The sequence below is a fragment of the Halichoeres trimaculatus genome, unplaced genomic scaffold (genome assembly GCF_033239565.1).
Source record: "Halichoeres trimaculatus isolate MK-OKI-2021-1 unplaced genomic scaffold, fHalTri1.1 fHalTri1_scaffold_12, whole genome shotgun sequence".
Taxonomy (NCBI): Eukaryota; Metazoa; Chordata; class Actinopteri; order Labriformes; family Labridae; genus Halichoeres; species Halichoeres trimaculatus.
Window position 1 is genome coordinate 23,088,089 of NW_027437190.1, and position 419,107 is coordinate 23,507,195.

Consider the following 419,107-nt stretch of genomic DNA (forward strand, 5'->3'; position numbering starts at 1 on the left):
TCCAGTAACGTCAAACAGATGTAGTCTGTAGGTTTATAATTAAACACAGATGGGTTTCAGACTGGTTTAGGTCTATGATGATCATGTGAGATTACAGTAGTCTGTGATACAATACGGTGACCAATGTATGAGTACTTTTAAGTAACATGTAAGGTTTAGTAAGCATGTGACACACACTTGGTTCTCTGTGATCTGGATCACTGGCACAGACAAACTGTCATACACACTTTCACCCAAGATCATGTAGTCATAGACACAAGCTTCTTCCAGCGTCTCATACACCCATGCACTTAGTCGACAGAGCTTCTTTACCCAGGTGCAGAGTCCCACACCTGTTGTAGCAGCTCTCTGTAATTAGCTCAACACAATTATCATTGGTGGATGGAGGCGGTGTGTGTGAAGACAATGGGGCAGTTATTCTCTCCCTATCATCTCCTGCTCTCCCCCTGCTGTCGAGTAATGAAAGATTCTTCCTTTCTTCAAAGAGACGGAGTTTCCTACAAAACAGCTGAGTCAGAGGAGAAAAGAGAGAAGGATGAAAAGAAAAGGAGAACAGTAGGGAGGCGAACGCGGTAATGCAATGCTGCTGGTGTGAGGCCCAGTGGACCACAGTGATTGTGTTCATTGTTGTTACACACAGGAGTCATTTTCAGGAACCAGAAAGGGCTCATGGCTCTCCTGCGTAATGCTAACAGCTTAAGCTTGGCATGCCCTCGGTTTCTTTTTGTATCTGGTAACACTTTACCTGGCCTCAACGTCACCCTAAAGCCCAGCAGTCAAGTCATACGTCAGGGCAAGAGGAAGAATACTATGACTGTAAGGCTACTAAAGGAGGTTAAGAAATGGTTTATCAGGAAACTGGAGAGGAAACTGTGAGAGTTTCAGTCCAGGAGTCATCATTGCCAAATATTACTGGATCTGTTTTTTTTGCCAGTGGGAACCTCCATTTGTTTTCGTCATCCTGGTCTCAAAGGGTAAAGGGAGCAATTTTGGGTCTCAGACTGAAAATATTTAAAGACCTGGCAGAGTCACCAGAGAGTCAGCTTTAGTCTGAAACAAAGTGAGAGTGGAATATTGTGCATGGCTTATGGCATTGGAAGGAAACAAGGGATCAGGGGAATCTGTGTTAGGTCACAGACAGACAAAAAAGACAGACTGGGGGAGTATGAATCCACGTGAGGTTTAAGACAAGTCACGAAAAGGTCAGAGGTGCCGGAAGGGAGATCAGTCAGAAGCAGACAGATGACAGACTGTGGCTGGCGACTTGAATTAGAGAAAATGGACGGCGGGGCCTCAGTGCGATGACTAAAAGGCCAAGAGAAAAGCCTCGGTACTCCTCAAGAGGCAGATCTGTTTTCTCCTGGTTACGTCACCTGAACGTAAAATGCACACATAAATACACAAACTGCTTTGGTGCACACATGCATGCACCTCCACACGAGTGCACAAGAGCACACGCAGGGATATAAAAGAACCCCTGTGAGGTCAGATCCACAGGGCTGAGGCTGTCCACTGTTAAAGGGACCAGCCGGCTGAGCCTCACAGTCTCACTGGCAGCTACAACCATCACCACCAACCACTGTACCTTTGCCCTGCCCTGCCCTGCATCAGCCTGCTCTCCACTGGCGGCTGTCTGTCCTGGCCTGCTGATGCTGGTTCTCGGGGGAAGCAGTGCATTCACTGTATGTGTGTACTTTTCAATTTGGGTTCGGGCCAGTGCCACCAATTTGGAACTGGTGGTCTTTTCCTTCTTTCCAAAATGCCCTCGTCTACCTTTTCCCTCCTTTCCGCTTCTTTCCTCCTGTTTTCCTGCCCTTCTCTCGTTCTCGCTCAGTATGTGTCTCTCGGGCCGGGGGGCCTGTGGGCCTGTGGGCCTGTGGGTAGGGGCCTTATTCCATCAGCCTGGGGCTTCTGTCAAAGGCTTGTTCCATTTTGCGTCATGTTGTTGACTGAGCGGACCCCACACTTAACTCCCATAGAGCTGTGGGGTTGGGCGGCAGGGCGGCCGGCTCGGGCTAACCCGGCCCCGTGTTCAGCGTGGTAATCTGATGGCCATGTTTATTTAATGCAGTTCTCCTTTGATGGAACTGAAAAAGTCTTTGGGCTTTTTGTTTCAGCACTTTCACTGCCAGGTCAGAGGTGCTCGCCGTGGTTACGCTCAGGAAGAATAATATTTGCCCTTATATTCGCTCCAAACAGGCTTTTTTCCATATTAGTGTCAGGGATACTCTGTGGCTTTCTGCCTTCCACTGATTCGGCACATTGGAGGTGAAGGGTGGTGGGGGGAGCACACCTCAAAAGCATTGCTCCCCAGAGGATAGCGGGGGTGTTCCACAGGTCGTCCCCAGGCCCTGTTCCTATACCCTGAGTGAACCCCCGTCACAGTCAGCTGCAGATCTGAGAGACAGCCCTGCAGCCATACATACAAGTCCCAGTAGTGAAGGAAAACATACACATAAACACATGAAAACACTCTCCCTCCTGCTTGGCTGCCCCAGACTCCACCTCAGCTGTCAGTTGTCCAAACCTTCCAGGGGTTCTTTTTAATGGAGTTACCAAAAAAACAGTTACCTCTCCTTGTCTGCCTGCGCCTCTCACTGCCTCACCTCAAAAATCACACACCCACCTATCTGCCTTGTGTCAGCTGTTTCAGGACAAAGTCTTCACACGAGACTTTAATCGACACAAAAAGAGAGGAAAAAATGTTCACTGGATCAAATTCTAACCCCTGTTTCTTCTGTACGACCACACCATAAAGAACAAGTCTGTATTACCCCGAGTCACAATGTTTTGCGCTTACTGTCTGCTTTTGAGCTTTAACAATGTTGATCTGACCCAGGACAGTCAGTGATCAGTGGCTTTAAGGACTTGCAATGTCATGCAAGAACACTTCTTACTTTGAAGATCAGTTAGTGCGTCATTTCTCAAGAGAAGAAGCCCAGATTGTGGCTGGAACATTTCACTATTTGATTCAATTTTGTTGTTTTGATTGGCCAATATCTATAAGTGATTATCATAAAAGATAAGACACCTTGGGGATTTAAATAAAGATAATGTTTCATTTTGTTTTACTTTGGTTATTATTCATGACCTAAGAAGGGAAAAGCTTGGTCGAATAGAAACCATGGGCAGACATGCACACACCAGCATGCATAAAAAGAAACCCGATCGCTTCTTAACACTGCTACACCTCACATCTTCAAGGAGATGAAAAGAGAACATGTACAGGATCAACTATTGACACCTCCTGCCCTCAGACTATCCACCTTTCTGTTCTCACATATAAGGCATGTTCCTGGCCTCCCCTGTGACTCTGAGGTATGTGCTTACTCACAGATGAAGGAGTCTAAACTCTGATGTAATCCAGGGGAAACAAGGAAACTAGACCGGGAAACTACCCCGGTGGTAAGTAATCCAATCCCTTCTGGTGCAATTTGGGAGCTCAAAACAATTAGCCACGTGCTGCCCCCGATTCAGCATCAGCAGCCTGACAAAATCACTGTAGACTTGGCCTATTAGTGGACAATGATGTAAAGTCCAATTTAGTAGGTCACCACACAGGTGAAGTTAATCTGGATCAGGGTTTGGCAATGTCGTGTTCACCATTCACAGCAAAGTTGAAAGCCTCAGCAGATGGCACAGAGTGGGAGACAGTTGGAAAGCTGGTTCAGTGAGTCACAAAGAAGTGTTGTCGGTCAAACCCACAGCAAGATGTATGCTTGTGAGGTGTGTGTGTTTAACCTCCTCTTTCCACTCATTGTCACCCCACTGATTAAAGAGGTTTGTCTTTCCTCTGTCAAGCCTCTATCTGCGTGACTTCTTCCTGTCCATGTGCTGTCCATCGTTCTCATCCAACACCCTTTCGGTGGGTGATAGCCTGTTTTACGTCTTTACCTTTGCTATCTCTGTTCAGTCACTCTCTTCCATGGCATCACTTTGTTTGTTCTGATCACAGCTCTATTGCCCGTCATTTACCGTAATGACACAGTGGCCACTTTCCTATGACATCATGTGAAGGGTGGGTAACCCAAAAGCTGTTAAAATGTGCATCATTTCACTGTTTCCTGACTGATTGGCAACTGCTAATGCAAAGCATGATGGAATCCAGACAAAAAATGATAAATTGATCATATTTTAAGTGAAAACCACAGATTTGACAACCCTTTCGCTTGCATTAGCCAACAGCAAGTGTTAGCTTTCAGACATTTCCTTGCTGCTGTCATAAGCTGGCTACATGCTTAGATTACCTTCACTAAGTCTACACTACCAGGAATTGGCAGCTGGTGGGCTCATAAGGCACACGACGAGGGCCATCACCTCTAAGGCAATTTTTCTCTGCATGCTATGACTACAGAGAACAGGCATATTAAAAAAAAATCCTCCAAAGGGTTGGTACCCCTTCCAGTCAAGAGGAGCTGGTTGAAGTGGTCTGGACACCTTATTAAGATGCCCCCTGGGTGCCTCCCTTTGAAGGTATTCCAAAGGAGGAAGACCCAGAGCTCACAACAGGGATAAAATGGATTCATCTTCCCTGAGAACGTCACAGGATTTCGCAAGGAGAGCTGGAAAACTACATCTAAGCTAAGCTGGCTGCCACCATGACCCAGCCAGGAAAAAAAAATAATAGAGAAAATGTTTGATGGATGGATGGATGGATGGATGGATGGATGGATGGATGGATGGATGGATGGATGGTTGGATGAATGAATGGATGGATGGTTTAAAGGATGGATGGATGGATGGATGATGAAAGGAGCAATGATTGGTGAACAGATGACAGGTGGACAGATGGATACATGGTAAATCACAAATGGATTGATGGACGAAAGATGGACAGATTGGTGGATAAGGGATGATGATTAGTTAAATTAATGATGGATGAATAATCAATGAGTTGATGAAAGTTGGATGAATGATTGATGGATGAATGATAGATCATGATGAATGGATGGTCAAATGATAAAAGGATGGATAGATGGGTGATAGATGATAAATGGATGAATAAAAAATGGATGGATGATAGATGAATAGATGGATGAATGAATGGTGGAGGTATGGACGCAAGAATGATGGATAGAGGGATAGCTGGATGGAAAATGATGAAAGATGGTTTGGCAAATGGATGGGTGAATAGATTTAGTAATGGATGGACAGAAGAAAAATGCATAGATCTATGGATTATAAGTGATAAAAGTTATACGAATGGTGGATGAATAATGATGGATGGATAAAAGATGGATAAATTATTGACAGACGAACAAACAATGGGGGGATGGCTGAAAGATGTTGAGTGAATGGATGAATGATGAATGAATGGTCAAATGAAGGAAAGATGGGTCAATGGATAATGGATGATGAATGGATGGATAAGCTGGGTGGAAAGATGGAAGGCTGGCTGGATAAATGATGGATTGAACTTTGTCATACATCCTGTGCTCAAGTGATAGACAACTTGGGCCACAGCTGATTGACACTACAGCAGCCTTTTATCTTCAGTATAAGACCACCACCAGATGAATAAAATTAATTCACTTATTTCCTTACATTCTTTTTGTGTCACTTGTCTCAGATTATCCCATCTACTCCCAGTCCATCCAATTCCATTATCAATTCTTAGTTTCAAAGGATGGCCACTGTCACTCGACCTATGACTTGTCCAGGCTTATTCCTTCCCCTCCTATCTCACTCTTTGTCGTCATTGCTTTCATTTCTTCCCGGTGATTGTCCACGCGCCTGTTGTTTCTGGGCTTTTAGTCCAGTCTGTTGCGGGGCATTTCCTACTTATCGTTCACTGGGCCATTCCTTGCATTCCTGGCATGCTTCCTGGCACTACCAGGGGTCCAGCCAGATGCGAGGGCGTCTGTAATACAAGGCAGACACTGGAGCCAACTTACACCATTCATTCATCCATTGGCGGTGACTCTATGATCTGAATGCATGGTGTGATTGATGAACAGAAGGAAGATGAGCAGACACAGAGAAAAGGGAGGGGAAGACTTAAAAAGGAATTGGTGGTGGGATGTAATGGTTATGTGTGTGAACTCTGAGCCAAAAATAGAATATTCTGGATAGCTTTCATTTCTGAGACCTTGACTCACAGACTGTTATTGATAAAAGAAGACACGTTAGGCATTTAAATATCTCCAGACAGAGCAGTTTGTGGCTAATTGGGAACAGCAGGGGGTCAAGTACACATAAACATTGGGAACAAGAATAGAGAGATTAAAATAACTTTCATGTCATTCATCTTAGTCAGATCCTCCAAGGAAAAAGGTGGTCCTGTAACTGCACACTAAACAAAGCCTTTGTAAGTTCCCACAGTGAACAAAGGTCAAGGAAATTAAACAGAGGCTGGGGTTGTGACAGGTTGTGCAGCTGTTTGAGGAAAAGATGTCTGTCATATTTAGACTTGTCAGCTAGAGATAATGATAATGGTGGTGAAGAAGAATGCAGGCAAACACATAACTTCCATATCTTTCTTTCAATACTGCAGAGATAAGGCAGTATGTCCGAGAACAATGAGGGATAGATAGTTCACAATTTATGTAAACAGTTACGGTAAAATGTTTTCTTTGCACAGGAGGATGCATAAAAAACAAACTGTGATATGACATCTGTGTAAATTTCATTTTAAAAAAAGAAGACAGTGCATCTTCTGTGCCGTGTTTTGAAAGTCATTTCAAACCAGAGTTGACATTTCGTTGAACTTGAAGTCTGCCTCCCCTCCCTGTGCGGTCAAAGCACAGCTTTCTGAATGCGGAGAGAAACCCTTTTTGATGTCTAAACATTTAAAAGCCTCCAAACTGTTGTCCTGGGCTTCCTGGTCCCTTTCCATATGGTATTTTAAAACACAAATAGTGACAGCATGCGGATATGAAATTTCCCTTCCTGTGTTTGCTCTTAGTTATGATGAAATTTACACACTCTGTATGGCTGACGCACAGGAAAAGGTCAGTTAAGTGGTGGTTGAATCAATACAGCTGCCCATGTGCTCTGTTATAAGTTGTGTTATCTGCTATCACTATTGTGGGAGGTTGATTTATGAGTGTCAGCATGTAACAAGCGTTAATTTAATGAAAGGCCAGTGATTGAGAGGCCTGATGTGCGTCAGCGTTGACAGAAACAGACAGCCTATGTCAGGTTAAAGAGGGCAATGGGTTATAAATTGTTTTAAACACTTGAGTGAACCTTCTAAGGCTTGGGAGAACAGACGTAAGCATATGTGTGTTTCTGTGAGTTTGTTTGTGTGTGTCCATCTGTCCCACCCCCTTCCAGGGACTGAGGTCACTTTACGTTGACAAAGTCACTCCGTAGGGCAAACTGCGACGTCACACGAGTCCTCTTCCTTTTGTATTCCCGCTCCCCCTTACTCTTTTTCCTGTTGTCCCTCAATTCCATGCAGCTCTGTTACACACACAAACACAAGCACTCACACACACACAAACACAAGTACTCACACACAGCCCTCCCCTTTTCCCCTGAGTTTGTCAGCAGCTCTATGCTTCCGTAGAATAACACGACAACTGGCTCAGTGTTTGGCTGACGCAGACGCAAGGCGCGCCGGCAAGTAGTGGTCAGCTCTGATACAGTATACATCACTCAAAGACAAACACACTAACACAGATGTACCAGCTCACCACAGAAACGGTGCAAGATGAACAAAAGGGCTTAAAAAAAGCACAAGTATCTCCAGTGCTGAGGAATGTACCCCAAAAAAGAACCCCACTTTTACTCCCCTTTCATTCTCCTCTCGTAATTATGTTCTGCAGTGAACAGACATGCAAATGATGTCCACACAGACTCTGATTACCAAAAGATTGCACTGTTTACATTTCATTGATCCCCCTGTGCACCAGGCTGCAAATGGAGAAAACAGAGAGCAGTAGCAGTGAAGGATGTGAAGTGGAAGCCAGTGAATGTGTAAAAGAGAAAGTAAGAGTGAGCTGAGAGGAAGCACTTTGAAAGGAGGAAGAGATGAGGACAGAGAGAGGGATGCAGACAGGACACGCAATGACAAGAGAGGAAAGAATGTTTAGGGCGACTGAGAATGGCGGTGAAACAAGTAAGGAGGGAGAACCGGAGGAGCGGGAGCTCTGAGACAGGCCTGGGCTCTCTAGTGTATTAACACCAGTCTGAGATGGAGGGAGCAAGCAGGGGAGATGGAAAAAGTGTTTGCACAGTAAAACGTTCCTTTTGCGTGGGTTGCTTGCTTCCTAGTGTACCCCCCTCCTTCTCCTTCCCCTTCTCACACTCTGTCTGTGACCTATTGCTTCAACCAGTTCATTCAGAGATTTCCTCACTGGCAGACGCAAAACTTTTCGTGTGCAGTGTAAGTCAGGGGAAACGTGAGCAAGTGAGCAACACAGAGTCAGTGATGGAGAGGATTCTGTCTGACTCACATGCACGCACATACACACATGAATGCATTCACGTACATCATGTTTCACAGCAAATAGCGTGGAATTTGATTTCAGGACAAAATCTGACATATAAATGTGTTTAATAGAGAGCTGATTTAGACATTTTGCTCCGACAGCTTCTGCAGGAAGAGACGTTTGCCTCATGCTCCCCCTTTTTCATCCCCTGCATCCTGCCCTCTGCACTTCTCTCTCTGAGCTTAGCCAGTGGAGGAAACCTGCAATAATGATGCTGGTTAATGTCTCCCTTTAATGGTCTAATAAAAAAAGGCAAAGCAACAGATGTGCAACAGCTATATCTGCCCCCAGTGGGAAACTCACATGAAAAAGGAAGCAAGCAATTGGCACGCATAATTTGCAAATCACATCCATGGGGATTTTTCTCAAGTAAAGACTTTCAAGTGGAGCAGAGAGTGAGGGAGACAGAGAAGGAGGGTCTCCTGTCATATATCTGTTTAAAAGAAGACAACAGTTCTTTAACACTGATCATTGAGGGTGAGAAAAAGAGAGTCAGAGACGTCATTTTATGGTCTAATGATTGCAGCCCCCTCCTGTGTGTCACTATTTCTCCCTCCCACCACCTTAAACTATTAACACACTCACTAGTTCTCTGACGTAGGTTTAAGTAAGGGGGCAAACTGGGGGGGTAAGGTTACCATGACAATATCCCAGATAGGATACCCCCCCCCGAGTCACGCACTTGGCAGCAAGATAGAGAGAATGAAAGAGTGGCCAAATGACGAAGTAGAGAGGATGAAGACAGGAGATGGAGGGGGTCATTGGGAAACTTGAAAGTGTCGTGTTATAAGAACAAATATTAACAGTAATAGGTTGAACTTCTGGTTTTTCCTTTGAACGTAATCTGAACGTTTGTTTACACAGACCGTCCTGGAATCCCCTGGAGGAAATGAGAGGGAAGCATAAAAATGATGAATTTATTACTACTACTTCTTCTCCCATAATCCTTCTTACCATCGGAGCGGTGTTGCCTCATGACCAGCTCTTTGCATATAACACTCTGAGGTAAGCAGGACACAAGACTTAACCCTAAAATCCCCAAGGCTGCTTTATGATTTACCTGAACATGGTTATTAAAACCCGTAGGCAAACACTTTCGGGAAACCCCTCATAACCAGAACAGGCTGATTTAGTATTTGTTCTCATAATCTGATGACAGCCCTAATCACACTGAGGTATACAATGAACAAAAGCCCTGGACGTTTGACAAACCATCTTTGTCTAAGCACTTCCTTGTCAGATAAATAAACCATAAAGAAGATAACACTCACATTCTGGTTGGAATTGGTTAAAAAGAGTTTTTGGTGCCTTCGGCAAATACTGACTGGGTTGCGCAACTTTGAGGATTAAGAACCTGGCAAAAGGTGAGCAAAGACTGTGAGGCATTCAAATGTTTTGAAGCCTGTGTAATAATGTGTGAACACATGCCATGGCGCACAGGAAAGCGAAGTGCAAAGCATGAAGAAGTTGAGTGAAGCTTGTGTGAGTAAAGTTTGTCTGGCAGCTAGCGCCTGGCAGGCCGTGTCACAGGTTCCCCTTCCTCTCTGATGTCTTTGAGGTCGTAGTCTGAGTGTCTCACTCTGTTTCTCCTCCTATGGTGGTTTACACAGATTGGTGATGTAATGGGTAGCATATGAAGGCCACACACAAACACACACAAGCCAACACACACACAAACACTAATGCTCATGCACGACATACAGACACCGCACTTATACCACCACATACCCATAATTACACACATATACTGTACGCACACCCATTTACACAAACCCTGGAGTCCCCCTTTTCCAACAAGCATGCTCTGCTGCTGTGTTTGCGCTCTCACACACAAAAACAAAAGTCTAAACAGAGACGCATTACCCTTTTTATTCTACCCACCGACATCTCTGTGCATTCACACACACACATTCCCACAGACACATACTTAAAGGCACCCACCCGGTGTCATACTGTGCGGGTGATCATTGCTGGCGGATGGCCTAACAGAAGACTATATGCTTCAGAACCACCCAGGAGACCCCCATCATGAGACGCAGCCCAGAGAGGGAATGAGGGAGAGTGACTAACTTCACTTTTTCTTTTCTTCTCTCCCCAGCTGTGTCTTCAAACGGCCCTTTGATGTGGGAAATTAAAAAGAGCGAGTGTGTCAATATCTCCCTACGTCCAACCGCACTCATCTATTTCCTCTCCCTCTGCTCCTTAGCTCCTCCTCACCAGGCTTTTCTTCTCTACAGTTGACCCGAGAAAACAGAGTATGACCCCTTTTAACCACAACAAGCCTGCCACCCACTTGCTGCCACCAGGCTCTCACCGTTTGGAGGAGTGTTTGTTTGTCTGTGTAGGCCCACCACTGGACTGGCAACTCTGTGTGTATATGGGTATGAGTGTGCGCATACAAGACCTACCACTAATTATTTTCTAGCCACAGCATGAGTGTATGTCTGTGAATGAGGGTCTTCTAATCTCACACCCAGGTTTAAAAAACACTTTCTTTCCTCTTGCTGATCTCTGCCTCTTTCTCTCTTTGTGTGTTTGTGACTGTAGCCATGTCTCTCCATCCAAGTGCAGCAGAAATTTCAATACCAAATTCAGGGCACTTCCAGAAAAATATATATTTTTTTACCATCCATGGTGCATTTATTGATGGTTTAACCTAGGTAGGCCTCGCATGGAACTGATGTTCTAGTTAAAACTGAATAATTGAATTTCCCTTTGGGATTAATAAAGTATTTCTATCTATCTATCTATCTATCTATCTATCTATCTATCTATCTATCTATCTATCTATCTATCTATCTATCTATCTATCTATCTATCTATCTATCTATCTATCTATCAAAATGATGCAGTAGAAAATAGCACAATATGATAACCCCATTTGAAAGCAACTGGCATCTTGCAAAAGTAAAAGTCTTTTTGTATCTGATCTGGGGGGGCTCAGACCTGCTGAATCATACAGTAGGAACAAAATGGAGCAGGGCAATGTGAGTTGACTTGAATTGAAACACATCAGATCTGGTATCATGACATATAACGGAGATAGCTCTGGTGTGCTTTGGCCATAAGTTGGCACTTGAGTCTCCTCAAGTGGACGCTCAGTGTCCACACGCAGCAGACTTCAAATTGGCGCCAGGGCTCAACAAAGAAGAAAACAATTGAAAAACACGAGTTGAAGTTTGCACTGAACTTTCAATGACTTTCAAAGCCAACAGATATGCCTGTGTTCCTTGTATTTTGATATTTTTCAACTAAAATCATGTTTACTGCAGTCAGCTGTCCTTTGCTTTATTAGGTAAATTTTGTCAGATTTGTTTTTTAGTGTTTTGGCAGAACCTGTGAATACAAATGAAAAAACAGGTGGCTGGAAATGAACCTCCTGACCTCCCTTTGATGTACAGTATGTTTACAGTATGATGCATCAACTGTCCCTGTGTGATCACTGGAAACTCATTCTTGCCCTTTGCAGTTGTAGGCCATGCTTTACTGCACCTGACAGAGTGTTTCCAGACTGCCCCACACTACAAGTGTGTATTTTTGTGTGTGTAAAAAAGAGAGTGTGAGGAATCATGTTGTACAGTAGGCTGTAATGTTTCTGCATGTGTCCTAGTGTGTTTCTGAGCTAGAAAGTGACTTTTGGGTGGTTTATTGGAGCCCAATGTTTTTCTATGACACTAGAGTGTGTGTGTGTGTGTGTGTGTGTGTGTGTGTGTGTGTGTGTGTGTGTGTGTGTGTGTGTGTGTGTGTGTGTGTGTGTGTGTGTGTGTGTGCATGGTGAGTGTGTCTGCTGAGTGTGTGTGTGTGTGCATGGTGAGTGTGTCTGCTGCGCTGACCCCTTCAATCACCCCCTACACCTAGAGCATACGTCTGTGTTAATGTCCTGTGGTGTGTGTATGTGTGTGTCCACTCACTGTTTCTATGCAACACTTTCAGAGGCCCCTTCTGGTCTGGACAACACCTCTCTCCTGCTCCTATCCGTCCCTCACTCCTCACTCTTTCCTTCACCCTGGAGAGGGAGAGAAGAAGTGAAAAAAAGAGGAGGTGGGTGGGGGGGTGCAGTGGAAATAACAGGCTGCTGTCTCAGAAGGGGCTCTGAAAAAAGAGCAAGGGGTGAGAAAAGGAGGGAGAGAAAAGGTGTTTGCTGTGAGTATTAGCTATAATACAGGGAATGTAGCTTGTGTAGTCCAAAGAGCCCAGCTATAAATTAAAACACACATGCAAGAAACACACTTTTTGTGACACAAAACACCAGCCAGGGCAGGCCAAACAAGAGGCTCTAAAAAGATACATGGTTACATGAGATATGCTGATACACAGGAAAACAATGGGCTTTTTTAAAGGTCTGCAGTGATAGAGAGAAAGAGAGGGGAAGAGATTTGGAGATGGAAAGATAAAAAAGAGGGAGATGGGACTGATTGGCGCAGGTAGCGGGATGCGAGATAGCAGGCAGGACGAGAGAAAGTGATAGAGGAAAGAAAAAAAACAACGGAACATTTTTTTAAAGTTTCGCAAAGAGAGACAGGCAGCAGGGAGGGGAGGAGGAAAGAGAGGGGGAGCGCAGAGAGAGGCAGAGCGTGTGTCTGTGTGTGTGTGTGTGTGTGTTTTTATGAATGAAGTGAGTCACTGCCGATGTGTCATAGGCCCGACGTCTTTATAAAGGAAGTTTTAAACAAGCCTAAACACTTCACTGCGCGAAAAATTTGGACTTACCACACTCGCATCCCTCTCTGCACTGCTGTTGCCTCCTCTCTCCCTCTTCCTCTCCAAACTTAGTGTCTCTCTGCCTTCAGCTCTCCATAAAGACTACAAAGGCTCATCTCAAACTTTGCTACAGACAGAAAGTTTGACGATATTGACTTCTTTTTCTCTTGCTCTCTTCTCGTGAGTGTTTCAGGCATCAGTGTGCCCTGTCTCATTCATCCTCTCCTCTCCTGACAACTTTCCTCGTCACTCTGACTGACGAAGAAGAAACCGGAGCACGTGACAATTTCCGGAGTTCAACTTATTTATTAATTTTCCATTTATTTATCTACTTTTTTTTTCCTTTGGACCCGAAACAATATGAAATGTAAGTATTTGTTTATTTTCATGCTTTTTATCTTCAATATGTAATGGGCTATTGCTTTGACAGATGTTTTTCTTTTGAAAATGCAAAAATCGTATTTGTTTGTAACGTTTGAAAGCTGTCATATAAATATAACATGGAATTCTTTTAACCTACTAATTGAAAGTTTAAACTCCAAAGTCTTCTTACTTAACTTGATTTTCAGCTTGAATGCAGTTTATGCAACTTTTAGAGTTAACACAAGGACAGCAGGCTCAGATGCTCCTGTAGTGTTATTTTGGCTCTGATTCTTGTGGTTCACCTGTAATTATCAAGCATTCATCATTTCAACACCGCTGTGGTTCCCTTTTAATACTTAGTCTACCTTGTATTTGAACTTGAAAGGGGAAGAATGAATGAGCTTACTGTTAGAGAGTTGACTTGGCTGCCTCTATATAATTTATACCACCAGCTCACCTACCTATCCAGTTGCAGGTGTGACAATCAGCAGCATTCATTTCGTTGCTTATGGTGAAGGAGTGACGCTCATATTCAGTGTCAAAGCCTGGATTTTTTAATGATTTAATTGTTTGTATTCAGCTTGTGAAAACATGACTGACATTGGATGCCTCAGCCAAGTCTGAAGCTATTGTTTATGTTATGGTGCGATGTCTTTCCCCCAGGCTGACAGCGGTGGCTTGAGGTCATTATCATTATGGCGGGATGACAGCGCCTTTCCACTAATTGCTTCCGTTTTGTTCTTCCCCCTGCAGTGCTGCTCGACTCCTCCTCCTCACTACTCTTCTCCCTGCTATTGGCCCAGCTGCCTGTGTTCACGTCGGCCTCTCCTGTGCCCATGCGGCGGCCTTCTGACATGGATAAACTGTCCAATCAGACCAAAAATCTAATGAAGCTTACACAAGAACTGCTGGTAAGTAAGGGCGACGTCACTGTGATTAGCAATCTTAGTTATTAATGAGGGGATGCTGATGAGGCCTTTGCTAACTGAATCATTAGTGTGAGAGAAAAAGAGGATGCTCGTCATTGATTGACCTTTCTTTAACCGGATTTTGATGTTACCTTTCATTTAGGTAACATTACACTGACTTGCTTAGATCACTGTCTTGGAAAGTTCTCTTGGCTCAACTATGCTACGTTTGCTCAGGCCTCAGTTTGACATAAGCTGCTTTCATTGATGACAGACTGGCTGGAGGCCATCTGCATACTTAGATCAGGGCACCAGAAGCCCCAGGGGGAGATTTGACTGAGTGATCTCACTTTTAATCCAAACTAGACTCGGAAGGGAGGGAGGGGAGGTCTGACTCAGCAACCTTTTGGTCTGCCTGGTCACCTGACTGCTAGCAGAGGTAGTAGAAAGGTTTTTGGCAAGGATTGTGCCTTTTTCATTATAGTGAAGATTACATTTTAAGTTAATGTTATGGGGGGGTCACTTAAGGGAGATGATGTGCATAAGTGTTTTAGGGCGTTAAAGAAACAAATCCACTCGCTAACTCAGGTCAGTAAATCCTATCAGAAGAAATTAAGTATAAATCAACCACATACTACAGCCAAACTGCTAAACATGTCTTTCACATGGCTATTTCATAAAAACCACATATTGTGCTGCTGCCAGACAAGTGAGGATGGACTTTCTTATGAAATTTGAATTTACTTGTACTGATACCTTTTGCCCTAAATCTTACTCAAAACTCAATCAAAGAACTAGGCAAGAAAGAACTTTAGGTCCAAGTAGTGACTGTGCATCCACACCATATTGTAACAGGTGAAAAGAAAGCGAGATTTTATCGCAGCATCTTTGGTTACACATGACCAATCCAGATTCTATTTTTGCATTATGCAAATCTTAAAACTCTTTTGTTCAGAAGATAAAATCAAAAATAGCCACATACTCTCTCTAGTCTCAGCCAGGAGATAATGGTCAAATGTACTATGTGTGAGTTTGTGTGTGTGAGAGATTGTGTGTGTGTGCGCCTGTGCCTTGTTTAAAACAATATTAAAGACCTTTGTGCAGCAGTAGCATAACCTTAGAACTAGATGTGTTTAAACCAACATTATCAAAGACTGTCTGGGACAGTATTAGACAGTGTTTCAAAACATGGTAGATGTATTTTTAATTTATTTTTCCATACTGTGTGGATTTCCACTAAAGAGAGGTCAAAATTAGGAAAGATAAATAGAATAGGAATCCGTGGAAAGTCCCTGCAAAAAAGCAGTGAAACTGATGCTTTAAAGAGAGACACACGTGTGTGTCTGTCTGTTTGCACACACATAGGTCTGTGTAAGTTTTCCGAAGCCAGTTTGTATATGTGTGTGTGTGTGTGTGTGTGTGTGTGTGTGTGTTTGTGTGTGTGTGTGTGTGTGTGTGTGTGTGTGTGTGTGTGTGTGTGTGTGTGTGTGTGTGTGTGTGTGTGTGTGCGTTTACATGCATACAGTATCTGTGCAATGTGTGGACGTTTCTGTGTATGCATTTTTGTGGCTGTGTGTTGTGTGCATTGAGGGCTCTGTAAATAGTCATGGTTGCGAAGCTGGGGTGTTTAGTGTTTTACCTTTAGTCACCACAGCAAAGTGACTTGATAAAAATCAAAAAGATTTATCACATTCCAGTATTTGCATTCAGGAAGAAAAAAGGCTGGATGCTGAGTTCTGTCGGGTGAGGTCATGATCTATGATGGAGAGAGCGAGAAAAGAAAGGATAAGAGGGAGAATTAAAGGCTGAGAAAGATGGAGCAAAAACCACAAGAGATGAAGAGATCAGAGGGCCGACTAGATGACAAGCCAGCGGTGTATTTGTGTGCATACATGCACATGTGCACGTGTTGCGTGTGCTTGTGCACCTGGTGTGAGAGGGAGAGAGGGAGAAGAGAGGATCAGAGAAAGGAGAGAGTAAAGGAGGAATAGGACAGAGGGGACAAGAGCTATGGAGACAAAACAATCAACCACAAACATACGGAAGCTCCTAGAAAGGCTGATGGTGAGACGCAGGAAGACAAAGCAGTACATTTATTGCAAAAAAAATAACACAAACAACTGGAGATAAAACAGTGCAAGGAACACACTGAATAACAGGTTAAGGAAGCATTAAGAACACAAAACCAGTTACACGAAACATTCGTCAACACTTAATGTTCTAATGCTGTTATGTTCCTCTACTGATTGGACATGACGCACGCCACATCAGTCATCTTCCTTTAACCCCTTTCATTACTGAATCTGGCATACCACTTTAAATCTCAATTGTACTACTGATGAGCACAGCTGCAAGCTTCACATCCTGCAGTCAGGTTGTTTGTCCCCCTCTGGTGGCTGTAATGAGCAATACATCTGCTGTCTGGACATAGTTTACAACACACAACTCTGGCTGGGCAGTGGTACTGCGTCATTCTGTCTTTTTATAGCTGTGACCCTGGAGTTTCCCTACAGTCTTGTGTTGTCTGTTGTGCACCCTGAGCTTTCTTAGTCATTGCATATGTTGTTATCCTCACTCCCTGTAGAAAACATCCTGTGGGTTCAGGTCATTTGCTCTCATTGTTGACATTTGGGGTGGCTGAATGTGGGTGAACTCACACTGACCCGACCAACCGCACTCCCTTTAGTGAGAGCTACTGTCTCTAAGCACTGGAAACAGTCATCCAATCGAGGTGCTGCACTAATACTTTCCTTGTGTTGCCGTGACTTGTCTCAGGATGAGTAAAAATGTGTTGATGCAAATTACTGACGGGCTGTTCTGTGTCTCGTTTTCTCTTTCAGAGGGAGCACGCTTTTGACTCAGACGTGGAGCCACACAGGTTCAGGTCTCTGCCAGAAATGAGCAACAGATCAGCCAGTGACCTCAACAATCTTGAGGTAATGCTCTGATAATGTAACTGTGTAAATATGTTTGTGTGTGTAATTGTGTGTGCTTGCTGTCTAGTCTGTTTCTAGCCATACTGTTACATCTTGCCACACCCGTGCTGAGTCTCTAAAGTATGTCTGTGTATATTCCAGCTGAAGCCCACACTCTCTCAGCTGCATTCTGACCTGAAGCTGTACGAGCACCACTTTGAGTGGCTCAACAAAGTCTCAAAAAAGCACCACCACCCTGCTGTGCCGAAACTGGTGGAGATGATCAGAGAAATGAAAAATCTCATCGTCATGCTGCACCGTCAGGTAAAGAGCTAAACTCTAACATCTAACTCCCAATCATGCAATGATCCACAAGTCTAAAGTAATAATAATGTGATGAATTGTTTTTAATTTGTTTGTCCTCCTGTCTTTTAACATACAGATGCTGAGAGTTGAAGCACCCAGGTCAACCCCAGCAACGCCATCCCTTCCCCCTCACCTGCCCTATCAATTTGATGTCCTGCAGTCTAGCCATGAACTTCTTCAACACTTCAAGCTCTTCTGCGACTGGGCGTATCGAGCATTCCTCACTCTTAAGCCCAAAGCCTCAGCAGTGCAATGATGACTGGAACTCATTCATCCTTTTCCTTACAACTGCTGGAAAGCAGAGCCAGTGAGGATACAGAGAGTCCAGACAAAAAGGAATCAGGACTATGTCAGTGTGCACTGTAGTCAATAGCATGCCTTAATCGGCCTGAACATCAACCAATGATGCGTGTGCTGAAGAATGTGTCTTTCCATTAGAGCCAATAAGGATGCACTACACTGCAGCCAGTTAAAACCATTAAAGCAGACTGCCAGTTTGACTACAATGATCACACAATGTTTCCCTGAACTCTCCTCTAAAGGCCTTGCTTAAGGCCATGTTATTTATGTATTTATTTATTTATTATTTTTAGTAATTTATTTAATTTTATTTATTTAAAGTTGTAATGTTTCACCTTTTCCTTTTATCTGTATTTACGTGAATTTATATGCCCATGTCTCTAATTTTCCTTTTTGTCTTGTGTATCACTGACCCTCAAGAAAAAGTAGCACTTCCTGAACCTATAGCTCTGATTTTTTTTCTTTTGGTGTATATTGATTTAACCTACTTTGCATTTGTGTACTTCTCTAGCAGATACTTCTTCCAGTAGATGTAGCAAACATTTAAGAATGCCAAGGCTGTCACTATCCATCACTGAACAGTGTCCTTTAAGCAAACATCTTAGAAGATGTACATGTTATCTTCTTAATGTTAAAATGTGCCATGTCTTAATGTATCAATTGATAGTGTATGACTTTAATTTGCATTTAAATATATCTAAAAAACAAAGAGTAGCCAATGAAAAGTGATAACTTTCTTTTGTAACAGAGTTCCTATTTTAAATGCGTGTTTGTTTGTTTTACTTTTCTTTCTTTTAGTTTTTACTCTTTTCCATTCTGCATGAGGAGGCATATTTAATGTTGTGGTAAAGTTGAATGAATGTGCCCTGTTGTTGAGCACTGATGGACCTGTTTAGATTCTTTGCACAAACCCATTGAAATTAGCCTCTTAGATGGGTGAGATGGCTAATTTTGAACCTGTGCTTTTGGGTAGAAAAGGTTGTTTTATTTTGAGTCCACCACCCAAAGCCTTAAAATACTATGTATTGTGACACTATGTTCTGTACAGGTGTACATAAGTGTACAAGAATGTAAATTGTTGTATACAGTGCTTTTGTGTATTATGTTGTTTTCTACAATATAATATAGACTACCAATTTTATCACTATTAATTTTTGGTCATTCCTATTCTAGTATTTTTTACATTATTGACTATTTATTTAAGACACTTGGTGGAACTATTTATTTTTGTGTTGGTGGAGCAAGACTCCTATCTTTTTGTACTTTTATACAGTTTTTATCTTTATTTACTATTATTATACCATTATGTTAAATTATTTTTGTTACATCAAGATGCCTCTTCCACACACTGATTGGCCTCAATGTGAAATATGTGCCTTGGTGAAATAAATACTACAGAATGTGCACAATGGATATGAGTTTATCTTTGAAAGAGATATTTTAATCCATCCAGCAACCAAAACCAGAATTAGGGCAGTCACAAACCGGTACTACGTTACCCAGAAGTCAATGCGTCAAAGTCAGGGCAGGGACGGTAGAAACCAAACTCTTGGTTGAGGAGAATGATTAAAAAACTTTTTGCAATCCCACGGTCTACAAAAAACCTGAAACGCTTACCGTTACAGAGCACGTTTAAGAATTGCTTCTGATCTGTGGTTTGAGGTATCGGTTTGAGGACATCAATCAGTCTGTTGAAGGTTGCAGCCAATGGTACTCCCTCATCTATTCTAGCTACGGCCAATCACCGTCGCCGTTCTTGGTAGGCGGCATCGGGTGGAGAAGTGCTGTTAGTTTGTGCTGTGTTTATTGTTAAGGTTGTGTGGATTAGCACTGCGGTACCCAGTCTCTTTCCATAATATCAACAATATAACTTAAAGATGAGGTAAAGATACTCGGTGAGTACTGCTTTCGCCTGTATTAATGCTCATCCTTATTCTCCAGTTTAACGAAGCTGTGCAGTGTTGGTGAGAACAGATTAGCTCTAAATGAGGGCCAGTAGCTGCTTTTGTTGATAATGTAATGACTGATATTCCGTGTGTGTGTCTCCAATTGGCCTGCAACGTTTGCCGGTTCGTGTATGCACTTACAGAGAAGTTGAAAATGTGACTTAGCTGAAGGCTGCGCGTGTGTGTGTCGCTAGTAAGCACCGCACTGCGGGGACGGACAGAACCGGACTGACGGCCAGAGGAAAGACAGCAGGGAGGGGGGCGGGGGAGACAAGCTTCATAAGGTGGAAGGGGTGGGGGGGGGATTTAAAGGGACATTCTTAATAGGAGTCTTAATAGTAGTTACCAAGTTATAATGCTGTATTTATTTCCATTTCGTTTTATGTTAGACCCGTTCTGAGATGACAGCTGGCATCTCCAGTTGAATGCATGGAAGCACTTCATGAGACATTATGAACAAAGATGAAAGAAAAACCATGATCCTGCACCAGAACTGATTCACAACTGCTGCTAAGGAATTCCCTCATCTGTTCTTCAGTGATGGCCAACTCTGTGGCCTTAGTGGTCCAAGCAGATCTCTTGCCACCTCAGTCAACCACCTCCCTCTCTCCCTTCCCGTCCCTCCTCGGGTCGGGAGAGGATGCCGAGGATGAAGGGGACAGAGGTGAGCTGGCAGAAGGTGACAAGGGAGTGGTGGAGGGTGGAGAAGAGGTGGTCCTGGACATGGTGTCTTCGTCCGTGTCAGTGCCAGCCCAGCAGACGGAGCAGTCAGATCATCCCTTCCAGTGTATGGACTGTGGGAAGAGCTTCAGGTGGTCGTCCAGACTGACGCATCATCAGCGGAGCCACAACAATGAAAGGCCATACCGCTGCACCCTCTGCCCAAAGGCCTTCAAGGGTTCCTCTGCACTGCTGTACCACCAACGGTATTCATGATACAACAGTGATCCATGTCCTTCTGATTGTAACTAGAACCCAACCATTTCATCAGTCTGTTGAGTTGCTGAAAGGACTGAACACAGTCGTGTCAATGTTGCTGCAGATGCTTTCCAGAAGGGACAGATATGAAAAATTTTAAAGAACATAACTGAGAAAATAAAACTCATGCTTATATAAAAATGGTGCCACAGCTAGGTTTTCCTATGAAAGCCCACTATTATTTTACAGTTTACATATGTAAGAAATCTGTACCTTTACAAAGTCATAGTGGTATATTAGTAACAAAGTTCTTTATTTCAGCTCTTAAAATTCACTGTACTGGCTACCATGTTTGAACTATGACCCAACAACCCCTAAAAGTTGTCATTTGTATTGGTTGATAAATCCCTGCCTAGCCAGGCTGTAATGACTTTAAAAAAAGAACTTAGGTGAAAAGTTTTACAACATATTCTAATACTGGTAATATATGACGTCTTCAATCACACACATATTTTTGCCATCTTTTGTTTTGCAGGTCTCATTCAGGAGAGAAGCCTTATAAGTGTCAGGACTGTGGTAAAGCCTTTAAACGCTCCTCTCTGCTCCAGGTGAGAAGTCAAAAAAAGTTGTTCCACAAAGTCAGATTTTTGGGGGGGAATGGAAATGCGCATAAACAAGACAGATTTCACATCCTGTTCTGTGCCTTTCTGTAGGTCCATCAGAGTGTCCACACTGGAGTGCGCACCTTTTTGTGCCCCTATTGCCCCCTGACCTTTAAATGGAGTTCTCATTACCAGTATCACCTGCGCCAGCACACTGGAGAATGTCCGTACCCCTGCGACACTTGTCCAAAGGCCTTCAAGAACTCAAGTAGTCTGCGGAGACACAAAAATGTCCACCTTGGTCTCAAGCCTTACACCTGCTCAGTGTGCAACAAATCCTTCACCCAGTCCACCAACCTGAGGCAGCACATGAGAATACACACAGGTGAGAGGCCATACATCTGCAGTGAATGTGGACGCAGCTTCACACATTCATCCAACCTGGCCCTGCACAAGAACTCACACACCAACCTCAACACAGGAGGGAAAGAGGGAAAGAGGGGGGGCGATCCAAGTAAGGGGAATGAGATAGTGGAGGTGGTGGTAGGGACAGAGGAAGTGACTTCGTCCATGTTGACGGACATGGTGGGATTTGTAAGTCAGGAAGGAAGTGATGGAGTCGGGGTGGGGATGGAAGAAGTGTTCCTGTCAACCACCTCATCTGGTCAAAATCCAAGCCTTCTCCCCCAGCTCACCCTCACCTCATCTGGGGAGAATGCATGTGCATCCAGGGCCATCGGGACAGAGGTCCACCTGAGCACAGACACTGGGGCCAGTGTGCTGCTGTACAGCTGTGGCAGCTGCAGCCACACATTTGGCACACGGACAGAGCTGGAGGAGCACCAGGCCATCCATATGACTCCAGGAGAACACAGGGCCAGTGCAGAGGCAGGGCCTGGGGCAGGGATGGAAGTTGGAGATGGACTGGTGGCGGGGCACCTGCTAGCTGATTTTGAGGAGGTGGTGGAGACAACAACAGTGGCTGAAAATGGACACACTACAGAGGTGCTCCTGGGGCTTGCAGAGGAAACAGATGGAAGCAGTGCAGTAAGTAAAGATGCTTTAAACTCTAGATCAAAGATACCATGGTCTGGGAAAAATGGAATAAAGTGAACCTGTTCCGCTTCTATGTCAAATTTCAAAAATGGTATGATTGGTTAAGAAAAAAAACAAAATAAAGAGAAAGACCCTCTAAAATGACATAGCTAGGAATCACATTGTGATGCTTAAAAAATAAAAGTGAAAAAAGTAACGGAACGTGTGTATTCAACTGAACTGTTCATGTGTGAACTAAAATTACAGTTCTAAAGAATTTCAGTAATGTCTTGTCAAAGATATTGCCTTCTCTCGGTTATATAATTTCAGTTGATCTGAAAAGGTTTTTCCAACCCATCAAAGTTCTTAAAATTTATCTGAGGAGATGTTTTGTTTTGATATGCATGACTTCCTTCTGTTTTTCCTCAGAATGTAGGCACCACCCAGGCTCAGTTTGACCTGCTGCAGAGCTTTACCGAGGTGACTCAGAGCTCAGAGATCGTTCAGCCAGAGGCCAGAACCACATGGGCAGGGCTGTCATGTGGCTATTGCAATAAGACCTTCAAGACCAGTGGAGGCCTTAACAGACATGTTTCACTGGTGAGAACGACTCTACTGTCATTATTGTGAATACAAACTGAGATCTTTTGTATTTTGATCACTTTTCCTCTTTTTTTTTCTGTGCAGATGCACTCTCTCTCATCACAATCTCGCTCCCAGTTCAGCTGCTCCGCCTGTGACCGCTCATTCCCTCTTCTCTCTTCCCTCCTCACACATCAACACTCCCACACTCCTGAGCAAAGACTCCTGGCTGAGGCAGAGGCTGAGATAGTGTGCCCTCCTTCCCTTTCCCTGTCGCTCCCCCTGCCCTCTTCTCCCAGCCAGGCAGACAAGCAGCAGGAGGGCCAGAGAGAAATCCATGTTGACATCATCGCCATCAGCGAGGAGCAAGAGGAACAGCCTTCAAAACCAACTAAGGCTCCCAAAAAGACGGGTGCCAGCAAGGGTGCTCCTGCTGGAGGTAGACAATATCACAACACTGTCTTTAACATGGCAACAGAAGATATTTGTCCATTGAGCTGTAACTATGAGCAAAGCATTATCCTTGTCTTTTCACATTAAATGACTTGATATGTACTTGCTTTTATATACGATTTATTATTTCTCCCATGCCTAAATACAGAGAGGCCATACCGCTGCTCAGAATGTGGAAAAGCCTTCAAAGGTTCATCAGGGCTCAAGTACCACATGAGGGATCACACAGGGGAAAGGCCCTACCGCTGCACTGAGTGTGGAAAGAGCTTCAAGAGGTCATCACTGCTTTCAATCCATCAGAGGGTAAGACTCATTCTCTCCTCTGTTGCAAGAAGTTAACACACAAGTTCATTTTCCAGATGAGAAATCTCTCATTTGGGATCTTAATTTTACGATTTGTGTCACCTTAGGATTTATGATTTCTCTAGTTCACAGGGATTGCAGCTGTGTCGAGTGGTTCACACCCTGCTGATGAATACAATCTACAACAGATGAATCTAGAAAGCAATAAAAAGTCAATAGAACGTGATAACACTTTGAGGTTTAAACCCTCTTGTGACTTAGTGGCTGATGTCTCACAATACTTCAGCTATAACTTTTGATTGCAACTTTCAAACACTTCCCTGCTTGAAAGCCATGAGCTGTAATTAAACAAATGTACAGGAAATATATTTCACCACACTTCCAAGTATTTTTTTCTGCAGTGAACATTTGCAAAATTGTATCTTAATATCAAATAACAACCACAAAGTGCTGTGAAGATAGTTATTGGTTTGGTGCTGATGTATTAATACAGCTGTGTAAAGCATATTTTCCACTCCTGCCATATTCAGGTTCACACAGGCGTCCGGGCATTCCAGTGCCCTCACTGCCCTCTCACTTTCAAATGGAGCTCACACTACCAGTACCATTTGCGGCAGCACACAGGTGAGAGGCCGTATGTGTGCAAGGAGTGTGGCAAGTCCTTTAAAAACACCAGCTGCTTGAGAAGACACAGCCAGATGCACTCTGGGTTGCGTCCTCATACCTGCTCCATTTGCTCAAAGTCTTTCTCGCAGACGTCAAACCTCAAACAGGTCAGTGCATCCTGTGTTGATTCATCGTTTTTTGGTCTCTTATTGCAAATTATATGTTTTATCTAATAATCCAATAATCATTTCCTATTTCTCATTGTTGTTCTGTGAGCAGCATGAGCGCACCCATTCTGGTGAGAGACCCTTCCAGTGCACCCACTGCAATAAAAGCTTTACACACTCCTCCAATCTCCAGCTCCACCTTCGCACACACTCCTCAAGCAAGGACTTTAAATGTCCATACTGCTCGAAGGAGTTCGTCATGCACTCCTACCTGCAGAGGCACATTCGCACTCATGGCACCAGTGTCCCCCTGCCCTGCCCTAATGGTGGAGGTAGCGATGGAGTGACTGTGAAAGCCAGTGTTGGAGGAGTAACAACCACCACGACCCTGCTCAACCCCATCACCCTGGAAGCCTCAGGAAACCACGGCAGCCTGATTGTGTCCCAGCCAGCACTTAATATCCCTCTCAACACCTCCCAGAACTACTTCATGATTCAAACAGTTAGCGGTCTGCAGCTCATTCCTCTGTCATCCCCTCCACCAGCCCCTCCACCACCGCCTCCTCCACCGCCACTCCCTCTATCCCAACCCCAGAATTTCTTCCTTGTGCAGTGCCCCTCTAACAACAGTGGCCAGTCCAGTTTAATTCTGGTTCCTACAGCGAACAACCCCCTCCCGGCTCCAGAGCCCCAAACCCTCCCTGTGCTTCAGACTATCCAAACACTCCAACCTGTCCTAAATCAAACTCAGACCCAGATCCCCCAGATGCAGACAATATCCCAGCAACAGCAGCAGACTAGGATCATAATCACCAACAATAATAACAACGCAAACACTCATGTTGCCACACCAACACACAGTCTCATATCTAACTCCTTATTAACCAGGCCCATATTAGGGAAAAGCACTCGGACTGCGCGGGGCAGACGGGGGCGCAAACCTAAAGCTACTTTGCAGAAATCTGCATTAGCACAGGTCAGTGAGGCTGCAGGTGCTCAGTCAGGAACTAATTGTAACAATGTCACACAGACTGTGAGTGCTGCTAACACTGCAACAGAGTCACAACCATCATCATCTTCTCCTCTGTCCGTAACTTGCACTACTGTCCCAATCCTCCCATTGTCCACCCCTGAAGCCCCAACAGTGGACACCTCAGGACCCCCATCAACTCTTACACCAACAACAACAACTACTACAGTTTCACCTCCTGTCCTTGATACTCTGGAAAGTAAACCTCATTCCTCTGTGGAGCAAATAAGGACAGAAGAGACTGTGGCAGGGGAACGGTTTGTGTTGTGTTTTGACAATGAGGGGCAAGCAAAGGAGGGGATGGGTTTGGAAGAGGGTGGGCAATCATATGTGCTACAGTTTCAAGGGGATGCATCAGGAGAAGGAGTGGATGGAGGAATGGGTGGGGATGGGGAATCACTTGTGCTGCAGTTCAAGACAAATGGGCAAGGTGAGGGAGAGAAGGGGGTAGACAAGGGAGGGATGATGTCACTCTTGCATGAATGGGGCGGGGAAAAGCATGTAAAGCCACAGACAGGGGACAGCAGCCAGAGTGAGTCTTATGTCCTGCGATTTCATTCGGAGGCACAGGAGAGCAGCCGCTCCAGTGCTGCCTTCGACCAGGGCCAAGAAACCAGCCTGCAGATTTCCTGCAGACCCACCCAAAGTTTGGTGCCTCTTGATGGGCAGGAGGTGGTGTTTGAACTTGGGAGTGAGGCCAAGATGGAGCAGGACACTGAGGAGGGTATGCAGATGATAGCTCTGATTGAAGGTGAAGGGGGAATGGTAGGAGAAGACGGACCAGGATGCAATACTGCACATGCTGAGGGTGCTGAAGGTAGAGGGGCCATGGACCGTTTATTTCAGCTGGAAGGTGGAGAGGAAATTGTTATAATTGAAGTCAGCACTAGTGGCTTAAGAGAAGGGAGACTGGAGAGAGGAGGGGATGGGGAGATCCCACAAAGTAGTGAAGTGAAATATGACAATGCAACAGCAGATGCCAAGGAAAAGTCAGTGAGTTCAGCAGACAATACAGAGACAGAGACTTCAGCTGAAGAAACAAGCAAAGATGGACCTGTACCCAACTCGAAAGAGGTGAAGTTCTCCAGCTAAAACCCCTTTGTGATATGGAAGAAGACACTCTGAGAGAGACTGTCTCACCATCTGTGGGCTCAGTGTTAGCACTTTAGTCAAGCCAAGTTCTCCTTGTACTGAGGGAGAACATACAGGTATATGTGTTGTGATCCCATGGTGCCACATACTAGAAATGTTATACATTTAAATAGGGTATACATGGACCTTGAAAAATTCTTGAATATACTGGTTGAAATGATACTGTTATTTGCAGTTTGTTTATCAAGTAAATACATTTTTTGTGAATATGACTATTGTACATAGCCTGCTTTCTTGACATTGTCAAAAATAAATAGTAATTATAAATAAATATCTTAATACCTTTCTTCACTCCATTTCCTGCTTTATTTTTCCTTCAAACTTAGTCTTTTCATAAAAAACTCTCACAGGTCGTTACATCCTACCGCAGTTTACGCTGTAAAGTTGCGTTGGCCAGTCACGTACCCCTTTGCGCAGTGCGGGCTTTACGTACGCAAACGGCGTAAATGAGGGCGTTGATAACGTACAACGGGACGTAAAACGGAGCAGATTGGTGTTCAGAATGACACTTCTACGCAGAAGTCCCATTTGTTGCCATTCAATCAAATGTGCATTGAGAAGAGCCTGAATGGACTTCGTGTAAAAAACGAAAAGGTGGGCATTTTTTTATTTGATGTATTTTCCGTTTTAACGGTAACAGCTTATGCGGAATAGCGCTGACGGTAAGCAGTGGTGGGGGGTTTAGAGCAGGGGCAACGTGATCTAGATATGTTTGGAGAGACCGCTATACTTTGCAATAACCATATATGGTTTGAATTAGATCTTTTCGCTTTTTCCATCACGGTCATCGTAAAAACGTTCAAATGAAACTAAAGTCGTGTGTTATCCAAGTAAACAATGACGGTGACACAAGCGTACTAAAAATCCTCCATAATCCCCATCTGTCTTTGGAGTCAGCGTGGGAGTGATGTTACATTGCAACTGCTTGCTCACTGTTTGCTACTGCATTGCATAATATAATCATTGGAAATATACTGACCCATTTACCTGAAATGTGCCGGTCTTCAACCGTTCCAGTTATCTGCATGACTGGTGGACAAAGATCCCTATAGAAGTATACTCTCACATGTCAACTTTATGTTTATGTTTTCTTAATGTGTTTTAGGCGTGCTGTGCACACTGTCGATGAGAATATAAAGCTTAAACATGGTGAGGCTAGAGCTGGATCAGGTGGTGTTGAGGAGAATGAAGGAGGATGATATAGAGATGGTCAAAGCCCTCATCAAGGTTTGTACAGTGTATATAGGTCAGGACTAAGACCTCTTTTGTCCTTGTGAGGATTATACTGACATGTTTTTTTCTTTTCATTCTGCTTGAAATAATGTCTCCACAGGAGGGCTGTGAGGGTGCAGAAAACCGTCTCATCCTCCATATCCTCACCCGTCCACTCTGTCTCTTCATCCTGGCTGTTTTCTCTTCAATCCTGCGCTGCCTAGTCCATTCTTTCATCCTGGCACTTGCTATTCCTGTCTTCCTGCTGATTGTCTATCTAAAGATCACCATGCCACGGTCTACTGGGGTTCTGGGCAGCAGCCGCCCATACTGGGATTATGTGGGTAGCAGCTACAGAGGGACACAAAATGAAACACTGCAGAATCCCTACTGCAGAATAAGTGGCAAGACACCAGTGACTAAAAAGGTTAGTCTGCTTTTTAGAGAGAAATTTAAGTCTTTTTTCACTGAGTTCTGGTGGCTAATCAGTTGCAGGGGAAACTCTTGTTCCTTTTTCTCAGCCAAGACGCAGAATCGGACTCAAAGACAAAGAGGTGTCAACAGAGAAGATCACGCCTGAGAGGGAGCAGGCAGCAGGGCAGGTCTGGGTAGCAGAATGCGAGGGGGAGATTGTTGGCTGCATCTTCCAGGAAAGTGAGGCTCGACCAAACATCAGGAGGATCTGCAGGTTGGTGACAGGCTGCTGGTACCGCAGAGAGGGCTTAGCCAGGCTGCTTGTCCAGAGTCTGGAGCAGAGAGAGAGGGAGAGGGACGCAATCCGAATGTACGCACACCTACCCTACCCTTCAAAAGTAGCGGAGGTCTTTTTCAGGAAGCTGGGCTATGTACAGTTTGGAGAAGGGCCCGATGGTGAAGATGACGAAGAGATGAAGCTGGAGACACCAGAGAGAGGCTTTTTGGGACACCCTCTTACAAAGGTGTTTTACAAAGACCTGTGATTGGTTAGTGACAGACTTGTGGAGAAAAAGTGGTGGAGAAATGCCTAAAACAAAGGAAGGCATGTGCAAACTGTTAGTCTCTGCTGAAAGTGTCTTCACTGCAACATGCTTGAGTTTATGTTTGAAATAAGTATTTACTGAATATGTGTTATTTATACCAGTATTTTAATACAGCATTTTTATGTTGGAGCTTTCTGTTTGTTTCAGGTTTTACCTTTGAATTAAAAAGGTACTATCTCCTATTTTTTTGTTATTTAAAGTTTAGAACTTGACATTACAGCCATGCTTTCCTCTCATCATTTGTAAATTATTAAAACATTTATGTTAAAAGTGTGTTTTTTAAGCATGTGTATGTGCTGTTCTATTCTTAAATAATCTACCACAGTATATTTTGTGACTGTGTGTGTGGGAGGGGGTGCTTTTTTGTTAAGGTGTTTGCCTATAAACTAAGCATACAGATGTGTAGGAGGAAGTACACTTACTGTATAGGAAGTATGTGTGGTTTATGTGAATCTGCAGAATTTTCTGCTTTCATCTCTCTGCGCCGTTGGCTGCTGTTGCACTAATTCAAGTACAGTATGTGAGTTTGCACATACACACTGCTACCTCACTTTGCTTTGTGTTTCTTGCGCTTTGATTTTTTTTTCTTTTTGGCCATTTGTTTGTTATATTTAATCAAATTCTCCATTTTAACACAGCTTATGATGATCATTTTTTATTTATTATTCATCAATCGGTAATAAATGAATGACAATTTTGAAACCAGTTCTTTATTATCATTCCTTTATGCCCTAATGAGAATTATAAATTTAGAATTGTCAAATGTCAGGGTTGTTTTATTTCATCTCAAATTAACCCTTATTTGGACTTTTCATTGGGTTTCAAATGTGATCTGCAATGCAAGCTTTTAACACATTAAATGTGCATCGCTATTCTGACTCATAAAGTGTGTGGTTTTCAGGTGAATGGCAGTTTATGTGACTAAGCACACAGCCTCAGTCTGAGGCTAACCTTACTATGGTTAGCAGCCCTCGTGCTCTCGTTGCGCATCTACCCCCTGTTAACCTCAGACGGTGTCAGTATAGCCTGCCACAGACAAACACCACAGGATGTTTGTACAATGTTAATGTGTGTGGGAAAGAGGCATATCTCACCTGATCTTAAGACAAATAAAGGCCTCCACTTTACTGCAAACTCTTAATCATACGAGCTGTAGTGGAAAATCACTGTCCTTTAATTTACTCTGATGAAAAGCTGAGACACCCAGCAACATAACAGTGTTGTAACATGCACAAGTAAGTGTGTGGTCAGGCCATTTTCACCTTGTGAAAGCTGTTTTTTAACTTGTGACACTTTTTGGTCATCGTCAGGTTTTTCTTCATGTCTTTCAAAGAGCAGACACCTGTTAGCTGGGCCTCTACCCGCCTGATCTGTAGCTATTATTGTTGTCAGGAAACAGATGTGAGTTCACACACTGGAAAGAAAGTCTGTTTGTGACTGTGGTCTTGTGTGTCTGCACGGTATGGCGGTGTGTGAGTGTTTGTGTGCGCGTGTGCAGGGTGTGGGCGGGTGGGTTTCGGAAAGTATGACTTGGCATTTCCTACACCCGGTTTCTGCCCCTGACTACGGGTTAAATGCACTAAGACTTCTGGACATACTCCACAACACACGCACGCACACACACACACACAGACTGTGCACGAGTGGAGTGGTAGTGCACGTGAGCGTTCGTGTGTGACTGTGAGATGACCTTGGCCAACTGTGGTCAAATCCAGAGAGAGGGGTGGGAAGTGGTTACATATAGTTTGGCATTCAATCAGCCTCCTGAAGCCGAGAAAAGACAGGACAGGATCAAATGTGCAGAGACATTAGGCTTTGTGCACCGTCAGAGTAATGCAATATGATGTGAGGTCGCTGAGAGCATGCTCACGGGCACACACACACACACATGAATCATTTTAAATGTTGGGGAACCACACAATCATAGGATATATTAGATAAATTTGTTCCAGATGATGTAAAACATATAGACTGTGTTAATGACATGCTCATGCAGATGTCTAGCACTCACATACACACGCAGATGAGCTCCGAAAACAGCTACCCTGGGAACGGTGAATTCCCCAAACCACAGAGTGCATGAGAGGGTGAGGGGAGTCATGGGAAAGCAGGATGGCTGCATGCATCGCCACTGGGTAAGTAGGCTGGGCCTGAGCTAAAAGAGAAAGAGCAAAGAAGAGAAGAAAGCAGAATAATACACATCCCGATTCTGCACGGATGGATGACAGCATCTGATGGTTCAAAGGCTTATGAGTGAGATTTATCCACACACACGCTGTGGTCGGTCAGCCGGCTGGATGGTCAAGCAGACACGTAGGGTGAGGGAGGTCGATTACAGTTCTGCTTCCAGACTGACACAGTTTGGGAAAACCCAGATCAGAGAAAGAAGTAGGTGTCAGGGCCTTCAGAGTCAGGCAACGCCTGTGTCTCCACCAGAACTCAGGGGCCCTGGAGGAGGTGGTTGGACTAGTTAGGTGGAAAGGTTGAATAGCAGGAGGAGTCAGTGGGGATCCCATTGTTGATTAAGGTGAGGAAGTATCTGGAAGTTTTTATTTTTATGATCTGGGAAAAACAAAGTGAAGGTCGTCTGTGACTGGATCAGACTCAAGTGTTTGGAAAGTTCCAGCCATTTGGCTCCGTTTATTGACGTCTGTGAAAACCTCTTGAGGTTGCAAATCACGTCAAATGCTTGTCCTCTCATGTGTGGTCACTTGGATAATTTAGTGAAACATTTTTTGTTGTACTCTGCCTTCACAATTAAATTTCTAAGTGCATGGAAAAACACAATGATTTTGCTTGAAACATAATGAAAACCTTTGTTTAAAAAAAACACTTCATGCCATTCACAATAAGTTGGCAAATGAGTAATTCATTTCTAGCTTTGTTATGTAGCAATACAACCTAATCAACTCTGTCGCTTTTTCAAAACGCCCCCTGAGTATACTTTGAAAATCTTTCTATCCAACCAGAAGCTGCCTTTGTTGTATGCAGGATGTTTATGTTTAGAGCTATATGTTCTCAGTTCCCTCCTTTTAACCCCTCAATACACACACACACACACACACACACACACACACACACACACACACACACACACACACACACACACACACTTTCACTCTTTCTCACTTACCTTCACTTCATACCCACACTAGCAGGTTGACAAAGCAGAGGCGCGTCTTTCAAAATGATCACAAAGCTAGACAGGTGAGCAAAATTGATACATTCAATGTATTTATACGCCGATGATTTAAACAAACGTTAATATTTAATCCAAGATGAGATAGTCTTAAATGCAACGTTGTTTCAATCACTCTCATTTTTAGCTCTACCACTACTTGTGGTTTGATTATTAATGAGTGATGAACAACTGTCCTGGTTTCGGCAACATTTGTGAAACTGAGAGAGAAAAGTGGTGAATGTTTATCGTTTTCTGACTGTCCATCACTCATAGTTTTTAACCACAGATTTTACATTTCTCTAAACTATGTTACCATATTGTAGTCAAAGTTGAATTCATAAGTGAGTCATGAATAGTTAAAACATTAATCCAACGAGGTCTTCAATAGATTCTGTTTTATACTTCCCAGAAGTACATTACCCTGAATATGACTGTCTGAGTCCATGTACAAAACAGCAACACTTTTAGAATATCATTGCAAATGAAATGTTAACACATACATTTTTGGCACCAATTTTATGAATTTGTGTAGTGTTAAACCAAAAAAAGGAATTTTGACAACTGTGCTGAATAGATTGTAGAGGGCTTGCTGTTCTACCACCATGATATATTAGCTAATGATACTATCTCTCTATCCTTGTCTCAGTGTGCTTCTGCCACGAAAGAAGTTCATTTACCATTACAAGAATATGCGTTGGGCAAAAGGCCGGTGTGAAACGTACCTCTGCTTTGTAATCAAGAGGCGAGTTGGGCCAGATACCTTAACCTTTGACTTTGGACACCTTCGGAATCGTAATGGCTGCCATGTAGAGGTAGGTAATACAGGGCGAAAAGAGGGCATAAATGAGGAGAGGCTGTTGAGGGGAGAAGGAGAAAATAACAATGATATATCCATGTTGTTTTCTATGGTCTTCAAAGCTGCTGTTCCTGCGCTACCTGGGAGCTTTGTGCCCTGGTTTGTGGGGTGAAGGAGGCGCTGGAGAGAAAAGGCTCAGCTACTCCATCACCTGGTTCTGCTCCTGGTCCCCTTGCGCCAACTGCTCCTTCAGACTGTCTCAGTTCCTGATGCAGACGCCCAACCTCCGCCTTAGAATCTTCGTCTCACGCCTTTACTTCTGTGACATGGAGGACAGTCGGGAGAGAGAGGGCCTAAGAATGCTGAAAAAAGCTGGGGTGCAGATTACAGTGATGACTTACAAAGGTGAAGGCATGACAGTGGTAGAAAACATATGCAGTGGAGGTCAACAACACCTTTGTTAACAAGACTCTGATGGCAGAAACGCAGGGAAGGAGCCTTTTTCTTTCCCATCATCCTTCTCTACGTGTTGAAAATAACAATTACTTTTTTTCTCTCTCTTTAGATTACTTCTACTGCTGGCAGACCTTTGTTGCTCGTAAACAGAGCAGCTTCAAGGCGTGGGAAGAAATGCACCAAAACTCTGTTCGCCTTGCCCGGAAACTCAACCGCATCCTCCAGGTAGACTTACCTTGTTGCATGTTCCTAACACTACAGGGATATAGTCAGACCAATTATGACTTCCTTTCAATCTAAAACTTTTCATCTTGTTGTCTTTTTTTTTTTCTTTGGCAGCCATGTGAAACAGAAGATCTCAGGGATGCCTTCAAGCTTCTTGGACTATGAACACAACAGATACCCCCTGAGTCCTTAGCATTCAGTCAGCCATTGATTTTACTGAGAAAAGTACAAGTTGGTGTTTGTCCATCACTACAATTGCTTATCTGAGAGTGAGAAAGAAAACTGAGAAAAAAAAACGTGATCATAAATAATAGCTTCCAAGTTTTAGCAAGGCTGGTCTCTAAATGTAGCTACTGCTTACTGTTATGAATGTACAACTGCCAAGTGAAATAAAGGAATACCTTAAAGAAGGTTCTGTCTCATCCTGTGTATTTACTTGTTATAGCCTTACAAAGGCTTAGCTTTTGCTAACTTTACCCTTTCTAAAAGTATGCTAGGAGTACTTCACTGACTTAACTGCTTTACGATATGGTTTTAGAGTGTGACTTAGTCATTTTAGAGTGACTTACTACATGTGTGTTCAGATAGTGGGTGGGTCATTCTCTTTCTTATACACTGTTGTCCATAAAGTTGGAATAAAATATTTTCTGCCTCATAATTGTGAAATAGTAACGCATGCTTTAATGTGCACCTTCTCAAAAGTGTGGTGGTCAATTTCCGCTAAAAAAAAAAGTGCAGTTAACCTCTATCAACCACAATCATTTGACGAGAAGCAATTATTTTATTCCAACTTTGTTTGCAACAGTGAATTTGATGGAGAGAGACGAAATACACTTGGGTTAGGTCAAATATGAACACGTTCGTTTACGTTACTTAATCTACTAAACCAAAAAAGGCCCCTAGTTTTTCCTCTGACTTCTGCAGGCTTTTGAGTATTTTCCCATTTAATCGTCTACATTTTTAAAACCCTTTTTTTAGAGAAAGGCTCCGAAAATCACTGGAGATGCTTGGTTGTGCGCACATACACCGTCTATTACGGTCACGTAGCCGCACGGACACACCACTCACCGTCGTCACCACCATCACCACCGGCGTGCACCGACTAAGTAAAAGTCAAGATGGCGTCCGAGGGTCAGCCTGAGTACGAGTCGATCCTCTGTGTCAAACCTGAAGTCAACGTTTACCGAATCCCACCAAGAGCATCCAACCGAGCTGTCAGGTGAGAAAGGGCAGGGCCCTGACGGCTAACTCCCTGAGCCAGCATCCACGAGCTAGAGCCGTTGGGGGCCGTTGCCTCGGCGACCCAAACCTATCAAGCTCATCCCATAATCGCGCAGCCTGAAGCAACCGCAGCCGTTGTTTTTCTGTTGTGTTTGCGATGAATTTACAAGGTCACGGTAGAAACGACGCATCTAACGGTGGCTGTGTGCACCTGCACTACATTAGCTCATTAAATGGATTGGATTGGCAACATTCCTGTCAGTGCCTGCGTGTTTATGTACCTTCCAGTGGCGTAGAAGATGTCAGTAGATACTTTCCCATAAGAGGGATTTTAAAGACGACTGGCTCGGCGTCGATACCTTGATTTGTGACAAAGATTTTTATTATGATGACTGACCTTTCAGGATGTGGCAGTAAGGCAGCATCCCTGTAGCTGTACAGAAGTGTTGCTCAAGGACACTTGAGCGGGCTCTATGCTGTTTGTTAAATGTTATACAGTGTTATCCTGACATTACACACTTTAATGTACCTGTAAGCGATCATTCTGGAGAACTGTAGCGTTGGCATTTAATTGTTTACCTCATTTTTAATTGGCTGAGGCTTCAGTTTGACCTGCTGCAGCTGCATCTGAGTGGATATTTCACCAGCCAAACAGTAGCATAGGCCCGACTCCCATGAGACACATGATTGGTTAACCAGTGACCATATGCATGGTGAGTAAGGGTGATGATGTAATATTTCAGCCTTGGGTTTCAGTGAAGTGCTTGGCTGATGCCTTAGTCTCACGTTCCTTTTACATTTAAAAACGGAGAGTTGCAGCGTGTCAGTGTTGAACCAATCAAAACAATGAAAAACACTACAACCCTTCTTGTCTCCTGTTTACTTGCCCTGTTATCTCTCCATCAAAATAACATTATCTCCCCGTGCATTTGTATCCAAGGGCGGCTGATTGGAAGCTAGATGCTCCTGACTGGACGGGACGCATGCGTGTGACGGCCAGGGGCAAAGTGGCCTATGTGAAGCTGGAGGACAAAATCTCTGGTGAGAGAGCGACAAAGCAGACAGACCAGTGTCATTGTTTACTGGCACTCCTGCTGTTTTAAATCATTTCACTGTGTAGTCTCTTTCTCGCCACCCCCTTCTCTGTTACTCATCCATTCCAAGGTGACCCAGCCCATGTCCAGCAGGCATTTAATTTTGAACCAAACAAGCTGATATACTCTTTCTGTCTCAACCAATGTATTTTAAGAAGATATGCTTGCTCAAATTAATAGTTTAGCCTTTCTTTTACAGAGGTGGGGTTCGTACTGCTTAAAACTCAGAACTTTCAATTTTTAGTTGTGATCGTTTGACCATTTGACTAGTTAAAGCATATTCCTTTTGATCTGTCCTACAGGGGAGCTGTTCGCCCAAGCACCAGTGGAAGAGTACCCTGGCATTTCAGTGGAAACAGTTAGTGACTCAAGCCGTTACTTTGTGCTACGCATCCAGGATGACAATGGTGGGTAAACAGTTTTTTTTAGCTCAAACCATAAATATTTGTGAATGCTCATGAGTTAAAGGTCAAAACACAGGAAAAATCTGAGCAGAGTATTCCTTTTAAAGATAATAATAATAATAATAATAATAATAATAATAATAATAATACATTTTATTTATAAAAGCGCTTTTCACAATACTCAAAGACGCTTTACAGTGGATAAAACAGCATATAAAACAACACACAATATTAAAACATGAATGAAAAGAAACCAAGTGGATTTAAAAGACAGTCAGACATTAAAAGCTATTTTAAAAAGGTGGGTTTTTGTTAGAGTTTTGAAGGTGGGAAGGTCGGGACAGATGCGGATATGAAGTGGTAGGGCATTCCAGAGAGTGGGGGCGGCGACAGAAAAGGCTCGGTCACCCCAGGTTCGGTGCTTGGTGGCAGGTGGTAGGGAAAGGAGGTGGGCGTCGGCGGATCGGAGGTTACGGGGGGGCGTGTAGTGGTGGAGCAGGTCGTTGATGTAGGGAGGAGCCTGGTTATGGAGGGCTTTGTAGGTCAGGAGGAGGATTTTGAAATGAATTCGAAATTTGATGGGGAGCCAGTGAAGGTTTTGGAGGACAGGGGTGATGTGGTCTCGGGAGGGGGTGTGCGTGAGCAAGCGGGCGGCAGAGTTTTGAATATATTGCAGTTTGTTGAGTTGTTTTGAAGGGAGACCGTAGAAAATGCTGTTACAGATATATTGAACTCATTGTAGTCTATTCATGTATAATGCATAATGTTTAATGCATTCATATATAATGAAAGTTTAATTTTTGACACCCTTTGGGTGAATAATCCCTCATTATTTTTTTATCTCTTACAGGCCGCAGTGCGTTCATCGGCATAGGGTTTGGAGACCGAGGCGATGCTTTTGACTTTAATGTCGCACTTCAGGATCACTTCAAGTATCCAGCTTGTTCATAGTGATTTTTTAAGTGAAGCACATACAGCTGTCCTAATTCATTTTGCATTTCCATCCCTTCTTTACGTCAGGTGGGTGAAACAGGAAACAGAATTTACTAAGCAGGCACAAGCTCCAGACAATACTCCTAAACTGGACCTGGGCTTCAAAGAGGGACAGACCATCACTCTCAATATTGGGGTAAATGCATATTTACATTAAACATTTTTTTAAGTTGTAAACAATAGAATAAACAAATTTGAGATTGTTTAGAATAAAAAGTGATTATAATTCCAGTACCAGCCAGAGAGACTTTGAGCTTGTACTACAAACAGTGTGCTTCACAAGAGAAACCTTTGAGTGGCACAAATAGTGGTGATTTATCCAGACTTAATTCTATGCTGACTGGTCAAAGCTATGAGCCAGTGTTTAAAAAAAGGTAAAATACAGTGTGAAAAGCTTATTATGGAAGCCTTAAAATGGACCAGAACAAGGCTAAATAGGTGTCTAGTTAGTCTTAATTCTCACATATTCTTTCACACTCTATCATTATCCTAAAACCCATGACACAAAGCTATCACACTGCCCTGACCACAACACCCCTTATCTTCTTGTTGTATGTAGTGTTGCTATACCAACAAGGGTCAGCTCACGTCACTGCAGTTGTGTAAATAGAAATTGAAAATACTCTTTTGAAGGTATTCACTTCTCAGGGAAAATTCCCACAGGGCAGTTTCTCTGAGGGAGTCCCCAGTACCATTTGGCCCACAAACGTGTAAAGCTGCAAAAATGTTTCTTGATTTAAGTGAATTTCTTTCAATCAATGAACTCACTGTACTAACACACACTGACCTTTTTTTGTCCCTACCCAATGTGCAAATTCCAGCAATCAAAAAAGAAGGACAGGTCTCGTCCACAGAGTTCAGGTGGATTTGGACTTCTCCCACCTCCTCCTGGGGGCAAGTTAGCCCCACCCCCTTCATCCAGATCTACCAATCATAACACACAACCACCTGCAGGAGGAAGTGACACCGGTAGGTATTGTGTTACGCTGTTGAAAGCTGGAGAGAGTATGCACCACTTTTTAAAACTGTTAGCCTTCTAATGTTTTGTTTCACCTTAACACAGAAATGCTAATGTCACATTGTAGAATGATGAACATGTTATCCTCCAATCACAGGTTTAGGTGTAGTTTTCATCATAATCATATAACTCTTGATGTGACTGTACAGCTTAGTGACACAAAGGCAGTGTTTTTTTAGCATAAAAATTAGAATTTCTAGACCCTGAAGGTAAAAATTACTCTTGAAAAAATATGTACCCACTTTTTATCAGCGAAACTTCCATTAACATGACTCGAAGGCTTGTCTTGCTTTAAATCTAGACTGACGAGGCAAGGGACACATTAAAATCTTTTTTATTTTAGTCTGTACGAGGTGCTTTATATTTCTTTTTGTGCTGTTCTTATAACCAGGTTGTTTACTTGACCTGGACTCCAGCAACTCCAACTCAGCTGTTCCATCCAACCCCACCACCACCAGCAGCTCTGACCTGTGGGGAGACTTTGACTCTGTAACCCCCAAGTGAGGAGAGATTAAATTTTTTTCTTTTTTTTCCTCCCTCTTATCTCTCTGTAAATTTATGCAGCTCTTTTTACATCTTTGATTTCCCCATTATGGGGTCCTGTATCTCTCTCTGCCAAGCAGGGTAACATCCTGAACTAGGTTAACTTCAGTTTAGTTCCTTGTGGCTTTGTGCCCAACATGATTCACCCAGACCTCACAGCTAAGTCTTAAACAAAATCATTTAGAACATCTCCATTTCTCTTTCTCATTAGAAAGCTCTACCCTCTCTTCTGCAAATTCTCCTTAGCGCTCTGGTTTCCTTCTCCACACCTTTTCCCTTTTTCTTCCCTTCTAAATGTTTTGTTTGTTAATTACACATAACAGAAACATGATCATGGAAGACATAGTCAGAAATATCCAATGAGGTCAAATTAAATATAATAATATATGAATTTTATGTACAGAGAATATTTATTTTCAATGTGTATATATTAGTCAGTAGTTGGTAAATTTGTCTGTGGTGTTGTCACCTCTATGTACTGTAGGTTAATTTTCTCCAAGTCCCCAGCAGTGGGACTCTCTATATGCACTGACTGACAGTCTACTCTGTCTACATAGTTAGTTAGTAGTACATAAAGTCTGCATTTCGTTCAGAGATATTCAAACTTAAATTTAGGCCAATGTGAAGTTTACCACTTAATGATTTTACTTGAAGAAACCTGGTGTATTTACAGTATAGATGTGTGTAGCGCTCCCTGCTGGCCTGTTTTGGCGCTACAGCATTCTTGTTGAGAGAGATCGAGTTTAGCTGCAACTGTTGGAACAGAAGTTTGACAGGGCTCCTAGATCCTGGGCATGGACTACATCATCACAGTAAATCAGTTCAAATAGACAGGAGAGTATAACGGTTTGATGTTAGAGTGTGATAGCAGGAGAAAGAAAAGCACCAACTTTTTTTATCCCTAGTTCAAAGGAAAACAGATGAATTAGTCTGTGTTATGTCATCTGTACTCAGCACAGCTGTTAACACCAAGACTGGTGAGTCATTGAGGTCATGACCTTTCCCCTGCAAGAGAAATTGGTCTGTTTTTCTGCACCATTTTGCTTGGTTGTACGCAGGGTCGTCTCCAAAGGTGGCCATCCCCCCCTTAAGATATGATGAATCATCCCAAAATCCTTAACAAAGATCAGATATTTGCTTTGTTGGAGGTAGCATTTGATTGACTTAAATGAGTTTGGCTATGATTCAGTTTTCTTTGCATTTCAATCTAACAGACTTCCTATTTTTTACAACTTCATATTTTGACTTTAAACAAGCATCTTCTGTTTAGTCTTTTGAAATGTAAGCTAAGATGATTTGAATTTTGTTATATTACTCTTTAAAGCAAAAACGCAAAATACACAGCAACATAGCATCTTTTGGACACTTCTGTGTTACTTAGAGTATGAAAAGTTGGAAACAAAGCTATTTATTAGATCCTAAGTTTGTCATTAGTAGAAAAAAGATAGAGGTTTTCGGCCTGCCATCACAAGCAAACAACAAGTACTTTCTTTTCATTTGTTTAATTAGAAAGTTAGGGGAATGCTAGCTTCAGCTTCTTTGCCAACGTTAGCAAAGAAGCTAATGGTGCACATGGTTTTATCTGAAACTGTTGAGCCCTGGAGCACCAAATGTTGGATAGTATACCAACTATATTTGAACCAAGTTGTGACAGAGGCATTAACTCTTTTGCATCAGTCCTCATTGTTTGACTGGGGAACTACTGAGTCTGGAACTTCACAGGAAAGTGCACATTCAATCTCAAAACTTGTTTGAATAGTTAATGATTATGAAATTGGCTTTTTGGTAACAAATGGATTGTTAACATGTATTGACAGATAACTAACCAGGGACCTCAAGGAGTAAAGAAGAGCCTAAGCTTTTTTTCTGTACAAACTAATTTCTAACTGTGAACTTTAATTCTATGTTAAAGTACAATATTCTCAGTGGTATTCTGACTCAGAAAAAATCAACTTGAGACCAAGCTCATTTGTGTTTGATGCAGTCTTATAGTGAGGTCATGTTCTAACCAGAAATGGATCATGTTGCATTGATACCATATGCACGTATGTTGTGGCGCACAACAGTATGTGTGATGATTGATATTGTTTGGAACTTCATGGTGCTGAAATATTTGTGGGTTAATCTTCTCTTTGATTGAAAGGCTCAGAGTATTTTGATAAAAAAGATTGATCATTTCTGAAATGTATCTGTCCAAAGTGATGAACAGTGATGAGATCTGCTGGTGCTGAAAGGGCTTGTTTTTCTTCTTTCTCCTTCATGAAAGCAATTGAAGAGTTTGCTGGTTTTCAGCTGTTGGTTAAGGATTTTAAGCAACTGGAAGACATCACTTTGGGGCTCTGAGAAAGCCATTTTAAACTTCGGGGATTTTTATAAACTTGAAGGGATGATAAATAACAACTGTTAACAAATAATGAAAAACCTGTGAACACGGAAACTGTGTGAGTGTAAAGCCTGAACAATGTTTGTCAGTGTTTGTTTTATGGATCAAACTCTGTGTATCCCTCCCTAATGTTACTTGTAATTCAAACTGTATATGTGTATGGAAATGTATATGGAAAATGAATATGCAAAGAAAAATATAAAGATATAACTTGATCGCTTCAGTTGTTTTCTTTTCTCTTCTAAATGAGTCAAAAAGAACGAGTCAGAAACGATCGTTAATGAATGTTTAGTGTAATTTGGTATACATGTGGTTACAATAGTGCACATAACACTGGATTTTCTATGAGTAGCTTATAATCCAGGACAGAGTGGGTCTTTCTTTGTACAATGAAATGACTCAGTGCTGCTATAGGCCCATTACTACAGTACCTTAAATGGATCGTAAACCATGAAAGTCATGATCTGTGTCGAACAACACAGCTGAAATGAGCATACATTCAGAACTTACACATAAAAGACTAATACATGAACGTAGATATGACTCAGCACACGTGTGTTTATGTGAAGAGAAAGGAGGAGACCCCCAGCTGTTGAGTTGTGGATTTATGGTGTTACGGGTTGCCTTTATTACAACGTTCCTGGTGTGCGTCTCCATAGGGTCCCCATCCTCACTGGCAGTCGTAACGCCAACCTGGGTGCTGTTTAGGCCTTGTTTGCCCAGGTTTTAGGGTTGCTACGGAGGCTGCGACAACGTCTCCTATAAGTTGACCTCTCAACACGTCTGGGCCACCCAGACAACTCTCTGCAGAGTTCAGCTATAATGTACAACAAACAGATATTTAGACACATGTGTGATGACTGGTTCGGCATCAGACATCTTCATTTTCGATGTCTTACCTTTAAGATACTCATCGTGTGCGCAGACTGTCCTCATACAGATCTCATTGTTGATCACGTAGACACGAGGAATGCTGCGGTGTTAAAACAGAATAGCATTAGGAGTGCTGTGTAGAGGCTGCAGTGAGGTTTGACCTGATGTAAAAGAGGGCATTTAACTTAAAAATGTGTGATTGAGCTTATCAACAGCAAAACACAATACTTAGGCAGTACAAAAAACATCACATAGGGTAGGTGACGTTGTCCTGAATTTCCACATGGCTGTAGTTTAGTCACAGAGTAATGGCTAAGGGAGGAGTTTAATCATAGCCTTGCTAAAGTTTAGTGCAACTACACCTACACAGTAGTTCTAAAACTGGCATATATAAGGAGAAAGACACAAAGGGATGACTTTTATTTATCAGTCATTCAGTAACTCTGCCAGGAAATCCAGTTCAACGCTTTCACCTGAAATGCACTGTAAGCAGCACAATCATTTGATACTTAGTGTCCGAAAAGTTACATCTTGTAGTTAAAGTTTAATTAGCCAATAATATGCTGATGACAAAGGCTTTGAAATTGTATCAGCTGTGCAAACTGCCATAAGTTCCACAACTTTCCTGTTGCGTTTGCGTGATTCTCCCATCGTCTCAACTCTCTTACTGTTTCAAATGTCATGCAGAAAAACTAACAGCGTGAACAACAACAACAAAAAACAAATATTCAGCATAAACTGTTGCATGGCATAATTTTATCTATCTTTGTGGTGTCTGTACTTAAACCCAAATAAATGGCTGAGTTCACTTCTGCTGCTCTGTACAAAATCGTCAGATCACCTGTAGATACAAATAGCACCAACACATCTCTTGATAGGCCGGTGAACCGAATACATCCTGGTGCAAGGATACATCTCCTCTCTGCAGTCTGCGGACATGGAGGATATTTTATCAAAAGATAAAGCACAGAAAAGACATGGTGTCAGTGTTTCATGCAGCCTCGAGAGATGTAGTTCAAAAGGTCATCATCAATCTCCTGCCACTCACCCGGAGGTAAGGTGGCTGCAGGTGGCGCAGTGCTCTCTGGAAACAGGGAAAGAAAACACAATCAGACCATCTCACCACTGACCCATCTCAGTGACTCACTGACTGACAGATGTCGTGCGACATACGACTGATCTCAAAATGTGACTTATGAGGAGGTGAGCATTACCAGCCTGCTGGACTTGGGCTACAGCTGTGAGTGCTGTGGAACAGAAACCACATGAGGGGAGTGTTTTGCAGCATAAAAACAAACACACAGCGACTCAACCGTAATTAAACAAGATGATTTGTGTGTTCTGTTTGGCAGCGTTACCGTGGAAACTGCAGAGGAGCAGGACCACTGGAAGGCTGCCCATTCCTTTAACTTGTGAGGGGTAAAAACTTTACGAGCTGGAGGAAACCGAAGAGGAAAAGAGTCAGGGTGATTTCACAGAGTGGAACTGTTCAATATCCTCACTCAGGATTTTTGCCTGTTTATGTTTCCTTTAATCATGTTTCATATAAATGCTCAGGATATTCCGGGCCACTGTAATGTTTTCCCTACAGCTTGGCTCCAGCTGAAAACACACAGAGCAGTGCTGTGTTTTGGAGAAGTTGTCATCTTTATGGGAGCGATGTCATTTTACCCTGGAATATTCTGCTCTATGGCATATTCTTGCAAACTCTGCACTGCATTTAAACACACAGAAACTATATATTAAAACACTTTTAATTACTTTTTACCTTCATAATGTTTCTCCCCTGCTTCCTCTCACTTCTTTTTTCACTTTCTCCTCTTCTTCTCTCCCACCCTGCATCATTCCTCTTGTGATGTGTCAGTGTGACTTTGGAGTCCAAGACGTGAGTTCTCTCTCAAGAATGTGTTTTTTGTGCCCTATTTGAGCACCCCCTCCACCCCTCCTCTGTTACACTCGCACATTCTTTTCCAACTTTCTTTCATAGAACATATTACGACTTTCCCACTGTACAATCATCACTGGCCCCTGTTGGTTTTGTCACAACTGCTGCATTTTCTGCTCCACTTATCCCAGAGTCAGTTATACATTTACAATTACAGAATTGAAAACTCCTAATTTAGCTCTCAGCATGCCGCTGCTCATCTGTGTCTGATGCTAACATGTTTAATGTTAGTTATACTTACAGAACTCTGGATTCATCTATGTATCACAAAGTTATAGACGTCTGTCAAGTCGCAACTCTTTACATTTGGTATAGCTTTTTACCTGAATCATCCTTCAATCTCTATCTTTGAAGATAGTTTGCATCCTCAGATGCTTCTTTGCATTTTTCTACAACATGTGTCAAATCTGACAATAAGAAGCAGAACAAGATTGTACTCACAACTTTTGCTGTCGTCCACAACTGCTTTAGTTTTATGAATCTTTTGTCTTCTCTTCTTTCTCCTCCTTCCCTCTTCTTCTCCCTGCTCCTCCTCCTCCTCCCCCTGTCCTCCTTACCACCATAGTTTTCTTGCCTTTCACTTTTTTTTCACTGCTCTAATCTGGTACAAAAAGATAGAGAAAAAAATAGCATGCAGCTGCAGTTCTGTTGTCAGTAAGCTAAAGATATTTCCCCTTTCACACACATCTTAGGCGGATATTGTATTACTCATACATACAGTTCTGAAACCTTGTGTCTCACTGTCTGATCACCACACTAGCAAAGCTTACATTCTCATCATCAACCAAAGAGTAGGAAACCTTACCTTGTTAAAAAAAAAAAAAAACACAGTTGACGAAGGGCTTTTCCAATAATGCATGTTCATAGGATGCAGAGGTAGCTCTGACAAAACTAATTACAAGACAAGTGAGTCATACTTGATCATGTATTTATAAATTATTTTATGATGTATTGTAAAACAGAAGAAAACAGCAAGTTGAAGTCATCAAAAGCATCAAACCACAGTGGACCTTGAGTTTGACTACAGCACTTCTTAATATTACCAGCAGGTGGAGCCATGCACATTGGAAAGGGTTGTATTGACAGTTTTTCTCAGTAGCTTTGATACATTTCTCGAATCATCCTCGCCATTTGATAAACAGTATGGGCATTTCTGAAAACAATTCTTACAAATAGAAAAACACCATGGGTTACCTTCAAGAACCAGACTATTTCTCAAAATTCTTTGTTTGTCTCTTAAAAGTAAATATCTGTGTCGATGAACATGTCAGTGCCATCAGTATGATGAGTCCTCGTGTCATTATGTAAGGATAGTACAGTCAAATTGCTTAGTCATGTTGTCAATATAACAATGGAAGGATGTTCTGATGTAAACTATGCCTAAAGTTTTGATGACAGTTATTGTAAATTGCAAGTTACATCTTAGTCTATGTGGGAGATTGATTACAAGAGACTGAACAATATTCATATTTTCACTTTCACTGTTTGTACTGTAATTTGTTGACTTATCCCATCATTGCAATACAGAAAGGAGAAGAAGGTGCTGCATAGCACAAAGAAAAAAAACAACAAAAAACAAAAATGTGAACATAGGGCAGTCTCCTTAGGGAAAACAGTACATGCAGTGCTGTTGAAATTACAGTACAATGTAGTCTTCCTAAACCTTCCAGTGTTCCTGTATATTGGACCACAAATTCTCATACACATCACAACAGATATTCTCATTCTCTTTAGACAAAATGTCTGAATGATTGAGGACACAGTTCTTCGACTTCAACCAACCTTAGCCATTGTAAGCTTGTGATTGAGAACATGGTTCACAAGTGGGGTGGATCTTTATTTTCCCTTTACAGTAAATTTGTTGCCATTGTCTGTATAGAGAAAAGTACTGATTCATACTTTACAATTGATGGTTCATGAGATGCACCTTTGGTTGATCATTGGTTGATCTAATGCTTTACACATTTCCATTTCTCAGACAAAGTCAAGCTTGACCAGGGAGGAATTTACCAATCCAGACGGATTAAAAAAAAAAATCCAATGGAATTGTGTTCAAAGATGTTTGACATATGCCTTTTTGCATGTAAAGACTTACGCAATGAACTCATGACTAAATGTTGTGGGGAGATCAACATGACATGTACAAGTGGTAATGTAGGAAACAGCAGAGAATTGAACATAATCATTTGCATGGATGTCCCAAAGCATTTGCAACTTGTTCAAAGACATGAGAAACTGCTTTTTTAATTCGCCCAAGTGACACAATGATGTGAAGATTGAAGAAGCAGTTTTGAGAATTTTAATCCTGATCTAAGAAAAGAACCAAATCAACAGAGAAACACTATAATTTAGGCAGCATTGATTTTGAAACGAAATTAGATTTTCATATGAGTTCTGTCATTTGTTTAGTTTTCTCCTGGACTCATGTAACAGATCCACCCTAACCCTGTGCCTCTCTGTGCTCATCAGTGACAGTCATTTTTTCCAAATCATCATATCATCTGTTGCACATTCTAAATATATACAAATTGAATCTGACACACAACAGTTTGTTTGTTTACTGTAGTGCAGACTTACGTAAGTTATAGTTTCGCCAGAACAATGTTCATGGACAAGTGAAGAAGTAATCAGTGTTGAAAGTTGTTGAGAAACTAAAAACACTTGTATTGTACAATAGATATCTTCATGGAGACAGTTTAGCTCAGTGGTTAAATCAGCCGCCCAGTGTACCATACATCACAGAATAGTGGATTAATTCCTAAAGTCATTCCTCACTCTCTCTAAACAGAGTTCATGTAACCCTGGCCACACAAAAAACACATTTGAGAAATACATTTACATTGTTGTCATTATAGGGTTGGTGTGACTGTGTGACATTGTGTCTTTGGTCTTTTTACTTTCCTCGGTGGATAAAGCACATTCATTAGTGACGCCCTCATTATTCTAAGGGTTAGATGAGATGAGATGAGATGAGATGAGATGAGATGAGATGAGATGAGATGAGATGAGATGAGATGAGATGAGATGAGATGAGATGAGATGAGATGAGATGAGATTAAATAAGATGAGGTTAGGTGAGATGAGATGGCATGACATGAGATAACGTGGGATAAGATGGCATCAGATCAAATGAGATGAGGAGAGATTAAATTAATGAGATGTGATGACAATAGATGAAATGAGGGGAAGTGAAATGAGGTCAGATGAGATGAGATGAGATGAGATGAGACAAACTGAGGTGTGATGAAATGAGATGGGATATGAAAAGATGCCAGACCTCTCTCTTTCAGTGCAACACAAAACAAGAATAAAACGTTTCAAGTTGTAAACTTGTCTGGGTAAAGTCTTCGTGAAAACATGTCACACCAGACCTATAAGATGTCATCTTTCACAAACACATTTGTTTGGTTGACCTCCTTCTGAAATGGGGCACCAGCACACACATCCTGAATACATTTGAGATCCATGATAAGTCTTAAGTATCCTAACCTTTCTTCTGCTATCGAGTTAGCTGGCTCTCCTTTGTATTTCTAGTGTCAACAGACTGGAAATGGTACAGTTACAAAAACCATACTTTGTACTTACAATATTAAACCATTGTGGTCTCAATCTTCTTCTGAGCAGACCAGGAAGGGGAAATTCACTTCCAGAACAATCTTTCATACCATAAACCGTACCATCATATCACAAAAATGGGCCTATGTTAAACTCCATCTTATACTTATCTTGTAGTGTCTAACCCTCTCAACTTCCAACAACCAACAACCAAAATGGATGAGTTATGTAGGAATAGACACCACGCTCAGTTTTCAAGAATAGAGAAATTAACTGCAGAGACCAACACTGTTTTTGCTCTGGGCTGCAAATATGTCATATTGTGATACAAAGATGAGTAGGTGCCTTTCTGCCGCAGGACACAAATGACTGCCAATGCCATAGTTTCCCTTTGTCTCAGAGCTCTTTTTTGCAAGAAGATTATTTTCATTGAGGCCGCTGAAGCTGCACTAGGAGGGAAACTTGACTCTTTATTGGCCTCAATAGACTCGACTAATATAAATGTTGCTATGCATTCCCCTGAAGGCATGGACAACAAAACACTCACTGGCTCTCATCCAATGGTAGGCCCAGTCAGCTCAAGAGAGAGACACTCATCATTCCCTTGACATATCGGGGCTACATGGACTTCAGGGTGAGCGCCTGTAGCTGTCCCTAACAAGGTCAACCGGGGAAGCCCGATGACAGCTTGACTTATGGAGGCACTGTAAGCAAAAGAGACGAGTGGAAGAGCCAAGGAGGACAATCAATCCTTTGAACACATCAGCGTGCCACTCTGCGCACGCTGCACAGGCGTGCGGGGTAAAAAGAGCTGAAAGGAGCCAAGGGAGAGTGAATCAAACACAGAAAAGGAGTCGGGTGTTCAGAGAGCAGAAAAGCAACGCAGAATAGTGAAGGCAAACATGCCTGATAGTAAACACATGATAATATCTTGACTTGTTTATTAGTTGGATGCCATTGCCTGGACATGCCAGCTCTGCAATGCATACTCTCTCGCTGACCTCCTTTTCACCTCAACACACTCCTGCCTTACTCTCCATCTCTTTTACTGTCTGGATTTCAACCAGCAATACGTTTTTACTGTACCTAAGAAAACACTAACCCTAACTTTACGTTATTGTAACGTGTACCTCAAACTGCACTGACCCTCTCTGCTCTGTATTTGATCCCCCCGTCAGTAGTGTTACAGTTTCTCCATTCTTGTCCACTCGTGTGCTGTCTCATTGCAGAATTAATGTCACAGTAATCTAAAACTTTTTGTTTTACGACACAGTGATGACCTTTGTTCATAAAGTTTCAGGAGGCAGAAGGGGTCTTCAGGTGAAAGTTGTGGTGTGGCCAGGAATTCAGACCTCATGAAACAGTATCACACTGAGCTCCATGATGTAAAATGATAACTGGGGAGTTCAGCTAACTTAAAGAAATTCTTCAACTAATTGTTTTTAAGAAAAAGTATGTAAAATAGATTAAATTAAAAATAAACCCAACTCTTTTATGACATGTATGAATTACTTACAGTAACGTCCAACAGGTAGTCAGTTAGTGTATTTACTTACACAACTTACACTGATTTTAGCTTGCTTCACAAGTCCTTACTTTCTAATAACTTTTGCTGTGTGGATTTTTTAAAGTGTTTTATCATTGTCTTTCCTTCTTTGACTATTTTATCAACTGCTGTCATTTTTCAGTCTGTTTTTTTGTCTGTGAAGCACCTTGGGCTGCATGCTTGAATGAAGTCTGATTGGAGTTATAATATAATAAAAGCTATAATATTTAAGCTTACTTCTTCATAGGAAGTGTACTGACTGACATTAACTATAACGATTTATGTGCACAGTAATTACCTCATCTTGTCTATTTTGAAAACTACAACCCGAGCCAACCCCAGTGAAATGCAATACAGCATCCATTAGGGTTGGTGACCTATTAAAAGTTTTATATAACCAAAATTTGTGTAACACTTTGGAGACCAGAAGTAACAGGCATTTTTTTAACACCTAACACTGTGCTCACATACAGTATATACAGTATTCAGTTGGAATAAATTAAACAGACTGCTTCATTCACTCTGCTTAATTTGTCTCCAGTTCACTCACAGAAGTGACCTAATTCCCTCTTATCACTTCTGATATGTAAGACAGTTAACACTGTCAAGTTTGAAGCTGATTGAACAAGGATGTGTTGAAAATAGGGGTGCACTGATCACAATTTTTTGGCCGATCTTTAAAAAGCCTGACCTTCTGACACTGATTTACAGCATATACCTTTAATGTTCCAATCTTATTTTATTGAAAATCCTTGAAGAGTACCTGTGAAACAATAAAATCTTTATGTTCTAACTTAACAGCTAATAAAGTGTCCTGAGTCTCAGAGCAAAAAGCAACAATGGCTGGCTGTCAGACCTTCCCCAAGGTATATAAGATCAGTTTCATATGTAAGGATGGGTTGATCACCGATCCCCAATCCCCCCAAAATAAGGTAATTGGCACTGATCGGTCGGTGCATGTCTAGTTGAAAAAATATATGAACTCTGTTAGAGTTTAAAGATACAAAGAAAAGATGGAATTGAACAGTCATTTACACACTTCTGAGTGTATATGAGTTTGATTAGTTTTCACGTTTTAAAATCCATTGCATATTTAAATATTTTAAAGTTAATTGTTTGAATTAATTTTAATATTCTGCATTGAGGCCAAGCACAGTGGTATATATGATTCCAAGGCATTGTATCAGGGGTCTTAACCTAAATCTTCTAGCTGCTGTAAATCAGCAAGATGTCCTAAAAGTACATAGATGTCCTCCCCAGGATGGTATTAAACTTATTTCCTCACAAAGATATTAAGTCAAGTAGGTATACACTCACTTTTTTCTTCTTTTTTTTTCATTTAAGTCTCTGTCTCTGACATAATACTTTTCTTCTCCCCTAATTTCAACTAATAATCACTATTAACAGTTGTGTGTTGAAACCCAAGTTAATTCAACAATCCTATTGTATCCTAAAACTATAAATGCAGTCTGTTTAAGGTCTTAACCTTGAAATTTATTGTGGTTGTGTGAATTACTCAAAAAGTCCTAGAAGCACAGAAGTGTTCTCTCTACAATCACGTCAAAATTTGATCCCTACAAAGACAGCAAAGCATGCAGGCACTTACACATTTTTTGTTGTCTTTGTCTACTTCTGAAGACCCTAATTTACACAACTTTTTTCCTGGCCCCCATTGTTTTCCCTTTAGTAATCACAGCCTTATATATTTCCCACGCTTATCCCAAACCTAACCAAATTCTATCCAGGACTTCAACATGATGTCTAATTTTTTTCTCATAAACAGATCTGCTTAAAATGTCTCTCTCTAGAAACATTTTAAAGTTTGAGAATTTTAGATTGTTTTTCTCATCATCTTCTGAAAAGTACTGGATGCAGGCCTCTGCTTTTTGACCTGAGTATAACATTCATTGAAGTCACAACTAAACCTCAAAACCTAATCTTTACTACAGAAACGCACATAAAACAACTAAACTCTCACATTAACACCTCATAATGAACATTTAGCTGCCTTCATAACCTCATATCGTACTATGTGTTGATTAATAGAGCTTACAATTAACAGCATTGCTCTCACTTCTGTTTTAGCAATTAAAGAAGATGAACCTCTCACAAGCAGCCAGGTGACAGAGAAAGTTGCCGGTGTAGGGGAAAATGCACGATGCTTCACTCTGAGGATACATTTCAGACATTCTGCCATATGAACTCTTTTTGCTCCACTCTGACCATCAATCTGGCTCTGATTTCGGTGTCTGTGTATGCTGCCTTCAGACTCACGACATGTGGAATCCTTTATCAGTCCATCCATCTTGGTATTATTTACATCTAATTTTATTTTCCAACTGGTTGTCTTTATGGCTGCTATCCATGTAGCAGCGTGAAGAAATGTACGTATTTTTTTTAGAACAGCAAACTCACCTCTAAAGGAGAAAAAGGTAACTTCCGTTTGATACACAGACTACATTTCTTGTTGACAATATAAATTTAGATTTGTGTTCAAGGTGTTGAAATATCCTTCCTGACTTGGAAGCACTGACATGGTTTAAAGTCTAACAAGCATCATCTCCTGACAGCGCTCTTAGATTTTATTAAGCACCATCAGTCAGTCTGTCCAGCTGTCCTTATTTCTCCTCTTCTCATCATCCGTGCTGTCTGTCCTCATGGCCCTCGCACAGATTTGCACCTCTGTTTGCCTCTCTGTGTTGGCCCTCCATTGTCTCTGTGGTCCACACCATGTGTTTCCATTTATCAAGCCTTGGTCTTCCATTAACCCCCTACCATAATGTTACATGAGCCGTGTGTCTCTGTTTACTGGAAAACAGCCATCACCAAAGGAGAGATGAAGTATTTTAATGCATACTAACTGTGCCATGGGAGTCAGGTAGTGAGGTCTTGGTTCATGTGACAGGTGTCATGAGGGGTCCAGGTGGTGAATGGAGGGAAAAGAAGTCCAGGAGGCTGCACACAGTGAATGTGAGTCAAGAGGATGAAAGGGAGAGTGATGACCCTGGTGGCACAAGAGAAGAAAGGGAAAAGTAATCAGCTACAAGGCAAGATGGGTCACGTTGTTCCATCAGATTGTGCTGTTTAAGACCTTAGGGCGCCAGGGCAGCCTGACTTTTGCGTTTGGAGGGCAGTGGATAGCAGATAGAAGAGGGAGGTGATGATGTGCATGGTTTGTAAATAGATGGGTCTGGGATCTATTTATAAATCCATCTGGAGTGGCCCTTAGCAGGGGTTAGCACAGGCCCTACTGACAAACACACACACCGCACTGCACATTAACAGCTCACTACCAACAGGGATCTGCTCCAAAATGAAACTGATATATTGAGAACCGTGGAAAAATTTAAACTGATCAGATTTTATGTGATGCATTTACCATTCCTTGTACCTATAAAAGTTGCAGTAAACTCAACTGCATTTAGTGCAAAGAAGGGTCATTATTTTAGGATTTATTTATTATTTTCTTACTGCTTTTTTGCATACCTGCATAGCTGGAGGCACTTGATAACAGCACAGCATGATTCAGATCAGGGATACATGTTAAAAGTGCACCAAGCAGTACCAAAGAATTCTTTTGGAGAGGCACTGTAACAGGAATAAAGGTGATTTTTCAACTGGTTATTTCCTTCCTGACAGATTTAGGACAGCTATGGCCCCCATGAACAAGACAGAGGTCATAGTCTCTGTGTGCAGATTTCACGTGAGGTTTGTTTTACTGTCAGCATGTCCATGAATAATGTGTCGCTGTACGGAACAATATATTCTAAAAAAGGTCTTTTAAGCCTGCTGGCAGTATGAGTGAATATCCAGTATATCCTGCAGCAGGTAGTGCGCCCGGGGTTTGCATCACGCAAACTTGGAAGAAGATCACGCTGGTATCACTATCGGGTTGTATTGTTCAGTCCAATTTTAGATGTGTGTCTTGTGTTCTGCAGCACCTGTTGCTTCCCCACGTCAAAGATGTCATTTCTTTCCACAGGTTTACTTTCCTAGAGGCTGATATAACAGTTTCATGAGCTCTCTTTGATTGTTTAAAAATAACTGGCTCTGAGGGTGTGTTATGAAAACTTTTTTTTAAATGATCAAGTTTATAACTCATAAGGAACTAAGACAAAATAGAGTGTAAGTCCATAATGGGCCAATGGCTCACATGTCGGATAAACAAATGCTGGAACCTTCTCCTGTAATCTCCCTTATTCAATGACGGGCTGAATAAAGAGCATGCAGATGAAGTGATAGACTGTGCACCAATGATGCTTTTGATGCCAAAGAGTAAACAAGACAAACAAGACAACTGTTAAAATATTACTTAAAGCTCCTGTTAGGAACAAAGAGATACTGCTCATCTCTTGGCAAGTTTAGTCTCGTAAGTCTTTATTATCCATCCAAACAGTCACACCCTTTTTGACTTTACCAAAGAGGATCGGTACCTCTGCCACAGAAAATGTAAAAAAAAAAAAAAAACTTACCTCCCATCAGACATTAAAAGTAACGTAGATGGCCTAGCTTTCTTTTTTAAGTCCTAAAGAAGCATCACAATTAATTTCTGTCTGTTTCATTAGCAGATTAAAGCTCCTCATAGAAGCTATTTCACGCTTTAAATTTGATACTTCACAAGTAGTTTGACACCCGCAAACACCCCTTTAACCCTAATAAACTTCAGGATTTTAGATTTCTTCAAACCTAACCTAATGACACCTCTTCCACATCTGTCAAAACACTCCAATTTTGAAAATCTCTGACTTTCTATTTACTGTACACCTCTGCTGAGGCTCTCTCAGCCTGTGTGCTGTAAACCATTTCGATGGAATCTGACCTGGAGGCAGCAGTGACAGGTATTATAAATAAAGATATAGATACAGTCGTCTTCATGATGGGGCTTGAGCTCGCGCTTGTAGGCATCAGTGTTAAACTTGGACCACACTTCTGGGTAGCCAAAGTTAAAAGGTCAGATCTCTTGGTCTCTTTGTTCAATTTTATTGAAATAAATATGTAGAACTGAGAAAAGTCAGGGGCTGTGTTCATTTATGTTGTTTTTTTTTCAAGTAGTTACACCCAGTTTCTGAGCTCTTCCCTCAGGTGCTTACGCTTACTAGATTATAGCAGTTGTGTAAATGCACTTAGGCTTCCCTCTGTAGTGCTGTTGTGTCTGTTTTAAATAGCTAAAGGCCATTTTACAAAGGAGATGTAAAACAACATAGTAGATTTGTGTGGCATTAGCAGCAGCTACAGACCTGAGAACTGCACCCTTAAAAACAAGACAAGTCAGCTTGTCCTGCACTACTGTTGTCGACAAAGTTGATAGTCAAAGTCCCGCCTCTGCTTAATTTGTAGTGGTCACTCTGAGTGGCATTTTGATATTAAAGCAGTGGTGCAGAAAACAGGCCCTACCATTGCAATAAATAAATAAATAAATAAGTAAGTAATGGACACATGCAAATGGATTTTTTTTTCATTACGTAATCAACTCTTGAATTATGTGACTTTGGTTTGGGTTCAACTGTACCAGAAGTTCACATTACTAAATGCATTGAGCCTGAAAGTGACATATCAGTCAAACTTAGGATTTTATCTATATTTATATCCATTTATATCTTTATGAAATTGGCTTGTTTGTAAAACTCATTCACTTAGAGGGTAATAAAAAATGACTTTATTTTTTGGGGAACAATTCATGTACAGATCTGAAAAGGCACTATAATACAGCTTATACCCAAAACTTCACACTTCTCTTGTATTATCGAAAGCTTTTTTTCATTCTCTAAAAAAACATCCTATAGCAAACACACTTTGAAATATGTACAACAAGAAATAAGTGATAACTTCAGTAGCAACATTTGTAAAGTATGAAAAGTACAGCACCGTAGAATGTATACATTAGTATTGAATAAGGTCTAAAAGTTTCTGGTCTATTCTCTCCTGTTCATCTCTCTCCTCTTCCCTCCCTCAACAGCTCCTCTGCTACACCTGCCCCTTCTCTTATTTTTTTGGCCTCCTTCTGTGCCTCCTCTGCCTTCCTCATCTCCTCCCTCTCTGTCTCCAATAGCCATGGCCCCCCAAGATAACTCAGGATCTCCTCAGGGCTTCCTCTGAGCTTGGGTTCAGGATTGAGCAGCTCCTTAAAAAGAGTCATAACCAGTGAGCTGAGACCCTCAAACTGTGATGGAAGAGGGTTTTCCCCTTTGTTCTCTTTCAGGATGACATAACTGTCTTTTTCCTCCCTTTCAGCCTCACGGTCAAACCACGCTTTAAATCTACGGAAGCCACGATCGTCGCTGGTGCTCTCCTCCCAGGGGAAGCAGCCAGTTAGAAGGCAGTAGACGAGCACCCCAAGAGCCCAGCTGTCAATACAAGGCTCCACTGTAATCCAAATGTCCTCCATCTCCTCCTCCGTGCCCTCACATATCCTCCTCTCCATCTCCTTCTCAGCTGCCTTGGCAGGTTCCACCTCAGGAGTGCAGAAAGGAGACTCGTACCAGACGGCACGAACGGTGGCACCAATGGCCCGAGCAAGGCCGAAATCGCCCAGTTTGACCCAGCGGCAGGAGCTGTCACACAGAAAGATGTTCTCAGGTTTGATGTCACGGTGGACGAATCCCAGAGAGTGAAGATGTGTAACAGCACCGCTCAGCTGGGACATCACTCTCTGGACACACTCTTCATCCACCCCGACCTGGAACAGAAAGACACTCTGGATAAGAGATTAACTTATTACCACACTTCATATTAGGTGACAGGTTGAAAGCAATCTGGTTAGAGCAGTACATGGGTGGCGTAACATTTCTGTCACTACATATTATGGTGACGTCCTTTGAAATTGCTGCTTTACTGCATGTACTCCCACTTACTCTTATCACCTCTCTATTATGTTACTGGCAGCAACAAAGACACAGACACAGAAGAGGGTGAGCTGGAACCTTTTATCAAGCCTGCTTCAAGTTTTTGCTGACGGGAATGAAAGCTCCAAAGGGAACGGTCAGCAGGTTCAGTTTCCATGCGGAGAGACACACAGCTGAAATGTTAGCAGCACTGTACTATATTAGTAATACATTAGTTAGTGACCACCTGCAACCTCCTAAGCAACATTTATGCACTATTTCTGTATTTTTACAGTAAGGGAAAAGTTGTGCTCTTTTTACAACCAAAGTGCTTCGTTTAAGGTCAGGGAAAGTTTCTGGTCTTGATTAAATGTTCCTTCTTTCATAATCTTTCCCTAACTTTAACCAACTGTTGTAAGCAACTAAACAGAAACACAAAATAACTGATTGTGCATGTGTTGCTAAGAGAAGATACAGTGTTGCAAATATTGCAGCGAAAAACGAATCCAGTTGCAAATTTTGCAACCAGAGTGATTCATTTAATGAAGAGTACATTTTTAATGTTAAAAATATGCATAGTTGAGGTTTCAGCAGTGGGTTGCAACATTAACACAAAAGGAAACAAATTGAATGTTTCATATATTAGTAAAAGTGTGTTGATGGGATAAACTTGGTAAAAACAGCCCTTTTCGTGCTACACATGAGCAAAACTGACCTCAGACACTATCACGCTGTAGAGGTCACCATATAGACCGGCCTGCTGAGCAAAGACATAGTAGGACGGAGTTGAAAAGAAGATCCCCAAGGCCCGTGTGAGGGAAGGATGAGTGCAGTAAGAAAGAGAGAGATTGTATTCACGCAGGAAAGAGGTGAGAGAAGTAGATCGACGAGGGAAGAACTTGAGAGCCATAGGGGTTCCTGGAGAGGATGAAGCAGAAGAACATAGGCTGAGTGCTACAACCTCTAATGAGATGTTGACCAAAAGCTGTCATCATTGATGGTATGTAAGTGCTGCCCATCACTAACACTGCGAACAAATATAACTTCCCCTTTGGGCCGACTCTGTTACACCACTGAACCCCAGTTGCCGCAATTCTATCTTAGAGAATGTACTAAAGCACTTCATTACAGCGACAGAGGCTCAAAAGGTTAAGTGAACACTATGAAAAGACAGATCTTTCCTCACGTCACTACAAGCTCTGACTCCACACATCCACAAGTGTTGTTTCTGCACTACGGAGCCTGGAGCTGAGAAAAATCTACTAGTAAGGTGAATTAAAACAGTAATGTAAAAATAAAATTTGACTGGAAATTTCACACAACCTCAAAAACTGACCTAATCTAAAGCAAACAAGATGCAAAAGGCTCCAGAGGCCTTGACCTTTGACCCCGTGTCTTGCACTTACCCTTTTTTCTGTGTACGGCTAACATGACCTTCCCGTAGGATCCCTCTCCCAGGAGCTTCACCACCTGGAAGTGCTCTGAAACCTTCAGACTGGGCATGGACTGCGCCGACAGAAAACATAGCTCGTCCAGTTCCTGAGCTGTTGCAGCCTGTCACGCACAGACACACAAACACACATGAGCCCATATTGATTCGCATTGCATAAGGGCTTCAGATGATGATGGGCTCAGTGGTGTCAACTGAAAGGAGATCCACAGCCTCAGCGGCATGTGTTGATGTTAATGATGGATATCTACGCAGAATGTAGTATGAATCTGAAGCCAAAGATGCTGACGTGTCACCTGAACCAGCTCCGCTAAAGAGCACCTTGCAACTCCAAATCTCATATATCTCATTAGCTGAAACACAGATATGTTACCCTTACATTATCTTTTGGGTCAAGACTAATTATTAGCATGCTAACCTTTCCTGTGTAGTATGGACTATATGTGTTCTTTCAGTAGCTGTTAGTCGTCCTATAGAGGATATAAACTTCAGACATTTGTGTGATGTCTTATCAGGACAATCAGACCATTTGGCGCTGTCATTCAGTCTCCTTCGTCATTCACTGTTTCACCGTCACATTTATAGAGACCCCTTTGAAGTGGATCTCTCGCTGCATATCTCCACCAATTACTGAGGCCGTGAACTGTTACCACACAAAAGATAAAGAGATAACATATTTTTACTTCTGACCTTCCATCGGTTGCATAACTAAGCTTTGTAGGCAATTCACTTTAATTAAATTACACCTGCTGCCTCCCCAAAGAAATGGACCATCTCTGGTGGGCAACGTGCTCCTGTCAATCCATTATTGTGCTGTGTGTTGGGATAATGAGCCAGATTATTGTTGGCGGGACTTTTTGAATAAATCTCTGATAGTGGAGGTCAAATGATGGCACATGACACCTGAGCGATGCAATGACATGGTATTGCAAAATGACCAGATGTCAGTTTTGAGAAATGGATCTGATGTGCAGCCAAATATCAGACAGCAGGTTTCAGCCTGTTTGCGGTTGCTGTTTGGCACAGATGTTTCCAAAACAGCCAGATTTAAATAAAGCAAATGATAGGACACTTAAAGACTAATGGTATACTGGTGGATGTATAACGAAAAAAAAGAGTAAAATTTGGATTTTTTTTTTTACTATTGCACAATCAATTTTTTTATTTTGGAAAGATTGTGATTGATAAGAAAAGGATTTTAACTACTCATTTGGATCTTTATACAAGTGGATACATAAAAAGTGATAAGAAACACTGCCTGTGCACATATATGTGCAAGTTTTCTCAGTTTTAAACTGAAATCATCATACTAGACTCCTGAATCCAAATGTCAGTTGGGTTTCTTTCACGCAGTTGTTAACACATGTTCATGTTATCACATTATTACATTCCCCAGCTGCCCTTCATTCCACACGAGCCAAACAGAAATGAATACAATTTATTACAATTTCAGAAGGTCATGCCATTCAGTTTGATCCCATTTACCTTATGAATTATGGATTGGGTAACTCATCACTCATCACGGACTCATCCGAAACTTGTGTTACATCATGATATTTTTCTTGTCCCTTTAAACGGAGGCGATTATTTATTGAACTCTATTTATAAATGCCACTTTGAGCAGCAAGTGGTCTGAGATTCTAATGAGGGCTCTGCATGAGCTAACATTATTAACAAATTTGAAGCGAGGCGCAAGTGCTCAACGTTACAAGCTGAAAATCCTCTCACTTACTCTGTCTACTTAACATTTGCAGCATTGGAGAAATCTTGCAATAAAAGCTGGGGATGCATTTCTGTAATGTCTGCACGTCATCTCATCATACACTCACAAAAAATACATGCTAATGGTACAAAGTGCACACACAACCATTTGCATACACAGAAAAACATCATCGGTGCATCTTCCCTTATTCTCAGTAGGTTTTTACAGAATGGTTTTATGAACCCCAATGACTCTCAGGACTCATCTGGGAGTGACAGATGAAGTTTGCCTGAGGCGGTGTGGTCTTGTGAATGAGGTGCAATACTTACTGTCATTTTCTGTTCAGTTGGTTGATCTCTGCTCACTTTTCAGCATCTAAAGACTTAGACTCCTGGCAAGCTGCTGCAGCAAGCTACTGTGCTGGAGCTCAACTCTGTGTCCTCGATCAGATTGATAAGTTAGTTAAAAGTGAAGCTGTTAATTTTGCCTTTGCCCCAAGGTTCCATGCAGTAGCAGAGCAGCTGTTTTATAGAGAGAGAGGGGCTCATAGATGTTTACTGGAGACCTGGATATTAACTGTGTGCTTCTCCCCAGGAGACACACGCTGAACTCTCTCCCTCTCTTTTCCTATTCTTGTGCCAAATCTCTCTCTCTCTCTCTGCCTCCCCACTGCTCTGCTGGCAGCTACATGTGAACCAGTTAGGAGGTATGTCAAACCTCTCCTCCCTCTCTCATGCCCCCCCCCCCCACCCCACATACACACACACACCATATCTCCCTGCACCCCTCTCTCACTATACACAGCTGTGTTAATGTCCCACCGTTTCCCATCTGTCAGTCACCCTGACCACATTAACCCATCTCTCCCGGCCTCCTCTCTCCTCAGCTGTCACTCAGTTTCTTTCACAAATAAAATCCCCTCTTCCTCCCCCCCCATTTCTTTCCATATCTTTCTCCCTCTTTCTCACCCTCTCAGCTTGACTGAGTCAGTGAATCCATTCTCTGACCTCCAGAGTGTAGGATTCCTCATTTAATCAACAGGTATGCAGGGATGATGGGAACAGGCCAACAAGCTGTACCCATAATCCTTAACTCTTACCAGGATAATAGAGTACAGTTAAGCATTCCTCTTATGGAACTGTTTTATCATCAGGAATCTTTTTTTTTATTTTTTTTTATTTTTTTATTTTTTACACTTTTTTCTGTCTAACCCTGAAGTGGACATATTATTAATACATTTTTACATACACCCAGATCTTTCTTTTCCCAACTTCATCCTCTCCTGTTATTTTTATTATGATGATCAGTCAAACTTTCGTCCTCATCTTCCACTCCCTAGTCTTCAGATCAGTTGTATGTTATGTCCTCACGTCCCAGATTGACGTATTTGACAGCTGAGACTTCACCTTGTTATATTCCTCTGCTCTGTACTTTGCTGTCTGCATGCCAGCTCTGTTTCCCACTTAGCACCAGCTACAGGTCAGGCCTCTCCTTCTCCTCCTCCTCCTCCTAGTCTCCACACCCTCCTCTTCTTACTGTCTACTCAGATACATTTCCCCTGGTACTACACACTACAGTCCTATTATTGCCAATGGCTTGTTGGCTTGTTGGTTATGTAACGCAAACACTGGCTGCTATCACAACGACTGCTCGGGTTACACACCGAGGCTGTGATCGTGCGGTCGGCCACAGACCAATACCAACTTCCATGTTTGTGCTCACACCGCAGGGTCCCTTGGCCCCTGCTGTAACAACTCCACCACCAAAACACAACTTCCAGTGCTTTCACTGAGATGATAGCCAAGACAGTGTCACTTTCATTCACAAATACAGGCTTAACACACACACACACACACACACACACGCATAGTGTACATACTACGCATGCAGACATGGTCTACATGCTGGGCTTACTTACATACACTTCCACACACACACAGGGTATCTTTGTAGACTGATATGTGAAGGTTACATAATGTAGGTCTATATGGTACCTTGTCTCTATAGCTTATGACATATAACCTTTGACTAAAAAGGAGGTAGTGACATGAAAAATGTCTCCTCTTTTTGATGTAAAACAGATATGGAGCATTGAGAGATAAAAGAATAAAACAAGCACATTTGAAAGCTCTACGTTTGTGTCTGTATCAATATAAATATGTATATAAGCACACTCCAAAAGCATAAGCCTTTCATTTTGGACTTCAATGAATACGGCTTTAGAAGCTGATAGTTTCAGCGGGAGAAGCAGTTTGATGTAAAATGTATATTCTGGGATGCCATGACTTTGAAAGATGCAGCTTTTTAATCTTTTAGAGTGTTGCTGAGGGTGATCACTACAGATGAGGGCCTGCTCTTCCCTTTGGTTTTCTTTAGAGCTAAATCCTTCAACACTAATTGCCTAGAGTCTCTGAAAAGTACAAGTAGATATATGTAATTAGAATAATTCCTCTGAAGACAAACTGGAATCAGAACTGACAACAGAAATCAAAACATTTAAGGTTTATCTGGAGACAGAAATGAAATGAAATGAAATCCTGCTCCTCACCTTCAAAGCCCTTCACGACCTCGTCTCTTCATACCTCACTGATCTCCTCATCATAAACAAACCCAGTCCTACCCTAACCCTTACCCATGAACTTGTCTAATTTCAGATAAAAAATATCTTCTTACACTTGATGTGAGCTACATTGACAGGGAGAGCCCTGACATAAATCATGATTCAGGACACCAAGATTAAAAATTAAGGACTCTCTACTCGTATGACTAAAATTGACTGCTTGCTGCATTTGCTGTCATTTTAAGTCATTATTTTCAATTAAGCATGTTTATGCCTTATCACAACATTTTGACTGGCAGTTAGGTTTGTGCAGTGATCAGTTGCACGGGTTACATAATGTTTCGTTGCCTTAGCTTGTGTTGTGAGAATGGTGCATTAAAAAAAAAAAAAAGAAATACTTCAGCCTACAACCTTGAAGTTGAAGGCTGAATTTTTAAGAGCACAGATATCAATGTGTCATGAAGCTTTAATTTCTATTTGTTCATTCTGACACTGTTTTTATCTGGTGTGGTGTGTCCATTGAATGTCTCCCTTACAAACTAATTTAATTAGATTAAATGACATACATTTACAGACTGATCCTGAAAACATCCATTATTGATACTTTCTTAAACTTTTGCAAAGTTAAAGATTTAATTCTTTCTGTTCTTATGCTCTTAAATTATGTGCCCTAAAACAACTCCCTAATAACAGTGCTTGAGCTGAAAGCTTAAAATGAAATGCTGTGTTAAGTTTCTCTGTGACGTAACAGCGGAAAAGCATCTGTCAAAATAGCTTTTATGCTTGTTGTAAGTGCCTGCATTTCTTTGTTTATCTTCATGAGATTAGAGTTTCCAAAACTGTGCAACAGTGCATTACACTTATATAGTTAGCTTGAGTCATCCAGCAGTGATTCTTCCACTCCCCTGCACCCCGGGGAGAGGGCGAAGATAAAAGGATAAAGGGATGTTGGATAAAAGGAGAGCTTGTACCACACATGCATGCCAGCTGTTACTGTTTTGTTCCCAACTATGGGGCTTACCGTATTTTATTTATGGGTCCACTTTGGAAGGCTGTTCTGGTTTAGCTTCATGATGGAGGTAGTTTCATGGCACCTCTCGGTGGATGCTGTGTGCTATTGCATTACTGAGGAACGACAAAAATCAGGTTAATCACCAGCGTGTGCTTTTTGTTAGATCTCTGTGAGGAATGCTGCTTTGAGTGTTACAGATTATGTGCAAGAAAACAGAATCCCTTCTTGCCCCTCATCACAATAATAAATAAATATATAAATAAATAACTTACTGATACCTCAGGTAACAGCTGATTGTAGGAAAGTTATAGTACTAAAAGGAATCTAAAGTCCTTAAAGCTGTTAAATTCAGATAGAAGTGATAATGCCTAATTCTAACCTTGGCATCAGGGTGTTGTGAAACTGTGATCTTTTAAGGCATTAAAATTGACTCTTGATGCATTGGTACTGGATGAAAATTCACAAATGTAGCAGAGGATATGTGTGCACACTAGTTCAACAAGACTTAAAGGGTTAGGGTTAACATCATTGTCAAACTGGCTCTAATGATAGTCAAGGACTGAAATGTTGACCACCTTGCTGCACTGTGAGTAAATAGTGTTTTGACCAATCATATCTCCATTTTTGTATTTATCTCAGCCTTCTCTGCTATCTAACCATGAAAATCTTAAGAAGAAAATTATAAAAAGATTAAGACATGAATAAACTTAGTCACTAACAAAAGCAGTGTGGTTACTGGAATAAATGTAGATCCAGAAGTAACAGTACTGCATCTACAAAATTAAGTTGATGCATTACAATATCAAAAACTTATCATTGATTTTACTGCAGCTGTGTATTAAGAAGGATTTCAAAGTTGTACTTCTGTTGTGGACTACTGAAATTACAACAATACTGATTGTGCCAAGGCTGTCAACCTCTAACTACAATGTAGGACCTACAGTATGTTACAGTGATTGTTTGACAGTGTTACACAGGTTTCTTTGAGATTTCTCTGCATTCTTTTTTTTTTTTACTTTAATAAAATTGTGAACTTGGACATATGTCTTATTTGAGTCTTGACTGATTTTAGGTTAGGGATTTAAACGTTACTTTAACGTGACTTCTTAAAGCACGTGTGTTATAAAAATGAATAAATTGCCTAATTTAATAGTTTATCTAAACGTAAATAGTTAATGTAGACATGATTAGCAGAGACAGAAATGGTAAGTACATGTTGATGTGTGTGGGGGAGGCATGCATGATTCATTGCCCGAGTTGGGACACCCCACTCAAAAAAGGTCTCGACATGCCCCGAGACCCTAGAACTATTTGCATGGTTGTCAATATTGACGAGAGAACAAGTATACGAAATGTTTTAAGAATTTCAAGGTTTACATCTATAAAAAAGAGGATGTGTGTACTTCCCTTTGCAGCAACAGTAGATAGCACTTGTAATAGAGGAATTAATCTTAATAAATCAAGTCCCGTCATTTCTCACCGAAAGGCTCTCAAAACCCTGTTTTTGTATCATCAGGGACTTAAACTGTAGTTGTTCAACAGTCAATCACTTATTCATGAGCCAGATACTACCATCCCAGGAAAACAAAGCTACAGGGGGTGCGGTCTTTCCTGGAGTCGAGAACGGAAGCGGAAATTCGGCCATCTCCTCGTACATTCAGGCTACAACAGGGTCAGTACACACTTCATTTGTATCCATATTATGGTTAATTGACAATATCTTTTGTCATTTTAGCTCTTAAAATAAACGTGTACTGTCAACATTGTCCTGACGTAGGGCGTGTCTTCGCTAGACATTGCACAGTCCACCAGTCAAGCTATCAGTTGCGAACTAACTAGCAGAAGCTAACAGGCTAGCAGCTATCTGTAAAGCTAGCTGGCTAATCTTTCCTAGCAGCAGCAACAGTGCAGCAAGTGTAATTTTGTCTTCACATTAACCAGCAGGTAAATTTAAACCACTTTCATTTTCCGCATTGGGTTAATGTCGGGACAAGAACATTTAGTGGACGTTTAGTAAGTTTGGACACCAGTTCGTAGCTAGCTACACCCCTCTGTACTCGTGTATACACTTCACTCAGACTTCACTCAAAGCCTGTCAAAGTGCAAGACAACTATTTCGATTAGCTGACGTGAGAATGGGAGAGTGTTCTGTTATTTGTCTTACATGAACCAACAGTTAAATATGACAGTTAACGATAGCAGTTAGGTAATTGCTTGGTTGTATACTTCTTGAATAGACTTTATTACACATATATTCTGACTTTACACTGTTATTGTTAGAACTATTGTATAATTCAAAGCACACATTAACTTTCCGTTTAGAGTCCCCACCTTTCAGTGTGTCACACAGCCAACCTCAGTTAACAGTTTCTGGTAAGCTAGCGTAACGGAGATAACGGTTTGGTTGCTAGCATTGTGTTAGGTAGGTGTGTGACAGGGCGAGCTGTGGCTGTCTGGGTGGTTTGTTAATGTTATCTGTGTGTGGGATAACAGGGTGTGGGGTCACTTCTATCCGGGGATGTCAGCCTAAGCTGCAAGCAAGTGTAAGGGAGACACGCGTTGCTGAACCTTTAATAATAACTCGTTTACAAACTGCGATGTGCTGATCTTTCATTTTTTTGCGTGAAAGAGGTGATTACCAGCGAGCTGTATGTTTGTTTACGCAGGACACAAGTCAGTCATTGTGAATGATACTGTTATTGTGTGGGAAGTGTTTTATCTAAATCAGAATGTAGTTCTTAAAACCTGTCATTCATTTTCAAGAACTCCCAGAGATTGTGAAAATATTTGACATAGAAGAAGCTTTGCCCGTTAGGTCTCTTATCTAAGATAAGTTTGTGATTAGTTGTTTGAACCTTGGTACGGAGATCCAGGAGTGTCTGAACTGACTTTTGCAATGGTTGCCTAATGTTACGTTATGCAACATGGTCTCATATTTGTTTGACCTACTAATTCAAAAAAGTACGACATGCTATAGGTGTTTATTTTCCATCAGATGCACGTACGTACTTAACAGCTGTGTCTTCAGTATAGGTTGTTCTAAAATATAGGACTAGTTTGCTAAAATAGATTTACAACCTGAAACAATTGATGAGACTAAATGGATAACCTCAGTGATACATAAAGAGTTTAATGGTGTGTTTTAAGATGGTGAGAAAGAAATCTTACAGCTTGTAAGAAGATTAAAACTGTATGAATTTCTTGTACATTGTGTGCATTGACTTCACATTGTAGTGAAGTCAATGCACACAGGCTGCAAGGGGCTAGGGGAACAGAGAAAGCAGCTTACTAGTGTTGAAGAGAAACTTTATGCATAGCGTGAGATTGATTTGTCCTCTTCCCCAGTAAACTTTCATTCTTTCACGGATTTCAGTTGAGGGAGTTTCCAAGCACACGACTTTTGAATAAAGTCTTGAAGATAGTACAAACATGTTCCACTTGTCGCACTCTTGTAATGATCTACAAACAGTTTAGAGATTGTGACAACTGCATGGATAAGTGGATAGTGACTGTTTCTCCCCCACAGGTATATCCAAAGAGATTGTGGCTGAAGGTGAAGTGATTGTTTTTTGTTACAGTTTTTTTCCTCACTCGCACTGTGACACGCGCTGACAGATTGTGTGTATTCGATGAGAAAATACAGATTGTGGCAGTGAAAGCATCAAATGGTCGGCAACATTTCAGCCTGCTGTGCAAGTAATCAAATGCAAACAATGCTCAGGAGGTACCCAGGGATCCGATATTGTCCCACAAAATCATTCATACCAGTACACCAGCAGCAGCAGCAGCAGCAGCCAGGGTTTGTCTGTGGTGTTTATGTCAGAGTCAGTTTGATAGTCAGCTTGCACCAGATGAGTTTTTACTTCTTGTTCAGTGTCTTTTTTTGTCGAAGTACTCCCTGCATGCACAACCTTGTACTGATGGCTGACCACCCTCAGCAAGTTAGTTTGAGGAGATCTTTCCATCACTCTTTGTTTTCTGTATGTAACATGTTTATTTAAAGTAAAAGATTGTGGGGATGCAACTACATACTGTTTTTGTTGTGGAACAACTTGTGGATTACCAGTCTGGTGAAGTTGAGTTTGATTGCCTTGGGGAGTTAAGAAACCAGAAATGAATAAATTAAAGTTTAAGAAGTTGATATCAGAGATATTTTATACTTTTTAAAATGTGTTCCTAAAAGCTGATGATCAGGAAAAGCCGGTCAGTTGTTGCACCTTTAATAGTTAAAGGTTTGGTCTGTGTTCTGTGTATGGATGAGAAAAAAATTGTAGTCTAACTTTAGTTAATGTTTTATGTTGTAGACAGGATGCAATTTTCATTCAGGTCTGTTTTGCTCATTTTGTGTATTTGTGCCACAAGAAACTGGATTTGACCTGCTTTTAAATTGTATTCGACCCACTTGAAAACTCAACTCTTTGTTCCTTTAGTTCAAAAATACAGAATTCTATTTCAGTGTGTACAATTCAGACAGTTTTACATTTCAGTTTCAGTTGAGTGTGACACAGCCTTTATATCGTCTACGAACATGAAGAAGGGTAATTAGGCGGATTCACAGAAATCCTTTTTACATATTTCAAAACTTTTACACTGGAGGGTGTGCTTAATCACCAGAGAATTGAAAGTAGTTTGTGAAACTGAATTGAAAAACTGAACCTGAATTAAGCAAACTGTAGGTGGATTTTCTATTTTCAGGTAGGTTAAATACAATTTCAGAGCAACAAAAAGATTCAAATTCAGCTTTCCATCATGTTTTACAAACCCAATACAACAGATCAAATTCAGTTTCTAGTGGCACAAATCTCAACCCATACACTTTACCCAGAGGTTGTCAAGACAACTCTCAATGTGAATTAATTATTGACTTCCTCATGAATAAGTTTCACATTTGAAATGTGCAAGTGTCTTTGAACTGAAATATTCCCTTAAAATCGTCTGGGTTTTTAATCTGATATTTTCAAATTGTTTGTCAGCTAAGAATGTTTTCTGAAGCCTAAAAGCAGAGGATGTGGATGCTTTTGAAGAATATTAACAAAAAGCACTTCATTCTTTTCCCTTTTTGCTCTTATGAATTTTAAATTAGTTTCTCAAACTACCTACTCACTTCTAAAGATAATAGAAAGAGATTTGTTTCAGTTTTTTCTTTCCCGAGTTAAAAGCCTTTGTACTTTAAGTCAAAGACTAGGGTCTTTGATGATCAAAATTTAGTGTATATAAATAATAAATTGCATTTCCAACTAGTAGCCATGTGGGGATCAGCAACAGAACATGTGATTGTGTTGCTGAATATCTGCTTTGTATTTATTTTATAATGGCTGTTTGAAAGCTAGCACTAGCATGAAGTTTCAACTTTTTCTTTTCTGTTCAATATGATTGAGGCACAACATTCTCAGAGGCTTCCCTCTTTTTAAGATTATCTTTCTTGTCCCATAGTTTTCGTCTCCCTACGCCTGTGGTTTTGGACCCAATGTTGCCGCGGGAAGAAAGAGACAAACTGAGACCTAGCACTCCATGAATGAGTGGCTCACAAGCCAGAAAGAAAGAAGATACAGCCAAAGGAGAGACCCTTATTCTGCATCATTCTTGTGTAACAGGTGTGCACAAACTCTCAACGATTGAGGTTAAATAGGTGAAGACACCTGATTTCACACTTGGTTCCTCTCCCTTTCTCATATTCAGACGTCATCTCCTGTCTTTAACTCTCGATCGTGTATAATGTTAACATTATTGAGTCATTTTCATTTGTCTTTCTGAAATAACTATGTGCTTAGCCCTGCCGCTGTTTGTTTGTACTAATCATAATTTACAACCCGTCTTCTCCATCTGCTGTTCAGATTGCAAGGGAACTCGACGGCCAGACCGTTGCCATGTCGACCTCATCGCTACGGCGACAAGTTAAGAACATTGTCCACAACTATTCAGAGGCTGAAATCAAGGTTGTGTGTCCCTCTGCGTATTGGGCTTTTTTCTCTCTGCACCCACATTCTCCATAGGTCCTTGTCTTTAGTGTAGCTCCTGGATCTCTGCAGGGCAGATGACATTATGACGCATTGTAAATGCTAATAATCTAATATTCCTGTGAAGCATGTCTTCACTCTTTCCCCTCATTACACATAATGACTCCATCGTATTATCCACTCATTATATTGCCTCTCCCTGGCTTATGCCAGGATTAAGTTTGTGTTGCTTTCAGAACAATGCAAATATAATTCATCACACATTATCAGTGCTTCAGTGGTTTCAATGACCGATGGTCTGGAGGAACAATGATAGAAGTTTGTCTCTCGCTTTCTTGATGTTGTTCAGGTAAGAGAGGCAACATCCAATGACCCATGGGGCCCCAGCAGCTCTCTGATGTCAGAGATCGCTGATCTGACCTACAATGTAGTGGCCTTCTCAGAAATCATGAGCATGGTGTGGAAACGCCTCAATGATCATGGCAAGAACTGGAGACATGTGTACAAGGTTTGTGTGTGTTTACTGACACTGTGAGTAATTTTTAAACAAATACAAGGGTAGTTTGTTTGCAGGATTAAGAAAGGATATCCTCTTAACAGGATGTCTTGAAATCATTCTGTATTCAGAGAGCACGCTCTGAATCAACAGTTGCGATTGTGGAAGTTGTAAACTGCAAAGTGCTCTAAAATATTTCCACAATGAGAAGAGTCATTGGTATTTGTCTTACTTCTAACAATCCATCAATGCAGTGCATTTCATTATGTAGAGACAGAAATAAATATGTAAAAACATATGTGAAGATGAAGACATCTCAATAAATTGTCCAATGCAGTGCAAACTCACGAGTGTAAACATAGAATAACTCAATGTAAGGACAAAGCCTGAATGTTCCTGAATACTCCTACTTTTGTGTGAGATGATGCTAAATCTAATAGAGGACCCTTTGACAGTGTTGAAACACCACCAATACCTGCTGTTTCTACTCTTCTCACTCCCGAGTCATTGCCTGTAGTTTGATGTTCTCTGTGTTTATTTCATTCACCAGGCTATGACTCTTATGGAGTACCTGATCAAGACAGGCTCAGAACGCGTTGCCCAACAGTGCCGAGAGAACATATACGCAGTCCAGACCCTCAAGGATTTTCAGTACATAGATAGAGACGGCAAAGACCAGGTAAAGAAACACACCCATGTCCACAGAGCTCTTCATGGAGTTGAAGTTATTAGTGTGTGACATTGATCTGTGTGGAGCGCAGGAATTCTTTGTCAAACATACGGCTCATAGTTTACTCAAGGACACTTAACAATAACGTTTTAACCTTATGAAAACCTCAAGGCCAGCAGCAAAAGCTTTGATAGTATGCTGATAATTTGTTATCAGTTATTTGATGTATCCTGTTAATGTAATATTTAATATTATCCTGGAACATTCATTTTCAGCATGTAATTATTATGCCCCTATGATGTGTTCTTAAGGGAGTGAATGTGCGAGAGAAAGCCAAACAGCTTGTGACATTGCTGAAAGATGAAGAGAGACTAAGAGAGGAGAGAATCCACGCCCTCAAAACCAAAGAGAAGATGGCACAGACCTCCAGTGGTAAGACATCTTCTCAAACAGTGTGCAAACAAAATCAGAGTTTAAGAGAGGGCTTAACAAAAGAGCATTGACTACTCGCTTGTTGACAACCTCCATCAAGCTCTTCTGAACAGATTTATGTTTCACTCCTCCAGCCTCCTCAGCTCCATCAGCACCAAGCCTAGGAGGAAGCCTCTCGGTGGGCTCCCACTCAGGAGGCGCAGACCCTGAGCAGGCCTGGCCACAAAGCTCCGGGGAGGAAGACCTGCAGCTCCAGCTGGCTTTGGCCATGAGTAAAGAAGAAGCTGAGCAGGTAACACAAAACAGCAACTTCAAGACAAGGGCAGACAGGATAGTGTTTTCAAAGTTAAGGATTAAAACACACTTGTTACTAACCATAGCTAATTTTGAACTTTTAAGGTGAATTTGTAGTATTTTTTGCTACATGCACCTAAATTTACTCTCACCATTTGACACCTGACCTCCTCCAGACTAGCCCGGACCCTCTAGAGGACGCAGAGCTCCGCTATGCACTCACTCTGAGCAAAGAGATGCAACAAAAGGTCAGGGGCAGGGGCAGTGCCCAGCCAACTGGCCAGCCAGTCTCTAACTATCTGTCTTTCTGTCAATTGGATTTTTTTCCAACATACACCAAACATCAATCAATCAAGAAATTTATCTCATTTCTGTTTTGGGACAAAAGCAATTTGCATCACAATGCTGTAATAATGCTGAGATGATTTAGTTTGCAGTACAGAGTGGCACTTCAAACTCCTATTAAAAGATTGCTAAGTAGGTGACTTAAATCCCTGCCAAATTGTGAATACTGTAGAGAAGTTTTCACCCAAAAAAAGTGACTGATTCTTACTACAGATTGGAATTTGCATGTCATTAGCAGATGTTTATGATAATTCATTAAATGTAATTCTGAGGGGAGTGCAGGCATTGATTACTCTTTTCTTCTTTGCATGTTTTTATGTAGTAGCATGAATTCAACTACATTCTAAACTTTGTGTTTTTGATTTCCTCTCCTCTTGTACAACTTCTACTGTTTTGAGTTTCTTCAAACTTTGCTGTTTTTGATAAACATGTTTGCTTTTCACATGCAATTTATATCCCTGCACTAACTGAACCACAGTGACACTTAGTCTATTGTACAGAAGTCTGAGTATTCGTGCTCTGCTTTTTAAAAGGCACAGCCTGTCCTCTCATGGATTAGTCTGCGTTCTGCTGTTAAGTAGCTGGTCCTCATTACAATGATGTGGAATAGGTGGCATGAGGTAGGAATTTCTCAAAGAGATCTGCCAGATTATTGCAAGATTAGCAAGGCCAAAAAGTGTTTTCTTTTTGTGCTCTAGGTAGGCTTGAAGGCAAAAGATCCCAGCTGTACCCAACTAAAGACTTTCTCCTTCTGTATCATGAACAAGTGTCCCGAAAGCAGCACTTTCAGATTATAACCAACCAGCACTTTCCATGAAGTAATCACCACGTGTGTCAACAAGAAAAGTAACCACAGCTGCTTCTACAGCTGTCTCTGCTTCTAAAGAGCTGCTGTGGTGGAAACTTCAATTAAACCTCAGATTTTTGGTTACAGCAGGATTCACATCCTATCATTCCTAAACCTTCTTGCCACAACAACTCTCAGTTTTATTTTTGGTGCCCTTGTGTCAGCAGCTCTGAATGATCTCATTTGTTTTGTGAAAGTTGAAAGTAGACAAACACTTAGGGATTAATTGTGTAATTCTGGATTCTTGTGGATAATTGTGTGGTTAAGTTTCCAGTCTCTTTTTCTTCTGACTCAGGTTCTATGTGCATAAACACATATTTGACCCATATCTGTTATCTGTGATGTGTATTTGAAGGGTATGTGTGTCATGGTGCTGACATCACAATGTGTGATTGGCAGGAAGAGCGACTGCGCAGAGGTGATGACCTGAGACTGCAGATGGCCATTGAGGAGAGCAAGAGAGAAAAGGCAAAACCTGAAGAGGTCTGTGCTCTTTCCTTAACACTTATCTTCACTTAAAACTGGCCCACACTACAGGATTTTAAAAATCTTAAAAGATTCTGAAATCGGGTTGTATCTCACACATAAGGAGAATCTTCACAGATCATCTTCTCTTAAATCTGAAGCACACCCTAACTACAAGATTTGAAAATACTGGCTTTCTTTTACTACAGATTATTTGACCAGAGAGAGTGATGCACCACATGTGCTCAGTTGTTTGAGCTGAGGTTTTTAGCGCACTGGTGGGACAGGAGGAGAGAGAAGCGGAGCTGTCTGCAGCGGTGCCTTTCATCCATTATGAGCACGCAGAGGGACAGAGATGAAACTGTTGCTGTATCAGCCAATAATGGCATGATCTCACACCAATCACTGATAAAACAACAGTTTGCTACTGTATGAAAATGGCGTGATTATGTGTTATTTTTAAAGGCATTATTGAACTGGCTCGAGTGGGCCAGTGGAGCACGCAGTCAGCTGACCCCGAGCCTTTCAGTTGCACTTTGAGCCTGCGTTTGTTGTCTGTTGTCTGGTCTCTTGTAAGGGGACTCTCTCTCTCTTGGCTGTTGTCATCCTCGGTGAGAATGAATGTTGTAATCATCCAGATAAATATAAAACATGTTTGAAAATTATCGGGGCGGCTCCGACGAGTCTGTGTGACGTTCGTGGGGCTAAAGATTCTTCTGTCAACTGCTCACACTAGAAGATAATTTTGGCCGAACGTCTGGGCCGATTTTAGTACCTGACCAGATTTCTTCCCCGATTGTCGGGAGGACCAAATCGGGGTTAAATCGGGCCGAGAATCCTGTAGTGTGAGCCAGACTTTAAGGAGTTGTTGTTGTTGTTTTTTTTATACAGAGTCCATAAAACCAGAGATGGTATTGGGGTTTTATCAGTCAGACATCTTAACTAGTTATGATCCAAAATTGAATTGCTTGTGACGGTCTGTGACTTGAATCTGTGGTGTACATTGAGTACGTCATTGCTGTGCTCACAGTTTTAATTTATCAAGAATCAATTATCAGTATTTTATAACTATTCAGTACTTAGCTTTGATGAACCATCAATGTAGTGTCATCGTTTTATCTTCATATCTTTATCTCCTGTTTCTCAGCTTCATGAGTTTCTTCTTGAAGAAATGTTTTCTGACCTCAGTGTACAGAGCAGAACACCCATTTGCTCCTGAGCGTAGCTGTGAAAACACTAATCCATGACATGTTCTTTCACAGAGTGCTCTGATGGAGCTGAGTGCCGTAGACCCCTGGGGGGCCCCTGCTGCCACCTCCACTGTTGGCTCTGCAGGCCCCTCCCCTCCACCCACAGTTCCTCCCCCTGCAGCCTCAGGTCCATGGGGCGGCACCGCCACTGCTGCTGCTGCTGCTGCCACAGACCCATGGGGGGTAGCTTCACCCACATCTCCTACAAGCTCCGATCCCTGGGGCGGGGGAGCCCCGCCAACTATAGCTCCTCCCCCAGACCCCTGGGGGGAGACATCCAACAGAGTGAACAATGTGGATCCCTGGGCAAGCTCAGGTAAGCAGATACACAGCCAGTCACAGGTGAGCTCTGTGAGCAGTCAGGTGGTTGGGAGTGTGCTCATGGCTGAGTATCAAATGAGAAGCAAGCCCAGCTCTGTGGATGAAAGAGGATGGGACGTGAAGGCCTCTTCACCTGCACTTCATGGTTTCATTTCCTGTCTTCAGAACAGCCCTGTTTCATTTTCAGTCATATCACCATGCTGTCATGTCTGTTCATCCATTCACTTGCTTTCAGATTGTTTTGAGGAAAGCTAGCATGCTAAATCCATTCTCCCTCTGTGTCTAAACCAGGGATTTTTATCCTCTTGTTTCTACTCAGGATTGACTGTGGCTGTGTCTTAACCTGAGCTGTCTCCTCCTTTGCCCCTTTGTGCCTTTTTAACGTGTGAGGTAGCTTTTAATATCTCTCCTTTGCCTCCACTAAGCATTAGATAATAACATATAAGGAGTAAATCTTGGTGGTTCTCACCTGTCACTTATGAAGTCAGCAACACTACAGAGGTCAAGGAAAGAAGCCTGAGTGTTGGAACCCAGCCCAGCTTCCTGCTCCCTCCTTGTTGTGGATTATACCTGTAAGGTGTTGTGTTAACCCTCCCCTCCCCTGCGTCTCCTCCCCTCCCCTGTAGCCGTGACACCCCCCAGTGCTGACCCCTGGGGCCCCCCGGTGCCACCCAGCACTTCCTCCTCGGGGGGACCAGTAGACCCCTGGGCAGGGGACGGGACTGTCCCTGCCTCTGACCCTATCACCTCCGACATCTGGAGTGGCACCGCCAAACACACTAACGGCACAGGTACATTCACACCTAAAGCTACATGGACTCACATCACTGAGGTATTGGTGAACACTTTTTAGGGGCTTCACACCTTACAAACAGATTTTCAGTTTCATGTACACAACAGTTGTCTTGTCTTACATTTCACCCTCCTCAAATTTGAGTGGTAATGAATCCATTTTTTTATAACGAATGAATCACTTCATATTTCTGTTCCTTTGTCCTTAGGAGATCCAGAGCGACGAGGCTCACCTGCATTGGGCTGTGACAGCACAGGCTCACCAGTGCCCTTTGACCTTTCATCTCTCGGCTCCTCACTTCCTGTCCGAAAGACTCCTGAGTCCTTCCTCGGCCCCAACGCAGCGCTGGTAGACCTCGATTCCCTTGTGTCGTCTAAACCCAAACCCAAACAGCCTCCGCCTCCCTCCATCTCTTCCTCCTCTGCACATAATCCCTTCTTACAGAATACAGGTGAGTTATCGCAGTCATATTAACTCTTTATCTCCACTCTCCTCCATTCTCCTACACTATTTAACCTGGTCCATAGATCAAGTGGGTGCAGTGTAATCATTAACTTGACAGCTCACTTTGTCCAATAAACATTACAATAGATCAAGTTAAACATGTTGTAACATTACGTTTCACCTTAGTGTCCCAGGTATAAAGTGATATTCAGTCAAAGTGTGCTCTGCATAGCAATTCAGTGCAACAGCAGACAGAAATCAGTTTAAGTAAGGCTCTGCGCTGACCTGGATGTGAACCATGATGTGTCGTGTCACTAATTTAAAGCCCTTCTGAGATGATGATAATCCAATAATGACACAATACAGGAGAGGTCATTTAGAGTAAGTGGCAAAAACACCAGTGAGATGATAATACATCAGAGGAATTAAACATATATATACATATGAGAGGGTCCCTGCTGCTCTCTCTGCTTTAGTTAGGGAGGTCTATGCTAAAAATGTTGAAGACCCTTGCTCTGAAGTGTACAAGGATGTACGACCTAAAGAACATCCTTGTCATGTTTATAGAGGCTTTACATTATTTTTTGTCCAATCAACACACTCAGAGTATTTTCACTTAAAATGAAAAAGTTGCACTATTAAAATTCATAAAGAATATCCAAATAAAGTCTGTCACTAAGCATCCACAAAAATCTAAATGAAAAGAAACATCTAGAAATATTACAAACTTAACTGTGGTAATAGTCACACCACAGAGCATTTAGTGACCACCTGATGCTGGGCCAGAAGAAAGAGAAACTTCATCATATGAATATTATTCATTTCAAGCGCTCTCAGTGCTGAATTAAAAAATACTTTGATCATTTATTTCTCCTCTTAATAAACACAGTCTCAGTTTGGAAAATTCAGAGAACATGATGTCTGGAGCAGCAGAAGTTCAGAAAGGCGGGGCACAGTTCTGGATACCAGACCAAGCCATTTTTTTAAGCCCTGACCCTTCTAAGCAAAGTTGATGAACAGGGCTTTCGGGGGAAATTAGTGGCGCATAAGCGGGATTGATTTAGTGACTAGACCATGGTTCACCAAAACGCAGCTGACAGTTTCTATAAATTTGACGCAGCAGCTGGGAGATTGAAGAAATACAAGGGCCCCAGATGAATGAGTTTTCTCTGTTGTCTTGAGACAGATTGAGAAGAACTTAGTCACCAGTGACTTTAACATTAGAAAAACTGAAGTTAATGAAAATATCTAGTAGAGCAGAGTGTTTTAAAGCTCCTGTGAGGAACCATGCGCTTGAGTCAGTGTGAAGTGGCTCCACTAAATTCTGTGCTGATCACCTGCTGTGCATGTGTATTTAGTGTTTTTTAGATAAAAAAAAGTCTTATCTTGGTTTTGTTAAACACTGACTTGAGTCACTCACTGTGAAAGTTTGCTGATAGAAATGTAAATGAAACCTCTTGTACCAGTGTGGGTATCTGACACCACCTCCTTTCATTGGTTTTGAAAACTTGTCAGTGTGGCTTTATGCATTTCTAAATTTCTATGCGCAGATATTAATTTGCTGTTATTGTGACTTTTAACTGTCTGTTTCTGATCCTCAGGCTCATCTCCTGCTACTGGCATGGCAGTGACTCCAGGCAGCACCATTTCAAGCAGGGGAGTTTCTCCAACACCTGCCTCCTCTAACCCTTTCGGTGTGGCTCCACCCCTGACCTCCATCTCACCTCAGCCCTCGTCACTGGGTCTGAGTGGCCTGCGCTCCAGTCCTGTGCCTCCCAACCCCATGCTGAGCATGGTGCAACCAGGACTGAGCATGGGGCCGATGGGAGTGGGGATGGGGGCTCCAGGGATGATGGGCATGATGCAGGCTAGCCCAATGGGCCTCCCCTATAGCAGCCTCTCACCGATGGCACCCCCAGGCTCGGCTCTTCTGGGTCCTGGAGGTGGAGCACCTCCACAGCTGATTTTGGGTGGGCCTGCTGGAGCAGGAGGGGTGATGGGGGCAGGAGGGTCAGTGGGGAGTGGAGGAACGACGGGAGCAAGCACCAACCCTTTTCTTCTTTGAGGAAGTGATACCACTACTTTGCTCACCTGTTCGGCCTCTTCTGTCGTACCTGCTGCCCTCTTTACTCATGAACCCCCAACACATTTTGTGTCCGAAAAGAAAATGTGTACATCTCTATATTTAAAGAAAAATACAAAAAGTCAAAAATTGTGTTTATCTTTTCCTTCAAAAGCATTATTTCATTTCAGAATAATTTTCCTCATTTAGTTCATTTCATTTCTGTTTTGGTTGTTTTGGGGTGGGAAATAGAGATCTATTTATTTTGTTTTGATTTTCTTTTGTCCTTTATTGTACGTCAGTTTTTTTTTTTTCCAGTCCTGTCTTGAGATGAAGGTAAGTCTGTGAAAGAGGTCGGCCTTTTTCATTAGTGTCACTCTCCTCTGGTCTAACATTTCTGCACTGAGAGACAGATGGAGGGAGAGGGGATTATAGCCACTAACAAACTGAACAGAGAAACTGTTGGTCCGGCCTCTTCCTCTTTTCTGCCTCTCAAATGAAGTCAAACACTGAATCATTGAAATGAAACCAGTGCATGAAGGATGATTTTTAACGAATTCCAGACTGAGATATGGACTGAGACACCTGCATTAACATTTCAGGCACAATGTGGTCAAATTATTTCAACTTCTTCACTCTTAATTTAATTTAATGTTAAATGTAATTTATTTTTTTCCAATTTTTGGGAACAAATAAAAAAAATCACATGATGATGCCATTTAAATCAGATGCTTATTTTTCTTTCTGATTATTGTAGAAAAATAAAGAGAGCTCTGACATCTGTGGTGCGATGGGGGAAAGTGGGATGTTGTTGAATGTGAGCGTGTGTGATTGAGAATGCTCATTTGTGAGTGTGCAAGTATGCAAATGCTTGTTACTGTGTAAGTGTATCAATATCTGTCTCCATTTTTCCTGTGTCTGATCCTGTTTCAGTGACTCAGAAAGAAAGAAATGACATCCAATATTTTTGTTTTTAAAAATGTCACTTGTATCATACAATGTAATGTTGGGATTTCAGATGAGGTATTATAAGGGCCACACATTTCTCTGCCAATCTTAAATTTTGTTCAATCAGAAGCACTAGGTTGTTTTTCCTGCTGCCCAATCTCACATTTCATACGGGAGCCCTGGTGTACAGGTATCCCAGAGTACCACTGTCCTGTGTTTCACCCCTCTATGCCTTCAGGAAGGGAGACATACTGATGCTTCTTTGAAAAAAGACAATTACTCATGAATGAAAGCAAAAGAAAACAGGGACTTGGTGACATGCTCCATGCTGTAATTTTAATTTAGTTTGATGAATTTATTGTTATTTTATATCAACAAGAAAAATATCTCTTTTATTGGGTCAGGTTGAATTTTGTGTGGTGATGACTGTGAACATTCACATCTGAAAAGCGAAATGGAAAAAAATCAAAAGGAATTTATGAAATAAAACAAAAACAGGATTTGTGTTTGGCCTTTTTCATCTTGCTCTCTAGCTTTGTGTAGTTCTCCTTTGTATCTTTGTACTACTTTTGTAAAGAACATTAATATGAACAAATGTTTAAATTTTATTTCCTAGTACACTAGTAACTTATACATAAAACACCCTGCATATAACCTAAAAAAGAAACATGTAATGAAAATTATTACAGCATATGAATCTGAAATAAGGTGTATAAAAGTTGAAATACAGCATTCAGTTACAAACAACAAGCTTAATCCCAGATATGAACTCAGAGACACTTCAAGATGCTCAACTGTGGAAAAGTTCCTGCACTGATTCTGGAGCAGAGGGCACTGAGAGTCACATTCTTCTGAAATGTTCAGTTTAACCATTTCTCCTAACAGCAAATGAGGGTCAGGCAAGCAGAGAGTCCCAGTCAAAGTCATCCTGGATCTCCTCGCTGTTACTGTGCAGATTCTTCAATGGAGGGCGCTGTCGTGGGGCCATGGGCTGAGGCTGCATTCCAGCTGGGACAGAGAAAAAAGAAGAGTAAGAGTAAAGTGGGACAAATGAACAGGGTTACTAGTGCTTGGACCTCTGAAACTACCGGAGCCTGCTAAGCCTCTGGTCAGAGTGCGGTCAAATGAGCAGGGGCATGTCTAAGGGGTTATTTGTGGTGTCACAGGCCCTTTTAGAAATCCAATTGGCCACCCCACCACTGTGGTCCTTGATTGGCTAAGTGCCTGGTCATTGACTTCATTTCATCTTTATTTGATTGTGTCATAAGCTTCTGGCAGCTTTACTTTCATTTCAATTAAGCCCCGTTTCCACCAAGCAGTTTGGTTCGTCTCAGCATGGCACGCATTTTATGGAGTTTCCACTGACTAATCCTGGGACAGACCCCCAAGCAACCGAGAAAAGCTGTCCCACTTTTTGGCACCCCAGACTAAACCGATTTGATCTCGTAAGGTGGAGCTACTACTCTGCAGACCGTTGATAGGTTGAAATAATCGTCACTTGCCATTCAACAGCGGCTGCATTTCTCCTTGCAGCACACAGTCTTCCGTGGTACAAAGTTTGATTGCACTTAGTAGCAAAAAGCCACATGCCAATCACAAAGAGGACAAAATGCAGGATGTCGGTTGGCTGTGGAAATGCAAACAGGACCAAGCTTAACCGAGCCAACCCATACCAACCTGTACAGATTCTGCTTGGTGGAAACGGGGCTTTAGAAAATTTAGTTGCATTTTTTTTACCTATACCTAAGTAAATAAACACCAAATACTTGAACTTTTAATTTAACAACCTGTATGCAGAACGAAACACTTGCATAGATTCCACATAAAGACCCTGCATAACTGAGGGCCACTGTTTGGCCCCCTCAGTCTAAATGTCTATTCACACCCTTGCATGTTAGTCCTGTGTGAATGTGAATGCCCAACACTTGTAATTTTTATAAGCCTGCTCCAGTGTCTTACCGGTTGTGTTTGCGGGTTGTGTGAGCTGTGGTCTTTGCGGTCCCAGTCCCTGCAGACGCCTCTGAGGTGGCTGTGCTCCACTGGCAGGGGGGAGTATTGGGCCATAAGGGAGAGGTGAAGGGTGAGTGAGGCTGGCTAGAGTAGGAGGGGGGTTGGAGGTAAAGGGTGGGACCTGTTGAGGGTGAGAGGCAGGGGAATTACTCCCAGAGGTGATCATTCCTCTCTGGGTGAAGAAGCGGTTCAGGGAGTCGCAGAGGGAGGTGAAGAGCGCTGGGTCAAGGGCCCAGTCACAGAGCTCCGCCTGGCGCATGCTTTCCAGGAGGTCTGACAACAAACACAAAGATGAATTGAGAAAGCTTTGTAATTCTTCAAAATCAATCAAAAATCACTTTCTGTGGGACATACATGAGAAATGATCTAAGATTGATATTCCTGAAAAGCTCATTGGATGGAACCTACATGACTCTACATGAAAAATGAGGTTATTTTGTCATTGTTTTATAAAAACACAGCACAGACCTGGGTGACCTGAGAGGTCAATGTTTGCCCAGTCCAGGTTGCTGGCGATGCGGCAGCTCTCCTTCAGAGAATCTGGGTTACTGAACCAGTCAGCTGGCACTGCTGAAGCCAGAAAAAGAGCAAACTTTAGCCAACAGTCATTAGGTTATTGTACTTTTAACATGTCAGGGGTGGAGTGGGGAGTGAAAGGCTCACTGTGTTGTTGGACACGATCCGTCTCAGGGGGGTGTGCGGGCAGTGGAGGTGCTGCGGCTTGTGCAGGTGCTGCAGGAGGAGCAAGTGTAGGGTGAGGTGACAAAGGTAGGAGTGTCGGAGTGTGTAGAGGAGTAGTGTCATTCAGAGCCGTCAGGGGAGTAATTTCCGCTGAAGAGAAGAAGGAAAGTCATTCATTCATTCAGTTGTTGTGTATAACTTTGTTGAGGCGAAATCCACCTACACACTAATCCCACTTACACTGAGAGCCTCCCCTCTCCCGCATGGTCTTGAAGATGGACTTGAAAGATGCGTACAAGTCTGTCAAGTTGAGCTCGTCGAAGGTAAAGCGCAGCAGAGGATCAGTAGAGGTGTTAAGGGATGCAACAGGAGGGGCAGTGAGAGATGCAGGGGCAACAGATGCAGAAGGGTGAGGGGGTCCGGACATGGTGGAAACAGTAACAGGAGCTGAATTGGGAGTGCAGGAGAATGTGGGAACAGAAACAGGCCCTGAGACAACAGGAAAGGACAGTGTGGCACCAGAGAAAGAGGGAGCAGCTGGAGAAGCAGAGAGGGAAGTAGTGGAGGCTGCAGGAAGTGAAAAAGTAGAGGCAGGTGGATGAGGAGGTGGGAATGAGTTGATAGAAGTGATGGGGGCTGCAAGTGGGAGCCCAGCTGATAGAGGAGCAGGTGAGTGAGTGGACACAGGGCTTGACATGTAAGGGGATGGTTGCTGTGAAGAAAAAAAACACAAAGACATTCCATTATGTGTTGTCTAATGATGAAACAGCATGCCTGGATGTGGTTTGGTGAATCTACCTTGCATGGGGGAGGAGAGAGGGAGGCAGGGCAGGGGGGCTGATGCTGATTGGCTCGCAGAGGCTCTGTGGTTAGAAGCTGGTGGTCTGTGAGGGAGGCTGGATGTGACTGATGAGGAGAGGGTCCTCTCTCTGCCCGTGTCCCCTCTACCTGAGGAACCTGTTATAGCACAGAATTTAGTGGCTGAAAAGGTTTTAACATTCTTTAATATCCTTTGAAGTTTACTCTGTTCAGGGATTTCACCATTTACTGTTTACACATTTTTAAAGGGTTAAAGGATCAATGACAACATTTGATCACTGTTAACAACCTAGAGTAAAATACAACAAGAACATAAGAAAACAAGAGGAAGAATATTTTAAAGCTACTGGGCCCTTCAAAATAAAAAGGGTTTAAAGAGGGGGTGTTATGCTCTCCTGTATTTTCAGTATGGACAATGCAAGATGTTCAAGTACACATTTTCAAAAACCTATACAGTCAAATGTAGAAATTCATGAAAATGTCTGCTGTCTGTTGTATCAAAACTTTTTGTTATAATAATGATAATAATTTAGAATAAAAACAAACATGCACACACACACACACACAAAAAAAAACATGAGTTCTTGACTAGACTTTCTGATATGATGAGGACATCTAACATGGCTTTTCTATACTCGTTCATGACATGCTGTAGGGTAAGGCCTCAAACACCAAGGTCTGCCCGTAACTCTGCCCCTGACAGACCTCAAGGTCACTGGCCAATCAGAGAGATGGGGGTTTGTGGGGTCGGCAGCTTTAAAGAGACAGTAGCTAAAACTAAGCCTAACTAAAAAAAATAATAATAGAAATAAAAATAAAAAGGGGATATTTCTTTAAGCTGTGAATCATGTAAAGTTAATATGGAGGTATATGACTCTTGAAATAAATATTGTCAAATACTGTACATTCAGTCTCTCCTCCTCCTCTGGGTAAGGACGTTTAGGGGCCCTCACTTGGTTTGAATCTGCAGGTCCATCCATAGTCCAGTAGGAACCCTGAGTACAGAGAGAACAGTTTCAGGCTGTGGAATCTCTTGGCAGTTTTTTTTATTGATTTCCCTTGATGTAAGCTTTTATGAAAGCACATTTCTGATTTCTGTATCCATGCATAAAATGTCACCTTGCCGGGGTCATTCTGTGGTCGAGGGACTTTTCTGAAGCATTTATTAAGAGACAAATTGTGTCTAATGGAGTTCTGTAAAGGAAACACAGTCATAGAAAGACATTAAAGAAGTCAGTAGTGAAATAGCTGGGATAATAAAACAATTAAAGATGCTTTTTGGGTAGTGCTCATATCATTTGTATACTTTAGTAACATGCTTTTCTCTACAATAGATTGTACCTTCCATCCTCGGCCTGCCCGGCTGTAATAGGGGAAGGTGTCACTGATCCAGGTGTAGATGTCATTCAGACTCAACTTCCTCTCAGGTGCAGCTGCTATTGCCATGGCAATAAGAGTGGCGTAGCTGTGAGGGGGTTTTCCTTTTGAGTTAGATGGGGAGGGGTCTGGCACAGAGGGAAGAAAGTCTCCCCTCTCCCTCCCTCTTTCTTTCTTCTTGTCTCTCTCCGTACCTCCTCCTCCTCCCCTCTCCCTCCCTGAGCGCAGGGTGCTGATTCCCAGCTGAGGCAGCCAGTCGATACTGGTGAGACTAGAGTCCAACTCGGAGGACATTGTCTTCCTGTTTCTCAGTCCTGGATCTAAGGTAACAAAGGAGGAAGTATGGAATCAACATGTCCTTTCAGTGCAGTTCAATCTGAATGGCCACAAACACTGAGACATATGATAATGGATCCTCTCTCTGCCTGTAATGCAACACTATCAACAGTTGAATTCTTGGGCTTACAACCAGCGTCAGTTACTGTCACAGTAAGTTCACACACATACACTTTGTGCTGCTGGGGAAACTTTACATTCAGAAGCAAAGAAACTGCACAAATCTGACAGGTATAGGTGTGCAAACTCTTCCAACAGTTTCTGTTTTCTGGAAAGAACTGAGGCTTGCTTACCTCTCTACAGTCACTCGAGGCCCAAGGCCTTAAAAAGTGTTAATATTTGATGTTGTCATCAGCTGTGCACAACTGCAGACAAACTGGTGTCCGTCCTCCCGCTCAGGTCTTCCTCTTCAGCATGCTGATCCCCTCAGGGCCTCCACTCATACTTTTGTTTTGTGAAAGTTTGTGTAACTTTGGAAAAATATACACAGAAAACTTATCGAGGAGCTTCCTTTTTCTCTCCCTCCCTCCCTCCCTCTTTCTTCTTCCCCTCCCTTTCTGACTACACAAGAATAACGTCACCTGCTCCTCCCCCTGTGTGACATCACTGTTCACCCGCCTCTGAGAACTGATCCCACCTCTTCAGCCTGTCACAGCTGGAAGAGGAAGTTTCTGCAAATGTGACCTTAGTCACATTTGCACACAAAGAATTACGTTTCACTTTTCAGGACCATGAACGCAAATGCACACATTTAAAGTATTAGCATCACTTTATTGAAGCACAAAGTGGTTGGTGAGGATCTTCTACATGGCGCTGAAGAAGGCAAGAAGGCCGGTGTCAGGAGATGGGTGGAGCATGAGCTTCTGGATCTGTCAATCAAATTTTAAAAGATAAAGGTTTTTAACTTGTTGTTTAAGAAATTAAAGCCTTATTCATTTAGCTTTGAGCAACAGAGTTTCCTCATAAACATGCAATATAAATACAAGATAACCAGAGACGGACAACCATGACACAAGACCCAAAAACAGGGTTTTCTTTTACAAGTGATTTTCAAAAAGATAAGGTCAGATGATCAAGGACAGCTTTGCCAACATGAAAGTTGATATCAGCTCTTGTATTTCAGCACTAACATGATGAAAAGGCTGAAATCAATATCTGAGTTGGGGAAATTTTAAAAGAGGTGCTCATAAGTTTATTAGGATCATGATTCTGCTTTTCCTTGGTTCAAAAGGTCTTGCATTTTGTTCTTAGTTTGACAGGGTGCCAATGGGAGACAAGGGGGGCCTGCAACTAGTTTTGGTTAAGCTTCAAGGAATGGTTCATTTATTTTAATAGGGGTTGGTAAGATACTTGTCAGTAACTGTATGCAATGTTTGGAAAACATTTTAGCGCTTTACCTTGCTGGAAGTGCAGCTTACTTACCAGCAGTTTGAAAAATGCTTAAACGCTCTTTTTTTTACCAAGTCATCCTTTGGTTTAGGCAAAGCTCACAATGTGACATTTCTGTTATTCTGTGAAGCTCTGTCTTGTACTATCTGTTTTTGCCATCCCCCTAGCTACCAGTGTGATAGAAAACAACAATTTTTGCATTCCCAGTGAGTGTAGTGCATTTTTCACGACATATCTATAAAGGAAAAATACAGAGAGCATATGCAATAAGCACCTCCTTAAAGTTTGGATGCTTAGCATCCTGGACCAGCTGCAGCAGAACAGCCTCTGTGGTGGTGAGGAAAGCCCCGCTCTGCTTCAATCGAGAGAGAGCAAACAGGCGATCTGTCTGACTGTGGAGAGAGACACACAAGTTTGAACGCATATGCAATCAGTTCCAGACACATAAAATCAAATATGTATTCAATGCAGAGGACAAACAATGCTCCATTGCTGGGATACCTTCTGGCAGAAACAGCATCAGCTACAATATGAACCTCCATCCCTTTTTCAATCAGGTCGAAAGCTGTGCACTGTGGAGAGGCAATCATCAGAGGTTCTGCTTTAGTAACTGAATCAAAGGAACTTGTTGTCAAGCATACAGTACAAATGTGTAACATAGAAGTCTTACAGTTGGTCATACCTGTGCCCTCATATTCAAGTTTCAGATTATTTCACACACATTAAGATGAATATAAAAACAAAACATAAATTATTTTCTCTGATTCTTTTCCTGCATGGCTTGGAGGAATTTTTAAGATGGTTAAACTGCAGGATAAAAGATGACGTAGTCTTACTGCAATACAGGCATGTGCCTCTATTCCACACAGAATAGCCTGTTTGGGGTTCCCCAGGGCCTCCAGCTCCTTCTTGACATCGTCTATCATCATGGTGAAAGAAGTTTTAGCATGGGCCTTCAGGTCTGCTGCTCCCAGCTCTGGAACTGTGGGACCCAAACCTTTAGGGTACTGTTCTGTCACAATGGGAGGAATGCCCAGAACACGACTGGCCTGAGAGAAGGTTGAGAGCATGCAGATTAGACTTCAGTTCAAAGAGAGTACTTCAGCGGTCCTTCACAAACACTACAACTGATAAGAGATAATCGGGTCGTGGAGTGGAATGGTCACCTGGAGCAACCTGGCTGCATTGCTGACAATGTTGTTGAACTGGAAGATGTTGGGTCTGAACTTTTCTTGCATGTCACACAGGAGGAGGACTGCATCCTTAGGATTGAGCCTACCAAGGCTTGCCACTGTATGAGCAAAATTACAGTAAGAAGGAACACCTTATCAAATGCATTCATACATTTGGTGCAATGCTTATGGTGAGGTTAAACTGAACATTACAGGAGTAAATCGCATGCTCTGAAAAATAACACTTAATGGCCTCACAATGCGTCATTTTCAGCTTGAGGCAATTTGAGCTCAGGTGAGTAAATATTTGCCCCATGCTGTTGCATCGTTTCGATTTCGATTGTATATGCAACAGCTTGCTGTAGTTTTACGGAAATCAGTTTGAGAGAACTTCATTGTAAGAAAGTTGACTTACTGCCTGTGCCTGGATGGTCCAGTTGGGAGAAGAGTGTGACAGGTTCAAGGAGACCGCAGAAAGTTCAACTACCCGGTTAAAGAATTACTTGGTGTGTGACGCCTCCTGCGTGATTGTGAAAAACATAGATGTTACCTTTTACCCATTTTTAAAAGCAACAAAGTATCTAGTAGTACCCAAATTCACAGAGGTATCTGAATTAGTTAGTTTACGTCACTGATAAATATAGAATCAAGTCGATACCTTGCTTGTAACCGGACACATAAAATAACACAAGTTTAGCAACCTTTACTTGCTAAACATCCTTGCTTTAATTGTCATGCACATTGACCAATAGAATTACATGTAGTGCAGATTGATGTTTCTCTGAGCCAATAGGAGCCAACGTTTATCACGCACTGCCTGGCAAGCTTGGGTAGGTGGGGACAAATCCTGCTCAGAGTGGTCACCTGAAGATGTCTGACAATGCAGAATCTCCGTCAGAAACACCAAAAGAGGAATCACAACCACCGTCTGACGACTCTTCGACAAATGAAGAAAAGAAAAAAAGTATGATGTCTAACTACGTCGTTGATTTAAGTCGATTATTGAATATTTTCAATCTGCCGAGGAGGAACGTTGTTAGCTTTGTGGTAAATATTTCCGGATCTGTGACGTATTGCTGAATTGACAGATATTCTGGCCAATAGAAAGGCTGTTTTGTTCTTTTCAGCCAATCCTCATTTACCTTTAAACTACGTACTGCTGGGCTGAAGAGCGACTGAAGCTAATGCTAACCTATATGTGGGGCAACTTTCTCTTCCCTTCATTGTTTTCCATACGAAATGTAGATTTTTCGCGTGGACCTTTTTTTTTCCATACATACAAATACTCTTAAGGCTTATGTCTGTTTCAGCTAAACATCATGTGCGCAATCACAATCAGTAGAGCTAAGCCAAAAGCTGCAGTTAGCTTAAAACTGTTCAGTGTTATTAAACTTCGTTAATATCTTGCATTAAGTTTTGGGGATTTTTATCAACAGCCTACGGTTAAGACGTGTTTTCAGAAGTCTGGCAAGCGTATTTCCTTTGACGGGCACACAATACTTAAGCTTGTTATGTTTAGAATATAAGGAGAGGTAACAATAGCCTATAATTGGGAATAAAAAGATGCTAATCACTATGACTGAATATGGTCATTTGTTGGTACATTAGAAGAATCCAGACTACGCAACAGCTTTATGTAAAGTGTTGAAAGCTCAGTTTAAGATCGATCATGGGATCTTGGCAGCAAGGAATGTTAATTTAATGGTTCACTCCTGGCGTGATTTGGATCATGTATATAACTATATAGATTCATATCATGAGCTTAAAATCATGGCATACTACATTAAAGTAGAAGTCTAACATTCTGTCTATAATAATACACCCTCCAAGTTGTGCAACAGTGAATTTTAAGGCTTGTCATTGCACCGAATATTTTTGTTGTCTAAAATGACATGTTGCATGTAACTCAAAGTTGTCAAAGTCTCTTAAGGAGGAATATCCTGCAACAAGTACTTGCAGTATAGTTAATGACAGTTTGATCAACAATAATTCTTCAGAATTTCATCTGACCTGTTCATGTTCTTATTTTTCTTTAGTTGATGTGTTGCTGAAGGCAGTCGGTGACACTCCTATAATGAAAACAAAGAAGTGGGCAGTGGACAGGGGGAGGACGGTACAGTCCCTGGCTCAGTTCATCTCTAAATTCCTAAAACTTGATGCCAATGAACAACTGGTAAGGATTAAGTTTGTTAGCAGGTTGGTCATGCTTAAGGTGGTCTAGTTTTCTAAATAATTAACCTTATTTCTCTTTTCTCTCTCTTTTTTTTAGTTTATTTATGTAAACCAGTCTTTTGCCCCTTCACCAGATCAAGATGTTGGGGTTCTCTTTGATGTAAGTACAGAGACACTCCAGTTTAATTCCTTGTTACTGTACTGTGCTGTTCTGTTGACATATAGCAACTTAAAACAGGAACAAAATTCAAAATTAGAAACTGAACTCTAAACACAAAATAGGAATTATAATTAAACAGATGTGTCCTGTATAATTTCTAAACCCATGCCGCCCAGTTGGTTTTCTCAGTCTCTATCTCCACCCTTACAGATGTAGATTTCCTATTTTGCTTAGTGTGCAAGTGCTTTGAGCTGTCCTACAGTCAAATCATCAAGAACATGAGTGCTGGGATGCAGATGTTACAACCCAAGACTAAACACTCTCCACCAGTCTGCATATATGTGGACTTATTAAATTAACCAGGAGGTTGAAACTCAGAACAGATAGTTGGGACCTTTGTCATGACATGATACAATTTTATAAAAAGATCCATGGTAATTGCTGTTTTTTTGTAACACATGTATATAAACTCTGCAATTATAATAGACAAAGAGAGAAAAGAAAACAGATGTGGTTTTCAATCTTACTTAATTGGAGCATCTCTTACCAAGCAACATGATGTTGTGATGCTGTGTTCAGTTCTTAATTTTATGTGGTTTTAGGGTTTTATGCACTGCACACCTGATAGCGTCAAAGTCTGTTAAGCTTCTGGGTGGAGATCAGTATTTGGTCATAGAATTGAATATGTCATGTGGAGCTTTGACCAGCAGAGGGTGCAATAGCAGATAAACTGCATGCTACACAGAACAGTTTTTGGTCTTTAATTAAAGTCTTAATAAGTTACAGCAAATACCTCAAAGTCCACAAGTCCCTCTTGATTATTTTACTGCTCTCACTGTTCTTTACTGAATTAATGAAACATTTACCTTTTAATTAAATTGCCTCTGTCTGTGTCTCTTTTCAGTGTTTTGGCAGTGATGGCAAACTGGTTCTACATTACTGTAAATCTCAAGCATGGGGTTAAACTTTTTTCTTCTGATGCATTATTTTTTACTACCCCTCCTTTCTTAAACTTGTTCTCCAAATGTGAACACACTGTGTTTTTGCCATTTTCTGATTCTCTGTACATATATGTTGTAAATAAATTCTTGCGACTATGCAAATGTCCAAGTACTTGTTTTTTAAGGCGCCAGATTTGGCACCCAAATGTAAACAATTAACTTAGTGGGCACAGGATTTAGCTTTACGCAGCGTGGGTGCAAAGCCAAATCCTTGGGAGAGGGAGGGTATTTTTATTTAGTTCAAAGTTTTCACCACCCCATAATGTAATTATTGATTAAGTTATAGAAGTCAATTAGTGAGGTGAGGAACTGAGATGGTTGGTGATAGAGAAGTTTTGGTTTTGGGGGAGTTGAGAGGATACCAACTCTAAAAGGAGACAGACAGGAAGAGAGGAGGCACTGCAGGAACAGATGGACTTAGAGGGATTACATGATTCAGGATGGGTTTGTGACATAAATTCCCAAGAAAGACCGAAAACAGAGTAGAGTGGTGAGGAGGCAGACACCCAGCCACTCCGTCGGTCAAGTATCCGCGACTAACTACTGGATGGAGATTAATGAGGCAGTGTGGCCGTGGAGGAAGGGGTCACTGATGGTCATCCCGGAGGAGGTGCACCACTGTCAGACACAGAGGGTACAGATGAAGAGGGGAGTGACACAAGGAATCAAAATGGAGCAACTAAAATCAAGTTCTTAAGGAGCTTTTTGATTTAGAGCTCTTGAAGAAGACTGACGATTGAAGGTTAAGAGGACGGCAGAAGGAGAAAAGTGTTTTGTTTATTTTTTAAACTGTTGCAGTGACCTTGTGTTTGTGTGTTTGACCTGAAGAACTACAAGAAGATGGAAAGAACTTCAGAAGGTACTTGTTGACAATTATATTGAATTATTGTTGTAAAAAGCAGACAATGTTTTATGATTGACTGCTTCCCTTTACTTTTAAATCACAGCATTTAGCTATCCTATCTCACTAAACACTAGAATTAGTCACATCCCTAACCAAAGAGTTTTAGGTTTTGTATTTAGACAGATCTTCAAATAGATTGCACAAGGACTTTACGATGATAGTACTCTACTTCTTCATAAATGTAACAATATTCCTAAAATTTAGCCATAAAATGAACAGACTTAAGAATTTTTTTTCTGAAGAAACTTTCTTGTGGTATTTACTCAGCTTTTAGACTGTGGGTTAAGTGAGGTGTGTACAGTTCTTGATAAACTTGTTTTTTTTTTCTTGGTGAAAGCGAAACTTTGTGATACTGCTGCGAATCAATTTAATTTGATTGAAATTTTAACAAAAGAGTCTTTGTTCAGAAATTCATACCTGTATGACTTGATGAAAGTGACACTGAGCAGTGTCAGTAATTCCTCTCAAGACATTCATCAGCTTTTATTCATTACTATTACCAAAGTTGTCAATGTGTTTTAGCCAGACACAAGACATCACCTGGGATCTCTTCCCATATACAGATTAGGGATTGTGCCAGTTCCACTTGGTTTAACTAAAGCTCTGTTGTATTTTAGGGGCTGTCCACTGACACTGCATGAAGAGAGGGAGAGAGAGACAGAGAGCCGACATGGTCAGAATGCACTTCACACAAAAACACCTAACACAAACAGATTAAAGTAGATTATCCGGGATTACATGCAGAAATAATTATTCAGTCTTGTGTTCCGACCATCATAAAAATAATCTCTTGTTTTTACTTTCATCTCCATCTTGTCTCCTGCAGAGGGTCCAGCAGTGGAGCTTATGATGTGCAGCAGGGTCAGGCCTGAGTGTGTTAATCAGGAAGCAGAGCGTTATTAGCTTAGATCACAGGATAGTATGCATGACTTATTTTTCCATAACACCCCTTGTTACACACAGCTGGAAGACTTATGTGACATCAGGCAGCCATCAAGTTATGAAAGACATCAAAAAATTTAGATTTCATCTTATGGGCCATTTGCTTTTAGACTTTTTTTGCCCTATTCTTCAGTTTAATTTCACTTTGTTGCTAGACAGTGAATCATGTTCAAGGATGCCCTCTATCACTACCTTGGGCATAAAGCTCTCACAGATTAATTAAAGAGTATTTTAAAACGACCTCATGCTGTTTCAGTGTAGCCATAAAGCTCGAAAAACCTCACACCAAGTGTCCAGAGGTGATATTTGGCTTCATCCTTCACCCTAGGGATCAGCAGCAAGATATCACTCCAAACACACCTTAATGTCCCTTCTTCCCAGTATTCTCTCCCAGTGTAAGGCATTCTCTTCCTGAATCCCCTCTTTTTGTTCATTGTTTACTTCCATCTGTCCTTACGGTCCCACATGTATCAATTTCAGGGCATCTTATCCTCCTCCTTCTCCCCCTCTCTATATCTTTGTTTCAGTCACTCTGCTTTACAGTATTGCTTCTTCATCTGCTGTGTTTAGTCATCTTTATCCAGCCCTGTTACATCACATTTATCTTTGTTTTCTATTCAAACCTGGCAGCTCATCGCCCCATAAAACCTTTCCAAAGCATCTGTTCTGTCCTCTCAGCTCCATCTGTGACAGCTCTTGTACTTTCTGTTGTGTTCATCCCATCCCTGTGTGCTGTGTGCCCCTCTTTTTGCCTTACCGCTCTCCCTGTTCTCTCTGTCTGTCTTTGGCCTCCCCCTGCCTCCTCGTGTCCTGCCTGGCCATGCTGGAGGGTATGTCCCGTCGCTCTCGTTCCCTGCTCTCCCTGACTTTGACCACTCTGGCTCTGGCTCTCTCCATCCTGGCTCTCTCCACCTCTTACTGGTGTGAGGGCACTCATAAGGTGGTGAAGCCGCTCTGCCTGTCGCCCGTCAAAATGAAGAACTGTGGTCAGAACAACAGCGAGCCTTACACCACAGGTACTGAGAGTTTCAGATGTTTCATCTTTTCTTATGCAGCCTTGTGCAGCTTTGATATGTAGTTTTACAGCAGTCTCTGCTGCTTTGTTGTTTCTATTGGGTGTTCTTAGACGTCTCTTGTCAAATGTGCAAGATTAGTTCTTTAAACTGATTAGTTTCACAGACTTTTGAGTTTGGATCATGCTAGTTTTTGTCACTTCCAACAAGAATGCAAACAATGCCTGATGTGTTTACAGCATTCAGTGTTAAGTGTGGTAATAACAGAGGACAAACTCACTAAGTCAAGTTAAAGCCCCATTTTCAAATGAGTAAGAGCATCTATATATTCATTCTTTACCTATACTGGTTATTCTGTGGAAAATTTATGGGGCAGCTGACCTGTAGTCAATCCCAGCGCACACCTGAGACACACTGCCAGTAAATTACAGATTCAGACAATTTTATGCTCTAACCCACAGGTAATCGTTGTAAGCATTTGTGTTTTTTCTTTGTAAAATAATGTCTTATTAGGCTTAATATGAGACACATTCACCTGACAAGTCCAGAAAGAAAGTGTCTCATGTTAAGATCTCAAATGTCTTCCTACAAAAAACTACAGAGGGGAATATTTCTTACCCCATTGAGAGAGTTTTTACTCTTTTCAAGCAATCCAGGTATTGATTTTGTCTTTTAACATATAAATGAAGACATTTTTCTGGACTGAATCAGTCTACTAAGTCAATTCTACCAAAAATAAGACACCGAAATGCTCAAATTTCTGTTTTTGCAGTACACAAAATCTGTCCTACCTGACTGGGGATTTAAACCGGGAACCTACTTGCTGTAAGGTGACATTAACCACAACACCACTATGCCACCTTATGAAAGCGTATAACCAGTAAAAATGCATGATCGTGGAAAATTTAGTATTTTTGTCCTGGAGAGGAAGTTGTAGACTCATGTTTCTCTTGTGTGCAGTGGTTAAGTTGGTGTCCATTATTTTATTCCACATTTCAAATTTGAAGCCTAATGCTCTCCTGTCTATGAAGTCAAAGTATGCACACTAACACTCACCACAGTCTAAGTGAAGGGTGAATAATCTCAATATTCTTGAAAAAGCAAGTTCATGGGTCACAGTTTGATGTAACAGGATGAGGTCATGGATTCATGTAGCCTGACGTTAGCTGCTGGCACCTGGTAATGGACCGTTAAATCATTGTCACTGACATTCAGACACTCACAGTCAATCATTTGTGTGCTTCTTTAAGAACTGTGAAATCACAGTTATTTGAAATACTGTGACTCAAAGTCTGCCTACAAGTTATTTCTCTTGAGCTTTAACTGCATCTCAGTCTAAGTAAGCACACTTTGATGAGTTTGAATAAAAAAAAAAACAATTGTTTACTTTAGTGATACATAATAAAGAAAAGGAAAGTAAAAAAGTCATGCGTTGCCTTTTTAACTTTCCTTTCCTATTTGTTACTTCCTTCCTTTCTTCAAGTCTTGAGTCTCCTCTAACAGATTGGATATAAAGAGTTTTATTTCTGCCACAGCTTTTTTTGTTAGTGTAAGCCAACATTACAGATTTAATATTTACAGAGTGATCACAACCTTTTTGTTACACCTAAAACAGCTGATTGCACCCACTTCAAATACTACCAGAAAAAAATTAGATGAAACCTCACTGAGCAAGAGGGTTTCATCACTTTGTTCTGACTTTGATGTGTTGATGGTTAATTTGGTTTGTTTAAACAATGTTGGTGTAATATACATCACTATAATTCAAGTATCAGATCATGGGAGTTTCTGGACGAGCAGCGCCTTTGTTCTGTTACGACTGTCTCTGTTTACAATGGGTCAGTTCCAGTAAAGCTGTTAGCTCTGAAGAATAAAAGCGTGACGCAGTCAGTGGAGAAAACACATCTGGTCAACATTCTTGGATCCTGCACAGTTTGACCCGAAGTTTAATGCAGCTGTTACATTTCACTGCTGTTGGCTGAATCAATCTTCAACCTTTTGTTCCTTTAAGTCATTCAGACTCCAGATCAACAAAATATATTACCAGCGTTCAAAATATACTTAAAAAACTGCTGGCTATGTGCACCAGGATTAAATTATACTTTTGTATATGTCATACGTTATATGTCCTTGTTTGAGGCCTGTGGATGTGCTTCTTAGTTGTTTTGATCACCTCTAAAGTCTTCCATAATGTTTCAGAAAGTTAAAATGCAGCTCTGGCCTTGACCTTCGAACCTGATTACAAAGTTCTGTGTATTCTTTTTTGTTTTGTTTTTGAAACCGATACCTAAAAATAATCTGACGAGATAATATGATGGCTTCCTCCACCTGTTAAAAACTGATTGTCCTTGGTTTCCATGTTTTTAATCTCTTTTTGTCTATACCTTAGTCCTGGAGTGAACTTCATTCTGGCTCAGTGTTAATCTGTGGGGTGTGAGAGTAGCCACCAAAGGTTTATTCCCCACTGAGGGGAGGTTTACACTGCCTGCTGCCTGGTTTTTAATTTCTCTACAGATACACTTAATCCACGCTGAGATTAACAGCTCTTCCAGCGTAGGACTTGTCTTTGATCACTACGTGTACTTTTAGGACTTTTACAGAGAGATCTAACTTAACTGTGGTGAACTGAACTCCCCCTTATGCCGGGGAGGAGGGGAGGTTTATTTTGGTGCAGCAGGGTGACTATGCTCTTGCTCGTGCGTAAATGAGTTCAACATGGAAAGAAATTCAAGTGGGGATTGGTGCTGAAAGTTATGTTTGGGATCGTGAATGTGGTGGAGTCTTAAAGTAAAATACCCACAATGCTCTTCTCATTGTCACGCAGAGAGTCCCACTCAGAACCCCTTCAACCGCACCCTGTCTCCTGCCAGGAGGGAGGAGCTGTCCAAGATCAGGCAGAGGCAGCTGGCCAATGCGGTACACTACATCTGGGAGACCGGAGAGGACAAGTTTGCTTTCAGATACTTCCACACAGGTTTCTGGGAAAGCTGTGAGAAACACAACGATGGTGAGATACCAAAGCACACTTCTGATTGCACACAACAGCAGCTGTAGTTTTACATTTTTAAATCTGTTCTAACACAACTCAGAGCCCTCTTTGAAGAACTTTCCTCACTTAATTTTTGTTCATATCTGACCATGTTGTTGGCAGGAGAGAAATGTCGAAGTTTTATAGATCTGACGCCTGGAGAGACGCAAGGTGAGTTGTGTATCAGACCAAATCATTAGATCGAGGGTCTGCAACCTGTGGCTCTGGGACTTCACGTGGTACTTTGACTCATTTGCAGTGGTTCCTTGAAGCTTTCAAAATAAAGATATTAAATTAAAGAATTTTTATTTTTCTTACAGAGGGTACTGATGATTTTAAGCATTGACACTAAATAGCATGTTGGGTTAACATTTTGTTAAACTAAATATGGATCGCATCTTGCAATAAAGTCTGCCGCCACTCCACCTTACCTCCTACAACATCAACAGGCAACCAATTTTCCAAGCAGCTGTGGCCAACATCAGGGTTTACACCCCTGGTAAATAACTAAATCTACAAAAAGACAAATCTGGAAAATATAGGTTTTGATTCTGTGTGGATGGATTCATTGAACTGCAAACATGACAGCTTAATATACATATTTGATATGTGGCGAGAAATTTGCAAACAACAAAAATAATGAGTCGAGCAATATTAACCATATAAATAATCAGATTTGAGTATTCTTCTTCTTTGGCAAGTTTATTTTTTATTTTTTATCTTTTTGCCGTTTTAAAAATTCAAATATGTTGCAATTTTTGTTTGTTTTTTTTTGCACATTTTCAGTTTTTTTTTTTTTCAAATTTATTAAAAATAAAAAAAACTAAGACATCATACATAAAATTTCATAAATTCCCCAAAACTTTTTGTTTAAACAACTATTCACTAGTTTTTTTTTTTACTATGTATAGCATTTCATACACTTAATTGTCTTTATTGTGAAGATAAAGTAGATTTTGTGGCTCCAGAATAACTTCAATCTAGGTGAGCTGTGGCAAATTGGCCCCTATGGAATTAAAGGTTGCAGACCCCCATTAGATCATTAAATATGGTCAATCAAGTTTCTTTTCACATCTTAGTGTAAGTTTCCTGTGTTTTTTGTTTTGGTTTTTTATGTTTCAGGTGTACTCTGGCTGTCAGTGGTTTCAGAGTTTACATACATCGGCCTGCTTGGGATGGGTTTCCTCCTGATGTGGCTGGAGTTTTTGTGTTCCCATAAAGAGATGCACTCGCTAAAAATCAATGCCTATGCAGCAATCTGTACCGTGTTATCGGGTGAGAAATATTCTCTCCTTAGATTATCGACTGATACAGATTGATGAATATTGTATTTGTGTTTGTTTGTTTATATTATGTCATACTCTGTGTAGGTCTTCTTGGGATGGTGGCCCACATGATGTACACCACTGTGTTTCAGATGACAGTGATTGTGGGACCCAAAGACTGGAGGCCGCAGTCCTGGGACTACGGCTGGTCATTTGCGTAGGTGGCTTCTCTTTAAGAACAAACCTATGTCCTGAAAAGTTTTACTCATGTTGGCATGTTTCTCTTCTGGCGTTTTACTGTTGTGACTTTCTCCTGCTCTTAGTCTTGCCTGGGTGTCCTTCAGTTGCTGTATGGGTGCTGCTGTGGTAACACTCAACTCCTACACCAAGACCATCATTGAGCTCCGCCGCAGACAGAGGTTACGTTTGGAGGAAGCAAGAGCCACCACTCACGCTCCTGCTTATGATGATGTTGTTCCAGGAGGCGGGCTTTATTCTGTAAGCGGCCTATTGCAGTGTCCAGAGGGCATGATTGACGTAGCGTGGGCCCCAAATGGAAGCGTGGTCGGAGTGGGAAATGGGGATGTACCAACACTGGTTTTGGTGGGTGGCTGTGGGCCAGAAGGGTGTGAAGACTGTGAGAGAGAGATGGATGAGATGGAGGTGGCCATGGACCGAATTGATTCACCTTGTTAGGGGATTATTTACAACCATGAACAAGAAAAACTGAAAAGGAAAGACTTTTTTTCACCTCACTGTGGAGGACCAATGAGAGCAATCAGTTTTTTCTTTTTTTTTATCACTTTCAATGCACATGGGAAAAACTTATCACTCTGGAGAGCCGTTAAATCCTCACATCTAAGGACTACATGTAAAGATCACACTGACATTCAATACTGTTCATTGTCTGGGTGTTTCTCAGTGCCTCATGGTTTTAAATCAACTATTCTTGTAAATTGTTATTAACCTTTATATTACTGAATTATTTAGTAATTACATTGATCTGAGATATTGTTTCATTGCGAATTATTGTTCATTACATAAAGAAGATGGATGTGTCTTTGCCTGGTTGGCTTGCCTCCTTTTGAGAAAAAAAGGGAAGAAAAAAAAAACGAATTTCTCTCAGCAGTCAGCATGTTACCTTCATCAAAATCTCATCTCTCTTGTGTCAAAATGCTGACAGTGACAGTATTTCAAATCAAAGCCTGATCTTCAACAAACAGCATCTTTCTCTCTGCAGATGCAAAGACAAACCAGTAGGATAGACACATAGAGAAAGAAAGATTACAGAGATTTTGAAAAGTCTGCTCTCTGATGTTGAACAGAAGATTATGTGTAAACCAGTAATCCCGAGTTGGATGGGAAGAAGGAGGAATAAGGGTGAGGAGAGACTGCAGGCATGTGAGGGGAAAGTGATGGAGAGGGTGAGGGGGGGCAAGGAGTACACTTAAAGACTGAAGACATACATTTAAAGAGGCGGCAAAGATTCTTCAGGGAAACATTTTTTGATGTTATGGTCTGGTTTACACAATCTCAAACTTACATTTTCATACAAAATAATATATATTACAAAAAAAGATTATAAACCTTAACTGCCTCAAGGTTATATAGATTTGGGATAATCCTGGATTTACTGCCAGGGATAAAGACAATCAAAACATTAAGACCAACAGCACCAATTTTCGTCAGCTGACGGCATTATATTATTTAACATCTTTCTGGGTCAAAGGCGTGTTTATTCCTAATCGGAGAAAGACAGATAAATAAATGGATTTTCGAAGCACAGATGTATCAGAAATCCTTTAATTTATTATGAAGTGCATAAATTTTTACACATGAGAGCTACACACTCCAGGAGGAATCTAGGGAATTTCTAAGTCTGTTTAAAAAAAGTTTGAAATCTGTAACTGTTAGAGTACTTGCCAGTTGTCATTTATTTCAAGACCCAAATTTAATTTCAACAATTCTGAAGGTAGTTAGTAATAAGACAATATTAATCATCAAAACTCCCGATACATATGTCATCTGTATTGCCTCAGTATATTCATCATTACTCTTCTTGTTTGTAGCTGGACACATTTAAACACTACGCCAATCTTGGCCTCTCTTGCCATCTATTCAATATAAATTCATTGACCAACATTGGATAAACAATAAGATGACATGAAGCAAACTTACTGAAACATTAGTTGTGACCGAGACATTGCAGAAAGGAGTATTTACACAGGGGGGTCGAGTGGATTAGAAGGGATAGAAAGAGCTGGTTTAAAGAAAAGAAATTATGAGGGAGAAAAAGGAGTGGTATGAGGGAAGCGCTGGATGAACTTTATTGTTTGAGTGGTTCGTAGTGGATGAGTCGCATCGCATTCTCATTTTCAATCACTCCTTTGATGAACTCCCCTTCAGCCAGTCGCTCTGAGAGGGAAAAGGGGAGAATAAGACATTTTATCAGTGCAAGGAAAGACGGTATAGGAGCCATACGGAAGATAGGGTTGAAAAACTCTTATCTAGGAAATCCTCTCTTATCTCCTGTGTGGTTGTGTGAGCATGGGAGTTGCATGCAATGCAGAGGAGTCACCTAAGGTTTCATTGCTGCTCCATACATAATAAAGCTGGCACGGCACAAAATGATGCTGTAACGAGGGATGTTGCTTCAGGTGGATTTAACGCTTGTATTGTTTTTAAGCCAAACCAGCTGATTGTAAAATGTAATCTTTGCCGAAGGACGTAAGAACAGCTGCTGAGGAAAGGTAGAGAGCTTATGCTGACTTTATCTCCCTCTGACATAAGCACATAGGGGTAAGAACCCATTGGCCTGTCATGCACCACAGGGCACTGCATGTACACATGTGTGTTGTGTGTGTGTGTGTTTTTCCTCACCGTTGTCTTTCTTTTCGAAGTAAGACCACAGCTTGTTGGCTCTCTTCTCGGGTGTGTTCTCATCCTCTGGTAGCTTGCACTGCTCCTCCTTGGGGATCAGCTTAAATATGGCCTGATGAGGGGGTTGGGTATAGAAAAAGTGATAAAGCTGCACCAATTCAGTCACACAGGCAATGTATGGAACAACAACACAGCCTATAGAACAAATGTGAACAAGGCAAGTAGCAATTAATCTGTAGGACAATTGAGTTAGCCCATAGCTTAAAGTGAATAAGACATTAATTAACTCCTAAGTCCATTAGTGTCATGAGTGTATGTGTGGTTTATGGAGCTTCTCATGTAAAAACCAAAACACAGGTCACAGTACTGTGCCATCACATATTTACCTCCACCCTGATCACTGTAGTTGTCCACTGAGCGCTGAGCAGTGGCTGAGTGCAACAAAAACTACAAAAGCAGCCTTAAATTTAATCTTACACAAGACACCATTACCTCCATATGACAGTACATCTAGATGAAAAATACAGCCACATAGGCACTCCTTTAGTGCTGGGTCATCGCAATTAACATTTAAGCAGTTCAAATTAAAGATGCACAGGTTAGGTTGAGTCAAAATGAATAATTCAGAAGCCTGGAGCTGCACAGTCAGGCCTGTGTGCCATTTTTCAGGGAGCACTAATCTTCAATGGGCCACTTGGAATCAAGCAGATTGTAAATGACTGTGCACTTTGGGTCCAGGTCTTTAAGTGCGTCCCACTTAGAGAGGAAGCACTCATCTCCCACATTTAAGACACCTAGATTAACATGGATTAGTGCCAAGACTCAGGCTGGAGGCCAAACACCAAGATGGCTTCTCTTTTTTCTCCCTCCCAGCCTGCCTGCCTGCCTGCCTTTCTGTGCCTCCATGTTGGGCTTTCTTTGACTTTGTGGTTTGTAAAGTTTATGATGTGAGCTTTGAAATGACAAATAGTTACTTCATGATCATGGAAGAAGTACTGAGCTGCATGCATATGTGGCCAAACTGTTTTCACACCCTTCTTTAACTAACCCATCAGGACAGGGCAGCATATAGCACTAAATACTATCAGCCTCCTCTCCTCACTCACTTATGACTCATCTCAAACACATGTATAGGAACAGAAATGACTGGATCCGCTTTTGGTTAGCCTGGTGTTTTCTTGGACATGGAATCTGTTTCTTCTTCCTTTTATACAAAGTGTGACTTGTTCTAGTTGTTGACCTTTTAACTTTCAGATGAAGCTACTCAGAGCAGCGACTGTAAACATGGTCAATATGGACAACGACCAGTTGGCCAGGATTTAAATCCCATTACAATGCCAGCTAAATGCTGATCTGATCTGTTTAACCCTCTTACGATACCATAACATTAGTCATGAAAGAAAAGGTAAGAAACTTCAGAAACTGCATCTGGCTGAGTTTTGATCATATGAGAAAAAAGAATCCAGAGAAATAAGGAAGAAATGAGCAGAAATGAAGTCCACTCTGAAGTGACTGTTGGATCTTTTTGTGCGAACGTTGACTGAACTCAGGAAGGATATTCCTCTTTGTAGCTATATACAAAAGACAGGGTTGCTTTAGAGTGTGACTGCCTGTATTGTCTAAGAGCTAAACCTGTTATCACAGAGATTATCAAGAGGTTAAGGCTCATACGGCCTTGCTAATTTGGACTCCAATTAGCAGCTCGAGCTGCAAAACCGCAGAGGCATCAACTTTACATCTTCTAACAGCTTGATTTTTACGAACAAATGAGGAGGGGGTGAAATACTAGGAAATCTCAACAACAATCAAATTCAGTCCAACAATATTGTTTCACCCAGAACCTGAAACATCTGCCCCGAGAATGACCTCAAACCCTAGAAATATCCATGTTACAATAGAAAAGTGCAACACTTTGGGGTTGGTTAAGCATAGTTTGATTGGATTGGTGATGTCAAGTAATCCTATTTATATTGATTTTTTTTTTAAAGCTCAAACTATTTTTTTTATTTTAAGCTTTGACTTGAAAGAAAACTTTTATCTGAGAACTTAAAGCAACCGAGGAGCTTCATAGCAGCTAAAATGAATGAAATAGCGTTCATGTCTTTGGTGCTCCTTTACAGCAGTTTTTGATAAATGTCCTCATTAAAAAGATCATTTTCTATGAATAGATCTCTGACTGAGAAGGCTGAATGTTCAGAAAGAGATAAATAATCAGTGTTGTGATTAAAATTTTCTGTTTGATTATTCATCACTCTGCAAACCCTTCCATCATTTTCATTGCTACCTTACACATGACTGCCCATTTCCTCCTCACCTGGCAGATCTCTGTCACTTCTGTCTTGTTGATGTATCCATTCTTGTCGACATCAAACAGCGAAAAGGCCCACTCCAGTTTTCGAGTGGTCTTTCCAGTAGAGGTCATGTGCAGTGCAATGATGTACTCCTTGAAGTCCAACGTGCCATCATCGTTGGTGTCAAAGGAGCGAAACACATGTCTTGCATAGCTCTTGGCATCGCTGTCCGGGAAGAAACGTGTGTAAATCTGCTCAAACTCTTCAGGTGTGATGCGGCCTGTCGGGCACTGCTTCTGAAAGTTTTCGTACCACTGGCTGATCTCATTTTCAGTGAATTTGGTGCTGAGCTTCAGGTCCTCCAGGATCTCCTTAGATAGTGCGCTACTGGTGGAATTTCCCATTGTAGTTTCTTTGAGTGTCTTAACGATGCCTCAGTTCTGAAAACTCACCGGCAAATATTTGCCACCTGAGTTTTATTCCTCTTCAGTGTCACCTGCACCTCTTCTTCGATCACGATGTGTGTTCACAAACCTCACCGTCCTTGCTTGTCGGTGCCAGAAAGGAGTCTGTAAGTGATTAAGAAAAAGGAAAATTACATGTGTGGTGGAGTAAGTCAGTTGAAAGAAATTGTTGCTAAGTACATCACATTGTCAGGATGATAAAAATGTCAAGAGAACTCACCTGTGTGCTGTGAGGGCAGGTGAGGGCTGGAGAATTGAACCTGGACAGTAAGACAGTGACGGATAAGAAGGGTTGGGGAAAACACACTCCTGCCAAGGAGGATAATTCTGTTAATGCGGGATTTAAGGTGGCTGAGCTTTAGACTAAAGTGAACCCCCAATACTAATTTCCTGTATTGGGTCTTGAAGAAAGATTACAAAATATGACAGTATTGAGTTAAATAATTATCATGTTTATGTTTTGTAAAAGTTTACATTTTAAAGTTGATTAATATCTCAGCTCTATTTGATCATTCATGTTAATGTGTAATTTACTTTTTTCTTTTCATACACCCCCTTTAAAAGACAAAAATGATTATGAGTACAAAAGAATTTTCACAACATAAACTTAATTTTAACAGATTAGTTGACATATCTTTGTTAACATTGCTCCAGTAGAGCTTTAGGAGCTAGCCTTAGCTTCACCAGTATATTTGCTATTTCAGTACTGGCCTTTCAATGGGTTTAGTTGACCAGTGACTTCTAATTCCAGACAACCATCTGCTCAGGACCTTAAACTCCCTGCTCCCACCCACCTCCACCTTCAATCCCACCATCAGTTTACCCCTCACATCACCTTTCAGCATGACCTCCTTCCTGGCCAACCTGACCCCTAATGTGGCCCACTTTTTTCATAGTAAAGTTTGATTCTTTAAATATTGTGTGTATTTTTTGTGACTCTGACTTGACTCATACAATTATACAAACTCGTGACTTGGCTCATATTTTATTTCTATAGAACTTTTTCTTCACCCTGCTCCAGCTTTTATCCTTTGGTTGCTTCTCTTGTTGTTTTTTCTCCACATGCATTGGCACCCGCTATCACCCAACAGTAATTGGCACATCAAATTACCTTCATGACACTTTGGCTGACACATTTAAGTCATGAGGCATGTCTTTGTGTCTGCTTGACTTAAAGTATTATCTTGATTGTCTTAACTGTTGTATCAGACTTTGCATACAGGAGGAGGCACATGTAGATTTGTGCGCACAAGGATGCATAAAGTGAAACATGATGGATTGAAGCTTATAGGTTGACCGCATTTATAGCATTTCTATATATTCTGTGTAGTGCAACAAATAGATGTATTCAGGTCTTTTTTGAGCAACAGGATTTTCTTAGTTCCATAAATATGCCCAGTGAGTCCATCTATTGGATTACAAATGCCCCGCCCCGTCCCACCCAATCCAACACTTAGCCAATTACCGTCATCTTTATCCTGAAAGTCATAGCCAATAGCATCAGCCCCTCCTCTCCACAAAGGAATCCCTGACTCTTGACCTATAGCCTGGGCTAATTGCTAGAGCTAGGGTAAGCAAGGATTTGTCGTCCCTTGGGGATGGTGCTCTGCTTGTTGAGGTGGTGGGGTGGATTTCTTACATTAAAGCACAGTAAAGACACAAAACTACAAAAATAATTAATTTCTTCTTCACTCTTTCTTATCTTCTTCTCTCTGCAACACCATACAGTGTATAAGCATATTACTTTCACAGTTAGTGAAGTGTTATTAAACGTTAGAGCAGTGCACTATCAGGTGGACTTGAACACATTGGAATGCCACAGTTAGGTCACTGACCAACTTCCTGGCAGCAGCCCAGTTGGCTGAGCAGCATGATAGCGTATTTACTGCCCGAATAAATCTCTCCTGTGTTAAGCATCAACCTGGGAGCCAGCTCCACATCAGCTCTGACATATATACTGCAAATCTGGCCCACTCAGTGTAAACAAAGGTGGTCAGGCCAAGTCATTTGTGTAGAGGAAGTGACAACACAAAGGGCATGACTGTGATGGAAGTCAGTCCATTTTTTTAACCTGCTCGCAGTTACTCAAGAAATGAACAGTTAGATAGCAACATGAACTTTCAACAGCAAAAAAATAGATTCTCACTCCAAATTAAATTAAAAGTTAATCGAAGAAACAGTCTAGAAATTGTAGAATTAAAAGCTCTCATGGTAAAATTTGCACCTCACTCCAATGCAAAACAGGAAAGTGCTTTAAGAAAGAAAAACCTACTCTCAGCCTAAACAATACATTGGTGGTGGAATATCTCAGAACTTAAGACTGAAAGAGAGAGGGAAAGAGGAAGGGAGTAGCTCTAAGATAAATATCTGGTAATGGGTTATAATGACGCTTAATGACAGACAAGCGCTTCCTTCTGAACACAAGGAAAGAGAGGAACAAACAAACGATGACAACAATCCTAACAATTGTGTCCACCATCTTGTGAGGCCTTATATTGTGACGTGGATGATAAAGGTACCAGCTCTTGAGCCCAGTACTCCCATTTCTACACCCATTGTGGCAGAGAGAAAGCCAGCCTTGCGTCTGGCTCTGCAAATTCCTCACTGTTATAAAAACAAGAGGCATCTATGAGTTTCAACTACCTTTACTCAACACCATTTCCACAGATGGTCCACGAGCTGCTGATATGACAACGAGGTAAGCAGTTTTCTCCTTTATTATTAAATCTATATTGAATTGCTTTCTTTTTTCAATAACATATAAATTGGCCTAACTTTGTGATGGAAAATTTTGTTTTCTTTTATATTTGCCTCAAACTAAAACACTACATTAGCACGTTCTTTATGTTGACCTTGCGTGGCCAGTGAAAATCCTTTTTCACACAGCTTTATTTGAAACTTTTTATTATATAGTTATATATGTTATTAACTGTAGGGGCGATCCAAAAGTTTTTAAAGATACTAAATATAAGATGTGTATTCGAGAACATGTACATCTTTGATTAAATAAAAAAGTGCTGCAGCAATTGTAATCAAGATTTCTGTCAGATTCAAACATCCTGTAGCTTCTTGGAGAAGTTGTAACTACAACAATTTCCCCCATTTTAAAACTATGTGAACACTTAGTCACATAAGAGGAAATGAAAATTGACCATGTGTCATGTTGTAGGATTGGCTAAGAAGAAGGAACTGCATGACAAAAATCATCTAACTGAGCATCAAAACCATCAATGGCGACCAATATGGAGACACTTGACCCATCAGCTCTGTCAGACATTCCAACCACCGTCACCTACGACCCTAAATCTGACACAGTGACCTTACCTGAAGGGGTCGTCTCAGTGGCGGGCATCACTGTGGTGACTGGGGGTGTTGAGCTGTCTTGCGGGTCCTGCATGCTGGCATTCGGATTCTGGGGGACTCTCATTGGCTTCAGCTGCATCTCTGTTGGGCTGTGGGACAAACTGAACCAGTCTTCAGGGGGAACTTCTCACCTTCTGTCTCTGGGATTTGTTATTCTGGCTCTCAGCTTCCTGGTGGTGGGCAGCGTTGTGGTGTATTACCTCCTGACAAAGAAGAAGAGAGAGATGACACGAGAGGAAAGAGAGGATGGAAAAGAGATTCTTGTTGAGAGTGGGAGGGTTATCAAAAAAGTCACAGTATGATAAAAACCTACAAGAAACAAATAAAATACAGTCACACCAGGCTGGAAAAAACATTCTGTTCTTATCATATTTTACCAGCTTACTTCTCTAACTTTCCGTAACACTTGTGTAGAAATACCTCTCATGTTGCCAAGGAATGATAATATCCTTCCACCAGTTTATATTACATTCTAATCCCACTACCCGCAGTTTATTGGGACCTTTTTTACAGCACTTCATCATCTTATCAGCATTCACAGTTAGTTATCTTTTCTAATTTCTTATTCTCAGTTTCCATGAAGTTGTAGCACTTTGAGATCCTTGGATAAAAAGAGCTCATTATTGTTATTATTATTATTATTATTATTATTATTATTATTGGTTGATGCTTTGATGATCAACATTCACATTGTTTGCATTGCATTGCATTGTTTGAGATTTGAAAAACCAATAAGAATCAAAACCTTGCATAATAAATGCCCTGAAGTGTCTTTTTTTTCAAGATTAATCATTACTGCATGTTTTCTGTGTGTGAAAGTATGTCTATTACATTGATTGTGGGAAACACAAAAGGCACACTTATGATACCTCAAGACAGCTTACTCCTATTAAACTATCTCAGTAAGTAAAACTGTGATACCTTAATGCTTAAAAGAAAAATGTCCAAATGTTGTTTCTGAGAACATCTGTATTTTTCCTTGTATGCTGTCATGATGTCTTGAAGGGTCAATATTTCCCCGTGTCAGCAAGTTTTTGATTTGAACAAAAGCCACTATAGGAACAACAAAACCATCATGACTTCAGTAAACAAGTGAAGGTAAAAAGAGAAATACACAAAGCTGATACTTACAATACAGAACCTAGCACAAGGGCCTAGCCAGCTTGATAGTCCAAGAAAATTATGTGTATCAAAGTTCAGGCATGGCTCTATACAAATGTAAGTCATGAAATAGACATTGTCTAAGCCAGGGCATTTAACCGTTGTGGACATTTCCGATCTAAATTGCCAATGTATTTGAGACCCAATTTTTACTGTGTAAGCAAATAAAGAACTCAAGCCACTTGCAAGCCGTGGGCCATTTTCTTGTTTCAAAAACATATTTCTCTACATAGAAACTAAGCATAATGCTGAGAAAACTATAATGATAAGGGTTAATGAGTTTAGGTACAGACAATAATACCACCCACAGACATTTCCAGGGAGATTAAAAGCTCAGTGATGTGTCCATACCTCCATCTGCTGGAATTAAAAAGAACTTGACTCTATGCTGTGGTGTTACTACCAATGATTCACTGTGAGTGGATGTTACTACCCTTCAATTAGGGACTTTTTTGGCCCTTCCCCTTTTATTCATTATGAACTGTTTTAAAGTTGCACATCTTCAGTGGTTCAGAATGGATGAACCTGAAAATATTATCTAGCTGTCTCTTTGTGCCTCTTTAGACATTGCCACCCCTTTCACATCCACGTATTGACCCCTTAATAACCTGAACAGCAAACGTAGCTCAAAATGCAGAACAACCAGTCTTTGACAGAATACATATAACATGAGAAAACACTTGCTACATCTCAGGTATGTAAGGTATTTTGCCAGGTATCAGACTTGAACGTCAATTGCTCAAGTCACCTGACAGCCAGCACCAACCTTCTTTGTCACGTGTCACCGTTCAAGTTTCAGGAAACTTTTTTTTCCCGTCCGAAAACAAAACTGCATAGATCCCGCCTCTTCTCTCCGTTCATTGGCTACAACTTACATTTGAAGGATCGTGATTCGCCAGACTGGAGACACTTTTGTGTACGTCAGAATCAAATAACACCCTCTCCTTTAAACTCGTTTGTGTGTAATTGAGCCTTTCCCTGAGAAAAAGGACTGAACTGTCGTTATTTTGGGGGAAATTAAACGAGCGTTACTCGGAAGTGACACGTAAAGGTGAGTTTTTTAAAGACAGCAGAAAACAAACGCGACAACTCGGCTTGTCTTTGGCGACGTTGAGACTTTGAAAACTTGTTGCCAAGATATCACAAGGTGTCCACTGTCAGTCATGTTACTTATTTATGCAGTTAGTCAATTCGTGTCTGTCATTTTTAAAGGTTCGCATTTCAGCCTACTGAGAAAAACCGAATACCCTAATCTTTGTTGGGCATAGCCTAGCTTTTTCACAGATGTCATGTTAGTTTGTTTACATTTCACCGTTTGAACGTTGCTGTAAAACATTTATGTGCTGTACACAAGTACACACACGACAAATTTAAGCTTTCGGTTTGTCTCTATATACCTAGACATTCATTTTGTCTCATTAGATATTTAGTACCAGTCAAATAAAACTAGAGGATCACTCTTTTATATATTGGTTAAAAGTCAGGAGTTTTAAAGCACTTAAGCATGACTGTAGAGCTTAACTTTGAAGCTGTGCCCTTTCTTCAGACTATAAACCAGCCAGTTGCTCATGATGAATATTGCCATTGATTACTTTCATTTTAGATGCAGGAAAAAAGCTGAAATGTAATCTAAAACAAGACTAATTTAGAGCGTAAAAAGGTTCAAAAATAACTTGATGTTAACATGCATACTGACTCAAAGTTCAAAGTAAAAAGGTATTCAGTTGATGTGTAACAGACCTAATAAAGTTAAAAAAGAAAAAAAAAACTCTAAAATTTTTGATTTTGCTACAATTCTACCTTAGGTTTACATTCTAAAAGTTTGCATGCATTTTCTCAATCTCCTGAATGATATAAAACATACTTCTTTCCAACCTTATAAAAAAAACTTGGAAGGGAGATCAATCCCATTTTTATTACATGACTGAGTGTAATCTCAATTGCCAGATTGAGATGATACTGGGACTTTAAACCCCACCACTGGAATTAAAATTTCATCCTCACTGAGTAGTTGCTTTGTCTTTGATTTCCTGTTAAACAAACCAAGTTAGTCACAAATTATGATGGCAAGAATTCACATGACCATGTCAGACCAATTATACGCTTATGGCAAGTCATTGGGGGAGAACAAGGAGAAAAATGCATATCTTAACACGAGTATTACAGAAAACTGTTGACTTTCTCCTTGAGATTAAGCTCCAGAGCCTGACAACATTGCATCTATTTTTCTTTTCTTTCCTAGGATGGACACCAAAACTCCCCCTGATATCAGATAAACTTGACGCTACAGAAACTGCTCTACAAGTGCAGTAAAGGATGTTACCCTCTACAGGAACACATGAAAACCCAGTTTGTGAAGTATGGGTGGTGCTGGCAATAGAGCTAGATAAACTAGTTGTATTCGTTGGTTAGGAGGAAAATTTTGAGCGGGCACAGAATTTGCATCTGTAATTTTGAAATCATTTAGCTGTGGTGTTGGGTTAGGTAAACTGTTTTGTCAAGTGATACACCAGATGAGCATATTAGATGATGGAGTGCAGTGAGAGAGTGCTGTGTGGGACTGGGGAGGTGGAGCTGGACCCCAACATTGTGAGTGAAGAGGCAGGAAAACTGTATTCAGAACTACAGGTAAAGCAGCTCCACAAGTTATTTTTCTTTTCCATACCATCATTGTTTTCAGAAACTAATAATGTGTCAATATGGTCACACCTATTAAACCTGACTTTGTATATTTGTTTTCTTGCTGTACCACAGACAGTTATTGAGACCCATGGCGAAGGTGTGGTGGAGTCACTGGTGCCCATATTTGTGTGGGTCCTTGAAGGGCTGGCGACTTGTAAAGCTCAGCTGAGGGAAAAAGAGGAGGAGGTGGAAAAGGAGAAAGCAGAACGAGAAGAGCTTCTGGACAGATATCAAGCAGAGAGAGCGCTCAGAAAAGAGAGTCAAGAGGTGGGGACCTCTGAGATTGTGGACGCGTATGTTACTGTGATGTTATGCTTTGTGAAAAGCTGTGAAAGGGCTTTCTTAGCTGTTAAAGCACTGTGGGGTTTTTTAGCGGTATCTGGAGCTAGATGACCAAACTGAACAAGAGAGGAGAGCCATGAAGGGGAGAGAGATGGAGAGGGAACGACGAGAGCGAGAGCTGGAGAAGAAGGCAAGAGTGCAAGCAGATCAGTGTGAGTACTGACATAGCAACTTTGGCTTTCCTCACATCTTTAAAAACTTCAGATTTCAGACATTTTACATACAAAGTTACTTATTATTTTTGCCTTCAGTGGTGGCCTTGGAGGAGCAGAAAGCAAGTCTTAGCAGAGAACTGAGCACACTTAAGCACACTCACAACAAGGTCAGACTCTGATTCAGAGTTAAGAAACTTGTGCACAGTTTTATCAGCACATTTTAGGGAAACCAAGCAGTTATTAATCATTTATTTCTACTCCTAACCTGCAACCCTGATGTCTTCTCTTTTAGTTGGCTCATACATACCGAGATATTTTGGAAAAGAGAAGAGATTCTGAAAGAGATTCTCCCTTGAGGTTAGTTAACTCTCTTATGGTTAAAAGTTTTTTTTGTGGTGTAGATAGTGTCTTACTCCCACCCAGGACATGCAGGCTTATGACCTATGTCTGCAGCTTTAGTGTGAGCCTAACAAGAGCTACTGTGGGCCTTGACTAAAAGCATCTTCCCCATTCTTTTTCAGTATTGCAGCCTTTTTGACTCACAGCCTTATATTTCTGAGCTTGACCATAAAAACAGCATTAAATAGAAAAAGCAAAATGTATTTTTTTTTCTAATCATACCAAAAAGTCATAGTATTATATTTGAACTCAAGTCAAAATTTTAATGCTTTTTGTTTTTGTTTTTTAATTGTGTTTTCTAGTTGGTTTTAGATAACAATCCATACTGTTGTTAATTATTGCTAAAAGTGCTCCAAGGAAGTGTTTCCAATTGTACAAAAGATCTATAAACTGATGTTTTTTAAATTTTATGTGAAACTCCCTGTTGGATTTAGAAATCACGTACGCCCCAAGAATGTTGACTTCTTATCCACTCGAGTTTTTGAGCCCAGTGTTACTGAAAAGGTAAACATATTCTTGCTGTTCACATAAAAAAAACATTTCAGTACATGACTTTTGCAGAGCAGTACATGTTGTTACACTCTTTTTTTTCTGCAGATGATTCAGAGACCACATTCAAATTCTGGTCCGCCATCTATAGAGGATCTTGAAGCCAAGGACAGAAATGCAGTTGATGTTGCAGGAAAGCCTAATGATCATTTTATCAATGACATCATAAGCTCCACTCCTGAGCTCAAACAGTTTCACTGCTGTATGGATGTAAGGTAACAAAACAACTTACTCAATTTTGGGTGTTTGAAAAGTGTCTGTCAGAATTAAGTGACTGTAAGTTCCCTTTTGTTTAAGGACATGTTCACACAGTATACCAAAGATAAGCAAATTTATCTTCTCATATTTCTTCCCCTTTTTTTCTTTTGAACCATCATCAGCACTCCAGTAAGCAAGCCTTTAAATGAAGAGCCAATGAGAGAAGAATCAGAAAAAAGCTTGGAGGATGAGATAGAGGAGATGGAGGAGAAGGAGCCCCAAGCAGAAGAGGAACAGGGAGGAGAGAGGCAGGGAAAAGAGCATGAGGAGGAGGAGGGGGATGAGGAAGATGACAGCATGGAGTGGGACCTGCGCAATACTGATTCTCTGTTCTCTGAGCTGTCGGAGCTGAGTCGGGATTATGTGGAGAGTGTAGACCAAGGGGCCAGTGTCAGAGGTAAATGCAAAAGCTTTTCCACAAACATGACTAATGTACCTTCTTGTCATCCATCATATTTGTTACCATTTTATAAAACCACTCAAAAATTAACCAGCTATAGTTTTAATCCACTATCAGATAGCTAAATTAATTCACCAGCAGAACAAAAAGCTGTCAGTAACAAAGCTCGTTTTGGGTTTTATGCAGCATTGAAAGAGAAAGTAAGATCCCAGACGCTGCATGGAAAGTACAGAAAGGTGCTTCCTAAAATATTCTGGCATTGTCGGGAAACTATTAATACCCTTTGAGTGCTGTACACCAGTGAAAATGTACTTTCACTCAGTGTCACTTCCCTTTTTTAACAGTGTGCAGTCTCCATGTGGCGCGTCTTGAATTTGAAGAAAGACAATGTTGTGACTCCCTATGATTTTTTTTTTTTTTTACCTGAGTTTGTTCTTGTTTGTGTTTGTGTATTCAAAAGATTTTATAATTGTTTCTCTGTGTAGGCAGCACGGACCAGTTTGAGGAGATTCTTTCTCAGTATGAGGAACTGAAAATAACCAAGTGAGCGCTATTTTTAATCTCTCTGACCTTGTTCTGACTACACTGTGTGATTGTTCAATTTAAAAGTGGGCTCCACATGCATTTGTTACTATTGTTATTAAAACAAATCATGGTGTAAATGATTTCATTGTCATTATTTTTTGCATTTTCTTACCATCTTCACCAAAATTAATGGGGATTTATTTTATTTGCTACACTCATTTTTCAGTGAGTCAGTAGACGCTGCCCGTAAAGCTTTGATATCTCGAGTGGTGGAGCTGACGGATGACCGCTCAGCTCTTCAGCTGGAACTGTCTTCTCTTCAGGAAACACTGTCACGTCTAGAAGGGCGGATGAAGGAGAAGGAAGAGGAAACGAAGAGGTGAACAAGATTGTTTTAGATCTTTTTCACGTTTTTATTATTTGCTGATTCTCTTCAAAAAAAGAGGAGTGCATTTATTTTAAGTACAGTAATCTTTGTGTGTGCTCTGATACATCTGTGCTTTTCACCCACTGTTTTCTATAGACTCAGGAAAGAGCTTGAAGCATGGCAATCTGAGGATCCTGATGTAAGGACACTGTCTTATGTTCAAACTGTTATCTACTGTATAAAAAAAAAATGTAGGGTAACATGAGTAAACCTTTTTGTGGATCCTGCCAGGATGTTGTTTTATTCCAATAATAAATGGAATGAAATAAATGAAATTGATGCTGTATCCCATTAACGAGCATTACACACACACACAGGCAACTTTACCCACAACCATGCGCCAGTTTTCCCGCTCTGAAATGGCTCGAGTGGTGATGGAGAAGAACCAATACAAGCAGCGCCTGTTTGAGCTTCAAGAGGCAGTAAGACGCAGCCAGACACTCAGGTAACTTTGCTGCTGCATCAGCCCATAAATAACAATGCTGTCGATTAATTTTTAAAGAGGTTTGGGTTTATTTTCTGGCTGAAACAAAAGAAACAGGGTTTCAGGTCCCTCCAAACTTATTTATTAATCTTATTTTTGTTGTTTTTGTTTTAGAGCTACAAAAGAGGAGCGGTTCACAGAAGACAAGAGATCAAGTGTTTGGAGAAAGTGAGTACAGTGAGACAGATGTGTAGCAGAGGGCTGGGCTGGGGTTAAAGCTGCCTGGTGATGCTGGCACAATATTATCATGGATTACCTGAAAAAATCCTAAAATATTATGATAAAATATGTTGTACCAAAAAAATTACACAATTGTAATACCAAGATGTCAACTCCCTGTGCGACATTAATCTTCTAGTGATAGAGCCCTGTATGTTCTGTACACACACACACACACACACACACTCATCTCCAGAGGCATGCTTTCTCTTCAGCACCATGTTTCCAGATTAATCAACAACATTAATGTACTGTTTAGGGGTCCACGTGTTTGTTAGACATGCACATATCAAAGCTTGTGATAACTACATAAAAAACATGCGACTTTGACTCATGAAAGCTTCTGGGAAACTGAAGATTATAAGTGTTGCATATGTAAACTAGAAAAGCATTTACAGAATGCAGACCTCCTCCAAACTTATTGTGATTGTCACCCAACACTGTAGTCCCTTTCAGCAGACTGTCTGCTAAAATTTGGTGTTAGTTGCAGATTTGTACCATAATTTGTTACCTGACTGTGTTGAAAATTATGATGACCCACGACATATTTCATATTCTGGATCTCAGTATCCAGAAAATTGCCAGGATCTGGATCTGACTTTTACATCTGTCAGAAATTATCGTGACCTTGCTTTGTACTCTTTTGCAAAGCAATCCGACTATTTATCATAGAGTTATATCTACATATGGTGAAAACAGCCCTATCTCAAAATGATAAAGCATCCTTTAAAAAAAATCCTGGATCCATACAGTGATCTGGATCACCTCCAAAATAAAATCACTTCTTCCTTATCCCATTTTGAACATTCCTTAAACATTTCATGAAGATCTCTTTGTAACTTTTTGAGTTATCTTGTTCACAGACAGACAAGTAAACTCTTTCAAAAACATAAGCTCCTTGGCAGAGGTAATAAGTTGAGAAATGAATGAGTGCCAGTAAAGCCATTTGGTATTACATAATGAAAAAGATTAAGACTGGAAATTATGTTAAGGGATTGTAATGTCTGTTTTGTGTCAACTATTAATCATTTTAATTTTTAAAGGTTCAATCGCTTGTTAGGGCTGACCAAGTCACCCTTAATTCCACCTCCTGCATCTTCATTACCCCGACACGTCACTCCATCGCTTGCCCGCTCTCCTCCGAGAACTCCACAGCCACCAGCTGTCACTCAAACTCATGCAGAGTAAGCTTGTGTTTTTATTTTATTTCACTCTTGAATAATCTCTCCCCTATCTAAATATACACTCTTTTCATTTAAAACCAATCATCACTGAAAACTCAGTCAAGCTGATTAACATCAGAAGCACTCTCTGTAGATCTGCCTCTCCTGCTGCTCTCTCCCCCCGTGTCAGGAAGCGAGAACTCTACAGAGAAATCCGCTCGCATATTTGGGGATCGCTTGGAAAACGGCAGATCCATGGCTGGAGCTTGCCACTGGCCAACACACAGGTAAGAAAAAAACAGATTGGCAACAACTGCAACAATCTGAGAGGTAATGCAGAACCGTAAATAACTAAAATGGACCTGTCATTGTTACAGTATAGTCTGATTTATGTGGGGGGGGGTGGGGGGGGTTCGGCTAACATGTTATTGATGTAAGCCATCCCACACACCTAAATTGTATAGATAAAGGTACAACAAAGGTTTTATCATGCCCAGACATGCATATTTCCAAAAGTCTAACCGTATTCCTGTAATTCTGTCATTACTGTAGGAATCCCAGGAGCCAGCCCCTGAACCGAAAGATGTGCCTGTTCTAATGAGGCTCAGACTTTTGGATCAAAGAGACTCAACTGCCAAGGTAGAACTTCTATGTGAAAAAAAAAAACTTTGCAACTTTTATGTTAGACTTCTGGTGCATTAAAGCTTCTTTTACTCCTCAGCTGAACTGTGCTATAGCTGTCACACCTGAGATCTCAGGCGAGGCCACAGTAAGTCTGTTATTATCCTTATGAAACAGCACCACTAATCTTACGCTAATCACCATGTACAAATCCATTCTGCCATAACTAACACCGACCTACAGACAAGTTGTGTCATGCCACTCATCTCTACACTCCATAACCGTCTTTCTCTGGCAGTGCTCTGTGTGGGTAGTTTCTGGCCCTGCCTCCTGCAGTGATATTACAGTGATTGATCCAGCTCGCCCCAACACAGTTCTGGATCAGTTCAGCCTCCCTCCCACTGCTCCTGTCCTCTGCATCTGTGCTGTGCCTCCCATAGGTCAGTGCCAGGACAAAAGGCTTCAGCAGCTACCACCAAACAACTTCTCTGATGTATTGTGTATTGATATTGATATTGATATTAACCACTCAAACTGGACTCAGAAATGACTTAAAGCACTCTGATAGAAAGAAAATGTTTTTAACCTTTTCGTCCTTACCCAATCTCTCTGGTTTTGTTTTGTCAGGTGACTCTGCAGGAACTGTCTGGATTGGAACTCAGGAAGGAAGGTAGTCTCGGCTGAATAAGCAGCTCACTTCAATGAACATGCTCTCTGTGAATGCTTAGAAAGCACTCTGAGCAGCTCTTTAACTTTCTGCCCTTGCTCTCTCTTGCTCCTACAGTATACTGGTGCACTCTGCCTCTGCTGGCAGAAGTCGCTGTCTGCAGTCAGTTTCTCTCTCTGAGAGCGTTCATTCTCTGACGTGAGTGGTTTCAGCTTTATATTTGATGCTTATTTGAGTATGATTTTTAGAAATTGTGTCTCATTTTCTGTCTTTTTTTATTAACCTAGGAGTTATCTACCTTCAGAAAACATAAACTCCCTTTCTTTGACTTAATCTTACAGGTATTCCCCAGGCCAAGTCATAGCAGGTTTAGCTGATGGGACTTTAGCATTTTTCTCACAAAGTTCAGGTAGTGGCTCTCTTTTTTCTATTTTATGATTATATATTCCATTATTTTGCAGGCTTTACAAAACGTAATGTTTACTGGTGTTGACAGGTGGCTGGAATTTACGGTCCTACTCCACAATGCCTCTTGGATCGAACCCTCTGCAGCCTATCCGCTGCTGCCTCACAAAAGGAAGCCGACTGTGGGTTGGATACTGGAACAAAGTCCACGTGGTTGACACTGACAGCAAGAAGGTTGAGGTAGGTAGGAAGAATAGGATGAAACTACTTAGTAGCCAATAGATCATATTTACTTTGTCCTTAACCTCAACATTGCCTCTGCCAATCTTCACTTACAGCTTACATTTTCAGTGTCAGAGCGCAGTGAGCAGCAGGTCCGTTTCCTGTCCGCTGGTGGGAGTGGTGTTTGGACGTCCTGCCGCCTCGACCCAATGCTCAGACTGTTTGACTGGACCACTGGACGGCCGCTGCAGGAAGTTGATTTAACAGCTTTGGTCACTAAAACATTAGGTGCTAAGAATATATTTTTCTCCCTTTAAAGATCTGTTTGGAAAAACCCATTGGATGCGGTACAAAACTCTTTTTTGTTCCCTCTGGAATCTACAGTATTATAGGTTATGTCATTGTGATGTTGTAATTTCATGTGGTGTAAAGAATCTCCCCTGGGCTTTGTTGTTTTTCTCAAAACCTTCAAAGTTAAACTCTTCCCTGCATCTCAGCTAATATGTCTCAATCTCCTTTAGGTCCAGCCTTCCTGTCACTGTCTCCTCTCCAGATCTCTTCCCTTGCAGCCATCTCTGGTCGTCTGTGGGTGGGCACAGGAGGTGGTGCCATTTTTTCCATCCCATTATCCATAAGTGAGTTTGATTTCGACTGATAGTTTTTGTATCTTATAATGTCAGATATTTCCATGTGTATTACTTTACACTAATGACTCTTAACAGCATCGGAGGCTGTGTCGATCCCATATTGCTCCATCGCTTCAGCCCAGCTGTGCTACCATGGACACAGACAAGCTGTCAGGTTTATCTTTGCTGCTCCTGGTAAGAATCTGCCACATGCTGAGCATGTTCCACACCAAAGGAGTTCACTCACAGTGTGGTGGAAGGTTTTGATTCGTGACTTACGTTCCCCTCTACCCTACAGGTTGCTTGATCACCTCTCCTGGTAGCAATACTGTCACTACCTCTCAGCTTGTCCTCTGTGGAGGAGAGGGCTACATCAACTTCCGGATGGGTTTGTAAAACAAAAATACCATTGTGATTTCTAAGTGTCCAACGTAATGGATCAGGACTGTATTTATTTATAGATAACTTCACGTTTAGTTGTGATAAAGACCTAACTGAACTGTTCATTTTTTAAGGTGACGATGCAAGTGAGGGATACCCAGAGTTGTCTCAAACTACACCTCAACGGTCTGAACGCAGTCACATGATCATCTGGCAGAATCCCTCACCCTCCATGCCCAGCCCTGCCCTCTGACAGCACTGACCTGCACTTTCTGGAGAAGACAAAGGCGAAGCAGACAAGTATGGAACACCAGCAGAGCTTTATATGACTACAGAAATGATGCTTTAATGGAACTGAATGAGTTATCATCTCAGTGTGGCAGCAATAAACGTGTCCCCTAAAGACTACATGACACAAACTGTTTAATTCTTGTTTACCTCATTCTTACTGTAAGTTTATCTATTGAGTGGATAATCCCAAAGGTTTATGATCCTTTACTATGTGCCTTCATCTCATTTACATTGTTTCTGTAGAATTGGTCAGGAAATCAGCTACCTTTTTTTAAAAGCTCATTTCTTTTGCACTGACAAACATTCAGTCTCCCTGTCGTACATAGAGCATATTTCATTCCTCTGAGAGGACATCAGGTCTTTCTACAGTTGTTCTTTTGATCTGTAAGTGCAACTTAATAATTTAGCTGCTCTTGAAGCTGCTGTGTACATACTTAAGTGTTGACTGTGAACTGGAAACAGGTATTGATCTTCTCTCAGTGTACAATCTTTCACTTCTTATCCCATGATAATGCTTTGATATTTGTCATAACTTTTGATTAAACGTGAGAGATTTTGTTGTTTAAATTCAAATCCTTCCCCTCCACATTTAATGTGGTTAAAAATTAAAATTAAATTTTAAATGTGTGTCTGTATAAAGATATGTGATATCATTTGAATGACCTATGAGTGCTAGCCCTGAGAAATTATTTCTCAATGTTTTCCTTTTCCTGAGATATCCTGTTTTTGTGTTTTATTTCTTTTTCTGTATCTTTTATAAAGAAAGGAAAATAAATCCTTTTAATGCAGTATTTATGTGCAATTACACATTTGCACACAGCAATTAAAGTGTCTTCAGTGGTAAATGTTGCTGCTTTGTTTCTGGGTGGTGTTTTTGAAATACTTATGAATAAAAAAGAGGAATAATTAGAGGATTAATCTGTGTAAGCCTCATATTCTGGATTGTATTGTTTTCTTAAATTACAGTCCTGAGTTGTCCACATGCTATGTTTTACAATGAGAGGACACATCTGTTTCAATTTTCTTTATAAAATAGTATAAAATGACACTGACATTTCATGCACACAATGGGTTTGCTGATCCCACAACAGAAGTGTTAGTTAAGAGAACAACAAATTGCCTCTATACTCCCTTCTTCGGACAGTTTGGCTTTCTGTCTGGTTTAAGACAGCCCTTTATTAAGCAACAGTCTGTTATTGGTTTCTTTATGCTTCATTTCTATGATGGGCTGCTGTGAGTCCTCGGGATCCGTATTCTGCGGCTCAGGGTGCGAGCAAGGCGGTCCACAGCTCCACCAACAGCTCCCCCCAACTCCTTCTTGGAGGTCAGACCTTCAATATTTCCACTGTACCACATGACCCAGCCTGCTAAGGACATAAGCACTAGTAGAGCTCCTGTGTACACCAGAAGATCCCCAAAATCTCTGCCTTGAATCTCCAATGGAGCAAAAACTCCTAGCAGCAGGGATATCACACCCAGCAGATCCATCAGTACAGCAAACACCAGGGCCAGTTTGCAGTGGGACAAGCCCTCATATTTGGGTGCCATGGCTATGCTGAAAGAGAAGCATGGATATTATTTTGACTTTTAATTTTTCCTATCAAATATTTTGTCATATTAAATTATATATCTTTGGAGAAAAGATATGCAAACATGACTAACCAACTCATAACATTTCTCTGTTTACCAGTTCGGCTGGTGATGTTTCCACTTCAACAAAAACACACCAAGTTCTTAAAAAAAAAATCAAAACTTACTTTAAGACAAAATAACTAGAAATGAGCAGTTAACCGATTACAGCTTATAAAAGGCTTCATTTGCCCTGCGTTCTTTAGCTATGCCCTCCATACAGTTAAAACGGGTGCCACACCTGTCCCGAACGTTTGAAGACGTTTGTTTCATACACAGAAAATTATTTGTGTTCTGGGGAAATTCCTGTTAAAAGTTCATTAAAAAATAAATAAATAAAACCTCGGTACTTACATTTATTTGCCAGTTTGTTGGATATCAATAATATGAAGCTGGAAATCATGTGTTTTGAGGCTCTCGTGAACGAGTCACTGAAGCCAAGCCAACCCTGAAACCTGACACCTCTTCGTCACCTGCTCGACCTGTCCTGCGGTACTTCTACCTCCAACAATAACGAGTTTTAAGGTTAACAATGAAAAGAGTATGGCACAATTTGTCCCAACATTAAATTGAAATGTGATAATTTACTTACATACATCCCAGTATCATCTTTGTTGCTGTTTTTTAATTGTTTATATTTGCATTTCCTATCTGTTTAATTTAAATCACTGTGTGCTGGACCAAGGTACGTTTTAACAGTCTGTTTCCTGGGTACAAAAGACACAAGCAGAAACAAGAATCAAAGCTGTTTATTCCGTTTTGTGCAAAAAATAAAAGAAATTAAAATAAATAAACAAATAAACAGGAAATGGCCTTTTTTCCTTTTTGTGTTTTGTGCAACAAAACAAAAACAAGAAACTGTCCGTTTTTGTTTTTGTTTTTTTTTTCCACACAAAAAAGAAACTTCAACTTCATATTTCATTTTGTTTGTGGGTGGGGCTTTGAAGCCTGACAGTGCTTTGCCCTTCACAACAAAAGTCTCTCTGGTAGGCATGAGGAACCGGACTTTTAGTGCATTGCCTGCATTTATTCCAAATCAACACAAGTGGTATGCACAGTATACACAGTACATACAGGACACGCACGCATACACACACACACACACACACACACACACACACACACACACACACACACACACACACACACACACACACACACACAGCACACCAGAGGCATGCTTTCTTCATCACCGTGTTTCCAGATTATAAAAAAAAAAAAAAAAAATCTCATTGTGGAATTGTGGACTTGCAAATGCTATAATGGTTAAAAACAGGACTTATAAAAAAATGTTTTGCTCTGGCAGTACGTTTTATTATGAATGTTGATTTCAGTGTCCCGGAAATGACGTAAGACGGTACTAGAAAATAAAACATGTAATTGTTATTGTTAGCTTGTTAGCTAGCAGACGAACTCGTGAATGGAGGTATGACAGGGTAATAACGTCTTATTACATGTGCACGATCAAGTTATTACAAAAGCAAAGTGGTATGTACCTATTTCTGCATGGTTGAACATTCAAAAGAGTTCATTTCGTAACAGAATCACAGAACTGAAAACTGAAATGTTAAGAATTAAGGAAACTGTATGTTTAGATATTCATAGTTGAATTCTTGCTAACGTCTAGCCAGGCTAACGCATTGCATAGCTAACGTTGACGTAATCTCGCCTCCACAATACCAGGCCTCTCTAGATTTATATTTGCGTAACACGTTGTAGCAAATAATTGGTGCATGCTCAGATAAATAGCTTTATACTATTTGCTCTGATTTTTCTGGATGTAAGAACTTGCACAAACCACGACAGACCATATAATGAAATATATCACGTGAAGAACGTTCTCTAAATAAATGTAACCGTACGCATAATATCATCGTAGAAAGATGATACTAATCTTACAGAAAATTTAGGTCAAAATATTTTAGAAGCCTCTCGAACAAGTTGTCGACTTTTTGCGAAACCTTTAACTACTCAAACATGCGTCTGATTGTGTTGAAGATGGAGAACGGGAACGGTGCTGATTCTGCTTCCACGTCCAAAAGCCACACAGGCTCACTCCACCTGCAGAGTAAGAGTTTATCAAAACTACAAATGTGGTTTTTACACCTCAAGTCAAAGATCACTGGTAACACTGAACATATATTTTCCTCCAGCTCCAAAAAATGAGGACACCTATGAAATTTCCATCCCCTATGAAGAGGGCAACTTTGAGCAGCAAGGATATTTCAATCAGAGTGATCAAAATTTTGATGGTGAGCGTTAGAAGAAAGCTTTATCGAAACTAAATGTCCTCTTTGTTCGAGATTTTCAACATACACTAACTTAACTGTATGGACTCTTCAGAATCACCCCAAACATCTCCCTCTGCACCAGTGAACAACTCATACATGATGATCACCAACCTACGGACACAGCTACAGATTTCCCTAGAGAAAAACTCTTGGTTGCAGAAAAGAATAGAAGATTTGGAAGAAGAGAGAGACTTCCTTCGTTGCCAGCTTGACCGCTTTATCTTTTCCACCAAGAGCCAGTACAGCAATGGTAAGAACAGGTGACTGCAGATTTGAGCCAAAACTTTTCAAAGCGAGTCTCTGATGATGGGAAATCTTGCCTTCTGCTGTTTTTTAGGTTATGAACCTAGAAGATTCAGCTGGAGAGCTCGAAGAGAAGAAGAGCACCCAACAGGTTAAAAAAGGAGATTTAAGCATTTTAGGGCTGAATTAAGAGCTACAATGATGGAAATATAGTTTAGCTTACAAGTGTTTTTTTAATATTGTTATTATTATTAATCCAACAGTCACAAGAATACATGTTTATAACGTTGTCTCTCCCGCCTCGTTGTAGAGCCACAGAAGACGGATCCACAGCACTTCTCTTCACGCCCATTTATCCAAAGAAGGCCTGGTCCTACAACCATGATGCCCTCTAAAAACCACGTCTCCAATCCACTTACCAATCAGCTAGCCTCCATAAATGCATTGTTCAACTCCACGCAATCACAAGCCCTCTTGCAAAGCCATAGCCACAGCACTCCAAGTACAACAACTGGGGGCAGCAGTGGAACCAGCAACAGTGCTTCAAGGTCATCCATAAGTGATATGAGTGGACATAACAATGTAGGGCATGGTAAGTAAAACAATCCTTTCTACCATTTTAATTGTTCTTTTTCTTGAGGAGGAAAGAAGTATGAAGATATGTTGCTCGTATAATATATATTTGGCTTTGCTTTTTATATTTTGTGTCCTCAGATTCACTTTTGGGAGAATCTGATGAGTACTTGGAGCAGGAAGGCTTCTTTGAGGAGGAGGAATTGATATCAGGAGAGGATGTAATGCTAGATACTATGAACAGCAACAGGCAACAATTAAAGAGAAGACGAGTCTTCAGAGCTCCAAAGGAGCGGCAGAGAGGTAAGACCAGGAGAAGTAAAGTGGACTTAAACTCATTAGTTCAGTCTCTGTACCTTATACTCTCTTGTACATCAGTTCACATCTCTTGTTTATCAGTTAAAGATGCTGCTGGGGTGTTGTTTCGCTACAAGAAGATCCTGCTTACCTACCAGCGATTAAAAAATATGTCCAAAGCCTTCCAAATCCATGGTGTGGACCGAAACACGGTGGCTTCAACTACACCCATAGCTGAGCTGCTGCTAGTGGCCCCAGAGAAAGTGGCAGAGGTGGGTGAGTTTGACCCATCAAAGGAGAAGCTACTGGACTATGCACGGCGTTGCTACACTGCTCTGGATGAAGAGACGCAAAGCAGGGTGCAGGCTCTCAAAAAGAATAACCTACTACTGCCCATCTCCTACAGGTTTAGACATTAAAGAGAAAAGAGGGTCGAGTGACTGCGGTTTCTAGGAAATTGTAAGGGGAGGAAAACAACTGGGCCTTGTTGCACCAGGCCATCTCTGCTCGAGGCATGAGGATTTATTTTGAATCTCAATAACCTAGATGGCCATGTAAACTGTGTCAAACACACAAAAATGTGTATTATTTCATTTAACATTTTGTTATTGTCATGTTATACAGAATCATCGTTTTTTTCTGAAAATTCTGATCATCTGTGTAGTAATAGTAAGGATTGGCCTGTAGCTTCCTAAAGATACATTTTTTAAGCAAAAAAAAGTATGCATGTCTGTTTAAATTACATTTTTTGGATAACTTTTTAGAAATTACAAATTGAGTAAAACAAATTTAGCTCATTTATGAGTCAGCTCTGATGTCTGCTGGGACAAAACAACTTTTCTTTCCTGAACATCAGCACCAGCTGGAGGCCAGTATTTCATTTGGTAATTGTCTGGATCATTTCAGGTCCTGAAGGTCATGAAAGTTGTGAAATTTTGACACAAACCAATAACTGGTAATTTTTAATTACAAGTTTTGTGTATGTGTGTATATGAATAATATAATGCACTATAAGGCTTTTTCCTAAGTTCCTTTTGTAATATTATTTGTGTTTTTGTGTATTGTTATATCATCATTGCTATTCTACCTTAAACTATTTTTACCTGCCTTAATGCTTCTTTTGTGTTATACTTGCTAGAATATTCAATCATTTCTGGTCATTTCCCTCTCTATAAAAGACTAGTTCAACCTTGTATGGTACAAATACTTTATGGACAGCAGCATAAGTCTGCTTGATTTTAGTTAGAGATCAAAGAATAACACCCATGTCTTGGTGATATTTTATGTGGTGAGTAATAACAGTAATAACATCTGCTTTTCTGTTTGGTTAGATTTCCCCTAACACCTCAGCATCTGGTATTCCATTGAGAATTAAACTCATACTTTTTGTTTGCACTAAAATCTGTTTTTGTTCTGCTTTCAGACTGTATTTTCACTTTTGACTCTACAACACAGAACATTTTCTTCGCTGGCTTCTACATGGTTTAATTTTTGTATCTTTTTAAAATAACTAAACGTGTGAATCCTTTTTACATTAACAATTTAAGAATGTGGAGAAATGTCAAAAAGGTCCAGGCAAAGATTATAACTTTGAAAGCTGTTCACAAACTGATAATAATGTGTATTAGTGTATAGCATTCACATTACATTACAACATCAAACAGGGCTTACATACCCTATACTGTTTCCTGAAATAATAGGTACTTGAAGATAGTTTTAACCATTAGATTAAAGTAAACAGTTCAATTCAACTACTTATTTGAGCCAGACAAAGTTGCATTGTTTTGTTAAAACTGTTCAATTTACATCTCATAATATTCATATTGACTGAAATGTATTATGAAATGACTGATTTCAACAAGTGTATGACACTACTCATATGCCATCAAAGCATTTGATGTTCCCTAAAACATGTAGAGTTACTTTTCTGTTTACGATAATTTCAAGTCATTTCTGGAATTGTGTTCAATGCCTCTGATGTCAGTGGAGGTGTGTGTGCTTAGAAGAAATGTTGAGGTGACATGGTTATTTTGTTCTCTTTGTAGCATTGCAAACTTGAAGGAAATGAGGGTGGCGACTATCTTGAGTTTGAGCACTTTATTTTGTAATTAAATGTTACTTTGTTAAATAAGACCTCAGCAAACATCCCTGGAGACAAAATTAAATAAATATATTCCAAATTTCAAGATTGGTTTGTGTTTTTTAAGCTATTCAACGCAGCTGGTGTGTTAACACTGTGTAATGACAAAAATACTAATGAATCATGGTCATGAACGAGTTTATCAAGTTTAGTGAACACAAGAAATACATATTCGACATATTACCTAAATTTTGAACACATCAAACCGCTTAAAAGGCGAGGACTTTAGTTCGCCTGTCGGTCGTGTGCGTGTGACCCTAGCATGTTTTAACTCACCGGAAAACTGACACTCATCAACTTCCGGTGTCACGGGGTACCTGCGAGACGGAGCAAAAAAGCGGGCATACCGAAATCTTTATCGGATTCGCTTGTCTCTAGGCTTTGTGAAGCGTATGCATTAGACGCACAGAGTCAAACATTAGCGTATTGAGGGCTTCGAATCTCCTTGTATTCGCTTTTTTTAAACGGGTCTCATTCATTCGTCGTGCGTGCTAACGAGCTATTACAGTGTGTGGAGCAGCAGGCCTTTTCTTCTGGACTTTGCTACCAGCTAGATAGCATTAATAGCATTAGCAGGCTAACGCATGCGAACACGTTTTCTTTCTTATTGCTTTTGTCTGTTGCGTTGTAAATAAATCACAAACAGCTGATGTATGTGCTGTCTTGCGTGCATTTGAAATTCATTTGTAAAGCAGGCTGTTAGGCGAGGCGAACATACTACAGCGACATCAGCGAGGGACTTGTTTTTAAGTGTTCACTTTGTTGCTAGCTTTAGCTAGCCATCGCCAACTGAACAACGCAGTCTCTGAGAGCGTCGTAGTCTTCAACTCCCAGAGATGTCGGACTTTGACGAATTCGAAAGACAGCTCTCTGAAAACAAGCAAGGTAAATTACAAAATTGCAGAAAATTGACACAAATTCTGAATGTTCTTTTGAGTATAATTTTTGCCATCGGTTGACCCAACCACGGATACGTCTATTTACTGAAACAGTGCAAGCTGAAGTGCTCCTCCTGAATTGAATCAATTAATATGCGTTGCATTTGTGTTGATGCACTCAGACGTCGTCGGCTCGCCTCGGTCAATGTTAGTTAACTGAAGAAACATGCAATAGTCGTTCATCGGTATGTGATTAAAATGTATAATGTGACATTCTACTGGTATTATCTTCTTTGGCTGCACATGTCTATATCATGGTAGTGCTCCCAACTGCACTAGCTTACTTAGTGACTGTAGTTGCTAGCTTTGGTTCTTTGCAGCTGTTATGCCCTTATGACTGCTCAAGATGTGTGGCTACCAGTTTCTTCCTTGTTTTTCTTTCCTTTTATTTTTTGTACACCTGGTTCAAAGGGTGACCAATCATAGCCTCTCCACTTATAGACCTGTGATCTATATTGTTTTTCAAAGTACATTGTTTGAAAGCAAGTGTGAGCCACCCAGCTTCCAACATCTAACATCTTTTTTGTTTATCTATTTTAAATCAAAATAAGCACTACCAGCTTTACCTTCATGATGTCTTAAAAAAGGGGTTGTACAATAATTCACATAGATTGACAACTTTTGTGTGATTTAAAATGAAATGCTCCATTTTCATCATTTAGTGGCCTACAGTTACATTTTATTGTACTCTACTTAACTACCACAATATTTTCACTGTAGCTGAAAGGGACAAAGAGAACCGCCATCACCGCCGGTCCTCCTCCCGCAGCCGCAGCAGAGAGAGGAAAAGGAGGAGCAGAGAAAGGGATAGACGCAGCAGGGACCGCCGTGGTGACAGTAAGGAGCGCAGACATAGACGCAGGTTGGTACCTTTGAACGACGACACTCGATCCAGTTGAGCGTTAGAAAAATGTGCCCTAAAGATCGTTTGACTCCCCACTCAAGACCCTTTCTCGCTGAAGACGTAGATCACATGCATGAAAAAAGCACGCATTAAGAGTTTTGCATCTCTCTGACGTGCATGTGTTTTGACATTGGCATGTTTTTTCAAATAGTTGTGTACCGACTGTGTGTCATTTGACAACTACATAAAAGATACACTGATCGCTTACTGGATAAAAACCAAGGATACCTCCAGCCTTCATAGAATATTGTAGTTTGATCTCAACCTTTAGAGATTCAAGTGTGAGTCACTGTATATTTCACAAATATTGTAATGTGTCTTCAAGAGGCCAATTGTATATTTTTATTTAGATTGAATTCAAAAGGAAAGGATCAGCTTAGTGAATCAAGCTTATGAAAATGCACTGCACACATAACCTCCATATGAACAGTAACGCTTCTACTACAAGCTGCCTCTGATGTTGTCTGTTTCTAAGTCCATCTTCACACATTCAAACGACATTGTTGTAATTTTACCTCAAGCTTCTAGGACCAATCTTTTACTACACAAGGCACCAGCTGCTGCAGTCTCTTCATCATTGTAGATAATGTGACCGAGCATTGAGAGTGCCTTAACTTGTTAAATAATCATATAAACAATTTTAGATCCACCCTTCAGTTTAAAAAAAAAACAGCGATATTAATAGAAGTGCAAAAAGAAATCATTTGTCATTTTAGATTAAGTTTTTGCTTAACTTCAGATGTCTGACACATGTAGCCATGCAGGATATTTGTGCCTGTCTCACCCTGATCAGCCTTAACTGAACTGTTTTGTCAAATCTTTTTAGGCTTGTGGCTGAGATAAACTTAAAAACAGGTGTATGATTTTCTCTCAGTTCAGTTCAGTCATTTCTTTTATTTTTTTAAAGGACCTTAAATGTGACTCGGTTGTTTCTTTTCAGGGACACATGCTGACCTTAGGACACATTTAGCAGATGACTGAAAGTGTTTAGGATGTGACATTAAGTGAGATCGTAATAAGAAAAATCTATGGGTCAGGTTATTTTAGGGCTGACTGACAAATGGAAGTGACTCATCTCTTAGACTGTTATTAGTGACTTTAAAGCTTGTCACAGCTCCACTTCTTGTGGCTGTGACTTTGACCTCTGGCCTGGCTCGTGCTCCTTGTCTGTCTACACCATTTCAAACACGAGTCTGGTCTTCACTCAGTGGAAGCACTGGAACAGTAAATGTAAAACTTGACCCTGCTGTTTCACAGCTGCATTTTATTGGTTGGGGATATTCTTTCTACTTTTATTGCATCCTTCGTTTGTTGCTCTTCAGGAGTATAGCATGCCAGCTGTAAGGCCCTCAAAACGCACTGGTTTAAACTGTGGGGTACATTGTGCTTTTAGAAACCCATATATTGATGACGGTCTTGATCTTTTCTGTATGTAAGGGTGATAAAAATTCAGATTTTTATTGTGTGAAGTGGAAATGTTGGTGAATGTTTCGGTTGATGTGAGAGAAATGTGAAACCCTTCCAATGTCATTGCAGCTCGCCATCCAGCTACCCGCAGGACAATGCTGGAAGGTAATACAGCAAACTAACACTTAGCCAGTTAGTGCATTATTGCAACAAGTGCCATTCAATGACCTTCTGATTCTATGTGTGCTATATAAACTATTGACTCTTTGGGTAAATGCTTGCCAGGATTGTTTTGTAATTTTTTTTACCCCCTGACTCTCTCTATTCCCTTTACCGTCATGTTTACAAATCAACCATTAGTTTACTGCTGATCTAATCAGAGTCATTTTACATTTTCGTCATGATTGTTCTGCATTAATTTAATCGGTCTCCTTTGCTCCAACAGCCGTTCTCCACACCGTGAGAAGAAGAAGAAGGTGAAGAAGTACTGGGATGTTCCTCCACCTGGTTTTGAACACATCACTCCCATGCAGTACAAAGCCATGCAAGGTATTATTTCAGTTTTTATCACATAAAGAAACTGATACTTTTAGTTTCCAAGGATCATCAGTAGTTGTTGAAACCTTAACTTACAGGAAGTGTGTCACTTATATGTGTGAATGAGGCTGCAATACAAAGTGGATAAACAGTTTATGATTAAATTAACTGTTTCCTGTCCCTGGCTTGACTTTCCAGCTGCAGGCCAGATCCCAGCCACAGCTCTTCTGCCGACCATGACACCAGATGGTCTGGCCGTTACCCCAACCCCCGTGCCTGTAGTGGGCAGCCAGATGACCAGGCAGGCCCGTCGGCTCTATGTGGGCAACATCCCGTTTGGTATCACAGAGGTGAGGAACAGGACAGCCTTTGGGTCTTTGAATTTGAAAAGTCTTAGAGGAATCGGTGAAGTATTCAGTGATACTTTTAAAGATATGAATGACTCACAAGATCTACTTCTTCCTCTTACCTGTGTAGGAGTCTATGATGGACTTCTTCAATGCCCAGATGCGTTTGGGTGGTCTTACTCAGGCCCCTGGAAACCCTGTCCTTGCTGTACAGATCAACCAGGATAAAAACTTTGCCTTCCTTGAGGTGTGGAAATTGACCTTTTCATTGTTTTTGTTGTTGTTGTTGTGCTAACTTGTTTGACTTTGCTCACAGATGGTTTTCAGAAATTCACCTACTTCACCGTGTTTTGTCATTTTGAAATTAAGTACCTGTATTTGTGTCTTTGTGAAGTTTCGTTCAGTCGATGAAACGACTCAGGCTATGGCCTTTGATGGCATCATATTTCAAGGCCAGAGTCTCAAGATTCGTCGTCCCCACGATTACCAGCCTCTGCCGGGCATGAGCGAGAACCCCAGTGTCTATGTGCCTGGTACACAGACAATTAATGGTTTTTAACCCTTATGTACTTGTGGCATAATTCATAAGTCATCATTAAATAGCTCTACAGCAGTTAGCACTATATGCTTCTCAGTTTATGTTTGGTTCTGTTCTTGTGCCATATGTAGGTGTGGTCTCCACAGTGGTACCTGACTCAGCTCACAAGCTCTTCATCGGTGGTTTACCAAATTACCTGAATGATGACCAGGTCAGTATTCATCTTCTTAAACAGCTTCATCTCCAAAGCGGGTTTGATGACCTGTGTTATTGAAGGTGGTCTTTTTGTATGTTGTGTGTCTCAGGTGAAAGAGCTGCTGACATCATTTGGCCCTCTCAAGGCCTTCAACCTGGTGAAGGACAGTGCTACAGGCTTATCTAAAGGATATGCCTTCTGTGAATATGTTGATGTTAACCTAAATGATCAGGTAGGTGAAGTTTGTTGTCATCATATGATTTTACAGTCACTCTTTGAATACTACTTTTGATTCTGCACATACTTAATCAGATGTTTTGAAAGTATAGCTTCAAATATTGATATTGTTACAGGCCATTGCTGGGCTGAATGGCATGCAGCTGGGAGACAAGAAACTGCTGGTGCAGAGAGCCAGTGTGGGATCCAAGAACGCCACCCTGGTGAGTGTCCAGCAGCTGGACAGATGACAACAGAGCGAGTGAGCATCAGGCCTGATGCTCCTTTAGATTTGCTTAGACAGTTGAAGACACATCTGGTGTATCAGTTGATCTGAAACACTCGCAGGCTGACAATGATCATGGAAGTATCCTCATTCAGTAAACCTGTGTTAAAGCAGACTTAATTATTTTGCACCCTTTTCACATATAAACTTATATGGAATCCAAAATGCAAATTTAACATAGTTAAAGATTCAAGATCTCACATCAGAACCCTTTTAAAAGTTCAAAAAGTCACCAAGACTCTGATTTATTGAAATGTGTAAAGTCTAGTCACATTTTGGAAGCTGTTTGAACAAAAAAAGTCTTTATTAAAGGCCAGTGAAGATGTATTGAAGCTTGTCAGTATGTAAAACACCCCATTGACATTAACTAAACCATTGTTTCTATCCTTCCAGACAAGTATAAACCAGACCCCAGTGACGCTGCAGGTGCCAGGTCTGAACAGCTCAGTGACTCAGATGGGCGGCCTGCCTACTGAAGTGCTGTGTCTGATGAACATGGTAGCCCCAGAGGAGCTGCTGGATGATGAAGAATATGAGGAGATTGTGGAGGACGTCAGGGACGAGTGCAGCAAGTACGGCCAAGTGAAAAGTATCGAGATACCTCGTCCTGTGGATGGACTGGAGGTTCCTGGAACTGGCAAGGTAGGAACCATCGGAACTCCTCTGCATCCTAAATGACGAGTCCACTGTTCTCAATGAGTGCTTTATTCATCATTTCTGTTTTGTTTCTTCTGTAGATCTTTGTGGAGTTCATGTCAGTCTTCGACTCCCAGAAAGCCATGCAGGGGCTGACAGGCAGGAAGTTTGCCAACAGGGTGGTGGTGACCAAATACTGCGATCCAGATGCTTATCACCGCCGGGACTTCTGGTAGAAGAGGCGTGTTGAGAAGAGGGGAGGGAGGGAGAGGGTGGGAACGGCCATTTCCAAACCAGCCCTCTCATTAATTTGGCATAGCAACATTTCCTGATGTTCTGAACGTATTAATCTCTCGGTGGCATCAAATTTACTGTTTTTGAACTAAAACGTCCAGCAAATAGATTTTTTTGCTGCTAACTGTAAAGGGAGAAGGATGAGGAGGTGTATATCCAGGACTATTACTGAGAGGGCTTGGTTTGGATGGTGACAGTGTAGCTTGGGTCAGTGAGCTAAAGATTTCTGAGAAATGTGTGTAATGATAGGTCCAGGGTGGGGTTAACAATTTTTATACTTTGTGAGACCGGGATGTCCTTTTAGGGTGGGAGGGGGGTGCCACGCTTTAAGGTTTGTATTTAAATGGAGGTAGCCTGTTTTAAGAAATGAGCAAGGAGCAGGAAGGAATTAACTGGACTGTTGTGATTAAGGAGATGGATGGAGGAAACAGGAGTGTTTATTTGTGAAGAGGGGAGGTGTGGGGGAGAATGAGAGGAAGATGAAGGCCTTATTATTTGACCATCCAACGTAGATGCACAGTAGACGTACCATCCATTTCAGTTTTTGCCGTCGTCACTAGAAAAAGCAAGAGGAGATCCCTCACTTTAGTTTTTGTATCATGTTTTGGACTCTGATCATTTTCTTCACATTTCCATCAGTCTGCTGCCCCCCCTCAGGACGGTTGTTAGAGAATCTGTTGTTGAATTGGACTCTGAATGTTAACTGTAAATGTTCCCCATACATGTGTAGCTGCGCTGATTTGAGCTGTAATATCACCATGTATTCAGTCACCGAATAACATGAACCGCAGAAAATGTTTTTCGCTAATGCCTGTTAGATTTTCTTATTTACTGTACCATTTTTTGTTTGTTTTTTTTTTTTGTATTTTTTTAGGTTCTTGTCAATCTGTCGTGCACAGTTTCTAACAGGTGAGATTGTTTTGTCACAGCAGTTCAGTCCTGGTTTAATCCGAGAGCTAATTAATAGAAGAACATGGGGGAGCAGACGGATTGGTATTAACAGATTTTTATCTTCCCTACCAAAAAGCCTTAACGCTATTACATGTCCAGACAAAAAAAACAAAAAAACATTTGGCTCGCCCCTGTATCATTTATGATACCCATGTGTTCCTAGACGCCACTCTCTTATACTTTGCATCACCAGTTTTCATTCTCTCCTTGTTTCCCAGCAGACTTGGGATGTAAGATGTGTTTGACATGGTTGTTTTTTTTTTGTGCAACATCTCACCTCTGACAAGACCAAATAAACACGTGACTAATACCCACGGCTCCTGTTCTACTGCAGAGTGAAACCAAAACCACACAAATCCTCTCTTATTACATTAAAAATGATCCATGTAAAAAATAATCTGATGTCTTGTCCACACTAAAGGATTACAGCTGAACCCAATAAAGTGATACTTGTTTCAGAGATTAACAAATAAATGAAAGTCTGAAGGCAAAGAATTTGAGTTAGTTCACTCGAACAAGTAAGAACACTTGACATGCTGTTTATTTTTCATGATTAAATGAAGTGTAGCTACTTCAGGATGTTGAAACTACTTGGACAAAACCTGCTTTTCTTCCGTCTCCCTCACTTTCTGCCCCTTATTCTCTGAGGACCACATGTTCACACTGTACAGGCTGCTTTCATTTGATACCTTGGTTGTTTAGGATGGCACTTATGACAGACTGTGTCATTGATAACACTTGTGAGATGTTACTCCTTTCTTTCTGAAACCTGCTTTCTCAGTGTCACTGTGTCATTTATTTTCTTTTTTCTCTCGAAAAAAATGTGATTTCTCAAATGACTTAAAACCTAAAAAAAACACATCTAGTTTATAAAAGCAAAATCAGTCTTTCATTTGTCCAACTTGTTTTGAAATGTTGATTAAAAACCGACTTTACATGAAGCCTTTCTATTTTTTGCTTCCTCTGTTGTGTTACGCCCACCTCGCTGCAGCACTATGCCTTTTTTCTTTTAATCCAGTGAGTGACGTCATTCTGGGTTAATTATGGAAACTGAGTAGACTGGAGCCACAGCCAGTCAGACACTTTCATTCAGCTGATGGCATATTTTCTCCAGAGCTGTAGTTAATTGTAATGTCCGAGTGATGGAGCTATTTCATAGTTGCAATTACACGTGGATGTCAGTAAATTATGTTGCTAAAGTAAATTTTATTTCAGTGAATCAATTCACAAAGGCTAACTCCTACAGACTACAGCTCAAACCTTTGTCTTACTTGTGATGCAGTTGATGAAAACTCAAAATTCAGTATCTCAAAATTAGAGTATAAAAATGATGCATGTCTGTGCCTCCCATCAATTCCACAAGACTCTGGGTTCTTGATTTCCATATGCAATGAAAAAATTGCTTTCATGTTAAAAAATGTTAAACCACTGAGCAATAGTCCATTTCTTTCTCTGCTTACACAGGTTGAAGCTTCTGGTGTATCTGGTTCAGGAGTCTTCACACTCGTATCAGGAGAGTTGTTGCCCAATTCCCTAATGTGTCTTAGCATGGTGGACCTTAATGCTCTGACTCCAGCCTCAGTTCACTTGTTTGTGAAGCTGCTTCACCTTCTCAAATGAGTTTTGCTTTTTCTCTCGAGGTTGCTGTTACCCCTTTTGCTTTTGCATCTTTTTTGAAAACTCCTTAAACACATGCTTGAAAAATGTCAGTCTAAATTCTAAATCTATGAAATGAATAAGTTGCAACATCTGAGTGAATTACTGAAGAAAACGAACTTCCACACTATTCTACTTTGCTATGTTTAAGAGCTATCACTCAAACAAAACCAATGGAAACTTTTGAAATAAATGGGCTTTTGTTTTTTTTTAAACAAAAATTATAAAACAGCAGCTGAAAGTAATGTTATTTGTCTAATGAAGACAAAAAAAAACAAGCAAAAAGAAAAAAAAAACTGCAGTCACATCTCATAGCTCCAACTTTCATGGCAGTATCTTTTTTTTAATTAACTGCGTTGAATCTCCTACTGCAAATCCAATCACATATTTTCCGAATATTCACCACCATTTGCCTGTGATTATTCATAGGCTGATGTCCAGGCATCAGACAGACAATAATCAGTGATACACCCCTGTATGTATGATACATTCATATACTGACATGCTCTCCCAGGAGTTGCAGTAACATCATATCCCCAGAAATCTCTCTGGCCTTTTCTTTGATATTCCACTCAGTCCCCATGAGCACAGTCTTGGTCAGCAGCAATAAAAGCTACAAACTGCATGTCCACATGGGATTTAACCAACAGAGAGTGACTGTAAAACTGTAACAGAAAAGCAACAAATCTCTGACATGAAATAATGTCCTGTGTCAGCTCTCTGCTGACCGTCACCATCTGCATCGCTGCATCCTACTGCACACACCCCCACCATGGCGAGGCCACACTGATGCAGCACTCTCCACCCTGTTGTCCCCGGAGGACTTAGATAAAACGGCAGCTCAAACAGGCTGCTGAAGCTGAGTCCAGCCGAGGGGTCTTACAAACTGAGCCTGCTTCTGCTCGTGTTTAATGTCATTACAGCGGCTGTCTGAAGGCCTTATGCTGCAGTGAACACTGTAAATACATTACCTCCCTCTAGTGGTGAATGTACAGCTGTAGTGATGGTCATTGTCATTCTGGGCAGTGCCCCCCCATTGATCCTCATTCTGAAAGATAGAACACTGCAGCAGGGATAGGGTGGATGCAGCACTTTGTGTCCATACAGCATTCATTTTGATGGAGGTAAACAAATACAAACATTCCTATGAAAAAAGGAGTTAGACACAATTAAACTCTTTGTAGTGGTACACAGAAAGGTCAGGTTAAAATCTTCAGGCCTGTCATGAAAGTACTTAAATGAAAAGATTAATTGCTGCACATTTAAAGTCCTGGTGCTGTTTTTGCCAGCTCCCTGGTGCATCTACGAGGACACTTGAATAAATATGCTGTTCTTATGACAATGAATCAAAACATCTGCCACCAATGACATTAAAACAGTCAAGACAGACAATCCTCGACTGAAGACCTGAGAATTTTCAATATAAAGATAAATCCCTGATCTAACTCTAATAAGGGAGTTAAGTTGCCTTACCAGCTTGGCATCATATCTTTGTTTGACAACTTAATCTAGAGTGCATTGCATCATTTATTTGGTCTATTTTCAGCTGTGGATTTGGTGCATCAAACCATATACTTCAGATTGTGCATTCAAGTTCGTGTAGTATGCTTTGTCCACATCACCCAGTGTCTTTAAAGTAAAAGACGGCTGCAGCTGTAAATGTTCACACGTGTGGTCAGTGCATGCATGGCTGCCTTCCTACATGTGTGCACTCGCGTGAGTTCAGGCATAAATCTGCACTGCTGACAGAGCCACTTGAGTGATGTGGAGACAAGATAGTTCACATCAGCACACTGTAGATTATTGATGACCTCACGCTGTGTGCAGACACTTTCTATCAATCTGCAATGATGGAGGAGCAGAGGGAGGCTGTTTAATTAGTGGTAAAGTCATTTTTAGTGAACAGACATGCATATGGGCTTTAAAACAGATAGCTCTTATCCGCATTTATGAATTAATCAGGGCTGTCATAAGCTCAATATGTCACTTTTTCCCCTGAGTAAGTCTACACTGTGGCTTTGCAACAATATCACCCAAAAAAGTAACACAACTTGACTGTTTTTGACATTGTAGGTGTTTAATTTCCTGTCACAGCCTGCAGCCTGGTTTGTCCCTTTTCTCCCATGCTCTCCTCATCTGTCCCCGACTCAGGCTCACTGTCTCTCCCCCCAATGTGCCCCTCTCCCTGCCTTCCTCACTCTTTCTCACTCTCTCTGTGCCACGTATGTAACCCAAACAGTGCAGGAGCCGAGCAGAGGGCCGGGCCGAGACTTAAGCTTTCCACAAGACCTGGCTGAAATCTCCCGTGGACCCTGCTCATTGAGGAGAGTAACTTGCAGGCTGCTGTGTCTTGCTTTCTTCACTTTCACACGGTCCCCAAACATTAGTGCTCATTCACCTTCTTAAAACACTTTTTTTTTCTTGCACCTCTCCTTGTCTTCGCTTTCACTCTCGTTCTCAGTCTCAGTCTCTGTGTCAGATTTCCTCACAGTATCCTGTGTTGCAGTAAAACACTATCCTGGTCCCTCACTTATAAACGCAGGCTCCTCCTTAATGTCATTAACAGGTGGCTGTCTAAAATAGACACACACACACACACACACACACGCACATACACACACACACACACACACACACACACACGCACACACACGCATATACACACACAGTAAGGCAGTCACAGAGGTAGACATGTTTTTAATCATGTTGGAAGGCTTGAGGTCATGTTATCAGACCACCCTGCAGCATCTCCGATCATTGAGTCAGAATTCAAACATGCATGTGTGTGTGTGTGTGTGTGTGTGTGTGTGTGTGTGTGTGTGTGTGTGTGTGTGTGTGTGTGTGTGTGTGTGTGTGTGTGTGTTTGGTCAGGGGTAGATTGTGCATGAGCTGCAGGTAAAGTCTTAAAAGCAAACACACCATTAAATCATCAAGTGTTAACCAACCAAGTTGCTGGCTCCTCCCTTTGTTACGCTCACTTTCCATAACTCTGATGCACCTCCCCCTCAGCCCTTCCCCCTCTCTCCCACTCTTTCCCTCTTTCTCCCATCACCGCTTTCCCCCTCTATTAAGTTTCAAGCTTCTCTTACTCCTGAACTGAACAACATACATCAAAACAGGTCAGATTATTTCTTCTTTCTCACTCCAGAGCATAATCTACTTGTTGCTTTTTTTTTCCAGTGCTGACATGTCTCACAGGGTGTCTGTAGCTGTATGTGCTGAAACAGTAGAGAGAGTTCCTCACTTTTACATCATGAAAATTCACCCGTGTGTCAAAGCTGGTGATCAGCTCAGCTCAGCTGCTACAAAATGTGCACCAAAGTTTTTGCTGCCTTGTCAAACTCATAAGCATCCAATCAACCGCATACTTCTCCATTATCTCTGGTAATAAAACTGTCCTGCTGTGTTTTGACGCTCTGATCATGAAATGTGATCAAGGTTTGTAATTCCCTGACCATTAATATGTCTGTCAGCAGCTACTGCCTTGATATTCTACATACAGTTTATGAGTGGAGTGTTTTATTGCATGGGAGATGATAAAAACAAAGGTACATTTGCTTTAACTGTTCAAAAGCTTTGAGCCACAGTGTTCTACAGCAGATGTAGAGACTTTTTACTCACAAAATATTAACCTAGATCTGTTTATTAATTGCTTTTGACTTAATGTAAAAATCAACAGTGATAACGAGAATTCTGCAGATAAATCATTATGTCGTCATATAAATCAGTCTTTCAAACTTAAATAGGACAAAAGTGTGAAAAATGGTACTTGAACATAATGATAGGCCAACAACTTCATCCTGAGTGCACTCTAATATTAACTGTTGAAATTCCTGTTTCAATTAAAATATCGATCCCTGAAACTTGACAGAAGTATTGTGTTTGTTGAACAAGAGCAGAATAAGAGTTTGAGTATCTAAAGTGTGTGAAAATTTGGGGTTGGTCAGGATTTTATATATATATATATATATATATATATATATATATATATATATATATATATATATATATATGTATGTCGACACACACACTCACATATCAAGAGGTATATCTGATACTGAAGAAAATATTTTCTTATTATTTAACATTGTTAACTCACCTGTTTTTTTAAATAAATCTTTTTGGTCCTGTATGCATGTCCATTACACAAACAAGGCCATTAGTCATAACATAATGCTTTGAAACGAGCCATTTGCAGCCTAAGCTGATGCCTGACTGCCAAAAACTGGCCAATTAACTACTGGCACTATGAAACTGAGACAGTTGCAGAACATCATATGTCCAGGTAACTTCCTAGAAAACACCTATCCAACAAATTTGAATTGCACATGCCTACTACACATTAAAAGCAATGAAAATGAAAAATATTGTCCCCTGAATCTAAATTTGCTTTATATCTCGACATTATCATACTTTTCCAATGGATATAAATAATAAAGAGGACTGAGGACAGAGACCAAGTCAAGTAAAACTAGCATATAACCTGAGAGTGAGACACACAGCAGAAGTAGGAGGGACTCTTCAAATAACTGAATGGCCAGTTTCCTGTCTACTTGAACCCTTTTCGCCTCTGCACACACTGTGCTTGCAAAAGCCAGTAAAAAAAAAAGGCCCTCAAAGGCAGATTGATTAAAGGTTAAAGGTATTGAGAGAATCAATTTCGCTCCCCTCAGCAACTCTTTCTAGTTCTTTGTAAGCTAGACAAAGAATCTTAATATTTTTTGTTGGACACTTTGAACAAGAAGCTCATTCATGGTGCTGTTATTATTTATTATTTTATTATTTTTATCAATGTTGCCTACCCCAGCTTTAATGTGGACTTTATTTTTTGTGTTTTGTTAAACATTTTTATCACAAAGAAAAAAAACAAAAACAAAAAAGAAATAAAAAAAAAAATACTCCCACCCAACAGAATATTGAACAACATATCAATTGTTTTCTTTGCTTGATAAATTCCAGCTGTCCAAGTTCCTTTATAATAACTTTTGGGCCATTTATTGTGTAGAAAACTGTAAAACTGTAGTTCAAACAAAGGCAACCTAAAACAGTTCCTGTGCTTTTTGGGTTCACATGGTGGGTGGTATATACATAATAACTCTGGGGCTGTCAGTGCAAAGCTCTGAATTAAGTGACCCACCAACTGCTGTCCTCACTGTCCGGGCTTCCAGCCTCCGTTGTGTGACCTGTTGGGCTGTACAGCAGAGATAATTACTGCAGAGCCCCCTCTCTGTCTGTCAGAGGGTCCAGACATGAATTATCACCTCTCATGTACCCTGGACAGGGCACCAAAAGGCCCCTCACTCACAGTCTAGAGCGCACACACACACGCACGCACGCACGCACGCACGCACGCACGCACGCACGCACGCACGCACGCACACACACACACACACACACACACACACACACACACACACACACACTGGCTTTACAGGAGACAGTCATGGCTGCAGATTCAACATGTTTGTTGGTGGACGTAATGCATGCTGGGAGGTATTTGTGGCATCACGTTATCCCCCTCAGATCAAAGTGGATCTGTGTTAAAGCCAGTGAAAGTGTACCTGCTCGAAGAAGGGCTCTGTTGCAAACACCTCTGGGAAAACAGAGGGTGTGTGGTCCAGTCTGGCGCTGTGGTGTTATCTCTCACCTTGAACCACACACCCTCTCACGCCACTCGTTTACTCGAACCAATTGTTTCTTCACGCCCTTTCGGAGAAACAACATACTGCTTATCTGTTGTTAGCTGAGGGGTTTTCATGTGGCTTTTATGGAGAGATAGCTGCAGATGCCAATAAAGCTGTTGGAAATTAAACATTACACTGCTTATAAAGAGGATTTTGTTTGTGTCAAACATGTTGGCTGCTCTTTTATCTTAGTGTTTTCTCTCTCTTTTGCAGGGGACAGGACTGAAAAGAGACACCCGCTCTCCTCATCTTCCACTCTGTGTCATCCCATTTGTTATAATTTAATAGCTTCATCCACCCCCTGCTTTGTTCTATTCACATCTCTCTTCGCCTAATTTCATCATTCAGCCCCCTCATTTCTGCTTGATCTTTTGTTTACTTTTGCTTTTTAACTCAATTTGATTATTCATCACTGGATATTTGACAGCTGCACTGTTTTTAAAATCCCCAAATTTGCCCTTTGCCCAAACTCCCTCCACCTTTCCATCCATCTAACCTCAACCAAACATCCCCATCTTTCCCCGTTGATTTGTTGGGACCTGACAATTTGATTTCAGAATGTGGTCCAACTTCTTCGTCCAGCAGGATGAGGAGGGACGCATCGGGGTGGCTGGGGCTGGACAAGCAGGTGGTCTGGGGGGAAAGAAGGGTGGAAGAGGACCGAGGAGAACCCACAAGATGAGTGACAGCCAGGAGGGCAAGATAAAGCTGGCTTTCTTTGTGTCTATCATCGGCGTGACCCTGACAGTGTTGGGCATGGGGACAGAGTTTTGGGTGGAGCTGGCCCAACCGAAGAATTTCAGTGGCAACCAGACCTGCCAGATGGCCCATTACGGCCTGTGGAAGGGCTGCATCCGCACCCTGTGGGTGGCTGACATAGACCCTGAGAGAACAAGCTGCGGCCCAGCTGAGCTACCTGGAGGTGAGACTTCTGGCTGCTGTGTGTCTGCATGTGGTTGTGTTCATCTGTCTGTCTGCTCTGTGCGCTGTCTGGAAGATGAGCAGGTGAGCTTTCTGGAGGGTATGTGTCTGTTTAGTCTCGTTTGTCTGCTTCTCTGTAAAATGAATAGCCTGGCACGGCAGCCTTCAGGAGGCCCTTGTGCTGCAGAGTGTGCTGCAGTATTAAAGTAGAGAAGAGGGTCAAAAGGCGCTACTGAGAGGTTGCAAGTTAATAAGAAAAATGTGTGTACTATCAGTCCCCATGTTTTTTTTTTTCTTTCGCTGTCACCACTGATGTGAAAACAGAGGGAGCAGGCATTACTAATATGATGAGTCCCCTCTGGGAATACGCAAACATCTGTAGGTCTTCAATGCAAACTCACAAGAGACATGGGAAAGCTATTAGCATTTTATTCTGCAAAAAGAAAAATCCCCCTCACAATCTTCATATATTTAAAACATCATATTCATGATTTTTGATCTACATTTAAAGGCTTTTTGTATATGTTTAAGCATCCGGTGTAATCTTGGAAGGGGATAAAGAGAGGAGAGCTGTGTGTGTGTGTGTGTGTGTGTGTGTGTGTGTGTGTGTGTGTGTGTGTGTGTGTGTGTGTGTGTGTGTGTGTGTGTGTGTGTGTGTGTGTGTGTGTGTGTGTGTGTGCGTGTGTGAACGCTGCCCGCATACATATGTATCTAGGTCATCCTACAGATAATGTGCAAATTGAATCATTAAAGAAATACGATTATGTGATATGCAGCGCGTGCAGGGCCACAGCAAAGCTGTTTTCAGTCTTCATACTTTGGTAACAGCTCACAGCAGGGAGCTGGTTCTGCACATGTAGCATCACACAGTGTTATCAAAGCAAATCATCATATCATCAACATAATGAAGCAGCGTTTTCCAGGTTTTCCTTTGACTTGATACCTAATCATCGCTTGATGTGCACACAGAGTTCAGACAGGCAGTAAGAGGCTGAGCAACGGGCTCATTGTGATGAATTTGTATGCTAAGAGTTGCAACAGCACCTTTCCAGAAGCTTTGTATCCAACTTGACCATGGGGAGAGTCTCTGGAGGACATTGATGATCCACCCAATGACCCATTTCTGTCTGGAGATGGAGAGTAGGCAGGTATTGAAAGAGAAGTGAGATATATAGCAAGGCAGGCTTGAGAGGGAGTTCTTCCAAGAATTCCAGCACAGATTCCCGTGCATGGCGGTCAGATATGAAGACACCATTCAAATAGTTTTTCAACCCAAGCATCCAGGACTAATTCATCTTCCTGTCAAAGCAGATATCAATCTGTGCCTTGAGATGGTTTTGTTGGTGTGTGAGAGCAGTCAGTATGCTTTTGACAATCTTCCCTCGCCTCTCCTCACACTGTTGGCCCACGCCGCCTGTCGCAGATGGCCGTGGGCTCATCATGTTTGGAGAAAAACAACTGTTTTTGCCATCTCCGCTTCTCTGTTTTCACATCCCTGTTACTCGCCTCTGGCTCCCGTCCCAAGCAAAAACGCTGCCCGCCGCTGATGCTGGCCGTGCCTGTCATCTCAAGACCAGCGATCCATCGTCCCTGCCTACTGGAGAGGAACATGACGGCTCAATGATTGTAACCTCAGCGGGGGCAGTGAGAGCAAAATAACTGTGATAGCATAATGTGTTAAAAGGATTAGTAGGCTGATGAATGATGTGTTTGCTCCAAAAAAGAGAATGTTTGCAAATTCACTGAGACACTAACATATTTGTGTGTGAGCATGACGGCCTTCTCGGACCACAGAATATTTAGTGGGTTAAAGTCATCACTGTGCGCCTGTGAAGCCAAGTGGAATCTGACTACTTCACAGTTTTTGTCTAAATATAGAGAGAGGAGGGGGACAGACAGGGACTGAGGGAGAGTGTGTGTCTAATGCAGTATTAAGCGAGCCCTCTGTGCTTTCTCCCCCTTCTGACATCTCCTACTCCTCTCACCTCTTTCTCCATCTGTGTCTCTTTTCCCCTTCACTAGCAACCCCTCCATCTGCCTCAGTCTTACTCCTCCTTCGCCCCCCCCCTTTGCTTTCTCATTCGCTGAGTCTCTTTTCATATTTCCTGCATCCCCCTTCATCATCTGCTCACCCCTCATATCCTCTCTGCCTCCTCTTCTTTTCTGTTTATTCTCCATCTGCACCTTCTCCCTTCTGACATCCACCTTCAGTGTTTGGTCGCCTTGTGCCCTCTCTGAAAGCACCATATGTGCGGCGCTAGGCAGTGTGTGTGTGTGTGTGTGTGTGTGTGTGTGTGTGTGTGTGTGTGTGTGTGTGTGTGTGTGTGTGTGTGTGTGTGTGTGTGTGTGTGTGTGTGTGTTAGGGGGGGATATTCCAGCTAATGCTCAACACTTGGATATAAATAGGAATGATGCCTGGAAGGACAGGGTGCATGGATGCATAGGAGGCACATAGCAGGAGGCCAGCAGCCATCCATAGGAGCGTGTGTGCGGGCGTGCGTGTGTGACGTCTTCTTTCTCTTTTTCTACAGAATCCAACTGCACCTACTTCAAATTCTTCACCTCTGGGGAGAATGCAGTCATATTCAAGAAGACCACAAACAAAAGTGAGATGACACACAGACAAACACACTCAAAGTACTTAGGCTACTATCAGTAAAGACATTCACCGAGGTGCTCAGGGGACCATGCTACTGCTGCGGCTGCTGCTTTTTTGCATGTTTCATTTCATTTCATTAATTTCCACTGCTACCATTTTTCTGGAGTAAATCATAAGCTATCAGACTGATAAATGTGTTTACTTTGTTGCCCGGACAGCTGCTGATTCCACTGCAGTTTGAGGTTCAGCTGGTCGAGACTTGCTGCTTCGCCATGGGCATAAATTCAAATTTACTTTTGCTTGACAGTTTCAAACATGGATAGCTGAGAAAGACCTCCTAATGTAGTCGCGGAAGCTTAGAAATTTAACATAGATGAGTTGCAAGAATAACAAAACACACTAAGGAAATGTGGTGTAAACTAAGCTAGTGGTGCATCTGTTGTGGATCGGCAATGGGAGGCCTAAATCTGTACATTTCAACAAATATTGTCCATTACCTTTGTATTAATATGAGCAGATGTAACCATCTTGATGGCTGCTAACATAAAGAGCTGTTGGAGGCTGCTGGAGCCGTAGGACTGACCCTCAACACACATTTAACTCATCAATATATCATCAGAGATCCCTCGGGATGGCACAGTCCACAACAGAAATGGGTCTTGTGTTGGTTCAGTGGATACTTTCTGTTATTGAAAGTTTAATGACTCATATGTTAGGGTTTGTCTCATCTTTCTTGGCATTCTTCCTCTACTCCATGTATTCATACTTGTCATGGGCCGTATGTACGATGGCTGGTAGGTGTCAGCTGATTTGCAAAGGCAACAGCACAAATGCAAAAGCCCCAACACAACACAACTGAAGTACAGCAACAACAGAAGTTAAGAGGAAAGTCTTCCTAACAGATTATTATCTTTTTTTTTATAACTTAAGCTATAATAAATATAGCTCTAATGCTAACATAAATAGAGAAATATAAGTATTATGAAGGATATCACAAGGTGACACCCCTAAAAAGTTATATTTATCATGGATGAAGTTAATCATTTACTTACTTTTACAACTTTTCTGTGTCCGTATGGAAAAGTAACCTTTTATAACTTTCATTGTGGCTGTACTTATGTTGTGCTATGGTGTTTGCATTTGTATTGTCATTTTTGAATTTGTGTTGTTGTGGTGTTTGCATTCACATGTTTTTGCTCTTGCATTTTTGTTGTGGCTTTTGGATTTCTGTTGTAGCTTTTGCAAATCATCTGACACCCACTGGCCTCCGTATGTATGTCTGAATGGATGGTATTCAACAACTGTGAAGCCAAAGGATTTATAGCTCCTCCTGCTGACTGGTTGTAGTATAGGTCACATGGTATACACAGTGGTACAAATGAGTCAATAAATGTCAACTACTTTTTGTCTCAAATATGATTTCAGTCATTGTGCTTATCTGTTTTAAGTGGTCATTGTTTGAGTCTAGCCTATTTTAAAAGACAGTTGATGGAAAATGTTAGCTCCTGCTGGGTTTTTAGAAGCAGAGAAAACAAGAAGAGGAGGAACGATGAGAGAAAGCTTAAGAGTCACTGAACTTTCCAAAACCAAAAGTGCCTACCTTAGATCAATAGAGGAATCTTTTTCTGCTGTGGTCTTTACCACACCGAGGGGTCTTCAGTGTGTAATAGGGAAGCTGATTGCATGTTGCTGGCAGAAGGATGAATATAGTCCACATCTCAGCTTCACCAGCATATGTCAGTGCCTACTGAGGCAGTGTTTGACTCAGGAGGAATGGGTGGAAATGGAGGCACACTAACCATATACAACCTATGATACCTGTTATACTACAAAGACAGAAACCTAGAAGTTTATCACTTATTAATTTATTTGATGTTTTATTTTGATTTTATAGATTATAGTCCATTTTTATTCCATCATCCATAGCATGGAAAGATTTTTGACATAAGGAACAGGCTGATTTGTGGCTGATCTTGATACCAAAACATGCTATCCACCTTGTTGACAGCTTTCTTTATTGTGTAAATACAGTTTCTGTAAAAAGCTAATGAACTGTTGGATTAAGCTTTTGACTGTTGTGCTTTTTAGTGTAGTTTCATTTAACATATCTTATGAAACTGAATCAAGATAAACATGATTTTTGTTATACCTGCTTCAAATTAGCAGGTTAGTTTGCATCATTTCTGGTCATTGTTAAAGATAATAATCAAGGGTTGTACTGCGTGAACATAATCAAACAACTTTTAACACCAACATTGTCTTCACTGTGAGGACTGAGTAAAAAAAAAGCTCACATTTTAACACTGACACACTAACCCAAATGTTTGCCATTCAGAATGAAAAAAAGAGTTGCTGGACAAAAATGAAACACCTCATAGCCCTTTTAAGCAGCTCCTATTGTCTGGTTGAAACCCATTTTAAAAGTCTGTTTCTGTTGTATTTTAATGAATTAAATAATACCAGTTTCCGTGTGATGGGGGATCAAACCAACACAAAACTGGCACTTACTACAGTGAAGTGCTGGTTGGATTTTTTGGTTGCACCTGTTCAGGTTTGTAATGCCAGGAAAATGTGTTTTAAACTCATCCAGTGTGGGCAGAGGCACAACTCAGACTGGGTTTGAACTTTCACACAGTGACTGAGTGAAATCAGAGAATAACCTTGTAGAGTCTAACTTTGAATCCACCATCTGAACACTTCATCTCTGATAAATCTTTATCACAGTTACTGTTTCAGCATTAACAGTGCATTTTCAAGCTTTTTAAGTCAGATCCCTTTCCTCTTTTATTTTGTTTACAGGTCTGAATCTAGCTGCAGCTATCTTGGCCCTCTTGAGCCTGACTATGATGGTAATGGGATCCATCTGTATCGGGATGTCACTCAGCAAAGGAGTGCCATTCTTTCTCAAACCGGCCTCCTTCTGCTTCATCCTGTCAGGTTCATCCTCACTTTACTGTGCTCATATTCACAACACATAGCTGGATGGATTACATGATATTGTTTATCTTAGGTTTATTAAACCTCTTCTCTGTCCGTGCAGGAGTTCTGGTTCTCTTCTCTGTCCTGGTATTCCATCAGTCAGTGCTGGCCCTGCTGTCCAGCGATCACTCCGTTCCTTTACACCACGTGCTGTCCTGGTCTGTAGCCTGTGTTGGCTCAGCGGGAGGAATACTTATCCTTGGAGGTTTCCTCTTTATCCTCCTCTCCCTCCCTTTTAGTCCATGGCAGAAATGCTTGCCACACAAGAATAGCGCCACCTAGCACACAATAATGAAATAAACATATGGTATTGTTGATGTTATGTGTAAGAGTAAGAGGTAAAGTCTGAGGGCTGAGACTCTGCTTGTCCTCGGCATTTACTGTCAGATACAAGGTCTTAATCTAATATTTGAGCAGAAGCCAACAAACCCTCTTGTTGGGCCTCTGGTTTTATTATTATTTTGTTCTAAAAAAATGTTTTTGTGCTTTTTGGTTAAAGTAGATGGGAGGAGCAACAGTGCTATTGCTAGTTTTTGAGCTCTGTGTTGTGCTAACTTCAACATGCGTTACAAATAAGCTTGTTAGCCTACTGTGGAGCCACACATAAATCCAATTTTTATTCCGAGATATTGCAGAGAGTTTTTCACTGCTTTGACACTTTTGTATTAAAGAGGAATTGAGTTCAGAGTGAGCCCATTTTTGCCAAGAATAAACACCGAATCCCACATAATGTGAGCACTCATCCTTTGTGAGTGGGCTCAAAGCTCACAGTGATACAAATTTCATTAACTTTATAATTTGACAAAGTCAAGATGACCGATACCAAGTTTAAAAGTTTTCCTTTCATATTTATAACAACAGCATACCAAGCATATTTGTGGCTTCATCCAGCAAAATTTGATGTCCATACTTTTAGTTGCAAAATTAGCATCCCAATGCATCACTGGCTGTGCAGAAACAAATATTTCAACAGTGCTCACATACAGATCCCCTGGATTATGTTGAATGGAATCAATGGGTTTTCTTGATATTTTTGCTCATGAACAGGAGGCTTTGGTTGTCCTTATTTATTTCTTACTGTGTACATGTGTTTTATGTGACTTCAGTACTGAAGATGAATGTATGAGAAGTGATTAAAATACCATTTTTTATATCAGAGAATTGTATGGACTCTCTTTATAAACTCAACTTTTATAGTTGATCACTTTTTATTCCTTGTGTGTCTCCATTCACTTTGTTTTCATACAGTAAATACACTTATCTATTTTCAGTGTTACGCTAGCTTTGCTTTCTAACAGAGAGATTAATTGTGAGATATTTGACCCCTTTCATTTGCTGACATGACACCCAGCCTGCCTCAAACTTGACATTCACCCATTTTCACCCCTTCACAGTGCGACTTCTAACCCCTCTGCCAACTCCCCAAACCCTCCTCGCTATAATTAAACCCGAGCTCATCGTAATGTGTTTCACTGCAGAGATTCAGAAACCCTATCCATGAATTTCAACTATGTACCCCGGCAGCCCATCCTCATGGAGCCCTCTCCTCTGCTTCTCCACCCCTGACCTCTGTGCGTCACTCCGCCTGCTGTCTCCATGGGGAAGGCCGTGGTCGCACCTCCACCTCCACCTCCACCTGCCTTATCCTGAACACACACACACACACACACACACACACACACACACACACACACACACACACACACACACACACACACACACACACACACAGATAGACAAGTGGCAGATCATATCAGAGACGGCCCAATAACTGCTCCCAAACACATCCCACTTGGGACTGAGTGGCATCTAGACAGTCACATTCACTCACATGACCACCTGCAAACACACACACACACACACACACACACACACACACACACACACACACACACACACACACACACACACACACACACACAGATGCTTTTAACTCTCAGTGGGCAGAAACTGTATCCACATGACACACTATCCTGGTTGTATATTTAGCCGTTAATAGTCCTACTGAGACTGTTTTCAAAGCGGCGTACCACCACTTACTGCATGTTTGTGAGAGGAAATGCACTCATAAGAGTTCGGGGTAAGATCCCAGAAGAGCGGAAAATATTTTACTATTAAGATGCTAGAAAAACATTTTTATGCTATAAACTATGATAATAAAAAAAAAATGTCCCTGTGTTGTGGTTAATGTGAGTCTTTTATTTCTTTACCACTGACTGAAGATTGCAGGAGGTATGATAATAGCAGAGCATAATATTTCCGATGCTAATCCTCAGGGTCCAGGAGCTCTGTGAGGAATCTCAGACCATTTGTCAGGGATGTGACACTGCTTCCCTTTGCCATAATGCATCAGAAGTATCATCTCCTGCCTCTGGACAGACTCTTTCAGCTCGATCTTCACTGGAACTATTCCAGCTTTATTCCCTGGTCACATTGAAGTCAATAAAAACCTTCCTGAGAGGCCAGCAAGGACTTTGACAGTATACTGTAATTTGGATGCGAAAACATGCAGGCGACCCCAGATGGTCCCATCAGAAATAAAAAGTAGATGTGTTCAGGTCGGGTGTTTGTCACAGCAAAGTTTGCTGAATTAATTTTAGGTTGCCTTTCTCATGATCCTGTTTGGCAGAAACCTCCCATCTGGCACCACACATATATTAGCAAACATTACGGGCTTCAGGTGTGACAGTGAAGGTCGAAGTCTTTGTAGAATCACAGCAGGATAAAGATGAGCTGAGGGGACCTTGACTTAACACAGTTTCTCAACTTCTGTACTTAAGTGGCGTTAAGTTGGACTTTGACTTTACCTCAAAAGTTCTGTTTACCACCTTTACATCTCAATTTTCAGTGGATGCATTTTGTGCATCAGCATTTATGGATCATATGTGAAGATCTTACATCAGTACTTTATCAGTAAGAGCAATTTAATTACATTTGCAATGGTTTCAACTCACCTGTCTGATGAAAGAAAAAAGCCTTTATTCTCTTAATTTTAAGGCGATTGATTTTGAGATTCTCAAGATCCTCTGAACTCATGAATCCATGTGTTTCATGACATCTAAGAATTTTCTTCTTGTTGCCTTGATTATTAACTTTGGCCCTCCAGGTGGAGGAGGATACAAAGACATCATCTCCTCAGGTCTATTACGATAAAACATTTGATCAGCTTTAAGTAAAAGTTAGTGCCTCTTAAATCACTGACACTTAAACACAGGTCTATTCTTGTAGGTCTTCCTAATCCAATAGGAAACAAAAGACAGCAGTCTGTGAAGAGGTCTGGTATTGTTTTTTTATAAACTTCGTGCAATACAGTGTTTAAGTTTATCACACATTTAGATAAACCATAATCATTTGTCTAGATATAGCTATTCTCAACTACATACTATTCATATTGCCCACATAAATGCTATCTGTGTGCAGTTTGATCACATTATTCTTTTCTCAAATGAAATCAAAGGAATGAAAAAGAGAAACAAAACATAGAGAATCTGGAAGCGTCTGGTTGTTAAGTTGTTTCTTCATTGTTTCATGTAGCTGTGTGTCCATGGTTTCCACCCGGATCTGCAGTCACTCCCGGGTCGGCTCAGCGGGAGGAGGGGTTTGGGAGGGGGTTATATGTGTTTACATTCTCATCAATATAAACAGATCAGAGTTCAGACTCAGCAGTCACAGGAGGGGAAGCACAGTGAAAAGAATCTTTGGGGAGGTTACGATGTTGTCTCTGTCTTTTTATTAGTTGAGTGATAAAGGAGGGGAGCACTGATCATGTGACCAAATATGGGCAGTTTGTTGGGTTGGGTGAAGGGAGGGCAGGGGATGTAATGGTGGCACAAAGAATGAAACCACCCACCACAAGTCCAGGAGGGATCAAAACACCTTTTCCAAACCTGCTCCAAAATGCACCTGAACAGTGGTCCCCAAAAACATATCTATCGACTTTACAAATATATGTATGCGTAAATTACAATGTACATGTTTTCAAAAGTTTCTCTTTGCAGTGTTTTTAAACCCTCAGAACCCACATATACATATTGTATTTTTTGCCATTGAAAATGGTGAGTTGCATGTCTCACTTTGGGACTCTTCATAGAAAAAGATGATGAAGTTCTTTCTCTTTTTTTTTCTTTTTTTTTTTTGCTCAGGCAGTAACTTGAACCTGAATCTGTACAAATGTGTTATTCTATATCATCTTTTTTTCTGCATCCTCCTGTCAGAGGTTTCTGTTAATGCCCAAGAACAAACATCTTCAACACGACTATAGCTACAAGTACTACTGTTAACACTGATTAGAATGGAAAGAAGACTAACGGAGGCCCATAGAAAAACTCAGACTCATAATAACAATGAAGTTTGACAATTTGCCTCAGTCACGCACATTATTGTTGCATTTTTTTCTGTATCAATATTGGAAGACAATTTACAGTATTCAAATCTGACTTCATGTTACAAATGGAAATCATATCATATGGTGTTAAAAAATAGTTATAATACAGGCCCTCATTCTCTCACAGATTGTGCACACTCATGCTTGACACCTTGACACAGTTACACATAGCTCACTGACAGTCCCAGCGGCTCTGCAAGCCGGAAGAAGTTCACAGTAAAAGTCGTTGAGATCTTAAACCAGAGTGAAAAAAACAAAAACATGAAAGTACTATTTTGATTCCAAACAATAGAGTTTGCAAATACGGCTAGTTTGTAATAACGCTAAGAGTAATCACAACAACAATTTGACACTAATGATGATCAGGCTAAATTAGCAGTTATATTGCACAAAAGAAAGGATGTGAAACATTTTCAGAATAGCCCAAGGTTAATTTTGTTTGATCATTAACAAAATAAATCATTTCTAGCACATTAAAATATCAAAATAGTTTTGTTGTTAAAGTTCATTGTTGTTGTTATTATCACTCTGTTATTACTCTTCTTCTTTTTGCTCTCGGTGAGGTTGAGTCGACTAAATAACAGTGAACATGGAGGGAGAGCTTCAGGTTTTCATTGCTACTTCGTGTTGAACCTCACAAACAAAGAGCTTTTCTCTATCTCCCCTCTTTGACTCCTACCCACTTGCCCTTCTCTCCTTCCTTTTACTCCCTTTCTCTACACAGGCGTTGTCTTCCTATTGAGGGTGTTAGAGTTACTCTCCCTGTCTCCCTTCAGCCTGTCCAGAGTCCCCATCCCTCGCTCTCTGTCCATTGTGGATGAGGTGAAGGGTGGAGGGCCTGAGCCCACAGAGTTGGGCATCTGCGCGTTGGAGTTGGAAGAGTTGGAAGGATTGTGTGACTTAAGTGAAGGTAGCGTACCGCTCATCATCACCCCACCTCCGCCACCGTCCTTTGGGAAGCAGTTGTGGAGCTGGTAGAGCGTCGCTCTGTCCACTGTTCCGTACATGGGCGGCAAACCCCCCAGCTTAGGGTCTCGGGACAACGTGTAGAGTGAGATGTCGCCTCCTGCCAAGGCTGTGTGCGAGCGAGAGTGGGGGTTTGGTAAAGTGGACACTGAAATGGGGCCCTGGGAGAGCAGTGCGGAGGGGGGCAGGCCGAAGTTCTTGCCCCCACCGCCCACAGGTGAGGGGTCTCGAGAGCGGGAGGGGTCTGTGGAACGGGACGAGGAGCGGGAGCGGCGGCGGAAGCGGTAGCTGGGCAGCCGGAGCATGGCGTGTGTGGTGCTCTTGAAAATGTCGGTGCGCGATCGGCAGCGAAGCTCCTTGTTCTTCTCAATGTAGATGTTGACAGCCAGCACCCCCACCATCTCAGCCATGATGAAGGACAGGCCTCCAAAATAAAAGGACCAACCGTAGGAGTACTGCCACTTCTTATCCTCATCCTTCTTAGGAGAGATGTCCCCCAGCGCAGCAGAGATGTACACAATCACACCAATTATGTTACTCAGACCTGAGAAAGCCCAGAAAAAGCCAGTATTTAAAAAAGAGATAAATAAACTCAGACAGACCAATGTGCAGGACTAATAAACAAATCTGCCTGACATGATGGCTTGTGACATTCACAGAAAAGGCATCTGCCAAGATGAGGGTTGAACGTAAAAAAAACTCTATTAAAGTGAGAGAATAGTCTAAACACAACCAGACACTGCAAACAAAACATAAAAGCCGCTGGCTGAGTAATATATTCCAGACCCCCTCACATATAGACACAAAGAGCGCATCCCATATTACCTGCAGCCACAAAGAGAATTCCTGCCCCTAGGATGATGTTCCTTTTGCTCTTATAGAAACGACTAGCAGCGATGCAGACCCCTCCCATCAGCAGCAGGATGGCACTGAGGATCGGGAAGATGTTGGAAGCCCTGACTACCCCTACACACAGGACAAAATAAAGATTATTAACAGTAAAAACTTGAAGTGATAATGGAAAAAAAGATGTTAGATTTCTGAGACAATATGTAACTGCTACAAGATTATAATGCTCAAGATTCTCACACAATCAAACCACATTTGTAATACAATATTGACTCTTTTCTAAAAAGCAAAAAAAAAAAAGTGTTGAACGCTAAGAAATATAAATGGAGTATAGCAGCAGCTCAGATAGGCCACAAACTTAAGCTCAACTCACAACACATCAGCTACTCCTCACACCAGCTGACAGCTCCACTGATTACATCTACCCCCCATAAAAACAGGCGCTCTACTTAAACTGCTTTAGTCTCTTTTTATGCTGTGTCTGATCTGACCAGTGTCATCTCTACTGTCATTGTTGCTTACTCTGTTCTTTACCTCTGGAGATCTTCATTGCTGCTCTGCCTGCCTTGGCATTTTATGTATGCACATGAAATAGAGGGAAAGTGTGCTCTTCCCACCTCAGGCTTTGGCATTCCTCTTAGGATCATGGAAGGGCAGGGAGCTCCCAGAACAGGGGCAGACTGCCATTAAATTCATTTGATAAGAGTGGTCCCAACTGTATCCTTCTTACCTTTTATAATTTTTCTACAAATATAAATAATGACTTGTTTACTGCTTATTGAGCAATTTGATCCAGGGTTTCATTCATGTACATCTAAATGCATTGGACACCACAAACAGACTTAAAATTTTAAATATAGGAGATTTTGTTTCTTTGTTTGTAGGTTTTACAAGGAGACTACAATTATTTCGAAATACCATAAGTCTTTCAATGTGTACCAACCGGCTTTTTACACACTGTGTTAACTTTGTTATCACTGACATACGAACAATGTGTTACTATCTCCTGCAATCTTTAGTATAAATTAGATGATTACAGCATAATCTTCAAGACAAAAAATACATGTAGGAATGAATAAGCAAATTTTAAAGGAAAAAATGAAAAAAAAAAAAAAATCATTTGGACCTGCATTTCCATTTTACATCCTCTCGCATCTTTTACAGAGAAGGAGACAGGCTTTATTACAGTTACCATAGCCTTTCAGTTGAGGGGCACTATGTCGTTTGGCTTCACTTATCTTGGTTATGGATAAAAAAAAAAAAAATCTTAGCTTAAGCTTATTCTCGCAAAAAAAGTGCTTATTGCTAACAAGGTGGAGGACGTCGTAGAGCCAATCACAAAAGAAAAAGAAGTATTAAAGATCATTTAATAATACTAATATATATATCTGCATTAATACTGTCAGTTAACATTAGTTTAAGTCTGATATGACAGAATAGTGTGTCTGTTATGGGCAGTCTTAGATGTTTTATGTAACATAATCTGCAGTTCAGAAGACTCAAAGAAACAAAGCTGGACTGTGTAGAGTTTGGGAAGACGTTCCCCTTCTCATCCAAGAAGCTTCATCATTTCTTTTTGAGTCCTTAGAATAACCATGATCTGGATGAAAGAGAATCCATATGGACTTAATCTGCAGTATCTTTTAATGCACTGTATTAAAAGTTCTTACTTTGTTTAGTTATGTGTGTAACAGTTTCATGGCTTGGGTAAATAAGTCTGTGCTATGTCTATACTGATTCTGGATCATGACCCCTGCTCTAAACAATCATCCCCAACACAGCTTCCCCAAATAATAATTCTCTATCCCTGCTACTGCCTTGTTAGAGCCCATTATGCAACAATGACCATCAGTGAAATATAAAAAAAAGTAACAAAACCTGAAATGTAAAAGGGTAACTGGTTGATAATGTAACAAAACTGCTGAGCCCAAACTGTTAAAAAAATATGTAATAAAACCCCAAATGTAACAAGATGCTGAGCTCAAAACATTATAACTTTTTGCCTAAAAAGTAACAACATTTTGTGTTGTTTTCAAGGGGCACCACCCAGTTTATAAAAATGAAGCCTTTGCAGAAATGCTTAAGTTGTTATATTGAGAAACTGCTCACTGAGGGGTGAATCTTTTGTCTAACTTGGCGGTTTAGAAGATATTAGGATCAGATTGTCCGGTTAGAGACACAGCTCAGCTTACGTGACCGATGGACCCCCGAACTGTAAGAAAGGAAACTCAAAGCCTCGTCAGATCCAATGTGGCTGTGTCATTGGATTGGCTTCATTTCACTGTATCGGAAACAGATGGGTAACGTCTGGGAGACTACGTCCATTTTGTAAAATCTATGGTTTTATTAATTTTTTCAACATTTTGGGCTCAGCACTTTTGTGAAATTATTGACTAGTTAAGATGTTTCGGGTTTTATTACTTTTTAAACATTATTATATTTCAGGTCATTGCAACATTTCGTGTCGTTGTTACAAATCAGACTCTAACATCCCTGCAAGAGGTTTGTATTTCATTAATATAAAAGGCAGCTGGATAACACAGGATTGTTTGCCTGTAGTATGACCACACTCAAGCAGAAACAGAGCAGTAAGAATGCAATAATAATAATAATAATAATAATAATAATAATAATAATAATAATAATAATAATAATAACAAATACAACCAGGTAATCTGTTTATTTCATACATAAAGTATGATTCTTGGGATGAATATTTGACTCTCATATTTATCTACAGGATCCTTTTTCCCATGTGGGCCTCAGTGTTTTTACCATTATGCCAACCAAGCGAACACACACCAACAAACACACACACACACACACACACACACACACGCGCACACATATTAACACTCCCCTCTCATCTACAACAACTAGGCCATGGGAGAGAAAATGCCACCTAAATGCCAACAAAATGCCTCTGCACCATAATAAACAGAAAGCAGGCTTTTCTTTATGTATGCACAGGCACACATGAAGCCTATCATAGAGCAGAAAGATATCACTGCAGGGCATTGAGCACAAACTAGGGCACCCCAGCTCCCCTCATTTTCAGCAACACACTGTCACATGTTTGTGTCTCACAGAGAGTCTTCTGAGGAATTACCAATAAAAATACAGTTTAAAAGTAATGAAGGGTTATTTACACTTTCTTTTTGACAGTTTCAAGTCTCCTCTCTCTTATTCATGAGACGGTTTCTCTCTCATTTATCATCCGTGCCAAGAAGTGGTCTTATTGACTTACGTAGGACGTACTCTGCCCCGTCGTGGTCAAAGTCTGCATCCTCTGGGAAGTGGTTGATCTGAGAACACACGCCTCTTTTTACTCCTGGGATATGAGAAGAGAAACAGGGGTGACCAGACACAACACAAGTCAAAATCTCAAAAATAATATTAAATAAATAAATAAAGAAGTGAGCAGCAGATATCCTCCTGAGGGAAAAACTGACTGAAATCTGAGCAACAGTCATGTCTTTGTTGGAAAGTCTCTTACTGAATCCTAGAATATGTTCCAAACACCAAGCATCAGAAAATTCACCGAAACATGACAAATAACACTCCCTCCACATTCATGTTAGTAACAACACACATGTTAAGTACATTTACACATGGAGATAGAAACATGTACACAAACACACAGGCAGACAGATAACTACCCGCCAGGTCTTGCATGTAGACAGACAGACGAACGGAGGGGAGCACGCACGATGATGACAGCACACCACTGTTGTTGATGGATGGACTGTGAGAGAGATGGATGGAGGTGAATGAATGAAGAGACACAGACGGAGGGAGAGACGGACAGATGTGGGGTGAGCTGGTCTCTTTCTCACAGCTCTTAAAACTCCACAGGTTGGTCTGTAAAGAAACAGATGGAGGTACAGAGGAGCAGGATGTCAGTTGAGCTACAAGGATCAGTTCTGTTGTCAGAAAAAAGGCTCAACAAACTTCAGCCTACTTTCAAGGTGCTAAGACATAAGAAGAAGTTGCATTTTTGGAAAATGTCCTCCAGTTTTGGATGAACATATTCACTTATTCTTCCTACAATGACTTCCTGCATGCAAAACATTATGTGCCCTGTGTGGATGTTTGTTTTGGCCATGTTAAGCAATTTCTACCATGTGAACTATCTGTAGTATGTGGGCTTGGAGTAGTGCACTGGTGCTAAGGTGTTGCACTATTTCCCTCGAGTATTTACGGTTATGTTTTTGGAGAAATATAAATCAAACTAAAACAATCTCCCATTCCTAATAAATGAAATGTGTTCATGCACCTGGCTCATTGCTGTTTGTGTGGAAGAAATAAGTCATTATGTAAATAAACCTGGCATGGGTCACTAGTCTGTGTAACAGAAAAACACTAATATCTACCTGAGGAGTACAAGTGCTGCAGCTCATCTGTGAGTGTAACAAGCAGATGCAAAGTACCACATGAACCAAATGTAGATGCAACCTTTATTTTTTAATAATTTGCCCTTTAAATACCAGTACAAATCTGTGCCAGAGACTTGTAACATCTTTGTGTTGGTTAATGGTGCAAACACTTCCTGCATCCTGAAGATAACCAAGCAGCACCTTTAAGCTCAGCCACACCTGACTTCATGACCAACACACCTGGGGGTGCTCAGATGGCCATCAGTAGGTATGGACAAGTACCAGTGACGGGTATCGATGTTGGGCCAATACCGGCCTTATTTCAAGGTATCAGTACCAGTGAAGGCTGCCGATGCCAGCAGCCGACACTCAAGGCAAAAAATCTTGAGTCAAGCAAGTCCTCCTGCCAGTCACAGAAGGTTTGACACTACGGCAAATGTACGTCAGGTCCTGTTCAGACAATATGAATGAACCAGAGAGTCACCAGTTAAACTCTTTCATTTTGCATCCATCCATTTTCTATACCGCTTATCCTGTCCACGGGTGAGTGGAGCCTATCTCAGCTGTCATTGGGCGAGAGGCGGGGTACACCCTAAACTTATCACCAGCCAATCGCAGGGCTGACACATAGACAGACAACCTCGGGACAATTTAGAGTGACCACTTAACCTGGTGAGCATGTTTTCAGACTGTGGGAGGAAGCCGGAGTACCCGGGGAGAACCCACGCATGCACGGGGAGAACATGCAAACTCCACACAGAAAGGCCTACCGGCCGAGGTGGGGATTTGAACGGGTAACCTTCTTGCTGTGAGGCTGCAGCGCTAACCGTTGTGCCACCGTGCAGCCCTCTTTCATTTTGCACTTAAGTTTATTTTGAAAAAAACACTAAACCTCTGACAGTTGTTAGTTTTATTTTGCACTTTTGTCAGTTTGTTGAAAACAGATTGTAAACTCAGAGAGAGGGGTTTGTGTTTTATTTATGACTTAATACCAAAGTGACTGTGCTGTCTTTTTTCACAATGATCTGTCACTGTTAAGTGAAATTTTATATATCAAAAGTACTAGGGGTATCAGTGAGTACTCAAGAGAGGGTTCGTGTACTGGTATCAATCCGGGAAAAAGTCGTATCAAACATCCCCTGCCATAAGTTTAAGTATTTCAGTATCTTAATGTAAGAAACTTCATCTATAGACAATAGAAAAAACACTTGAACTTAAATCTTAATAGCATGGAATCTACTGAGAAGACAGATAAGGTATGTAGTTCTGTGTCCACATGCGTCCATAACATTTTCAGGAGAGGGACTACAAGTGACAATTTGAATACATCAGATCTCAAAGCTCATCCGAATAACAGACAATTGCAGCGTTGGCTAGAAACAAATACTTAAGGGAAAAGCATAAGCAATTGAAACACTCTGAGATTCACTCATCAGATGTGGAACAAAAAGTAAAAACTCATTGATAAACTTCTGAAGGGCTGATAGTGAGGGTACATGACTGAGCCTGTGCCGTTCAAAGTTTTGTTTTTATAAATGTAAAAATAACACCAACCTCTCAAATCTGCCTGCTTTGTGAAAACTTAATGACAAATCCACTTAAAAACAATTAATATATTTAACACCATGGACCCTATAGTCTTTAAATCAACATTGACGCGTGAGGACTTGCCTCACTAAAGAGCTGACAGAACAGCTGGGCCAAACAAAAAGGCTGGAAACTTCTATCTACTGCCCATGAACGAAAAACCTACAAACACAATCTTTGACAGGTTATTCACAGCAGCCCCACCTTCAGTAAACCTGCAGAGGAGCTGGAGTGGAGGACAGGATGCATCTCGCATAATATGCCACCCGCCCACGGGCATAAATCTTTCAAAGCTAGGATGTCCTGCATTTCCACCCCAGCTACACCTCACTGCATCACTGCACGGCTACTGAGCATCTTTCTTAGCCCAATACTCCAAAGACATCAAGGATACTTGACCTCTAAGCCATGCCAAGACACTGACATCAGCTTTACTGCAGCACAGTGGGTGAGAAAAGACTGAAAGAGAGGAAGCTACGAGGAGGGGAAGAAGGAGAGGAACCAGAGAAAGATTAAATGTTTGGGGGGTGAGACAGAGGGGCAGCAAGTGGGAGACTGAAAGAGTGAGGCAATAGAGGTTGTGGGTGGGGGTGCACTGCAGCAGTGCTGCAAGGGCTGGAGCTTATCTCTAATTGGCTGCTTTGCTATCAGGAAGCTTGGAGATGAGGACAAATTAGCTTTGTACAATGACCAAGCACAGGATGGGCCTGAATGCTTTATTAGGGGAGCCAAGAGGTTTTCCTGGAGACTGAAGACTGAATGTGAGAAAAGGCACAGATCGCTAGCTCGCACCACCCCTTTGGCTGTAGCAGCTTCCCTGTTAACTCCATCCCAGCCTTTACTATGGAGTGTCAGCCAGGCAGTGTAATGTATAATGAATTAACAGCTTGTGTTGCAGCGACAAACTGAGGATTGAAAGATGGCCACTGCCAGTTTGTGTGGTTTCCTGCCAGTTGGAGTGACAGGACTGTGTGAGTCAGAGTGAATGTGAGCCTTTTGTTTCAGCCATTGAATTAAATGACCACAGACTGAATCAAACAGTGATTAATGGATTATTCTGAACAAGGGTTACGCTTCAGTATCATGTAACCATAGTCCAATTCTGCAAAATTGTTTCCCTTTTACCATAACATGGTCCAAAAACGCAGGTGGAGAGGGAAGATGTTGATGCCATCCGAATAACTGATATTACAGAAAAGCTGCAACATGCTAGTTGAAGCTTTGTGCTGCTTTAACAACAGAGGTTCAAGACTCTTTACTTCAGACTTAAGACTTCTGCTCTGTTTAGGTGATGAGTAAATTTAACTTGCAAAAAAAGGGTTTAGTTTAACAAAGTCCAATGGCTTCCCATTTATGTTCAGAAAGTTATTGATTCAATCAACAGCAATCTTGACTTTAAATGCTGAATTTCTGACGACGTTAAATATAAACAGCTATCTCAACACACATCAGACTTCATAACACCCTTTGCGCTGAAATGAACAACATCAACCAAAGCAACTCAACAACTCCAAACAGTCTTCCACAACAAGTCACAATCTCCTCCAACAACTTCCACCTTACCTTCCAGGCAGCATATCCTCCACAATCCAGAGTGTGTGAGCGCCCCAGGATCTTTCTTGTCCTTATTATGGGGATCATCCTGGGTGACGTTGGCTGTGCTATTGCAGATGAGGGCACGGGAGTACAGCCAGTAGTCCGTCCCTATTGCCACCGTCATCAGGCCGAAGGCAGCGAATGCCCCCACGGTGGTGAGGAGGATCTGGATCCCCTTCTCACACACCATGCCTTCAGAACACAAAGAGGAGGAGGAGAAAGGGAAAAAGGAAAGGGCAGAATGCGTGAAAGAGAAAAACAAAGAGAAAAAAAAACTTAAATATTGAGTTCAAAAACAAGAGTAAGCAGAGTTACTAAGCAGAAATGTGTTCACTTTCATTAGCGCGGCTTATTGATAAAGACAGAAAAAATTCAGGTGAGATGATGAGGGGCACGAGGAGGTGAAGCAGAGAGGGAGGACAAGGTGGATGTGGGAGGTGCGTTAGTGGTTGTGTGATGTGTCCTTGGAGGAAAGTTGGATGCCTCTGCTGACTCCGCTTAACAAGACTGAATTGATGTGAAACACAATAGATCACACCCTCCCACTCTCAATACACTCCATATTCATGACCCTGACACCATTCCCCCTCAGAATGAGTAGGGCTGGAGATGAATACACAAACACCTAACACACACGTACACACATGCACACACACACACACCAGCATACACAACATAGATCTCAAAGCCAATCACTTTATACGGTGCTGATGAATAGACCTGTTTTGATTATGATATCAGTAATAACTGCAATTCCTGCTTTGCAGCAGTCACTTCTCACCTGAAAATCAAAATAAAAGTGCAGCTCAAGCAGAGCATGTGATGTTAGTCTACACTAAAAAAATGACAGTGATTTGGGGTATTTCACTGTTGAAAGTCCCATTACTTGACCCATGATTTCTACACTTTGAAAGCAGTTTTCTAAGGAGTGATGCAGGCTGTGCAGGCCTCAAATCACTTGGTTTTACTGGATATATAATTTTTTCCCCACTGCTCCCCAACAACACAGCTTCCAGTTGTGCTTTGTTAGCACCATGAATTAAGTCTAGCAGCAACTTATGCCTTATAGCCTCATAAAAAGGCTGAGATCAGGTAGTTCATCTTGTGTGGAGGAAAGGAGGAAACAAAACTGCAGGGGTATCAGAAAATCACATCGTCATTCCCAGAATGTGGCTTATGTCAAAGCTATTATATTTGTAATGTTTGAAAGTCAAAAATCCAACCCTGGAAATGACTATGAGCACAGTATGAAGGCCACAGTTTTACTGTTAAACACACATGAATGCCTGAACTCACTGAAGCACCACTGCACAATTCAAAATGAGTTCACACTTACCTGACGGCGAGTTTCTATCCTTCGACTCAATTTTGAAATCTTTCTTTTCCTCGTCAGTGAAGAACGTGCTGTCCCCTCACTCCGGACAGCATCCATCGACTGTTTTCACCTGCTCCCCCTCTCTCCTTCTTGCACACACTTTTCTCTCTTTATCCTCTTTCTTTCTCTTCCTTCTTTCCTTCTTTCTTTCTCACTGGAGGGCTGTTGTTCGAGGGGGGTTGCAGCTGGGACAGTTGTCCTGCTCTCTGTTGGTACTCTGCTAGCAAGAAACTGGCAACATGGTCACTGCTCCACTGCAAAAAAAAAATTAGAAAGATTAGAGGGAGAAAGAGGAATTATCATTCAAGGCAACATAAACACACATGAATGTAAAGAGACAACTAAATAATACAAGATGAAGAAATGATGAAACTAAAGTTCCTCGAGTGGCTGATTATGCCTGGCAAACTCATCCCCCATAAGGCCCTTTTGGCTGCCTTTGGAGGTTTCTGTTTTGCAGAGCTCAGACTAATATTTTGGCTTATTGTCTACTGCACTGAAAGACCATCCAAGAAGTCTGTGCTCCAGCATATTAGATTACTGACAATCTAGCACTATATCAGTTACTGCCAATGCTAGCTCTAATTAGCAACTATCTGTTTCTGCGCTCACCGTACTGTATTTTTTGAACGCAGATTTGTGGAACAGCTCCCCTTACAAACACACAAAAACATACACACTTTTAAGGTGTTTTGTTGTTAAGGTTTTTACGTGTTTCTGACTAAAATATCTTTACTACTAGTACAGATGATGTGATGCAATGTGAAGCAGATGTTCATGGTCCTCAGAGGCTAAATCGCAGGAGTCTTTGAAATGTGGGGACGTTAAGTTTTCCGTAGCACCAACTTTATCATGATATTCTTAACCTCAAGAGACAGGTTGGATTATTGGCCGTGTCACCGTTAATTTAGATACAGAAATACACGTCAGCTTTGGGATGAATCAGAACAACTTTGGTTTGGATATCCCTTCATGTCTTCTACTCTGTAAAAAGATGATAAACTTGTGTAATGTAATACCTGCTTGAAATACAATCGTAAGTGCTGTTAGTTTATTCTAGCACTTTGCTAAACACCCATTTGTGTTTTCCAGCAGCCTCATAGAGCTGCTAGCATGGTTGAAGCCTCCAGTCTTGTGCTTTAGAACCACTTGAAAGGCTGATCTGGTTAAAAGTGCTCTAGATACTTTCCTGCATACTGACTTACAGAATCATCTGTACTATTTAATCTACAGATGCTTTATTTCAGAGCTATAAAACCATATTTTAGAGAGCTTAATATAGATTAGCATAATTACAGAAGTGAGTGTTGCAGGCTAAAGACAGACTGACTCCAGAGCGAGTTGTGCTGCATCTAGCCTGAATAAGAGGAGCAAGAGGGGGAGGCAGAGAGGACCAACCCGACATTGTTACCATAGCAACATTGAATTCCAAAGTCTGGATCAGCATAGAGCGAAAGAGGGAGGGGGGAGAGGAGAGGAGAGGGGCAGGCAAGAGATAGAGGGAGGAAGCAGCAGAGAGTAAAGCAGAGAAGAGAGGAAAGATGGGAGAGAAGTGAGGAGGAATACTTCAGATCAGTAACAGAAGTGTTGACTGAGATGCAGACAAACAGACCGACTGACCAACCAGTGTGGCCATGCTCTATCAATAGATATGTGTATGACTGCAGTGACATAGATGCTCCCAGACACACAGGCACGTGAATCGAGACAGCAACAAGATCAAGAAGCAGACCTTCTTCTTGGTGCTTTTTCTTGATGAATTAAGGAGAAATGCACGGCTGCGACAAGGCTTCACACATTACTCAACAAACATTATTAAGCAGACATAATGCAGTGCAGTCAAGTTTTTTAATATTTGATGATGCAATATGGCACCATGATCAAAATAGGTTACATCCTGTTAGCATTGTGAGAACCACAACAGAGCTACCTCAATGCAGAATTAGGGATGGAAGGAGTGACAATGTGTTGAGCATGTTTGCGTGTGTTTTAAGCGTGTGCAGATTTTCTCTCAAGTGCATCTAAGGATGGGTCTAGTCCGATCTTATTGAATCCCAGTAATGTTCCTCTCAGCTCCCCTCAGTTAGTCAGCCTCGAATCTCTGCGTTCAGGCTCCTTATTATGTAAACTGTCAAAGACACCACGGCACTGTGGCTTATTTACACATTGTGGGTTCATATGTGCAGATAAACCAGCGGATGTGATCATGCATATGTGTGTGTGTGTGTGTGTGTGTGTACATGTGTGTCAGTGTGTAGCCTGACCTTCCAACCCTATCAACATACTGCCTTTCCCGGAGGAAAATGTGTGTCCAGAAGGGATTACGCTATCTCAAAGGCCTGAAAACGCAGCAGTGTGTGCGCATATGTGTGTGTGTGTGTGTGTGTGTGTGTGTGTGTGTGTGTGTGTGTGTGTGTGTGTGTGTGTGTGTGTGTGTGTGTGTGTGTGTGTGTGTGTGTGTGTGTGTGTTTGGTTTTTTGACTCCAGTATTTAATGAATGACCTTAACAATACCCTACTAAGTTATTCCCTCTAGCTAAAGGTCCCCTGTGTAGGAGATCATCATTGTCATTTAATTATCCGTAATTTCTATTTTCCACCAATAATTAAGAAAGAGGGGACTGACTTGAACAAGCGCAGGAGAGCGTGAAGGAACAAGAGGGCACAGAAAAAGGAGCAGAGTTAATGTAACTGGGGAGACCAAGGAACTGCACGAAACAATGAGAAAGAAAGAGAAAATCAAAGAAACCAAATGATGTGATGTAAAGATAGAGTAGTGCAGCTCCTGTTGGACGGGGAAAGGTTTTCACGTTTTCTTCTATTACTCCAACCTTCTTTTGCAAAAGAGTCACTAGAAGCTTCAGACACTGAACAGATGCTCTTTCCCTTAAACTTTTGTATCATGTGAAGTCAAAAGTGTTTTAATGTGATGACTGGCTGTATGGAGGTGTTTCTTGTAAAGTGCACAAAGAAATATTTTTTTATTTTCACCTGTTGAAATGATCAGATTTCATTTATCTGTCTTTAATTGAAACTGAAATTGAGACTGTTAGTGGGCACTGCTTTTATTACAAGTGACAGCTATAGGATTCTGCGTGGTAAAGAAGGCTCTCACCTGAAATGCTGGTCTGTATGCATCACCCAGATTAAAGCTGATATTGTTCCCTCTTATTTTTCTTTCTTTGTCTTTTTTCTTTTAACTTTTTTTTCAACCAAAATAAGTTTGGTGGACATTCTGCAGCCTACTATGTACAGTTTTATTTATTAAGAGAAGGTAAGTTAAAGTTTGCTTTGAATCAGGGCCTATGCACTAAACACTTTAAAGTTCCTATGAGGAACTTTTGGACAGTGCATATTTTGGCGCCCCCCTGTGGACAAAGCAGCACCTCTAGCGTCCTTGTTGATCTTATCTTGTAAACAGTGTAAGTTGGTTAAGGTTAAGGTTAGCTAGGGTTGGCTAACAGCATAAGCCATGGTAAGGGATCGATGGAGTGTAAAACCACGGTGTAAATATGTTAACAAAGGCTGTTTCTGTAGCATGCTGTTTATCACCTCATCTGACTCTTACCCTGCAGCAGTGGTTTGAGCATTGAAAATTACAGCGCAGAAATCATCAGTCTTGTCACTCATGGTCCAGTTGCTTACATAGGTAATTAAGACTCATCATTATTAATGTCAGGCTATTTCATCTTCAGCATCTCCAGCTTCACACCCCCCCCCCCCCCCCCCCTCCCCCCCATCAGGGTACTACAAGGCACCAACCCTTCTAACCACGTAGGACTTTTCCTTTTCTGTTTAAGATTAAATAAACTCAACTTATCACAGGTTCTTTGTGACTTTTTAGTGAATCAAATGTCAGGGTTAAAAAGAAATCATGTTCCTCAAACCCAGCTCTGTTCGGGGGAATGCAAAACACAGATATTACTTTTCATCCGCACATAAATGCCACCAGCTTCTTAATGAAGACAGGGTCCAATGTGACAAATAACTTAAAAAAAAGCATCTTTGTTTTGTGGCCATCCATAGTGAAGTAACTCTAGCAGAAATAGGGGTGGATAAAATTATCAATAAATCGATGCACCGCAATATTTCCTCGCCCAACTCAATATGGATTCAGCAAATCCTCTGAATTGATTCATCTCCTGACAAGTGGTTGGGGGCTGTGTGTGTTATTCGTGTTGTATGGACGAGGGCAACACAAGATCAAACAACACCAAAATGGCAGCCAAAGCAGCAGCAGCGTAACGCCAGTTCCTTCAGTTTTAAAGTCTAACGTTTAGGTTGTTTTATTGCTCCAAAATGTGGGGTAACATACCACATATGTTCCCATGGGCATGAAAACCGGAAATGGAAGCATTTAAATCAATATTGAATCGAATCACAACCTAAAGAATCAAAATCGAAATTGAATCAAATCGTGAGGTTCTTAGCAATATCCAGCCCTAAGGAAAAGACACTGTGCTCTTACAAGTAACATCTTTGGCTGTGAATGCATGTCTGTTTACAGGTCTTAGAAAATTCCAGAATTTTGTGAGAAATTCGTTTGGGTGTTTGTGTGTTCAGAAAGATAGAGATGCATGAAGTCTTATAAATCTCATGTAAAATGAAGTCACTAAAATCATAGCATTGGAGAGAGAGTTCAGGGTTAACAGATCCCTGCAATGAACGACTACTCTGATTGTTGACTGGACATGAGTTATTGAAATGACTGATCAAAGAACCAGGAAGTGAATTGCAAAATGAGTTAATGGCTGTTGGGAAGCTGTCAACTTTTACCTGAACTCCACTTTTTAAAACTCTGTTAAACATGCCATTAAAGATCTTAATTCAAGTCATATTTTGGCCTTTATCATTACTAGTAGGGGCATCATTGGCCAAGCGATTTAAGCAGCAACCCCCCCTTAGGCTGTGATCCTTGTTGTGGCAGTCCAGAGGTTTAAAATCATCTGTCAGTACAAAAAATGTCTGCAACTGTCTGCAGCTCATTTGTGAGGGATGTCAAATTGTCTTGTGACCAAATAATGCATTAACTTCAATTTTTTTAACTGTCCAGTTTGAGTCTGACAGTGGTAAAGGAGTGCAATTAAATAAATCAGCTCAGTTCTTTTAAACAGCTCTGTGAAGTGCGTCATTATTTTCATCAATTAAAGGTTCCCTTCACTTCACTCAGTAATTGTCACTCCCAGTGGCAAAAAAAAATTGGAAGGACCTGTGAAGAATATGGAACAGTTATAGATTTAGTTCTAGACTAATTAAATAAATGTGGTTCTTTTTTGTTTCTTTTCCTCACAGTTCAATGACCCTGGCCATAAAAGCATTATAATATGTTTGCAGCAATCATGTGACCCTGAGCCAGGGGCCAGATAGCTATAGCAAGATATACTGCAGTAACCAATGCCAGGGCTTAGCTGTATGAGCTCACTGCTAGAGGGACCATCACAGGGACAGACCCTCACTTGAAGGAAACTTTAATTGTAATCAGATCTATCTGTGTGGCTCAATCACAGAATGACAGTACACATCATATAAAATATACACTCACCCATTGGCTCCAATAAGCAGCCATAAATCACACAGGGGATTTGAATTTTGTAGCAGCTGCTCCATTAGCTATTCATTGCATAAATCAACTACCAAACTGCTTGTTGAATAAAATATGACGTCCTTTAATAAGTTTTTCCACACATGTGGTGAGCAGGGGTCCTGTGTGAGCCTGTAGGAATATTTTCAGTGTGAGACTCACAAAAACAATCTTAAGCTACAGTTGGGAGTCTTGGAGAAAAAAAGGGGATTGAAAATTACATGAGCTAATGCTTGACCAGAAGGAAAAAAATGAACTGGGCCTACTTGTGATGACAGCTCTAAAAATACAAGCAGCGTATTCTATTCTGAGTGCTCAGCAGTCAACATTAAGAAAACATGGCTGAATATCCAGAGCAGTGAGTTTTGGTTGCGGAGATGATTTGTCTACTTAATCATAAGGAACGGCTGCACACCTGAGCTCGTAGCTGAGTTATCCCACAGCTGGCACGCACACACACACACACACACACACAGACGTACATCTCTACACATTTACATGCATGCAAGCACTGACACACGCGCAGGTGCACAGAAAAACATCAACACGAGAAAAAAAAAACTTGGCATGAGAGCACATGTGCAGCCTCAAACCCCAACAACTGTCAGAAAGATGATTATAAAATCATAAAGTAGGTCATTTTAAAAAAGGCACTTCTAAGAGTAGCAGAATTTCCATTAAGACCATGTGAGGAGTCCTCACACCACGTCTCCATTTCTCTGCCCGTCTGAACAGAACAGCCAGAGGAGAAAGTGACAGAAACACCTTGGTTTAAGAGGCTCCTAAAATAAACTGTCTAAGGATGACCTGATGCTCATGAACCCTGTAAGATATGCTTTAATACACACAGCTGCACTTGTGTTTACTCTCTCACTAAGTAAAGTCTTTTATGTCATCTAAATCAAGACCAAGCGCTGACTGTTAATCCAGGCAGATCAATGTGGTCTGTTTATAAAACAAGGTGAAGTGCAACAGATACAACAGGAAACAATGAATTGTAGCAATAAAAAAAATTGCACAATTAAAAAACCAGCAAACCATTGAAAACTGGAGCTGGAATCAGTAGTACAACTTTTTTTTGTTGTTTACATTTATGAAACACTTTTCAAGAACGTGAATATTTATCTGTGCATAGCTAAGCTAAGGTGAGCTAGCTGCCATCTGGTTTCATTGTCCTTGGTTGGGCGAAGTGACTTCCAGTGGCCTGTTGATCCAGCTCAGTGTACCTAAACCATACTTTGGAACCGGCTGGTTTATAACCTGAGTTGAATGTTTGGTTGCACTAAGGAACAAACAAAAAAAAGCCTCTGTGTCTCCTTCTCCAAGTGATCTGATCTTTCAAAATGATGCCTTGACATTTTGTGTTTTATGGAATAGACCATACATATAAAGGAGTCAAGGTAAGATTTAAGACATACCTTGTGAAATTGGAACTATGAACTTTCTCATCTGGTGCAACCCATCAAATATTCTTCAAGACTCAGGAACCAGCTAACTAGCCATGTTTTACTGCTATATATGGCTTCCAATGCAACATAAATCACATGTGAGGAGATGATACATGAAAGCGAGGTAATCTACGCTCCCACGCTCAACTATATTTACCTTGCCAGTTTGGTGAAGTGGCGTTTGTCAATAAGACTCTGTGTAACCAGAACCACAAGCAGAAGACAATGATGGGTTTTCTCATGTGGTGTGGATGACACATACTTTCAACGTCATGTTAGTAAGTCAGCTACATGTATACTGTTTTTGAAGTACTTTTGGTCCACTCTTGTCTTGCCTCCTTCAATTCCATTGAAAGCATTTTTCTTTAGGCTTCCATAAATATCATAATAATATTTTAATAGTAACTTTTTAGGCCATGTGAGGTAAATATATCATGATAGCCCGCACAGTTGCAATCTTTCATTTTAAAAATCAGTTTTGAAGGATTTTTTCTTACTCCAACTCTGAATCAGTGATGTGGTTTTTTTTCAACCACTTTTAACCTCATCCTCAATCTTTTCATAGCTGCGTCCAACAACAACTGACCAATTCCTTCTGGGACCTCTGGTCTTTAAGTGCAGAAGTGTTAAAAACTTCCATAAGTGTCTTCTTCAGGCTGTCACCTGAAATACAGCCATTTAAAAAGGCTCATTTTTATAGCAAAAAAAAACATGTTTGAAGCCCTTTTTAAAGGGAAGTTTTGGTCTGATTAGCTCATTGCTCTATCCGCATACACTGTACAGATATGGGTTTTATATAATTTGGGGCACAGGTGACTGGCTGGTAGCGAGGAAACCAAAGACCTATCTATACCCCAACTCTTTGCCCCTTAAAGTTAGGCTGACGTCAAAACTTGTCTTGGAAAACAATTAAAGTCATGATTACGACCATATTTCACAGAGTCAATGAGTTTAAAGCTGGCTTTGAGTGAAGAGGTTTTTTTTTTTTTTTCAGATTAAAAATTGTAATAAAATCTTAAATATCCCCTCTAAATTTTACAGTGACAACAAACCATTAAAAATGATACACACAACCTTGTCTTATATACTCTGAAGCCACTAAAGCTTAGTTGTGGATCTTGGTCACTCAAATTGTTTCAGTTCCTTAAAAGCAGTGGAGATGCAGATGAGAGCATGTGATGAAAACAGATCTGAGACTCTCTCCCACACACCTCTAGCCTGTTGTGATAACTGAAGAGGCTTTGGGCACAGGTCTCACATTTAGACCTCCAGTCCAGTGTGCACACTCGCCTCTCAACCATTACTGCGCTGTGCTCTGCTGCCACATGTTTACACTGCACGCCTCTGCTCAGACACATTACCTACAATACATCACTGACACAATACAGTTCAATCACAGGCTCTCACATGCCGGCTCTCAGAGGCAGCGCTAACTTGAGTGAAGCACTTAAAAACACCACGCTGGAGGTTAATTGATGCGGGGGGCACAGCCACTGAGACAGGAGTCAATTAGAGAGCTTTGGATAAAAGCGCTGTGTGCTGGAATCATGAGCAATGTGTTTACTGAATCAGCAGTGACCTGAGTTTCAATTTTAGTCCATTAGGTTCAATCATGGGTTAAATTTTACAATAAATATATGGAAATCTGGCTAACAGATACTGATGCAGAGATCCAACAATACACAGCTATTGAATTAAACTGAGAAACAGTGTGTATTGACCCTGTTTAGATCATATTTAAATAGATGCTGTATTTCCCTTCTTAGCAACAGCTGCAGAGGAGAGGGAGCACAGTAAAACCATACTGTGGCCTATCAAGACATATGTAGCAAAGCCATTGATCCTCTCAACAATAGCTACATGACAGATGTGATGATGTTTGCAGAACTGCTTCTTCTTAGAGAGATGAACATTGAGAGGAACAGGAACAGAACTGACCACCAAAAGAAGGGCAAAATTGCACAACAAAAGGATACAGAAGTTTGCTTCTGAAAGTTCTGGAGCGCTTGTGTCTATTAAATGATTATTATTTGGACAGCACTGAAAAACAACTACAGTCTGTGTGGGCTTCACACCAGTATTGACTGCAATGAGTCACCTCGCAGCGTAAACAGCAGATCTCAGCACCGGCTGAGGGGTTTTTGAAAGTATTCCAAAATCTACTGAGACGACCATCAAGGCCAAGCACACATCACACACATAGTACAGACGGTGTTTACTAAGAGGGAGGAGGAGGAGGGGCTGAGGGGGCGTGGTCAACAGATGGAGGGGGCATACACACCTCCATGAAAGATTCACTAATCAGAGGTGGAAAAGTGAGCAGGGCTGTGATGCCAAAAGTGTAACTTTACTTGCTTGATGTGTCATTCCACAAAAACTTAACCTTACATAACCTTAAAGATGCAACAATGTGTCAGCTTCCACTTTTACACATAAACCTGCAGGTATTCTTTTAAACCACAGTAAATGATTCAAATGAAAACTCTTTCTCAAAATGCGGCTACTGAGTTGTGCAGAATAGCATTAGTTGTCATTCACAATTATCTGGCCACTAACTGCAATGACCTGCATGGTGAAGCCATCACTTCACTTATGAGTACTGTGATGTAAATGTGAAAAGTTCAACATAATCTGTGTGTGCTGCCCACATTCAGCAACAGCCAAACAAATTATACATCACAGTCACTAAAGAGCAGGAACTGATGGACACTTTATTTACATAAAGAGAGAGATAGCACCCCTCCTGAGGAAATGTAGCCCTCAAATCACAGGCTGAGCTTAATGGACGGAGTATCTCGAACTGTAAGTGAACATACTTTGACGTTAAGAAACATATGGATTAAATCAGGAGGGGAATCTTTACAGTTGTACTAGTTGTGGGCTGCAGCTTAAGTTAGAAAAGCTATTACGCACTATCAGTGCACAGGTAGACAAACTCCTGGATGCTGCAGTCCTTACTCCTTTAGCATTTCTGTCAGCACATCTTATCCCACCTCTGGCCCAGCTGTGATCTGAGCTGCAGTATAAAAAAAAAACTGAATGATTGATTCTGATGCCAGATGTTTGGTGCCCCTTTACCTCTGAACGTGTGAGAGCACAGGGCTCAGGTTGGCCAGTGAGAGGAGACAGTGGGTTGCATAGAAAACGACACTCATAAGATGACATGATGATGAGGATGATGATGTTGATGTGACTCAGGTCCAACATGAAGCTAAGACGCTGGCCCTGCTCTGTGAGGAGTCCAGCAGCAGAAAAGAAGAAGCTGTGCAGACATACAGGCTCAGAGATCAGGGGCTGAGCGCGTGCAGAGCTCGAGTAGTGATGCAGACTGCGGTGCATTCATTAATAGAGGAAGCTACACACATCAGGCTGCCTGCAGAGGCTACGCGGTGGAAAATGGACGCCTAGCATCAAGCGGCCGGTACAGAGTAACTCAGTAGACTGAGACACAGATTACAGATGAGGACTCAATCACACACACAAGTCCTGACAATGGGACCATTTCATCTCATACAGCATATTTCAGTTCCACGCCTGCAGTAAAGGTGCAGGGACAGCCTTAACCGAGCTATTATAAGGCTTTCATTTGCATAATAGACATTGCAGACGCTAATTATAGGCCCTGGGAAAAAGTGGGAAAATAATCATTCAGTATTTAATCAGAGAGGATGTACAAGATTGAGAATTATTATCATTTCTGTTTAATTAATCCCCCCAGTCCACACTGTTAGTAGTGGACTAAGTTACAGGCAACGTGAAACAGATCAATGTGGCGTGTAAATTACACAGGATGCACGGTGATCCGTTCAGCTGAAAAGTACAACAACAGTGACACAGTGTAATTATGATCATTAGACACAAAACAAGCTGGTGGAGGTCTTACCTGCAGGCTTTTGATCTCACAAATTCGGTGCGCGTCGCACTCCCATAGAGGAGGAGATGGAGGGAAAAAAAGAAGATAGGGGGTGGACGGTGGATGGGCTGAATAACGGGTCGATCGAGGCACAAAAAAATAAATAATAGGAAAAGGGATGTTGGGAGTTGATAGTAATAAAAAGCACGCGAGGGACAGACTTCTCTGTGATAAAATAAATCCAAACCAGCCACTTACTGAAGAGACTTGACCGTGTATTAAAACGGGCTAATAGAAAACACGTCACTGAACACGGATTTGTCTACAGAGGATGTGGCCGCTGCTTGTGTGTACTCGGGGAGAATGTGTCCCCTCCTCCCCTCCTTCCCCCTCCCCTCCGGTTGGACGAGCGCTCGCTCCTGTCTGCTCCTCTATCTAAATTTCTCCCACACGGAGCGCGCGACGCAAGCAACTTGTCGCATCCCACCAAAAAAAGAGCTCGTGGCTGAAGTGAGCGATGACGAATAAAGTCAGAATCGACATGAAATCTGCTACAGTGTGTTGCGCTACGGGCTCACGAGGGAGCTTTAACCCCTCACCCACCTCCCCTCCCCTCTCCCCCTTTCTCTCTCCTCTCTCATATTGAGGAAATTGGTCTGGATGTGCTTATTGGAGCGTGTGCCGCGCGCGCAGGGGGCTGCGCGTTTGTAAGTAGCCTATTAGCCATGACCAGGTTATACAGTATGTGCGCGTGTGTATGTGTTATTGATGCGGATGTATATGTTGTTTTTGCAGGAGAGCCATCGATAGAGCGCCAGTGAGACACGTTGGCTCAGTGGTGGTGATGATGATGATGATGATGGCCGCGCTGGTAGTTCTGGGAAATGCAGCACGAGCGTAACCCTGCAGAGAGAAAGAGAGGGAGGCGTTAAATCATGGAGTCAGATAGCCACAGGTCAATATTTACGTGTCTTCATCAAAAGAGATTTAGTAATAATTGTGATAATTGACTATTACTTTCGTACTCAATTTTTTTGCAACGACTTTATGGATGAGTGTTTGTAATAGGGACTGGATGACGTCATCACAGATCTATAAAAATGGAGCTGAGCCGCTGGTGGCACACAGCAGTCAGGATGCACAAAACTAAGTGGACAATGACCTTCAATAGCTTTAAAAATGGCTTTACTGCCCACTTCACCTCTCTCTCACTCTCCCTCTCTCTCTCTCTGTCTCTCACAGACACACACACACACACACACACACACACACACACACACACACACACACACACACACACACACACACACACAGCAGGGTGAGGGAGAGCTGCAGAGAACTAATACAGAGTGACAGGTCTTTCATGCAGTAATGGTGATGGTGAAAAGAGAGATCCACTCAACCCACACTGACATACACACACACACACACACACACACACACACACACACACACACACACACACACACACACACACACACACACACACACGCGCGCGCGCGTCACAAACAAAAGAAGTAAGTAGAGGCAGACGCATATGCACACATACACTATCGGTAAAGGCACAATATTGAAAGTGTCCACAAAGCAACCACAAGTCTCAGTTTAATCTCAGTTGTTTACACCAATGAATCAGTCAGGTTTCATTCATCAGGACAGATGCACATACACTCACACACGTCTCAGTCCTGAGTGTAAAACAGAGAGCTCACGCTTTCGCTTTTTATTGTTTCTGACCTGTGGATATTTGATTTCTTGATGAAGCAACTCTCACTCCCAACTCTCTGCCTCATACATACACATACACAACAGACAGTTTTGTTAACTGTTTATATCTTTGGCTGCTTAGTATCAAGTTCTGTCTGGGTGTGAATTATATTTCTGAAAGTAATTTGTTTTTGTTTTTTATAACAGCTCTGAATGCCTCGTGCCTTCCCTCATGCATCTCTTTTCTTGATATGAAAGTAGATATTTATGTTGCAGAAACCACATTTTAGAGACCACTGCTGCATTTAACTCATTGTAAGTGACAATTTAATGTGCAGTTTTTGATGCTATTTTTTAGTCTTGGGATAATATTATAGAATGTCACCTATGTGAAAATACATAACAACAAAAGCAGACAAGTGCATAGACACATACACTCTGATCAATGGTTGGCCTCAGGCTGTGGTGGCTCTCTGTGACTGAGGAGGGAGCTGGTTAACATCCAGTGGTTCACCGCAGTGCAGTGTGCATCCACTTAAAATGTTCCAGCCAGAAAAACAGCAGTATCTCTACTAGTCAAAAAAGGAATTATTCTTCAAATCTGGCGTTACTGTACATAACTTCTTTTAGCAAAATTCACACAGTTCATCAAAAAAGATATAAAAGCATTTAAACCTGAGAAATGTTGATGTGAAATAAGTGCAAGGTAATCACGGCGTGAACAAGGTGAAATGACGATGTTGAAAAGTTTTATTCATGTTTAGAGGGTAGTGAGACACAGGTGTCATCACTTTCAAGAACAGTGATCTTATCACATTGCTATTTAATTATATAACTTAAGATTATACTGCATCAGTTCCATTGAAGCATTAAAAAAGCATTTGTTTTGCCCATAACTTTTTTTTTTTTTTTTTTTTTTAACAAAGGTAGCACTGGGAGGGGTCATGTGCAAGAAGTCAGTCTTTATGTGAAACAAGCGTGGCTACAACCTTTCATGTAACTTTGAAGAGACAAAACAGGGAGGCTGGGGGTAGAGGAGGAAAAACCAAAGGAGTACAGAGAGAAAAAAGAAGGTTCAAGAAGTTTAGAGGCACTGAATGAATACTGGAAATAAGGAATAAGAAGGGAGCAATGGGGGGAAATGATTTCAGCAGTCACAAAGATAGAGATGGAATCAGCAGAAGTCTGAGTGTTACAGAGATGGAAGCAAGTTCGATGACCACCAGTTTGGAAATCTTCTTCAACAGCCACTGCCAATGTGCCGTTGAGCAAGGCACTTAACCCCCTAACTGTAACTGCAGAGCCAGCACTGAAGGCTGCAGCTACACTGGGCTTCACCTTAAATATGTGTGCACGAACAAAACACAGGGTGGTGTTATAAAAAAAAAGAAAAGAAAGAAAAAAAAACATGCTTGCTCGACAAAAGCCCTGCCTGAAAATCTGATGATATCTGCACGACATCACGCTATATTCACCCTGTAAGTCTTTATGAGTTTCATCCCACGTCAGAGTTTGTCTCTCTGCAGTATCACAGTGATAATAAAAACCAGCCATTGCACAATGACTGTGGTTTAAATCTTGTTCTTGAGACATATCTTGTTGACATATCTTTGTGCATGATGTGCTTTACGTACATACAAAAACAAAACACATTTCTAAGTCAACATATTAGCCATGTCTGATGTTGCATGGGTTCTGCTCTGAGAATGTATTTTTTTAAAAGCTTTATAGGGGATGTCTAGTTTCTACTGCATCTGAAAATGTTATTTTTTAAATGGTCAAAGTGCAGGAAAATTCAAGTTGAAAAACCTATAATGTCATGCAACCTAATACATCAGTTTGTTGGGAAAAGTGTTGCTGATCCACCAGACAGATACTTGCTACAGCATTTGCCCCAAAAGAACACCATTTCATATTTGAGATACTGTGCAACATCCAACCTTTTACTCTACAACAGTGTACAGTAAAAGTTCACACATTTAGAGCTGTAAAAAACTAACAGATGATAAATAAAACTCTGCCAACTAATATCAGCACTATTTTGCTGATAGATTTGTCAGTTTAGTCATTTTCCAGGCAACTTGCCAAATACTTGCTGGCTTCAGTTCCTCAAGTTTGTCGATCTGATGTCTTTCTATGTGATTTATAATCAAGTGCTGAATATCTCTGCACAGCTGGTCTTCTGAAGCAAACATTTTGAAAACCTCACTTCAAAGCATGGAACTTGACATGGGACATATTTCATTATACCCCCACATGTCATTCACAAAATAATAAAGAAATAAAATAAAAAGCAAAAATTATGCAAATAATGTGATAATGCAATTAATCAGCATTGCAGCCTTAAACACAAGAAGGCTTCACGACATGTTTGCACAAGAACATCATTTTGCAGATACCCTGGAAACTCTCAGTATGATGTACTCAGTACTGGAAAGCAGCTTTGCCTGCTTTGTAACTAAGTGCCTGAACTTACAAACAGGGGATGCCAAACTTTGAGCTCTAAGTGCACAAGTAACCCGTACTAGCCGTGAAAGATTTCCAGATTAATCAATGAAAAAATAAAACTTTCCCCAGCCTTAAAGCATGCAGCCTTGAACTTCCAGACATTAACCAACACTCCCCCTTCTGGACGTTCTGGCCCAAATCAACTCTGCTGCACCATCAGCCGACAAAGTGCAGGTCAGGCCTGGTCGAGAGTCAGTGCAGATCAGTGGCCAGTAGGGGGCATCAAACCCCTGCATCAGCGTCAGCTGGCTCCTCCTTTAAACCTGCATGCTGCTGCATTCAGGGTGGTGTTATCGTTTGTTGTCGTTGGCCTGTTGCGGAGTCTTCATTAAAACCAGAATGAGTCGAAATTTTATTGATGGGACTTGTGCCAGAGCTTCATTCATAATTTACAAGAGCTATACACAAGTCCTCATGTGCAGTTCTATGTACAGGAAGTTAAAAATCTGCCTTTTAAACAAATATGTAAAACATCATTATTACCTTATGATATCATGTAGTGTCATCCATGTCTGTCCATATTAATAACAACATTCACATACAGTGTTCTCAGTTAAGAATAACTATACTTTTAACTTATATTTGTCATTTATATGAATAATACTACTTCGACATTGCAAGTTATGAAACTGGATTGATGATGTAAGAAATTCAGAGAAGACAAGAATATATTTTGACACATTTACCCTTTGGTGAAAAGGAGCTTAGTCCATGTATTGGCATGAATTATGGATGTATAAAACTATGTGCATCCTCAGTCTTCAGTGATCAGTGTGCATACAAATTTCCCGCAGCACTGCAGCATCTTGCTTTAACACCGCAGCACCTTCCTCCACCCCCTGCCTCACTCCCTCTCCCCCTATATCTCTTCTGCCACTCAACCTAAAGTCTTTCTAGGAAACACTTTCTCCCTTCTTTCCTTCCTCTTTGTTGTTTCTTCTCTCCATCAGTTTCTGTGAAACTCTTCAATCCTACATTCCATCGTTCAAGAGCGATATTTTTTTTACATTTCATCCTCTCTCCCACCTCTCAATCTCAGTCCATCCCTCCATCATCTAAATGTACAGTCTACATGATAACGAGGAGTCCATGTCTCCCCTGTCCTAACAGGGGGAGGCGCTCATGTGCATGTGTGCATGATAGTGAGGTGGAGGTACAGGTGAAGGAGGCATGGCCATGGGGAGAGCCTGGCCTTGAGGGTGTGAGGAGTGCGACCGGGGCAGGGTGTGGGTGGAGGGGTACCCGCTCGACTGTGGGTAGCTCCCAGCAGAGGAGGACCCGGATGGTGGGCTGCCCTGGCCGCCCTTTTGAAGGTTGCTTTTAGGCGGAGCTGGCGGCGCCTGGTTGAGCTGGATGGAGATGTCGCTGGAGGCCTCGGAGGTACTGCGGCCTCGCTTTGGCGGGGGCCAGGAGGATTCCGGGTGGAGGAACTGGCCGCTGTAGTCACTGCTTTCAGACAGACGGGGGCGGTAGAGTGCAGGATGGGGGCGGTACATCTCCTCCTCGGCGTAGCGCTTCATGAACAGATAGACTGACAACACGCCAGCCCCCTGAGAACAGGGTAAGAAGTGGTGGAGATTAGATGCGACAAGGAGAGAGACAAATATTAAAAAAAATAGATTCAAGTGATGTCAGGGGAAATTAGACTAAAATGATTGTTGAGCCAGAAGTCCTTCAAAGGTGGTACAAGGTGGAGAGGTGTTAGTATGCACTTTTGATCACTGAGGATTAAGAAAGAAGAAGGTGATGAATTTTTCGAAGCAGATTAAAATCAAGTGTAAGGCAAATAAAGGAGACAAGTAGAGTTAAGAGGAGGGGGAGGAGGTGAGTTCACACCGAACTGTCCACTGCACCATATTAAGAGCAGAGCTGCTGATGAGGGGAAAGAGGCAGAAGGAGCCGGGGGAGGGAAGGACAGGAGGTGGAGAGATGAGCAGCATTCACATGATACTGCAGCACGCATGGGTGCACACACCAACACGCACACACCCTGCAGTTCTGCGTCACAACCACAGATACCACGCGCAGCCTTATAATTATCATCCCAGCTTGCACACTCAGCATGCAACACTCCAGAGAAAAAAGACTCATGCTATAGAAAGGAAAAAATCTTCTTCCCTTTCTTGTTTTGATGCTACTGAAGACATGCACACAGGTGACACACCGACTGACCTCTTTGAGTAAGAAGGAGGAGGCAGCGAAGGCAAAGGACCAGCCATAGTGGTAGTTGAAGAACTGCTCGGGCTCTCTGGGCCGGTTCATCACCTCATCATTAATACTGGAGATGTAGAGCACCAGCCCCACCACCAGACTGAGGCCTGCACACAGCACAGTAACATGACACAGAGTCAGAGAGAGGCAGAGACTGCAACAGTGTGCTCAGGGAGAGCGATGGGATTATTAGCAGTGATGAGAAACAGAGAGCAAAGATGAGGAGAGGAGTTTTTACATGATGAAGTTAAAAAGAAATAGATGTGGGAGCCTTTACAGAAGCCAAGTCTCTGATTTTGTGTTTGTCTGCCTTTTTAAGTCATTTGTAAAGACTGTGTAATGGAAAGGACTGTGTAAGTGTCTTGGCCTCCAGCCTTCCTTGGAGCAATCATATCCCACGCAAAGTTATGTTGAAGATTCATTTTTTGTTTTGTCAAAGCAAGTTTTAAGGGAGCCAAGTTCCAGATTATTTCATTCAGTTGCAGGAACTTAGTTGTACTTCTACATGCTGAGAAAATTCAACATCAGCACTTAGGATAAGGCAAAGATGGAAGTTCGATCAATGAAAATGTGAAATCATTCCCTCTTGTGTTTCAAGTAAGCATCGACTCAAAGAATATCTAACCAAGACTACTAATTATTGATGTGCTTTGAGAGAAAAAAAAACATGAAAAAACTTTCACAGCTCTGAGCAGATGATGTAATGCTGCGTGTTTTAGATTCAGTTTGTGACTTTGCAGGTGCAGACTGAGAAGAGGAAAATCTGCACAGCTTTGTCAAATCACAAATCCATGGGTTTAAGAACACAGCATTTACATCTCATCTTCATCGTAAGGGTCTGGGCCTTTAATTCAAAAGTTTCTGCAAGCATAGCCTGCCGCACAAAGTTATCTTGTGCCTACACTATTATCTTTTGCATGAAATGTGATCATCTGTTTTTCTGCACATTAGATATTAAATTGCTTATGAAGGACTTGTGTGTTCAGTCTCTTATCACGTGTGAAAAACCAGTCGTAAACATTTTTTAGGTACAACACACCACGAATTGGGATCAAACAGAAGCATGTTCAGTCTCTATAGCCATCTTTAGCAGCAAGAAGCTCAGAAAATGATTAAACAGAGAAAGCAGAAGGCACACAGACAGTGTCGCTACATCAAAAAGATTAATGATGAGGCTATGATCTAGCTATTCAAGCATCATGTCGTAAACTGGAATCATTTGACAGTAAATCAATTTCACCTCTGAAGTGTCTGGTATTGGATACAGAAGTTATACCGCACTTTCTCTACAAAAATCATTCTTTATTCAGTGTATTGAATTAATCTTGTGCCTATAAATATAAACTTGCATGTATAAAATTATTACTGTACTTGTGTGGACAATACAGCAACTTGTTACACTTTACATTAATCTTGGGCACACAATAACTTAATATTTATGTTTAAAGGAACCTTGTAGACAAAAGCAAAAAAGTTGTTACACTTCATATTTATCTTGTGCGCCAAATATATAGATGTGTACATGGAAGATTATAACTTGTGCAGACAAGAAAGCAAATGGTTCCACTTCATATTTATCTTTTGCACACAAAATCTGGATTCATGTTTAGAACATTGTGACTTGTGTGGGCAAGAAAGCAACTTGTTCCCACAAGGGAATAAATAATAAATATGCTCATATTAAGTTAAATAAACCTTGCATAGAAGATTATTTCTTGTAACACCAAGTCAGAATTCAATATATGTACTTGCTCCTAGTTAATTTGCAATCACAAGATAAGAAATATTCTCTTATGTGACTTTGAGGGCTCAGGCCTTCACGTTTATATTCACACCTATTCAAGATACCAGTAATATACTTGCAATGTTAAAATGACAAACTAACCAAGCTTGTTAACACTTTATCTGTTTCTTTAGAAAAGTCACGTTAAAGACATGGTTTAAGGGAACAAAAGGATCAAAACTAAAAGAAAAAAAAGTGAAAAAAGCCTTGCAGGTTGATTCAAGCTCTGCATGCAGCATGTGATGTTAATGAGAGGGTGTAAAGGGCTTTAAAATAAGAATTACCTTTCAGTGACTAAAAGAATAAACCTTTTCTCCTTTAGCTGACACACAACTCCCAAACCCTTTTTACGCTGAGTACATTTCCATGCTCCCATGTCAGCTTAGAAATGTTAAATGCATGAGCTCCAACATATGGCCATCATCAAAGAATCAATATTCAAGCAATGCAGCGTGCCGTAAGGAGTGAATATGATTATTTTTAGCTTTTGATGCAACTTTCAAACACATCACCAGGCTGTCAAACGGGTACGTCCTTTACATAAACAGCTGAGAGGATATGTCGTTCATTTTAAAATTGATAAGCACTCGTGATGCAGAAATCATGCTGCTGTCAGTCACAGAGTGGAGGTACATCTTCATGTAGTCAGTAACAGAATAAGAAAAACAGATGTGTATTTTCATTAAAAGAAAGGAGGAAGAAAAAAGTGTTTTTTAAATCATGTGGTATAAAAAAGATTAAGTAGCTAAAACGGTGACATTTAAATGATCAGAGTCTAACCTTAGGCTCCATCAGAGTCTACAAGCAACCCTGCATTCACAGGATACTAACAAAAAACACTGAATGAAATAATGGGATGAAAATTAAGAGGGAGGAAAGCTACAAAAATGGGAGAAAGTGAAAAGCGAACAGAGGGGGGAGAGGGGTGAGTAAGGCAGTGTTTAGAGCAAGAGGCTCAGTGCGGCAGAATAGCAAACCGCAGAAAAGCAATTTGATACACTTGCCCCTTGTTATCACCCTATTATCAAAATACCTCGTGAAGTGAAACACTGTGACACTTTCACAACAGCCATAAACATTACATAACCCCGCCAACGTTACATAACACTTATTATTCTGCTACACCCTTAATCGGCAGGTCCCCGCTACAGCAAGTCAGAGTCGTCGCTGCAGAGTCTGTTTGATGTTTCCTCTGAGCTCTGCAGCGCAGCTCCCATCTCAAAACACGCCAATGAAACCGCCTTCAGAGAACAGGAGCTTCACTCTGCCAGCAATGAGGGCGAGAAACAGGAGCTTTACAGCCACCTGCTGTTCAAGAGGGTTAACTACATCATCAAAAGGGGACAAGCTAGAAAACCTGCTCAAAGTTATGTTTTTTTGTCTTAAAAGAGCCACATAAGACCTGTTTAAATGAAGATGCAGAAATCCAAAGACTAAAGGTCAGAAAACTCTCCCCTTACAGCAATGACACCCCTTCCTTTCACTTCTCGGTCTCCAGTGTCATACACTAAAAATAGAGTCGTGATGGAGTGATCCTACATGTGACACGGGGCACATCAGGCCGCTGCAATCAATCATGGAGAGACAGCATGACATGACAAATGGATCCCACCTGAGAGGATAAAGAAGATGCCGGAAACAAAGGCCAGGATGGTGCGCTGAGGCCGGATGTGTCCGATGTTACTGATGACGAAGGCGGTGAAGACAAAGAGCAGTGACACCATGGGGAAGGGCGTGGCCGTCCTCACCATCTCTGTGAGGAGTAAAGGTCCCCGTGTTAAAGTGGAGATGAAGACAGACATTCAATAACACCTCTAAACCTGTGATGTCTGAGCTGACACATCCTTAAATCTGTGATATGAAATATTTCAACAGTTTTCTCTTCTTATAATTCTTTCAGAGTGTTTGTAATTTCATTATCTAGATGTATTTGGTGAAGCATCTCATTACTTCTAAACCTGTTCCACTGCAGAAAAACATCAATGAATTTCACTTTTTTATAATTGTTTTTTATGGAAACACAACATGACTGCAGCAATAACAGGACACTGCAAACTTGGCAGATAATACACTTATCACAAAAGAAACTCTCAATATCTTTAACTTAAATATAGGGTGGAAAACTTTGTCCAAAATGCTTTTAAAAAGTTTGAGGTGTAATCTTTTCCACCTCCTTTAAATCATTCATTTGAACAAAGAGCACTCAAAGTGGTTTACTTATTCATAACCAGCTCATTCACTTAGACACAGAAACGTGTTAATGAGCATAGTCTGACTCACTTGAAAATGTTTATGTGAATCTGTGAGAGAGAGAGTAACTTTTCTGAGAAGTATTATTATAGTTTGTTACTCAAATTGTCCTTTTGATTATTCTACCGGATTAAACATCAGAAATGAGTGTGTAAATATTCAGCCAGAGATTGAGTAACGTATAAATGTTTTTGTGCATTGTCAGAATCTAGAAACAGTTAATCCCCCGGCTACACAGCTGTAGTGTCAGAATTAGTACTTTTAAAAAAAATAATTTTCTTAGTGTTGCTTACTAAGAAAAACGCTGCGGATATATTTTCTGCTGACTGAGTCGCGCATTAACTGTATGTTCAGACTGCAGTACCCAGAGTCAGCCTGCAGGGGGGCTGTGCAAAGCTGCAGACTCTCAAACAGGAGATGATGTGCCGTTACATATTTTACTCACTGAGAATGTTCGCAGTGTTTTCCGTTGTGATCTCTATTTCGGGTTCAGTGAAGTACTCTGACGCAACACATCTCCCGTTTTCTGATCCTGTGAGGGAACACACACACACACACACACACACACACACACACACACACACACACACGTGCAAAGAGGCCAATAAGAATGAACTATTAGTGTTTGCTTCAGGATCAGAGTTAGTGATGCGTGAAGAAGCAAAATAAAACTGAACACAGAAAGCGTGAGGGTCTGTGCAGTCCTGCTCACAGGTAACAATCATGTTTTCTGACAGCTATGATTCTTGGTTTCTCTCTATCCTCCTCCTCACTGCTCTTCTCACTTGGCTGCTTTACTCTCTGAGTATATGATTTTGAGGACATAGGCAAACGCACTCACATACATACACACACACACGCACAGTAGGAGGTTTTGGGAACATGTGCACAGTTTAATCTGAAAATCATTCCTGAATTTTGAATATTCACATGATTTTTGGTTTTCCTACCGGCCACAAAGCAAACTCTCCAGAGCCCGGAGTGCAGCGCCATCTTCACCTCCATGCTCTGATTCTGCTGCAGGATGATGCCCTCCACCATGATCAGCCAGTAGTCTGTGGACACAGCCACCCCCACCAGCAGCAGCCCACAGGCTCCGAACACCGTGGACAGGATGGTCAACGCACGGCTGCTGCACGAACTCATCTGGAGGGCAGAGCAAGAGGAAAGGGGGAGAGGAAGAGGGGTTGAAAAGAGGAGAGGAATAACACGTGAAAAACTGCAAGAAGAAGATGTTGGTAATTTTAGAAGAGGTCACAGAGGGAGGTCAGAAGAAACGGGGAAATACTAAGAGGAACATGTGATGTGCACCCATGCAAACAGCTTCACACTTCTCCTGTCTCGTTATGGCTAAAGAGAAGCGAGTGACACATCCAATGGCAACCAATCCTGTTAAAGGTTACAGAGGAGTAATGAATGATGACTTCACAGCATGCAGCTGAACTTAAAGTGAGCTAAAACTCTGATAAATCACACATAAACACATATGCACACATAAAAACAGGGAGGAGGGGTCCACATGTGACTCACACATGGTCTTTCTGTGACTCACTTCTGGTTAACTGAGAAAGACTTCACTACAAATCCTCAGAGCATACTGCCTGCATGCTTAAGTTGGCGTTGTGATGTGCTCAACTTGAAACAATGTTAACAAAATGAAACAAAAAAAACACAGAGTGAATTTGGATGGTTACTGTAGTGTATTGTGTGTTTAAGGGAAAAGGTGCATGAATGAGGTGGGCCTGCAGCAACCTCAACTTAAATCCACCAAAATCAAAGGCATCTGCTAACACAATATTAAACCACATGAGTACTGTAGTTTTACTGACTCAATAGCTATACGGTATATATGATTATGTTAGTGTTTAAATTTGATGGCAAATCCTTATAGAGTGTGTTTTCAATGCTGCTGGTTTTTGGAAAAAGAACATTCTGGTAATACATATTTATGCAGAACTCATTGGTGTTGTGCAGCATTTAGTGCCAAATAATTCTATACTTTCTCCCTGCACCCTTTTACATCTATTTTCAGTACATTCATGTGAGGAAGTTCATTACAGTTCTGTTACAGACCTTCAATGCCACCCCTATCTCCACTTTTAAGAGAATAAGCCTTGCTTTCACACGCAGTGTTTGGGTGTTTTGTTCGTTTTTGGATATGTTTGACTTTCCATTTCTCTTTTGTGCTAATTTATATTTTCTTTCCAAATACAGAAATATGCCAGGCTTTTACAGTCTCTTTTAATGAGCCTTTTTCTCCCCCTATTTACACAGCTTTGTAAGCCTGCTCCTTGTTAGAGGAGCCACTGCTTACAATGACAAACTCTTTTCATTTCAGGAGGAGCTCTGTCCAAAATTATAGCATCTCTCAGTGACTCAAAGGGAAAACATGGTGTACATTAGAGTGTACAGGTGATTAAGGTACAGCAAAGTCCTTTTAAATGAAATGTGACACTGTTAAAATGGCTCATTTATGACCACAAGGCAATGCACCTGTTTTGCAGCCAGGAGTGAAAACAAACACACTGACATTTAAGCCTCCATCACTCAAAACTACAACTATAGTCCAGCAAGCAGCAAGTAAACTTTCCACCTCCAACACACACACTGTGCGGCACAGCCTGAACTGCAAATGAGACACAATGGAGTTTTTACACTGAAGTCTGTCCCATAGCCAGTGATCGTTGTTTTCGGGTCTCGCTTGTCCAGTGCAGCGATCATGTTACTACTCAAGCTTCACCGCCTCCTTCTTACAGTCGCTGACACGAGTGAAATCGGGCATGTTCTTCCGCTGATGTAACACAGCTGCTGCAAGGTTGGAAATACGTGTGTGCATGTGTGTGTATGTGAGAGAGTGTGTGTTGCCTCTGCATGTCACTGTGTGCAGAATGCTATTCGCATACTTGTGGCCTGCTGGTTGCGTGTCATTAATACAACGTGAACAGTTTCTTTGTCATTTCTTTTATAACTCTAAAAATCCACAAGCTTAACATACTTTGTTTTCATTCCACAGACACTTAACGTCTGCATCTTGTGCCCTTCTAATTGATTGAGCTAACTGCTTAAAAATTAAAATGAAATACATTATGGTCAGGATGACTTCTTCATTTAATGATGGACATCAATCAGCCACCAAAGAGAGCAATAAACGGACTAGAACGTGTGAACTACATTATTTTTCTCCTGAGCCATTTCAGAAACACTAACCTTTGATCCTTCAAAGAGTTAAAGCTTCACTTATATGAGCACAAAGGGGATAACTTTCAGCTTGGCATCTTCTTATCCAAACTAATATTGTGCAGAATTTGACATCTAAAGAAGTTACTTTTGTGTCTGTGAAGGATCCAGAGGGAAAAAAAGCTAATTTTCTTTTGAGGGAGTGATATGGTGAGTGGAAAGGAGCTAGGGGGTTACATGTCAGAGAAACCCTCTGTTGGGTTATATTAAGGCTGAAAGAAACATAAAAACAATGGAGGGAGTTGTGAGTGAATGTAACAGATGTTGAGGATGAAATATGAGGGAAAATCTGTGCACAAAAACAGTACAGGTAAAAGATGTCCAGTATGAGGGATTAAGGAGTATGGTACCATCTGTAAGAACTGGAAATTTGTATTCAGCTTTGCGCAGCTCTGTTTTCAATAACTCTTCTTTTGTGTCCTTTAACCAGGGGGTTGTGACCAGCCTAAAAGCGACCATTTCTGCAGCTGTTGACCCCTGGGGGCTGTTGGTGGATGAGATGCTTGATCTGAAGTAGTCCACGTAAAATCAAAAACAACCCAGAGACAATGACTGATGAGGTCAGATACGAGGATGAGGAATGGGGCTCAGGGATGAACAATCACACCTCACAGCAGCCGGAGAACGTGCAAAAGATTTCAGGAAAGAGTGTGAATCAATTGGAGTAGCAGCGCAGCAGAAATGAGTGGATGTGGATGAGTGGCTCTTGCAGACTCATTCAGCACCACGGACAGCACCCTTATCGCTCTCAGTGGCTGCCCATCAAACACAGGATGAAGACCAAGTACATGTTGCTGGTTATGAAATGGATTTGGATTCAAGTGACCAGAACAAATTTAACTCTTTATCCCCCACCCCCTCGAAAAAGAAAAAAAAAGTCCTGCAAAGAGCTGTTACTACTTCAGGAAAGGGCCCAGGATTGAGACTGCACGAATGGAAGTCAGTTTGCCTGATAGATTGGTGATAACAATCCTATTTTAGCACTCTGAGACAGGCCCCACAGCTCCCTCGCCCAGAAAGTAATGAGCCGTTTGGATGGGTTAGATAGGAGCCACAAGGGGGACAAAAGGTTTAATTCCATGTAATCTGTCACAATCTAGAGACTGACATCACCTCTGAGATGCACAGTGCACAGTAAAGAAAGAAGAATCTCAGAAAGGAAGGAAGGAGGGAAGGAAGTATGAGGATGTTAGGATAGGATACAGTATTAAGGTATGAAAAGCAGGAGTGTATGCAGGGAAAGACCCCCCCGCAAAAAAAAAAGAGTACCCAACATGGACGCGCAGGACGGGTATGCGCCCACACCTGTGCTAAACTACCCAACCTTGACTGTGCAACGTCTCCAAAATGAGCCCGAGAGGACGCAGGAGTCACTCAGTGGGAAACAAATGACTTCATAACGACTAACGTTGATATCGTGACTCAATGGGTGGGTTTGCTCATGATTTCTTAAAGCAATCCAGCTGCGCAGACACAATTTGAAACCATTTTAACAGAGCCCAGCTAATAGTTTGGACCGTCAGACTTCATTTTTTCGGTAAACTGCATGTATGTGGAGCTGGATCCTCGCTCCCTCACACAGGGCTGACTGAGGCAGTGGTGTGCGCATTGGCTTGTTTAGAGCCCCCCTCACTGTCACACACACTCGCACGCGGAGTTTGGAGATGATAAACAGAGCAGGGAACATGTGAGCGACTCACTCTAGAACAAACATGCAGATAATGAGAGGAAATAAAGAGCTGCTTTACTACTTGGCTGTCAGGTAACATGCAAATACGCTGTTAGACGGAGACGAGCGGCTGTCTTTACGCTAACACGAGATGAGAAGACACGTTATGATGAATCCTGCTCCTTTGTTTTTTTACAGCTATCTTCACACACACAAACACACACTTATTCTCTTATAAATGTCTGACTCAGGTTTTAAAGGCGTCATTGGTGCAGTAAAAGCCAAGAAGCACACACAATAGTTATGAAAATGGAAAAATTACTCACCCTGCCACGAGAGTCGTGCGCACACGTCAGTAGCCAAGAAAGCTCACAGCAGGAGGCTCGCTGGGTTTTGCTCTCGCACTCTCCCTTTCTCTCTCCCTCTACTCTGTATTTTCTCTTAAGCCCCTTTACCCATCCTCTAAATCCCTCACTCTCCTCTCTCTTTCACTCAATCTGTCCCAGGCACTGCGGTGGATCGGTTTCGGAGAGCTACTCTGGCTACAGGAGAGAGATAGGAGAGAGGGGAAGGGAGGGAGGGAGGGGGCATAGTGAACGAACATTATTCTTTATTTTACATAATGTATCTCTACTCTGTGTTGTACTGTACTGACAGCGTCTCCAGTGTGATGTGGTCATCAGATCTTCATATAATTGGGTCTCTCAGTCTCTGACAGATTTATTTTACTTTTTCTCTTTTATCACCGCTCTACCAACCATACTGTAAACCACGTCATCTCCCTTTCCTAACATTTAAAAACTTGTGCAGACATCACACTTAAATTTTACTGCTCTTTAATAAAATTATGATAATAAGCCACTTCAAATTTGAATAACTTCAGTGAGGTAAACACAGAGACAGGATGTTTAAATGTTGCTAAGTGAAATCCTAAGGGCTGTTATGAGTATTAGGTTTTAAACACAAGAAGAAAAGACAGTTTTGTTTGTTGGCTTGTGGCTTGACTTCATGCAAGTTTGGCCTTCTCATTTATCCCCACATCACTGTACGAGTGCAGATGAATGGCAGTAAAGTGGCACAGATAGAAACCTCGCTGACTTCTTTCCTCTCTTCTTCCTCTTGCCCCCTCCTCCTTTGTCTCCTGTGGTCCATGTCCCTCGCTCTATTTTTAGCCAGCTGTTGAAGGGATCCTATATTTTTAGTAACGATATCAATAGTCTACAGCACACTCTGACCTCAGGGCAAGAGAGGGACGGGAGGGGGGGAGGCAGGGGGAGGGAGGGAGGGAGGGGGGGATGAGGCAGTTGGTGAGCTAGAGAAAAGAGAGAGGAGGAAGAGGAAGAGGAGTTTGCAGTGAAGAAGAGGGATGATAGCATGGCAAAGTGACAGTGAGTGATGGACTACACACACACACACACACACACACACACACACACACACACACACACACACACACACACACACACACACACACACACGGGACAGGGAACTCTGGAGGTTCAGTTACACAAACGTCAGATACTGTCAAGGTTAAAGTAAAGCTTGAGCTGAGGAGTTTAAAACCAGGAAGTTAACAGCAGGTGACATCATACCAAAAAGTAGAGGTATCATAATTTTAGAAATACATTTAAATAAAAAATGCAGGCGCCTTTAATGGCTTTTTGTGCTACAGAAAAACATACCTTTGTTACTTTTGCCTTAAAAGAGACTTTAATTGTTCCCAGCATCTAAGAGAATAAGTGTTTTATTTCAAAAACTCCCTTGTTTTGCATCAGATGAAACCTGTCGAAAAAAAAAAAACTTAGCTAAGAGTGTTCACCCTTCATCAGATGTATAAATGTAATGTAAATATAAATATGAGTGTACAATACATCACAATACTGAGGTAGAGGCAGCAACAAGACAAGACAAGATACTCTTATCAACAGACACCAGCAGGGGGGTTTATCAGAGAGATAATGGCAACAGCAGTAAATCCTGACGTTATGATTTATAGAGAGTGACACAAAACAGTGCAGTAAAGGATTTACGGTGCGGCACCGACAGGAAAAGACAAACAGAGAAGAAGAGAAAGAAGAAGAGAGATGAAGGACAGATAGAGAGGAAGAGAGGGAAGGAGGGAGGTAGAGAGGAGTTGATGAGATTTTAATGTGAAGGTCAACCTGTTATAACTGAGATCTCTGTGGGGATAGTGGTCCCATCATGAAGCAGGAGGAGGAGGGAGGGGGCAATGGGAGGAGAAGAAGGAAGAGGGATTGAAAGTGAGATGCCTGAGAGGTGGTTTTGCTGGTTCGACAACTACAGTAGCAGAGTAAATAGAGGGGTCAGCATCTTCTGTGCGCGTGTTTGTGTGTGTGTTTGTGTGTGCACATGTTTGCACTTTTGAGTGCGAGTATGTGTGAAAGAGAGGGAGAGGGAGCGAGCGTGACAGAGAGGAGTGTGTGGAGGAGACAGAGCGAGAGGCTGTGCATGTTTGTGTCTCAGCAGCTTCACACAAAAACACTTTGGCTGTTGCTGTTTCATGATTTTTTCAGTAGAGTTTATTTTGATTGCTTGTTTTTTTCCAGCACATGAAAACAAGAAGTTATCTCAAGTAACAGATACATAAATGCATAAATCATCTATTGTATTATCTATCACTGATTGTATGATCTATTGTGATAGGTGTTGTGACATTTTGAGGCCTACACAGATTAACTGATCTGACCTTTACTGCTGGCCCCTGTTAAAGGGACACACACACCAAAAAGAAATGAGCCATTTTGCACCCCTGGATGACAAATAGATAAAGTTCACAAAAAATTACAACAAAGGAAAAAAATCATCAAAGATGCTTTAAAAGAAATCAAACATATTTCTGTGGCTGGTTTGTGAGATGGGAGTAATGGGATTATTAAAGTGGACGTTAGCAGCCACCTGCACTGCTCAGATAGTGTTTAATGACAGCGATGATATTTTTTCCATGTATTGAACAGTCCCAGTCAGCCTCACTTTTAATTACCCCCAATCAATGCTGTGAATATGTCCTTACACAGCAAAAAGCTTTACTGTATCCAACAAAAATAATGATAACATTTCTGCAAACACCTCCTCTTTTGGCCGGAGAATACATCATTAAGAGGCATATTCACCACGGCTGCAGAAACATATTTCAGTGCAGTTCAAGGATTCATTACGGAGCACTATTTCAGCTCATTGCTATGTGGATAGAATTTCACAGCTTGTTGGAGAACTATAGAGACAATAGCAATATGTAGATAAAAAGATGCAGCTCAATCTGAGGCAGTAAAGTGATAACAGAGTGCAGCAGAGTGGGCCTGAGCTGGGGGGCAGCACTGCAGCCTACATTAACGGTCACATTAACTGTGCAGGCCGCTGTTGTTTCAGGCTCTCAGCGGGTCAGCTGGGGTCACTGGTGTGACGTTAAAATGAGAGGTTGGGCCAGGCCTGGAAACGTGACTGAGATGCTAGTCTGATACAAAAAAAGGCTACTAACTGAGCTGCTTGTTGGTGAATCACTCTACTGTGTAGTAATTCAGTGTTGCACTGGAACAAACCTGTTAGGAAACACTCATAGTCCTGTGTAGAGCTGCAGATGATTAAAATATCAGAGAAAAATCTGACTTCTGTGGATTTTGAGGAAAGGACAGGGTTCAAAATAAATCAATTGCCTTGTGATACATATATATCTTCTTGGATATTCTATGCTATAGAAAACTAGTGTTTCAGAGCATTTCATTCTACAAACATTGCATGCAAAGAGATTCATAAACCAGGTTCATACTACAGTACTCTTCAATCACTCTATAAAGTTAAGGAAGGTCTTACAAAAACTCTAGGATGCAGATCTACAGAGTAATACTGGCTCGGTTTGCAACATATTCTGTGACTACCAAGAGAAAATACATACATCAAAGAGAGTGCATGGATAGAAAGGTGTCTTGGCATTGTCATGTAAACAGAATTTGGTTATGAGAGGTGTCGTGTTCTGATTCGTTGTTATAAAACTACTATCAAGGAGACAACAGGGTGGTTCTGGTGCATTTGAAGTGTGTTGAAGCCGCTTTCAAACCGCTGTAAGAGGTGAAGGAGCAAAGTCTGGGTTCTGGAAGGAGAAGCCCTCGAAGTCTTCCTGGTTTATGGCTGCTAGTATATCCGGGTCGGATGGAGTTAGAGCGGATGAAGCTGCTGTGAAGAACTTGTCAAAATTTTCACCCTTTTTCCCGCCCTAAAGAGCAAGAGGAGAAGTTTAACATACTTATTCACACATTAATACCAATTGTATACACCAATACCTCCCACCTGAGTGACATAAAAAGAGTTGAACTATAAAAAGACTCCACCTCCGTGATTTTTTTCCTCACCCACACCCTCGTTTTCTCTCTCAGGATCTCTCCACCACACCTACTGTAGTTAGAAAGCTGCTCATTTCTCTTTCCCTGCTCTTCTAGTGTGGGTGACAGCCGTTCTGCAGGATGATATGGATCTCATTTGGCTAATGGGCCTGGCCTCTAACCCCTGAGTACACTCAGCTCACCTCACTATTGGCCAACAGGGCTGCAAACTGGTGTGTGGTGGGCTAATGATGACATACATTAGCATATGGGAGGAGTAGGAAGGACTCAAAGGCCAGAGGGTCCTGTCTATTATGACTGCTGTGTCTCTGGGAAGCAGGAGAAAAGGCGAAGAGAGACAAGAGAGGGGAATGGGAGGGAGGGACAGTGCCATTTGAACAGAGAAAAGAATACAGGATGAAAAGGCCAACACACTGTGGACAGCAGAGAGAAGGAGCATGCTGAGAAATGAGGAAAAGAGTGAAAGTTTGAGAGACAGATGGGAGAAAGTGACAGCCTCAATTCCCTAAAAGTGTCCTATGAGAGACAGAGGGAAAAGAGAGGAAGAGAAGGGGAACAGACAGGAGGCTGAAGAAAACAGACAGACTGAAAAAAAAGAAGATAGAAAGACAGAAAAGTGTGTAGTCCATCTGTTCCACTGACAGTTCTGGGTTTGAAGGGTGTCGGGAGCTCCAGTCTCTCCAGACGGTCCCAGTCAATCCAGCGAAAGAATGGATGTTCCCTGATCTCTCTTTCTGCATCCAATCCTGCACCAAGACGCTTGGTCGGGTGCTTTGTGAGAAGCTTGGGGGAAAAAAACAGGGAGAGGAAAGCAGATCTGAAAAGAAACATTTTTTATACGGCACAAGACACAGGTGTGAGATCTCTGTTCCATTATCTGTCTGGATCAGTGTTGTGGCACCAAAGTCCAGGCCTTGGACACTGAAGGATTTCAGACTTTGTAGATGGAGAGAAGGTCACAAATATCTATATCTAAAAACTGTTTTCTTTATTTCTAAACACACACTCAGTTTGGAGCAGGGGAGACTCATGCTCAGGTGAGTTGTGTGTTTTACTTTCGGTGCTTGTACAGCAAATACAGGCAAGAAAAGTGCAAGAAGTGGAACCCTTGAGGAGAAAACAGGGACAAACTGAAACTGAAGCAGTCTTCTGTCCAGGCTGCACCAGTAAAAGTGAGACACTTCAGTCACTTAAACAGTGACTTAACCACCGGGTCACATACGTTTGATTCGTTAAACCTTTGACTTGAGAGAAATTATTTGGTGACTCAAACATTATAACTAGGCGCTTTGGACTTGGCCTCAAGGTGACTTGACCACAACAATGATTTAAAGAGTATTAATGTGTTTTTTTCTTGGGGTCAGATAAGAAGAAGTTTAAATAAATTTCCAGTCTTAGTGAAGCTAGGCTAATTGCTGCAGGGTTAAGCCGAATGTCTGACCGGGAGATACGAGCTTGGTTTAATTTATTATCGAGCTCTCTCAAGAGGGCAAATACATAAATTTCTAGTGTGCTCAACTATTTCTTCAAAGCCTTCAATGGGCATGACAGAGCTTTGCTGTCTCTTGATTAACATTTTAAATATAGATTTAAGAAATGTAATATGAGAAAATTTTATTTAATTTTATCAAAATTGTCTCAGCCGTACAAGTTACACGGGTTAGAAATAATTAAGTGGTTACTTACTCCCTTGCAGATAGCGACGGCTTCACGAGAGAGACTTTTGGGGTAAGAGACACACTGCTCCATGATGGACTGAAACAGCTCCTCCTCGTCTATACCATCAAACGGTGGCTGGAAGGGAAAAAGTACAGATAGAAGAAAGGAAGAAGTAACCGTGAAGACCTGAGAGCAAGCTCAAAGTAGTTGTATTTAAATGAAATTCTTTCAAAAGTCTTTTGAAGTGATTACAAAGGACGAGTACTGCAGGCTTAAACGTCCGTGCACACAGGTACAGTGTGGGAATTAAGGAGTTACCTGTCCTGCCAGCATTTCATACAGCAGAACTCCGTAGGACCACCAGTCGACTGCTTTATCATAAGGCTGATACGCCACAATCTATGAAAAGGTGAGGAGATAGAGGGTGAGAGTGGCAGTGCAGTGATAAGGAAGTAAAAGAAGACAAGCAGAGTCAGAAAAAGCAGAGTGTGGAGGATACGCAGCAGCCAGAGGAGCAGAGAGAAGAAAAGAGAAAGTACAGCATTAGAGAGGGATAATGTATGAGTGAGCTCATAATAATCAGCAAATGATTTTGGATTTGTGTTTGCTTGTTTACCTGTATTTGTGAGTGTCTGTGTATGTGTGTGTGTGTGTGTGAGAGTGCTCTAGAGTTGTGGGGGGAGCACGAGGGAACAATTCACATCCCCTGGGGAAATATATTGTATCTCTTCCAAAATGGCAGATGCAGGAGAATCAATGGATGTTTACATAAGAGAGTCAATACCCAGGGGAGCCACAGCAAGGTTTACACTTCCAAAGATGTGCACTACAACACGTCATATCTTCTTTTCCTATTTCTGCTGTGTCTGCCCAACACAAGTTAGTGAATAAGAGAAGATGAATATCGTTTATCTTTCCCTGGATTTGATGTATATGTGGCAGAAACACAGACAGAAATATTTAAAAGTATTTTCAAAAAGCGCATCCAGCATACAATAATTATTATGGATATCAAAGGTGACTCAAAGAAAAAAAAAACTTTGCTGTTTTTTTTTGTTTAAATTTGCATCATAATGAGTGAGTTATCAGTCACTTTGCAGCAGCTTGTGTCACTCTCAGTACAGTCATTCACCTGAAGTTAACATAAAATTGCAAAAACAAGGTCTCTGAAGGACAATGGAGATTACTACGCAACGTTCAGATAGCACAAGCACACACACCGCTGCTAATAGAATCATGGGAAGTTAATTATTCAAAAATGCTGACAAGGTCAGAGAGGACGGTAGAGAAGAGAAGATCTGCAGTGAAGCAACTCGCCGTCGAACAGCGAGCGAAACAGGTCAAGTAATTGAAAAGGGGAAGACAGGGGTGAAGCAAATGAAATGAGGGGAGTTCGGGAGTTAGTCTGGACCATGAAGGAGGAGTTGGAATACCTCAGGTGCGATGTAGTCTGGGGTGCCACAGAAGGTGCGTGTGGTGTCGCCTTCAAACATGCCCTCCCTGCACATCCCAAAGTCAGCGATCTTTATGTGGCCCTCGCTGTCAAGCAACACATTATCGAGCTTCAGATCCCTGAGGAAGAAGGAGACAGATCCCTGAGGTACTAATCATTTTGATAGATAACATCTTTGTAACAGTCATTAAGGTCAAACAACATGACAAATCTGTGTCATGTCTATTAGCTGGGCAGTGACAGCACCAAACCCAGCTGTGTTAGATGAGCAGTCCCCTTGTCTACCTGTAGATGATGCCTTTGCTGTGGAGGAAGAAGAGGCCGACCGCTATCTCTGCTGCATAAAACCTGAAGAGAGAAGGTGGGGGGATCACAACTGGTTGCTTTATCTTTCAGAAAATTGGCTGAGGTTTTCAGCCAGTGGAGAGGGGAATGGAGCTGAAGAGGGTGATGAAAGGGAGAGTAACCAAATAGATGAAAGGCAGAGTGATGAAGAAAGAGATCTGGAAATGAGCAACAGGGTAAGATTAGTTAGAGATGATTGATCAAAGATTATTGATCATATGAACAGCCAGGAGGAGGGGGAATGTGGATGAAAATACGAGATTAGTGGGAGGAGAAAGTCAAGAAAAAAGGAGGAGTGCTGGTACTTGAATTGATGACTTTTTATGCATCAGTGTATATGATGAACAAAGCAAAGAGATGAGTGTGTACGCAAAGGAAAAGAGAATACAAGAGAGGCAGGAAATGAGACGCTGCAGATGAGGAGTTTGATTAGAGTCAACAGAAAAGAGCTTTTTGACTACATACGCTGCGTGAGGCTCTTTGAACTTGCCGACTATCTGAATGTGGAACATCAGGTCTCCTCCGTTGACATACTCCATCACATAATACAGACGGTCCTGCAGAAAAAGCACACGGACATACACACTCTTTATACATAATCACCTCTGTGTCCGTATTAAAAAGCAATCTGTTAAAACCTCTCCTCCAGGACCGAGGGCCTTGTTATAGAAAGCAAGCTAATTATTGAATTTTATTAATGAAAACTGAACTCCTGGGAAGTCTACGCAGCCAAAATGTCAGGCAGGTTTATGGACAATTTAATGGAAGTTATCTCAGTCTACCTTCCACACATACACAAACCTAAGCACACACCTCGGTCTGGAAGGCGCAATAGAGCGAAGTGAGGAAGTGAGGGCGAGAGGAAAGGGCCAGAACTCTCCTCTCCACCAAGGCGCTCTCTGTGTCCTCATCCTGGAAGAGAACGTCTTTTTTCAACACTTTGACAGCGAACAAACGCTCGCTGCCTCGCTCCTCTGCCAGCAGCACCTGTACGGAAACAGAAGAGGAGAAAAAGATACTGTAACAAAAAAAAAAAAGAAATCACAAGAATTCCAAAAGAAGCTTCTGCATGTGCTTAACGTCTATAAATAATCAGTAAGTTTATTTATAGACAACACTACACCAACTGTCTGACACAAAGAGAAGGAGATGACGTACAAAAACCGATAACACAGCTTTTTATAAATCCCTTTTCTGAAATTCTTCCACAGTGAACAACAGACTCTGCGTCAAACCACAAAAAACTTCTTCTTTTACATTTCTTTGACACAAAGTGCATCAAAATCAACAGTGTGTGTCACTCAGGCTTCTGTTCCAGCTCCAGATAGCATTATGCATGAACTGAACTGTAACTGCAGTACTGAACGTTTTTTAGGTCATTGTGTTATGAGTGACAAGGTGCTCTAGTTAGGAGAACACCAGTACTGCTGTTTTATGAAAATTAAGTGCTTTTGATGCATAATTGCAATATTTCGCTGATTTTGTGGCTGGAAGTTTGGTCTCTTTGCTATTCAGCTGCCTTGGGTCTGCCCGCAGTTTGCTTCTTTTTATTGAGTGAGAGTTTTGACAATAGAGCTACAAAGTGGTTTTGGGGATCTGGGACTTTACTCCTTGTTACATATTTCTCAACTTCATTTATATGATAAACAAAAGAAGTTTTACATCACAGTTCTTGAGCAAAGTTCTACCGACAACCAGATCAGAGTTTTTCCTGAAATGTTATAATAATTCAATTTCACATTCTTTTGCTTCAACACATAATATTCTATGCAGTTATTGCATAGACAGGGATCTCAGATCCCAAGGTTAGATGCTCGTTCCCACCCAATTTGCAGTCTGAATTTAAGGAATTTTTTTAAGGCTGTTTTGATGTTAAGACTACTGTACCACAATCATCTACCTTCTCCTGGAGCTTTGATATGAAGAGGTAGCACCAACTGTGAGAATCCTGCTGCACTCAAGCTGCAGCAGTAGAAAAATAAAGCCAATGGAGAATTGTAAAAAAAAAAAAGAAAAGAAAATGGGGTTCCTCTAGTGTCCACTTGAGGCTAACCAAGAACCAAACTGACACTCATGTTAAAATGCCATCCTTACAGCTAACTTATAACATGGTAGGCCCATGTCTGACATTGCTTTAATGAGATTATAACTAAAAGTTAAGCGTTAATTCATACAATTATGATTTATGCTTAAACTTCAAGCCTTTTTCTGTGTCTAGTTTGACAGAAAGTTGAGTTGAATTGTCATTTTCAGGAATGTTTGGCTGCCGTTGTACAAGAGGTTTAAGTGTGAGTTCCATACACAAAAATCTATAGTCCTTATTGCAGCGGTTGTTTGTTCAACTCCTTGCCTTGACCATCTGCTGCATGCTTCCTTCACCCTCTACTCCTCACACTTTCTGGCTTCCTTTAGCTGTCTTATCCATGAAGTCAAAAATGTCCCAAAACTAATAAAACAACACTAACTTTTTCAAAAACCAGTAGGTGACATCTCTCAGACTAGACCCCATACCTACTGTTAACGGTCTATGTTCATGCCAGTCGTATCAACTGCTGAGTATTAAAAATGCATGTGCACTCAAGGCCATTAAAAACTGTAAAATAAATATATCATTTTAGAAAATTAATGATACAAAAAAAGCAAAGTTGAGCCTTGTGCAAATTTAACATAACATAGTGCAGTAAGTAAAGCTTAAAGATTTCCACACACATTAATGTCATGAATGATTAAGTGCTGCTCTTTCTTTTTTTTTTTTTAATTGGGGGTTTAAAAAGACATTCAGGGTCTCTTTTCACGCTCATCTGAAACTGGCTGCTGGAGCTGGCCATAATGATAGTGTAATTTTCTTCAATGAGAGCCATTTCACAATGGGTTTTCATTGTGGCACATAAGGTACATAAGGTAAAAAGCAAAGGAAACTGCTGACAACAACACTTTAGAACTGCCCGGGCAAATTGCACCGCTATGCTGTGATGGTCACCTGCTTTCCAGGAGATCTCATTTTACTTTCAAATGGTAATGAATACTACGGAACACTACACAGTTTCATTTTTCAAAAATCAATATGACTACACAAAGGTGTTTGTGATGGAGGCTGTGTGGGATGTGTGTGTGTGTGTGTGTGTGTGTTTGTGTATTGATGAGCTGTCAGTCACTGAGATAAATCCTGCTGTCCTCTGTGTCTCCTGCTCTTCCTTGTAGTCTCTTACTAACTCACATAAAAGTGGGAGGCATCACCCTTCAGAATATTACAAATCTCACGAACATAGTCACATGTACTCTCTCCTCTTTTTTCCGCTCATGTTATCCCATTTCCTTTTGGTCATTTTGTCACTTTCTGCAGCACAGTAATCCTTTTTCTTTTCCTCTCTGTCTCTCTTCCTCTCTTCCCCTCAGTCAGCAGCCCCGGGGTCTGTCTCTCCTTTCTTGGGTCCTTTTTTTTCCCTCACATCTTACGTAAGTCGAGTCTATTTCTCCTGTCCTCCGTAGACTCTTCTGACAGTTATGAAACAGCACAGGGGGATTTCAGAGGAGGAAGAAGGAGGACTTGAGACTCAGTTCTCTTCATTACGCCTCATCTGCTGGGGAATTAAAGAGAAAATGGAGAGCAGAAGCCTCCTTGATATGAACACCTCCAGAAGGACTGTCTGTGCCTGCCTGTGTGGCATGTGGGAAGTAAGCCTGAGCTCATGACTGCTGACAGCACTGAAGGAGCTAAGGGTTAAGTGAATCATTTGTCGGAGAGACAATGAGCATGTTACTGAGAAAGGGGATTTTTTTCCATGCAGTGCTCTGCCCAGGAGCTGCTGTATGAAATGCCACTTGAAGGTCGAGTCCATCAATAGGGGAAATCATTCAAAGCCAGAAATAATCTCTGTTGTCTTAAACATGAACGGCCCCTTTGATTCCTGCCGCAGCTGTTGGATCAGAGGGGCTGATTGGGAGGAGAATAGATGACATTTGGTCCCAGTGTCTGCTGTGTTTACCTTGCCAAAGCTTCCTTTGCCAAGCACCATGAGGAAGTTGAAGTCGTGGATGCCCACTTTTACGTTGGCGGGACCTGGTGCGTGGACAGGTGGGCAGGATGGCATAGGTGTCGGGGACAGGGCCACAGGGAAGCCTTCAGACAACGGGACGGGTATCGGCTGAGGCAAAGGGGGCGTTGTGCCATCAGGCATGGGCTCCTGGAGACAAAGGGGAGGGTTGCAAGATGAATGGTGGGATATGGTCCAGGATACACACAAACAGCCAGACCAGCACACAAACAAACTTTGTACCCCTTTTTTTGGATTAGAGTCTGGCAGACCAATCCTGCACCCTGCTGGATATCACAGGCACCAGTGAAGGGAGGGTGTCTCTATAATTTATTATCTAATTATCTTGCTTCAACACCAGGCATTAATCTTCTTGGTTTTCTCTTCCACAGATAGAAATGTAAGTTAAACATCCTCCTGACCCAGTGTGAGCAGTGGCAGCTGTTGTTTATTAGATATGGTAGGAATTAAACATAGATAAAGGCCCTGCCAAGTTTTAGAATAAATGGTCAGTCTCAAGGTACAAAATAAAAGCCTGCTCCACTTGGGTGGATGGAGGTATGAATACCACCACTGACTTTTTGTTTACTCCTGACTGAGGGCTTTTTTTGGAGCCGGTCTTCTTACCTGCAGGTCTGGATCTGGCACAGGGATGTTGTAGTACTCTCCTTCATCCTGGGCCAGCAGTTTGAACCAGCCGCTGATGGGACGCCTGAAGATCTCACTCACTCCAAAGGACAGTGCTCCCATGAAGTCATTCCTGGACGTGCGGTCCCAGTCCCACACCTCCACCGACAATCGCCTGTCCCACTGGTGACCGCGCACAGAGCTGAAGAGACAAACACAAACAACTCAGAATCACTGGGGAGTGTAAGCTTATTATGTGAGCTATACGACACTGCACAGGGACCCAAAAGAAATGATTGTTTGCCTGGCTTCGAAGGCAATTTTCTGATACCTCAATTCCACTGAGCATCAGAAGTATAAGGGAAGAGAAGAGAGCAATTTTTAACACAGTGTAAAATGAGCTGTATTTATTCAGGGAGCATCAAACATAGATTTAAGGTCTCTTCATCTTCCAGGGTGCTTTTTATGTCTCAGTATTTCCATTTTCTGGGACATTTTATTTTTGCCTAAAGCACATTTTGTCCTAGACCTGAGTGAACTTTTCGAGTGAAGTTCAACAAGGACTCACAAGGTGAAACTCTCATTCCAGACCGGATTAAGAGTTGAGCGGATGGTCTTGGTCTTCTGTTTGCTGTGGCTCTTTGGGTCTGGAATCAATTTCAGTTTAACATATGGGTCTGAGAGGCCATTTGGATCCATGGGCATCAGGTTACGAGCCTCTCGCACTGGAAAAAAAAAGAGGAGAACAGAAAGAAGGGAAGAGGAAATCCTTTAATACGCGTGTAATCCTTTAGTTGTTTAAAAAAATTTCCCATCATACATCTGTTCTCCTCACCTGTGACATAGACATCCTCTCCCTCCCCTCTGACAACCAGGTGGATCCTCCCTCTCTTCTCTGTATGGTCTTGGCCGCAGAGACTGGGAACACTGGTTTCACACCGCCGATGGACGTTCATGTCACAACCTGAAAGAAGAAAGATGAACATAAGCCACCACGCAGAGGAGCGAAAAGAGAGAGATCAACACAAAACTGGTATGGACTAAGAATTCAGAGAATGAAAGAGTTGATGAAAATACTTTAGGGATGTTTTCTGCTTGTCTGTACACCGGGAATCACTGCATGTACAAGACTATTGTGCTTAAGTGGAGATGATAAATGTTAATGTTGCTCATACTGCAATTATTACAAAGAAGCTTAGAGTGGAGACCTCAGATGTTTGGCATTTCTGGAAATGCAGGAAATATGATGCTGCCCCAGTCCCAGAGCTTGAAGTCCATGGGGTTTCCAAGTCCAGTAACACTTTAGAGGAGGTTCACATCAGTCCACGAGTAAAGGTTATGTGTAAGAACAGGGCTACACTAAATCTTTGTCATATGCTATAATGTTCTGTTGCAGAAGTACATGCCGGACTCAAGGCACTGTGCAGAGTAAGAGTAGTAGCACTATTTGTAGGACTGATTCCTTACACACATCAATTAGACAGAAAGAGATGTGTAAAGAATATTTCTACTTTAAGTATCAACTAAAAGAAATCATCACCCCACAAATCCAATAAAGGTACAAGTAGCAAGGTGATTCATTCATTCATTTTCTGACCCCTTGTCCTGTTCAGGGTCGCGGATGGCTGGAGCCTATCCCAGTTGTCATTGGGTGAGAGGCGGGGTACACCCTGGGCTGGTCACCAGTCAATCACAGGGCTGACACAGAGACAGACAACCATTCACTCAGTCCTACGGACAATTTAGAGTGGTCAATTAACCTGATGAGCATGTTTTGGGGCTTTGGGAGGAAGCTGGAGAACCCGGAGAAACACGCATGCACAGGGAGAATGTGCAAACTCCACACAGACAGGCCCACCGGCCAAGCTGGGAATCGAACTAGCGACCTTCTTGCTGTGAGGCTGCAGCACTAATTGCAGCCTTGGCCAGGTGATATACAGGCCAAATAGTTGATTTTAACATCAGTCACACCTAGCGAGGCTAGTAGCCAATCATAGATTCACATTTTGGTGTAGCACATGGGTTAGCTCGTCATGTTTTAAGGAAGGCCTGTGTTGAATCTGGCCACCTTACTGGACATGAAGCTGTGAGGGACATGTGTGAATCACAAATGTGGAAAATTTTAGGGGCAGTGCTGTCCTCAAGTTTCCTTTCCAGCAGTACATATGTGAAAAAGGCTTATCCTCTGAAGAGACACTCACAGGCACATTTCATGCCCTGGTGTATGAGTCCATAGAGCAGCGAGCCGCAGTGATCGCAGAAGGTAGGACTGGAGTAAGTGTGGATCTTGAATGAGTGTCGACTCTTCAGGTCCTAAATACAGCAGAAATAATGTGAATTAGGAAATATCATGCACACAAACACACATACACGTACATGCAGAGTATGATTAGTGGAGGGATGTTGAGAGGAGTATTCATGGACAAGCCAATTAGATTTCTCCACTGGGAGAGGACATATAAATGAGAGTGCATCGCAGCAAGGCTGTGTGTAAGTGTGTATCTGTGTGTGTATGTACGTGTGTGAATATTCTGTGGAGAGGGATGAATCATTTTTATCTCTCTTAAGCGCATCGGACCGCACACACCACCTTCTCCCAAACTGTTTTTCCCTCCTCGTCCTTCTGAGATTCTATTTAAAACTCTGTCACCCGGTTTATCTTCCTGTGTGTGTGTTTCTCTCACTTTCATCCTTTTTCACACACACATGTTCCCCCTGACCTTATTTCTACAGCAGTTTATTTGGACAGCAGGAAAAAAGAGCGAGGAAAGGAAAATCACTCCAAAATCCTCAAAAACACCAAGAGGAAGGCTGAGACAGTCTGTTTCTCTCTCCCCCTGTAAGTCTCCCATCTTATCAGTCCCCACCCCCAGCCCCCCTCCACCTGTACCCCCAACCCCCCTCCCCCAGTCACTATCTCCTATTCCCCACATCTCGAAACCCTTGTAGCATGACATGACATGAGCGCAGATGTCACACGCGAGACAAGGCTGCACCATTCCAAGGATGTATGGACTGATGGATGGATGAGTCATGCACACGTGTTTCTGGCAACTCGCTGATGGCTAAATATGACAACGGAGTAAATCATGGCTACAGTGGAATACAAAGAATTAAGAGGGATAATAAAGTGGTGTAATGGCTGACACAGCTGCTTACATCTGGGTTTGGGCCAGCCACAGAGCCAGGACATGTGAAAGTCACAAATTCATGACATCTTTTGTGGACCACGAAACTGCAAACTGAAGAAAAGATGGAGAAAAAATATGCTTCATAAATTAATCAGTCAGTTTGAGAAAACCATCCAAGAAAGATTTAGCAGTGCAGAAAAATACAATAACTGGGGTTATCTTTACCTTGACATTGGAATCCCTGTTTGCCAATGCCCCTGAGAAAAAAAGCACATGGATTAAGAGACGAATATAATCTTCTTTACCTCTCATTTTAAGGTGAAATGTTTTGCTTGTGAGACAGTTTCTCAGCCAGAGGAGTACAGATAATGCTTTCAAAACCAAGATAGGGCTGCTGCATTATTCTATTCTTTATTTAAATCAAGAAATGCCAGCAGAAAAAGAAAATAAACTCAGTCTAATCAAAAAACAAACTCCACTACCTGTGTGGACTTGATAAACAAAGTCATTATGTGTGGAGTTTGAGTATCTATACCAATGAGCCTCACTGCTGACCAGGTCAAGTGGAGCAGTTTCAATTATTGCCACACACACAAAACCACATACACACACACCGAGACAGAAAACAGAGGCATAAACACAATTCCTGTTTGCAGAAATGCGGAGTTGGCTGGTTTCCAGTATCTCCTTAGAGCTTTAATTGAATAATTAAAGCCATTGATTGAGTAAAGAGTCCACTCAGCGGCCTGCCTGCTGTGAATCAAGTTTTGATTAGGAGGTTTAGAAAGAGAAGATGAACGAGACACCGTCAAGAGCTCCTCCACAATCATCCTTGAGAGGCCCAGGGGTTCATAGGAAAGTGACCATAATCACTGATCTAAAATCAGTTCACCATCTGGCTTGGTAATAATTACAGAGAGGGCTGCAGAGGGTAATCTGATCCTTGATCGGCATTCAACTGAAGCCTCTGTAGGCAGGATGAGGTGTGTCTATATTTTTGACCAGCAGAGTGCATTAGAGAACCAGAGATGGGTTTGGAGAGGATCGACAGTGTTAGTGCTGGATAGAAATCACAAAGAATTCACTGCATTTTAAATTAATGATGCACTGAAACATCTCTCCAACAAAGGTCGTTAAAACAGGTGGCATACAAAAACGACAGTAAAACCCTGCTATAACAAAATGAATCCTTGAAACATCATCAGCTACACAGAATTGTTTACAAATCACAGATAATTGACTTAAGAGAAAAAGAAATCCCAAATCCTTGATGTTGTAAAGACATGTCACAGCGTATTAATGATCGAATTAATGATGGCTGAATTCCATTTAGCTGCCTCAGTCTCTGGGTCCTGATACAGAGCATGCTGACTCACTGTCACACTGTCATGGCTCACTGAGACACTCGACTTGTCATTATAGGAATAGAACACATCCATCATTAACGTGATAAGTAACGCCTGTTCTTTTCCTATAATGACAAGTCAAGATGTCTACTGTGTCCTTTGAAGTGTACCATTACATAATCCTATTCAGGGATTTCTTCTGTGTCAGAGCAGATGTTTTCAACTTGGGATCCTCAGATCCTCACAGTATGTGATTTCAAATTCAAGGGTTCCAGTTAGCATTCATGAACATTTGTGAAAAAAGAAAAGCTAAGATGTCCCTGTTTGTTTTCTATGCTAACCATACATGCAATCAGAAATAAAAGCTCTATGGTGTTAGCTGCTGTAATACTATTACAGTTTAACATCTCCTGCCATCATCCCACCAGTACAGGACACCTGCCATCAAAATATCGATCATCATCTGTCAGAACAAAACCCTAGTGGCCAAAAGTAGACCACTGCAAGGTACAGTCAACTGCCTCTGCAGATATTTATACCAAATGCAAGAGGATAGCTGTGGATCGACTTTTTCTATAAAAAATAATTTGAATTTAATGCCAAATCCATATCGATAAAGATCTGAATATAGCCAAACCAAATCCATATCGATTATGAGGAAAGTTTACAGACTCGTAATCATCAACTAAACTAAAGTTTAAATGTGACACTGGTATCGAGTATCTTTTTTTTTTTACACTACTTCACTCATCTGACACTGGAAAAAGCCACAAGCTATAAGGAGCAACCAATTCTCTTTAAGAGTCTGACTTGGGATATTTACGTTCCAGCTATCTTTCCTTAGTCATTAATTAATCCAATAATCCCCACAGGGACTTCGACACCCAGGTTGAAATCCTGCGTGAGGAAAAAGAGTTTTCACCCTGAGCTAAGTGCTACCACCGCGGCCAAGACAGCAGCCAGTTGGAAAAATGTCCTGAAAGCTACCCAGAGGCTGCTGGCAAATGTGCCGCCCTGCATCCGACATACACCCTCACCATATGTCCACACACATGCAAGCAGACTGTCACACAGACACACTCACAGATTCACTGCTATGGCTTTACTTGATGAAACTCTCTTGCATGATGGCCTACACTGTAGATGTAGTGTTGGCATGAGTACTGGTGTGACTGCGTTCATGTGAACACTGACTGTTTTTAAGTACAACTGCTTTGAATGATAATAAATCCAACACTTTTCACTGCATTAACAGTGGAGAGAAGGACCAGATCAGTAAAGAACACATAGTCTATGTGCAATGATTAGGATGAGATTTTTCTAGCTTAACACACTTTTTTGACCTCCTTGTTTTCATTTCAGGATTTTAAACTTTTGTTTCTGGTGACTTTTTTAAAGCCCACAAGAGGAACCAACTCTAAATTCTCAGGCTGAATAATCACAAATACACTGGTTGGAAAATCTTGGCACTTTCTGGTGCTAACCAAAAAAGTTACTTTTTATGTTTTGGCTCACTGATTTCACACAAAAAGTCAAGTTGCACAAAAGTGAATACAAAGACCTCTATTGGACAAGAGTTCTGTGACGTAGAGCTCTGGAAGTGATGTCAAAGGGCTGAAAAATGACCACCCGTTAGACAGTATGACAGGTCCTGTGTGAAAATTCATCAGGCATGTGAGGCTTACCCTGTACTACAGGCTGAAAATCATGACATTACATATTGACCACTCTTGTTACGCTGTAGGAGAAACTTGCAAAGTAAATAGAGTGCCTTTTGAGAACCTGAATAATTCCTCCTCCATTGCTGCCTCCGTGTGTTTGTACATGTATTTTTAAGTGAAAAAAGAGTCGTACTGTGGAGTGTGTACTGTATGTGTTACTATGAGCATGTGTTTGTTCACACGAGGCTCGTAAACTAATTTCTGTGTGGTGTGGGCTGCATGTGGAGGTGAGGTTATGTGTTGGGGTCAGTGTGGTGGCTGCACAGTGTAGGCTGTTTCTTCGGCAGGAAGCTGGAGCTGGTGGAAGAAAGAAAATGTGCAAAGAAAGTCGGAGTCAGATGGAGTAGTGGGATGCCTGAGGAGGCGGCTTATGAACTGACGGTGTTGGTTTCTGTGTGAATCTGCAGTAGCGTGTGTGTATGTGAGTGTGTGTGTGTGTGTGTTACCAGATGAAGTCGGTGCAGTGGCTGCAGAAGGTGGGCTGTTTGAAGAAGCGGGCTGTGAACTGGTGATCTTTCACCTCTACAATCCTCTTGTGTTTGAGCGCTCCCTTCCTCTGGAACACGGGCACCCTGGGTGGAGGGGAGAGCGGCGAGGGCAGAGGGGAGACACCAGGAGAAGTCGCTACTGTCGGGGAGGCCAGTGTCAGTGGTGCAAGGGAAGGGGGAGGGGAGACAGGGGTGGACATGATGCCTGGAGGATACAGTAGAGAGCAGGAGAGAATGATGAGTGTTAGTGAGGAGAGTATAGAGTTCCAGTGTTGAAAGACCTTGAGCACAGGAGAGGGAGGAGCGGAGGAAGTGAGGATGGGAGGAAGAAGAGGGGTGGGGAGTGTAGCGGGTCATGGTTGAGGCAGGAGTGGTATTAATGGCACATGGGATGCAGGGTGGGGAGTGGTGGAGGAGTGACGTGATGGAGAGAAAGATCCAGAAAAGAAAAGGAAGATGGAGGGAGCGCAGGTATGATGATGGAGAAAGAGTGGTGCAACCAGAGAGACATGGAGGTTAATTCATATGGAAACAGAACTCTCCTCAGAGACTCCACTACGAGTGCTACTCGAGTTGTGTCCCACATACTGCCTGTCCATGGTGTCCCTTATATCTCCATCTCCCTTGCAGCTATGAATACCAAACCCCCCTGCCCCCTAGTTGTCATGTCAACTGCACCTCCTGTTGCCATGTCAACAACACCCCCACCACCTGCTCCAATATTAGAGCATGTATCCTCTCCTGACTTTCTTCCTGCCCTTATTAGCAGTTAGTCCCATTTCTGGAGTAAAGTTTGGACGAAAATAAAAAGCACTGATTGTAGTGGAAAGCCGCCAACTTCAGCTGGAGCGATTGTACTTCATGCCTTGCAAGCCACTAAATGATAAATGAATCACCAACAGGGGTTTAATGAATAAATAAGTAAGCCTGTAGTAAAAACATGTTCAATGTGATGAGACAAAGGTGTCTCTGGGAAGAAGCAGGGGGCAAATCAATCAAAAGGTTAAAAGAGAAGAAAAAGAACAAGGTACTCTAAAAGGAGTAAAATAATGATCTGAAGAAGAAAAACGTCCTAAATATGGACTGACCCAAACAACTAAAGATGATAAAAGACACAGTACCTGATTATGTGGTGATTCTGGAGGTAAGGTGCAACCAAAGCCCAGCTTTCTTCTCTTCCTCTCCCCCTCTCTTCTCCTCGTTTGGCTCACTTCAAAGGAAAGGCGAAGGTGTCACACCTGTAGCTGGTCACCTCAAAGAAAATTTAAAAAAAAAAGGTAGGGGAAAAGAAAAGGCAGCAGCAGTTCTGTGGCAAGCAAGGAGAAAAAAGTGAGGCAAATAAATGAAAAAGTATTACTACGAAAAAGAAAGCAACAAGCTTTTGAGAAGATTCAAGCTTTCTAGGAAGCAAAGATAGAAGAGTGAAGTGGTATATCCGTTAACCCAGAGGCAGGGTGAGGAGGAGGACGAGATGGAGAGGTGGTATTCTCTTTCCAAGATTGGTTCTCTTTTTACCAAGTAGAGGACTAGAGATGGAGAGAGAGAGAGAGAGAGAGAGAGAGAGAGAGAGAGAGAGATGGAGAGATAGAGAGAGAGAGAGAGGAAGATTGAGGGGAAGAGGCAGCGATTCATTTGAAAATCTGGGTTACTTCTCTCTGGAGAGGGTGAGGAAGAAGGACGGGCGAGACAGAAGCTGCCATTTTGCCACCGCCAATACAGTATGGACAAGAAAACGCCAACTGTCCCTCACTTCCTCTGGTGCCAGAAGGAGAGAGGAAAGAAAAGAAAAGAAGAGAAAAGTAAAGCAAAGGAGGAGAGTTTGCAGTCTGGAAGAAAAGAACAAAGAGCTTCAGAGAAGTTGACAAATGGCTTGTTAGGCAGAGCTAAAACGGGAAAGGAAAGTGTTAGGAGTCGAGGAGTTTGCAGCAGATCCAGATGACTGAAGGATCAACAGGCCTGTAAAATGAACAACTCTGTTAATCTTCTCTGCAACAGTTAACAGTATGTTCACTGCATTTCCAATTTGCTCTGAGATCAGAGCAAGTGGCGAAATGATAACACAGCTCCACTGTGCACGGAAACCAGGTCAGCTGAGCCTGATGGGAAGAGTAGTTTCCAAGAGAGGGAGAGGGACTGTTTGTCCATTGATTGCCCACATACCGTCAAGGCCACACACACACACACACACACACACACACACACACACACACACACACACACACACACATACACACACACACTTTGACTGCAATGACTTGTATTTATTCATGAAACTCAAACAGGTCTTAGAGGTTTTATTTGCTTTCTTGCTCGGAGTCAAAATGAATAAAATGATCCCACTCCTGTGTCTGAAGCTGGTTAATGCAGCAGATGTATGCAAGTGATTAGCTTAGCTTAGCATAAAAGACAGTAAATTGAGGAAGCTGGTCCCCTTGCTCTGTCTGAGCCACTGATTAACACGTTACATCCTGTTTCTGGTAAAAACAACAATTTGCTCTTTTTCAGGGAAAATGTGCCAGACTATTTCTTGGCTGGTATCAGTTGCCAGGCAACCAACAGAGACTTGGACTACTCTAACGTGTTAATTAGTCGGCTTAACGGGTGCTGGTAGACTGATTTATTTTCACCTTTGTACAGAGCCAGGTTAGCTGTTTCCCCTTGTTTATAATAATTATGCTAAGCTACGCTAAGCTAATCAGCTGCCAGCCTCAGCTCTGTATTTGCTGAAGGGTTTGTAGAGTGATGTGCTGTGTCCCTTTAACCTCCTATAACCTTTGCTGCAAGGTCCAGCTGTAAGTTGTTAAACATGGGTGGAGTTGATGTGGCTGCATGGACAGAAGTTGGTCCTCGAATAGTCAGTAATACAAGCACATGGCGTGTGTGTACATGCTATATGGACAACCTTGGGTGATGAGAGCAGCAGGCGGGAGAAGGGTTTCAGGTAGGCAGGGGACGAGGGGGTGGATTGGAGTGGGACAGAGAGACTGGGAGAGGGAGCGAAGGGTTGAAGGTCTAATTAATGGAAATGTAGGTTATTAGTCTCCTGATGAGGACACTGGCAGAGAATTAATTAACAATTATAATTAGCAAGATTGTTAGAGAGCAAAATGGTGTCAGCCAGCGAGATAAGAACGAGCTGGTGCACACAAATGTGTGAGTGGCTGTCATGATTATGTGCGTTTAAAAAAAACAGCTGTGTGAACATATCTTATCTGACTGTGATGTATGTTATATCAGCATTAGTCATGGAGAACAAGCAGCTGATTGGACATGATAGGGTGCTCTCCTTCAAACAAACCAGACCCCTTTCTGTAAGACCGCCATTTATGTCTGCATTTTCTGACCCATGTGACACTCTCTTTATCTGTCTTATCTTGGATGAGTCATGTTCTTGTCCTGTTGTCTCTAATAAATGAGGAGCATGTCCTCACACAGTGAAAGACAGAGAAAGAGAGAAAGGTAAGGGGTACACAAATATGAACTATAAACCTTGCACTTGTCAGTAATCAGGGCATTGAAAAACAAAGCACATAAATGGCTCACAATACTTCCGCTCCATGCAGTGTGATGAGTAAGCACTTGTGGCTCTGGAGTGTCTGTATCAGTGTGCATTTGCATGCCTATCAGAGCATGCTTTACAGTGTTTGATTCTGGGCAATAAAAGCGAGCTGGTGTGCAGCCAGAGAATGATACATTAAGGCGGTAGACCAAGACGACATGCTCATGTGGCAGAATGAAAAAACATATATATTTAGCAGCATGACTGAGAGCAGAGCAGCGATGAAATAAACAGACATAAAGGCAAATAGCAGAAATCATCAGTATGACAAGAAACATAAAAACTGAAAGGACGAAAAATCAATGATGAAAATATTCCTCAAAAATATGTGATTTGTTCTAGCATCTTTACTTTAATCCACATGATATGTCAGTGCATAAAGCTGTTTTTACCGTTTGTGGTTATAAACACTTTCCATAACCAGCCCCTCTTCTCCTTTTCTCTCTCAGTCTACAGATGGGTATCTTATTATTTCTGACCATGGCTTAATGAAACAGAAAATTCTCCTGCGATGGAATCTTTTTTGGGGGAGCAATCAGCACTTCACCAATTACACGCATCCATTATCGTCTAATGAGCGCTCACTCGCATCAAGCACCGGCTTCAACCTGGCCGGCATGCAGGCTTTCTCTCTCCTCCAATGAAATTAAGGTAAATTGACTAGCCTAAGTGTTGTTTGTGGAATTGGGGGAGAAGTGGTGTTTGAGGTAATCATATCTGCCAGTTAAATTTCTTTCTTCAGCACCAAGTGGCTACGTTTGGCAGGATTGGTTTTCTGTTGGGTTGTGCTTGTTTTTGCTTTTTTAATGAAAAGTGGTCCACTGTGTTTTTGGAAAAGCGCAACAAGCCTCCATGCCAGTCAGATGAGACATTTGGCAGGCAGCTCATGCCCATCAACATGGCCTACAAACTCTTAATACTGGAGGAAATAAGCCTGCTTTTCATATCTATTCCACTGCTGACCTGCCTCCCATCACCAAAACAAATACTTAAACTGACAGATGAGAGGCAGCTCTGTGAGAGGTATCTCTTACTTAATTCATGGATTTAAGTTGTGGTTGATATGTGGCAGGCTATTACTAGATTGTTTCATCATGTTTGAGATCCACTGTAAACATGCAATGACTTCGATCTTGTTAGGGTAAAGCCACTTTCCACAAAAGCATAATTTCAAGACCAGACCATATGAGGACAGGGAATTCTGTGCTGGGATTGCTATTTGGTCCGGTTGGGCTCTCTGAAGGCTGGGACTGAATCCTTCCATAACCCCAGTAAAGGCTCTGGAGATGTAAATCTCCAGACTCCTGCCACTCAAATTGCTCCCTGTTGCCTGGCTTTCTCAGTATTCCCACTGAGTCCACCTCTGCCCCAGACATGATACACTGGACTTCCCTGCGGCCTTGAGCTTCTGCCCGGGTTAGAGCTGCAGACACCAAACCCTGTTTGATGTTCAATAATAATAATAATAATACATTTTATTTATAGAGCGCTTTTCAAAAACTCAGTCGCTTTGCATTTAAATGTTAAAAGTGCAGGTAAAAACAAGTGTACAATAGAAAACAGATAAAAGCAAAATGGTTACAGTGCAAGGTAAAAACATTAGTGCAATGAACAAGGGACTAAGACAAGACAGGATTATGGGTTGAAGGCAGTGCGGAAGAGGTGTGTTTTTAATCGGGTTTTGAAGGTGGTGTGGTCAACAGAGTCCCAGATGTGTTGTGGGAGAGAGTTCCAGAGAGAGGAGGCGGCAACTGAAAAGGTTCAAAGCTCAAAGTAATTGACTAACAGTAGCACTAACTGCACAGCTAGCTAGGCTTACAGCATCTAAACCAAGCAGCAATGGTTACTTTGGCAATGGTTGGAAGCCTTTCCTGCATAGCATGTGATCCAATTTCACCCAGATAACTGAAAATATATCAATAAATTTGAGCTATTTTGCTATAAAATGCAAAGCACTAAGGGAGGCATTGCTCAAGAAACAATATGTTTTCTATCAATCAACATCAACTGTGACAGCTATTTTAGATTAACAATTTGTCTGTCCATAAAAATGCCGATCAGTTTTAGCCACAATTTGATCTTTTTCACCCTTTGTATTTTGAGGAGCATCAGTCATCTTTTCTCATTATTGAAAAAATAACATCATCACAATACTTCATCATAGCTTTTCCTGTTTTAGCTCATCATCTTCATCACAAACATCATCATTACGTCATGATTTTTACAAATGAAATTTGATGATCAATAAATTAATCAAAATTAGAGCTTGTAATCTGTCTCTTTGAAGCAGGATATATACTACAAGATAGCAACTGTGGCCTTGTTTCCACTCTTTTAACAAACTTGAGGAGAGTCTTTTTTACGTGGTTCTAAAGATTATATTTTCGATTTTCCAGGAGTGTGAGGTATACTTAGCATTAACATCCCCCTATTTGTTTGGGAGAAGATTATGGCTGATCTGGAATCACAGATATCCACCTCTGCAATTTTAATGATCAGAAATCCTGTTGTGAGGGGGGAACCTTGAAGACAGCCGAAAATGCACTCTGTGGGCTGATGTATGGAATTAAATGATTGCCAATCAGAAAGCAAGCTGAAAAAAGGACGCACCACAAACACAGCCATAGGGACAGGAGTAGACACACAGAATAAAGTTAGATGGACAGCAGAGATGAAGATGTGCATGATTTGCTGCTGGAAAATGAATGTTTAGATGTGTTTCGTAAAACATCACAATCAAACTGATGAGAGGAGATGAAAAAGAAAATGTTTAGCTAAGCAGCCGGTTCATTAAGCTCAAAAACTATCCTGTTATCCACTATGTTTGATTACCCAAAAGTCAGTGAGAATTTACGAGATTTCCATGTTGTAGAGTTTAGGCCTTTAGTTATTAAAGAATAGAATCTGTTAATAAGTGATGTACTATTTACTGTGAAGTGAAAAAAAGTTGTAAACACAATGATGAGGTTTTATGATTTTATACATGGTTTCCTGATAACATGCCAACAATTATATAACATTTGCTTTACCTCTGTGTTCTGTAAGTCAATCACTTCCCTTTATTTCTGTTTTGGTCACTGATCACCATAAAATAGGGCTGGGATGATATGCTATTCTCGTGATTCGATTCTATTATGATTTTTGGGGTGTCAATTCGATTTAAATTGCAATTCTTTGATATTTACGATTTTTCGCAATTTCTAGTTTACTTTTTTAACACCAGACCATGGGCAAAAATTTAAATGATGATGATAATGTCTACAGACTACATCAGGAGCCATATTTTCAAATAAAATGCACATCACGCAGGTCAGACAGAAACATTTCACCCTCTGCTGGAGAAAAGTGCTAACTTTTTTTCCAATCCATTTTATAAACAAAGGCTGAAATGAAGAATATGAATCTGAAAAAACAAACAGACATTTTTTTTTGACAAAGTATCCTGATTTTGATAACAAAAAATCCTGATATATCATATTTCAATTTTTTTCTCCCAATCTTACCATAGCTCTTTCCAGAAATGTATACACGTTTCCTACCACAATTGCTGTTGTAATCATGAATAAAAAAAACTTTGAATAATTAACATTGGCATGTGAGCTATCTGTTCACATAGCATAACTACTACTACTGTTATTATTGTTACTAAAAAATGACCCATGCAATTTTGTTCAGGAAGTTTGTATCAGACAAGTAGTTCTTCATACTCCTCATTTTTCTTGAGGAGCCATTGGTTTCAGAAAGATTGGCGGCCGCTGTTCTAAATGCTCCACTATGTTCACCAACTAATCGCTGATTGTGCTGATGTGTTTTGGTGCTAAAAAAGATAGAGCCTGAAAAAAGACCACTAATTTGTATGCAGTAATAGAGCAAAGAGAATAAATCAAAAACAATAAAAGCAACAGCTTTAAAAAACAGCAGAAAGACTCTGAAATGACCTTATAGGACATGCAGCTGTCTGTGGACCTATCATTGGAGTGGTTTCTTTCAAATACTAGGAGTCATGTGATCGCTTGTATTACATTATATCCTAGAATTTGTCTGGATCTCAATAAACAGCACAATTTCATTTCAGCATCATTACTTCTGATCCAGCATTTGTGTTTAATACAGATTCCACTGTCGGTGAAGTTACAGGCCTGGTGTATAATTAGATTGGGACCATGGCCAAGCCAATAGATCATCTACCAACATGAGCACAACAGGCATGTGAGCTGGAGGTATTACTATTCACAGTATGCGCAAAATACTAACAAGAACTCAAAGCGTCAGCTGTAGGCAGAGAAAGCTTTGGAACTGCTGCGGGCAGGAAGAGGAGGTTGTTACAAAATGCGCTCAAGGGGAAGGATGAAAGCGGGGGGGGCAGGAGAATCAGGGTAAGAGGGGTGATCGGATAATGAGGCGAGGGGAGAGCAAGGTAAAGTCGGAGGATATCTTAATCTTCATCCCAGTTTTCTAGGATGAATTCCCTTTTGGCTGGTGGCATTACACACTGTATCACACACACATACACACACTGGAGCAAACAGGGATGCAGTACTGTATGAATAATTATTGTGTCCTAGATGTGGTGGTTTTATTGCTTTAAACTTGTTGGTGTAGCATACAGCGAACCTCGGTTTCTGTTTATGTTTCTTCTTTATCTTACGAACTATAAGCTTACAAAGCTACCTAATGGTATCACTTTAAGCTCTGGCAATAAGACAAAACAGAAAAACAAATCATTGGGCATCATAGATAAGACACTAACACAGAGAAAGTGTTCACAACAGACTTATATAAAAAGTGTGGCTCACCAACCAGTGTTTTAATAAAAAATACAAGTATTCTTTTTTTTTCAGGTTTACAGAAATTTCAGGCTTCTTTTCGTTTTTATTTTTGCTTTCACCTCAACTGCTCTTTAACTCTCACTGTAAAATGAAACATTTCAATTACCCTCCACACAGGCTCGGGGAATTATGACTCTACTACTTCTCACATTCATGTAAGCACAAGACTGAATCAGTTTAGTAATAGCTGTTCACTTGCCAGCAGTCGACATGTTTTCATTGTTCTAAAAATGATCTTTTTACATGTTCTCATCTGCTGGATGGTGGATTTGACATGGAATATAAAGCACTGGTGTCAAACAGCGTTAGCATAGAGCAGTGCAACAAAAAACGCAACAGCTGCTTTAGTATTGCGTTAGTTACAGCATCCAGAAAGATCTGTGTGCACCAAAATAAAACTGAAGCTGCATGGATTAATCAAAGGCATGTAAACATAAAAAACACATGTAACAAAGAGAGATGTACACGTTCCCCCTCTCTTTAACACACACACACACATACACCAAACACAGGCACAAGTGTGTTAATGTGTGGGTCAGTTAGCTCATTCGTGCCTGGTTGTGGTCCAGTGTGGCTCATGTGGAAATGGAGAAGGCGAGAAATTGGCGGGAAAAAAAAGCCATGAGATGAAAGTGTGTTTGGGCGTTTTTTCAACTCTAGAGATCAAGCCAAAGAGTTGTAGAACCCTGCAGCGCTGCACACATGATGAAAGAAACAGTGCTGTCCTTCCACATGTAAGTATAGAGCATCAGATGAACACATGGATTAACAACACAGTAAAAAGATACACATTTCTATGAAGATGTGTAGGAAACACAACAATGCCAGAAAGGATAGGTGAAAGAAATTATCAATAAAAGGCGGTTGTAGTGGAAATGCAGAAGGACACAGTGACTTTAAAGGAGAGCAGAGCAAAGGCAGAGAAACAATAGAGTCCATTAGAAAGAAAAAGAATTGAAACAAAAAAAGACAAAAATGTGAAAAGACTCTTTTATTGAGGAATACTGAGTGAGATGGAGGATGGGAGGTGTAGCGTGGGGGCCACTGCACCACACAGCGAGCCGAGACGTGGCTCATGTTGCCAAGGAAAGACAGAATGTGAGAGAGACAAAGACAGAAAGAAAGTGAGAGAAAGTGTTAAGCCCTGCGCTGTAGACATGCGTTACAAATCCCCGGGGACCTGGTGGCAGATCAGTACAGGATCAATCTGCTGCACCTCAGCGGGGACGCGAGCACACTCCTTCCATTCCCACACACAGCTCATGAGTGTGTCTCACTGTAATCTATACATGTGTGGATGCTTGTGTAAGTGTGTGTGTGTCACTGTGGAGCTGGAACAGAAATGACTGAGGACTGTGAGCTGCAGTTACAGGGAAGAGAAGGGACATGGAGCAGGTGAAGGAAGGCAGAGTTAAACAGAACAGAGGCCTGTTCAGGGAGGAGATATTTATCATCTGACCAATAAAGAAAATACATATTTTACAGCATCAGATAAAAGCATAGCTGAGAAGCATTTAGGAAAGGTAATGTACTTTTAATCAAATCAGAATTGCATTTCTGTATTTGATATCGATAAAGTGGCTTAAAAGAAAACGGCATTACTGCAGGGCCAAGATAAACGATAGACACAAATGAAAGTGATAGAAATCCCACAAGGCAGATAAAGGATCAGTTTATCCCCTCCACTCTGCCATCATAGCCATTAGAGAGGAAAGCATAACACTGACCTCAGATCAGTGTTTTGGGACACCGTGATCCAACTGCCTGTAACCCAATCTTATTAGAGCGTTAAGTCATTACTGCATGTACACACAGAGGCCTCACAATGCAATTAGCCATTAGCCCATCATACTGACAAAGCATGGCTAATTAGCAGATCGCAGGCTCACAGGGAGCAGAACAAAACATATTTAATATCCCCATCAACACTCTTGCAGAATATCATGTGTCAGGTGATGTTTAGAGGTTTTTGCATGCTTGGCTGAGCAGCATTTTGGGGACACAGGTTGTTTTCCTGAATTAATTTTGAGAAGTAGGTAAGACTCTCTCAACAAGAATATTAAGACAGCTTATCGCAATATCTAATTTGGCCTAATGTATACCCAAAATATTGAAACCTCATTATTAAAACAACTTATTCAAACACAAGTTTTATAAAAGTTTCTATAATGCAAATATCATTCAAAGTCTATGGATGACTCCTTGTGAAGCTTGAGCAGGGCAGGCTCTGTTTAAAATTCTGTTCTCATCAGCAAAAAAACAGATGTGTTTGTTGTAGTAGCTACAGAGCCGCTGGTCAGGCAGCTCGGACTTGGCGGAGGTTGAGAGTTGAGGCAGAGTGTTAGGTGTGTTTCTCTCTTTGAGGGTGAATGAAGTGGATTATGTTAGGTCAGCTCTGGCCAGATCAAAGCAAAAGTCTGACAAGAACTGAGGAACCTCAGAGAAATATATTCAAGCAAGCGAGCAGGCACACATACGCTCACACACACACACACACACACACACACACACACACACACACACACACACACACACACACACACACACACACACACACACACACACACACACACACACACACACACACACACACACACACACACACACACACTCACACGCTTTGGCAGAAGACTGCCTGTCAGAATGCCAAAGAAACAACTCTTTGAGCTCTCCATAAATTTACTTTGAAGGAGATTTGACTGGGTAATGGCTTGTTTAGAAATAGTATGAAAAGAGGAAAAACAGGCTCACACATGCAGAAAGATGTTCAAAAATTAATTCCTTGAAATAATATGGTTTCAGGTATCTTGTTATGTGTCTAAAACAGACAGTGTGGAGCTAGCAGAGACAAAAATGTATAGCCAAACTAACAAACTGTCAGCAATTAGTGAAATGTGTATCATTAAATATCTATACTAAAATCAGAATTGTAAAGCCAATGTGCATCATACTGAAGTCCAAATTTGTGATGGAAAGACAAAACGGCGTCAAAACATCTCCAAACACATCACAAAGCATCTTTGTTCAGAATCATAATTGTGACAAATGAAGTGGAAGGAAACACAGCACCACTGACATTAATTAAAGAGAATCAGATTTTATGAAGCAATTCTCAGGAAGTAAGTGCAGCACTGACCCTCCAGCCCCACCCCAGACAGACAATGTCAAATAAACTAACACGTTTAAATTAGGGCATAGACCAGACCAGTCTGGGCTAGGAGCAACATCACCCTACTAGCAACTTGCCTCAGCAACCTGTAAGTAGGCCTATAGTTGGCAAGATTACTAGAGCAGAACTGGGCCTTATACAATGCTGAAAACACACACTGGTTTCTGTGGGTATATGTGCCCTGTCGTTGTGGTGGGAGAAGTTTTTCATGGTGCAACATGCAGACCCTGGACCTGGTGAGTACGTGTGGTGCTCCTGTGTTTCCTTGATATAATTCATGGCCGATACAGCCAATGAAGACCCTGTTTGAGTTCTGGAGCACCATACGCATTGCTTCTCAGGTAATGGGCCAAGAGGATGGGAAAGAGAGGGGGGATGGACTTGAGGCTGCGAAAGGGTCTCAGGCACTAGAATATAGCCTGGAACATGCTGCACTAGGCTGGACTGGACTACTCAACTCAAACCATTCATTCAGATTTGACCAGACAGTAAATCTAATAAATCAAAGCAGATTACAACAACAAGGTAAATCAAAAGTGGAGCAGTTAAAAAATAAATTGAATGTGGCTACTACAAACAGGTTGTGATAGATTAGAAGAGACAGGACAGTGCAAGACAGGGTGTGGGACAATACCAGAGACAGCTCAAGCAAATCAGTCACTGCGCACACACTGGAGTTAAATGGGCATAAATCTAAATCATACACAAAGAATACACTTTAAATGAATCACACTGGCATGTGTGTGTGTTTGTGTGTGTGTGTGTGTCTTGTGTATGTGAGTATGTGGTCTGCATCCACACATATGCCTGCGTGGGATGGCCATTCTACTTGAAGCAATGCTATAGATTGCAGCTTACTGAGAGCGCGACCGAGTTGAGGATCATTGGCTGAATGATGTACGCATTGTGTGTTAAATATGCATGCACAGCGAAATGAGTGTGGGTTTTTCTGAAAACAGAAAGAGAGCAGAAAGCGATTCAGACTCATGCTGCAGTGGCCTTTTTTGCATGATCATTGCACATGCGCTTCACATACATGGTGTGTATCCTCTCGACACAAAACAAACACATTCACGAGTAGATTCATCTAAGTATGGACGTGTAAAACTCTTCTGTGCTGACTGGTTTTAGGCTGTTAGTAAGTTAAAGGAAGCCTTTTTGGTAGCATGCAGGGCAGCACAAACTGATGATGTAACAATCAGGTGATCAACATGAAGCCAACACTTGATTAAAGCCACTTAAAGCCAAACCAGTCCAGTCTAGATCAGCACAGACAGCAGACTCATCACCAGCTGTTAAATATTTCACCTCTCAATGATTAAGATGAGGGCTGAGCAGAGGGGAGCAGAGCAGATCTTTGACCACTGCTACGAGGAAAGTGAAGGACATTGTACTATATTACCCAGCAGGCACCAGGTGGTGGTGCAGAGGACACCATGGCAACAACCGTGAAAATGCCATGGCAACACCATAGCAACTGTGGCCTCATTTGCTCGCTGGTGGTGTGGTACAGCCCAGACTTGCTACAGTGGCATGGTCGTCAGATACACACTTCAGTCACATCAGTAATAGTAACATTGTTCATTAATTATTTCATCAATCAATTAATTGATCATCATCATCAACAATCAGTCAAAAGGAGCAAGAACACAGTATCTACTGGTCTCTGTTTTTTGCTAAGTGAGACAGACAGAGGGATGAGTTGATTCAAAGAAAAGTGGTCCAAGGGAAGGTAAAGCTGTAATGCATGACTTGATAAACAAAGGGATGTGATTCACACATGATTAGAAAGTGAGATGTAGAGAATGATCAATAAGTTTGTTAACAAAGAAAAGCAAACAGCCGGATGTGAGGAGGAAAAAGCAAAAGAGACAGCAGACTGTGTGAGAGAAACATACCGATGTGTTAAAGCAGTGATTGACAAAAAGTGATGTTAGGTAGTTTGAGAGGAGTGACAGACTGATAGCTAGAGTAGATACAGATGAATAGAGAGTTTAGACTTTTACTTGTCTTTTTTGTCACAGGCACTAATGTCTTCACAGTCATATAGGAGGAATCGAAATTCAAAAATGATTTCAGTGTCTAGAATCGCTACAAAGCTAAAACATTTAAAACTATTTCATCTAACACTTCCTCCAAATATACCAAACTTAACTAATATATATATATATACCTGTATGTATATATATGTATATATTTATTTGTACATATATATTTCTTTATAGATAAATAATAGAATTCAAATGATAATTGAATACAATAAAATATCTCAGTTAAATCACAGTATAACATGGTACATTCTCAAAAACATAGTATATTTTAATATATTCTTTTTTTCTCAGCATTAAATAAAAATAGATAAACAAAATAAGCCAGAGGGTTTTTAAGAGTCACTTCTGTTCATGCAGTCACAGACTTAAGTATTAGCGCCTCAATTGAAATCAAAAATGCTCAATGACATACCAGGTTTAAGCCCTGTTGATTGGTTGAAAATGACTGTTCAACTACACAGAAAGCAGTCAAACTGTTGCCGTGGTTTCCACTGTTGGAGTGCAGAGTAGAGAAAGCATACTACCACCATTTTGAGTGGCTGCCCTGGGTCCTAAGCATTTGCTACAATTGAACTACACAACCCTCCCACCACAAATCTTTGAGGTTTCATTCAGCTAAACATGCAATGATTCTGGGGCTTTCCAAAAGATTGGGAGAAGGCAAAAAGCATTTCTCTAAAATCACAGATTGTTTTAAAAATAGCCCCACGTAGATCTAGAAAAAAGCAATCCATGTGCAGATAAAAGTACAGTCTGCCTTAACTCAAAGGCAAAGGAGTTAAAAGGGGAATTGAGAAGGTCGACTAACTCTTCGATCTGTGACAACATGCACAAACACCACGCACAGTCCCTCACATAGCAGGTCAATCCCCCCTCCTCCTAGCCATTATCGACAGCGTCCAAAGAGCTACAAAGTCTAAAAGTAGGTGTTCTTTTGCTACATCATGTCAAAGCTACATTCAACTACAATAGAAGAAGAGCTGGGCTGTGGCTGGTCTTAGTGTGAGAAATGAGGTGGATATGTTGACCTATGAAAATGGAGGGCATATGCATTGCAATGTTGGCAACACTGACACAGTTTACACAGTAAATGGCTTTTGGCACAGCTCACAGGAGGTACAATGCTACAGTTCACTACTCTCTTTTGAACACATAGCATTTTTTATTCATATCGCTCAGCCAGAGCCAGGTGCTGTGGACTCTAATCCATTTATTATAATCACATCTGACCAAATTAGATGGGACCTATCTCACCTACAGCAAAATCATTGAAGATGCGGTACATCTGTCTCTGGCTGAAACATATGACCTCATTTTAAACTGGAGGGAAAACAATTACAATGCAAACAGCAAACAGATGTGCCATTGCATTCCTTTCACATTGAAGGTGGGAATATTGCTCAAAGACAAACAGTCATCTGATAATCTTGACAAAAGGAGTTATTACTGACCACTTTCAGTAAAGTCTCAGCTACCATATATGCACCTCAAATTGGAGCTCAGAACATCTGTGGTATATTGTTCAGTCTTATGTAGCAGAGGGAAATTGTTAATGTAGAAGGTCATTTCCTCAACGCAAGTGTCAGTGGCACTTTGTAGTTTAAACATTGGTTACAGTGAGTGTTTTTGTCATGAGTAAATACAAAATCACTAGTTTCTCCCTATTACTTGAATATGTTTCCTGCAGATTGCGCTGTCTCACTGAAGCACAAATGTCTAAAAAATACAATAAAGAATTGTGCTTCGTACGGTCTAAACTCACAACACTCTGCCATGGTACAATGTATTAGTGAAATACAATTCGGTCCTTCGAGAGCTTTCTTGTAACGCTGCACTTTGTTGTAATTCCCTCACTTCCCCTCAGTAAATCCTGACTGGCCACTTTCATAAAAATAATAAAGGTTGTAGCTGCACGCCTCTTCCTCTGCATCATGTAGCTACAGTTATTAAACTCACCAGAAGCCTTTTGCACTAATGTCTCCAAAGCTTATTTGAATATTATGCAGCCATCTAGTGCCAATTACAGATATTGCACCAATCATCTCCTTCATTCACTTACATGATGGTGTTTTATGCAATGTTCACATGTGGGGAGAGATGATAGGGCTTTATCTAAAATAAATTACTGGAATCTTGCTTAAAAGCTTTTGAGTGGAAAATTGGCACTGCGATTCAATCATTCCCACTTCCAATACTAGCCACATCCAGCCTCCTCGTGATTAAAACACTAACACAGTGAGAGAAATATATTGATAGAATAAAAAAGTGGTTATGAGGAGAAAAGTCTGAGTACCAAAGAAAAGTAAAGACAGACATTAAAGAAAATCTGCTACATGTTTTTTGTTCTTATTGTTACTTCTCTTTTAAAGTTCAGTTTGTTTTGAAGTAATTAAACTGTGTTTGAACTCTGGTTGGACCAGAGCTGACATGACAAGCTCCATCCAGAGGGAGAAGTATTTCCTGTTTAGTCTGATTGGTTAAAAGGGTTTCTAGTAAAACATGACATCACGTAGATGGTCCTGGGGTAGAGCTAGATGGGTCTGATGGTGTCATGAGGTCACTGTGGGCACATAAACAGCACTGTCCTCGCTGCCCAGTGAGTGCATGTAAGAGCTGACTGCATTGCTTTTCATATCAACTGATTTTACAAAAAGGGAAAAGGGCAGTCTCTCCAAAACCCAAGAAGCAGTCCACCAGTCAGTTCAAAAGCCAACAGCCAATGTGGACTGGGAGCCAGAGTCTTTTTGGTCTCTTTTTTGGGAAGGGTGGGTCTCTCCTCTTCCCACTGAGGTGTGTTCTCAAAGCCAGAGGGAGGGAGACGTTTTGAGCATATCTTTGTGTGTGTGTAAGTGTGCTGTATGTACGTGTGTGTGTGTCTGTTTGTGTATAAATATGACATCATTACTCACAGGTTGGAGACTACTCTTATCCGTAGTTTTGACTCGGGGAGGGGAGGAGAACCGAAGATGACATCACAAAGCTCAATTCTGAGCGGAGTAGAAGTTCAGGAGCCGCTATCCCCAGTGATGCAGACTCGCCTTCACTCTCGTTGTCATGGGAACCATCCAAACGACTGTAGCTTACCCTTGTGTGCCGTCTCACTGTCGCCTTCACTAGAACTCGGACAATAGAGCGGGGGGTGTTGGCGTTGCCCTCACACAGAGTAGTGTTAGCATTAGAAATGCTGTCCACGTTAGCCCCCGCAGTGATGGTTGCTAATTGATTACCTATAGACACCAAGGCAGCCAATTCTCTGCTGTTATCCCTGCCTCCAGCTGCCATGGCACCACGGTTCTCAATAGCAGTGGTGCTTGCTCCCACGTCTCCCTCTCTCCTCTCCCCCTGTCATACCTCACTCTCCAGGCTGGAGAAGTGGGCCGACCCTCGGCGTGAGCACAGGCTCTTGGCTTTGAGTGGCAGGTGGGGGGAGTAGAACCTCCGTGGCTGTGGCACCGAGCGCAGTCTCTGATACTGGAGTTTGGCACTGGCTGAGGCCTGAGCCTGGCCCTGGCCCGCCATCCCGACCCCTGCTGGTGGTGAGACGGAGGATGAGGAGGGCGGAGGTGGGATGGGCATTGGGAGGGAGGTGGGAGACATGGAAGGCTGCGGAGGCGACGGTGAGGGCTGCGGTGGATGGTCTGTGGGCTGTGTGCTGAGGCTGAGGTTAGATTGGCTGCCTGATTTGGCCTGACTGGGATCTGGTTTAGGAGGCAGAGGTTTTGGGCGTGAACCCCCGCTGAAGCTGTGGCAGTGGGGGAGAAGCTCTTCCTGGCTACGGGAAAGCACTGTTGCTCCTCTCTTGGAGTGGGAGGTGTGCGAGCGGCTGTGGGGGTGAGGGTAAGGATGTGGTTGGGGGTAAAGGCTACAGGAGCACATGGTGGGCCGTCCTGCGTCTTCACCCCGGTCCCTTGCTCGCCCCTTGGTCTTCCCTCCTCCACTCTTCCATTTTTTATCTCCCTTCACAGGGATCTTGTCCATAGACCAGTATCTCCTTGGAGGAGGGAAGGCTGCAGGGGGTGGGGGCCACTGTGAGCCAAGTCCTCCGCTCCCTCCGCCTGATCCCCAGCCTACTCCTGGCCCTGAACCCCAGAAATCAGCACTGATCCAGCCCTCTGCCCGAGTCCCCAGCAAGGAATCATCCCGACTGTTAACACTGCCGCCTTTCTCTCTGGAGGGGTAGGTACCAAAGAACCAGCCTCCTCCTCCTATGCCCCCTATCCCAGTGCTGCTCCCCCCTGCACCTCCTTCCCAGTATCTTTCAAAGCGGCCGAACTCCCCTGACGAGCCCTCGTCTGAATAGCTGTCCTCTGGCCTGGCTCTGTCTCTCTCTGACTCAGACACTGCCCCCCGACCTGCTCTCCTTCCCCTTCCCTCTACCCGCTCTCTCACTCTTTCCCTTTCTTCCTCCTCCTCCTCATCATCATCATCATCCTCATCATCCTCGGAGTCCCACTCATGGAAGGACAGCCCTTCTCTTGTCTGTGCTTTCTCTTTGTCATAATGCATTAACAATGGACGCCGCTCTCCAAGTCTACCACTGTCATCCCTGTCCATCCCTCCACTTCTCCTCCTCTTGGAAGAGGGGAGAAGTGGATGAAGGGACGTAGGAGGAGTGTTAGAATCACCTCCTCTTCCATTGACCCAAAACTTGACTGATGCAGGGAGTTTGTTGAGGTTGGGGTAGCGCTTACTTGGTGTTTGATGTCTGGAATGAGAGCGTGAGGACTTGGGACGCCTCTCCCTGCTTCTGCTGCTATCTTCTTGTTCCCTGTCATTTCCCTCATCTCCTCCTTCTCTTCTACTCCTCTCCCCTTCCCATGAATCCCGGCCTTTCTCTCCAAGTGTGCTTCGGTATTGGGTAGAAAAGGAAGAATAGTCTTGTATTCCTCCTTCCCTTTCTCCCTCTGCATCTCCTTCCCTCTCTGGCTCTACATCTCCCTCCTCTGGCTCAGACCGCCTACCGCCAATTGATTTTTTTCTTTTCTTTGTCTTAAGCGCTTTCTTCTTCTTCTTTTTCAACTTTTGCCGCTTCCTTTCTCTCTCTCGCTCTCTTTCTCTTTCTTCTCTCTTTTTCCTCTTTTTGTTCTTTTTCTTTTTCTTCTTCTCTTTCTCCTTCTCTTTCCTCCTCTTCTTTTCTCTTTTATGCCTCTCACTCTCTCCACCTGCTCCGCCTCTCTCCCTCTCACTCCAGCTTGCCCACCACTCTTGGAGCTGGGACAGTTGGCTCCCCCCTCTGTCCCTCTCCCGCTCCCTTTCTCTGTCACCCCAGGATGTGCGTGGTTTCCTGGGGGGTATGGGTGGTGGCAGGCGCCCGTGGCTAAGGGAACGAGGCCGGATGATTGAGCGTTCCCTCTCCCTCCCCCTGCCAAGAAGGAGGCTTGACTCCTCTGTCAGCTCTTCATCATCATCATCATCCTCTCCATCTAATCCTCCAGTCCTGTCCCGTGTGCTCCTGGAGGAGCTGTAAGAGTAGGTAGGAGAAGTGGAGCGAGAAGATGAGGCAGATGAGGACGTGGATGTGGATGAAGTGGTCGACGAAGAGGACGATGATGTATAGTGCAAGGATGCAGAGGGAGAGGGAGGGGTGTAAGAGGGGCTGAGGGGTACCGGCACAGGGAGTGAGAGCGGGGGAGAAAAGGGGCGTGCCCTCCTTCCTCCTCCCTCCCTCACTCCCTCTCGTGCTCCACCCCTCCGCCCCAGGGGCAGAATGTTCTCGTACAGTGGCCCCCCAGGCTCTTTGGGCTTCTTAGGCCTGCGCTTCCTCCAGAAGGATGAAGGGAGAGGGGGAGAGGGGTGTGGCAGCGGGGGTGTAGGAGGCAGAGGGGCCTGACTCTTGGGAGGCAGTCTAGGAGTGCCCAGAGGTTTAATGGCCCCTTTCCCCTGACTTCCGCTGCCACTTCCCACCACCCTCTTCCCCACCCCGTGATCCATGCCCTTCTCTGAGTAGAAGGCCACACTGGCTGGAGGGGGCTGAGGGTGGCCCCTAGGCATAGTCTTGGGGGTCTGGGACCCTGCTTGCTGCTCCATGCAGGGCCCCAGTCCCTCAGGGTCAATGGGACCATAGTATCTCTTATAACCATCAAGTCCCCCACCCCCTCCAGCAGTTGAAGCCCAGTTTGGTGGGACTTTCTGTGCAAAGGGTCCCATGTCAGTTATGGCTCCCCTCACAGCCATTGGGTTGGTGGCTGTTGCAGATTTGGGCAGCCTCCAACGATCCACCACGGCCAGTCTGCGGTCTGGTCGGGGCAGGAAGGTGGAGCAAGGTAGGGGTGCACCAGAAATAGGGGTATTTGATGGACCCAGTGCTGTCCCAGAATGCACCACGGTGGGAGGGGAGCCCGGGAGGGGTGTTTTGTAGACGGGCTGCGGTTGCTGCTGTTGTGGTGGTTGTTGCTGTTGCGCCATGGCGATGACTGGATTGGTCATTGACGTTGAGACAACATGTGGCTGTGATGGGACTGTAACCATTGCAGTGTGATGAGGTGGCAAAGACTTAGCTCCACCTGGCGCTGTTTCATCTTCAAAACTGCAGCAGCTATACATGCCCTGAGAATAGAAAAAATATATATCACATAGACAAAATTAAAATTTGTTTGCAGAGTAACACAAGACAATAAAAACAGCATATATTGCAGAAGCATATTGTCAATAAAGAAAAATGTAGACGTGTACAAAGGCAGAAGACATTAGACATTATGCTACCCTTAACACTGTTAAAATGTTATAACTGCAACTGCATGTATTACAGTTTGAGAAGCAGTAGGAAGATAACATGAGACTGTGGTGAATAGTAATACAAAAACATGCAACATTATTGTAATATGTTCCAGTTTTTATAAGAAATGCAAGATTGCTATTTTTTAGATAAACACTCACTCCTATTTATAGTACAATTGAGCATTGTTTAGTTTAAAATTGAATACATAAATGCATAAATTACAACAGAGTGGAAAAAGAATAAATTGCTATCTGTGTGGCAACAGCAATCACATGCATATGGTGTAGCCTGTTCCAGTCAAGGTCACTGTCAAAGGAACAGGATATCCAGGGTGTGAGCAGAATTGAATTTCAATTAATCTCCTGAATTGACTGAGTGGAATTGAATTGACCCTAGACCTCACGCTTTCTAACACTTACTATCTGTAACAGATAAGGGCACAAAGACAGGGGCACACATGCTTACATACTGTATGTGTGTGCATTAGGAAGTGGGAAATGCATTTGAGTTCTAATTACATTGTCCTGCAGAAGTGCTGCATAATTTAATGCTCCCAATTAGCTGTAGAAATCTGGGTTTTTACTTGCTCAAACACTTTTCAGAATGGTTGTAAAACAGTGAGACATTCACCCCAGTTGTCCAAAAACACACCACACACACACAGACAAAAGCACTTACCCTGCTGATTGCCAGGAGAAAGTCCAATTTGCCAGAACTGGTGGCCATGCAATGTCGAAGCTTCCAGTAGACCAAGTGTTCCCAGGCGAACACCAGCAAACTGAGGCCCATAGCCACCAGCAGCATATAGAAGACTCCAGCCATGTTGTCAATATCCAGTTTACTGCTCATCACCTCAATTTTGTCATTATGGCAGATACCTGACAGCCAGAGGCGCTCCAGCATCTCAATCTCATCTGGAGAGGGGATGGGTTGGGGAAGGAGGGGGGAGGAGAAGCAAAAGAGAGGGGAAATGGATGAAGTTAATTTGGAGAAAAAATAGAAAGGGATGAAGAAAGAGATAAAAGTGGGTAATGCAGTGGAGACGTAGAGGAGCCAAAAAACACATTATTAGATAGATAGATAGATAGATAGATAGATAGATAGATAGATAGATAGATAGATAGATAGATAGATAGATAGATAGATAGATAGATAGATAGATAGATAGACAGTTAGAGAACAACAGGTGGTGCCAGGTTGCACACAAGGAGGCTGAAGGTCTAACAATAAGCACTGAAGTTCAGATCTACAGTATTGTTCGTTGCTTGCCCATTATCCAAGGTGACTCCTCAAGGTCAGAGGTCACAATGAAAAAAAGCATTGCTGTGCCCAGAAGAACAAAGAGAAGGGGGACTGAAACAACAGGAAAGAGTCTAAAACAATGAAGTTGCACTGAAAGTAAAATGGCACCGACAACCTAATCTCAACATTGTAACCTCGAGTAAATGAGGAGAGGAGGAGAAAGGGATACTAGGAGCCCCACAGTGGGCTGGTGGGATTGGTTGAACAAGCGTTGTAGAAAGGGAGAGAATATTTTACAAAGACAGAGTGGGAGCAGCATTCTCTCCGTCCACAAGCGCATCAGGGGAAATGAGACAGACACAGAGACACAGAGTGTTAGAGGAAGCTGCAACCAGGGAAGCAGAGATAGAGGACGAGAGGCTGAGATTGTGTCATTATGACAAACAGCGGGAAGACTACTCATCTTGAAGAGGATGAGAAAAGAGGAAAAGGAGGGAAAATGTGAAAAGAGAGAACTGATAGGATGGAAGTGAGTGGAGACAGAGGCAGAGAGAGAAGATCATAATCATTTAATTGTGCTGGAGGGATGGTCAGAATCTCCATCAAGGTGGTAAGCTCTGAGGATTTGAAGATTCACATCTATTTACCTACCAGGAACCAGGCAAACCACTTCATGAACTGTTCTGTCTTACATTTAGGATCTCACTAGCCTAATGAGTCCAAGCTGTCCTGCTAAACCTGAGACTGGCTATGGGAGCTGCTGGTGTAACCATAGTGATGGACACCCCGGAGGATGTCGCATATGATTCATGATGGAATTAAAAGAGAAGTACTCTCCACACAACGTGTAATGAGAGCCTTCTGTTACACTAACGGCAGTGGTAGGATGAGCAGCAGTGCAATAATAACCTGCACACCACAGGCGCTGATGGTTAAAGTCACGCATCTACTCACAACACTACACTGCTCTGCAAACTCCAGCTCCAGCTTTTAATTTGTGCCATCATTAGCTGTGCTTGCATAACTAAGACGAGGCCGACTCAGTCATCTGTGTGATCCAGCTAATGTGTCTCCTGTAGAACATCATTAGCCAATCAGCTGTGGCCTCCAGCTTAAGCAACAGATGCACAGTGTTGCAACCCAACGGCAGATTCAGGTATCAGCCCTGGTTTCAGATACACACTCAGAGATACAACGGTTGATTTTTAAAACCAGGATACTGCCCTAGTGAAATTATTATTTTTGGCAAGATTGACCTTCAATAGGAGCAAACTGTCCAATGACGTGAAAACAGCTAGTGGCCTGAAAAGGGTAAAGATAAACAGGTAGGGTCGCATCTGATCTCCAATTCACAAGCTCCACTTGAATCTCTTCTCTAAGCTGTAATTCTCATCTCCTGGCTTCCCTGCCATTTGACTCCCAGTGATTCATCCCATGCTCCCTCTTACACCACCTGACTCTTTCTCACAGCGCCTGTTTCTTGCCTCTCTTAGACCTTTGTGATGGTGGTTGTCTCTACCTCTCAGTCACAGCCAGCTCAGACCTGCCAAATCTGACAGGTGTGTCAAATCCACACTCCACCTCTGTCGTTCCTGGCAGGTCAGGTCAGGTAAAGCTGGCACACTGCAAACACAGAGCCAGCATGCACCACAAAGACATCATTCATGAAACCAAACTGTGTTAGTGTGTCTTCATGTGTGTGTGTGTGTGTGTGTGTGTGTGCATATGCAAATGTGCAAGTGTCTGGACACGTTTGGCTTCTTGCCACACCTGGCACACCGCAAAATCCAGGGCATGCACACAGAGACACTGGGCTCCACAGTTGTTGTTGTCGAGCAGTAAACCATGACCTGTACAATCCTCTCCTTTTATCACAACATGACAAACCTCTTGGCATTTATTGCAAGATTTCTGAAAAACATCCTGCCAGCCAAAAGCTGCAAAGCCAGCTTCTCACATTATTTTAATATCTACTCACTGAATAATGTGTTCTTGGAAACAAAACCCTGATACTATGCAGAAAATATAAAAAGGGATCTGATAAAGGGGAAAAGAAAATCTTGCGATTCAGCACTTCTGCCTTTATCAAAAAACGAGTTGTAGTGCGATCAATGGACCGTCTCTTTAAGCTTTGGTATGAATCACCAGAGACCGCGACAAGGAGGATAAAATAAAGCAATGCCGGACATCTCTAGTGCCCCTCTATCCTCTAATGCGGTTGTAAAATGATATGACTCAACACTGCAAGGTACAATACTGATGTAACACCGTGACACGATGAGCCCAGCTGAAGGTGTGATGCTGGGTCCTTGAGCCGCAGGGCGACTGTTGAGATGCAGCCTTTGAGGGCACACTGAGCCCCCTCCTTCCCTCATTCTCTCTGTCTCCCTCCACATCCAAACAAACTAATCCTCCTTAGTAATCCACTCAAATAATGCCTGCCTACGACTAGAACCCTCAGCATTCAAAACCACCCTTTAACTAGATCCATCCCACGTACACAGCTGATGTTAAGGGCTTGTGCTGCACACAACAGAGGCAAGGACAAGGGCATACACCGAGAATTTAACGAAACAACAGGCAAAGCATGTCAAGGCTGTCCCGGCTCACTTGTTTTTCTCTCACAAATACACACACACACACACACACACACACACACACACACACACACACACACACACACACACACACACACACACACACACACACACACACACACACACACACACACACACACACACACACACACTCTCTTCCTCAGGTCCAACAATTCTGCTCCAGACGCCAGCCTTATTTAATAGATCTTGGCACCAAATTGGCATTATCAGTGTGTAAGCAGCTAAAGTGTCTGCACGCCAGAAACAGCTAAAGGGCTTTGTCCTCCACACCATAAGCAAAGCTGATTTAAAACAGGAGAAAAAGCCAAACAAGCTGCATTCGATTGAGACAATAAATGTGTGTGGCAGAGTGTGTAAAATGACAATCAAGAATTAGTGTTCTGACAACTAGTGCTAAAAACAGATTCTCTCTAAAACTCTTCTCTCCCCCGGATTAATCCCTGACACAAGTGTTTCAGGCTGACAAGTATCAACATTAGTTTTTCAATTATATTTTTTTCTGTATCTGTTTTTGTTTCTGTGTACCTTTCCCACATCTTAAGTTGAGGGTGTTCTCAGGTATTTCTTCATCTTCATGGTCATTTTCCTGCACACTTACTCACTCTTTGTGCCAGTCTCTGCTAATCTGTAATGAGTGCAAATCTGTCACAACATGAGTTGTAAACACACACACACCCCCCTTCCCTTTTTGTTTTTTACAGTAATGACTCACAAATCAGAATCTTTTTTTCCTCTTTTAAGAGCCAGAGCAAGAGAGGAGGGAAAAGACTGGAGTCAGGAGGATAGTGAGGAGTACAAAAAAAGGGGACGAGCACATGCAAAGCTTGAGATGATCAAATAATATTTCCAAACAACCCACAACCATTTTTATCCCCTCTTATCTTTGTATCCCTTATCTTTGTATGTAAGGCTCACCTTACATACCCCCCACCACTCGAGATCCTCTTATTCATCTACCCCCTGTGTCCTCCATTCACCCCTCTCCTCTGTTGCTTTTATCTCCAGCCATATTACATACAACCTTCTCTTTGCCCCTCCATTGTCCTAATTATTTCCCTCCCCTCCCCTCTCCTTCCCACAGTTCTCACCATCTCCCACCAGCTGCAGCAGGGCCAGGTCAAGAGGACGTTTCCAACGTGAGTTTTTGTGCAGGGCGATACCGTAGCCTGTGGTGGCAAAAACCTTCCCCGAGCCTATGGTCATCACCTTGGAAAAGGACAGAGAGCAGATATCAAAGAAACTCACAGATAGGCGAACACATATTGATCCTAGTGCTCAAGCAGAAGTGCCAGTGTGAGTTAGTCCTCACCTTACAACCTTCGTCCTTCCTGGCCATATAGTTCAATACTGCAGCATCATAAATAAAAGCATCCAGTTTCCTGTAAAGGGATCAAGGGAGAATTCATTCATCATTTAACGGGAGAGAGGGAACAGAAAGATGGAAAGAAAGAACGTCCGAGACAGGGGAGGAGGTGGAAAGGGGTATCTCTGTGATGTACCTGGGAAGAGAGTTGGGGTGCAAGAAAGGATGGCTGACAGTCGCAGGGAATGATAGAGAGGGCATAAAAAGTTAAATCATAACAAGAGAAGGGAAGAAGGACTGAATAGCAAAGCAGGCTTTGCAGAAAAAAAGTGAAAACACAAGGAGAATAAAATAAGGCAGATATCAGGGGAAGATGTGTGAGTAAGAGGGAGCGGGGAGGAGGTGGTGGAGGGGGGATGGGGATTTATACTTTGCAGAGAGTGCAGTGACAGGGAAGGAGGGAGAAAGAGGGAGGGCTGGGGGAAGATTTACACACTTCAGGGGTAAAAGACATGGGATAGAGCCAGAGAGTGATGAGGATTATAAAGTTTAAATACAGACACATCGGGATGGCATGCTGAGAAGGGGAAAGAATGGACCGAAAAAGGGGAAAACAAAAGACAGAAATGGTAAGATAAGAGGATGGATGACGACTGACAAGAAGAGAGAGATAAGAAAGAGGAAAGAGACGGAAAGAAGCAAAAGTTTCTCATTTTTGTGCATGCTAACACCCAGTTGTAATTGTGGTGTCAAGGCAACGGGGAGGGAGACACAGTGACAGAAGCTTAAGATGAAGTAAACTGGGATTATCCAACACATGACGGGTGATAGAGATTCCTCTGAAAAACTGAAGAGGGAAATGCTGCCTTCACTGAGTGGGTTGGGGGAGACAGCAGAGAAGGTGGTGGGAGAGAGAGAAAGTAAAGGTGAGGAGAATCAGTGCAGGAGAAGCAGAAGGTGTGACAGAAGATGTGAAATGTTATTCAGAGTTGAAAAGAACGCTGCTGTGTATGATGGCATGCTGGTGACAGAAAAAGAACATGAAAGAAAATCATCATAAATATGCAACGAACAATACAGAATAATATGTATACCAAAGCAAAGCTAGTATATTTTTAGCAGAAAGGTTGATGGAAAACCAGTAAATACATTCTCTATGATCAATCTCGCTAATTACAGGAGGTCATGTTTCGACAATCTCACAGTAAAGAAAAAATCCTTCCGTTGCTTTAAACAGAAAGCAATTTAAACATCCACACGTCATTATGAACCCAATAACATCGTCTTCTCTAAGCTGATTGTGTGATACAATCACTCCCACACATTTACAGAGACTTTGGGGTGAGATTGTGTTGCAAACTGATGCTGAAATCTGATTTTAATTTGGCCTGTGGTCGGCGAGTTTCATCTTATTTCATCAGCAGTCTATGCTAAAAAAAAAATCTCCCTATCATTTATTGGCACTACATAAACTTGAGCTCTATGTATCTGAATGGGCATTTTGGGATTTTCTAGTAAAAATGGCAATTTCAAAATCTGGTGTCATTTTCAATATTGAATTGGGATCATGAATAAGCTTTTATCATCATTTCATTGATAAATCAGGTTTTACATTTAACAGAAAATGCATTTGTTACAAAGAAATTTAAAGAACCCTGATTTATTGTAGTCACTGAAAGGAAACTCACTGGATTTATTTTTGTTTTTCTCTTCCTGTTATCAAAGACCAAGTATTAATTAGTCTACATGGTAAAATTCTGTTTGTAACGTGGTCCTGCAAAATGTTTTTCTTTCTTCTTTACAAATCTGTATTTAACAATTTGTCACATGAACATCTGGGTTATGTTTTTGAGTGTCTTGCAATCATAAAAACAATGTTGAGCAAAGCGCAATATGGTTTTTTATTGCCTTAGGGAAGTATGAGCAACTTCAACAACTTCCTTAATTTATCAAACAATAATTTGTGAAGCACGCCTTAATGGAAAATCAGCCACTGGAAAATAAAAGAGAGACATGGCGGGTGACAGAGATAAATTTCAATGTGTGTTAATGAACGAAACTGGGAGGTGATGGCCATACCCAGTCTTGAGGTTGAGTATGGCGTCCTCCACTCCTCTCTGGTTGTATTTGCCCATGTACTGGTGCATGTCTGGGTAGTTGGAGCGGATGTTTTTTTCGGTGCTCCCGTTGGGCACTGTGCCAAACTTCAGAGGTGGGTACTGCTCCTCAGGATGCTGAAACTAGCGGAGCAAAGTGTAGCAGGGGAGAGAGACAGAAGGGGCATGAGACACAGCAGGCTGTGCACCAATCTGTCTGACCTATTTCTGTCCACATTTCAGACTAACTTACTGCACTCTGTGCACACTCAAATCTGTAAAAGACAGCAGCCTGTGGACTTAACTGCCTTTTTCAAGTATTTGAGAACTGTGGTAATTGGGTAACTTAAACAAGATTTTGTTCATTTCTAATTTCCTGTGCTTGAATCAATTTAAACATTCAAATGCATGGGATTTGGCTCACTCTAAGACTTTAATTCTCCTGCTTTCCACTCTTAATCAGTATTCAAGTAGTGAGGTACCTTTTTGTCCGAGAGGCCTGACACAGTGTCAATGTACTCCTCCTGGATCATGAAGGCAGCCAGGTTAGCAGTGTAAGAGGCAAGAAAGATGACAGCAAAGAAGGCCCAGATCAGCACCATGATCTTGCTGGTGGTTCCTCTGGGGTTCTCCACTGGCACTGAGTTGTTGAAGACAATGGCCCACAAAAGCCATACAGACTTCCCAATAGTAAAAGTGGATCCTCCAGACTCTGGCAAAAACATGAACAGGAAAAAAAGATTTAGAAAAGAGAACAATTTTTGAGCGCAATGAGTTGTCATAAGATAAACTTTTTAGACAGCAATCCAGCCGAGAGAACGGCACAATAGTGTATTCAGCAGTGCCTCACAGCAGATGAAGCAGCCGATTCAAATTAAACTTCTCTGAATGATCTGTAAAATAGGTTTGCTATATGTGAAAATACCTAGGAGGCATTTTGACACCAAAGCTCATAAGGCAGTGGCTGTACATTTAGAGAATGACAGCTCTCAATTCAGCTGCTACGTGATCCTACAAATAATTAAACCGCATGGTGCAAATCACTGTTCAGAGGACTCAAACTCTGCTGCTTTTATTCAACAAGAGTACAGGAGAAAGGAAGGAGGAAGATGAGAGTGAATGAGAAGGATATATGGAGGGATGACAGAGAGGTAAAATTATGTAGAGCGCAGCAATCATGCAGTAAAAGAGGCGAGTCAGGCTGGGTATTGGACCGAGGCATCAGGCATACTGAATATCACAGGGGTACAAACTATGCTGTTGAATAATAAATGAGTGCTTCAATATCGAGGATATTTGGATGCCGTTCAACACGCTGGAGGTATAATTTCCTCTTCCCTGAACTCACATTTAAGGATTCAGGGCATCACATTCAAAATGTCCATAAGTAAAAATGGCCACAAGTACATTTTTAGTGTAACAACTGACCAGTAAGAGGACAAGAAAATGAATCAAATGAAAGAAAACAGCTGAACGGAAGTCCTTTAGACGTTTTTAAATAACACCTAGGAGTGCGTTCAGTGTTGTTCCATTTGACCTGTGCAGCAACAAAAATGCACTGCACTCACAATCTTCTATCAGACACCTCAGACACATCACTCACTCTTGCCAGTCTGGAGACTTCGGTTGTAGCCCACAGGGCTGAAGAACTCAAAAATGAAGACGGTCACAGCAACCACGGTCAGGCACATGACGAACATCATCACCCACACGGCGGGACTGTAGGGCTCTTCAAGAGGAAACAAAAGATTCAAATGAACACATTACACAAGGAAGTTTTAAACAGACGTGTGCTGCTTTGATTTCTTATTGCCGATAGTCTTATTATAATTAAAAATAGAAAAAATTGATGTGTCATGGCGTATAATGTTATTCATTAACAAAGAAGACCCTTGTGCGCACTGCAAAAAAGAAACCAATAGAGCAAATATATTCTCCAGAAGTCCATAAACATGCTCTTTTTTTACAATCATCTCAATGCAGTCTATGGGCCAATAACAGTGTTCTCCCGCTGGAGCCTTGAGTCTGCTGACAGAGTGAAATTCTGAGTCGAGAAGACGCGAGAAGCTTGGAAAAAGTAACGGCTAATCTAGATGTAAGGACCGGCAGCCAAAGACTGGGGCTTTTTATGCAAACTCAACAATTTACAATTAGATTAGATTCTGTACATCAGCTAGCAGCCTCGCATAAACAGAGCCTCTTACCTAAGAAAGCGGAGGGTGAGACAGTTCCGTTGCTACGGGAGACCATTACGCTGATTCCTGTTTCCACAAAAGGGACAGAGAAATCCACAACCTCTGATCTCTCCTCATTGATAGTCAGTGAGCCAATGGCCATGTCAGCTCGCTTGTATACCACCTAAAGAGGGCAGAGGGACAGGAATAAGTAGATAGGGAGAAACATAATTATGGGTGATTCATGTAGCAGTAGTAATGAACAGAGGAAAAGTTTTACAGTCTGCATAGATTAATTTCCAGGTGAAAAAGTGACATCGTTGCCCCCCTGACCCTTTGTACGTTCTCAAATATGGCTGGATGAGAAAGGCCAAGGATTCAATCTGGTACAAATACCGAACGCTTGTCTCTTGTGCATCTCTTTAGCATACAAAATGAGCTAGGGCACGTCTCTTCTTTGCCACCATCTAGAAAACCTGAAAACTGCTGTGTCTGCTGATTGTGCAAGTGAAATGTTAATCTACATTAGACATGGCACATCCGCTCTTCAGCGCAAATCAGCAAAAAAAATGAAGTGAAGCGGAAAGCAAAGCATTCCTCCCCTCAACTCTGCCAAGTCTCTGGATTACCTGATCAAAGAATTGCAGGGATGGTGCATCTGATCAAAAGACAGACATTAGTTTGAGAAAACAAAATTCACTTGGCCTTTTGCATGTGAAAATAGATTTGACAGACAGCTCTGGCCCAGGCTCGCGTTATAAATGATTGAGCAGGAGAGCTCAGAGGAACTGTTTTGGAACCTGTGACAACTGGCATTTGGCAAGTTCCCTCTGGGACAAAGACAGAAACAGCGGGGCGCTTCAATGAAACAGCAGCATCTGTATCGATCTTAGTATGTCTGTGAGCATGTGTACACTTGTCTTTTGTGTGTGTGTGTGCGTGTGTTTGCCAGCATTACTGTGTCTCTCTTGATATGGGATCATGAATCTCAGCAAGTGTTGCCAAGAAAATATCAAGGACTAATCGCAATCAGCCAGAGGGTGTTTGACAGTGAGTGCGACTTTGTCTTTGTACTTCTGTTAAAGTGAATAAGGATGTGTCTACAAATAAACACACTATATTTAAGCTTTTGCAGGAGAAAGCCTGTTCAACACAAATGGACAAACAAGATGAAAAATCATCCATTAAACTTATGTAACAGCATTATCTGCCCTCCTTCATTATGCATGCTTGTGTCTGTATAGTGTGTGTCTGTCTAGGGATGTTTGAGTATGTGTGTAATAAATGACAGCTGCCCGATTGCTGGCAGTGCTTAAGTGGCCATAACTCTCACAGCGATTGATGTGACACATAGCGTTTAACTGGTCACCCAGGAAGCTGGAGCACAGGCTGGGGAAAGCTACATTGCAGCTTGTTGACTGAAAATGCAACCCAAGTATGAAGAAGCACAAAGTAAAACAACACACACACACAGACACACACAAACACACACACACACACAAAAAAAAAAAAACGCATTTCACACTGAGGCAAGTGACACAGGACTAACATCGGAAACACATTGCTCACAAATGAAGACAGGCGGAACCACAGGCAACAACACCCACCCACCCTACCCCATCCCCAACACACACATAAACAATGACTTGCCTCTCCAATCATGCCGTTCCAAACCCCATCAATTTTTTTTCCATGTTTTCCATTGGTCACTAAGTAGAGGTCATAGGTGAAGCCTACAATCTTGGCCAATCTCTTCAGGATGTCAATGCAGAAGCCCTTGCAGCACTGCTTCATGGGAGCCACACCCTCATGGATTGCACTGTAGAAAATTTAAAAGAAGATATTTCATATTACAAAATTTCAAAATAAAAGAATCAACATCCTGACTGTTGATTGATCCTGACCTAAAAGTGTTTTTTTTAATTCACTGGATGAATTATAAGAAGACACAAAAGGAAAAAACAGAAACCAAAAGAGGAAAAAACAGTCAAAAGAAAGAATACTGTGGCAAAGCCGTTGATGACGGGTTTGATCGACCAGTGTAGGACAGTAACTGTCATCTCTTCAGAGGCTGATGAACCATAAAGCTTCACTGTGGTCCTATCTGATTCCAGACCCCTGAGTCATTCCACTGATCCCCTGGAGAGCAGTCTGTTATTGATTATGGTCAGGGAATGAAGTGACCACAGTTTTGATGGGTGATTGATGTCTCCTCAATTGGATGGCAGCATGAGAGCTCAGGAACTCCATTCATACCACCTGCTCATTTTCCCTTTTATATTTTATTGTATTTATTTGATTTCCATCTGCTAAAATCTTATTTCTGGGCAAACATACATCTTAAATTAAAAATAATTCAAACCTGGCATTAAGGGGTCGTCGGCAGGGCACTGAGTCACGGATGCAGGTCCCAGATGCAGGGTCTGCAAGCTCTACAATGACAAATGGCCTTTCCTCCAGTGTGACAACTCTCAGGTGCTGGGCATCATCAGGTGGTTTAAGGAACGGCCCATAACGGGACCAGGCTGGGTACCGAAGCCTGAGAACACCATTCTCCCACCAGCCTACCTGGAGGAACAGGAAAAGGTATATTAGAAAAGGTGTATTCAAAGGGGAGGTGTCATGTGGGCTTGAAGTCTTTTGATTTGACAAAAAAAGTGAGAATCTATTATATATTATTAAATAAATTTGCCTATTTTTTTGCTGCTAGATATATTAATCAATATAAATAAAGAGTAGAACTCTTTAATGATTAATTAATTCACAATTTTACAGCACTACAACCTGGTTTTGGTTGTTTGTATTGGCAAAGCAAAGCCATTTTATTGAAATGAATCACCATCACAGTCAGTATTGACACTAACTGCTCATTTGTGGGGAACTACTGTAGCATGGACAATAATAGTGACTGAAGAGCTGCATGTGATGTTTTTGTTTTTTTGACAATGTTTATCAGGCAACAGACAACAGGTTGTCACATCAGGTTTAAAAGCAGAGCTTCTTTTTACTGTTAAGGTGCCACTGTAAGATAAAATACAAGCAATACTATAAAGAAGCTTACTTTATTTTGTGGATGTGACAATGCTATGACCTTAAACATACACTTTACACATGCATAGGGTAAAAGTATTAACAACACTAGTACCTATATAATATACATGCCCTGCAATAAACATTGCTCCATTGTTATATTTGTCTTCCCTCTCTTCCTCTGACAAGTAGGAACGACAGAGATGAATTAACATCTCCTTCACTGTCTTAATAAAAGCAGAACAGCCAATATAAAGGTTCATAAAAATGCCATTTTCTGCAGGGCTATGGTTACACATTACATTAAGCAGGTAATTGTGTCCACTCTCTCTTTTTTTGAGCTCCAGATTCTGATTTTTATTCTGTGTTATGTGAGCCGGAAGCATTAATTGATATACTGTATCTACATGTATGAGAAGCAAGAGGTTACACCTGTTGATGGGGTTACAGCAGTTATCCAGACATGTTTGTACTGCTTATTCACCCCAGTGTTTAAATCACACACTGAACAAAATAATGATTTAAATGTGGCTTTGAGTAGGATAAAAGCACAGCTCACAGATTCAGGTTCACAGAAACAATTTGCTTTTTTTGAGGGAGGTTTACAGCATTGACTCAGTGATGGTTTAATTTCTCATGGTCTGACTGAAAAATGTTCTGATGAAAATGCATTTTTAGAGGTTTTTATTGATTGAACAGGCGCATGCACTGAGAGTATACCCATGGCTTCAGATTTCCTTTATGCATGATGTATAAAATCTGTTTTGGAATGATGCCCTGAGACAACATTGTTCCGTGTCCACTGTTGACCCGAAAATGTCAGTCAAACATCCCTTTGGCTGTATCATTGTTTCCGCATTCTCTTTGCATGGTTTATATGCACTCTGCATGTGTTGGGTACTGGTGCCTAGTATTTTCAGACAATTTGAAAGCAGTGTGAGGAAGAACTGCACCCACAGAGATTCAGTGCTGACTCTCTTTTTTTTTTTTTTCCAGCCTTCCTCGAACAGCATAACTTGACACATCTTGGCATGATCAGCCCATAAAAGTCTTGTCTAAGTGGTGACAAGTGAATCTGAGTCAACATTCACAACAGACAGTGTGCCTACAAACTGTAAAATTATAGAAATACATCAAGATATATGTGTCAAAATAATCACACATACAGATGCAAATGCAGAATAAGCAGACCAGTACAGTAAAGTAGAGCTGGCAGCAACCTGCAGCCCGCCTGTCGTTGTAGTGCAAGTGCTGGCAGAGTTAAAAGGAGGAGGTGGCAACAATGACAGTTTCTTCGACTGCACTTCGACCGCATCTTTGTACCAGACATTCAATCACATCACACTTGGGGAGCACAGACAGGAAACAGATAGCTCTTAGAGAAGAACGCACTACTAACTATCCAAGAGACATCCAGAAAAAAAAACACACACGCACACACACACGTAAAAATGTGCCAAAAAAAAGGTACCCTGACTTTAGAGTTTTCAGTTGCCAACTATTTGTCAGACAGCAAAAGTATTCTGCTTTTGAGCAAAAGTTTTAAGTGTTACCCTTTAGCAGCTGTGGGCAACATTAGGAAATGTTCATTAGTTTCTAGCAATATCCTGAAATATCTCCCTCTGTGTACCATATCTTTTGCTGAAACAAGCCATGCTAATGCCGTACAACCTTCCGCACCAGTCTGCAGTGTTTCAGTAAGCTAAGCTGGGTGCTCCCGGGCTCTAGGTAATGGTGCAGTCATTGTAAAGAGAACATTAAATATTCAGGGAGAGCCAACAGCGTGGATGTGCATAATAGGCAGATACGGGCGTCTTATCCTCATTGTGGTTGTGTGTCTGGATGCAGTAAGGTTTATGCAAGAAAAGTGAACGCATGTGTGTAGGCATAAAGTAAGTGCCCTAATTTATGTGCCGACATGTGGATGTGTGTGCAGGTTCAGAGTGTTTGTGTGTTTGTGTATGTGGGTGGGTTCTGTACCCTGGGTTTGCAAAGAGTCGAAGGACAAGCACAGGAGCCTCTAATTGAAAGGGATTTGAGGGATATGGCAGGAGTCAGCACGTTACGACATGCTGAGACTGGACTCTGGTGGGCTGTTAAAACCAGCAGGAGGCTGAGAACCACCAATGTGTTTATTTGTGCATATGTCATGTGTGTGATCTAATAGTAGAGGGCATCAGTATTCCTGCTATGTTTGTGATAATGTGCTGTCACACAGCGTATGCAGTGAGATTGCAATGTGTCTTAATGTGTGTACAGTGTAGAGCCGAGGTGCTGCTGTGTGCTCGAGAAAATGAGCATCGCTTTCTCCTCTGACCCTGACAAGAGTAAAATCCTGGTGTATTAAAGAGGGAGAACATCTCCAACAGGTGACAAGGCATCGTGTTAAGGATTTGTGAACACACCAAAGCTTTACAGGATGACGTGCCAGGGGTACTCGTGCTTGTCAGACTGTGCATATGGTTATGTAGACAAGACACTCCAACACGCAAAACAATGGTCGACAACCAGATGGTAATAAAATCCACAAATCTCCAGCACTGTTTAAATCTGCATTTCATTTTACAGATAACAGAGGCAGCAAATCACCAACTACTGATCAACAGATTAAATCCAAAACACTGCTTTCTGCAAATTGACTAATAATAAAATGTATGAGCTGGGAGCTGCAGCTATTGATTACTTTCCTTATTGATTTTTTGCTAGATTTACATATTTATATTCTGTGTATTTATGTTTTTTTAATACAGCTCTGGAACATACTCTATCCTTTTTTTGCAGATGAAAGAGCAGCATCTAAAAGTCAACAATAAAACTATGATAAAGAGGCCTAAAGGATCAATATGGAGACCAATTTTATTCCCCGTATACAGATACACTACATTTACTACAGTGCACATAGTTATTTAACCTAGAAATGGGCCACACTCTGAATCTCTCAAAATCTCAATAAATGTCTTGAACCTGGATGTCTGAAAATGTCTCCATAAAACCATGACAAAACAGAGCGACTCGTTAACGACTTAATAAGTAAAACTTAAAATCCATCTTGACTTGTTCCCTGTAACCCAGTATAAAACAAATGTCATAAACCTGGGAGTTACCTTTAGCAGCGACCTTACTTTTGATGAGCACACAAACAAGGACTTCTAAAAATAGAAACAATAATAAACAAATAAATAAAGTATTCATGTCATGGTGCTTTGTTTATTTTGTTTTTTGATAATCATTTATTTCCTCTTTGAATTGTATTCAGTCCGATTTGGATGATATTTTTAAAGTACTTTATGGCATCTGTTTGATGAGTTTTATTTCATTACATGCTATTATTATCTTCTTTATTATTGTTTTTAGTATTGCTGGTAGCTTTATCTTGATGGGTTTTTATTTAAAGGGACGTAGAAATTATAATGGATAATTTTTTGATTTTGGTTAACTTAGCTTTACCACCACATCTCCAAGTATGCAACAAGCATCTTTTACTATTTTAAAGGAATGTTGGAGAAATACAAACAGTTTTTCAACAAACTTAAACATGTGTGAATCCATAATTTAATTTATGGTGATTTCTTAAGTGGATTTATTGCTCTGTCACAGTAAACCCGGGCACTCTGTCAAGCCTTTGATTTTACTTGTTTAGTCAGACTGTCTTCCCACACACTGAGAAATACACAATCCCAAAAAGTTAAACCTTCATTTGTGGAAGCTGAGAGCTTTACAGGTATTGATATGTTTGTGCATTTTTGATATTGTGTAATTTCACCTGCAGAAAGCAGAGATATAAAAAGACAGCAGGAGCTGACCAGAACAGAAGGAGCAGACAAAGCACGGTCAAACGGACAACAGCCAGCTTTTTCTTTTTTTTTTTTCCTGCCTCAGGCACCAACAGCCATAGTGAACTTTACATGAAAATGAAGCCATGGGATCTTACTTTCCTCACTGTCAGGTTCTTGTTTTAAGTCCCAGTGCAGCACAGATATGCTCCTCCAGCGTACACGGAGAGGTTAGGACCCAAGAATGTTGCTCAAATCAGCATAAACCTGCTCTGGGTTTGACTGCTTCTGGCACTTTTGGCTTTGCAGTAGTTTAATAAGGACAAAATTACACTTTCTCATGAACAGTTCTTTTAACTGTGTGAAACACTAATAGAGATGAAATCAAGTTGTTTCACATGATTTAACTGACATTCCTTAAAGAAAGCAGAAGAAAAGCGCACTACTAAAAAGGAAAAAACTGATGTCATGTCCTTACATCTTCCCATCCACGTCCAGGTGTCCATGAAATCACATCCAGAAAGGGGTTGGACAGATAACCATCAGCGTTGAAGGAGTAGTCTCGACCACCAAGTGTGATGTTGCTGAAATACCTGGAAGGAGACAGAAGAAGAATGCAGACTGTCAGACAATTTATTTAATCAACAAGCAGTGTTTTGTTGAAGGAGGCAAGGAGGAAATGGAAATCACATGATTTAACAGTAAGCCTTCCCTGTTGTATTTTCCACTTGAAACAAAGTCACACATCTTTGCTGATGGTGAGAGCTTGTCTGTCAATCACATCTACAGACAAATGATCAGAGACACAGAAACGTCAGGCCCTTTGAAGTGAAACAACTGCTGCTCTTTGAATCAGCTGCTCGCTCTGTACTTTGTCTGATTATCACACAGGACAGGCCCTCTAATTGTCTCCTCATGTCATCTTCTTGGCTTCAAAACACAAAACCTGAAGTTTCTGTATTTTTTTCACTGCACAAAGCTCCATATGGAACAGCAGCTTGTAGTTACAGACAGTGAACAGCAGGTAGCAGTGCAAAAAGATGTAAATGAAAACCTCTTGTCCTCTGTTCTTCGAGGTGGTTTATCAACAAAGGATGTATCCATTTATCATTTCCCCAAAACAGAAACAGTGTTAGTGCTGTGCTGCATTCACAAAATATACTTCAAATAAGTTACAGGTTGGGTTCATTTTCACACTGACTAATCTTGGAGTAGTCTCTTCATTTATTCTCATTCCTTTCGTGTGTATGTGAGTAAAGAATAACTGGTGTAAAAAATGAACCAAGATAATAACCAGAACCACTTGTGCTACCTGTTAGAGTGAGCTGCTGCCTGTTTGCACAGCCTACAAGGAATATATTAGAGCTGGCTCATTAATATACATGAGACATGGTCCGCTTGCTACAGATGCTGGGGTAATTTTGCCAACTCACAACTACACGCACCAACAACATCTATTTTGCATGGATGATAGCCAGCTCCAAATTCAGATATCCCCTCTGTGGCTGCTCTCTGACACAGTATCAACCAACTCCACCCATGTACCATCAGCTCACTCTGTCTCAGAACCAACTCATTTAGCAGAATACGTCTTATTCTTTCTTCGTTTATTTTTCCTTCCTACACATTTCCGCTTCCCTTCTCACCCTTGTGCTCTCTTTCTGCCTTTCTCCCCCTCACCTCATCCTGCCACGCAGTCTCTGGGTCTGATTGGCATCGGTCATGCAGTTGGTGACAAAGTTTGGCCCTCCCGTGGTCCCATAATCCTTTCGCATGGCCACTGCCCCATGAGTCAGCACAGACACACCCCGAGCAATCCTCCGGCGAGGTTCGTCCCTCCATCCCTGGGGACGCACGGCAAAGAGAGCCCGAGGCAGGCTCTCCATGCCCAAACCTGAGAGGGCCGGCCCCACGGCAAACCACATGTGCGAAGCTCCGGCCTGACCTGCAGCCCAGGCGGCTCGGAAAACCAGCTCAGCCTCCTCCTGGGAGCAGTACAGCAAACGTACCTGGGGGTACAGTAGGGAGGCAGGGAGGGAACAGGGACGAGGGGAGACACACACACACATACACACTAGTGAGATAAGGAGGGGACAGGGGAGACGTGGAGGAGAGAGACAGAGGGTGGGAGAAGTAAGGGGAGACAGATAGAGCTGGAGCAGAGGAGCACCTAAACAGGGGGGGGGGGGGGGCGAGGGTGGATGGAAAAGGCCATATCAAGAGGAAACATGGAGGTAGGAGGAGAGATAGCTGTAAGCTGATGTGATAAGCTTCAGAGAAGTGGGGAGAATGATTCAGAGGGAACTCTCGGTGGTTGTATGTGATGTGTGCTAACAGGGGGTTGACGGAGGCAGTGAGGGTCACCGCTTAATGAGCATGGGAAAATTTACAAGTAACGGTTATGAATAATGAAACAGGAGTAAACAATAATAGGAAGGGGAAACAACTACAAATAGCCGAGCGGAGAAATAGAGAGAGGGGCTAGGGAGGAGGGGTTAAAGACCAAACACACCTGAGGGAAAACAAGGGGGAAGAGGTTAAACTGATATATGTTATTAAATCAGGAGGAGAAAAAACCCGGAGACAACAGGAGATGGACAGAGGTTAAATAAGCAGATGTAGAGGAGTAATCAGAGGTGAAAAATGTAAGGGAGAATTTAAAAAGACAAAAGCAAAGAACAACACACTGTAGTGAAATCAGGCCTGGAGAAGAAAAGAGAGGTTTTAAAGAGGAGCGGCTGAGTGGTAGAGTTAGGCCAGAGGGAGACAGACGGAGAGAAGAAAACATTTAGGAGAAAGAAATGCTACAGAGACAGAGCAGTGACAGTGTGTGAGCTCTCTGCTGCAAGTGCTGAGGTAAGGAGGGGTGAGAAGAGAGGAAGAGGAGCAGAGCAGGAATTGACCACAGGGTTTTAAAGGGTTAGAGGGGAAATAGAGGGAGAAGAAATGGATTGGCAAGAAGATGGAGCTGAGCTGAGCAGAAAGACAGAAAGAGGGGGTTAAATGCTGACAAATACCCATGAAGAAGGAGTATGAAAATAATAGAAGTATATGAAAAATGGCATGGTAGAGAAAGAGATGAAGCGAAAAGGAAGACACAAGAAGAAGGCAACTCTTTGGTGGAAGAAGAGGAGAGTGTGGGGAGTCAGAAAAACAGACTGAGAGCACATTCTGAGGATTGTGCCTTCATTGAATTTTGAACTGTAATGGCTTGGCAAAACAATCCTGCCTGAATGCCAATAAACCTCCAGTGAATTAGCCAGGGAATGAGAGTGACAGAGGAAGGAGGATGAACGAGGGAAGGAGGGAGGAGGAGGGTGACGGACAGAAAGGGAGACTGAATTAAGGAGGTAAGGAGAGAATCAGAGTTATAAACAGACACACACAATATCTAAAGACGGGAAATGGAGAAAGAGAGGAACATACAACGGAGAAAGAGAGAGAGCAGAAGAAGAAATACTGATACAGCAGAAGCTGAAAGAGGAATGAAACAACAGAAAGGCAGTGAGAGATTTGAAAAGAAATTGACCCAGAGACCCTCTTCAGGCCATCTACAATGCAGAGGATATTACCATATGTGGCTGAGAGAGAAAGAAAGGGAGAGAGCATGTAATGCAAACATACACTGCATCACCAAGCAATCAAAAGCATTTATTAGCCCTGCAGAAGAGAAATGCTAAAGAAGGGGGTTGTGGGAAGCAGGAGGGTTAGAAAGCAAGCGCTGCGAATAGGCAACCTGCTGCAGGCAGTATGTTATATTAACAGTGACACTAGCAGCGTAGAGTCTAAGGAATCCAATACACATGCGCACACTTACAGACACATAAACACACTCTTACACACGCACACACACACACAGAGCTGCAGTGGCCATGCTGGGACATTAGCAATGACATTGAGACCCAAACCAAACCGAACCAGCAGAGAGCAGAGACTGTGGCCGGCAAAACATGCAGCAAGAAGGATGGACGAATGGAGCGGAGGTATAAAAGACAGCTAAACAGAAATGGAGGTTAACAGGAAAGCAGCAGAGGAGAGTGAGCTTGTCTCCAGGCAAAGAAACGCAGGAGGGGAGGAAGGAGGAGAGAGCAGGGAGTGGAGGAAGAGTCTGAAGATACAGAGATGAGTAAAAATTGAGCTGAGGGATCATGAGGTCAAAGAAGGGGTTATAGGGAGGATGGCTGGGTTAAAAAAGATACTGAAAGTGTTAAGGAGAGTAGAGCCAGGAAACCATAATGCAAAGTAAGTGAGTATGGAAGTTTAAAAGGTGTAAGGGGAGGGAGGGGAGCAAGCTAAAGGGGGCGGGAGAAGGATCAGGCATACAGTATGTCGTAATGAAACACACCAGAGGTACAAGCTAAAACCACAAGTCATTCTGGTCACTTTTATGTCACCTAGAGTGAATTTGAAGTGATTTTTGTTACCTTAGAAATCAAAGAATGATAAACCAATGAATGCGCTTAAAGTTCAAAGATAAAGTTGTTGATCTCACTGCAGATAGAGGTTTTCATGGCACATTAAAATCTTGCTGAAACACTCTTGGTTATTGTATTTATTTAGAAAAATAATAATCTTCTTCAACCCTGGTGGAGTGACAGGGCGAACTTGTTTTGGTAAAACATTTTGGACGTGGCGTGTCAGACCTTGATGTACCTAAGGGGCCATTTACATGACAATGGTTTTAGGGAAAAATGCAAAACTTTTGTTGCATTTCAGCATCGCGTTTACATGGAAACTGCGTTTCAGCCAACCCAAGACGCAAACTTTTGAAAACAGCCTCCAGAGTGGGATTTTTCTGAAATGCTGCCGACACCGTTGTCGTGTCAACAGTAAGCCGGCGTTTTCAGTGGAAACGATGACGTCACACTCCGCCTCATTGGAGCGCATACAACAGGACCACAGTACAGTTGTTACTATTGTCGCAAACTACCGTGTTGTGCTTCTGCTGCTCAGTCTGCTCAATCTGCTGTCTGTCTTTCAACAAAGTGTGCATCTGTTGCTCCACTATTGCTCTTACTATTCCCCAATACACCAGATGATCGGCTCAACTCTACTTCGGTGAAGATCTCCCAAAAGCTGCATCTTGACAAGACAGTTATAGCACCACCTGCAGGCCTGGCATGCTTACTACGGTGTTTCAGTCCCTCAGTGTTTCCGTGTAAATGCAGATTTTTTTCGCTGCTTTTTAGCGTTTTCAGATGAAACGTTGTCGTGTAAACGGGGCCTAAGTGTCCTAAAGCATGCTTGCCTTACTTTTAATTCTGTTACTTTTTAAAAAATAAAAACAGGCTGAATAAGCCAGAGGGTTGTTAGCTCATAGGTCTTATTGCTGTTTCATAAGGGGTTTTAGAGACTGTCTTTAATGTAAAAAGCTGAGGAGGAGGAAGAGTAAGTGTAAAACAGATGTCTAATGCGAAGTTTCCATCCTGTGAGTGAGACGTCAGGTTACTGACAATAATGTACAGCCGGAAAATTTTGGAACAAGTCAGAGAAAATTACAAAAAAGTTAGAGGCGCGAACCTATGATCTTGACTGAGGAAGTTCTAAAAGCACGGATGGACACGGATACGGACGAAGCCTCCTGATCATACTCTGGGTACATTTTGTCCACCCTCACGTTTCCATGAAGCTTACGGATACGGACCAAATGTAGCAGTAACACTGGAAACCGTGGGGCAGTGTTGCTGTTATTAACCGATACAAGGCTGTAGTGAGACACGAAGAAGAAACAACGATGGCGGAACTTTAGCGATGTATTTAACTGCCCCACCGACCTCTGCTTCCTACTACACTGCCCCTGTTTTTGTCATTTATGCAAGCGGAGCATTATTAATACCTCCTCCACAGTTGCCATGCTAGTTTTTGAGTTTCATTGTCATAACCTTTTGACTCTGGGCTGACTCTCCTGGTGGATGTATTGGTTAACTACAATGCCAACGCAAAGGACGTACGGAGGTATGTGGGCAGTGACGGTAACATTGTTTGAAACGGACAGATACATTGTTGTACGTAAAAGGAGTATAAATGTTCCTTAAGACTAAAAAGGGTTACAAACCATCTCAATTTGGAATTATTTTTACTTTGACAGTAAGTTTTAAAAATGGTTGAGCAGTTCATACTGAAGTTTTTAATCTGACTTCATCAAAGTGCCAAAAACAGGTTTCTTGTTCAGAGAGGGATCAATATAGGTTTGTCTTTCTTTACTTGTTTCTAGGCTTTCGGTGTCTTTTTGTGTGACTCAGTTATCCTACCGACAGCAGCTCAACAATAACACAATCTCTAAATGCTAGAGGCTTGTTGTTGAAAAGTCTCTGTTTCCTCTTAAATGCATCTTTAACACTAAGTTAAAAACTATTTATTGAGTAGAGAGCTGTCGCAGCAGGTTGAACACAGCTCCACGTGTATTGCCGCACATAAAGCAGGCAGCACATCAGGCTGACTCGTGGTTTTTTGTTGTTGTACCGTTGAACTCTTTATGCCTTGGCAGATGGGAGGGGAAGAGAAGAACAGAGGGATAGAGGAGAGAGGGGAGAGAGATGCGGAGGGACAGAGGGAGAGACGAAGAAGGAAGGAAAAAGCTGGGAAGCCACCTGTTTGTCGAGGAGGCCCCCAATTATACTTGCAGCACTTCCTCCCCTTTCCTCCCCCCTCTCCCCCCTCCCTCCCCCCTTTCTCACCTGCGCCTCGTTCTCCTTCAGCAGCCTGCGCGTGCGTGCCCCCCCAGGGTCGTCGGTCACGTTCAGGATCACCACACTCTTCTTCTCCCAGCCGATGAACGAGCCGTCCGTCAGGCCCTCCACCACAGACAGGAAGTCTTGGTAGCCATGGTGGCGCGTGGACACCACTGAAAAGGCCGTCCAGTCGTACTCCTCCAGCACCTCAAAGATGACCTCTAATTGGAGGGCAGTAGAGGAGCTGAACTGGAGAAAGATGGAACCTGATTCCTGATTAGGGAAAGAGAGCAGCAGAAGAGGTGTTAGATCTAATATTTAAACTCAACCTGCGTTATTGTTCCATCTAAAGTGAAACTAAAACACAGAAGTCACGATAAAACACTTTCACTAAGACTGCTGCATCTTTATGCACAACAAAGAGGCATCAGGGGGCTTGAAGTTTTTGTGGAGAAGCAGCACTTGTGCAGCTGCAGGGCTAAAACAACTAGGATTGTTGCACAAATCCTCCCATGACGTCCAGAAGGGAGTGTTTCTAAAAGTCTATTCAGGGTATGGGAGGGGATGGGGATGGCAAGGGTACATCTTCAAAGGAAGTTCATCAAAGTGCTACAATTTAATTCCTCAAGAGTAAATGGTGAAAACAGTTATTTGTAAGCACAAAATGCAAGGCTTTATGTTTCTGTTTTTCCCTTTTGGTGGTGAAAAAAAGCACATGACACTCGTTTCTCTGGTGCATACACACTTAAACACAAACAGAAGAGGCCACTCTCTATCACATCCTTATTCACTCACACACACACGCTCGAACACACACCCATGTCTGCTCATTGCCTCCCTCCCAGGAACATCAGAGGCAGAGCGACAGCCCCAGTTGGTGCCATTTACAGATCAAACACTGCAGAGTTCCAGCAGATCGGCGACCCTGACCTTCAACTTCCCTTCCGTCCCACCGGCACTTCCCCAAACCTTTTCTTCACAGACAGGATGCATGACATTGTGACATTGTAAGTTGTAATGGCAGTATAAGCAGGTGTCTCTCTTTCGTATTACTTTGCTTACAGCACTGTCAGTCCACCCTGCACACACCAAATTAGTATTTCTCAGCTCACTTGTTTTTATTTTTGGGCCTAAGCAATCACACCTGGGAGATTGCCACTCTTGTATTCCTCTGACTACCTTTCATGGTCTCACACACACACAAACACACCTGTTCTCACACACTCCCACCCAGACCCCAACCTTCCAACTCCTACCTGTGGCATCCTCCCTAGCCCCGCTCCCCCTCCTACAGCCACTATGGGCAGTCCTGTTTGCGCAGAGACAAACTCCAGCATCGGAGCCAGAGGACCCCAGGCCGTCCGAGGGGGCCTTTCCTCTTCATAAACCAGACCCTGCAGGGGCCGCGCCGCCAGCAGCTCACACAGCTGGGACAGAACAGTCTTAGGACTACTGTCGTTCACCTGGAGAGAAAGAGATTAAAGAAGGAGAAGGAGAGGAAAATGCAGAGGGTAAGATACAATTGACCATCTAGAGTAGCGTGTCCTGACTCAGAGAAATTCATATGGAGGGGATCTGCAGTATGCATGACTTATCTTGTGAACAATACAAGCTGTGGGCAAAGAGCAGAGTTAGAGCTCTTCTCATTCAGCAGTGCTGCCCGTACAGCTCCAATAATGGGAATGAGAATGAATAATGGATGGTCATTGTTATTCTCTTTCTTTAAGTCAGGCTGAATGAGCAGGAGGTTAAGGAGTCAGTGTCCAACCTGTAGCCAGATGACGTTAGCAGAGCCCCACTGGGTGACCACGCTCTCCCCGAGGGAGCCATACACTCGGCCAAAGCCGGGGTAAAGCACCCTTCCTCCAGGCCCCGCCACCGCCGCCTCTGCCTGCACCGTAGCACCAGCGTGAATGACGGCAATGTTGAAGTTCATCATGGCCCCAGCATCTCGCTCCCGCGGGCTGGGCCGGAGCAGGAGGTGGGGGGAGGCGTCCACCAGACCTGCCCACTCTGCCAGGACCAATAGGAGAGAGAGAGTAGGTATGGCGACCATGGCAACCTGCCGAGGGGGGGAGGCAGATATATATCGCACTAAGAGAGGGTGCCTAAAAGAAAGAGAGACAGAAGAGAGTAGAAGAAAGAGGTGAAGAAGAAGCAAGAGAAGATTTAGTTAAACTCATGCCTTTTTTTTTCTGTCCAGCACAGTGCAGCGGACATCAAATCAAATCAAGAAAGATGAAGAAAGGGAACAGAGAGTGGGAGCAGGTGGAAAGCAAAAAGAGAAAGAGTTGTGACAGAGCTGAGAAAGAAGAAGGAGAGAAACACATCAGAGGTTGCATACAGGCAAGATGGTAATGAATTCTGAACTCAATCATCAGGTAATAAAAGTTAGCTTAGGCTGGAGAAAATACTGGACGATGAGTTTAGAAAAACAGTGTAAGAAAACAATAGAGAGAGGGAAAAGAAAGCGAGACAGAGAGAAGATGAAATGGGTGCTATTCAGGCTGCAGGCTGAGAAAGAACAATATGAGGAAAAATAGAAACTGGCCGTTAGAGCGAAGGAGGGTGAGAGGGGGAGAGAGTTAATAGCAGACAGAGACAAAGATGAGGGCGGAGGTGGTTATTGTGCTGCATGAATGATAACAACAATTAAGATCACTGTAAACACACTCGCCCTCACACAGCTGCAGCAACGCAGACAAATGCATGCAAGCTTTTGAATATACACACATGCTCCTAGAGAGATACATGGCTACACATTGCCCTGAGTGCAGCTTAATGATAGAGAGATACCAAGGTTAATGCAAAACGCTCAAACTTCTACGCACACACTCGTACAAACAAGCAAGCAGAAAGATAATGACTACCTGGGAGATAGTAGGGTTAATATGTGTACCACACACACACAAAAACACAGCACATCATTTTCAATTTACTTCTGGTGCCAACAGCCCGCCCTCCCTTTCTCCATTTCCTCCTCACTTTCTCCTCGCTCCATCTCTCTGCTCTGGCTTTTCATATTCCCCATCTCTTCTCCCAGTTTTCATGGCTTCAGATACCAAACACAATCACATTGATTAACAGAGGCCCACTGACCCAACACCCCCTCCAACGTCACTCTTTCTCACTCTGCCTCTGTTTTCCCTTCCATCTTTTCTGTGTTTCCTATGTCTTCATCAAACTCTGGTGTTTTTGTCACAGTCTGTCAATTTTTTGACCCTGATGGGTCTTTCAGATCGAAAAAGAAACAGGGGGAGGGAATGAAGGGTAGAAACGTAGGAGGTGAAGAGAGAAAGGAGCAAGGAAGGAGAGCGCTGTCAAACGAACACGATAGAAAGGTGCTCCAAGTACAGCTGGTAAGATTTGTGATTGACTCACTGATATGTTGAAGTAAAGAGGTTAGAGAAGACACAAGGAAAGGACAAAGTAAGGAGGGATGTTGGGAGGTGGTGCAAAATATGTGAGGAGAGCAGCAGGAAAAGAAATATTGATTACTAGGATGTGTATACGTGTTCGGCCTAAACAAATACCCTGCCAAACCTCCTGTTTTGAGTGACAGGATTAGCTGTGTGCATGCGTGTACGTGTGTGTGTGTGAGATGTGGTGGTCAGCAGAGAATAAAGTGGAGAGCATTGGAATAAGCTGGAATGAGAGCGCGAATGAGGGGAGGAGGATAGGTATGGGTAAGAAAAAGAGATGGAGGTGTAGAGAGATAGGGAGAGACAGACCTGTTAGTGGGAGAGAGGGAACGGAGAAGGTAATAATGAAGGGGTGAGGAGAGAAAAAGAGAGCTTTGTTGCTGTTTTTTTTTTTGTTTTCTTTAAGGCGAGGAAGATGTGGCAGGAAGGGATGGGGAGGACACAGAAACACAGACGGTGTGCAGGAATACAGAACATCACATCATTTGGAGCTGTTTTCTACGGTGCTGAGCACTGAGCCATTTACTGTTGGGCCTGTCACTGTATTTCACTCTCATGAGGTGTTTACGTTGTGTCCTTCCATCACAGGGAGCCTTCTGGGAACTGTGAACACAGTGTATTACAGTATACACTACCCACTTTCCCTGCAGAGTGTATCTCTGCCGAAAATCAAACATGCAAGCACAACATCTTGCTGAGGCACACTGCAATACAGCCAGTTATTATAAGATCTTCATCTACATATATCTTACTTTATAGTTCATTATGTGGTACAATCCTGCAATCTAAATCATAAAATGCGTGCAGTGAGGGGGCTCAGAGTGAACACACTCACATCGAAGGGAGAAGAGAGCGGGAGACAGAGAAAAAGATATTAGTTTCATTTAATTTTCTACCATAAATGAATCTTTTAGTGAAATGCAAATGTTCCAATTTAAGTGTATTTTTCCCTCTAACTTTACAAACGATCCTCTCTTTGTGCCAGCTGCTGATTCAGTTCAGTGTATACTGCATATATATTTGGCAAGGGACTGCCAACAACCGAGGGACTGTTTAAACTGAGATCAATTAGTCAGACAGGGTTTGAGGGTTGTATTCCCTGCACAGAATTCAAGGTAAGGAGTCAGTTAGAGGAGCATGAAGAGTAAATTCTGAAACATGTGTGTGATAGTAAGGGATCCTGCCATCCCTGATATTTTAGTATATGGATATATGGATATATGAAATATATGGGGTACATCATAGTTACAGGGTTTTAACGGGCTGATTCAGTACAGGACTTGGTGCGGACCAGTCAGGCCAAAGCAATAACAAATGATGTTTATAGCAGCAGATCTACAGCCATACTCAGTAGTTGAAAAGAGGGTGTAAACACATGCTCAAGGAGATTACAACGCAACATGAAAACCCTTCTTGCGCACTTCATCTTAGTCTTATGAGCCTTTTGTCAAAAAGCAAATGCCAAAGACAAAGGCATGCCTGATGGATAAGCATTAGGTTGACTCCGTGCTCAAAGGGTATTTAAATAAGGTGTTAGCTCAATAAACCCAAAGGTGTCAGTGCCTCCCTCTCAGCCCCTATAGAAACAGTTTATCTCTTTCTGTTTGGTGTAGTTTATTTTATTATCTTTTCTTTACAAAGACCTTTTTGGTCATAGGCTGCAGCAGTATTCTTTCTGTATGTGACAATGTGTAAAAGTGGTATTTTTTAAGTTTCTAACAAAAAAAAAGAAATGCTAGGTGATAAGTTGGTTCCCTGCAGAAGCATACTGCTGCCAAACCAGGAAAAAAGCAAAAACACATCAGTATCATCTTACGGTGTAAGTAGTTTCCTGTTGAAACAATATATTGTATATCTTTGTGTTACAACTACTCACAAAGTTTTGACATTATGACGTAAAACTTTCCACATTAACAAGATAAGTTTTAGGCAGCAGGCTCATGCACTCCAAAATCCTTCTTAATGTAAGCATACTTATCAAAATATCATCCACAGTGTTCAATAACAGCGCAACCTTGTCATGTCTTAAGCTGGAGCAATGAGTTTCATCAAATTATGTCAGTGATTCACTTTCACGGTTTTAACATAAGTTTAACAAGTAACTACATTAAAACGTGTAACCTTTTTCATAAAAACTACTTAAGTTATCCTGTATTACATTATAATAACATTTATAGTAAACTAAAAGGTACAGCAAGAAAAGTCTTATGAAGTTTAAATCAAAATAAAAAAGGTCGCCAAAGCCAATGCTCAAATAAAAAGATTAAAAAACACATCTACAAGCAAACATATCAAGATCAAAAAGAGTAATAATCAAAAATAAATCAAGCAATAATAAAATAAAAAAAATAAACTAACAATGACTTATATTTACATGGTCAAATATGTTTTTGTTATCTCATAACACCTTAATAACTGTCTTTCACAGAAGCCTGTCTATCTCTGTGACAAGCAGTCACTTATTTGACAGCTTAACAGTAGCACTCTCTTCATCCCGAATCTTCTGGATAATATTATGTGATCATTTGTACATTGTTACAACTAGAAAACATTCTGCCATAATGTGCAAAACATCTTCTATCAAAAAAAAAAACTTTCCTCATGGGGTGCAGATGGCCTAGTGGTCTTGGTCAAGCCTACCAACCAAATTCTGTCTGTAGTACTGATTTATGATAAATCAGATGGTAACATGTTTCAATACCCAAGCGTATCTTTGTGACTAAAAGGGAGTGGAAGACTAGGCAATTTTCCATGCTGGACATGAACATAGCATTGCATGTTTATTGAGAAATAAATATGTTAGATTCAAAATTTTTTAGATTTTATTATGAACCTAATTCATGTTTATCACCACATTAACACACACAAAAGTACCAGAAATTGGTACCGGTGAGTACCGGTTGTCAGGCATTGGTACCATATTGTTTCAAATGTGAAAGGTATTTTATTAATTTAATTTAATTTAATTTATTTATAAAGGGTCCATGTACAATACAAAAATGTCACCCCTTGATGCGTTGTACCAGAGTTAGCTTACAGCTGATCTACAACTGCAGTCCCTTGACAGGTCACAATTAAATCTTTTCATTGTTGTAAAACACACATACCTGCACCCCCCTACCCACCACCCATACACACACACACCCATCCCTAGTCGTGCCCCATGAGGTTCACCCTAAGCGGGTGGCCGGGGTTAGAATCCAGCCCGTGGCCTGTTTCCCACTCTGACTCTGCATAAAAAAAGCCCCAAATAAATCTCTTAAAAAATCATATCATAATGAGACAGATTGTTTTTCTTTCCTGGTGTGGCAGCAATTTGCTTCTGTAGTTTCCCTTACTGTCCCAAAAATGAACCAAATCCTGACTTTAAAGCTGGGGTTTGTACTGAAACATGATCCCTACACTGTCATCCATCATCAAAAGCACACAACACTGTGCTTTATTCTTACCCTGAATGTGAATGCAGTGACTACAAAGAAAAATAGTGAAGTGTAAACCATTTAAATTTTCATCAGATTATTTAATTTTTCAGCTGAAAAATACTATCATCTTACATGAACCTTTGATTATCATTTGCTGTCTAAATCATTAAATCATATTAACATTCACAGTGATGCATTTGTGTTGTAGGTTACATTCTTGATCTCAGTAATGAGAATCTCACTGTATCTACAGTGCAATTATTTTTCCGCTGAGCCTGTTTAAATTGTCTTCTTAAGCAAAGAAAGTGGCATTTACACCAGCACAAAAGCTGGCATTCAAGTCAGCGACTGTAAGGAGCAAACTAAAAACACCTTGAGGAATATTTACTGAGCTCTTAAGAGCAGGAATATTCGCCGGCTGACAGAGACAGCTAATCAAGAAGATGAGAGAGAAAACATGCACGCAGGCGAGCCAGCCTCCTCTTTCTCGCCCAGAATTGCCAGCACTTCTCAATCAGAAAACATCTCATCGTACCTCTGCTTTAACATTTTAAACGCAGCATAATGAGCAGGATGCGATTCTAAATGATTACCTGTAGGAATTAATGCTTTCTGTGGGCGGCACTTTTGTAACTTCACTAGTTTGAAACAGGAGTTTTGTGTTGCTGAAGGCAAATCAACGACTTTGAAGGTATATTTCTCTACGGAGGATTACACTGGCAAGAAAAAAAAAACTTGTGTAGCCTCTAAACAAAAAAAATGAAAAATTGATTCTTCTTGTCAGTGTGATGGTGGAAAAACAATCCCAGTTTTTTAGGGTTTCAGATCCCCTCTGCTCTATTAACTGTACTTGCTACAGCTGTAGCGAGCGCCTGCGGTGACTCTGGAAGAGCGAGCTGCGAGAGAGGAGTGAGCCGCTTGCTGGCATCCACACCTCTCTGAGCCTTTCTCTCCCGCTGAACTCCAATGGAGGCGGCGTGCCAGGCCTTGTGCTGCATCGACTCTGTTGGGGAGATGTGAATGGGGAGGGGGTCTGTGGAGTCTGGAGTGCGGGAGCTGGGGATGTGCAGTGTTCAGAAGTTGTGTTTTGCTCCACATCGGGGCTCTGCTGCTTCATTCCAGTCTGTCGTGCAGAGTAATGGACCTGCGACCTGCTGCCTGTGGCACCAGCTGCACTGATTCAGCCCAGGCTGCTTCTCCACAGCAAACAAAACATCTGAAATATGCAGGCTGATATGGAGAGCACTGTACACCATTAGAAGAAATTGCTGTCTCTGCGAGTGACTGTGAGTGCCTAGAATAAAAAAAACTCCACTGAAGAAGAAGAAGACTTTCCATCTTTCTCCCTTTTTTTTCCTTTTGTCCACATCTTAGAGTGCGGAGTGAGAACACTGCTGCATGTAGCCTCTGTAATTTCCTTGGTTCCATAGCTGCACCATAGTGAGAGATAAGATAAAGTGCCAGCACAGTGTGGTGCCCACAGCATGCACGTACAGTATGTGAGTGAATCAGTGTCTATGTGCATGTGTGAGTGTGAGTGTGGTGTGGGGTAATATGGCAGTATGGGGGAGCAGAGGAATGAAGAGAAGAGTGCAGCTGGAGCTCAATGCTCCTCGTGTTAATTGGCCCATACTTCAATCACAGCCACTGGAGTGTGTCCTCTCTGACGGAACATATCCTCTCTCCCTCTCCCAATCTCACCGTCGCGCTCTCACTCACTCTGTCCTGCTGCACTTGTTCAGCCACTCATCCACTCGCTGACACACTCCCACATGACTTACACACACTCATACACACCAACACGGGAACACTTTCAGACACACTCTTTCAGTGAGTCCGTCTCACTCACTTCATTTGGTCACTCGTTTATTCATCCTCTCATTCATTCATTTGTTCGCCACCCCACTTCGACTAATGCCTTTCTCCTCTCTGTCCCTCCCACAACTCCTTGCCTGTTCTCCTCCAGCCTTCCCCAATTCTGTCCCTCCACACAAGTCTTTGTCCTGCGCTTCTTTCATTCTCCACTTCCTCCCTTCTCTCACTTCCTCCCTCTCATTTCTCCCACTCCCTATCTCTTTTTCTATTTCTTTGATCCCTGTCGAGGAGAAGAGCCACCAGGCAGGCAGCTCTTGTTCCCATTGTGCAGAGTGTGCAGAGTGATCGGCGAGCAGCGCAGCGTGCAGCAGCAGGACGTACAGTACTGTGTGGTTTTTTTTTTTTACTGCATGGCCGTAAACAGCAGTAGTAAAGCCTGCTGCTCCCGCTGCCTCCCTCTGACTTGATAACTGTGGTCATCATGAGGCATTCTGGTGGCAGAGTCTGAGCCATCTATCAAACCCTCGTGACATCGAGTCCTCACGGGGAAACGCAACACACAGAGCTCATAGATTACACATGCCACAGGCTGATAACCAGATCAGAGCTGGTCGCTTTCATAAACGTGACACCATTTTTTATGTGGAACGGTTAAATTTGAGGGGCTTGCTGATAGCAAGTATGAAAAATAAATTGTGGTTTACAAATGTGAGACATTTGCACAGGGGCAAATAAATATCCGATGGGGTGTTTACTTTATCCAAGAAGAAGATTAAAACGGAAGCTTTTCTTTCAGTTATTCTGTTCATGTCAGTACTTAAGAAGGTTTAAAAAAAATAAAGCTTGTAGCTTGAGGACTTCGAATTTGCTACCATCTAACCATAACAGCAAAACTTTCATTTTTGTTTTAACATTCCCTTCACTGTTGCAGGAGGGAAAGTGAAACCCTCTTTGACTTTACATGACACTTCTTTCCAGTGTCCTGTTGTCCTCTCTTTGTTTTGTAACCTTTCACAAGAGCAAAATGAAACAGTCACCTTGACATCTCTCTGATGCTCTTCAGAGCAAAGCAGCGTCTTACTCTGACATTTTCAGCCCCTTTAATTTCCATGTGGTCACACAAAACATGTCTCACTACAAGGAGTATCTTGCCTTTAAGTCAAATATTTCTTGGTGGGTTTGGATTAAACACTTCTGCCAAGAGACACCGTCATTTAATTGGACTTCACTTCTGTACATTCAGGAGATAAATTTCATTACTTGAATAGGAGGACACTCCTTGTTTCTCTTCCCTCTATGGATTGATGGAAATGAGATGAAGCTGACCCTGGACCCTGCCTCAGCGTAGCGCTGACAACTCTCTGACCTCATTTTTTAACAAAAAAGAAAATTTTTTAGTTGTAAACCTGCAGTGGTTTCTGGCACACCAAACATGAAAGCAATGATGAGAAATCACATCCTTTATAGATGATTATTACTGAAATATTTGACATTTCCACGTCTCATCCCTTTATGTCACAGCTTTCAGCTCAGGGTGTATAATTACTTGAACAGAGAGTGTATTTAATTCTGCTACAATATCATCTCACACATGTCTAGTACTTACGGTAATGCTTGAAAATGAACTTGTTTAACCTGAGAGAAAAATCAGCTGTTAAGAATAAAAGCATGTCAGTTGTTTCACTTTGCTTTGTAAAATTGGCTGGGCGCGTGTGCATGTGTGTGTGTGTGTGTGTTTTATCTCTCAACCTCCTGTCATTCATTTCATCCTCGGGACATTGCTAGCTCACACATACAGGATATTTCCAGCAACAGACCATGCATCAACAACATAAATTTGTGTGTATATGATGCACAGAAATATTTCAACACTGACTCCATTTAATCTTCTCTCCCCCCTCTCTCTCTCTCTCTCACACACACACACACACATGCAAACACACATCCATTCAAAAAACATCAGCTACAAACAGTTTACAACCCTCAAGAGTGTTCAGACATAAATATCAGTAAGGTCATATGCTTTCATGTGGAAAGGCTGGTGTCTTGAGATCTTGCATCAGAAATCCACAGAGCATAGTGGTGGGTATTATTTCAAGAGGCCTAACTGGCCTGTACTAACTCATCTGGAATGAATAGGAATGGTTTTGTAAGGAGACTACACAGTTTGTATGGCCACTGCCAATGCTTTTATAATAGAAGTGCTTACTTTACTGGTTGGCCAAGGTGAGGGGATATTTCATTTCTCCAGCTCAACCACCTGACATCTAATAGAGCAAGGAGCAGAGGTCTGATGCGCTGCTCCCGGCCGGCCTCCTCTGCTCCCTGACTGACTATAATACCGCGTAATTTACTGGATCTAATGTACATATAAATTGTTTTCTGTGGTTGCTTTTCTTCCCTGAACCCTCTGTCAAGCTGTCCCTATACTGGACGACCTGAGGGATTATCTTATTATGTTTGTTTTAAAAACGAATAATTCTCACCGCTCTACCTTTTTATACATCTACATACTGTGAGGTCTGAATTCTGGGAATAAAGCTTCAATATCACAGCGTTATCAATGCAACGCAATCATCTGAGAATCAACCATTCATGCAGTGCATTTACATAACATACTGTGGACTCATGAATGAAATGAGGTTATTTTTCTCAAACAGGCATTGAGATTAAAATCAGGTACAAATTGGATGAAACATTCACAGCTGTTGTGACGAGACAGTTAAAATAACTCTGTGAATATTCCGAGTTAAGCAGAATCATCTTAAAGAAGGGAACAAATACTGTGTTTTTCACACAATAACATTAACTGGATTATTTTCTCATCCCATCTCGAGCCAGTAGTCGCAAAGCCACCATGCTGCTCGGCTCTGCCCGCACCAGCGCTTCCATTAATTCCCTCATTGATTGGCCAGACACTGGGATCACCTAGCCAGATCTAAATCAGTCACTAATTAAAAGAGCGAGATGAAAAGCAGCCGACACTGCAGCCCTTCAGGACCCGTAAGGTGAAACATTCTGTAACAAGTACAAACTAGGAAGCAGCTGAAGTCTCTCAGCAGAGAGAAGCAGCTAGCTCTGCATAGTAATGATTCACAATCTTATTCAGTGCATAAACAGATTAAACTGGTGTGGGAAACCTTCACTGATACCTATCACGCCTTTGCACAAGGTCGCACACAGGCAGGTGCACACACACAAGCAGAAATGCATGTACAAACATCCCACATACGCATGGATGTGTGCAGATACTTTGTCACACACACATTCATCTTCTCATGTGACGACAATTTGAATAGGAGAGAAAAGGTTTCACAGGCAGGTGCTACATGCTGCTGAAGTGAACCCTGGTTCCTGAAAAGCCAAACTGGTGATAGTAGGATGTTGTGTACAGGTTTGAGCTGTGTTCACAGCACATCTGGCTCTGCCCCTGCTCATAACTACAGGTGTTAAAAACACTTCTGTCACCCTATCTTATAAATACAAGTGGATCAGTTTGGCTACGAAAATTCACTCCTGTGCAAGTCCAACGGGAGGGACTGTGTCTTCTTTTTTTAACGGTGCCACGGGTGATTCTCAAGAGCACAAGGGGGTGAGAGGTTACTAAGGGGAATGTCAAAACCCCTGCTGTGTTGTCTTCACACAGACAAATCAAAAAGCCCGAAAATCCAGTGATGTTTGTCTCACAGCAACAACAACAAATGAACCAAAATCTGACTTGTCATGGCTTTTTGCCAATCTCTTGACACATGACGAAACAGTATCTTATCAGAGATTGCCAGCAGCCAGGAGGGGAAAAAACTGTATGTTGTGAGATATCAGAAAGCACAGATAGCTGTGATGTGTGAATGAGAAAAAAACACCAAAAATAAAAACTAAAGTTGGCAAAAAGGCTCTAAAACATATTACAGTTGCAACTAAATACAATCCTCTGTTCTCACTTATCTGCTTTAGCCTGTTAGCCGTTACACTGACTGTTTGTCTTTGGTTAACTTGTCACTAAATCACTTAATAGGCTCAGCACAATAAACTACTTTAGCTTTAATTCTACTTTTGGCAGTGACCCAACATCTTTTAATAACGTGCGAATTGAAATAATAGGAGGGTTTCCTGTTCTTTCCACTTTGCCAGTATGGCAGAAAGTCAGCATTAGCAGGGCACTATCACCTGGATGATGAACGATGAGTCAAAGCTATTATAACTGTGAGATCACATAAAAAGACAAACAACACACGAGTACGAAATCAGACACAAAGCTCCAAACAGGGAGTCTCTATAGTGACACGACCTCTTGACCATTGTGTGCTTTAATCATCAGTTTATCATTAGATGACACAGAGCATCCTCTGCCAACAGAGGCTGTCCTCGCTTCTCTGTGCAAAACTTATGAATGAGTGTCCCTACTTCCTGACGCTGAAGCCTTTGCTGGAGAATATGCCACAGATAACGCTAAGCACATTGCCTAACAATCAACTTGATGAGCCTGATCAGCACCACGCCAAGGTTGGGGACATTTATTGCCTCATTCCAGAAAAAAAAGGATGGGAACTGCTATTACATAATTGAAAAGGGAGCAGTCATTCCTAATCACCTTCCAGGAGATAGACTAAAGAAGACTTGGATGTGAAAAAATGTCCAATTTGAATAATGAAACCTCACAAGGCGAATTGAGAACAAATTAATCCCGACCCTGAGTCAGAATACCTGCATTCAAAGCATATTGTACATTTGGTTCTTTTCACTGTCAAAAACCACGAGAGGATCTGTGAGACTGTCTTGAATCAGGCTTGTTTAAGAAGCCGCAGCTATTTACATGCAAAAATGAAGCACATTAACAGAAGCCTCGGAAACATCAAACTATCTCCATCTAAGGCTTTCTTCCATCTCCACGCTGACATTCCCTCTTCCTCTCTTGTCTTCTCCTTCTTGCTGTACTGAAGATAACACGCTGTGCAAATTCCATTCAGGTGCAAACACACATATTTGCATTTGTGACAGCTGTATAGTCGGCACCTGTTTATGAAGGAATTTCACATTTAAACTTGAAAGAAAATAGAGCAAAAGCTATTTTTACATGGAGTGATACAGGTTCAACTTTGCACCCGCTACCTGCACACATAAATCCGGCAGAGTCACTCCAGTACAAAGCTTTCTATAAATGCCAGCTGCTGGGTTCTGTGTGAAGAGAATGACAAAGGCTTTTAACAAAGCTGCCCCTTCTTCCCGTCTCACAGATCAGGAGGCATGACACAGCAGCCCAGGGTGACATGCGACGTGGGCCCGAGACACAGGCTAACATAGTCATTATAAATGTCCCCATTTCCTCTTTTTAATAACCGCTTATGCTGTCACTTCCTGCGCCATCCATCATTATGAAGGAGCGCACCATAGCGCTGCAAATTGCTGCGCAGCGCAAAACATTCTTGCACATCCTGTCATGCTCCCTCATTACTTCTGTGTGTACTCGTGTGCTCGTGTGTGTGTGTGTGTGTGCGTGTGTGTGTGTGTGTGTGTGTGTGTGTGTGTGTGTGTGTGTGTGTGTGTGTGTGTGTGTGTGTGTGTGTGTGTGTGTGTGTTTTTAAATGTATGGACACAGTGCACTGAATGTTACTGTGTGGATTCTGTGGGCTAGGTCCCAAGGTCCTCCCTAATCCAAGACCGTGACTGGTGTTTGTGTGCAATATGCCACTCACTGTGTGTATTTTTGCCTTGTGTGTGTGTGTTAGTATGTGTGTGTCTGTATACCCTTGGGTATCTGCCTCAATGTACTTTCTCAGAGTGTTTGTGTGACTGTGTATTGCATGCAGCCATGTGAAGCTGTGCGCCTGCTAGCTGCCTCCAGACTTGTATTCCCAAAACAAGCCGCGGGGCTTTGGCTCAGGTTGGTGTGCGTCTGCATGTGTGTATATGTGTGTGTGCACCTGTTTGATAGTGACTGTGTGCAAGGTGTGCAGGCTAAATTCTCACTCACCGCTATGTGCAGGTTCATACCCGTTTGTGATTTTGGATGTGTCAGTCTACCAGCCGTCCTTCTTTCTTTCAGTCTGTCTTTCTGTTTTCCTTCCCACCTGTCTGTAAAATGACTTCCTGTCTTTGCATCTACACCGTGTGTTTGACTCTGTGTGAGCCCTGGTCTACAGTTGGTTTGTGTTGGGACCTGGAGCGGCACCTCAGGGGTTGCCTTACCAAAGCAGCTGCCACCTTATAAAGCAATCTGAGGAAGACTTCAGAAGACACTCAAGTGTTTAACTTTCTACAACAAAACATTTTGTTTTTGTTATTGAATGGTGGAAAGTAACTCATCTACTTGAGTTAGTGTAATATAGTAGCATGTTGTGCATTTTAACTTTGTACTGTGATTCATTGTCAAATCAAATACTTCACTTTTTCACTGGTATTTTCTGTGGGTAGCACTTTACTGCACTATATTTAACATTGCATCTGTTGCTGATTAAAAAGTGAAAACAAAAAAAAGATATAAATGGGTTTTCAACAACAGGTAGCAGATGAACGTCTGCTGAAATCACAATAAGACTCTGATATCATCCTTCCCAGCTTCCTGTCTGTTTGAAAAACGAACACCTCCTTCTGACAATAGACGGCTGCAAAACTACGACCAGATTTTCATAGCATGAGCTGTCCTAAACAGTTTACAGCAGCCTCTACACACAGCTGGTGGCCATCACCACAGGGGGACTGGCTACAAAGTACATTAAAGGGGAAAAATGCAAGAAAGAGATTTCATAGGTGAGGTGTCAACAAATTTTGTCAGATTAATGTCTCCGTTTGGATGAACATCAGCAGTTAGCACAAAAATATGCCTTTAAATAACTGAGGTCATGTGCTTCTTTACCCTCCCCCACTCAATCACTCACCCCCCATAAAAATTCTGCACTCAGTAAGTACCTGATGTACATTTTGAAAAAAGCACTCGACTTTTACTAAAGTAGATCCACGGACTGATGGTTTTACTTCTTTTTATATAAAATTTCTCTGAAGTGACAGTAATTTTTACCTTTGTAGAATAATTCATAACTCTTCCCACCCCTGGCCATCACTTTGCAACAGCTACAAGGAAGAACTTATTGACAGGCAGACACTCCAGCAGAACCAGACTCATCTGTAAAAGCAGTCTGCCATAACCCATCACTTAGCTCCTCATCACTAAACTTCTTTCCTCCAGGGGGACTCAAGACTCCAAGAACTACTCAAATGATGCTCGGTGTCCTGTCACAGAACAAGATACAGTTTTCTTTAATTACACTTTAGCAATTTGTCATAAAGTGACTATTGTGTCTTATTAGTATTCAGTACTTTGAGTTGTCACTTTGAGCTTGGCAGCTGTGACAGAAAACACATCAGCAGGGTTACTAAAGCCTATTCAGTAGCGTAAAAATGGTACTTATGTATTTTTTTGGGGGGGGCAACTTATGAGTTTTAACACAATATATTTAAAAAACAAACACATTTCCATCAATGCTTTCATGACTCTCGACTTTTGCTCTGAAGTCAACTGATTAATTTTCTTTTTTTTTCTGATACGTGATTCGAAAGATAAATTGAATCTGTGTGGTTCTGTGTGTGGTTTGTCAAAGTAGTGATGTACCAGTTTATTATTTATCTTCACAGATTAATGTAAAGCAATTTCAGAGCAAACAGACCAGGCAGTTGGTCGTAACGATGGCTACAAAAGATAAAAATGATGATTCTCCATCTGGGCACTTGTGGCAACATCTTCAGCCTATATCTGAAGATCTTATTATAAAGACCGAGTCAAAGAACTCAGTCTGTTCACTGATAAACAACTTCATCATCTAAAAAACTTCTCTGTCCCACTTGAGAAAGCATGCTGAGGTGTGGAGCTTAACAGTAGTTTTGTTTGTTTCTAAGTATTTTTTTTTTCTGTAAGCTAAGTGATCTGTGCTTGTCGTAACTTAGCTGCTGTTTTTTTATTTCATAGTATGTTTTGAATAAAAAAAAAGGTTTTAATGTAGCAGAATGTACGCACGAGTATTGTTGACCACACTTGAGCAACTGAGGAAATAAAACATTTTTACTTTTTTTTTAAGTACTTAGGAAAAAAAGAATTTGACAACGCAGCATTCACTTGTGCTGGAGTAAAATTTGGCTTGGAGTATCTATACTTTGACTCAAGAAATTAAGCTGTGTACTTTGTCCACCACTGTCCACATTACCAACTCTTAAACCCCACAAGATCTTAATTTACCTGACTCACATGTATCAAACATTCCTCCCTGTCTCACCGGAGCAGCGTGAATTTCCACATGTGTAGAGACATATGTTATTTCATAAAAGGGGCAAATGAGCAAACTGTAAAATGCTTGAAATTAATTTGAAACTTTCATCAAAATATGTGACGCTCTTCTGTATCCACTGATTATGGTTAAGCTGACCTGCTGTTTTTTTCCTTGATGGATGTTTACTGTCTTTTACTTTTTAAAAGCCTGATTACCCCGAAACAAAGTCGAGCAAGAATTAAATTAGACTTAAGTGCACAATTGAGACTATAGTGCTCAATTTTGGAAAATAGTCAATTTGATAAACTGAGTCCCCTGCTGGTTTAAATGGAGGGCATTCTGTTCTGAAATTACGATTTATCTAATGAGCACTAGTTAGAGACGTTACCACAGAAAACATACTTCAGTAGGAAATGGATCTTTTAATTGCATTGTTGAGAGGAACTCTGAAGGTTTTGACATCACATACATTCGAACAACAACTCTTAACATCTCACGACTCCCCCTGCCTGCACATCCGCTAACCTGACAAGCCAGTGCTGCAGGCCAATGTGAATATGCAATACATTCATCAATACAACATGGACACGTTTGTACAAAGACCAGGGAGGAGTGTTGGGCGAGGGGAGCTTAGTAATCGCTCCAAAACTCCAGCCTCTGATCTTGTTAAACACTAATTGATGTTTCTATGTTAACGAGCTTTACCTTAATTAGAGGTATTAAAAGAACAGTGGGTGCAAAGGGTGGTGAAGGGGCCTTTCGGTGGGCGGCGGGATCGAGGAAAGTATCCACTAATGTTGCATCAAACACACGATGAAAGAGGAGGCGGGCCAAAGAGGGGGAAGAGGAAACAGCAGAGGAAGTCACAGGTTGCAGGGGTGAGAGAAGAGAAGGGAAAGATTGAGGCGAGAAGAAGCAGGGGGATTGGCAGAGGAAAAGAGACAAGCAAGGGGGGGCATTGAGCTAAGCTTGAAGGTTTTCTCTACAAACGTCAATGAATCAATGAGGTGAAATTGATGAAGAGCAGGGGGTTGGAGACAACAAGCGCACAAATGTTGACTCTGTTCCCTCTCATCTGGGCCCCTGAGCCTTCCAACCATGTCCCCCCTCTGATATTCAATTCCAGCCTTCACTTTACTCTCCCCTCCGTTATGCTGCCTTTCCATCTCTCACCCTAAGCTCTCCCCTCATGCCTTCTCTCCACCTTCACCTCCTCCTCCTCCTCCTCACACCTCCGCTCATCACTCTTTCCTCCACACCTTCTGTCTCTCTCATCACTCTCCCCCTTTCCCTTCTCTCTTACCCCTACTCACAGCTGGTACAGTACAGATCTCTGTGGGCAACTGTACGGCGGATCGGCTCTGCTGACACTGAAGGCAGCACTTTACGGGCAGCAGTGCATGCAGAACACTGCTGCAGTGCTGGCCTGTGTGTAAAATGCACAAGGAAAAATGATGAGCTGCACGGGTAGCATCACCTGTGGGTGAAAGAGCTGATTGAAATGGATATCAGCTTGAGAATTCAGCTGATGGACCCCACACAGGCCACAGAAATGGAAAAACAAATAACACATTAATTCCAATTTCCATCTGGATGAATTGCCTCACAATGCAGGCCAGTATATTTGATCTGCACTCTGCAGCAAATCTGAGAGAGAAGCAACACTGTGCTTCCACATTTAACATGCAACAGCAGCTTCTTCTTTGGTGGCCTCATGGTCCAAGGCCTTGGTTTGTGTTAGTGTGTGTGAGTGTGTTTTTGCAGCAGGTGTGTGTTTGCTCCCCTATGAATGTACTGCAAGGCAAAAACAAAAGTTACCTGAGCACCCAAAGGGGATGCAAATTTAGGAATCTACCTACAAAGTGAAGTCTCTCACACACTCCTTCACCCATACAGCTGCAAAGAGGAAAAAAGCACACACTGCCTGTTCCAGTTGTCTGAGAGTGTTTCAGTCCGTTGGGGAAGATTCCTCGGTGGCAACAGAGGGATAACAGTGTGCCGCCATACGCCCAAATACTCAGCGTATCGGGATATAAATAGATCAAGAGGGGGGAAACTGATCAGCAATCTTAAGGGTTTAACTGTGGTAACATAAACACACACACACGTACACACATACACACACACAGGAACAACCAGTGACCACGCAGCCTGAGAAAATGAGCATCAACAGATATGATCACCTCAATTAATACATCCGCAGCAGAGTAAGGAGGAAACTGCAGCCAGTGTTTGAAGACTTAAACGGAACCCAAACTCTGTCTTTATTAATAATGCATGGAAAATTCCTGGCAGACAAAATCACAGCCTAAAGCCTTAGTCTATATGACTAATTGGACTGCCGGTGAAATGAGTGTGTGTTTGGTTTTGGATATCTATGCCGGCTGCTGTAAGGGACCTATGCGTAAAGAAGCTGAGAAGAGGCTCGTGAGTTTCAGGCGCAGCAATGACAGAGGGGTCAAAGCCCCAGTGCGCCGGCCGTTACCACCTCTCCGTCCCCGGCCATCCATCTCTCCATCACCAGCGGCCGTCCAGTTGCCGACACCCGAGCCCCTGATGCCTGTCTCAATGACGCGGAGCACCCTCTCACTGCCCGAACCGCAATTCATCTAAGCAGTACAGAGTCTGTGCGTGCGCGGGGTGAAATGCCTCCGCACTGCAAATATCATTCAAATAAAGGTACTTACTGTTTTTCACCAGCCTTTCCCCCCTCTTTTCCTGCGTCCCTCCATCCTTTTTCACATCCTTCCTTTTTGAGGTATCCGTTTTGCGGGTGTTCCCCCCCTCAACCACCACAAACACCGCTGCCACTGCCGCCGCCACCACACACACACACGGACACGCACGCGGGGAAAAATATATCTCTCTATATATAAATCTTCTACATGTATTCAATTTCTCCGATCTCTCTCTTCACCTCTCTCCCTCCCTCTCTCCTCTCCTCTCTCTCTCACACACTCTCTCTCCCCCTCTCCCTCTTTCCCTGTTCTTTTGTTAAAATTCAGTATATGCGCCCCGTCACCTAGCAACCGTCAACCTCTCTCTCTCTCCCTCTCTCTCTGTCGTTTCCTCCTTCCTCCCTCCCTCTCTCCTTCCCTCTCCATCACTGGCGACACGTGTTGAATGCTAAACTTAGCGGTCCGGAATAAAATTAATAAAGGGATGGACGCTCCAGATCTCCCCCCTGTCTCTCCCTCTCCCCCCGTCTCTCTCTTTCACTCTCGCGTATCATGCTGCAATATAAATATTTACTAGAACCACTCAGCCCTCTCATTGCCTCTCTATCCACCCCTCCTTCCTTCCTTCTCCCTTCCTTCTCCCTTGCATCCCTCCGCATTTCCCCCTCCCTCTCTCCCTTCCTTCCTTCCATCCATCCATCCATCTCTTCCTCCCTCCCTCGCCATCCAGCCTTTTTCCTCTCCTGCCTCCCTCCTATCGCCTCTTTCTGCTTCTCCAAGCAAAACGGAGGCGCCACACAACACCAGCGTCAGTGGATCCACATGTGAGTGTCACCCTGCCGGCAGTGCGTCTATGCATGGAGAGCTGCAGCGTGCGTGCGTGCATGTGAGTGTGTGTGTACGCGCGCGTGCATACGTGCGAGGAAATCTTTACCACAGTAGCATGACAGTGGCCATGTGTGAGCAGCTGTACAGGACTGAAGGAACATGCAGGCTTCCTAACACTGCTGCTGAGTTTGTGAACTCTCTCTGTTTGGCTTCAGAGCTGTAGTGAAATATTTATGTTGAGATAACTTTTTATAACCATCTGTTGAAGAAAGAGCTGCTGGGTTTTATGCTGTTTACACTTCTCTTTCATAAGGTGGCTCTCTGGGGAGATGGAGAATGTGTTAAATGACCTCAAATCTAAAGCTGCTGTCATCTTCTCTTCTTTTTCTGCTCCTCTGTGTGTGATCTGGGATCAATCAAAGAGGCTAGTGTTACTCTGATTATTTGCAGACTCTGCTCCAAATGATCTTATGATTGGGGTTTAACCTTCTCAGCAGAAGTACACACACATTTACAGTACAAAAGTACACACACAAACACACACGGACAGAGTGTTTTAATGTGACAGTGCTTCAGGAGCAGTGGGGCAAAGGTCTCTCTGTATTGATAGAAATGTGTCGTCCCCCCAGAGGTTTGGTAAATGATGGACGCACACCTCAGTTCCATCTAATTGAACAGTCATCAATATGAGCCTGACTCCGAGGCACACACATGCCGCAAATGATACAAACCAGTATTGTGTTTTCGTGTGTGTGTGTGTGTGTGTGTGTGTGTGTGAACTTGGATCAATGCCTTGAGGCAATGTACCCTTTATCAGACTTTGAAAGATCTGTCCTGTGGAACCTGCGTCACTCTCCCAAATGCAGTCATCATCACGTCTGTTATGCTGCCAGGTCACTTTCTGTTTTCGTGTGTGTGTGTGTGTGTGTGTGTGTGTGTGTGTGTGTTAGCCTTAATTCTTATATTTTATCTATGTTACATTCTTAAGACTGGTTTGGGCTTCAGACTCTGTTTTTGGTGTCTTACATCTGTAAGATGTCATGCTCTGTCGTAGTAATAAAAGATTTACATTTGTGTTGCCAGAGGACAATTTTCTAGGTTTAGATCTGGTTATCTTCATATATAACCATCTGCAATGTTTTTCTCCAAATATTAAATCTGGCTTGTTGCATTCAAAATACATGGACCCAACATGTATCTATGACACAGATTGTTCAGCCTGGCAATTAAAACTACTCAAAATGTTTTTTTTTTTTAAATAATGTTTCATTCAATAACCGTACAAAACATATGCTGTCTCAGTGATCTCAGCCAGAGTTTCCAAAGGGCCATAAATAGAGGATCACCAAATTGAAAATGCTGATTCAACATCTGAAGGATCTTGCAAGAGGCAATGGGGCGGAGTAGAGGCAGGCCTTTACTACGCCCTATTAGAGACAGGCCTTTGGGCTCCTAGTGGCTACAATTTTCCTGCCTGTTGGTCAAGTCATGCCCCACTCACGCAAATCATGCAAAACTCGAGCTGAAATATTTTGTGAAAAGACACAAAGAATGAATCATCTGCAAAATGTAAATGAGTAGAGACATAGGCTATTTAAACTAAATACAAAAAAATTGTACCAGAAAGTAGAACTGTAAATGAAACTGTAGAAAGTCAAATCTACATACATACAGTATGAGCTGTAACGGGGTCTCCTGGGCTTTAAGAGCCTGCTTCTGGTGGAGACTTGGGGAACTGCAGTCTTCTGCATTGACTTCATATTCAAACATCATCTTGAATGATCACTCTATGGTGGCCCATTGTGTATCATTGTGATGTGAGCTGCTCCATTGAGTGTGCAATTAAGATGACTACCTACAAGTCTTACATGAGTTAACTACTCAGTTCAATAGTTATAATTTTAACTGGTGAATTTCAGCTGAACGTATCAGTGGATGATAAGTTTACAATAGGTTAACACAGAGGAAGACCATGGAGATTTATCTTTGTTAGCTTTACTTTTTTTTTTAACAAAAAATTAATTATCCATATAAGCATTTTGTGATAATCTACAGATAATGATCTCTTCTGCCATCTACTGGTCTACCTGGGTATGCAATTACTTTTATTGCTTCTCCATACTAGTTTGTGGAACCATTCAGCTCCTTAAAGAGAAGTTATTGGAACTACAAGGCCCCTGGCAGAAAAAAACAGATGACTTCTCTTTCACCTGTGTGAAAGTATTCAGCAGGTCCGCTCTGTGCTGCTTCCAACTTGCAGGCACGACTGCTACTTACTCTTTTCTGAGCATTACCAAGCTTAGCCTAATTAACATGCAATTTATCTCAAAGTGTGTCTTGACTAATTGACTAACCAATGAATTTAAATCCCCAGATATTTTGTTTCTGGTGCAAAAATGTAACAGAAGAAAATCCTCAAATTTCACACCTTAAAGTGATACTCCGGGATGGAACAAGTTGGGTCCATTTACAAGGTTTAGGGCAGAAATTACCCCTACAGCAGTGTTTTTGTGCAGCAGAAGCCCAGGGCATACGCACCAAACACCCCCTCCCTGCTCGTCAGCCGGTTTCCTCTGCACTCAGACAGGGCCATATTTTACTTGACCAAAAACACAAATAAACGGACTCCCACCGAAAAAATCTGATATCGGTCTGCATTTATGCTTTATTTAGAGAATTTTCAGCGCGTTACTGTCACACTAAAACACCACTAAAGAAGGCTCTAGTTCTCATTGTGTCTCTTCGTCCTGGCAGACTACCTGCATTTGTTTATATCTGGCACGCCGCGCGCCATACACTAAGCGGCGAGCGCCTCGTGGCCAGCTGTGGCTCTGCAGCGGAGGTAGCACTGTTTCACGACATGATGACAACTAGAGCCTTATTTAGCGGTGTTTTTGTGTGAAAGTAACACGCTGAAAATTCTCTAAATAAAGCGTGAATGCAGACTGATATCCGATTTTTTCGCTGGGAGTCCGTTTATTTGTGTTTTTGGTCAAGTAAAATATGGCCCCATCTGAGTGCAGAGGAAACCGGCAGAGGAGCAGGGAGGGGGTGTTTGGTGCGTGCGCCCTGGGCTTCTGCTGCACAAAAACACTGCTGTAGGGGTAATTTCTGCCCTAAACCTTGTGATAGGACCCAACTTGTTCCATCCTGGAGTATCACTTTAAGTGTGTAAATGTTTGGGTTTTTCTCCATAAAACTTGTCTGTTAGAAAACCTTACAAACACACTAAAAGCCACACACACACACACACACACACACATACATACGCCGATTTCAGCCTATGAGCTTCCACTCAGCATGTTTTGTTATGACACGCATCAAAAAAAACAATTAAGACCCCAGATTGCTGATAGTGGTACACTGATCCGTGGTCAGTTTAAGGACACGGCCCATATGGCAATAAAGGTTAAGATGTTGGCCGATTAGTCTGCTCTGTGCGTCCTCGCTTGCTGATTAGCCTCCAGATGGTGTAAGCAAGTGGTGGCCACTAATGCTGGAGCGTATGATTTGTGATAAGGGATCCATATCTGCTTTAGTGGTGCGTTCACTGTTGGTGCTGCTGCTGCTGCTGTATTAATGGGCCAGATACACATCAGCTATTCATATTTTGTTCTACATGTAAAAGGTGAAGCAGGCGCCGTACTCTTCATACACCTCTTGTTATCTATGTTTGCCATGTGCATTCGTCTTCATTTGCATTCATCAATCACTTCATCATCACCCTCCTTCCTTCTTGTATTCCTGTCTTTATGGCAGCCTCTCAGTTGTGCCTGGGGCCTATGGAGATATTGGAATGGTAACATTAGGGTTTATGAGGCATGTGATAGTATGCGTCATCACTGTATTTTCTCCTCAGTGTGTGTCAGTATGCTTTTGTAACACACACAGTATCTGAATACATTTACATGGTAGTCAGAGTGCAGCAGCCAGTTTTCCTGTTGTGCAGAATGAAAGGTTGGACGTGTGATTGAGGCACATTGCTCTGCTGATATCTGTTTGTTTTCCTTGTGGTACTTTTCATCTGTGAGAGCATGTGTGTGTGTTTGTGCGGGAGAGTGTGTGAGTGAGAGCGACAGTTTGATTTTTTTGTTGTTTGGTCTAATCTGATGCGGCTTGGCTCTCCTATCTCTATTTACGCATCTGTTTAGCTCTGAGCTAACAGACAAACAATAAGGTTCTCTTTCTAACACACACTCTCACACACAAATACACATATACAGTGTATATACACACATGCACAGGAGCACAAAGTTTCACATGGAATTTGGGGCTCAACAACAATTCTTACCCAGACTTTTCTCTTTGTAAGTTTTTAATGGCTTTTTCGGAAAAAGCAAGTCATTGTACAAATCAGCTAAATTAGTGTTCATTTTCATGGAAAAACATTTTAGGCAAATTAAAAAGTAAACTTTAAAAATCACTGAAAAATGGTGATGTCACAGCCCTGTCCACACAAGCAACAAATCGCCATGTGCGAGTGGGAGGATGATAACAACAATGACGGACTTCTGAGCTGTTTGTGTTGCTGACTCTACAGAGTTTTGTATACTTTTCTAAACTAAGTTAACAGTTTTAAAGCGTGCAATCCCCATCATCAACTTGTTTGTGCTCACCACTCTACTGCAAGAACAGCTCCATGTGTAGGCATGGGGTGCTCTTATTTTGCATGTGAACTGGTGTTTATAGTTGGTTTTGCATTGTCATGTATTTTTCTAAAAATCTGGCTCAGACAGGCTCTTCTGTTGTTTTCCTAGTTAGAGTCTGGATGTTAACTTCAGTAAGTCAAATACTCCAGGAAGGTAAAAGTAACTTATCATCCAGCTGTGCTAAATACTTAATTCTGATTGGTCAAAACCTAATATCAAGGTAACTGATCCTCAACAGCAAAAGCAATGCCTGATCACACACGTCATGTCAAATCCATCTACTTAGAGAAGTTTCGGCACATTTCACCTTTACCTGATGACACTGTGGCATTAATGTTGTGTACTGTCTCAGACTGGCCTCATTTGTAGGTAAAGAACCATAATTGGCACGAGTGTGAAAGCAGCCTGAGGAGCTGCTGCGCCACAACGTCAAATACCAAGCTCTGCCCCCAACAGGCCTCAGAGAGCTGGCCAATCAGAGGGAAGAGGGGTAGTAGAGCAGGGAGCCTTAAAGAGACAAGAGCTAAAAGAAATCTTTCAGACAGATGCTGAAATGCGCTGGAAAAAAATGGAATCTTATCAAGTTTTTTGTTTTAATTTCAGTAGAAAATGTCTTTTTAGAGTTAAAATGAGCCATATTCACCTGACTGTTCCAGCAAAATGTCTTGTTTCAAGTTATTTAAAGATACAAATGAGGTCTGAAATGCTTGTAACGAGTTTGTAGTGACTATTCTGGCTGAATTTCAGTCACTGTCTGGGTATGGGAGTAAAGTGTTTTTGACGCGCTTCTTAAAGAGACCAATGTCCAATCAAAAGTTATGGTAGCTTTGTTTCTTCCATTTATTTATCCACAGGAAACACATACATAGATAATTACTCATTTGTATGTGCTAACCGTGATGAGTAGCAGTAAAAACCGTGTGCTCTTCCTGTTGCCCCAAATCACTACCTCAACTGTGCCGTTCTTGTAGTGTTCACCTGCCAGTTCACCCAAGCAATTCAGACCTGATATTTGTCTTTAAACAACTTGAAATAAAACATTTTTGGGACTGACCAATCGGATGTAGCTCATATCAAATACAAAAAGACAATTTTTACCTAATATTAGACAAAAACACTTGATGAGATTTAGTTTTTTGCAGTGTGAGAGTGTTTTTAAACACCAGTGTTGTAAAAATAGGGAGTTTTTTTTGATCCGTTAATATTCTAAAAGCTACAATGGGGTATCATAATTCAGACAACTTTCCACTGGCAGTGTTTTCAGGCAATTAGTTTGAGTATGTTTCATAACTAGGGAAAAAAATCCTCACAGAAGCTTCATTTGTATTCAGCGCCAGCCTGTCCGTTAAGTTGTTGGGTAATAACACTAAGGTTATGCGTCTGATTGAAAATAGATGGCCTACAGCTCTAACAGTCAAATCATAAGTACACAGATGTTATGAGACTTTCACTAGTCACAAAGTGATCGAGGTTTCATGTTCAAACATGAGTTGTTTATCACTACTGAGTGACATGAAATGTGAATATTCTGGCTTGGTAAGGCTTTCTGTCCAAAGATATGTCAACAAGTGAAATCTGGGAGCGACAGAAGAAACTGGAGTCTGACAAAACATTTTCATTTCATCCAGTGTCCCTGGTGGCGAACAAAACCAAAAAAATGCAAATTTTACTGTATAAACTGATATTCATAACATACTGGGTTTGTTTACATTCACTACTGTTACAGTGCTGAGCAAATATTCATCACGGTTAAACCTCAAAAAGCTGTCTTACCCACCAACCCCCCACCCTCCTGTCTGCTGCGCCTTTGTCAGGTCCCAGTGAAACACAAAAAGACCGCAGAAAGAGGAGTGAGAGGTTGTGAGGAGGCTTCAGGTGTCTCAGAGGAGTGGTGTCAGACTGGCTGTATACTCTACCTGAAATTGAATTTGGCATGTTCCCACAGGCCAAACGACAGTTTAGAGTCGTGCATTTGGCTGTGATCGCTGCTGCGTGTGACGGCTGCTCCTCTTTACTTGTTGAAATACATCCCATTGCCTTGCTCAGCAATTGACATTCTTATTTTGAATGTCCGGTTTTGTTGTGTCTTCTCACTACCGATTACAACTCCTTCTGTCTGGGGCCAATGTCGTTTAGCAAAGAGCCCTCCAGCTTCGGGGAATAAACTGAAATTTCAACATGATGCTCCATTAAATAGATGTTTGTGAACTCAGAGAATGATATTTCTGTTTGAAAATAAAACTGGGCTTAAGGCTGTGTGGATGATTCTCTGATCCTAAATTGACTCTTTGGTATTAGCAGTAGAGACATGAGGATTTGACATGAGTCGATATGGAGACAGAGAGCGTGGAAGGAGAACAGTACAGAATAGTGAAGGGGCCATAGGGTGCTGCCAAGTTTTTAAAAGAGCCAGAGATGCCATTTCAACTTTCTTTAAATTCCCTCGCCCTGCATTCTACACCATATGTGTGCATTAACTTTGCATTCAGGCACTGAGTCTATCTCTCACCCCTTTTCCTCCAGCTCTCACACACAGTGGGCAGAAAGTGAAGGAAAGCGGCAATTGAATTTCCTTTCAGCAGTGGTGTGTGGAATGGGAAAAAGTTCAGGGCCACAGTGCTAGGCTCTATCTCACACAGACACTGAACGGAGCCTTAATCCATTCCTCTGCCCTTCCCCTTCTTCCACACATACTTGTCTCCAAATCCCATCCTCTCTACACTCCTGGAATAAATTATTTCATTTCTTTTAGGTCCGCAGCATTTTTATTCGTCTCCATGGTGCGCCTCAACTGCTGTCCCTGCAGAGAGCCCTGATGAATGTGTTGGGCTCACACCCTCTGATCATCTGTGCTCTGAACGCCTTTAGATACACACTGGCTTCTGGCTGCCTCCAAAGCACATAAGGACTCGCTCTCCTTCCCAAACCTCCTCTCCCTCTCCCCTTCTGCCTCCTCTCCCTCTCTCTCAGACTCACAAATACACACAGGAATAAAACCAGCTATAGAACAGATCGGGATCCTTTATCTTTTCCTTTGCATGCGCAAACTCTGCAGAGAGACAAACACGTTTTCATTCTCCTCTTCAGAGATGAACTGGTGCTGTTGTTCCTTGTTCAGATTAATGATGACATTTACGAACACTGAACAATTTCAAATAACATCTATAATTCATCCAGGAACATACGTTCAACAATGTTGGGAATTCAGTCTATATTGCTGAGCTCATGAATATGGAGAAAAGCTGCAAATGAATTATTCTTTTTTATAACTGGAGTCTCAGGACTTGAGTACCAGAGCAAGAAGCCTGTGTGAATATGAGTGTGAATGTGTGTGTGAATGTGTGTGTAAGACTGTGTCAACGTCAGCACACGTGTGGCGCACCATGTGTGCATGCATTCCTGTGTCCTAGTAAAAGCAGTTGCACTCTCTCTTTGGTTAAGTTGTCTGGTTTGGTGTTGCCGCTCTGATTGGCGTGGCCTGAAGTGCCGTCTGAAGCCCCCTAACGATGTCAGCTAAGACCCCGTCTTCCTCGCTGGCGTGCGCGTGTTTCCCTGAGGGGCACAGCTTGACAACAAGAGATTGGGATTCGATAAGGATAAGTGAGCGCTCTGTTTCATCCTAATCACAGGGGGATTCACTTCGAACTTCTAACACACCAAAAAGCACATATACACACATAGAAAGCACATCCCCCCTGGCGGGCGGTCCTCCAGTGGTATCAATTAAGAAACTGGTCCAATCAATGTCTTAGCACAAGCCTGATACTCAACTACAAGGAGATTAACACTAAGCTTACATCTTAACACAAAAGAACCAGCCACACAAGGATACATACCAAAGACCCCCCTACCCACAACACACTAAACACACATAACACAACACACCATGTAAAGATCCAAGCTCAACAGCCAACCCTCTTTTTGGCTGCTTCTGGTGAGCCTTGAGACGCTCCAGGAAAAGAGCACAATAATGGAATGCATACTTTCTCTTTCTCTCACTGTTATTTTTCCTCTCCTCTTGTCTCTCCCTTTTCACGGCTAAAGTCTGACCTAAATACTTCAGGTTTTTGATGATTGGACCAAAACAGAGATCAGAGGCATCCGGGGGGCTTGTCGTGATCGTGGTGTAAAAGAGAAGGGAGACTGTGGATCTGGACACACTCACACGGAGATGCAGGTTCTTACCACACTACAAAAGTGTATGACAAGGTGCTCATAAACCAGCCAAACCTCATCCACGTAGACTGCTGAATTCATCATCTTAAATCTTACTCAAAGCCTTACCTTTCACCCTGCCGTGAGATGAAAAAGCTGCAGCGTTTCGGCTCTGTGCCCTCTACCAAGCCAGTGCTAATCTAAGACTGGTGTGGGGAGGGGAGGGGAGGGGAGGGATGGGGTCCATCATTCACACACTTGGAGGGGACACCAGAGAACCTTTAACCTTGGCTGGTGACAACACCTTGAGATTGAAGAGCGGGTAATGCAGGGATGGCAGCCGGCCCACCAGTTAATGATCTTCTTCTCCTTTTTTCCAGCTTAATACAAATCCATACTGCTCACTACTATTGCAGTGCTGACATAAAGCCACCTACACACACACACAGATGCGCACACATTGTCTTTCCACCAAATGCTCGCAGCCACATGAACAGCCAGGGCAGGAAACATAGAGGTCAAAGAACACCTCACCAGTTTTCTAAGTGCACCCATTCATTTTTCATTTAATGATGTGACGGGATGTGATAGGTGTAAGCACCGTGATGAAGTCCCCTCCAATCCCATCACCAGCCGCTCCTTCCTTCCTGCAGGACACGAAATAAGGACGGGCAGCTCTGACCAGGCGGAGAGTTTCAAAATGTTTCAATCAGGTTACAGCTCTGCTTCCTCAGCTGAATTTCAGTCAGTGTCGAAAGATGAATTATGTAGTTCATTACAAAACTAATACATTCAGCTGTTACACTCCAGAAGTGAGGTTTTTATCGTTCACATTAATCATAGTTTTTATAACGTACAAGTTTTACAAAGTGAGAAAATGTTTAATTTTAGTTTCAAGGAGCAATTGAATAAATCACCAAATTATGAGTTGTTTGTATGAAAATAAAATAATGCAGAATAGGGCTTCAATTCTGGCTCATGTTCAGCTGGATACTTTCTGTGCTTAGACTACAAGAAATTGACTTAACAGATAACCCAACATGTTTACAGTGTTTGCAGTTAAGCAAGGGTTGGACGAAACAAGGTGCGATTTCATGCCCTGTAGTGGTCAGTCAGGTAGAAAATGACAGACAACACAACAGCTCCCAAAAGTAAATCAAAACTTTTAGAGCGCCCCCTGGTGACTAACTACACTGGGACATGGGTCAAACTAGACATGACAGCAATAAAGTTAATATTGTTATTTATGTCTGGAACAGTCTGAATTTGTAAAGACTGGATATCATGCATAGAATAGAATAGAATAGAATAGAATAGAATAGAATAGAATAGAATAGAATAGAATAGAATAGAATAAATATTAATTGTCTACTGAAGTGGAAAATTGACTTCGACTCACCAGCACAAGAGACAGACAGAACTAAAATACAAACATTGTCATACATAAAAATACATAGATTAGGCACTATATAAAAGTAGAAGTAAAACAACATCTGGTAAAATAAATAAAACATTGTACTAAACTAAAGACATTTGGTGCCCTGGTGGCCCAAGGATCAAGATGCCAAAGACAGCGGCCTGAAAAATCCCCCAGGTGAAGTCTGGCTCAGAATACTGTACCCTAGATACACTCAGCATCTCACCAGGGTGGATTTCAACCATTTCACCTAAATGATCGGTGGAAAATTTTAAAAACATTTGAATTACTTGGAGCATATGTTGAGGCGGTCAGCCAGATGTCAATGCAATCCATAGAGTGTGTACACTTCCTTAAAATAAAACTGCTCAATTTTGCAAAACTGGACCTAGCAGTGTCTCTTGCTGTTAGCTCAGGCTGCCCAAATGCTAATTGTACTGGAAACGTGAACTTTTTACAGGTTTTAAAAATAATGAATTGCACTCTGTCAATCAAAGTCAGCCATCTGCAACTAATTTTTATTTTGAGATCTGATCAAGGAATCAAAATAGGACGAAGTTCACTGAAACCAGGTTGCCTCAATCAGATGTTTTTATCCAGATAATGTAACGTGAAACAGATCTCATGGTAATGCAAACCATAGATGAAGCCTTTCTGGCATTTGTTTTGATTGATTTGTACAAACTCTTTCTCCTTGCTTCCTTTTGCCAACCTTGTGTCATCTTGAGTTAGAATAAAAAAAAATAAGGAAATACTGGCTCAATCTAGGACTCTGCTTTGAAAGAAAGTCAAATCCAAATCACCCGGCAACAATTAATTAAGAAACCAAGCTGTTGATCAGCTTCATAATTTGCCAGATCAGTCAAGCGACAGCGTTACTATTAACCCAGCGCCCATCCAACAAGTAAACAGTCAATCAAGATAATCAATCAGTCCATCAACTGCTGAAAACACATCGAAGTCGACCACCAATCATCCTGTAAACTGATGTGATGCATGCGCTGTCAGAGCTCTGTGTGCGTGGAGTCCAGGGAGAGACGAGCAAAGCACACCTCAGCTCTCTGAAGTGGCTTCACTTCTCTAAACACTGATCTGATAAGATAGGAGCCAACCCCACCAGGAATTTGTTTTCAGAGCCAATGATAGTGGAGGCACGCAGAGAGGAGACCCACTTTAGCCCCCGTCTAAGAAAAGAAAGTGAATTCCACCTGAGAGGAAGAAAAACCCACAGCCGGTTATTGGTTTTGGCCTCATCACACTGACCCTGGAAAACTAAACATCTGCTTCTCTTATTTGATGGCAAGGCAACAATATGTGCTTGGCACCACTTGCCCGTCTTGCATACAAAAGGAGAGTGGTCCAGTGACTCAAGGGCACACACTTTGAGAAATTATGACTGCTTCGAAACCCACTACTCATTGACTAAACACGGATTCAATTAAACCCAGCTGAAGGTCATGAGGTAATACAATATGAGCAAGTCTGGCACAGTGCTTAATGGAGGTTCTCATGGCTCTGGTAATATTTAATCCAGCGGCGCACTCTGACCACCCCTCTGTGTCAGCCTTTCAGATCCCCCTGAGTGCTGTCATAACCTGAGTTTGGGGAGCGAACGTGCTTCAAATTCACTGACTCAAGTTAACACACCGTGTTACTTAATGTTGCCGGATATAGAAAGATGATAGAGTGTTGTTGTAGAAAACAGCGCCAGCAACAGAGAAGAAAGAACAGATAAAGATCAGAGGGAGGGAGAGAGAAAAGGAGGGGTGACACAGGTGAGGAGGTAGTAAAGTACAGTGGGCGGGGAGTGGATACTATGGGAGGGAGAGTAGGAGGGAGAAAAAAGGCGATAAGGAGGGAACAGACGGAGGAATTTGTGAGGAACTGAAAGCAGCGGAGGGCAGCTGGGGGGAGAAGAAGGAGCAGCGAGCAGACGGCAAGAGGTTACGCATGAAAAGTCAGAGGAGGGAATCGAACAAAGCAAACAGAGTGCAGGGAAGGGAAGGAACAGGTAGAGTTGGTTGGGTTTCAAGCTTACCTCACAGCTAATTACTACTTTCCCACTGCGGTGAATGAAAAGCAAACAGAAACTAAGTCAGAGAAAACTGCAAACAGAGAGGGCAGTAGTAGAAGGCAGGAGAAGAGAAAGCAGAAGTGAAGTAACAAGTAAGAGACGGGCTGAAGTTTAAAAAAAAAAGCTCCCGGGGATGAATTGAGGAAGAGCAAGAATAAAGTAAATAGACAAGGAGTAGGAAAGAGCAAGGGGTGCAAAGTAAGAAAACAGCAGATACTCATTGACAGAGAGGACTGGACTTAACTCCACGGATTACTGACATCAGCAAAACAAAGGAAAAGGAGCGTCAGAAAAGAAAGAGGTCACTGCGGTCCAGCTGTAGTGTAGCCTGCCTGAGCCTGTCTACAATGCAAGACAGCTGAAGTAGACTGACACAAACACTGACACAGTTCACAAAGACAGACCTCTGTAACAGCACCATGTTGATGAAGGAGTATCGCATATGTATGCCACTGACTGTGGATGAGGTAAGTGTGTTTGTCTTTACCACACACACATCCTGTTACAGCTTTGGATTGAACGGTTTTGTTTCCAATGTGAAAGCTCTGGACTAGCAATCTTGAAAGTGTTAATGTGCTTATAAGAAAAGTGCAAACAGGGTGCACAGCCCTCCCACTGTGGCTCTGTGGGAGCTCTGGCACACAGGGTAGCGAGGAATGCTTTGCACCGACAAACTGAGTCTGATCTGACGGATCGCACAACACCTGGCCGGCAGCAGCAGCATCATAAGATGTGTGCGCGTTGTTGTGTGTAAATTATCCCCCCATCTGTTTGCTTCCCGCCTTCCCTCAGTTGTGTTAGCACTCCTCGCAAAACTAGTCAGACTGGTTATAGCTTTTCAGGACCCAAGCTCAAACAAAGACATTTAGGCTGCAGGGTAGTAAACACAGGAGATCCAAGTGGAGAGAAAAGGTGGGCGGACGAGGGAGAAATGCACCAAAGTGCCCTTCAGAAGGAATGTCCTCATCACCTCCTGTTCCATCCTCCCCCTCCCTTCTTTTCTACCTGTTACCACAACAATGACAGTGACAAATAGCAGTCCAAAATAGGATTTACAGTATCAGTACTCAGCAGACAGAAACTTGAGCTAAGAGCAAATCCTCTTTCCCCTGAATGTAATGTAAGTTTAAGAGAAGCTTATTTAAGACACAATCAAATCAGGAGTCTTACCTCAGTCCAGCCCATTAATAATGTCCTAACCCTGGCTTCCTCCTCTCAAGCAAGTAGCTTTGACTTTCAGGTGTGGAATATACAGTAGTGCATCTGTAACACGATACTTGAACTGTGTGAAGGAATTGTACTCTTTGTGTGTTGCTGTGGGGAGAGCTATCAGCTGTAGTTCAGGTGTTTAACTGGCTCAGTAAGGTTGAGATTTTTACTTTTTGGACCCTTATATGTCTAATATGTAGACTCTATGAGAAAGAGGACTGTGAGGAAATAATTAGAGGCACTTTTGCAGTAGCTGCTAAATGTGCTTATCCCATCATTCTACAAATAACGTCACAGAGCCTTTAAAGTTTCAGCCCCCCAGGAGCTTCATTAATGTTTGAGAGCTTTGGGACAGTTAATCACAGGGCACATAATGTACCACTTCAAATAGTGCTTCCAACATTTTGTTTAAGTTCTTGCTCAAACAGAAAATAGAGGTGTAGTTAATAGTTGTAAGACATAAAGAAATTGAGGTAGTTTTCACAGTACTGAATGGGATTTCTTACCAGGGGTGGGCTGACCATGCTCATCCCTGTTCTCAGGGTCCTGGTTCAAACCTTAGTGAATCACCTCTGTTCTGTCTTCCATGTCATCAAACCAGCATATCTTAACTGTGATGCTCCACTTTTACCTGAAAAGCCCCTAAGGGTTGTTCTGTTGTCCACTAAACAACTTGAAGATCTTAATCTGTGGCCTCTGCATTCTTAGCTAGGTTTCTCATGCACACAGCTTGTGAAAATTCCAAAACAACTGGCTACAGCTCTCAAGTGGTCTGAGCATTTGAGCTATCTAGCAAATGGAAATTTATAAACAGGGTGTACTTCAAGATAATCTGTGAACCAGCATGAATGCAGACTGTAGTGGCTATCAAGCATCATCTTTCCTTAATGTTGTCTTTCTAAACTTATTTCTCATAAACACCCTTGTGTGACAACATGACAGTATTTTATGCGTTGAGTCGGCTTGGTGGCCTACATGCACACGTTAAAACAACCCTGATGCTCTGCCGCATTCACTTACTGAGAAAAAAGAAGCAAACTTCAGTACATTATACTTCACTTCCTGAATCTTAGTCACATGACTTCAGGAGCTGCTAAAACAGCTACATATTAGTATTAAATAGGGATAAAAACAGTACATGTTCTGCAATACTTCCATACTAAACTAAGTGTATTTCTCTTGGCACTTCAATAATCCAAAACAAAGTTTTAGTTTTCAAATGGTGCATACACAGATCAAGCAGCAGGAATAATTATATACAACATGTTTTTTTCCAGTGTCACAATATGTAACACATGTATGTAAATAAACATATAAAGCTGTGTTTTTTTTAAGGTTGTCAGTGTGATCAGATTTTAAATAACAACACATTGAGCTTCCTTTATAGTTATTACAATTCTGTTCAAGGACAGGCACAGTTCCTCATCAGGATCATTTTGTGCAGAAATTATGTTGTTTGCAAAAAGAAAAAGTAAGCAGGCACAGGCTTGGCCAAATGTGTTGTTTGCCCAATAGTGGACTGTTTCGGTCCAGTTCCACTCTGCAGTCCCCCTCCTTCAGGTCATAATGTTTTGTGTGACTCTTCTTTTACACTGGTGAATTAAAGCCACACCAATAATCATCTCCCTGAAGTATCAATATCTCAAAATTGAACTGGATTCTTACAGTATGTGCATCATTTCTGCTGCACAGCTGGTAAAATGATAAAAGAAAAAGCTGTTAAAATGTCCACATCAGTCTGTTTCTAAAATGATGCAGTCCTTTTTTTCTCTTGGTAGGTCTGAAAACCATCAACTAATTTAATCTAACTTTATCCATGAAGGGGGGACATGAAGCCCTGAAGCTGTTGGTACTTTTTGAAGGCACTGCGTCTCCTTGAAGTGAAGCTTCATCTGTGATGGTTTTAATTTAGGACTGAGGCCAAAGATCATGTTTGTTGAAACTGAGAACAAGTTTAATTCCAAATACGTAGTTTGTTTTTTATTGTGCAGAAACCGTTTTTCATTTTTGTTGTCAGCGGACAGATCTAGTATTACATAACAGATTCAGGGCTTTGCTCTCAGTATTTTATCACTGGTGAAAACAACAGTGGCTTTGAGCTGCTCTGCCTTTTAATCATAAATGCTTTCATTTTCTCTTGCCATCACTTTGACTCTATCTGTAGAGTCTCCAGCTCAAAATGATGAGCTATATTTACACCTCTTAGGAATTTATGACAAACTCACTGCTTGTAAACTCATCCTTGCCTTTTATTAAAAACAGGAAGAGGAAATGCATGCCAAATGTGTCTAGAATTAGTTTGTATACACATCCATCACCGCAGCCATTCAGTATACGCCTGAAGAACATTGATTTAAAGAGAGATAAGTCTTTTCTACTTCCTGGTTAGATTAGCTGTTTAGAAATGAGAGGGATTCACAACCTGTGAGTGAGTGACTCACTGTTTATAGTCTATTAAGCACCCATCGCTTTGATTAATTAAGCCCCATGAATACCCAATAAGTAAATATTGAATGTTGACATTCTACAGTAATTGGAACAAGAAGGAGGAGTGTCACATTGATGTCAGCAGAGTACAGTGAAGGATGGCAAATTGAAATCTGCCCTCCTCTTTCCCTCTTCCTCCCACTCTTCCTCTGTTTCTGCTTTTAATTAAAACAATGCTTTAATGGCATGCCAATGTAGGCCAACAAAATGGATTACATTGTGGTGGCCACAGCAGAACAGTTCAGTCGTCTGCACAGTCATTTTTATTACTTTTCCAAATAACTTGAAAAAGCAAAGTTCACCAAGTGATTTGCAATTAAAGCGAACAGAGCAAGCGCACATAGACACAGTGTTCAGGAAGGAGTCAGAGAATAGCCAGAGCAAATAATGAAGTGTTATTGTGTACAGCATCAGATTTGTTCATTGTCTGAAAGAAAAAAGGGGATTCTGTCAGGCTGAGCTCATCCACATGCCCAAAGGCCTCGTCCTCTTTAGAAATGTTTTATCCCGCCTCATCAGCATCGAGCACAGAGTGGGGCTGCAGCAGAAAAACAAATCCCCCCTAATTTAGACACCATGCATTCCCACACACTGGCTAAATTAGAATATGACGTCTGCTGTGGTCACTTGAGGTTAATCTTTGCACACAGCAAACCACTATTATTGGCTAATATAGTAAGTTTGGACTGAAGCAGCACTAACTACTGCTGAACAAGCTGCCAGCAGATTTCTCTGTCCCCACTCTCTCCTGAAACCTCTGCTCAGTGGCTACAGAGCACGGTTGTAATCATTCCCTCAATTGAGTGTGCAGTGTATTGATAAGACCTGACTGGATTTTTACTCATTGAAGTTCCCTTACTTCCTTCTTTTCTTGCAGCCAAATTTTCTGTGACATCTTTTAGTTTAAAACACCTCTTAAGTTTAGAGTTGAGTCGTTTTACTTATGTACACGTCTATCGCAAATTTGCAACAACAAGCTTAAAAAGGAAAGCATACATTGAGCTGTGTCTTTTGATATCTACTCATATCAGGAGAAACCACCAAAAACAGTCTCACAGAAGAAAGACAGAAATGTCTTGTAGAGCGGCTCAAGAGAGTTCCTACTTCCCAAACGGACTTGTGTAGAAGCACAGAAAGTTCTGTAAAGATAAGGCTGCTTTTTCTGAACATTTAGTGATGTGGTCAAAGGAACACCTCGTTCATGGACTGGTGCTAAATGTCTACGATTGTAGACTGCATTGGCCAACATTGTCTTCTTTAACTGCTTAACCAACAAATTACAATTTTAACTTTAACTGTGTGAAGTTGAGTCAACCCGGAAGTTTCCAACTCTGGACTTCTACCAGATCTGTTTCCTCTCTGTTGTGGTTAGGCTGCAGCACGGAGCTGGACCACAAGACAGGACATGCTCCCCACCCCAGTGATAAGCCCCCCCCCCAATCATGTTGACTTTTTTGACACCTAAAAATCTCTGATCTGCCTGGCTTAGCTTTTTGTTTGGGGTTTTCTTTTGTTGTTTTTTTTTTTTTTTTGCTGTAGGAAAGTGAAATACAACTCTGAAAATGAACCAGATGTTTTAATGTTTCGGTGCCTGACTCCCTCCTCACTTGCACGGCTCTGTGCAAATTGATGCGTCGATGCTCAGGCATCCAGTAAATCTAGAAGTCTATCGTTATCAGTTGCGGAGCGCTCTGACCTGCATGGGGTAACAGAGAAGAGAGGGTTCAGATCTTTTGGAATGTGGACGAAATTTCCAGCCATACGACTGTAGCTGTATCCACCTCTTTCATAAGGTCTGTGTTCAAAGATGAAAAAAAGTGCCTGCCAGTTATTTATTTTACAACAGGCATGTTAATGTAAATTGGTGTGAATGTATGAATGAATGAAGAAATGACTGTAAGCAGCACTGCACTTATGTCCATGACAAATTTCCCTCCAGGGACAATAAAGTTTGTCTTATCTTATCCTATCTTATCTTATCTTATCCTATCTCATCTTGGCCTCAAACAAGATTGTCCTGCGTGGATTACTATTCTCAGTCAATACTTCATGGTTCAAACTTCCACTCACACAGGAGATGAGTGTACTTTGTGTGTGTGTCCTAACCATGATTTTTCTCTGTCTCTCTTTGTCCAATCCCCATCCCAACCCTGATCCCAAACCCCTCCTCGGGGCTCCAGTACAGGATTGGGCAGCTGTATATGATCAGTAAGCACAGCTGTGAGCAGAGTGGTGGAGGAGAAGGGGTGGAGGTGGTGAGGAATGAGAAAGACGTCCATCCACAGCACGGCCCAGGACAGCTGACCGAGAAGAGAATCTACCTCAGCAGGTAGTATAATGTAGTCAGTCCTAATGGTGTACTTAGACTTATCATTGAGGCTGTTTGCCTCATCCTCATGTTGTCAGCTCTGTCGTTATGATAACTGATGAGGTCTGATCTTTGGTCGCTTACACCACCATACAGCTTTACTTCCTATACATAGAGGCCGATCTGACTGAAGGGCAATAAAAAGTCATTCCAATGCAGTGACACAGTGCAGAGTAGCCTGTGTGCATCCAAAGTCCAAGCACACACAGTCTGAAACATGTTGCAGCTTGTGCTGAGTGTGGGGTTACAGAAGAACTGTTATTTTCCCATGAGCTCATCTTGCGGTAAATCCTGTGAGTGTTATGGTTGACACTCAGCAGGGACAACAGCATAGGTGGTTATTTTTGGGCACAGGTATTTCTCTTGTTGGGAACTAAACAATGTCGTACTTAACCAGTGTAATCACATCCGAAGAATGAAACATTCAACAGTTTCTTTAATTATTCCAAAGTTTTATGATTGAGGGGTCGTGTACAGTGGGACAAAAGTTATGCCAACTAGAATAGTGACAGGGTGAGGCAAGACCCTGACACAAAGGACTCACCAGCCTAACATTAAATTAAACATTTCAGTTACACTTAAGTCAAAATATTAGCATATTTCCATTGGCATTCAGGATCAATCAAAATTCAACCCTGTACCCAATAGAGGAATAAGCTATTCAGGTTAAAATTGTTTTCCAGCAGTAAACATTTTTATTTTGCTGTAGTGTTCCCCCTGTTAATCAGCTTCAAGCAGACACAATAGGGACTAGTTTTTGAGAGTTTGTTGACGCTTCCTTTCTCGTTGCTGGGGTTGCTGCTTGGTTAGGGATAGGTACCTTTCAAATTAGAAACGATATGGTCCGAATGGGCTGCACGGTTAGCACTGCAGCCTCACAGCAAGAAGGTCACCGGTTCAAATCCCCACCTCGGCCGGTGGGTCTTTCTGTGTGGAGTTTGCATGTTCTCCCCGTGCATGCGTGGGTTCTCTCCGGGTACTCCGGCTTCCTCCCACAGTCCAAAAACATGCTTACCAGGTTAATTGGTCACACCAAATTGTCCCTAGGGTGTGAGTGTGTGCGTGCATGGTTGTCTGTCTATGTGTCAGCCCTGCGATTGACTGGCGACCAGTCCAGGGTGTACCCTGCCTCTCGCCCAATGATTGCTGGGATAGGCTCCAGCCACCCGCGACCCTAAAAAACAGGATAAGCGGTATAGAAAATGGATGGATGGATGGTCCGAATGCCCAGTGTTTGTACTTTTGTGTGTTTATGTGGTTATAAATATAAATTTGTTGGATAAAAAAACTTAAATTGTTTTCAATTTAACATATTTCTTTCTCCATATATAAACTCGCAATGCTGTGTTCATGTCCATCATGGAAAAACGCCTACTCTTCTACTCCCTCACAGTCTCAAGCATGCATTTAGATCCTGAAACACGTTACTGTTTGATCCCACATGAACAAGTATGCAGTACTACAGATGTAATTTGGAAGGTACCTTTAAAAGTAACTAATTTGGTACCCCTATGCTTGGTGCCAAGTCTTTAAGGATATTCATAAACAGCCCTGAACAAAATACTACTCAAACTGCAGATATTTAAAATCTAGAACTGGTCCAGCACAGATGCTGTTAGGTTATAATTTATTACCTTGTTACTTCTTATTTCCTTTAATACAAATTATGTATTCAATGTACAACAATAAAACAAAATACGCCAAACTCTCATTACCAATAAGGACCACATGCTGTGCCTAAAATCGGCTAAGATGCAGAAAGGAGACTCTAAGGTAAGATTTATTTCAACAACTGTTAAAAGTCCTTTGTGATTATAGGGCTAACACTTTTAAACCCCCTGTGGTACACTAATAAACACTTTTAATACTAACTTGCCACTGTATAATATGGTGTAATAAACTATGATTTAAGTCTTTATAGACTTTCTAATATAATCCTTAATAGAGGGTATTAAAAAGTGTGACCAGAATTATTTTTGTATTTGCTTCAAGCTGAGTTGTTATAATGTTTTCCTTTAAATAGGATTTAACGCACTGTGAGAACTTCTTTCATTACAGTAAACAAGGAGGGGTGTGAGAAATGAGAGGGTAAAATAATTGTCCAACCTCAGGAATGTGAAGATGTGTGCGACTTCAGTTCCCATGTTATTGTGCTGAAATGATGTGTGTGTTTTATCTGCTCTGTGCACAGTGTGACAGTCTGTTAATCAATGAATTGTGATTATGGTGAAAGCCCAGACATTAAAAAAAAAGAAATTCTCTTCTACTCTAAATTTATTTCTTAACCCTAAGCCAACCTCAATCATTACCCTAACGTAACCTCAACTCTTATTCTAATCATCACTATAAACCCAAGGCCCAGTCCTAAAATAAACTCTGAGAGAAGTAAAGAAATGTTCGCACTGTGGAGGATTTTCCTAATCTTTCAGTGCTTGTGGGACATTTGGTCCTCATTAGTAAAGATATGCTGGAACACACACACACACATACACACACACACACACATACCACACATAAGTACAGTGAGTGCCAAATGTATTCTCCCTCCATCATACTTTGACATGTGACCTAGAAGCTACAGTAACAATTTATCACCACAGGTGTAATTGGGAATGAGTCATACAAATGAACAGTGCTGAGAGTAGCCTACAGGTAATCTGGCTATAAATGGCACAAAAACCACTTAGGATCTCTCCGTCTCCCTCCATAATCCCCCCCCTCTTCCCGTCTCCGACTGTGATCCTTTTTTTTTTCTGATTTTGCTCTTCAGTAAACTGCCATCCTGGGCGAAAGCGTTTGTCCCTCGCTTCTTTTACGTGACGGAAAAGGCCTGGAACTTCTACCCGTACACCATCACAGGTGTGCAGCCAAGTGCTAATGTTTGTGTTAAACATCAGGTTACTTTCACCCTGATGAATTATACAAAACTTATTTACTTTTACCAGCTGGTTTTTCCAAGTACTATCAAATATTTATGCTTGTGAATTCCCCAGTGGTTGTGTGTGTATGTGTGTGATTACATACTCACGCATGTTTTAGTAACTAATGCTGTTTCCTATCTGTATTGCATGTGCCTGGTGCTGCAGAGTACTCAGTAAGTATTCTCACACATCATAAACTGTACATGAAAGCAACAGAGCTCATCTTTTATCAGTATCAGTGGATTTTATTTGCAGCCTCCTTCCTCACTCCATCTGTGCCCTCAACCTCTTTTCCTCCTTGCATCTCTGCAGGTATCGTTCCTCCCCAAATTCAGCATTCGTATTGAGACGAGATTCGAGAACAACAACGGCAATAACAGCAATGTGAGTATGGAGGGAGGGAGTGTGAAGTGCAAAAGATGGAGTGATTAGACAAGAGGGGGAAGAGAGAAACTGCAATTTTCTCTGCAGCACAAAAAAATGTTCATCCAATTGATGTTCCCATTACAAGGAAAATAGGGAAAGCACAGAATGCAGTATTGGCAGATCTATTAACCACACATGCTGCGGCCTTGAGCACAGCTGCCATGCCACATTTTATCCAAGGTGAGTGTGCATAAACGCACATACACAAACGCACACAGAGCCACACAAATACTTGAAACTGTGTCTGGCCCCTGTGTGTGTGTGTGTGATCAAGAAAGGAGCGAAGCAACAAGAGCCAACATGTTAAAATCTGAAAATCTGCTGAGGACAAAAATCTGGAGAATCTTGTTTCATGTCAGACAGTTACATGTTACATAAGTTTACTCCAAACAAACACACACTCTCGCATGATGTGTGCACTGCATCATCAACGGCCTTTAGGTGGAAAGTACTGTGCTATCTGAGGTATCTGTACTTTCTTTTGTTGGGACTTAAAAGGGAAATACTGTAGTTTTTACTCAACTTTTCACATTTTATAGCTATAGTTATTATTTACCAACCCCAAGCCTACTAATATTTTATTTCTAAACTCTAAAGCTCTGTTATGCAGCTCCAAAATACGGCAATTTCAAGATGGGACATTCACATCTCTTTTCCATCCCCTCTGCAATGTGTAAAGTGTTTAGATGGGGTAAAGCTATGCCACCTCTGATCATTGTGTAAGTACAAAAGCTTTGTTAAGTTTGGCAGTTTTCCTTGAAATTACGTTGATAACTTATATTTTTTCAGTTATTTTCAGTTGCTTTAGAGAATTTAGGCCACGATCGATATTTAGAAGAAATAAGTTGTATTTTAAAGTGAATAAAGCTGTAATTTTATGACCAGAACAGTAAAAAAAAATGGAAAATTACAGCTTTAAACTTAGGTCAATAGATATAATTTTTTGTATAAGAAGAAATAGACGCCTAGATGTTTGTTTACATTAAGAGGAATAGTTGAGTAGTATCCAGCCAGCTGTATTAGAATGAGAAACTTGGATCATCTTGTGGTGTTATATCATAGAGCTGCTGTGAACAGATGAGAGAAACAGCACTTGCAGATTCATGCACAGGCTGTCCAAAAGTGACTGAATAGACCCTGTTTCTTTTACGACCCCACCAGTGTGGGACTAATGTGCTAAAACACTGAGTACTTGGTTATTCAGGAAATGTTTACTTTAGAAGAACTTCATACAATGCTTCAGATTCCTTATTTTAGTGCTAGAGGATGGCTTTTGTGTCCTTCCCCTTCAAAAATAAGCTATAGGCTTATCACATTCTAAGACTAATTTTTTTTCTCATAAATTTATGTCATTATTCCTGAAATTTGTATTTTATCCTTGGGTTTTAATGTAGCCCTTTTGGTTGGAAGACTAAATACAAAATCTTGTTTCTTATTTGTTTATACATTTGCTTTTAAAACTTGCTCTATTTCTGTTAACTTCGGCAGTGGAAGCTACTGAACCCTTCTGTGTTAGAGACAAGCTTTTACTCTTCTTCTGAAGTACATCAAGTAGCCAGGGTTCGGTTCTTATCATGGTTTTGTGGTCATGGTTTTCAGTTCGTTTTGGTTTGGTGTCCACTGTTGTTGTTTTTAGCACCCCAGATTATCATGTACCCTAATAATCCACCATTAACAGGTTATTTTCAATCAATCATGTCATGTATAGTCATGAGAAACCTGAAGGAATATGGCTCTTTCCCATTTAAAACACAATTAAAGCTGGGGGAGACATTGCTAATTTCAACATGCTAACTCCTCAATAAGGAAAGTTACAATTGGCTGACCCAGAAGTCACTAAAAGGCACTAAATGATGCTGCTGTCTAGTTTGCATAATACTCTATTTGAATGTAATTGTCATGGACTCTGTGGGAGAGAGATAACGTGGGAGAGACAGAAAGCAGATAAAACACAACATCATAAAAATTGTTTAGAACTACGAATTAACCATTTTTTCTGTTGAGTCTTGTTTTTTTTAATGTCAAGCAGAGGCAGAGGTGACTGAGACCACAGGGAGTCTGAAAAGTCAGGGAGTCTGAAAAGTCATTAAATGTAGTGACAAAGTCTCTAATTTGGCAACATTCAGTCGCGGTTTTATCCTCAACTTTCCTACCTCAGAGCTCACAACGAATCTAAAGTGCTCCTAGACAGAACGACCCAACGCCACCAATACACCCTCTAACTCTGTCTCCTCTGCTCGTCATGTAAACAACACACACACCTCCCCACAATTGCTGTACTCTTCGTTTTACGTTGCGTATGATCTGAGCTACATACTCCCACCAAATTGAGCTGTAAAACGAAGAAAAACATGAACCGAACGGAGTACACGCACCCCAAACCAAGTGAGGAAAACCGAACGATTCTGGTTTTTCGATCCCTATTACCAAGTACATTTTCTTGCTTAAGTCCATTTTTATTTGCCCATTTTAGAGCTGTTATCATTACTACCCACTACCTTCCTAAGACTGCTTATACAAAATAAACACTTTCTGTATTCACACAAAATTAAAAGACCCCTGGCTTCTTGAGAGGTCTTTTATTATGAAACACTGACAGTACTAAGTTGTGGAGAATATAGTTATAAGTTTCCTTGACGGGACCTCATCCTGATCCTAAACTGACTCTAGAGTAACACTGTAATCAACGTGGACAATTAAATACTATATTAAAATTACTTTATTGCTAAAAACTATGCTTGGTAGGCATCCACATAATATAAAAAAATCAGTTTGAGTTTATTCATCTCTGTTTCTCCCCAGGCTGTGTGAGTCTGGCCTGGATTTTAGTTAGAGACACAGATGCTTCTATTATTTTATAAAGGTCATTTTGATGAAGCACTATTACTGATAACAGAGAATTTTTACCGTGTTATATTCATATCCTAACAAAAGTAATGACTTTACCAACAATTTTCAACACTGTGGAGGCTCTCTTTGTTTTTTGAACAATAGCACCAAACATGAAGAAAGACAAAAATGAAGGAAACATGTGAGCGTCATGCCCTGAACACAAACTGAAAAGGAACACAATGCATGCAGCTTGAGCAACGCATTTCATAAGAGGGAGCTGGACCTTGGGCAGACACAGACCAAGAACAGGACCATGGGAGCATAGGGAGCTGTTATCTAACACAGGGTTTTTCTTATTTGTTAGTCTTCAACTGTGAAATGAACAACTTCAGCGTGGCTTTAGAGCACATTTTAAACAAGGTCAGATAAAAGTGCACTCTCCCAGACTTCCCTTCGTTCTCTCTCAAGGAAAAGTGTATTCTGCTCTCATAACTCCTCTTCCCCCCTCTCTTTAATATCCCACATGCGTCCTTGTTTTTTGTCTCTTCATCTCTCCCTCCTCTGCTCCCTCTGCCTGTACTCTCCTCTCTTTGCTCCACTGTGATTTGCTCCAAGGGCCTCGGGGTGGGATATAGTGAGGGGTGTTATGGTGTGTGACCTCAGTTTTCTACACAGTTACTCATCTACTCCCTCCACTGAGTGAGTGACTGTATGTGCGTGAGAGTATTTGTCGAGTGTGTATGTGTGTCTGTGCTCATTATACAGTATGACCTCCTCCATCTGTTTGACTGTAGGTGTTTGGGGACACTCCAACACCGGCAAAGAATGTAAGTTTCCTGGATATCCTGAGTGACCCCATCCCAGAAAAGCACTACAAAGTGTCAGAGGTACGTACTGAACCCTAACAAGTACACAAAAATGCAAATGTGATATCAAGACAAACCAAAAAATGGGTGTAGAGCTTTAGCCACACTGAGCCTCTCGAGATGTTGCAAAGGAAAAGGCCAGATCTGCGTAGGAAAGAATATTAGCAGGGAAGTGTCATCAACTGGATATCATAGCTTATAAGTACAGTAGTGAATGTAAACAAAATGTTTCCAAAGCTTAGTGGGAAAATGAAAAAGCAGACAAGTTTGTGGCATTTTTTACCCATAATCCTTTGCACATTTTTTGTTGCTGCATGTCAGAACACAAGTCAGGATAGTCTGCTGGCGATGTTGATCGCTCACAGGTGTTGGTGGAGCTGGAGTGTAGGACAGAGTCTCATTACTGAGGATTTCACATGTCTACCATCCCAATAACCAGCCTCTCCTCTTTCACAAAGGCTTCATAACCTCTAAGCTGTTAACTCAAAGCCTGACTCTACTCATTATGATAGTTTCATGTATAAGTCAAGTGAAACACGATCTGGCATCACCACAGAGTGTTTTATCCAGAAAACAAACCAGATATTTAAATGTTGTTTGGTGCATGACTTCCTAACCGGCTCAACCTGCTTTGTTGTGCTCACACATTCTGCAAAAAGTGAAGTGCAGAGCTCTGACCTGTCGAATCAAAAAAGGACTCACAATCCATAGGGATGGGTACCGAATTAGGTACTTTTACCGATCAATTCTGTCTGTAGCACCAAGTACAACAAAAACTAAAACTTTGACATTTTATCATTTAACAAATTAATATTTTTTTACCACATAGACACTCACAGAAGTACCAAAAATTGGAACTGTTGAGTACTGATACCAATTGCCAGGTACCCGGACATCAGCGCCAAATCATTTCAGATGTGAAAGGTACCCATCCCTAATAATCCAAATTAGCAATTTCAGTGGAAGTTAATGCATTGACTAGGTTTGAAAATTATTGGATACAAAGCAGTCACAGAGAGGAGATGGACTTGACATGGTTCCAGTGGAATTTCACTGAAAGGTGGTTCCCAAAACTATCGAGTGAAGTCACTGAGACTATGCCTGTTCTGTACAGTCTTTTACAGCCTTATCTATCTCAAGATAAACCTGTGCAACGCTAATCTCCACCAACTTTTAAATCTAATTCGTATGTGCTCAAACTGCTCAACAACACAATTCCCAACTGGTGACGTCAGAAGAGCAGAGAACAGAAACCCACGCTTCTTTTCCAACTGCGCCTGACTGGCCTGTGTCTTACTGCTGGAAAGCATAAATCAGTAAAACACCCACACATCTCTTTTTCAAATCTGCCTTTTCATTCCCTCCCTGCCAACATTTTACACTTCTCTACTCCCTTGAAGCCCTTGGAGAACAAGGTCAATTCACAGGCCAGACACGGAAAAAATGCAGAAAAGTGCACATACTAACACACATTCATGCACACACATAAAAAACACACAATCTGTTAGAGTAAGTGACACAGTGAGAACATAAAACCACAAACACATTCCAATCATCCCCTGGTCACAGATGAATAATGTGTGTTATCACACTTTCCTCTTATGGGCTGTGTTGAGCAACAATCTGCTTGCACCTCCATACACGCACTGCTACACTTGCTCTCTCTCTCTCTCACACACACACAATTACACAGATACTCTAAACATCTATAGTTTCTCGTGGAAGAATCCTCAAAGGGCCAAAGTTTTTGCAGAATCAGCAATAAAATATAGAGCCACTGTTTACTCTACAGGACCTGAGTCTCTGGCAGTCGAGTAAAACCGGACGAGGGCCTCTGGAGAAAGGCTGGAGAGACGACCACACGCCGGTTATGTGTTCCTATAAGAGGGTGCAGTGCAGCTTTGAGGTGTACGGCTTCCAGACCAGGACGGAGGAATTCATTCACAGAGTAAGACTGAGCTTTTCTTCCCATCATGCCTCCTGTCTAATGTAGGGAAAGCTGCTTGAAGATATGATCTGTTATTAATGTCAGGAACCCTTAAAGGTGTACTGCAAGGTGGAAAAAATTGAATTTAAAGTTAATTGAATATGATAAAGCACTCTGCTTCTTTTAAACACTTATTTCTTCAGGTCACAGTGTTTAATTTTGTTGGAATAATTTAAGCGTGCCATGTTTTTCATTTTGGCACAAATAAATCATTAGCACATTTATTTCCTGACATAAGTGTAAGTATCAAAATCACTGCTGGGACGGCTGTTGTCTTAGATGACCTCTGCACTGAGTTTTATGGGATCCAACTTGAGGTCAGATAAATCAGGAGAAGCTGTGAAGCAGTATTGTTTTGAGCTACTGCACGTCAGAGGGCCTCTCTCTTATTCTGGCTCAGAAAAAGAAATGGTTACATGAGGATGAGGATGGCAGAACAAGATAAACGTGTGAAGAGGAAATCAGTGTGATGACAAACTGCCATTCAGCTGTGAAGCAAATAAATGTAGTATGGAGAAAAGCAAGTTGACAACACCCTATTCCCAGCATTGTTACTGTTAACGGCAGTGTTTACAGGAATGTGGCTTTCACTTTGACTAACACTAACACGCAAACACTCCTGAAGTAACTTTTAATTGCCCTCCACTATTTCAGTATCATTTTCATTTTCCAGTATCATTACCTTTTTAATGTTTCTGTTTTAATTTCAGACCATCCAGGACATTCTTCTGGTCGGCCACAGGCAAGCTGTGGCGTGGATAGACGAATGGCACGGTGGGTTGGGAACATTGTTCATGTTGCAGAAACACACAGAACAATGCTGTTGTACTTAGTTGCACTTTGAAGAAGACTGTAGCCTCAATGTACGCTCTGTGAAAGTGAACTCATATTCCACTCTCTGTTTGTGTGTGTGTGTGTGTGTGTGTGTGTGTGTGTGTGTGTGTGTGTGTGTGTGTGTGTGTGTGTGTGTGTGTGTGTGCGTTCTTTTCTCTCCCCACAGGCCTGAGCTTGGAGGAGGTGAGAGAGTATGAGCAGGCAATGCAAGAGAAGACCAACAGCAAAGTCAAATCCAGCCAGAACAACACAGGTGAGGTTGCAGCTCCTGACCTGCACTATGCTGAAATACCACAGAGGACAGGGAGGGAGACAGGCCAGGGGGGAGTGAGGGGGAGAGGAGCAAATACAGCTGGAAGCGAGAGCCGTGAAGGTATAGGGAGAGAAGAAAACAGGGAGTAGAGATGAAAAGGACAGTGGGTTTTGAAATGTATATTTGTGCTTAGCGATAATTATTCTTGTATCTAATTTGAGCATAACAAGGAGAAGAGATGTTCAGAAGTACTGTGAGGCAAAAGCACTTAATCCACTTTTTTTCGTTCATTAGTGCAGTAATTAAAAGTGAGCAGGTATGTTGTATTTCTTTAGCTCTCTGTGTTTTCTACTGCTGGCCACAATCAGCGAATAACTCACAAATGCTATCAGGCTTGATCAGAGCCTGGTTGCACCACTAGTGCCGTCACTGTGCCCTCCGAGTACCCAGATGGCTGGCGATACATCTGTGGGTGGAGAATGGGGAGAGAAGAGCAGTCAAGGGGCGGTTTACTACCCAAGGAGCTGCAGGAGGGAGACGCAGAGGGTGTGAGACCAAAAAAGGACGGGGTAAAAGACAGATGTGAGGTGTGTGTGGTGGTGGGAGGCGGCAGAGGGGGGCTTGCCCATGAAGTGATAATGCCACTGCATTGCTCTGATAAACAGTGTAATGCAGCCACCTGCTGAACTCTCCCCATCACCACCCTTCACAACATAAATAACTAGCCATTGCAGCACTTAGCTGCAAATGTCAACTGGTGGGGGTCTGTGTCTGGGCATACGTGTTGTAAGAATGCCATGTGTGTATGTGTGTACATGTGTGTATGTGGTCACCCTGCCCCCTACTGGCTGGTCTGGTGAACCTCAGCTGCATGTGAGAGTTATCAAAGGTAGAATTCCCAACATGGCCTGTAGCATCTAGCTGCCTGCTCTCTCTTTCTCTCCCTCTGTGCCCGATGATGAGAGATATCAAGCTGCAACAAATCTGCAGTCATTGCTCAACCTGCTGCAGCTCGATGCACTAACATGACCCCCTACAGGCCAAGCGACGCCAGTGCGCTAATCTCTGCACAGCCCTGCTCGCAGTTTTCATTCATTTCATTCATCTGCTGTAATAAAAGTAAATGGATGTCATTTACTCTAGAGAGTCTAATAAAACGTGGGCTGTGTGAGGTGAATACCAATGAGGGATTTAGATAATATGCATCTAAGTGTACGACACAGATCTTAAGTATACTCTTATTAATTGAAAACTCAAACACACAGTCCCTCTGTTCCCCTTCTGCTTAGTGCCTCTTTGGCTTTTTCCTCCTCTTTTATCTTTAACTTGTTGGTTCTTTCATGTCATGTTCCCCTCTTTTATTCCTTCCTTTTTCATCTCTCAGTCTCATTACTTCAATTTCACTTTGCATTTTTGGCGTAATGCATTTGTATCATCTCTCTCGTCGTCTTTTACAGGCCATTCGGCTGCCCCTCGTCCTGTATTCTCTCGCTCCATCTCGGTGACAGACGAGCGTTCCCTGAAGAAGATGGGAGTGACGACAGCAGCCATGTCTGACCCTGCTGCCCCCTCTGGGCCGCAAAGTCCCATTCGCCTCAACTCCACCCCCGAATAACGCCTCAAACACACAGACACGCACACATAGACATACACTGAACAACTCATACACACAGAAAATCAACACCAACATTCACCAGAGTCATGTGAGGCTCCAACACAAACCACTTGCAAACTCTGACGGAAATATCACCCTGCAGTGGAAATCCTGAGGAAAATGTTCTACTTGGAGACAGAAAGAGGAAAAAACTGTAGCACACTTTTATTTCATATCTGTTGACTATAGAGGGTATGCAAATAATGTCACAGAAGGCAGTGTCACTGCAATCACCTTCACCAAGCGGCAGAAAGAACGAAGCAACAAGCAGTATCTGTGCTCAGCCGTAATTAGGGATGGGTACCTTTTACATTTAAAATGACACAGTACAAATGCCTGGTACCTGGCAATCGTATCGGTACTCAACGGTACCAATTTTTAGTACTTTTGTGTTAATGTGGTGATAAATACTTGTTTAATAATAGAACCTCAATTTTTTTCAATTTTAAGGGGCTGTGCGGAGTTTGAAAGTGAGCCTAAATCAGTACCCATCCCTAGCCTTAATGCTTCAAAACTAGGGATGGGTACCAAACCAGGTACTATTATAGGTACCGAACAAATTCTGCCAATGGTACAGAGTACCTATTCATGTAAAATCAAAAGGTACCATGCTTAAAGACCTAAGTGTATCCTTGTGACTGTGAGGGAGTTGAAGAGTGGGCTGGACATGAACATAGCATTGCAAGGATATATATTAAAGAACAAATATGTTAAATTGAAAAAATATACTTTATTATTAAACAAACTGATATTTTTTACCACATAAACACAAAAAAGTACAGAAAAATGAGTACCGTTGAGAACCGGTACCGATTGCCAGGTACTGGGCATCGGTACTGTATCGTTTCAAATGTGAAAGGTACCCATTCCTATTCAAAACAAGAAAAAATTTAATAAAAAGCCAAGGGGAGTATTAAAAGACAAGATTAAAGGTAAAAATTGGGTTTGCCTGTTCTTAAATGAGAGTTCTTGCAAAGCTGATCTTCTTCCAACCTGGCGAGATCAACATGCCGACTTACCAAAACTTATCTTGTTGGGACCGTTGTTCTACTTTAAAAGGCTCAAAAGCACTATTCTTCATCTAAATACTGGACATGACAGTTTTTTTCTGCGGACAATTCGATTCCTGATACGTAGTAACATGCAAAACTGTAATGTTGATGAATGTTTATGAAGCGACAGAGTGAAGCCGTGCAGCCTTCAGAAGCACATGGAGCCTCTGTTTTCAGTTGAGGATGAATACACCACAGCCTTTAATCTCCCTTTCCTTGTTCTTACTCAGTCACTTGAGGTTAAATTAAAAGTGTACTTTTTAAATAATGATCTGCACAGTCTGTTTCACAAAGCTGATTTGGCGTTGAAAGTTCAAAAGCAATGACTCTGTTGGTATTTACAACAGATAATACAAAATCAATGATTTAACTTGCCATCTATTTGACCAAATATTACAGAGATGTCTTTTCATTCAGTTGTCAGACTTAATCTCAGTGCCTGCACGTTCAGCTGAAGCCATGTGTATCATTGTTAAAGTTTAAGAGGTGAGCTGCGTGTAGCTGTCAAATTAGAAATTAATGGGAGGCACCAACACTTTTATAGACGGTAAAATATATTATTTTGCTAAACATTACTGTAATTCCCTGCAGGCTTTGCTTTATATACTCCTCTGGCTCATAAATCAGGTCCATATAAATGTCAGAGAAACCCATTTCTGGCCACATGTCAAGACCGAGCATCACTGTGTCTTTGCTAAACTGAGGGGATCTCTATTGAGTCAGGCTGCCCTTGATTTGAGCAGCTTTTTACCTGTTGTACTTCCGTTTCCATCAAACACCAGCCAAAGAAAGTCATGTTGCAGGAAGTTTTGCCTCACAGTCTGATTCGCTGGTGTGTCCTGGTTGAAAGTGATTGTGGTGCATACAGCACATACCCTCCATAAGGATATATGAGCAAGTTAGCTTAGATTTTTTGACAGTAAACTGCTTGGTTTAAGGTCTGAATGGGGCAATTTATTATTTTCTTATATTACTGTTTTGTCTAAACTGTTGTTCTTGGTGTTCTTACAGGTTTGATTGAGATACAGTATAACATGTAAAAAACGTGTGATGTACAGCGCTAAACCCATGTGTCTGTTATTACGAATAAGCTTATTTTCCAAAGATTCCATTAAGACTCCTGCAGTAATGTTTATCTTGTTCTACGCACATGAAGTTTTGCACAACATGTTAAAGCTGCACAAGCACACAGACACAATGTGCCTGTTTAAAGTCGATTCCAAGAGCTGCCCTTTGAAAATTCCTCCAGTGTCCTCAAAAGCCTGGAAACTCGGAGCAATTCAGCACCCTCTCTCAGCACCACTGAGGAGCACGCCGGCCACCAGCAGGGCTCTCGATTGTTTCTCAGCCCCCAGCCAGCAGCCTACAGACAGATGCATAAGGAGTTTAATAGAGTGGATCTAATGAGAAAGCAGAGGAGAACGATGGAGGCTGTCAATGCTATGGATCAGCTCCCATCTCCACCTTAGCCAATAGGTCAGACCTGGTGTATTGACAGAGGGCAGTGAGGCGTTGTATTGGTTCCTTGATCGCATAGCTGAGAGCTGCAAATGGGTCAAGCTAGGGGTAAATTCAAATTTAAGTCAATGATGTGAGCATTTATAAGATTATTAGCTTTATTTTTGTGTAACAGGTAGAGGAGAATGGGTTCTCTTCAGGGAAGACGGAAAGAAAAAAAATGTAATTTCAAGTTTCCTGTTGCTTGTTTGTAAAAACACTGAGTTTTAATGAAGTACATAGAAAATCAAATTGAAATCACTCTGTAAAGTCTTTTGTAATGGATTTTTTTAATCAATAAATGCAATTTTATCCAAGTGAGTTTTGATATCTCCTCAGATAAGTGAAAAAGTAGACTCGGCACACACATTGTCAGCCATGTTTGATCAGTATTGACCTGCAAAGATGGGGCAGCTGCTGGCACATCACCGCACTCACATGTAATCTACTCACCTATTTCACACTTGTGTGCCTTGTGGCACCAGCTCCAGCAGCAGTGGACATAAAGAGAAGCAGACATTAGGTCCACATGTAGCTCTAAGCAGTTTTTTTCCCTCTGCAACACAAAGAAGGAGAATAATGAATGTTTAACAGATGCAAGGTTGTGAGCTGGGTGTGTGTGCATTACTGTTATCTCTGTATCTCTTTATTGTTCAGGATTTCAGGGCAAAAGTCCAGGCTTTTCATGGAGAGTTGTGCGGGTTCCATTGACTGACAGACATGGCAGCTTGCTTCAAATGCTGCACTAAAAAGCTCACATCATGGGGCTCATTATAGCGTCTTTTATCCCAACAAATCAAGAGCCAGCATGACACTTTGTTGTTGGCTCCCAAACATAGGGCTTGCAGACATGCATATATACACACACATACACGCACACACATACAGATAAATACATGCACGCAAATCTCTTTATCTCAATGCTTCTCCTTACAGTAGCAGCAGGAGGCTGATATAAAAGAGCAAGTGCTCAACACAGCCAGGAGTGCTCACAAGTGCTGCAGAGGGAGCACAAACTGCCGGCTGCACTGCATTAACATTACCTCCTTCTCTTTTACTTCTTTGTCTCTCCCATTAAATTTTCTCTCTCATTATTGCCGTCTCTGCGCCTACTTCTTTCTCTCCTCTCTCATTCTTGAAATCTGCCTTGATCTCCCTTTCTTTCACTCCTTTTTATCTGCCTGTACTCATCTTCATTCCTCAAGAGGGCCACTAAAGAAGATGTACTGTGTTCATTATATGGAAATGTTCCCCATGGTACATTATCATAGATCCTGACCCTGTAGCGCTGAATCATCTTGCTATTCCCAGTTTGCCCGTCAGACCCCACAAAGAGACGGGACAGTCTCCTGAGCTGCAGCGAGAAAGCATGCTGCAGCAAGCAACCCGCAGCAAGCAAGCTGCAGCCCTGTCCCCTGCACTGCACTCCACTGTGCACATGCTTTCATGTGAAACCTTGAGCTGACCACCTTTAGGCACAAGAAAGAAAGAGCGAGAGAGAGACTGAGAGAGAAGAAGGAAGTGGAGAGGAACAGGGGAGAGGGTGAAGGAAAAAACAACAGAAATTTATGGACAAAAACCGTATTGTGCTACAAAAAAAACAAATTTAAAGGCAGAGAGCTTTAAAAAGCTGGAAGTAGAGCCTTATCCAGTTAAGCAGCTAAAGAAAAGCTTAATGGTGTCTTTGTAAGTGTGTGTGTGTCCACATTACCCTTCCTCCACCTTAATGGCATTTTGCCTAACCATACTGATGTACAAGCTTCTCCTTCAGATCAATACACACTCTTCATTCACCAGACAGACAGTAATGCAACTGCCTCATTTGTTTGTGTATGTGTATATGCGTGTGTGTGTGTGTGTGTGTGTGTGTGTGTGTGTGTGTGTGTGTGTGTGTGTGTGTGTGTGTGTGTGTGTGTGTGTGTGTGTGTGTGCGCGTGTGTGTGTGTGTGTATGTGTGCGTGTGTGTGTGTGTGAGTATGTCAATGAGTCTCAAACGGGTCCCCACTTTGCTGCAGTGTCTTTAAACCAGCCGATTAAGTATAGTGACCATTAAGCCACATAGTTTAGCATGTCACTAAATGAATGGCTCACTCCATATGCCAACACTTCCTTATGAGGATTCAGAGTGTGTGTGTGTGTGTGTGTGTGTGTGTGTGTGTGTGTGTGTGTGTGCATACCTATCCTGCAGAGGAGCTTAAACTGAACAAAGGACCTTTGGAGGTCCACTGTTTGGCAAGATTTTAACCAGACCCTACGACTGTTGTTTAAAGACCAGGTTTTACACCACCGTCCAGGTTTCATTTCTTTAACATATAAACCTGAAAGTCTAGCTTTACATGATTCACACTCAAGAATTCTTCACTTAACTTGTGTTAGTGTCTTTGAAGATCCTTATTTTCGCCTCTGTCTGAAACAGTTCATTTCAGTTACTGTCTCTTTAACTCCCCCTGCTACTCCAGAAGCCTCCTCCCCTGTTGCCATGCTACACAGTTGTGTTTCTTAACAGAGTCATGTTTGAAATGACCACTGACTGTGTACAGCGTGGCCCTGCCATTTACCATTGAACGGTTTTGAAGCCAAAATACTCCTGGCACAGGCACCACCATTGGCCGCCATTGTGCAGCCAGAGTCTGCACAGTCGAAGCGATGAGAGACTTGGGAGGGGAGCCGGATAACAAGAATAATGTTTTTTTTTTCTTTCCAAAGTGTAATCTATTCTTGGCTCTCCCTCCTGAACTATTCTACAATCCCTGAAAAAATACACAAGAACGTCAGCTGTCAATCATCGTTAAACATGACGTACAGCCTCGTTTTTAACCTCTTATAACAAATGAAAACGAAACTTTTTCAAAAAAAAGAGGACTTGAATACAAGACAGACAAATAATATATGCAATTCACCACAACAATCAGATATGAGAAATATTTCTACAAGGTATATTAATTTTTTGAAGTTTGACCACAGCCCATCTCGAATGACTGGAGATACAGATTTTTTTTACCTAAACTGCAGCCAGCCACCAGGGGGAGCAGTTTTTGTGGAGACCTCATTTCAAGTCGCGCAAGATGATGTCTATTTTTTTCACAGTCTTTGATAATGACAAATACTGAAATACGGCCACATGTTTTGGACCCTGACCTTGATCCAGACACTTTCAATACACAGAAAGGAGTCAAGGTTTTTTCACCTCTGCCTGTTCACACTGTGGCAAAAATGTCAGTCAATAACAGAAGAGCTAGTGAGTGCATCTCTAAGTTGTTGATCACGCCAAAGTATAGTCAACAATAACTCATAATACGAGCAACAGTTTGATTCATTTTCGTTTGTCTCAATTAAATTCAAAGGTGTGTCATCTGCAAAGCTCTGAGAAAAGGAGAAACTTTATTAGGCTGGATTCGTTGTAAGCCTTTGTGATTACACTTGTCTAAAAATATTACTGAGGGTGTGTCATGGATAAACATGTGTAGCTGCACTGATTTTAATATAACGCACAGTAAATTAAGTCTTGTTGGGAGCACACATTTGTGTGTTAAGCTCGAAGCTTCCCAGAAATAATTAGAGCCCTGATTACCCAGTGTTTTGCTGCACATTATGCAGGTTGCTGTGTTTCCAAACATTTTCATCAGCTCAGCAAACAACTGGAGTCCTGTGCGACAAGGATTGGAAAATGTGTTGCATAAACTAGTAGATACCAATCCTTAACAGCTGGCAGTTTGTCATATTTTTGAGGCCAGGTGATGTAAGAAAATAAAATGTTTTGAAAGAAGAGTGGAAATTCTTTAATGAGCTGTTTTATTGTCTACATCGGTTTTGTTTGCCAAACTACCGACCAGCTTTTACGAGTTCAGTGAGAGACTATCAGAACCAAACTGCTATCTGTCCCATCTTCATCCAAGTGTTTGAACGTTAAACTGCCTAAATGGGAACAAGACTCTTTGTCAAGATTCCACAATATCTTTTGAAATCCTGCAAATGCAGAAACCATTTATTTCAAAATAATTAAAAACATATCTCTGCTGGTCTACAACCTTTTAAGACACACCTCATACTGGATGGGTTCTTACTAACATGGCAAATACACTGCCCAGTCAAAAAAAAAGTCGGCACCAAAAAAAGGTCACACGTTCTATTTCATTGGACCGCTTTTAGCTTTACTGCACGCATTTGCTGTAGCATTGTTTCAATAAGCTTCTGCAGTGTCGCAAGATTTAATGCCATACAGTGTTGCATGAGTTTTTCACCAAGATTTTGCAGTGGTGATGGCAAAGTCTGATCGCTGCATAAAGCCTTCTTCAGCACATCCCAAAGATTCTCAACGGGGTTCAGGTCTAGACTCTGTGATGGCCGATCCACGTGTGAAAATAATGTCTCATGCTCCAGGACCACTCTTTCACTATATGAGCTAGGGCTGGACAATTAATCTGATTTTAATAGTGATTTCAATTTTGCCATCTGACAACCATGAAAACAATATAATCGAAGAAAAACAATTAATATGCCACACAGTGTAGATGTATGCAAGTTCCAGTGCTTCTTAGCTCTTTTGTGTTCCATGTGCAGCCACAGCGAGTGTGTGTGACTTATGTGTATCAATAATACTGTATGTGCCACTTGCTGGTTTTTTAAAGTTGTGTTAAAATCAGTACTGAATTTTTTGAATAAATGAATAATTGTGTATATTAATCGGGATTTCAATATCACTTAAAATAATAGGGATTCTTATTTTTACCATAATCGCCCAGCCCTTATATGAGCTCGATGAATCCAGGCATTGTCATCTTGAAATATGGCCGTGCCATCAGGGAGGAAACAATCCATTGATGGATTAACCTGGTCATTTAGTATATTCTGGTAGTCAGCTGACCTCACCCTTTGAGCACAGACTGTTGCTGAACCAAGACCTGACCAACTGCAACAACCCCAGATCATAGCACTGCCCCCACAGGCTTGGACAGTAGACACTAGGCATGATGGGTGATCACTTCGTCTACCTCTCTTCTTACCCTGATACGCCCATCACTCTGGAACAGGCTCAATCTGGACTCATCAGACCACATGACCTTCTTCCATTGCTCCAGAGTCCAATCTTTATGCTCCCTAGCAAATTAAAGCCTTTTTTTCCATCTGGCTTCACTGATTTCTGACTGACAGCAGTCAGACTCTACCATCATCAATATAAGATCTTGGTGAAAAATTTATGAAACACTGGATGGAAATAAATCTTGAGACATTGCAGAAGCATATTGAAACAATGCCACAGCAAATGTGTGCTATAATCAAAGCTTAAACCAACACTATGTAGTTTTTCAAACATAATATTGTCCTTACATATCCGTTGTCATGGCCCTCCGCTTTAGGATGAGTTGAATGACACCTCTTTCGTGTTCTGAAGTGGTCTGTATCGCTTGCACTAGCGCTATGTAACTTCGAGGTGGCTGGTAGTAACCCTGCCACACTAAAAAACTACAATTTTACATCGTCTTGCCTGCTTACGGCATACGTCACTTCCCCTGATTCCCGGTTTTCAAGGAAGTGTCGGCGAAAGCCAAACTCAGAGCTGTAGCCATGGCGGAGGCAGCAAGTAAGAGAAAATTTTTGTCGGAGGATGCAAAACAAAGAAAGCGAGAGAAAGACAAGCTGAATGCCCGGACCAGAATAAACATCTGTTCGGCGTTCACTCGGTGGCGTGAAATAAAAGACGAGGAGGGATGTCCGACTGATGCTGACTTGGCCCTGTTATTGCTGGACTTGTAAGTACTTGTTGATTGTTTCCAAACCGTGTACAGTATTCTCGAGTTTGTAACGTGACTTTTTGTATCACTAAGACCCATCTCATCCTGTTCATATTCATAAACAAGTAATCCCAGGCGGCAGCTATTTATTGCGAACATGGTAACTTTCGAAAGCTATCGAAACGATGACTGCAAGCCGCTAAGCGTAAAAGAAAATGTATGTGTGTTTAGCTTCCTCCGGTGTAAAATACCGAAAATGGAAGATCATTATATTCATAATATGAATATTTCTAAGATTATCATCTTGGTGTTCATGTACCTGATCAAGCTGCTTGTGCTAACTGTAGCCTACACACGATTTTTTTTTTCATGAAATGTTTTTTCTCTACAGGTATCAACAGAAGCAAGTAACCTCAACTCCATATAAACCTCACTCTCTACAGCCAATAGTTTCCAGTATTACAGAGGAGTCGGACTGTGATAGGTACTGCGTTTATTTGTTTTATTTTATTTTTTTTTACAGGGCCTGCAGTTTCATGTTTTCCCCAAATTTTACTTTATTTATATCATCATTGACTGAATTTATGTTTTCACTCAGAGGGGAATTTGGAATGGAAGGTGTACAGATACTGCAACAATGTGCTGAGGCTGAAGAGCTCGATGTTTTAGAAGCCAGGTGAGTTTTTAGTAGCCAGAAGCTGCAGTGCTCCCCTCCCGCCAGTACTTGTGAAAGCCCCTGGTCTTCTGAATTGTGTTCCTTGCATGCTGTCCTACAACACTTACTTATTGTTTCACAACAACAACATAGTCTTGTACTATTCACCCGCTGTCCCGTTCTGTTTGCTCGCTGTCATAGTCCCATTTCATAGGAATGTCATGGAACATTATAACGATTGGTGCAGGACAGTTGGCAAGAAACTTCCACCACAAACAGTGTAGCACAGCTTTTGTTCAGGGAATGAATTTTTTTGATTTTGTATTTATACTGTCTGCTTGCAGTTTATACACTTTACCTATATTCTGCTGTCTTTGCAGCGTTCATTCTCTGTCAATTGTGGAGGAAGAAGATCCCCATGACTCCCCGGACGAGGATGCAGTCAATGGAACAGCATGCAAGTATTTCTAATGAATTGTACTACATTTTGTGCTGTCATTATGTTTTGGACGCACTTCTGCCAGAGATACATATAACAGAAGTGGTCACAGATGCCCATGCACAAATTTCAGCTTTGCTGAGTAAGTAAAATGGTTCTACGCTTTTGATTCTGTATTTTCAGATGGATGTTTTTGAGATGGTAAAGTCTTCTTTTTTTCACAGATGCAGACCATGGAAAGTACAAAAAATGGGGGCTCCAACATTCACTCGACATTTGGCATGCAGCCAAGAATTTAGGAAAGAAGCTGAGATAGGTATACTATTTCATTGTATTATGAGGGATGTGTTGGTGATTGCATGTCTACACTTTTATAAAGTGCTGCAATAAAGCAGCATTTTTTGTGACTGTCTAACACTGGTCTTTTCTATTCTCAGGCTGGTACAGTGAGGGACTAGTCTGAACTGTTGCCTTGGATCCGGGACATTGTGAACCACTTCTGGTATTGTGCGAAGCAAGCATCATCTGTGGAGGATTTCAAGGTATGTTTGTGGAAAGTGAATTGAGGCCGTACAAAAACATGGATTACAGTAGGTTACAGATGTACATATGTGGTTTTTAATTTTGCAGAAGAGGTGGCACACTAATTCATCATGTTCGGAACCAACACACATGGGCAACTGGAGCCTGTGAGCATGAACCACTGGATGATGAAGCTCAGAAAAAACCTTGGATAAAACAAGGTAATTCCAATGTATTTTATGAGAGGTGTATGTTGCTTTGAATGGATTTTTGTCCATCTCATACTGAGATATGTCATTACAGGTTCAGCAGCTCATCAAGCCCTTTAAGCAGTTGTCTTGGACAAGCGGTGGTTGAAGGATGTTAAGAAATTCATCACCTTCAGGTATACACTTTTGTCAATGCTAATGTCAGTGTGTCTTACAAAAAAATAATCCAAATAGTGCTACAGCTGGTGCAAGTGTTGCTAAAGTCTCACATTACAATATCGATCTAAAAGATTTATTCACTGTCTGTTTATTGAGACATTTATACACTGATGTAGAAGCAACAAGAAATAATGATAAAGTAAAATATAAGCATGTTCATTTATAAGGTCAGTAATTACCAAAATGTAATAACATTTGTATCTTTGTTCTCACACTATCCAGGACTACATCAGATCTGGAAAATTTCCAGAACCATATACTGATGTATGCAGGGAAGCGGTTCTCATACACTCCAGCAGTCTATCGCACACGGACTCTGCTCGCTGCAATAGACTATAACTGTCACAATGGCCGCCTCCCTGCACGAAACAAGGATGAACACAAGATGTAAGTTTATGCACATTTGCAAAGACACTCCCTGTCGTAATCTTAGAGCATTTTTTCAGTATTCTAAAATTGTTTGATATATTTAGTTACAGGCGATACTACAATAAAAGGTCCAAGAGAGGGTGTTTTTCAGAGTTAACGCTGAGGATCATCCCTTATGTGTTTTGTTGAATGGACATGTTGACCTGCAGTCTGACTTTATACACACAGCCACAGCTTTACCTGTACCCACACTCATATTGTCTGCTGCTATTACAGGGTTCAATTTTTATTACCAGTTTATTATTTTATTTTTCCACTGCATTTACACTTCTACATACATCACTCTCTCTTTACTTTATGCACAGTAACTTACTGTCCATCCTACACATTATTTATGATAATGAGTGGGATTTCTGCCGAAGTTGTTGTTGTTTTTGTAAATAATGTAAATAAAAGTTTGTTATGCTTTGCAAAAAATGTCTTTATTTTACACACACACAAAAAAAGTGCACACAAAGAAGTAGAAAACAACAAAAACTAAAGCTCTGTTCTAAAGTAGTCGCCGAACCCTGAAACCTGTGTACTGTCCCATTGGGTCTGGAAAAGTGTCTGTTACTTTCCAGACACAGCAGCTTGGTATGACCACTCCGACGCCCACCCGAGGCGACCATGCTGCCAGAGCACAAACTGGCGATACGCTGCGTGTCTGTACTGTCTTTGCTCCTCCCCAGGCTCCTGGTGATCCTCCACAGCAAAGATGTCATTCCAAGCTGCCCAGGCCAGACGCAACGCCACCTCATCCAGGATGTATAAGCGCATGTGGGCCATGTTACTTATGCAGGTCTCTGGTGTTTGCCGACAGCACAGTCTTTCCTGGTCAGTGTTCATTTCCCAGCAGTTAGAACATGGAGGGCCTCTCCACCTAGGTCTTTCTGCTGTTCAGGATCCCTCAGCAAAGCCAGTGCATCAAACATGAGGCCAGGAAGTCTTGTCAAAACCATTTGGAGCAACTGGTCTCTCTGCTCAGGGTCTAAAGCCTGGATAGTGGCATTTATCAGCATTTTGCTGTTCATGCAGATCCTGAATCCTCTACTGGCTCTCGGGATCCAGGTCCTCAGGTGTCCTTCTCCCCCTTCCTCTCCCCCTCCCCCTACCTCTCCCTCTACCTACTCCCCTCCCCCCTCTACCTCTTCCCCTTCCCCTCCAATTTGTACTCTGTGGGGGTTCAAACTCTGATGAGGCAGAGGTCGAGGTGTTCTCAGGAACGGCAAATTCCTGATGAAACAAAGAAACAGAGTAGGTATGATGTAAATGCACAGTTCTATGTTCAATATGAATCAATATTACACTGAACTATAAAGCCAAGGGAATTTTCACATACAGGGGATTTGTCTTGGGTTTACATAATTCTAAAATGATTGAATGTATCAGCAACAGAATCACTGAATGATAATAGTAATAATAAAACTGTAATTCGTAATGAGGAAGCTTTATTACGGAAATGTATGACTGCCACCCAATAACAATCATGTTATAACATGAAGCGTTTCACGTTCTTTCAAATAAAGTTTAGCTCGTTATAACGTGAAATTATATTGTTCCAACAAAAACATAACACGTTATAACGTTACTGATCAATCATTATTTATATAGGATGACAGTAATACGCTGCCGTACTTATAACACAATTGTAAAGAATTATAAAAATAGAGGAAACAATGCAATGTAAAGAAAACGTATTGGGCATTTGTAGTATTTTTCCTGAGAAAAATGAAAGTTTGTCAGGCTAATCTGCTAAATGAGAAGAATGGGCATTTTATTCACAAGTAATAATGTATTTTGGGCGACCAATTTATGAGAAAGTTGCTCTAAAAAACTTGACAGGAAATAGTACAGCACAACAAATCCAGACCGTACCGGTATGTAGTTTTGTTTAGACCAGCTATTTCAAGAGTGTGATATCACCAGCTCGTGGTTGTCTTTACTTTTATTCACTTTATCGCTTCAACAGGACGAGGGCGACTTCACGGTAATAAAACCAAGTTGAACTTAGCGATTTACAACATCGTCATTTAGTCAGAAATAAATACATTACCTCGTCGCTATCCATCCTGCAAACAGCCGCTGAAGACAGAAGAATACTTTGGAGCGAAGTCCTGGCTTCTGTGTTTCGTTTTCAAAACAAATGCACAAGACCGGCAGATCCATATATTTACAACAGTACTCGCGCGCAAGGCCTCTTGGGTAGTTGAGTTCTCATAGCGGTCAAGCGGAGATCTTCCGTTGTCCTGCTTTAAGGTGGCCTAACGAAACAGATAATTAATTGCATTGTAAAATTCAATATCTAATAATGAATTCAAAAGTAGTGTATAGTGCACTTTTATTGGAATATTCTGCCATATGAACGAAAGTGCCATAACACCTGTCATGCAAACACTAAATCAGTAATTGTTATACAGTAATAGTTAAATCACAAATTTAGTGCAAATCAAATTTACAAAATGTAAATACAAAATTAAAGCTTATTGCCACTGTCAGGGCATTAAAGTGATGCTCTGGGATGGAACAAGTTGGGTCATATCACAAGGTTTAGGGCAGAAATGACCCCTACAGCAGTGTTTTTGTGCAGCAGAAGCCCAGAGCGCTCACACCAAACACCCCCTCCCTGCTCCTCTGCCGGTTTCCTATGCACTCAGACGGGCCAATTTTTACTTGACCAAAAGCACAAATAAATGGACTCCCACCGAAAAAGTCTGATATCGGTCTGCATTCACGCTTTATTTAGAGAATTTTCAGCGCGTTATTTTCACACAAAAACACTGCTAAATAAGGCTCTAGTTCTCATCGTGTCTCTTCGTCCTGGCAGAGATCCTGCATTTTTTTATATCTGGCATGCCGTGCGCAGACTGATACACTAAGCAGCGAGCGCCTTTAAGTTCTGTGGCATTGCCCCTCTTCTCCATGCTTGTTTTGGTTACTCATCGTGTTTTTCTGCCAATTTCACTTCCGGTTCCGCCACGGTCAGCAAAAGACATTTACAAAATAAAAGCATGTGAGCAACATGTACTAATGTGCGATAAAATATTCAACGGCGTTAATAGATTGACGCGTTAACGCGAAAATAACGTGTTAACTTGCCCAGCACTAGTGGTAACTATTTTTTTTTGGCCAAGCAGTGTAGAAATTAGCTGAAAAATGCAGGAAACAATTTAAACAAAGCACTTAGAAAGTAGTTTCTGTTGGTTTAAGAAAACAAAGGATAGAAAAAAGAGAAACAAATGTGATTTTTACAAAAATATCTCTCAAAGTAGTGTGGCTGTTGATAGCTTGTTACCACATGTACATGCTCTGAACATACATCTATCATTTGATCTAGGGGAGGAAAAAAAACATTTCTGCTAAAACTGAACCCTGTGAAAGGTCTCTCTAATTTATCATATTTGGAGGATATTGAGCAGCGGAACATAGGACCCTGGGAAAATAGTTTCACTCCCCTGCAGTCCCCTGTTAGCTGCTAGACAATGACAAATGTTCCCTCTTCTAAAGAGTGGAGCGACAGGCACACTCCAGCAGCACGAACAGAGGGACATAACATACTCAAGAGGAAAAAGAAAGAAAAAGAAAGAAAAAGTGGAAACCTATCAAATCCTTTTTTAATTATTACAATAATGTGGAAAAGGCACTCCTTAAAATTACACAACAGAGCTTTGTCTATAACCAAGACTGAAAATAAAGCCTGACATAATGAGAAAAGTTTAATCTCACTTTCTGCTGTTTTGACATAATTTTTCATTATCTGGCCTCTGGAAGTATATTGATGACAAAATGCTTAAGAGGTTATGAAGCAAGTTTTTTGCATTATTCTGTCAGCAAATAAAAATTCAAAACATGTTGACACTTAATGAGTACAACCCTCATTCAGTTTCCACTCTGCAAGGAAACCTGTGACACACTTCAGTAGGGATGCAGTTTAAATACGGGGATATATGAATAAACTGGGTTATTAAAGTTCCTTATGACAACAAAAAACATGTTATGTGACAAGGAAAACATAATTCACTGCATCAAGATCAATAAAAATGATGTAAAGATGATTGAGAAACAATGCAAAATGACCATTTTTAAAAAGGCATTTACATTGTTCTTTGTTTTGGATGTAGTTTTTATTCAATGATTTCTTGTCGTATTTAAAAGACCTCTGCATAACAAGACATTTGTGACCTTATTGGTTTAGTTATTTTATAGGCAAGTCATTTTTTATATGTATGCTGTACAAAAAAGGCAATAGATTTGTCTTCATACTGAGAAAATTTGTCCAAATAAGAAATAAAAACACTTGTGGCTAATTGTCATTTCCCAAATCTTGTCTGTGACGTACTTTGCGCAATTTTGATTTTAACACAAGCAAAGTGTAAATGAAGAAAATGTGTAAATGTGCGCTAGAATTCCTTCATCTTTTGTTCAAAATCAGCTACCTATCACAGGTAACTGGCTCAACCTCGTTCTCATTCATCCCCGCAGCAAAACAGTCGGACGCTGAGCGTCTTCTGACTTCAGCGGGGAAGCATAGAGTGGGTTGTTCCACTATAGAAACTGGAAAGTAATTGGATAAACGCTGGGCTTTGTCCCGCCCATTGGACGCTCAGCATCTCTGGGGGTCTATGAGGCAGTGGGCTGGCCTGAACGCTCGGCTTCTGCATGATGATTGGATGATCTGTCTGAGGCCCAATCCCTTTTTGATTGACAGTGAAATGAGCCAGTCAGCGATCTTGAAGTATAACCCTCCACCAGAGCATCTTCTCAGTTGTTCTGGATCCAGAGGCTTTATCAATCCTCAGCGAGTTTACCTTTCTTAAAAACGACGAGCGTTGAGAGAACACTGGTAAAATCCCTGGAAAAAACACCTGGTTGGTACGACAGAGTCACAGATAATTTTCTTGAGAAGGAGCAGAGGGTAGAATTTGCGTTTAAATAAATAAACAAAGTTATGATGTAGGCCGGAAAAAAATTTGCTTCCCCTCCTTGACTGACCAGCACCCGCCACTGCATCAAAGTGATGGTGTCCATCATCAACAGCTCATCAAAGCCATCTAGCCAGAAGGGAGCATAGGGAGCATGAGAGTGGATGGTTGATACATTTTTTTAACAATGTGCTTGTGGCTCATATGATCAGAGGTGGACAACACTTGGCACAGCTGTTCACACCTGGCCAGCTGGATCGTTCATCCCGAAGTTTGTCAGGAGTTTAACACTTGTGATGGGATCTTATTTTCAAGCTTTATATGCAAATTAACACAGAACCCTATTTTCAGCTTTTAACAATGATAACAATCTGTGAAGCACAGAAAGAGTAAGAACTGGAATCATGTGAGTAAGTGGTGCAGGGAAATGGAGCATTAAGGACAGCAGTGACATCTTGTAACAAGAGATGTCAAGTTTAATGTTATAATTATGAGTTAATGTAAAACCTTTTTAGTGCTGCCCACCATTTTTACATGGGAGTACGTCACGTGATTATAATATACCAAATATACCTACCGATCTAGTCTGTATTTAGAATAGTTAAAAATGTTTGGTAATTTGCGGTTAGTCTCAAGTAAGCAATGAAAGACCGTGTGAATAATCTTGACAGCCCTGTTTGTTTCAAAGCTAAGCTTGATGGTGAAGCCTGATGTTCTTTCACAGTTATTCAGTTATTAATGGACTAAAAGACAACAAAACTTCTTTCTCATGACTGCACAGCTGATGACAGGTCACCTCTCCTGCATATACAATGAAAGCATGAAGAGATGTGCATTATCTCAGGCTGTGAATGGATACAGATCACATCAGATGCTGCTTATGCGGTAATGGACTGAGCATGAAAAACAGAGACAGATGGGCTTTATAGCCAATCTCTATCTTCTCACAGAAATGAAACACCTATAATAGACATAAACTAGGCCTTGTATGAATATAGTCTACGTCTGAACGTGCTATGAATAACAGGAGCAGGTGATTTGACTCGTGAGCAGCATATCAGCTCCAAAGTAATGAATAGAAGTTTCAGAATTTAGCTCTGTGTGATCACTCGAGATGGCCCCCTCCTCCTCTTCTCTCTCTGAGTTGGCATTGGCTGGAAAACAAACCACCCAGCTAGCTCTACTCTCACCACCTCACCTCTCTGATTCTGTCAATTTGACCCAGATTGAGTGTAACGCCTTCATTAGTGTACTCTTCATTTACACTGGGAGCGACACTAATGCAGGGAAAGTTTTGGGGAGAAGACTGGAGCAGAGGGGAGCAGCCAACATGTCTGTATCAACTCTATCAGCTTAAGTTAGGGATGCACAATATTAAATACGTTTATCGGAATCGGCAGATATGAAAATTTCTGCCGATAAGCACAGCCGATAAGGTGCTATTCAGTTAGGATTATTATTATTTACCATCTGAAAAATAAGCTCCTTAAATAAAATGTAGCACTTCATTTATTTGCACTGCAGAGCTCTGTGTCTGTCACCAGGTTGTTACAGTAGCTCTAAAATAATCAAATGCAACTTGGTTATGTTTAAAAATGCAGTGTACATTTAAAGTTCATGTGATCTAAAGAAATTATTTTTCTGTATTTCAATACTGAATGTCTTGAGTTTGAAAAAATAATACATTTCTTATTTATGGTAAAATCAAATGATTTTTGTCTTGTTTTATGTGTGTTTCTTAAACAAATAAGACCGTCACAATAAGAGTAACATATAAATTCCAGGACAGGATAGACTTAGCTTTCTTTACAGTGAAAAAAACAAACAAACTTGTGATTATTGGTATAGGCCAAAAGGGGTTTCGATATATCGGATATCTGCAAAAATCCAATATCGTGCATCCCTAGCTTAAGTAGCTGTATAACTAAAGCTTTACTTGATTAAAACTTAGGTTCATTATTTACGGCATATTTGTGTCACATGACAATGTCTTCATGCTGACGAAACAAAATATGATAAGTTTCGAACATGTGGATTATTTTATGTCTCTGTTAAGTAGGGGTGAGAGAAAGAATCGAAAAATTGAACGGGATTTTTGGTTTGACAATATTTGGGATTCTTTGTCAGAAAATCATCTTTTTCACATTCAAATTCTTCATTTCAGCCTTTGATAATAAACTGGATTGGAAATAAGTTACCACTTTCCTCCAGCAGAGGGTGAAATGTTTCTCTCCGACTCACGTGATGTGCATTTTATAGGAAAATATGGCCCCCGATATAGCCTATAGACATTATGATCATCATCATTTAACTTTTTCACATGGTATGGTGTTACAAAAGCAAACAAAAAAATTGCAAAAACTATAAATATCAAAGAGCTGCAATTCAAATTACAACGGCACCCCAGAAGAAAGAAAACCACCTCTGCGGAAATCCACCAATCAGGCCTATATTACAGAGTGGCCAGACTGAAGCCACTCTTCACTAAAAGGCTCATGGCAGCCCACCTGGAGTTTGCCAAAAGGCATTTGTAAGACTCTCAGACCATAAGCAAGAAAACCCTACAAAGCACATCACCTGGACAATATCATCCCTACAGTGAAGTATGGTGGTGGCAGCATTGTGCTGTGGGGAAGCTTTTCAGCAGCAGGAATCGGGGGACTAGTTGAGATTGAGGGAAAGATGAATGCAGCTATGTACAGAGAAATTTTGGATGAACACCTGCTCCAGAGCACTTCTGACATCAGGCTGGACCAACGGTTGATCTTTCAGGACAGAGACCCTAAACACACATACAAGATATCTGTGAATGTACTCAAGTGGTCCAGCCAGAGCCCAGACTTGAATCGAACATCTTCGGAGATAAATGAAAATGTCTGTACACCAACTCTCCCCATCCAACCTGATGAAAACTTGACACATGCTGCAAAGAGGAATGGACAAAACTGTCCAAAGATGGGTGTGCCAAGCTTGTTGTATCATATTCAAAAATACTTGAGGCTGTGATTGCTGCCAAAGGTGCGTCAGCAAAGTATTGAGCAAAGGCTGTGAATCCTTGTGTACATCAAACAATTGTGTGTACACCAAAATTTCAACAAAAAACCTTTATGCACCTTGGCATTATGGGGTTTTGTGTGTAGAATTTTGAGGAAAAAAAATAATTTATTCCATTTTGGAATGCGACTTTAACATAACAGAATGTGGAAAAAGTAAAACACTGTGAATACTTTCAGGATGCACTATACTTCAAACAACGGTCCAGTGTCAGCCAGAATAATAGTCCAGATATTGCGACAGAAGTAGAATTACAAGTGTGTGAATGTGTGCATGCATGAGAAAGAGAGTAGTGGCTGAACTATCACGCAACCATTTAAGGTCACTTGTGAGCAAATTAAAAGGCGTCTTAGCCTTATTAACCTAATAATAGTCTATTGAATACATATGTAAAATTTACTGTGTTAGCTATCAGGGTCTGATATGGCTTGTGAGTGCGCCTGTGTATCTGTGATTGAATTCCCCCAAGTGTAAGTCTTGCCTAAGACTAAACGGTGAGGCCACAATGCTTGTGTTTCCTCATTACAGTGTCAGCAATACAGTTTTTAGCCCACTCAACCACATAAATGACTTCAAATCCTGCGTGTATTAAGCCTCACCGCTGGGAACCCAATTTGTAACCTCTGCCCACTAATACGTTAACTGGACTTTATCTGGGGACAGGCAGAGTGTAAAATTCATACAGTATCAGGGAAAACTAATTGAACCAATTAAGGAAGTGAATATGGATTACTGAGGGACTGTGAACACGCACATCTCCCCCTGGAATAGAGTTGGAGACCAGTGCTTTCACGCCGTAATGATTGTCATTGCAAATGGATGGTGGTGCAGGGTCTCTGCGCTGAGCAGCAGCACAGCCAGAGTCAGCTGGCTTTGCATTCACACTAATGTGTTTTCTTTTTTTAAGCAGCTGATCCCAGGGCTGCTATTCTGGGCAGTAATTAATTACATGCGGGTAAAGGAAAAGTCAAGGATAATTGTTGAAAGTCTTCTTTAGCTTGAACGTACTCACACATCATACACAAACACAAAGGCAGGGAGTATTTTTCCACACATTCAGACATTGGCCAGAGGACATAAAAGCGAAGAAGTATCAACAAAAAGATCTGCAGAAACTGCAACAAAATAAAAGCCTGTGGCTTGTCATGCTTTAAATATTTTAATCAGCAAGACGGTAAAGCCTCCTGATTTTTATGGTCCCACCATGACTATAATTACATAACAGACATCGCAGACAGTCTGCCTGTTGCTAATGGAGGAGGATGGATAAGAACAGAGAGTGGAATACATTAGAATACAAAGGTTTTTTTATTGATCTACAAAGTAGCATTACGTTTCTCCTCCAGGATATTCTCACAAACAACAGCTTTTTTATTGTGAGCTCCAAAGAACAGCAGTAAACAAATGACTGGAGACACTTTGCAGGCTGGAAGAATAATGTCCTCTGCTAATGTATAGAAGACAAGATTACTGTAAAACAACAGACACTACAGCAGTAAGGATGAAGTGCCATATTTCAGTGAAACAAAAGATGCCTCACAGGCTGCAGGCACAGTGCGCTAGATTGTTCCTCTGCTGGAAAATGTCTGCATAGGGGATAATGTAAGGCTTCAAAATCACCTCGGTTGATTGGCAGCCAGTTTCAACTCACACCCGGGTTAAAATACAACACTTAAAGTAATTGCATCCACTGTACTTGCCTTAGAGCAGAAAAAGAGAAAGGACTGAAGGCAAACCTGTAAGAAGGACATTCATGGCAACAACTACAGGAACAGGTTAAAGCAACAAGCTACTGCAGCTTGATTTTTGGCAACTCAACATATGAACCATACAACACAACCTCCTAGGGATGGACTGGTAATTTAAAGGAAATACTACACTCGTGTTCTGCCAGGGGGTCATCATACTGAACTGACTCCAGGTACAGTAAATCCTTACACAATGCTGTTCTCAGAATAAAAATAAATTACTATGCTAGCTATATAAGTTCTCCAGTTTGCAAGGTTAGTGTTAAGAATTACTTGTCAATAAGGAAAACACATTGTACACTATTATTTTTTAGACCCATGTGATGCAATGCTCTATTGATTCTTTGAATTCTTTGAAAACAAAACAAAGTTCGCAGTGACACAATTTCAGAGTATATAATCAATCTCACACACTATTATGCAACCGTTCACCAATTTCATTTTTGGAGAACAAGGGCAATTTGGGTACAAGGATAGTCATTAAAGGAACTCAACATAGTTCAATGCTCAGCCTGACTCTTTTCACTTTCTGTTTGCTTCCTCCAAGCCACTGATTCCCAGAAAGTGTGCTGTGTCCTCTGATGAGCTGCAAGAGGTCAGGCAAGGCCAGGGAATTTTAACATATGACCAAATAATGCAGTTTAAAGGCTTTAAACATTAATGTAGCACCACACTACCCTCACTGTGTAAGATGCGGGATAGAGTTTATTTTATCAAAGGAAGCTACTTGTTAAGGATGAACTAAATTTACTCTATTACCAATAAATCATCTAACCTAACTATATTATGATAACTGACCCCAGCCAATGTTTCAAAAGGAGGAAAGTAAAAGCTAACCAGTAAAAACATTAATATCAGAGATTAACACACGCGCGTGCGCACACAAACGCACACGCAACAGTTGTCACTTGAGCATTTCCAGCTTTGTTATGCTAGCATACGGTGCGGAGTTAGCAAACATCCGTTTTCAGAACAGAAACAAACCAGTCATGTACCTTGGGGTTTCGTGAACTGTGTTCATCGTGGAGAAGAGAAGCAGAGAAGAAAACAAGGAGCTAAGCCCAAGCAGAAATCCGACAGGTAACACTCGCAGACCTACCTGGAACAGTCCCCTCATCCTGAAACAGAGATCCAGACGGTGAATCTCCAAGTTCTGCGGTGGGGGTCCGATAATCACGGAGAAGTAATCCAGGTAACACTTGCAGGTCACATGAAAATTTTAAATATTTTTCAGGGGAAGAAAAAAAGTGCAGGAACACTAGTTAAAGACATGAGTAGGTCCACAGAATCCTTGGCCTGGAGTTCACTTGTTGAACACATGTCATCAAACGTTTCGCTAAACATCGCGTGAGGATGGCAAGCGATGTGTAGCGCGGTGTTGCGACACTTTACTACACTTTGTGCCATTTCATCATTTGTCACAGCATTGATTGCTGTGATAGCATCAATGCTTGGGTTTCAGAACTCTACATCGTAATTATGTACTTAATTCCAGTGCAAGGACTTTGTTAGTGATCTAGAAAAAGTCCACCTTCCAGCAAGGTTATAATTGTTTTGGATTTGTCATTATAGTTTAGTTTTAGTTAGTTTTTACATTTTATTTTCCATTACAGTTTCGTTTTAATTAGTTTTAGAGCAGGCATTCTAGTTTTTATTTAGTTTTGATTTTTGCAACAAGGCTTAGTTTTAGTTTAGTTTAGTTTTAGTTTAGTTTTAGTTTTTTCATAACTTATTAACCAGGTGCAGGATTCAAAAAGGTCAGAGTAAATATTTTGTCATACTGTTTATTTTCAAGTCCAACATAGTGCTCACTGCTCAGTCAATGCTGATACCGAAATGTTGGCTGCTGCCTTAAACACATGAAAATAATATAAACTTGATATAAAAAATATAAGCATCAATTATATAAAATAAAGTTGATATAAATTACATTAAAATGATATTAACATAAATTATTCAAAAAAGCAATATAATATGAGCTTCAATAAATAAAAACGTGGACTCTGTAACAATTTAACATTTACAGGTGCTCTGATTCATTGCTCCACTACATTTCGTCGCAGCACAGCGCACAGCCAGTCAGTGCAGTAAACAAGCTTGTCCCTATACGCTGCTATGATGGTGCTGTGCGGCACTGACAACTGCCTAAAACTGTCTAAAATTGGTTGGGAAAATGTGTTGGATAGATTTAAATCCTAAAGGCTATTAATATTGTCAAAAACTATAACTAAGGGAATTTTGTCTATCATTTTAGTTAGTTTCGGTTAGTTTTGTGAACACAAGATACAGTTTTATTTTACTTAACGTTTTTGTTTTCTTTTCTAGTTTTTATTAGTTTGAGTTAACTGCAATGTATTTTTAATTTTTGTTTTCGTTTTTAGTTTCGTTTTAGTTAACTATTACAACCTTGCCTTCCAGATAAATGCCTGATTTTTATTCACAACTTAAAATGAGATTATCAGCGCAAAAATGCTATTCTCAGTGTCCCTGATTGTGTCGAACAGGACCAGGTTGAGTAATGGCACATTGAAGTCTCTGTGACAACACCATGCCAGTTAATGAAGTTTATAGTGAAAGAGACATCTGTGTTTTTCTCTGCTGAAAAAGATTTCTAGGATTAATCCAGGCCATTTCCACACGAAGCTCGATATTTACAAAAAATGTATATCTGATACCTGGTTTCCTTTAAATTCTGAACATAACTCCACTGGCGTGCCACAGTACAGTGGTATGCATATTTCAGTGTAGAGCTGTTTCAGTAGTATTGGTAGTTTGGCTCCAAAATGGGGAGTGGTCCACAATTCTTGATAACACTGTAAGGCCCAATGTCTTGTCTACAGTTGTCTGAAGAAATAGCAGATACTAATTACCAAAACTTTTAGTTCAACAACTCATTACAAGGACGATTAGTTCAAGTAACAGCTGGCAGATAACAAACAGACAAGGCATGCTCATGTGAATGACATGGTGACCTTTCTTTGGACAGTGACAGATGTTAAATACCAACATGCATACTAATGACAGATCTGCTATTGACCAGCGGAAGTCGTACAGTACACTTCCCTGCATCATGCTGTGGGCTGTGGAAGCGCTGTAGTGCTTGGTCAGCGTTAGTGCTCAAATGAAAATGAAAATGGAGCAATTTGAGTTGACTCGTTTTAAGCATAGTTTTATTGGTTGTTCCCTGGTGTGGCCAATGAATTCCTAGACAGGGCTGTAGCCCTACCAGGCCTTACCCTGGCACCTGCTATGTCTTTTATATTGACTGTGCCATCTGAATAAAATGTGCTATATCATGCACTGCATCGGCACAGAGATTTGAGTGGGACTCACAGGACATGTTGACAGGTTGCTTCTCACTGACTGTACAGTGGGAAACAGGCAGATACATGTCAACACATGATCATTGCTCAGTGACAGTTCAGGATGACAGTGAGATGTCAGTGGACCTGCACACTGAAGCAGAGGGATCCTTTTATTTCTCCTGGCTTACCTGTCATTTTGTTCCTTCTGCAATTTGCACTTCTGTAGCTCCTTGTTTGGATGCTTTCTGGGCTGGTAAACAAAGAGTTCAGTTCTTTTGAATTGGGAGATGTGAGAAGCACTTTTATTTCTATCCACTTTGACCTGTCTCTCAGCTGGCTGATGTAACGAAATATTTAAAAAGTCTGTCTAGTTTATTTTCTCTGACACTGTTCCTCATTCATTCAAAATGATAAGAGTTTTACATTGTGTTTTTAAAAAGCCGTGAAGACTGACTTATGTGCTGTTCACTTTATGAATTTGAACTGTGATTATGATTTTGCAGTGAGTGGGTGCAACAATGTGTTGGTGCGCTGTTCTTTCTTGTTTCCTCTGGCAATGTGTCGCTCAGCCCTGTTAAATTTTTACAACTCCTTTAAACTTAAACAAGTATATTCAGTAGAGTATGTGTAATGTATGCAATTGCTAATAAACCCATTTTAGCTGTTTGCTTAATTCAAATTCCTGAACAACAGGAGGTCTGCTAGTTCAGGGTTTTATTTAATTTCTTTCTTTGTTTTTGTTTTTTTTTGTTACTGAAACAGCCCTATTTCAACTTGTATTACTGTATATCTGTATAGACACATGGATGTAGGACATTATTTGAGAAAAACCAATATACTCCTGTTAGAAACTGAGGAGCCTTAGACAATATGGTAATAGCTTAAAAGTCTTAATTCCATATAAACGCCCACATGCTTTTTATTCTCCTGCTGCTCACATAACATCTATTACAACTTTTTATAGCTCGAGGCCAAGATTGTCTTTCTATTTTTTCACTGCGCTCTCCCCCTCACCCCTGCTCATTTCTAACTTTGCTCTGCACTCTGTTTTATTTCCAAATCAAAGCAATGAAATAGATCTTCACTAAGGTGATTTTGGATGAGGGGACTGTCATTACGGCATCATGCAGAGGGGACAATGAGAGAAATAAAAACAGGAGGAGGAGGTGAGCAGAGACACAAATCAAAGAGACCCGACTGCACGGCTTACTTTTATTTCAAGTTCCAGTCAGATCTATAGCTACTGCCTTAGGGAAAATCCACCATTGAATACTCTTACAGTGTTATAAGTCAGCAGTCTGTGGTGCTCAGTGGATTATAGAGGTTCGTTTGTCATGTAGTGTTGACATTTTTACTCTACAATGGATTTTCCCTGTGCAGTTGCTAAACAGTGGTGCAAAGTCACATCCAGCTAGCTCCTTTTTCTGTGAGCTTCTGTGGTCAAATTCACACAGCAGAGGTTTTCCTGTTGAACTACACAGAAATTTAGACGTGACTTTTTGTCCTGTGTATTTGGATATTAATTTATGGGTCATAAGATCACTAGGAGAAACTGCTATGCTCGCAGTTCATTAGGCTTTGATAAGGCATGGCTTTACTTTAAACATGTTCATATTTTGTTTAAGTAAAAACCAGGAAATTGATATATTTTGTTCTCCTGAAGTAGATCTTACATCTGTTCAAATCAGTGACATTCTTTTTTAAAGTTGTTGAGACAATTTACTTAAAATGAGAAGTGTGAACTTTTCACAAGGAACTTGGGGGACGTTTACACGACAACAGTTTTAGGGTGAAACCATAGACAGTAAACAAAATGGACGTCCGCTTGCTCGGCTCGAAGTGAGGTCTCCACAAAAACTACTGCCCCTGGTGGCTGTCTGCAGTATAGGTTAAAAGATCCAGCTTTCCAGCCATTCCAGCAGTTTTCAAACTTAAAAAACTTAATACTCCTCGTAATGTTTCTCGCGTCCGATTGTTGTGGTGATTTGAAGATAACATTTGGCTGTATTGTATTCAAGTCCTCTTTTTTTCTGATAAGTTTCATTTTCAGTAGTCATACGAGGTTAAAAACAAGGCTTTACGTAACGTTTAACGATGATTGACAGCTGCTGTTGTGTATTTTTTCGGGGATTGTAAAATATGTCGAGAGATGGAGTCAAGAAGTGACATCATTACACAAGTGAAAGTGTTGACAGAGTGAAAAGTGGCTTTTGAATATTCGAAACAACTCTGTTACTAATTTATGATTGGCTAAATGACTGAGTTTCAAGTGCTGACTTAGAGTTATGACTAAGACGTGATGAAATTTTTGTGACCAAACTAAAATGTTTTGAGCCATTAACGAAACTATAAATAGGAAAAATGGCTCAAATGTGAACATTACGACCCTAAATCTAAAATAGCAGCCAAAATGAACACTGAATCATTGTTATATTATTTTAATAGGTTGTTTTATTGATAAAAGCATTCTACTAGCCAATCAAAAAAAACACACCACCATTGACATCATCAATGCCATGACGGTGGTATGGATAAAAAAAGCCCCACAAAACAACAAAAGTGACTCAGAAATGCCGGGTGCATCTGCAAAAACCGCCTGGAGGAGCTTGTTTCCTTCTGTGATTTTTCTTCCTTAAAGCCACATTTGTTAAAAACAAGTCATTGTAAATAACAAATGGTGCTATTTAATTCATTAACTCAAATTTCTGTGAATTCCCTGAAGTTATTGGGGTGGAATGGAGCTTAAACGCGCCTGTGAGCCTCTGTAATTGTGGGCCGCTGCTGTGTGCTGTCGTGTCTACCTGCCTCACAGGCCTATTATAGAGACATCAGGGGAGTAACAGAGGCCGACAGAGACAAACAGGTCACCCTTACCTAGGCTGCAGGATAAACGATTTCCCCTCCACCACCGCCCTACCTCCCTTGTTTTTTATTCCTTTCTGCCTTCATCCCATATCCACCCCTCACTCAGCCTTCCTCTCCTCTTTTCTACCTGACTGTTTGTTTCCATCCTCTGTTCTTTTTCCCACCTTTCTCCTCAGCCCAAACTAATTTCTGTGCTCCATCCTCTGCCCCATGTGAAGGGGAAAGGGTCTTTGTATTTGGTCAAAGGGAGGTGGGTGATGAGAGGAGGACAATGTGTACAGCAAGCGTGTCCTTGTTGTAACACTATTACAGCTCCAAGTCCCAGACCGCAGCACAGCACGGTAGAAACACACTCAAACCTGTCTTCTGACAGCTTCTTCTCGCCTTCTCTTTTTCTGCAGCAGTGTTGTATGCTCATCATGTCCCCTTTAAAAACTCTCAGTTTGCTTGCTTGGCATGTAATAGAGTATATATCCAATATTCCAGTCTTGAAGCGTGGTGTTGCAGCTGAGTGTAACACAGCTTTTTCACACCTGACACTTCAGTCAGGTGGAAAAGGGAGGATGAATTTTTCTCTGCGCCTGTTCCTCTTTAACCGTCATAGAAAGGGACAAATGATGTCAGACCCTGTTGCCACTGCTTCAAAGATGCACATGTCCTTTTAAAAAGCCCTCGAGCTCTGGCATTTAACATCAACGCGAGACAGGTGCCGTCATGCATTCAGCTCTGTGTCATAAGCCAGTCCTTGCGTATTTATGCATGAATCTTATCGGCTGATGTACGATCACATGCATGCTGTATGTGTGAATGCAAGTGTGCGTGTATGAGTGTGTGTGGGGCCCTGTACCACCGTGGCATAAATCATTGGAGCTGAGCAGGGGGCTGCTGCTGCTCCCTCCATCTGTCTCTGTCTGCAGGGGTGAGGTATTTTACACTGATGATAGGGTGAAAGGAAGGAGGCGAGAAAAAGTGAGCCATGCTCGAGTCATGTGGGACGGACAGAGAAATAAATGCTGTGATAGGAAAGGGCATCAGCAGCATGTGAATACTGTGAGCGACTTGAGCCTTTGATTCGCCAGTTTCTCTCTGCCTGATATCAATTTATGTGAAATAGACTCCAGTGTGGAGAAGAACTGCTGCACCTTTAACTTTTCAGCATGCCGTCCCCTCTCTCCTGCACCTTTCTTACTGGATGAATGAACGCATTTGGCTGCTTAAAGTGAATATCTGCATCTCTAAAACTCCATATTTCCAGTCATATGAGCACATTAGGGCTGTTTATTGACCTTATTTCTGGTTCCATCTACAGTAATACATACAGCATTGTTTCTGAGCATGGAAACTGGCTCTACCTGTGACAGCAAGTGGCCGTCCACTGAGTAACTAACCATACTTCATCCTTCTTACCTCTTAAAAACATGAAAAAGCACAGACCTGGTCCTCAGCAAACATATCCTGTACTTTAATCAGACACTCAAGCTAATGCACAGAGCATGTCTCACTGAAGTGTCCTTGAGTTATGCAATGACACAAAAGCATTTAAAGAGCACTCCTCATCAGATCCCACAGTCTGCAGCACTTGTAGGTAGAAGCCAATCAGACAGAGAGGACATGCAAGACACTCAGTTTCAGTCAGACATCATACAGCTCTGACAGCAACAGCAGCTCCACTGGAAGCTTTGGCTCATTCAGCAGCCTCTGCTTCTAGCTGTACCTGCAAGAATCCAAGAGAGCTGAGTGGAAAAACAATTCAGAGGCTCAGATAGGTTTGGAGCCCTTCTTCCAACTAGAAAAGCAATTTCTGAAGAAATTGCGCTGTGAATGCAGAATGCTGAAGCAGCTTGCGCTGAACTGCTAATGCAGAATGCTGAACATGAATGACTGAAGATATGTCTGAAAATGGCTGAATGAAGTGTTAGATAACTCGCGCTGAAATGCTAATGCAGAACGCTGAACATGAATGACTGAAGATGTGTCTTAAAATGGTTGAATGAAGTCTTGAAAAGCTTGTGCTCAACTGCTGATGTAGAATGCTGATCATGAATGACTGAGGATATGTCTGAAAATTGTTTTAAAAACTCCTGTAAAAGCTTGCGCTCAACTGCTAATGCAGAATAGAATAGAATAGAATAGAATAGAATAGAAAATACTTTATTTATCCCCGAGGGGAAATTCAGGAGTCACCGCAGCATTTAAGAAAACAAAAGTAAGAAAGAGTATAGAAAGTGCAAAAATGTCCATAAGAAATTAGATGACGACATCCCGTCCACCACTCGTCCACCACTCTCCAGCCCAGCCACTCTCCACCTCCACAGGGTCCAGAACTGAGCTTCTCCAGCAGTCTGTTCAGTCTCTGTCTCCTTGATCCTGTCTGCTCACAGCAGGCGAAGCTCCTCCGATGTGTCGCGGCATCCAATGTCAGCTCCGTCAGCCACGTCCGTGAACAGCATGATGCCGCTGGATTAGCACAGCTAGCTCATCCATCCCCCGGAGCGAGATCCCACGTTCCCAACAACGATGGATGGAAGGACAGGTCCACGTTGTCACCTCCCAGCTCACATCCGAGAACCAGCACGTCGTCCTCACCACCTCCTCCTCAGCTCGAGGGAAATCATCAAGCCCTATACTAGTTAGCAGTGACATGCTACAGGCTGCTAACAGCTAATTTCGCATGTAAACAGTGCAGCCATGGTTACATGTAGGATCTCCAGACAAACACAGGAGAAAAGTAGTAAAAAATACCGCCGAAGCCACAAAAAGTTTGGTGTCCGTGACCGACAATGAACCATACAAAGTAATGATCCACTCCAAATACAAAGATTACGAAAAAGAGACGAAAAAATTACAAGAAACGGACAAAGACGAGAGAGCTGCTGCAACAGGCAGCTACTTGGGTAGCGCCTAGCAACCGTTATATAAAATGCTAAACTAAAATATAGAATGCTGAACATGAATGAATGAGGATATGTCTGAAAATTGTTTAAAGAACTCCTGGAAAGCTTGCACTGAAATGCTAATGCAGAATGCTGAATTAGCCTGCCATGAACTCTTGGATGAAAGGAAATAAATGGTCGAATAAATGGAATGGATGAAGGAATTTAAAGTTGAAATTGTTGCGTCTATTCAAAAATTAAAGGAATGTATCAAATTTTAAAGAACATTGATGGAAATAATGACCTGACTGAGGGGAAAAGTAAGTCGGCTATCTTAAACCCTGTTAAAATGTAATCCTGTGTGTCCTGTGTGTGAGTTTTTTAACCATGTAAGCCTGTAGGCTGAGGCCCATCTGAAGCCAGATGTTGCCATGGTGATCATTGTTTACCAACTGCCATCAGAGAGCTGGTGGAGTCTGTTGATTCCCAACACATTCCCTTTGAAATCAGGGTGTAAAGGTGCTTGCAATTCTGACAAAAAGAATGATCATGAAGCATGAATCAGTGTAATCTAAAATAGGATTTAAAAGTTTGACTGGCTGAATCAATTCAGGAATTAAAGGAAGGAATTTAAATTTAAAGAAAAAAATCTGGGAAAATAAGGAGCTGACTCAGGGAAATGGAAGTCAAATGCTGTTAAAGTGTGATACTTTCTGCCCTGTGTGTGTGTGTGTGTGTGTGTGTGTGTGTGTGTGTGTGTGTGTGTGTGTGTGTGTGTATGTGTGTATGTGTGTTTGTGTGTGTGTGTGTGTGTGTGTGTGTGTGTGTGTGTGTGTGTTCAATCATGTCAACCTGTCTGCTGAGGCTTATCTGAAGCCAGATTTTACATTGGTTATCAATGATAAATTAACAGACACATGCTTGTCATTGTTCCTGGATGTTTTGATGAGTTACTATAAACAGCTGCATGAGATCAAAGGTTTCCACGGTGACCAGCTCGTCAAGGGCAGCAGGTGCAGGTGCACAACTTTGCCCTTGTTACTGTAATCTTCTGAAGATTTTGTGGCAAAGCAAGAGTCCGAATCTCCTGTCACCTTGCCAAAACCGTGAGGGCTAGAATAAAAATGAACACACCGTAGGAATCCTGAGACCCAGAGGAAGCTGTCCGTCTAAATTTCATGCATGAAGGTCAAGAAACGAACCCACGAGAGCGATAGATAGATGAGGGAAATTTTACTGATCTCTGAGAAAACCCCTCAGGAATTAACATGGAGGTATATGGGGATTTTTTTGAACTTCTCATGACAGTTGGCCATTTTGTGAAAAAGTGCTCCATCCTTTTGCTTTAAAAACCACTTTGTCAGAAGCAGGACAAGCCTCTCTCCATTTTGATATATAATGTGCCTATTTGGAGTGAAAATTGTGACCAAAAGAGCAGTTTACCCAGAAATTTTTCAGGTTTGGTTTCACCCTCTCCCTGCTCTAAGCCGAAACATTCCGTCCAATACACACCAATGTTAAAACGGCTCGAAGAGCTCAAATGCATCATGACCTTTGAAGGGTCATTGTGAAGAAACTATGAATGCTAGGAAACATTTGAAACCCACTGAATGAAGCCAAGAGATAGCTGAATATTTTGAAGTTTGAATGGAGTTTGTAGCTGAATGTATGACTGAATGAGGAGCGTTTGAAGCAGGCTGAAAAAATGTCCTGAAAGGAGAAAATTTTGAAAATTCCTCATTCATCTCTATGAGACCAAAAAACGCACAAATTCTGAAATATCTCGAAAAGTATTCGTGAAAAGTGTCTGAAGAGTCATAGCCCCCTTGTCCCAACTGAAACACACGTTTTGAAGTTTGAACGGTGAAAATCGGTTGAAGTTTGCCTGAGTTTTAGCGGTCCAAAAAAGCGGGCGGAAGAATGAAGAAGAAGAAGAAGAAGAAGAAGAAGAACTAGACAATTTCCACGGAAATCGTGAGAGGGGCTCGGGCGGCGGCCGGGCTTTTTGCCTTCATTAAATAGTTTCGAAACACCGATGTGACCAGACCTTGTTTTGTACTGACGTCTGATCGAATAGGTGTCAAATTACTTCATGCACAATGAAGCGCGCTTCGCGCGCACACTTTCATATCTTTACTGTTATAGCCCTAAAACATTATGTCACAAATATACACCTACATGTCATGAGACATGGTAGAGTGGCTGGTTGCAAAGCCTTAACCCCAAATAAGCTCTTGAGAACTTGTTAAAGTACTTGTGTGTGTGTGTGTGTGTGTGTGTGTGTGTGAGGGACAGAGGGAGAGCTGTAAAGAGAAAAGAGAGAGAGCCAGAGAGAGGGAGAGAAAGAGCGTATTGAAATGAGAGGGGGTCCGTGTGTGTGTGTGTGTGTGTGTGTGTGTGTGTGTGTGTGTTTGTGTGTGTGTGTACACACTTTCATATCTATACTATTCTAGCTCCAAAGCAATACGTCCCAAACATAAACTGTATAGTGGACAGCGTGGCTCCGCCATTGTACAGTTCTGAAGCCAAAATACCTCTGTGAAAGGCCCAGCCATTGGTAGCAGTTGTGCAGCCAGAGTCTGCCCAGTACAGACTATGAGGAATTCTGGGAGAATCTGAGTGGCGCTAGGTAACAAAACTAATAACTTCATTTTTCTTTTGCGAGTCTTATCACTTCTTGACTCTACGCCTTGACATATTTTACAATCCCAGAAAAAAATACACAAGAACGGCAGCTGTCAATTATCATTAAATGTGACATAATACCTTGTTTTTAACCTCTCATAACTAATGGAAATGTAACTGTTCAGAAGAGAAAAAAAAGACTTAAATACAAGGCAGCCAAATGATATCTTCAAAATCATGCACCTGTGTGTGTGTGAGGGAGAGGGAGGGAGAGGGAGGGAGACAGTAAGAGAGAAAGAGACAGAGAGAATTGAGAGAGAAGAGATGGGGATTTATGTGTGTGTGCGTGTGTGTGTGTGTGTGTGTGTGTCTGTGTGTGTGTGTGTGTGTGTATGTGTGTGTGTGTGTGTGTGTGTCTGTGTGTTTGTGTGTGCACATGGGTATGTATGGGTTGGCTGTGTGTGTGTGTGTGTGTGTGTGTGTGTGTGTGTGTGTGTGTGTGTGTGTGTGTGTGTGTGTGTTTGTGCGCGCGCACATGCGCCTGTGTGTATGGGTTGGCTGTATGTGTGTATGTGTGTATAAGAGAGTTTGGGTTGGTTGTTTAGGCATAATAAAGAAACACCTCTGTTTATCTGTCCCTCAATGATCTCATCAGTCAGTAGACACAGCTGTGTGGTTACCATGGTGATCATCATGATGATGTCACAGTGAGTGTGATCTGTCAGTTACACTTTGGAACTCCTTTGTATTCACTGATCTAAGCTGGAGTTTTTGGCTAGACATAGGTCCGAACAAACTGCATTTATGCTGAAACCCTAAGGGCTAGAAGAAAAACAAAAGCATTGTGTGAATCTGGAGACTCTGATGAACAAGATGATGTGTGTCCCACGATTGTAGGATTAATATAGACCGCACGAGGGTGATTTATAAATGTAGTTAGGAATGAAGTTGATGAGAAATATAGGTCAGATTTTAACATTACTTCAGATTACAGGGATGTGACGGTTTCACTCACACTGAGGCGTTTTTTGGCAAAACAGTACATTTTTGGGGTAAAATACTCCCTTTGTAAGAAGTAGGAGATGTCAGGGAACTTCGTAATGTAGTTTTTATTCATCTGCTGTGAAGATTTTGGAAGTTATGACAATTCATTGGAGAATGCTGCAACCTGTCATCAGTCGCTGCTCTCACTCTACTTTCAGACATTCCGCACTGGAGGAGCTGAGGTTTCAGGGCAAAAACCAAAAAGTTTATGTTGCTTCAACAGTAAAATCTCAAAAACTGTAATAGATATCAGAAAAGGCAGGTCATACTCGTAGAGCTGAAAGATCAGTGAACATTTTAAAGCAAAAATGGTGCCTGTAAGTGGAAGTATGCCAAAGTCTTAGCGTCTCAAAGTAAGTGGAAATTTTGGGCAGTGAGAGGGAGCGATTCCTAGGTTCCCCATTCATTCTCTATGAGGGATTTTTCGCCGTTTTTGGCCAATAAGTCGGCCAAAATTTGGCGAATTGGTGAAAAAAATAATAGCCCACCATTCCCGACCGAGCGGCACATTCTGATGTATGATTTGTGTGGGTTTTCTCAAAGCCCTTGGAGGAGTAGCGAGCCGAAATTCTGGCCGGAAGATGAAGAAGAAAAAAGAGGCGAACGGAAGAGCATTAGGGGCTCGTGGCTTCGCCACGAGCCCCTCTCCTGCATAGCTTGCTATGCAGGAGAGGGGCTCGTTCGAAGCCCGAGCCCCTAACTAGAAAAGCAATTTCTGAAGAAATTGCGCTGTGAATGCAGAATGCTGAAGCAGCTTGCGCTGAACTGCTAATGCAGAATGCTGAACATGATTGAGTGAAGATATGTCTGAAAATGGCTGAACAAAGTCTTAAATAACTCGCGCTGAAATGCTAATGCAGAACGCTGAACATGAATGACTGAAGATGTGTCTGAAAATGGTTGAATGAAGTCATGCAAGGCTTGCACTGAAATGCTAATGCAGAACGCTGAACATGAATGACTGAAGATTTGTCTTAAAATGGTTGAATGAAGTCTTTAAAAGCTTGTGCTCAACTGCTGATGCAGAATGCTGATCAAGAATGACTGAGGATATGTCTGAAAATTGTTTAAAGAAGTCCTGTAAAAGCTTGCGCTCAACTGCTAATGCAGAATGCTGAATTAGCCTGCCATGAACTCTTGGATGAAAGGAAATGAATGGACAAATAAATGGAATGGATGAATGAATTTAAAGTTGAAATGGTTGCATCTATTCAAAAATTAAAGGAATGAATGAAATTTTAAAGAACATTTATAGAAATAATGACCTGACTGAGGGAAAATGTAAGTCTGCTATCTTAAACCCTGTTAAAATGTAATCCTGTGTGTCCTATGTGTTAGTTTTTTAACCATGTAAGCCTGTAGGCTCAGGCCCATCTGAAGCCAGATGTTGCCATGGTGATCATTGTTTACCAACTGCCATCAGAGAGCTGGTGGAGTCTGTTGATTCCCAACACCCCTTTTGAAATCAGGGTGTAAAGGTGCTTGCAATTCTGACAAAAAGAATGATCATGAAGCATGAATCAGTGTGATCCAAAATTGGATTTAAAAGTTTGAATGGCTGAATCAATTCAGGAATTAAGGGAAGGAATTTAAATTTAAAGGAAAAAATCTACGAAAATAATGAGCTGACTCAGGGAAATGGAAGTCAAATGCTGTTAAAGTGTGATACTTTCTGCCCTGTGTGTGTGTGTGTGTGTGTGTGTGTGTGTGTGTGTGTGTGTGTGTGTGTGTGTGTGTGTGTGTGTGTGTGTGTGTGTGTGTGTGTTCAATCATGTCAACCTGTCTGCTGAGGCTTATCTGAAGCCAGATTTTACATTGGTGATCAATGATAAATTAACAGACACATGCTTGTCTTTGTTCCTGGATGTTTTGATGAGTTACTATAAACAGCTGCATGAGATCAAAGGTTTCCACGGAGACCAGTTCGTTAAAGGCAGCAGGTGCAGGTGCACAACTTTGCCCTGTTACTGTAATCTTATGAAGATTTTGTGGCAAAGCAAGAGTCTGAATCTCCTGTCACCTTGCCAAAACCGTGAGGGCTAGAATAAAAATGAACACACCGTAGGAATCCTGAGACCCAGAGGAAGCTTTTGATCTAAATTTCATGCATGAAGGTCAAGAAACAAACCCACGAGAGCGATAGATAGATGAGGGAAAATTTACTGATCTCTGAGAAAACCCCTCAGGAATTAACATGGAGGTATATGGGGATTTTTTTTAACTTCTCATGACAGTTGGCCATTTTGTGAAAAAGTGCTCCATCCTTTTGCTTTAAAAACCACTTTGTCAGAAGCAGGACAAGACTACTTACATGCTGAGGGCTTATTTGTGTTGATAGCTCAAAAAATGTGGCCAAGAGAACAGTTTACCCAGAAGTTTCTCAGGTCTTGTTTCCCCCTCTCCGTGCTCTGTCGTTTGAATCTCCCACTCTGAGCCAAAACATTCCGTCCAATACACACCAATGTTAAACGGCTCAAAGAGCTGAAATGCATCATGACCTTTGAAGGGTCATTGTGAAGAAACTATGAATGCTAGGAAACATTTGAAACCCACTGACTGAAGCCAAAAGATAGCTTAATATTTTGAAGTTTGAATGGAGTTTGTAGCTGAATGTATGACTGAATGAGGAGGGTTTTAAGCAGGCTGAGAAAATGTCCTGAAGGGAGAAAATTTTGAAAATTCCCCATTCATCTCTATGTGACCAAAATTTCGTAAATCATCGAATATCTCGGAAATTATTCGTGAAAAGTTTCTGAAAAGTCATAGCCCCCTTGTCCCCACTGAAACACACGTTTTGAAGTTTGAACGGTGAAAATCGGTTGAAGTTTGCTGGAGTTTTAGCGGTCCAAAAAAGCGGGCGGAAGAATGAAGAAGAAGAAGAAGAAGAAGAAGAAGAACTAGAAAAGCAATTTCTGAAGAAATTGCGCTGTGAATGCAGAATGCTGAAGCAGCTTGCGCTGAACTGCTAATGCAAAATGCTGAACATGAATGACTGAAGATATGTCTGAAAATGGCTGCATGAAGTCTTAATTAACTCGCGCTGAAATGCTAAAGCAGAAGCTGAACATGAATGACTGAAGATGTGTCTGAAAATGGTTGAATGAAGTCATGCAAGGCTTGCACTGAAATGCTAATGCAGAACGCTGAACATGAATGACTGAAGATTTGTCTTAAAATGGTTGAATGAAGTCTTGAAAAGCTTGTGCTCAACTGCTGATGTAGAATGCTGATCATGAATGACTGAGGATATGTCTGAAAATTGTTTTAAAAACTCCTGTAAAAGCTTGCGCTCAACTGCTAATGCAGAATGCTGAACATGAATGAATGAGGATATGTCTGAAAATTGTTTTAAGAACTCCTGGAAAGCTTGCACTGAAATGCTAATGCAGAATGCTGAATTAGCCTGCCATGAACTCTTGGATGAAAGGAAATAAATGGTCGAATAAATGGAATGGATGAAGGAATTTAAAGTTGAAATTGTTGCGTCTATTCAAAAATTAAAGGAATGTATCAAATTTTAAAGAACATTGATGGAAATAATGACCTGACTGAGGGTAAATGTAAGTCGGCGTTCTTAAACCCTGTTAAAATGTAATCCTGTGTGTCCTGTGTGTGAGTTTTTTAACCATGTAAGCCTGTAGGCTGAGGCCCATCTGAAGCCAGATGTTGCCATGGTGATCATTGTTTACCAACTGCCATCAGAGAGCTGGTGGAGTCTGTTGATTCCCAACACATTCCCTTTGAAATCAGGGTGTAAAGGTGCTTGCAATTCTGACAAAAAGAATGATGATGAAGCATGAATCAGTGTAATCTAAAATAGGATTTAAAAGTTTGACTGGCTGAATCAATTCAGGAATTAAAGGAAGGAATTTAAATTAAAAGAAAAAAATCTGGGAAAATAAGGAGCTGACTCAGGGAAATGGAAGTCAAATGCTGTTAAAGTGTGATACTTTCTGCCCTGTGTGTGTGTGTGTGTGTTTGTGTGTGTGTGTGTGTGTGTGTGTGTGTGTGTGTGTGTGTGTGTGTGTGTGTGTGTGTGTGTGTGTGTGTGTGTGTGTGTGTGTGTGTTCAATCATGTCAACCTGTCTGCTAAGGCTTATCTGAAGCCAGATTTTACATTGGTGATCAATGATAAATTAACAGACACATGCTTGTCTTTGTCCCTGGATGTTTTGATGAGTTACTATAAACAGCTGCATGAGATGAAAGGTTTCCACGGAGACCAGCTCGTCAAGGGCAGCAGGTGCAGGTGCACAACTTTGCCCTTGTTACTGTAATCTTATGAAGATTTTGTGGCAAAGCAAGAGTCCGAATCTCCTGTCACCTTGCCAAAACCGTGAGGGCTAGAATAAAAATGAACACACCGTAGGAATCCTGAGACCCAGAGGAAGCTGTCCGTCTAAATTTCATGCATGAAGGTCAAGAAACGAATCCACGAGAGCGATAGATAGATGAGGGAAATTTTACTGATCTCTGAGAAAACCCCTCAGGAATTAACATGGAGGTATATGGGGATTTTTTTTAACTTCTCATGACAGTTGGCCATTTTGTGAAAAAGTGCTCCATCCTTTTGCTTTAAAAACCACTTTGTCAGAAGCAGGACAAGACTACTTACATGCTGAGGGTTTATTTGTGTTGATAGCTCAAACAATGTGGCCAAGAGAGCAGTTTACCCAGAAGTTTCTCGGGTCTTGTTTCCCCCTCTCCGTGCTCTGTCGTTTGAATCTCCCACTCTAAGCCAAAACATTCCGTCCAATACACACCAATGTTAAACGGCTCAAAGAGCTGAAATGCATCATGACCTTTGAAGGGTCATTGTGAAGAAACTATGAATGCTAGGAAACATTTGAAACCCACTGAATGAAGCCAAAAGATAGCTGAATATTTTAAAGTTTGAATGGAGTTTGTAGCTGAATGTATGACTGAATGAGGAGGGTTTGAAGCAGGCTGAGAAAATGTCCTGAAGGGAGAAAATTTTGAAAATTCCCCATTCATCTCTATGTGACCAAAATTTCGTAAATCGTCGAATATCTCGGAAATTATTCGTGAAAAGTTTCTGAAAAGTCATAGCCCCCTTGTCCCCACTGAAACACACGTTTTGAAGTTTGAACGGTGAAAATCGGTTGAAGTTTGCCTGAGTTTTAGCGGTCCAAAAAAGCGGGCGGAAGAATGAAGAAGAAGAAGAAGAAGAAGAAGAAGAACTAGAAAAGCAATTTCTGAAGAAATTGCGCTGTGAATGCAGAATGCTGAAGCAGCTTGCGCTGAACTGCTAATGCAGAATGCTGAACATGGATGACTGAAGATATGTCTGAAAATGGCTGAACAAAGTCTTAAATAACTCGCCCTGAAATGCTAATGCAGAACGCTGAACATGAATGACTGAAGATGTGTCTGAAAATGGTTGAATGAAGTCATGCAAGGCTTGCACTGAAATGCTAATGCAGAACGCTGAACATGAATGACTGAAGATTTGTCTTAAAATGGTTGAATGAAGTCTTTGAAAGCTTGTGCTCAACTGCTGATGCAGAATGCTGATCAAGAATGACTGAGGATATGTCTGAAAATTGTTTAAAGAACTCCTGTAAAAGCTTGCGCTCAACTGCTAATGCAGAATGCTGAATTAGCCTGCCATGAACTCTTGGATGAAAGGAAATGAATGGACAAATAAATGGAATGGATGAAGAAATTTAAAGTTGAATTGGTTGCGTCTATTCAAAAATTAAAGGAATGAATTAAATTTTAAAGAACATTTATAGAAATTATGACCTGACTGAGGGAAAATGTAAGTCTGCTATCTTAAACCCTGTTAAAATGTAATCCTGTGTGTCCTATGTGTTAGTTTTTTAACCATGTAAGCCTGTAGGCTCAGGCCCATCTGAAGCCAGATGTTGCCATGGTGATCATTGTTTACCAACTGCCATCAGAGAGCTGGTGGAGTCTGTTGATTCCCAACACCCCTTTTGAAATCAGGGTGTAAAGGTGCTTGCAATTCTGACAAAAAGAATGATCATGAAGCATGAATCAGTGTGATCCAAAATTGGATTTAAAAGTTTGAATGGCTGAATCAATTCAGGAATTAAGGGAAGGAATTTAAATTTAAAGGAAAAAATCTAGGAAAATAAGGAGCTGACTCAGGGAAATGGAAGTCAAATGCTGTTAAAGTGTGATACTTTCTGCCCTGTGTGTGTGTGTGTGTGTGTGTGTGTGTGTGTGTGTGTGTGTGTGTGTGTGTGTGTGTGTGTGTGTGTGTGTGTGTGTGTGTGTGTTCAATCATGTCAACCTGTCTGCTGAGGCTTATCTGAAGCCAGATTTTATATTGGTGATCAATGATAAATTAACAGACACATGCTTGTCTTTGTTCCTGGATGTTTTGATGAGTTACTATAAACAGCTGCATGAGATCAAAGGTTTCCACGGTGACCAGCTCGTCAAGGGCAGCAGGTGCAGGTGCACAACTTTGCCCTTGTTACTGTAATCTTCTGAAGATTTTGTGGCAAAGCAAGAGTCCGAATCTCCTGTCACCTTGCCAAAACCGTGAGGGCTAGAATAAAAATGAACACACCGTAGGAATCCTGAGACCCAGAGGAAGCTGTCGGTCTAAATTTCATGCATGAAGGTCAAGAAACGAACCCACGAGAGCGATAGATAGATGAGGGAAAATTTACTGATCTCTGAGAAAACCCCTCAGGAATTAACATGGAGGTATATGGGGATTTTTTTTAACTTCTCATGCTAGTTGGCCATTTTGTGAAAAAGTGCTCCATCCTTTTGCTTTAAAAACCACTTTGTCAGAAGCAGGACAAGCCCTCCTCCATTTTGATATATAAAATGCCTATGTGGAGTGAACATTGTGACCAAAAGAGCAGTTTACCCAGAAATTTTTCAGGTCTTGTTTCCCCCTCTCCGTGCTCTGTCGTTTGAATCTCCCACTCTGAGCCAAAACATTCCGTCCAATACACACCAATGTTAAACGGCTCGAAGAGCTGAAATGCATCATGACCTTTGAAGGGTCATTGTGAAGAAACTATGAATGCTAGGAAACATTTGAAACCCACTGAATGAAGCCAAAAGGTAGCTTAATATTTTGAAGTTTGAATGGAGTTTGTAGCTGAATGTATGACTGAATGAGAAGGGTTTGAAGCAGGCTGAAAAAATGTCCTGAAAGGAGAAAATTTTGAAAATTCCTCATTCATCTCTATGAGACCAAAAAACGCACAAATTCTGAAATATCTCGGAAAGTATTTGTGAAAAGTTTCTGAAGAGTCATAGCCCCCTTGTCCCAACTGAAACACACGTTTTGAAGTTTGAACGGTGAAAATCGGTTGAAGTTTGCTGGAGTTTTAGCGGTCCAAAAAAGCGGGCGGAAGAATGAAGAAGAAGAAGAAGAAGAATAAATTTTTTTGTCACAGAAGAACATATACTGTGAATGCATTGCTGCATTCACAGCAACTAGACAATTTCCACGGAAATCGTGAGAGGGGCTCGGGCGGCGGCCGGGCTTTTTGCAGTCATTAAATAGTTTAGAAACACCGATATGACCAGACCTTGTTTTGTACTGACTTCTGATTGAACAGGTGTCAAATTATCCCATGAACAATGAAGCGCGCTTCGCGCGCACACTTTCATATCTTGAAAATGTTCAGAAACACAGATGTCACCAGACCTTGTTTCGGACTGACATAGCAAAACACTTCTTAACATTTCTTGTTTCTGATTCAACAGGTATCAAATAACCTCATGCACAGTGATGCGCGCTTTGCGCGCACACTTTCATATCTTTACTGTTCTAGCCCCAAAACATTATGTCACAAACATACACCTACATATCACAAGACATGGGAGAGTGGCTGGTTATAAGGCCTTAACCCCAAATAAGCTCTTAAGAACTTGTTAGAGTACTTGTGTTTGTGTGTGTGTGTGTGTGTGTGTGTGTGTGTGTGTGTGTGTGTGTGTGTGTGTGTGTGTGTGTGTGAGGGAGAGAGGGAGCGAGAGGGAGAGAGGGAGCGAGAGGGAGCGAGAGGCAGCGAGAGGGAGACAAAGCGCGAGGGTGAGAGAGAGAGAGTACTGAAAGGAAAGGGGGTTCATGTGTGGGTGTGTGTGTGTGTGTGTGTGTGTGTGTGTGTGTGTGTGTGTGCGTGTACACTTTCATATCTATACTATTCTAGTTTCAAAACAATATGTCACAAACAAAGACTGTATAGTGGATAGCGTGGCTCCGCCATTTACAATTGCACAGTTCTTAAGCCAAAATACCTCCGTCAAAGGCGCGGCCATTGGCAGCAGTTGTGCAGCCAGAGTCTGCGCAGTACAGACTGTGAGGGATTCTGGGAGAATCTGAGTGGCGCTAGGTATCAAAACTAATAACTTCATTTTTCTTTTGTGAGTCTAATCACTTCTTGACTCTACGTCCTGACATATTTTACAGTCCCAGAAAAAAAAACTGTGTGTGTGTGTGTGTGTGTGTGTGTGTGTGTGTGTGTATGGGTTGGCTGTACGTGTGTATGTGTGTATAAGAAAGTTTGGGTTGGCTGTTTAGGCATAATGAAGAAACACATGTGTTTCCCTGTCCCTCAAAGACCTAATCAGTGATTACCCACAGCTGTGTGGTTACCATGGTGATCATCATGATGTCATAATGAGTGTGAAGTGGCAGTTGAACTTTGGAACTCCTTTGTATCCACTGATCTTAAGCTGGATTTTTGGGCTAGACATAGGTCCGAACAAACTGCATTTACGCTGAAACCCTAAGGGCTAGAAGAAAAACAAAAACATTGTGAGAATCTGGAGACTCTGATGAACAACATGATATGCTTTACAAGCTGGTAGGATTAGAACTGACCGCAGGAGGGTGATGTATAAAAGTAGTTAGGAATCAAGTTGATGAGAAATATAGGTCAGATTTTAACATTACTTCAGATTACAGGGATGTGACGGTTTCACTCACACTGAGGCGTTTTTTGGCAAAACAGTACATTTTTGGGGTAAAATACTCCCTTTGTAAGAAGCAGGAGATGTCAGGGAACTTCGTAATGTAGTTTTTATTTATCTGCTGTGAAGATTTTGGAAGTTATGACAATTCATTGGAGAATGCTGCAACCTGTCATCAGCCGCCTCTCTCACTCTACTTTCAGACATTCCGCACAGGAGGAGTTGAGACGTCAGGGCAAAAACCAAAAAGTTTATGTTGCTTCAACAGTAAAATCTCAAAAACTGTAATAGATATCAAAAAAGTAAAGTCATACTCATAGAGCTGAAAGATCAGTGAACATTTTAGTGCAAAAATGGTGCCTGTAAGTGGAAGTATGCCAAAGTCTTAGCATCTCATAGTAAGTGGAAATTTTGGGCAGCGAGAGGGAGAGATTCCTAGGTTCCCCATTCATTCTCTATGAGGGATTTTTCGCCGTTTTTGGCCAATAAGTCGGCCAAAATTCGGCGAATCGGTGAAAAAAATAATAGCCCACCATTCCCGGCCGAGCCGCACATTTTGATGTATAATTTGTGGGGGTTTTCTCAAAGCCCTTGGAGGAGTAGCGAGCCGAAATTTTGGCCGGAAGATGAAGAAGAAAAAAGAGGCGAACGGAAGAGCATTAGGGGCTCGTGGCTTCGCCACGAGCCCCTCTCCTGCATAGCTTGCTATGCAGGAGAGGGGCTCGTTCGAAGCCCGAGCCCCTAACTAGACAATTTCCACGGAAATCGTGAGAGGGGCTCGGGCGGCGGCCGGGCTTTTTGCATTCACTAAATAGTTTAGAAACACCGATGTGACCAGACCTTGTTTTGTACTGACTTCTGATTGAACAGGTGTCAAATTATCCCATGCACAATTAAGCGCGCTTCGCGCGCACACTTTCCTATCTTGAAAATGTTCAGAAACACAGATGTCACCAGATTTTGTTTCGGACTGACATAGCGAAACACTTCTTAACATTTCTTGTTTCTGATTCAACAGGTGTCAAATGACCTCATGCACAATGAAGCGCGCTTCGCGCGCACACTTTCATATCTTTACTGTTCCAGCCCCAAAACATTTTGTTACAAATATACACCTACTTATCACAAGACATGGGAGAGTGGCTGATTACAAATCCTTAACCCCAAATAAGCTCTCAATAACTTTTTAAAGTACTTGTGTGTGTGTGTGTGTGTCTGTGTGTGTGTGTGTGTGTGTGTGTGTGTGTGTGTGTGTGTGTGTGTGTGTGTGTGTGTGTGTGTGTGTGTCTGTGTGTGTGTGTGTGTGTGTGTGTGTGTGTGTGTGTGTGTGTGTGTGTGTGTGTGTGAATGTGTGAGGGAGAGAGGGAGAGAGAGAGGGAGAGAAAGAGCGAGGGTGAGAGAGAGAAAGAGAGTATTGAAAGGAAAGGGGGTTCGTGTGTGTGTGTGTGTGTGTGTGTGTGTGTGTGTGTGTGTGTGTGTGTGTGTCTACACACTTTCATATCTATACTACTCTAGCCCCAAAGCAATACGACACAAACATAGACTGTATAATGGACAGCGTGGCTCTGCCATTTACCATTGTACAGTTCTGAAGTCAAAATACCTCTGTCAAAGGTGCAGTCATTGGCAGCAGTTGTGCAGCCAGAGTCTGCGCAGTACAGACTGTGAGGGATTCTGGGAGAATCTGAGTGGCGCTTGGTAACAAAACTAATAACTTCATATTTCTTTTGCGAGTCTAATCACTTCTTGACTCTACGTCCTGACATATTTTACAATCCGAGAAAAAAATACACAAGAACAGCAGCTTTCAATTATCATAAAATGCTACATAGTACCTTGTTTTTAACCTCTCATAACTAATGGAAATGTAGCTGTTCAGAAGAAAAGAAAAAAAAGCCTTAAATACAAGGCAGCCAAATGATATCTTCAAAATCATGCACCTGTGTGTGTGTGAGGGAAAGGGAGGGAGAGAGTAAGAGAGAAAGAGAGAAAGAGACAGAGAGAATTGAGAGAGAAGAGATGGGGTTTATGTGTGTGTGTGTGTGTGTGTGTGTGTGTGTGTGTGTGTGTGTGTGTGTGTGTGTGTGTGCACGTGGGTATGTATGGGTTGGCTGTATGTGTGTGTGTGTGTGTGTGTGTGTGTGTGTGTGTGTGTGTGTGTGTGTGAGTATGTGCACGTGGGTATGTATGTGTGTGTGTGTGTGTGTGTGTGTGTGAACGTGGGTATGTATGGGTTGGCTGTATGTGTGTGTGTGTGTGTGTGTGTGTGTGTGTGTGTGTGTGTGTTTGTGTGTGTGTGTGTGTGTTCGTGCGCATGTGCACGCGTGTGTGTGTATGGGTTGGCTGTATGTGTGTATGTGTGTGTATAAGAGAGTTTGGGTTGGCTGTTAAGGCATAGTAAACAAAAACCTGTGTTCCTCTGTCCCTCAATGACCTCATCAGTCAGTAGACACAGCTGTGTGGTTACCATGGTGATCATAAGGATGATGTCACAGTGAGAGTGATCTGTCAGTTACACTTTGGAACTCCTTTGTATCCACTGATCTACAGCTGGAGTTTTGGGCTAGACATAGGTCCGAACAAACTGCATTTATGCTGAAACCCTAAGGGCTAGAAGAAAAACAAAAACATTGTGAGAATCTGGAGACTCTGATGAACAAGATGATGTGCTTTACAAGATGGTAGGATTTAAATAGACCGCACGAGGGCGATTTGCAAATGTAGTTAGGAATCAAGTTGATGAGAAATATAGGTCAGATTTTAACATTACTTCAGATTACAGGGATGTGACGGTTTCACTCACACTGAGGCATTTTTTGGCAAAACAGTACATTTTTGGGGTAAAATACTCCCTTTGTAAGAAGTAGGAGATGTCAGGGAACTTCAAAATGTAGTTTTTATTTCTCTGCTGTGAAGATTTTGGAAGTTATGACAATTCATTGGAGAATGCTGCAACCTGTCATCAGCCGCCTCTCTCACTCTACTTTCAGACATTCCGCACTGGAGGAGCTGAGGTGTCAGGGCAAAAACCAAAAAGTTCATGTTGCTTCAACAGTAAAATCTCAAAAACTGTAATAGATATCAAAAAAGTAAAGTCATACTCATAGAGCTGAAAGATCAGTGAACATTTTAGTGCAAAAATGATGCCTGTAAGTGAAAGTATGCCAAAGTCTTAGCATCTCATAGTAAGTGGAAATTTTGGGCAGTGAGAGGGAGAGATTCCTAGGTTCCCCATTCATTCTCTATGAGGGATTTTTGGCCGTTTTTGGCCAATAAGTCGGCCAAAATTTGGCGAATCGCTGAAAAAAATAATAGCCCACCATTCCCGGCCGAGCCGCACATTTTGATGTATGATTTGTGTGGGTTTTCTTAAAGCCCTTGGAGGAGTAGCGAGCCGAAATTTTGGCCGGAAGATGAAGAAGAAAAAAAAAGAGGCGAACGGAAGAGCATTAGGGGCTCGTGGCTTCGCCACGAGCCCCTCTCCTGCATAGCTTGCTATGCAGGAGAGGGGCTCGTTCGAAGCCCGAGCCCCTAATAAATTTTTTTGTCACAGAAGAACATATACTGTGAATGCATTGCTGCATTCACAGCAACTAGAAAAGCAATTTCTGAAGAAATTGCGCTGTGAATGCAGAATGCTGAAGCAGCTTGCGCTGAACTGCTAATGCAGAATGCTGAACATGGATGACTAAAGATATGTCTGAAAATGGCTAAATGACATCTTAAATAACTCATGCTGAAATGCTACAGCAGAAGCTAAACATGAATGACTGAAGATGTGTCTGAAAATGGTTGAATGAAGTCATGCAAGGCTTGCACTGAAATGCTAATGCAGAACGCTGAACATGAATGACTGAAGATTTGTCTTAAAATGGTTGAATGAAGTCTTGAAAAGCTTGTGCTCAACTGCTGATGTAGAATGCTGAACATGAATGAATGAGGATATGTCTGAAAATTGTTTTAAGAACTCCTGGAAAGCTTGCACTGAAATGCTAATGCAGAATGCTGAATTAGCCTGCCATGAACTCTTGGATGAAAGGAAATGAATGGTCAAATAAATGGAATGGATGAATGAATTTAAAGTTGAAATGGTTGCGTCTATTCAAAAATTAAAGGAATAAATCAAATTTTAAAGAACATTGATGGAAATAATGACCTGACTGAGGGAAAATGCAAGTAGGCTATCTTAAACCCTGTTAAAATGTAATCCTGTGTGTCCTGTGTGTGAGTTTTTTAACCATGACAAGTTGCTAGGCGCTACCCAAGTAGCTGCCTGTTGCAGCAGCTCTCTCGTCTTTGTCCGTTTCTTGTGATTTCTTCGTCTCTTTTTCGTAATCTTTGTATTTGGAGTGGATCATCACTTTGTATGGTTCATTGTCGGTCACGGACACCAAACTTTTTGTGGCTTCGGCGATATTTTGTACTACTTTTCTCCTGTGTTTGTCTGGAGATCCTACATGTAACCATGGCTGCATTGTTTATGATTTCCCTCGAGCTGAGGAGGAGGAGGTGAGGACGACGTGCTGGTTCTCGGATGTGAGCTGGGAGGTGACGACGTGGACCTGTCCTTCCATCCATCGTTGTTGGGAACGTGGGATCTCGCTCCGGGGGATGGATGAGCTAGCTGTGCTAACCCAGCTGCATCATGCTGTTCACGGACTTGGCTGACGGAGCTGACATCGGACGCTGCGACACATCGGAGGAGCTTCGCCTGTTGTGAGCAGACAGGATCCAGGAGACAGAGACTGAACAGTCTGCTGGGGAGGCTCAGTCCTGGACCCTGTGGAGGTGGAGACTGGCTGGGCTGGAGAGCGGTGGACGAGTGGTGGACAGGATGCCGTCATCTAATTTCTTATGGACATTTTTGCACTTTCTATACTCTTTCTTACTTTTGTTTTCTTAAATGCTGCGGTGACTCCTGAATTTCCCCTCGGGGATAAATAAAGTATTTTCAATTCAATTCAATTCAATTCAATGTAAGCCTGTAGGCTGAGGCCCATCTGAAGCCAGATGTTGCCATGGTGATCATTGTTTACTAACTGCCATATTGGAGAGCTGGTGGAGTCTGTTGATTCCCAACACATTCCCTTTGAAATCAGGGTGTAAAGGTGCTTGCAATTCTGACAAAAAGAATGATGATGAAGCATGAATCAGTGTAATCTAAAATTGGATTTAAAAGTTTGAATGGCTGAACCAATTCAGGAATTAAAGGAAGGAATTTAAATGTAAAGAAAAAAATCTAGGAAAATAAGGAGCTGGAAATGGAAGTCAAATGCTGTTAAAGTGTGATACTTTCTGCCCTGTGTGTGTGAGTGTGAGTGTGTGTGAGTGTGTGTGTGTGTGTGTGTGTGTGTGTGTGTGTGTGTGTGTGTGTGTGTGTGTGTGTGTGTGTGTGTGTGTGTGTGTGTTCAATCATGTAAACCTGTCTGCTGAGGCTTATCTGAAGCCAGATTTTACATTGGTGATCAATGATAAATTAACAGACACATGCTTGTCTTTGTTCCTGGATGTTTTGATGAGTTACTATAAACAGCTGCATGAGATCAAAGGTTTCCACGGAGACCAGCTCGTTAAAGGCAGCAGGTGCAGGTGCACAACTTTGCCCTTGTTACTGTAATCTTCTGAAGATTTTGTGGCAAAGCAAGAGTCCGAATCTCCTGTCACCTTGCCAAAACCGTGAGGGCTAGAATAAAAATGAACACACCGTAGGAATCCTGAGACCCAGAGGAAGCTGTCCGTCTAAATTTCATGCATGAAGGTCAAGAAACGAACCCAGGAGAGCGATAGATAGATGAGGGAAAATTTACTGATCTCTGAGAAAACCCCTCAGGAATTAACATGGAGGTATATGGGGATTTTTTTGAACTTCTCATGACAGTTGGCCATTTTGTGAAAAAGTGCTCCATCCTTTTGCTTTAAAAACCACTTTGTCAGAAGCAGGACAAGACTACTTACATGCTGAGGGCTTTTTTGTGTTGATAGCTCAAAAAATGTGGCCAAGAGAGCAGTTTACCCAGAAGTTTCTCAGGTCTTGTTTCCCCCTGTCCGTGCTCTGTCGTTTGAATCTCCCACTCTGAGCCAAAACATTCCGTCCAATACACACCAATGTTAAACGGCTCAAAGAGCTGAAATGCATCATGACTTTTGAAGGGTCATTGTGAAGAAACTATGAATGCTAGGAAACATTTGAAACCCACTGAATGAAGCCAAAAGATAGCTGAATATTCTGAAGTTTGAATGGAGTTTGTAGCTGAATGTATGACTGAATGAGGAGGGTTTTAAGCAGGCTGAGAAAATGTCCTGAAGGGAGAAAATTTTGAAAATTCCCCATTCATCTCTATGTGACCAAAATTTCGTAAATCGTCGAATATCTCGGAAATTATTCGTGAAAAGTTTCTGAAAAGTCATAGCCCCCTTGTCCCCACTGAAACACACGTTTTGAAGTTTGAACGGTGAAAATCGGTTGAAGTTTGCCTGAGTTTTAGCGGTCCAAAAAAGCGGGCGGAAGAATGAAGAAGAAGAAGAAGAAGAAGAAGAAGAAGAAGAAGAAGAATAAATTTTTTTGTCACAGAAGAACATATACTGTGAATGCATTGCTGCATTCACAGCAATAAATTTTTTTGTCACAGAAGAACATATACTGTGAATGCATTGCTGCATTCACAGCAATTATGACCCATGTTGCATCTCCCATCCCTCCTATCAATTTGGATTCAAGAGTTTCAAAGAGACTAGATGACAAAGACAGACATGAGGCAGAAGTGTTGGCATATATAAGTCTTCCATTGAAGGAGAGAGGTGTCATGCTTGGTTGGTTTGGTTGTTAAGGTAGAGGGAGCAGAATCTCTCCTGACAGACAACCAGTAGCTCTTCCACAGAGCAAGATTTGGTTCTGGGTTCTGAGATTAGCTCAAGCATGGCAATCTCTCTTTGGTCGCTTTCTGGAGGGCTTAAAGAGACAGCCAGTGGATGAGGACATGACCATGCCACGGTCTTTTAGCACTAACATAAAAATGCTTCATAGCAACACAGTTACAGAACCACTGTTGTACATCATAGGGCTGTGGTTTAAAAATACTTTAACATTAAGGTGGGTACTCTCTCTTTTTGAAAGTTTTATTTAAAGTTTGTTGTTGTTTGGAGCGGTATTGGAAACACTAACTTCATCCTGTAAAGGGTTGAAGTAAAGAGGCAAGCTTTAGCCTCTTTCACTAACAGCTATAACATGTCTGTGTACTATTCAGGTGAGCTGTGCCTCTGATTTAGGTGATTCTTAACTGTGAAATCTTCTAAAATGCTGAGTTGTAAGAAAATTCCCCCCATACAGTGTGTGCTGTTACAGGAATAAGCCAATTAGACTAAAATCATTTTTTTGCACCAGGCTTTAAACATGTTTGTTTGGCTTCATGGTGTCCTTTGCATCCAGAAGTTGCTACTTGGTTTTCACTTGATAGTCCAGGGGTTTGTTTAATAGAGGGTTTGGATCACTTTCACATCGCACTTCAAACAAATCAAAACATCTGAACAACATCACATGGTGGTAACTACTGCTCTTTCATTACGGAATTGTTGTGAACTAAAATTAACAAGATGAAAAAGAGGAAAAGGGCTCATCTTTTGGTCAGAACAGAAATCAATTCCCATATCCCTTTGCTTGCGTATTCACCACATGAAAAATAGAGCAACACCAAATTTATGCAGTCCTGGGGTTTCTGCTTTTGCTTTGGTGTACATTCAATAAATGTGCTTCACAAGAAAGTGCCGACTATGTTGATCTCTACACGGTGCTGAAGGAGAAGGAAGCCCTGTAATGAGAGCAAGGCAACAACGTGTTGCCCTGGTTAAACAGATGTCAAGCAAGGTCTCGACATGGATCTCAAAGTATTTAATCACATATTTGTACGTAAATGATATGCAAGACATAATTAATCATCTTCTACATGAGCAGAATCTCAAATCAAAAACACAGAAATGGATGAAAAGAGCGGGATTCTCATGTATCCTGAGGTAAAGTCTATCCTGTAACAGCTTCTTGAACCCATTCATCTTTTTTCATTATTTAATCAGTCTATTTTTGGTGTTTAAAGGAGTTAAAATCTAAGCTTATTCAATGTTTTTACACTCCATTCATGATCCATATCACCTTTATGATCAGCAGTACCATCCTCCCAGCGCTGCAGATGGTAGCAGAAGAAGAGGCGAACCTCGAGCACACATGTGAGTTACTATTTACATGTATACCTTAGACATGTAACCCAAGCATGTGAAGAGGTCAATCTAATCTGTGAGTGCCTGTGTTGGTATTCAGAGTGAATAGAATAAGGATGCATGGGGTGGTTAATCCCTACAGTACTTCTACAGTGTGTATGACCTTGGAGGGATGGGAGCCCTTATATCCTCATTAACATGGATGAAGCATGTTGGAGCCACAGGGTGAACACACCTAACAGCACACGCCGGTTTGGCTGCAAACTAATGAAGAAGGTAACACTTGTACACAATCTCACATACACACTCAAACAAGCAGCCATGCGTGCATAACACCCCGTGGCATCTATTTTTCATTATTACAATGCAGCCAGCTGGAGGCAAGGTTGGGCTGTGTTAGCCTGCAGCTGTACAGAGGCTGGCTGCTGGAGGTGGGCTGTCATTGACACTCGGCCTCAAACATGAGTCGTTACAAAGAAGTAGAGAAGAGACCCAGCAGGGAGTAGAGAGGGATCAGCGAGGGGGGAACTCTATCCTGCTCTGGAACTCAGCTTTTCCCTCTACACACAAATACACACTCATAAATACACACAGGTCTGCTTGTGGCACAGGCTTTGTTTTATCTGATTTGGCTGTAATCGTGCTTCTACAAGACGATAACTGTCAAGGGGATGTAGCTACAGCACAGGGGCAGGCAGTTTAACAAAGTCTGAAGTTGGTATCAGACCTGCTTATGTCATGTCCTGAACAAAATGAGGCTTAAGCACAGTCTACACTTAGAGTGAGGTGACAGCTGCTGGAAGATGGCTCTTTCTCAATGTATGCACACCAGGATTAATAAAATAATTTACCAATAGTGCTGTTGTCAAACGGGATGATAGTACAGAGGAGATGAATTATATCACAAATCATTTGCCACTTAAATTCTAAAATGAAAAATTGATCAGGTTATTATGTAAAATGTGTGCCATTCATCAAGATTCAATCTGGACCATGAATACTAGCTCCCCTCACACCCAAAATTGCACACATAGACACACACACTCCTGCGTTTGAGGTGAAATTGGTTCTGAACTCTCCCTAACACGGCCTCTGATGTTACTGTACAGAGATTTTGATGATTTCTGTTCAATATTTCTTCTTTATTACTACGATAAAAACCTGCTTTATAAAATTTCAATTTCAATTTGGACCAAATTGACACTCATGGTCAGGCTTCTAAAATTAACATCATTGTTATGCAGAGTAACTTTGACGAGAAGAAGCTCAACATGGAAATGAAGATAGAGTCACCTTTGAGGATGTGCTGCACTGAAGTGTAAATTTATGCAACAGTTCTGTCACTTTTCTTTTCGTCAGTTCAGCTTAAATGAAATAAAAATGTCCCAACCTGCTTGTTTGGAAACAAAAAAATCACCCCTCTTTGTTCTGGCTTTGTGAAACTTGCTTTATATCTTCCTAACAAGTGACCTCACTGATTTGATAAAAATTGCCAAATCCTAAAATCATGTTACTCATCATCTGGTCCTTTTGCTGTTTGCCTGAGTCTTATGGGTTTAACCATATTTGAGTCTTTTTCAAATGATTTGAAATGCCATAATCCCTGGGAGATACCAGTTTCATTTTGTCGGAAGATACCAATTTCTTATGTGAAAGTCTTCAGTATGGGTGCACATCACTGAGAGAGGGGTTTTAAACGTTTATAATCACAAATGGAAACAGTTGATTCTTAATAGAGCAGCACTCACATATTTGCAGTAAGACCTTCCTTTTTCTGGTCTCTCATCAGGCAAATACCATTTACTGTTCACTTAACCCTGCCAACATATAGCCATAGTAAGATAGATAATTTATTACCAGACTCTAAACACAACAAGAAATACAATAAAAATAGAGGATAGGATATAGTATATAGTAAATTCATAATATATAATATAGTAAAGTAAGCTAAAGATTATGTTACCAGTGGTAATGTAGAGCAAACAACACCATGACAGATTTCACAATCATTCACACTTAAAACTTGCACTACTCGCACACCACAGTTGCCATCAACTGTTTTGCCTGACAAGACCTTGTTTCCAAGCATTTGATCTGACTTTCATTCGCACTTGGTGTGAATGAATTAGACCCCCACATAGCTGTAACTGTTGAAAGTTTATTGTTTTCTACTTAGCCAGGCGTCTGCAATGAAAAACATTCAGCATGCCCAACCTTTGGTGAAGGGGAAGGAGTAGGAGATGAGTGCCTTTCAGGTTTGAAATGATTCAGCACTGATGCCCGGTACCTGGCAATCAGTGGTGGTACTCAATGGTACCAATTTTTGGTACTTTTGTGTGTGTTCATGTGGTAATAAATATTAATTTGTTTAATAATGAAATCACAAAGTTTTTGTATTTAACATATACATAAACTTGCAATGATGTGTTCAGGTCCAGCATGGAAAATTGTGTTCTCTTCCACTTCACCTCAAAGTCACAAGGATGCATTTAGGCAACGAAACATGGTGCCGTTTGATTTATGTGAATTGGTACTCAGGACTACAGATGGAATTTGGAAAAGAGCCTAATTCAGTACCAATCTCTAGGTAGGAGGGATCTCCACTTGGTCACAAGGAGGGGCAGGGATATCCCGAAACAAGGCCATACCACAAATTTAATTTATTGCATACAAAATCTAGAGAAAAAATAATAATAATTCTTTTTTAATCAGTCAGTGACAGTCTTGTCAATGGTCCAATGTCCTTACGAGAGTTATTTTGTGACATACCTATAAGATTCTGAATGAAGAATTCACTGGTCCCACTCTCCACAGTCTTTTTATTGTAGTAGATGGAAAATGCTGTCAGTGTTTATCCCACACCAGGCCTACAGGGTACTAGTAAAGTTTTAGGATATGGCTACTTCCTAACCACCCCTTGGGTTATTTTGTTCTTCTTGTTGGTACACAGCATTGTGTGTACTGCTCAGTGGACTCATTTGAAGCTGATGATATAAAGCAATGAAGCAGCAAAGGCAAAAACTGATTCATCAAACCTTCAGATGATCCTCATGTTTTCCAGCATAATTATACAAACCAGTTCTGTGTGTCGTGTTGTCAGCAGTGTGACATATAGATTGTGTAGAAAAGCAGACCGTTCATAAGATTTCAGGCTCTGTATAGTGTAGTTTTCTGTTTGGATCTTTACAGAGTACAGTGCTGTAGTATTTATTAAGTCTGCATGAAGTCTAGGGACTGGGAATAAAAGTTGGAAACTTCAAACATTTTTTGAGGTAAGGCTTCACCCAGAAAGAATACAGTTCAGAAAAGATGAGAGAAAGTTGGCCAAGCTTTCATCCCAAAGAGTCAGCATCAAAACCACTGGCTGTCAAGAAGCTTGGTTTGAGTTTAGAGGCTCCTGCTTCTGTGGCAAAGGTCACTTTTAGCACCAACACATTATAAACATGTCCGTCCGCTTGCTTTGTGACTGCACAGGGCCAGTCATGCCACAGTGGGTAAGCCTTGATTATCAGGCTGTTCTTCCTGCCATCTTTTTCTTTTTAACTAAAGAAAGGCAAAACATCTGTGGTACAGAAAGACTGCTCAGTCAAGCCTTGTTTTGTGGCTAATTAGTCCAATTAGCCTTCCCCATCTCATGCAGTTTTAAACAAAGACAAGCAGCAGCTCTGCTCGGCTTAAACAGCCTCACAGTTTGATGTGTGGCTGCGCTGGAAAGCAGCAGAAGCCGCTAGTTTCAGACACAGACACAGGCTTCTTTAAACAGTTTCAGGGCATCCTTACTTCACAGGCTAGAACTAGACCCTGACACGTCTTTTGAATTATCCTGTGTATGTCCCTTTAGCGAGTTTTCACGCAGAAACATGGCTGTGTGCTGTACCAGTCAGAGTGCAGTGTGAAGCTAAAATTCCCACAGCAGTAATTTCATGATTACAAAGCTTAAAGGCACGTTCCATTTCGGTTGCGTGTGCTGTATGATAACGGATTTCATGAGGAGGTGTAAATTAACCAGTTAGATACAGTTCAACAGAGAACCACAAGGAAATGAGTTATTCTGAACGTTTGAAGAATAATTAATCATTCTTCAAAGAAGCCGCCTTGAAGAAGCAGTAAATCAAGATGAATCAACCGGGTTTTGTTCTGCACCTTTTGTCAAAACAAATTAAACAAATACGAATGTACAAGTTTTGGGCTGATGTACATTAAGATAATCCTCTCTTGAAAACATCCTTCTACCTTCAAAAAGCAAATAGAAAAAGAAAAAAGAGAGAGTCTAAATAATCCAAATGTTCTTTGTGATCTGTGCACACGTCAATTAATTTACGGACATATCAGTAGATGTGTATATGCAGTTGTGTATTTTTATATCAATGTATGGATCATTTTTACACAGTAACAAATTGTTTTGCTCTGGTTGTAGTGAATTGTGATCTGTTCTGTTTTGTGATATTTTTTGCATTTCATCTAATTCATTAAACTCATATTTTAGGAGGGTTTTTTTGTTTTTGTTTTTTTTGCACCAATTTTTTCTATCTTTCCTCATTTCATGCAACATTTTTCTTTTTGTAAAATTTTTTGTGTTTTATTTTTGGTTTTCAGTGAAATATTTTTGCACTTATCCTCCAGAGCCACCATATTTTGGTGGTTTCTTTCTTACTTGCTCCTGTCAGGTATGTTCAGCAATCTTTACATACATGTACCAAACCATACTTGCATGAAATCTGTAAATTTATGGTAAAATTAGCTTTCGACCTTAAAGGATGGATCTAATCACCACGTGTTTTTTGTTTTCTGTTTAGTTTTGTTTTATATCTGAAACATGTGATCAGGATGAAGACCTCACTGTCTGCTCTTAATTTCCCACACTTGAATGTAGTACCCGGCTTGTTAGACCTGAAGAAAAGCTCTCTTGTCTTTGATCCCGGTCAGCTCAAAGCTTTATTTTGACGCTAAAATGTTTCAGATGTAGCCACCTCTTGACCACAGAAAGAATGAAAGGCGGTATAAACGAATCAACAGAGATCGTTCAAATTTATCTGGTTCTTTGATCATACAAGAAGAAGCAAAGCAAACAATTTTCAAACACTCCATCAACTCAAGATCTTTTTTTCCTTTTGCCATTATGTCAGCATGCTGACCAGGCAGTGAACCACTGACTGTGTCATCACTACTGAGCGGAACTCTTGCTCTTTTTAGTGTTTTAGATCATTTGGGTCAGCTTTCAATAAGTGTTGACTCGTTAGCTCCAGAACAACTCTTAGTAGTTGTTCAATTAGCTCACATTATCCCAAGTCTGTGCTTAATATAGATGGGCTTTTTTCTGTTAGTTAATAAGTTCGTTAGTTATTTATTCATTTATATGTTTTTTGTTTGTTTGTTTGTTTGTTTGTTTGTCTATTTATTTTAACACACACACACACACACACACACACACACACACACACACACACACACACACACCCCAAAAAAAAAAAAAAAAAAAGCTAATTTCAGCAGCTCTGAGTTCATGCACAGAGGACATACACAGATTATTTGCCTGCCGTACTTTTTGCTGTTTTGGTCTTTGGAATGAAAATAACACGAGTTACAAAAATATGTTTGTTTATTTTATTTATTTATTTATTTTTTGGTAATTTGATTGACTGAAGAAATCATGCTATAGTTCATAAAAAGTCTCACTTCTATTGGGATGGGTAACAAATTAGGTACTTTTATAGGTACCGAAATTCAGTCAAAGTACGGGGTACCACTTCACATAAATCAAATGGTACCATGTTTAGGTCCTTAAATGCATCCTTGTGACTGTAAGGGAGTGGAAGAGTAGGCGATTTTTGATGCTGAACATAAACACAGAATTGCAAGGTTATATATTGAGTAATAGATATGTTAAATTGGAAAAAAAAAATGTTTATTAATCAAATTGATATTTTTTACCACATGAACACAAAAAAGTACCCAAAATTGGTACTGTTGAGTACCGGTACCAATTGCCAGGTACCGGGCATTGGTACCATATCCTTTCAAATGTGAAAGGTACCCATCCCTACACTTCTAGATATATTGCAGCTTGTAATCCAAAATTTTGAAAGAGATTAGGTAGGTAGGTTATTTCTAAATGCTATTCCTCATTTTCCCAGTCGGATCAGACAGGACCACATTGATGTATGGCATGTAGAAGTCCCTTTGACTATACCATGCCTGCTGAAAAGACAGATCTGTGTTTTTCTCCACTGAAAACAATTTCTTGGATTGATTTTGTAGTAATGGTGGACACTGGAGCTGAGCTGTGGGACAGAAAAAGGACAGAGGAGCAGAAGAAAGCTAAACATGCAAGTGATAGAGCATGGGCTTAATATAAGACTAAAACTCTGCTTGGTGAGGTTGGAGTTGGTAGATGAGCATTGGTAGGACATAAAAAGGGTTCACTTTACAAGTAATGAACACATCTCAGAGCACTGGGCTGTGAGCAGCACTAATTATAGCCAGCCACTAAACTATGCTAAAAACTGGGTTTACAAAGTTTTCTTGTTATCACATTTCAAACAACAGCCCCACGCAACTGTCAATAAATACATTACCCCAGGTAAAAAGTAGTCTTGAACAAAGAAAAGTATTGTTGAAAAGAAGATCTGCTTTCCATTCATTTGCTTCACAACAAATGCATTCCTTGGCAAGAGTCACGTCCTCAGGACGGTGGCTGCAAGGGTTCATTGGAAATGGTGTCTTTATCCCAGAACAACACTAGCTTTTCCGGATAGTTCTCACTGCTTCTTTAGGGATAATATGAATTTATTCATGTGCAAAGGGGTCCCCATCTCTGGCTGGCTGAAAGAAAATTAACTCTCAACGAAGCTATTGCTTTCTGGCACACTGATTATCCAGCTCACAGATTAAAGTTCCTCTAAGGAGTTTTTACCTGGTTATGAAACAGACTGAGATTAATATTGATGCCTTTTTACAACCTATAACAGCAAGCAGGAGCAATCAGAGAGCCTGCTCATTTTCAGTTCCTGGTAGCTCTCCGAGTTCTTGAAGTCACGCTGCTGAGAAAGCTTTTGTTTACATTTCTCTCTCTCGAGATTCACATTGAATGTATGTTTGGCTTTTTAAAAATAATGCAAACTTACAAAAAGACAAAATTTACAGCTTTAACTTCAGAGTTTGCTGTGTAATAAATAATTTTAATCCTTCAAGCAGAAAATAATGAAAGCAGCGTATTTGGGATGTTCCAAAGCGATTCATTTCCTGGTCCTTAAATCATAAATAAATATAGCAAAAATCCAAACACCAGCTTAAATGTAAGCCGGAAAAGATAAAAAACGTACATATTTTTGCCTTTAATAGGCTAACTATCGAATGGCTAGAATGAGTATAAACCCAGGGATAAATTAGGCTTTGGACTGACAGCAGAAGGTCAAAGTCTCATGCTCTTGTAATGCTTCATTGAGATTCTTACAACCATGCAGCGAACATAGTAAAAAGATTATTCAATGAATATTACACCTCATGCCCGGGTTGCGCTGCTGCCAAGTGTGTCTTTTCTGCCTCAAACTGTAAATGTGATTCATGCTCACTGTTGGCTAACTGACACACAGGCTACAGTATCTGCTGAGAAATTAACATCCCCCTGCCTTCTCTCATATGGTTTATAATTGCAGAGCAGACGTCTCAGAGGAGCTGCAGAAATTGAACCATAGCGACCTTGTGCCAGTGATCAAAGGCTAACTCAACCAGCGTTCCAACACTGCACCCGACCACAACCCAAGAGAGGAAAAGCAGGAAGGGGGGAAGGGTGTCCACACAAACCATCTTCCATCTCAGCACGAGCTACCTGCTTTACATATGAAACACACCTTTCTCCCTTTAATTCCCATGAAATCGCAAAGGAAACGGTTAGAGCAAGTGGGGGACAAGGAGGAAGTGATGTGGAACGGCTAGAGGGGCTATTACACAGAATCCTTCATTACACCCTGGTCACAGCTTCAGAGTATTACCCTTGTGAAAACACACTCTCACCCCTGGGTGGTTAAGTCAGACAGGAGATTGTCTCACTTCATTTCTTGTCTTTGTACCTGGTCCCTGGACAAGTATTTAAGGGTTAAACCTATCAGCATACACAGCTTTAGCTGGCTGAAGAATCTACAAACAGACTTGTTAAGAACTGGCTGAGATCTAAGAGAGATCAAACTGAAATTTTTAAGTCTCTTTACATCCTCGTCTGTGATTGAAACTAAGATAGATCTTCACAACACGTCTTGGTTTGTGATCAGTCAATCAATTAATTAATCAACCTGCCTGTTTTTATTCAGCTAGCCCATTTACGACAACAGTGCCTCAATAGCTGCTGCAGAGGACTGTGAAGCCATCAAGCACATAAAGAAAAAAGGACAGCTGGCTCAAGGCGTATTCTAGCATTGCGGAGCTATTTTAGTTGTTTGGCACAACATCAGAGAAGAAAAACATCCTGACTCATGTGGACCCATTAAGTTTCTCCATTCATTAAGAGATGCAGTTTACAGTGAGGGCAGTGTGCAGAAACACTGACTAACGCAAAAACTCATGGATTATAAAATGCAGAATACATCAGTTTCACAATAAGCAAAAAAAAGCACTTAATGGAAAACATATTAACATATTTTGACATTTAATCAACATCATTCTGTAGATGCCTTATCTTGGACCAGTCCATCACTTAAGTTGCCTGAGAACCAGACAGTTCTGCAAGAATATCTTTTTTTAATTTGTTCTGATGGATACAGCTTCCTGTTCAGACAGTTTTCCAGTTGATTTGGCTCTTAGAAAGTCTTGTTTTTGCAATCTTAGCATTTTAAAAAGTACACATTTGAAACAATAAACTAATCAGGACACATAAAGTTGGTCACTGTTGGTCATGGGCACCAAACTTTTTTGTGGCTTCAGCAATATTTTTACTACTTTTTCTCCTGTGTTTGTCTTCCTACATGTAACCATGGCTGCATTGTTTACATGTGAACTCAGCTGTTAGCAATCTGTAGCATGTCAATGCTAACTGGTGTAAGACCTGATGTCTTCTCACAAGGTGAGGAGAAGGAGGTGAGGACGACGTGCTGGTTCTCAGGTGTAAGCTAAGAAGTGACGACATCAACCTGTCCTTCCATTCATGTTATTGGGAACGTAAGATCTATCTCCAGTAAGATGGACGAGCTAGCTATGCTAACCCAGCAACAGAGGGAATACCAGAGGGCAGAGTTGCATCATGCTATTCACAAACATGGCTAACAGTGCTAACATCAGACACTACATTGGAAGAGCTTCACCTGCTGTGAGCAGACAGGATCCAGGAGACAGAGATGGAGCATGACTGAAGAAGCTCAGTCCTGGACCCTGTGGAGGTGGAGGCTGGCTGAACTGGAGAATGATGGACAAGCTGTCGTCATCTATTTTCTTATGGAGCTTTTTGCACTTTCTATACACTTTCTTACTTTTGTTTTCTTGATTGCTGCTGTGACTTCAATTTCATTGTACTTGTTACAATGACAATAAAGTTCTATTAAATGTTCAGTTTTCATGGTTTTGAACAGCTGTATCCTCCTTCTTGGCAAACTTTTTTTGTAGTCCCTCCCCTTTTAAAAGTCCACATTTTCTTACGTCATTTGAAATAAACACAAAGACAGACAACATAAAAAATCTATTAAGACTTTAATTTTCATTTTGTTTTTAAATACATTTTCAACAGTAGTTGATATTTTTGCACAAATAAGTTACATAATAAATAAAACAAAAGCAAACATTTTATTCTTAAGGCATTTATAGCAGCAGAAGTGGCCTACAGAGTCTGAAACACCCTAAGTATTCGGGGTTGATGACTGTGATATGCAGCTATACAACCTGGCTAGTTTAATAAAACCCAGTTTAATGCTGAATGATTAAGCCTGAGGTTCAGTCCAAACAGTCAAACTGTATCAGGGGTGTTTCAGGAAACTCTGCACCAGTGTTTGGAAATTAAATAAGAAGAAAAGGAAACACTGGTGTCGGCCCTAAAGCAGTGGAAGTCACAGGAGGTAGCATCTTACTCTCCTGCCAATCAGTTTTCTTTTTTTGTACACGCAGCAGACCATGTTTAATGAGTGCTATGATTATCATAGCCATCCACATGTCACTGCATATTTCATAGTCTTTGTGATAAAAGCTGTACAAGAACTGCATCAATATAAAGCTGTGTGTTGAATGTTTGCCTGCTCAGAAATCCCTTTCTAACGAGTTACCCAGATGGTCTTTCTTTAAAAAAAAGGCAAATCATCAGAACAGGGAGCTTGCTGGCAGCAACACAAAAAGTTTGCATACATACATACAAAAAAAGATCACAAAATCTCACCTTTACCTCAGATCTTCTAGTTTATGTGCCCTCTTTGCAACTTGTATTGCATACAGCACATAACCTTTATTTTGGAGACTGAGGGGGAAACAATCCCTTTTTTCTTTTATTTTTCAAAATAAAGTGGTCTCACAGATGGAATTTCAGCTTGTTACTGAATTACATAAATCTTTCAGAAATGAATGAGCCAATCAGACCTCTCAAAAATGATTGATGAGACCTGCAGCCTACCGAGGTTAGAAAATAAGCTCATGTAGATGAGATCGTGTATCTAAATTACATTAATCTTGTAGAGGAGGTTAATGGCAGCTAACCTCTGTCAGATTTTTTCATTAATGTCATTTTGTTAAGTGGGGTTCAGTACGGACATAACTCACTGAAACTGTATTATGCAAACAAATAATGTACCCATTTTGCATGACTAGTAAATCATGCAGAACATAAAGGTAATATCACTGTCACCATTAAGAAAATGTGCAGCTTCAGCTGACAAGCTCACCTCTGGTCATGTGACAGGTTAACAGATTACATGTGCTAAATCTACAGTGCATAGAAACGGTCATTTTGAGACTTTGAAATTTCAAAAGACACATTTTGTGGAATCAATTTAAACTACATGAACAGGTGTGCCTGCGTGGGTTTGAGCTATGCGTTGTGCTAAAACTGGGTTTTCTAAGAAGCAGAGTAAGCACCGAGCAGCAGGCCAGACACCGTTGGGGGTTAATCAGGGAACAAAATGACCACCTGTTTTTGTAAAGCAATGAGGAAACTCTCACTTGTCTGATTGGGGCATTTGTATGGGGACTATTTTTGGGGTGGTTGCCTGATTGCTCTCTTGGAGAACAGCGTCTTGAACAAGGTAATGTGGTTGTTCTAATGATTACACTAGATAACGACACTGGAGTTGCTGCCTGCTGGCATTGAGACTACAATGTAATGTCTGGTCTGAAATGTGGACACAGAAATCCATGGCTTCTTTGCTATCTTTCACACACGTCCTCTCAAAGATCAATCACACCACGCGCACACATACACTCATACAGGCACGCTTCATTATAAGCAAACTAATAACTACAAGTGCATCTGGCATTAACGCTCATTAATATACATGGAAGCATTTGGCTGTTGACACATGCAAACAAAAGCAGCCTTGTATGCACAGTCTAACTATCAGACATTCAGAAGACACACACTTGACACATGTACACACAAGATTAAGCACACATACTGCTTGCACACACTCATGACCACACACGGCCTGTTTGTAGCTTCTGCCAGCTTTCTTTCTCTCTGCATGCCGACTGTGTGTCTGGCACCGAGGTTAAGGTCTGGAGCCACACACAAGCTGTGTGCTCTGCCTGGCTTTTACACACTCCAAATGGGCTTTATGAATGGCTAGGACTCAATGACTGAGTCAACACCGGGGGCCACACTCAACCCAGTCCCACAACAGCTTTTGGAGATAAGTCAGGAACAGCATTCTCGTGGCACAGCCAGGGAGCATGTTTAAATTAATGTGCCACCAGGTTTTCCTTTGTTTATCACTGCAAACATTGTGCAGTGAAGTGTGTCAGCCCACAGATGTGTTGCCTGTTTGCCATTATTGGCTGAGCCCAGTTCTTTTAAACAGCCCACAGTGGTGTGTTTGTGTGCGTTTGTGTGCATATTTGTTTGTGCTCTCAATGCCTCATCAAAGCCACCAATGAATCTAGCTCTCGACATTGCGTGGAGCCGGTGACTGACAGCCTTTCAGTGATTCACAGTCTTGTGCCCTCTGATAAAACATATTCATCTACATTACATACAGAGTTACAAACACAAAACAAGTCCTCACCACTGCTCGATCATTAGATCCAACACTCGGCTGACATTCAGATCTGAATCCAGACTCAAGTCTGGCTCAACAAATGGAGCTGTAGGTGGAGTAAGAGGACGAAAACCAGACGTCATAGTTTCAAGCCAGTCAGCAGCATCAAACAGTGTTGGAGCTCTTCGTTTTCGGGACTTCCCGAGGGATGACAGAGGGGAGGTACAGATGGGGGGTGGGGGAGGAGCTGGGATCACCTGGTTTGGGTTTATTACAGCTGGAGATGGAGGGAGCTCCAGCAGGAGAGATGAGCAAAGAGGAGAGGGCAGGAAGCTGTCGTCTTTAGTGTGATGCTGGGAAGCTTGGGACTGATCAGCCTGAGGAGGAGGAGAAGGAGGGGAGGGACCAGGGACTATCTGGGCAGGAGATTTATAATCAGAGACACCCTCAGAGCCTGGAAGAGAGACAGTTAAAGAGATTAGACACTGAAATGTTTATGTGTCGTTTATGTGCTATTCTTAATTATTTATGGGATACACTCACCAGCACAAGTAATTGGCTCATCCAGGATGTCATCTATGGACTGACGAGGGTCCATCTTTGGAAGAGAAGAAAGAGGTCTGTTAAACTTCCATGTTGTGTTCTTGAATCATTGGATTATGTCCTAACACGCTCAGGAGAAATTAACTTTGTTGATCCCTCCTTGAATTCTACAGACGCTAACCTGCGCTTTCTGGATGGCCTCCAGTAGTTCTTCCTCCAAGCTGCGAACACCAGGCGAGGTTTGAACAGGGCTCGCTGTAATCTGCACTGGCAGCTCAAAATCCTGGCCAATCACATCACACGGCTGGCAGCAGAACACCTATTTAGAAAGCAGAGGTAAATTAGTTGACAGGTGTTTAGCTCACATGTCTGAACAGTTTGAGATTAAAGGTGCTGTAGTGCAGCTTTGCAAAGAGATTATATGAGATACGCATGTGTTTACCTGTGTATACAACACCTCTGTTGGTGCATCTGTTTCTCTCTTGCCTCTGGAGCATCCAGTATCCTGTTGCAGGAAAGGGTGAAGAGATCCTCCACAAGACTGGAGGAATAAAGAGAAAGAAAGGATTATTGTTCTGACTGTGGTTATCTTGTTACTTTTTTCCAGTAAACCGTCTCAGACTAAAGAACCCTGTCCATTTTTCTTCACCTCGTTGCTGGTGTTAGCGGAGCGGTCCCTGGGCCTGCTCCTTAACCTCTCCCTCATCTCCAGCTCCACACTCAGCTCCTGCTGCTGTTGCTGCTCCTTCTCATTCTCAGTTCTCCATGAAGTCCCACACTGCAGGGGCGAAGAGGACGACATGGGTAGACTGGGACTTGGAGTTCCTGAGGCTGTGCTGGCGGGAGCTAGGAAGCCTACGTTGGTAAGACTACAGTTTTCACCTGCTGAGAAACCGTTTTGCACCGTGTTCAGGATCCCATTTGGAACTCCAGTCGAAGCATCACTGAGAATCCCGTTAGCAATCGCCCTGTCCGGGATGTACATCTGTTCATTTGGGCTCCTGTTGGGTGAGTCTGGTCCAGAGCTGGAGCTTGAGCTGGGGCTCTGGCTGGGTGATAGTAAGGGGTAAGGGGTGAGGGGCTCCAGGCTGGTACCCAGCTGGCATAAGGGAGCTGGGGTGGGGCAAGAGTGGGGGAGCTGGAAGGGGCGAAGACGTTGCAGGAGAGTAGGCTTGGTGCCGGAGACGGGGAGGCCTCGTTTTCGAAGGTGCTGCCTTAACTCCGACACCTTAGGAAAGACAGGAAGTGAAGTAATGATTAACTGTGAACGTGGGTTATAAAGATTTCAGTGGAATTTATGCCTTTCAGTGCTTTTCTTACAGTTAGATCAACAAGATTTGCAGGGAGAGGTTCAGGTTTGGCTTTTGGGTCGGTGACTGAAGGGGTTTGGTTTGTTGTGGCTGGAACAGGTTGAGGGTTCAAAGGCATGGCTCCAGCGGACTTTGCTAGATCATTGTGATCTACACTGGATATGACAGAGGCATTAACCTACCAGAACTACCCAACAGCTTAAATGTGAGCTCCACTGGGAATAACAATGACTGTTTCAACATCTGTCTGTTTGCATACCTGGGCACTACCATGAGCTGTTGCTGTGGCTGGAGCTGTTGCTTCTGTTGCTGTTGCTGCTGCTGCTGGTTCTGTAGGATTTGCAGCTGGAGAATAACCTGCTGCTGCTTCAGGAGATTGGAATAGGCTGGGTCTAAAGACGGGGTAGGGCTCTTCTGTTTGGTCCCTAGAAAGAAATCAGGCTTATTTCAATCGTTTTAGCACAAACAGTCAGACAGAATTGTACAATTACGATGAGTTTATGAACAATGTGGAGAAGCCAGACGTCATAATGTGTTTTTACCTCCCGTCCCAGACCCTCCTCTCTGATTCGGAGGAATGTACTGGTGATATGTTAGTGTCCTCATTTTGGGTTTGGTGTCCCTCGGTTTCCGTGGGCGAGGAAGATGGGTAAAGTTGAGGGAGGGGGGCAGGGAGGAGGAGATGGGGGGGCTGGATGGCTGAGCTGTCTGTAGAAACACATATTTCTTACATCACTTGAATCTGTAATCACCTCAAGGTGCTGGTGTGCAATTCCAAGCATATGGACATGCAGGCACAGACCACCAGGTCATTTCACATGGTTTGACAGCATTTGCCCTGTGTCAAGGTTAAACTGTTACATGAAATTGTACAAATGCCTCACAAATCTCCAGATGACAGAAAGCACTGGTTGGCTGACACACAGCCATGAAGCTTGTGTGTGAATGTGTTAACCTACAGGGCAAATACTGGGCTCCCCCAGAAGTGTAAATTGACAGTAATGAATGCAGTACAGCTTAAAGCGGAGCACCGTGTGTGACAAAACAGAAGAGTGACCGTCCTGTTAGATTAACGCTCTTTTATCTTTTATGGTGTACACCTGATGAAAAAGACCTGTCACTAAAGCCGTCGTATAAATGTACTCATCAAAGTCTCTCTGTGGATAAAATCTTGTGCTACTCTGAGCCGGGAAAATACTTTAAAAGGAAAAGTCCCCATAAATGTTAATGAGCTACGAAGTGAAACATAAGTAAACACAGCGGGGTTGTATTCGCAGTCTGTGACCCTGTATTACCTTTGGCAGCAGCGGCGTGGTCTGAGAGGTCACATACATCCCGTTTGGTCTCCCGGTGGTTGCCATGGAGTTCGATTCACTTGGTGTTATACTCAGCGGCTGTCTGATGCCCTCGGTTGCCGGGAGCAACGCCAAACCAGACTGAAAGCAGAATATCAGATTATCAGAGTTGGCAGAGGGGGCTATTTATAAACTCTTCAGTCTGTTAATATTCACTTTAATGTGTTAATCAGAGGTTATTGGTGAGAATTCATTTATCAGGCTTCCTTGTTGCTGCCAGTGCAGTTGGATACATGACTACACCACAGAACCTGAGGGCTTTTCTCTTTTCTCTCTTTGTTTCTGCTTCATTTTCCAGGATAGTGGAGCTAGAATGTGCTTTGAGTGAAACCTGACACAAAGCCAGGATGAACTGTTTGAATTGGAGGTAAATGTACAGATTATTACAAACTGTTTTAAGTTAAAGGTTTGTATTCATGGCTCCTACAGTCTCATATAAATGTCTTTACATTACACTCCTTGGTTTTTTTAAAACAACCCCATCACTCAACACCTGAGTGTTAGTTCAGCGAGTCGACCTGAGCTGCACTGTCCACACAGCTGTCATGCACCATTCTCCTCAATCACCTTGAAAAATGTCTCCTTCCAATTCAGGAGCCTATTTAAATTGCCCTTCGACCACACCAGCATCCACCTGCAGGCTCAAGCTAGAGGTTTGAGATGTGCATGGAAGTGATGAGGCTGGAGCCCAGACACCAAACTGTAACTATGTTTTGCAGCCGTAATGAGTGTAAGATGTTGCGTTCAAATGGATTATAATTAATGTTTTTTTGTGGCTTCAGGACACATCTGAGAAAAAAACTCAGAAAGATGCTTTCTTTTAGTGTCTAATTTTAATTTGACTGATACTACACTTGATATTTACCCACACAACACAGAGATCAGAGACAAAGCCAAGTACGTTGAACTGACAACAAAGTGGCTACGAAGTAGTGACAAAGAGGGGAGTCAAAAGTTAATCAATCCATATAGCTAACTCAAAAACACATCATGGCAACAGACTGGCAACAGAATGATGATAATGTGCTGACAGAGTGGCAACAAAGAGGCGGCAAAGCGGTATCAAAACGACACCATTCCAAATCATCTCGAAGAAAATTTAACATTCACAGGTGAATTAAAATTTAATCTTTTTTTCCACATTTTTCTTCCATTGTCGATTTAAAAAAATAAAAGCCTCTTTCTGAGAGAAATGATAAAACATATTAGTGGGTAATGAAATATTTGATGCACCTGGTTTGCACAGTTAAGATGCAAAGGAAAGAGGGGAGAAAAAGAATCAGAAAACTACACAAAGGAATGAGAGGAGGCTTAAACCAGTTTTGTTTCCTCACCTGAGTTTCACCAGGGCTTTTGTTAAGGGGCGGAGCCACAGCAGAGAAGTCACTCAATAGCTGGTCACCTGAGAGCCCCTGCAGTGAAGGAAAGGCTGCTGACTGATGGAGGCCATGCGGCTTAGAAGGAGAGGAGGAAGAGCAGGAGGAGATGTCATCTTCGAAGACATCAGCAGGCAGAGGGAAGGAGGCCGCGCCTGAGGAAATGAAAAGTGAAAGGAGGTGAGGTCAAAGGAGGAGCAGCCGCAGATTGGATGGTGGGAAACAAAAAGAGCTGCGTGTGACTGTCTGTGTGTGAGGATGTGTGTTGACTCACGGTTCTCCAGAGGCGGTGTGTGTTTTTCGTGTGGTTGCTGCACAGACCCGGGCAGACGTTGGATCCTGTCAGTGAGGTCCTGCGACTGGCGAGCCTTCTTGTGCCTCTGGGCGCCACACACAGTCTTCTCTGTGGGTGGGAAGAGGGAGGGATAGTGCAGATAAGTAAGAAACAAGGAGACAGATGGGAGATCAGCAGAGAGAGAGGAGGAGGATAGTGGAGAGAAAGAAGCAACAGGATTCAGAACATATGTGATGTGAGCGTGCACGCCACAGGCAATCAGTCCCAAGTCAAACCAGCGGCAGCATCAAAAAATAGTAAACAGACGGCCCATAGGGAGACGTATTCCCTTGGATATTTAACACTGGCACATGCCTCACACAGCATTTTTAAAAGGGCAGTGGAGGGTTGTCTGGGAAATCAGACAGTTTGAGAAGACAGATACTACAATAGCGATCTTTTCAAATTAAAAGCAGGGTTAGAGGTTGTTGAGAGGAAAAGCAGAGATAAAAAGAGAAAGGTAGATTAGAGAGAAAGATGTCAGCTACGGCAGAAAATGATGACTGATCCCCAGATGGGCAGGTGTATCATGCGCTGTCAATCACTGATATGTTTGCAGACTGCTTAATATGCAGAGTTAGAGTGTACAACAAGGTCACATTTCTGTTTTACTGACAGCTGATGAAACACTAAGCCCAATGCCAGATTTTCACGCTTCATTTCCTCGCACAACTACTACACAAGAGGGAGCGGGGAGCAGCGCAGATCAGATAAAACACAAGCATAAAGAAGGTGAGAGAGACAGAGAAATATGTTGCAATCCGTTTCGCTGGGAGCATTTAGGGTAAAGCAGGAAGGAGGCAGCAGCATATCTGAAGGCAGGGCATCACCTGGTGTAGTTTCAGTGTTCAGACCACTAGGGGGCAGCTTCTGAGCAGCACCGTCGTCAGTTAGACGCTGCAGCAGGAAACGGCAGGTCAAACAAACAGCCAGGGCCATTTCAATGCAGTTTAAAAGGTGGACAATTAAATAAAGGTGTTCTTCAACACCAATACAGATTAATCAAACAGACCAAAGAAAAAATATAAGGCTTTGAAATATGCTTGGGTACCTATCTGCTTTTAACTCATCAAATATTGGGGAAACACTGACGTATGCTGGACATTTATCATTTAACTATGTTTGGTGATTTAACTAGATGTTACGTACCAGAGCTTCACTCTGGTCTTTCTCTGTTTTTTGAGCAGGACAGGCCGACTTCAGCCCTGTGAAGACAAACAAGATGATATAAGATTACACAACAATGAAGCATTTGGTTTGTTTTCCAACCAAGACTTTCTCTTTGGTTCTGTTTTTTTCTCTGTCAGGGGGCAGCCTAGAGGATCTGTGCATAAACGAAGTCTTCAGCCTTTAACTCGTCACAATGTGCCACAGTTCTCACACAGCTTGCTTTAGTTTCAGCCAATTATGGAAGAATCACAGAAAGGTACTGGACCTGCCAAAACATTTTAAACTTTTTTTTTTATTATTTAGTCTTGTTTCTTTGTCATTTTCAGCTGGTGTAGTTCCCATTCTTTTGGCATGTCTTTTTTAGTGCTTTGTTTTTCCTGTTCTGACTAATTTGAAATCATCACATGTGACCATGTAAAGCCTGACTTATATCACCATTTTAAATCATGTTGTTGCACTATTTTTGATGAAATACAAGCTTTAAATGACATGCAAGCATCAAAATATCTTTTTGTTCACATTTTATTCAGGGTCTCTCTTTTATTAGAAAGGGGTTGTGTATAATTTAAATAACTTGGTCATTGCCTGCTTATTGAAGATAAAAGTCAGCATACTTCTATCAAATGTGTTCTTTGTTGTTACCGTGGTTCGGTTAAAACTGAAATTATTCTACAGAATACACTGTAATATAAAGATAAAATGATACATATAACATTGAATTGTGAAAAAATGAAATATACAATAAAGTCGAAATTTGAAATATGATGACAGAATAATCTGCTCATTATTAAAAGTACAGATGCATCTACTGATCAATAGTCATCATCTGTCGGTGAAAAGGTGATATGAAGATCATTATTATGAAATCCAGCCTGCTCTCAGTAGAAGCCAATCAATCACAATGTAAATGAAACACAAAGACTAACCAGGGTCTGCATTGATCTCACTCTGCCTTCGATTCTGGATCCTCAGCTGCAGCACTGAAAAACAAGAGAAGAGAGTCGATTGTGTTAAAAAATGATGAAATAATATCACAAGTTTCACTGATGAAACAGGAGCTAAAATCCTCACTGAAGGAGGACTATATCTGAAAGAAGAAGTGACACTGACGTAGAAAAGGTAAGAGCTGAGCAATACAGGACAGCCCGATACCTGCAAAATGATCCTGTAACTCATATCACCTCATAACTCTTTGCTGCTCATAGATTATATATCTCCTCCCATGCCTGTGCACATACTTACACACCACATGTGTGCACACGTACATGAACATTTCGTTCAACACAAACAGGTGGGGCAAGGAAGGGTTGGACCCGTTACACTGTGTGCCCTCCTCCCTCCCATGATGCATTTTGGTGAGTTTTGAGACCTGACCAGGGGAGGAGAGGAGGGGGCAACTGTGAAAGAGGGGGCTGAGGGCTGTAACTATTTATCTCTCAGTGTGTCTATTTCTGTGGTCCCATCCCCCCTTCAGCTGTCCTGCTCTCTCCACAAGCCACCTCACGTCATCCTCATTTGTGCTGCTAACTATACTCTTCCTGCTCTGCAGCCTGTTCAACCACACAAACAAAACTTCAGCGTTGTCAAAACCTGGATTCAAAGCAGATTAGCTCACTGAGCCCTGTCAGTGTGAAAACTCTGAGAATTAGTGTAAATCACTCCAGTGCATCATCTGCATGTCAGTGTGGGTGTTAACAGTCTACGAGTAGATCGATTTGTTGAAACTGGAGGTCCAGTAGAAGTCTGAAGCCCTGCCTTAAATCATATTACATGCATTACATAACATGGTGGTTCCCAACCTTGGGGTCAACCCTTTAACAAATCTGAGAGGTGTCTCCAAAGGATTAACAGGACTGAACAAAGTAAACATAAAAAACAAGTGCAAATTTTCCAAACACTGACAGTGTAACACTGAGCATGAGCTTTCTTTGATGGCTCAACTTCATGGCAGAGGTCAACAACAATGAACAAAAGTGTTTTAAATTTAGGAAACAAAAGCCGAACAGAGTGTTTTGCACAAATGAAGAACATGAGCTCAGCATGGATCCCTGCCGATACACCCGTCGAGGCTCTGTTGTGTACATACATGATTTCAAACAGAGCAGCTGCCCTAAAGAATCACGTTTTCCAGCAGGTGTTGGTGCACCTTAGGGGGCTTGTCTCCTTGTCGTTTCCTCGCGTCTCTATTTTACCAGCCGTTTACGACAGCTGCGTGGGAACACTGCGGCAGCCGCTCCGACTTGCAGGGAAGCTTACATTATGCAGCCATGCCAAAGGTTCTTGTATTCTGCTTGTAGCACATAGCTGGTTGTCTCCTGGAAGTTGTTTTTTAAAACTCTCTGAAGTAATCCAGAGTTGCTACAAGGTACTCTTTGACTCTGTAAGCCTTGAGATTTTCAGGCATTTCCCAGACTGTTGAAGTATGAGACTGTTTTCACGATGCAAGTAAGAGTCAGAGTCCAACTTAGACTTACTCAGACACAATTATTCAAAAAAATATTTCTTTTCATTTAACAAAAATGATAAAATAGCCGGTATATAGTTCTATTTTTTTCTGTTTTAGCATTAGCAGAAATGAAAATTGCTTTTTCCCTGCACCACCCACTGGATGCAAATCTACGGGGTTGTAGTTTGTAAGGCATATGGTAAGATGTAGTCATTTTAAAGCTACTGTAAGAAATTTGTAATTTGTATTGAGTTTGGCACCACCTGTGGACAAAGTAATGCATCTGGTTTCTTTAATAATAAATTCTTAAATACATCTCATCCTGCTCAACCATCAAAGCTAATTCAAACATTACAAAAAAAATATGCATGTTTTTGCCAGTCTTAATGCTGATTGTCATTTTTGCTTTCGGTGCTCACTGGTAAAAGGTATTATGAATTTCAGTCTGTTTCACAAACACCCAAAAACTTCCCACAGGAGCTTTAAGACATAAATTTCAACAGTAAATTTAAACATTACTTTTGTTTTCATATTCTGTTTGGTTATTTTATCTGAGGTGAATGTTAGCCCATACATCTTTTTTGTTACATTTATTTAATGACAATGTTTGATTTGATTACATTTTTCTTTCTTTTCCACCTCTTCAGCCCTTCCCATTGAGGCAGATTGCTGCTCACCATGAGTCTGGTTCAGTCTAAGGTTGGGACCTGTTAATGTTAGGTTTTTCTAGCTGTTGCCAAATGAAGTCCTATCTCATGGTGGGATTATGTTGGGTCTAAGTACACATCATATCAAAGATTACAGTCTAGGGTTGCAGCTTCGTTTTAAATTCCTTGTGTTTTAATTTTATGCTACAAATTTCAAAAATCAATCTTAAACTAGAGTCCATCCATTTTTTTCCAACATATACATCAACAAACCAGTGTCACACTGTCAAATGCAAAGACCTTCAGCCCCAGGCTCAAGTGTCTTCACGTATATTCAAAACATCTCCATCTGTGGGGTCACAATCACTAAATCCATTCACTGTGATCAATACATATTGATTATATGACAGACAACCTGACCGAGCAGCCAATAACCTTGACGCCATCACCTCACCTTTACATATTGATGCTAATGTTGCCAATTATTGTGAAGATGTAAAGCCACTGTTGTAGGAAAACAAATCCTTCTCTCTTTAATTGGTGTGACTCGAGACCTGAAGGAGTCTCACCTGAGCGGAACTTGTTCCGGATGAGGAGCGACCTCTCTGAGGCTAGCAGCGTCATGGCAGAGGGGAGGATTGAGGAGCCGATACAGAAAGACAGAGAGACGGAGAGAAAGAGAAAGAAAGAGAGGAATTTCCTGGTGTCACTGCCAGGAGGAAACGGCCCCTCTCCTTCCGTCTCTCACTGTGGGAAACAGTACAGGAGGAAACAGGAGAGAGAGGGACAGATGCTTGTTAATCCACTGATAGACACAAACTGATATTGATAGAGACACACAAAGCACAGCAGAGATAGATTGAGGGGGAAATAGAGATGCAAAGACCTACAGGCAGACTGAAGAGAGCTGCTCAGGCCTCCCAGCAGACAGCCTGTCATAATCACACAGAGAGTCACAAAGAACCACCCACAGACGCACAACAAATGACACGGAGAATTAAACAGATGAGCATGCTCTGAAAGAAGGAGAAGAAGATGAGGAAAAAAAGAGAAAGGGAGAGAGGAAGGCTTGCATGAGTGAGACAGATCCCCCTGGAAAGATTCAGTCGAAGTTAGGGGACAGGGATTCTACTGGACAAAGATGGACTCACAGCATCGCACAAAACATGTGACAACAGGACCTCAAATGTGTCATCCACAAAAAGACAAAAAGAAGTAAACAGTAAGAGCTGGGAATCTATGTAAGCTGCATGAGTACACACAGAAAATACACACACACACACTTAACATATTAACAATATTGATTTAACTAGCCAGCCACAGAACACCCACAGGAGGCCTGTTTGAAGGGATCAGACACACACATACAAAACCATGCTCACACACAGACACACAGCCTTTGTAAAAGCTGACGTAGTGCATGTTCAATCAGATCAGTCTAAGTCCCACAAATGCACAAACTTTCCTTGTTTACAATACAAAGAGTCCAAAAGAAGGCCTCTGACTTGTGAATACAAGCAAATGGAAGGAAATTGATTGAGATTTCTGCTCCTGCTCAGACGTTATTTCACAGTAGGGCACAAGAAGGCAGTGAAAACACAGAGAGAGAATAAAAGCCAGAGAATGAAAGAGAATACTTACAAGTGGAGGGAGAATCGAGTCCCTCGGGGGAAATTGGAGTGGATTTAAGATTAAATTGAGAGAGGTGCAAGATGGAGGAAGACAGGGGAAAGAGAGAACTTCGTGGTGCGTTTAATGACGATTTCTTTCTTTCATGTTCTTTTCATATCCTTTTTCTTCCCCTGTTCGCTCCTTCGTCTCGCTTTCTTGTTTCTATTCTTTTCGCTTTTTTTGCTCCTAAAGGTGAGCTGCAGAGTAAAAAGGACTTGTGCGTCCTTCGTCCCCCTTATGACTGAAACTCACCCTCCACCCTGCTCTCTTTGCCCCCTCTCCCTATCCGCCCTAAGCATCCTGGATCCTTGGTGCCAACTGTGAGTGACTGTCAAACTCTACCCCACCCCCCAACCCCCCCATCCCTCCTCCTCTCTTGACATCTGCAGGTTAAGAGGGGTGGAGGGAGAGAGGTAATAACTATTTATTTATGAGTTTGTTTTCATAGGTAAATCTCACTGTTTGAGTTTTTCAAAGTGCTATTTAATGTGACATATACAAAGGTAAATCAGACTAAAGAGTGGGTTTATTACAAGGCAGCAAGAAAAGCCCCGAGAGTTTTGGACTCACATCAAATCATGCACTGCAGCAGGACTGCGGGCTCAAATGTACCTGTCAGAACACCTTTGGGTCACCCTCTCAAAGTGATTTAGTAGTGTTAGCGTGCAAGAGTACATGTATACATGTCTGTGTGTGTGTGAGTCTGCAGAGAGAGTCTCAGGTCAGTGACTTAGAGTCAGTCAGCATAAAGAGTAAAGTATGTAGTAAAATCACCTGAGCTTCACCTCATGTCTCCAGAGCAAGTTTGGTTTAACATGCTGGAATATAGTGTAAAGTGTGTGTGTGTGTGTGTGTGTGTGTGTGTGTGTGTGTGTGTGTGTGTGTGTGTGTGTGTGTGTGTGTGTGTGTGTGTGTGTGTGTGTGTGTGCAGGGGTGGGGTGAAAGAGTGGGGGAAGTGAGGTCGTAGCTGGAGCACCTGTTCCGTTGATTTGACGGACAGGCCGGTGTGTGTGCTGGTTCAGCAGGTCATAGAGTGGGGGTGACAAAGAGGGGAGGCAGAGAGGGTGACGTGGAGAGGGGATGAAACGGGGGAAGGAAGGAGGGAGAGAACAGCGTGAGAAAAAAAAAGATGATTGTTCGGTGTTTTATCGGATGTGGAGTAAACGCTATGACGTCGAGATGCACTAATCAGAGCGCGCGCAGCAGAGAAAGCACCGCGTGAGCCAATTACAGTTGCCGTGACACAAAATGGAACAACTAATGGAACACAAAATGAATGGGAACCTTAACTTAATACGAGGTTACAGACGGACGGCTCTTTCAGGTGCCATTTGCACAGCACAGCTGAGTTTTTCTTGTCATTATGAAATCTCACCTTTGACAGCTTTTCCCTCTGCCCTGTGAATGCTTTCCACACAGACACGCAACACATCCAAAAACAGTGACTTCACTGGCAGCATGGCACATTATTGAGAGGAAGGTGATGTAATTGCTTTTCTCTCTGTTCTGAAGAGCTACACTCTTCTCTACAGCCTGGACGGCTTTTCTGATAGAGCACCTGTTACACTCCTCAAAACACACATACACACTCCTGGGTGTTAATCCTGCACTGTGTCTGGCGAGGGAGGAGGCTTTCACAGCGTTAACCTTACCCCTTTGAAACATCACATTTCTTTGCCAAAGTCTGCACTTGCATGCCACATGCTAAGCTACATCATGAAGCTAAGAATAAGGAAAGCTCTAGAAAAGATATATCTATTTTATGTTTGTGTCTTTTACTGCTGATTCTGCAGATATGTGATGTTTATCCAGCTCACCCTAGGCTTGCTCTCTTCTGTTTTTCAACCTGGAGAAAGTCTCCATTCACCATGTATACAGAGCCAAAGCAACAGCACGGAGAATGAGCTGGAATATGTAGCGCATCACAGGTGTACTACTGCCCTCACATGGCTGAGCTATGCAACAACAGCCAGGCATGTGTGAGCAATTTTTTGAAAGTTTTCAAAAAAAAAAACATAAATGGTTATTTAGCTCTTCATCAGTTTTGATTCTCAGAGGTTATATTTGGACAACAGAACATATTAATAACAAATGTATGAAAGTGCAACATGTATCAAGAGGAATGAAAAGCTGAGACACATGCGCACACACTCGCCAGCCTGTTCAACACACTTCACTACATCTGCAGCCTCTGCCTGCTCGTTCATCACTGCACCCATTCTCCTCCCTCGCTCCTCTCCTCCTCTACCTTTATCACTTCAATCACTTGGCCATGTGCCACTCAGGGGGCCTGCTGCCCGTTCCACTTCACACACACACACACACACACACACACACACACACACACACACACACACACACACACACACACACACACACACACACACACACACACATCCACAGACCTCACAGATTCTTTCCCTCGTTCTGTCCATCATCCACCTGTCTGTCAGTCACTGCACTTTGAAGCTCTCTGCAATCTGGATAGCCACCAATTCACACACACACACACACACACACACACACACACACACACACACACACACACACACACACACACACACATTTACATTGTACTGTACACACAAACCCCCAGCTGGACTGCTGATCTAACGTACTGGGTTGAATATTCATCATCATCACACACTAAGGACCTTGTACGCTCAGCGGTGCAGCAGCCCAGTGGTGTCAATTAGGCACCAGAGTCTGTTTTCAGTTTTTTTTTTAATGGCTGACACAGCGGCCTTGATTTAACAGCTGACCCCTCGCATTGACCTTAACAATATGTATAAAGCACCTCAATGAGTCTCTACAACAAGGTGAGCTCAGGCCCCATCTTTGATAAGACACATGAACAGAGCGTGGCTAAAGCTCTTAGAATTATGTTAATGTGAAAATGCCCTTTCAAGTGTCAATCAATGAGAGTGGTTATCTGTTGAATCTGTTATTGATGCATATATCATTAGTTAAACACTCAGTCAACACACAGTAAAAGACAGAAGGAACTTTTGGCTTTTTTCAGCCTAAAGTTTTCCCAAAGCTCCTGTGAGCAGTTTTTAGCTTGTTGTGAAACAGACTAAAATGTATATTGATGCTTCTTTCTGACCTTAAAAACAAACAAATCATCGACAAGAAGACAAGAAAAGTGGCTGTTTTGAAACATTAGTTTTAGTGTCTGAAAACACTGGTTGGAGTAGGTGCCAGACCATGATTAACTGCACACTCTATGAGTTATACACTGGAATTTTTAAAGAGAGCAGGGTGAGAGTGTCAAGAAACGCTGATCAGACAAAATTGTTAAAGACAGATTTGTCCATTGAGGTGTGTGTGTGTGTGTGGGGGGGGGGGGGGGGGGGGGGGGGGGGGAATGTAAGATCTATCTTTTCTAACTTTTGATCATGTACCATAATATTTTATGTAATTATTTATCTGTGTATTTATGTATGTATGAATGTTTTTTTAATCATTCATTCATATATTCACTCATTCCCCAACAGGTTTTTTTGGGTGTTGTTATTTTTTTTTATATGCTGATAGAGAAATTGCTAAGCTCTCTGTTTGTGTAAAGTCTAGCACCCCCTTGTGGGCCTTGTGGATACATCTTTACCCCTCTCAATTTTTCTTGTACATGTGAAAATTGTGTTTTCTGACAATGTGCTGCTGCCTTTTAATTTTGCTGAAAGTCATGCTTAAAAAATTTGAATACATTCAATCCTATTTATCCCATTTGAGGTCATTGGAGGGGGCTGGAGCCTATCCCAGCTGTCGTGAGACAAAAGGTGTCTGAAAAAACTAGTTGAGACTTTTCCTCACCTCATATAGCTTAATAAAGTCAAGCACAGGTTTAAGTTTTACATCAAGTCTATCAAAATGTGCACTGAATATTTTCTCCTGCTCATACTGCCCCCGAATAATTCCCTTCTTAACATGTCACGAGTACAAGAGATGAAAGAGTCCAGCTTTACTCAGGGACCTCAACAGACTCACACTGAAACTAAGAGAAGATTAGGGGATTGTTCCTTTCAAAAGTTATTCTTATTACTACAAAGTTCAAACTTTCAAAAACCATATGCTTTTCACTGTTCAGCTGGGGCAGGAGTTCAACAAAAAAGTGGGAAATTTAAAAGGTTCAGTTGTGTTCATATATCTTCTGACTACTGAATACTTATACTGGCTGCAGGTGAAGTTTAAGGAGATCATAGGATGTTAGGGATTTAGTCTCCTTTAAGAAATACAAATCAAGCATTAGGAAAGACATATGTTTCATGAGGGACATACTCAGAAATATAAATATGGTGACTGAGGTATCTTTTTATGACTATATCAAAGTTAGACTGACCTCTAAATAAAAAGCTATCAATGCAAAAGCTCTGATGGTATCAGCTGTGTTACTTAAAATGTAAACAAGGTTTTCATGGGCTCTTTTGTAACTGAGAACACTCTCTCTACCACATGCAGGATATGTATTCAGCAAAAGGTGAAATGCTGAAGGTCAAGTGTGCATTTAAGTTTTACAGGACCAAATGCTATCTCTGATAGCAGAGTGTGTCTTTGCAGCACAGACTACTTTCTGAGAGAGACTTCTCAGTTAACCTTTGCCCCTCTTCATTTCTCTCCTTCCTCTGACCCTCTGAAAGTTAGTTTGCCAGAGTAAAAGACAATGAAGTTCACGCAGGCCTCTCAGCATGCAGAAGAATCTCCTTGCGGACAATAGCAAGCATATGGGATGGCTACAAAGACCCAGTTGGGTCATTTGAGCGATACAGTGCTTAATAACTTATCTTGAGCTCAGCTCTGTTAGGCTCAGGGGCGTAAATGGAGCAGAAAATTGAGAGTGTGCAAAAAAACAGAGGACTATCGCACAAACTCAATTACTCCCTGGAGGCAGTCCAGCAGATATATATCAGGTATATTTCTCGTCTTTTTTCTTTACAAAGATCAATGTAGTTTGGTCTCATCCTGGGTTATTAATAGAGGAAAGAAAACCATCTCCAAGGATGAGTTTAATTAGGTGAGAGATATACGCACACTGGCCTTAGTGTTCAATGCCAAGTAATGCTAAGTGTAATCTAAACCTATTTAATGAGAGCCACATTTAACATTATTCAAACCTTTCATCATCTGCATGAAAGAAATGGTTAGAGGACAGAAAGTAGGAGTGAAAACTTTGTCAAATTGATAAAGTTTAATTCAAATAATTTAACATGGTTCACATTAAAGAAAAGCAATCTGAATATAGTGTTAGTGTGAGGGTAAATCAATGCATTTGGTCAAAGTCTGACATGATATGAATTAAATACAACAAATAAACAGTTGCAACAAAAACAGAAAATTTAGCATTTTTCTTCACAATATAAAAAACTGAGTACTGAATTCAAATAAAACATGTGCAAATGACTCACAGTGTCTCTGACGGTGAGAAAGATAGATTTCATCTTTCATATAAGATAGTGCAGAAGTGCAGCTCTTACAAACAGTTCTCTTTGAATATATATACAGCTAGAGCACAGATTCTTCTTCTTCTTTTTTTTTTTTTTACAATAAATAGATTATTTGTTTTCCAAGCACTTTAGGGCTTTTTTTATGGATTGTGTCAGAATGCGACCTCATGTTTTCGAGCTAATTAACATCCTGAACTCCAACAAAACGGCATGATTTCAAGCTGAAGATTTCCCTTTGAATTGAGCAACCATTTCCCCACAAAAATGCTAATATGGAAGTTAAAGGCTGAACATTTGGACCATTAAATGGAATGGGTATAATATTTATTCATAAATAAATAACTTTAAAAGCATTAAATAAATATTGCAAGTGCTCCCTTCTTTGACTTTTAACCAATGAGGAAGTGTTCTGTCTCACACTTCTTCACCCTGCTAATCTCTCCTCCTCCTCCTCCTCCTCTTTGCTTTGGACTCTGTGCAGACAGCTATTTAGGTTTCCACTTCGGACTCAGAGTTTTCCAGATGAGAAACAGTGGAGCTGTACCACTCTGCACTCTCCTCTTCCTCCTGCACACCTGACCCTTCACCTCCTCCCCTGTCTCCTCCCCTGCCTGCTCTCCTCTCATTCAGCATCTCCATGGCCACTTGGTGGTACGGGTGTTTGCGCTTGGTGTGACGACGTAGTGTGTTGCGCTCGGCAAAGCGGGTGTGGCAGAGTTGACACTGGTAGGGTTTCTCTCCAGTGTGGACCCTTTGGTGGCGCTGCAGCTCACCGGCCTCCCTGAAGCGCTTGGAGCAGATGGGGCAAACAAAGTTCCTCTGGCCTGTGTGGATGTGCTTATGCCTCTGTAAAAGAAAACAGTTAAGATTTAACATTGAAATAAGATTTAAATTTTATACTGCAGACTATATTGTCTTGACTTGGGGGTAAATTTTGTTGTGATTGAGCACTATATAAAAGAAAATGATTGTTTGATTGACTTTTATAATCACAGCTGTATAAGTTTGCTTGAGAAGTCCACATCAGTTCTTTAGAGCTTAGTGGAATTAACCAGCTCCCTGCTAAGCTTCACCAACATCTCTAAAGCCCCATTTCCACCAAGCAGTCCGGTTCAGATCAGTATCAGTTTGGTACAGGTTGGTTCGGTTAAAAGGATAGTTCAGTTTTTTTGAAGTGGGGTTGTATGAGCTCTATGTGACCACTAAGGACATTAGATACAGTAGAAAGGTGTCTCCTCTCCCTCTGTAAGACACAGACTTTAATCGATGGTGACGAGGAAATAGACCCTAACAGGGACAGACGGTACCATATCAAAGGCTATTTTCTCTGCCTACAAGCACTAAAATCAAAAAGTAATACCACCGTTTAAGAGTACGTTACATGAAATATTTTTCAAGTGCATTAAGTCTTCGGAAATATAAACATTTATCTGGACCTAACTAACTGGTCATGTGTCCTTCCGCGCAGCGCTAGTGCGCTCCGTCCGCCCTCCTCCTTTCAGCTGTAGGGAATGTAAACAAGCTATGCTTCGGGTGCCGGTTGTAGCCTCGTGTAAGTTTGATCAAGTATCGTAATTCTTTTGTTTGTACTCTAAGGATTGTGAGGCAGAGTAGGAAATTCAAAATGAGTGACTATGACAGCGACAATGAAGTTTCATTCACTTACACTTGAGGACACATGACCAGTTAGTTAGGTCCAGATAAATGTTTATATTTCCGAAGACATAATGCACTTAAAAAATATTTTATGTAGCGCACTCTTAAACTGTGGTATTACTTTTTGATTTTAGTTCTTGTAGGCAGAAAAAATCGCCTTTGGATCTGGTACGGTATTTCCCTGTTAGCGCCTATTTCCTCGTCACCAGCGATTACAGTCTGTGTCTTACTGAGGGAGAGGAGACACCTTTCTACTGTATCTAATGTCCTTAGTGGTCACATAGAGCTCATACAACCCCACTTCAAAAAAACTCAACTATCCCTTTAAGCTTGGTCCTGCTTGCGTTCCACAGCCAACCGTGCCCCCTTGTGGTAGGTGGCGTGTAAGCTGGATGCCGACAGCCACATCAGCAACATAATAGTGTGACGGCATAGCAGCGCAACACAGTGTACCCCGCTAACTAATCCAAGGAAGAAAAAAACTCAGTAAACAGAGCAACGATGAAAGACACCCAGCAATTCCTCTTCTTGTGATTCGCATGTGGCTCTTTGTTACAAAGAACAATCAAACTTTGTTTCAGAGAAGACTGTGTGCCACCAGGAGAAATGCAGCCACCCTTGCACGTTAAGTGACAATTCTTTCGACCAATCAACGGTCTGCAGTGTTGTTGCTCCACCTTTCGAAATATGGGTTCAGGCTGGCACCCCTAAGGAACGGTCTCAAAAGGGACGGCTCGTCTCAGTTATTTGGGGGTCTGTTCCGGGATTAGTCAGTGAAAACCGAGACAAACCGAACTGAACCGCTTGGTGGAAACGGGGTTTAATGTTATGACTACCTTTCACGGCATTAAAACCATTAGGAAAGGCACAAGCAGGCAACTGCTTTTTCCTTTGTTGCTAAAAAAGTCTTTAAAAAGCTTATAACAACCTACTCAACACCAAACCAGAAATGGACCAGAAAGCCAGATGTTAAAGCCATTCCATCCTGTGGACACAAATAAAAATGTAATGCTAATGCTAATGCTGCTAATGTTTCTTGAGTGTGTGAGCCTCTGAAAAAAATCCATCCCCCGTACAGTGCATGCTGATGGTAACATTAGCAATTCAGACCCAAGCCATTTTTGAACCAGGCTGAAAATGTGATTTTCAAGCCATAAAAGTCGTGTTTGTGGTTTCCAGTCTTTCTGCAGCCAGATTCAAGCAGACCCTTAACGAATTGCATCTTTTAGCACTTCAATATAGACTTCATTTTTTTAAACTGGATGTTGCCCCTTGGTGTAAATAAGCAAATGCCTGCAAAAAAAAATCAACATTAAAGTTGACAATGCTAAAACTACATTCTTAAACTACTGGTTTGTGACCTCTGTGGTGTGATATTTCTTATTGAGCACATTAACTATTAATGAGCTCTGACCTGCAGATGGCTGGAGCGTTTGAAGGCTTTCCCACACTGCTGACAGACGTGAGGCTTCTTCTGCGAGTGAGTGATAGCATGGCGCTCAAGGTCAGAAAGGTAAAAGAAGACCCGAGGGCACAGCTGGCAGTATAGCACCCTGCGAGCAGCCATGCTGTTGGGTGACTCCTCTGAAGAGAGGGGATCCAGAGGGTCGAGGGGTTCAATTTTACCAGAGGAGAGTATGGATCCGATGGGAGGGGATGGAGGAGCAGCAGCGTTGGAGAAGTAAAGATGGTCGTCCAGAGGTAAGTGTTGTGAGTGCAGGTCTGACGAGTCATACTTGGGCTCCGAGGAAGGTGATTGGGCCTCTGAGCTGGGCTGAGCCAAGGGGTCAAAGGTTGTAGTAGAAGAAGAAGATTCGGAAGGTGATGGCTTCTTGTTTTCATTTGAGATTTCTTCAGTAGATATGGCTTGGCTTCCTGGGTTTGCGTCGGAAGAGCTGATTTGAGAATGAAGAAGAGTTGTGCTGTGGAGGTCATTTTGAGGAGTAGGAGATGGAGCCGGCATGGTAAGAGAGGTGAGAACAGAGCAAGAGTTGGCATTATTCACCCCTGACAGGATGACAGGGGGGTTATTGGGGCTCAGTCTGATGACGGGGTGAGGTGATCCCAGCTGACCAGAGGACAAAGGGAGAGAGACCGCTGGAGCCGAGGTCGCTGTGATCTGTGACAACTGCCCGGTGGAGGGGTCGAGGACGGCGATCGGAGTGGAGGTAGAGGCAGAGTCTGCGGTAGAAGAGGTGGGTAAGGAAGAAAGGAGGAGGAACATTGGCGTGGAAGTACTAGAAGAGGTTTGGGAGACTGACAGAGGAAGTGAGAGACCCATCGGGGCTGAAGGGAGCTGAGGGGAGGAGGTGGAGGAGGCTGAAAGGAGCAGAATGGGATTGTTCGTGGAGGGGTTTGTGAGGATCTGAATGGGCTGTGTGGGGACAGATATCCCAGAGGAAACAGGCAAAACAGTGACAGACTCCTGAACAGAATGGACACTTAGATCAGACATGTCTGGGTTAGTGATCAAACTTGAGAGGACTTCTTTATTTGTCATTGTCTGATCAACAGGCAGCGATAGAGAATCCACATTAGAAGCTGGTGAGGGAAACGGATCATCAGAAGGTGCATTTAGTGCATTATCTAAACTTTGGCTAACGCCTGGGTCTGCTAAAGGTGATGAGTTTGTTCCTTCTGCCTCTGCTGAGCTAGCCTGATCTGACGGAGGATCCTCTGATGTGGAAGCATCAACCTGCGGCACTTTGAGTCCATCTGGACTGAGAGTATACGGGATTCCCTGGTCATCTATAAGAAGGAGGTTTTCAGTGTCACAGTCCACTGAGGAGGTAAGGACAGAGTCAGAAAGAAAAGAGGGTGACAGGAGAGCATCTTCGAGCGTATGCGATCGGTCTATACACAGGACAGCGGTCTCATCATCTTCTTCCACAATATCTCTGTCTCCCTCCCCCTCGTATTCATCAACTTCCATGATTAGCGAACTCTCGCAGCCCGAATCATCCAGAAAGCGTCCACACCTCCTCTCTCGACACTCTCGTTTCTTGGGCAAACTCAAATCCAGTGGTTCTGTTTGTTCTTCGACTCCTAACTTGTCAAACATCCTGCAAGACTTTAAGTCCATTTCTTGCAAAATAAGAGGAATATTTTCAATTTCTCGCTCTGTGTTTTCATCTTTAATCCTTTTTGGGGTCAGCATTTTTACTGCGGTAGTGCAAGGGATTGAATGAGTCTGTAACCCATCATTTTGGATGGTCTTAGCACAAGATATATCTTTCACTTTGAAGGTTTCCTCCCCTGTTTCTGCCTCAGTCTTGTGGAATGATTCTGTTCCTGCTTCCTCAGTCTTCTGATCAGCAACTCCCTGGATTTCTATTTCATCCTTAAGAGCAATGTTTTTGATGTTGTTTCTGTTTTTTTCTTCATCAGCTAACACAGGAATTGGTCTTCTAAAATGTGAGCCAGCAAAGTCTTTGGTTGGGCTGATGGCAGAGTTTTTGATTGGCCTCTTGCACCATGGGGGAACGACAATTTTGAGTGTGATTGGCTGGCTGTGCGCCACAGGCACTCCAGGCTTGACTGTAATTGGCTGTTTTAACCCAGCAATCTCACTCCTCCTTTCCTGAAAGGCTGGCTCACAAGTCCCGCCCACCTCTGGCTTTTTCCCATTGATTGACAGAGCATCTGTCCTCCTGATGGTCACTGCTGCTGTGACAGGGCATGGCTGGAGGTTACCTGGTGCAGCACTGGGTGAGGTTTTTTCCTCTGACTCCAAAAAAACCTCTGTCACTGGCCCTGATCCCTCTGCATGCTGGCTGCCATTTTGGACATCCAGGCTGCCACTGGTCAGGACTGAAGCCAGCTGGGAATCCATTTTGGGGCATACCCATTTATATTTCTACAAAATACAAACAAAATTATAAGTTAGACGCTCTGTGAGACAAAACTGGAAGATAAAAAATGTGACAAAGTGTGGTAGATGGATTGAAAATGCTACCCTGGAATTTTTTGGATAAAGTGAATCTCTCAGTTTGATAATTTGCCAAGTTTCAGTTTAAAAGCTAAAAGTGTCATATTCTGTGATATTTCTGTCAGTCTGAAAATGAAGCAGACTGAGCACCCTAACTCCCTGCGGCGACATGATGAACGACTCATTTGACCCCCTCCTTCTCTTCCTCCTCATCTCCAGACCGTCTTGACAATTATTTTTGGATACCTTGTGTGATCCTAAATTCTATCTCAGCGACTCTCTAACATGATGGGTCGCCTATATCATTCAAAAACGGATCGATTTTATCAGATGTGAGCGAAACATCCCTCCTCCCTCCCCCCTCACTTTTATCGCCGGCATGCAACACAAACAGTAAACGTTTCATCTCCATATTTTGATTGGAATAATATTCCGTTTGGTTTGCAGAAAGCAGCATATTATAAATATTAGTCTGTTGATAAATCGAGGAGCAGTTCCCGTGGAGGACGCCATTACGCACAGTCCTAGGTCCGAAATGACAGTATTATTATTGTAGTGCGAGTGCGCTTTGACAGCTCTCGGACCTGGGACACCGCCATCACGTCGATAGTCTTAGCAGAGAAACGTGAATATTTACAGACTGTCTTGGTGTGGAGCGGATCCTTCCCTTTGCACCGAAGCTTTCTCGGACCTACAGCCAGCCATTTTAGAGCCGAGGGTCCGAGACAGCGCGAGCGCAGCCCGGCAGCTTTTAGGGCAAACTTTCCCCGCGCGCTGTCATTTCTTCCCGCCGTGCTGTCACAGCCGGTGGAGCACGCGCCGGACTTCCTTTCGATACATTTAAAACTGTATTTTGAACCATACTCCACCCATACTCTCGCGGCATAGGGACTGGCTTACCCGTGCTGTGGATATTTCCGGAGGACCAAATATGACTGTGCAGTGTAAAGGGTGATGCTGCGAATGCCGAGGGAGGGAGGGGTCAAGGGGAGTTGCTATGGTGTCGCAGCCTACCGGGTCCGACCAGTAGCCATGTTCAGCCTATGAGTACGATTGAACCTGCAGCCTGCAAAGGCAGGCTCTCAGTGTGCCTGGCAGTCATAGAGCAGGGAGACAAAGCGAGAAAGACATTGAAAGCGTAGAGAAATATGGATCTGAACTCACACTGTACGACTGTGTCTCGAGAAGTGAGCCAGTAACCGTTTTCACATAACTTTATTTCAAATCAATAACACTTACAAGCCTCAAGACTTGATGCGTCACACTCGACAGAGAAAAGAAAAGATCACACAGTGAGAGATCACAGAGTCTTTTAGACTGAGGTTACATGAAGGTATCATCACAGGCATGACTGTATACATCATAATAGCAGCCTATTTTAGCCACAGTATGCATCAGGCCTAGCTTGAAAAAGATCTATCTAAAACTTATGCAGAATAAAATCACGCCTGCAGTGTGAAGGAAACCCAGGATGCATGCAGGAGAGGATGACAGAGGCCATGAAACCCACAGCTCAAGATTAACAGCTTAGTCAGCTGATCAACAAGAGTTGTGAGTGATATTCAATGTCTAACAGACTATAATCATAGTATAGATAGCAAAGCTTCAGAGTGAAGGAGGACGGCCAAAGATGATGAGTGCTGGTATGAGTCCGGGGAAGGTGCTCTTTTTGTGACACAGTGTTATGGGTAGAGGTGAGTTGAGGTCAGGCGTGCAGGTCATCACTCCTCATCTCCAGGTTCACATGCTTCAATCTCTGAGACCAAACGATGGGGGAAAAGTTTGTACTGCAGCCATGTAGGCTCTGGAAGACAAAAACAACCATCAGTAAAAGGGTCAATCCTACCTCCCATCTCATGGCTGAGAGTGAATGCAGGTAATCAAATATGTGTGCATACTTACCAAGGTAGCAGGTTGGTGGCTGCAGCTCTCCATCAAAGCAGGTCTTGGTTGCAGTGAAGCTGCATTGTTTGTGAGGATGTTTGCAGTAAAACGTCACGTTTTCCCCATGAGGAACCATGGCGTCTGTTACATCAAACGGCCAGCGCTTCACTCCATCAATCACAACACGGCTCCTCTCAGCCGGGATCAGACAACGAGCTGGGGAGACAATCAACAAGGCATAATATTGGCATCAGATACAAACCTATACATGCAAATGCAAACGAGTAAATTTAGATTCTGCATACGTTGAATGTTCTGCTGAATTATAAGAATAGGACATATTTTGCATCTGGTAAGCCATTTACAAATTTCTCACCTCTGCAGTGTGGGGGCGCTGCACTCCAGCTACCATTGGGAAGGCAGGTGACTTTCTGGGGTCCATCCAGTTGAAAGTTCCTCTTGCAGAGATAATGGATGTCAAAGCCCACTTCATACTCAGTCTTCTGGACTGCCACCACATAGCCCTGCTCCACTTCTCGTGGTGGCTGGCAAAACACCTCTAAGAGATTGAGAGGATGAGTAAATCAGTCCACTTAAACTCTAACAATGCTCTGTTCACATTATCTTATCTTTTCCTTGTTTCATCAAAGTCAGGCCAGGTCATAGTCCTGTAGCAAGAAGTATCTTGTAAAGGTGACCTATTGAACTGCCAGCCGTGGTCCACATATTGTGTTTTTCACTCAGTGAGGCACTTTGATAATTTACCACATGCAAAAACATACTTTTGTTTAATATAAGCTGAGCCGGCTGTTAAAGCAGATGGAACAATGAAATTTTAACTTAAAAAAAGAAGGTGTGAAATGCAACATTGTGTTGTGATGTAAACAACATCCTACTTGTACTGTTAGAGTAAAAATGTACATTGTTTGCACGCTTAAATTTGAAGCAAATGGATCATATACAAGAAAAGAAAATCTCCTCACATTTTACATGGCTTTTCTTTTAATTCAAATTTTGCTCCTTAAAAATAATGCCAGCATATATTCACTCTTAGGATTTTGTCAACCCTATGTCAAGGCCATGCAGTACTAGCCATCATCCACAAGATGGCAGTAAAGCACCATGGAACAGAGCAGTACAGCTGATTGACAGGTCATACTTAAAAGATTTTGTGTCCTCATCTTTCTCCTGCTTTGATTCAGTCTTTTATCCATATCTGCACATGCACACAAAAAATAAATGTAGATGCCTACAAAGTAGACATGCAACCCTTCAGCCCATTCAGTCTCAAATCAGCTGCCATTCATTTTCTCCTGCTAACCTTAAAAGAGGGATGGTAAAGAGGAAGATGAGCAGTCAGTCACTCACTCATGAACACTGACCTTTACAGATGGGATGGGGATACTGCCAGGTCTGATTATCCTGGCAGAAATTTTCACTGCTCCCCACTATGTCTGCCCTGCAGAGGAGAAAAAAGTAGCAGTGAAGGCAGGTGGTAGTGTGACATTTGCATTATTGACACCTAATGAGCCTCATCTAAATAAAAATGCTGTAAAAAAGGTGTAAATGGTTCCTTTTCCCACCCTGTCTCTCTCAGAGGGTCTACATGTCATGTGTGCACTGATTTGGCTGACACATCCACTTGGGCCCATCCTTTCCTGTGGATGAGTCAGTGTGTAGAGGGGAGTCAATGCAAGATAAGACTGTAATGGCCTAGTTAGCTCAATGGAAGCACCGTCAGCTGGGAGATCAAAATGAATTCCCTGCCATTCGTCGCTCATCATCCGTCCTTCCCCAACACCTCTTCAGTAATCAAGCCCCCCTCCCTCTTCTTCTTCACACTCCATCCCCGTCTTCTCACTTCCTCCATTTCTACCTTATCATCATTACAGGTTTATCACATTTTCAGCCCACGCACACACAACCTTCGCCTCCCATTTCCCCCCGCCTCTCTCTGTCTCTCACCCAGACAGGCAGCTGTAGCGGATGGATGTTCCGACTGTGGCGTTGCCCTGGATGCTGAAGGTGTTGGTGACTTCCTCAGGCAGGGGGCAGGTTTGGGAAGTGGTGGGTTGGATTGACTCTAGAGGTTAGAAAAGAAAAGAGAAGGTAAAAGACTTTATTGTCAGGTACTTAATTCATGCTAAGTGGTTATACAGTACTTTAACAATACTCAGTGACAAGTCGGGGTCTTCAAATGAAGGCGTAAATGCACAAACTAGCAGACAAAGAGACCTTCAAATAGTTTTATGACATATACATATACAACAGAAAAGATTATTATTACCATACATGTGTAAAATCACAAGTACTGTTTAAGATTAAAGGGCTTCAATGACCTCCTTTTTAAATTCAGCATCTTTAAACAACTTGTGAAATGTGTTTTGATAATTATGATGACAATGATTATATGTTATACACTTGCCACAGAAGGACACATCACACATTTGTGTGTGACGGACAGTTAACTAAATAATTGTGGATAATCCATATATGTAAATGTAATTGTAGATTTGCTTCTGGAAGGTTACAAACTTTTAAAAAGGGGGAAGACTTACTCCACTGATACACATGAACATTGAATCTTTACACTCTGTCTAAAAATGCACACACATGCACCAACAGGATACCTTAGAAACACAAAATTGAAGAGAGGGAGAAAGCTGTAGACAAACAAACCCCTGAGCTGGGGCTCAGGGCCTTGCTCAATGGCATCTCAAAAGTGTCCAGGCAATCCAGACCCTTTGAGGGGCAGTCCTCAGGTTCACGACACAGATTTTGGCTCGAGAACTGCTTCCTAGTTTTAAATACATTTGAAAACATTTGTGCTTTTACTGTGTTAAAGAATTTTGAATCCCAGATAAGCAACAGGAGAACATTGTGTTGTAGTTTTGCAACTTTTACTAAATAAAAAACACAAACTCTGTGCTTGTGTTGTTTGTCAAACACCTTAGGGAGAAATGCAGGAACACAGCAAAGAGGTAAACACAGCCTGAAATATGTTGACTATAGCCCACACAAACACCAGAGGTTTTATAAGTTTGTAACAGAGGGATGTGTATTTAATCTTACAGATAACCTCACCGACAAGCAAAGGACAGCAATTAAAGGAAATAGAGAAAGAACATGAAACATGTGAAGCAGGAGAAAAAAAGGATGGATAGGAGAAGGGACATCCATCATTCATCCTCATTTGACTTGTTTTTACCAAGGTTTGTTTAGTTTGTGACCCACAGAGGCGTTTCACCCTATGTCTTGTTCTATTTAAGTTGAAATAGCCCTTCTTAGGTAAGACACCAAAGTTCGATGAGCAGGTGAAACACCTCTCCGAGCTCACAGCTATTCCTGTGGTTGTATAACACCTGGCAGTGCTCGTTCCTGGACGTTTGAGTACCTCACGCTCATGGAAATATAAATATCAAGAGTGGTGCTTGGAGGGAGGCTGCAGCGACCTGAACCCCATCAAGCAAGAGGTTTTGGAGCTGTGCGCCGCTTTGAAAGGTAGAGACAGCTCTCGCCTGAGGGCTGTCTTAGGTATCTGAGAGGGAGAAACGTTAATATAAGAATGTAAAGGCACCTATGGGAGAGGAAGAGTTACGAGTCTGTTTGGCTGCAGATGAGAGCCCAGAGCCCAGTTTCTGTTTTTACATATCGCCCTTCTTCTGCCTTGTACTGCTGCCACCCACACAGGCTGCAGCAGCAAACTGCTCTGAAACAGGTACAGAAAATCCATCTTTTGAATATTAAAGCTTTCTAGTATTTTGACTGAACCACAGCATTAAATATATTCAAACCTTATGGAGACTAAAGATGTGAAAGTGCTGTTTGGCTATATTCTCATTTCACAAATGGATGCAAGCACACAAATCTTGTTTATCTAAATAGCCTAGAGTTGCATGCATGTCCTTGGCTCCCATTGTAGAGAGGAAGAGAGACCTTATCAGAGGCCTCAGATGGAAGAGGATGAGAGGAGAAAAAGATAAGAGGAAGAGAGGATGAGAGAGGAGAGCAGGAGAGAGGAGAGCAGGGAACAGAAAGGCCTGCAGCAGCATGAGCAAAAGAGAGCTCTCTGACTCCTCTGACTGTGATCTGTCGCCCACACACACACACACACACACACACACACACACACACACACACACACACACACACACACACACACACACACACAGAAACTCTGTAACACATGTGCAAGCCGCCCCCTACACATCTAATGTATACAGGGAAAAATCTACCTCTCTTCAAAAACACTGACACACATGCACCACACTGTATGCACACTGCTCCATGTGCCACTTTGACAGTGATCTGCCACCCACTGCCTCTCAACAGGCATGAAGCAGCTCGACTCACACTCTAACACACATGCAAAAGGACACGCAATACAAACGCTCTCACACATTTAAAACCCACCTACCTTCTGCCTGTCTCTCAGCAGGAGGAAACTCTACTTTTGAGTCGAAAATCGTATCCTTATTTCACATCTAAGAAAAGATTCTTTGAAAAAAGGAAAAAGCTCCCCGGCTGACACCAGGACCCAGCAGGGTTTGAGAATTCCTTAAGAAAGCATGTTTTCTGTAGCCGCAGGTGTGTGATTAACACAGCAGGGATCGACCTTTAGAGCTGACTTTGTGTTGCTGTTTGTCAGAGCTGTCGAGTTGTCACAAGCAATAAGCAAGCATGTATTTCCAAGTGTGGTATGATGATGAGATGTGAGATATTAAAGAGTATTGATGGCTTTGCCTCAAGTGCAGCTGTGCAGACTTACAGCACTGCGGTAGAGGTAATCAGACGCACAGCAGTAGAGCAGATTTTGTCTTTTTTGTGAGACACTTTTTTAGATTAATCTGGTCTTTGTTCAGTGTTTAGATCACAGAGAAATCAAGGATTTTACCACACAATAGTCTTTGTTGATCAAAGTTCTTTGCATTATCTGTAAGACTTGAGTTCATTCATGTCTGCTCTATATAGACATAAGACTACCAACAAAATATCATGAAGCTGAATATCACATATGGCTAAAATTACACATGAAGAGGTAAGAAGAGGAGGTGTTTGCAGACAGACGTGTTTGCATATGCATCAGTGTGATTTTATGCACATTCATTTGCATGCTCAGCTTCTTTTTCTTTCAAACTTATCAACAGTCCAACAATAACATCCTACAGCAGCCAATAAGAACAGAAGTGAAGCTCTGGTTGCTATAGTGATGAGGAAAAGCCCCAGTTGTGCAGTGTCTTTGTGGACACAATCACAGTGAGGCTTCATTCCTGAAGACGTCCCTCTCTTTCTTTGATAGTTAAAAAGTCTAAAAGTCTTCACCTAATGTGTGACCTTAACATGAACAGAGCACATCCTGAGTGGCTGCTGTAGCATATCGAGACGCTGTTTAATTTGATTCATGTTCATATCCTGTTATGAAAGAAGCAGATGGCACTGTATTGTGGTACTTGAACACACCTTTGCATACAGGAACATCCCCGCTCCACTGCCGGTCGCCTTGGCAGCGTCTCTTTGTGGCGTCCAGGCCATTGGGCAGAGTGAACCCAGGCTTGCAGCGCACCTCAAGTAGAGCATCAAAGGTGCTAGTGGGATGGAGGAGGATAACTTCTGAGTTTTCACTGGGGGGCAGAGGCCAGGGACAGGTCCGACCTGAGGAGAAAAGTATGAAAGCAAGTGAGAATAGGGGGAACAGAACAATGCCCAGAGTGTGCTGGATTGTTTCTTATGCAAGAAAAATAAACAGTAGCACCAAACCAAAGACTTTTTAAAATGGCACTAATGAGGTTGTATAACCGGGCTGGATCCGAGCAGTGCCCCATTTTACAATGCATAATAAAAGCTTATGTTCTGCTCTCACATAGAGCAGATTTTCAGCTCAGATGTAGTGTAGGAACAAGGGCTTTATGTTATTTTCCAGGCTAGAACTCACAGTTGTATGTTGGCACAGCTGCTACACAGACAAACACTTGTAATAGCTGAGCCCACAGTGTTGTCCACACTGAGGGCACACATGTACACAAATAGTTACCTGGAATCACACAGCTGAGCCCACACTGGCCGTCACACAGGCACTGCCGCCTGCTCCCACATTCTTTGTCGGTGGTGCATGTCTTGGTACACGACTTCCTCTTCTCGTCTACCAGGAGTCTTGGTGCACACGACCCTGTGGTGACACCTTACACACACAATCACACCATCCTTGTAATTGTCCTTTTGTTTACTTTTTCACCATTCACAACCCCTCGTAAAAGTAGCAAACTCTTAAGATTACTGAGATTTGTCTGGTTGGCAGTTCTGCTTTGTTTTTTGTTTGGAGGGAAGTAAACTCAGAGTGGGTGGCCGGGTAAACATTTGCCACCCAGGTTGCCGGATGACTAATTCAGAGATAGCAGGATTGATTACTCTTTGCTATTCATCTGTCAATTTCTTTTTTTTATGTAGAAAAGTGAGACTTGTTGAGTTATTTCTGTAAATAGTTTACAGGAACTCTTTCTTAAATACAGGATCAGAACCCAGATTGTGGTGCACCATTCCTTGTTTCTCGCCATCACACTCTATAAAACCAGAATCCTTCACTCATTTCATTGCACACCAGCAGACACACCCTCAATGTCCAGAACATTTGAGGGGGAGAGTGAGGGGAGGAAGAGGGGGCGTCAGGCAGGGTTCCCCATTTTTCATTTGCCAAAATGAAAACGTGTGCTACATGTGACCAAAAACACACATGTTCTGGGCTAATGTGCACATGATCATGCCAGACGAACATGGAGACATGGTGTACAGAACATGTATGTCACAGCTAGGATGGTAAAGATCTCAAAAATTAGTGCAGATCATGACAGACAGCAGAGTGGGAACTAAATGAAATGTGTTTTTAAAAAAAAAACATATGAAACAATGTATGAGCAGTTATCAAACAAATGTACACATTAGAGAAACTTTGCAATCTCTTAAGCGAATAAATCTAAATGAAATAAACAGGCAGTAGTTCATGATTCTTAATGTTAATTATGTTCACAGTTATCCAATTGCATGCTTTTAATTTACAGCCCCAACATGAGTTAGACAGGTGCATCCTTCAGTGCTTAAAGTAGCAAATACATCTGTGAAACTGATAAACTGCAATGTTTCAACCACTAAACACCACATGCATGGGACAGTCCATGTTTTCAGGGTTCAGTGCCCTTCCATGTGTCTATGTGTGTGTCTATGTGTGTGTCTATGTGTGTGTCTAGGTGTGTGTCTATGTGCGTGTGTGATGTGTCTTACGTGCAGTTTGAGGGAAAACCGATCCAGCCAAAGCCAACAGGGACAGAAGCAGCAGTGCACAGTCCATCCTTCCAGTCAGGGCCTCAGACGATATGAGGGAGGCACGCTCAAACACAGCACTTTTAAAGAAGAGGGGGAACAAAGGGTGGGAGGAGGGGGGAGCAGGGGGGAGAGATAGAGAGGGAGTGGGAGAGGGCACAGCTCTGGAGCACACATCTGGTTCGCGTTGAGGAGGGGAGAATTGGTAAAAAAAAAAAAAAAACCCCACACTGTGGGACCTTTCACCCATTTCTGTTGAGACAGCAGATAAAGTGGATGACATGACTGTTGTCTGTGCACACAGTAAACAACGAGGAGTAAACAAACAGGACTTAACCCCAAATTGTGATGAAACATTTAATCCTCTTTGAATTCAACCATGAGCTTTGTGTGACTTCTATCTTTGATAAATTAATATATATTTAGGTCTTTACTTTTAATATACCCAGTTAAAACTCAACCACTTACCTCTTTAAAAAAAATAATAATAATAAAAAAAAAAAATCTTATTTTTGAGCACTGTGTCCCTACAAATAAAGGGTGCATTGAATTAGGAAATATAAAAGTACTCCAGAAGTGTTCTAGGAAAGCCTCTATTCCAACCCCTATTTGAACCCCAGTTCCTGTTAATGGAAATGATGCAACACTCAAAAAGAGTTGTGGATTCCAAAACAAATGGTTCCGATAAAAATCTAAGGAGTCAGTTGTGATTAGGGATCAATGCAAACAAATTTTGAGATCAGTGTTTAGTCATTAAAAATTTCAAATCACCTAAGAAAAGAGAAGAAGTCTTGAATGAGAACAATCTTTTATTGGTGTTTTTGGAAAAATCTCGACTACATCCAAATAACCAGCATTGAGTGGGCTGGGCACCAAGGATACCACTGATGCAGCAGGGCAGTTGTAGTTCAATTAGAGTCACTATAAGATTCACCAACCACATCTGTGAGGGTATTAGAGACTACATCCTGTAAGAGGAGCAAACAATCACTGATTGAGGTGGTAAAGGTGGAAATAAACCAACGAGGAGCAAATATTGAAAGTGTGCATAGTCCGTACACCGCTGGGGAACAGAGGAGATCATCGATAACGGAAAAAAATTGTGCCTGCGTGGATAACATGTTCGAGTTTTCGAGCCACGCTCGAGAATCCATGGTGAGAGGAACCAAGTGGCAGCAGGATCCTTTGCAGAAGTGAGTAATGTCTGGAGGTGTGAGACAGGATGCAAATTGCAGACAGAGAGGGTGGTTTCCATGTGAATAGTCTTTCTGAGGAACACCGAAGATCAAAGATGGTTCAAGGTGCAACAGATCATGTTCATCCAAAGAAAGAAAATCATTCGATAATATAGAATAGCAACAACAAGAGGGATAATTGTTATAATCAGAACAGTAATAATAGCAGAAATGGTCATCAAGGGGATTCAAATCACACGCTATTACTAGTCATCCCTCCGCCAGGAACATAACATAGTGTACCTGTGTAGATGTTGTGGGTACACAGAGAAGATTAAAGATACAGTTTAAAGTAATAGAAGGAGTAAACAGTAAGGAGCAGTATTGAATAAAAGCACTAAATAGTAACAAGATTTGTGGATCACAATAGGAAATTTTGGCTTTTATTTGTCCCAGAAATCTGAGAAATTAACACCATTCCACTCAATGGTTTCTCAACCCATCTCCTGGAATACATCATACACACAAAAATAGCATAGGCTTTTCCAATATACACAACATTTCTTTCTCTGTAATAATGCTGATTAAAGTGTGTTCATAAAGTACAGTAAAGTAACGAGTGCGTTTAGCTGGGGAGACTGATTACTATATCAGGGTACAACATTGAGATTTCACTACTCTATGCACCACAGAGGTACAAGAGAGACACAGGGACAAAATGTAAGAGAAAGAGTTTGTAGGTATCTGTGAGGGGATCGACTGTGAGTGAGAGCAGACAGAAATAGAAACAGAGAAAGAGAAAAATCCCAACGATTTAAAGAGAAGATGAAGAGGAGCAGTTATCCGTGGGGGTCATCACAACAGCAGGTTATCACCTGATTAGGTAAGATACTAAACACCAGAGTCGATTAGAAGCACTCGACTTGGAAAAAGAAGTGGAGTCAAAAGTACAAGTATGGACTAGAGAAGGCTGTAAAGTCAAGCTTTAAATTACAGAAAAGTAACATTGTCTGGGAAGTGAACTAAAAAGCGTAAAGTTCGATTAAAAGGAACGCGCAAGACGAGTGTTGAAGAAAGCGCTGGTCTGTTTACACTGTGTCTCCTCTGGTCTCTCGTTTCATCTCTCTCTAGCATGCCCATTCCCAGTGACAGAAACATAACAGGAAAATAATTAAGTGCTTGAGTAAAATCCACAAAAATGTTGAACTATACGATTATAAGATCATTTTTGCTCTCTATATTACAATTGTTACATGCGTCCTTGCCTCTGCTGCTGCATCCTGACTAAAATAATCGAGTCAAAAAATACCCATCGATGGCTGACACCTATTAAACATCTCCGGACTCACCTAGAATAAAAAGAGATTTACCCTAGCTTTCCTCTATGTCCCCTGGCATGTAGAAAATATACAAAATTATTCTCCAATTTTTCTCTCCCTCTAATTTTTCTGAAGTATTATAAAAATATACAATATTCTCCGATAACAAAACTCTTAAAAGTCACGTCTCTTATCTGTTAAATTATTCTCCATCTTTACTTTTAAGAGCTGACACCTCAACGAAACATGACACCTGAGCTTCGAAACACAAACCTTCTCCTGTCTTATACATTCATCATCAGAATCATCATCATCAGCATATTCTTCACCCCATTCTGTCCATCAAGCCATTTCCAATAACCCAAAGTCTTTCATTAGAACCAGCTTTAATTCCTCCTCTTCTTGATTTATTTTTGCTTCTGTGCCGTCATCACTGGTCGGCGAGGCGATTCTCGTATTTGCTAAGGATGTTGCGACAGCGGCCGAGTTCTTTCCGGATCTCAGCCACTTCCTGTCTCAGGGCAGCATTCTCTCTCTCCAGGTAGGCAGCGCGCACTGAGATTTGGTTCTCCTTAAGACGGCGAGCATCTCGGGAACGCTTTGCTGCCTCGTTGTTTTTGTACCTCCTGGTCCAGTACTTCTCATCCTGAGAGAGGACACAGAGACAGATCATAATGGATTATTTCTGCCAGTTTTACCCGTTTGTGAAATCTTTTATCAAGCAGCCGCAGGTTAACAAAAGGATCAATGAGTGGACAGGCTAGCTTTGTAAGAAGTGTATAGTACTCTTGCATCCTGTTGGTGATGTGTAATGTGGGCGTTGGGCCATGAATGAGCGTGGGACATGTTACTTTCAGACGCTTTATTCTCAGAGTTTGGTCAGGACTGAGTAAGTGTCTGAGAGAAAATAGTTTGAATCCGCCTCCATTTCCCACACCCCACTGCTAGAGAAATGACACTCAGCTTGTAATGCTCAGTGTCATCTGCTGTGAAACACATTGTGCTCCCTACAAATCCTCCATTGTCACCATCCCCTCCTATAGATCCACTGTTAGAAAAAACGATATAAACACTACTTCTTTGCTTGTTGTCAGGTTTGGGGATGTGGGTCAGACAAAACTAAAGATCAGTTGCTCTAAGCTTAGTTTGATTTTTTCTCAGATATTTACAAACAGAATACTTTTTAAAAGTAAGTAAATCTATTAATTTCTGTATAGTTTGTGTCTTTAAATGACTCAGTCATGGTTTAAAATTCCTTCCGAGCTGACCATTCAACCCCAAATTTTTGGCATTTCAGAGCTCTCTTACCTTCATGTTATCTGGCACCAGGATCTTGCGAGCCTTCTTGATCATTGGCTGTGGCTTGAGCTCCTCCTCACTGAATGAGTGCCTCCTGGGGTCAAAGTTCGGCTGGCTTGAGGAGTTTGACATGTCAGTGGAATCCATGTCAAACACTCCAGCCCCATCAGGCCCACTGCCTGTAGGCGTCAGAAGAGGTGGACAGGAGGACGAAGAGGAGGAGCAGGGTGACTCGCAGGAGTCGTTCATACTCGTCTGACTCCCTGAAATCAAAGGGAAGAACATCAGTTTGATACATTCTTCACTCAGCTTTGCCTGTCCTGAAATAGCTGGTGTCACAGCAATTCAAATGCATGCAGTCATACACCACTTAGCCACCAGATGGAAGCAGAGAGCTATTTTTTTCACATCACAAACAACAAACAACATTCTTCAGCTCTTAACTGACTCAACACTGAAAACACTGAGACCATTTTTCAATCAGCTTTCACGGACACTAAAACTAAAAGCTTTTCAGAGAACATAAGAATATTATGCAAATAGACAATGCAAAAACAAATGATTACATAACAATATAAACCATTTTTCCTACAGATAGATCACATGGAGCAGGTTGCCGTAGTGAAAAATACTCATCTTTGCAAAGCTCAGGCTTTCCCATAATACACTCTACGTACAATATTCATTTAAAGTTATGATCTCTCAATCAGATGATATATATATAGTATAGTATATATATAGTTGAGATAATGATATTATTGAAATGCTTGTTCTGAATCTCTCATTCTGAACACTGCTGCTAAAGCAGACAAGAAGAAATAGTTCCTTGGTTCCTGGTCACTCCTATAGATGTGTACAGTACAACTCAACAATGACAACATGAAACATATTTTCAGTGAATGTTATCATTCCATTGGGTCAACATTATAAATCAAAAATTCAAACTGATTTAGCTCAAATCCTCCATCCAGAGCTTTAATTCTAAAGGGGAGGGGGTCTGAAGGTGGAATGTTATGTAACTTTCTACTCCTCCCCTTAAAACCAGTTTCTTTAAGTGGGGCCAGAATAGGGCCAAACCTCACCCCACCCCACCCCCTTTAAGGCCCAATGCACCTAACTCTACTGACTGTTACTACATTTCACAAGTATCCCAACAGCTTAATAAAGGCTCCTGTGAAAAATCTCATAAAATGAAAAGTAGCTAAACATGTCTCCAGAAGGACTTTGTATTGAGACTGAGTCCAAATTTGCTAACGCTTACACTCAACACAGGCCAAACCAATGTCAACTTGAAAAATAAACTCTAGTAGGTCGTAGTTACTGTGCAGAAAATGAAATTTTACTTATAATGAATACACAGAACATGAGCTTGGAATAGACGGATAGCAACATTACATTCCTTAAAATCCACTCAGAAGAGCATGAACAAAGTCCAACCATAACTCCACAAAGCTGCTAATAAATGCAGACTCACTGAGTGTTAATACAAGAAAAATCGCACCATTTTACAGTTTGTTAAAAAAGCACAAATTAACAATAATAATTATTTTACGAAGGAAAATTAGGAGAGCAATACTAACCCCATCTGTCTTTGGCATGTGCTACCAGCTGTTAAACATGTTATCTGGGGATCTGGAATACATGAGCAGCGATCACATGAGTAATGGCTGTATAAGGTGTACCCTTAGGTGCAAAGTGTTCCCTCATGATGTTCCCATGTTCCATCTTTTTCAACTTCTCCATAAGACACCAAGACATACCAAGGAGCTCTGTCAAAGACACCCGTGACACACCCTCAGTGTGTCTTTACATCACTAGATCTCCATGCTTGGTGACTGAAAGGAACTAAAACTCGAGGAAGGCCAGAAAATACTATATTTCCCTCAGTGTATGTAAAACCAGGAGAATTCTGCAGTCAGAGCCTAACAGCAGGACATAATCACTGCAATCACTGGTTGTAGCAAGTTAATTTTTTAGAAAAATAAAACGTGCATCACTGCCGCTCCCTCTTTTCAGAAAGCTCTGAAGCACAGGCTACACCAAAGTTGATCTGGTGCGTTTTTGCCCACGTGTTTGAACTGTGACAGAAGAGGAGACTTTCACTTTCCCTAAAAATGGTTCATTAAGTGTGTTTAATCATTAAAAAACTTGTACAACTGCATTCCATGAAGGCCTGAATCTGTTGTGCAGGTAAACAGCAGCTCTGCTCCTGTTTCAGTTCCTAATATAGCCATTTGCTGTTAGGTGTTGCTCTATTCATTATTTATGAAGCAGCTGTTAGCTGGGAACATCTATGACACTCTGGATTAGAATGAAGATCTTCACATTTCAGGTTTTGGGGAAGGATTATCCACCAAACTACATGTACTATATAGTATAACTGGTAATAACCAAATACTTTAATTTGAAGAAAACGTTGTTTGACCATATTATTTGTGATAAAAATCAGAGTCTTTCATTCCGAATGGGTTAAAATAGCCTTATTATGCTTATAAATGAATAATGATTTTTTTATTAACACGCACTTGTTTCTTATAAGACTTGTATCTTTTTGAATTCTCTTACAGCGATCAGTAAACAAAATGCCACTCATTGTTGATGAAATGCTTCATTTGAAGTCTGGCATCTCAGGGAAACTCTTCCTGTTGCTCAGTCTGTCCCTCCCCACTGTGGGCTCCTCCTCCATGTCTGTTGGCCCTGCCTCTAGTTCTCTCACTCCAGTACCCTCAGCCTCGGCACGTGTACCGACGCGCACACATGGCTGTGGCGTGTGAAGTGGGGAGAGATTTAAAGACACGCAAACGCAAACACTCCACACACTTCTCCCTCGCTCTCCCTCTCTTAGTAATGTTTTGACCCTGCTGCACATTAATAATTGGCTGGGAGTGAATACTGATTGTGTTCTACTCTACAGTACACACATCACATGCCAAAACCAACCAAAACCTCCTTGTCATTGCTGTGGGGTTGACTCATCAAAAAGCTCAGGACTTTTACTACACCTCCTGCTCTAACAACATTCACCTATCTCTGCCATTTTACTACAGATATAACTACCTCCCTCACGCAACATTAATCCAACACAGTGCAACAAAATAAAAAGCACACATCAGCCATTGTTGGGCAGCCTTTCCTAATCTGTGCTTTCTCTCTCTTTTAAGTTGACTTTGAAATGAAAAACCATGTGACTGTATCTCCTGCCCTCAGTTAGCCCCCCAGGGAACAGAGAAAATGCTTGGTCACCATGGTATTTTTTATAAACTCAAAGGAGAATTAAAAGTGCTGAATCACAAGTCAGTGAATGGAGCACAACTTATAACCTTGATTATACCTCAGCTACTGTTATGTTATGGGGTGAGCAGGCCTTGTATATCAGTATCTGGGAACAACTTGTCTCTTTCAGATTGTCAACTCTGCACAGCTTCAGGACCCTTTCTCTTGATACTGCTGCTTTGAGCTGATATGGACAAACCTTGGAGAATAAACTAACCTTGTTTACATTTTTACAATCCGGTCTGATTGTCCATCTTTTACTTCTGACTAAGAACATATGCTTTGTGACAGTGATTGTGATTGACATTTGATGTGCTAGCCTGTTTACTAAGGACTGTTAGTTTTTATCATCATTTTATGTTTTTGTAAAGTTTGGAATCATATCTATTTAACTTGATCATAATGTACAGTATTGCAGTACATTGATTCAGTGTATTCAATAAAATACAACTGGATAATATTGAACGATTTCTCATTATGTTATTTCATGACACATTGAATCATAGAGAAATGCATTTTGTACTGCTAATTATTGTCTCTCATGATATTGATTGCACCTCACCCTATGATGTTATTGATCATGGTGTGGTATGTTATTAGATCCATCACACGTTTTTCTACCACATTATTTGGTATTCAAGCCAACTCACCATGAAGACAGTCTGATCCCCCTGCAAGGTTCTGCGACTGAGCCACCTCCAAGCCAAGGAGTGATGGCGAAGATGAGGAAGAAGGTGATGAAGATGTGGAGCCAGGTGGGGATGAGGGCGGTAGGCACTGGGAGCTCTGGTTGGGTACAGCTGATTGGGAACTCTGTGAAGGGATCTGGGCTGAACTGGAGCTGTTGTTGTTATGCATGCTGCCCATTCCATTTTCAGTCAGAAACTCCTCCAAGTCCATGTACTGAAGCTGGAAGAGGCCCCCATCTGCAGGCAGGGTGCGATCCCACAATAGAGGCCCCAAGAACTGGTTGAAATTTCCTCCTCCATTTCCTCCTCCACAGCCATTACTGTTGTTACTGCTGCCAATTCCACTGCCATTCCTCATGGAGCACACTCCCAAAGAGTCCTCATCAAGGTCCAATCTGTCTTTGTCTGCCAGAGACAGAAGAGCACAATCATTATTGGTACATAATGCAGACACTGAATAATAACTTCCAGACACCAGAATGTTTTATCACCCATCAAAGTGAGTTAATGTCAACTCTGAACACTTGTGTAATGTCATTTTGTGTTCAAAAAGTCAACAACATAATCAGCCTGGATGGGAGTTGAATTGCTGCAAAGTAGGAGGCACAAAACAAATTTTCATTAAATTCTAAATGAATCTCATAACAGTTGCATGTATGTTTTGGTGAATAAGCTCCATCATTGAATGTCTCCATGGGATTCCAGCTAAACCAAAACATGTAAAGACTCATCGTAATCCAGATCCTCATTTATTGTCACAGCAGGATTATAATCCAGGTGAATGCTTGCTGAGGTCACATGACAGTCATCCTGATTATGTGTGATGAAGCATTAGACTTAAGTATGAGATTTAGTGCCATTCAACATGAAAAATACAGAATACAACCATGTTACACATTTCAAAAAGCAGCAGTGAGTATAATTTATTCATGCTCTTTCTTTACACTGGAGATGGAAAGTGTCAACAACACTATGACTTAGTATTATAGTTAGGTGATTCTTACCTTTTGCATCCAAAGGACTCTTTAATCTCTGGTCTCCTTTCATGGGATGCTGCAGGAGAGACTTAAGACCTGTCATGGAGTTCAGATGCCCCCCTGTGAGAGAGCCTGCAGGCTGAGTACAACTTCCAAACTGTGGGCTTGCGCCAGCTGGGAGGTCGGGGGTCGGAAGCTGGGAGAGCTGCCTGGACATCCTGGACCAGACGGGGTCGCAGAGAGATACCTGGGGCACTTGAAGAGGCGTGGCAAACTGACCCGTCTACCTACCAATGGGATAAGTTTGCTGGATGTCTGTGCGTGAGTATGCACGAGAGTGAAGGGAGGAGGGGGGTGGGGGGTAGAGGGAGATAGTTTTGAGATATATTCATGCTGAGCAAAGATAGCACTGTGGTGAATTCAGAATAATAATGATGTGGTGTAATTATAGGCATACTTTGCAAACTTAAGTTAGAAAACACATGCAACTTTTACCTTTTACGTGTCGTTCAGAAGCGTCCCTTAAAACCTTGCAAAAATGTTTTCATCAAAATATTCCATTGCGATCAAATGCTGTTAAAATTGCTCAGAGGAGCAAGCTGTTATTCTCTGAGAATCGGTGTGGGAGGGTCAGTCAGACCAGTTGAGTAGGAACAATGTCCACAAAAAATGCAAAAAGCGTGAAAATGAGAATAAAATCCGCACTCGCAAACACGGAGCAGAAAAACCGTATCAAAATCGAGGAGTGATAATCCGTTTAAAATGTCCGGTAATCAAAGAGAAAACCCAAAAATAGTTGCAGAGCAAAGCTCCGTACAAACAAAACAACCGATAGGAACAACGTGTATAAACCACACACACAACGACAGGGCAGTGGCTGTGTTGGTCAGATGACAAGTTGCATTGGTGTTTCTCTCCCGTGCTGTCGCGCTTTGCAGTCCGTCGTGGGGGGAGGAGGGGTCGTTTCCTCTTTCTCTGTCTGTACTTTTTTGCATCCGGTGAATCTAGTCACGGGCGCACGGGTTTTCGGTCTGTGTTTGGGCCGCGCGTCGTCCACGTCCGACTGTCCTCTCTCTCTTTTTCTCTCAGCTGGAACGGACACGGGCGGTTCACGTGACGTCACACCTCGCGGAATAAACGAGTGAAGCGCTCAGGGGGCGTGGTCCGGGCTTAAGAGCGCTCTCTAAATGCGTTTATTATTTATGAGACACACCTACCCTCGTGCCGCACATCGAGGAGAACAGTTTGTTTTGTCTGACAGGTACACAAACGGACTCGTCCTTATTTGTAAATGCTGAAGCTGAGATGACGCACATTAGTTTTAGATATCAGATCACCTAAAGTTAAATGTCCTGACACAAGTAGGTCGTCACAAATCACCCACTTACTCATGCTTAGTGACACTGGCTTTAAAACTTTGCCTTTTCCTATTAGAGCTGTGTTTTGGCCTCTTGAAATAAACAGGTAGTCTAGCATGGCTTTTCCAGTCTCCTTGTAATCCTCGGAAAACGTGAGTATGCCGTTTTTTCAGGCGAGAGGAACGCTTTAGCACGTTGCCTCCCGGCGTACAATAGCTGTCCCAGCTCACGTGTATCGAGCACGGGGAGACCAGGCCTGTCCGCTCGCGGCACTAGGTCTGATTGGGTCTACAAGCTCCTCGCTCCGCCCACGGTGAGCGCCTATTGGACAGAATTAGGTCGAATAAACCCGCCCGCTCTGATTCCCCCCATGCATGCCACTGCCGCGTGAGACCAGTTCGAAACACAAAAAGCGCGAGGGCTGTCTTGTCTACTGTACAGTTTCACAGCACATGTAAAACAACGCACTGCAAGAGTTCAGCCTCCTGTTCTCTACATGCTAAGGTTGACAAATACAGTTGACAGACTTCAGTCAGTTTGGTGCACCACTGAACTGTAAAGACCCAAATGAACTGCTTCACACTTAACAAAATGTACAATGAGTAGCAACCTGGTGTGAATTGTAAGAAAGGTTTCATGACCCACTCAGTAATTACTGTCAACAGGCCTTCCCCCTAAAACATTACTATACAACCCAACTTTTCTCCAGCAGATGGTCTCCAACCACCTGCCACCACATATTGTATAGCACAGGGTATCACGCTTTTTTGTTTGTAGGCAAGACCGATGCATTGTGACCACAAGTCTGAAGAAAAGGCATACATTTTTCATCTTGGATTGCTTACTCATACTGTCAACCTGATCAGCTACTAGCAAAAGTATTGAGACTTAACTATGGCAGACTAATTAAACACTGTTATATTATGAATATAACTCTAAAATTGTTATTCACTCATTTACAATAAAGTGCATAAATATAACCCCATTCATTAGTTTAAATTAGCAGAGGGATGCCCAAGCAATTTAACTTTGTGGCATCAATCTGCTAGTAAACTACAGACAGGCACATAATTCACACAGCCAGTTAACACTTAGCCACTTTGGTCCACCCCCTATCAGTACAAAATCCATGTGACTGCTTCACTTATCCACACCAGGACAAGAGTACAGTATAATTGAGTTTCTTACTGCCATCTAGTGGAGGTAGTAGACAGAAGTTTTACACAGTTTTGTTTCTTGTACAATGCTGATATGCTGTTGTTTTAAGGACTGAAAAAATAAGTACCTTGAAGTATAATGCAACATAAGTAACATGACAGAATATGAATTGAATAAAACTGTACAACTTTTTCAATTCACAATGACAAAATTTTCTGTAGAACCAAGTTATTCAGAATGAGACATTGAAGAAAAACAGCAGATTACACTTAAGGTTTATTCATTGCTGAAATATAATCAACTACTGACTTCTCAGTAAATGTGATAAAAATTTTACTAAAACTATTTTTCTTCAGAAGAAAAAAGGCTTGACAGGGGTGAACATTTCATATGTGAATAAAGTGACAAGATGAACTTAAAACTCAGGAAGAAAAAAAAAACAAGGCTTAACAGTAAGAATATGATTGCAACTCAGCAAAAATAAAAACATAGAAGTGTTAGGTAAAAGATTGGCAAGAAGACTGATTGGGTTACACACATAAATACATGGAAAACTACATTTGTTTCTATTGTGATAGGTCCTTGTCTTAAACACACTGAATTACTGTAGAAATAATTACTGCTAAAAAGAGCATACAAATAACACAAGATAAACATGTGTTACAGTCCACTTGTTTAAGCTGTTTTCAATCTCTTTGTATAAAAGCTAGGAATATCTCAAATAAATGAAGTAAAGTGAACATACTAAGCAAGGCTTTTGTAAGTTTCTTAATTTTGGCGAGAGGGATCCTTGTTATTCTAATTACCAGCAACTTGACATTTAATCTATACGTGATTAAATCACTAAGGAATATAGAGCAACTTTCAAACCAAGTTTAACACTACAAACTTCTGGGGATATACTGAATAAACCATCACATACTGTAGGAGTGATTTTCACAACCTCAGCAAAAACTTGACCAGAGAACATACGTACATGCACTGACAAACTATCAACAAAAGTCTTAGTCCCAATGTCCCTATTCCTATTAAATGCACTTTACATTATTAAAAAATCCCCAGAGCCTCTATGTGAACAACAACAAGACAAAGTACACAGCAGAGACGTTTATTATACAGCAAGAGGTGTAGCAAGGATTCTAGTTATAGGGGAGGGATACATTAGCGGGTCATTTCACCTAAACTTGTCTAGTAACCGCACAGTGTCAGCCAAGCATAGTGTCAATGCACTTAAGGGGTTAATGAACCTATGGAAACAGTCATGTCTTTGAAAACATCTTCCAATATAATCTGAAAGAATTTCTGGTGATATCGTATAGAATGTTCTACAGTAGTTGTTAACACACTCATTCTAATAGTCAGCAGAGTTAATGTCAACTGAGACATGAAGCAAATTCTCCTGAAGGCAGCATTTAGAGTCCCTTTTTTTACAACCTTCCTATCCTAACTGAAATATCCCTCATGTATGCCACCTGTACCAGATACCACGATGCTCAGTATCTATATGGTCCCTGTAGGAATGGCATCTCTTCCTGACCCTCATGGGTCTGTCTCTCTCCTGGTCTCTTTAAAAGCTTCAGCCTGTTAGCATCTCCTCGCTGCAGTCCCTTGGCCCTGCGGCGGCAAGAAACCTTGTGCCGTTTGAGAAGAGTAGCGTTCCAGAAGCGAGTGGAACAGCGTCGGCAGGAGAATGTCCCTCTAGCACGATGGGAGGCCCGATGGATGAAGGCTGCCAGAGCCCTGTGAGACTGCTTCCCACACACACTGCACCTTAGTCGCTCCAGAGTAGTCAAGCTTTTTTGTCTGTGCTTAACTGCCATGTGGACTAGCAGTCCCGCTTTACGTGAAAACACAGAATTTGGGCACATGGGACAACCAAAACGTTTCACAGGGACTTTGAGGGATGACAGAATCTGCACCTTCACGCCTCCAGTGTTGACAAGTTTATAGCCGCCACCACCTGATCCACCTCCTCGCCGAATCGTCAAACGCAGAGAGCCTTGTTTTTTAGTCAACTGGCCCCTTATTGTACAGCTTATCTTCTTTCGTTTGCTTCCATCCAATCTGACTAGGTTGTGGGAATCCCACTTATTTTCTCTCCAATCTCTCTGTTTGGACTTTTTTTTTTTCTTCTTGTGTCGTCTCATGTCATCATGTGACAACTGGTTGCTGCAGTCAAGGTGATGGTGGGGCTGGGCACCTGACTGATGATGAGAATGATGTTGGGAGTGATGATGATGGTGATGCAGATGATGATGTTCAGTGGAGGGCAGTTCCGTGAGGGGCTGGAAAGGGGCTGTGGTGTGAAGTGTACGGCTACGAGATCCAGCTGGATAAATGTGCTCTCCTTTCACCCCAGCTGGTGAATGGGGATGCTGGGGGGCCATAATTGTTGAGTTAGGAGGCAGCGGCTGTGAATACGATGGAGCACTGGAGGCTGAAGAATGGGCTGCATCATAAAAGAGGGGCGAATAGCCAGCTGGTGGTTGAGGAGGAGCTTGTTGGTGGCTATGAGTGACGACACTGAGACTCTGCCCTCCATGGGCTTCTGAGGAAGGATCCATTTGGAGGAGAGCATTGGTGGCAGCCTCACTTTCTGAGGCTGACTGATTGACATCACTTCCACCCCTATTGTCTCCAGACCCACTGCTGCCTTCCTGTGGGTTTGATGATTCGTTGCGGGTCATTCCATGCTGTGACTGCCTATGTCGGGTGAGACTATTGGAGTAAGCAAAGGCTTTCCCACATACCTCACAGCAGAAAAGCTTTTCACCCCCACCTTCGTGAACTGTCTGGTGATGGGCAGTCAGGTGGAAGTGATGGCGGAACGACTTCCAACATATAGCACAGGTGTACAGTCGTGGTGGAGGAGGTGGCTGCGGTTGGGGTGGTGGTGGAGGCTGTTGCTGGGGGTTGGTGTCTTGAGGCTTGACGTCTTGAGGATAAGAGTAATAGGAGGAGGTGCTTGGTACTTGGTTCTGGCTTCTGTCTTGGGCTACGCTACATTGTGGATTTGGGTTAAAGCTGTTTATGTTCTCAGGAGCCGGCGTGGTGGGAACCTCTTCCAGCTCTCCTTTCTGATGGAGTTTGCTGTGCCTCCTGAGGCTCTGGGAGTATCCAAACTCCTTCCCACAGATGCTGCATTTGTAATTTTTTGCTCCAGAGTGGACTGTTTGATGCTTGCTAAGATGAAAAGCCTCTCTGAAATATTTCCCACAAACGTTGCAATGATGGGGCTTTTCTCCAGTATGAATGCGGTCATGTCTGCGTAGTGTCTCACGACGTGCAAATCCCTTACCACATACACTGCAGAGGTGAGTGCGTGGTAGCCCGCTTGGCCCCATTCTAGGAGTGTATTGTCTACGTTTGGGGGGCTGTCCTGCCACCGCAGGATCTTTCTTGGCTCTAGGTTTACGGGGGCGTTTTGGTTTGACAGTAGGATTCTGGGGGTTGCTGCTCATAGCCTCCTGGCTCCCACCACCTCTGAAATTCTTATCCAAACCAGATGTGGAAGAGGGTGAGCCCAGAGGACCCAAACCAAGACCACCTAGCAGACCTCCTATTATATCTCCCCTATCATCCCCTCTATTTCCACTGTTACTAGCTGCTGTTATGGCTGAGATTGCATTATTGACAGAACTAGTAACATCATCCTCTGAGTCATCCAGTAAAGATGAAAGGGGCAGGTGGGGCTGTTGCTGCGGATGGTGGTGCTGGTTGTGGCTCTGTGAGTGTGGATGCAGTGTTGGGGCCAAGGGTGCCTTTCTCAGAGCTGGGCCCGCCATCCCACTTCCACAGGGGGAGGCACCAGAGTAGCATGGAGATGGATTACCTTGAGAACGGTGGTCATCGTGGTAGCCTGTGTAACGATTCCGAGAGTAGTCAGTGGGGTATTTAGCATCTGTTCTGTCCCTGTCATTTGAATTCCCTCCCCTTCCAGACTGAAACAGACCATCACATCCTAAACCTGATTTTGGTTCTCCTTCCCCAACAATGATTACACCATCTTCTTCCTCAGTTTTCCCATAAATAACCCCTCTATTGCTTTGATAAGTTCCCCCTCCTCCATTACCTCCTCCGCCCCCTCCCCCGACTCTGTCCTCACCATCAGTTCCTGTCTTGCAGCCCCTTTGTTTGGGTCCCCTACCTGGCTTGCCGCAGGTGCCTGAGGCAGCATGGTTGAGTAGAGAGGTGCTCTCACGGAAGGCACGACCACAGGCAGGACATCGGAATGGCTTTTCCTCATGTATCTTCTCATGACGTGTCAGTGACTCTCTACGATTAAAAGCCCGTGAGCAGGTGGAACAGCCATATGGGCGGGCTGAAGAGTGTATAACACCATGTTGCAGGAGGTGCCCTTTTTTCTTAAAGCCTTTGCCACAATCTGGGCAATGAAATATTTTGTCTGGGCTAGGACAGGAATTAGATGAGGATTGGGGAGTTTCTTGAGTTGAATGGGGAAGGCTTGGGTCGGACTGTGTTTTAATATGAACAGGGTTTGGGCCAGTAGTGGAAGTATTGCTAGTACCTGCTGTGGTTGGCTCATGCATGCGCATATGCCTGCGAAGGCTTGAAAGTTGAGGAAAGCTTTTGCCACAATCTCCACAATTATAAGAAGGCTCTGAATCAGAGCCTGTGGGATTGGGTTGCATTGAGCTCTGGTTATCAGATTTAGAAAGGTGAGAATCATTAGTAACCAGTACTGAGGCAGCAGTGGAAGAGGGAGCAGAGGAGGAGGAGGAGACTACTGATGAGGATGAAGATGATGAGGCAAGCAAAGATGATGGGTCACCACCCATATTTGTCATACCAACCCCACTCCCAATTAAAGCTGGGGGCTGACCATGACTTAAACCTGCACCATTACTACTACTGCTTGGATTTCCACTGTGACTGCTGTGGCCATGATTGCTGTTGCTATTACTAGTGCTATCAGATTTTCTTTGTGGCAAATATCCTGCCATTGCTTTCTTCCTTCTGCTACTGCTACCACTGCCACTACTGCCACCTCCACTGCTTTCCCCTTTGCTATCGTCTTTAGCTAAAGATAAGTGAAGCGGCAATGGGAGAGGTAACCCTGCTTCTTGCTGCATCAAAGAAGCTATCTGATTTGAGGAAAGTACAGGGATACCCTGGAAGTCAAAGCCACTCAATGATGAAGGCTGGGAGCCTGGGTGAAGGGGATGGTGAGGATGAGAATGAGAATGAGGATGAGAAAGGGTGTGAGGCGGAAGCTGTTGCTGCTGAGGAGGATGCTGAGGGGCCTGCTGTGGCTGGGGAGTAGAGTGGCCATGTGAGTGAGAAGAATGCAAAGCAGGGGGGGGAGCAAGACTAGAACTAGGATCCCCACCAGTCTGACTTAAACCTAATCCTAGGTGGTTGTGGGTTCCAAGAAATTGTTCTAAACTAGCATTAGCAGGCACACCAGACAAGAAATACTGGTTAGCAGCTAACATGCAACTGAATTGTTGGTGGAGGCTACGTGCATCAGATTGGGCTCCAACTAACTGGTGTCCCAGTGAGCTGACTGCACTGCTGCTAGAGGGGTTATTAGAGGTGGCCACAGAAGTTGAAGGGGAGGGAGAGGAGGAGGAAGGACCAGATGATGCTTGGGGGACAGAGAGGCCAGGATGCAGAGGAGGAGGGGGTGGAGGTGCTGATGTTACTAATCCTCCTAATCCCCCAGCACTCCCAGTACTGCTACTTCCCCCGGCAAAGTGCTCAAAACGGCCTACACCTGGGTGTAACTGCTCCTGTGCTAGTGCTGCCTCAGACGGGTGGAAAGAGCGCAGGAACTGTGGGTAGCCTGAAGAATGACTTGAGCTGCTGCTGCTCATCTTGCTTGACTTTGAACGAGAACTTTGAGATGAGGAAGGCTGTTGTTGTAAAGGTGGGGGAGGAGGGGCACTCATCTTGGCAAAAATGGAGGCAGAATCAGAAAAGGCGTTACCTCTTGACCCCTGCAGGGGGCCCAAGCCAAGTCCAGACAGAAGAGCTCCAGAAGACTCAGCCTGCTGCTGCTGCTGCTGCTGGAGTTGATGCTGGTGAAGTTGCACTTGCTGTTGATGTTGCAGTTGTCGATCTAAACCGAGGCCTTTGAACTGGTGGGCCTGGTGCCCACTTAACATCTCTATAATGTCCAGATTGTATTTTCCAAATTGGAACATTTCCCACTCACTGGCACATGGGGGTGTAGGGCCAAACCTCCAGAGCCAGGAGTTGCAACAACAAAGGTCCCGGCGACTGTTGAAAGACACACTTTACTCTAAAGGTGAGGTTATGAAACAATTTTCAAGAGCTACTTGAATGTCTCAAATATTAAGCTTTTATCTCCAGATGATTACTTCTGGTGTTGCTACTTCTTGACGAAAAATCCACTGCCCCTTACTTGACTTCCAAAATGAGTGGGGTAGGCAAAAGGATGAGTTTATGATCAAAGGGTAAAAATGTCTTTAAGACAGGAAAAGGAGTTCCACCTAAGTTCAAAATTTCTTCAAAGAGTTCTAAACAAGCTGTTTATGTGACTTCTTTTCTCCTCTGAGAGTTACTGCGCTGACATTTTCCTTCATCTAAGCACGTTTCCCCATCCTTGTTCAGCAGAGAAGTTCCTTTTGCTGAAAAAAAAACAAGATTTGAAGAGGATGAAAGTCATAGATGGGACCAGAACTACATATCACAAGAAGTAAGCATTATTGTATTTAAGCAAATATACATCTGATTCAAAGCAAATATACATCTGATTCTAAGCAAGAAATTTAACCAAAAAAACAATTTAATCTCTTGTTTCTCAGCTTAAAGTTTACAATTTCTTCTGTCTGGTAAAAAAGTAATTCACAGTCCAAAATATTTTGTTCCATATACCCATACATTAAAGTCTTTGTTGGTTCACATTAATAATCTTCTAGATTTCTAACAACTTACCATTTTATGGCTCTGCTGCATTGCAGCACAAACAGAATGTTGCATGAATGCAAATTCGTTCTATCAATATGCTTTCAATGGGGTTCTAAAAGGCAAAAGTTGTTATTTTCTATGCATTAAGATGTCATTTTGAAGGTCTCTTCCAAAAAAGAAAGTTAAAGGTGAAAGGATGGAGACAATGATTAATATAGAGAGCTATTAAGCAGACTTAGCATTTTTATGATATACAATATATCACACTTTTATCCATTCAGAGGAGTTGTTCAGTACAGATACAGCATATGTGGCAATCTCTGCAATTACATAGTATTAGTGGAGAATAAATACAAGCAGAGATTTGTGGCATTTAAAAAAAAAACACTGCTGATTATTATTGGTTGGTGGAATTTCACTTACCATGTGCTTTAATTTTACTCTTTCTACCACTGCAAAACTGAAGGTATTACATGTAAGCATATAAGGATCAAAGTTATTTTAGTTGTACTTTATTTTAAAATTTTAGTGATTGTATTTTTCATCTTCCGAGTTCATAATTCTTACACACTCACCTTTTTGATTTTTTATTTGTCTATCACTGTATATTCATGGAGTGTACATGTCGGTAAACAAAACAACTTCTGATCTCATATTTGTTGCAAAACTTATGAACAAAATGTAACGTGTTGTTTTTACTTTTAAAATAGTATTACAGGTTGTTAGATGAGAAATATCAACTAAGCAGGGGCAAGGGAAGCAACTTAACAGTATCAGATGCTAACACATTAGAGTGGGACAAGAGTATGAATGACATTAACATATATGCTTTTTCTCAATATATAGTGTAGTTGTTGTAATTCATCCACTGAATTGAGGAGTTTTCATTTATATGAAGGTACTAAACAAGGCTAATTTTTTGTAATATAAGTACTCACCGTGAGCTGGGTAAGTGAAGCAAAATAAATCTAATCCAAGCCCACCAACCAGTAAGAAACTAATTTATAATCTGTATAAACAATGTCAAACCCTTCTTGTAGCCAGTGCACGGAAAAAAAAACTACAGTTTTTTTGTTGTTGTTCTGTTTGCGTTTTTTCCCTCATTTACCATCTGAAAAGTCAAATAGTAGTCTGGCTAAATTAGAATAACTCGATCGTAGAGTCGTTTTGCTCACCTTGTTTAATCTTACCGTCTCCTCTAATCGATGCAATGAGAGTAGAGGGAAGTGAGTTCCTCTGGCAGTCGAGGGAGGTAATCTATCGCTTATTTGACTGCCTTTCATTTTAATGTAAATCAGCAAACCTGCGGAGAAGGGCAGAATGTTTCAAATTAACGCTAGAATCACTCCTGCTGCACAATGTAAACATAAGCAGTGCATTACAGACGCAAGTAATAACGGATGCACTCGAAGTAGCATCCTGTAACAGTATTGGCTAACATTTGGAGGAAAAGGAAAAACACCGAACGCGCTTGCATGCGAAACTTCATGGTTTCCATTAGCCTCGTATTTTGCACTGGCTCAGCGTGTTTAGCCATTCGGTGCCACACGCAATCTAAAGAACCACCCAACCACCGTGGCTAACGTTAGCAGCTTTACCAAACAATATTAAAAGCACGCAGACTACCGTTAACATTTCGATGCTAGCGTTAGCATATACATCGGCGTAACATATATCCGGCAAATGTTTACCTACGCATCCAGTTGCAGAGCACAGTTGCAGATGGATGAGGCCTGTCACGCCTTCTTCTTACCGCCTAGCTAGCTATCGCCCGCTTCCATTTCTGCGTGCTGTTTTCCAGTCGTTAGCCAGAGCCATTTTCACTGATGCTGAGCGGGCTGAAAGCTTACACCGTCCCCCAAGAAATCTACGCCGCTGGACACTGCAGCCGCCTCCTAGGCACAAGGCTCCGAATGTTTACGCTAAAATGCAGCTTTCGCAAAACATTTCGACGGCCGAGAAAAATTGGGGTGGTCGGTGATAATATTTTTGGGTAAAAGTGAGTGACGTGTGCTCTCTTAACATTGGTCCTTTCCGGCCCTTGTAATATTTCCGGGTAGCTCTAGCGGGGCTCAGATCAGATCCTCCGCTCGGTTAAAGGGTCTCCTCTTCCACCACACGATCACACGATGCATATTCATATGATCACCAGTTCACATTCACAACCCCTGTCTGAATACATCAAAAACTATCTAGTCTCTGTTGGAGTTGAGGGATGTTTCTCCACGCTACCTAACGGCCGATGCTTTAAGGGCCTATCATGAGAAATACAAATCATGATTATTTATTAAGAATAGGCTTCATAATATATGCGTTTAATTGCAAACATATAGGCTTTTGGGACATTTAACCAGAAATGTATGTCATGTCCTGAAGTAGTTACATCAAAAAAAAAAAAAAAAAAAAAAATTAGACGAGCCAAGACTGTCTTTAACCAAACGGCTCTGGGAATTTTGTGACTGGTTCAGTTAAGGAGGACATACCATGCTGAACTGATGTTGTCTTTAACCCTTGTTAAATTATTTATACTGAAAATTTTGTCAGATGGGCCTGTCCCAAACCAGAGGGAAATTTCATGAAATGTATATTTTTGAGCAAAAATTATATATATATATATATATATATACACACACACACACACATATATAATTATTATTATAATTATTGTTATTGTTATTATTATTATTATTATTATTATTATTATTATTATTATTATATTGTTATCATTATGTATTTATTTTTTAAAATTACTTTTGCTTTCTGTTCTTTTTTTTATTCAGAGCTCAGGCTAGCTTGTCGCCTTGTTGAGTTGTGACCTAGACCAGACCCTTATCCAAGCTTTGCCTTCCTGGTCTTCTCTCTAACTTGTTACAGCAGATGCTCTCTCTTTTTGCTGGGTTTGAAAAGTTAACCAAAGTATTTTCTTTCACGCTAACAGCTTGTATGCAAGCATGCATACCATGCACATGCAATCAGTAATGGCAGGTCAAAGGGCTTACTGTAAGGCCCTCTCACTGCCTTTATTACAGGACTATTACATGGCTATACCAGGGTCCAGCAATATAGTTTAATTTCACATTAAGTAAAACTGAAGCATTTCCGACATGTTATAATAAAGTATTATTCAATTAAAAAGAAATGACACTATCATTTTTTAATTCTTCATAATCAAGAAAGCATGTAAATTTCCCACTCATAGCAAAAAAAGTATAAAAGTTTTTTTTTAGTTCAAGGACAAAAACATGCAGAGATGGAAAATTGTGTAGTTCTCACTGTTTAAAATTCTCTAAATATGTTTTGGTATTCAGATTATATTAAAATGAAAAATAGATTTTAAAAAATGTATCATATTTCTAGTGAAAATATATGTTTCCTGTAGAATGAATCTCTAATGTATCTCATAAGGTGAGGTTAAGTAAGGTGACACAAGTCCAACTATGTGCCTTTAGTTCTTGTCTGACTAAAACCTGAATCATGCCAAATTAAAAAAGGGTAACTCAAAGTAAATAGAATAGCACGGAAAAGAATAGAATAGAACTTTATCGTCCCCAAGCACATAAAGGTATTATCTACTGCACACTCTCAACAACCTCAGACCCAGAAGATGCCCCCCACCCCCCACCACCACCATAACACTGAGAGCATTTTAGTAATTTCATTAAAATGGGTAGAGTTTGAATTTTAAAAAGTTTAAACTATTTACATCATATACATTTTAATATAGCCAACTCCTGGCCTTGACCATTTGCTGCTTGTCTTCCCTCACTTGCTACTTCCCCACATTCCCAGTCTGTGTTTAGCTGACCTGTCGCCAAAGGCAAAATCGCCTGAAATTTACACCAAAAAACCTATTTATTTTTAACCTCTCCCGCCTTTGTTTCCTCAATTTTCTTTATTATTATTATTATTGGTCTTTTTTTTTTGCATCGTAAACTAACCAACATCAAATTGATCTCAGGTCTTTCTGCACATTATTACAGATAATTCCCCACAGTCAGATTAGAGGGGCATACATCCCTAGAATATATCAAATCTGAATGACAACAGTGTGCTGTTAATGAATAGCAAACACAAATGATTCTTAAAAGACCAAATATATGGAAAGCTTCTAACCTTCTTCTGATGACCTAATTGAGTGAAAAATGAAAACATGTCACACAGGTTTCTCTGGGAACTTCAGAAGCAAAGAAGTAATTTCCCTTAACGGTCTGTTTTCCCCCTCTGTGTTAATGGTAGAATTACGCAATCAAGGCAGTTCAAAAGTGATTCGGTCAAATAAAAGAGTTTCATCACCAGATAAGTATACCATTTAAGAAACATAGATATGAGATTTGACTTGTCTTTTTCTAAAGCTGTGAAGACAGTCACTGAAAGCTCAGGAACTTAACCTCGGGCCAAATGAAGATTTTATCTTAACACACATCTTGGATCTGATTCAGTCACTTTAATCACAGGGACGTGAATCATTTCCTCTCTGATTTGTAAAGATGGTAATCACGCTGCCTGGATGTCTTTACTCATCATCAGAGGAAACTGGAAGCCTTGAATCAAACACACACACACACACACAAACACACACACACAAACACACACGTTTGAATAATAATTTGTCTTTTCTTGCAATTTTTGTGGATTTTCTCAGCCACAGTTAGAGGCATAAACTGAGCAAAACTTGTGAAAATAGTGTTCGATGGTACTCAGCAGAGATTCAATGCATCAATATGAATGCCTACAGTTGCTGGACAGTGTGGGCACCCTTCTATCCATAATACTCTTTTTAAAAAGGATATTGTTAAATTTATTAATTCTTTTATGCTCCACACATTGAAATGATCTGTGTGGGTTTTGTCTGCGAGCTGAGGACCTACTGAACCTCCTGGTGGTGAAATGTGTAAATTACAATGATTGTAGAGCATCAGAGGACGTCAATGCTTGAATCAAATGGTTTTTTTTTTCCTTTTGTGTACCTCCTGCAAAAATAATGTCTGTTTCAGGACAATGCAAGCACCTGTTCTTTCATTTACGCCTTCATACATCGCGGTGCAATAAATGTATTCACAGGAGGTTTTAAATATGAGCTCAACAGCCCTTACCTCTCAGTGAGGATGCTGCAGGAACAGTATGATATAACTTTGCACTCAGATGGCCTAGAGATGTGAATTATGTGAAGACAATTTCACCTTTTCATTTAATCTAGAGTACAATCTTCCACTCCCACAGGCACTGCACAGCCTTACTGTGGCTTATACAATACCTCCTATCATGGTGATGTGCAATTTTATCAGAGACCCACTTTGATGTGCTCACTAATCTACAGACGACTAAAAGGCTTTTTGTTCAAATGGAGCTGTTGCTTCTGTTTTGACCCCTTACAAAACACTAATTTGTCTGATCAGTATTTTTAGAAGCACAATTTCATAACACGTTGCCTTTTGACAAAGCCTCTTGTCTTGAAACAGCAGTTCACACAGATGTGTTTATTTGTAACAGCCTGTCCCATGTTCAGTGTGATCGAAAAGTATTCGCTTCACTCTTTAATTTGCATGAGTGAGACATTTCTGCAAATTGTCACCCTATTAGAATAATGGCCTAAGTCATTTTTTGATCAAAAGGAGTTTTTGGCTTAAATCATCTCTTGATAATGCTGGCCATCTCTGGTAAAATCACTTAAACCTTTAGCTAAAAGAATAATGCTCTTTATGCCCTATAGGACAATGGTGTATGTCAAGAGGGTGACTTAGGCCATTTTATTTCTAGCCTAAGTCAAAATTTTGGATTATTTAGGATAAAGAGTGTGATTTGGGTAATTTATCAAGTTTTCATGATGGCGGCTTCTTCAAGAAGAAACAGAGTCTCTAGAGCAGAAGAAGCTGTAAACATGGTTCTTGAATCACATTTTCAGCTGGTGAGTGATTAGGTTCACTATCATAAAGGCTAGAGTATAATGTTGTGTAGTAAATAAGTCTAAATCTCACAAGTTATCATTAGTTACAAATTTAGCTACTTCTAGCTTGCTATATCTATTCCTTGCTAGCCCACATATTTCTGTAACCAAACATAAATGAGCAAAAGGCAGTTAAACCCCCAAGGTTTTCTACAGTTCTACAGTTTCATTTAGTGGACACTTTTGTTCAAAGCAATTTAGAAGACAAGCAAGAATTTAGTAGACAGAAGGGAAAACCTAATTAGTGTGACAAAGTGTTTAAAGTTATTTGGCTGCAGGTGCTGCCATCAAGTGGAAGAACTTTTTTTTTCTTTTGTACAATAATCGAGCCAACAAATCACAGCTAGTTGCTGCATCAACATATTTCTGCCTTCAACAACATTCAGTAATTCATGTTGAAAATTCACTAAGAGCTGGATCTTAGACCCTCTGACTTTTTCTACCCCTGAGGACAAAGAGAAGAAGGGTCAGCTTTAGTGTTCCTTGAATAGATGAGTCTTCAGACATCTCTTAAAAGTAGAAAGGGACATATAGAGTTAGGTAATTCATTCCACCGCTTGGGCACAACAGAGGAGAAGAATCTGGCTAGAGATTTAGAGCCGCGCAGGGCAGAAAGCACCAGGTGTTTTTCACAAGCAGAGCACAGTGGGCGTAAAGGAGTTTCTTGTCAATGTTTTGTAAGCCAGAAGAAGAGCTTTGAGTTTTATTGGAGCTGCCACTGGAAGCCAATTAAGAGAGATTAACAGCAGGGTGACATGTGCTGTGCAGTTTTAAAATTAAAGAAATGTTTTTGCTTTTTGGTCAGAGATGTATGAGCATGCCTACTAAGCATACGATTGACCTGATATTTGTTCAATCTAGGTTGGAGTTATTTAAGTTTTGAGTTTGCTTTATGGAATTAGGGACAATAAACGCTCAGGGTTGAAAAAGTTGTCAAAACTGGGTGTTGAAAATGGGTTAAGTTCAATAAAACCCCCAGCAAAGAAGACTTGGAGAAGAGAGGAAGGGGACTGCCTCCTGACCAGTTTGATTTACCTGACATTTGTTCAATTTAACTCAGGATAATTTCAGTTTTGAGTTTGCACTATGGAATGAAAGGGCAGTTTAATCCAGGTTTCAAGTAGCCTAAGTCCCACTAGAATGTTACAAAAATGCCCCTATGTCACTTTATTCTTTAATGTTACATGAATAACACACAATGTTCTATGCATGTCTACAGTCATCCACTGTGAAGGCCTTTTTGATTGGAATGATAAATAAATAATATATGTTCTGTATTTAGTAAAGTTTTTTTATGCCCCCCCCCCCCCCCCCCCCCCCCCCAAAAAAAAAAAAAGAAAGAAAGAAAGAAAAGAAAAAAAAAAAAAGAGTTATGTCACTATTTTAATAGGGTGAGGAAATGTAGTTCTCCTGCTTCAGGCCATGTCTGAGCTGATGATTTATTTTTGTTGTACAAATCTGTGACAATGAACACAGTAAAACTTAAAAGGGTGGGTGAAATAGTGTCTGTCTATAGTAAAGTTGATTATTCTTCAATGC

At 41.7% G+C, this 419,107-nt stretch overlaps 28 protein-coding genes and 2 long non-coding RNA genes across 52 annotated transcripts; 16 read left to right on the top strand and 14 right to left on the bottom strand.

Moving 5' to 3' along the window:
- The first annotated feature begins 13,496 nt into the window (after positions 1 to 13,496).
- Positions 13,497 to 18,178, top strand: il11a (interleukin 11a). Its single transcript, XM_074684344.1, has 5 exons — positions 13,497 to 13,503; positions 14,253 to 14,410; positions 17,248 to 17,343; positions 17,485 to 17,646; positions 17,765 to 18,178. Exons 1-5 carry the CDS (start codon positions 13,497 to 13,499, stop codon positions 17,942 to 17,944), a joined length of 603 nt encoding a protein of 200 aa, XP_074540445.1. The 3' UTR covers positions 17,945 to 18,178.
- A 1,546-nt stretch (positions 18,179 to 19,724) lies between these two features.
- Positions 19,725 to 27,026, top strand: znf628 (zinc finger protein 628). Of its 2 annotated transcripts, none has more exons than XM_074684337.1 (9): positions 19,725 to 19,883; positions 20,324 to 20,860; positions 21,388 to 21,460; positions 21,566 to 22,501; positions 22,919 to 23,089; positions 23,177 to 23,510; positions 23,673 to 23,827; positions 24,358 to 24,600; positions 24,713 to 27,026. In XM_074684337.1, the coding sequence occupies exons 2-9, from the start codon at positions 20,475 to 20,477 to the stop codon at positions 26,720 to 26,722; spliced, it is 4,308 nt and encodes a 1,435-aa protein (XP_074540438.1). In that variant the 5' UTR covers positions 19,725 to 19,883; positions 20,324 to 20,474; the 3' UTR covers positions 26,723 to 27,026. The 2 variants fall into 2 exon arrangements, with proteins under 2 accessions (XP_074540438.1, XP_074540439.1); XM_074684338.1 differs by having other exon boundaries at positions 20,473 to 20,860.
- A 221-nt stretch (positions 27,027 to 27,247) lies between these two features.
- Positions 27,248 to 30,076, top strand: nat14 (N-acetyltransferase 14 (GCN5-related, putative)). Its single transcript, XM_074683963.1, has 4 exons — positions 27,248 to 27,376; positions 27,888 to 28,009; positions 28,116 to 28,421; positions 28,516 to 30,076. Exons 2-4 carry the CDS (start codon positions 27,929 to 27,931, stop codon positions 28,951 to 28,953), a joined length of 825 nt encoding a protein of 274 aa, XP_074540064.1. The 5' UTR covers positions 27,248 to 27,376; positions 27,888 to 27,928; the 3' UTR covers positions 28,954 to 30,076.
- Positions 30,077 to 32,535: 2,459 nt separating this feature from the next.
- On the top strand, positions 32,536 to 33,970 carry aicda (activation-induced cytidine deaminase). Its single transcript, XM_074683928.1, has 4 exons — positions 32,536 to 33,006; positions 33,113 to 33,395; positions 33,556 to 33,671; positions 33,786 to 33,970. The coding sequence occupies exons 1-4, from the start codon at positions 32,812 to 32,814 to the stop codon at positions 33,834 to 33,836; spliced, it is 645 nt and encodes a 214-aa protein (XP_074540029.1). The 5' UTR covers positions 32,536 to 32,811; the 3' UTR covers positions 33,837 to 33,970.
- A 760-nt stretch (positions 33,971 to 34,730) lies between these two features.
- LOC141801037 (adaptin ear-binding coat-associated protein 1-like) lies at positions 34,731 to 41,542 on the top strand. The gene is made up of 7 exons (XM_074683927.1): positions 34,731 to 34,890; positions 35,833 to 35,933; positions 36,289 to 36,393; positions 37,241 to 37,322; positions 37,411 to 37,519; positions 38,205 to 38,352; positions 38,793 to 41,542. Exons 1-7 carry the CDS (start codon positions 34,790 to 34,792, stop codon positions 38,903 to 38,905), a joined length of 759 nt encoding a protein of 252 aa, XP_074540028.1. The 5' UTR covers positions 34,731 to 34,789; the 3' UTR covers positions 38,906 to 41,542.
- Positions 41,543 to 41,608: 66 nt separating this feature from the next.
- Positions 41,609 to 44,737, bottom strand: mfap5 (microfibril associated protein 5). The gene is made up of 7 exons (XM_074683924.1): positions 44,587 to 44,737; positions 43,559 to 43,635; positions 43,415 to 43,447; positions 43,249 to 43,284; positions 43,042 to 43,129; positions 42,227 to 42,300; positions 41,609 to 42,144 (listed from the first exon to the last, which is right to left on the bottom strand). The coding sequence occupies exons 2-7, from the start codon at positions 43,599 to 43,601 to the stop codon at positions 42,032 to 42,034; spliced, it is 387 nt and encodes a 128-aa protein (XP_074540025.1). The 5' UTR covers positions 43,602 to 43,635; positions 44,587 to 44,737; the 3' UTR covers positions 41,609 to 42,031.
- Positions 44,738 to 55,172: 10,435 nt separating this feature from the next.
- Positions 55,173 to 58,133, bottom strand: sbk3 (SH3 domain binding kinase family, member 3). Its single transcript, XM_074683281.1, has 4 exons — positions 58,089 to 58,133; positions 57,474 to 57,621; positions 56,783 to 56,985; positions 55,173 to 55,922 (listed from the first exon to the last, which is right to left on the bottom strand). Exons 1-4 carry the CDS (start codon positions 58,131 to 58,133, stop codon positions 55,173 to 55,175), a joined length of 1,146 nt encoding a protein of 381 aa, XP_074539382.1.
- Positions 58,134 to 64,386: 6,253 nt separating this feature from the next.
- epn1a (epsin 1a) lies at positions 64,387 to 78,230 on the top strand. 4 transcript variants are annotated; one of them, XM_074683544.1, is made up of 13 exons: positions 64,387 to 64,463; positions 68,225 to 68,385; positions 68,626 to 68,727; positions 69,098 to 69,256; positions 69,795 to 69,923; positions 70,226 to 70,346; positions 70,481 to 70,638; positions 70,817 to 70,888; positions 72,232 to 72,315; positions 73,560 to 73,863; positions 74,495 to 74,659; positions 74,870 to 75,112; positions 76,707 to 78,230. In XM_074683544.1, exons 3-13 carry the CDS (start codon positions 68,659 to 68,661, stop codon positions 77,168 to 77,170), a joined length of 1,968 nt encoding a protein of 655 aa, XP_074539645.1. In that variant the 5' UTR covers positions 64,387 to 64,463; positions 68,225 to 68,385; positions 68,626 to 68,658; the 3' UTR covers positions 77,171 to 78,230. The 4 variants fall into 4 exon arrangements, with proteins under 4 accessions (XP_074539645.1, XP_074539648.1, XP_074539647.1 ...); XM_074683545.1 differs by lacking the exon at positions 64,387 to 64,463 and adding an exon at positions 64,486 to 64,735; XM_074683547.1 differs by lacking the exon at positions 74,495 to 74,659.
- Positions 78,231 to 78,608: 378 nt separating this feature from the next.
- On the bottom strand, positions 78,609 to 83,857 carry foxj2 (forkhead box J2). Its single transcript, XM_074683548.1, has 10 exons — positions 83,632 to 83,857; positions 82,967 to 83,322; positions 82,745 to 82,819; positions 82,531 to 82,620; positions 81,605 to 81,763; positions 81,047 to 81,518; positions 80,789 to 80,956; positions 80,594 to 80,695; positions 80,075 to 80,398; positions 78,609 to 79,123 (listed from the first exon to the last, which is right to left on the bottom strand). Exons 2-10 carry the CDS (start codon positions 83,294 to 83,296, stop codon positions 79,011 to 79,013), a joined length of 1,833 nt encoding a protein of 610 aa, XP_074539649.1. The 5' UTR covers positions 83,297 to 83,322; positions 83,632 to 83,857; the 3' UTR covers positions 78,609 to 79,010.
- Positions 83,858 to 84,096: 239 nt separating this feature from the next.
- isoc2 (isochorismatase domain containing 2) lies at positions 84,097 to 86,899 on the bottom strand. Of its 4 annotated transcripts, none has more exons than XM_074683871.1 (7): positions 86,764 to 86,899; positions 86,315 to 86,419; positions 85,894 to 86,018; positions 85,564 to 85,776; positions 85,229 to 85,299; positions 85,002 to 85,119; positions 84,097 to 84,207 (listed from the first exon to the last, which is right to left on the bottom strand). In XM_074683871.1, coding segments are annotated over exons 2-7 (594 nt in total). In that variant the 5' UTR covers positions 86,316 to 86,419; positions 86,764 to 86,899; the 3' UTR covers positions 84,097 to 84,141. The 4 variants fall into 4 exon arrangements, with proteins under 4 accessions (XP_074539972.1, XP_074539970.1, XP_074539971.1 ...); XM_074683869.1 differs by having other exon boundaries at positions 86,714 to 86,853; XM_074683870.1 differs by having other exon boundaries at positions 86,658 to 86,792.
- On the top strand, positions 86,725 to 89,336 carry atg12 (ATG12 autophagy related 12 homolog (S. cerevisiae)). Its single transcript, XM_074683872.1, has 4 exons — positions 86,725 to 86,863; positions 87,936 to 88,072; positions 88,169 to 88,231; positions 89,136 to 89,336. Exons 1-4 carry the CDS (start codon positions 86,770 to 86,772, stop codon positions 89,193 to 89,195), a joined length of 354 nt encoding a protein of 117 aa, XP_074539973.1. The 5' UTR covers positions 86,725 to 86,769; the 3' UTR covers positions 89,196 to 89,336.
- A 188-nt stretch (positions 89,337 to 89,524) lies between these two features.
- Positions 89,525 to 97,847, top strand: LOC141800984 (germ cell-specific gene 1-like protein). Of its 4 annotated transcripts, XM_074683867.1 has the most exons (8): positions 89,525 to 90,091; positions 90,754 to 90,809; positions 90,963 to 92,094; positions 94,916 to 95,098; positions 95,243 to 95,290; positions 96,242 to 96,394; positions 96,490 to 96,601; positions 96,708 to 97,847. In XM_074683867.1, the coding sequence occupies exons 3-8, from the start codon at positions 91,899 to 91,901 to the stop codon at positions 97,078 to 97,080; spliced, it is 1,065 nt and encodes a 354-aa protein (XP_074539968.1). In that variant the 5' UTR covers positions 89,525 to 90,091; positions 90,754 to 90,809; positions 90,963 to 91,898; the 3' UTR covers positions 97,081 to 97,847. The 4 variants fall into 4 exon arrangements, with proteins under 4 accessions (XP_074539968.1, XP_074539967.1, XP_074539966.1 ...); XM_074683866.1 differs by having other exon boundaries at positions 89,525 to 90,809; XM_074683865.1 differs by having other exon boundaries at positions 89,525 to 90,584; positions 90,642 to 92,094.
- Positions 97,848 to 98,616: 769 nt separating this feature from the next.
- On the bottom strand, positions 98,617 to 102,300 carry rcvrn2 (recoverin 2). Its single transcript, XM_074683937.1, has 4 exons — positions 102,240 to 102,300; positions 101,579 to 102,124; positions 99,265 to 99,376; positions 98,617 to 98,799 (listed from the first exon to the last, which is right to left on the bottom strand). Exons 2-4 carry the CDS (start codon positions 101,957 to 101,959, stop codon positions 98,711 to 98,713), a joined length of 582 nt encoding a protein of 193 aa, XP_074540038.1. The 5' UTR covers positions 101,960 to 102,124; positions 102,240 to 102,300; the 3' UTR covers positions 98,617 to 98,710.
- A 2,949-nt stretch (positions 102,301 to 105,249) lies between these two features.
- LOC141800200 (uncharacterized) lies at positions 105,250 to 105,684 on the top strand. The gene has a single exon (XM_074682613.1). It carries the CDS (start codon positions 105,250 to 105,252, stop codon positions 105,682 to 105,684), a length of 435 nt encoding a protein of 144 aa, XP_074538714.1.
- A 1,786-nt stretch (positions 105,685 to 107,470) lies between these two features.
- On the top strand, positions 107,471 to 118,076 carry LOC141801411 (C-Jun-amino-terminal kinase-interacting protein 4). 2 transcript variants are annotated; one of them, XM_074684451.1, is made up of 28 exons: positions 107,471 to 107,594; positions 108,786 to 109,171; positions 109,298 to 109,492; positions 109,599 to 109,719; positions 109,819 to 109,889; positions 110,015 to 110,079; positions 110,556 to 110,625; positions 110,719 to 110,885; positions 111,051 to 111,325; positions 111,814 to 111,871; positions 112,080 to 112,232; positions 112,377 to 112,419; positions 112,598 to 112,725; positions 112,879 to 112,932; positions 114,027 to 114,167; positions 114,301 to 114,433; positions 114,699 to 114,785; positions 114,868 to 114,915; positions 115,066 to 115,207; positions 115,395 to 115,437; positions 115,552 to 115,632; positions 115,776 to 115,843; positions 115,931 to 116,079; positions 116,178 to 116,349; positions 116,583 to 116,696; positions 116,784 to 116,882; positions 116,986 to 117,075; positions 117,203 to 118,076. In XM_074684451.1, the coding sequence occupies exons 2-28, from the start codon at positions 109,070 to 109,072 to the stop codon at positions 117,319 to 117,321; spliced, it is 2,988 nt and encodes a 995-aa protein (XP_074540552.1). In that variant the 5' UTR covers positions 107,471 to 107,594; positions 108,786 to 109,069; the 3' UTR covers positions 117,322 to 118,076. The 2 variants fall into 2 exon arrangements, with proteins under 2 accessions (XP_074540552.1, XP_074540553.1); XM_074684452.1 differs by having other exon boundaries at positions 114,337 to 114,433.
- Positions 118,077 to 120,337: 2,261 nt separating this feature from the next.
- Positions 120,338 to 124,578, top strand: ccdc106a (coiled-coil domain containing 106a). The gene is made up of 8 exons (XM_074683715.1): positions 120,338 to 120,476; positions 120,987 to 121,056; positions 121,142 to 121,240; positions 121,332 to 121,529; positions 121,617 to 121,673; positions 121,833 to 122,114; positions 122,237 to 122,398; positions 122,495 to 124,578. The coding sequence occupies exons 2-8, from the start codon at positions 120,987 to 120,989 to the stop codon at positions 122,809 to 122,811; spliced, it is 1,185 nt and encodes a 394-aa protein (XP_074539816.1). The 5' UTR covers positions 120,338 to 120,476; the 3' UTR covers positions 122,812 to 124,578.
- Positions 124,579 to 124,784: 206 nt separating this feature from the next.
- Positions 124,785 to 132,717, top strand: u2af2a (U2 small nuclear RNA auxiliary factor 2a). Of its 4 annotated transcripts, none has more exons than XM_074683552.1 (12): positions 124,785 to 125,417; positions 126,191 to 126,332; positions 127,911 to 127,946; positions 128,227 to 128,330; positions 128,517 to 128,668; positions 128,796 to 128,912; positions 129,060 to 129,216; positions 129,335 to 129,414; positions 129,509 to 129,631; positions 129,753 to 129,839; positions 130,295 to 130,543; positions 130,639 to 132,717. In XM_074683552.1, the coding sequence occupies exons 1-12, from the start codon at positions 125,369 to 125,371 to the stop codon at positions 130,771 to 130,773; spliced, it is 1,431 nt and encodes a 476-aa protein (XP_074539653.1). In that variant the 5' UTR covers positions 124,785 to 125,368; the 3' UTR covers positions 130,774 to 132,717. The 4 variants fall into 4 exon arrangements, with proteins under 4 accessions (XP_074539653.1, XP_074539654.1, XP_074539655.1 ...); XM_074683553.1 differs by having other exon boundaries at positions 129,060 to 129,198; XM_074683554.1 differs by lacking the exon at positions 127,911 to 127,946.
- A 3,761-nt stretch (positions 132,718 to 136,478) lies between these two features.
- Positions 136,479 to 146,627, top strand: cacng6b (calcium channel, voltage-dependent, gamma subunit 6b). The gene is made up of 5 exons (XM_074684104.1): positions 136,479 to 136,557; positions 139,336 to 140,044; positions 142,575 to 142,649; positions 145,442 to 145,579; positions 145,683 to 146,627. The coding sequence occupies exons 2-5, from the start codon at positions 139,681 to 139,683 to the stop codon at positions 145,901 to 145,903; spliced, it is 798 nt and encodes a 265-aa protein (XP_074540205.1). The 5' UTR covers positions 136,479 to 136,557; positions 139,336 to 139,680; the 3' UTR covers positions 145,904 to 146,627.
- Positions 146,628 to 148,902: 2,275 nt separating this feature from the next.
- cacng8b (calcium channel, voltage-dependent, gamma subunit 8b) lies at positions 148,903 to 172,016 on the bottom strand. Its single transcript, XM_074682745.1, has 6 exons — positions 171,666 to 172,016; positions 160,716 to 161,008; positions 159,347 to 159,571; positions 155,068 to 155,151; positions 151,797 to 151,937; positions 148,903 to 151,515 (listed from the first exon to the last, which is right to left on the bottom strand). Exons 3-6 carry the CDS (start codon positions 159,567 to 159,569, stop codon positions 150,722 to 150,724), a joined length of 1,242 nt encoding a protein of 413 aa, XP_074538846.1. The 5' UTR covers positions 159,570 to 159,571; positions 160,716 to 161,008; positions 171,666 to 172,016; the 3' UTR covers positions 148,903 to 150,721.
- A 2,058-nt stretch (positions 172,017 to 174,074) lies between these two features.
- cacng7b (calcium channel, voltage-dependent, gamma subunit 7b) lies at positions 174,075 to 187,557 on the bottom strand. Its single transcript, XM_074682747.1, has 6 exons — positions 187,327 to 187,557; positions 183,045 to 183,240; positions 182,540 to 182,626; positions 181,457 to 181,597; positions 178,023 to 178,168; positions 174,075 to 177,400 (listed from the first exon to the last, which is right to left on the bottom strand). The coding sequence occupies exons 2-6, from the start codon at positions 183,238 to 183,240 to the stop codon at positions 176,954 to 176,956; spliced, it is 1,017 nt and encodes a 338-aa protein (XP_074538848.1). The 5' UTR covers positions 187,327 to 187,557; the 3' UTR covers positions 174,075 to 176,953.
- Positions 187,558 to 189,515: 1,958 nt separating this feature from the next.
- Positions 189,516 to 207,657, bottom strand: prkcg (protein kinase C, gamma). The gene is made up of 17 exons (XM_074682720.1): positions 207,281 to 207,657; positions 206,118 to 206,364; positions 202,830 to 202,861; positions 202,633 to 202,715; positions 201,675 to 201,786; positions 200,309 to 200,437; positions 200,042 to 200,198; positions 199,474 to 199,675; positions 198,799 to 198,996; positions 195,626 to 195,799; positions 195,278 to 195,369; positions 194,753 to 194,815; positions 194,448 to 194,586; positions 193,333 to 193,413; positions 193,042 to 193,149; positions 191,998 to 192,138; positions 189,516 to 191,228 (listed from the first exon to the last, which is right to left on the bottom strand). The coding sequence occupies exons 2-17, from the start codon at positions 206,357 to 206,359 to the stop codon at positions 191,067 to 191,069; spliced, it is 2,115 nt and encodes a 704-aa protein (XP_074538821.1). The 5' UTR covers positions 206,360 to 206,364; positions 207,281 to 207,657; the 3' UTR covers positions 189,516 to 191,066.
- A 3,316-nt stretch (positions 207,658 to 210,973) lies between these two features.
- On the bottom strand, positions 210,974 to 321,763 carry grin2db (glutamate receptor, ionotropic, N-methyl D-aspartate 2D, b). 2 transcript variants are annotated; one of them, XM_074682719.1, is made up of 17 exons: positions 321,504 to 321,763; positions 302,950 to 303,052; positions 251,161 to 251,500; positions 250,649 to 250,855; positions 249,399 to 249,665; positions 244,402 to 244,730; positions 243,200 to 243,314; positions 238,281 to 238,486; positions 237,569 to 237,737; positions 235,949 to 236,102; positions 235,348 to 235,473; positions 234,227 to 234,456; positions 233,728 to 233,888; positions 231,655 to 231,724; positions 231,434 to 231,551; positions 227,164 to 227,399; positions 210,974 to 226,313 (listed from the first exon to the last, which is right to left on the bottom strand). In XM_074682719.1, the coding sequence occupies exons 3-17, from the start codon at positions 251,446 to 251,448 to the stop codon at positions 223,113 to 223,115; spliced, it is 5,877 nt and encodes a 1,958-aa protein (XP_074538820.1). In that variant the 5' UTR covers positions 251,449 to 251,500; positions 302,950 to 303,052; positions 321,504 to 321,763; the 3' UTR covers positions 210,974 to 223,112. The 2 variants fall into 2 exon arrangements, with proteins under 2 accessions (XP_074538820.1, XP_074538819.1); XM_074682718.1 differs by lacking the exons at positions 302,950 to 303,052; positions 321,504 to 321,763 and adding an exon at positions 268,997 to 269,309.
- pitpnc1b (phosphatidylinositol transfer protein cytoplasmic 1b) lies at positions 281,941 to 302,786 on the top strand. Its single transcript, XM_074682721.1, has 10 exons — positions 281,941 to 282,577; positions 287,987 to 288,135; positions 290,945 to 291,033; positions 291,261 to 291,268; positions 291,408 to 291,479; positions 295,148 to 295,240; positions 297,012 to 297,167; positions 297,917 to 297,980; positions 298,207 to 298,293; positions 299,751 to 302,786. The coding sequence occupies exons 1-10, from the start codon at positions 282,530 to 282,532 to the stop codon at positions 299,906 to 299,908; spliced, it is 924 nt and encodes a 307-aa protein (XP_074538822.1). The 5' UTR covers positions 281,941 to 282,529; the 3' UTR covers positions 299,909 to 302,786.
- On the top strand, positions 308,093 to 309,598 carry LOC141800253 (uncharacterized). The gene is made up of 5 exons (XR_012599311.1): positions 308,093 to 308,246; positions 308,620 to 308,712; positions 308,827 to 308,904; positions 309,264 to 309,340; positions 309,547 to 309,598. It is a non-coding gene; the product is annotated as an uncharacterized LOC141800253 (long non-coding RNA).
- On the top strand, positions 309,757 to 310,767 carry LOC141800245 (uncharacterized). The gene is made up of 4 exons (XR_012599309.1): positions 309,757 to 309,864; positions 309,953 to 310,065; positions 310,148 to 310,229; positions 310,495 to 310,767. It is a non-coding gene; the product is annotated as an uncharacterized LOC141800245 (long non-coding RNA).
- Positions 321,764 to 362,433: 40,670 nt separating the features above from the next.
- Positions 362,434 to 372,215, bottom strand: LOC141801377 (uncharacterized). The gene is made up of 15 exons (XM_074684393.1): positions 372,161 to 372,215; positions 369,425 to 369,478; positions 368,478 to 368,533; positions 368,159 to 368,225; positions 367,269 to 367,397; positions 366,953 to 367,149; positions 365,559 to 365,699; positions 364,796 to 364,971; positions 364,523 to 364,684; positions 364,274 to 364,418; positions 363,603 to 364,181; positions 363,396 to 363,494; positions 363,135 to 363,272; positions 362,954 to 363,008; positions 362,434 to 362,864 (listed from the first exon to the last, which is right to left on the bottom strand). The coding sequence occupies exons 1-15, from the start codon at positions 372,213 to 372,215 to the stop codon at positions 362,434 to 362,436; spliced, it is 2,484 nt and encodes an 827-aa protein (XP_074540494.1).
- A 6,213-nt stretch (positions 372,216 to 378,428) lies between these two features.
- Positions 378,429 to 385,178, bottom strand: LOC141800479 (uncharacterized). 2 transcript variants are annotated; one of them, XM_074683035.1, is made up of 3 exons: positions 384,925 to 385,178; positions 381,774 to 384,215; positions 378,429 to 379,549 (listed from the first exon to the last, which is right to left on the bottom strand). In XM_074683035.1, exons 2-3 carry the CDS (start codon positions 384,189 to 384,191, stop codon positions 379,193 to 379,195), a joined length of 2,775 nt encoding a protein of 924 aa, XP_074539136.1. In that variant the 5' UTR covers positions 384,192 to 384,215; positions 384,925 to 385,178; the 3' UTR covers positions 378,429 to 379,192. The 2 variants fall into 2 exon arrangements, with proteins under 2 accessions (XP_074539136.1, XP_074539135.1); XM_074683034.1 differs by having other exon boundaries at positions 384,872 to 385,178.
- Positions 385,179 to 385,483: 305 nt separating this feature from the next.
- ntd5 (ntl-dependent gene 5) lies at positions 385,484 to 393,570 on the bottom strand. Its single transcript, XM_074683037.1, has 8 exons — positions 393,444 to 393,570; positions 392,203 to 392,349; positions 391,632 to 391,823; positions 388,137 to 388,254; positions 387,554 to 387,630; positions 386,548 to 386,730; positions 386,190 to 386,387; positions 385,484 to 386,091 (listed from the first exon to the last, which is right to left on the bottom strand). The coding sequence occupies exons 1-8, from the start codon at positions 393,508 to 393,510 to the stop codon at positions 386,009 to 386,011; spliced, it is 1,065 nt and encodes a 354-aa protein (XP_074539138.1). The 5' UTR covers positions 393,511 to 393,570; the 3' UTR covers positions 385,484 to 386,008.
- Positions 393,571 to 394,299: 729 nt separating this feature from the next.
- Positions 394,300 to 403,769, bottom strand: dbpb (D site albumin promoter binding protein b). The gene is made up of 5 exons (XM_074683036.1): positions 402,710 to 403,769; positions 402,242 to 402,529; positions 401,199 to 401,642; positions 397,285 to 397,538; positions 394,300 to 396,622 (listed from the first exon to the last, which is right to left on the bottom strand). The coding sequence occupies exons 2-5, from the start codon at positions 402,429 to 402,431 to the stop codon at positions 396,407 to 396,409; spliced, it is 1,104 nt and encodes a 367-aa protein (XP_074539137.1). The 5' UTR covers positions 402,432 to 402,529; positions 402,710 to 403,769; the 3' UTR covers positions 394,300 to 396,406.
- Positions 403,770 to 404,993: 1,224 nt separating this feature from the next.
- On the bottom strand, positions 404,994 to 413,739 carry LOC141800477 (uncharacterized). Of its 7 annotated transcripts, none has more exons than XM_074683031.1 (4): positions 413,316 to 413,739; positions 412,800 to 412,927; positions 408,878 to 411,344; positions 404,994 to 408,589 (listed from the first exon to the last, which is right to left on the bottom strand). In XM_074683031.1, exons 3-4 carry the CDS (start codon positions 410,895 to 410,897, stop codon positions 406,224 to 406,226), a joined length of 4,386 nt encoding a protein of 1,461 aa, XP_074539132.1. In that variant the 5' UTR covers positions 410,898 to 411,344; positions 412,800 to 412,927; positions 413,316 to 413,739; the 3' UTR covers positions 404,994 to 406,223. The 7 variants fall into 7 exon arrangements, with proteins under 7 accessions (XP_074539132.1, XP_074539133.1, XP_074539131.1 ...); XM_074683032.1 differs by having other exon boundaries at positions 410,681 to 411,344; positions 413,316 to 413,730; XM_074683030.1 differs by having other exon boundaries at positions 404,994 to 411,344; positions 412,815 to 412,927; positions 413,320 to 413,739.
- Positions 413,740 to 419,107: the final 5,368 nt, after the last annotated feature.

Bases quoted from the DNA above. Each gene is read 5' to 3' on its own strand.
- il11a (XM_074684344.1), top strand. The intron at 14,411-17,247 runs GTAAGTAAGGGC...TTTCTCTTTCAG, and splicing joins AGCTTACACAAGAACTGCTG to AGGGAGCACGCTTTTGACTC. The intron at 17,344-17,484 runs GTAATGCTCTGA...TGTATATTCCAG, and splicing joins GTGACCTCAACAATCTTGAG to CTGAAGCCCACACTCTCTCA.
- znf628 (XM_074684337.1), top strand. From the start codon at position 20,475: ATGGCCAACTCTGTGGCCTTAGTGGTCCAAGCAGATCTCTTGCCACCT. The intron at 23,511-23,672 runs GTAGACAATATC...GCCTAAATACAG, and splicing joins CAAGGGTGCTCCTGCTGGAG to AGAGGCCATACCGCTGCTCA. The intron at 23,828-24,357 runs GTAAGACTCATT...TGCCATATTCAG, and splicing joins TGCTTTCAATCCATCAGAGG to GTTCACACAGGCGTCCGGGC.
- nat14 (XM_074683963.1), top strand. From the start codon at position 27,929: ATGGTGAGGCTAGAGCTGGATCAGGTGGTGTTGAGGAGAATGAAGGAG. The intron at 28,010-28,115 runs GTTTGTACAGTG...ATGTCTCCACAG, and splicing joins TGGTCAAAGCCCTCATCAAG to GAGGGCTGTGAGGGTGCAGA. The intron at 28,422-28,515 runs GTTAGTCTGCTT...CCTTTTTCTCAG, and splicing joins AGACACCAGTGACTAAAAAG to CCAAGACGCAGAATCGGACT.
- aicda (XM_074683928.1), top strand. From the start codon at position 32,812: ATGATACTATCTCTCTATCCTTGTCTCAGTGTGCTTCTGCCACGAAAG. The intron at 33,396-33,555 runs GTGAAGGCATGA...CTCTCTCTTTAG, and splicing joins TACAGTGATGACTTACAAAG to ATTACTTCTACTGCTGGCAG. The intron at 33,672-33,785 runs GTAGACTTACCT...TTTCTTTGGCAG, and splicing joins AACTCAACCGCATCCTCCAG to CCATGTGAAACAGAAGATCT.
- LOC141801037 (XM_074683927.1), top strand. From the start codon at position 34,790: ATGGCGTCCGAGGGTCAGCCTGAGTACGAGTCGATCCTCTGTGTCAAA. The intron at 34,891-35,832 runs GTGAGAAAGGGC...TTTGTATCCAAG, and splicing joins GCATCCAACCGAGCTGTCAG to GGCGGCTGATTGGAAGCTAG. The intron at 35,934-36,288 runs GTGAGAGAGCGA...TCTGTCCTACAG, and splicing joins GCTGGAGGACAAAATCTCTG to GGGAGCTGTTCGCCCAAGCA.
- mfap5 (XM_074683924.1), bottom strand. From the start codon at position 43,601: ATGGGCAGCCTTCCAGTGGTCCTGCTCCTCTGCAGTTTCCACG. The intron at 43,285-43,414 runs GTAATGCTCACC...CCCTGTTTCCAG, and splicing joins AGCCCAAGTCCAGCAGGCTG to AGAGCACTGCGCCACCTGCA. The intron at 43,130-43,248 runs GTGAGTGGCAGG...CCATGTCCGCAG, and splicing joins TGCAGCCACCTTACCTCCGG to ACTGCAGAGAGGAGATGTAT.
- sbk3 (XM_074683281.1), bottom strand. From the start codon at position 58,133: ATGCAGCGAGAGATCCACTTCAAAGGGGTCTCTATAAATGTGACG. The intron at 57,622-58,088 runs GTGAAACAGTGA...TGTGCGTGACAG, and splicing joins GGGTCTCTATAAATGTGACG to GCTGCAACAGCTCAGGAACT. The intron at 56,986-57,473 runs GTAAGTGCAAGA...CATCCTCTCCAG, and splicing joins AGCCGTACACAGAAAAAAGG to GAACCCCTATGGCTCTCAAG.
- epn1a (XM_074683544.1), top strand. From the start codon at position 68,659: ATGTCGACCTCATCGCTACGGCGACAAGTTAAGAACATTGTCCACAAC. The intron at 70,639-70,816 runs GTAACACAAAAC...GACCTCCTCCAG, and splicing joins GTAAAGAAGAAGCTGAGCAG to ACTAGCCCGGACCCTCTAGA. The intron at 74,660-74,869 runs GTACATTCACAC...CTTTGTCCTTAG, and splicing joins CAAACACACTAACGGCACAG to GAGATCCAGAGCGACGAGGC.
- foxj2 (XM_074683548.1), bottom strand. From the start codon at position 83,296: ATGTCCTCCGAGTTGGACTCTAGTCTCACCAGTATCGACTGGCTGCCT. The intron at 82,820-82,966 runs GTACAATCTATT...TTTCCTTTACAG, and splicing joins GGGCAGGCCGAGGATGGAAG to AACTCCATTAGACACAATTT. The intron at 79,124-80,074 runs GTAAGACACTGG...TCTCTGTCCCAG, and splicing joins ACAACCCGCAAACACAACCG to CTGGAATGCAGCCTCAGCCC.
- isoc2 (XM_074683871.1), bottom strand. The intron at 85,777-85,893 runs GTGACCATTCCA...ACCTTCTCTCAG, and splicing joins ATGCAGCCAGGTTGCTCCAG to GCCAGTCGTGTTCTGGGCAT. The intron at 85,120-85,228 runs GTATCCCAGCAA...CTCTCTCCACAG, and splicing joins GATGCTGTTTCTGCCAGAAG to TCAGACAGATCGCCTGTTTG.
- atg12 (XM_074683872.1), top strand. From the start codon at position 86,770: ATGTCTGACAATGCAGAATCTCCGTCAGAAACACCAAAAGAGGAATCA. The intron at 86,864-87,935 runs GTATGATGTCTA...ATTTTTCTTTAG, and splicing joins AAATGAAGAAAAGAAAAAAA to TTGATGTGTTGCTGAAGGCA. The intron at 88,073-88,168 runs GTAAGGATTAAG...TCTTTTTTTTAG, and splicing joins TTGATGCCAATGAACAACTG to TTTATTTATGTAAACCAGTC.
- LOC141800984 (XM_074683864.1), top strand. From the start codon at position 91,899: ATGCTGGAGGGTATGTCCCGTCGCTCTCGTTCCCTGCTCTCCCTGACT. The intron at 92,095-94,915 runs GTACTGAGAGTT...ATTGTCACGCAG, and splicing joins CAGCGAGCCTTACACCACAG to AGAGTCCCACTCAGAACCCC. The intron at 96,395-96,489 runs GTGAGAAATATT...TACTCTGTGTAG, and splicing joins AATCTGTACCGTGTTATCGG to GTCTTCTTGGGATGGTGGCC.
- rcvrn2 (XM_074683937.1), bottom strand. From the start codon at position 101,959: ATGGGAAATTCCACCAGTAGCGCACTATCTAAGGAGATCCTGGAGGAC. The intron at 99,377-101,578 runs GTGAGGAGGAAA...CCCCCTCATCAG, and splicing joins AAGTGACAGAGATCTGCCAG to GCCATATTTAAGCTGATCCC. The intron at 98,800-99,264 runs GTGAGGAAAAAC...TTTCCCTCTCAG, and splicing joins CTTCGAAAAGAAAGACAACG to AGCGACTGGCTGAAGGGGAG.
- LOC141800200 (XM_074682613.1), top strand. From the start codon at position 105,250: ATGGCGACCAATATGGAGACACTTGACCCATCAGCTCTGTCAGACATT.
- LOC141801411 (XM_074684451.1), top strand. From the start codon at position 109,070: ATGATGGAGTGCAGTGAGAGAGTGCTGTGTGGGACTGGGGAGGTGGAG. The intron at 109,493-109,598 runs GTGGGGACCTCT...GGGGTTTTTTAG, and splicing joins TCAGAAAAGAGAGTCAAGAG to CGGTATCTGGAGCTAGATGA. The intron at 109,720-109,818 runs GTGAGTACTGAC...TTTTGCCTTCAG, and splicing joins AAGAGTGCAAGCAGATCAGT to TGGTGGCCTTGGAGGAGCAG.
- ccdc106a (XM_074683715.1), top strand. From the start codon at position 120,987: ATGGAGAACGGGAACGGTGCTGATTCTGCTTCCACGTCCAAAAGCCAC. The intron at 121,057-121,141 runs GTAAGAGTTTAT...ATTTTCCTCCAG, and splicing joins AGGCTCACTCCACCTGCAGA to CTCCAAAAAATGAGGACACC. The intron at 121,530-121,616 runs GTAAGAACAGGT...GCTGTTTTTTAG, and splicing joins CAAGAGCCAGTACAGCAATG to GTTATGAACCTAGAAGATTC.
- u2af2a (XM_074683552.1), top strand. From the start codon at position 125,369: ATGTCGGACTTTGACGAATTCGAAAGACAGCTCTCTGAAAACAAGCAA. The intron at 125,418-126,190 runs GTAAATTACAAA...TTTTCACTGTAG, and splicing joins GCTCTCTGAAAACAAGCAAG to CTGAAAGGGACAAAGAGAAC. The intron at 127,947-128,226 runs GTAATACAGCAA...TTGCTCCAACAG, and splicing joins CCGCAGGACAATGCTGGAAG to CCGTTCTCCACACCGTGAGA.
- cacng6b (XM_074684104.1), top strand. From the start codon at position 139,681: ATGTGGTCCAACTTCTTCGTCCAGCAGGATGAGGAGGGACGCATCGGG. The intron at 140,045-142,574 runs GTGAGACTTCTG...CTTTTTCTACAG, and splicing joins CCCAGCTGAGCTACCTGGAG to AATCCAACTGCACCTACTTC. The intron at 145,580-145,682 runs GTTCATCCTCAC...CTGTCCGTGCAG, and splicing joins CTTCTGCTTCATCCTGTCAG to GAGTTCTGGTTCTCTTCTCT.
- cacng8b (XM_074682745.1), bottom strand. From the start codon at position 159,569: ATGGTGTGTGAGAAGGGGATCCAGATCCTCCTCACCACCGTGGGGGCA. The intron at 155,152-159,346 runs GTAAGGTGGAAG...CTCATATCCCAG, and splicing joins GAGGATATGCTGCCTGGAAG to GAGTAAAAAGAGGCGTGTGT. The intron at 151,938-155,067 runs GTAAGTCAATAA...TCCTGTGTGTAG, and splicing joins CGGGGCAGAGTACGTCCTAC to GGGTAGTCAGGGCTTCCAAC.
- cacng7b (XM_074682747.1), bottom strand. From the start codon at position 183,240: ATGAGTTCGTGCAGCAGCCGTGCGTTGACCATCCTGTCCACGGTGTTC. The intron at 178,169-181,456 runs GTGGGATCCATT...TGCTGTGTGCAG, and splicing joins CATCTTCTTTATCCTCTCAG to GCCTCAGTCTGGTGGTGGGG. The intron at 177,401-178,022 runs GTCAGTCGGTGT...CCCTGTTCTCAG, and splicing joins CCTCCTTCTTACTCAAAGAG to GGGGCTGGCGTGTTGTCAGT.
- prkcg (XM_074682720.1), bottom strand. From the start codon at position 206,359: ATGTCCACCCCTGTCTCCCCTCCCCCTTCCCTTGCACCACTGACACTG. The intron at 194,816-195,277 runs GTATGTAGTCAA...TTCTCTCTTCAG, and splicing joins TTCAAAGAGCCTCACGCAGC to GTTTTATGCAGCAGAGATAG. The intron at 191,229-191,997 runs GTCAGTGGAACA...CTTGCTCTTTAG, and splicing joins CACCCTTCAAACCCAGAACT to GGCGGGAAAAAGGGTGAAAA.
- grin2db (XM_074682719.1), bottom strand. From the start codon at position 251,448: ATGGTCGCCATACCTACTCTCTCTCTCCTATTGGTCCTGGCAGAGTGG. The intron at 237,738-238,280 runs GTTTGAATTATT...AATTTTCTACAG, and splicing joins CGACGACCCCTTAATGCCAG to TGCAATCCATGAGGGTGTGG. The intron at 233,889-234,226 runs GTACCTCACTAC...TTGCTCCGCTAG, and splicing joins CAGGCCTCTCGGACAAAAAG to TTTCAGCATCCTGAGGAGCA.
- pitpnc1b (XM_074682721.1), top strand. From the start codon at position 282,530: ATGTTGATGAAGGAGTATCGCATATGTATGCCACTGACTGTGGATGAG. The intron at 288,136-290,944 runs GTAGTATAATGT...TTTGCTCTTCAG, and splicing joins AAGAGAATCTACCTCAGCAG to TAAACTGCCATCCTGGGCGA. The intron at 297,981-298,206 runs GTGGGTTGGGAA...CTCTCCCCACAG, and splicing joins GTGGATAGACGAATGGCACG to GCCTGAGCTTGGAGGAGGTG.
- LOC141801377 (XM_074684393.1), bottom strand. From the start codon at position 372,215: ATGACGCTGCTAGCCTCAGAGAGGTCGCTCCTCATCCGGAACAAGTTC. The intron at 368,226-368,477 runs GTACGTAACATC...TTCCTGCTGCAG, and splicing joins AAGACCAGAGTGAAGCTCTG to CGTCTAACTGACGACGGTGC. The intron at 363,009-363,134 runs GTTAGCGTCTGT...TCTCTTCCAAAG, and splicing joins AGGCCATCCAGAAAGCGCAG to ATGGACCCTCGTCAGTCCAT.
- LOC141800479 (XM_074683034.1), bottom strand. The intron at 379,550-381,773 runs GTCAGAGCTCAT...TTTCTTTTACAG, and splicing joins AACGCTCCAGCCATCTGCAG to AGGCATAAGCACATCCACAC.
- ntd5 (XM_074683037.1), bottom strand. From the start codon at position 393,510: ATGGACTGTGCACTGCTGCTTCTGTCCCTGTTGGCTTTGGCTGGATCG. The intron at 392,350-393,443 runs GTAAGACACATC...TGTGTGTGTAAG, and splicing joins GGTTTTCCCTCAAACTGCAC to GTGTCACCACAGGGTCGTGT. The intron at 387,631-388,136 runs GTGAGAGACAGA...TCTCCTCTGCAG, and splicing joins CGCTACAGCTGCCTGTCTGG to GGCAGACATAGTGGGGAGCA.
- dbpb (XM_074683036.1), bottom strand. From the start codon at position 402,431: ATGTCCAGGCAGCTCTCCCAGCTTCCGACCCCCGACCTCCCAGCTGGC. The intron at 401,643-402,241 runs GTAAGAATCACC...TGTCTCTGGCAG, and splicing joins GAGTCCTTTGGATGCAAAAG to ACAAAGACAGATTGGACCTT. The intron at 396,623-397,284 runs GTAAGAGAGCTC...GTCCTCTCTCAG, and splicing joins TGGTGCCAGATAACATGAAG to GATGAGAAGTACTGGACCAG.
- LOC141800477 (XM_074683030.1), bottom strand. From the start codon at position 410,897: ATGTTCCAATTTGGAAAATACAATCTGGACATTATAGAGATGTTAAGT.